General features: G+C 37.6%; 2 protein-coding genes and 1 pseudogene across 3 annotated transcripts; 1 reads left to right on the top strand and 2 right to left on the bottom strand.

Annotated features, from left to right (window-relative positions):
- Window positions 1-38,056: 38,056 nt before the first annotated feature.
- LOC112314273 (large ribosomal subunit protein uL1-like) lies at window positions 38,057-104,817 on the bottom strand (annotated as a pseudogene).
- Window positions 104,818-231,727: 126,910 nt separating this feature from the next.
- PDGFD (platelet derived growth factor D) lies at window positions 231,728-477,255 on the top strand. 2 transcript variants are annotated; one of them, XM_024570915.4, is made up of 7 exons: window positions 231,728-232,175; window positions 396,083-396,269; window positions 402,993-403,173; window positions 446,396-446,458; window positions 450,136-450,334; window positions 462,324-462,538; window positions 475,597-477,255. In XM_024570915.4, the coding sequence occupies exons 1-7, from the start codon at window positions 232,052-232,054 to the stop codon at window positions 475,720-475,722; spliced, it is 1,095 nt and encodes a 364-aa protein (XP_024426683.2). In that variant the 5' UTR covers window positions 231,728-232,051; the 3' UTR covers window positions 475,723-477,255. The 2 variants fall into 2 exon arrangements, with proteins under 2 accessions (XP_024426683.2, XP_024426682.2); XM_024570914.4 differs by having other exon boundaries at window positions 396,065-396,269.
- On the bottom strand, window positions 353,700-354,876 carry DDI1 (DNA damage inducible 1 homolog 1). The gene has a single exon (XM_024570913.3). It carries the CDS (start codon window positions 354,874-354,876, stop codon window positions 353,725-353,727), a length of 1,152 nt encoding a protein of 383 aa, XP_024426681.1. The 3' UTR covers window positions 353,700-353,724.
- Window positions 477,256-576,716: the final 99,461 nt, after the last annotated feature.

Raw genomic sequence — 576,716 nt, 5'->3', positions numbered from 1 at the left:
ATGCACAAATGAGGCCCTAGCACCCCTCAGTCTCAGGTCTTACTTCCCAGGCTAAACTTCGAACATCTCTCTGGTATTTGATTCTTACCTATGCATATTTATCTGTACTATTCCCTTCTAGGAACTGATAAACCATAAAAGCCTTTTTTCTTATATGTAAACATCATGCCTTGTTATCTCCCCAAGAGATGTTTGGAATCTGATTGGTTAAGATAAAGCAAAAATCTTCCTTTCTCCAATAGGTCTCCAAAAAATGTTTCCTTAAATATCCAGGTTGGATTTCCTTCTGTACTGGAGGCTGCCTAAAGTTAAAATCTCAACAAACAATTATTAAGAAGCCCCAATACTGGGCCTAGGATTGTTATAGGCACTAAGAGTTAGAAATATAACTAAGATCAGACTCTGACCTGGTAAAGGAGAATAACACGTGGAAAGCAGTTACATGACAATTGCAAAAATAGCTGTGAGAAGCAACTATTGGGTAAGAAGAGAACGTAGCTTATCTTTATCATCATGGAGGACTCCTGAAGAAGATGACAAAATGAATTGAATCTGAAAAAATGATAGAACAAAGGACATTCCCAGGAAGAGAAAAGCATGATCATCAATACTAAAGCAAGAAATAGCACTCTGGCTGCTGTGGCTCAGTTGATTGAGTGTCGGCCTTCAAACAAAAGGGTCACTGGTTCAATTCCCAGTCAGGGCACATGCCTGGATTGTGGTTCAGGTCCCCAGTAGGCGGCGTGCAAGAAGCAGCCACACATTGATGTTTCTTTCCCTCTCTTTCTCCCACCCTTCTCTTCTGTCTAAAAATAAATTTTAAACATCTTTAAAAGAAAAGAAATAGCTTAAAACTTTATGAAAACCTGTATACAGTGTTACTGGGAACGTAAAGTGTGAGACACTTGTAGGTGGTGATACTAGAAAGGACTATATCATGAGAAGTTACAATACTATTCTAGAGCTTCAACTGGGCTTCAGTTATAGCAATAGCAACAGAAAAAAAAAATTACAGAGATCCTGCCTGGTAGGGTATCTTAGGTCAATAGTTAGTTTTTCTGTGGCTTCAGATCTCCCCTCTGATAATTTACTTTTGTTGAGACAAAACTTGAGAATTATAATTTATATCCTGTATTTCTGTAATTACCTTTCTGTTCATTAAATTTGAAGTATGATGAATGGTCTTCTATGGTAGTTATAGTGGGTTATAACGTCCCCAATGGTGTGAAGCGAGGCTGTATTAAGTGAACATTTCACACGATCTGTTACACACAGGAATGCATGACAAACCACAAGAATCCTGAAAGCCGGTCTTACAATATGCTTCTAGTCTTCCAGGAAATTCATCCAGCTCACTGGGTTGTGAGCATATTCCTGAGTCCATTTAGGGGCTGCTGATTGCTTATGACTATGCTCTGGAAATGCAAGCATAAGCAAATATCAGGCCAAACATATGTAAAAGCTTACAAAATACTTGAAATAATGACATGCAATAGAAGAAAGACCCCTGTGCTAAGTCAGCACAGTGCTGTGAACTACAGTGAACCAGAAGCTAACCAAGGTCACACAGGAGCTGAATAAAAAGAGTTTCACCTAAAGACCTAGCCTCTGATGTATTATTCATGATGTTAATGCATTGCTAAAGAACCTATCTTGGATCTATTCTTTCTCACAAAATATCAGCTCTTCAGCTTAGAGTTGAGAGTTGCATCAACCATCTCTGTACACTTGTCATCATTCATTATATGCCAACTGGATTGTCCCCCCCAGGTTAATGGAAGTTATTAACTTACCAAAACTCACCTACAGTATCCCTGAACGTCTAAATGTACACACCCACACATATTACTAATTCCCACCACTTTAATACATTGCATGTTCCATAGTTTTCAAATATTCAGTTGTATAATTAACTCATATAAGTATAAATGCTTTAACTGAGCTTGCCTTTTTATACAGATATGAAGTTGTTTTATGCTAAAAAGAGAACATAAGAAATTCTAAATTCTATCACCATTTTGATTTTTGAACGTGCTCTACTTTGTGTTCTTAGTGACGTTATCTTAAACTATATAGTCCATTTGTTCCCTTTCTATAAAAGAGGAATAATAACATAATTATGTAATGGGAAGATTATGATAAGGAATGAATGAGGAGTGAGAAATTGCTTATTACTAGTGAGCCTGGAATATGGCAAATGTTTAATAAATATGAGCTGAACAGGAAGGTAGTATCTTATGGAAAAATTGCACTCATTCAGTTGATAAACATTTACTGAACATCTTGTTCTCTGCCAGGTACTCTGCTGGATACTAGGGTTGATGAAAAGAATGGTATGATCCTCGTCCTCAAAATGATTCACTTCTCTTGGCCCAGTCAGTTATAAAGAAAGCATGCATAAATATTTACATGTATATTCAGATAAAAGAGAGGTTTGTAATATTATTTATTTTTTTAAATTGCATTATTCTCAACTCTGACCCATTGATACTAAAAGCTAAGATAAATTGAATATAATTAAGGAGAAAAAAATCCAAAGCTAATACTGTGTGCTTTTGATTAAAATTGTTCCACTAAGGAATTGCCTATTATTGTTTGCCACAAACTGCCAGCTTTAGAAATTATGAGTCAACATAAATCTCTTCTATTGCTCTTTTCACCCTGCTTTACCCTATTCTGATGGCTACTAGGAATAACATCAAAGAATCTTCTTCCTAGTGGACCATGAAATTAAAGCTCAGCAAACTGAAACAGCCAGTGGGTTTCTTTGATGAGTATGGTCCAATCTGTGAAGGCAGTAAAGAATGCAATGGGAAAATCTAATGTCTTTAGGAAAATGTTTTAGTCTTGATATCAGGAGAGCCTCATGCTCAGTAGCGCAGTCAAATGTACTCAGAGGAAAGCCTTAGGACTTTGAGTAGGTTACTCAGAGAGTAGATGAAGAATGTAAATTTACCGTCTGTCATAAACATAATTTACATAAACAGTGTCATCTTACCATTGTAAACCTCTGGAGTCAAGATATATAAAGTCTAGTTACATTGTTTCCTTTAACTAGGCCAGACCCCAAGCTATATTGTTACAGTGGTAAATTAAGAATAAAATTGGGAAATAACTTAATTAAAGAGAAATAAAATGAGATTAAAGATGGCAAAATAAATTATATTACAGAATTTCCTTTCACTAAAATATAAGTAGATAGAATTGATTTTTTAATATGTGCAACAATTAAAAAGGGAAGAAATCTTACAACAAATGGTTTATAACTGTGGCCATAGGAAGCACAGTGAAACTGAGCCATGCCATATCTCAGCACTCTCATCCCCACTTTCAGAAGCAATGCTAAACAAAAAGGTTTGATTGACAAAATTCTGAGCATTTTAAAGAATACCCTCCAGTTTGTAGAAATATAGGCCAATGAGTAAAATAGAAAATTCTAAATAAATAAGGCAAACTCCTTATATTAGAAGCCCCTACATGTTACCAAAGCATCTTAATATTAAAAGGAATGATAACTAAGGCTTGCCAGATCCCAGGGACCGGTGTGTAGTGGTGTGTCCTCATGAAGCTTGGGGTAACACCCAACAGGAGCTCAGAAAAGAGAGCAGATGCCAGGTATTCAGTCAGCCTAGCTTTATTTCTGCTCACTCACATGCCCTGACACTACAGAACAGGATCTACCTCGCAACTCCGAGCCCTCCTTCCTAAGGCTTAAAAGAAAGACTGTAGCCCTGACTGGTGTGGCTCAGTGCTTGAGTGCCCGCCTGCAAATCAAAAGATCTCTGGTTCATATTCCCAGTTAAGGCCCATGCCTGGGTTGCTGGCCAGGTACCCAGTAGGGGGTGTGCGAGAGGCAACCACACATTGATGTTTCCCTTCCTCTCCTTCTCCCTCCCTTCTCTGCTCTAAAAAATAAATAAATAAAATATATTTTTAAAGAAAGATTGTAAATTGATCACAACTCAAATTTTATCAGAGCACCTAGATAGTCTAGAGTCAGAAGTCAGATTAAGCAAAAGCAAATGCAAATAAATGTCATTCCAATTATACATATGTGGCTCCAAAAATAAAAAATAAAAATAAAATGGCACATGAAGGAAAAGTGAAGAATGCATCTGGAAAAAAATAAGGGAGAAAAGTAGATTTTCTTTTGCAATTGCCTTATTAGATAATTGCTCAAAAATGTAAATGTAAAAATAAGATTTCAAGAAAGAAAAAGATTAAAAAATGTGAATGACTAAGGTAAATTGTGGACTAAGGGAAAATACTGAGAACACAGCATTATTTCTTACCTAATAAGTAAGTTAGAAAGAAGAAGAAACAATAGACATTTCTAAAAATTAAATTAATAATATGGTGAATAGGTAAGGGTAATCTCAGTGATTGCAAAGATGAAAAATAAATAAAATGATAATTATTTGAAAAATGACTATTGCTAGGGCAGACAAACTAAGGATGAATCAAAATGGAGATAATTATTATACTTTAAATTAAAGATCACTAAGATACCTAACAGGAAAAGTGATCAGAGATGCCAATTGAAGCAAGGGAAGATTAAACCTGCAAAATATAAGATGACAAAATTATATATGTTGATTTCAAGATAAATTCTGGTAAGAGATTGAAATGCAAGGATAAAGTACTGGTGAAGGAAAGAAGTATAAAATAAGTGTGAAAATGTTAATCATTTCACCTCTCAGAAAAAATTCAAGGCATGTGATTAAAAAATAGAGATCATCACTGATTAATGATTTTATAACCTTCTTTTTAAACTATATTTCATTGATTATGCTATTACAATTGTCCCAATTTTTTCTCCCCTTTATCCCCCTCAGCCCTGTACTTGCCACCTTCTAGCACTTCACCCTTTAGTTCATGTCCATGGGTTGTACATATAAGATCTTTGGCTTCTCCATTTCCTGTATTATTCTCAACCTCCCCCTGCCTATTTTGTGCCTACCAATTATGCTTCTTATTCCCAGTACTTTTTCCCCCATTCTCTCCCTCCCTCTCCCCACTGATAACCCTCCAGGTGATCTCCATTTCTGTGACTCTGTTCCTGTTCCAGTTGTTTGTTTAATTTTTGTTTTTGTTTTTTAGGTTCAGTTATTGATAGTTGTGAGTTTGTTGTCATTTTACTGTTCATAGTTTTTGATCTTCTCCATTTCTTAGATGAGTCTCTAACATTTCATATAATAAAGGCTTGGTGGTGATGAATTCCTTTAACTTGACCTTATCTGGGAAGCACTTTATCTGCCCTTCCATTCTAAATGATAGCTTTGCTGAATAGAGTAATCTTGGATGTAGGTCCTTGCCTTTCATGACTACAAGTACTTCTTTCCAGCCCCTTCTTGCCTATAAAGTTTCTTTTGAGAAATCAGCTGATCATCTTATGGGAATTCCTTTGTAGGTAACTCGCTCCTTTCCTCTTGCTGCTTCTAAGATTGTCTCCTTATCTTTAATCTTGGGTAACTTAATTATGATGTGTCTTGGTGTGTTCCTCCTTGGGTCTAGCTTCTTTGGGACTCTCTGAGCTTCCTGGACTTCTTGGAAGTCTATTTCCTTTGCCAGATTAGGGAAGTTCTCCTTCATTATGCTTCCAAATAAGTTCTCAATTTCTTGTTCTTCCTCTTCTCCTTCTGGCACCCCTATGATTCAGATGTTGGAACATTTAAAGTTGTCCCAGAGGTTCCTCAGCCTGTTCTCCCTGTTTCGATATTCTTGTTTCTTCATTCTGTTCCTGTTGGATATTTATTTCTTCCTTTTGTTCCAAATCATTGATTTGAGTCCTGGTTTCCTTCCCTTCACCGTTGGTTCCCTGTATATTTTCCATTATATCACTTTGTAATGACTTCGTTTCTTCCTTCATTTTAGGACTTAACTCAATCATCTCTGTGAGCATCCTGATTATCAGTGTTTTGAACTCTGCATATAGTAGATTGTCTATCTCCTCATCACTTAGTTCTTTTTCTGGAATTTTGGTCTATTCTTTCATTTGGGCCATATTTCTTTGTCTCAACACACCTGTTACATTGTAAGGAACAGAGCCTTAAGTATTCGCCAGGGTGAGGCAACCCTCTTCACTGCTTTGTGGTGCTGTCTTTGTGGGAGGGGTCAGAGAGGGAACAATGCCACTTGCTTGGCTCTCACCCCACTTTCTATCACTTCCCTTGCTTTCCACTAGCTGATTGTACCCTTTCAGATGCTATTTCTCAGGTGGGTGGGTTTGTGTACTTTCTAGGACCCCACGGGCCTGTCCAACTGACTCTCCTGTGAGACTGGGAGTTTCTCCCACTGCCACAACCCCCACAGATTTTTACCACCAGAGGTTTTGAATCTTTATTAGTTTCTCCACAATGAAACCCTGGGTTTCGCTTGTCTGTCCCCCACAGTTGTTCCTCCAGGCTTATCCGCAGGCAAATATGGGACTGCAAGGTCAACTACCCCACCCCCTCTCCCATGAGGTCTGCTACCTTGCCACATGTCCTTTCAGCCCTGGCTTCCCATCCCTGCCCCTCCTACTGGTCTGGATAAATGTTTAACTCCTTGGTTGTTGGACTTCTATGCAGTTTGATTTTCTGGCTATTCAAGTTTTTATTTTATTATTTTATTTTATTTTTAAATTGGTTTTTATCCTTTTGGTTGCGTGAGGAAGTGAAATGTTTCTACCTATGCCTCCATCTTGGCTGGAACACTATAATCTCTTTTCTTTAAAATTGTCCTTTTTAACATATTAACATGGGTTGAATAAACATTTATATGAAGTTAACCAATTCCATCAATGATGCTTTAGCTTCCTTTCATCCATTAAATTAAAATAAAATAAAATCTAATGTTTTTGAAAAACAAATAAAATAATATTTATTGTAAGATTATTTTCCTTTTCAGGTATTAATCCATTTTTCTTTTAATACATATTCAAAGAGCAAATCCTGAAATTATACTCACAAAATCTTAACACAAGTTATTTCTTGGTGATGAGAATTTGTTTTGTTTGTTTTGGTTTGTGTGACTTGCTGCTTCCCTTTTTCACACTTTTTGGTATTGTAATTTTCTTTTTACTGATAATATATTCATTTAGTTATCTCATTTCAAAGAAAATATTTATATAGTATTTACTATGTTCCAAGATTATTTTAAATGCTTTACAAATGCTAACTCAATTTTCATATCTACACTATAAAGTAAATGTTGTTATATCCATTTTACAAGTAAGAAACTGGCCACCGAGAAATTAAGTACCTTGCTCAAGGTCACTCACGTTGAACATGGAAGATACTGGATTCATATCTAGGCTGCTGGCTCCGAAGATGACCCTACTCTTACCTACTATACTGTGCTGAATCTAATAAGTCATTTTAATAAACTCCATAGTTTTAAGAAGTGAATTAAATGGCTCCAATGTGGAAAGTCAGCATTTGAAAATTCTGATGAAAATAATTTTTGTACTAATCAGTCATCTTCAATACCTTGTAACAATTTTTGTTTCCCTCTACATAGACTTTATATGGCTCACTGCAACCTATAAGTTCTCAAAATCTGCAAAATTTAAATGCCTGTCAAATAGTAATTTCTTGATATAGAATTAAGATACAGTTTGGGAAGTAATCAAGTGATCTAATAACCAGATCTATGGAAATGTATTACTATATTCTGGAAATATCTATGTATGCAAATCAGCTTGACTCCATTCTGATGAAATAAATTGACTGATTTTTACCTTTGTTTTAATTTTTTTGCAGGGGTATAATGTAACAACTGAACAGTTGCATTTTTTACCAGATGTTTTAGGGTAGATACAACCTGACACAGGAAGAAAAAAGAGCTACTCTGACACTTCATCAATCAATTACTATTTATTAAGTTTTCACCAAATTCAGAGTAGTCTACTGCACTAATTTCACCCATGACTTCAGATCCTCAAACAAGAATTTGCTCCTCAGAATAGCAATGAAAGCAATTACTTTATTGAAGATTATTTTATGAATGATAGAAAACCTTTATCACTTGAAATATTTTACATTGTTTTAAAGAGTTCTTTATGTTTTTGTGAAAAATTCAAGCATATTGTCATAATTTACATTTCTTGACTTTTTTGTATTTATGTTATCTCAAAATTTTCTTGATTAGTTAATAATACCTCTTAGCCTTTAGTCCTAGCCGGGTAGCTCAGTTGGTTAGAGCATTGTCATGGTACACTAAGTCAGTCCCCAGTCAGGGCACACACAAGAATCAGCCAATAAGTGCATAAATAAAGTGGAACAACAAATTGATGTTTCTCTCTCTCTCTGTCTCTCTCCCTTCATCTCTCTTTCTAAAATCAATAATAAAAATAAAGATAATAATATTTCTTAGCCTTTAATAGGCAAATAATGTATATTTCATTCTGTGGAGTATTAAAAATGTTAGAAAACTATTTTATTTAACAATATAAGGCGTAATCACTGAATAAAGTTCTTTAGATGTCAGATTTAACACTGAAATTACATCTAATATTATTTCAAAGCCTTTTACCTCTAAAAGCTCACACGTTAATTATGAGATTCTTTTGAAATTTCAAATAGCAATGCACAGAAAAACAAGAACACTCATCTAAATCGACATCTGTCTTATAGGTAAAATTGGAAATGTAATTCCACACTTTGTTGGAATGGCCCAGTATGCTACTGGTATCCATGAGATGAAAACACAGGAGCAACACTAAACATTTGTGTATGGTTCCCGTATAGGTCAGTGTCAATTGCCTTTGCAGGCTTAGTCCAAAAAAAATTAAAAAGCAAGAAAAAAGAAACTTATAACTAATAAGTCACCTAGTTTAAACACAGAATGGTTAAAAACACCCCCAAGATACCCTGGCTGAATCCAGGAGATCCAGGAGAGTGCATCCAAAGCAAAAACTGAAAACAACAAAAGGGTTAAGTGGGAACAAATGTCATACATTTTAAAAATGACAAAGAGTAGAACGAAGAACCAAAAATACTCAATAGAAGTAAAAATAAAATGTGCACAGCGTAGGCTTAATCGAAGGAGGCCAAATAAATAATGTACCTACATTTGAACATAAGTTATCCAAGGTTTGGTTTAAGGACTATCCATTGTGTGATGCATGAGTTTTTCAGGATCCTTACAGATACAGGGTTGACGTAAGTATCCCCAAACCTATCTTCCACTGCTTCTTTGTCCTTATCCCCACTCAAATGACGCAAACATACAAACTGTTTACAAGAACTGTATGAAATTTGTTTCATTTGTCTAAAGTGACTAGTTGTTTCAAGTTTTGGATGTGTTTTGTCCTCCTAGTTTAAAATTCTCTCCCGCAGCTGTCTGGCAAACTGTTGGTCATTCTTCAGCTGTGTGAGTGCAGCTGTGCAAAATCTCTAACACTCCCTTAGTCCTGAATTTGAGATGATCCTTTCCTGCGTTATGGCCCCCACTGTAACCTGCACATACCTTTTTATTGTATCCATTATACCATGTTTTTAATTATTTATACTCTGTGTTCTCCACTCTGTTCTGCACTGTTAGATGCTCTCTATTTATATAATCTTCACACATTCCAAATGCCTGTGACATTACTTGATATGTAAGAGTCACTCAATACACGATAGAATTAATTCGTAAATTTAATAAAAATCCACGGTCAATCTCTATTGCCTATTAAATAAAAAGGAAAGGACATGTTAAAAATCAACACAAAATTCTAATATTTTAATAGTATTTTAATAGTATAGATACAAAAAGTAGAGTGGGGCTAATAGAAGAGGTCACCAAAAGAACAGCGGTCACAGATTGATGAAAGCTGCAGGGCCCAAGCAATGAGAGGCTTCTTACCCCTTCCCCTGCCCTTGGAATGTACCCTCTGCTCACCATTCCCACACTAGGAGCTGTTTCAAGCAGACAGCCTGGAGAGAATAAGGTGTTGTTGAGATCATCTGGACTAAGTATGTGTAAACCCAGTTAAGACCTCTACATAAACTTTTAAGATTCTGGTGGGTACATGTGAAGATGGACTCCTTCAGTGCCCAAGACAAGCCTCATGCCTATCAAACCTGCCCCCCACCCATTTGGAGGTGCTTTCTGGTCTGCCTCTCCTTGCCCTTCATATACAGGAGCCAGTTTCAGTTTTCGTCCAGGAAACTCCTGAGTTTTTGAACCGACAAAGGTTTAAAAAATTATTTACCACATAATGCAACTTCTGCATAAATAATAAACTGAAGTCACCAAAAAAATTTTCAATGAATATGTGATGAGCCCTATGGAGCATGGCTGGAACAAAGAGAGTTAATTACTCTGCTCTTAAAAGCAAATAATCCAGGGACAGGTAGAGATATTCTTCTGGGACGAACTTTTGCTGGGGAAGAACACTGCATCCACCACGGCGAAGCCAAGGTGCCTCAGGATCAGCTCTCAACTGTGCACTCAAAGGAATGAGTTTGGTTTGCTTTGGCTCAGCTCCTTTGACTGTGCTGTGTCTGGGCCAGGGTTGCATGCCAGAGGCCCACGTCGCTCCCCTAGGCCACTTTGGCAGCTGAAGCATGTGCATTTTCCTTCCCGGGTCTGGCTTCTAGGGATGTTTCCTGTGAGCAGCATTTGGGCCAGAAAAGTCCCACCTACCTGGTGCCACCACAGAGTGACTCTGATTGGAGCGGGTGAGGTGAGCGGATTGTGAGAGAGGTGAGCAGGTTATGAGCTGAACTACTAAGGACATGTCTGTGAGGGGGCCTTTGCCACTGGGGCACTCTGGACTCCCCTGATGGCCTCCTACGATTTCCTGAGTTCCTTCGAGATTCAGCTTCCTCGGGAAGTGGGTTGTTGGTGCCTCAGGCCAGATTTCTCCTGATTACTCCCTTCACTGATCTTCTCCCACTCAGTGTATCCCAGCCCTTCTGCTCCCTGTGACTCCAGGAGGACCCTCGCCTACTCCCTCCTCCCCGCACCTTGTACCTGAGACACACAGAACGACCTTCATGGTCTGACTGCAATTGTTTTTCCTTTGGGAAAACCCACACACCACTCACTACCACCAGGGCCTCCTAGCCTTACTTGGTGAGCATCCCCCTGGTCTTCAAAGGAGAGAATTATTTCTGGATGGAGTGAATCAAGTGCAGGAATGACCCCATCCATCTCATCTCAGGGTGCTGATATGTGAGCTGTGTCAGACACAGAGAGTAATGTCCCGAGGCTGCTCTTCATGCTCCAGGGACAGGCAGAGAAGTCTCCTTGGATGAATTTTAGAGACCTCCTAACTGCTGGGAGGAAAGGCTGGCTCGAGAATATTGGTGAATGCCTGTTTTTGTTTGTTTAGTTTGTTTTTGTTTTTCAGGTTGTGTGAATGAAGGGAAAAGCGATATAACACATCCTTGAATGGCTTCCTTAAGAAAGGATGTATGGAGGCTAAATGTTTGGAGGCTTTGCTTCTATGAAAATTGCCTTTAGTTTCATCTCCACTCACACTTAATAGTTTTTATATTTTTATTGAGTAAAATACCATTTTGGAAGTGATTTTTCTTCAGAAATTTGAAGATATTTCTTATGTTCTACCTTCCAGTGTATAGTTGAATCTGAGTCCATTCTGATTCTTAAGCCTTGCATGCAGCCTTATTTTTTAAATCCCCTTTCTGGTAAGTTTTAAGAATATTTTTCCCCCCAGTGATGTGAAATTTTGCATACTGTGCCTTGGTGATATTTTTATGCATTGTGATGAGCCCTCAATTGGCCCTTTAAACCTGCAAACTCTGGAAATGTCTTTTGAATTAATTTGATGAGTTCCTTCTTTGTATTTTGTTTTCTCTTCTTAGAATGCCTGTCACTCAGCTGTTTGACCTCCTAGAATCAGTTTCTAACTTTCTTATATTTCCTTTACCTTTTACATCTTTTTAGATATTTTTTCAATTTTTTTGGAAAAATTCCTCAACCTTACTCATAAACTTTTTTTAACTGAGTTCTTTGTTTTTCTTATAATGTGTATATATATAGTTTTTATTTCAAACATTTATTTTTGCTCTCAGTTATCTTTTTCTCTTATTGTCTTTAATAATACCTTGATCTTACTCTATAGTTAAATAGCTCCTCTTATTTCTCTGTTTTTTAATGATGGTTCTTCTGTCTTTCTTATCACAGGGTTCCTGCTTCCTTACTTTACACTCTCTCAGGATACTGAAATCCTTTGTACAAGTTTGGGGCTTTTGAACTATGGCATTCACTGAAAGTTAACAGTGCTGGGCCATTTATTTAGGGATTCAAGTATCTTTAGATCTTTCTTCTTCAGTAGGTTGTATTGATGAGAGAAGGGCATTAAAACTTCTTGCCTAGAGGTCGTATGCACATATTTCAGTATTTTAGATGAGCGATAGGGTTTTAACAATGACTATGCAAGCTACTGGAGAAGTCTCTTTTTTTTCACTGTGTCTTTGCCCTCCGTTGACTATGACTCAACTTTTCCTGTTATGCAGGTTCGACTCTATTAAATGCATAGAAGGAATAAGTAAATAAAAACAAACGAAACTCCTGATCATCTACTTGGTACAGGAATGAAAGTTATCCAGTTATGGTAAATGAGGGAGGTTTTCTGGATGTTCCACTCTTTTGAACAGTGTATATTAACAGTCACACAATAAACTTGTTTCTAGAAGTATCTGGTTTCACCAATTCATGATTCTTTGGGAATTTCTGCAATGCAAGTTAGGTTATGCTTCTACTTTCCTCATTGGGACTCAGCTTGCTCTGGTGTCCTACACCAGTGACCATTCTTTCTTTAGCTTTTCCTTCCAAAGAGCACTGTGTGGACACAGAAGAAAGAATAACTTTACAGGGTAGAAACCTGACAAACAGTATTTAGCCAAGTGATTAAGTTTAACATCAATAACATAAGTCGGGTTGATAGTAGGTACCCTAGATATGATATGATGAAACTGACTCTTTACGTCTTCAGTTTTTCTTTCAATTACCCAAAACCCAAACTCCAATCTTGTCATTAAAAGAAATAAGACATTTTTAATTGGGTTGTTTGTTTGCTTTTGGTGTTGAGTTTTGTAAGTGCTTTATACATTTTGGATATTAATCCCTTTTCAGCTGTACTAGCAAATACATTCTCCCATTCTGTTGGTTGTCTTTTTTATTTTGTTGATGTTTTCCTTTTTGCTATGCAAAACTTTTTTAGTTTTATGTAGTTCCTTCTGTGTATTTTTCCTTCTGTTTCCCTTGCCCAGGGAGATATATCCAATAAAATATTGCTATGAGCAATGTCCGAGATTTTGCTGCCTATATTTTCTTCTATGATTTTTATGGTTTCAGGTCTAATATTTAAGTCTCTAATCCATTTTGAATTTATTCTTGTGTGTGATGTAAGAAGGTGGTATAAGTTTCATTTTTCTGCACATATCTGCCCAATTTTCCTAATACCATTTTTTGAATAAACTATCTTTAGCCCATTGTATGTGCTTGCTTCCTCTGTCAAATATTGATTGACTATAAATGTATGGGTTTATTTCTTGGCACTCTATTTTGTTCTATTGATCTATGTGCCTTATGACAGTACCATGACAGTTTTTATGACAGTACCATGCTGTTTTGATTACTATGGCCTTAGGAGGATGTAGAAAAAAGGGAACCCTTTTGTTCTGTTGGTGGAAATGTAGACTGATGCTACCACAGTGGTGAGCAGTATGGAGATACCCCCCAAAATTAAAAATGGAACTGCCTTTTGACCCAGTGATCCCACTTATGGGAGCATATCCGAAGTATCCCAAAACACTAATTCAAAAGAACATAAGAACCCTTATGTTCATCATAACATTATTTACAATCACCAAGATATGGAAGCTGCCCAAGTGTCCATTAATAGATGAGTGGACAAAACAACTACGGGACATTTACACAATGGTATACTACTCAGCCATAAAAAAGAAAAAAAATTGCCCTTTGTGACAGTATGGATGGATCTGGAGAACCCATTATGCTAAGTGAAATAAGCCAGTCAGAGAAAAACAAATACCGTAAGATTTCACTCATAAGTGGAATCTAATAAACAAACTGAACTAACATGTAAAATAGAGACAGATCCATAGATAGAGAGCAGGATGACAGCTAAGACATGAGGGAAATTAGTGGGTGGAGGTATTGAGCAAAAAGAAAAAAGGACTTACTCACATGGACAACAGTGTGGTGATTGCAGGGGGGAGTGGACATACCAAAAAAAATTAAATTAAAAAAAGAAAACAGAGAACCAAGATGGTGGCATAGGTAGACACACTGCGCCTCCTCCCACAACCAGAACTGACAGAAAATCGTACAGCAAGGAAGTCCGACACCAAGGAGATAAAAAAATAAACATTCATCCAGACTGGTAGGAGGGTCGGAGACGGGCAGCCAGGGCGGAGAGGACTCCCCGTGGTGGGACCGAGACTGGCGGAGTGTGGGACGAACCAGGCAGGCAGTCTGAACACTAGCAGACCCTGAGGCCCTACATCGCACACAGATAAACCGAGAGGGCCGGACTCAGAGTGGCAGAGAACGGGGCAGGCAGAGTGGTGGGCAGCACCTTGCGGCCCCACATTCGAGCATAGATAAGCCGGACAAATGGCAGGGAGCGAAGCAGACCACGTAACCCAGGGCTCCAGCACGACGAAATAAAGCCTCAAACCTCTGAGTGAAAATGCCCGTGGGGGTTGGGGCAGCAGCAGAAGAGACTCCCAGCCTCACAGGAGAGGTCGTTGGAGAGACCCACAGGGGCCTGGAGTGTGCACAAGCCCACCCACTCAGGAACCAGCACCAGAGGGGCCCAATTTGATTGTGGGTAGCGGAGGGAGTGACTGAAATCCGGCAGAGTGGAGTGGGCGCCATTGCTCCCTATCCGCCCCTCCCCCACGTACAGCGTCACAGCACTGTGACCACCGTTGCCCCGCCCCGGGTAACACCTAAAGCTCCGCCCCTTTAACAGAAGCACCAAGACCAAAAAAAATGGCCCAAATGACAGAACACTTCAAAGCCCCAGAAATAATTCAACTAAGCAGCGAACAGATAGCCAACCTATCAGATGCACAGTTCAAAACAATGGTAATCAAAAAGCTCTCAGAACTGGGTGAATTTGGTTGAAAACTAGATGAAAAAATGAAGGCTATGCTAAGAGAGGCAAAGGAAAATGTACAGGGAACCAATAGTGATGCGAAGGAAACTGGGACTCAAATCAACAGTGTGGAGCAGAAGGAAGAAAGAAACATCCAACCAGAAAAGAATGAAGAAACAAGAATTCGGAAAAATGAGGAGAGACTTAGGAACTTCCAGGACATCTTGAAACGTTCCAACATCTGAATTATAGGGATGCCAGAAGGAGAAGAGGAAGAAGAAAAAATTGAAAACTTATTTGAACGAATAATGAAAGAGAACTTCCCCAGTCTGGCAAAGGAAATAGACTTCCAGGAAGTCCAGGAAGCTCAGAGAGTCCCAAAGAAGCTGGACCCAAGGAGGAACACACCAAGGCACATTATAATTACATTACCCAGGATTAAACAGAAGGAGAGAATCTTACAAGTAGCAAGAGAAAAGGACACAGTTACCTACAAAGGAGTTCCCATCAGACTGTCAGCTGATTTCTCAAAAGAAACCTTACAGGCAAGAAGGGACTGGCAAGAAGTATTCCAAGTCATGAAAGGCAAGGACTTACATCCAAGATTGCTCTATCCAGCAAAGCTATCATTTAGAAAGGATGGGCAGATAAAGTGCTTCTCAGATAAGGTCAAGTTAAAGGAGTTCATCATCACCAAGCCTTTATTATATGAAATGTTAAAGGGACTTATCTAAGAAAAAGAAGATCAAAAATATGAACAGAAAGAATGACAGCAAACTCACAGTTATTAACAACCACACCTAAAACAAAAACAAAAGCAAACTAAGCAAACAACTAGAACAGGAACAGAACCACAGAAATGGAGCTCACATGGAGGGTTATCAACAGGGGACTGGGAGGGGGAGAGGGGAGGAAAGGTACAGTGAATAAGTAGCATAAATGATAGGTGGAAAATAGACAAGAGGAGGGTAAGAATAGTGTAAGAAATGTAGAAGCCAAAGAACTTATAAGTATGACCCATAGACATGAACTATAGGGGGGAATGTGGGAGGGAGGGGGTGGGCAGGACGGAGTGGAGTGAAGGGGGTGGAAATGGGACAACTGTAATAGCATAATCAATAAATATATTTTAAAAAACATAAGCTAAAAAAAAAGTAAGACAAATACCAATTGCATTCACAAAATGCCTGACTGTTACTCCTCAAAACTGTCAAATTCATTTAAAAGAAAGAAAGTCTGCCAAGCCAGTGTGACTCAGCTGGCTGGGGATCATCTGGCAATCCAAAAGATCACCAGTTCAATTGCCGGTCAGGGTGTATGCCTGGGTTGTGGGTTTGGTCTCCAGTCTGGGTACATAGGGAAGGCAGCCAATTGATGTTTCTCTCTCTCTTGTTCTCCCTCCCTTCCCCTCTCTCTAAAATCAAAAATAAAAATTAAATTAAAAGAAAAAAGAAAGAAAGTCTGAGAAATTGTCACAGTCAAGAGAAGCCTAAAAGGGATGTGACTACTAAAGATAATGGGTTATCTTGGATGAGACCCTGTACCAGAAAAGAGACATTTAGGTGAAAACTAAGGAGATCTGAATAAAGTATGCACTTTAGACAATGATAATTAATCAATATTAGTTCATTAAGTGTACCAATGTTCCAGAGTAATGTAAGATGTTAAGCAATAGGGAAAACTGTTTGGGGCATATGGTAACCTTAGCAACGTCTTGTGATTTTTTTGTAAATATAATACTATTCTAATAAAGTTCAAGATATTGATATTTCTTCTCTGTTCTCTCTTGTGGATTTTTTAAAAATGTCATTATTTTCATTTAGTGTTTTGAAAGGTATAAACACAAGTGTTCAGTCCATTGCCCTTTCCTAGAAGAGTCAAATATTTAATTTTAACTCATCTTTCTGTGGATTTGTGGTGACCTCATAACCATCACTGGATCTCCTTAAATCCAAGCACAGCCCCCTTCTGTGAAGGATTATTATTTAATAATAATAATTGGAGGAGGGAGTGAATCAAAGTGGTGAAAAGAGTCTTAGTACCTAGACGGGCCGCACCAGCGCACGATAAACCTAGAGTAGCTCATTGTAAAATAAGTAATGGGAATTCTACAGAAGCTGGAAATCTAAGCTAGAAGTTACTGGGTGAACCAAAAATACCCAGAAATTTAAAAATGAATCTTAAGGAATAGTATTAAATCTTAGATGGGCATTTAATATAATTTCACTAGAATTTCTGGGCCAGAGTGACCTTGCTTAGTTGAGTGTGCTGAAGTCTTTCATTAACTGTTGTAACACTCAGTTACTGCAATAAACTTATTTGGGTAAAAAGTCTGTATTATATTTCTTTTATGTAATCTCTCCTGTACTTGGTACTGACTTTACAACAAAGTAGATATATTAAAAATCTTTCTCACTGAATGAAAAATGAAGAATGATGCTAAAATTAGGAATGCACTGTGTGCTTGTTCTGCCCTAGGCTACAGGTAAGCACCCTGAACCCCCAGTTACGCTAGAAGCACTTCCATCCAGTAAAAGAACACTGCACCAATGGCTTTTGACAGAATCCCTTCAGTGGCCACTGAACAGTGATGGTCTCACTGAAATGCAACAAAAAAGTATTCATATATACACATATATATATATGAATGATATATAGTATTCAACATTATCATTATATTTTTGAATAATAAAATTATTATTAATTTAATAATCATTAAAATCATTAAGAACAATTGATTAAATAATGATCAAAATTATTGTTAATTAATATTGATATTGAGTAATAAAAGTATTGTTGTTTTAATAATAATAATTGGTTGAAATGGTTATTAATTAATAATAATTAAATGAATGATTGCTTATAACTAAAATTATTAATTGTTATTAATTTTGAACAATCAATTATTATCAAATATATTATATATGGAACATATAATATATATAATACCCTTAGAGTAACTTAATAGATTAACCTTAGATTAACTTGATACAGATATAGTACATATATATAATGCTCTTGGAGTAACTTGATAGATTAACTGCAAATAGCCAGCAGGACTATATTCCAATAGTAGTTTCAAGTATCTCTCATCTTAAACCAAAAAAATCCAATGCTCTTTTGTGACCCTGACTAGAATCCCACATGGCATTCCACTGTAAAATTCATAAGGATTCCTAGAGATACATTCTGTACGTAACTTTTCATTATCCGAGCCTTCTGTTCAACGTTGCAGTGTCCTGACATATTTGACCACATCGCCCTCTTTGATTATTGGATTACTGCCGTGATTCCTATCTCGTCTTTCCCCTTACTCTGGAAGTTAGTTCTCTCCTTAGTCCACAAATGTACACACACATCAGACATCAGGACCCTTCGTTTCCCGTCGATCAGTCCATCGTTCACATCCACCAACCATTATCTTTCCTTACATTCAAGTTTAAACTACTACTTTCACCATTTGGAGAAACTATCTAAATTACTTTACATCACTTTTATTGAATTAAAAATAAATCCTACAATTTTTATAGAATCTAACATTACAAACTATGGGAAGCTCTGTAAGTATGTGAGGTTTCACAAGTTCCAACAGATATATATACACAAATACACACACAAATACATATATACATATATATACAAATATATACACACATACACATATACATATGTATATAAAAAATTGGTAGCAATTATTTAGAATATGAGTATGTAGAGTTAAAACATCGCCACTGGGAAACAAGAGTGTGAGGGAGTTCCAGAAGGGGTGAGTCAAGTCTCAGGTGAGCTCAGTGTGGACTATACAACATGGACTTTCCATATACAATGCCATTTAACACTCAGGTCAGTGCAATAAGCACCACTGTAGCCATTTTGCAGCTGTGGAAACAGTTTCAGAGAGGCTAAATAACCAGAACTTGCCAAGTCAGTATAGTTGATTCTCATTACTCATTGTAGTTATGTTCTATGGCGTTACTGTGACCGTTGTTAAATTAGCAAATGTGGAACTCTTACTCCTGGGGGAAATGCTGGGTTGGATTCCTGCAAGCATCTGGTCACAACATTTATTTTTGAATGATCAAAGCAGAATCTTGTTTGATAGTGTTTCTGTTTAAAGATAACATTTAATATACATTGTTGATTCATTAATATTGAGTTGTTGATCCATTAACATTGAATTCATGACCAGCAGTACTTATGCTCCAATGTAGCTTATCTCACACATTTACCTCCTATGATGTAAAGACCTTTCATCGGCATAACTTTATGCCCAAAGAAAATGGGAGTTGCATATATATTTAGTTTCTCAGTGGTAGTAGGGAGAGGAAAAATGTGATTCCAGGTTGTCATATTGAGAAACACTCTTTAATAGTAAGAATGCAGAATAATGTTATTAACTTGCCAGAATTCAGGAACCATTTTTGCTTGGTTCTCTTCCTGAGAAATCTATTTGTGGATGAGCTTGATACAACCAAACTACCAGAGAATGAGTGACACAGAAGTACCAGTAAATGTTAAAAATATAGTCACTTTCAGATTAAGAAAAATGAAGGTTGACAGGGAAAGTTTGAAAGTACTGTGGATGTGCAGAGATAATGCAGCTCATGAGAGCCACATGTGTGTTTGTCTTGCAATGCTATTTTCAATTATTGTTACCTTGGTAGCTTGAAATTGGCCATTTATGGCAAGGAGATTGGCATAAGTGAATCACTTTGGTTTGTTTTCAGAAAGGTGATTTTTCTGCACAGGGTAGAAATACCACAGTTTGGGTAACTTAAAAGAAATGTGTTTTTCTCACGGTTTTGGAAACTGGAACTCCAAGAGCAAGAAGCACCAAAAAAGCTGGTGTCTGGTGGGGTGTCTTCCTCTAAGTTACAGTCACCTTCTCTTTGTGTTCTCTCATTATCTTTCCTCCATGTAGGAGAGAGAAAACAAAGGGGAGGGAGGAGGAAATGAATGAATTTTATGGTATGTCTTCTTATGAACACTCCAAAGGCTTTGGAAAACTGCACAGATATAACATCCTGTGGGTAAAAAGCCAGACAGAGACTTAAAGGGCACATTGGAATTGAACTTTTGAAATGGCAAAGGTAAAGTATGGTATCTAGGAATGCATTCCGGGGTTAAACACATACACACACACACACACACACACACAACTGATTATTATAAAAGTCTGGATACTGGTTGTGTACAGTGAGGAGGATGGTTAAGACTAAGATAGGTCACAGGAAAGGAACTTTCAGAGTGACTGGCAAAGTTATATGTCCTGACTTATTGGTTTCACCATACATTTGATTTTTGTGGTTTTCTATATTTTTATTTTATTTTACAACAAGTGGGTTTTTAAAAGGATCTGACCCAAGTGTATGACTGATCTCCCAAAAGAGCTAGACAAGAATATGAAGAAATATGAATATCAAACTAACAACCAATATTTGTTGCAATTATGTACTTTAAATATAAAATGCAATGATTGAATTAAATTATTTAAATGGATATTACAAGATGCCAAAACATTAAGTAAAGTGTGAAAACTTCCACCAAGGACATCCGTTTTAATCTAATCTTGTAAAATATTAATCTAATTGAATTTCACTAAATTGACTTCCTTTTTGCTGAACTGACTGATTTAAATATTGTTTGGCATATTTGCCAAACTGGAGGACTTGAATAAATTGCCTTGGGTAACATTGTACACACTCTGGTTCTTTGAAATGAGTAACACAGAGATACGACAGAATTACCGTGATAGCACATATACAACTTGATAAATGCAAAAGCTCCTATCAGAAGAGTTCTTCTTACAAAGGTCATCCATTAAATGTCTTAATCTGTACTTCTTCAACCGGGTTTACCCAAGCCTGCAGAATAGACCAGCCTGAAATGGTTGTCATCCATGAAGTTTGAGAAGAACATTTCCATTTGCATAATGATTTATTAACTGGAATGATATTGTGGGTCAAGCCAAAGGGGAATTAATACATTTGCTTCCCTTTCACCCTCCACCTGTCTCCATTCCCATTGCCATCTGCAGTGGTCCTAATGCCAGGCAGTCATGGAAATTGAAAGCTAAAGTTGTGTCCTGTGGGTAGGATTTTGGAAGGAATGGTGAGTGGGTGTGGGGGGAGGGGGAGCGAGCATATAAAGTAATCAGAGCAGCCAGGTCAGTGTGAGAGCGCAGGAGATGAAAGGCATCTTGGTGTGAGGCTGTTAACCTCAGGCAGAGCCTGACTACAACCCCAGGTGAACAGCTGTGGCCCCTCATTGGGGATCTACCGAAGCCCTGGTTGAGGTAAAGAAGAATTAGCAAGAAAAGTCCCACTTGAGGGCAAATGTGTAGAATCTTACAAGTTCCCCAGTGGTCTCACCCTGCAAAACTCTGAGGCAATCTATACAGCTCTGGCCCTACAGAATTTAGGACTTTATATAATTTTGGAAATCTGATCCTAGGTAGCCTATATTTCTCTTCCAAATTGTCATCCACTATGTCTTTCTATGATGCCCACTCTTGAATACCATACATTCATTGTTTCCTTACAGCTTTGACTTTTAAATAGCTTGCTACCACTTTGTTATTGCTTATTCATGCCGTGTTTACTAAGCTCTGCTTCTCCTAGATCGCTCTCATTGCCTTAATCACAGTGGTTGTGCTTCTGCCAACCACCTTCCTGCCAATGTCACCACTGGGAGGAAAATGCAGAATCTCAGGGATAATTAACACTTTGCATTTATATGATTATTACTTTGCATTTACGTAGGCTCCTTCTGTACCTGATACTTTATTCACATAAGCCTTTTCTGGTGATTTTTGCTAAGTATATTAAAGAGATGCAAGAAGAAATTTCATGGATCATTTCACTTCATTTCTTTATTTTCCGATGTGGAAACTGAGTCCAAGAAAGGTTGACTAAATTGCCCAGAGGCATTTGTCTGTAGCAGAGTCAAAATGAAAGAATAATTTTCTGACTTTGCCACTACAAATTAATTTTTGAAATAAGGCAAAATATAAATGCATTAATAAACAAGTCAATTAATAAGCTAATAAATTATGACATAATCCAGAGTAAACGCTATGCAATGTAGATACTGCTTACTCAGTAAAACTTTTAAAAGTGATGTTCCCTAAGGACAGTTGTGACGTGAATTCGTTCACTTAGCACTTTGGGTTGAGAGGCTTAACAGCTGAGGTCTCCCAGCAATTTTTTGTAGCTAACAAAAGTTATCAAGCTATTTTGTAAGCTATTTTCTTTCCTTCTCTGTATAATTTTCTGCAACTTTTCTTAGTGGGCATACTTTTATTTAAAAACAAAAGTTATTGATAGGGTAAATTTTTCACTGGGGCTCAAGTTGCAAACAATGTCTCAATGGGCAGAGGTATGATGGCATGGTCCTTTTAGTACAAAACCTTTAAACTCTTACTTGGTTGCAACAGCTAAAGGAGAATGTCTGGTTAATTACATCATTTCTTTATGTAGCAAGCATAAGAAGAATATCGTAAATATTGCTTTTTAAATTTAGAAGTGAAAAAATATACTTGATCTACTTAAGAGTAAAATAATAAAAGTTCATGAGTTGCATTATTTTGGGAAACAAATACCTGATTTGTCTGATATACTATATTGGGGGACTGCGAGCTAAAATGTTATTAAGTAAGCATTTATAATTGGTCTTTATTAGATATCTGGTATGCAATTAACTCTTTGGTAAGCTCTGTGGATCTGCAAAAGATATATAGGATATAATTTATGACCTATAGGTATTCAGAATCTAACTGGGGAAACAAAACTAACACACCTGAAACAATTAAAGATAAACTAAATACTACAAGGATAAATTCAACCAAACTGCATGCATTGGAATGGGAGAGGTTTTTGGAGTAGGTGAGATTTGAATTGTATCCCTGACTGTGAATATATGTAGATATTCATGTAGGATGAAGTAAGTAGACATGACAGATAAGGAAGATTCTCCAGGGGGAAAAATTCCAGGAAGGGGAAACAACCAAGTCGTATATTAGAAATAGTGAGATTCCCCAACTGATTGAAGCTGCATTCCATAGAATAGTGGGGAATTATTAATGCCCTTGAAAGTGTGCTGATAACTTAGATAATTCCAGGCACTTTTGTATCCTTTGCACCTACCTGCTCAATAAATACTCATTGAGTGAAAGTGATGTAAGAGATCAGAGAGGTCGCTATGTTTGAACAAGATCTCATTTGTAGCAAATTTCACACGTTCAACACTACTTCTCAACTCCAGTGCCATTTCCAGAACCAGAAAGTTCCACATGGTGGAAATCATTTTTAAATTTATTCACCGAAAATCCAATAGAAGCTTCTTGTAAAGTTTCTGTTGCACAAGATATATAGGCAGAAAAAGAGTTAAATATCTTTAGAAGCCTTTGTTTAAAAAGAAGGGAACCTCTTCAAATGAGAAGATGTGACTTGGAAGTAGTTTTTCATGTGATCTACAGCACAAAGAGGGTGAGAAGCTTACAGGACTGAAGGATCAAGTTCATTTAGCAACTTTTCTCTGAAGGAAAAGAAGTTAAGCACCTTAGCTCAACCATTGTATGCTAAGTAATGGGATGACAGGGTCAAAGGTGTCCTTACTAACCGACTACTTTCTGCCCTTAGGACGATATTGTTTATGCCCATCAGAGTTTGGAGGGGAAGCCACTCAATGTAAATCTTCATTAATATGTTTTCTCAAAGAAATTCGAGAATATTGTTGCAAAGTGGAACAGGCCCTTCCATCACCAGCATATTGCTTCACAGCCTTCCAGACATCTAGCTTTTTCAAACATAGCAGAATGTGCCAAAGACAGTATTATCTAGATTCCTTGATATTTTCACATTTTCGCTAGGAATGTCAGGCTCATGAACTGAATTTCTCACTTTAGAGCCTCACGTTTTCTTTTTTTATACAATATACAAACAGCTTTTATAGTATTTGTTTTTCTCAGGGTAAATCTCATGTTACTTTTTTTTTTATTTAATAGCTTCTTTAAGTTAACTTCTCTCTTTGTTGCATTACTATTGTTTGTTTGCGGCTTTCCCTATTTTAGCCTGGCAAGGACTACCAAACTAGTGAACTCATACCAGAACTATTGAACATGTAACACACTAAAACTCAACAATATCCAGATGTCGTCTCCTGCTGGAGTCCTTTCTATGTTTAGTTTTGACCCTGCTATTTTGATTTTGTTGTATCTACAGTGCCTAGTATCAGCATTCAAAAATATGTGTTGAATGAATTATTGAGAGCTATTTTCTTACAAGTTAAGCTCAAGGAGTACCTGATAGAGGATAGATGCTATAAATTCAAAGAAAAAAATAACAACAATGTATCTTTCTTGCAATTGGCCATAAGAGAACAGATTTGCTGTGTATACTCAACTATTTCTTATAGACTTTCCAAGAACCCTATCATCCAGGGAAAGCATGCATTTCATAGGCCCCCAAAAACCCTGTTGACTTACCTAAGGTTACATATACAATAAAGAAAGTATTCATACTCCTAAGTTCATTATCCTTCCCACTATTGTATGGTACATTCTGAATTGTTTTGGTCTTCACAGACTGTGACAATGTGTCCAACACTTGAAGACATTTCATCAGAATTAATTATATGAAAGCCAGTAGCTTGTGTATTGTGAGCATTTAACTAGTGATCTACTTGAGGACAGAGTCATTGGAAGTTGAATGCATTTTTTTAATTACAAAGTGCAAAGTTTAACAAGAAATGTCATGTGTAAAAAAGAAATACTGAAATATGTCCATAGCTATTACTTTTTATTTACTCCCCCCACCAAGAAATGCCAGTCCTTGTTTATTTAACGATATGCAACATTCCAGTTTGTCGTCACTTGTAGTCAGACCACTGGATGCAGGCATGCGATGTTAGCTAAAACATGTCTGCAGAGCAGACCTGCCTTCCATGATTGATGTTGTTTTACACAGATATGTCATAGGCAATACACTAGCTGGGGACTCACCTAGCAGTATGAATAAGATATCCATGGAAGGGTTTGAAAACCTTAAAATAATCCACCTGCATTTTTATTTTTTAAAGCTTATAATCAGGCATCATGTTTATCTTGCTATTACAGAGAAGTATGTCCTCTATCAAAGCCATTTGCATAGAGACAGATGCTCTGCAGTGAGCAAATACCAAAGAAATAATGAATTGGAAGTGACAAGTGCCTTCAGCCAGAAGTCCAAAGGGAATCATCTTCTTGAAAGTATACGTAGCAGAAGGAGCCAAGGAAATAATGAAATGGCAGAAGTGCCAGTGTTAATCCAAAAATTAAGCTCGGAGGTTGTGTTAGGCCAAGCTAATTGAACCACTGATGGGCTTTCTTTCATTTTGAATTAACGTGTGTTCAAAATGAGAGAGCATGCAGGAGTGTCCTTAACTGGATTAGGGGAAACAAGACAGCTGAATCAGCAGCAAAATTAAGAAATATTTGTTAGAGTGATGTGAATTTATTGAGCAAGATAAATAGATGTGGCTCCATTCCTTTAAGAGTTTACAAGGTAGGACTGACAATACTGATCTGGTGGAAAGAAACCATCAAACACAAAATATTGATTGAGTGATATTAGGCTAGGAGAAATACAAACAGTTCTGTATATAAATGCAGTTCCTTCCGGCCTTTCTGAAACTTAGAATCTGAGAAATATAATAGCAATGTTAGAAGTAACAATAATCGCTCTCTTCACTGATACCATTTCTTGAGCTCTTTTGGCTAGTGCTAAATAATGTGCCATGTGCTTTACATGCATTGTCTTTCAGTTCTCACAACAGCTCTAAAAATTTACAGTTGCTCCATTTTGGCATTAAAGAACCTGAGACTTTAGAGATACTGCACCAGTCTCGAAGCTTGTAAATAGGTGGGTAGATTCAGAAAATCTTACTCCAAACCCAGTGGGTGACTTCTCTATGTTATTGCCTCATAAATTAGGACATACATGTATACTGGGTTGAAAGAACAATATTAATAATCTTAACTAGAACTGGATGGTAAAAGCCAAGATAGTGATTACACCACAAAACACAAAAGCACAATACCCATATTTATTAACAAAAGCACTATTTATGATTATATAGGGAAGTAATACTTAACATATTCGTTTAACTCCAATTGTAAGTGTTATTGTGTAAAAGAATTGAATGTGCCTACTTTGCAGCTTCAAGAAATGTAAAATAAAAAATTTGACTCTGCTCTTTCATAATGCCAGGCATCAGTGACTGCAATGAGCTAAATAGATCTTAATACAGTCAACCAGTGTTTAATAATTGGAATGCTAAGATAACCTTAATGAATTTCTTATTAATGTCTCTTCATTTATAAAACTCTATAGTCTCCAGGCAATGATAGAAACACTGAATCTAAATTAAGGGCAGGCGTAATTTGTTCAGACATTCTTTAATGATAATGCATGTGTAGTACACCCTCAATTAAGAAGAATGGAGAACCATTTGAATAAATACAAAGAGAGTCAGAATACTCAAAGAGTCACACATGAAAAAAAGGAATAACAGCTCATTAGAAAAACCACCTAAATAAGCCCCATTTATTTATAGAACAGCATATGTGAGAGCCAGATTCTTTATTCAGGAGAAAATGAGGCTAGGCAATCGTAACACACGTTCATTGTTCAGTACAGGTAACATATATCCATTGTAATTTTTCCATTAAAACTATTAGAGGATTGGGCATTTAGTCCATTTGGGGATGAAGAACGTGCATCTTAGAAATGCTAAGTGATTTTAGAAAGATCAGAGAGCCACTGATGGTAGGCATGGCACTTTACTTAGTTAATGTTTCCGTTAGTTAGATCTGGTTCCCTTAAAAGTGAAAGAAGAGAAGGAAGTCAAAGAAAATAGCTGTGAGAGCTCTATTTTTAGTTTAATGGGACTGTTCATCAGTTAAAATTCTGAACATCTAAAAGGGGGGTGGGACAGTTTTACTGAATAACTTCTATTTTGGACCAATTATGTCTAAAGAATCATATAAAAACACCATTACTTGCCTCCACTGTTGGTGTTAAAATAACATTTTGTACAAAAAGCACTTAACATTGCCCCAGATTCCTGTGTTTGTCTGATCTCCCAGTGCTGAAGGTTGTTCTGGTACATGGAAAAATTTATTACTATTTTTTCTTCACAGAACTATTGGCCATCAGCCAGAAATCTAAAGAAAATTGTCATGTAGAAATTACAGACAGCAATATGAATGAACAAACATGTTTTATGCAAAAGGGGGATATAACATGTAGTCATTAAAAATATCCTCATATCCAAAAACCAATATTGTTTTATTCTAATCTATACCATAATTTAAATGCAAAACTATCTTAACTGTGAAGGCTGAGTCCTATTCTCACTTATTATACAGAGAAATGCAAGAGAACACTACTCATGATGTAACAGTGAGATTAGGACAAATATATAATTACAAAATCATAATTATCAGGAGCACATCAGATAGCTAGAGTCTCAAGGTGACCTGGCAAACTGAAATCCAAGAGAAAACAGTTCCCTTGAGGAGAATGGCACGCACACACTGATACACCTTTCGCAGAGCATGGGCGGAAGTGGACACTATAGAAAAAGGGAAGAAGGAAAAAAAGCTGAAATTTTAATCATTTTTTAAAGCTTGAATATAGACTATCATGACTCTTTAGGATCACCAAACACAAGGAGAATCAGTACCCAGTCGCCTTTACCTGCTAAGGGTCCATGAGAGCAACTGGGGGCAGGGTAAGGAAGCTTAAACACACCCCTTCTGTGGACCATTTTTACAGTCTCAGTCTAGTTTTGAAGAGATCCGTAGAATTTACAGGAATCTATCTGTACTCTGGACCCCACTTGAATACAAGATAGTGGTTAACTTTCACTGAAGAAGAAGCAGAAAGCATGTCCTCACCCTATATGTTCCTCTATTGTGAGACAAATTTAGTGCTACTGGGGAAGGCACATAACTCTCCCCGACCCAAGACTACTGATTTCAGGAAGAGATGGACTGCTACGAGAGGAGGAGCAAGATATCTTCCTTCCCTGTACTCTGTACTGACATAGCCATCTACTGGTATGGGCGTGCTAAGAAATGCACCCACTCATTTCTATCATTCTGCACTGATACAAGGAATATTTCTGCTGCCATGGGGATTGTGGGGTGAGGGAAGTCAGGAGAACAAGAATCCCATCTAACCTATTCCTGCACTGATAAAAAATATAGATTGGTTCCACTGTGGAAGAGCAGGAAATTTCCTTGCTTTCCGGACTCTGGTCTCAGTAGGAGGTAGAGTTTACTTGTATTGGGGGAAGGGCAGGAGAGCCGAAAAAGATCTATCTCTGAAGTTTACATGCAAACAGCACACCTAAGACTATAGCAAGAGCAGAATAACCATGAAACATGTCTGCTCCAAAACAATAACAAGATATCATGGAGCGAGGTACAGGAGCATTGCACAAACGTGAAGAATCAGATGAAATCTAAAAAGGTAGAACAGGATCCCTGAGAGAAACCCTGTAGCATCCTAGACCTCACATGTAGCACAAGGTAGCAACAGTTCACCCCTGGAGATGTTAGAAGCCTGTTATGTGCTTAATGCAGCTAAAGCAACCAGAAGACGAATCCAGCTCAAATACAGAAAATACTGAGTCAATCCTTCGAAGTAACAGTAGAAGCAGAAGAGACATGTGCATTTCTAGAAAAGATGGTACTGACCTCAATCTTTACTATTTTTACATGGAATGCCCAGAATTAAATCAAAAATTAGAAGACACACAAAACAACCAACCAACCATTTGATACATTATTAAAAGACAAAGTTGGCATCAGAATCAGACCGGAATCTCTGATTCAGACTTTGGACCAAGATGTAGTCAGACAGATTCCTTAAATAACTAATGTTTATATATTAAAAGATTTATCACAAAAAAATGTGAACAACATGTGTGAGTAGAACTTCATAAATGAGACGTTCTTATGGAACCAAATGGAAATGCTAGAAACTAAAAACAACATAGTAAATGACAATGTCTATGGTGGAATTACCAGTACACTGAATAAGTCAGAACACCAAAATGGGTCAATAAAAACAATGCAAGCTTCACAAAAACAAATATACAAAAAGAAAAAAAACAGGATGGAGGAGTAGGGATTGAGCAATATTAGTCTAACATATATGTACTTAGTGTTCTAACAAAATAAATGACAAGGAATGGGAAAAAATTAATATTTGAAGAAATAACATCTAATCTTTTCCTAATTTCATTTGAACCAAAGATCTAAGAAGCTTAGATAAACCCAAATAGGTAAATACAAGAAAATCCTGGGTGCATTACACTTAAATGTTAAAACTAACATAAAGAGAAACTCCTGAAGACATCTGAGTAAAAAGGAAATATATACTAGGAGCCACTGGTAAGAATCTCAACTGACTTCTTTTCAGGGCAAATGAAATTTAAAAAAATATGCAATGACATCTTTGATGTTTTGAAATTTTAAAAAAGTAGTCAGAATTTTACTAGTGAAAATAACCTTGAAAAGTCACAGTGAAATATAAAGATGTTCAGAAATACAAATTCAAAATACATTCAACTCCTACTTAGCCGCAGAACAAGAAATATTAAAATAAGTTCTGTAGGTTGAAGCAAAATGTTATCAGAAGGAAATCTTTTTATTTCAGCTTGTTTATATCTTTATGACTAAAATGTTACTGTTACTAAAAAAATAAACTTATAGTTTCATGATGCCTTTTTAATCCATTCTCACAGTCTTTGCTTTTGTATTAGAGTATTGATTTCATTTATATTTCATATGAAATAACCAATTTTTTTCATGTATTTGAAACTAAGCTTTAACTTTGGATTTACGTTATTACATCTTCCCTTTAGTCATTTGTTTCCAATTGTCTGCCTTTATGTGGGATAGGTTACAAAGATATTACAGAGATGTGTTGTGTGTGCTTTACCAGTTTTCCCCAGTGGTTATATCTTATTTTACTGTAGTACATTATCAAAACTCAGAAATTCGCATTGGGATAATATGTGTATATTTTTATGTCATTTATGGTCGTGTAACAACCACCAAAATTGAGATACAAAACATTTCTATCACCACAAAAATATCCTGTGTAACTACTGCCTTAAAGCCACACTCATGCCAATTTCTCCTACTATTCCTAATCCCTAGCAACTACAAATCTTTTTTTTATATATGTTATTTTTTGAGAAGGTAATACAAATAGTATGTGACCTTGCCCTTGAATTTTTCAGTCAACATAATACTCTTAAAATACATCCAAGTTGTTAATGTGTATCAATAGTTCATTCTTGGAGTTCCCACCAAATGGAGGTGTAGGTAGAAGTGCTTTGCTTCTTTACATAACTGAAATAAGGATAACAACCAATTTAAAAACAAAAAACAACCAGAACTGCCAGAAAATCAAACTGCATGGAAGTGCAACAACCAAGGAGTTAAAGAAGAAACATTCGTCCAGATGGTTGGAGGGGCAGAGACAGGCAGGCAGAAGTAGGTAGGTGGGGCAGAGAGGACCAGGTGGACTGAGGTGGGTGAGGCTGCAGCTGGCAGCTGTAATTTCCCACATTTGAGTGCAGATAAGCCTGGAGGAACAACTGGGAGCTAGATAAACTGTGCAAGCTGGGGTTCCAGGAGGGAAGTGATGGAAAGTGGGGAGAGAGCCGAGCAAGGTAGCACGTGGCATTCTTCCCTCTCTGACCCCTTGCCCACATATAGTGCCACAACACAGCAAAGGGGGTTGCCTTTAACTGATAAGTGATTCCCAGACAAGGTCAAGTTAAAGTTCATCATCACCAAGCCCTTATTATATGAAATGTTAAAGGGACTCATCTAAGAAAAAGAAGATCAAAAACTATGAACAGCAAAATGACAACAAACTCACAATTATCAACAACAGAACCTAAAAAGACAAAAACTAAGCAAACAACTAGAACAGGAACAGAATCACAGAAATGGAGATAACATGGAGGGTTATTAGTTGGGAGGGGGAGGTGTGAGAATGGGTGAAAAGGTACAGGGAATAAGAAACATAATAGGTAGTTACAAAATAGACAGGGGGAGGGTAAGAATAGTATAGGAAATGGAGAAGCCAAAGAACTTATACGACCCATGGGCATGAATTAAGCAGAGGAAATGCTGGAGGGAGGGGGAGCAGGGAGGAGGGGGATAAAGGAGAGAAAAAATTGAGATGACTGTAATAGCATAATCAATAAGATATACTTTTTTAAAAAATGTGATCCAGGGAAAATTATTTAAACCTTTTAAAATTCAGAAAAATTGTAATACTGGTGACTACCAAAAAGATGTATTTGAGGATTAAATGTGTAATTACAAGCACACAGTAAGTTCCAGGTAAACAATACTTATTGTTGTGATTTTATTTCATTTAACTGTAAATAATTTAACAGCCATTTTTTTTTTACTTTAATCCTAATCTCTTTGAAGAGAAAAGAAAATACTGATTTCCATCTCTCTGCCACAGGGTCAGGAACCCACTGTGTGTTTCTGCTTATTTTATTTTTTCATGTTTCTTTCTTTTATTCACTTATAAAATACTTGAGCACCTGTTAAATAGTTAGCAATGTTCTTGTTGCCATCTGCCATACCATGAAACGGACATATTCTTCTCCAGTAGATTGCCTCAACACCAGCAAAATGAAACAAGTTCCTGAAAAGACAAACTCATTTTCCATTTTACTTATGAAAACATATACTACTATGGACAAAGTTTACCTTAGAGTGAGTGTAGAATATAATCTACTGACTCTACACACAATCTTAGTGTGTTTGCTCTAGGAAACAATTATAGTCTCTTACCCCAGAAAAGTCAGAAGCGATTGCTACATGTACAGGATTTGGCGCAGTGCGGCGACAGACGACAGCACAAATGTCACTGACTATGAAGTTTTCAGTGGGTCCCAAGGTAAGCTCAACTATTGTCAGTGCCAAAAAATGTAATTAACAGTTTATTTTATTTGTATTACAATCAGATGGTTTGAATAATAAACATACCACAAGTTAAATATAAAACACTGATTATAAATGAACATTTAAATAACAGTTATTGCACCCTGTGGTCAATAGGCATTAAAACTAACTACTTCTCAGTCAAATTAAAACTTTATTACAATTTTAAAATTCATAATATAAACTCAGAGAATAAAATTAACAAAGGTATAACATGAAATTTCATACTAATTAAAACTAAATCCATAAGGAGAATTCACAATCAATGCAATTCTCTGTATTTGTTTAATACATAATAAAAAATATAATTTGCTCTCATAATTTTTTTATTTTACTATTAATATCATTACACAAATATTAGTAAATATTTTAAAATTCAGCTCCACACTTGTGTCTATACATGTCATCTATTCATTCTCTACTTGATAGCAAATCATTCAAGTGAAAATACACCACTAAGATACTGAGGAATTTGAATGCAAATTAAATCAATATAATAACTTAGAAGAATTTGCCTTGGAAAAAGTGCAAGTTCAGGTAGCTGCCCCAGATCTTTTGTTTAGTCAGTCAGTCTCCAGTAGTATAACTATGCTTAAGGCATCTATTGCAATCTCTATTTTTAAGTGTGAAAAACTCAGAGCAAGAAGACTTTAACTAAAACATGAATGTACTCAGAATACTAAGCCATAAGTAAGGGATTTCCTTCTAAAATTAATCAAAATAAAACATCTGTCATATAAAGATCATGAAATTCAGTTTGGGGACTAGAAAGGAAATGCTGTTATCTGTGCCAATCACTTGTTCATATAACTAACACTGACTATGATTATAGTTCAAAAAGTATATTGTAGTCATAAAGGTTTTGTTCTAGAATATTTTATTGAGTAATTCCAACAAATAATTATTCCAGGAGCTTCTTGCAATCTCTAGCTTTTTCTACAATGAAAATGAGTGGCAACAAACAATCAGAACTGCAAAACCAAATTCCAAACAAGAAGTAGAAACTAAAATGTTTTTTGAAAACATTTTCAGTGACTTCCACATTTTAATATATATCATCTCTGAAGAGTAACAGTAGTACTAAGTAAGTTAAATATTCACCTTAGAAACTTTGAAAAACATGTTATACAGGTTCAGAACACTGTTGCTAATTCACTCAAATGTGTTTGAGCATCTGTTATTCAGAGGGTCATTGGGCTGGGAAGTCTCTAGGGATACAGAGATCCAGCACTCACCACCTAGTGTGGGGCGAGTGTGGACACATATGTAAACAAAGAATAACCATACAGTGTGGCTGAAGACACATACAGACATGGGCAATGAGTCCTGGAAGCAAAGAGAGGGAAGTCCCTAATTGTGCCTATAAAAGGTCAAGGTTATTACAAAAGAGAAGATACTTGATATGACAAAGGAAAGAGCAAAGAGTCTCACTCTTTCTTCAAAATTGTGAAGATTTTGGAGATATTCTAGAGGCTCCTAAAGCCCAAGGACCACGAGTGGTTGAGGAGTACTTTAGGGAGGTCAGAGTCTTTCAGCAAACTAAAAGAGGGTAAACAGTGGCACTGCCTGCCTTACAGGAGTCGAGGCAAAGCTGAGAGATTTACTGGTAGGTCTAATGTACCACTTGAAAATATTTGGTGACTGACTCCTGTGGAAATCACCTAAGCCTGGCCAATGCACACATGTGCTATGGACTAGCACGTGGGAGAGTTCCAACTATGAAGAGCCAATATGCATTTGGGGTGAGTCTCCACCTGGCGATAACCAAATTGTCACAGTGTATTCTAGATTCCTATCTTTCTCTCAGCCAATGCTCTTGCTCCATCTACATATCAGTAGTGTTCCTGAGCCATGCACTTTCCATGACTTCTGAGTAAAATCTCTCTCTTTATTTCTCATGGCCTCAGCAACTTTGTAAAACTTCAGGAGATACAAGAGAATAAAAGAATCTTTGCTACAGATATTAGACAAAAAGGAGCCAAGGCAGGATCCCACGTCATATGGATTAGAGTAGTCAGAGCCAAAAATAAATGTACTGATAGAAAAGAATTTAATCAGAGTATGTAAGATTATGTCTGCAGACTAAATCTTGACCTTTTAAAAGCAGTGAATCTTACCAACATCCTTCTTAACACACAGAGATAAAATACTGAATGTAAGAAGTATGGAATCATTTTATTCTCTGCTACATAATCTGATATACTGTTGTGTTAATGATGGATATTTGTCCTAGATATAAGTATATGTTCAAACCCTTACTGTCTATATAATGTTTATTGCAGTAATTTCAGGCACAAAGGCAAGCAAATAGTAAAGTAATTTTCAGGTTAAATAATACTTTTCCCAGCCTTAAATTCATCTCTACATTATCATAGGTCAGAAAGTGGTCGTTATCTCAGGGTGTTGGATTCCCCAGTAGCAATTCAACCCATGTAGGTTGGGAGGGGAGGGGTATGAGTATAGAATTATGTAGTCATCATTATTCAATGTTGATTTAAAACACACTAAATAAATTGCCTTACTAAGAGAAGAGCAAGAACTCTACGTAAACCACATGATAACTGTTTTCTTTCCTCATTTTGTTTTCTTTTTTCACCTAAGGTTTGCTTCATTCCCCCAAATGACATTCAATTGACAGTGGGCAGCAGGAGAAATTATCCTACTTACATAAATAACAAACTAATTTAGTCAGCACTATGCCACCTATATAAATTCCAAGCTCCAGATATACGAAATATAAATGTGGTCTCTTCAGTGTTCCATTTGATTTGTGTATTCAGAAAAGCTAAGGTGTTCCTCTGTAACAGCACATTTCAAGACTATTGAGAAATAATCTCAAAACTGTGTATCGGGCTAAATAAATCATGATTACAACCATTCATTTTGTGGACGTGTTCTTGAGAAATGCGTGCATAACCTACACAGCACACAAGATGTCTTGTGTGATAGCTGCAGAATACTCAACTCTTATTTTTTATTTTTATTTTTTATTCTCACTAGAAGACATGCTTACTGATTTTAGAGAGAGGGAACGGGAGGGAGGAGAGAAATACTGATGTGAGAGAGAAACATCAATCAGTTGCCTCTCATATGCACCACCAAACCCACAAACCAGGCATGTGTCCTGACCAGGAATCAAACTTGTGACCTTTTGGTTTACAGGACATTGCTCTAACCAACTCAACCACACCAACCAGGGCAGAATACTCAACTCTTGACATATTTTCTATTTTGGCCTTTATAACTGGCTCATCGAAAGGTGTTTCAGATTGTACAATGGCACACACTCACTAAAGTACTAGTTTGGTTCAGAAATGGTACACATTTCATGTGCTAGGGGGCGTTGGTCTGTTCTAAATGTGAAGAAAAAGGAAAGCCCTGTACAAGTTATGTTACATTCCCTTCCTATGTTGCACCATAACTACAGGCAAAACCATAACATTTTTGCACAGAAAAAGACTAAAGTGATCATTTTAGATTAGAATACCTGTTGTGTTCATGGAAGATGAAAAATTATCACCATCAATTTTTTTTTCTTTTTTAAAGGAGATTGAACTTTTAGGCTCAGCAGTTGCCTTCCCAAATCACTGCCTCTCTTCTGGATCCCACAGTAAAAAGAAAGCCTTTGCACTGGTCTGAACATGGAACCAACCAGACAGGCCCTGCTTCTGATCCACCTCCAATAATTTATAAGGAAAATAGGCTCTGTTTCCATTCATATTTGATGATGGATCATTTTACTCACCTAAAACAAATTACTGCTTCTAGTCTAGTCAAGTTATTGACTTCACCAGGTAATCAGCACAGTGAAGGTCGGTATTAGGTGAGGTACAGACAAAAGAATTTTTAATGAGCATTTAGGGCTGGCTTCCTGGTGTCAGTGATTTAGGAAGCATATTTGAGAAGCTATAATTTCATAACAAGGCCTCTGAGTGAAATACAATCAGATTTCCTCCTACTATGCCTGGTGTAATGGGAAAAATAGACATTCACAGTAAAACACTACAACAGTTGATTCCATTAATAATTTTTAAAATAAATTAATTTTTTTATATTTCAATTAGTTTACTTTCAATATTGTTTTGTATTGGTTTCAGGTTTTCAGCATTGTGGTTTGACAATCATATAAAAGGAGTTTCATTTTTCAACACTCAGGTGAATGATGAGACTAGAATTTCAGCTGATTAATGTCCCCAATTTCCACAGGGTAATTTATTAAACTTGTTTGGCAGATGGACATTTTGCGAACGGGCAGGACTTCACCTGAGTAATGTGAGACACACTGAGGCTGCTGGCCCAAGGACAAATTTACGAAGGCACAGAAACCATAGGTAAGAAGGGAAGAGTTATTGGAGAAAGCTTCTACTTCCAAAGGTTTTGGAAAACTTACACTTCCAAAACAGAGATTTTTGGATGACACCTGGGTTAAACAGGGAGAACATGATTCATGACTAGCAGGAAAACAAAATTAGACTTTGTGTTACAGAGTTAGGATTTTACTCCTGAGTACATAGATGTGAAATTGCATCACATATAATCAGTTCATCCAGTAATTACCATTCAGTTTAATGAGACCCAGGATCTCCTGCTAATTCATCTTCCTTTCTCTAACATAATTCCTTACATCTCTAACTTTCTTTTGTCTATATTGCATCATATTATCTCCACTATAATTACTTTGAGAAGAGAGAAAATAAAACCTCAATAGAATGTTTAAAATAATAGCTGCATTTTAATATATGTTTAGGGAGCTACCACACCAGAGTTTAACGTCTACCACGACTAGGCTGTGGTACAGAGATGTATGTTTTGTGGAGCTAAAAACATACTTAGTTGAGATGGAGCACCAAGAAATATAAGCAAAATAAATGAAAATTATGACATAAAACAAATGTACATTTATAAAAAAAAGATAACAGTAAATTGCCCATTTTAAAAGTTGACAAATATTCCATCATATAATTCAGGAAATAATGTAATATTCTATTAATGAATTCTCTAATATCCTCTATAGTACTCCTTCTCTCCTACAGTTCTCTAACTAAATACTTTTGATCCTCCCTTTATTATGATGATGATATCATAATAAAGTTGTTATGGAGAAAACAAAATGATAATTCAGCTATTCCTCAATATGGTTGTCATTTGTTTTTAATTATTAATAATTTAGAAAATGAATCTGAAATTAAGGTATACACAAGAGTAATTCTAAAGCACTTTAAATTGCTGCTGTGTTCTATTGAACTACATAATATGTAATCAAATTACTCTTGTGCCACACACATTGATTTATTGATGAGTATGTATAGAAACTTCTTCAGATAATTCAATTCCACTGATGGTGATTTTCATGCTTGTGTTTTTTAGAAGTACCAGTCTTCAACAGGAAAAAAAAACATGCCAGATACACCAAGATCCAATTTGATATATGGGGATGCACAAAATTAGCAGCTTCACACTTGATACAATTGCTGTACATTTGTGCCCTACAAACACAATTATAATTTTTTGACAACAGTATAGTAATTACCAGAGGGAAAGGGGGGGTGGGAGGATAAAAGGGGGATGAATGGTGATAGAAGGAGACTTGGGTTGGTGAAAACATGATACAATATATAGATAATGTATGGTAGAATTGTATCCCTGAAACCTGTATAAATTTGTTAACCAGTGTCACTCCAATAAATTCAATAAAAATAAAAAATAATATATTTTTCAAAATATCTCTATATAAAAAGTATGTTACTTTTATAATTTAAAAAATTGTTACATCAAGTATATAACTAAAAGTAGAAAATTTATTTTGAAGTGGTTGTCAGTAAAAATTGAACACATATTTTGCACATATGATTACTGAAATTTTCATAGGCCAGTTTTTTTTTTCTTTTTCTTTTCTTTTTTTTTTTTAATGGTATCAGTATGGCTTATTAAGTTGTGCCTTACTACCAACACTGACTGGGGCCTGCCTAATGGTGCTCTCCATATACAAAATTGACAGTTAAGAGGCTGTTGTATACCATTTCATCATCTGTCATCTTCGCATGGCCAACAGACCCTGCCAGACACAGCACCATCTTCATTTGGAACTTGATCGTGGATTTCACCTCATCAGCGTCGGCTACCATGTTCTCATTGTGTGTCAACAAGGAAGGAAACTTGACAGCTTTATTCAGGGCTGAACCCAGGATTCATGGGACCTGCTTAATCAGAAAATCTGAAGCCAGAAAGGCATCATACTTCTTGGTGAGCTTCTTGACCAGTTTCTTATTCTTAAGCTTCTTCAGCACTTTGATATCTATAGGAGGGCTGTCCATAGGCGTGGCCTCCTCAGTGCTGCTGGCCCCCCAGAACACAAACAGAGAACTTGGGGCATGGGGTGGACTTAAGCCTTACTGTTCCTGAGAAGTGTTTGTCCTTCCGAAGGTCATGGTTCTTCACGCAGGTCTGCAGATCCACCCTCTCCAAAGACCTCTGGCCCTTGCACTGGTTCCAGTGCAGAACTTTTGGCACTGCCTAGTAGAGGGAGTTCTGGTAGACTTCACTGCTTATTATTTCTCCCGCCACAAAAACTGAAAAAGGCTAGCTTTTGACACATGCATTTTTTTTTACACAGTTGATTTTTTTAATTTTTATTGAATACATTGGGGTGACATTGGTTAATAAAATTATATAGGTTTTAAGTGTTATATATCATCTGTATAATGTATTTCATGTTCACCACCCAAAGTCAAGTCTCCTTCCATCACCATTTATCCCCCATACCATCTCCTCCCTCCTCCAACCCCCCTTTCCTTCTGGTAATCACCACACTTGTCTGCATCCAAAGTCATTTTTTGTCTATTTGGTTGGTTGGTTGGTTGGTTGGGTTTTCTTGCTTAATTTCTTCACCTTTTTTAATAAAAAAAAATTTCAACTGTGTATGGACATACAGGGTATTATGCTCAGTGAAATAAGCCACTCATAGAAAGGCAAATGTATGATTTCACTTAAATGTGGAATCTAATGAACAAAATAAACAAACAAAATAGAAAAAGACTCATAGATAAAGAGAACAAGACTGATAGCTTTTAGAAGGGAGGGAATTGGTGGACACATGCATTTTTTAAATTTGTTTCCCTTTCACTAATAATAAACTTCTAGTATTAAGGGCCATGGACATATTTATATCAAAATATAGCATCTGACCTTATGTCATTTGTCATTTATCTGATGTGATATCAGAGTGGAATTATTTCCTACAATGGAAAACCAATTATAACTTGCTGACATATTTACCACTTCTAGTGCTCATGATATCATCTCACTGATATTTCCTCCTGCTGGAAAGACCTCCCTTAACATATCTTCTAGTGTAGGTCAGTTAGTGATGAAGTATTTGACCTTTGGACATCAGAAAAAGTCTTTACTTTACCTTTATTTTTAAAATATGACAAGTGGGGGTAAGGTTGTGGAGAAAAGGGAACCCTAGTACATTGTTGGTGGGAATGCAAACTGGTGTAGCCACTGTGGAAAACAGAATGGAATTTCCTCAAAAAACTAAAAATGGAACTGTGTTTTCACTCAGCTGTTCCACTGCTGGGATTATACCCTAAAAATCCTGAAACACCAATTCAAAAGAACCCATGTACCCCACTGTTCATAGCATCATAATTTACAATAGCCAAGTATTAGAAGCAACCTAAGTTCCCATTAGTAAATGAGTGGATCAGAAAACTATGGTTCATTTACACAATGGAATACTACAGAGCAGAAAGAAAGAGGGAGTTCCTACCATTTGCGACAGCATGGATGGAACTGGAGAGTATTATGCTAAGTGAAAGAAGCCAGGCAGTGGGGGACAAATACCATATGATCTCACCTATAAGTGGAACCTAATCAACAAAATAAATAAGCAAGCAAAATATAACCAGAGAAATTGAAAAAAAGGAACAAACTAACAGTAACCAGAGGGGAAGGGGAAGGGGGAGAGGGATAACAAGGTAAAGAGGAAGGGTCATTAAGGAACAGGTATAAAGGATCCATGGACAAAGTCAAAGGGGGGAAAGAGTGAGGGTGGGAGGTGGGAGTGGGTGGGGTGGGGGAAAGTGGTGAGATATCAAATTTATGATTTTCTAATATTGTGTTCTAATGCTAACATTGAAATTAAAGTTATAACTGCAAAATGTAACTACTTTACTTAATGAAAGAGTGACTTTCAAATTTCCTTTCACTATTACAGGAGCTGGCAGAAGTAACACCTACTTGAGTGTGGTTGGTAGGGTAATAATATGGGTGTAATAATTTACAGTTTTAATTTGAAATTTCACCTAAAATGTCATATGGTGTGCTTGAGTGTGATATTGTTATGCTACAGAATTACATGCTTATAATTTTGTAATAAAATGTTTTGTAATAAAAAGGGGGCATGCTCTGTCTGGTGTGGCTCAGTGGATTGAGTGTCAACCTGCCAATCAAATGATCACTGACTCAATTCCCAGTCAGGGCCCATGCCTGGATTTCAGGCCAGGTCCCCAGTTGGGGGCACATGAGAGGCAACCACACACTGATGTTTCCCTCCATCCCTTCCACTCTGTCTAAAAATAAATAAATAAAATCTTAAAAAGGGGGGGGGAGGGTGATATTTTTTCCACACCCCATATATATATATATATATATTAGGGCATTGCCTATATGACTTGATTGACACAGCTTTTCCAAAGCCTTCACTGGTATATTGGGGTAAGTCTGCCTGCTGTCAGAGCTGGTAAAGGCACGCAGAAGTCCCAGAATGTAAGAGTCTTACTGATTACACTGAACATGCAGCCCATAGGGATACAGTGACACTGCCCACCCAGGAGGCGCTGTCTTCTTTGTCTCATCACCAGCTGGCACATGACGTTCAAACAACTGACAATAGGGAGAAGCTGCAGGTGCTGCACAGAAAGAAATCTATCTTTGCCATTTTCAGAGAGTAACTATTAAGGAAGAGTAGCCTTTCTTGGATGATGAAATAGGTATAAAACAGTGCAAATTAAGAAACAACTTGTCAAAAAATCACCTTTGCTATCATAATTGTCTTTACACACACCCCTCTGCCTTTTGTTAGGTCCCACTTACACCATCATGCATTTACTATCAGATTGTTCTTAAAGGAACACTGCTTTGAGAACTTTATGGAGATGGTGTACCTGGCTTTACAGCCCAGGTCCTGGCTACTTGTTTACACTCATTCCTCAGTTTCATGAACCCTACTCAAAATTACCACCTTTAAACTCTCCTATTTTTCTCCTTGGGGTACTGCTACACCAGCAAGTTTTTACCCCCCCACCACCTTTTCACAAGGATCTAAATCCACTGATGCTACTATTATTTTACTAACTCCTTTCCCATCCTTGTTTCTGTCCTTATACAGCTCAGATTTCATCTCTTGTTCCTGTGTTGTTATATTAACGTGGCAAAAGTCCAATCCCTGGTTAAATCCAATTTTCTATCTAATCTATGTTTGTTCCAGGGCAGCAAAAACATGGCAGAAAAACACATAATTATGCTGATTGGTCTCACTTCAAATGTGAACCCTGCATGAGACTGGATGAACACCAAGTGGGCCTTTGGTGCTATTTACTATTCATGCTAGTAGTCCAGACACCCTTCCTCTCTCTGAGATGGCAAATATCTTCTTATGCCTGCAAACACTTCCTATATCTCCTGGATTCCCAGTGTCTCTCTCAGATAACAACCATGTTTCACTGAGAATATACTGGCAATCAAAAGAGAAATCCCACGAGCTCCCCACAAGCACCTATTCACCCACAAGGATTTATATATTCTGTGCAGTCACTCCTTTGCTTTTATATAAACACTCCATTTTCTAATTGAATGCCAAACTCAGGATCTGTGCAATGGATTTAAGGCATCCCTCTTTATATAAACAAGGCTATCGCTCCAAGTTCTACTCTCCTTTCCTGCATATTGAATTTCTCCCTCTCTCTCCTGGATTATTTGTAACAGTATGCAAACATAGTTATTTCTTCTATCTTAAAAGTTAAAATTATGCACCCACAAACACACTTTTTACCTCATTTCTCCTGCAGCTACCAGTTAACTTCTTTATACACTTTCACAGCAAAACAACTTGAAAAAGTAGTCTGTACTGACATTACTTATCTTCTCATTCTCTGCTGAATCTACTGTATTTTGCTGTGTAAAATGCACTCCCGTGTATAATCCACAAACATGTTTTTGTGCACATTACACATGGGATTATACCCATGGTATGTAATCATTATACCCATGTACAATGTGATCCTTATTTTTCCCCTAAAAAATTTAGGCAAAGAAGTATGCATTATACATGGCAAAATGCAGTACTCAAATTAGGCTCTCATTCCCACTCTACAAACTAGCTTTTACCAAGTCACCAAGGACCTTAAGTTGTTCACTAGTCAAATGATTATAGTAAGCATATTTAATCTTTCAGCAGCATTGGCATGGTTGATTAGTCTATGCTTCTTGACATAACTTCTTTACTTCGCTCTCTTGATACTTTCTGCTTGCCTTGCTGGCTTCCTCTTTCATGCCTTCCTTGCTAGTTCTCCATTAACTTGCTGACATCCAAGGGTCAGGCTTCCTAGGGTCCAATTTATAGACCTCTTTTCTTCTTTTCTACCATTAATGCCTGAGTTCTTCCAGTCTCCTGTTGCCATAGTCTTTCATAATTCCAGTGGTCCTAATTCTCATGGTGTTTAATGTAAATAATATTCTAAGGGACCATATATAAATGAAACTTCTTCAAATGATGCAGGGTGCATGAACTTACTTCATAATATGATCTGTTCCTTGACAGTTCCCAAATGTATCACTTCAGCCTGGATTCCCCGACCTCCACACTTATATATCCCAAAGCTTATTTTCCATTTTTACATAGATGTCTGAGCAGTAACTCAAACTCTATAGGTAAAAAAAAAAAACAAAAACAAACCCAAACTCCTGATGGATGACCTCCCACTCTGCCCCCCGGCCCACCCCCCACCATCAGAGTAAATGGAAATTCCATTTTCTGATGTCCAGGCCACAGCAGTGTAGCCATTCTTAGCTCCCCTTTTTTTCTCCCACCTCATATAACAAGTGTATGAAATATGTGTATTTACTTCTCACTGTACCATCTGCCACCACCCTAGTCTGACCACCCATTATTATTTTTCACCAAGATCATTATAACAGCCTTTTAACTAACCCCTTTGCTTTCTACCTTGCCTTTTTAGGAAATTTTATAAAACATTCAGAGAAATATATATATATATATATATATATATATATATACACATACATATATATATACACACACACATATATAGTTACAAAGCATTTGTTATATATATGTATATATATATATATATATTTATTTATTTAATATAACTCAAGTAATACCACACCTTTGTTCAAAACCCTTCAAAAGCTTCCCAGTTTACTTAGTATTAAATCCAATGGCTTTACCATATCCTCTAAAGTCCTATATATTCTGTCTCCCCACTACTTCTCTGATTTTTTTTTTGGCTGAGCAAGGTATTTTACTCATTTTTTAAAGGTTACCAATGACAAATCTGCATAACAGCATCGCATTTCAAATGGTTGAAACTAATTGAGAAAGTACATATTTTCTAACAAGTACTGGGTTGTTCATTTGAGAGCAACAGTATATATACATACACACACACACACACACACACATATACATACACACACACATCTATCTATCCCAAAGCACATTTAAAGTTAAAAGAAAAAGCAGGAAAGTAATCTATGTAAAGAAACACTAAGTCCTCATTTCTGCATTAATTTTAATAAAAGATATGCTGCTCTAAAGCAAAATGCATATTTTAGTCTAAATAATAGAGTTGGATAACACATGTTCTTCATATCTTCATAGCATTAACACACTTTACTCTCATAAATATACTCAGAAGTTGACTATTTTAAAACCTAAAAAAGCCAAATAGCCCCCAAAGTAGAAGTTACAAAGCACAATCACCACATTAACACAGGACCACTCTGTTCTTCCCCCAGTATTCCCCTGTAGCTGCATCGTCTTCCTGATCTTTCTCAAATAAACTCCACACAGCCTTGTCTCACGGCACTAGGACCTGAGGCCTTCTTTACCTAGTACATCCTCTCCCTACAATTCACATAGCTTAACCTCATCCTTCCTTCAGGCTTTGGCTCAAATATTATGTACCCTAGTGGCCTACCCTGATCACCCAGTACAAAGTTGCCATACTACCTCTTCCAACCTGTTACCTGGAACTCTTAGTTTCCAGTCTCCCTCACCCGCATCCCATCTAAGCTTATTCTAAGTCATTGTGTGTATGTTTAGAAATGAGAAAAAGATTCTTTTTCTCCCCTATATTAGTTATCTATGTCTGTATAACAAATTATACCAAATTTTTTCAGCATAAAATAACAAATATTTATTACCTCACAGGTTCCGTGGGGTGGGAATCAAGACACTGTTTTAGGTGTCTCTGGCTCAGGGATCTTCACGAGGCTATAATCATTTTTCAGTCAGGACTATAGTCATCTCAAGGCTTTACTGAAGGAGGAGCCACTGACCAGTTTCTTGCCACATGGGCCTTTCCATAAGTCAGGTCACCATGTGCCAACTGGCTGCCCTCACTGTGAGCAAGGAATGGAGTAAGAAAGAGCAAGCAAGATGGAAATCACAGTCTTTGGGCAATCTAATCCCTAAAGTGACATCCAATTGTGTTTACCATAATCCGTCATTAGAAACAAATCACTGGGTCCAGCCCACATTCAAAGGTGAAGGGATTACATAAATTTATAACTTCCAGGAGTAAAGCTCACCAGGGACCACTTTACAGGCTGCCTACCATGTTCCCTGCTAGAACCCAGGCTTCATGTAGTACTTACTGCCATATCCCAGATCATAGAACAGTGCCTGGCCATATAGTAGTCACTCGGTATTTCACTTTTAATTATATGAACTAAATTATTATCTTCCCCTTGCTATCTTGCCTAGGTCTTGCATTCCCACTGACATGGGAAGGTTTTTTCTGTGGTGTCCTAGATTTAGAATTGTATGTATACCTGTACCCTCACTGAGAGATTTTTCCTTCTAATCCCAACATGCCAAACATGTTCCCACTCTGCCTTGCCTCAGGGCTTAGGTCAGATGGCACTACCACCACCAGCACTCCTCAGCCCCAGTGCTCCTACTCTCTGCAGCGTCTGTGAGTCATGTGGTGCCTGGACCACAAGCCTCGTGGTTACTCATGCACATCCTATTTTCTTCAGCACCACCTGCTCACCCAGTGTAAGTCCAGCCAAGGCCAGAGCAGTCTTTGTCTACATAGCTGTCATGGAGCACCTGTCAGAGTCCTTGCATACTGTAAGCATTCCACACCTACTGCTGGCAGGTAAGTTTGGGCTTCACTCTTTTTGTTATTCACAGATCTTATTAAATGCTCTGTAAATATGTGTTGAGTAATTGAAGTCATGCTTTGGAATAATTTATAACTAATGAATAGCATGAGCCTCCATTTTCCTTTCGACTCTGAGATTTGCCAACCCACTGGGTAAGTGTCTTGACTCTAATCTTAGAACTAAAGTGGAGTTTTCTATCAATCTGTGTATCTCTTTTCAAGGGGAATAGTGGTCAGAGAGAAAATCAGAAATGTAAGAAGAAAGAATGAGGCAGACTATAAAAACTGAATTGGGCTATATAGAATGGAAGGATAAGACATGAATAAATTTCCTTTATAAATCCTTAAGGCTTCAAAGGTGGTTCATTTGGAGTATCTTCAAAGCATATGAAATTGCCTAGATTCACATTTTTAAAAGAAGTTTCATCTTCAAATCCTTTGGCAGAGCAGCAAGGAGGGCCCAAACTAGACTAATACACGTTTCTCATTAACTACAACATCTACAGAGCCTGACTGCTCAATGCCCCTGGTTCCACCTACTACTGATGTATGTTGAGAGATGTCGGGGGGCTTTAATGCAGCCCCCCGGTCCGCCACGGATCAAGAAAAAGACTACCAAGACATGATCTGCTTGGGGAGGAAAGATGGCCGCTTCTCTCAAAGGAGAAGGGCCCAGAGCCTTTCTCTCCATGGGCTTTTATTAGGTTCATTCACATAGGAATACAAATAAAGCTCATCAATCATTGTCAGCCAGTAAGGGTTAAACAATACAAGATTTACAGAGAACTCTGAGGGCTTATTCTGAGTTACAGCCAATTAGTTAGAGGGCCATAAAACTTTAGGCCCCAGACTCATCTCAGGTCTGGACCCTTATCTTTTAAACTGAGGGTACAAATTAAGTAGGTTTCACAGGAATGTATGTATTTTTCTTAGGCCTGATTCCCCAGGGAATCTGCCCCTCCCAGCTCAGGACTACACTGCCCTCTGTTATTGCTTCAGGCTTAAATTAGGCAAGGGAAGTAAGGCAGCCAAGAGATTAGGAGACTTCTTGCAGACAGAATGAGGACTCAGGCTATTTCAAAGCTGAGGGGCGAAGGTCCATCACTCCCTTTTTCCACAGCCCCCCGAGTCCTTCCCTGCAGGCCTCTTCCATGACCAGAGCCCGTCTTAGGTTGATCCTCCCTTGAGGATTCTTACCTGTCATTGGCTAACTGGCCAAGCTCAGGGCCAAGCAGGGTGAAGTGGGCAGAGATGGTGCCCCTGCCAGGGAGATAAGCTTTGTCTCCTTAGTGGCTTATGGTCCCAACTCTGACTCAGCCTTAACTATGGGGGGTTACAGCCTTTGAAACCAGGCAGGGCGGTTCCCAACAGAGAAAGTAATCCAAGCTCTGGAGTCCTCATAGTCATAGGGATTTGATGTCCACAAGGATACTCAATACGGAATTCAAGATTGTTCATGTAAGCCAGTACAATAAAAATTATTTTCCTAACTTCACAAGCTTGGCTAGAAGACAGCAGTAGTAAATAAATGCTTTTGATAGCATAGAAAGAATTTGCATAAAGACAAGCCAAGGATTTTAGGAATATATAATATACAGTTCTATCACAGCTGCCATACTGTCATTCTGACCTAAACATAGCTGATAATTGTCAAAAATCTTATTCCCTTGGCCCATCTACACTATCCAGTAAAGTGGCTGCTTACCACCTCTAAGATGCCACCTCTAATTAGTCTTCTCTTCCTAACTCTCAGAGAGCCAAAACATCACAGCTGTACTGTGGCCATCTCAGAGTTTGATATGAATCAAAAGTTGTAATTCATCTTGCTTAATACATGTGTTTCAGAAGAATGGCAGAAAGAATAGAATTGGAGCCATATTTTACTGCCTCTATGCGAATAAGCAGAATACCCTGTGGGAGAGGGTTTCAGACTATTTATGAAATTCAGGTGGTAGTAAACATGTAAAACTGGGCTCAGAATCAAACCAGAAGTTCAAACAGACCTTGAGGATGATAATGGTTCTCATTAGAAGTCAAGCAGATGAGTCTTATCCCTAAAATAAGCACATAGCATTTTAGTAGCTTGATGTTTCAAATGTCAAAAGACATCACCATATGTGCCATGATGTATGTGCATGTGTGTGCACATGTACACAGGCCTGCATGCCTTAAAGCAACAAACCACATTTGTATCCTCTTATCCATCTGTTCTGACAGCAGTGAACAGTCTACAGAGTCTTACAGCATATGGGTTGCAGGGTTAATTTAACTTATGGGCAAAGCATTTGCCCAGAGCTGTGCATGCTTTGATCGAAACATTTCAGAGCTCCTCTCATTGTTCAACAGCATTTAGTGCAGGTGGCAGAGGCCTATCTGGATCATTCCTGCTGGCAAGTCACAAAGGGCAGTACTTACTTAAATCTTTATAGGCTCCAATCGCCTGTCTACCTCACGTGCGGTACACTTTTCCTGGCTTTTCTGCTTGTTTTCTCAGCCACCGAGAATAGGGAAAATATACACCAAGATTTTGGTTTTGGTTTTCATTTTTGTTTTTCTGGAGATTTAACTACACTTTAGTGGGAGCATTGGTTATTATAGACACAGGGAATGATCAAAACTTGATCTAAGTTGGAATCCCTGTTCAGTAACAAGGAAACGCATATGCGTTGCTCAGTCCAAGTGTGTGGACTGCACAGGTTGAGTGAGTGCATGATGGCCACCATTTGGGCAACTGAAAACTGTTGTCATTTAAAAACAAAAATAAAAACAAACTCAACAAACAACTAGAAGAGGAACAGAATCACAAAAATGGAGATCACACGGAGGGATATCAGCCGGGAAGGGGGAAAGTGGGGGAAAAGGTACAGGGAGTAAGAGACATAAATTTGTAGGTACAAAATAAATGGGGGGAGGTTAAGAATAGTATAGGAAATGGTGAAGCCAAGAACTTATATGCATGACCCATGGACATGAACTAAGGGCAGGGGATGTAGGTGGGAGGGAGGGGATAGGGTGGAGGGGAAAAGAGGGGAGAAAAAAATTGGACAACTGTAATAGCATAATCAATAAAATATATTTAAAAATAAAAAATAAAGAAGGTAATGTTTCTTTCTCTTGTCTTGACTTTATTTTGCTATTTTGTCTTTCTTTGAATGTACTTTTCAGCTCCATCCTCTAACAAGTATTTCTTTATAATGCTTGACTGTACTTATCAGAATAAAGTCATGTATTACATCAATAAGAATTAGCTCTTCATTGCACTAGTTACCTTTTAGAGAAACTTCAAAGGAGAGACAATTAAATAAATTAATCTCTAATTGTGTATTTTAAAACCTGTAAGATCTGCTTGAGGAAATCAGGAAGACAACGCAGTGTTAGCATTCTCTAGCTTATGCCACATCTCCCCAGAGAAGAAAGTACTGTGTTTAAGGTACATTTTCCTCTCCTATAATGAAACATATTTAAACAATCTCTTGGGAAATGTTTAGACTTGAAAAGTTACATCTAATAGGAAAACAATCCCCAGAAATATTGGTAAAAAAATGGACTATGTCTAAATTATTTTATTAATTATTCATTTTAAAGAGGGAATATAGTACATCAACATCTCCCTCCTTTCTTATTTTTCCTGGTATTAGTAAAAAGAAAACTACCAGAGCTGAATAAACAGTTTGAGAGCTGAGTTATCACTTGATGGGATCTAACTGGATCTCGCCATGAGTTTGCAACTCTGGTTTTTGGTGTCAGAAATATTAGAATAGGAAGTGGGGAATGAAACTAGATTCCGAGTTTCATCATTTAATAAGTAAAAATCAAAATCACTTTGATTCTCTGTTAAGCATACCTAAAGCCAACTTGACCTTGTTTGGTTAGAAGCTTTCCCAACTAAACTATGCAAATTGTACCTAGATCACACAAGAACAGTAGATGAACCACAGTGTATAAAGCCTATCCATCCCTGTCTTAAATTAACAATGACAAAAGTATACACATAGCTGAATCTAGATCCAGATGTAAATACATTCATTTCAATACATCACCAGAGTGACTGGTGTGACAGAATCCAGAACTGATACCTATAGCTAAGCAATCATTCTACAGATTGAAGAGATGATGAAAGATTGGGAAGAATGACATCAATATGCTATAAGCAGCATAGAGAGAGATATGAATTACAGCCCTTGTTGTACCACAAATGTCACTTACTTGTTTTTGGATGAAGCTCTGGGAAAGGGATGGGGTACCCAAGGGAAAGCTTTCTTGCCCAAAGTTAAGATTTATAATGTAATGAATGCTCCATGAGGGCAGAGATTTTGTCTGTTTCTGATTTTCCTTGTCACTGCTAGATATGTAATGATAAATGTGTGGATATGATTCATGGTAAAGTTTCCAAGGCATGTTGGTTTTGGAGTAGGTATAATACATCCTCCCACCTGCCTATTGACATAGTCTCCCAACTGGTCACTTCACTCTTATTCTCACTCCATACCCCTGTCTAGTCTCCAAACAACACAGTGAATTTTTTAAAGGATTTTATTTTTAGAGAAAGGGGAACTGAAGGAGAAAGAGAGGAAGAGAAACATCAGTGTGTGGTTGCCTCTTGCATGCCTCCAACTGGGGACCAAGGGAGACCTGGCCCGCAACTCAGGCATGTGCCCTGACTGGGAATCGAACCAGCAACCGTTTGGTTCACAGGCCCATGTTCAGTCCACTGAGCTAGACCAGCCAGGGCCACAGTGAAATTTTTTTCAAAGCAAATCTCTTCCATTGCTTAGTAGCCCTTTTTGACCCAGCCCTTACCATGTGACTTCCTCTCTGACCCCTTCTCCATCTTCTACCACACTCCAGCCACACCAGAGTTCAATTCAATCCTCAACACTGCCAAGTACATTTTTATCTTTCAGCCCTTGAACACGGTTTGCTGCTTTGCTTGGAAGGTCATGCTGGATTCATTTGCCTGGCCTTTCTCTTCATTCAAATCTCAAATAAATGTTTTTAAGTAAAAACAGGAACAACAATAGTAACCAACACTTTTACAGCACTTATCATGTGCCTAGCACCATTCTAAATGCTTTACATACATTAACTTATTAATACTAATAACAAACCTACAAGTAGAGTCTTTAGTTATCCATCTCATTTTCAGATGAAGAAACAAGGCATAGAGAGGCTAAGAAAACTGCCTAAGATCAGGTGCTAGTAAATAATGAAAATAAATTTGATCTTATATCTGAAGTTCATTGTTTTAACTGCTTCACTATTCTCTCTCAGAAAATTGCAACCCAGTTACCACCTATCATATCACCCTATTTTAATTTTCTTAATAGGACCTATCACTACCTGCATACATCTATTTATTTGTTTATCTATGTATCTATTTGTTTACTACTACAAATGATCACATTATTGTCTATTTTCTTTTTCTAAAATGTAGTTTCTCCGGGGCCAAAGTTCACTTCTGCTTTGTTCACAGCAGGGTAGCTGATATCTAAAGCAGCTCCTGGCATGTGGCAATCTCCCATCAAATGCTTCCTGAAGAATGAATTAGAAATCAAATGATTGTGTGCCTTCCTGGTTGCCAGCTTAGACATCTAAGGTTGTGAATTGAATATGACCATTCCTCTTAAGGGTTTCAGAGTCCTTAACCATTAGTTTAAACCTGATGGTTCCCCCTGACCCACCTAGGAGGGAGTACAGCATAGGAAGCAGGAGGACATGCTGTGAAGTAACATAGCCTAGGTTTAATTTCCAAACTCTATATTTACCATATTAACCTTGCTCATCTCAGTTGCTTCATAATTATTATGTCTACTTCTTAAGTGTTGTCATGAAGATTAAATGTAATATTATTACAGCATAGTGCCTGGCACATATTAAACACATATAGATATTAGATATAATAATTATTATTATTAACCAATGACTAATTTATAAATCAAAATGGCAATTAACTTAGTGTGAAGAATATTTCAGTCAGATAGAAAGCACATTCACCCGCTGTTAGAGAAGGCTATATGGGAAAGCAAATTATAATCAGATGGTTGTTCAGTAAATATAAAATCAAAGTAAAGGGGGTTGGGAGAATTTGAAAGATATTTTAATAAAGCAACAGCAGCTCAATGAATCATGCTTCCCAACTACCAGACAATTCTCATCAATAGGCCGGAAACCCAGTTAACAGGGACACCTCCTTTCACAAGGACTAGAAATTCTCACCCTCTAACTCTTTGGAAATCTTTATTCTCCAGCTGATCTCAAGACTCTTTTGTATTTGTTTTTCTAGTTCTTTCTGTTTAGGAAAGAAACCTACTTGAACACCCATTTCCGGGACGCACTCACCTCCACTCTGTATGGGTCCTCACACTAGAGCCTTTTCTGGTGACCCCTTAATGTAATTCAGTTCCCAACTGACTCATTTCAGAGTCCCAAGAGATAATCTATTTGGCTCAGACAAGTTGTTAGTCATGTTGGGGTCAATATTTTAAAAACAACTCTATGGTTTATGTGGAGGGTCAATGATAGAATTGTACAAGAAAGTCAGCTGAGGCTTTGAGGAATGAGGCAGTTTCTAACGTAGAAGGATACGTGTGGAGAAGCAATGATTGTCATATTGAGTGTGCATCTAGAGATGCCCCCTCAACCCTTAGAGAGTCCACTTCCAAATAAAAAACTGCCTTTACATTTTTGTTTATATTTATAACCCCCTTTATATTAGAAGTGCATAATAGTAAATAAAAGGATGTGCTATTAAATAAGACAGCCTAGGCTTGATTTACAAACCCCGCATTTACTGTATCAGTGTTACTCATCTCAGCTTTTTCATTATTATTGTATCTACCTCATAAGTGTTGTCATGAGGATTAAATGTAACAATATTCATTAAGTCCTTAGCACAGTGCCAGTGCCTGGAACATATTAAACACATAAATATTAGAAATAATAATAATTGTTATTATTTAACCAATGACAGAGGCTTTACTTATGACAGTAATAGTACAAAGCTTCCAAATACAATGAACAGTATAAAATCCTTCCTATTTTGAAAGAAAAATAAGTTCTCAAGAGGACGTTACAGAAGAGGGCCAGTGTGAAGTCTTCTAGTAATTCTGCCTCCTAAGCAATAAGAGACTTTGTCCACACTGCTGGCCAAATACATTGCTAGAATGCCAAGTGACTTAATTATTACTTTCCAAGGTTAATGCAGAGCCCCACAGGAAATAAATAAAAATAACATTTCAGAGTCAAATAGGACTAGGAAATACTTTCCAACCCTTTGGAAAGTTACAATGCACATTAGCATTTAACAATAATAAATATTTTATTATAAAATGAGATCAAATTTTCTTTATTTACCAGTCTTATTTGACAACCATCAACCCTTCTATGCACACCTTTTTAAAAAAAAAAAATCATGTTTATTATCTCACAAAAATAATATTCTGGCAGAGCATTTTATGAACACTTCCTTAGGCAGAGATTCCAGGACAACTGGTCTCTTCCTCCTTTCCACTTTGAAATATATACAAAAACTGAAAAATACCCCCAACAGATCACCTGACAGATGCAATGATTTTTTGACTCTTAAATCTTTCCCTCAACTGCAAGGTCATCTTTATTGTAGCAAGCACAAAAATGACACCTCTGTCCTAGAAATATTTCCATGCCATGGTCCTTAGAACCTGTGGATATGTTACCTTAAATGACCAATGGAACTTTGCAGATGTGATTAAGGGTAAGGACTCTGAGATGGAAAGATTACCCTGGATTGTTAGGGTAGGCCCAATGTAATCCTACAGATCCTTAAAAGTAAAGATCCTTTCCTGGCTGAGATATACAGCCATGAAAGAAGGATCACAGAAATGTACATGACAAGGAATTGATCTGCCTTTATTAACTTTGAAGATGCAGGAAGAGGATCATGAGCCAAGAAATGCAGCAGCTTCTAGAACTGGAAATGGCACTTTGCTTCAAGCCTAAAGAACTCAGAGACCTAACCCTCCAACCACAAGGAAACGAATTCTGCCAATAACACAAAAGAATAAAGAAAGAAACCCTCCTCTACAGCCTACAGAGGGGAAAACTCTCTGATGACACCTTGATTTTAGCCTACGGAGACCTATCTCAAATTTCTAGCATGCAGCTAGATGAAAAATAATATTAGAAGGTATTGAAGTAAAATAATAAGATAATAAAATTGTTTAAAGCATCTCACTTTATGATAATTTCTTACAGGAGAAACAGATAATGAGTACAATCATTATCTTTACAAATAACATTTTTGATTATTTAATGTGTGCCAGGCTCATCTATATTCATTTAATATGTACATATATTAATACAACTATCCATTAATTAATCCATTAATCCTCACAACTATCTGAAGAGATAGGTGTTATCATATTCCTTATTTGTGTGGTGGAAACTGAGGCACGGAGTGTAGGAAACTTCCCAGGGTTCAAATAGTAAGTGGCAGAGCTGAAATTCAAAATCAGATCATGTATCTAGACTCCAGACTCCGATCTGTGAGGAACACCAGCTCAGTGAGGATCATTCTCCAGGAAATAATAGTCTACATAATATTGACTCTTCTAGTAAAATTAAATTATAAATCTCTATCTTCATATTTATTTTAGACTCCAAAATTTCTATTGATTTTCAGATGATGCAAATATCAGGACCAAGATGAACATGAACTGTCCTAATTTTATTAACTTAACTTCAATTTTATACAAAGACGCAAATTTATGTTTTCAATTAGTTGTAAACCTTGATTTTCCAAGAAATATTCTCCATATTCTTTCAAAACTCTCATCCATCATTGGCCAAATATTGAACATCTGAGTGTTCTGTTTATATAATACTTCTGTACTATAAATTCAGGCAACTTATTAATTAATTAAATGTGAGCCTATTAATTAGGTAACAGAAGTGTAAAATGAAGTATATAAAGTGTAACCTTGGGCCTCATAATCTGTAAGAGTTTAAGAAAATAAAACATTCACATCAAAATGAATTTTTCTTAAATTCTCAACTTGCAGGAATTTCCTCCCTCCCCCACCAAGAACAAGACTATTTGAATATCCCATAGTTTAGTATTGAATAAGCTAGAAGCCAATTCATTTATTACTATCTGTTTTAGATCTGTTTTCTCAACTTTTGAAGTAAAATTTACATAATCTAGGATTGAACATCTGAGTTACATGGTTGGAAACACACACACACACACACATACCCACACACATAGCACATAATACAAATACACACATATATGTTCCCTTCATAGGGGAAGAAACCTTTTCTTTCTGTACTACCAGATTCCTTTGCTGGTCTAATAATTAAATGGACATAAAACAGATTAATAGGAGGAAAACTAAATTCATATGTTCAGGAGATTATAAAAATATGGCACTTAAAGAAGTGACCAAAACAGGGAGCTTTTTTACCTTTTATGCACGGAAACAATAAATTTGTGAAAATTGACAGGAAAAAAGGGTTTCAGTTTGTAGTAGTAAATTAATGAAGAAGTAACAAGGTTTGTCTGTACAACTTTCTCAGCCCTAAATTCCCCATCTCTGGCATTCCTACCCTCCTGGTACAGGTTAAACACCTTTCACATGAGAGACTTATTTCCTGCTTTCCGTGGTACAGGGGACAGTCAGAGTGTCCATCTTCTACTGGCTCTTTTTTAAGTAACTTTAATTCAAAATAATCAACATAAAAGAAGCATATTTTGGGGTGGTATATTCTATCTCCCTCTCCCTCCAACCTAACTTCATATAATCTAGCCCTCCTACCCCTAAAGTGGCCCCCAAATGCATTCAGGAGCCTGACTCATATACTTCACATGTATACACAAATATGCAAAGCATGATTCTTTCCAAATACCTATGATGGCAAGTCCCAAATTCCCTTTAAGGACTGGCCTTCTATAACCAGGGAAATAACCCTGAATAAATCTCTGAATAAACATTGTAACATCTGTGAAAACATAAAGGACAAATGTGTCACAATTCCACTAAGTTCTCTCTCTTTGAAAGGACCATATCCAGTAGCTATTAAGCCAGCAGAATTCTTCAATTTCTATCTTTTTCAGATTATCTTTCTTGAGTAGCATGGGTCTGTTTACATGCTCCAGGATTTAACCATCTACGTTATCTCACCTGCAATTCCAATTTACAACTCAACCAATTAGTCATAGTCCCTCTCCATAGAGAGCTCAAGAAGAAATGAGTCACCCTGTTTACCAAAGACAGAGCAGTATATGAAAAAATATGTTTTCTGGAAATCTAAAATGACAAAGGAATAAGTGGAAGCTACACTAACCTCCTACCAGGAATTACAATCTGGAATTACAACTAAATTGTAGAGAAATCATCTTGAATAGCCAACTAAACATTAGCTGGAGAGAAGCCTTATAACCAAGGACAGAGAGAAGAAACTACTTCACCACAACATGACTGGTAAGGAGTGCAGAAGCAGCCTGAGAGGGCTGGCTGGACTCCCATGGATGTCAGCTAAACTTCCAGAGGGATATTTCAGCAGCCAGGGGGCTCCCCCTAAGCATTGTGGGGTCTAAACCCCAAGCTGGGCTCCACAGTCAACAGCACCAAAGCCAGAAAGGAACCCAGATAATATTCAGCTGTGAAAAGCAGCAGGGTTTCTGTCTGACAGGGAGAAAGGGCTGGTAATGCAGAGGGACAAGTAAAGGGCCAACAAACAAAATTCCATTTGCAGCCACCTACCCTGGATTCTGGCAGGGTGAACTAGAGAAGCTTGAGGAGAGTCTGGGGTTGGTGGCTCTGGGGAGAGAACTGAAGGAACACCTTCCAGGAGCTCTGTGCTGAGATATTTTCTGTCCTGTAGAAGCCATCTTTCTCAGGCAGAGCACCCCTTTCCCAGTGGCATCAGGTTGAGGGGAAACAATAGTCCTGCCCTCAGGAATTAATCTGCCTCACCCCCTGTTGCTTCAGCTGAGCTGTTGATTACAGCTTAAAGCTATATCATTGATTGGTTTAAAAACTAAGGGTGGAAAATACAAGGAAGCAGGCAAAATGGGAAGACAAAAAAACAGGTCCCAAATGAAAGAACAAAAGAGTTTTCCAGAAGGCAATGAAATGGAGGCAAATAATTTATCAGATAGAGAGTTTAAAGTAATGATTATAAAGATACTCAACAGGAGAGTATCTATGAAAAAAGACGCGGAAACCATAAAAAGGGACCAGTCAGAAATAACGAATGCAATATCTGAAATAAACAATACGATGGAGGATTAAACAGTAGGTTAGTGAAGCAGAGGATCAAATCAGTGATTTGGGTGACAAGGTAGGAAAAAACACCCAGACAGAGCATCAAAAAGAACACTTTTACACTGTTGGTAGGAACGCAGACTGGTTCAGCCATTGTGGAAAGCAGCATGGAGATACTTCAAAAGATTAAAATTAGATCTGCTTTTTGACCCAGAGATCCCACTTCTGGGAATATATCTTAAGAACCCAAAACATTAATTTGAAATAACCTAAGCACCCTATGTTCATTGCAGCATTATTTACAGTCACCAAGATATGGAAGCAGCCCAAGTATCCACCAGCAGAGGAGTGGATAAAACAAAATTGGGAATTTACACAATGGACTATTACTCGTCTGTAAAAAAGAAAATCTTACCCTTTGTGACAGTATGGATGGACGTGGAGAACATTGTGCTAAGTAAAATAAGAGAAAGACAAATATGTGATTTCACTCATATGTGGAATCTGATGAAAAAACTAAACTAATAAGGGAAATGGGGACAGACTCATAGATGGAGAACAGGAAGACAGGTAGTGGGGGGGATGGAAAGTAGGAGATGGAGGGATTGAGCAAAAAGTGAAAAGGACTCATGGACTTGGAAAATAGTGTGATGATTGCTGGGGGAGGGCAGTATAAGAGGACTAAATGGTAATGGAAAAATACAATAAATACCAAATTAAAATAAAATAGAAATATGAAAAAAAGAAAAATGTGTTTTCTGAAGGGGATTTGCAATAAAGAAAAAAAAAGAAAATTAAGGCTTTAATGTTAACTTCTTTTAAACTTCACAAAAGAAAGTTGAAGACATTGGACCCTCATATTAAGGGATTCCCCTACGGATACTTGTTTGTTTCTGATATAGCTCCTCTTACTTCACATTCACATGCCTTCCACATTCATCTTATTCTGAAGCTTTTCTGCAACCATGAGAAAAATGTCAATTCTCCTAGATTAAAACCCCATTTCCTTAGATTTTTTTTTTCCTTTTTCTTTTCACCAATCCCTCAAGGCTACGTCTGGCAGCTTTGTGTTGTGTACCAAGCGCCCAGCAAAGTAGAACCTGGTCTCTTGTCACCCAAGCCCTACAGCAAGAAGGAAAGATGAGCCCTGGTTCTTTTGATGGTGGTGAAAGTAGATGTTCCAATCCAAGTTTTTGCTGATAGTCTAACAAGTGTAGAAAGTCCCCATTCCTTTATATACTAAATCTTTCTGCCCCTTCTCCCACTAATCAAACAGCTTAAATTCTAGGTAGTCAGATTAAGAACGGGATAGGTTCTTTCTCAGGTTCTCCAACAGCAACTGGGCTTCCAACAATTCAGTTAAATTCTGACATCAATTCTTGAAGTTAATACATACTCCATAGGTCAAGGAATCTGTTTCAAAAGGCTGCTTCCCCTTCAAGCACCTCTCATAAGTCCTGGGAAGGAGGACCACTATACTTCTCAACAAATGGTTATGAAGCAGGGTGCAGCCAAGAGGAGGGCCCCTAAGAAGGGATTTGTAATGGGGTCCAGGACTCGGGGTGTCCAGGAAACATTAGAAAAATGTATATAGGATGTCCTCACCCCTACAGGCCTGAGCCAGGGGGGATGGGACACATGGAACAGGGCCATTCAGAGCTGTTTTGGGTAGCAACAGCTTTGTAGCTAACCCCTGGCAGTCATTTAACATATCTATAACCTTTAACTGGTTTCATGGATATGTTAAATAGCTGTGGCCCTGCTTTGAGCCAGGGAGATGGGAGTGGCTTCCACCCAAGATGGGACTGGGAAGCAACTCCCCCTGGTTACAGGGCCTGCGTGAGAGCTTGGAGATGATTGGCTCCAAGCCATGGGGCCACACCTGCCCAGACTTACTATGGCAGCCCAGTAAAGCTGGAAGAATACAGGGATGCTGGCAGGTGTAGCTGACTGTAGGAGGAGTCGGAAATGGGCTGCAAAGGAAGATGGGAACTGGGATTTAAAACCTAGGCCCGGCAGCCATAGGTAAAAAGAGGAGAGACCATGTGGCTCTGAAGGGAAGAGGAGAGACCATGTGGCTCTGAAGGGAGGAGAGACCATGTGGCTCTGAAGAGAGGAGAGACCATGTGGCTCTGAAGGGAAGAAGAGAGACCATGTGGCTCTGAAGGGAAGAAGAGACCATGCGGCTCTGAAGGGAAGGAGAGAGACCACGCGGCTTCAAAGAGTAGGGAGGACCACAAGGTTATGGGGGAGAAAGAAGAGACCATGCAGCTCTGAAGGAAGGAGTGAACCACGAGGCTCTGAAGCAAGTAGATAGATAGAGGTCCATGTGGTTCTGAAGTGGGGAAAAGGACCACGCGGTTCTGAAGGAGAGTAAAGAGGACCACGAGGTTTTGGAGTGCTTCTTCTTGCCACGCGGCTTAGGCAGCAGGAGAGACTTTGCAGCCATAGAGAAAGGGGAGAAAGGACTCTTGCTGCTGGGCCATGAGAAGGTGCCACATGGCTTTGGATTAACTGGAGATCGCAGCAGCCACACAGCTGATGGTGCTGGGAGCCTGAATCACGGACTTCTACTTCTTTTCCTGAGACACGGTACCCCGGACTGGGCACAGGGAGAGGGAAGGACTGTGCATCTGTGGGTATTCTAGAGGACTTTAGTATCTTACTGAAGACATTAGGTCATTATTCTAAGTTTGTGTAACTTTTGAATAAACAATTCCTTTCCTTTTCACCAGTCTCTGGCATTGAGAGACGTCTTTCCTCTGGTGGCGGGCATTTCGAACCTAGCAGGTGGGCGTGGGGGGAAGGAACCTCCAGAGACAGAAAGGCGGAATCCTTTCTGTAATAATTTATCGTGAACCACCCCCACCCCCAATGCTCTGTAACAGTTATACATTTGGATTCCTATAACCCCCTCATCACATTCCATAATTTTCCAGAATAATTCACATAACTCAGGAAACCCTTTACTTATGTTTAATAATTTATTAAAAAGGATAAAAATCAGAAACTGCCAAATGGAAGAGAAACATAGGTCAAGGTACTGGGTTGGGGGGGTGCCTAGTTTCCATTCCCCCCTCAGGGCATGCCACCCTCCCAGCACATTAATGTGTTCACCAAGAAAGATGCTACTCAAACACTGTTGATTATGGGTTTTTATGGAGATTTCATTACGTAGGTATAATGGATTAAATCACTGGACATTGGTGATTGAATTCAATCTGTAGCTCTGTTTGCCTCTCCCCCTCTCCAGAGGCCGAGGAATGCAGAGTAAGGAGCTGAAAAGTTCAAACCTCTAATCATGGCTTTGTCTTTCTTGTCACTGTCCTCACCTACAACCTATATAGGCCCTAGTCACCCGTCATCTCTTAAGCATACAAAAGACTCAGGAGATTTCAAAGATTTTAGGAGATCCATGCCAGGAACTAGGTAAAAAGATGCAGTATAAGTATTGTCTAGTGTATCACAGTTCTCCATTAGCAAGGCATTTGGCATTTTGGGGGAACCTCCCTGCCTGGTTTCAGAAGCTGTAATCCCCAGTGGATAAGGCAGAATAAAAAGACCTTCAGACCATAAGCCATTTAGGAGACAAACCTTATCTTCTTGGTAGGGGTGCTGCCTTTGCCCCCTTTCACTTCACCCTGCTTGGCCCCCGGGGGAATGACCTGTCGGCAAATGATGGGTAAGATTTCTCAAATGAGGGAAGACCTAAGACAGGCATGGTCGTGAAGGGACCCTCATGGAAGGATTTGGGGGGTTATAGAAAAAGAGGGTGATGGACCCTCGCCCCTCAGCTTTGACATAGCCCGAGTCCTCATTCTGTCTGCAAGAAGTCTCCTGATCTCTTGCCTTACTTCCCCTCCCTGACTTAAGCCTGAAACAATGCTGGAGGTGGGTGCAGCCCTGTGCTGAAAAGGGCAGGTTCCCCAGGCAATCAGCCCTGAGAAAGAATGCATAAAATCCTGTGAAACCTGCTTTGCTAATACCCTCAATTTAAATGATAAGGGTCCAAGCACTAAATGAGTTTGTTCCCCAAGTTTTATGGCCCTTTAGTCATCTGACCCTGACTCTAAATAAGCCCTCATAGTTCTTTGTATGTTATATATTTTTTGATCATTACTGCCTGACAATGATTGATGAGCTGTATATGCCCTGTATTCCTATGCAAATTAAACCCAAAAAAAGCCTGTCAAGGGAATGGTGTCCGAGGCTCTCTCCCCTTGAGAGAGTGGCCGTGCCATCCCTTTTCCTCCACAGGACTCAGTAGTCCGCGTGAATTTGTCTCATCTCAGTTGCTATGCCACGGACACTGTGGGCCGGTGTCCGCTTCAGGCACTCACCTTGGAAAAGCAAGAGATGATTATTGCGTTATTAAGAGAAATAACCTTGGTTTCATTCCTGTTTCACCCAGATATTTTCAATACATAAATAGCTGCATTTATTCCTAAAAAAAGCTCAGTTTCTCACCTAGGGAAATATCCTAAATGGATGATATCTGTTCAAATAAGGTCTCTTTCTACTAAGGGTAAATGTTACAGATATTGTTTGCTACAAAAGATGAATTCTTCCTTTGGCCATCTTTTCTTTCAATCCTTTCTACTATGCTTTTATTTTCCCAAGCTCCTTCATTGTAACTTTGAATGTCAGCCTTCTAGTTACACAAAAACTATACAATAAAACCATGCAAAGGCATTTGGGAGTCTTGGAAATTAGGATCTAAATTTTCATGATCTAAGGATCATTTTCAGAGTACCCTTCTTTGGATGCACTTTCTTGGCCTAGGAATAGAAATAATGACATGAAACTGCTGGGTCAAGTGACAGTAGCACCCATGTACAAGTAGGAATCCATGTTTATTATTCAACACAGTATTTCTCCTTTAACATGTTTCTTTATAGTTTCATAAATTATTGACATAGTAAGATACATTTATGATTAACAAACCTATAAAAGTAAATCAAATATTTGACACATAAAGAAAAATAAGGTCAAATTCCAAGATCTGTGATCTCATAGAAAATTCTAGAACCCACAACTTGATATGTTCCCTCTCAAGGGGGCTTGTTACTTATTCTACCTAGATCTGTAAAGTTTTTTCCAGAGATACTTTGTTTTTGAGACCTCCTTATAATTCTTTTCAAGATCTCCTATTTGTTTATTTATAAAATCAACCATAATCTAATTATTAAAGGCAGCTAGCTGATTTATAAAATAAAGCCTTATGAAATCTGGGACAAATTTTTGGTGAATGGCCATTAGTTGTATTCAGCACTGAAGGATAAAGATGTCTCTCACATTTTCACTTAGTTTTTCTTTTTATTCCTAAGACACTTTTTTATGGATCACCTTATTATGTGGTTGATTGCACACTTGTATTGTTTTCTAACTCTCTACATCATAATCCCTTAGGCTGTTTATTTTAAAGAGACTCCTATAAAAGGATATATTGATTTAAAGATTATAAATATTTTCCATCTTTTAAAGTTAAAAAACAGTAGTTTTAGACTTCAGAAGAGTTACAGAAGTAGTGTAGAGTGTTTGAATGGTGATGAAGCCTTTCCTAAATAACACCTTACAAGACCATAGCACAGTTGTCAAAACTAAAAAATCATTATTGATATATTACTCTGACCTAAACCACAGACTCTATTTGGATTTTGCCAGCTTTTCCATTAATGCTCTTTCTCTGCACCAGGATCTAGTCCATGATCCTCAGTGCAATTAGTTATCACATTTCCTTAGTCTCTTCCAAACTGTGACAGTTTCTCAGTTTTTCATTGTCTTTATAATTTTGAGACTTCCCAAGAATTCTGGCCAATTATATTATAAAAGCTCTCTTAATTTGGGTTTGTCTTATGATTTCTCATAATTGGATTGAGAGTATGCATTAGTGGCGAGTGTACCACAGAGGGGAAGTGCCTCTCTCAGTGCATCTTTCCTGGAGGTGCCTGATGTTGGCCTCTCATATTCTGTGGACATTAAATGTAGTCAGGTGGTTAAAGTAGTGTCTGCCACACTCTGGCAATGTAAAATTACTGTTTTTCCTTGTACTTAATAAATGTTTTGTCAGAAATATATACTTTAGCCTTAAAAGTTTTGACCATTAACTAGCATCTACTGGTGGATCTTGCCATGGTGTTCTAATGGAGATTTCCATTTCATTCATTTCCTCTACATTTATTAATTAAATATGTTCTATATGTGGGAAAAAGAGCCATTCTCCCCCATTAATTTATTCTTGTAGTTATTTTTATATCAGTTTGGACCCAGGTGTTTGTATTATTCTTTAGATTATAATCCAGTAGGATTATTTATTTTGTTGCACATATTATTCCAACATTGTCCATTCAGTACTGCTTTTCTGTTCTTTTATTATGTCTACACCCTTCTTACATTGTTGTGCAAGCCCTTCCTCATTATCTGTCACTGGAAGAGTCTCCAGAGTTTTTTAAATTGTTGAGATAACAGTTCATTTTTAGATGAATTATGCCACAGATTATTTATCTATTAATCAGTTGAATGGCAATCTAAGTTACCTTTTATTTGGTGTTATGAATAAAACTTCTGTAAGCATTCACACCCAGGTTTTGTGAAAACATGTTTTCATTACTTTGTATAGGAGTAAGGTTTCTGGGTCATCTGGTAGTTGCATGTTTAACTTTATAAGAAATTCTCAAGTTGTCTTCCAAAGTGGTTAGATAATTTTGCATTTCCATCAACAAAGTATAAGACTTTAAGAAACTTCATATATCTGCTAGCACTTGGAATTGTCAAGTTTTTTTCCTTCGTTTTTGTTTATCATTAGTCATTCTGAAAGGTGTGTAGTGGAACCTCACTGGTTTTAATTTTTATTTCCCTAATGACTAATAATGCTGAGAATCTTTTTATATAATAACTTGCCATCCATAAACTTTGTTTAGTGAAATGTCTGTCTTTGTCCATTTACAAAATTACTTTTTTATTATGGATAATAGTCTATATATTTTGCCTAAAACTTATTTGACAAAAATATGATTTGTAAATATGTGTGACATGTCTTTTGTATTGTCTAAATGACTTTTACAAAACAAAAGTTTTAAATTTCTGTGAGGTCCAATTTATTAATGTTTTATTTTATGTATTATGCTTTCAGTTTTATATCTAAAAATATTTTCTCTATCCCAAGGACATGGACATTTTCTACTGTTTTTTTTTCTATAAACTTTATTGTTTAATGTTTTACATTTAATTCTAGGTTCCATCATGAATTTATTTATGCATATAACATGAAGTATAGGCTAAGGTTCATATTTTCATAAACAGAAGTCCAATGACCCCAGTGCTATTGTTTAACAGGCAATCTCTTCTCTATTTAGTAGACTTGACAACTTTACAAAAAATCAATTGACCTTGTTTTTGGGGGTGGGTACATTTCTGGACTCTAAATTCTCTTTTCTTCATTTATTTGTCTGTGTTTTCACCAGAACCATACAGTCATTTTTTGTTTTTAATCACTTTTTATCTTTCAATTACAGTTGACAGACAATATTGTATCAGTTTTAAGTGTACACCCCAGTGATTAGACATTGTGTAACTTACTAAGTGATCATCCCAATAAATATCATACCCATCTGACACCATACATAGTTATTGGAATATTATCAACTATTTTCCCAATGCTATACTTTACATCCCAAAACTATTAAAAAACTACTAATCTGTACTTCTCAATCCTTTCATTTTTTTCACCCATCCTCCTAACTCCCTTCCCATCTGGCAACTATCAAAATATTCTCTGTATCTATGAATCTGTTTCTGTTCTGCTTCATTTATTTTATTTTTCAGATTTAATTATTGATAGATATGTACTTGTTGACATTTTATTGTTCATATTTTTTATCTTTTTATTCCTTCTTAAAGAAGACCCTTTAACATTTATGTAATACTGGTTTGGTAGTGATCTACTCCTTTAGCTTTTTCTTGTCTCAGAAACTTATATGTCCTTTGATTCTAAATGATAGTTTTGCTAGGTAGTCTAATTTTGGCTGTAGGTTCTTGCTTTCATCACTTTGAATATTTCATGCCAATCCTTTCTGGACTGCAAAGTTTCTGTTGTGAAATCAGCTGACAGTCTTGTGTGAGCTCCCTTGCAGGTAACTACCTGGCTTTCTCTTGCTGCTGTTAAGATTCTCTCTTTGTCTTTAACCTTTGGCATTTTAATTATGATGTGTGTTGATGTGGGCCTTTTTGAGTTCATATTGTTTGGGATTCTCTTTGCTTCCTATACTTGTATGTCTATTTCACCTACAAAGTTAGGGAAATTTCTGTCATTATTTTTACAAGGAAGTTTTGAATTTCTTGCTCTATCTTCTCTTTCTGCCTGCATCCCCAGCCCCTCACCATGACCTGAATGTTACTATGCTTGAAGTTGTCCCAGAGTCTCCTTACACTATCCCCATTTCTTTGGATTCTTTTATGTTCTGATTAGGTGTTTTTTGCTCCCTAAATTATTGTTTTTATTCTAGAATTCATCTTCTTTGCAGTTGATCCCTTGAAATCTTTCTTCATTTCAGGTAATGTACCCTTCATTTCTGAGTTGTTATCTTTATGGTTTCCATATCTTTTTTACACTGTTGAAGTTCTCTCTAAGTTCATCTAGTCTTCACCTAAGTGCATTGAGCATCCTTATAACCAATGTTTTGAACTCTGCATCTAGTAAATTGCTTGTCTTGATTTTGTTTAGATATTTTTCTGGAATTTTGTTCTGTTCTTTCATTTGGGATACATTTCTTTGTCTACTCATTTGGCAGCCTCCCTGTGTTTGTTTTTACATATTAGAGAGAGCTTCTATGTCTCCTTGGCTTGGTAGAGTGACCTAATATAGTAGGTATCTTGTAGGGTCCAGTGACACAGCCTTCCCATTTACCTGAGCTGGGCACGCAGGGTGCCCCCGTAACCCCTGTGTAGGCTGTGTACACCCTCCTGTTGTAGTTCAGCCTTGAGTTTTGCTGTCATGCCAATAGGAGGAATTTACCACCAAGCCTTTCAGATGCAAGGTTTATCTTGGACCATCATGGAAGATCAATTGTGTAGGGGTCTCCCCACAGAGCAGAGCTTACTTCAGTTGGCCTCCAGGGCCTGCTGAGTGTGTCACTTTCGGAGGTGGTTGGGCAGTGCTTCAACATGGTATAAAGCTGTCTACACAGTGAGCTGCCTCTGGGGTCTCCCAGCAAGTAAAGGAAAAGGTCTGCCACCACCTGTGCCCTTCCTGGGGCCAGCCAGCATGTTCTACAAAAATATCTGAAGATGGCTGCTACTGTGTTGGGCCCAGAGGTGCCCAGGAGAGGCCAAGCTCTGAAACAAGGCTGGCTGCCACTAGTGCTGGGCTTGGGCAACTTAGCAAGAGGTATGGGGCACATAGAAGCCAGATGCTGGTGGATTGAGAGATTTTAGGAATGTCTGAAGCATGAGCTAAGACAGGCCGTTTGTATGTAAAAGCCACTAGAAACAGCTTGGGTGGGTTCGCAAATTTGTGGAGTGGGGTCTCAGGGAGACTCCTCAGTGGGACTGGGAATACAGTGTTAGTCAGATTGGTGGAGACCTAGATTGGCACCTATTTGTTGGCTCTCTGTGGGAAGGGCTTATCAAAGAAACAATGGCCTCTGTCAGCACATCAGATCTTGCCCTGATGCCAGATAGTTTAGTTCCTCTCTAATACATCTCTGGTGCCTTCCAAGCTGCTGCCCCATTGCAGGAACTCAGAGGGAGTAAGTTTGAGCAAGTTCGTGAATGGGCCCTTTAAGAGGAACACCTGGGATTCTACCTTCAGCCACAATCTCTATATTTTTACAGCTACAAATTATAGAACCTTCTCTTTCCAGCACTGGAACCCTGGGTTTGGGGGGCTGGTTTGGGGGTGGGACCCCCTGCTCCTCATGGGGGGACCTCTGCAGTGGAGATATCTCCTGATTTTTATCCGCCACACCCATCAGACTGTTTCACGTCTCTACCCCTTTTTACCTGTGTCAATGTGGCTTCTTCTTCATACCCTTAGTTGTAGGACTTCCGTTCAGCTAGATTTCAGATGTTTCTGTATGATGGTTATTCTGTAGTTTAGCTGTATTTTTGATGTGTTTGTGAGAGGATGCAAGTACTGCATTTACCTATGCTGCCATCTTGACCAGAAGGTTGGAGCTCACACTGTTTTAATTAATGAGCTTTTTAGTAAGTCAGTCTTTTTTTTTTTTTAAGTTCACAATAAATCAGTCTTAAAATTAGTTTTCAAAAGTTTCTAGTATAATTTATTTCTTCAAACACACTGTATTTTAATGGGGCACACAAGGTTTTTTCCTTGGCATCAATTATAACTTATTTATTTAACAGTTTAGTATTATGCTCACTGAGATGTTTACTGATCTCTCCATTCCTTTGGGATAATTCTGCCAATAGTGGACAGGTGCATTCTATTCCTATTTGTGTTGCTGTGTATGCCTGTAGAGCAACACAGAATGTGGCTTAACTAGTTAATAAAGCATTATCACAGTTGTCATGGAATATATTTTCATATATATTTTGACAAATATATACATATGTACATATGACAAATATATTTTCATGTCTATGTATGTGTGTAATTTCTGAGTTTTCATTTCCTGTCTGTAAGAGTGATAAGACATTTTGTAAAAGGTAAGATACAAAACAGAACACTGAACAATATTAGATAGGTTAAAATAATTTAAGCCTGGTTCATGTAAGTAAAAAAGAAACATTTTTGTTGTTTTATTTACATGTGTATAGTTAAGCCAAATTACTTGGTTTAAATATGCAAATATAGCATATTTTCATTGCAAACAAAATGTTTATTTTTTAAAGATTTTATTTATTTATTTTTAGAGAGAGGGGAAGGAAGGGAGAAAGAGAAGGAGAGAAATGTGGATGTGTGCTTGCTTCCCACACGACCCCAACTGGAGACCAGGTCCACAACCCAGGCATGTGCCCTGACTGGGAATTGAACCAGTGACCCTTTGGATCACAGGCCAGCACTCAATCCAATGAGCCACACCAGACAGGGCAGAATGTTTATGTTTATATGAAGAAAGTTTGAAAACAAATATTGATGGGAAATGAAATACTCCATGGTTTTTTTATGAGTTTCTACACTGAACTGGACAAGGATACTCCCTTAGGTAGTAAACATGACTCCAGATACTATGTTTTGTCTTCCTTTTTTACAATAATTTGATTTATCACCAACCACATAAAAAGCCATTATGAAGACCTTGTAACTTGATTAAATCTGATTCTGTACTCATCTATCCTTATATTTGTTCCACGGCAATTCCAAATGCATTAGACAGGAAGTTAATCACAGCGACTCATGGCAACTTTAGGAAAAGAAAAATCATACAATTACTGTGCTTTAGATGTATTCTATGAGTTGATTCCATCATTAAAGAAGTATAAGACTTGAAGAATTCATATGAGGGCATTAAGAACAGTTGTTTCTTCAGTATCAGTGTGATTCAGCAATAGAGGAAAGTAAACTAAAGGAACCACAGATGCTAAATACATGTTCATAATAAAAATATGAGAGTTGGAGAGAAAAAAGAAGAAAGAAAGAAAAGAAAAAGCCAGAAGAGAACACTTAGTGCTTTATGTCAGAGACCGAGGTTTGCAAATTTGTGAGTGAAGGAGGGAGATTAGGAGGTTTGTGGAAAATTGAGAAAAAGGTAGGCAATGAAAGATTGTTAGAACTTCTGTTAAGGTTTACTAATTGGATCCCCTGTGACATTCTACAAGGACTTTTAATAAAGCTCTGACATGCTTTTAATTATTCTTATCTGCCACACTGGTATTTATTGTACTGCAGTTTCAAGAAGAGATTGAACCATCAAGATATAATTTCCTAGCCACATCTGTGTCATAAACTGTTTGAAAAAATGGGTTGTAATATTCACATTCTCTGGTATAAAAATAAGCAAAATAATTTTTTTTGTATATTATAATAAATTGACCCAGCCCTTGATTCCCAACTCTAGAATATCAGGTGGCCTCTGACCTCATTTTAGGATCTAATCTTCTGGCAGCTTCTGTTCAATTTTGTGCACTGAAAATATAACTGTAATTCTTTAAGTAAATTATCTATTTATTATTTGAAATAATAACCCCATGCAAATATGCTTTTGCCCCACACAGTTGCGTTTGGTTTATACTACAGCCCTGTGATACAAACTGAAGAATGCCAGGTATTATTTCCATTTTACATTTCAAAAAATGAGGCTCAGATAGAAAAGTCACATGTTACTGATCACCTGGAAGGCTTGGATTAATGCTTAAGTGTTTGCAGCCAAGCTTATGGTATTTTTAATACACCATACTGCTTATATTTTAATAATAAATCATAATTACTTTAGCTTTTTGAAATTAAAAATCCAGTGTAATTTATTATTATTAATACAAAATTTTTATTATTTATAAATATTGAAAATCAACTTTAGATCATTTGGAACAATAGAGTAATAGAATATATTACATATCAAAATTATATCTATGTATGTTCCTTGAAATTAAAAATCAAGTGCAATTTACTATTGTTAATACATTATTTTAATACATTTTATGATTACATATATTAAAATCAATTTCATATTAATTAGGACAATAGAGTAACAAAATATATTGCATATTAAAATTGTATCCATGTATCCTTTCTGAAATTAAAAATCGAATGCAATTTATTATTAATGCATTATTATTAATGCAAAATTTTTATTAGTATATATATTGAAAATCAATTTTAGATTGAAACAAAGGAGTAATAAAATAAATTACTTATTAAAATTGTATCCATGTTTTTACCTTCATATATACAAAATTATTGTATCTAATAATTAGTTACCCAATTTCAAATCTATCCCCTCTTAGCAAGAAATAAACATATGAACACATGTCTATCAACAATGAGATTAACAAGAATTAATACAATAAAATGACAAATTTATGAGCAATATCAGATTCTACCCAATTATATTCACAAATTAATTGATGTACAGGTTAAATGTTAGAGTTAACTACAACACCATTTTTCCTTAGTTCGAGATGAGTGTTCCCTATGAAAAGAGTACAGCAGCAAGAACTAAGACACGTCAGAAGGCAACAGGCAGGAAGTTCTTCAGTCATAGAGGGCAACTCAGAGTTTACCATCAATAAAGGATGCAGCTTATTCTTCAGCAAGGACACTCTCAAAGTGACATGTGCATGTGCGGGGCTCTCACCTACCCCAAATACGAAGAAATACTTTGTTCCTTTATCAGTAGAGATCCATTGTCATTTTCTCTCCCTCTGTATCCTTTTTTTTTTTTTTTAACATAGCCTCAAGATTTGATTGTCACATAATAAAACAAAAAATGAAACTTAGAACTGGATCACTTGGCCTTTCTCTTCTTATCTCCTCTCAGTTCAAATTGCTTGCATCTCTTAATACCCAGCGTTCTCTTAGATCTGCAGTTGGGCTCAACACATTCAATCCTCAGCACGATCTTTGTAGTTTTAGCCATTTTTTTTTTTGGAAAATCGGTTTATTCTGCCCACCATAGCCACTGCTTCCTGTCATATCACTGCTTTCCCTGCACATGCAGAGAATCCCTGCCCTTCTTGTCCTGTGTTACTTTGTGAGGCTGACGCTTGCCTGCCACACTTCTTACTGATCATCCCGGGGCTTTTAGGAAAGTTCACCAGGTTTGCGAGAGCGGTACCGGCACGGAAAGCTCCCTCTGTATCCTTAACGCAACTGCAAGAGTGTTACCACAAAATAGGCTTCCTTCACCATCCCATCACTTTTTTAACTAAAAGTTTAAATTAAAAAAAAAAAAACAACTTTTTTTAACCTCCCAGAAGAGTCCATCACAGTCAGATTTGGTCAAATATCACCAAAGCTCTCACTGTGTAATTGATGCCAGCAGCAGACTTTGCATGAAATAGATGAGGGTACGGTCATTGGAATGATTTCTAAGATTCCATGTTTATATTTTATTAGTTGAATGTTGGGCTTGAGTTTTATATAAGTAAAGGAGAAGTGGAAAGAACAAGAGAAAGAAACAGGAGAATTGGGAGAAAATATTCCTTAGAAAATGCTTTAACAGGGAAAAAGAAAAAAAGATATTTTTGACTTTCCAACTGGAATTCAATCTTACAGGTCCTCATAGGACTAGAGTCTCTCACTTAGAAGAAAGGAGTTACAAAAATACACTTATGAAATTTATTCTTCTAATTGCTTAATTGGAGCCCTTCGATGGAATTTGAATTCAACACGCAGCTGGCTTTATTTTCTGCTATATGTTCTTAATATGGACTATCAGATTCATTGCTTCCTGTCTCTACCTCAGGCTAATAGTATAGATCTGTCTTAAGATCCGGGAGAGAATCTGGCAGAATGAGAAAGCAGTTATACTCTACTCAATTTCATATTTCCCAACAAGTAGGTCTCCTAATGAGCCTTCACATCAGAAAACATTTAAATGAAGGATTCTCCAAATAGCATAAAACTCCTAACGGCAAACCACAACTTGAGATTGCACTGGAGAGAGGGCACTTGCTGCTATTGGGAAGTAATACCTTTTTTTTTTTTTTTTTTGCCATTCAAAGCCATTCTGAATAATCTGTAGAAAAGGGAGAGTCATTGGAGACTTCTGAGTAAGAGAGGGATCCAACTTGTGCGTGGAATCACATTGAAGGGTGAGGCAGGGATGGTGGTAGACCAGCATGTATTGTGGGCCTGCTGTTTATAACAGGCACTGTTCTTTGTACCTGACAAGGTAGAGTTGTGGGCCCTGCATAACATTGAAAACAAATGGATCCTTCATGCACTTCAAATACTTATTTTTTAATTGTTTTATTGTTATTCAGTTACAGTTGTCCCAATTTTTTCCCCATTGCTCTCCCCTGCCCTGTCCACACTTCCTCTCCCACATTCAATCCTCCCCTCCTTGGTCCTTGTGTATAGGTCATTTATACATTTTCTTTGACTTGATCTTTCCCATTCTTTACCCTTTATCTCTCTCTCCCTCCCTTCTGGTCACCGTCAATTTGTTCTTTATTTCCAAGTGTCTGGTTATATTTTGCTTGCTTGTTTGTTTTGTTGATTAGGTTCCACTTATAGGTGAGATCATATGGTATTTGTCTTTCACCACCTGGCTTATTCATTTAACATAATACTTTCCAGTTCCATCCATGCTGTCATGAAGGGTAGGAGTTCTTTCTTTCTGCTGTGTAGTATTCCATTGTGTAAATGTACCTCATATTTTTTTTATCCACTCATTTACTGGTGAGCACTTAGGCTATTTCTAGCACTTGGCTATTGTAAATTGTGCTGCTATGAACATTGGGGTGCATGGGTTCTTTTGTCTTGATGTTTTAGGGCTCTTAGGGTATAATCCCAGCAGTGGAATCTCCAGGTTAAAAGGCAGTTCCATTTTAGTTTTTTGAGGAAATTCTATACTGTTTTTCACCATGGCTGCACCAGTCTGCATTCCCACCAACAGTGTTACTAGGGTCCCTTTTCTCCACAACCTCTCAAGCACTTGTTGTTTGTTAATTTGTTAACGATGGCCATTCTGACCAGTGTGAGGTGGTATCTCATTGTGGTTTTAATTTGCATCTCTCTGATGGCTAGTGATATTGTGCATCATTTCATATGTCTCTGGGCCCTCAGTATGTCCTCCTTGGAGAAGTGTCTGTTCAGGTCCTTTGCCCATTTTCTAATTGGATTGTTTGTTTTCCTGGGTGGAGTCATGTGAGTTCTTTATATATTTTGGAGATCAAATCCGTGTCCAAGGTGTCATTGGCAAATATATATTCCCATTGGTTTGGTGCTCTTTTCATTTTGCTAATGTTTTCTTTAGCTGTGCAGGAGCTTTCAAATCTCATGCAGTCCCATTTGTTAGACTCCACCAGAAACCACTTGACCTAATCAGTAGATTTGGCAAAACAGTGGGATATAAAGTCAATATTCAGAAATTGAAGGCATTTGTGTACACCAACTATGAAATATTGGAAAGAGTAATTAGAAAAAAATCCCATTTACTATAACAAGAAAAATAAAGTATCTAGGAATAAAAGTAACAAAGGAGGTAAGAGACCTGTACTCAGAAAACTACACAACACTGAAGAAATAAATTAAGGAGGGCACAAACAAATGGAAACATATATTTTGTTCATGAATGGGAAGAATTAACATCATTAAAATGTCCATATTACCAGAAGCAATTTATAGATTCAATGCAATCCCTATTAAAATACCAATGACATATTTCACAGAAATAGAACAAGTATTGGAACCATAATGACTCTGACTAGCCTCAGCAATTTTATGAAAGAAGAACAAAGTGGGAATGAATACTTTTTACTACTTCTAAATTCTGAGTATCAGGAGTACTCTGCATAAGCACTGTTGTGTTGCTTCATGGGAGTTTAATTTGACTGGGATTCCTGGTGGCCACTCTGAGACTCTGTCAGGTACAGGATGCGTCAGAGTAAGAGGTGAAGAGAAACTTTGAAAATGGAAGAATTTCTGTTATCTTAGTTTCTGCTTTATATTCAACCTCTTTGGTGGTTATTTTCAACTCACAAGCAGTTCATTCATTCATCCATCATAATTCTGAAGTATTATCTAGTTCATTCTTTAAGCACTAGTATAGGGAATATTAAGTGTCTGACACTGTTCTAGAAGCAGGGGATCTAAAGATGAGAAAACCTGGTGGTTTTGTTTGTTTGTTTTTCTTTTTGTTTTTTTGAGTTAGCTTGATGTTAAGGAAGGAAAACATCCAGATACAATATAGTTTCATATATACTGTGACAGCGTTTAACACTAGGTGATGTAGGTTCTCTTAGAGAGCCATCTCTCAGCCATTGGGAGAGAGAGAAGAAAGACTTCCTGATAGGAGATCACACTTGAGCCAAGTCTTGAAGGATAAGTAATAATTCAGTAGATCAGGCAAATGAAGGACACAGGGATGTACCATGCATGAAGGCAACAAAAGTAATTATGTGAGGTGATAGATGTGTTAATTAACCTTATTGTGGCAATGATTTTACAATATATACATATATCAATCATTACATTGTACAATTTATTTATATTTTGTTAATTATTTCTCAGTAAAACAGAAAAAAATACAAAAGAGTAAATCCACAAATATGCAAGAGATGTGTAATTTCTTAACAGATCATATTTTTTCTCTTTTACAAATTTTTAAGGAAAATATAAAAGCACTTTTTCTGTGAAGGGAGCTTATCAGAGTTGAAATCAGCCTAACTTTAACAGTGAGTGTTCTGAGAAGGGAGAACGGCTCACAACAGAGGAAGCACAAGAGAGGTAGCAAATCTTGCAGATATTAATACCAGTAAAGATACAAATAATAAGTTGCATGAAGTGAGTTAGTACTTACTTCACTATTTTAGTGCTTTAGAAATATTAAAGTAAGCAGCCTCAGTAAGCTCCAGTATCACCGAAGCATAGAAACCAATTGTGTGAAGTGGTACCGGAAGAGACTGAGAGTGAGGCATCATACTATGCAAGCACTGCATCCCGAGCCCAATAAGCTATGTGAGGGCATCTGGGTAAGGATGGCAACGACACAACAAACAGTGTTCACTGAGTGTTTAGTATGTGTTGGGTGATAAGAAAAGTAACTACAATAATTAACTTAGCGTTACCCACATGAATAGGCACTGTTCTAAGCCATATATATAATTTCATTTAAACTTTTTAACATCATTAAGAAGTACACTATAATTATCCAATTTTACAGATGAGGAAGCAGACATAGGTGGCTTCAGAAAATTGTCAAGATCAGGTCAGTTACCCAATGAGTGGAACCTGAATTTAAATCGAGATATTCTGACTTCTGAGCACACATTCTCTTCCCCCCTCACCCTTCTCCTTACTTTATCTTTCTCTCATTTCTGTTACTATCCCTCAGTCCCCCTCTCTTTCCCTCTATCTGGCCCCTTTTGCTATTCCTCTCTATTTCCACCTCTACCCCTCACTTTCTTTCCTCTTTCTCTGACAACATGTTCTTAAATTTTGTTACTTTTATTTTTTTGATAGCTGAGACTTGATTTGTCAAAATGATAAAACACTAGGAAATCATGGGAATATGACAAGCATACAGAAGGAACAAAAAATAATCATTAAGACAATGTTGTCTAGAAGTGAGGAAACATTCACAAGTAAAGAGCCAAAAAAGCTGATGTGCTTGAGTTCACTGTGGAAAGTTTGCATCTGGTGACTTCTGTTTTCTTTTTTTCCCTAGAGTTATTAATTTATTGTAAAATTATAGTTGACATGTTATATTATATACATTTCATGTATGCAACATAGTTATTACACATTTATATTCCTTAGGAAGTGATTACCATAATTTCTAGTACCCATCTGTCACTGTACATTGTTATTAGTATATTATAGTCCCTATGCTGTACATTACATACCTGTGATTAATTTTATAACTGGTAAGTTTTTTGCCCATCTCTAACTCCTTCCATATGTCAACAATCAATTTGTTCTCTTTATCTCTTTGTTTCTAGTTCTTGTTTGTTTGTTGTTTTTCTAGAAGTGATGTCATACAATATTTGTCTATCACAGTTTGACTTATTATTTTACTTAGCATGATATTCTCTATGTCCACCTATGTTGTTATACATGGAAAGATTTCATTCTTTTTTTATGGCTAATATATATAAACCCAGCCATTGTTAATATAATGAGAATGGTTTTATGCAACATCAGTGTAACTGGCAGCCAAGGAGAGTGGACTGGAATGCACATGTGTGAACAATGATAACTTCACTGTACTAGACAGTGGGGGTGGTAGACATTGTTGAGTGAGCATATGTACTATGTGGCCATTGCATTCAAAATGACTGAATTAGTAGACCAACAAATCTGCATCAGATTTTTTAGTTAAGTTTGAACATTCCTCTGTGGAAATTTCAGATGATTCAGAAGACTTTCAGGGATGATGCAATGAGTGCAGTGCAAATCAAGGTGTGGCACAAATGCTTCATAGATGGTCGAGAATCTGTAGAAAGGAATCCACATTCTAGAAGGCCTGCAGCAAGAAGATCACCTGAGAATGCTGAATGTGTATGGGCTTCAATCAGCAAAGATCAGAGACTGACAGTGTGAGGACTAGAAGCTGATCTGGGGATTCCCAAAACTACTGTGTCCAAGATTTTGACACTGGATCTTTGCATGAAACATGTCATGGCAAAATTTGTTCTGCAGCTTCTGCTACCAGAGCAGAAGGAACATTGTGCTGCAGTTGCTAATGACTTGATTCAAACCACTACCAATGAACCAGATTTCCTCAAGAAGGTTATATCAAGAGATGAGTGGTGGGTCTACAGCTATGATCCAGAAAGGAAGGCCTAGGCCTCTCAATGAAAGTCACCTGATTCCCCATACCCAAAGAAGGTGGGGTGAAGTCACAGCAAGATCAAGACCATTTTAACTGTGTTTTTAAATTGGGAAGGTGTTATCTATCACCAGTTAGCCTCTCCAGGTCAAAAAATTAATAAGGAGTACTACCCCGTGTTCTTTGTCAGTTGAGAGATGCAATATAATGAAAATTACCACAGCAGTGGGCAACTGGTGATTGGCACCTTCATCATGACAATGCACCCTCTCATGCATCACGTCTTGTGCAGAATTTTTGCTGAAACATCAAATCACCCAGGTGACTTAGCCCCTTTACAAGCCCAGATTTGGTGCTCTATGACTGCTGGCTTTTCCTAAAACTAAAATCACCCTTGTAAGGGAAGAGATTTCAGAACTTCAGTGAGATTCAAGGACATACAATGGGGCAGCTGATGGCAATTCCAGCAAAGGATTTTGCAGAGTGTTTTGAATAGTGGAAGAGACACTGTGAGAACTGTAGTAGGACCCAAAGTGCCTACTTTGAAGGGTACTGAGGCGTCATTGGCCTATGTACAATGTCTCTTGTGTCATGTATCATATATCACATATGTATATAACACCTATCTATGGACACTCAGGTTGCTTCCATATGTTGGAATAAAGCTACAATGGGTGTAGGGATGCATAGGTCTCTTCCAATTAGTATACTGGATTTCTTCAAATAAATGCCAAAAGTGGGATTGCTGGATCATAATGGTAGCTCTTTTAATTTTTTGAGGAACCTCCATACTGTTTTCCTCAGCAGCTGCAACTGTTTACAAACCCACCAACAGTGAATAAGTGTTCCCTTTTCTCAAATCCTTATCAACGTTTATTCTTTATAATAGCTATTCAGATCATTAGTGATGTTGAACATATTTTCTATTGGCTATCATATGTTCTCCTTGGAGAAATCTCTGTTTATCTCCTCTGACAATTTTTAAATTGGATTATTTTTTATGTTAAATTGTGTGAGTTTATTATGCACTTTGGATATTAACCTATTATCAAATATATCATTTATGAACATCTTCTACCATTCAGTAGGTTCTCTTTTTGTTTTGTTCATGGTTCCCTTCATGGCACAAATTATTTTCAGTTTTACGTAGTGCCAGTTGGTTACTTTTTGCTTTTGTTGTCTTTGCCCTAGGAGGAATACCCAAATAAAATACTGCTAAGACCAATGGCAAGATGACAAGACTTTACTAAGCAACAAAGGTTTGTTTTCTTCTAGGAGTTTTAGGATTTCAGGTCTCATATGTAAGTCTTTAATCCATTTTGAGGTTATTTTTGTGTATGATGCAAGAAAGTGGTCTAGTTTCATTTTTTTGCATATGTTGTTCCAGTTATCCCAACATTTATTGAAGAGATTGCATTTTACCCTATTGTATATATTTTGCCTCCTATGTCATAGATTAATTGACCATATAAGCATGGGTTTATTTTAGGGCTCTCTATTCTGTTCCATTAATCTGTGTGTTTATTTTTGTACCAGTACAATGATATGTTATGGTATAGTTTGAAATCAGGTATTGAAATGCTTCCAATTTTGTTCTTCTTTCTCAAGATTACTTTGGTTATGTAGACTCTTTTGTGGTTCCAAATATATTTTAGGATTTTTTCTTCTAGTTTTATGAAAATGCCATAGTAATTTTCACAGTGATTCTATTGAATCAGTAGATTGCTTTGGGTAATATGGATATTTAACAATATTGATTACTCCAATACATGTGTGTAGTATATCCATTTTTCTGTATCTTCTTCAATTTCTTTCATCAGTGTCTTGTAGTTTATAGAGTACAGGTCTTTTACCTCCTTGGTTAAACTTATTCCTAGGTATATTATTCTTTGTCATATAATTGTAAATAGATTGTTTTCTTAATTTCTCTTTCTGATATTTTGTTGTTAGTTCAGAGAAATGCAACAGATTTCTGAATATTGACTTTGTATCCTGCAGCTTTACTATTAGTTCTAACAGTTTCATGGGGAATTTTTTGTTTTTTTGTATATAGTATCATGTCATGCATAGAGAGTGACAGTTTTATTTATTTATTTCTAATTCGGATGCCTTTTATTTCTTTTTCTTATCTCATATGACTAGGACTTCCAGGACAATGTTGAATAAATGTGGTGATAGTGGGCATCCCTGTCTGCTCCTGATCTTAAAAGAAAAAGCTTTCAGGTTTTTACCATTGAATATGATATTAGTTGTATCTTTGTTATATATGGCTTTCATTATGCTGAGGTACATTCCCTCTATAACTATTTTGCTTAGAGTTTTTATAGAAATGGATAGTAAACTGTGTCAACTGCCATTTCTGCATCTATTAAAGTGACCATTTGATTTTTATCATTCATTTTGTTTATGTGGTATTTCATGATGATTGACTTGCAGATATTGAACCAAGCTTGCATCCCTGCAGTAAATCCCATTTGATCATGGTGTATGATATTTTTAATGTGTTCCTGAATTCAACTTGCTGATAGTTTATCAGGTATAGTCACCTGTAATTTTCTTTTATTTTTCTTTTTATTTATTTATTGATTGATGGATTGATTATTTTTGATCTTGATATGAGGGTATTCTAGCCTTACAGAATGAGTTTGGAATCTTTCTCTTATCTTCAATTTTTTGGAATATTTTAAGTATAAGTACTAATTCTTCTTTAAATGTTTGGTAGAGTTGCACTATGAAGCCATCTGGTTCAGGATTTTTGTTTGTTGGGATTTATTGTTTTGATTACTTATTCCATTTCGTTACTTGTAATACATTTGATCAGATTTTCTGTTTATTCCTGATTCAATATTTGAAGATTATATATTTCTAGGAATATATCAATTTCTTCTAAGTTATTCAATTTGTTATGTATACTTGTTCATAGTATTCTTTTATAATCATTTGTAGTTCCATGGTGTTGCTTGTCACTTTTCCTCTTTCATTTCTGATTTATTTTTTTTATTTCAGCTTCCTTTCTCTTTTTTTTTTTTTTTGATGAATCTAACAGCTTATCAATTTTATTTATCTTTTCAAAGAACCAGCTGTTCTTTGACATTCAGGAGTCAACTAATGAATGCATAAATGTTTGGAACAACAGGCTGATATTTCTCTTATTTTTTCTCTTCCTCTCTGTAAAATAAAAAAAAAAATTAAAAGGACGATATAATCTTGTTGGATTGATTTTTTTAAACATTATTTAATGCTCTTATTTGTCTCATATTACACTCTTTGTTTTAACATCTATTTTTTCTGATATAAGTACAGTTACCCCATCAGTTTTTTTATATTTTCATAAAATATGTTTTTCTACCCCTTCACTTTCAAACAGTGTTTTTTGATGTTAAGTGAGTCTCTTGTAGGCTGCATACACATGGATCTTGTTTTTTTTAATCCATTCTGTCACCTATGTTTTTTTTTAATTGGAGTGTTAAGTCTATTTACACTTAAATTATTTATAGGTATGTAATTATTGCCATTTTATTGTTTTATGAATATATTTGTAATTCTTCTCTGTTCCTTTTTTCTCTTGCTCTCTCCTCTTGTACGTCAATGACTTTCTGAAGTGGTTTGTTTGGATTCCTTCTCTGTTTCTGTTTATCCATTATAACTTGTTGGATTGTAGTTACCATGGGATTCATATACAACAAGCTATGTTTATAGAAGTCTATCTTAAGTTGATGGTCGCTTAAATTCCAAAACATTCTAAAAACACTGTATTTTTTACTTACCTCCCCACTTCGTTTTTGATACCATATTTTACATCTTTTATGTAAATGTATCCCTTAATTTATAACCATATTTACACATGATCTTAAGAGTTTTGTGTTTTGTCTTTATACTTGTTTTATAATTTTGTTCTACTACATTTACTAAATGTTTGCCTTTTGAGATTGATTTTTTCTTTCAAATATTTTATTTTTATATTTAGCCTTTTCTGCTTAAAGAAGTTTCTTTAAAACTCCTTGTAGTCCTAATTTAGTGATAAACTTCTTCAACTTTTGTGTCTCTGGAAAACACTATATCTCTCCTTAATTCTGAATCACCACCTTTCTGATATAGTATTCTTTGTTGTACATTTTCCCTATCATCACTTTGAATATATTGTGCCATTACCTTTTGGCCTGCAAAGCCTCTGTTGAAAAATCAGCTTATATTGTTATGGAAGTGCCCTCCCACATAACTAGCTGCATTTAAGTTTTCTCTTTTCATCTTTAACTTTTGGCATTTTAACTATGATGTGTCTTGGTGTTGGCCTCTTCTGGATCATCTTGTTTGAGACTCTCTGTGTTTCCTGTGCCATTTCCTTCACCAGCTTAGGAAAATTTCAGCTATGATTTTTTCAAATAGATTTCCTATTCTTCTTTTGCTGTCTTCTTCTTCTGGGAGCTCTGTGATACAAATTTTGATACCCTTGATGAGGTCCCTTAAGTTATCTATTCTTTTCTTTTTGCTGTTCCATTTGAGTAATTTCTACTACGCAGTGATTCATTCTTTTGAATCACATAATCTGATACTGACTTTCTCTAGTGTATTTTTCATTTCATTGATTGTATTCTTTAGTTCTGATTGGTTTTAATTTATATTTTCTATCTCTTTGTTGAAGTGCTCACTGAGTTCAATTGTTCTTCTTCTGAATTCTTTGCACATCCCTATAACTATTGTTTTGAAGTCTTTATCTACAAATTGATGTTTTTCACATCAATGTTTCTCTCTCTCTATCTCTCAAATCAATAACATATCCTCAAGTGTATGAAAGAACATATTTTCCAACAATACTTCAGACAAGGGTTTAATTTCCAAAATATATAAAGAACTTACACTACTCAATAACAGGAACATGAACAATCTAATTTAAAAAATGGGCAAAGGAGCTGAATAGACACGTCTCTATAGGGGACATACAGATGGCCCATAGACATATGAAAAAATGCTCAATATCTGTAGCCATCAGAGAGATGCAAATTAAAACCACAATGTAATACCACCTCATATCTGTCAGAATGGCCATAATTAATAAATCAACAAACAGCAAGTGCTAGCAAGGATGTGGAGAAAAGGTATTCCTAGCACACTGTTGGTGGGAATGCAGAATGGTATGGCCACTGTGGAAAGTAGTATGGAATTTCCTCAAAAAATTAAAAATGGAATTGCCTTTTTACCCAGCAATTCCACTGCTATAAATATATACTAGGAATATCAAAACATTAACTCAAAAGAATTTATGCACCCCTATGTTCATAGCAGTGCTATTTACAATAGTCAAGATTTGGAAACAGCCTGAATGCCCATCAGTACATGAGTAGATGAAAAACACTGGTACATTTACATACTGGAATACTATGTAGCAGTGAAAAAGAAGGAATTCTGACCTTTTTACAACAGCATGGATGAAACTAGAGACTATTATTCTAAGCGAATCAAGTCAGTCAGTGAAAGACAAACACAGTATGATCTCACTTGTAAGTGGAATCTAATGAACAAAATAAACTAATGAGCAAAACATAACCAGAGGCATAGCAAAATGGAATAAACTGACAGCTGTAAGAGGGGAGGGAGGAAGTAGGCACTGATTGAAAAAAGATGAAGGGATTAGTCAAAGAGCATATTTGAATGACCCATGGTCATAGACAAAGTATGGGGATTGACTATGGGAAGGGGGTGGGATGGGATTGGTGGAAAAGGCAAAGGGGGAAAATTGGGACAACTGTAATGGCATAAACAATAAAATTTTTCAAAAACAATAAAGTTTTACAGGGAAAAAATAATAAAAAACATACCCTCAAATGAGGATTAGAGATAAGAGTCTATTTGAAGTTAATAATGATGAATTTACAGCACAAGTAATATACATAAATTAGCTTAATGTTTGTAAAGGATAACTAACTGCACATACAGACCATGGGTGAAGCCCTAAGGAGAAATGTCGTGATTTGAGGAATGCGCATATCCCAGGATGTGAATTAGAAAAATTTCAGAAAAGGGAAACATCTCTCCTTTTATAGAAGCATCTTCTCTCTAATCCTCAGAATTTCATTAGAAGAGACTGACACAGCCGTTGTCTTTAGCAAGACTGAAGAAGCAAGGGAAGAACAAAATGTAGCTCTGTCAGGAGGTATGTGAGCTTTGTTATTACCAGAAATGAAGGCATGATATGGAAAAGTGCAGTTTATAAATTAAAGTTTGAAAAACACACATCTAGTCCTGGCTGGTGTGGCTCAGTGGGTTGAGCTCCTGCCTGGAGACTAAAAGTTCACTGTTTGGATTCCTGGTCAGGGCACATGCCTGGGTTGCAAGCTGGGTCCTCAGTTGGGGACATGCAAGAGGCAACTGATCGATGTTTCTGTCACACATTGATGTTTCTCTTCCTCTCTTTCTCCCTCCCTTCCTTCTCTCTAAAAATAAACAAAATCCAAAAACTATACACATCCTATAAAATATAAATTCCAATAGGAAACCTGTTCTCAACATACCTTGAAAATCAGCCTATCGCATGTCCTCTTCTAATTTGAAACAGTGCTACTCAGAATTGAAAAGATACTTCATCTGAGATGAACTAAGTTAAAGGACAAGGAAAAACTAAAAATATAAAGTATTACACAATTGTAAAGTGATATCACTTTTATTTTCTATTTTCTTATTACAACACAATATTCTAATATTTCTAATATTTCTTATTACAACACAAATAAGGAAAAATTATTCATTTTCTTTAATCTTTGACAATCGTGAAGGAGCCTTGAAGAGTGTAGTGCATTTTGGTCAAGACTAAAAACAAAACTGTATTATTTACTCATTAGAGTGATTAATTTTACATCAGGAATATATGGTAAAGAATGAAAAATTTACTTGTACAATATATTTTGAAACAATAAATTTAATTAGCCAAGCTCAATAACACAGAACTCATCATATTTAAATGACTCTACCAAACCTTTCAGTATTTATACTGTATTTCACTAAAATAATATGAAAAGATTTTTCAAAAACTATGACCCAATAGGGCAGAGACTTGCCTTTTGTCTTTAGAGAGGTATAATCTTGAGTCTTTTTTTTACTAGTAGAAAAAATATATATAATTAACCATTTTTACAATTGACATTCTTATCTGGTGACAAATACAAATTCTCTACACAAATTAAGAGACTTTGAAGAAAATTTTGGAATAAAAATATCAACTACTATTGTAGACTAAGTAATGCTCCCCCACCAAAAAAAAAGGTCCACATTCTAAACACCAGAACATGAGAACATGTTATCCCTTACAGAAAAAGGAAATGTATAGTTATGAGAATCTTGAGATGGGAAGATTAGCCAGGATTTTGCAGGTGGTCCTAATGGTGTAATCGCATGGGGTCCTTTTAAGATGTAGGCAAGAGGGTCAAAAGCAGAGATGAAATGACAAGGAAAGCATTGGAAAAGAGAGAATTGAAGATTCTATATTGCTGGCATTGAAGATGCAGGAAGGCGCCAAGGGCCAAGGTATAGAGGTGGTTTCTAGATAGGGGAAAAGACAGAGCAACAGGCTCTCCCCAAAGCCTCCAAGAGGAACCAGCTCCAGTAACACCATGTCTTAAGACCAAAGAGACTGATTCTGGACTTCTGATCTGTATTGTTTTAGTCCACTGAGTTTGTAGTAATTTGTTACAGCAATAATAAAATACTAATACAACACTTTCAGATTTTCTACACCACCCCATACCCAGGTCTGTGAAAACAATACTTATGATCTACTTTGAGAAAAATATAACCCCCACTCAGGAGGGCTACAGATGAACTAGTGTACAATGTTGAAACCAATTCACCTGTGAAAGCCTCATGGAGGTGTGATATACAAAAAGAACTAGAACATGTGGGGAGAAAATGCAGACAACTGTAATTGAATAACAATAAAAATTAAAAAAAACAAAGAACTAGAACATGGAACCCATGTTTATAGATGCACATAGTTGTATACAAGAGAAAATAGCCTTTTTAAAGCCCCTGGCCATGTCACCTTAAAAAGTCATCTGAGCACATATTTTCAACCTCTCTAATTTCTATTTTCCATAACTTAGGGTTTTCCTCAATCAAGTTCCCTTAAAGTAAGGCATATGCTTTGGCTTCTTCAAATTGCACAAAGTCTCTGCTTCCAAAATCTGACAGGCTTCCTGCCCCTTAACTTGGCCATAAATGCCTCAGTGAGTATAGATCTGTTGACCAGTGGAACCCGTTTTTAAGTCCTGACTTTGCTGCTACACTTGGCCATTCTTTAAACCCTCTGGACTTCAGTTTCAATCATCTCTAGAACAAAATTGATAATGCCTACTTCAGAAAGATACGTAAATTAAATGAGATAATAGGTGACTGAATAACATGTAATATTATACTTAAAAACATCATAAATAATGCTGTTTAAATAATGTTACACATTTATTTAGCTTTACGTTTCATGCAATTATATTAATTATATGCCATTCATTATCATAGCACCTCTGAGATGTCAGTAAGTGGGCTTGACTGCTTTCCCCACTTAGCAGTTAAAACAACTGAGTTTCAAAAGAATGTTTTGTCTAAAAGCTAATAAATGGTGAAGCAAGGATTTGAATCAAGGTCTTCTGCCTCCAAATCCCATGATCTCTCCCACTCAGGGCTGAGATAGAAACTTCTCCAAAGAGAAAGAAGAAAATCTTCCTAAAGTATATTAATGTTCTGTGATGATAAAACAATGTTTACGAATTGGGACTAGAATACTAAATCTCTGAACAGCACTGTACGGAACAAGGGTCGTGTGTGTGTGTGTGTGTGTGTGTGTGTGTGTGAGAGTGTGTGTGTGGAGGACGTGAGGGAATCACATGTAACAGAAGAACTGTGATTAGAAATGCCTAGCATTAAATCTAGCACAATAGCCTTCATGAAAAAAATAAGCTTATTGAATGAAATACATAAAGATGTGCCAGAAAATTCATCTGCCACCTAGAAACCCTTGCTCCGGAAAGCAGTTCACTTTCTATTTTCACAATACTATTTTTGCTTCTGCAATAGTTTTGGTATTTCTCAGTTTTAATTTGAAATGGATTTTTAATTTAGTTTAATGAGGAGGTACTGAACACCTAATTAATACTTAAAGCACTTCAGTTTGGATCAGAATGAAGATGCTTACTAATAATATTTAATGATTATTTACAGCAATATTTCAAAAATGAGCTTTCTAATGGGTTTACATAAATATTTGAAACAGATTCATTATCTTTACAAATTTGAGTGGAGGCTGATGAAGTAATATTATTTCTCAGCAGGCATTTGTATCTACTAATGTGGGTGGTACTAGAACCCCTTTGTAAAAACAGGGTTTCATGCTCTTTCTAATGCAAGTCCTCTCTGTGTATATATATATATATATTTATTTTTTTGCTAATTATTCAGATATTTGACACTTAAACAGAAAACAATTTTTTTCCACTGGGTCCTTCTCTTTGATGTTCTCTTCTTTTTCTATACAGAAGGTATTTGGTTGACATGTACATTTTCAAAAACATTTATTAATATCAAAACTGGCTGCTTCAGAACCTGTTTAACTCCTAACAATGCCATCATGGTTATTACTAATAGCAGCCATAACTATTTTTAATTGTCCATTATTCCAAAGTCCTTATTCCAAGTTCTGGAAATAAGATAAAAATGAGGGTACTAGGTGTTAATTTATGCTCTCCCAACAGGTATATAGACTTCATGAGAGTAAGAACCATGGTTTTCTAGTTTACTTTTCTATTTTCAGAGCCCCCTCAGGCACAGATTATGCACTCTAGATTTTTTATTTTAAGGAACAGCTCTACAGAATTAAAATGATGATTGCAATGACCCCCCTGGCTGATGTTCTACCAGAGCCCATCAATATGGTTGTAACAATGTTTGTGGCCAGCATCCATTCAGCTTGATCAGTGCCATGACTTTAACCTGTTAAATATCCTGAACATCACATATTTACATAGAAATGTGCTGTAAAAGATTCAATAGTGTAATACATGTAAAACACAAAAGTTTGAATAAATGTTAATAATTATGGTGTTAATGATGGGGATGATAAGCTGAGAATCATGAACATAAATGGAATGATTAGTAATCAAGTAGCATATTAATAACCAGGTAAATAAAACAATAAGTTTTTAGAAGTTTAGAAAAGAACAAAATTAGTGGATCTAAATAGAAATATTTATAAGATATATATAACACTTGAAGATGGCTCTCAAGGACTAGTATGACATGGTCAAATGAAGAGAAAATCATTGACTTTTAAAGATCCAGTTACACAAACATATACATTTTATATTAAATGTTGGAACACTTAAGTAAAATGTTTTAGCTTTCTGAAAGACAATACAGATTGGGAGTGTTAAGGAATGTAATAATACATGAATTATTTCAAAGGTAAATAAAATTGCTGTGTTACGATTGGTTTATTCGACCCCAAGGATTTCATATATTTTTTGCTATGTTGATATCCTATAGAAATGAAAAAAATAAAGATTAAAAATGAGTATAAATGTTACCAACATTTATCAAATATGTTTATTAAATATAAAAAATAAAAAACTAACCTTTACTATTTTAAGCATTCAAAATGAAAATCTAATTTGAAAAAATGTATAACTATTGTTTCTGTAAAACAAAGACTATACAACAAAAAAAGACAAATATTGACATAACATTAAATGCATAAAACAACACTCTATGGATGGAATTATAACATACAGATGTAATATATATGACAATAATATCACAAAAGAAGGAGGTGAATTGGAACTAATTTGAAACTAAGTTTCTATATTTTACCCAACTCAGGTTGGGAGAGTGCTAAATTAAAATGCATGCTGTAATCCCTACAGCAACAATCAAGAAAATCATAAAAATACAGTAAAAGTTTAATTAAATGAGACATTAAAATATATCTATTCAACATAAACAAGGTACTAAGGGAGATCAAATGTCAAAATACATGAGATTTATGGAAAATAAATAGAGAAATAGTAAGTACAAATCTAAACACTGTAAAAATTAAAATAAATATAAATGCATGAAATCCAACCTAAAGAAAGATTATCAGGCAAGATATTTTTAATAAATCCAACATGTTATCTCCACAAGACACAGTTTAAGATCAACTACACAAAAGTGGTTGAAAGTTAAGAATGATAGAAAATATATAACATGCAAATGATAATCATAAATGAATAGAAGTGGCTATATTTTTAACACAAAAAGATAGACTTTAAGACAACAGCAGAGTCAAAAAAGATTGCTTAGTGATAAATAGTCAATTTTTCAGTAATAGAGTAATTATAACCATATATGCACCTAACAATAGAGCCCCAAAATACATGAGGCAAAAATCAAAATTGAAAAGAGAAATACACAATTCCACAATAATAACTGGAGATGTCAATGCCTTACTCTCAATAACTGACAGGAAAACGAAACATAAAATTCTCAAGGATTTAAAAGACTGAACAACATTCTGAAGTAAGTTTCACTAAATATAACAGAGTTAACATCATACAAAGTATGTTTTCTGAACATAATGGAATTATATTAGAAATTAATAACAGGAAAGAATCTTATATATCTCTGGCAATATGTAAATTAACATACTAATACATAATTAATCAAACAAGAAACTAGAGTATACTTAGAAAATATATTGAACTGAATTAAACAAAACCAAAAGGTATTATGATTTCTGTGTGATAGCTAATGCATTCGACTGAGAGACATTTATAGATTTAAATATCTATGTTAGAAAATAAGGAATATCTTAGATCAATAATCTGTGCTTCTGAAGAAACTATAAAAAAGAAGTAAGCCATACCAAAAACAAGAAGAAGGAAAGAAATAGAAAAATCTGGACTAAAATCAATGCAAAAGAAAATAGAAAAATAATACAAAGAATTTATGAACCTTAAAGATAGTGCGTTAGCAGATCAACAACACTGACAAGCTTTAGCCAAGTGGAGAATAAGAAGGCACACTAAAATCAGGGATAAAAGGGTGTATAACTACCAAACCTACCCAAAATTAAAGGATTATAAATAAACACTATGAACAAATATATCCCAACAAAATTAGAAAATTTGGATAAAACACACACATTCTTAAAAATATGCAAATGATCAACACTGACTTGAAAAGAGGGACTGTAGAATATTACATGAACAATCCTAAAGCAAGTAAAGAAATAGAAAGCATTTTTTAAAATAATATATTCCCATAAAGAAAACCCAGGGACCGTATAACTTCACTGATCTTTTCTATCAAATATTAAAAACAAAACTAAAAAACATGCCAATTCTCCATAAACTCTACAAAAATTGAGAAGGAATTATTTCCAATTCAATATTTGAAGCCAGTATTACTTGATGCTGAAGTCAAATATAGATATTCCAAGGGAAAAAAATAAAAGAGATCAATATGCTTCATAACCACATACACAAATATCCTTACTAAAATATAAGCATTTAAATTCATTAACATGTAAAGAAGATTATACATCATAGCCTAGCTCAGTTTATCCAAGAAATGCAAGATCAGTGTGACATTTTTTAAAAAATCAATTAATAGTATACAACATATTAATAGAAAAAAAAGACAGAATTCAAATAACCAAAATAGTCAGAAAGCATTTGACAAAATGCAGGACTCATTTATGAAAAATAAAAACATTGAAACACTAGAAATAGAAGGATATTTCCTTAATCTTGCTATTTTTATTTTTTAATAAACACAACTATATAGGAACTCACATTTAATACACATAATACATTAAGTAGCAATTTCAATAGGCATGCCTCAAGAAATTTTAAGTCATGACATACCTGGCTATTCAGTCATAGGCACTGACCTCTTTTCCCTTAGTTTGTCAAGTAAAAGAAAAGACAACAGCCAATAGACCAATAGTCATCCAATGTGAATGAATTGAAATTATACTTATTTTTTGTTACATTGGCAAAAACTGTATTTTTTTGGTGTGCTGCAGAATTTTAGTAATTAGTTTATATGTTCCATGAGATGAAAAAGGCTGAAAATTGCTGCACTAAAGTAACCAAATAAATTAAGAAATTATTTGAAGAACAACTAAGAAATTGGGGACTTCTGGTCAAGATGGAGGTATAGGAAGACATGCTTCACCTCCTCGTGCCACACAGACAGAATTACAACTAAACCTCTAAACAAACACCACCCAGTGCAGTCAGATAGTTGAACTGTATGGAAGTCTGAAAACCAACAATTTAGAGAAGCCACACTCATCCAGCTGGGTAGGAGGAGCAGAGACATGGAGACAGCAACAGGAGGAGAGGCTTGGAGACATGGTGTGGTGCAGAGAGGTGGCAGCAGCAGAACAGGCTGTCCCGCATTTGCATGTGGTAGATAAAAATTGGGAGGAATACCTTGGGAGGGAGCGACCCCAGCCCCAGGCCAGACCATACATCCCAGTGTTCCAGCACTGGGAAGATAAATCTCCATAAGTTCTGGACGTAAAAATCAGTGGGGGTTGGGGTGGCAGAAGAAACTGCTGGATTTTCAGGAGACTCTGCTTAAAGAGCCCACACAGTCTTAGAACATATGCAAACCAACCTGTTCTAGGATTCAGCACCAGGAAAACCACTGGAAGGCCACCAGTCACATACAAGGAGTGGGTGAAGTGACTGGAAATGGAGCAAGTGCCAGGCAAAGCTCCAGAAGCCAGGCAATAGCACTGTCACCTCTCTGAACCCTCCCCCCTACTCAGAGCCACAAAGTAGTGAAGCTCGTTGCCCTTCCCTGGTGATTACTTAAGGCTACGCCCCACACAATCGATTTCCTAAGACAGGGAGTCAACACATCTTTACCTAATACACAGAAGCAAACAAAAGGAAGCTACAAAATTGAGGAGAAAAAGAAATATAACCCAAATGAAAGAACAGAACAAAGCCCCAGAAAAAGAACTAAACAAAACAGAGATAACCAACCTATCAGATGCAGAGTTCAAAACATTGATGATCAGGATGCTCAAAGAACTCATTGAGTGCAACAAAAAACATAAAGGAAGAAATGAAGGTTACACTAAGTGAAATAAAGAAAAATCCACAGGGAACCAGCAGTGGAGGGGAGGAAGCTGGGATTTAGTTAAACAGTTTGGAACATAAGGAAGAAATAAGCATTCAACCAGAACAGCAAGGAGAAACAATAATTCAAAAAAAAAAAATGAGGATAGTATAAGAAGACTCTGGAACATCTTCAAATGTACCATCTGAATACTAGGGATGTTAGAAGGGAAAGAGGAAGAGCAAGAAATTGAAAACTTATTTGAAATGATAATGAAAGAAAACTTCCCTAATTTGGTGAAGGAAATAGACATAAGAGTACAGGAAGCACAGAGAGTCTCAAAAAAATTGGACCCAAAGACAACCGCACCAAGACAAATCATAATTAAATATCAAAGGTTAAAGATAAAGAGAGAATCTTAAAAGCAACAAAAGAAAAGCAGAGAGTTACCTACAAAGGAGTTTCAATAAGACTATCTGCTGATTTCTCAAAAGAAACTTTGCAAGCAGGAAGGGACTGGCAAGAAGTATTCAAAGTGATGAAAAGCAAGGACCTACAGACTAAATTACTTTATCCAGCAAAGCTATTAGTTAGAATAGAAGGACAGATGAATTGCTTCCCAGGCAAGGTAAAACTAAATGAGTTCATCATCACTAAGCCATTGTTATGTGAAATGTTAAAGGGGCTTATTTAAGAAAAAGAAGAAGACTAAAACTATAGAACATTAAAATGTCAACAAATTAACAACTATCAACAACTGAATCTAAAAAAGCAAACTAAATGAACAACCAGAAAGGAACAGAATCATAGATATGGAGATCATTTGGAGGATTATCAGCTGGGAGGAGGAAGAGAGAGAATGAGGGGATAGTTATAGGGATTAAGAAGCATAACTGGTAGGTACAGAACAGAGGGATGTCAAAAATAGGATAGGAAATGGAGAAGCCAAAGAACTTATATGTATGACCCATGGACATGATCTAAAGGGGGAACGGCTGGAAGGAAGTGGGGTACTGGGCAGACAGGGGCAAAGGAGAAAAAATTGGGACAACTGTAGTATCATAAGAAATAAAATACATTTTAAAAAACTAAGAAATTGCATTTGTCGAATATATGTGTATTTATATATGTAAAATACAGGCATACCTCCTTTCATTGCACTTTACTTTTTTTGTGCTTACAGATGTTGTGGTTTTTACAAATTGAAGTCATGACTCTCCACAAGAAAAGGGATTACAACTCGCTTTATTGTGGATCGTCTTTATTTCAGTGTTCTGAAACTAAACCCACAGTATCTCTAAGTTATGCCTTTCTAAATATAAGCATATATAATATATATAAAGCTAAAAAGTTATAAACCATCTTGATAATTGTTAACAGCAATTTCTCCAACATTGAAAGTACTAGAAAAAGAAAGAAAAAATTGATTTAAACTTAGTCATCTATCTATAAACCAGAGCTAACTTTTAAAATAATTTATTTTTAAATGGTTACAATTTCATCTTTAAAATAAACATCTATGGTACAGAAATAATAACATTGTTTTTCATGTTCTAGATAACATTTGTAACTTGAAAAATTACAATAAAGTACTAAAATAAGTAAAAATAAACATGTATCATTGAAATTTACTAAACATAGTAAATTGCTAAACATAGTAAAGATATTTGAAGACATACAAGTTTTAAAAGTATTTATTATCATTTCTGTTCTATATTACCACATGCTCATGCAATAACTCATGAATGATGTTTTTGCATATTTGAAAACTTATGGAATAAATTTATTTTTCTCAACATTATTTGCCAAAGAAGGCTATAACATTTCAAAATTAAAATTTATTTAAAAACTTTTAATCAAAATATAACAAAGAATATTAAACCTAGTGGTCTTTTTTAAAGAAAACATTACTAAAGAAAATGTCATTTAGAATGTCATAAAGATTGTTTTAATGAAATTAAGATATGTAATTGTTTTATACAAACTATTTAATCCAAATGACTTAAAGTGCTCATTTACTGTGATGAAAATTTGAATATTCTATTATTTAATATAAAAAATTAAAGGTAAAAATTTTTACACCATTATTAGTATTATAAAGTCATCTAATTTAAATTTTTGGTTATCATGAGATAGGGCACATATTTTTGCACAAAGGCAACATATGAACTAGCTGCATTCGTGTTCCCAGTAATATGCTACAAAGTCTTTAACGTTTTGTTCCAAATGTTAATAACCACATTCACAGATGAAAGGAGCTGGTAGAGGTGAGTAGATATGTTTAGTTCAGAAAGACTTTGACAGTTTGGAACTAAATCCAACAAGATTTAAACTGGGATTCATGTAAAGTGCTACTGTTTTTGAGTCCAAAAGTCCAACTATCAAGCATAAGATGGATGTGAGATGACATAACTGCCGCACCTGTCAAAGGGCGGCTGTCAGTTGAGAATTTAACAGAAGAGTGGGAACTCTTTAAATATGTGATTTTCCATAATTTAGAAGAGAGATTAAATTCCTCTTTCTAGCTACCAAGAGAACCAGGGCCAGAGGACTAAAGTAAAAAGGAAAGCAAATTTCAATTCAATATGCTTTAAATGATTAGCATGCCCTGAAACAATGGATGACATAAAATATGACCTGAAATATTTCTAAAACAAGTAAAGAAATTGAAATAAAATTCCTGATAAGACAGGTCATAATAATTCTGTTTCAGGAGGAGAGATTGAGGGCTACTTTCACAGCAAACTGGGAGTGGCAGGAGGGGAAGGTGATGTCATAATGTGCAGTGAGACAAATTACTAATTGGGTGTCTTATTATTTTACCTTCCCTAAACATCAGTTGTATCATCAAGCATGTAGTAACAACTCAAATTAATATTAGATTTTATTTACAAAGAATGTACTACAAAATGAAATAGTTAAAATAAAATTACTTACACTTTGTAAAATTCCCTAGAATATTAAATATTATCAGAATGCTTTAGCATATAATTGAAGAAGAGCCTTACTTTTAACCTGCATGTAGGACCATAGGAAAGAAGAGTTGTGGTTAAATAATGACATCTGCCAGAAGCATATCTGTTGGGAGTTGTATGCTGATTTAAAACTCGCTGGGAGATTGTTTACAGACTAATGTAGATAGAGAGTTTATATTTCTAGGATTTAGCCTTGATCACATGTGGAGAGAATTGTAAGTCATTTAGCCCAAAAAGTACTACACATAAATTTTAGTCAAGAAGTTTGTAGCTGTTACATAGGGTTGGCTTCAAGCTTAAACTATGTTAACAACATGGGATTAAAAAGAAGCCAGAACCAATCTGGGAAACCAGCAAAATCCCATTAAGGCAAACTTGGCAATAATACAGACACAAGCAGGATTTACGAATTAGTGAGCATAAGAATTAAGAAAGTAGGAGTTTGTGTTTATGAGGTGAAACCCCCAGCCAGTTGGTTGAGATATGGAATAAATTCTCTTTATTTTCTCTGCCACATACTCTTATTTATTTTATTTTTTTCTTGTTCAAGCACAGTTGTCTCCATTTCCCCCCCACCACTCCTCCCACAATAGCCATCCCCATCTCATGTTCTTTACACATGTTCCTTGACACCCCTTCCCCCTTTTCCCCCTATTATCCCCTCCCATCTCCCCTCTGGTTATTCTCAGTTTGTTCTTCATTTCAATGTCTCTGGTTATATTTTCCTTGCTTGTTTGTTTTGTTGATAGGGTTCCACTTACAGGTGAGTCATATGGTGTTTGTCTTTCACTGCCTAGCTGATTGCACTTAGCATAATGCTCTCCGGATCCGTCCATGCTTTTGCGAAGGGTAGGAGCTTCTTCTTTCTTTCTGCTGCGTGGTATTCCATTGTGTAAATGTACCACAGTTTTTTGATCCACTCATTTACTGATGGGCACTTAGGTTGTTTCCAGCACTTAGCTACTGTAAATTGTGGCTCTATGAACATTAAGTTCATAGGTGCTTTTCAATTGGTGTTTCAGGATTGTTAGGGTATAGTCCCAGCAAGGGAATTGCCAGGTCAAAAAGCAGTTCCATTTTTAGTTTTCTGAGGAAATTCCATACTGTTTTCACAGTGGCCTCACCAGTCTGCATTCCCATCAACAGTGCACTAGAGTTCCCTTTTCTCCACAACCTCACCAGCACTTATTGTTTGTTGATTAAAAAAGTAGGAATGGTAAGAGTGAAATAAGAACCACAGCCCCAGGCTCTGTCCTAAGCTTCTCAGAATAAGTCTAGCAGGGTGACTGAGAAAAGGTTAAGGGTGAAAATTTTACTAAAACTTTACCTTCAAGGCCCCTCACTTGCATGATTTTCTCTTGAGCTCCTGGGAGAGCCCTAGCAAGGTGTTCACATTGTCATGTCATTTTTTAAATTTGCTAAAGTAAGATATTTTTGAATATAGGAACACTATTTGCAATGCCTCTTCCCCTCCATCACACCTATCCTTATATCCAGTGTTTTTAGTGTGGCTGTTAGGTACATATTTAATTAGAATTTAGTGATATGATACGTGGTTTTCAGTCACTTCCACGTTGTTGTTGGTAGCCAGCCATAGGCACAGCTTCCCGGAACTTTCTCACCACCTGCAGGGCGATTCACATGGAGGTCCGATGAAAAAGCTAAAGTTCCAGGGACCATCTCTGAATACAGGTTTTCCAAACTTGACAATAATCCTAAATATTTACCTAATGCTACCAATAATGAGCTGTGAAAAGGAACAAAACATTCCCAAACTATTAGGAATAAAAAACATATTTCAATTAACCCTAGCAGAAACACTGAATTATCTATTATTTATAGAAAATGATATTACAATATCATTACAAAGTCATTAAAAGAAAGTAAAGCCAAACAATGTACCAAAATATTATAAAATTATTTTTAGTAAGTTAATTAGTACAAACATTATTTTATTTGGGTTGTGATGTTTGTGATATTTATCACTTTTGCATTTGTAATTTTTATTTCCTTTTTTATGCTAAATATTTATTTAGTTCCATACCTCACAAGACCAGGGTAGGCATGGTGCACTCTGCCTGTACATCTGGCCAGAAACAAGTTTGACTGAGACGTCGGTGAAACTTGCAATGAACCCAGTTTTAACTTGCAATGGATCCAGCCTGGAATCATGGGAGCAGAGAGAGAAAGATAATAAGACAGTGGCTGGTCAGCAAGCCAGAGGAAATGGGCCCTAGGGAATTCCTATTTGAGGCAGCATGAGAAGGCAGTATGTCATCCTTCAATGTATTTTATGAGTCTATTTAGAAAGAACATGTTATTGCTTATAATCTTGTCTTCCTTATAAATGTGAATCTTAGAACAACAGAAGGCATATCTTTTAAAGATTAAATACTTCAAGATCTTTTTTTTTTAATGAGTAAATTGAGGACTAACGTGTTAGAATATAGTTGCAAGTTTGCTTAGTGGCAGGAAACACTATTTCTTTGGATATATACCTTCTAAGAACTGATGTTTTATAACAATGTCTGGGAAACTAATATATACCAGTGAAAGCAATAGATATTAACCAAGGGGTTTAAGATATAACAACTTATTATCAAATGGATGTAAAGAGCTTCCTAAGTCCCTTTCAGAATCGTATCAAAAGAGAGAATGATCTAATTAATATTCTGTGAATTTAATATTTATCATGAAGAATTATGGATCTTAAAAAAAGATGAGCTGAACCCCAAAGAAGCCCTTAAAAACACATCTACATTAATTTTAAGAACTAAAAATAGTTATATAACCAAATATATCAGGTGTTTTACTCAGTTTGCATTAACTTTAGTGAAGCAAAATGCTCACCTAATTTTTGAAAAGTCATTCACTATTTCGCTTGGGTAGCAGCTACACAAACACATGAAATCTAATATTCAATGTAAAATCTGGGAAATGTCTTTGTGTAGCTTTAGGTAAAGGTATACATTTCATGAGATAACTCATAATTGACTAGAAACCATTTTTACGATGGCCCCAAATGTTCTGTGCTTTTTTTCTCTGGTCACTATACTAATCAAAGAGAGCCAGAGCTGCAGTTTTATTTAACTTCTACGTACCAGATACAGTCTCGCATTTTATATTCACAACCTCATACAACTTCTGCCAGGTGTTATTTTCCCACTTTCACAGATGAGAACACAGGCTCATCAAGATTACATAACTAGGCCAAGGTCACATAGCTAATATTTAACAGGGCCAGGATTTCAGAAAACGCTTGCTCTTCACCAAAACCTATTTCTCATAGCAACAACAATATGATGGCCTCCTCCATCACCTCAAAGGGTGGTTGAAACAGTAGAAGAACTGGCCTGAGTCTGGGTTTGGCCTCTCACTAGATATCAAAATAGCCTTTTATAGAATCATATGACATTGCTTGGAAAGAAGGAACTTAAACTAAATGAATCAGACAACATCCTCAGAACAGACAAAAACTGACTATAAATTGCATCGAATTAATGCAGATAACCAGGTTCAAAGACTCTTGCATAAATGAAACCCCAGACAAGAGAGCTCACTTTCGCATGGCAATTCAATGACACTGTGAATCTGTACTTCGCAAAGATAAGCCTATAATCCCAGTGTCTCTTGAATTTTAGATCTTTTTTTAAAAAACCTTCTTTCTAGATGCTTTCATCTGAATATTCCAAAGTGACAGTTTTTAACAGAATTTATTAATCATTTTTGCTCCATAAACTTTGTTTGAGGTCCAGGACGTACGAACCTGAGTAGGCATCACTAAACTGGAGGAGCCATACATTTAAACAAACTACCATAAATATGACGATAATTAAAATAGGAAGTACCATACAAAGTGGCCTTTACCATGTTTTCCATTTCAGTTAAACAGTTAGTTAAATATATGTTCATTAATTGATAATACATTTCACATTTTGCTATCAAATCTGACTCTTCCCTCTTGTAGCATATATTACATTATGTAAAAATGACTGTGATGTCGTCTTCCATCCCTATGTTCTTTAATAATCTTGTCATGTCCTTAGAGATGGAGTATAGTTCCATTCCCTTCACATCTGGAAAGGTTTGGGACTCACCTGTAATCAATAGAAAGCAGCAAAAGTGGCCATCAATAGCACCATAGCCTAGGTTAGAAAGGTGACACAAATTCTGCTTCACGCACTGAACCCCTCTTGTTCAAACCCTGAGCCACCATGTGAGCAGCAAACTGTCTGAAAGCTGCCAATCCATGAGGAAGCTCAGAAAAAACTGTATCAGCTAAGGCTACAGGGAGGAGAGACAGTGTGGGAGCGTGGAAGAGAGAGACACAGAAAGAGAGAGAGAGAGAGAGAAACTGTTAGAGCGAGTCCCAGCTATTGCTGCTCTTGGCAGTTCATCTCCTGCCACCTAATACTATCTGATAAGAGACTCCAAGGCAGAAACACCCAGCCACACTGTTCCCAAACTCTGATCCACGTAATCTATGCTGTTCAGTCACAAGGTTTTGGGGTGATTTATTATGCAACAGTAGTAACCAGAACACCTGGTTACTAATTAGTAGTGACTCCTACTACTTAGGCATCATGCCTCTGGACTCTCCCACCTCTGATCCATACTATCTACCACATATAATTGTGCTGTCTCTTTCCAGAGATTTTCAGTGACTCAGTTTCTTATTCAAAGAAATTATTATTACTATTATTATTATTATTACTACAAAATTATTAGCTACATTTCAGGCAGATCCTTATCTGGATTTACCTTCATTTTACTTCTTCTACTCAGACCCACTGAGACTGAAGTCAAAATCAAAATCTTGCCTTACATTCTCCAAACTTTCTCATCAATATGCATTTATTTGTGCATGTACCTTGTTCTAGAACAGTTACGTTTTTCCTATATTTTCTGCATCTATCTACATCCTACCCATCACTTGAAGTCTAATTTAATTCCAACTCTCACGTAAAGCCTTATCTTCCATAAGAAATGAACTCCTCCAGTACTTTTCATATACCTCTGTTTTTGTACTGCCTTATGCTTAGGTGACTGTGCATAAATATCTTATCTTTCAATGAATTAAGCTCCTTGACACCAAAGTTTGCATATTTTTCCTTCTGATCTTTCTGAAACTGCAGATTTGGGTCTTTCTAAAGCTGAAATCCAGTATATTCTTTATATAAGAACACATTACTACAATATATTTATAAATATATAAAACTGTCCTGTTCCAAAAATAAAATTGATGCACTTAAAAATTGTATACACCATAGCAAGATAAATATATTGCAGGTAAGAAAATGAGTCAAAGTTAACTTAAGTGTATGAAGGTAAAATGGACGTATGACAGAAAGAATTCCAGGATGGCCTCGGGATTCTTGGCCTCTCTTACAGACACTTACCCCATGTGCAGGAAAGAGACACCTAAGTACTTCTGTGAAGGGATTTTTCAGATGTAATCGAGGTTTCTACTCAGTTGACTTTAATTTGGGGAGATTCTCCTGGGAAGGCCTGGCCTAATCAGGTGAGCCCTTAAAAGAGATCAGAATAATTGGAAGCAGCAGAGATTCTCCTACTGGCTTGAAATATCAAACAACCATGTGAACTGCTTACCTAAAGAATCACGTGGCCAAGGAGCTGCAGGTGGTCTGTAGAAACTGAGAACCTCAGTCCTACTACCACAAGGAACTGAATTTTGCTAACAACCTGAAGTGAGCTTGCAAGGGGTTCTTCCCCAAGACAAACTCCAGATGAGAATGCAGCCCAGCTGGCAGCTTAACTGCAGTAGACTTTGTGACATTCTGAGCAGAGCAGCTGGCTAAGCCATGCTCAGACTCCTGACCCACAGAAATTGTGAGATAAAAAATGTGTATGGTTTGAAGCCACTAAGGTTATGGTCATTTGTTACATGGTGAAATAAACTAATACAAAAATTAAAAATGAGATAAATGCAGAAATTTTATGCTATTAAGTTCTGCAAAGTAGATCAGAAATTTGGATCTAAGCAATATTAACAAGAGTTACAAAGATCAGATATGAGACCTAGAAGATCTGTGAAGTTAAAAAAAAACCATGGAAAACACTTTTGGCCTGACTGGCAGTTACAGGAGCGGGTACCTGTTAGAGGCTCAGCCTCTGTTAGGATCTGACTTCAGACAACCCCTCAAGGTTTTGCCTTGGTGTTTCACTCTCAGCCTTTTGCCCCATCCTCTGTCTCAGATTCTTTGCTTTGGATTTGACCTCAGCTCCATAATATCCCCCCACCCCACTCTAAAACCACCTCTAAGTTCTCCCTGACACCTTGGACTCAGGCTTCATTTTTCACTGGGTGCATTCCAGATGCATCTTCGTCAACACTTAGCTCTCACTGTCGGAGCCCCTACCTAAATTCTGCCTGCTGGGACAGAGACCCGCATAGCGAAGGTCTCTGTTTGGGTCCTTCTTCCTCCTTAATATAACTATCATTTAAAAATATGCATATATTTATTTATTTATTTATAGAGAGAGTGGAAAGGAGGGAGAAAGAGAGGGAGAGAAACATCAATGTGTGGTTGCCTCTTGAGCGCCCCCAACTGGGGACCTGGCCTGCAACCCAGGCATGTGCCCTGACTGGGAACTGAACTGACTACCCTTTGGTTCACAGGCCGGCACTCAATCCACTGAGCTATACCAGCCAAGGCATAACTATCATTTTCTAAGAGGACATATTATGTTAACATGAAGGACTATAAACAATAGCACTAATTCAATTAAGCACCAGGTATTCAGACATTTCCTTGGAACAGAGTCTTATAGTCAGGATAGAAAGGGGCCCTCCAGGCCTTGTCTAGGCCTTCTTGTAAACTGATTTAGCTTCCTGTTAAGTTGGACAGTGACTTATAATGGAATCAAATGGCTTCTTTAAAAACTGAACAGGTGTATAGTATATTACAAGCCAATGAAATCCATTCCCATGAATTGTGGTAATAGATAAGCTGCGGTGTCATCCTCATACCTGTAATATGATATGGCTTTTCAGAGAGATCAGGCTGTGCTTGTCATCCAACACAAGATGAAGTGGGGATAGATAAAAGAAATCAGTCCAGCCCTGGCTGGTGTGGCTCAATGGGTTGAGCACCATCCTGGGAATGGAAATGTTACTAGGTTTGATTCCTGATCAGGGCACATTCCTGGCCAGGTCCCTGGTTGGGGGTGTGCAAAAGGCAACACATCAATGTTTCTCTTGCACATCGATGTTTCTCTCCCTCTCTTTCTCCCTTGCCCTCTCTCTAAAAAACAAATATAATCTTAAAAAGAAAAAACACTAATCCATACCTTTCCTACTCCCACAAGACTAGAGATCACTTCTATGCCTGGATTTGATTGGACATTTTGATGGTGGAACTCAAGAGTTGGAAAATTTTGGTTTTAAGTAATAGTTAATAAGCTTAGAAGTTAATATGTATAAAAAAGCTATTGTTTCAGGAACTGAAGATATGTTCCATTTTGACTCCAGGAGACCACAAGAAATTCCACCTTTGTGCCCCAGGAGGCCTGCAAGCAGCAATCAAGATGGTATCTGAGCCACTGTGTTCCAGGGAAAGACAACCACCACCCAGGACACAGATACCAAAAACCACCCAGAACACATGACGCAGATAAAGAATCACTGGTCAGCGGCTGACAGGATGTTAGGGAAATTGCCAGAATGCAGCTTTCATCTGATTAACATCTTTCCTGAATTCCAAATCCCTTACCTACACTTTTTTCCTTCTTATAAAAAAAGCTGGCTTGATAGGAATGTAAGACAGTCTTCTAGGGTGCATAAGCTGCCATCTTCACAGCTGAATAATGCACCCATAAAGATTCAATTCCTGTCTCTACTTGTTGGGTCTGCTGGTGACAGCACGATCACTGGCTTTCCAGTTTCATATTTGGGTCAAAATGCCATAGAGAAATGTACATTTATTGAAACATATACAATTTTGAAAATTAGAACATGTTGCCATGGACGACAATGTTCATATTTTGGCACAGTTCATTTTTTATAACTTCCAACATAAGAGTTTATATTCAATATTTTGTCAGTTTTGGTTATACTGCATAGTGGTTAGAGAGTATGATTTTAAATTCTGCTTCTACCTTCATAAGGTGTTTCTTATGCAGACTTTTCATGAATCTTCCCTGAATTACTCCCAGCCATTTTTATTGGCAGAGAAGCTTCAATTGGCAAAATAATCAATTTGCACATTTTAATTTATTTAAATAATAGCAGTAAACTAAGATTCATGTGGCTATGCTAAGTCCTCAAAACGCAAAGATGAGTTAAACATCCTGATCCACAATGAGTTTACACCCGAAGGGAAAGCACAGCTAAGAATGCCAGTGTGGCAAATGCCCTTAGGTGCTGGTTCCCATACCCGAATACAGGTTAGAACCACCTGAAGCACTTTGAAGCACTAATCTTGCTCTGTCCCAACTCCTAAAGAGTTGGTCTGGAGTGAGGCAGGTATTAGTGCTTAATGAAATTTCCCCAGATGACTTTACTGTGTCTCTAGGGTTGAAATCCACTACCTTAAAAATTCATTTGTCAGATGCTATAATAATAATTCACTAACACTGCCTATGAGAAACAAGTCATCAAAATGCAGGTAGCACTTGACTTTAAGCTTAAAAATGCAAAGAACTTCTCCAGGTAAGAAAAGGGGTACAGGTGATTGGGAGGGGTTTTGAAGTATAGGAGACTGTTCTGCATGGCTAGGGCCCAGCTCCCACTTGGAAAGTGAGGTCCGACACAGAGGACCCACGCCCACAGATAGGTTCTCCCATGGGGAATCAGGCCTGCATTGTACCTAGGCTGCTTTGAGGTTTGCTTTTGCTAAAACTCTTTCACCCTGAATTGAGGCAGCATTCACTGCATATCTTTAAAGTAACTTCCTAAAATCTATGCTAAACCTTCCAAGGATGAGTGTAACCAGTTCAAACACTTTTCCCTTTACATTTGTAAACATTCTTCCTTTTTTTTATATAATTAGCAACATCCTCTCCTTTGTTTTCTGTAAAAGATAATCACCTAAAGTGAACCTGTGCATAGTAAATGAGGACCATCCTCAATGCAATGTGCCCAGAAAAGCAATAAAAGCCTGTTAAGGCAAGGGTTGGCTCACTCTCCCCTTGAGAGAGTGGCTGTGCTATCCCTTTTCCTCCACAGGACTCAGTAGTCCGTGTGAATTTGTCTGCTCTCAGCCACAACACCACGGACACTGCTTGCAGATGACCACCTCAGCTGGCGCCTGGAACAGGGACCCAGAGCTATGAGCTGCAGTTGTGGTCAACACGCCAACTTGGTTGGAGTGCGCACATTAGGTCGTAGGGTGTGTTGGATTTCAGAGGAAAAGGGTTTTCTTCCTAGGTCGCCCTCTCTTGCAACCACTTTGCAACTGTACCTCCTTTGGTAAGCAGGAGCCTTGCTCCCTCTCCCAAGTATTTGCTGCAATCTTGCAGGGATGGGTCGAGCAGTTAAGAGCCACAAGGGTGCTCACCGCAATAAAGACTCCCATGAGAGGATTAGATAGACATGGACCGGGACAGAATACTAGGTTTCCCACCAGCCACAAGCAAAAGTGCACACAATGAGAGGCACACTGTAAAAACACTCACAAGTCCAACCCCACGGCACAACCCCCAACTAGGTCTAGGCTTGGGAGAAAGAGCAAAGACTTTCCCTTTAATCAGCTTTTAAAACATCAACTACTTACAGGACAATTTACAAGCATCTCAGCAAATTCTTCCTTTAAGCCGCCTCTTGCGATCCCTTCAATTTTGCCTTTTCCCTCCATCTGCCTGCATAAGGATTTAAAGGTGCATGTGGAGAAAAGGCAAAATTGAGACTGGTTTTGTAATTGCCATGCTTGTAGCAAGAGGAATTTCAGAAAAAGGTTCTTTTATTTGTTAAATAATTTCTTTAAAGGTTTCTGTGAATCCTCCATCATGGGGAACGGGCTCTCTAAGGAACAAGAGCAATGTTTTAAGCTAATTCAGTAGCTTTTTAAGGCTGCTGAATATCTCCCTAATAAGGGATCTTTAGACTTAGTTATTTAGGAAAAAGTTGGGCAAAAGTTGAAATAACACCAGGTGGTGTGAGATAAGATTCTAAGGCTAGTGTCTCACTCCCTCCTTTAGAGGATTTAATTTGAAAATACCGGTTTGCTTAAATTTTGTTTTTTGTTTCTGAATGGCTCAGTCTCAAAATATTTTGCTAAACCTCTGGTAAAAAGAATGAGATCTCTAATGTTGTTACATCATAAGGATTCTACTCAGAAAGAATTTAAATTGAATGTTTAAAAAAAAAAGGAAATGTATTTGCCAGTGGAGAAAAACTCTTTCTGAAAGTTTGAATGTGTTCATAAATTTGTCAATCTAAAACATGCTATAAGTGGGATGGGGGGTGTGATGTGTTAAAGAAATATTAATAATCCTCCTTGTTTATGCCTGAGCTGTGACCTTTTATTGTAAAAATGAAATATAGGTGTACTGTCTCCCAGGGAGAACTAGCCCTTCTCCATGGAAGACTAAGCACCATTTTTTAACTCAGTACCCGTAAACACTGATCATTTCCTTGGGGAAGAACTGGCTATTCTCCCAGAGGGAACGGTTAGTCAGTCAAGTCACAAAAGGCCCTTGGCATGTAACCACTTTTGTCTAAAACATATATAAACAAAGCACCCCACGTCCCCATCTTTCCCACTTGCCTTGCAAACTCTGAACCTAGAAACTACCAGATCCTGAGAACAATAGAGTAATTAACTTGCTGCTAGAACTCATTGCAGGTGCAGAAGCAGCAGGGGGCCTGTCTTTCCAAGCAGACACTTACTCAGGTGTTCCACAGGCCCCTCCCCTCACTGTGGAATCAGCAAAGAATGTTAAAACTGGCAGCCTTCAGCCTCTTAGGCTGTCCACCAGAAATCAAGACTAATAATGGCCTGGGACATTATACAAACCATTCAGACTTTCATAGAAAAATGGGGAATTTGGCATAAAATGGGTATCCCCTATAATCCCATAGGTCAAGCAATTGTTAAAAGACCTCACCAGACCTTTAGAATATTATTAAACAAACAAAAAAGGGGGAGTCAAGAAACATCCTGCAGGAATTTAACCACACTAGCAATATATTCACACAATTTTTTAAATTGTGATGATAATTTAAAGTCACCCATAGAAAACACCTTGTGCAAAACAGGGCCTTCAGTCCCACACCCCTTGGCCTTGTACAAAGACCCATTAGGGGAAGGAAGATGAGAGGGCCTAGTTGAACTACTAACTTGGGGAGGAGTATATGCTTGTGTTTACTCTCTAGAATGACCTTTGGAGCTGCCAGCGAACAGGGTGAAGCCAAATCACAGAAAAGGCTTCCCATGGGGTGACAAACCACCTCCACCCCTTTGGACTCTCCCAATCCAGACCTCTCTAAGCTGTGTGTCACCCCCCTGGAATGGAATTCCAGTCAACGTTCCTGGGCAGATATCCGTCACCTCCGGCAAGGCATGTTCTCTACCAATCTCAGAGGACAAATCAATCAGCTCCAGCTGAAGCTCCACCAGCAGTTCAGTGACATCAAACGCCATACTGAACAGAAGGTGTTCCAGACCCTCCACGATAATCTACAATGGCTGAACCCTAAGAACTGGTTCAATGGACTGAATTTACAAGTTTGGGTCATGGCAGCCCTTGGATGCCTCCTTGTCTTAATCCTTATTTGTGCTTTACGATGTATATGGAGGTTGTTTGCTCAAGATTGCATTCGGGAACAGCAAATAGTAGGTTTCACAGGCTTAACAATTACAATTGTGTTCACAAACAGAAAAGGGGATTTGTTGGGAACTGCCCTGCCTGGTTTCAGAAGCTGTAACCCCCCCATGGCTAAGGCTGAGTGAGAGACCTTGGGACCCTAAGCCACTGAGGAGACAAAGATTGTCTCCCTGGCAGGAGCACTGTCTCTGCCCACTTTACTTCACCCTGCCTGACCCCTAGTACATGATCAGTTAGCCAATGATGGGTAAGATTCCTCAAGGGAGGGATGATCTAAGACAGGCACAATCACAAGGGGGCCCTCAGGGAAGGACTTGGGGGGCTATAGATAAAGGAGGTGATGGACCCTCGCCCCTCAGCTTTGACATAGCCTGAGTCCTCATTCTGTCTGCAAGAAGTCTCCTAATCTCTTGGCTGCCTTACTTCCCTTGCCTGATTTAAGCCTGAAACAATGCTGGAGGTGGGTGTGGCCCGGTGCTGGAAAGGGTGGGTTCCCCAGGGCAATCAGGCCTAAGAAAGAATGCATAAAGTCCTATGAAACCTGCTTTGCTAATACCATCAATTTAAATGATAAGGGTCCAAGCGTGAAATGAGCTTGTTTCCCCAAAGTTTTGTGGCCCTTTAGTCATCTGACCCTGACTCTAAATAAGCTCTCAGAGATCTTTGAATGTTATCTATTGTTTGATCATTACTGCCTGACAATGATTGATGGGCTTAATCTGAAAATGTGGGTCTTTGGAGCTGCTGGTTGTTTACTGATTATAATAATGCTCTGTGTACTTTGACACCTTTGCAAATTATTTTCCCAGGGTTGTGTGAGAGACCAGCAAGTAGCAAGCTTTGTGGGATCTATAGCAGTCCTAACTAAAAACAAGGGGGGAAATATAGGAGACTGTTCTGTGTGGCATGGGCCCAGCTCCCATTTGGAAAGGCCAGTGGAAAGCGAGGTCCCACACACAGGACCCATGTCCAAAGATAGGTTCTCCCATGGGGAATCAGGCCTGCATTATACCTAGGCTGCTTTGAGGCTTGCTTTTTGCTAAAACTCACCTTGTATTGAGGCAGCAAACATATACTGCATATCTTTAAAGTAACTTCCTAAAATCTGTGCTAAACCTCCCAAGTATGGAGTGTAACCAGTTCAACCACTTTTCCCTTTACATTTGCAAATATCCTTCTTCTCTGATGTAATTAGCAACATCCTCTCTTTTGTTTTCTGTAAAAGATAACCACCTAAAGTGAACCTGTGCATAGTAAATGAGAACCATCCTCAATGTGATGTGCCCAGAAAAGCAATAAAAGCCTGTTAAGACAAGGGTTGGGACACTCTCCCCTTGAGAGAGTGGCTGTGCTATCCCTTTTCCTCCACAGGACTCAGTAGTCCGTGTGAATTTGTCTAGTCTCAGCCATAATGCCACAGACACTGTGCCGGTGTCCACGTCATTGAAGCATAATTAACCTGCTGGGCAAAATACTGTTGATGCTAATTTTTAACTACCACCCGAATTTTTCTAAGTCTATTGATCACTACTGCCACCATTGTAATGAAAACCGCCAGCATGTCTTCCTTGCATGAGTCTACCAGTTTTCTATTTTTTTTTGTACATAAACACTTTTTCCTCCTCAAACATATTCATCTCACTGAAGTGAAAGAGATTGTCTTACAACATGTGGAGTCTAAAAAAATATTAATCCTTTTCCTCCCACCTTCTAAATTCTTCCAGGCTGGGCAAATAACCAAATTAAAAAATATTAACAGGAGAAAATTAAAGTTTAATACCTGCACATGGGGGATTCTTATAGTCAGGGATAATTCCATGAAAATTCCGAAGACAGTGAGGCAACATTGGATATATAATATATTTTGGGACAAAGGGGACAAGGGGATCTTAGATTTCAAAAATGAGAATGGGTGGTTTCCAGGTATTTGAGGAAGAATGGAACACAAAGAGCAGGAGAATCCTTGCTAAACAACTCAGAAACAATGGGACAGAGGGAGTATCTTGCTAACAGGTCCCTGCCTGAGGCCCTCCTATTTACCATACTTAATTCAAATTAGGCTAAATCAGCATTCTGAAATCTCCCTCCTAAAGCAAGTTTCTCTATTTGAATAGCCTTGGGCTGGAAAGGAGGGTGGATGGTAGATTAAAAGTTCTTTCTGTGTCTTGTTTGTTAATAAACAGCTTAAAATAAATATCCCAAAACAGCATCTTCAGAGTGGTAGAATTTTGCACCCTACAAACACATCAGTTGCATTGCTCTGATTCAAATCTTTCAGTGACTTAAAATTGCTCATAAAATCCAAAATACTTAACGTGAAGTCCAGGCCCTATATTATTTAGTGCTGAACTTCCTTCATTCCCACCTTAGGTGTCCTGGTCCACCCTCTCTTTTGTGGACAAAGACTTCTATTCATCAGCTCTGTTTTAGTCCCTGTGCAAACCTTGCTTTCACCTTTTCCAAGAGCTTTGCAGAGATGATTAATCTTTCTAGAATGTTTTCCCCATACTGCTTCTCAGTCCACTCTGTCACCAAAAAACTCTTCTAATGCTAGGTCTCTGCTGAAATATGTCTTCCACACAGATTTACCAAATGTCCTCTCCCAACTTAGGAGTCCCTATTATATGTCCCCGTGTCCACAGTCTCTCTTCTCCATCACAAGATTCTTCATGACTTAATGTGCATCTCTCCTGAGAGACTATAACATTGATGAGGTCAACAACTATTTCTTTCCAATTACTTCCTGTATTATAGGCATTTTGCACAGTGTCTGGTGCTTGCTAAATTATTGCCAAATGATGGTTGAATAAATCACATGAATGACTATCACACAAAGAAGATTAACTAACACATTTTATCTCTCAGTTTAAAATTTGGGGCATGAGATGTGGCTAAAATTTGAGGTGAAACTTTACCTTTCTATGTGACCCTGTATCTTTCCCTCTCTGCTTTCTCTTTACCCCTTTCTCTCTTTTCTATTTTACCTCAAAAGTTAAGCTTTTTGGGTGGGGATCTGCATTTACATAGAGTAATAAATAAATAAACATTATCAGCCAAGTACAGTATTTCCTTAATATACTTATATATTGATTGCAATCATGAAACAGGAAGAGGAAGCTGAGTAATGTTTAGAAGCAGCTAAAGTATGCTTAGCATATGCAATAATCATTTATCTTTCATGTATAGTAATTTTCCCATTTTTCATATGAAAAAGCTGAAACTAAAGAAATCATTACTTCCCAAAGGTATCACAACTAATAATGGAACTACCAGGCTATTGACCACTGTGTATAAAATTTCCTATCCCTTACTGTCTTCACTACTCCTATAGATATGTAATGAAGAGATAAATGATTTGCAATGATTCAGACTGAAACAGGGTACAAAGCAGGGGTCCCCAGAATATAGGAGAAATTCCCCACAGCCCATGGTTGGGGGGATGGGGAGAGCAGATAATACAGTGGTAGTTAAGACCCTTTTCATAACAATGGCAAGTTGATAGCTAGTTAATACTTGTACTGCTGCCCAGGGGCAAAAGTACTGACTCTGAGACCTATAGTGACTCCTGACATGAGGGGTGGTGGGGAGGGAGCTTATACACTGCCTGCATGAGGAGTCCAGGGGAAAATGCTCACCCCAGAGGTCCTGAGTCATGGGCAACTCTTGCCCTGACTAAAGATGGCAGCCAAAAGAAGGTAAAAGATATGAGGAACTGGCAAAAGCAACATATTGTAGGAGGGGCCAGATATGCGGTCATGGAGGAAGTCTTGGCAGATCATTTAAAATAAGGGTGGGCTGAGAGAGAGGAGGGGCAGCCATCAGAAAGGAGCCACGAAGTAGGGGCATTCTGTCATGTGGCCTGGAGTAGTAAAGTAGCAGCCGTGTGGTTTGAAAGGATTCATCCATGAGGGCTCATGTGTCAGGTTGAAGCCATGCCAGTCAAGAGTCAGGATTCTGCCATGCAGCTGGGCGTGGTAAGGAGGAGGCAGCCAGGAGGAAACATAGCCATGTGGGCTATGTGTAGAAGGAGCAACCATGAGGGCTGAGGAATGGGTATAAGTAGAGAGCTAACGATCCTGTGTGGGGACCTGGCAAAGCTGGTGGAGCTATATGGAAACCTGCCTAGCCATCTGGATGTGTTGGAGATGCCTGAGCTCAACTGTGACAGGGAATGCTGAGACTGTAGACCTTGGCTTCTCTGAAGGACATACAGAAAAGCCACTCTCTTGGGATGTGTGCTTCTCTGGACTCCACCATGAGTCAGGGTAACATGGCACCTGTTTCCCTGAACTACTACGTGGAGACTGAGGACAATACACCCAGATCCTGAGGGAGAGAGCTGCTGTGAGAGGATGGCTACTCTGTAACCCACAAGAGAAATTCCAGAGGGAATGGAGGACTGTTTGTGCAGCCAGCTTAAGAACAGATAAGGATATGGGGCACTTAGGGGCCTGTTTTTGGCTTATAGCCTGGTGGGGAGCCAGGCAAGTGCTGGGTCTCGTGGGAGAGCGGCACTCTGAGCAGGAGTGCTCCCAGTACCCTCACCCCAGGTTGGAATCCTGTAAAAAACAAACCTGTTTCCTTCAGCACTAATGGTTGGGTCATGCGTCAAAGTGACATGTGGATGGGCCCCAGTTTGCTTGGTTAAAAGACCTCCTACATGAGAAAGTTATCTTTAAGGTATATTAATATTATATAGATTTTTATATTACAGATTTCAGGTTTCTATATTATATTTTATTTAACTTGTCTATCAGAATAAAAGATTATGCACATTACCAATTCCTGTTTGTCTTGCAGTCTTTTTAAAATTGCATGTATTCATCCATTCAATAAACATCTGTTACTGAGAATATAATTCTGAATTGCTTTCAGAAAATTAATAGTATTAATCACAAAGACATTTTTTTGAGATTCTGAATTTGTTTATACTTCGTTTCTTTCCCAGCTTTGGAATTAAATTCCATTATGCAATACCTAGAACACAGGTAATTCTTACATGTGAATGAAATAAAAGAGGCTCTGCTGGCTTCTGGGCTTTAGGGAATGGAGAGGTGGATTTACAAAGTGCACCCTGACTCTTAAAACACATAAACTGTGCCAGGCCACAAAGAGATGGGTGTTGCAGGCTACATGCAAACTAATTTAATACCAGGTAAATTAAATCCATATGGCCCAAGATAATATTGTGGGCAAACTGATCTAACATTAACTCCATGCAGATCCATAAACTTAAAAATAAGACCATTAAATGTTCCAGAAAGTTGTAGTTTATAATTTCCTACCAATCACTGCCAAGCCATCCTATGACTACCTCCAGCCCACCTCTTCCCTCTTTTCTACCCCTCCCTGCAAACCCTATAAATGTGTTTTATTATTAATTAGTTCTTAAGATATTTGGACTGCTTATTATCTCTTACTGTGACAAGCTCTTACCTAGAAAGAAAGGCCTGAAAATACAAGTATCTTTCACAGGCTCTACCTAACTAGACAATTCTAACATTATTGCTGTCTAGGCCCAAACCACAAATTGCTAAAGTAACAAAATGTTTATTTAGTGTAGCTATTGGGAACAAATCTGAAGAGTGAATCTTGATTAAAGAGAAATGGAGAAAAAAATCAAATCCATATGTGTACTATCTTAAGGTTGAAAGAAGCTGAGAGAAGATGGTAAAAAAAGAAAAAAGAAAAGAAATAGAAGTAACTAAAAGTGCAAGATGAGTCCTGACTCAATATAGAAACTGTAACAATTTGATTGTTTTAAAAGCTGCTTTTGGACTTCTTTTAGCCATGATGAAGTAACTGTCTCCTCAAACAGAAACGACTATAAAACGGGACCAACTGAGTGAAGTAAAGGTTTTCAGATGTTTTGCAGCATGGTGTACGCAATGACAAACCTAGAAAGAAGGGAGAAAAAATTCAGTTTCATGACAGCTTCTGATTTTTGCCTGGAGCCACTTTCTAGACTGAAGTGAAGGAAGTTCATCTACAACACAATGTACTGGTCTCATGGTGTTCGACAGACAGAAACCAGAGTTGTGGGCTTTCAGGGAGACTGGAATTTATGGGGCTGAGTACCAGAGAAAGGAGAACTATGCAGAAAATGAGTCCCAGAGTCATCATAGGATGTTACCTTGAGTCTCTGGCCAATCTAAAATTTATGAAGAACTTATAAAACTGAACACCAAACAAATAAACCAATTTAAAAAAATGGACAAAGGACCTGAATAGATACTTCTCCAAAGAGGACATGCATATGGCCAACAGGCATATGGAAAATGCTCAATGTCACTAATCATCAAACAAATGCAAATTAAAACCACAATGAGATATCACCCTATACCTGTCAGAATGGCCATCATCAATAAATAAATCAACAAACAACAAGCGTTGGTGAGGATGTGGAGAAAAGGGAACCCATATGCACAGTTGGTGGGAATGCAGACTGGTGCAGTCACTGCGGAAAGCAGTATGGAGTTTCTTCAAAAAATTAAAAATGGAACTGCTTTTGACCCAGTGATCCCACTTCTGGGGATATATCTGAAGAAACCTGAAACACTAACTTGAAGGGATATATGCACCCTTATGTTCACAGCAACATTATTTACCATGTCCAAGACCTGGAAACAGCCCAAGTATCGATTAGTAGGTGAGTGGATAAAAAAGCTATGGTACATTTTCACAATGGGATACTATTCAGCCACAGAAAAAGAGAAAAAATCTTACCTTTTGAAACAGGATGTATGGACTTAGAGGATAATATGCTAAGTGAAATAAACCAGTCAGAGAAAGACAAGTACTATCTGATTTTACACATGTATAATCTAATGAACAAAATAAACTAACAGAATAGGAACAGACTTATAGATACAGAGAACAGACTGACAGTTGTCAGAGGGGAGGATCATTGGGAGGCTGGATGAAAAAGGTGAAAGGATTAAGAAAAAAAAAAATCACAGACACAAGACAATAGTAATGTGACTACCAGAGGGAAAAGGGGTGGGGGAGGTAGAAGTGAGTAAAGGGGGAATATATTGTGATGGAAGGAGACTTGACTTGGGGTGGTGAACATACATATACAGTTCAATTCATACGTATACAATTCTATGATGCATTATAGAATTATACACCTACAAAGTATATTTAAAAAAAAAAGCTCATTGAGACAAGAGACAATCTAGTCTTACAGCACATGCTACTAAAGACCCATCCAATCAAAGTTTAAATACGGCCTCAAAAAAATAAGCTTATTGCCATACTCAATGAGTTCTGTGAGCATCCTAATCTATAACCTAGATTATCTACTAAAACTATCATTTAGAATGGAAGGGCAATAAAGTGCTTCCCAAAGTAAAGCTAAAAGAGTTCATCATCATCAAGCCATTATTACATGAAATATTAAAGGGACTTATTTAAGAAAAAGAAGAAGAGCAAAACTAAGAACATTAAAATGGCAACAAATTCACAACTATCAACAACTGAATCTAAAAAAAAAACAAACAAACTAAACAAACAACCAGAATAGGAACAGAGTCATAGGTATGGAGATCATTTGGAGGGTTATCAGCTGCGAAGGGGAAGGGAGTGCATAGGGGAAAAGGTGCAGGGATTAAGAAGCATAATTGGTAGGTACAAAATAGACAGGGGGTGTTAAGAATAGTACAGGAAATGGAAAAACCAAAGAACTTATATTCATGACCCACGGACATGAACTAAGAGGTGATTGCTGGAGGGAAGGGGGGCACGAGGCAGATGGGAGCAAAGGGGGAAAAATTGGGACAACTGTAGTAGCATAATTAATAAAATATACTTAAAATAATCTTATTGGCTAATAAATGACCTGCTTACATGAACCAAAGCCAACATGTTGTTAATTTTAAAAAAGCTAAAAATAGAAATAAGGCAGCTTTAAAAAAGATGCATTAAAATATAGCAAGATGATATTTAAAGTAAGCAAAAAAAATTAAATACCCTTGTGTTAAAAGATGAACAATTCATACCTCACACCATACAGTAAAAGCAATGCAGGGCTGATGATGTAAATGTAAAATTGAAATAAAATTTACATTTGTTGTTATGTAAAATTATTAAAATTCTATTAAAATGAAATAGAGAAAAAACTTTGTTTAACCTATGGTCACAAAGATTTCTCCTAAATTCTCCTTTTTTCTCCTAAATCTTTGTGACCTAAGATTAAATGAAGGTTTCTTAGCTATAACAATAAAATCATGATCCACAATAGAAAAAATGATAAATTGTAATTCATTAAAATTGGGAATTTCTGTTCTTCAAAGACACTAGTAAATACATTAATAAACAAGTCATAGACTGAGAAAAATCATTTGCAAGTACATATCTAATAAATTATTTGTATCCAGAATACATAAACATCTCTTGAATCTTAATAATTAAAAAACAAGCCACCCACTAAAAATGGTTAAGAGATATGAAAGTCACTTGACCAAAGAATATATAGATTGCATATAAGCAGGAGAAAACACTCTCACCAAGATTAGTTGTTTGGTAAATGCAAATGAATGTCCCAAAATGAGGTACAACCACACAACTATCATTCCGATGGCCTAGACACAAAGGCTTATCATACCAACCTTGGCAAGATGTGAAGCAACTCGAATCCTCGTACACCACTGGTTGGAATATCAGCCGTACAAACATTATGGAAAACAGTTTGGCAGTTTTTGTAAACTTAAGCATACACTTAGAATACTGTAGTGATGTACCATATGTTCTTGTCATTCTACTTCAAGGAATCTGTATGAGATAAATAAAGGTGTGTGCCCATATAAAAATCTGTGCAAAAATTTTCATAGCAGCTTTATTTGTAATAATCAAAAACTAGAAACACACTAAATATATATTCACAGGTGAGTGGATTAACTAGTCAATAATAATATACAGTCAGCTACTGTTCATGCTGTAATTATGAATCTAAAAACTATTAAGGTGAGAGAAAGAAACCAGACGAGAGAAAAAAATAGTGCATTCTGTATCATAGAGTTTATATAAAATTTTAGGAAATGCTAACTAATCTGTAGTTATAGAAAATAGATCACTCTTTTCCTGGTGATTGGAGAAGAAGGCATCACAAAGGGACACCTCTGGGGATTGATGGATATGTTCTTCATCTTCATGTTTAGGTAAGATTTACAGGTGTTTACATATTTAAAACTTAGGCTGTACACTTTCAGCATCTGCATGACATCATATGCTAATGAGCCCTGAATAACACCATTAAAAGCAGATCACAGATGGTATGTTCTCTGGTACCAATAGAAATAAAGTAGAAACCAATAAAAATAATAAAACTAAGAAAACTAAAATAATTTTGAAATTAAGCATCAAACATTTTAAAATCCATGAGTTAATGAAGAAATAACAATAGAAATTAGAAAATACTTCATACTGAATGTAAGTGACAATCTAAGATGTCCAAATCTTTTAGGTGAATTACAGCAGTGAACAGAAGGAATTAATGCTTGTTATGGATTGAACTGTGCTCCCCCCAAATCCATATCCTGAAGTTCTAAGCTACAGTCCCCCAAATACGACCTTATTAGAGACAGAGACTCTGCATACGTAACTAGTTAAGATAAGATCACAGTGGAGCAGGGTGTGCCCATAACTGTGTCCTTATAAAAATTGGAATTTGGGGCATAAGCACATACACAGGAAGAATGCCATATGAAGACAAAAGCAGAGATTGGTATGATGTGTGTACAAGACAAGGAATGACAAAGGTTGCCAGCAAGCCATCAGAAACTAAGAAACCTGGAAGAAATTCTACCTTATAGCTCTCAGAAAGAACCAGTTCTCCCAACACTTTGATGTCAGACTTAAAGGCACCAGAACTAAATGTGAAATAAAAAATGTATGTTATTTACACTACCCAGCTTGTGGTACTTTTTAATGGCAGCCCTGGAAAACTGATACTATACTTTACTAGAAGAAGAATCATGGTTTAATAGCAATGATCTAAGCTTCTAGAAAAAGAAGAGCAAATTAAAAAAAAATAAGCAGAATGAAGGAAAGAAAAGAGATAACAGTGCAAATTAATCAAATAAAAATTGATACACAATTGAGAAAACCCAATGAAATCTAGATTGATAAACTTATAAGTAGACTAATTAATAAATAAAGAAATCCCAAAATGCCAATAGAGAAACACTGTCTCAGTGGATTGCAATACTCAAGTATTGTTTCAAGATAAATTCTCTCTAGTAGATGTATACAAAGTAATTTTCCATGTGGAAAAAGCAAAGGGCCTAGAGTAGCCAAAATGATCTTGAAAAGAAACGGAAAAGGAGGTCATACACTATGTCATTTGAAGGCTTACCATAATGCTACATTAATCAAGCCAATGTAGTATCGACAAAAATGTCAATTTAAAAGAATAAAATGTTTTAAAAGAGACTAACACATGCAATTCATTTATTTTCAACAAGGTGTCAAAATAGTAAAATAGGGAAAGAAAATTATTTTGAATATATTTTGCTGTACCAACCAGCTGTGCATATAAGAAAAGAAAAATCTTAAGCCATACTTCACACGATACACAAAATAATAATTTCAGATCAAAAATATAAATGCAAAACCCTACATTTTAAAGATTATTTTTAATGTAGATATAGGGTAAGTGGAGGCAGTCTGGCTTCCTCACCCAGGTGTCTGGGTAGCTAAGGGGAGCAGTGTTCCTATAGCCTTGGAGGGGCCTGATAACTAGTGTTCTCATAGCCTTGAGACTGGGTCCAATAAACTGTTGCCATAACATGAAGTGGGTTCGCATGCACAGAATTATGTTATGTTATGTAATGTTCTGGCAGTTTGCTGGTTTTGTTCCCCTCTAGTACTTAACCAGGTAGGGACTCCCCGCTTGGGGAGATGATGTCCCCCTTCCCTGACACGCAAGGGGACAGGTGCCACGATGGGTGCCTCACTGTGGAGCAAGGGCCATGACATGAGACATGCAGATAGACACACAGCTTGCAGCATGGGTGGCTCACTCACCTGTGAATAAAGGCATGCCAGACATCCCAACGGCTCCATGAATATTTTTCCATCTGCACGAATACCATGAACCTGTCTGGCCTTGAATGGTGGCAACACAGTAGATTACCTTCATACCTTGGATGATATTGGTTTGGACAAAATGATTCATAAACAGGACCCAGAAACCACTAACTAATAATAATAATAATACTGTTATCAAAGTTTTTAAAAATTTGCTCACAATGTTGAAAATATGAATATAGAAACTGTAAACTAGGCATTATTTGTGATATATATAACTTACAAAGAACTTCAAGTATATATAAACAACTTCTACAACTGAATAGTAAAAAAACAGCCCAAATTTTAAAAAATGGGCATTTCATTAGGGTTTATATACCAATAACTAACAAGCTGATGAATGGGTGTTCAACATCATTAGTCATCAGAAGAAATGTACATTAAAGCAACAATGTGATACTGTTACGTGTAACACCAAGTGATGGCAAACAAAGCGGAGTGGCTGAAACTCTCACAAATTGCTGGTGGGAATGTAAAACAGAATAAACCAGTCTGGAAATCAACCTAGCAGTTTCTCATAAATGTAGTCTTCCTTTGTCCATGATACATGACCACAAATAAACATAAAAGATCTGGAATGTGCTGCTTCAAAGCAACCTTATTTGAAATAGTCAAAAACTAAAAATAGCCCAAATGTTGATTAACAGGACAATGAATAAATACATTGCGGTATTTCTAAATAATGCAATATTACTCAGCAATAAAGAGGAATGAACTACTCAACAAGAGGGATGAATCTCAAAAACACGCGGTGTGAATGAATCCTTACACAAAATACATTCTGTATTATTCCGTGTATATGAAATTCATATACAAAGACAGAAAAAGGAAAGTAAAAACTCATCTTTGGTAAAGACCAGAACAGTGGATGTTTCTGTTCAAGGGTGGAATTGACTGGGCTGGGGCACAAGTCATCTCTCTTGGGTGATGGAAATCACCTGTATCTTAGTGAGTGTGTAAGATTTATGCAATTGTCAAAATTCATCAAACTATGAACTTAATGTTTGTGTATTTACTTCAATGGAAATTATACTTCAAATTTTTAAGAAGTTGAAAAATAAGTTCTCTTACATATAGTAACCCTGTGACACAGAACTGTGTTCTCAGAAAATTAGTCTAAATATATAATCAATACATGAAATATTCTACATTCTGAATCCAAAGACCTTATTTCTCACTCTGGCTCACCATATACTTACTCACCATAATTCATAGCTTGTCTTGATAAGAAAGGCTGCTTCCAGAAGAATTTTGGATTTTCCAAAAACTCATCCAATTTTCTTGGTTTGGTCTACTATATTGGTCTTCCAGACAGCAAGTATATTCTATGCCACACATTTTTTCCTAACTTCAAGCTCACATCTGTAGCAGCAGTGAGCCCAGGATGCTGTGGCTCAGTGGGGTGAGTGCTGACCTGCAAACTGAAAAGTCACCCGTGTGATTCCCAGTCATGGGTCAGGGTACATGCCTGGTTTGTGGGCTTAAATGAAATCTTAAATATATATCTTATAGTAGCAGTGAAAATTCAGTCCAAATTAAACTAATTCCTCTCAAATTTGTTAATATGTTCTATTCTCTCTCCCTCTCTCTCTCTCTCTGCCTGTTAAACACTTTTCTTCTGGGAAACAGATTGTCACATTAAGCAGTAGAGGAATAAATTCTACAAAACTGCAAAGGGAAGCATAATAATTTTAGTGAGCTACAATTCACATACCATATAATTTACCATTTAAAGTATACAACCCAATGTTTTTAAATATATTCATAGAGTTGTACAACATCACCACAATCAATTTTAGAACATTTGTATTGCCTTCATTTTTATCACCTTATTATACTTTCTATTTCCTTAAGTTGTACTTGCTTTTGTTTTACATTTTGCCTGGTTAATTATTATGCCTCTAGTTGTTTTGTACATATTCTCAATTTTCTCCTTTATTTAAGACATTAAACATATGATTATAAAGTATGCAAATAATACCAATACCTCAGTATTTGTGGGTCTCATTCTAGTTTTTTTTTTTCTTTCTCTGATTCTTTCAGGTTTCAGGTCTGCATAAGATTATCTTGTGATTAGCCATTCTTAGGAAATAGCTTTTATTGTATCACTGGGTGCTAAGGCCAAGATTTACATGTTAACTATCTCCCTTTGCAGTGTCTCCCTTTATTTTCCTTTCTCCAGTTCACCATTTTTCATAATGTTGGACATAAAACTTTTTGGAAGCCCATGTTTATGCAGCCTTTGACCCGATAACCCACGGTGAACGGGCCCAGAGTGCCTCTTGTCACTCTGTTAGGCTGTTAAACCAAAACTCAGGTTCTCTAGACATCAGTGTGTGACCTTAGGCAGCTGTCCTGCTTGATGTTAGCGTAACTCTCTGGGCTAGTAATTTCACTTTGTGTTTCTTGAACTCAGAACTTCTACCACTACTTATCCAGTTCTGCTTAGCATTTTTTAAAATTTCAAAAATATTCTACATAATTTTATAGATTAAAATCCATAATTTAATTCTATCTATATTGTTTTGAATTATTTTTAATATATTTTATTGATTATGCTATTACAGTTATCCCATTTCCCCCCTTCAATTCACTCCATCTTGCTCACCCCCTCCCTCCCACGTTCCCCCACTATAGTTCATGTCCATGGATCATACTTATAAGTTCTTTGGCTTCTACATTTCCTACACTATTCTTAACCTCCCCCTGTCTATTTTCTACCTACCATTTATGCTACTTATTCTCTGTTCCTTTCCCCCCATCTCCCCCTCCCACTCCCCTGTTGATAACCCTTCATGTGAGCTCCATTTCTGTGGTTCTGTTCCTGTTCTAGTTGTTGGCTTAGTTTGCTTTTGTTTTTGTTTTAAGTGCAGTTGTTACTAACTGAGTTTGCTGTCATTTTTACTGTTCATATTTTTGATCTTCTTTTTCTTAGATAAATCCCTCTAACACTTCATATAATAAGGGCTTGGTGATGATGAACTCCTTTAACTTGACCTTATCTGAGAAGCGCTTTATCTTCCCTCCCATTCTAAATGATAGCTTTGCTGGATACAGTAATCTTGGATGTAGGTCCTTGCCTTTCATGACTTGGAATATTTCTTTCCAGCCCCTTCTTGCCTGTAAGGTCTCTTCTAAGAAATCAGCTGACAGTCTTATGGAAGTCCTTTGTAGGTAACTGTGTCCTTTTCTCTTGCTGCTTCTAAGATTCTCTCCTTCTGTGTAATCTTGGGTAACATAATTATGATGTGCCTTGGTGTGTTCCTCCTTGGGTCCAGCTTCTTTGGGACTCTCTGAGCTTCCTGGACCTCCTGGAAGTCTATTTCCTTTGCCAGATGAGGGAAGTTCTCCTTCATTATTTGTTCAAATAAGTTTTCAACTTTTTGCTCTTCCTCTTCTCCTTCTGGCACCCCTATAATTCGGATGTTGGAATGTTTAAAGATGTCCTGGAGATTCCTAAGCCTCTCCTCACTTTTTTGAATTCTTATTTCTTCATTCGTTTCTGGTTGGATATTTCTTTCTTCCTTCTGGTCCACACTGTTGATTTGAGTTCCAGTTTTCTTCCCATCACTATTGGTTCCCTGTATATTTTCCTTTGTTTTTCTTAGCATAACCTTCATTTTTTCAACTAATTTGCGACCAAATTCAACCAGTTCTGTGAGCTTCCTGATTACCAGTGTTTTGAACTGTTCATCTGACAGATTGGTTATCTCTTTGTTGCTTAGTTGTATTTTTTCTGGAGCTTTGATCTGTTCTTTCATTTGGGCCATTTTTTTTTTTTTTTGTCTTGGCGCACTGTTATGTAAAGGGGCGGAGACTTAGGTATTCACCAGAGGGAGGGGGAACCCACCTCGCTGCACTGTGACACTGTATGTGGGGGAGGAGTCTGATAGGGATCAATGGCACTTGCTTCACTCTTTGCTGGTTTTCAGTTACTCCCTCCACTATCCACAAGCAAATTGGGTCCTTCTGGTGTTGATTCCAGGGTATCCATCACCTCCAAAAGTTCCATTGTATCCTGCTTTTTGTTGTGATAAGAACACTTAAAATGAGAAACATCCTCTTAAAATTTTAAGATCACAATACTGTATTGTTAACTATAGGCACTGTATTATTGTACAGAAGATTTTTAGAACTTACTGGCCTTGAATAACTGAATCTTTATACCTATCAAATAATCACTCCCCATCCCCCAGTCTTTCATACAAAGGAATTATACAGTGTTTGTCCTGAGACTGGCTTATTTTCTTGAATGTAATGCCCTCAAGGTTCAACCATTTTCTCACAAACTATAATTTCCTTCTTCCTTTTTTTAGGAATGAAATAGAAATATAACATCCCGTTATATTTATATACCAAATTTTCTCTATCCATTCATCTGTCTGTGGGCATTTGGGTCATTGTCACATCTTGACTATTGTGAATAATGGTAGTTTGTTTTGTGTGACCCAGTGGATTACAGAGTAGCCCTGAGAAAGTGCAGGGTAACTGATTAGGGGGATGGAAAAGGAAAAAAGGGAGGGAACAGTGAAGTTAATCCATTGTTACCTGGCATCTGCTCAAATGCTAGTACTGTGCTGGGCATTGTGAAAAATTTCTAGGAAGAAGACCCTATTTTTTTTATCATTGTTCAATTACACTTGTCCCAATTTTTTCCCCTGTTGCTCTCCCCTGCCCTGCCCATTCCTTGGTCCCATAGTCAATCCTCACCCTGTTTTCCATGTCCATGAGTCCTTTATACATGTTCCTTGACCTGACTCTTCTCCTTCTTTCTCCCATTGTCCCCCTCCAACCTCCCCTCTGGTCATTGTCAGTTTGTTCTTTGTTTCTATGTCTCTGCTTCTGTTTTGCTCATTTGTTTGTTTTATTTATTAGTTTCCACTTATAGATGAGATCATATGGTATTTGTCTTTCACTGCCTGGTTTATTACACTTAGCATAATACTTTCCAGTTCCATTCATTCTGTCATGAAGGGTAGTAGCTGATTCTTTCTTTCTGGTGTTGTATTCCATTTGGTAAATGTATCATAGATTTTGATCCACTCATTTACTGATGGACATTTAGGCTGTTTCCAGTTCATGGCTATCGTAGATAACGCTGCTATGAGCATAGGTTCTTTTGAATTGGTGTTTCAGAATACTTGGGATATAATCACAGCAGTGGGATAACTGGATTGAAAAGCAGTTCCATTTTCAGTTTTTTGAGGAAATTCCATATTGTTTTCCACAGTGGCTGCACCAGTCTGCATGGCCACCAACAGTGCACTGGGTAGGGTTCCCTTTTCTCCACAACTTTGCCAGCACTTGTGGTTTATTGATTTGTTAATGATGGTCTTTCTGACTGGTGTGACTTGATATGTCATTGTGGTTTTAATTTGTGTCTCTCTGATGGCTAGTGATGTTGAGCATCCTTTCATATGTATATGGGCCCTCTGTATGTCCTCCTTGGAGAAGTGTCGGTTCAGGTCCTTTGCCCATTTTTTTTATTGGATTGTTTATCTTCCTGGTGTAGAGTTGTATAAATTCTTTATATATTTTGGAGATCAAATCCGTGTCTGAAGTATCAGCTAAAATCCTAAACAAAATATGGGCAAACCAAACCCAGCAATACATTAATAAGATCATACACATGATCAAGTGGGATTCATTCCAGTGGTGCAAGGATGGTATAATATTCACAATCAATAAACATGATATATCATATAAACAAAATGAAAGACAAAAATCACATGATCATATTAATAGATACAGAAAAAGCATTTGATAAGGAACAGCACCGATTTATGATAAAAAACATTCAGCAAAGTTGGAATAGAGGGAGCATTCCTCAACATAATAAAGGCAATATATGAGAAACCTACAGACAACATCATACTCCACAGGAAAAAACTAAAAGCTTTCCCCTTAAGATCAGGAAAAAGACGAGGGTATCTGCTTTCACCACTTCTATTCAACATAGTGTTGGAAGTTCTAGCCACAGCAATCAGACAAGGGGGAAAAAAAGGCATCCAGACTGGAAAGGAGAAAGTAAAATTGTCATCGTTTGCAGATGACATGATAGTATACATAAAAAATCCTATAGACTCCACCAAAAAACTACTCAACCTACTAAGTGAATTTGGCAAAACAGTGGGATACAAAGTAAATATTCAGAAATCAAAAGCATATTGTATACCAACAATGAAATATCAGAAACTAGGAGGAAAACTCTCATTTACTACAGCAACAAGAAAAATAAAGTATCTAGGAATAAACCTAACCAAGGAGATAAAAGACCTATACTCAGGAAACAACAGAACACTGAAGAAAGAAATTAAGAAAGACACAAATATATGGAAGTGTATATCATGTTCATGGATTAGAAGAATTAACATCACTAAAATGTCCATACTACCCAAAGCAACCTATAGATTCAGCACAATATCAATTCAAATACCAATGGTATATTTAACAAATATAGAACAAATAGTTCAAGAATGTGTATGGAACCATAAGTGACCCTGAATAGCCTCAGCAATTTTGAGAAAGAAGAACAAAGTAGGAGGGATCACAATACCTGATATCAAATTATATTACAAGGCCAGTGAACAAATTAAAACAGCCTGGTACTGGCAAAAGAACAGACACATAGATCAATGGAACAGAATAGAGAGCCCAGAAATAAACCCAAGTCTCTATGGTAAATTAATACTTGACAAAGTGGGAAGGAGCATGAAATGGAGTCAAAATATCCTCTTCAATAAAATGTATTCAGAGATCTAGATAGGTACATGCAAAAAAGTGAAACTAGACCACCAACCTACACCATACACAAAAATAAATTTAAGATGGGTAAAAGACTTAAATATAAGTTGTGACACCATAACAGTCCTAGAGGCAAACATAGGCAGAAGCATTTCAGATACCCTATGTAGTAATATTTTTGCCAATATAGCTCCTAAGGCAGGGGATATAAAAGAAAGAATAAATAAATGCCTGTACATTTTTAAAAAAACAATATTTTTTGAAAAGTCAGATTCTTTTCTAACCCATTCTGTTCTATCTTATCTAATATTAATCCCAAATACAGGAAAACACAAGTGAAAAAAATTAACATTGAAGTAGAAAAGTTCTTACTGGAGAATGTATACACTTAGCAGAAAATAATTAATAGATGATAGTTACTATTGAAACTAAAAGTAGTATAGTACAAAAAAAAATACTAGTAAAGAGGAAAATTTATACATGATTCTCCGAATAAGAAATATTACACATGTTAGAATCCTATTAATGTAAACCTGAAAATCAATGTAAAGTTCTTAATATTAGAGAGCCTCAAAGAGTTTTCACAGACCTTTGAGCCCAGCATCCGTCTATTCATGATCCATCCAATTTTACTGATCATTTTCTATGTTCTTATGTTCTACATCCACTTTAACCCCCCTGTCCCCTCAGCATACCTATAAGCAAGCTTCCTCCACTAAGGAATGAAATGGCAAAATAATCAACTAGCATTTCTTCCATAGCGTTCCCAATACTTTCCTGAATACAGATTATTTTTGGTACATCTGAAGTAAGGCCAGTGAAAAGCCTATATTTTAAATAGGCTTTTCAGTTGATATTTACAATCTAGAAAGTTTAGGAACACTGCTAGAAGCAACAAGCAACGTCTAGGCAGTTCCTATGGGACTGGAAAACACAGAAGTACACAAATACTCCATGAGTCAGACGGCTGCCCATCCTGAAGTTATAGGCATGAGATCAAGTTCACAGTCACTTCCTTCTTGCTTTACTTTTGGCACTTCTCCACCTTCTTGATGTCCTAATAAAGATAGATCATCACATTTCCACTTGAAAAATCAAATGATCAAACACATACAAAGCTCTTAGGCACTATTATTTCAAACTGAGAACATGTAAACATGTAAAACTATATTGTACAGCATGTAGTTCATGAAAATAAATGCAGTCATACTTAATATTGTTAACTTAAGTAAGGGAATAAACAGAAAATCCCTTTGTCTCTATGGACATCTCTTTTTTTGAATGATGACAAGAGAAACACCTCTCTCTTTGGGTGGCCTGGAGAGGAAGGTAGATCCTCGCACCAAAGCAATTGTCATTGCTTAAGGCTGAGCCCCTGGCAAAGGCTGGGTAAAGCAACACTCCCCCTAGATTTTTTATTGTGAAACCAAGGAAAGTAGCTCTCTGTGTCTGCTGAGAGGCAAAACTAGGATCTATGAGTCTGGATCTCAAAGTTGTCACACCTAGACGCTAGTTGACAGAGGGAGAAAATGAGTGTTTCAAGAAAGAGTGCAGGACGACAAATTAGTGTATTTTGACATTTTCTCCCTTCCTCTTCCCAATCACCTTTCAGGCACAGCCACAGCCATGATTTTCCTGTAGCTTTTTTAAATGACCAGAAATCAAAACAAAAAGCATGGCCCTTTTCCTCTAGGTGTGAGTCTGTCACACGCCACTGGAAGACCACTGATTGGAACAATAGATTGTCAGACTTCAGAAGGAAAACAAGGAGTCCCTAAATAACCATGCACAATATCAGGAATTTTTATAATACAAACAAAGATTTTAGAGGCAAATAGAATTTTTTCACTATTGATATCTCAGGATGACAATTTTATGAAAATAAAATGTTTCTTTGCATTTGAAAAGATTTAAAGGTGAATTGACCTAAAGAGAACTTACTACACTAAGCAGAATTATTCAACATTGCCCTTGCAGATGGGTGATATAGAAAACCCAAGTAAGTATATGAAAAATTATTTGGCAGAGGGTATAACATGAAAAAATGCTAGATCACTCATTTGTTTGTAATTTCAGGTATGCCTTTACATTTCAAAATAACTGCAAAAATATTTTTTCATCTATAATCACTCAGCTAGCATTTTTCAAGAGATGCACTTTGTACAAAATTTGAAATAAAATTTAGTGTTGTTTTGTGCAATTAACTTGGGAATCCATGTAGGATCCATACTGGAATATATCTTTCTTATTTTGGTAAAAGTTCATTGTTTAAAAGCCTTTCAGAAGTATTCTGATAATCACTCTGAATGAACATATTTGTTGACTTGGAAGAAATTTATTCGCCATGAATCTATTATGTAAAATTTATCCTCTTAATTATATTTTCAAATGAGAACCTATAAGCAAAATAAGTGTTTCCTTTGCACTGGTCTTCACAGTATCTACTAGAATAAGTATAAGAAAAACTGGTTTACATCCTTATTTCCTGTTTTTTATGATTCATTATGCTATATTTTGGGACATATCCTGATATATTTTCTGTCACAGCTATTTCTGATTCTCATATTTGTGATTGTTAGCATATAAAAGTACAACACTTTTTCTCATTATAGGGAGACAGCCATGTTGATTCTCAGCTCAAATTGGAAATATTCATTGTCTACATATTAGAGGAAAAAATGGTAACAATACACAGGTTACTTCATTTTTTCTTCCTGATAAAATACTAAGTCAGAAAGTAGGCATATAAAAGTTCTATCATAAAGGTACATCTTTAAACTTAAGCGTATACTGTCCAAGAACTGGTGCTAGAAGTTATACAGACATCTGGAGTCAAGGCATTACTACGAGCCAAGGGAACAGATTTAGCTGGAACAAATGAAAAACTTATTTGTAATACCTCCAGTTCCCAAGGGAAATTAAATGAATGCAGAACATATACCATTAGCATCTGGAAATTCTTGGTGGTGCATAGTTAGACTTTACAAATGAATGAGTAAAACCTGCATATTTACTCTTCTCCAGGCTATCTCAAAAAATGAAACTAAAGTGAACTTCCTTGCTCACTACTTTGGACACATCCATTGATTTTACTCTAAATTAGGCTGGATTATTGTAAAGTTGCATCAAATAATAATATCTAATATTTATCATATACTTACAACATGGCAGGCAATAATCTCAGGATGTAATTTGTATTAATTCATTTAATCCTTAAAACAGTTACATGGAGAAAATGAGGCACAGAGATTTAAGTAGATTGACAATATCACATACCTAGTTAGTGATACTAGCCAAGAAACAACACAAACAATCTGGATTCAGAAGTTATATTCTTATTAATTTCCTATACCTACCTATTAAAAAAAAGAGATGTCCACTTATATACATATACCATATAAAGGTAATATGAATTAAAGTAGATGAGACTTCTGCTTCCAGTAACAATGGGCTAGGTAATTGGGATTAAATTTCTGACTAAGAGCAACTGTTATAACTGGAAAAGAAGTTTTTGAAACATCTGTAGAAAGACATCAGAGAATCAGGAAAGCAGTGCCTGATTATTCAGATGGTGTCTGAGGAAGAAAAGACCCAAAGAGAATGGCTGGGAGTCAGAGACACTGACAGCCTTGAAGACCTGGGAGCAAGAATTAGAGACCAGGGCCTATCAGTGCAGGGGTAATTGGTAAATTCTATTTGTTAGGACCCAGGCAAGTTCACAGAGTAAGTGAATAGCTTGCACAAAGAACTGAAGTTTAGCTTTGAATTATTTTAATTCCAAAATTGAATTAGAATAATCTTGAATGTTGATGCCACAACACTATTCAGAAACAATAAATAAATAAACAAACAGGTAACAAACACACATACATATGAGTAGATAGGTAGGTATATTGATCAATATATCCTGTACTTCAAGTTAGTTTTACAAATAATTTTCTGAACACTTTTGGTACAATAAAAGTAAATACAGGTAAAAAGTCAGGAGACCATACAACATAAACAAAATCATAGTCATGGTTCAGTCAGAGAAGCACAGCCCTAATAGACTTTATGCAATTGTGGGAGCTGTATAAACAGTCTCTGTAAGACTGTTGCTTTTTCACCTGACATTGAACTTGAAATTCATAGGTCTGGCAGTTAGGAAGGGAAGGCAGACATAAAGTGGAAGAAAACAAAACAGTTCTGGAACCAAAAGTACAAAGGAAATCGATGGATTATATGAGAAACACTATCAACCAACTTGATCACACTGACATTTATAAACCACTCCACATATTAATAGAAGAATATACACTATTGAGTTGGCCAAAAAGTTTGTTTTTTTTCATAAGATGGCTCTAGTAGTGCTTAGTTTTAGCTTTAGTCTTTAGTCTAAACTTTATTCGAAAGAGTTTTGTTAGAATGTATTGTGACAGCTGTCATATCAGCATGCATTTAAAAAAAACATCACAATTGGTGGAATTTTGTGTAGCCATTTTAATATTGAAGATGGAAGAAAATAAGCAAGACTTCTGGCATATAATGCTTTATTATTCAAGAAAGGTAAAAACACAACTCATACACAAAAAAAGATTTGTGCAGTGTATGAAGAAGATGCTGTGACTGATCGAACATGCCAAAAGTGGTTCATGAAGTTTTGTGCTGGAGATTTCTTGCTGGACAATGCTCCATGTTCAGGTAGACCAGTTGAAGTTGATAACGATTAAATCGAGGCATTAATTGAGGTCAATGTTATACCACGTGGAAGATAGACAACATACTCAAAATATCCAAATCAATAAAGTTATTGGTGAAATTTTTTTTTAAATGTGTCTTATTTTACAGAAAAAACTAAATGGACTTTTTGGCTAACCCAATATTTTCAAGTACATATAAATAAACATTGAGCCAAATAGACCATATGCTAGGCCACAATCAATTTAAAATAAATTTTAGAAGATTGAATTCATACAGGGTAAATTTTCTGCCCACAATCAAATTAAAATTAAAAATAATACAAAAAAATCTAGAAAAAATCAAATAATTGGAAAGTGAATATAAACTTAGAAATAATTTCTAATTCAAAGAAGAAAATATAAAAGAGCATTTTGAACTGAATAAAATGGGAACACAATATATCAAAATTTGTGGTATGCAACTACAGCAATATTGGAAATAAATTTATAACTAAAGACTTTGTAGTAAAATATTAAAATAGTCCAAAAGCAACAATCTAAGTATCCATCTTAAGAGTCTGTGAAAAGAAAAATGAACCCACAGTAAGCAGAAACAAGGAAGTGAACAAAGTAGAAAATTATTAAATAAAAACAGTGATACAATATATGGAAAATCAAGCCAAAAGTTGTTTTTTAATCAGTAAAACTTGTAAAAATTAATTAGAGGAATGAATAAAAATAAAACAAATTATCAATGTCAGGAATAAAAGAATAATCATTAAAGATCAGACAATAATGGCATAATGATAAAATGTTATGAACACTTATTCCAACAAGTTTAACAACTGAAATAAAATGGACAAATGTTTTTCATGATAAAACCTACCAAAGACTACTCAAGAAGAAATAAGTATTCTAGAACACTTAAATATTCACATGCAAAGGAATGAATTTAGACTCCTACTTTACACATATAAAAATTACAAAATTTACAAAAATTAATTCAAAGTGGATCACAGTCTTCAAAATAAAAGCTGACACTATGAAATTCTTAGAAGAAAATATGGGAGTAAATCTTTGTGACCCCGAAGTAGACAATACTTAGATACAACATCATAATCAATAAAAAAGAAGATTGCTATTCTGGGCTTTATCAAGATTAAAAACTTTGATGCCTCTAAGTAAACTATCAAGAAAGTATGAAGACAACTCCACAGATTAAAATAATATAATTTCAATACACCATAAAATATTTTTACAATTCAATAATGTTTTTTAAACAACCCACTTTAAATATTTTAATAATTTCTTCTACCAAGAAGATATCTGAAGGCTAATACATAAAGGTTGCTCAACATTATTACGTATTTAAGAAATGCAGACCCAAGTCACAATAAATTACTACTTCACACACATTAGGATAAAAAAGACAGTCATCCAAGATTACTCTATCCAGCAAAGCCCTCATTTAGAATAGAAGGACAGATAAGTGCTTCACAGATAAGATCAAGTTAAAGGAGTTCATCATCACCAAGCCCTTATTATATGAAATGTTAAAGGGACTTATCTAATTAATAGAAGATCAAAAACTATGGACAGTAGAATGACAACAAACTCACAACTATTAACAACTAAACCTAAAAAACAAAAACTAAGCAAACAACTAGAACAGGAACAGAACCACAGAAATGGAGATCACATGGAGGGTTATCAGTGGGAAGGGGGAAGGGGATGAATGGGGGAAAAGGTACAGGGAATAAGAAGCATAATTGGTAGGCATAAAATAGACAGGGGGAGGTTAAAAACAGTATAGGAAATAGAGAAACCAAAGAACTTATTTGTACAACCCAGGGACATGAACTAAGAGGGGTAGAGAATGCTGGAGGGTGGGGAGGTGCAGGGCAGAGGTGGGGTACCAGGGAAGAAAAAAACTGGGAAAACTGTAATAGCATCATCAAATATACTTAAAAAAAGACAGTCAATAACATGAGTTGGTGAGCATATGGAGAAATTGGAATCCGTATATATTGTTCTTTGGGATGTAAAATGATGCCACTACTTTGGAAAACACTCTGGCAGTTATTCAAAAGGTTAAAAAATGAATAAATAAGTGACCCAGAAATTTCACACCTACATATCCACTTAAGAGAAATGAAAACATATGTCCATGCAAAAAGGTGTACATGGATGTTATAGCAGCATTATTCATAATAACCAACAGATTGAAGCAACCCACTGTCCAACAGATGGGTGGATAAACATAATGTAAATGACGGAATAGCATTTTGCATTCTGATGCATGCTACAACATGAATGAACTTTAAAAACATATGCTAAGTGAAAACAGTCACAAAGACCATATAATGTCATATTTTATTAAATGTCCAAAATAGACAAATCATATATAGAGGAAATAGTTTAGTGGTTAACTAGGACTGGAAGTAGAGAAATGGGGAGTGAATTGCTAAAGCATACAAGGTTTCTTTGAGACACAATGAAAATTCTAAAATTACATTATGGTAATTGTTGAATACTATGTAAATTTGATAAAAACTCTTAAATTGTACACATTAAACAAGAAATTGACAAAATTTAAAACATTTTACAGTAAAAATTCATATCATATTGGAAATGGAAAGGACCTCCTCAATCTGTAAATAACATCCACAAAAATCCTTCAGCTAACATCATAATGGCAAAAGCCTAAATATGGGAATGGGCCAATGTAGGTTTACAGTTATAATACAAGTAACAAAATAATTAACAAACAATAATACAAGAATAAACTTTGTGTTTTGCCTACTCGTAACTGTAAACTTACTTTTGCCAACTCCCGTGTTTCCTCCCCAAGGGTGGGAACAAGTAAAGACATCTTTGGCCCCCACCACTTTCATTCAGTGGTGGATGGCCTCATCAGAGTAATGGTCAAGAAATAACAGTCACACAGGCTGCACAGAGGAAATAAAATTGTCTTTCTTTGCTCAACACATGTTCTCTTCATAGAAATTCTAATGAATTTACAAAAAAATAATAAAGCACTATTAAAATAAGTACATTAATCAAGACCACAGAATATATAATGTACGAATATCAATGAGGGGGTAAATATGATAAAAGAGGTATAAGACATGCACAATAAAATAATAAAACATGACAGAGAAATAATTGAAGATAAGTAAATCAAGAGGTATATCATATTCATTGGTCAGAAGAATGTATATTTTTACCATGCCAATTCTCTACACATTCATATACAGATTGACTTCAATCTCAGTCAAAATACTAGTTATCTTTTTATAAAAGTTAACAAGCAGATTCCACAATTTATATAAACATACAAAGAACCTAGAATAGCCAAACAATTTTGACTAAGTAACCAAAGTTACAGAAGATACACTAACAAATTTCAAGATTTACTAATCAGAATAGGTATAGTGTATGGATCAATGTAACACAATGGAGAAGCCCAAAGTACAACCATATGTCTAGGGTCAATTGATTTTCAAAGACGATGCCCATGTAATTCAATGGAGAAGGAATAGGTTTTTTGTTTTTTTTTTAACACATGGTGTTACTGAATAGTCATAAGGAGAAAAATGCATTTCAACCCTTGCCTTATGTCTTGTACAAAAACTAAACTGAAATGCATCCCAGGTCTAATGTAGAAGCTACACCTGTGAAACGTTTAGAAAAAAAGAAAGAAAAGATAGCATCTTTTGAACTTGGGATAGGCAAATATTTCTTAGATAAAGCATCAAAGGTAGGAATGATGAGTTTTTTAAAAAAATAGGTGGAAAGGACTTTGCCTACACTTTTTCTCTTTGAAAAACACCTTTAACAAAATGAAAAGGCAAGTATAGTGGGAGAAAATATTTTTAATGCATATCAATAAGTAGAAGACAATTAAAATATTGATAAAAGTTTTAAACAGGCATGTCACAAAAATAAGATAAAATATGCCCAAAACACATGCAAAGATATTCAACATCATTAGTCATCAGAGTAAATCAAAGTCACAATGAAACATCACTATATGCTAAATGGTTCATATAAATGACTGAAAATACTAAGGGGTAATGAGAGTGCAGGGCAACTGGAGACCTCACACATTGCTGCTGGGAACAAAAATTGCACAACCATTTTGGAAAAATATTTGGCATTTTATTATAAAGGCAAAAATACACTGACCACATAACCCAGCCATTTTACTCTTTAGTAGTTACATAAAAAGAAAGAGAACTTACAAGTCACAGTTTGTACTTGTCTGTTTGTAGAAACTTATTCATGGCAGCAAAAATTGGAAAGGACCCAAATCCATCAACAGTGAGTGCATAAACAAATCCATATGATGGATTCTACACAGCAAACAAACAAACAAAAAAGGGAATGAATTACCGATGCACACAACACAATGGATAAATATACAAAATATTTCAGCAAAAGAGGTCAGGCACAAAGATCCCCATATTATATGGTATTCTTTATATGAAACTATCAGCAATAGTTTCATATAAAATAGAAAAGCAATTCTATTTTATACCTATAGAAAGCATATATCCGTGATTGTCTGGGTGCAGAAAGGGACAATGGGAATAGGTTATAAGGGACACAGGGAATCTTAAGTGGTCATAGAAATGTTCTATATTTTAGTTTGACATTCGTAACAGAGGTTTATACATTTATTAACACTTATTGAACTATAAATATGTCATTTTATTGTGTGTAAATTAAACTTCAATGAAACTTTTTTTAATTTAAAGCAAATAGCTCAATTGTTATAATAATAAGTTATAACATCATATAATTATATATATGCTATATATACAACTATGTGTTATATATATAAATTATATATATATATATTTAGCTTAGTTATAACAATCATTTTTCCTTATAAATATGACCAATTGAATAAGCCAAGTTCCAAAGTACTTTTAACCAGGATAATACCAGATATTAAAAACCACTCATCCATCCACACTTACCATTGGATATGCAAAAGAGTATTAATATCATATTATCAATATGGTAATTTTTAATTAAGCAAATAATTAGCATATGATCAGAAATAAAATAGAATTTTTATCAGTAACAGCAGAGTAAATCACTTCTTTATTTTTTTTTGGACATTTATTTTGCTTACTTCCTTTACTCTATTCAAGATCCTTCTCTGAATCTGTTTCCCTTCCTTCCCTGTTCCAATGCCATGTCACCTCTGACTCCAACCCAAACCGACACGACCAAGTATCTTCATGTTTTGCAATAATAATGGAACAATCCTTCAGCAATAAATCAAGTAATTAATAGCCTTAGCTAGCGTATTTGTTACCTGGATTCTACAGCATTAGGTCAGGCCATCCTGAAGACAGATGCAAATTTTTTCATTGCCTCATAATTTAAAATTCTGATGTAATCAAATCAAATCCCATGGAGACATCATTGTAATTATTCACCTTCATTTTCTTGCCACAAAATGGCTCTGTAAATACCTAAAGCAGCCTTTCAGTTCTCATATTTCACTATATTCTAGGTAAAAGTACTGTTTTTGAAAATGTGCAGATTTCACAAATTGCAAAGAAAAAAAGTGAAAATGTAAAATGGTTTTCAATGAGTCAATTTAAACCCAACTACTTAAGGACAACTCGAACCATGCCGTTACTTCAAGCACTGACAGAGCCACAGCTGGAGCTGTCTCCAGGCCGATTCACTGTAGTTAACAGGTGAGTTAGTATTTGCTAGAATCACTTTTCCGACGCGAATCCTTCCTGCACCTTTTTTTAGCTTCTCTACTAAATGGGTGAGACTATTTTTCTATACAGGTGATGAGTATTTCTTTTAGTACTGCAACCTGTTCAGCTGCAGTGCACACATGTTCTCAGTATCAACTACTCTCTAAACCCTGTGCTGATTTTAAAAAACCTTTGAATGTCAGGCTGTTCTTTTGATTCAGAATGAGAGACTAAAATTGTGTGTGATAGTCCTGACCAAGCAGGGGCACAGGCTTTGTGAAATCTACCACTATAACTTTAAAATGTTTTATTTTTCTTCTCTTTATGTCAATAAGAACCAGATCTTAAATTACGTCTAAATTTGACTGAGTTGCCTTTGAAGATAAAAGCAGTTTTATTTTTAATTCACTAATTATTGGAGAGGGGAGTAAAAATGTAAAACATACTTAAACCTACTCTTTTTCTGGCGGGCAAGATAAGGTGAAGACGTGTTCAGAAGTAATAGACGACTACTAAGGGGAACTCTAGTTATAAAAAAGCTAAAAACTATAAACTTTAGCTCTAGAATCTGGGATTGTGAAAACCTGAGAAATTATTTTCTTTTTATCCTGGCTTAAAAGGACTATAAAGAAAAATTGTGTATTTTCCTACAGATAGGTTGGTATTGGATTACATACAAGATGTCACAATTAATCTTATAGTTGTGATCTCTTAAAATAAGCATTGACTTAACTTCTGACTATAATTCCTCACGCAATGTATCGATGTTAAACATGACATTTTCTTACAGATGTTTCACTGAGAGAAAAGGATGGTGTAATGTCTTAGAACAAGAGAGAGAAAAGGCCGCCACCTCACCAAAGGCAGGTAATCAATTTTTCACTAAATCAGTTCTTCATTTTATGATGAGAGAATAAATTGTTTAAACAAACTAAAGGTCACAGGAACTACTATAAAGAACACACGGACAAATCAAGGGGGAGGGTGGAGGAGGGGGAGGGAGGTGGGTTCAGCTGGGGTGGGGTGAAGGGATGGGGAGAAAAGGCACACAACTGTAATTGAATAACAATAAAAATAAAAAAAAACAAACTAAAGGTCTATAGTGTAAGGAAATAAATACGTCATGCAGAAAGTTTAAATTAATAATTCAACACAATAGTATATAAAGGGCAATCAATGGAAAATTAATATTAATATTTTGGACAGTTTCAAAGTGATTTTGATTAGTTCTTTGTACCATATAGAGAACATAGTCTATAACCCATGAATTTATTCAGCAAAATCATAAAGTGTTTCTGATCTAGAAGATACCACTCCGGTTGCTGTGGAGGGTAAACTGTGACCCACTGAACAGTTCAGGCCTGCTACATTCATGCTATTTTTTTTTTTTTTGACATTTCCATTGGTTTATACTCTCATGGTTATTTTGACTTCAAGGATTTGATTTCCCATGGAAAAGGTAGAATAGCTCAGAGGTCAGAACCAAGAAGAGGGTAGAGTGAAGGATTGAGGAGAACTATAATTAGGGAACTAGTCCCAGGAGCAGAGTGGGTCCTAATAAAGGGACGTTTACTACCCCGTAGATCAGTTGACCTTTATGCCATGTCCTGCTGGATTTGATAGTTGCTATGAAAGAAGGACTGATACCTACCTTTTATTCTCTACTTTTTACGTGGGCATAGTTTTTGTAGTTACTCTGTTCCTGTGACACCATGTCCATCTTGGGTGTATGGAAGACACGATACTTCCCTTTAGTTCATATAAACCATAGAAACCTCACCCATAGCTGGGTTTATTTAGATGACGGCATCCCTTTGAGTCTGAATCTACAATGAGGTAAAAATCTTGGGAAGGTTAAATCTATTTAGCATGTGGGAGTAATGTAAATAATTGTCACTGGAGTGTGTACTGTGGAAAATAAAAAGTAGTTCCAAATTGTTTGCCTCACCTTCCATCAAGAGACAGAGTCTAAGTTTCTGCCTACATTGAATTGATAATTGTATGTTTTCTCATTGAATTTCTAGTCCAGTTTTACTTGTTGTTATAATCAGGTAGTTGATTTCAATATTCTGTAAAACAGTACTATGCAAAGTGTGGTATGCAGACTGCTCCCTGATGTCAACTGGCTGGTAGTAAGCTAAGCACAGTAATTGAGTGTCTAGAGTTCCTCGTAGCAATCTGATTTTGCCACAACAACCAAACATATAAACAGAGTCAGCAAATATGGCTTGGTATTTATGTTTTGTGAGAAAATACATTCTACTGTCTTAGAAATGGTGACTGGAACCCATTTGAAACAGTTAACAAGATTGAGAAGTTTATGCCAGAAATAAATCCATGTATTGCTTTCTTCATCAAGAAAGTCTTGCAATTAAAAAACCATGAGCTAAACCAGTGTGGTTATTGGTAAGGTAAAAACTGAATTATATGAAGGTTAACATGTTAAACTTAAACATTTTTTTTCAAATGTGAAAACACTTTCATTGTTTTCTGTGATATAATGGTTACTGAGGAGACAATTTCTGCTGGAAATGTTTGAACTACAAAATAAATTCTTAGTGTTTTATATTTTTTTTAAAAAATTAGTTTGAATCCAGCTGTGGTAAAGGCATGGTTATCTGATATTTTTGTTATTTTCAATAATAATCTGTCAGGGGCTTTAATGCAGCCCCCTGGCCTGCCACGGATGAAGAATAAGACTACCAAGACATGATCTGCTTGGGGAGGAAAGGTGGCCGCTTCTCTCAAAGGAGAAGGGCCCAGAGCCTTTCTCTCCATGGGCTTTTATTAGGTTCATTCATATAGGAATACAGATAAAGCTCATCAATCATTGTCAGACAGTAAGGGTTAAACAATACATGATTGACAGAGAACTTTGAGGGCTTATTCTGAGTTACAGCCAATTAGTTAGAGGGCCATAAAACTTTAGGCGCCAGACTCATCTCAGGTCTGGACCCTTATCTTTTAAGCTGAGGGTACAGATTGAGTAGGTTTCACAGGAATATAAGTATTTTCCTTAGGCCTGATTCCCCAGGGAATCCGCCCCTCCCATCACAGGACTGCACTGCCCTCTGTTACTGCTTCAGGCTTAAGTCAGGCAAGGGAAGTAAGGCAGCCAAGAGATTAGGAGACTTCCTGCAGACAGAATGAGGACTCAGGCTATTTCAAAGCCAAGGGGTGAGGGTCCATAACCCCCTTTTGCCACAGCCCCCCAAGTCCTTCTCGAGAGTTTATTCCTGGTGACCAGAGCCTGTCTTAGGTTGATCTTCCCTTGAGGATTCTTACCCGTCATTGGCTAACTGGCCAAGCTCAGGGCCAAGCAGGGTGAAGTGGGCAGAGGTGGTGCCCCTGCCAGGGAAATAAGCTTTGTCTCCTTCATGGCTTATGATCCCAACTCTGACTCAGCCTTAACCATGGGGGGTTACAGCCTCTGAAACCAGGCAGGGTGGTTCCCAACAATAATCATAATACTTCTATGAAAATAAGAAATGTAACACACCTTTTGATGAAAGATAGGATCAAAGACTCAATCATATTGTAAAGTTCTCATAAAGAAAAAGCGTTGAAAACTCCAAAATAGACAAATAAATAAAGCATGGACTAATAATGATATCCACGGCAAAATGGGGCAGGGAGACAAACTCTCAATTGGAAGAGACATCTGTATGGCCAGTAATGCTCATACATCAGAGGAGCTGGCCTCGTTTCCCACACGCTGTCCCCGCAAGTCCTCCTACTTCTGACCACGTAAGATCTGATGAGGAACCTTTCTTCTTGGCTTTTATCCAATGTCTTTATCCAGAAAACGTCAGCCAAATACTCCCAAGTGGACAGAAAAGCTCAAGTTGATATTGGCACATCAGTTTGCCTGTCTGATGAGTGATCTCCTAAAAAAGCAGGCATGAAATAAACACTGGGACTCTCTGTGGAATACACCACCACCTTCCTCTGACTGGAGGGGCCAATCTCCTACTGCCTCCACAAAGGAGGCCCACTTACAAGAATGGGAAATGTGTACCAAAAGAAACTTACGTCACTTTTTAATAGAGTACATCTCTCTCTCTCTCTCTCTCTCTCTCTCTCTCTCTCTCTCTCTCTCTCTCTCTCTCTCACACACACACACACACACACACACACACACACACACACACACAGCCCTTATGGTCTAGGGCAAGCCCAGAAGAGAACAGAGAACTCCCTCTAATTAACCCATTACTCTAGTTAACCCACAGACTTCACTAAGTAAGAGAGAAACCTCCAGAAAACCTGCAGATTTCTAGCAATGCAACAGTTTCCCCAGTCACTGATTACCAAGCATTAGTGTCACTCTAGGGACCTGAAGGAAACTGCAAAGAACTGACTGTAATTTTAAGTCTCCCATTGTAACCAGGTGTGCCTGACCAGTGTAAATGTGTGCTGCCAGTCTAAGTTCAGAGCCACACCAAGCACTCCACAAAACATTTGAAGTTTGGTTGATGAAAAGAAAACTGTGTTGAGTAAAACACTGATTCATCTCTGCATCCACTGAGACTATATTTTTGAGTACTTTCAACATACATTTAACAATGAGTTTGCCCTCGAGGCATTTAAAAATAACAAGGATTGCTGCCAAGTCCCCTCCAGGTAGGTTAGCCATGCCATTAACTGGCCCCAGTGTTCTAGAGAATGCTCTCTGCTGCGAAGTTGTGGAGAATGAGAACCTGGCTCCTAAAGTGTTTCCAAGTGTCAGCCAGCTGAATGGCCTAGTCTCTGCTGGTTTAGAGGGTACCGCTGGATATGCTGGATTACTGGATATTTTACAATCCCAAACTTTCTTCCCTCTTCTGTCTTCTCTCTCTCTCTCTTCTTAATTTTAAAAAGTTGAGAAAACATAAGACAAGGAAACACAGAATATTCTATAAATGATATAACCATAATAAATTTGCCAAGGTGGATGCAACTACTCTGCCCAGAAAAAAAGGCTTTGGAGACAGAGCTTACTTCTTTTGCCACAGAAAGCTGTATTCTGAATGCCCTCCAGTCTCCCTCACTGAAGCTCTTGTATAAGTTTTTTCTTGCATCAAAATATTTATTACCAAGTATTTCTATTTTCAGATCACTCCTATCTTAAAAGCACCTTCCCTTGACATATCAAACTATGCAAGCTTTTGCCCTCGTTCTCCCTACATTTCATTCTCAGAATTCTTGAAAATCTAGGCTCTTCTCTCAGTCTTTGATTCCTCACCAACCAATAAAAACTTAATCCTCCGCAATCTGGTTTCCACCTCCACTGTTGCTAAAGCTGCATTTTCAAATGTCACCAGATATAACAGCTGGTCCCAGCCTTGACATAAATCCCTCTCCTCCCTCAGCTTCATTATCACCACACCGTCTGTCCTTCCATTCCAAATCTACTGACCTCACTGTCCTCTCTAGCTCCACTGCCCCCTCTAAGTCCCTAAACATGTATATTCCCAAGGTTTAATTGTCACCCATCTCCTCTTTTTACAGTTTTCCTTTGTTCATTTCAAAGGTTGTGGTGACTTCAGTCAATTCCCTTGTACAGAAAACTTCTACATATTTTTATCTGGTCTTAACGCTCTCCAAACCCCAGACAGACATTAGCCTCCTGTAAAACCTCTACAATGACATTTCAAATTCAGGGTGTCACAAACACATGTCAGCCTCCCTCTCCGTCTCCTCCCTCCTCTCAGTCCCTCAAAGAGATGTTCTTTTAACTTCTCTGATAATTGTATTCTTAATTATGTGGCTCGGAATCCTGCAGGGATCACTGACCCTGCCCTAAGATTCATGGATTTGGCTTCTGATACCCTCATAGCAGGATTTTTCCAGTCCCACTGGCACTAACACGCACACGCACATGCACACACAAGCCTCGTTTTTTTTTCCTTGAATTTTGTTCTGGAACTTTGATTTCAAAGAATTATAAAATCCGCTCTTGTGATTCTAATTTACCCATATGTCTGTACCTTCTTTTCCTAATACACACTGTAAGTTTCAAATAAACTGTACTTTTTCTTGTTCCCTAAATATGGTCTAGACATTCCTTCTTCAGTATATATTTTTAAAAATTCTGTTTATTCTGCCTTTAATTCTATCTAAACTCCATCTTTTCAAGCTTATTCATCCTTTAATGTCTATGTCAAAGGCCATCAGCTCTTTTCAGTTTTTCTTGATTTTTCCTATCTAAAGGAACCCCTTTTTCTCTGAGCTATTGCTGCCTCTTAGCTTCCTCTGTCTTGGACTTACTGGCATGCTAAAATTTGTCATCCGTGTGCGTATAGCTTCCTCAGTCGACATAGAACTTCCCACAGATTACCTCGTGTTCATTTAGCAAAAAGAATATGAGCGTGGAGTCAGATAGAGCTACATATGGATATCTTCTCCACCACGGAGTAGTAGCATGAACAAGTAGAGAAAATCACCCAGGCTGGTGTGGCTCAGTGGATTGAGTGCCAACCTGAGAACCAAAGGGTCACCAGTTCTATTCCTAGTCAGGGCACATGCCTGGGTTGTGGGCCCAGTCGCCAGTAGGGGGTGAACAAGAGGCAACCAAACATTGATGTTACTCTCCCTTTCTTCTCCCTCCCTTACCTATTCTGTCTAAAAATAAAATAAATTAAAATTAAAAAAAAAAAAGAAGAGAAAATCTTCAGTAAAGGGGAGCATCCAGACCAAACTCAGGTCACATAAATCGTGATGCAGTTCTGTTGGCACTGCAATCCGACGGCTCCATCTCACTCCCTTCCCCCACTGCAGAGTCTGTCATAGAAGCATTTATACAGCAGAAACCCACAAAGAGTGGAAATTTCAAATAATAACAACACCTGATTTTAACGTTGGGAATGACTACCTTAAACAAAGCTCTGTGAACATCTCTTTGCAGTCCTACAAGCTTGGGAACTTGGAACCTTTCAGTAAACGGTGATCACATGACCCTTACAATAGTTTTTAAATACATTTGAATTTGAGTATCATCAGACCAAAACTACACTTTCGACACATAGTCATATTCCTTTCCCATCTTCCTCTCACTCTTTGATTTATAACCAGCCTCCTTTAGCCAGTTAAATTATCTAAACTGCCTCGATAGTAACTTGGTTTTTAATCTTTGATTTATGACTACATTTAACATAAAATATCTGGGAGAGTGCCGGTATAATAATTAAATAAAATATTTTATGAATAAAAAAAGAACAAAACAGAACAGGAATGGAATAAGTTTCCCATTCCTTAGAATATTTGACAGCTCCAAGTACTAAGGCTGCAGCTTCAACACCCCCTTCCTCATAAAGACTTTCCCTCTTCCTCATTTGTACTCTTAGAATACTTTGTGCATCCCTCTAATGAGAAAAATTACTTAATCTCTGAGCTTCAGTTTACTTACCTAGAAAATGTTTCAATGATGAAGCAGGACAATGAAGGGTGAACGTTTTGCTAAGAGGCATGGTTTGTTATTGACACATTAAGCAACTGAAATTCAGAATTTACTTGTCTGGGATTAAAGACTGAATTAATAACAGAGCATGAACCAAATTTCACTTCTCCTTGTCCCAATCTTTTTGTATGGTATCATTTTTGGTAAAGTGACACAATCATGGAGTTGAGCCTGTAGACAAAAAGTGCTAGCAAACATTCCTGAATGTCTCATTTATGCCACGCTCTTATGACCTCAATACAAAGTTAATAATAAGTGTGATCTTTTTGAATGTACTTTTGTTGTAGAAACAATGAAACTGAAGCTCATAGAAGTGAAGTCACTTAATAATGGCCACACAGGAAGTAGCTGACAGGATTTGATCTCTGATCTGACCCCAAAGTTCATAATCTTTTGATTATTTTATGTTATAGAAGAAAGTTCACATGACTGAGGTTTAAAAAAACTTGAATTTACATTTTGTCTTGTGACAGCATGCCAGTCATCCATTTCAAATGAGTATGTTAAGGTTTCAGTTCTGTAAATGAGAGAAACAACTTTGCTGCCTACCAATGCATAGCAAACGAGTATTATAAACACTGAAGCACTTCAAATATAAATCTACTGAGTTATATGAAGAAATAGGTTTTTCAGTAAATGAAGTATTTGATCGTCAACCAGATTTTCTAATTTGCTCTGTGCCTTTTCACAATTTATTTCTCAGCAAACAATCAATTGATTTCAGAGAGCAGTTTGGTTCAACTGCAGGCCACTCCAACTTGTTATGAATATATAAAATTTATAAATTTTAAAATACTTTTAAACAAAGCATTTATTTCAGAGCTTAGACCTGGACTGACTAGTGCATCAAAATGTGTCATTTGTATATTGCTGGTCATTGGCGAAACCAGGGTGGATAAAGCTCCAGCACTGGAATAAGATCATGGAGGCTATAAATCACGTGAAAAGTTGAGAAAAGAAAGTTCCAGGTAGAAGGAGCAGTGCAAAGGCCAAGGGGTATAAGTGCTAGTATGAAGAAGCTTTTTAAATCTTACTAATACATAATTTGGAAAATCAATGGAATCTTGGTGAATATAGATAAATTACATAATCTTATCAAAAATATCATCAACATTTTTACTTTTTCTCATATAATTTCAGACTGAAGTGCCAGAACACACAAATTTTCAGTGAAGGCAATTTTTAAGCTCAAATATTATCATCTCATGTTTAATTTCTGCTAGTTGTTTATAGTTTTTGATAAATATATTCTGAAAATCCTTAATTTCAAAGATACTGTTGTATACCACTAATTTTCATTTGGATTTCATAGGAGAAAAAAGCATATTTATTTTAAGTTAGATGAATGAATCACCCTAAACATGTCACTTTAATAGAGGGGGAATAGTCAGCAAACATTTATTGAGGTCATAATATAAACAAAGAATGATTTCAAATAAATGATACAAACAAAAAGTAACAAATTATTCTACTAACCATTTCTTATTTTATAATGAACTCCTTGTTTGCTATAACTTAAAATAAAGTTTTTAAAGGTTTGTAAGTAAATTAAACTGTGCTTATCATTATTTAACCTGATTTTTTTTTAAGCCTCATTGACTCTCTTAAAAAAAATCAGTTTTCCACTCTGTTCAAGTTAAATTAACTGTGCTTGACTGGTTATATTTTCAGAAAAGCAAAACAAATTTGAAAATTGTTGCTGCAGTGATGAGAAAACCTTCTAATTTGTTTTGTCAGAGCCTTCAACATTGTGCTAAATGTACAGAGGATAGTAATTAGACTTCATTTCTCTAACAATTATTGTCAATTTCCTGTACAATTCTGTTTTACTGTCTGGTACTATAATAATGTCAATTTAGTGAATTAAATTTTAGAAATGGAAAATGAATTGTCAAATACAGAGTTGAGGCCAAAATGAAAGGCCTACATTATAAAATAAACATAATATATTTTTTGTACAAACTGCCTTAAGGGATAGCTATGGTCTTCTAAATTTATATTACTAGTATTAAATATAACAACATATTTCATAATAATTTACATAGAGCTTCAACATTTATTTTTTACATCTTTGAAGATTTTATTTATTTATTTTTACAAAGAGAGGAAGGGAGGGAGAAAGAGGGGGAGAGAAACATCCATTGGCTGTGTCTCGTATGCACCATGATGAGGGAACAAACCAGCAACTGAGGCCCTGATGGGGAATCAGACTGGCGACCTTTCATTTTGCGGAACAATGCCCAACAAACTGAGCCACACTGGTAGGACTAGAGCTTCAATTTTTTTTTTTTAAATATATTTATTGACTATGCTATGACAGTTGTCCCATTCCCCCCCCACTCCACTCCATCCTGCCCACCCCCTCCCTCCCACATTCCCCCCCTATAGTTCATGTCCATGGGTCATACTTATAAGTTCTTTGGCTTCTACATTTCCTACACTATTCTTACCCTCCCCCTGTCTATTTTCCACCTATCATCTATGCTACTTATTCTCTGTACCTTTTCCCCCCTCTCCCCCTCCTACTCCCCTATTGACAACCCTCCATGTGATCTCCATCTCTATGGTTCTGTTCCTGTTCTAGTTGTTTGCTTAGTTTGCTCTTGTTTTTGTTTTAGGTGTGGTCGTTAATAACTATGAGTTTGCTGTCATTTTTACTGTTCCTATTTTTTATCTTCTTTTTCTTAGGTAAGTCCCTTTAACATTTCATATAATAAGGGCTTGGTGATGATGAGCTTCTTTAACTTGACTTTATCTGTCAAGCACTTTATCTTCCCTTCCATTCTAAATGATAGCTTTGCTGGATACAGTAATCTTGGATGTAGGTCCTTGCATTTAATCTTGGGTAATGTAATTATGATGTGCCTTGGTGTGTTCCTCCTTGGGTCCAGCTTCTTTGGGACTCTCTGAGCTTCCTGGACTTCCTGGAAGTCTATTTCCTTTGCCAGATTAGGGAAGTTCTCCTTCATTATTTGTTGAAATAAGTTTTCAATTTTTTGTTCTTCCTCTTCTCCTTCTGGCACCCCTATAATTCGGATGTTGGAACATTTCAAGACGTCCTGGAGGTTCCTAAGCCTCTCCTCATTTTTCCAAGTTCTTGTTTCTTCATTCTTTTCTGGTTGGATGTTTCTTTCTTCCTTTTGGTCCACACCGTTGATTTGAGTCCCAGTTTCCTTTGCATCGCTGTTGGTTCCCTGTACATTTTCCTTTGTTTCTCTTAGCATAGGCTTCATTTTTTTCATCTGGTTTTTGAACAGATTCAACCAGTTCTGTGAGCATCTTGATAACTAGTGTTTTGAACTGTGCATCTGATAGGTTGGCTATGTCTCCCTCGCTTAGTTATATTTTTTCTGGAGCTTTGAAGTGTTCTATCATTTGGGACATTTTTTTTTTTTTTTTGTCTTGGCTCGTCTATTACTTTAAGGGGCGGAGCCTTAGGTGTTCCCCGGGGTGGGGTAACGCTGGTCGCTGCTCTGTGATGCTGTACCTGGGGGAGGGGCCGAGAGGGAGCAATGGTGCCTGCTTCACTCTCCTCCGGATTTCAATCTTTCACTCCAATACCCACAATCAAACTGGGCCCCTCTGGTGCTGGTTCTGGAGTGGGTGGGCCTGTGCACACTCTAGACCCCTGTGGGTCTCTCCAACGACCTGTCCTGTGAGGCTGGGAGTCTCTCCTGCTGCTGCCCCACCCCCCACGGGCGTTTTCAATCAGAGGTTTGAGACTTTATTTCCCTGAGCTGAAGTCCTGGGTTGCACGGTCTTCTTTGCTCCCCGCCATTTGTCCGGTTTATCTATATACGAATGTGGGGCTGTGGGGTGCTACCCACTGCTCTGCCTGCCCCATTCTCCACCACTCTGAGTCCGGCCCTCTCGGTTTATCTGTGTGCGAATGTGGGGCCACGGGGTCTGCTAGTGCTTGGACTGCCTGTGCCATTTGTCCCACACTCTGCCAGTCTCGGTCCCGCCACAGTCACACGAGTCCTCTCCACACTGGTCCCCGTCTCTGCCCCTCCCACTGGTCTGGATGAATGTTTATTTTTTATTTCCTTGGTGTCGGACCCCCTTGCCGTTCGATTCTCTGTCAGTTCTGGTTGTGCGAGGAGGCGCAGTGTGTCTACCTACGCCGCCATCTTGGTTCTCCGAGCTTCAATTTTTAACACTTTATTTCATACACACAAGAATCCTGAAAGGTTCTATTTCACAGAAGGTAATATGAGTCAACATATTATGAGTCAATACCCAGGTTCTTTAATCCATATTCTTCCACGATATTTTCAGCATTCTTTAGCAGGGTTTTTAACAAGATCTTTCAAACGTTTAAATCTGATAGAATAATTTATTTTGAAAATCAAGATTTTCTCATGCCTTCGTGTAACTGATAAAAGAACCAAATGTAAAATTTATACTATTTGTAGATTTTCATTTTTTTAACTATACTTATTGAGATTGGTACTGTGACACAGAATTAAAAGATAAAATTTTTCCCTCAATAATATAGTCGGCAGTAAAAAACTACATAAGTAATGACAGTATTGAGGTAAGTGCCGTGATAGACGCTTGCCAAGTCAGTATGGGACCTTGAATAAAGGCTGTCCAACTCAGGAGTCTGAGACCGACTTGGTAGGTTCTTCCTTGATGGTTTGATATTGAGGCATAATTGTGAATGCCTACTAGTACTTATCCAGATAAAGACAAGGGAAAGGAATTCCTGAGATAGCATGCTAGCGTAGCAAAAGCAAAAAAGGCACGCAATTGTAGGATTTGTTCTGGTACTTAGAAGTATTTTGGATGTGGGGGAGGTCAGATTCAAATGGAGATTTGGCAGGAAAAGGGTAAGAGGGACCACTGAGACCAAGTCATCAGGCCCAATGCACCAGGCTCCATAGTTCAAAGTTTAATCTTCTAGCCTTTGCTAATGTATTTATATGCAATATAATGTGATTAAATACAATATAACGTAGATATCTGAGAGTGGCATTTTACCTGTAATTGGTTATCTAATATTTTATTACAAAAGGTATACTTCTAGATGGTAAGATTCAAACAATTTAAAACAATAAAATTGAAATACCTTCTCCCATTTCCATTTTCCAGAGCTAACCATTAACAGTTGCAATTTCTTCTTAATTTTTTTTCTAAACTTAAGTGTGTGAGAGTTTGTATATTTATCTATCATCTGTCTAGCTAACTAGCTATTATTAGAATAAATGGGGTCATAATAATTTTTGGTTCTACAACTTTTTTTAACCTAATTTATTGTGGCCATTTTCTCAGTATTGTACCTTATTTTCTTTAAAGGGTGTCAACTTTACATGTCTATATTACAATAATTTACCTAAACTCTAATGATTAAACTCTCTGATTGTTTCCACCTTTGCTATTATAAAGCAATTGTTATAAATAGACATGTATATGCATACATCGGTATACTTTTAAACATGTAAGTTTTATATAGGGTTCTGTAAGGTAAGTGGAGGCAGTCTGGCTTCCTCACCCAGGTGTCTGGGTAGCTAAGGGGAGCAGTGTTCCCATAGCCTTGGAGGGGCCTGATAACTACTGTTCTCATAGCCTTGAGACTGGGTCTGATAAACTGTTCCCATAACATAAAGTGAGCTCATATGCGCAGAATTATGTTATGTTACATAATGTTCTGGCAGTTTACTGGCTTTATTCCCCTCTAGTACTTAAACAGGTAGGGACTCCCTGCCGGCAGTGATGATGACGAGAGACACACAAGGGGACAGGTGCCACGATGGGTGCCACGCTGGGGAGCAGGGGCCATGACATGGGACATGCAGATAGACGTGCAGCTTGCAGCATGGGTGGCTCGCCTGCCCGTGAATAAAGGCATGCCAGACATCCCAATGGCTCCATGAATATTTTTCCATCTGCACAAATACCATGAACCTGTCTGGCCTTGAAGGGTGGCAACACAGGTACATTCCTAGTTTTGACAGTCCTGAGTTAAATGTTCTACCCATTAGGAATTTTGATTGAAATATTATCTAATTGTTCTCCAATTCTTTGTGTGAATATTTTACTCTTTTTTGATACTTTAGATTATAAATAAATCTCTCCCTATCCAGTTCTGCTCCAGCAGATGAAATATTCCACACAAATATAAAAAAATAGAGTTCATGTTTACAGCACTTCTGTGCTTGCAGATTTTTTACACATTATTAATGATATATATTTAGATGCAAAAAAAAGAATCCAACAGAATGAAGCAAAAGTTCATTCTGTGTTTTTCTTTCTTTTATTTTTTTAATAGAGAAGGAAACCAAGTCTTCTCAACTGAAACAGAGCTCTGGGTATTAACTAGAGCACCATTTCCATTTCACAACCTCAAGTACAAATACAAATAGACATAATATGGAATTCTTGGATTTTGTTTGTTTGCTTTCTTTTTCTACCACTAAAAACTGCTGTGAATAACTGTGCATCAAAGCTACTCTGTTCATATGGACTTGAAATATTGTTATAGTATTATAAAATAAAAATAAAAGAATAAAGCTGGTTTCAAAGACTAACTTAAGGGAGGTAAAAAAAATGATCTGATTTTGAAGCAGTGGTTTACAAAACCGCATGCACAGCTGTATTTTTTTAAATAAAAGGTATATATTTCTGTTATTAACTATTACTATCCAAGGGGATAGGAGAATAAACAGGCTTTCTAATGAATACATTTAACTACAGCAATTTGGCTTTTAATTAGCTACAAAGTATCCCCCCACCCCCACCCCAGCCCAAATGTAAGGTTCCTGTTACCACATCCTCTTAAGCTCAGGGATAAGAATGGAGATGAGGTTAAGAGTCACTCATGAACCTAAGGTTTGCTTAAATTTCATGAATAAAGCCACAGAGTTGTCAGTGAAATTGGAGTTAAAGACAAAGTAAGCAATTAAAGGTATAAAAGTCACGATAAGTAAATGTACCTGGCAGTGGTGTCCTTCAGTCAGGTGCGAATTGAAGTCCCATTGCACAAATGAGGGAGAGAGACAGATTAAACTGGAAAGCAGAACTTGCCTTTATTTTTCTAAGAGAAAATATGACAAAACTTGGAAGGCCTCTGTCCTTGGGAAATGAAGATTGAAACAATTCAGGAACCAATGAACGGGGAGTGAGGATTAAAGGAAGGACAAACTGTGTGCCTAGGCAGACTGTGTTTTTATGCTGTCAGATTGCGCCTCTGTGTTGATAGATTATCTCACATTCTGTTTACCTTTTTGTATTTTCTAAATTTTTCACAAAGAACAATAAATATGAATAACTTTTCCAGTAAAAATATGTATATATATGTTTTTGAAATAAACATTATGGAAGTATATATGCATTACATTTTATATGAACATGAAATACATTTTGATGAATCTATTATACACTCTTCTGACTACCTCCACAGTCCCAACCTAGGACATTTCCATCACCACAGAAGGTTTCCTTGTGCCTCCTTCCAGACAATAGCCCTTTACCTTCAACCACAGGCAACCATCAGTTTGCTTTCTGTCCCTGGAGATTAGATGGTTCTTTTCTTGAGTTTCAGATGACTGGGATCATGCAATCATACTGTGTGTACCTTTCATTTCTGGTTGGCTGTTCTTCGTATTGTTGTAAATATAAGTACTTCATTCTATTTCTTAATACCCCACTCTGAGAATAAACTATAATGTGTTCATCCATTTCCTGTCGATGAGCATTAGGAATGCTCCCAGAGTGACACAGTTAAGGGTGAAGTTATTAAAGAATTAATGTGCAAGTCTTTGTGTGAAGAGATGTTTTAATTTTTCTTGTGAAAATACCAAGAAGTTGAATTTCTGTGTGATATTATATCTGTATGTTTAATTTACAAGAAACTGAAAATCTGTGATCTCACTTTACATATCCAGTGTGTGTGTGTTCTAGTTGCTACATACACGTTCTTGACGAAACTTAGCATTGTCAATGTGACTGAATATAACCGTTGCGATGGGTGTGTAGTGGTATCTCTTTTTTATAATTTTATTTCACTAATGACTATTGGCATTGGACATCTTTTCATGTGCTCTTGGTTCTTTGTATATATTCTTTTGTAATATCTGTTAAAATTAGGTATACATTTTAAAATTGGGGTTGTTTGCTCTATAATTAAATTGTAAGAGTTTTTGTTAAATATTAAGGCTATAAACCCTTTGTCAGATATATGTATTTCAAATATTTTCTTCCAGCCAATAGTTAATGTTTTTACTTTCTTAACAGTGCCTTTTGAGAGCACAAGGGTTTTGTTTTGTTTTGTTTTGCTTTTAAGGTTTATTTATTTATTTTTGAGAGCAGGGAAGGAGGGAGAAAGAGAGGGAGAAGAGAATCATCAATGTGTGGTTTCCTCTCACTCACCCCCTACTGGCGACCTGGTCCACAACCCAGGCATGTGCCCTGACAGGGAATCAAACCAGCAACCGCAGCCCACACTCAGTACACTGAGCTACGCCAGCTTGGGCTGAAGAGCAGAAGTTTTTAATTTTGAGGATTTCCAATTAATACATGTTTTTAATTTATAGTCAGTGCTTTCAGAATTTTATTCAAGAAATTTCTGCCAACTGTGCTGAAGAACAACAACAACAAAAAAGACAAAGTATAGTGTTTTTTCTAAGTACATTCCTTATTGCAACCAACGGTGGGACTTAACAATCATTGGAGTCTTTGGACAGAGCAGCTATGTTCTAATTAGTTCAATGTAGTCCTGGTTTATTATACAATTATAATTTTTAATACTTTCTCTTTTACTCTTAAAGGTGTCCTGGTTTAGATGCTAAAATATAGGTCACCCTAGTATCTTCCCTGGCTTTTCTGTCCCACATATGTCTTGTGATAGTGATATCAAATAGCCCCTTGGAAAAATGTGTTGAGTCTAAAAATATGAATATGGGTTTTTGGAGAGTACATATTCCTAATTTTTGGAACAGAACAGAACATGCCCAGGACATCTTATATATGATTTTAAGTGTTTTCTTAAAAGGGATGTGTTGGAATATTCTGGGACACTTTTCAGAGATAAGCCTTTCTTTGTGCTACTCTAAAGTCAACCCAGCTAAGTTTGTATTTGCAAGAATAAGAAAGAGAGGATTTTAAAAAACTGTGCATGTACGCAGCATACTGAATAACCAGCTCCCAAATAGTGGTGACCCAATCCTTGGATATCCTTAATGCTGTTTATATGGTAAAAAAGAAGTTTACTGGATGTGATTAAGTTAAGGATCTTGAGCTGTAGACATTATTAAGGCTTATTTGTATTGAGAACAAGGCCCTTCATATGCTGCCCCAAAAGACCCACTCCAGACTGAGAGACACACACAGACAGAAAGTAAAGGAATGGAAAAAATATGCCATGCTGTGCGGGGGCTCTGCCTGCAGGGCCCCCCACCCCCAGCTGCCACAGATGAGAATAAGTCTACCAGTCATGATCTGCTTGGGGAGGAGAGGTGGCTGATCTCTCAAAGGAGAAGGGCCAAGAGCCTTTTTCTCAATGGGCTTTTATTGGGTTCATTTTGCACAGGAATACAGGTAAAGCTATCAATCATTGTCAGGCAGTAAGGATCAAAGAACAGATAACATACAAAGATAGATAACATACTATGAGGGCTTATTCTGAGTCAGGGTCAGTTAGTTAAGGGGCTATATGATTTTGGGAAACAAACTAATTTCAGGCTTGGACCCTTATCATTTAACTTGAGGGTATTAGCAAAGCAGGTTTCACAGGATTTTATGCATTCTTTCTTAGGCCTGATTGCCCCGGGGAACCCGCCCTTTCCAGCACTGGGCCACACCCACCTCCAGCATTGTTTCAGGCTTAAGTCAGGCAGGGGAAGTAAGGCAGCCAAGAGATTAGGAAACATCTTGCAGACAGAATGAGGACTCAGGCTACGTCAAAGCTGAGGGGTGAGGGTCCATCACCCCCTTTTTCTATAGCCCCCCGAGTCCTTCCCTGTGGGCCTTTTTCGTGACCATGCCTGTCTTAGGTCGTTCCTCCCTTGAGGAATCTTACCCATCATTGGCTAACTGGTCAAGCTCAGGGCCAAGCAGGGTAAAGTGAGCAGAGGTGGCACCCCTGCCAGGGAGATAAGCTTAGTCTCATTAGTGGCTTATGGTCCCAAGGTCTCTGACTCAGCCTTAGCCTTGGGGGTTTATAGCTTCTGAAACCAGGCAGGGCTGTTCCCAAAAAAATGCCAATGGAAATAAAAGAAAAACTGGGAGAACAATATTTATATCAGACAAAATAGACTTCAAAACAAAGGCCATAACAAGAGACAAAGAAGGACGTAGTGATTCCACTTCAGGGTATTTATATGAAGAAATCCAAAATGCCAATATGAAAAGACATGTACATCCTATGTTTATTGCAGCATTATTTAAAATAACCAAGATATGGAGGCAACCTAAGTGCTTATCAAAAGATGAATGGATAAAGATGAGATGATATATATGTACGATGTAATATTACTAAGCCATAAGAAGGAATGAAATCTTGCCATTTGTGACAACATGGGTGGACTGAAGGGTATTTTTTTAAGTGAAATAAGAGAAAAACAAATACCATATGGTTTTACTTATATGTGAAATCTAAAAAACAAAATAAGTTAACAAACAAAACAGAAATAAACTCAGATACAGCAAACATTTGCAGGGTTGCCAGATGGGAGGTGGTTTGGGGTAATGGTGAAAAACATGAAGGTATTAAGGTGTATAAATTGCCAGTTATAAAAGCAGTCACAGAATTGTAAAGTACAGCATAATAATATAATCAATAACATTGTAATATCTATATATGGTATCTGATGGATGCTAGACTAAACAGGCTGATCACTTTGTGAGTTATATAAATGCCTAATCACCAGGTTACACAAGAAGGTAATATTATGTGTTGACTGTAATTTAAAAATAAAAAGAATAATTTAGAAAGTGAAAGAAAACCACATAAGTTACCACTTTATGCCCACTAAGATAGCTATAAAAAAATAATAGGTGTTTTCAAGTATAGAGATATAGTGGAATCCATGTGCACTATAAGTGAAAATATAAAATAGTGCAGCCACTATGGGAAACAGTATGCACATTCTGCAAAAAAATAAAAACTGAATTACCATATGATCTAACATACGGATATATGGATATTACCATACGACTTCAACTTCTAGGCCTTACCCTAAAGCACTGACAGCAGGGATCAAACCAATATTTGTTCACACATGTTCATAGCATCGTTATTTACACTAGCCTAAAGGTAAAAGCAAATTGTGGCCATTAACAAATGAGTGAATAATCAAGATACAATATAAATGTACAATGTAATGTTTTTCAGCCTTAAAAATAATAAAATTCTGATACATACTAGAACATGAACGAACTTTGAAGACATTATCCTAATGAAATAAGCCAGTAAGAACAACAGCAACAACAAAACTAATGTATAATTCCACTTGCATAGGATAGCTGGAGAAGTCACACTCATAGACACGGAAAGAAGAATGGTGGCTGCCAGGGACTCGTGGAAGGGAGGAAAGGGGAGCTATTGTCTGATGGTTTAGAGATTCAGTTTTGCAAGATGAACGTGTTCTGGAGATAGATTGTGATGATAGTGGCACACATGTGAATGGAATTAATGCCGCTGAAATGCACACTTAAAATTGTTAAACTGGTTCCCTGGCTGGGTAACTCAGTTGGTTAGAGTATCATCCCAATATGCCAATGTGGTGGGTTCAATCCTTGGTCAGGGCAAAACCAATGAATGAATAAATTAGTGGATCAAAAATTGATGATCTGTCTTCCCTCTCTTTCTCTCTAAAATCATAAATTAAAAAAGGTTAAACTCATGAACTTTATGTTCTGTATATTTTACCACAATTTTAAAACTACATAAAGCAATAAAATTATTCTGTTTTTAGGCAGATTTTGCTATTTGAACCAAATCTCACTTTGAATGAGTAAAAAGTGTTAAATATAACAAATTATGTGAAAAGCATTATGAATTTGCATTACTAACTTTAACTGACAGACTCTCTCTGTGAGATGGTTATATACAGTTCTACTCTCTTGATGGGAGACAAATCCCTGGGACTTGATTTAGCCAATGAAAGATGAGCAGTAGTTGTGTTTACAAGTTCAGAGCAGAAAGTTTAAGACCCATTGAATGCTTCTTCTATCCCTTCTATCCATTGTCTACAAGAATGCCATTTCTTATTAGAACCTGGTTCTTAAATCTATATTCCAGAATGAAGAATAAACTTGAGGCAGGAGTATGTCTTACTTATAGCAGGCATGTAGTAACAATGAGAAAAAGAATTATTATTATTAGAAGATGTAGACCTTTATGTTTATCTACTACTTCAGGATAAACTAGTAAAAGTTAATTTGATGGCCTCACAAGACACTGGGAATGTAATCCCAGAATCAGAGTCTGTTTCCAGTGTGGGAATTTTAACAGGATAACCTCTTAGACTGAATCTTGGACTCCAAAAAGTGCACCTTCCCTGTAAGGATAAACCACATGCAAACTACCCAATCCCCGCCTCCATTTATTGTAAGGAAAGTTGCCTTACCACTGAACAAAGCAAGACACCAAAATTAAGAAAAAATGAGTAAAATCACTCATATGTGGGATATAAAAATTAAAGTAACAAATGAGTGATTTCACTCATATGTGAGATATAAAACTGACAGTAACAAATGAACAAACAATTAAAACAAACAAAAACTCATAGACACAGGCAAATATGTTGGTTAACAAAGGAAAGAGGAGTAGGGGTAGTACAGGGTAAAGGAGGCCATATATATGGTGACAGAAAGTGATTTGACTTCAGAGGTGGTCACACAGTGCAATATACAGATGATGGATCATAGAAATGTACACTTGAAACCCATATAATCTCATTAATCAGTGTCACCCCAATAAATATAATAAATATAAAAATAAAATAAATAATGAAGATCAGCATCAAATGGATTGAAAAATAAATAAATATTTATATAAGCAGTGTGAATTCAAAATCCTCTTTAGCTTCTAAAGCTTCTGAACTGATTGTGCCCACTCTATGCCTAGCAGAAGCAAATGCATAGTATCTCTGGAACAAGCCACTTTGATTCTTAACCTCAGAGAAATTGAGCATTAATTTGAAAAGGAAAATGATTAACTCATAGGCAAAGTTAACACAGCATACAAAGAGAAATGATGTCACGCTAAAGACCTGGCTGAAAGAAGTCAGTGCAGAGACAGATCTGAGAAGGCTCCAATACAGGAATGCATCAGACACTAAAATGTGAAAAGGATTCCTATGTAAAACTAAAATATTTAAAAGACAAGCCTAAGAATATCCACAGAGAACAGGAAATTGTGTCTTAAAAACTAATGTGTGTCTTCACTTCTAATCAAGATGGGAAAACAGGGCTTAGATTTACATCTCTGCATCAAGTAACTTAAATATAAATATACATAAATATGTAAAACAAAATCTATAAGATGGTGACACTCGAGATATCAGGTGAGGATGGGCCATGTTTCCAAGGACAGGAAACAAATGAGGTGACTGTGTGATTGCAAGAGAGCGTCCTCATGTGCTCTCTTTCAATTGAGTACTAGTTGGTGTGTGTGTGCGTGTGTGCAGAAAGTATCTGTGGTCAGGGAAAAAAGTATTCAAAATAAATATAAATGGAATAATTCCTGAAACTTACACAGGCAGGGCTGAGTATAGTGCTTGTTTCCAACAGCCAGAATAGAAAACTTAATAATTCCAAAAACACAATTACAGTTTTTAGAAGGGTATCACCTCAGTAGTAGGGAAAAATGAACCCTAGACTAAACACAAATCTGGTTCTACCTAACAAAGCTTAAAATGAGACTCAAAAACCAAAACAATTCTTACAATTAACTTGATCAAGAACATTTATAGCAATATAATAATTCCAGCATATAACAGGGTAAAATTAATAATACCTGACATTCAATAAAAACTTACAAAGAAGGCCAACAAGTGGGGGAAATCCAGCCCATGAGGAGAAAATAATAGAATTACTACACAGGACATTTTTGTTCAAGAAACATGTTAATTAAAGACATAAAGGAATAAAAAGCCCCAAATTAAACTTCTAGAGATGAAAGCTATAATGTGTAAAATGAAAAAATGTACTGGATGGTATTAAAGACAAACTGGACATTGTGAAAGAAAAAATCAATGTATTTGAAAAAATAGCCATAAAAACTACACAAAATAAAAACAAGAATTTAAGAGGATAAAAAAAATGAACATGCCCTCATAATCTTTGGACAACTTCCAGTAGATATCTATGTTTGTAATTGGAATCCCTGAGGATTGACAGTGTAGGGTATGGAAGGGAGACAAAAAATAATTTGAAGAAATAAGAACATTTTTCTTTTCTAAATTTGATGAAAATTGTAAGTCCAAAGATCCAAGAAACTTAACAGGCCCTAGAACATGAAATAATTTTAAAAAGTAGCAAGACACCAAAGCACATAATAATTACATTGCTTAACTAGGGTTAATGAGAAAATCTGAAAAGCAGCCATGGAACAAGTCTCCATTACACAGAGAGGAACAAAGAAAAATTGAAAACACACCTTTTAATCCAAAACAATGCAATCTTATAAATATTAGAGCAATATTTTACAGTATTAACAAGAAAAATACATGTCAATAAATAACTCTTTACTGTTTGAAATATCTTTCAAAAGAAAAGTAAAATAAATTTTTAGACTACAAAAGCTGAGAATATTCATCACTAACAGATATTTATGTCTGTTAAAGGACATTCTCAGGCTGAACAAAACTAATACAGTAATATAAAATGGAAATTTGAATTTACACAAAGTGTTGGGAACTGTGCTGCCTAGCTTCAGGAGCTGTAACCTTATCAACAGGTGAAAAGGCCCCATGGCTAGGGGGCCTTGGGACCATAAGCTGCTAAAGAGACAAAAACTTATCCCTTGTCTAATATCCCCCTGCTTGGCCCAAGCAGATGACTGGTTAACCAATGATGGATAAGATTCTTCAAGGGAGGAACAACCTAGGACAGGCACAGTTGTGAAGGGACTACAGAAAAGGGGTGATGGATCTTCACCCCTTGGCTTTGTCACAGCCTGAGTCCTCATTCTATCTGTAAGAAGTCTCCTATCTCTTGGTCGCCTTACTTCCCCCCATCTAACAAGCCTAAAACAACTCCCTGGACTGGAACAGGCTGTTCCAAGGGGGTGATCAGGCCTAAGAAGAATGCATAAAATCCTGTGAAATCTGCTTTGCTAAGAATGCCCTCAAATTAAATGTTAAGGGCCCAAGCATAAAATGAGTTTGTTTCCCAAAGTTTTATGGCCCTTTGGCATCACTCTATTTATCTGACCCTGACTCAGAATAAGCCCTTATAGTTCTTTGAATGTTATCTATTCCTTGATCATCACTGCCTGACAATGATTGGTGAGCTTTACATATATACGCCCTGTACTCCTATGCAAACGAAACCCAAGAAAAGTCCAGGGAAAGAGGTGCTCGAGGCCTTTCTCCTCTGAGAGACTGGTCAGCCTTTTCTCCCCAAGCAGATGATGTCTTGGTAGACTTATTCTCATCCACAGTGGCTGGGAGAGCTCTGCGGGTGGAGTCCCCCACAACAAAGGAATGAAACACACCAGAAATGGTAACTACATGAATAAATATGACATACCTTTATTATTTAAATATTTTAAAGTATAATTGATTTTAAAGCATAAATAACATCAAAGTGTTGTGGAATTTATAAAACATGTAGTATTAAAATATATGGCATTGATAGCAGAAAGGCATGAGAGGAAAAATGGAAATTCAGTGTTATAAAGATCACATACTATATGTAAAATAGGATATCACATGAAAGCTGACTGTGGGGAGTTAAAGATATATGCTATAAACCCTAAAACAACCACTAAATTATACAACAAATAGTTGGACTTAAGTAATATAAAAAGAAGAGGAAAAATAAAATAAGAGGTAAGGGCAAATAGGACAAATAAAAAACAAATATCAATATGGTTCATTTAAACACAACTGTATCAATTTTACACATAAATGTAAATAATACAAACACCCTAATTAAAGTACAGATTAGTAGATTAAAGATAAAAAGCAAGAATTTACTCTATACTGGCTGCAAGAAATCCAATTTAAATGTAAAGACACAAATTTGGTAAAACAAAGTGGATTTATAAGGCTTACAATAACTTTTTTAAAAAGCTTGAATGGTTACATTAATATCAAATACAATAGATCAGAGTGTAAAAATATTTCTACAGATTAATATTTTTATTTTGTAGTGATGAAGGGATCCATTCATTAAGAGGACATAACAATTCTAAATATTTATGAACCTAATAACAGCTATAGAAAAAATAAACTGATAGAATTGCAAGGATGCACAGACATATCATAATTATAATTTGAATTTTTACACCCTTTCTGAATAGCTGATAGAACAATTGCATGTAAAATCAGTAAAGATATAGATTTAAACAATTCTATTAATCAACTGAACTTCACTGATATTACAGAACACTTCACCTAGCAACTACAAAATGTGTTCACTGAACATGTTGTGGACCATAACACAAGTCTCAATAAATCTATAAGAACTGAGGTCAAAGTGTTTTCTCTGACCATAATAGAATAATGGAGAAACTTTATTACAGAAGTATGTTTTAAAAATTCTCAAACAATCATATGGTAAATAACACCCTTCTGAATGTAGAAGAAATCAAAAGAAGAGTTAGAAAATCTTTTTAGTTAGTGAACATAAAACCACAACTTATAAAAATATGTGAGATATAGTTAAAATGGTTTTGAGAAAGTTTATAACAATAAATACCTATATTATTAAAAAATAAAATTTTCTCCCTGACCTGCATGGCTCAGTTGGTTGAGCACGGTCCCACAAAGTGAAAGATTGGTTTGATTCTGGGTCAGAGCACATGTCTTGCAGACCTGGTCCTGGTTGGGGCACATGGGAGAAGCAACCTATCCATGTTTCTCTCCTTCTCTTTCTCCATCCCTTTCCCTCTCTCTAAAACGTGAACATTAATATTTTGTGGGTGGATGAAGAGACAGAAGAAATTGATAACTTCAAGGAAACAGTCTATGAAAAGAGCAGTCCTGAGAAAAAGTGAGTCCACATAGGGAAATTTTATTATTCTTTTAACTTCCACTCCCACATTATTAGTATGTATCTATTTTTAAAAAATTATGTCCAAAATTCCCATATGCATCATTTGTCTATAAAGTAATTCTGTATTTTATATTTTTAGTCAATAAGCCTATTTGTATAACCTAAACAACAACATACTGCTTTATGGACTAGATGGTCAGTAATGATGGTAGCAATAGTGGTGATCAAGGTCATTATTCTGCAATAGTTCTCTCTCTCTCTCTCTCTCTCCCTCTAACATATAATATGTATATTTTTAATGTATTGATTTGGGGTGTACAGCTTAGTGGTTAGACAACCATATAGCATATGTTTTGACCAGCAATGCTAATTTGTTGCTCTCTGCCTTACCTTATATTCAGCTAGAATCTGGATTTTCAATAGTGAGTTGTTAATCAGGTTTGCATTTTATAGTTACCAGCAAAAGCATTTAAAGCTGTAGCTCAGATTGTTGAAAGTCAGTTTGCACAAATGAACCACACAGTTTTCTACAGAAGCAAATAAAGCTCCTCCTGCTAATGCTAACTTTATTAGTCAAGTTGCATTTCGAGGAGGTCATTACTAATAACATCTAAAAGCTCTCCATGATGTACACAGGGCATCACACGCATGACTACTCAAAATGACTTGATTTGGGTGGGATGGGAGGAGGAGGGCAAAGGGGGAGAAATTGGGACAACTATAATAGAATAACAATAAAATGATAAAAATGATTTGATTCAGAATATGAGAACACTGAGGAATAACAAATGTTGGCATTGATTTGTCTATATTGAAGGTCATCTTGAGAGCTCACTGTGCCTAATTGCTTTATTTATTTATTTATTGTTGTTGCTCAGCTAAATAAAAAGTCAACAGCTTCTTCTGTACTTCATAGTAGATTTTCTATGGCTGTATGGTTGCAACTTTAAACTTGTTCTGCCTTACATGAAAGACATTCATTAGTTAACCATTATAAATACTCAGCGCTACACAGGTTCCTTATAATAGTGAAGTCACATCTATGTGCTGGCAGATTTTGTAGCTTCACTTCTCTTTCTTCTATCTTGTCTATTTTAAGGCATGAAAATCTAATTTGAAAAATAATCCAGGCAAAATTTTATAATTTAATCACAATAAAAATATTTCTATGTCAACTTCCTTATCAAGACTTCTGCATGAACTACTCACACAATTTTATCTGTAAAAACGTGAATTTTAAATGTGGGAAATTCCCAACATACAAATGGATTGCTTTTCCCAAGTTTATTTACATGAGAGTTATTTTGAACTTGGCAGGCTTTCATTCACGGAAACAATGTTACATATCATAATAACCCCATGCAGTTGTCTAACATGTCAAATTTTTAAAATTATCCTCACAACTATTTTTTTACCCACCTTGGAAGGAACCCTTTAGAAATATATGTGGGTATTTCTATTTCCTCTATATAAATGATCAAAAACGGGCTGAAAGATTAAAAGGAAACTCCTCTAATCCTCCACACATAGAACTCTTTTTACACCAAAAGTGTGTTTTCCCGGCACTGACCAATTCTTCAGCTCTCCCAACACTAGCTAGGTGCCCAACAGTTTAGTTATGGAACTAGCTATCTGAAATTAGCACAGATTCCACAGGTTAAGAGCGCATTCACACAAGACTGCACACCTACCCCCACCACACACACATACACACACACACACACACACACACACACACACACTTCAGACACCAGTAGGGAGTCTCAGGTTGTCACCTGCATTTCCATCCAACTGGCTATAAATCAATGCTTCTCATAACCCCTTCTATAGTTTTCAATAATTTGCTATAATGGCTCACAGAATCCAGGGGGGACACTTACTTATGTATACTGGTTTATTATAAAGAATATAAATGAATGGCCTGATAAAGACTGGCCTCCCCAGGGTGAGGTCCTGAAGGATCCTGAACACAAGTGCTTCTGTCACCAAATTGGGGTGCACCACCATTCTGACACATGGGTGGGTTCACCAGCCAGAAGCTCTCCAAACTGCATGGTTTAAGGGTTTTTATAAAGGTTTCATCACATAAGCATGCTCAATTATGAACTCAATCTCCAGCCCCACTCTGCTCCCCAGAGGATAAAGAGTGGACCTGGAAGTTCCAAACTTTCATCCTAACTGGGTTTTTCTGGCGATCGGTCCCTATCCTGAGGCAATCTAGGGGCTCTCAGACTCCAGCCATCTCATCAACAAACAAAAAGAAACTCATTACTCCAAAGAGTTCAAGGGTCTTAGAAGCACTTGCGTTAGGAACCAGGGTTAAAAACCGAATATTAGAACAAGAGATGTTTTTAGTGCCCCTATCACTCAGAAAATTGCAAGGATTTTAGGAGCTCTGTGTCACAAAATGTTGTGATTTCCCCAAGGAAATGTGAGTAGTGGGTGAACCAGTAAATTTATGTTAAAACTCAAGATTTTGAGTCCACTCTTACTACTACTGCTAGAGTAGTACTTAGTCCACTATAATAAATTATCTCACATATGTTGGTTGTTATTTCGGATGTCCAAACCTCTCTCAGCAAGTATTGTACATTTTCTTTGAAATATGTTAGGAAATACTGGAATGGTGGTGAGTAAGTTAAACAAATAAAACAGATCAAATAAGATATTTTATGTTTATTACTAAAAGAATACTTTGAGAAGAGCATGTTTAATCAAATAAAAATGAGCAAGCTCGTCAATATTTACAGAGTCTGAAAGATTCTTCTGTGAATTTTCAAGGACATCAGTTGAAATGGGAATTTCAGGTTATAACAATTTCTTTTATGTGAAAAAATATGAAACTATTATTTTCTTAATATTGGCACATATAAAATAGGACAGGGGTCTTACTGAGGAATGGGATCTTTTATAAACCAAGAAGAGAAAACAAAAGAGAAGAGGAAAAAGACTGGAGAGAGAATTTCTTAAAAAAAAATTGATTGATATTTACAGAGAGAGATGAAGGGAAAGACATTGGTATGGGCCCTGACTGGGGATTGAACCCACAGTTTGGTGTATCAAGGCAACACTCTGGCCAACTGAGCTACCTGGCCAGGCCAAGAGAGAATTTCTTAAGGTTAGCTTGAGAGTTGAAAGAGAAAAGCAGAGAAGGAATATATTCGGAAGGAGCCTGCTGATGTGAATTGAAATGAAATGTGAAAGAAAGAATTAGCAAAACTGAGGATCATGAAGTATGTGAGGTATCAGAGAGATGGAGAAGGAAGGTATGAGCTCCATTCCCCTTTTTCTTTCTTTGGAAGGGCCTTGGGAAAACTCCTAAGGTACATGGGCAATGGGCCTTAAAGTGGCTCCAAGGACATTTACCATCTGATTATAGCCTTTGTGTAATCTCCTCCCTTGAATGTAGGCTGGATTTAGTGACTCGTATTTAGGGAATAAAATGGGACAGAAGAAAAGGGATGTCACTTCAGAGATTAGGTTACAAAAGTCTTTTGTTTCCATCATCAGTGTCTGCCATTGATCTTCCTTGGTTTTCTCTTCTTTCTCCTTCCCTTCCTCCCTCTCCCTCTGTCATATCACTTGCTCTGGGCAAGTGAAGCTGCCAGGTTGTGAGCAACCCTATGGTACAGGCCAACATAGCTGAATCTGAACCCTTTAGTGCAACAGTCTACAAGAGACTGAAACCTGTCAATAATCACACGAGTGGATCCTTCGGCTCCAATTGGGTCTTGAAATTACTACAGTTCTGGCTTGCTTTACTACCCTGAAATGAAATTAATAGGTAACCCATCTACTGCAAAACTGCAAAACATCAATAAAATGCCTTAACTATAATATAAAGGAGAAATAAAAGGGCAAAATTTAATGTCATATAATATCATTTAAATACATATATTGAATTTTGAAAATTTCACTTGTAGATAGGTTATTGTCTATTAATTTCATTTCAGAATTGTAAAGCAGGCATAAAGTTAATTATAATAAAAAGAGGACATTAAGTCTAATAGGACTTAGCCCTGGTGTAAACACTTAAATTCAGTGAAAGTGTTGGATCAACTTAGTACGAAATAAAAAAAAAACAGCTCAGCAATTCAATGCTAAAACTGTGGAATTTTCAGCAGTATAACAAGAAATTCCTGGTCTGCAATTTATGATTCCTCTTAATATAAACTTTGTAACTCTGCACCTTGTAACATATTGATTCCTTGTATTTTTTGACACTGCAGCCTCAATTATTAAAAAACATATTAAATATTTTCTTTATTATTTTTAAAAAATTTTTTCCATTGTTGTTCAAGTACAGTTGCCTCCATTTTCCCCCCACTACACCCCCCCCGTCACACCCATCCCACCTCCTACCCTCGATCCTACCCCCTTTGGCTTTGTCTATGTGTCCTTTATACATGTTCCTTGATGGCCCTTCCCCTATTTCCCCCATCATCTCTCTCCCCCAGGTTACTGTCAGTTTGTTCTTTTTTTAAAAGCAATCTCTTTAAAAGACTTTATTTACTTTATTTTTAGACAGAGGGGAAGAGAGGGAGAAAGAGGAGAGAAACATCAATGTGTCATTGCCTCTTGCACGCTCCCTACTGGGGACCTGGCCTGCAGCCCAGGCATGTGCCCTGACTGGGAATCAAACTGGTGACCCTTTGGTTCACAGGCCAGTGCTCAATCCACTGAGCCATACCAGCCAGGACCTTGTTCTTTATTTCAATGGCTCTGGTTATATTTTGCTTGCTTGTTTGTTTTGCTGATTTTGTTCCACTATAGGTGAGATCATATGGCATTTATCTTTCACCACCTGGCTTATTTCACTTAGCATTTTGCTCTCCAGATCCATCCATGCTGTTGCAAAGGGCAGGAGGAGCTCCTTCTTTATTTCTGCTGCATAGAATTCCATTGTGTAAATGTACCATTGTTTTTTGATCCACTCATTTGCTGATGGGCACTTAGGTTTCTTTAAGCACTTGGCTATTGTAAATTGTGCTGATATGACCATTGGGGTACATAAGTTTTTTTGAATTGGTGTTTCAGGAATCTTAGTAAAATGAAAAGGGAAGCAACCATATGGGAAAATATGTTTGCAAATGGTACCTTGGACAAGGGTTTGATCTCCAAAATACATAAAGAACTCACACAACTCCACTACAGGAAGACAAACAATCCAATAAAATGGGCAAAGGACCTGAACAGACACTTCTCCAAGGAGGACATACAGAGGGCCCAGAGACATATGAAAGGATGCTCAGCATCACTAGCCGTCAGAGAGATGCAAATTAAAACCATAATGAGATACCACTGCACACTAGTCAGAATGGCATCATTAACAAATCAACATACAACAAGTGCTGGCAAGGATGTGGAGAAAGGGAACCCTAGTGCACTGTTGGTGGGAGTGCAGACTGGTGCACCACTGTGGAAAACAGTATGGAATTTCCTCAGAAAACTAAATATGGAACTGCCTTTGACCCGGCAATACCACTGCTGGGATTTTACTCTTAGAATCTTTATTATTTTTTTAAAATTAGTCAAGCTGAACTTCATTTTACAATAAACGTTCTTTCTACATTCTCTCTCTCCATGTCAACCATATGCTTAATTAGTTATCCATACCCAAACTAGAAAAAAGCTGCATGACGTTAGCCCTTGAGAAATTCCAGATGCTTTCCTCCAATGTTGGCTAAATAGAGGTGGAGCATGCACTTGGCCAGCCTTAGAGGAAAACATAGCAGTTTACTGGGATTAGAGTCATAATGGGATTGGTATTGATACAGTTGTATGAACTTCTGTACTTTAATGTATAAATTGCTCTTCACAAAATTTTTACATTATGATTTTTGCTGGTTTATCAATATCACTATCATAGATACTATACATTATCAAGAAGTGAAGTTATATAAATGTCTTCTATAGTTTTGTAGCTATTAATATATAAAGAAATTGTAATCTTCACAATAGTGATCACCGCATAACTAAATGTATGAAAAATAGCAGCAGCAGCAAGAAGACAAGAAGGAGAGATGAAGAAAAACTGGAAAAGAAAGAAGATACGGTATTTAATGCAAGGGAAGTCGCTCTGAAAGGTTGATGGCGGGCGGGGGTTTTCAGCTGGTCAATAGTACTGAGTAGTGAAAACCCCAGGGTCATTCACAGGAAGTTTCTTAGTTTTCAGAACAATATTGCATTGATGTAAGACTTCATTATCTCAAACCTGTAAAAACCTACACCCTGAATTCAAAAGCAGAAAAATCAAAGCCATCTCTTATTACACACTGACTTTCCAGTATAATAACATGTTGCATTCTTTTTTTGCTTTTAGGCTATTTCTCCTTGCCTGCAGCTCTTTTGAAAGATGAAATTATCGAACTTGCCTTTACACCTTGTTTTTCTCCACATGCTCTCAGATCATTAAGATTTTTTAGAATTAACTTTGTTGCCAATGAAACCTTTTGTGAGCTGTTTGCATCTACTTGTAGGTATGAAACCAGGGCCAGAATAAGTCTCAGCATTTCATGTACCTATCCCTTGCTTAGTCCCTATTTCAGACCTCTATCTGTACAATTTTAAGTCTATGCATTCTTACATCTACTCGCTACTATGTCCTTGTAGGGTAAGTGGAGGCAGTCTGGCTTCTTCTCCCACGTGTCTGGGTAACTAAGAGGAGCAGTGTTCCTATAGCCTTGCAGGGGCTTGATAACTACTGTTCTCATAGCCTTGAGACCTGGGTCCGATAATCTCTTCCCATAACATGAAGTGAGCTCGTATGTGCAGAATTATGTTATGTTATGTTATGTAATGTTCTGGCAGTTTTCCAGCTTTGTTCCCCTCTAGTACTTAAACAGGTAGGGACTCCCTGCTGGGGGTGGTAATGATGACAGACACACAAAGGGACAGGTGCTACGATGGGTGCCATGCTGGGGAGCAAGGGCCATGACATGAGACGTGCAGAAAGGCATGCAGCTTGTGGCATGCATGGTCACCCACCTGCCAATAAAGAAATGTCAAGCATTCCTACAGCTCCGTGCATTTTCTTCTGTCTACCAGAGGCAAGAGTGGATCTGCCCGGCTGTGATCGGTTGCAAGGCAGGCCTATGAAAGTGTCCCTTGAATTGTTCCCACTCTTGTTTATTCAATTTATCCTTCCCCAGTTTTTCTTCCCAGTCTACAAAATTCTCACCCTCCCCAAATTCCATCTTCCCAACTCTTCAATTTATGGTCCTATCTTTATAATTTCCAACATTATCCACTTCTTAAGAGAATAATATGTCATGTCTTCACTTAGTCTGATTAATTTACTCATTTTTTTTGTTCCTGACAACTGAAATAAAATTACTCTCATAAAGTTTCCCCTGCTCATTTGCTTAATGCTGTTTTATTCACTAACACATTCTCAATGCCTCGTACTTAGTAGGTGCTCAATAAAACTTTGCTGAAACAATTAAGGATCAAATTGTCTTGAACTTCCTACCAAACCATTCAAAGTCCTCAGCAATCACTCCCAAATATTTTTCTAGTTTCATCTCTTACTATTTCAAATAACGTGTCATTTGTTTCTATCAAGTTGAGCACACTCTGAGTTCTGTGTCTGTGTTTTCATTGATGTGCTCCTGGAAAAAAATTTATCTTCCCTCTGACTATTAAATATTTTCCAGAGGCATTAGAAAATAGTGGTTAAGAACTAGGCATAAGATGTCAGATCACCTGAATTCAAATTTTACTGTATTACATACTATCGGTGTTAACTATTCTTCTTACCTACTTATTCTTCAAGGATCACTTAATCGCTAGGGAGAAAAGAGAACTTCACTCCTCACCCCACCCAGCATCCCAGAAGCTTTTGTCCCCTTATATCCTTATTAAACTGAAAGTTCCTGTAGAACTGGGAGTATGTCCCACTGATCTTGGTCTTCTCCCATTGCCTCAAAGACAATGTTTTCTACTTGGCAGTCATCATAGTCTTTTTTAAAGGGGGGAAGGTTCGGCTCAGCTGGATACTAGCCCAGTGAATAGAAGCTAGTGGAAAGATCATGAGCTAAGGTTGATATGATTCCTTCCGTTTCTAGAGAAAAACTGAAAACAGTTGGAAGCCCTTATCTGGACCAAATATCATCATCCTTTAGAAAATCAAAATTGTTCTTCAATTGCCTACTGTAATGGGTTTATTAGATGAAGCAAACTATATACCCACTTCAAGTTGAAGAGAAAGGGATTACTGTTCCTTTTACCTGATGATACAGTCCATGTGTGAAGAAAATTTGAAGAATTCAAGTCACCTGATCTAAGAGGCTAAGTGAGAATCAGAATAGGATCCAGTACAAGGGGAGCAGGGAGTCCAACATCTGGTGGCCAAATCCAGTGGCTTACATTGAGAAATAAGAGGCAAAAATGAGTGCAGAGCCAATGTGTTGCTGAGAGAGAAGCGTTGATGTAAGCATCAAAGAGGCTTGTGAACTGAACAATTAGAACAATTCATGGTGCTTGATTATACTCATTATTATCCTGGTAGTTTGGGTCAGGATAGTGATTCAAATCTAAGAGAGGAAATATATTTGAGAAGATGTGAGTCAAAAATACAAGCATTCAGTCCAAACATGTTATAAATATGAAGGCCATGGGGACCTATGAAAAGGTCCAAAAGAAAAAATCATATAAGAAGAAAGAGCAAAATATCAAGGTTGCATTTTAGAAGTGGAACCCAGAGTATTACCTTAAGGTGGCTAAAATGTAGACTTGGTTTGGAGTGTGACTCTGTGACTCTTGCCCAGGGTGAGCCCAGGAATTGACCTTTATATCTACAAATGAACTCCATCCAGTAAAATTTCCTCCAGATTTTGTAAGAATTTATACTGTAAATAAAAATGGATCCTAGTGCCTGAATCTTATCATAGCATTCATTTGTTTTCTGGAGAAGAAAACATTTGACATCCTAGGTCATGCCCTTTCACGAGTCTAATACCTAATCTTGGGAAATGTGATCCTCAAAATAGAGAACTGTGGAATAAAATGATAAAATTACAGATTTAGATGAGGGGATGATCATAAATAGAGTGAAAACTGATAAAGAGATTTGTTGCTTTAATTCGAATAGTGTCAGGGAGAAAAATTTCTAGAAAGAATAGCAACACAGCTACAGAAATGGTTTGAGTTGGAGCCCCAGCATTAACTGACAGAAACTGGGACTTGTCAGGAATAAAGGGAGCCATTAATTGAGGTGAGATTCCACCTGACAGTGCCGGAGGCAAGTCATGAGCCAAGTGTGCCTGCAGTCACATGCTTTTTGGATCAGGTCCAGCGTTTTCTTTAGGTTTTCTCTAGGATTGCATGCTGCATCTTACCTGAGAGGCCATTCAAATTGTTCAAACAAGTGGAGTTGAGTGTTTAAGAGCTCTGGCTCCTTGAGTCACACTGGACTTTGAATCCTGGCTCTCCCACCTTTGTGTGATATAAAAGAAGTCAGGAGGGATGATTTTGGAGAAATGGTGGGAGTGGGGATGATGGATTGAGTGACTGTGTAGTATTTTGGAGCCAAGACACCCTGATGATGGACCTCTCTTAACCAAGCCCACTTGGGAGGCAGAGTTCCTTCTTCTCATTTCTAAATTGACTGCCATCTTCTAATTTCTCCAGAAATACTATCTTATCTGGACAGTTTGTCAGAATAGCTGAGGCCAAAGATAGCTGTGCAGTTTAAAGGGACTGAAATCCACAGCAAGTAGTAGCTTTGACTGACTGATGTATAATTGATTGAAAGACACCACTTGAAGAGCCCAGAAATAACTAGCAGGACAATAAGGAGTTAGCTAAAGTCTATAAAATGTTTTTTTTTACTTCACTTTTAACCAAGCGAGGGAATATATAAGTAACATAGATGTAATCAATTTAATCATTATAATGGCTAGATGGACACAGTATAATCTCAATTTTATAGAAAGCTAAGGATCAAGTAGTGGAAGAAATATGCCCATGATCACAAAACTGGTACAATCAAAGCATGGTTTTAGGCTGAATTTTGTCTTTTTCTATTCTCACATTCTTTCTCTCGCCTATTCATGGGTTAGCAGTGCTAGTATATGAACTTGAAGATCATACAACTGCATATATTTTAAAGTGTCCTTCAGTCTGGCTGTCTCCTGAGCCAGCCCAGCCCCTCACCCAGCGTGGTGCACTGAGAAGTCTGGCTGTGTGCAGCAACCTGCATGGTCTGCCTTTGGAGGAACAGTGTCTGGAGATTATACCCAGATGACATCTCTGGTGCTTTACAGGAACAGTGTCTCTTCTTTAACTTGCCTGTCTTCTTCAAATAGTTTTAATTCCCTGAATTATAATCCAATGACACAAAAACGATTCTCCGAGGACATATGATGTGCCCTCAGCCCCCACCAGCACCTGCTATGACCAAGCAAGCAAGCACTCTAATTACTCATCCCAAGATCTCATATTCCCCATGGTACCCGTGTGAGACACGTCACGTAAGCATCTTACTTGAGTAGTTAATTTAGACAGAAGCTCTTATCAGGTGCTTTTGGGCACGTGGTATCATGCATTAGAAAATTCACATACTTTAGAATTTGACTTGATTTTGAATTCTTATGTTCACAATTCATGGCTGCATGAACTTGGGCAATGCCTCTCTCTAAAATCCAATATTTTTAATCCATGTAGTACTGATATTTGATACTCATACATATCTCATAGGGTGGTTATGAGGACTATGTGAGATACAATGCCCATCCAATAGCAAGCATTTCAAATGTTCTTCTTCCCTATTCCTGAAGAGTAGTCAATCACCATAAAAAACTTCCTGATTTAAAAAATAGCCCCTTCTTGAATTTCTAAAGTCAGAAAAGTCTGTAGGGAAGGTAATGTATTAAACCATACAAATTATTGGCTCCTTAGTTAAATGAATTCCTTCACACTTTTGAATATGACAAATAAACTAAAAGTACCTCCTTACAAAATAAAACTTGTTGCATATGCTTTAATGTGGGGATGGACGTTTGGAGTGGGCTTGAGCAACAGAGAGGCAATGCAAGTCTCAGGAGGGGTGTGGGGAGCATTTACCAAAGAAAAAATCACCCTACAAAGTGAGGAGAAATATAAGAGACTCAGAGAGTATTTTACCTGCCAGCCTAGGGCACAAGAAAGGGTCTTAAAAATAATAACAGGTTGAATATTTATGGGTATAAGTTTATTCATTATGTATTTATCCTGGTAGGGCGCATGAGTTTTATATATTTTTTATTTCTATGTTTCTAATATCTACCATACATCTGCACATAGTACACATTTCATAAGTATTTACTGACTGACTAAATAAATAAACAACACACTTCTAGTTATTAGGCACTAATACGTGCCTACTCTGTGTTAACCTCTATGTACAAAGACTCATTTAACCTTATAACTTCCTTTTAATTCAGGCAATGTCTTTGTTTATAAATGAAGACACTTAGGCTACAAAAATTTAAGAACTTTAATTAAGGTTACATAAATGATAAGCAAATGTATCAAGGTTCAAATCCAGGCCTATCTAGCTCTAATCCATCTTGTTTGCATTCTACCTTATTGGACAAATATATTTAAACTATGTGGTTCTCTAGTAAGTGCTGTGATATCACTGCTTATACCCCCTCAAAAATCCTTTAAATGATGAAATTTTCTTACCGCAACTACTTAAGCATTATTTTTATTTTTCTAGTTGAGGGAGCATGCTTGGCCTACATGCAGAGCAACATGAAGGTGCCAGAAAGTTAATGTTCCAACTAATCAGTGACAGATTGAGGAGCTCAAAAAAAAATTCCAACCCACTTACCCTTTGGTAAAGTAACTCATACATATTCTATGATGTCTTCTATGAGCCTCCAGTAGGATTGATCCCAGTTGTTCACAGGAGTAACTTACAAAATAATTCACACTTTACTGATCTTTTTCCCTTTACCTACTTAATAGCCCACTCTACTCCTGGGACTTCCAAGAATCACATCCCAAATAAACTTCTTGTTTCCAAGTTGTTTCCTCAGGGTCAGCTTCTGGAGAACCTGACTTAAGAAATCTCTCTCAATGATTCCCTAGGACTCCTCATGGTCTTATCTCAGTAAAAGGCTTTTTTCTTTTCTTTTCTGCAATTTTTAAAATGTATTTTTATTTTTATTGTTCAAGTATAGTTGTCTCCATTTTACCCCCGCCACTCCCCCTACCCCTATCTCCACCTCCCACCCTTGATTCTACCCTCCTTCGTCCATATGTCCTTTATACATGTTCCTTGATGACCCTTCCCCTTTTTCCTGTTATCCCCTCCCCTCACCCCTCTGGTTACTATCAGTTTGTTCTTTATTTCCATGTCTCTGGTTCTATTTTGCTTGCTTGTTTGTTTTGTTGATTAGGTTCCACTTATAGGTGAGATCATATGGTATTTGTCCCTCACCGCCTGGCTTATTTCACTAAGCATAATGCTCTCCAGATCCATCCACCCTGTCCTGAGGGGTAAGAGCTCCTTCTTTCTTTCTGCTGCATAGTATCCCATTGTTTAAATGTATCACAGTTTCTTGATTCATTCATTTACTTATGGGCACTTAGGTTGCTTCCAACACTTGGCTACTGTAAATTGTGCTGCTATGAACATTGGGGTGCATAGGTTCTTTTGAATTGGTGTTTCAGGATTGTGAGGATATAATCACAACAGTGGAATTGCCAGGTCAAAAGACAATTCCATTTTTAGTTTTTTGAGGAAATTCCACACTGTTTTCCACAGTGGCTGCATCAGTCTGCATTCCTACCAACAGTGTATCAGGGTTCCTTTTTCTCTTGTTGTTTGTTGATTTGTTTATGATGGCCATTCTGACTGGTGTGCAGTGGTATCTCATTGTGGTTTTAATTTGCATCTCTGATGGCTAGTGATGCTGAGCATCCTTTCATATGTCTCTGGGCCCTCTGTATGTCCTCCTTGGAGAAGTGTCTGTTCAGGTCCTTTGCCCATTTTTTATTGCGTTGTTTGTCCTGTAGTGGAGTTGTGTGAGTTCTTTATGTATTTTGGAGATCAAACCCTTGTCTGAGATATCATTTGCAAATATATTTTCCCATATGGTTGGTTTCATTTTGCTGATGTTTTCTTTAGCCATGCAGAAGCTTTTTAATTTGATAAGATCCCACTTGTTTATTCTTTTCCTTATGTCACTTGCTTTGGGGACATAACAGTAAAAATATTGTTGCCTGGAATATCTGAGATTTTCCTGCCTATGTTCTCCTCTAGGACTTTTGTGGTGTTGTGACTTATATTTAAGTTGTATCCACCTTGAGTTTATCTTTGTGTGTGGTGTAATTTGGTGGTCGAGTTTCTTTTCTTTTCTTTATTTTTTTTTCTTGCATGTCACTGCCCAGCTCTCCCAACACCATTCATTGAATAACCAAAGGCTTTTTTTTTAATTTTTATTTTTATTGTAATATTGGGAAAATATATGTGCCAATGATACCTCAGACAAGGGCCTGATGTCCAAAATATATAAAGAACTCACATGACTCCACTCCAGGAAAACAAAAGGCTTTTGAGAAAAGCTAAAATTAGGCCATTCACAGTCAAAGAAGTAAGTTAAAATTAATTGATGCATACCGCTTTACCATAAACCAACTGGACATGCTGGTTTCTTTAGCAGTCTCATTCTGAATGTCCCTATTTATATCTGGAGGGCTCTTTGACCCCTTGGATATTTCCAGGACCTATCCATGTCAGAATTCCATAATTCAACAGAAGAGAAAAGTATGGTTAGTCTTGATGGTTGTATGTATATATTCTATTTTGTAACACTAATAAGATATGCTGGAAGAATATTTTTTAAAATTAGTGTTACCCATATTTAACAGCTCTGATCACATACCCATTTTAGCTGATATAAAATAGGAAAAAGGAAAGATCAAGAATAGGAACCTGGTATTTTGGGGTGAATAAATGTATGTATATATGTATGTATATATAAAAAAGTGAATGAAAAAGAAGTTGATGCATATATTAAAATAAGTTTATAGGGAACATTGAGTATAAAAATAAAATTAATGTCTGATTACCTCAATTTTCTCCATCAGGTAAAATACATATTCTATTTAGAGAGGAGAGAATGGCTTGACAGGTCTGATAAAAGGTTAGTTGAAAAGAAATCAAGGTATGAAAGAGTGAGCTATGTAAATGTATTTCTAAGTGACTGACTTTGAATACTATCTGACAACACCTGGGAGCTGATAATGATCACCTAAAATGTACTCTGTATCAGTTCCTTTTGCTGATACATTTCATCACAAAATATGACATTTTCATTCACACTTATAGCATTATTGAGGTTTCTGGAGTGTTTTATTTTCAGCCATTTCATTAGCATCCTTCCTTCCTGAAATTTATTATTGATCCATAAGTAAGTTATTCCACCTTTCAGCAGAGCTTGTAGAGTGGTCTGAGAAATAAACTCAGGAGTACAATTCAGGGTACATTCAACTTAATTTTCCATTGAGATTTAGGAAATTCAAACATACTAGTTTTGTTCATGAGTCACCTGTGTATTTTCACATGGAAACTTTTTTGAAGCTACTTGGTTGACAGAAGAGGTATGTTAAAAAAAAAAAAATATATATATATATATATAGTTCAGATTTATTTAGAAGGGAATTATAACATGATAGGGAAAAAACAGTCATAAAATATGGGCCTGTGAATAATGCAAAAAAAAGAACATTTAACCAGGATTCAGCAGCTCTCTTTAACTCCATGAGAGCCACAGGTCTGCCTCGCCCAGTCTCAGGGCCCATCAGTGCCTAGCACGGAGGAGGCACTGAAAGATTTGTTAGACTAATTAATGAAGGATGGAAAGTTTATGTTTTATTTAAAAGCTTCAGCTTATTCTTTGTTATTTAATCTTCATTGGATTTTTTTCCATTACCACTTAGCCCCCTTGTATCCCCCTCCCCCTAGCAGTCACCACATGGCTTATTCTTAAAGTGACCATGTTAAACTAGAGGCTCAGGGAAGAAACTCATATATTAATGTCAGACTATCTGTTTTATTTCTATAAAAGTTTCAAGGAGTAATATATCCCTCTCTTTTGTGAAAAGCCAGTGTTGCCATTAATTTCAGAAAAATAAATAGGGAAAAGTAGCAATACATTAGTGGTGCAATTGTCAACTCAACAACTGCCCTAAAATAAGGTCCAGTCACTGAACACTACAAGGAAGATCTCCAATAAAATTAAGCTCGGGCCCCATATCAATTGATATGGACTATTTTCTTTGTTCTTTCTTTTTGTTCCCTACTCAATTTCCATCTGGTTTTTACCCTTCTTGAATCTCTACTAATCTATGGAATGGAGTCACCTAAGATTTTTAATACCCACAAACAACAAAATGCATCCCAAACCAAAAGGAGACAACTCCAGTAAACAGACTGTATTAACTAATGAATAAAAGAAAATGGTGTATGCCAGGGCATTGTTGTTTCAGTGGTAGACTCCTGAGTCCCCTAAATTCTGGTGTTTCCATGGTGAAAAATACTTAGGTAGGTTTACCCACTCTGCAGTAGTTTCACAGTATTAAAACACTATATTACTAAGAAAAGATTCAATTTGTTTTATTACTATTATTATTACTATCTTTTTTCTTTTATTTCATATAGTTTTCCACAATTATTTTAAGTTTCTCCATGACTTTCAAAAGTAAATTCATCTTCCCAATATCTCTTCTGCTTTTGTAAGGCTGTGAAGAAATAGGATATTTTTTAAACCAAAACATTTAAGTAAAGGACAGAGCGACATGTTGATGTGAGCTCAACGCTGCACACATATATTTAATATGTATTATAATTTGAATTAAATTGAATTAATTTATTTGAAGTTCCATCCTCCAGTTTTGCTTTTGTTTTTTTGTAATTTCTTTGACTTAAAAGATAATAATTTCTAACAACTCACAGATTTTTATCCAGTCAGTCATTTATGTGTTTTTATTCCTCCTGGAAAAAGTTCATTTTAAGAGTCTGATACTTTGCAAAAAGGAAAAAGGACTCATGGACATGGACAGCAGTGTGGTGATTGCTTGGGGGGAGGGGGTGTAAGGGGACTAAATGGTAATGGAAAAAATACAGTAAAGATTAAAATTTTAAAAACTCTCATGCTTTAGATGACCCCAGTTTGTATATATGCCTTTTGATTACATTTTAAGGAACACCACTTAGGAATAAAATTTCTCTTGTTTAGCCATAAGACAAAGATTATTAGAGCTCATGATTCAAATATAAACAATGGTAGAGTCATCTGCATGTTTTACACCAGTTTTCCATCATTACTGAGTTATGCAGCACTGCAAATAATTAGGGTACAACAGCAAATCACTTTTGCATGCATTATTGGTATCTGGCGTTTCTCATTATTATAAGTAACTTGACTGAAAGAAAAATGGTGCTTTTATGGTATTTATTTTTACTTTTGCATTTTCTGTTTCAGCTTTCCTCTTTCTAAGACCAAGAAATAATTCTTAAGCAGTGTAGAATATATTTCTCTGACATATGGATGGATGATCACATCTGATAAAAATCAAATGTGATATATAATTCCCATCTGTTACAATTTCAAATAGATAAATACTGCTCCATGGACAATGTGAATACAAAAAATATAGAGCAATTTACTGTAAAAAAACCCCAAACAAACAGAGGTTCGCCAATGTTTATGCTGTTAACTCCTGAGCATTTCCATGACCTTGATATGCCCCATATTATTACTTCAAAAATTCAAACTACATAATAGAAGAAAACAGAAGGAAGATAAGAAGCAGGAAGCAGTAGGTTAGCATTTTTCATTCACCTGTAGCTTAACACTGCTACTAGTCTAGAGCTCCTCAGGGCAGAATCTGAAGATCTATGGTCACACAATGCTGGTCAGAAAAATAAACCCATCATTAACTAAAGGATAAATAGATTTTTCTCTATTCAGTACGCAGATACCCAAAATGATACCACATTTTTCTACCCAAATCACTTTAATTTTAGCACATTGACCCTAAGACATCCCTAACACCCATGCCCACCCAGCCACACAGAGCTGGATGACTCAGTTAGGGGAGATGTCTAACACACAGGTTGCCTCTTCTGTTTTCCTGTCCTTATCCCGCGCTACATGGTAAGCTCTGAGAACAAAAGCTGTCCTGTGTACTGTTGCACTACTCAGTCTCTGAGAGTGCCGAAGTTCTAAATTTCTCTCATTGTAGAATGAAGTAAATGCGTTTAAGACACCTTGTGTGTTCTTACAAAGAAAACAATGACAGAATTTCTCCCAAACACCTAATGACCTGTAAAATCATACTCAAAGCTATTAAGATGTTATCAAAGAATAATTATTTTACATTAAACATAATATTGTGACAAATGTGGTCACAGGAAAATATCAGAATGCTTCAAGAGTAGTGCAAGTCATTGCCTAACAAGTTTTTCCACTTAAGTAAACTTCGTTGTTCTCCATGCATTCCATTAGAAAGTAACAGCATTTTGGGGTAGCCCATTTATATTTTTAAATACACAAAAATACTTATTTTATTTAGGCAGTGCATATAAATATGTTTTATTATATAAACACATAAAACACTTCCATAATCTAGTTATTGTACATGAATATATTAGTATTGTATCTTAATTAATATTTCATTAAAACAATTTTGGGATATAGAATATTATTTTCTAGGAATTTAGAAACATTTTTACCGGGTTTTATTTTCATCGGCCATGGATATCACATGAGTTTAGAGTTGACCTCACTGCACTTGTAAACAGTTATTAGCTCAGTTAAATAAAATTGCAGTGCAGAAATGGTCCAGTATTTCCCTCATTAAATCTGATTTCCTCTTGGACATGAAAATGCTGATGTCTTGATGGTTATACTGCTGTCAGACTGACCTCAGACTCTAAAATATTTTCCTAATGACAATTTTACTTTTTTAAAAACCAAATCTTCCCTTAACCATGTTATTTCTAAAGCCCTTTAAGTCTCTTGCAAAATTGATTAGAAATGGTAGACTGCTGATGAACAAAACTGAAGCAGAGGCATGGAAGCATGGAACACATTGACAGTTGTCAGAGGGGAGGGGTGGGGGGGACTGGGTGAAAGAAAGTGAAGAACAGACCTGCTTAACCCATGGACACAGAATAGTGTGGTGATGGTCAGACAGAAGTGGGGGAGGGGTTGGATGGAGACGGGCAAACGGCAGGGGGGGGTGGAGGATAAGGGACATCTTTAATAGTGTTGACAATAAAAATAAGTTAAACAAGGTAGACTGGACTGTTTTAAATTGTTTTGCCATATAGAGCAACCATACTGCATGACATCTAGGTGATTAGCTGCTGAAGAAATGGCACAGCATTTGATCACCAAATGGCCATCCTTTGCACACTGGTCCAGGATGCCATGGCTCCGGAAGACTGGAAATCCAGACGGAGAGGCTGCCCTCTGCAGTGTCCATGATTCTACTCTCCTGGACAGTGGTCTATCCCAAGTCTTAACTCTCCTTCTATTTGACCATAGCTTAGTGTCTTGTCTTCTAATGTCTCCTCATTAGTGTTGCCTTAGTAATCAGTTCTGTCTGCTATTTGGAAAACCATGGTTGCATGCCCAGGGAAACAGAGTGCTAGAATTATAAAACCTCTTCCTGCAAGGACCTGCAGACTCCTGCCAGCTGCTGTTTGTCCAGAGTTCTATTGCTATAACATTCCCACATGTGAACATTGTGGCCCTCTGCTCAGATCTCAGATTCCGCTTTGCTGAGACTCCTCTCTTCCAGGGTTCTATACAACTGCTGCTGTAAAATTCTGCTACAATGTGGCCTTTCACACCCATCCAGGCCATCAGTTTGTTGATTCATTGATGGCTTCTTCTGTTTGATAAGATTTTTCTTCTACCCAATGCTTCCTTGACCTAAAGAACTGCCTTTTTAGGCCCAGCTCTCATGGGATACTGAATAAAAAAAGGTACGGAATCCAGATTGAGTGACTATGGAAGTCTTGTGCCCACAGAGAAGCTGGTCACTGTTAGTACAGAAACCTGAAACCCTGAAGTTGGACTAAGGCAAATGAATGGAGTTTTGAAGTGTTTTAACTCATATGAAAAATAACATGTTATTGTAGATATGGTTTGAGCAACAGTTTTATCATGTCCTAATTGTGTAACCTTGGTACAGACACCTGAGTTGCCTTGGTGTCAAAATTTTTCTTTGTAAAATGAGACCTATAACAGTATTTACCTAACCTGGCTGAGGTGAGGCTTAAATATGCTCATGGATATCAAGTTCTCTGGAGATTGGTTGCAGGTAGAAAATACTACAAAAAGGTAGGTATTATGATCAGCTAGAGGTGCCATTGTTCCAAACATCGGCTTCACACTGAGAGCATCATTCATTCAACACCTACACAGCCTTCCAGTTCACTGATGCCAGTTGGACTGACTATACAGTTCAAAAACCAACAGATGTCTACCTTGCCTTAAGGAATAAATGCAATATTGAAGTATATTCAGAAAACAAATAAAGGCAAGTATCAAAAAAATTGAAAAAAAATAATTCTTACTGCACAAGAATTATTAAGTTATGGTCAACAACCATGACCTAATAATGAAATGAAGCAAACCCAGACTTGTCAATTGATACTTTAGGAACAAAGGAGTTGGCTTGATCATGCTTGGGGAGATGGCTGTTTCTATGTAAGTCCCTTTTTTAAAAAATTTTTATTGTTATTCAATTACAGTTGTATTCCTTTTCTCCCCATCCCTCCACCCCACCCCAGCTGAACCCACCTCCCTCCCCCACCTCCACCCTCCCCCTTGATTTTGTCCATGTGTCCTTTATAATAGTTCCTGTAATCCCCTCTTCCCACTGTCCCCACCCCACTCCCCCCTGGCTATTGTTAGCAACAACATGGATGGAACTGGAGAGCATTATGCTAAGTGAAATAAGCCAGGCGGTGAGGGACAAATACCATATGATCTCACCTTTAACTGGAACATAAGCAATAGAAGAAAAAAGCAAACAAAATATAACCAGAGACATTGAAGTTAAGAACAGTCCCTTTCCTTAAAGTACCAAATATTCCAAAAACACTGTCACTCATCCTTTACTTATTTCTCAAGTAAAGGTAACATGACTTCAAGGAAATAAGACTACATTCTGAGTCACACATTTTTATTAGTATTATATACAGTTTCACTTTAATTCTCTGCTTTTCTGCCTGCCTGCTTGTTCATGTGAGTGCTTTAAAAGGAAAGTAACTCCATTTATTTCTGGGAACACAATCTGTCTCATCCTTCAGGGTCCACATTCAATGCCTTCAACTTTATGAAGTCCTCCCTGATTCTTCCAGGCCTTCAGTTTGATGTGATCTCTCCTTCCTCTGTATTTCATAGCACTTGATATGTTCATGTCTTATGCTAAATAACAACTTTGAGTTTATGAACCACTGATTCACATGCTTGCTTTAATGCCCTTGTCATATGTTATTTGAGAACTGGTTGGTTTTGTGTATTTGTGTGTGTGTACTAGAATCTATTTTAAGTTTCCAAACTCTTACAAATATTCCTTGAATATTAAAGAGGCTCAGTAAGTGTTTGTTAAATACATAGATTTCCAAGACTTTAGATTCTCTAGATTCTGTTTCCCATTAGGGTAAAAATTTGCTAATTGTGTCAAAGACAGTGCCGTGTAAGTAAACAATTAAAGTAAGAGCTCGACATATATATCTCGGTGAGTCAATGGAACGTTCACATGCCCCATGGAGATGTTTCAGTTAGAGGTAGCCTCGTTTACATTGGTAGAGGACAGGAAGCAGCTTCATGACAGATCTTGACAGGCTTTTAATAACTGGGAAGACCAGCGGCAAGCTTCAATGTACATAAGTCACACAACAGCATGAAAACATAATAAAAGGTGCAATAAATGCTTCTATCTTAATTCAGCAACTTTTATTTTTCCCTTCTGCCCATTAGGCATTTACCTTCTTGATAAACTCTAATCTGTGTGTGCATAAATATGGAAATTTTAAATGAAAGTGATTATTTAAAATCATATTAAAATGCGTATGCCTTAAAACATGCCATAAAAGTTTATAAGGCAGTGGGTCTCTGAGATTACACATGGGAGATGTTTTCTAGTCAGAAATAATTACATAAAGCTTTTATGCTTAGCATGCATGAGGTCTTCAATAAGTGAAACAGAATATATGGCATGACAAATGTGACATATGTGCACAGTAAAACTGCAGTTTACTAGAGTGCTCTAAAACCGTTCTTCTCGCTAACTGAACTATATCGATAACAGAGAATTAAGCAGGGACATTTTTTCTCTAACATCGTTGCATGCTTCAATTATAACTTACTATTTCAAGAGCCTCCGACTGGGACCACTTATCTCCCACTCTTGCCCCTCCGCCGTCTACATGCTTCACAACAGCCCTTGATACTTTAAAAACTTAAGGTAGATTATGTTACTTCTCATTACTTTAAAATTAAAACACAATTTTGTTTATTTGGAGTTTTTTGATTACTGCTTCAAATTTCACTAGGTGTAATCTGCGTGTTCAGATTCTCTTATTCTTGATTTAGTTTCACGAGATCGTATGTTTCTAGGAATTTATCCATTTTGTCCTGGTTGTCCAGTTTGTTGGCATATAGTTGTTCATAATATTTTCTTAAAATCTTCTGTATTTTTTTGGTATAAATTGTTATTTCTCCTCTTTCATTTCTGATTTTATTTATTTGGATCTGCTTTTGTTATTTCTTGATGAGTCTGGTTAATGCTTTGTCAATCTTGTATCTTCTTAAAGAACCAGCTCGTGGAATCATTGATTTTTTGTATCTCTTTTTAGATTCTCTTTTGTTTATTTATGATCTGATCTATATTATTTCCTTCCTTCTACTCACTTGAGGCTTTGTTGTTCTTTTTCAAGTTTCCTTAAAGGTAAAAGATTGCTTATTTGAGTTTTTTTAATTTGGTTTTTGGAGATAGGCCTGTAATGCTATGAATTTCCCTCTCAGGATTGCTCCCACAGATTACGGATTGTTTTGGTCTCATTTTCATTTGTTCCCAGGTCATCTTTTGATTTCTTCTTTGATCTTGTTGTTGACCCATTCATTGTTTAATAACATGTTACTTAGCTTCCATGACTTTGTATATTTTTCAGTATTCTTCTTGGGCTTGACTTGTAATTTCACAGTGTTGTGGTCAGAGAAAATGCTTCATATAATTTCAGTCTTCTTTAACTTCATGAGACTTGTTTTGTTTCCTAAAAATTGGTCTATCTTGGAAAACATTCTGTGTATACTTGAAAAGTACATATATTCTGCTGTTTGGGGCTGAAATGTTCTGAGGATATCAATTAAATCTATTTGAACTAGTGTGTTGGTTAAGGCCTGTTTCCTTGTTGATTTTCTGTCTGGAAAATCTATCCTTTGAAGTCAAAGGAGGTTAAAATCCCCAACTATGACTATATTTCTGTTGATCTCTCCCTGGATGTCCATCAAGATTTGTCCATCTACATATTTAGGTGCTCCTGTGTTGGGTGCACAAATGTTTACTAGGGTTATAGTAAACCCTAGTAAACTTTTGGATTGTCCCCTTTATCATTATGTAGTGTCCTTCTCTATCTCTTACTACGGTATTTGTTTTCAAGTCTATTTTGTTGGATATAAGTATTACTACCCTAGCTCTTTTTCCTTTCCATTTGCATGAAATATCTTTTTCCATTCCTATATTTTAGTCCAGGTATATTTTTTTATCTAAGGTGGGTCTCTTGGAGGCAGTATATCTATGGGTCTTGCTTGCTTATCCATGCAGCTACCTTATGTCTTTTGGTTGTAGGGTTTAAGCTGTTTACATTTAAGCTGATTACTGATAGATATGTATTTATTGTCATTTTATTTTTAAGCTGGTTTCTTCCTTTTCTTTTTCTTTTTTTCTTCTTTTTTTTTAAGGCAAGATCTTTAATTTTTGTTGAAGTACTCGCTTGGTATAACAGATTCTTTTAACTTTTTCTTGTCTGAGAAGCTCTTTATTTCTCCTGCAATTTTGAATAATAGCCTTGCTGGGTAAAGTACCCTTGTTTTTAAGTCATTGCTTTTCATCACCTTGCATATTTCATGCCAATCCCTTCTGGCCTGAAATGTTTTTGTTGAGAAATCAGATGACAGTCTAATTGGTGCTCCCTTGTAAGTTACTACCTGCTTTTTTCTTGTGGTTTTTAGGATTCTCTCCCATCTTTAACCTTTTCATTTTAATTATTATGTGTCTCAGCGTAAGACTCTTTGGATCCATCTTGTATGGGACTCTCTACGATCCTGGACTTGGGAGTCTTTTTCTCTCACCAGACTAGGGAAGTTTTGGTCATTATTTCTTCAAGTAGGTTCTCAATCCCTTCCCTTGCTCACTCTCATCTCCTTCTCATATTCCCATGATGCAGATGTTGTTATGCTTCCTGTTATCTCTAAGGTTTCTTAAGCTTTCTTCATTTTTTTTTTTCTATTCACAGCTCTGCTTGGCTGTTTTTTCTACCTTGTCTTCCAAATAATAGATCCGATCTGCTGCTTCATATAACCCACTGTTTATTTGTTTCAGTGTTTTATTTATTTCAGATATTGCATTATTTATTTCTGACTGGTCCTATTTTATGTTTTCTATGTTTTTTTTCATGCTGTAGAGTATCCTTATAACCATTACTCTAAACTCTGTATCTGAAAAATTGGTTGCCTCTTTTTCATTTATTTCTTTTTCTGGAGAATTCTCTTGTTCTTTCATTTGGGTCCTGTTTCTTTGTCTTCCAATTTTGCCTGCTTCTTTGTGGTTCTTTCTATGTATTAGGTAGATCTGCAAAGATTCTGGTTCAGTGCTTATGTCTGATTGTGCCTGTGACTCGTCCCAGGCAACCTGTTTGGAGCTATTGGCAATCTATAGCTTGTGTCTCCCTGTGCTGTGCCCATTTGTGTGCAGAAACAACCAGGCTGTTCATATAGCCGGCTTGTACCAACACCAAGCCAGTGGGGTGGGTTAGCTAAAGCCTCAGAGTTCCCAGATGTCTGCTTGGATGTTAAACTTAATCATTTACATAGTTTCAATCTGTACTCAACAGCCGGCTTAAAAAAAAAAATGTTTACCACAGGAAATAACTAAGAGTGAGAAACATACCTATAGGTCATGCTAAGTGGTTCTTAACTTTGGCTGCTCATTGGAATCACCTAGGACAGAGTTGTCAAACTCATTTTCCCCAGGGGCCATATCAGCCTCGCGGTTGCCTTCAAAGGGCCAAATGTAATTTTACGACTGTATAAATGTAACTACTCCTTAACAGTTAAGCGAGAGCTTGGCGCTGCCACTGTCTAGAAACAAGATGCCAGGCCAGATAAAACAAGGTGAAGGGCCAGATTCAGCTGTGGGCCTTGTGTTTGCCACCTGCGATCAAGGGAGAGTAAAACATTCTGACACTGGGGTTCCCCTCCCAGAGATATTTCTTTAATTACTCTGGGTTAGAGCATAAGTATGGGCATATTTTAATAGATTCCCAGGTGATGTTCAGCCTGTGCTGAGATTTTGTGTGTTAAAGAGTTTGGCCCTCATTCGGGGAGAATGAGTTACCATTGATGGGTTTTAAACTGTGAAGTAAAAGGATCAGACTTAACTTAGAGAATAATAAAACTTTCAAAATTTACCCCTTACATGTAATTTTTTTGCATACAGAAAGAATGGCATGCACCACCTCTTTTGTTAATATTTGAGTCCTTCTCATAAAGAATAGCAACTCATCTAGAATTTATAAGATTAATAAGTCACTTAATAAGCATTTATAAATGACCAGAGCACATATGCATGTCACTAAGATGCCACAGTACATTTCTAAATATAAATCATTCCTTTATTCAGAAATATGTTCCGTGTTTTTACTATGTGCCATGAACTATCCTACAGTAAGAAACAGGAAAATGAACAATCACAGTTCTACTTGTCAGTATGTGCACTCTTTTTCAGGAGGACAGAAAAATGCATGACTAATTCAGCCAACGATTATGGAACTCCATTGGAGTATAAATAAGGGAAAAAATCTACTTTTGAAGCCCAAAGAAGGGTCAGATATAGAAACCTTAGCGAAGAGATGCAATTTGCTCCAGGACTTGAAAGACTTGAAGATGAGTAAGGAGAGAGGGGAGGCCAAGTCTTCTAATTTGGGGCAATGGCAGTAGCTATGGGCTGGGGGCACCATGAGAGGGTGTGCTCTGTGGAAGACTTAATAAGCAATCAAGGACATAGAGCCGCAATTTGCAGCTGGTGCACCACAAGAATTTTCAAAACATGCAATACCTGACTATTTAGTCAGAGGCACTGACTTCTTTTCCCTTAGATTGTCAAAAAAAAAAATTGTCAAATAAAAAAATGACAACAGCCAACACAACAATAGCTGTATGGTATTCACCCTGTCCTGAACCATAAATATATAGGTCATAAATAGCATTGCATCTTATTGGTCATGTTTCATAATAAGGTTATGAAAATAACCTATGATTGGGGAAAGTCTTGGTCCCAAAAATTCTTATATACAATTATAGGCACCTGATTTTTAAAAAGGCTATTTGGAGCAAAAGTGTAATAAAAGTGTAATAAAAAGTAATAAATTATTATTTTTTATAAATCAATCAAAATTTTACCTATTTTTCTAACCTCTGCAAAAAAACAATATATATTTTGGTGTGCCACCAAATATCAGTAAATAGCTTATGTGTGCCACAAGATGAAAAAGTTGAAAATTGCTATTATAAAGTATAGGGTACGCTGGGGGCAAGAGATGGTGCAGATAATAACAGAAAATTAATTCACACTATTTCAATCTCTTAGGAACTTTAATTTCTTCCAACAATTTAGGTATTTAGAGACAAAGACTTAACAGGTTTAGTTTTGTAATGTTTCAAATCTAGAAATTAAGTTTAAAATTTGAGTTAAGCTCTTTGGGTATAAAATGGAATGTCTCAGGGTAACAACTATAATGCTTGTTTCTGTTTCCCTCTAGGTTTTCAGTAAGTCCATGTGGCAGCGCATGTACATAAAAGTCATTCCCAATGTATGTAAGCAGTGCCCATACTATCAGCTTGCTCTAATACATTCTGCATTGGCCCCAAATTTCCACCTAATCTAGGGATTGTAAAGTACTTCTTGTGAGCCAGATTTACCCCATTGCCAGTTTTTGAAAATAGTTTCACTGCAACACAACTATTCCCATTTATTTACATATTAGCTATGGATGCTTTTACACTATAATGGTAGAGTCGAGTACTTGCAACAGAGACCATGTGGGCTGCATACCTAAAATATTTACTACCTGGGGCTTTACAGAAAAATATTGCCAACCTGTTATCTCACCTGTAAGTAAAGACCCAATTAAAGTGAAAATCAGTTAGCTGAGAGGTGTAATGCCTTAAGGCCCAGTCACTGTTTATCATGTTAGTTAGCACACAATTTTGTGTGGCAAATAAGGGCACAAGTTCTGGAGCCATCCATGCTACATTCAAACCCCAGCTCTGCCACTTCCAGCTGTGCAAGAAACTTGAGGAGGTTCATAAACTTTCCTAAGTCCTAGACAGGGTCATAGGGTTCAGTTGTGAAGACCATTTGTTCCATAACTCCAGGGGCAACATTTACTTGATAGTCTACATGATTAATTACCATGGAATTACATAGTATACAATCTATATGACTCTATGTGTTTTACTCATCTTTGAAGTAAGTCCAATAATTACATCTTTATCATAGAAGGGAACAAATTAGGTAATACAATCAAGTAATTAGCACAGGACACAGAACAGAATATATACTCAATAAATAAAGTTTACTGTGCAGATGGCTAGTTGTCTTGCCAAATCTCTTTCCCACTTTCTCTCTTTCTATTATAGTTCTAGTCAGACACAAACCATCTGGTTCAGGTCCATATTTCCTAGTTTCCCTTGCAGTTAAGTGTGGTAATATAATTAAATTTGGAAAAAGGAATAGAGTAGAGGAATAAGTACTTCCACATTATCTCTGATTTAATATTACTCCCTCTCCCTGGAGTGTACTTCTTTCTCCCTCTCATGGAGTGTGTCAGAAGGTACTGCAGAAAACCAATACTCACTGTGCACATGAAGGCAACACCCTAGGGAGATAAAGAAACAAAAAGATGGTAGGAATCTAGGTCCCTGAATTATCCCAGAAGTAGAACTTCCCTGACAGACTACACAGAACAAACATATGAAACAGAAATAAACATTCACGTATTTAGGCTACAGGTAATGTGATGAAATTTTGCATCACCCAACTATGTTCAGCCTGGAACATGAATCATCCCTTTGTCCAGTGTAGCTGTGTGTATATATCACCCACATATTGGTCATTAGAGTAGCCATCTGAGTTATCAGATGTGTTATCAAATCTTTCTCAGAGAGAAAGAAAGAGACCACAGTCACATAACTTGTATGACAATATATTGTTATAATTGTTCTATTTTATTATTTTTATTGCTGTTAATCTCTCACTGTGAAAAAATATAAATTAAACTTTATCATTGGTATGCATGTATATGAAAAACATAGCATATATAGTAAGCCCTCACTTAACATCATTGATAGGTTCTTGAAACTGTGTGAAAGGACATATAACAAAATCAGTTTACCATAGGCTAATTGATATAAATAAGAGCTAAGTTCCTATAGCATCTCATCAACATTAAAACAACATTGAACAAAATGACATTATTCAAACACCTGCTCTGTAGAGTTTGGTACAGTCCACAGTTTCAGGCATCTGCTAGGGGTCTTCTAGTGTATCCCCATGGATAAGGGGGGATTATGGTATTTTATAGCCTTTTTGTAGGAGTCATTTAGTATTTACCTCAATTAATGCAGATATTATTAGTTACTTATTGTTAGTTATCATACGTTCTATGTTAGTTTTGATCAAAATTTTTGACAAATGGTCCAGCTGATGGATACGTCCTAATGTGGTGAGGGAGGAGGGTGATGGAAATACGTGAAGCATAGAAAACTATCATAGAACAAAGCAGTGTTTTATGGTAAGTGATTTCAACTGTCAGGGACAACTATTGCTTGATTGTAAACTCATTGTGACTTATGTATCGTTAATCTCTGAAGCCCTAGCACCTGCAACAGTACCCTACTTTCTGTACTCAATGCATGCAGAATTGGCAAATGGATGATGATATGGTAGCACAAAAAGAGAGAACATAAAGGTCAATAGTTTAAATAGTTTAAAGTTATTTTATAAGTATTAACTGAGCTTGGCATCATTGTCCATGCATTAGGAGACTAAGATAAACAGCTTCAAAGCAAGCAAAGAAATAAAAAATATTTTAGATATATTTTCTGTGGGGAAAATACCTTTGATTCTCTTCTAAAATATTTGGTGAAGGAAAACAAAAGTAAGAAAATACTTGATGTTATGAAAACTCTCAGGAGAGGAACAATTTATTTGAAATTTAAGAGACATCTCTGATTACAACTTTTTAACTCCTGACCTCCAGCTTAAGAGAAAATAACAAAACCGAAATAATGAAGAATAAACAGAATGAGTCATGTGCCAGAAAAAAGATGAGGGGAAGAAAATGGATTGGTAGAAACTAAAAAATTCTCACCAGCCTGATTGGCAGGGTACCTGTGTCCCTGTACTTTTTTAAAAATATCATTTACAGATTCACTCTTCATTCACTCATTCACTCAACCAACCAGGGACTAGATGCAGTTACTATACTAGGAGTTGGTGATAAATGATAACTGGTACACTGTCAATGAGGATCTTACTAGGAGAAGACAGTCATGTGAACACAAATAGGAGTTATAAGTAGAAGAACCACACAGCATAATTTTCTGAGGACAGTCCCAATTTAAACCTATTGGATACTGTAATTTTTGGTAGTATCCTTTCACTTTGTAAAGTGTCCTAGATTGAATGGCAAATGCAGTGCTATGATAGAATTCTTGACATTGTCTCAAATGCTTGAGTGGTTAAATATACCTTAGGAGATCAGAAAATATTTCATACCAAGGAAATATTTAAAGTGACTATGAAATGTAAATAGCCATAAGCCAGGAAAGGAGGACAGTTGGGTACTTCAGGCACAGGGAGTCAAGTGTCAGGGTTATAAGCGAACATAACACTTTCAGGAAAGAAGAAGGTGGCAGAGAGGAGAAGGTCTAAAGGGAATGGAAATGTTTTTGCCCTAAATATTTATGGAAAATGAAGCACAGTAGATTAAGGGTGAGTAGAAGGATTTCTGAGAATGTAGGTGGCCTGGTGACCAGAGTTTATTAGTGAATTCCATCCTCCTAACAGGCAGCTCCGCAAAGATCCATGAGATCATATGTATGAGCAAGTCAAGGCTGTTGATATTGATTTACATTTTATGAGAGGATGAAACAAAAAGACAAAATGTTGAATACATGTATAGGCAAGAGAGCTTTCAATACAATAAAATATTTCCTCAAATCCGGGTAAATTTGGAAGTGGAGTCAAACTAGATAGGAAGGATAAATAAAGGAAAAAATATATAGTAAGAAACTATAAGACTAGATTAATGGACCTCAAATTATAGTATATAAAAGAATCATCTAAAATGTTTATTAAAATTACATCTAGGTGTTTCACTCCTCGCATTCTAATATTGAAAATATGGCATGAGTTTCAAGACTCATTTTAAAGGGATGAATATGGTCAAAATGAAGTGAAGTGAAGGTTGGATATTCAGAGAGTCATTGAACTGAAAGAATATAAATTTTCTGTCTTTCTTTCAAATTTACTTTAATCAATTGTTATCCTTAAAGTAAGTGCTTTATTTAGTCCATTCCTTCCTTCCTATTATTTCTTATTCATTTTCTCGTTCGAATACAAAGATTTTATTTAACTAAGATGTGAAAGGACTGTACACTAAAAACTACAAAACACTGATTAAAGAAATTGAAGAAAACACAAATAATAGAGAGATATTCCATGGTGATGTTTTGCAAGAAATAATATTATTAAAATCCCTATACTTCTTCAAAGTAATCTAAAGATTTAAGGCAATCCCTATCAAAATTCCAATGGCATTTTTTTTTTACAAAAATAAAACCAAAAATCACAAAATTTGTATGAAACTGCAAAAACTCTGAGAGAGAAGAAAAAATGTGGGAGGTACCAGGCTTATTGATGTCAAGCTGTACTACAAAGCCATGATAATCAAAACAGAATGTTGGCATTGGAATAAAAACAGACACATAACTGAATGGAACAGAATAGAGAACCAAGAAAAAACCTACACTATATGGTCAATTAATTTATGACAAAGAAGCCAAGAATAGACTTTGGAGGAAGGATAGTCTCTTGAATTAATGTTGTTGGAAAAACTGGACAGGCGCAGGCAAAATCAAGAGAAAAAAGAAAACAGCATTAAAATGAAATAAGAACCATCCATATGGGAAAACATATTTGCCAATGATACCTCAGACAAGGGTTTGATCTCCAAACTATATAAAGAACTCACATTACTCCACTCTACGAATACAAAAAAAAAAATTAAAAAATGGATAGAGGACCTCAACAGACAGTTCTCCAAGGAGGACATACAGAGGGCCCAGAGACATATGAAAAGATACTCAGCATCACTAGCCAACAGAGAGATGAAAATTAAAACCACAATGAGATACCACTTCACACTGGTGAGGATGGCCATCATAAACAAATCAACAAACAAGTGTTGGAGAGGATGTGATGAAAAAGGAACCCTTGTGCACTGTAGGTGGGAATACAGACTGGTGAAGCCATTGTGGAAAACAGTATGGAATTTCCTCAGAAAACTAAAAATTGAACTGCCTTTTGACCTTGCAATTCCCTGCTGGGATAATATCCTGAGATCCCTGAAACACCAATCCAAAATTACCTGTGCACCCCAAAGTTAATAGCAGCACAATTTACAATAGCCTAGTGCTGGAAACAACTTAAGTGCCCATCAGTAAATGAGTGGATCAAAAAACTATGGTACATTTACACAATGGAATACTATGCAGCAGTAAGAAAGAAGGAGCTCTTACCCTTTGTGACAGCATGGATGGAACTGGAGAGCATTATGCTAAGTGAAATAAGCCAGGTGATAAAAAACAAATACCATACGATCTCACCTGTAAGTGGAATCTAATCAACAAAACAAAAGAGCAAGCAAAATATAACCAGAGACATTGAAATTAAGAACAATCTGACAATAACCAGAGGGGAGGTGGGAGGGGATAATGGGGTGAAAAGTGTGAAGGGTTTTCAGGAACAACTATAAAGGACACATGGACAAAAACAAGGGGGAGGTGGCAACAGGGGAGGGGAGGTGGGTATGGCTGGCATAGGGGGGAGAGGTGGGAGGAAAAGGCAGACAACTCTACTTGAACCACAATAAGATTTTAAAAATGGAAAAAAAAAAAAAAAGGAAATACATACAGGGCATCCTAGGTAGAAACTGGAATAGACATTTGAAAATATTGGTTTCATTCATTGGTTTTGTATTGTGATCTTACTATATATCAATCTTTAGAAAATTTCATGAGAGTATCCTTCACTTAATCAAGTGAAGTTCTGTCTATCTGCCTAGGAAAGACTCTAGATGACCAAGAGCCATTTAGATTATCTGTGGGTGTTTTAATATATGGGTGTTTTAAGTCTTTGTAGAGAATTCTTAAATTGTAAGGGAAGCAAAATGTAAACTGATGGCCTACATGATTGGTATAGAATTATAAAGTATTTCCATTGGAATGAGATTAAAGATCATCTAGTCTGAATATATGATTTATTGATTAGGAAATTTAAGTGAAAGAAGGTTGTCTTTTACCCCAGGTCACAGAGCTAAGTGATAGAAATTAGCCTAGTACCCAGGGGTTTTGATTGTCAAGCCAGAGTTCTTCAGATTTCTTTCTTAAGTGTGACTTGTATATTCATTCATTCATTTGTTCATTCATTTTACAAATTTTATTGAGTAGCTAAAATGTTCCAGACCTTGTTTAAAATATTGGTTACTCACATAGTAAATAATCTGATAACAGTTAAAATTTGTTATGATCTTATTATAGGTTAAATAATATTTTAAGTGACTTGCATATATTAACCCATTAATATTCACACATTTGCAGAGATAGTATTTTATGTTTCATTATTTTGAAAGAATTTGTCAAAAATTTCACATAGTTTAAATATTATGAAATTAATATCCAAATAATATACCTGTTTGATTTCTTAATAAGTTAGGAGGAGGTAGGTGGAGTGAGTATTGTAATGTGCAAATAAGTTGTGAACTTTACATTCATTTTTTAAGTCTTTAATATAAAACTGTTCATCTTAACACATTGTTACTTTAATGTATGTATAAAGAAGTACTACTACCTATAAAATGCTTTTTGCTTAAAAAGGAAAAAAGAAACCTATCATTTTAAGTATTTTCTGTATGTTGTACCCATAGGTTAGAACATTAGCTTATCCACTTAAAAACTTAATTGTTTTTTTAATTTTAATGTTTTATGTTAAATAATTTATTCACAGATAACTTTGTCCTCCCTTGTCCCTTCAAACCTTTATATATATCACAGAATTAACCAAACTGTTTGCCTGAAATGTGAACTCTAATTAATGATAAAAATGTATACTTTATTGGCACATTATACTTTAAAATTATTGGTATTATTATTTAATTTCTAAATATGCCACATAAACATATTTTAATATCTTAATTGTAACTCTCTAATAAAAACTAGCAAAAAATAGTATGCACTATAAAAAACTGGGAGGGTTGTTTATTATCTTCACTATGCAGATGAAGAATCTGAGGCTAGAGAAATTAAATAACTTTTCTAACATCATATAGCAAATAATAAAATAATTCAAATACTGACACTGTTATAATTAAACTAAAGTTAAAAAATAATCATGAAGAGAAAGGGTGGACTAGATGTTATCCAGGGAACTTTGTACTGCAATAATGTTAAGATGAAAAAGATTGGAAGCCTGTTAATAAAGAGAGGAGGAATGACGTTCACACAGAGCGAATACAAGTGAGAAGGCCCAGGTATATAAGAGCCTGGCATGTTCATGCAAAGAAAAGAAGGCCAGTGTAACCAGAGTATTGAGGGGAAAGATAAGAAGAAGAAGAGATATTGCTGGAGAGGCGGGCAGGGTCCAGGGTACAGTACCTTGGCCACAGTAAGAAATTTCAATTTCATTATAAGTGCAAAGATGTATTGATCCTTTGAATGTTTCTTTTAGCCTCTGTTGTTTAATTCTGCTTTTGATCTTGGTTATTCTCTTCCTTCTACTTGCTCTGGGCTTTATTTGTGCTGTTCTGCAGTTCTTGTAGATGTAGGGTTACGTTGTTTATTTGAATGTTTCTATCCTTTTCAGGTAGGCCTGTATCACTATGAACTTCCCTCTCAGGACTGCCTTTGCTGTGCCCCATACATTTCAGACTTTTGTGTGTTCATTTCCATTTGTTTCCAGAAACTTTTTGATTTTTCTTTGATCTCATTATTAACCCATTCATTGTTTAACAGCATGCTATTCAATCTCCACGAGTTTGAGTTCAGAGCAGTTCAATTTACAATAGCCAAGTGTTGGAAGCAACCTAAGTGCCCATCAGTAAGTGAATGAATCAAAAACCTATGGTACATTTACAGAATGGAATACTACACAGCAGAAAGAAAGAAGGAGCTCCCACCCTTTGCAACAGCATGGATGGATCTGGAGAGCATTATGCTAAATAAAATAAACCAAGCAGCAAAAGACAAATACATATGATCTCATCTAGAAGTGGAACCTAATCAACAAAACAAGCAAGCAAGCAAAATATAACCAGAGACATTGAAATAAAGAACAAACTGGTGGTAACCATAGGGGACTGGAGAGAGGGATAATGGGGGGAAATAGAGGAAGGGCAGTCAAGGCACATGTATAAAGGACACATGCACAAAGCCAAAGGGGGTAGGATCAAGGGTGGGAGGCAGTGATGCAAACACCGGCCCACAGTGTCCACAGTGTTATGGGTGAGACTAGACAAATTCACATGGACTACAGAAATCCTGTGGAGGAAAAGGGATGACACAGCCACTCTCTCAGTGAAAGAGAGGGCTGGCCCTGTCCCTTGCCTGGACAGGCTTTTATTGCTTTTCTGGGCACATTGCATTGAGGATGGTCCTCATTTACTGTGCACAGGTTCACTTTAGGTGGTTACCTTTTACAGAAAACAAAGGAGAGGATGTTGCTAATTAACATCAAAAAAGAAGGATATTTGTAAATATAAAGGGAAAAGTGGTTGAACTGGTTACACTCCATACTTGGGAGGTTTAGCATAGATTTTAGGAAGTTACTTTAAAGATATGCAGTAAATGTTTGCTGCCTCAATTCAGGGTGAGGGAGTTTTAGCAAAAAGCAAACCTCAAAGCAGCCTAGGTACAATGCAGGCCTGATTCCCCATGGGAGAACCTATCCATAGGTGTGGTTCCTGTGTGCTAGACCTCGCTCCCCACTGGCCTTTCCAAGTGGGAGCTGGACTACATTTCCCATAACACGCAGAATGGTTTTCTATAAGGCAGGGATGGGAGGGGTGGGGGAGTGATGGGGGAAAATGGACAAAAGTGTACTTGAACAACAATAAAAAAAAATAAGTGCAAAGATAAGTCACTGAAGGATTTAAACTGAGACCATGTTTTCTGTTCTTTTTACATTTTCTCTTCACTCTTTTTCAAACTAGCATACTATACATGATGGATTGTGAATAAAGACCAGAATTAAATTTACTGTCTTTAAAAGAGGAATAAATAATATATATAAATAAATAAAATATAGGAAAAGAAATAGCATCAGGGCAGGGATGCTGTATTCTCCACTAATAGGTAGAAATAATTTTAGCTGAAATGTATTCTCATAATCATCTTATAAATCATTTTTTACATATATATATAAATTTCATATATGAAACCACATATTTGAATTATCTAAGTTACTGTGGAGATAAGATTAAATCTGTACTAAGACCACTGTATTTAGCAGTTACCTGACCCCACTAACGCAGCAAGGAACACTTTTCTTTTTGAGAGCAGAAAGTGCTAGACTTTTTTTGTTGTTACTTTTGGACATTCTTTTTCTCATAAAACATCATGGGAACAGTTGCATAAACTTGGGAAATTTAACCCAAGATACATATTTTAAATCTCTTTTGTTCATTAACACGATTACATGCTACAATCAGTAAGTTCACAAGAAGTCATATGTGTAATTATAGTATTTGATCTTTCTATGACTTTAAGACCTCAGGTTATCCATTTACAGATGATATCTGAGTAAGAGCATTCGAATTAGATTAGAGACAAAAAGCCTAACTGCTGTCCCTCTATCTACATCCTGAAAGGAAGGGAAAGTATCCAATATGGGAGTAATGCTCTATATTTACAAAATGCTTGCACATACACCAAGTTATGTGATGTGACATTTTATAAACATAGAAAGTAGTGCCAAGAACAATTAACTGACTTTTTCAACATCATCCTGCTAACTAGTTAAGAAACAAAACTCAAGCCTAGGGATTCTTTCCACTGTCCTAAGTGTGAGCCCCCAACTACACGCATAAAATACATAGGAATGAGCTGTGTCCTATGAGGGGAGCCTGAGTGCAGCCTGCTGGTATTTTAACTAGTCTAGTCCCCTAACATTATTTTCTGAAAGTAATGTTAATACCTATTATCAAATAAACATTTAATATCATACTGCACGGACTGCACTCACACGATGTATCTATCCATCAATGCATGTAAAATATATCATCATTTCTTTCCAAACTAGCAAGCATAGGAAGAAGTTTTATCATATTATTTCTCAGGCTGACACCAGTTGATCTATGTATTGTATTATTTGTTAACATTAGCAAATATAATAGCATGATCATGTTCCAGCCTGGCATCATTCTCAGTGAAAACTTAAGGAAAATAGTAGTTTATCATTTCCCCTAAATATTTATTTATAGATGTGGATTAGCCTTATACTATCTATGAGTACCAGGGGTGTCCAACCTTTTGGCACCTCTGGGCCACACTGGAAGAAGAAGAGTTGCCTTGGGACACATATTAAATACACAAACACTAATGAAAACTGATGAGCAAAAAAAAGATTGTAAGTAAATTTACAATTTTGTATCGGGCCACATTCATAGCCATTCTGGGCCGCATGCATCCCACAGGTAGTGGGTTGGACACCCCTGGACTAAATAGAACATGAATTTAAATGTTTCCTACTATAAAACAAAATAAAAACAAATAGCATAGTTGCCATAAGATGCATTTTTGAGTGCATAAATTTAAAAAGTTTAAGTTAGCAAAGTCATTCATTGCTTGCTCTGACCTTATCTTTCTGAAATAATCCTAGCCTACTGTCCCAGATGAGTGAAGAGTAAGCCTAATATCCTCGCCACTCCTCCCTCCATCTTTCACCCTACTCATCAGCACTTCTACCCTGAGTATTTCTGCTACAGCTAATCATACAAATATAGAGACTTGACTAAGAGATTTGCCTCCAAAAGATGAGATGTACCAATCAGATTGTCCTTCTACAATGTAAACCACTTGATAACAAAGGAACATCTAATCAGTGATAAACATTTGCTTTGAAAGGTTTATACGATGGAGTTAGAAGCATCCAAGCCTTTGAAAGTTATACAAGAAGATAATTTCAGAGGGTACTGGTTGGGAGATAGATAAGAAAAGGTCTGAAATCTAGGCATGGGATGCTGGAGACCTCTGGCCTCAAGAGACAAGCAGCCTCTGTCCCTCACTTGTTAGGAATCCCTGCCCACATTTAACTCTAAACCTTGGGTAGGTGTGGAACTCTTTAGATGCTTTACAATAAATTTCCTTTGCATGAGAAATTTAAATATTTTTGTTACAATTGATAAAAATATTCTAACTAGAACATGAATAACTCAGCTTTGAGAATCTGGGTGTGTGGGGTACCCTCAAGTTATCTTTTACACCCATGAACAAAAACATAAAACAAGTAAAGTGTTTTAATTTTTTAAAGTAAAAGTGCTTCCTAGTTTTAACAGAGTAAGGAGAGATATTGGGAAAAAAATAAGTGGGAGAATCTCTTTACCACCTATTAAGGTATTATGATTAGTGACTTATTTGCTACTAAAAGATCATGACTATGCCATCTATATGGTTAAATGTGTAAAACATGATGTCCTAAAATGTTTACAGAGATCATGGAAGCAAATCCAGCCACACATTCCATTTATAGTTGGAATGAAGAGTCAGCACTTTGCATACTATTTTCCTATGGTAGGTGTTGTCCACTGTTAATATTCATGCTGAGTTTAAGAATGAGTAAAAAGAAGCACCTAATCTGAAAGAATGTATTATTGGTGACAAAAGAATAATAACAACATGAGCAAGGAAACTGGGACTGCAGGTTTTGCATTTCAAGAAAAACCTCATTTTTTTTTTTATAAAGCTATTTGTGGAAGAATGGTTGTCTGGGAGTTGCTCAAAGGCAGGAATTTACATTTATGCAATTATTGCATAAATTGTGTGCCTTTCCTTAAATGAGGCACTTTTAGTGTTATCAGTTCCACTCTTCAATTTATGAATGAATCATTTTGCCCAACACTGGCCATACTGAAGTTTTCTTATTTATATTTGTGCAGAATGTGATAAGAATATTTCTGAAAACATATTTCCTTGTTAAGAAACTGATTCTGTTAAGAAATGTGCTGACCATCAACCAATAGTTGTAATTTTTGTTTAATGGGACCTTAATGTTAAGATTATTTTATATACTTCCCAGGGAATCCAAGATGCTTTCATGGGAAATTTTTTATTCTTCAACCCAGGATATATTTATCTCAATTTCTCCATGATTTTAAAGGAATTTAAACAATAGAATAAAATCACAGGAAAGTGGCACTGTTGGTGGGAATGCAGATTGGTGCACCCACTGTGGAAAGCAGTATGGAGATACCTAAAAAAATTAAAAATGGATCTGCTTTTTGACCCAGTGACCCCACTTTGGGGAAGATATCCAAAGTAACCCAATATACTGACTCAAAAGAACATAAACACCCCTATGTTCATTGCAATGTTATGTGCAATCGTCAAGATGTGGAAGCAGCCCAAGTGTCAATCAGTAGATAAGTGGATAAAACAACTATGGGACATTTACACAATGGAATACTATTCAGTCATAAAAAAGAAGAAGAAAATTTTACCCTTTGTGACTGTGTGGAAGGGCCTGGAGAACATTATGCTAAGTGAAATACTCCAGTTAGAGAAAGACAAATACCATATGATTTCGCTCATATATTGAATCTAATGAACAAACTGAATGAACAGGGAAAATGGGGACAGACTCATAGACAGAGAGCAAGGTGACAGCTGGGGCAGGGGGAGGGGAGGGGGTGGAGGAATTGAGCAAAGAGGAAAAGGTACTCATGGACATAGACAACAGAGTGGTGATTGCTATGGGGAGGGGGTATAAAGGGACTACATGGTAATGGAAAAAATACAATAAAGAGGAAAAATAAAGAAACCTTCAAAAAAAGATATTTCCATAGTGTACTTTTTGATAATCAATATGGATATTTCATGGACTTAAACTATCAGTAACATAATGGATTTTGAACATATCAAAGATATAATACTTAATAATGTCATTGCCCCCAAAGAAGCATTTGTTTTTACAATATGACATAGAAGAATAAACTTCTATGAAATAAATAGCAGCTGCCAACCTTCATGCTCAGTAACTTAATAGTAAATTCTGGAAGGCCACAGAATTGCCTCAAGATAGTGCGTTCATACTGCTTATCTAAAATGGAGACATGCACATCTGTTACAAAGCATTATGAGGCACATAGCTTTGAAGCAGATACATATTTTTTGCCACTAAGAAACTACAATTTTAAAGATAAACTTGTAGTTTGAAGAACCTAACCGAGTTAGGCATACATAATTTATATGCATCTATGTTAAGTGCCTAACTCTCTGGCATGTGAAGTGATCCAATTATCTGGGCCAGAAAAGTGCTTCATTTTCATTTTCTGGGGTCATACTTTTAATGGTTGAATATCTGTAGATATTTCTGCATGATTGCCTACAATGGAGTTGCTAATTCCCCATTTAAACTTGCTAAAAGAAGTTAGGTTAATGCTCTGCTATATTAAAATTTATATTAATCCTGAACAGTCATATTGTATTACGTTAGTGTCTTTTATGATTGCTTTATTTTTGTAGACTGTGGGGAGCAGACTTTGAGTAATAAGAAAATTCTATTTTGTATAATTAAGCATCTTTTGTTCCCTTGTCCCTCTCATATTCAACTATATTTATCTGACCACCAGAACATTTCTTTTGAGAGAGAGAAATCTTAGCATAATGAAGTGTTTTGAAGAAAACAGCATGCACATAGATGCACAGAAAAAGGCAACAATTCTACTTTCCAAGATAAAGTTTTGTGGGACCTCAATGTTGTTTTCTACTTATTATTTCTCATTTAGAGCTACTTTTCTCCTTTCATCAAATATGAAAAAGTAAGGACATTTTGCAGATGGGAAAAATCATGAAGCTGGACAGTTATTTTTTTCCCCTTAGTTTATTCTAATTATTTTTTTTTCCTTCATTGGCATGCCATTATCAGAGAGGGGGTGGCAAAATTATTATATTTCTCTTGCTAGAACACCATTGATTTTTAGGTTTGGGACACTGTTAGTTAGACTGTATAGTGGAGGCATAATTATTAAGACTTTGAGAGCAAATCCAAGAGCTACCTAATTTTTACCTTCCTTATTTTTAACTTCAGGTACAAGGGGTTGACAAACACCCTGAAGCTCATAGCACGACATCTTTATCCTCGTATGCCCCTTATTTTACTGTGTTTTCGAAACCCTTATATATGCTCTATATTTACTCAACAATGTCCCCAGTTCCCCACAGGAAGTAACAGGAGAAGAAAAATAAAACCTTTGACATCATAAGCTTCCAAGTGTTCTTGATAGGTGAAGGGGAAAATGAAGGAAGAAAGAAAAAGGGAGATTATTCAGAAAAAGAAAATTAATTATCTGATTAATCTGGTTTCCATTTATGAAAAACAGTTTTGATACGTGATTGATTATAACATGATAACATTTAAAATTTACTACCGCATGCAGTCTACCGCCATTTTACATTTCGTTCATTTCCAAAATCTACTAGTCATCCTTCATTTATCTTTCCTTCAGCTCTCACATACAATCTAATAGTAATACCTCAAAAACATGTCTCTATTTCTGTTTTACTCTTTCCAGTCTCTGTTCCTGGTCTCCAGATCTAAAACACCATCTCTTTTCCTCTCACCTGGACTATAGCAGGAATCTTCCTTCGTTTCTCGATGCTTCCACTCTTACAAGTATAGTTCTGCCACGTTGGCCTTTTCCTTCCAACCTCAGGTCCTTTGCATTGATTCTTTCCTCTGCCTGGAAAACCCTTCTGAATTTCACTTGTTTTATACCTTAACGTCTCTTCATTTTCAGCTCAAATATTACCTTCCTAAAGATGATTTCAATGATCATCCTAAAAATGTAGCCCTACCCTAACCCAAGTCATTCTCCAATTTATGACTGGGCTTAATTTTTAAATCACTAATTGTTATTGAAAAGTTTCTTATTTATTTGTTTACTTGTTTATTTTATATATCCCTCCTTTTCTCAATTCCAAATAAAAGGTAAACTCCATGAAAATATATGGACATTGCCCTTTTCAGTGCTACCTCCCCCAAACTTGGAACAGTAGTCACCTCACAAGCAATCGATGAATATTTATTAAACAGGTAAAAGCACCGGATACATTATTAGGGAATACACATCCATTTTAAGAGCAAGTATACCATATATTATTATTCCTGTTTTGTGGGTGAGGAAACTGAAGCTTAGAGAGATTGCCTGAATAATAAGTTGCATATCCAAAATTAAAACCCTCATTTTTTCTGACTCCAAAGCTGTTGGCCTTTTTATTGAGTCTTTGTAAATTTGACTTCCTTGGATTTGTACAACAGCCCTATGATGTAGGGATTACCATATTCTTATAAATGAGAAAGCTTAGACTTAAGATAATCAGTCTGTTTGCCCCAAATTACACAGGTGAAATATAATGAAGTCAGAATTTGGATTACATTTTCTCCGACCTAACCTCATGCTCTTTCCATCCATCATACCTTCTCACCTCCCAAGTCACAGTACTGAAGTTAAGGTAGTAGAATACAAGGTTTTAGCAACAAAAGATGTTAAAGGTAAGCACATCATACTTTTCTACAATAGGTGTTAAATTTTTGCCTTCAGTATACAGGGTAAATGTCAGTGCTTGACCCTTTGAGGAACATGAGTCTTTAACCTTATTAGCATCTTTTTATAAGGCAAGTGGTGCTATAATAAACCCTTTCGAGACAGTAGATATGTACAGGGCTACAAGTCCAATCATCTGGTTGTAGACACACAGATTTAGGCTTTGCAATAAAATCAGTTTTGATTATAATTTTGTAGCACACACTATTGCCACTGCCTCCCAAATCCATGCTCTCTTTTTCTTCCTGGATACATGGGTACATTTTTCTGGGTACATAATCACATTTCTCGTGATGTATCTCATTATGTGTAGCCATAAGACTAAATTTCAGACAATGGAATAAGAGATGTAATCAGCACTTCCTATACAAAGAGTGGCCCAGGAAAATATTTTTTAATATTTTTATTTATTGATTTTAGAGAAAAAGAGAGAGAGTGAAAGAGAGAGGGGGAGAAGAATGATTTGTTGTTCCATTTATGTATGCATTCATTGGTTAATTCTTTTTTTTTAATTGATGTTCAAATACAGTTGTCTCCATTTTCTAACCAACACTTTCCTCTGCCCTACCCACCAATACCTCCCACCCCCAATCTTACCCCCCTTTGGTTTTGTCCATGGATCCTTTATACATGTTTGTTTACAAAGCTTTCCTATCTTTTCCGTGTTATTTGCCTACCCCCTTCCCTCTGGTTACTGTCAGTTTTTTTCTTAATTTCAATGTCTCTGGTTATATTTTGCTTGCTTGTTTTGTTAATTAGGTTCCACTTATAGGTGACATCATATGGTATTTGCCTTTCCCCTCTTGTCTTACTTCACTTAGCATAAAGCTCTCCAGTTCTATCCATGTTGTTGTGAAAATTAGGAGCTCCTTTTTTATTTCTTTTTTTTAAATGTGTTTTTTAAATTATTTTATTGCTGTTCAAGTAATAAAATACCTAGCTCCCCTGCTTCCACCTCCCCTTGCTTTAGTCCATGTTTCCTTTATAGTTGTTCCTGAAAACCCTTTCCCCCTTCCCCTCCATTATCCCCTCGCACCTCCCTTCTGGTTACTGTAAGATTGTTCTTAATTTCAATGTGTCTGGTTATATTTTGCTTGCTCGTTTGTTTTGTTGACTAGGTTCCACTTATAGGTGAGATCATATGGTATTTGTCCCTCACCGCCTGGCTTATTTCACTTAGCATAATGCTCTCCAGTTCCATCCATGCTGTTTCAAAGAGTAGGAGCTCTTTCCTTCTTTCAGTTGTATAGTATTCGATTGTGTAAATATACCACCGTTATTTGATCCATTCATTTACTGATGGGCACTTAGGTTGCTTCCAGCACTTGGCTATTATAAATTGTGCTGCTATGACCATTGGCATGGATAGGTTCTTTTGGATTGGTGTTTCAGGATTCCTAGGATATACTCCCAGCAGTCAAATTGCCAGGTCAGAAGGTAGTTCCATTTTTAGTTTTCTGAGGAAATTTGATACTGTTTTCTGCAGTGGCTGCACCAGTCTGCATTCCCACCAACAGTGCATTAGCATTCCCTTTTATCCACATCCTCTTCAACACTTGCTGTTTGTTGATTTGTTTATGGTGGCCATTATCACTGGTGTGAAGTGGTATCTCACTGTGATTTTAATTTGCATCTCTCTGATGGCTAGTGATGATGAAAATCTTTTCATATGTCTCTGAGCCCTATGTATGTTCTCCTTGGAGAATTGTCTGTTCAGGTGTTTTGCCCATTTTTTTATTGGGTTGTTTGTCTTCCTGGAGTGGAGTCATGTGAGTTTTTTATATACTTTGGAGATCAAACCCTTGTCCGAGGTGTCATTGGCAAAATGGGTATCACTTCCCATATAGTTAGTTCTCTTTTCATTTTAATGTTGTTTTCTTTAGCCATGCAGAAGCTTTTTCATTTGATAAGATCCCACTTGTTTATTCTTTCCCTTATGTCCCTTGCTCTAGGGGACATATCAGTGAGAATATTGTTGCATGGAATATCTGAGATTTTCCTGCCTGTGTTTTCCTTTAGGACTTTTATGGTGTCATGACTTATATTTAAGTCTTTTATCCACCTTGAATTTATTTATGTGTATGGTGTAAGTTGGTGATCAAGTTTCATTTTTTTCCTTGTAGCTGTCCAGATTCCCCAACACCATTTGTTGAAGAGATTGTTTTTATTCCATTTTATGATTTTTCCCCCTTTGTCAAATATTAATTGACCATAGAGACTTGAGTTTATTTCTGTTCCATTGTTCTATGTGTCTGTTCGTATGCCAGTACCAGGCTGTTTTGATTACAGTGGTCTTGTAATACAGTTTAATATCAGATATTGTGATCCTTCCAACTTCATTTTTCTTTCTCAAAATTGCTGCAGCTATTCAGGATCTATTATGCTTCCATATAAATTTTTGAAATGTTTGTTCTATATCTGTGAAATATGTTGTTGGTACTTTAATAGCTATTGCATTGAATCTATAAATTGCTTTGGGTAGTATGGACATTTTGATGATGTTAATTCTTACAATCCATGAGCATGGTACATGCTTCCATTTGTTTGTGTCTTCCTTAAATTCTTTCTTCACTGTTGTGTAGTTTTCTGAGTACAGGTCTTTTACCTCCTTGGTCAAGTGTATTCCTAGGTACTTTATTTTTCTTGTTGCCCTATCTAATGGCATTTTTTTCCTAATTTCTTTTCCTGATATTTCATTGTTGGTGTAGAAAAATGTGTTCAATTTCTGAACATTGACTATGTATCCCACTGTTTTGCCAAATTCATTTCTTAGGATAACTAGTTTTTTGGTGTAGTCTATGATAGTTTCCTATGTAAACTATCATGTCATCTGCAAATAATTATAGTTTTGCTCCCTCCTTTCCAACTTGGATGCCTTTTATTTCTTTTGCTAGTCTGATTGCTGTGGCTAGGACTTCAATATTATGTTGAATAGAAGTGGTGAGAGTGGACAACCTTGTCTTATTCCTGATCTTAGTGGGAAAGCTTTTAGTTTTTGCCCATTGAATATGACGTTGACTGTAGGTCTCTCATATATGGCCTTTATTATGTGGAGGAATGCTCCCTCTATTCCCACCTTGCTGAGTGTTTTTATCATAAGTGGGTGCTGCACCTTATCAAATGCTTTTTCTGCATCTATTGATATGATCATTCGATTTTTGTCTTTCCTTTATGTGGTGTATTATGTGTATTGATTTGCAAATATTGTACCATCCTTGTATCACTGGGATGAATCCCACTTGATCATGGTGTATGATCCTTTTAATGTATTTCTGGATGCCATTGGCCAATATTTTGTTGAGGATTTTAGTGTCTATGTTCATCAGTGATATTGGCCTGATGTTTTCTTTCTTTGTTATGTCTTTATCTAGTTTTGGAATTAGGATGATGCTGGCTTCATATAAAGACTTTGGGAGTCTTCCGTCTTCTTGGATTTTTTGGAGTAGTCTGTAAAGGATAGGGGTTAGCTCTTTCTTAACTGCTTTGTAGAATTCTTCTGTGAAACTGTCCGGTCCAGGGCTTTTGTGTGTTAGGAATTTTTTTATTAATGCTTCAATTTCATCAGCTGTTATTGGTCTGTTCAGGCTTTCTGCTTCTTCTTCATTCAGTTTTGGAAGATTGTATTTTTCTATGAATTTGTCCATTTCACCTAGTGCCTCGGCCTGCGAGGCAGTCAACGGGGTCCGCCGATATACCTGCAACGGATGAAAAGGGATGGGACAGGAGGCGCGAAAGAACGGCAGCAAGACAAAGGATTCTGATCAAGCTGCAAATTTATTTCAAAACGGAGGGAGTTATATAGAGGAGGGCAGTAGAGGAAGTGCAGTGGATAGGTGGCTTCAAAGCGTGCTCTAGCCTGCGATTGGCCAGGGGGTGCATGGCGGGCGCGTGATCAAGGCACTGATTGGTGTGCCAGCTGCATGTCCAGGGGGGGTTTCTATGGCTCCTGACTGCAGCATCCTGTTATTCCGGTGCAACCTTCAGGTCTGATTGTATCAGCCTGTTTCAGGCTTATCCCAGCCCCCAACATCTCCTCCCTTATTTTCATTTTTTAAGGTGAGGAGTGGACATTAACCGGCTAGGGGAGGCAGTGGTCTGGCTCCTCCTGAGCTCGTCCCGAGCTCTGAAGCACCCTTTTCAGAGGAGAGGGTTGGGGCGCTGACCTCTATGCAAGCCGACTTGCCTCTCAGGAGACATGGCAGGGCCACCTTCGGGGTAGCTTCTCCTTGCGATGCTTTGCTCTGCACCTAGCGGTATCCATTACAATTTATATGTAAAGTATAATGCCAAGAGTTATACTGTCCTCGTAGGAGGTGGGGGTGCAAAAAGGAGCTTATGCGCGAGGACATTCTCGGAGAAGACGCTGCGAGTCAGTGCCAGGTTCATTCATTTCTAGCTGGTGATAATGTATCTGGATAGGTTTGCCAAGAAGGGAGTTAAGTTGGTCTCGGATGAGGTTTGTGGTGCGCCTGAGAACCCAGGGAGCAAAGGTCAGGAAGAGAATGATAGCTATTAAAGGCCCGAGGAGAGGGAGAAGAAAGGGGAGTAGTCCGTTGAAGGCTGTAAGGAAAGGGCTCTCAGTCAGAGCTTTCCGTCGTCTTTCCAGATCTTCTTGAAGGATCCTGATCTTGTCCCGGACGATGCCTGACTTGTTGGCATAAAGGCAGCATCGTTCCTGTAAAGCTAAACAAATGCCTCCCTGCTCTGCTGTGAGTAAGTCTAGACCTCGTCTATTCTGTAGGACTACTTCTGCTAGGGAATCTAACTGGTCTTGAATGTCAGTAATAGTACTTGATAAGGCTTGGACATCATCGACAAGTTGTTTGGAAAGTTTTGTATAGGAGTGAACTGCAACTCCTAATCCTGCAGTTCCGGTACCTACTGCTCCAGAGACTCCTAGACCAACAAGCAGGGGAATAATAGCTAAGGCTCTCTTGTGTCGTCCTGCGAAGTGGTCAAAAGCAGGAATGGGGACAGGCTCATCTCCTGGGATGATGTCTATGTCAGGTAATAAGGCAGCTAGGATGCATAGCCCTGTCCAGTTGGCAGGTAAGGCAGTGAAAGCTAAATTATTACCACAAATGAATGCTCATCCTGGACCAGGGCAGAGGGATGTGCTATAATTAAGCGTGTGGCTACAATTGGTAAAACTAGCGAAACCAACAGAAATATCAAAAGAATTATTTTGTAATTTCTTATAGATGCAGGGGGAGGAGTAAAAAAGCATAGGCTGAACTCTAAAGGGTATGCTGAGGGTGCAATTTTGTTCGGTGATATTCAGGGCTGATATGTTGGTGGGGACAGCTAGAGGCATGGGGGTGCCTTGGCTTAAGCATAACCAGCAATCTTGAGCTAGTGTAGGGTTGGAAATATTTAGCGCCCGATGGGTGGCTGTCAAAATGTCTGTCGTTTGGGTATCTAGAATAATTGGCAGGAATGGCAACAGGTGAAGGGAGACCAGGCTGTAGGGCTCCCATGGGGACCATAATTTTATTGACGGCTCTGAGATCTTGCAGAAGACGCCATTTTCCAGATTTCTTTTTGATGATGAAAATAGGGGTATTCCAAGGGGAATTAGAAGGCTCAATGTGCCCTGCCGCAAGCTGTTCCTGCACTAACGTAATAGCAGCGAGGGTTTTTTCCTGAGTAAGGGGCCATTGATCAACCCATACTGGTTCAGCGGATTTCCATAATATTTTATCTGCATGGGGTGCAGGACTGTCAATGGCCGCTAGGGTAAATTTTGGGTATATCCTAGACCTGTCTTATTAAACTTTGGATTAATAGAAATGGGTTGAGTGATGCCTTGATGGTTTTTCCCTAGCCCTTGGCCGGGTAAGAATCCTTGGTTTAGCATTTGAGTTATAGCAACGTTACTGGGGCTATACAAGACTACTTTCATTTGGGCGAGAATGTCTCTCCCCCATAGATTAACGGGCAAGTTAGGTAGTACATACGGGGTCACGAAGCCCTGGTTTCCTTCATTGTCTTCCCATTTAAGGGTTTTAGAGCTTTGTTGTGGATTGGTAGACTGTCCTATGCCACGCAAATGTGTGGCAGCTATGGTTAGGGGCCAATTTCGAGGCCATTGAGACTCAGAAATAACAGTGGCATCGGCTCCTGTGTCAATAATACCTGAAAAAGCTTTACCATTAATTCTGAGTTCGAGTAAGGGACGGCCCTCGGTGACCTGTTGTACCCAATATGTATCTGAAGAGCCAGGGGGGCTTGACCCTCGAAAAGGTTTTTGAAAATTGGAGTTAAGATGTTGAAGGGGGAGGATGATTATTTGGGCTAACCTAGTTTCTTTGGGGATGGTAATTAAATCTAAAGTGGTGGAAAGGATAATTTGGATTTGTCCTTCGAAATCATTATCTAGAATGCCAGGGAGGACTTGTATCCCTTGTAGGGTGGAACTGACTCGGCCGAAGATAAGCCCGAAAGTGTTAGGCGGTAGGGGCCCGAAAACGCCGGTGGGGACTATTAGGGGACTGTTGTCTGAAGTTAGTACTGTGTCGGTGGCGGCACAGAGGTCCAGTCCTGCGCTGCCTGCTGTGGCCCTCCACAGGTCTGTGATGTGGCGGCGTGATTGATTACTGGGAGGGCAGGGATCCGTGGGTGGAGTGATTGGGGGGTGAACTGTGTAGCCCCGGAGTTCACACCCGGAATGGGGCCCTGGGGCTGGGCCCTGTTGGAGTTTCCCTGCTTTGGGGGAATGGGCTGTCCATAGATGTCTGTCCTAGATCTGCATTCTGAGGACCAGTGAAAACCCTTCTTACAGCGAGGGCATTTTGTGGCAGGGGCTCCTGGACTATTAGTACTAGGTCCTGTTGGGTTTTGGATCCGAATTTGAGTCTGATTTTGGCTCTTCTGGGGGCAGGCTCGGGAAAAATGTCCAGGTTGGTTACAGTTGTAGCAAAGGCGATTAGGAGGGCGCGCCGGCTGTGGGGGCATAAAATTTTGTAAGGCGGCACCAATGGCAAGTCCGAAAGCATGGGCAGAGCCGATGCCGGAGCAGAGGCGAACATAGTCACAGAGCTCTCCTTGGCGATAGGGGCGGATGGCATTTTGGCAAGCGGGGTTGGCATTTTCATAAGCTAGGTGTTTAACGAAAGCGTTTTCACTTTCGCCCGCGCCAAAGAGCCTCTCAGCTAATTCTTGTAAACGACTTATGAAATCACTGTATGGCTCATCTGGGCCCTGTCTTATTTTTGCAAGAGAAGTGGTTGCGGTGCCCTTTTGTGGAAGGCGCCTCCATGCTTTAAGACCCGCGGACTGGATCTGGGTTAGAAGTCTGGGGGGAAATTGAGCTTGTTTCTCATTGCTTTGGTAGGGGGCGGAACCAAGAAATTTAAGTATGGTCCAATTTTTAGAGGAGGATTTTCTCATATTACGCTGAACAAACTGTTTAGCGGTGTCTTCATATTCGCTTTTCCAAAGAATAAAGTCACCTCCACTTAGCGCTGCCTTCGCTAGAAAGAACCAATCATTGGGCGTGAGCCAGCGCTCACTAAGATTTTCAATTAGGGCGAGGGAAAAGGGGGCTGTGGGCCCGTAGTGTGTTACAGCAGATTTGACCTTTTCTAATGTTTTAAGACTAAGTTTCTTATATGTGTGGAAATAAGTTTGGGGGGCCGCAGTGTCTCTTGTACTGGGCTCTGCTTCGTCTATATCAGAAGGGGAGCTGTCAGAGTCCTCGGGGTTGTCACTGTCAGGAAGGGGGGTAGCTGCAGCCGCAGCTGAACTATCTATGTTCTCGGTCCTATCTGGGCGAGTCTGGGATCTAGTAACTGGGAATGCTAAAGTCTCGTGGGGAGGGGGACTGATCGTAAAAGCGGAGAATTCTTTGGCAATGGTTTTAATATCTCGGATGAAAGTGAGGGTCTCTTGAAGGAAAGGCTTTGGAAGCGGAGTGAATGCGGCGGTGGCCGCCAGGGGCAAGGTAATGGGTGCCTTGCCCGCCGCGGGTGAAATGGCGGACGCGCCATGCGCTGAAGGCAACATGGCGGCGGCGGGTGCGTGAGAGGTACTATAAGGAGGCGGTTTGAATGGCGGAAGGACTGCCGCCACGAGTGGTGGCCAGCCAGGATTATTGTAGCGAGCGGCCTCGTCCTCTAATTCTGCCTGTTCAGAGGGATCTAACTGGTCGCCGGAGTCCTGAGAAACGGGGGGTGGAGCAGAGGAATAGAACTCCTGAAGGGGAGGGTGCAGAGAAGGGGCCGGAGGGTCTGTATCTATTTGGATGGAGACAGAAGGGCAATTTGAAGGCGCTCGTGAGGGGGGTCGCGAAAGCGAGTCAGCATGAGCGTCGGGGAGGCCGTGAACTGAGGGGGCTTTTGAAGGGGCTGGGGAGTGACTACGGAGAATTTCTTGCCCTTCTTTGCAAAGGCGCTGTATGTCAGGGGAATTATTGTGGTTTTTAAGGATGTCTGCTATGAGGTTATAATAGTTAAAGGCAGTTATAGGGACAGTCTCGGGGCCAAAAACCTTATAATAGTCATTTAGGCAGTCGCCTACACGGTGCCAGAGGCGGGAGTCAATGCTACCCTCCTGAGGAAACCATGGGCAGATTTTAAAAACGAAAGTGAAAAAGGAATTCAAATCTTTTTTACGAACCCTTATCTTGCGCACCTTGAGAGATTCTTTTAATTGAGCAACGAACAAATCATGTTGTGAGCATGCCTGTCCCATGGTTGGGTCTTACCTTTGAAATGCCGCTGTCGGGGAACGGGGGTCGTCAGGGAATGCCGGCGCGCGGTCGGGTAGTCGCGGTGAGCCGGGCGAAACGCTGGCGGGGAGCCGGGCGAAAAGCTGCGATCGAAGGGGACAGCGGTCCGCACAGGCGATCAGTCGAGCCCCACGTTGGGCGCCAGTTGCCTCGGCCTGCGAGGCAGTCAACGGGGTCTGCCGATATACCTGCAACGGATGAAAAGGGATGGGACAGGAGGCAGCAAGACAAAGGATTCTGATCAAGCTGCAAATTTATTTCAAAACGGAGGGAGTTATATAGAGGAGGGCAGTAGAGGAAGTGCAGTGGATAGGTGGCTTCAAAGCGTGCTCTAGCCTGCGATTGGCCAGGGGGTGCATGGCGGGCGCGTGATCAAGGCACTGATTGGTGTGCCAGCTGCATGTCCAGGGGGGGGTTTCTATGGCTCCTGACCGCAGCATCCTGTTATTCCGGTGCAACCTTCAGGTCTGATTGTATCAGCCTGTTTCAGGCTTATCCCAGCCCCCAACAACCTAGGTTTTCAAATTTCTTGGCAGACAGTTCTTCATAGTAATTTCTTACAATCCTTTGTATTCTGTGGTATCAGTTTTAATCTCTCTTCTTTTATTTCTGATTGTGTTTATTTGGGTCTTCTCTATTTTTTTCTTGATGAGTCTGTTTCAAGCCTCACTGATTTTATTTATGTTTTCAAAGAACCATGTCCTTTATACCTTCTATGCTGCTTTTCTGGATGTAATTGGTTTTGATTGTTATCGGGTCATTCTTTCATGGGTTCTTCCCTGCTGCTGGTTAACTGAGGGTCACTCTGCCCACCATGTCTTCTGTGCTATTGTGTAGGTGCTTATCTGAACAAAACCACAGAGCCCAAGAAAGAAACCCACACATGCAAATATAACTTCCCCCCTAAATCCCACTATCAGTAGCAAATGAACCAGTATTAATAATGGTATAACAAGACTAAGACTATTATAAGAAAGAAGAGTGGCTATGAGATCACCTACTGAAAGACAAATGATTTTGAGAGGGCAGAAGGAAGAGCACTAATAAGAGTTGGGAGTTGTAGCAATGGAAAGAGATAAGGTAAAGCTTACCTCATCAATAAAATAGGGAATGAAGAGTGAGTCATGTAGTATGAGAAGGGAAGTGTATAATGTTAGGTTTAAACAGAAATTAAAATTAAAATAAAATAAAGTGAGAGAGAGAATGAAAAAGGAAGGAAAAATATTAAATAATTAATAAAAATATAAGAGCCAAATTGGACAGAAAGATCCCCCAGACTACTATTAACAACAAACAGGATAAAATTAATATAGGTAGTATGGGAATAAGAGGGAAAAAAGAAACAAAGAAAAGTCTAAGAGGTGTTTAGAGGAATGGAAAGTAATTTTGAAATGATAGAAGGAGAGGGAATATAAAGTGAGAAACAAAAACCAGACTAAGTGAGGGAAAAATTAAAATTTAGAATGTAAAGGAAAAGAAAGAAAAAAAGGAGAATAAAGAAAAATAAAAGGGCAAGATGAAAGATAAATAGAAGAAAGGCAAAAAAGAAAAAAAACAGGCTAAGATGGTAAAATTAAAATTTGAGATGAAAAAAAGAGTAGGGGTTGGGTTCAGTAAAATACAGAATTAGTGAAGCTCTAGAGATAACCTTGAAAAAACAATGCAACAACAGCTACCCTACCCACAATCAACTAGTAAAGTTTGTTAAAGGTGTAGAGAGAACACAGGTATTTTAAGAGCTGGGCAAAAGGATGTGAAATGACCCTTGACAAGAAAATTCATTTTGAGTGTCTGGACGGGGGAGAAATAGCAAGAGTGTGGAATGGAAACAAGTTGTAGCTAGAGAGAAAACCAAATTTGAAATGAAAATATTGGAAGGAAAGAGGAAGGGAAAATAGGCTAAGAAAAAGGAGGGGCAAAATATGTGAATTTAAATACACTATAGTATAGAATCTAGTGACTTACCATATATAAACTCACTGGACAGAAATGAATGTTATAAAGCTATGCAGGAAAGAAAATATCGCAATTCAGGAAGAAGACCACAGTGGCTTTTGTCTCGGTAGTCTTGTATTTACCACTGTTTTTTTCTTTCCGGATCTGCCTCTAGTGATGTCCTGTGTTGACCCCGTCTGACCTTAGGCAGCCTGTGCGATACTTCTATCTGCTGCCACAGGTGATCTCCTTCAGTTGTTAATCAGGTCACTCTGCACTCAGCAGTCAGGTTTAAGCACTGTAGGGTGAAGCCAAATCCCTCCTGGGGCGGGGGCTATTGTTTCCCCTCAGGCTGCTGCTGCTCTGAGGGGAGTGGTCTGCCTGAGCAGGATGGTTGCTGTGTATGGGGGTTGGCACACCACTGGGGGCCCAGCGCCTATTCTCTCAGTTCTCTCCCCCAAGCTTCCGACCCCAGTCTCTTCTCAAGCATCTCTAGTCTACTCTGCCCCACCTTTGCCAGGGATCTATGTCTGTGGCTGTCTCCTTTAGTTATTAATCTAGTCTGTGTGCACTCAGCAGCCAGGCTTAAGCACCAAAGGACCAGGACAGAGACCCTCCTAGGGGCGGGGCTATTGTTTCCCTCAGGCTACCGCTACTGGGAGGGGAGTAGTCTTCCTGAGCACAAAGGCTGCTGCCCTCTGGGGGAATGACTGAGCACTGGGATCCAAGTGGCTACTTTCTCAGTTCTCTCCCCAAGGTTTCCATTCCTGCCTTTCCACAGGCATCTCCAGCCCACTCCGCCCCCACCTTCACTAGAGCCCAAGGTAAGTGGCTGCAAATGAAAATTTTTGTGTTGGCTGGTCCTTTAAAAGGCCCTTGTGTCTCCAGCCATGTCTCTGGCAGAATGCAACCCTGCCTCTTTTCACTGCTGGTTGTTATCTGTGTACTTTTTGGGATCTGGTGTTCTGGTCTGGAAATCCTAGCTTAGGGTTTACACCCCAATCTTCTCTGGGGGATGGAACTAGACACTTAATTACCCCTCCAGTGCTGCCACCTGTGGGCTTCCAGCCAGCCTTCTCGAGTCTCTACCACACAGGTGGCAAACACAAGGCCCGTGGGCTGAATCTGGCCCTCCACCTTGTTTTATCTGGGGTAGTACCTTGTTTCCACCCCGCAGCAGCGCCAAGTTCCTTGCCCCTAGTTAAGGAGTAGTTACATTTGTACAGTCCTAAAATTACATTTGGCCCTTTGAAGGCAACTGCGAGGCTGAGGTAGTCCCCGGTGAAAATGAGTTTGATACCCCTACTCTACCACACTCCTTACCAGACAGGTTGTGATGAAGCTGGAACTTCTGTCTGTCTGAAGTTCTACGCTTTTCTCTGCTTATTGCTCAGTTGTTTGTTCCAGATGGTTTCTCCACAATTGAGTTGTAATTCCAGGTTGGTAGTGGGATGATGTCAGTATGACTTCCTTTCACTCCTCCGCCATCTTCCCCCTATTCATTGGTTGATTCTTGTATGTGCCTTGACTGGGGATTAAACCCACAACATTGGTGTGTTCAGGATGATGCTCTAACCAACTGAGATACCTAGCCACAGTCCTGGTAAAATGTTTTATGAAGTTTTCTCAGAGTTTGTTCTCCTCCTGGTTGGTTGGTTGGTCAAAATGGAGATCACCACAAGGCCACCTTGGAAGTATCCCTAAGTCTGTGTTCCTGAAAAAAAAAATGAGTGGAGTAGGACAACCTACTAACCTGTTCACAATATAGTATTGTTAGTTGAGGGAAAGATGGTTGACTGAGGTCTGTTCTGCTACACTTTCTACAATGAATTAGCTCATATAAAATTGCTAAACAGGGAAATTATTTAGAGTCATGCATAGGTGATGTGACTTTATATGTAATGTTCACTAGCATGTTAATGGTTTTTACTTTGAAGTAACAGCTGCAGATCACCAACTCTACTAGTAGGGCTGAACACAGTGAACCACCGAACAATTCAGAATTGTAACTTCCCATTCACTCCATGATTGTTCTGAGTTTGTATGGTCTTCTCTGGTCTTTGTCTCCATAACTGAAGCTCAATTATTCCTCGTACTCTTCCACCATCCTTGTTATCCTACTTTTTAAAAGGTAGCTTCTAAGTATTTTCTAACTTATTAGGAATTTAACATGTCTTTTTTTAAAGACACTTAATTTTTTGAAACAGTTTTAGATTCATAGCAAAAGGGAGTGGAAAGCACAGAGATTTCCCATATACCACTCACAACCACCTTAGACAGCCTCCCGGGTGATAGCAATGTGTAATATATTATTACACATTAATAAATTATTGATTTGTTATTACACATTACTAATTAATGACTCATTACCATTAACGAATCTGCAATGACAAATCATTCATTCAAAGTCCATAGTTTACACAAAAGCTCACTCTTTGTTTTATTCTATGGTTATTGATAAATATATAATGACATGTATCCACCATTATAGTATCATACAAAAGGAGTTTCACTGCCCAAAAAATCCTTGTGTTATACCTGTTCATCTCTACTTCCTTCCTAATCTCTGGCAATGACTATTATTTCTACTGTCTTCACAGTTTTGACTTTTCATGATGTCATATACAGTCTCTGAATTACATGGTTTGACTTCTGATATTTCAACTTTAGGATAGTGCAAAAGTGACACACATTTAGTAGAAACCATAGGTTTCAAAGCATCTTCTCCAACTCTTTTTTTCCCAGAAGTCCTGTTATTTGAAATGTTCAACTTTATAGGATTTTTTAAAAAGTAATGGATACATAGAGTTTTTGTAGAAGTACCCTAATTGAGTCTGAGCCATACAAATTTTGGAATCTCAACATTACAAGAGTTAATCTACTCTAGTTTTTGCAGATCTTTAACTAAAATTACTTTTACCCATAGAGTAGGGCATTTTGAAGCTGTACTATTAGAAGCAGTATAGAAAAGTAGTTGTGTGACCTTGAGGAAGTCTCTAAATCTAATTGTCTTACATATGAAAGAGATGCAATAGGGATCTGAGAACATTCAACAACAAGCTGCGTGAAGGACGTGGTTCAATACTGGCTTATAGAAGTCACTCAGACATTTCAATTGCAATTTTTATCATTGGCTTTGATATCAAACATACCATAGTTCTGCCACTTACTATCTGGACAAACTTAGGAATGCTATTTGAATTTTTACAGCATCAGTGAAAAGGAATTAATACCTTAACTCATTGTTCCTGGGAGAAATAAATGAGGCAATGTATGCAAAACTAGTAACACATGCTGGATCACATTTAAGTAGAAAGAATGATATTCAAACACTTTCCCAGGAACAGCAACCACATTAAAAAAAAAGAAAGAAAATGGTTTTCAGTGCTTTTCAAGTAATATCTTGAAGGTAGTTACTGTTCTTGCATACATATAAGAATGGTTCCAGGGTATAATCTGTAGCAGACGTGCTAAGCTTAAGAAAAAAGTAAATTTTCCAGCTGCAGCACCTTACTGTAATTTACCCAGGGACATGTTCATAGCAAGAAACTCTATGTTGGTAGCCAGTTTATTAAAATTATTCCTGGATTTTATTGTATTCAATTTAAATAAGGGAAATAAGACAAATAACATGCATCAAAATAAATTTTAGAATTTGAAAAGTAAGCAATACAAAATAAAGCAATTTAAAGAAATAATATATGAATATTAATTAGTTACTGGTCTGCAGAAAGACTTTTTGATCATAATATTATAGAAGGGAACCATAAAAAGAAAGTTTAACAAATATGACTTCCTAAAACAAATTTTGTCAAAATATTTAATTCCTGTAAGCATCCACCCAAAAGACAAACAACTAATTAAGAAAAATGGAGTAGCATATATATCAAAGGATTAATAATATTAATGCTTTTATTCTATTACAATCTTCTCTATAAGAAAAAAGGAAACATTTAAATTGAAAGCTGGTTGATGGACTGTGTATTTGTACCCCCCACAATATCTGATCTCATTTGTTGACATCACAAGACTCACAAGATGGTATTAGGAGGTGGGGCCTTTGGGAGGTGGTTAGAAGGACCTCATGGATGGCATTCAGGCCCTTATTAAAGAAACCCCAGGTTGCTTTCTCACCCCTTCTGCCACATGCAGAAACATTGAGGAAATAGCTCATTGTGATAGATTGTCCTCAGATAATCTATCATTGTCTTGATCTTAGACTCCCAGCCTCCAGAACTGTGAGAAATAAATTTCTGTTGTTTATTAGCCCCCCAGTCTATGGTATTTCTTATTATAGAAACCAGACTAATTAAGACAGAGGGGTAAATGTCAAATTCAGATAATTCATTGCACAAATATTTATTAAGCAACTAGTATGTGCTAGACAGTGTTTAAAGTGGTGGGAATTAATACCAGAATGCTTAAGATAGTAACAGTCCCTCATCTCAGAAAGTTTCTATTCTATTGAGATAACAGTAAAAAAAAATAAACAGAAGATGATTACATAAATAAACAACATAATTTCACATGGTAAACAAATGCTATAGGAAAGTAGAGGAAGTAGCTATAATGGGGAACAGGATATTTTTGGATCAGGGACATATGGAAAGCTTTTCTGAGAAGATAACATTTGGACAGGACAGAATGAAATGAGAGAGTGAGGCTTGCAAAGATTTGGAGACAGGGATAAATTGTAGGTTCAGAAAAACAACAGCATAGTCAAGATATCTGAGATGGAAATAAACAGAGTAATCAAAGAACAGCAAGATCTATATGACTGGAGCAGAGTAATAGGAAAGGTGGTTAGAAAGGAAGATCCAGATAGATCATGTGAGACAACTGAAGCAATAACCATAATTTCAATATAACCTCACTAATAATAACATACATGTAGAGTAAAAATATGAGAAAAGATTTTACCTATTGAACTGGCAAGGATTTAGCGATCGTGTATATTGTTGGAGAGACAGTGAGTGCTAGATATTCTCAAATCTGTAGGAATGAAAAGATGTACTGCTTCACCAGAGAGCAATTTGACAGCTGTATCAAGAGGCTTAATATGCATCTATGATATTTGACCAGTTAATATATTTGATAGAATTCTAGGAATTTATACTGATGAAATTATTGAACACATATATGCACAGATTCCCATATGTTGTTTAAAATAATGCAGTATTCGAAATAAACTAATGTACAGCTATAAAAGATCATTGTATGGTACAAAGATAGTATGGAATATTATCTAGAAATAAAATAATATTTAAAAAACTACTTAATAAGATATGAAATACTTAGAATAAAATGTGGAATGGAAAAAGGCAATTTTTAAAAAAGAAATGGACCCAATGTAATTTTTTAAAAAACCCAAAGAAGTGAGCAAGAACATTGCAATTCAAGCAGTAATTGGAGATTGTGTGATTTTTATCTTTCTTTTACATGATCTGTGTTTTCCCAAGTTTGTGCAATTGTAATGTGTTACTTCTATAGTCAGAAAAAGTCAAAGGTTATTATGAAAATAAAGTTTGCTTTCAAGAACTTCTTATTTTTTATAAAAGTGGTCTATGATGAGTTGTCCTGGTAGTGAATTGTATGTACAGCTTGTTGGCTGTAGACAGAACAAAGGCAAGAAAAATGCAAGCTGCTCTAGGTGTATTTTTGAAAAGAGTCATCACAGGATAATGGGATCTTAGATGCCAAGGTACTGTGGAGGTCACTTAGTCAAAACACTTTGTTTTAAAGATGAAGAAAAAGAGACTCAAGAAAAATAAATGATCTGCCAAGGATTCGACAACAAGCTAATGGCAGAAATTAGACTAAAAACCTCTATCTGTTGCTTCTAAGTCTTTTTTCCTGTATCTTAGAATACATCCTCAAACCTCACAGCAATATTACCACAGTTTCAGAAGAAGAAGAAACCTATGGCTAGGGGTTACCTCTACTGTGCGGGAAGAAATCTATCTCTAGGGAGGTAGAGGTGAAGATGACAAAAAGACCTTCAATTGACAATGTGACCATTTGTGGACAGAAGAACTAAGTGCAAAGAAGGAAGAAAATCATTGAGAGTCATGATACAGTTAAGAGGCTAATAACACTATAGAGCAGTGATTTTTAAGCTTTTTTTATGTCATGATACGCATAAACTAATTATAATTACTAAAATTCTGCAGCACACCAAAAATCGCATTTGTTGCCAATCTGACAAAATATGTAGGAATAATTTTGATTCATTCGCACCAGGTGGTTATTACTGTGTTAGCTGTCATTTTTTTTTACTTTATTTTTATTGTTTACACTATTACTGATGTCCTTAGTCTGTCCTCCTTTGCCCACCTACCCCTGTTCTCGCTGCCCCCTTCCCTCTGGCCATCATCACACTGTTGTCTGTGTATATGGGTTATGTGTACAGTTCCTTCACCCTCTTTCATCCAGCTCCCCTTTCTCCCCACCCTTTATAGCTGCCAGTCTATTCCATGTATCTATGCCTCTGCTTCTATTTTGTCTGTCAGTTTATTCTGTTTGTTAGATTCCACATATGTGAGATCATATGGTATTTGTCTTTCTCTGATGCTTATTTCACTTAGCATAATTTATTTGACAAGCTAAGGGTAAAGAGGTCAGTGACCCTGACTAAATAATCAGATATTGTAAAATTCATGCCAGCACATGAGCTGAAAGTCACTGCTTTAGGGTATCCATTTTTATTAGAATAAGTTCAGGCAGGGAGAAGGTAACTGGAGCAACGAAACTAGAAATTATCCTATTCATTCTTTAAAAAAAGAAGACCAAGTGATCTAGAACCAAGAAGTAGGGGTCAGATAAAATGCCTAGAGATGGTAAGTTTGGGAAAGGATATCCTTAAGTTCACTGTGTCTCTCTTTTCCTTATAGTTTTATATACTGAAATTCCTTATATAATGAAATGTTATTCTTCTATCTCAAGTATCTACATTGATAGTTAACCATAGTTATTTCTGCATCATATGCTTCAAAAATATTATTCTCATGCTTGAAATGCTAGCATCTGAATGGTGTAACATCAGTAATTGTAATGCAAGACTGGTAGTACAATTTAGCAATTCCAGAAGTAATGCTGAATTTCAAAATAGCTTGGGTGGCACAGTGAAGAAAGAGAAGTTACCATATGACAGATCTATATATAATTCTAATTCATCACTTATTAACATTGGGTAAATGAGCTCCTGACACTTTATCAATTCTACCTAATAGAACTGAAAGGATAAAATGAGGCAATGTATGTAAAACACAGGGAATAGCATTTGGAATATAAGGGGCAGAAGATAATTGTTAGAGGCTCTTTCCATCTTCCTTATGTTTGAATGTGTACATTACTATCTTCCCTTCATCCTTGCTATTCTTTCTAAATGTGATTAGAGTTTTCTGAGCTGGGAGCCCACTTTATGATCTTCAGTGATGCTCCTGCAGAGCTGTACATCTCATGGACACTCAGTGCTTCTTGGCCAACTCTTTAATAATGGAGATCTCCCACAACACTAGAGATGAAGGTAAAAGCTTGCTCTAACATGTGAACAACTGAAATGGCCCATTGAACACTGAGATGGATATCCACATGCCTAACATATGGTTTTGTAGCTGCTGCATGTATATCAGAATGTGTGTGTCTGTTTTGCTTATGTGGAGGAAGGAGGGTACTTTCTGACATGCAAAATCACTGAATCAATGAAATAATGAGCAACGTAATGATGGATTCTACTGCACTTGTTGTCTGTGTTCCTTAGACGCACAGCCAAACCCACAGGAGGACTTGCAAATTTCAATTTTCAATTCCTTCCCCACTGAGCATGAAGTGAAATGGAAAATTAATTGTCGTTGATTCGAGCTTTCTACTATATTTGGTGTAAAGGATATTAAGTTTGAAAGTAAAGCAATTCATTTATTCTCCACATGGCTATAATCTAATCCTGTTCTGGATAAAAATGTAGATCATGAGTGTAGGAGCCACGAAATAGTGAGTCTATCTCCATATTCACAACCTACATCTGCACACTTACATATAACTCTTCTGACTATCCCTGGGAATCAGTTTCCCAATTTTAACATTTTTTAACCTTAGTATATATGTATAAGAATCACCTGTGGAGATTTCTGAACAATACAAATTCCAGGTCTACCATGAATTCTAATTCAAGAGTCTGCATGTTTTCATGAACATCTCAGGCGTTTCTGGTGCAGACGGTCATCCCTCATACACTTTGAGAAGCTGCTGCCCTGTTCTTTCTTGTTACTTCCTTCTAGTGGGCCATTCTGCCAGTTCATCATCCTTCCCTCTGTTGTTCTCCACTGAGAAATAACTTTTTCTTTAATTTTTATCAGTCTTTACTGTTGTTTTGCTTTTATAATGTATATAGTTAATGTGAAACATCTTCACTTGGCTTCTGGAACATGCATTTGCCTGCTTTTTCTCACATTTTTGGCCAATTTTTCTCCGTAGCCTTACTTATCTTGCTAATCTCTCAATGATGATATTCTCAAGGCTAAGTCCTTGGATTTTTCTGTTTGTTTGTTTTCTAAATCACTCTGTAAGCAATCTTATTCATCTCATGGCTTGCATATCCAATTGTCTATTTAACATCTCCACTTGTATGTTTAAAAATGATTTCAAGCTTGTCATGCCCAGAACTGTGGTCCTGATATCCCCTCAAACCTGATTCTCCTTTAGCCTCCTCCAGTTTTCCAGTTGCCAAAATTTTTCTCTTATACCCTGCATCTAATCCACTAACAAATGCCTTGAGTGCTACTTAAAAATGTATTTATAATTTGAACACTTCTTACTATTCCCAACTCTCCCGCTCTAGTCTAATTACCACCATTTCTCTCCTGCATGAGTCAAAGCTTTCTCACTGATCTACCTCCCTTTCTGAGCTGTTCTTACTACAACAGCTGGAATGGACTTGTTAAAATACAAGTCAGAGCATGTTACTCCTCAAAACCCAAAGACTACTCATCTCATTCAGAGTTAAAGCCAAAGTCTGTACTATGCCCTCAAGGCCCACAATAATCTGGCCACAAGGCCACTACTTTCTTCCAACTGCCCCCTTATTCCCTTATGTGAGCCACGATGGCCTCACAGTTCCTGGAACACGTTGTCGTGTTCCCACCACAGGGTATTTGCAACTACTGTTGCCTCTCTGGCATGTGCTTCGCTGAGATGTGTGCATGGCTTGCTCTCTTACTTCCTTCAGGGTTTTTTTTTTTTTTTTTTTTTGCTTAAAAGGTCATTTTCTCAGAGAAACCTTTCCTGAAGTTTTAGCATTTCCCTCCCTCTCAACTACTGGCAGTCTATAAGCACACTCCCTGCTTCTACCCTTAAGTCTTATTCTATCCTGACAGAATTTTTACCTGTATCACCCATATTTAAATGCTGGTTCTTTGAGTGTGTTGTATATTACTGTATTCCTGCCACCTAGAACAGTGCCAGACAGTAGCACACGCTCGATAAATACTGCATGAGTGACTTAATGAGCAAATGTTTAATTCCTGAGGCCCTGTAATCCATTCAATTTACTTCTAATATTTTCTCCACTTCTGTTCTTCATGTTTATTTTCCAATCTCTTTTCCCACAAATAAACATATACCAATACCTTTATCTGACCCAAAATGTACAGTTTTCTACCTAATATTGTTTGACTGTTAACTTCTTTTGCTATTAAAATGATAGTTTCACTTTTGTATCACCTTCCACATGATGAACACTAATGTAATCAACTTCTAATATAATGCTATTTCCTTACTTTATAGATCAGGGAAGTATTTTTTAAGTGAGTAGCCAAAATTTTTCTCTTATACCCTGCATCCAATCCACTAACAAATGCCTTGAGTGCTACTTGAAAATATATTTATACTTTGATCACTTCTTACTAGTCCCAACTCTTCCACTCTAGTCTAGTTACCACCATTTCTCACAGTAGTTTTTGTCACATTTAGTGATCATTCTTTTATCTTCTCCATCTATCCCCTTAATGGGCTTTATTTTCCCATTAAGCATGCTCTACCCACTCATACCAATGCCTCATCATATTGCCCCTCCTGCAGTTGTCCCATGTTTAACACACTCCCAAATCCCAACTATGATACATTATCCTCCCAAGATTTATGGCATATACAACCAACTTGGCTCTTTCTTTTAAAATTTGTATCTTAAAACTTGTCCTATATTTGCACTTCTCCTAAAGTTTTCCTGATTGAGGGAAGATTTTCTCTATCTTTGTAGCTTTTTATGTCATTTTGCCTCAAAAATCTCTCCTGTTTTCTCTCTTTCTCTATATTCCCTTTCCTTGGGTCTCTCAACAGTTAAACAAACCTCAAATTCCAACCCAGTTAAAAAATGTGGCATACAAGCCAGAGGTAATAGTTGTAGCCAATGTCAGCAAAACAACTGGATAACTCTTTGTTTCAGAATGGAACTATTGGCTCATTAATCTGGCAAAATTCTCTGCAGAGTGTAAAGGCACTAACATACGTGCCAAGTACCTCCCTTTAAATTTTTGCTGGGTGAATGTATCCGTGGCAATGATACAATAGTGACAAGGCACATTTTAGAGGACACTGACACCTGCGCTTATAGAACCCCCCTGTGCAGCTTTTAATAATAAATACTAAAGATAGGCTACCTGACATTAGCAGGAAAAAGGGAAAAAATCATGATAATTTATTATTTTACAAATTAATCATGTTCTTCTTGCTGAAATTGACCTTAAGTCAGACATTGCTTATGAGGAGACAGTGGCACCTTGTGAGAACAAGATTCTAATCTTTAGTAAATATTTTAATACTTATCACTTTCAAAATAAATGCTTTTTTTCTTCACAATTTACCAACAATCTTGTGAGATAATATTCTGTAAAGTCCTACCTCCTTTAGAGCAGACTTGAGCTTCATAATGTTCCCTCTGCATTTTTATTAGAAAAGGGAGGAGGTTGAAACACTGGATTATGAAGGTACTTGTATTAATTCATTAACTTTCCTAGAGATGAAGGTGAGTTTTATAGTCACATAGTACACTGATGCCTACCCCCTTAATGTATGGTTGGGTTTTATTTTCAATAACTCCCTATGTAAAGGAAAAATAAGTTAAAGTTACTGATTTATAAAAGGAAAATATATGTAATAAACTTAAAAGGATGTGTATATTTTTGGTAACATAGTTTTTCTACTGTTGAATATCAAATCCATTGAACTATAACAACCAACCGTGATGAGGAAGAAGAACAAATGAAAAATTTGGAAGCATCTTTAGTCATTTAGTGTTTAAGTGTGGACAAAACTCTCACCACAGATTTTAGGATGAAAACTCATACATCAGATTTTTAGCTAAGAGCTTATCAGATAATTGCAGATTCATATAGCAATAATTCTTTAAGCATCCATTAACATACTAAAAGTAATCCATTGAATTGCAAATAGTTTATTCAAAGTATCAAACTGAAAACCATCAATTTTAACACACATGTCTATCTGGTAGAAAATACAAACTATTTTGTAAAAGAATGCTTGAATATTTGAGAAGTTTGATCCAATATGGATGTATTCAAGTTCTAGCATCTCTTGGAAAATTAACATAGTTGAACATAGCTAATATAAGTCTTAAGATATGTCATTATTTTCTATACTCTTGATAAAGGGGAAAAACTGTCCAACTACTAAACTAATCAATATTTTGTTGTCTTTAGAAATGTTATGCTTATTCAAATAACTCTTTCAAATGGATTCATACATAGTTTTTAAAATTACTCCTGTGCATAAATAAAATAAAAAATATCAGTAGAATACTTTGGTTTAAATCCCTTAGTATATGGTAGTATTTCCAATTTTAATAACTCCCTGTGAAAAGAAAAAAAGTTAAAGTTGCTGACTTATAAGAGGACACATGTATAATAAAAAATGAAGAATGTTTATATTTCTGCAATAATAGCTTTTCTGAAACAACTGCTAATTCAGAATACAACTCTTCTTAATAATTTTTTGGTTGAGAATTATTTAACTCTGTGTTTTTCCACATGATGTTATTTTCTGGGCCATTGAGTGATTATGGTGCAGCATTTATTAAAGCAGTCTCCACTATTGTCTCTGAAGTTTTCTCCCCATCCAACAACACCATTCTGTAAGGTCTGAGGCTCTGGCTTTCTCAGTCCTACCAGACACATCGAGTGATGTCAACCATGTCATGACTGCCACTTGACTGACAGTGTTTGAGAGAAGCAAAGATTTATCCTGACTTTAGACTTGTTTCAAATGAGAAAAAGAAATGCATCTTAGAATTGATGACATATGGTATACTACTTGCAAAATATGTCAAGTAGTTTTTGTTTTCCTATCCAGGACAATAATTTTATATACAAAAAGCTTATTTCTACAAGTAGAGTAGTTTCTGACTTATCTGTGGGGATATGTTCCAAGGCCCCTAGTTGATGCCCGAAACCATGAATAGTACCAAATCCCATATAGAATATATATGGCTATGATAAAGTTTAATCTATAAATTATGCACAGTAAGAGACTGACAACATTAAGAAATAAGTCAGTCAGAAAAAACAAGTATCATATGATCTCACTTATATGTGAAATCTAATGAACGGAATAAACGGACAAACAAAAATAGAAGTAGAGGCATGGACACGGGCAATAGACAGACAGCAGTCAGAGGGGAGGAAGCTTGGGGAACTGGATGAAGGAAAGTGAAGGGATTGAGAAAAAAATCATGTATTTAAGACACAAAGTCACAGACAACAGAGTGGTGATAGCCAGAGGGAAAGCAGGGACGGGGCTAGGTGGAGGTGGACCAAGGTGGGGAAGATAGGGATGGAAAGAGACTGGGGTGCTGGGTGCACGATGCAGTGTGCAGACAATGTTTTATTGAGTTGTACACTTAAAACCTGTATGGTTCTGTGAAACAATGTGACCCCAATAAATTCAATTTTAAAAAGTAGCACAATTAGAACAATATACTGGAGTACAGGTTTTGTGAATGTGGCATAATTAAGCAGTACGGGGATTACTGGAACACCAGGATTGTGATACCACGATGGTGGATCTGATAACTGAGGTGACTAGGGTTGAGCAGCAGGCAGGTAGTATATACAGCATGGATACGCTGGACAAAGTGATGCTTCACATCCTAGGTGGGATGGAGTGGGACGACGTGAGGTTTTATCATGCTACTCAGAATGGCGTACCATTTAAAACTTATGAATTGTTTGTTTCTGGAATTTTCCATTTAAAACTTTCAGACCATGGTTGACCACTGGTGAGTAAAAGTCACACTGTCGATAAGGGGGGACTACTGTATTAGACAATGCCTCCTGTTTTAATGTTTCAGTGTTTCCACTTGCCTCATCTTTCCAGTAGTCTCCTTCAATATCTAGTTTAGTTTGTCAGTGTCTCTCTCCATATATTGGCTGTAGAATTCAATTTAAGCAAGTTACACAGGAGTCTGTAATACAGCTGTTTCAGAACTTGTAACATACTGTGATCATCTAAGTGTGGCAAACCATGGAGCATATTTAGAAGTTATTTGATCACAGAACTTTTTAATAGTATATGTTACAGTATTTGTGCTTTGGAAAAAGATGTTTACAGTTAGCTAAGATTCTCTATAGGGTTCTTTTGTGGTATCTTGTCTTTGCTATGTGGCACTATAAATTTCTGGAAATCTAGGGTTGAATGTGATTTTAATACAGATAACTCCATATTTATCCAGTATTATCAAGGAAGATGGTCATCATGTACATGTTAAAGTAACGGAATCTCATTTATGCACAGAATTATTTGCCTTCTGTCATACATTGTGATTACACAATTCTATAACATATGTTTGTGTTGTAAACTGACCTAAGTCAACAAGGTCATGGGACAAATTCTAAGATTCTATGTAAATATTGGTCATATTTGACAGTTAAGGGAGATGAAAGCTAAGTGTTCTCTCCAAAACTTTTCTATTAGTTGTTATATTACAATATAAGCACATATATGCCAAGCATATAAGTATTATTAGCAAACAAGTAATAAAACAAGTAGCCAGTTTTAGAGCTACCCCGGCACCTGGAGACGGTCCAATCCTGCTCAGACACCTGAACCAGCACCTTGCATGATAGACTCACTCTGAGCTGAACACAGCAGCATCCTGGCAGGAGGACTAGCTGACCTTGTGACTGAGTCAGGGTACAAGGCACTCTGTGAAGTGGGAGGATGCAAGTCGAAATGGAGGATGCTCGTCAAGACTGAGCTCTGCACCAAAAACATCCAACTGCTGACCTTGCTGAATTCTCGTATCACATTCATTCAAGAAGAGGGGGTCTCATCAATACTTCTCACCAGCCACACGTATAGGACACTATTCATTTCACTAATGAAAAATTAGTTCCAGCATTGCTTATATAAATCAACAAAAACCCTAACGTGTACATTTAGATAAAGGGCTCAACCTCTGCAGAGTTAGCTTCTGATAAAGATTTTTTTTTTTTACAAATGCTAACCAGTTATTGCTTGAGTTTAAATTGGAGTTACCTTGTATACCCATACATATATGTGTCACTAGTAATATTCAATTGTTTTTAAAGTAAATTCCTATGTTAACAGTGTAAAACTTTACCATACTAGATAGAATATAACCAATGGATTTTTTATTTTATGATAATTTAACACCATTATTATACATTTTAATTAAGGAAGCATTTTATAGATATCCATGAGCCCCCGGAAGAGATATCAGAGTATTTGGAAGCATAGTAAATAATCACAGACTGTTATGTTGAATTTTAGGTTCTTTTTACACATTTTCTCTTGAAATATCCTCCCATACTCTCAATTCTTTTTTATTATTCAGTTTGCTACTTAATAGAGAAACCAGATATTGGAGCTGTTTAAAATGACTCACAAAGTAAGGCCAACCTGGCTCTGAATTAGAACCTAAAAGTTTCCCTTAGAGTAAGGCACACAGACAGTTCAGAATAGTGTTTTGAGCACCTAGTTTGGCTATTTGGAGATTGCTCCTTCAAGTTCCTTCAAGTTGATCAGTAAATTATTTTTGAAACTAAATAACTTACGAAAAAATTATACCAAATTGTATCAGCCTTAATATTTTCATATTTTCTCCAGTAATGTTTGGTCTCAAAAGTGAATTCAACAACTTTCCAGAGCTTGTTAGAATTAATATTGTGCTAGAAAAGCAATTACATCAAGTTTAATGGGAAAATATATGTGACACCATAACACTATTCAGGATGTCAAGCATATTAAGAAGATAATTAATTTGCATATTTTTTGGTCTCAATATAAGATCACCTTTGTCTATGCCTTAGAACCATGTTAAGACTGCTGCTGTGCTTTAACGAGGGTTTACACAGCACTTTTAACCAAACACATTTGAAAAAGACGGGAAATAGAACTATTAAAACTCCCCAGCTTTGCTCTATGTGATAAGATTATTGTTCAGTGATCTCTTATTGTATTATATCTCCTCCAAGATTATTTAGTGAACAACTATAAAATCCTAGAGTTGGAAAATAAAAACAGTTGTAAGGATTTTCAAAACTTCTTAATGAAGTAGCTTCATTTTTAATGCTCAGCATTTATGTAGTCCCCATAATGATGCTTTTAGTAATTAAAAGGAAAAAAACCCTGCTGCCTTTATCTACAATTCATTCTGCTCTTAAACAGGTCAAATTAGTTATTTTAAAAACAATGTATTAATTAGAATGTGCCTCTAATAAGAGCATATATATGCATTACTGAAGAAGAACAGTTTATTTACTCTTCCATTTAATAGACCTTCAAGTACACAAAGGCAATTTTGGTGTCTCTCTGCACCGTTCACCTCTAGTCCAGCTCTATCTCCACTTCACATCTCGAGCCTTTATCTTCATAATTTTTAAGACATGATTTCCACACAGATACTTTTCTGTTCCTGGGACTTCATCAGTATGCATATTAGTTTTTCTACACTTATGTATGTTGTCCAGATGGATTGTAAAGCTAACTCATTTAGTGAATTACAAGTTGGACAGACTTTTTTTGCTTTCATTACCTTGAAATGACCCACTTCTTTCCTATGGTTTCCAACATCCTTTCTTTGTCGCATTTTTATTGTTTCTTACTTTGTCCAGTCCATTCTTGAGACTGCGTCTCATTGATTGTTCTACATAATGTCAGTCAGCTTGCTATTCTTTCAAAGCTTCCTGAGAGGTTTAGAGTTGCACTCCAGCCAACTCTAAATCAGAAATGTCCAACAACAGTTTGAACCAGAGGTGGTTTTTTATAGCTTTGACAGTGGTTTATCCTCGAATATAAAGAATATAATTGTGAAATCTATGCCATGACTTTTCAAAGATGCCACATTATGTTACACCTTAGAGTCACTTGTGGATTCTTTAATTAGTCACAGTGCATAATATTGAAAACTACTCACTTGTCAGATTATGTGGTGACACAACTGCATATTGTCCACCCTTAGCAAAAGTCTCCCTTTCGAAATTTCAAATTTCAAATGGGGCACTTTTCCAGTCTTCACTCAGGAAACAAATTTCTTGTGGCCTCAAAAGGAAAAAAAAGAACATCCAATAGAAGGATCAGGGTCAGTGTCTAATCAGGGTTAGTGTGTAATGCTGAGCAATTTTTTTCCACTGTAAGTTAGCTTATTCAAAGTAAACTATATTATTCATTTTGCACAGCATTTTCAATACATATTTCTCTTTCACTGTGCAATTTTTCTTCAGTAGATTGAATGTAAGGAGGAAAGTCTGAAAAATAACAAAGATTTTAGAATGCAAATGATGACCTCAATGTCAAACATTCAAAAGCAACAACTTGATGGAAAAGAACACACATTAGATGGGTTACATCGGTTAGGGAGAAAAATAAAATTGCTCATTAATAGGGGCGATATACTCACTCCATTTCTAATATTGTGTTACTAAAAACTTCAATATTGGCTTGACTAAAAAGGAGCATAAATATGCAATGCGGAAATGCAAGGGATATAAATATTAAAAAAGATTTTCTTGAATGAAATAAAACTCTCACTCAAGGGAAGGAGCATTTCAAGATCTGAACACTAACTTCTTGCTTCAGAAATGGCAAGGTAAGAGGAGAACTCACAGTATGACAATTCACTGGACATAAGCCATTTGTATAAAGATAAAAGTGCAGAATTCTAAAGAAGATTGGCGGACATCCCAGATCAATTAAGGAAGAAATCCTGCAGTACAGGCAACATATTCATCTTTTAAACCTTAAATTTAGATAATGCAGCTGAAGGATGGCTATATGAAAGTAAAAATATAAATAAGTTGAGGAAAAGTTATGGATATAGGGATTCTTTTACATGGTAGACTTAGAACTTAAATGACTCGTTCTGTTGAGCTGAATCACTGGTTAATTCAATGAAATGAGGAAACTAATGCTTAACAGAACAGAATATCTGGTCGACTGATTGAGGTTATTGGTTACCAATGACTCAAACTGATAGTCTCACCTACCACCATTTTTTAAAAGTTCAACTCGGAAAATTACTGTTCACAACGTGTTAGCATTATAACTGGATAAATTGTATTTGACATGCTGTGTAGGACTCTAGGGGAAATGTGGTAATTGTGTATATACATTATAGTATACAAACCTGGGTTTATGATTGTACCACCAAGTACTATGATATTCTTCAAATTGGGACCTGGAAAATAAAAATTAGGTGTGCATTTGGTGTGCCAAATTGAAAGAAACATCATTACAATTGTCTTGTATTTTTATGGTGTACATTCAGCATGTGCCACAGAAATGGCAGTTTGGAAGATAAATACTTAACAAGAAGGAACTCAGTGTCATGGTCTGTGAGGAAAGGCAATGCTCAGGGTGTGTGCTCTCTCAGTAACTGGAAAGAAAAGCAAATTAATGCTGCTTTGAAATGAATTAAGTAAATCAGTGCTTTAGTTCTCTAATGAGTCCTAACTTCAAAGTAGTTTCCTCCTTCCTCAAACACAGAGAATGTAATACTTTAATGAGAAGATGCTTAAAAAGTCTTTCTATGACTTATTTTACTATTAATAAAAATGTGAATTAAAGAATAAATGTAATACATATTTTTTGGCAAATAAGTCAGTTAAAGTACAAAAGATAACTTCAATTATTAAAACACAGTCATTAGATGGGTTAAAAAATGGTGTGCTTATAATGAGGCATCATAATTTAATAATGCATTTAACACATACTTGATACAAAATATTCTGTAACCATGTTGGTAATCTAGTTCTTTCAAATCATTTGGAACAATTTAGAAAAATTGCCAATCTGTAATTCTATGAATAATTAATTTCATTCTTTGGCACCAAATATTCAAAATATTATAACCTTTTATAATATTTTGAAAAATAAACTGAGTTTAATTTTTCTGAGTCAAGTCATAGTTAATAATCTTTTTGCTAAATGAATTGAAGCACAGTAGTCAATTTCTCTTCCAAATTTGTCATACTTTCAATCAACTGTATTTCATCTATATAGTAATTTCTAACACTAAAACATGTTCTCCTTATCTGTAATTCTATACACTTCATCCACTGATTTCTTTAAAAGAAAATATAATTTTGAAAATAAAAGTAACTATTAATTAAATAACTAATCTTTGAGCTATAATTTTATTATATATTAATAGAATTTTTAAATTTGCAGAAAAATTTTATTCATGTATATAATCAGACTTTCTAACAGCTATTTAATATGCATTTGAGGTTGATAAATGTATATATATAGTACATGGTAAAAAAAAAAAGAGAGAGAAAAGACCCAACTGGTGTGGCTTCATGGGGTGGGTACTGTCTTGCAAACTGAAAGGTCAGCAGTTTGATTCCCACTCAGGGCATATGCCTGGGTTGAGGGTCATCTCTGGTTGGGGGCATAAAAGAGACAACTGATCAATGTTTCTCTCACACACAGATGTTTCTCTCCATTTCTTTCTTCCTCCCTTCCCTGCTCTCTAAAAATAAATGAATAAAATCTTTTAAAAATCATGAGTACAGGTGAAATTTTTAAAATAAAACAAAATATTCAAATTTTTGAAAGAGTCTTGAAGGTAATCCATTATGATGCTTCCATTTCACAGGAAGGGATCTAAGTCCCATAAAAATTCAATGTTGACCAAACTCGTTAGTCTCGTGACAAAGCAGAATCCAGGATGTCAAATCACAGAGTTTTGCTTTTTCTGAAATCTAATGAAGGGAGGATAATAACAGAGTGATGTCCTCTTTGAATGGAGTAGGCTTCACAACATCCCTCCTACAGTCAAGGAGAAGGTCCTGCAATGAGTTGTAAGTTAGATGTTTACTTAATAAAAAAAGGCTCTGGTAGGAGCCACTTGCAGAATGAGAAGGCTTCAAAGAGTCTCCTTTTCCACCCTAACTTCATGAGTCAGAGAGAGAAGCCAAGCATATTTGACAATGTAATGGAAAATGTCCTTCTTTTGTCTTAATAGGGTAAGGAAAGAATATATGATAAAGATAGTGTCACATCCTAACCTACCTTTTCTATCAAATTATTACTGCTAGAATATTTGTTTGAGATAAATGCCATTTTAAATCAATCTGTTATAAATTGCTGTTATATTTTTTGAAAATTTCTAAACAGTACAGTTATCTTTTATAGTTATATGAATGTCATTGAACAAGGGCTAAATGTTTGATTTTTATTATTCTGAGTAGTAATAAATATTTATAAATCTGATTTCATTTTGTTGGTTAATGTTCTTCTAACTGATCTATAGGCATATAAAATATATTGGAAAATTCAATGTTGTGATAAGTTAGTTTGAGATACGTGTGAAAAATAAGTTGAAATAGTTTATATTTTATCTTTATATCAGACCCTTCCCACTCTCTCAGTCTATTTTATTAAGAAAAAATTCTATATACGATAATACCTTAGTTGATATAATCAATTTAATTTGTAAAAATTATTAGGTAACATTTAAAACTAGGTTCAGAACAGCTGGTTAGGCCTGGCTGCCTAATTTTTTGGTTTTATCATTGATTTTGGATATTTACTGCCATTTAAAAAAATCAAGGATATGCTGATTATATGTGATGTCTTTTACTTTTTTAGCTAAATTATTTGACACTATTAATTCACAATGCCCTGTGAGTACACAGTATTTATTAGTATCTTGGAAATACTACTTTGTATACTATATACATGCAATATTTAATATATTTAAATGAATAATCTCTTTAGCATTTTGATACTTGTTATTTTTCATATATTCTCATGTCAGGAGCTGGGTATGAAACTTTAATGAGCTTTTCCAAACACTTTTTCAAAATGGCATCACAAATTTTAAATAATCCCATAATCCAATCTCATCAATCTTTGACCCTCATATTAATATAGGTATGTTTTACTTGTGTATAGTCCTTCTCCAATAGAATGTAAACTCCAATGAATTAACGATGTTTCTCACACTTTCACTAGTTTATTCCCCAGGGTTCATAGACTAGGTTACGGCAAAGGAAAAACGTAAAGCTTAATTAATACTTGTTGAATGAATAAATGATTCAATGCAGGCTTTATGCCTCTCCTAGGTGCCTCTTCCAGGGATTGTTTATATTTTGAGATAGAGTGATCAGAACTTTTTTCAGTGGTTTTCAAACTTTCTTGTTCAGGCCCCACAGAAATAACTTTTGTATCCCTGTGTGTGTTTGTGTGTGTGTGCTTGAAATAATACTTAACATTATCTTCAGTAAACCCTGGTAATTAAATTTCCATTATTTAAAGAATAATACTTGAGTATTTTTAGAGCAGTGAAAACACTCTGTATAACACCATGATTATGAATATGGATGGTTATATATTTGTCCAAGCCCATGCAATGAGCAAAACCAAGAGTGAACAAACTATAATGTAACCTTTATGTATACCATAAGTAACCAAGAGTGCCATCAGGTAAATTTGGGGCTTTCAGGATGTTGTTATGTAGGTTCATCAACTGTAACAAATGTACCTCACGGATGGTGATGGTGACTACAGGAGAGGCTATATATGTGTGGACGCAGAGGGTATATGGAAATCTATATGTTCCACCCAATTTTGCAGTGAACATAAAACTGCTCTAAAATATAAAGTATTAATAAAAAACAATAATAATATTGGTCTTGAAATTGATTTCATAACCCACAAAACAACAGTTTGTGCAACACCGTTTTAGACAAAAATGACAAGAAATGAACTATATTAATCTTTGAGTGTGTGGAAAGAACACACATAAAACTAGCCTTGAGAATTTACTGTGCATGCACTTCACCCATGGGCCCATGACTACTAGAGCCCTGTGAGCTAGGAAGAACGGACTGCTGTTCTCCCTGAGAAATTAACCTTGACTCAGCTAAGGTCATACATACCCACTGAAGTTCAAAGGAAAGCACAGAATTGAGCTCCTTTGCAAGTGCATTTTTCCACTTTTTCACAGAGTGAAATCTTGGGTAAGTAGAACTAGTCAGGATTTATTGCAAACACCACTTCCAACGCCAGCCCCCTCCCCAAACCCCACTATCACCATGCCATGAACCTTAGCTTGTGGGTAAATGAGTCAGCCGCCCCTGCAGAAGCACTGGGATTCTACCTTCTCCCGTTTCCTCCTGGCCACCTTGTTCTGTGCTCCCTTTCTGATCTAACGTCTACAGTTAGGCCCAGGGTGGTGGGAAGAGTCCTGGCCCACTGTCAAACTGGGCATATTCACTTGCAGAGCGGGTTTCAGCCTGGCCGGGGGAGCTGGGCTGCTACTGCAGCTGAGAATCAGTGCGCGCAGCGCTGGGGCGGAGGACGCGGCTGCTCCACTATCCAGCCGTGGAACACAGAGCCGCCTGCCCCCTGCAGCCTGTGCTGCAGCCGCTGGCCACCGGAGGGGGCGAACAAACGTCAACCTGTTGTTTGTCCCGTCACCATTTATCAACTCTCAGCACTACAAGGAAGTGCGGCACCCACACGTGCTCAGAAAGTTCAGCATGCAGGAAGTTTGGGAGAGCTAGGCGATTAGCACAGCAGCCGGGCCAGCGCTGGGCGAGCGCAGGCGGCAGGAGCTTGGCGCAGCGCTGCGTCAGTCCCCGGAGCTTCTCCCGGATTTTTCTTAGAGCCACCGTGTCCCTCGGTAGCTGATCCCAATGCACCGGCTCATCCTCGTCTGCACTCTAGTCTGCGCAAACTTTTTCAGCTATCGGGACACTTCTGCAGCTCCACAGAGCGCCTCCATCAAAGCCTTGCGCAACGCCAACCTCAGACGAGATGGTAAGAGGCTCAGATTTTATTTTTTTTAATTAAAAAAAATCACTTTTTGTTGTCATTGACTCTCCACCTCCTCGTCCCCCCCCCCCCCCCATCTTTATTCTCTCTCTCCAAATCTTTCATGTGGTGAATGTATTGTGCTGGAGAGATTTCTGCTTGTCTGCAGACCTGAGACAGCCGCTCTTCCCGAAATGGGACTGAGTGGTGTAGGATGCGTGCTGCAGGGGATCCAGTGGGTCAGGTGGCTCATCTCCATCCACTCTAGAGAAGTCATCTTGATGTCCAGGAGTCACTGATACCAGAACAACGGAGTTGCAGAAAGTTTCAGGCTGCGCCGCCCATCGGTCAAGCTCTTAACCTTTTGAACTTGAAAGTCGGATAGATAGGGCATTTATAATAAATAGGTGGAGGGACTCGAGAATGACTTTCTCCGGGTGATTTAATTTTTATTTTTTAGTGGGGGGAGAAGGAATGATGCATTTCAATCTCTCAGTCACTTCTGGGACAGAGTGACAACTGTATATTATTTATTTTGAGGAGATGGCTGTGTGCAGCATGTTGCCCATTCTGTCCCCAGGGTGACTTTCCCACTGCGGTTCCAAGTGGCTCAGAAACTCGGAGTCTGGGAGAATAGGGGTATAGGGTACCATGTGTACCACAAGGGTGCTGGGTTGCTGCCTCAGTTTTCTTACACAGAAGGCTTTCCAACTGTTTGCAAAAAGCAAAGCTCTTTAACCATCTATTCTAAGCAAGGTCCCAGGCAGACTTGTTTGTTTTCCTTCACTCTGGAGAACACCTGGGTCATCAGGTCCCAGAGATTTTAATTGAGTTTATTTATTTTCTGGACCTCCACCAAGATCTGAAGTTGATTTACTTCTCAATTCTCAACTTCCGCTGATGTTGCCAGTATTTTGCAGCTGTTTCTGTCACCTACCTGAACTGACCTATAGACTTGTATTTTTCCTTCATCAGTAACATCTTTTTCTTCCTCTGCTCGCTTAAACTTCTAACACATCCCCAGAGGAGATCACCAAGCTAACCTTAATGGGGTCACTGTTTGAGTTGGCGATATTTGACTGTTCTCTGGTAAACTCATATTAGCCACCTTATTCCCTTAGCAGTTTCTTTCTTGGTATGTCCTTAACTTGGACTTCACTGAAAGCCTTTTTAACTTTGAAACAAATGAACAGAAAAAACTTTATTATGTTTTCCAATGACAACTGGACTGTGGATTTCAGTATGTTCAAGTCATCTGAAGTGGTATTTGTGTGTAGAGGCTGTAGGAGGCCATAGAGTCGACTCCTGACCAGAAGATCCCCCTATTTTATAGAATTACTTTATTACGGCGTCTTTCTTATAACTTTCCAACTTAGTTAAAACACAAAATATTCTTATTAAACTTTCAAAAAAGGTTTAGGCTCAAGAACAATGTTTTATAGTTTTGTTCCTTTTGGAAACTCAGTACTGTTTCCAAAATGAACAGTCTTCTAGCTGAGTTTTAGTTTTGTTAATGTTTGCACTTTATATGCCCTTTCAGCTGCACAGAGTAAAATGCCATTTATAATTTGCATGACTTCATAGCCATAATTTTGTAATCTTTGGCCTCTCAGTATCAGTTACAAGAAGTCAAGGACAGAATATGAAAAGTATGTAACCATTGCCCATTAACCCAAAATTCCAACTAAAACCAAGTCATGCAGCTCATAATATTTTTTGGGGAAAAGAATAATCTCACTTTACTTTTCTATGTAAAAACTCTGTCTAGTCTATATGACAAATGATTTGTTTTATCAAAATTCTTAAAACTATCCTGGATTTATTTCTTCATATTTTAGCTAAGACCCTTTTACAACTACTCTAACAGTAGGCACACACATGCATACACACATTTATTAGATTGTTTGATACTTTTCTTAATGTCAGTCTCTTCTTATAAATAAGACAGAGAAAGGGGAAAAGCTAGTTTAATTAAAAGAAAATTGTTATATACAGAGTGAAAAATTTTAACTCTCATAATGTGTGGTTAGCTTGGGGAATCTTCAAATGGCAGATTATTCTTAAGTGTTATAGAGCATTCATCTCAAAGAGAGGTGATATTGCCCCACAGGGTCAAAATTGGATCTTAGGATGTGAAAGAAATCTTTGATGCTACAATGGTGTGTGGTCCTCCAAAGGGCCAGTACATACAAGCAAATTAGCAGTCTATCTGTACTGCTACTATTTCATAGGGAGGGGATGTGATTAGGGAAAAAAATCTAAAAAGGCTTCTTAAATGGATATTGACAGTAATGTAAAAAAATTGAGAAACATTGCCATAGAGTTTGGGGAAGAGAGTAAGAATAGAGGGTCTTTGAAAAAGTCTAGACATTGTCTGGAAAAATCTTAATAACGTCAGTGAGCTGACAAGAGAAAGTAACTTATTAAATTAAACCTTTGTTCTGATTCCAGATATTTTCAACTTGTCCCAAAGTTTCTTAATGCCTCACTAAGAAGACCATTTTCTCAATCTTTTGACTATTGGATTAAGATAGGGTATAAACTTGGGAAGGGCATGGACATGGAATATAATGAGGTGAAATATATTAGGGTCTTTAGATGACCTGACCCTCAGATTTCAAATGGTAAAAAACAAAACCAACACAACAACAAAAAATTAGACATGACCCTTGAATAGGGGTTTTAGAAACCATTACCTAATGCTGGAACTATCATTCCACTTGAGTGCCATTGATTTCTCCCTGTTGACCCTGTTAGCTGCTAGCTAGTGTCAGGGTTAAGAAAGGAACAAAGAAGGCAGGCATATTGTCCTGGGCCTGAGGTGGGATGGGTCCTGTCCATCCTGATGACAAAAAACAACTTCTTTTTGATCTACCTGTACTTAATAGCACCAGATAACTGTACTAGCTAAGAAATGATACAGGAATAAAGTATAAGGTTGATAAATAATATAATTTCCTTCTATCCAGTGTAGCAGACGGGTCTGCTGATACCTCTTGGCCTTCCTGAATTCTTTGTTGTATTATATAGTGGACCCTTGAACAACTTGGATATTAGGGTTGTCAACCCTGCCTCAGTCAAAAATCTGAATATAACTTATGACTCCCAAAACCTTAACTACTAATAGCGACCTGTTGGACGGAAGCCTTACTGATAACATAAACAACCAATTAACACACGTTTTGCATTATATGTATTATATACTGTATTTTTACAATAAAGTAAGCTAGACAAAATTATTAAAAATTATTAGGAGGAGAAAATAGATTTACAGTATTTATTTTTTAAAAGATTTTATTTATTCATTTTTAGAAAGAGGGGAAGAGAAGGAGAAAGAGAGAGAGAGAAATATCAATGTGTGGTTGCCTCTCACATGCCCTGTACTGGGGACCTGGCCTACAACCCAGGCATGTGCCCTGACTAGTAATCGAACTGATGACCCTTTGGTTCACAGCCCGTGCTCAATCCACTGAGTTACACCAGCCAGGGCAGATTTACAGTATTTATTGACAAACCTCCGTGTGTAAGTGGACTTGTGCAGCTCAAACCCATGTCGTTCAAGGGTCAACTGTTCCTTGTTCTAAAAGGAACACCTGTAGAGCCCTTCTCAGCACCTGCACAGTAGCTGAAGCTGACTCAGTGGAGGGCGGTGGTTCAATGTGGTCTCTGCATCCAAGAGGAAACTAGGTTCTACAGCTAAGGGGATTAACATTAGTTTGCAGTAATTAATTGAATATTTATACTTCCTTATATCATATTTATAATTTTTTTCTCAAACTGATTTACTTTTGGTGTCTTTTTCTTGATTCACCTCTTGGCACAGAGAATAATCTTCATTTGGCAAAGCAACCACATATGACCGCGTATTCTTATTTTAGTGCCTATGCACTTGGTTTTTGTAATAAAAACTGGCCAGAACTAGTATTGCTCAGAGTGCGGATCATGAAGTATAAAGGTAGTAATTAACTGACAGCATTACTTACTTATTTTAAAATCAAACTAGATAGAACTTCCTGCTGAGGGGTTTAAAAATACAAAATTACTCTTCACTTTCTTGACCTATTGTTGCTTTCAGAAACTACAAGCGTCAGGTTGTTTAATATTCTAGTGTTTGAATCATCTATTACATTATCATTATCTAGTGACAGGCCTGCAATTTCAGTGATTGAGTCTTAGATTTTTAAGTATTCAAGCTTGTTTCTTAAATAACGTGGGTTTCTGTGACCCTTATTGAGGACAGCACATAGACTTTGAGGCAACGATCAAAGCTTAAAGGGAAAGCGATAAAGCAGAGGACAATAAAACAAATTAAAGCATCTGAAAGCTAAGAATCAGATTAGTGTCTAAATAATACGTTCTTTTGTGTCTGTATTTCTGTTCAAGTCTAAGGGTGTTAAAGCCTTGTGATCTTATGGAGCATAGTGGTGATGACATATTTTAAATGCAACATAGCTTTGACTTTCCATCATAGGTTACACTGTTTAATCGAGGTTCTTCTGAAGAGGCTGGTTCAGCCAGGTGTCCATATACTGTGTAATAGAAGGTGCCAGTAGGTTGTGAGTTATAGTAATGACTATAATGTATTCATTGGATAACAGTGATTTTTGTGAATGAAAGCAAAAGTTCGTTGTTTCGTAACAGGAGGATCAAACAATGGAGCAATGTCCCCAGAGTTACTGATACCTAATGGCCACCATAAGCATGCTGTCACAAAGGACTCTTGAGCATTATTCTAAGAGTCTGGGAGGATATGCATATTTATGTCACTGTCCTGGAGAGTTGAGTCATAATGCAAATCATTTTCCTTCTGGAACTGACTCTTGAGCTTTCTTTGCTGAATGATCTGGTTAGCATAAAAAGTCACTTTCTGAACACCTTAATAAAACTCTTCTTTGTGTTTAAATAAGAACATCTTTTAAGCAAACAGGTGTAGGCCATTTCTAACTCGTGTGTGCCACATCATTTCTGTAGTGCACTAGTCTTTACAAAAGATCAAGTTGGCCTTTAAGAAGAGATGCGTTACCCTTTGCACTTCCCGATACCTTTTAACGTCATCTCTACTCAGGTCATTCTTTACTTGATCTGGGCTGTCTAAAGATGACAGGACAAATAGTTCTTTAACCTGAAGTCTGCCACTGACTCTACTGTAACTATTATTCATTTAATTAACAATTACTTATTGCATCTCTAATGTCTTCAGCTTTCTGGGTCAGATGTTCAGTTATAAAGTACATTATGAATGAAACAAACATGGTTTCTGACTTCTTGAAGTCTGTGGTCTAGTGGGCAATATTGAAAAATAAGAACTTTGTTTTAGAGTATTGTAATTGTGTCTCAGATGCACTCTGGAGAGTCCCAAGATTCTCAAGAAGTTCCTTAAAGGTCAGCACACGCATGCTGGGAAGCTGAACATATATAACTTCAGGTTCTCCCCGCTTCTTCAACAGAACAGTTCCATGTATCTCCCCATTTCTGTTTCACATATTTGAATTCATTCTAAGAATTTTATTCCAAAAAAATGTATTTCACAGATTGAAAACCATGAAACCAGTGAATATAGTGTGATTGACGCTTTAATAGAGAAAATGCATAAAGAGGTTGAAATTCACAAGATGAACCTAAATAACATACATTTTAGGGATTGTAGAAGGCTTCTTGGAGGAAGTGATGTCTAAACTGGGGAATGAAAAATGAGAAGGATTCAAAAAGTTGATGGCAGTGAGGAAGGAGGGTGGAGTTTCCTAGTGCAGGGAATAGCACTTGCCAAGATTTGGAGATGAGAATATAGGTAAGCAAGTGTCCACTGGTGAAAGGCCTGGGAGGTAATGTTAAGGAGTTTGGCAGTCATCCTGAGGGCAAGGGGAAGCCACTGAAAGACTTAATTTAGGGAAAGATATGGCCCGTTCTGTGTTTGAATGCTGAGTGCTGTAGTGTTTCTGAGAAGTCAGCCAGGCCGGTGCTGTGATCAAGACCAGGCTGTCGACACCTCCGCTGCCTGAGGGGCATTGACACGGAATTTATTTTCATTGCGATAGTGGAGGACATGCCTGACTTTCCTTGTCTGAAATCTCCGAATATTAGGTGCTCAGTGCCTCAGAACATCACTGAAGTTTCCTCACCCTGGACACCCCTCTGCAGCTAAGCACACCACGTATTAGAAATTGTTACGTGTATCTGAGGTCTCATGAGATAATGTAAATCCTGAAAGTAACCTGTCTAGTTTTGACAATATTTTAAATTATTTCAAACTTATAAATTTCAGAATTAGTACAATTTAAAAGGGAGCATTTTTGCATTAACTCTTTTAAAAATTATTTATTCGAGAGAGAAAGAGAGAGAGAGAGAGAAATGTTGATTTGTTGTTCCCCTTATTTATGCATTCATCGGTTGCTTCCTGTATGAGCCCTCAATGGGCATCGAATCTGCAACCTTGCATTGGGGATGACACCCTAACCACTGAGCTATCTGGCCAGATCGCATTTATTCTTGTGGGGACAATTTACCAAAAAGCTACAGGCGGGTAACCTATAATAGCAAAAAGGAAAGAATCCAAGACAAACACAGCAGCAGAAATGCCCTCCCCACACAATATTTCAGAGTCAGATGTAAGTCGTAAATAAAGGAACAGGACAATGAGACACTAAGAATGCACAAGTACGCAGACAGGAGGCAATATTTTCTTCTGAGGATTTTTTTCCAGAACTGTAATGAAGCAAACCTTGTTTCTTACAAGTGTTGATGATACATATAAAAATATATCTTTGCTCTTCATCTTGATATGCAAACATCTATATATTAAATTTAATATTAATCAATTAATACTGTGTTTTGTACTACGTGAAAATTAGAGGTTTTGTATAATTGGGAGATGCAGAGGTCTGTGCAAGGCATGTGACCTGTCTTTCATCACAACGAGGGATTTTTCTCAGATTTTAGATTTTTTACTTGAGCACTTTTTTGTAGAGTGTTTATGAACACATAGTTTGGGGTACAGTGCTTGGCCTATAAAAGTGAGCCAAACATGATTTGAGAGCTTGTGTATTAAGATTCTTGATTTTTGACATTTGAAATCTAACATGCCTTCTTTGGACTGAGGGAGCTTAATGACAATTGCTGGGTGTAAGCTATGAGCAGGGGTTGAATATGCTATGTCAGTTTTGAACCAGTCATTTCAGACCCAATTGTGAGAAGCTGCTGACAAGTTTTGCATTTCACTAAAACATTTAATAAGCAATCTAGCATCAGCCTACTTCTATAGAATTTAGCTATTCAGCAAACTCAGCTATGTAAAACACAACCAAATGAACTAATAAATATGCAACAAATTCACTTAAAAGCCAAAATTAGTGTCACAAACTATATAAATGAGTTCATAAAGTTCATGTGGTAAACATTAAAAGACCATTTGCCTTTACTTCCCATGTAATTTCATCCCACTTGCTTATGTGATTTCCATATTCACAGCAGAATAGGAGCTTGCAATTAGATTAGCAGCTAGCGGGACAGCTTCAAGTTCTCACACTATCAGCACTGAGAAGTGACAGCTAGTAGTTTTCTTGCCTCCTCTTACATTTTCAATTTTTGAAAAGCATTCTTAAGACCTAAGCAAGCACAGCTGGCATAGACTTCTTATTAAATGCAGTGAACAATGTAGTAACCAGCTATGAACTGAATGTTTCTGTTGCCCCTTAAATTCATACCTTGGAATCAATAAGCCCCAGTGTGATGATAATAGAAAGAGGAACCTCTGGGAATTGATTATATTATGAGGGCAGAGTCCTCAGGAATGGGATTAGTGCCCTTATGAAAGAGACACCAAAGAGATCCCTCCTTCGCCCATATGAGGATATAACAACAACAACAACAAAAAAAACATTGAATCTACTGGCACCACAATCTTGGACTCTAGAACTATAAGAAATACATTTCTGTTCTTGGTAAGTCACTCAGTCTATAGTATTTCTTATAACAGCCCAAATGGACTAAGAGTCAACCTATTTCCCTATGTCTCCACAGAATCATTACTTTATAGCCCAGTAAAATTGTTGATATTTTTAATGATGTCTTTGAATCATAAAGTTTAGATTACATTTCTGTTAGGTTTATCAAGATCATAAATTGGAAGTGGTATTATCTTAAGCATGCATGTAAACTATGAAAATTACAGGCTCACTTTGACAGCCTTGTGAAAAATAACCATAGTAGCCTGATGATAATGCACTGTTGTTATCATTCTTTTAGTGGTAACTGATAGATTTGTATTAGTCAAGAGGGAGATAAGGAGGGATTTCTACCAGTATTTCAGATTAGATTCTATTGGGATTAGAATTTTTATAACTTGAATGAAGACATGAAAACACATCTCCCAAACTTGCATATTTTAGCTGGAAAGTATAGTTCATGGGTTAGATTAGATGCCGAGGTTGGCTGACTTTTTCTGTACAGGGACAAATAGCAAATATTTTCTGCTTTGGGGGACATAAGTTCTCTGTTGCAAATACTCACCTGTGCCATTGTAGCATGAAATCAGCTATAGAAATTACATAAATGAATATAGAAATTACATAAATGGTGTAGCTCTGTTTCAATAAAACAGTATTTACAAAAATAGGCAGTGAGCCTACAGACTACAGTTTGCTGATTACTGGATTAGAGAATCCACGTACTCTTAGGTTGAAATGATGGACTTATCCTCTTAAAATGAAATTCAACAGGGATAAGTGCAAAATCTAGCTCATTGGCTACAAAATAAAAACATCTACATAATTATAAAATGAAATAACTTGAATTAACACCAGCTTATGCAATAATAGATTAGATAGATAGGGAGATAATAGATACAGAGTACCTTTATTTACTAACTGGTTTAGTTGGGTAAAGCTATGCTTCAACAAATGAAGTAGTTGCTAACCAATAATAACATCAACAGTGTAAACCTCGTAGTTTGCACTAATAACTTATTTCAGGGTCAGAGTCAGCAGTGCTCTTAAAAGTTAGTTGCATATGTGGGTGATTTCTCTCCTGTGCACGATTGTGCCTCTTTCTGACTCCCTCAACCCTGCGACCTAACCCACAGAGTTTACTTCTACTGTTTTTAAACTTCCCTTCTTATTGGCTCCATCTTCTCACCAACACATATGTTCAAGTTTCCTTGCATCCTCCCATAGCATATATAAGGAGTTCTACTGTTTCTCTTCAAGTCATCACCATATTTACTTCTTCAGTCTCACTACAGCTCACTGTCTTTACTTACTCTCTTCTTTCCCCTTTGCAACTTAGTCATCTCCGCTGCTCCACTCAACCTCTCTGGGTGAGGTCACTATAATTTGTAACCTCCTCTGTGATCAGGAGGTCTTCTCTTGAAATGTTCTCTTCCCTTGGCTTGACACTGCCCTTTCTTTGTCTCAAGTACCCCTAAATTATGCTTTATTTATTTAATTTTTATGTATTGATTTTTGAGAGAGAGAGAGATGGACAGAGAGAAACAGAAAGAGAGACATAAGGTGTTCCACTTACTAATGTGTTCATTGGCTGATTCTTGTATGTGCCCTGTACAGAGATCGAACTGCAACCTGGCGCACTGGGACAATGCTCTAACCAACTGAGCTACCCAGCCAGGGCCCCTGAATGACATGTTTTGATGGTGATAGAAATAAAGCCAGAACTACTGAATACTTACTTATTTTAGGTTCTTTGGAGTAGCAAAATTAAAGAAGGCTTTAAAAAGTATATTTTATGTTTTGTTCTATCCCTGTAACCATTATGAACAGTGAAAGATCTTAGATGAATGAGGGTCTTGTGACTATAAAAAGAAAGAGCATCTGAAATAACAAATAATGTCATATTATATGAGCTATCAAGTTCTATAACTGCAACATTTTTTAGTATATAGGCATAAAGAGATATATAATCTTATAATATTTAAAATAATAGGATATTTATAACAATAGAAAATGACATTGAACACACATAGATCTTTTTTATATCATTTACTTTTTATTTATTTAGTTAGTTAGTTAGTTTTTCTCTCCTTGGCGGGGTCTTCATCATCCTGTGCGCCCTAAAAATACTGGTATATTTTTTAAGCTTGTGACCTTAGCCTTATCTCTTCACTTTCCCTCTGATAGTCTCCATTGTCCAAATGATCAGCTGCTACTTATGTGCCAATGTGCTGTGATTCAACATTTACTGCCTCCTTACTGAGTTCTCCATCTGCCTTCTTACTTCACTACTTGAGGTCTACAGTGGGTGATCTTACTGGTATTTAAAGTAAACTCTTCATTCAGTAGTCTTCAGAGTAAAGTAGTTTTTTATTGTCCATTTTTAAAATATTTTAAAATAATAATTATTTTCTCAATATTAGGATATTCATCCAGTGAGGCATTCCTAAACAGTACTAACCTTTTTGTTGTCATTGTCCTTCCCAGCACATTATAGTTGTTTTTGAGTGAACTGTTGAGTGCGTGTACTGACCAGGTATCACGTTTTATACAGAGGAATTTCACCATTCTATGTACCTTTTCTGACTCCTAAACCTCCCCATTTATAACTGACTACTCCTCTATTTTTCCACATTTCCATCATAGGTCTTACAATGATAGTATTTGCCTATCTTGCATCTGCTGATGTAAGCATAATTTCTGTACTTAACAGAGTCAGTCATCCTTGTTTTCCACTTCATTGCCTGGCACATCGGAGCAGCTCAATAAGGTTTGAAGAATCAGTGAATCATCAGCCAATTAGTGTCTTCTTTTTATGACTGATCTTTCGGCCACAGGAGCTCTCTCGCTATCAGATTGTAAATGAACGGGAGAAGGGATGTTTAAACTCTCAGTGCAGGGTGACTGTTAGGTTTCTGTTAACTGGTGGTTAATTATATCACTGAATAGGAAAGGGAATAGGAGAGGAAGAGCAGATAAGAAAAGGTCATGGAAATAGAAAAGTAATTTGTGGACACTAAGCTTTAGAAACTTGTGTTGTATTCATGTGGATAAACTCTAGAGGAAAGAGAGAAGTATTAATTTGCATAAAATACATGCCCAATAAACAGAGTAATCAACTCTCATGTTTTCAAAGTAAGTGATTTTTCTGATTGTGGGTATACGTGCTAATACCTGGTATTTCTTGAGTACTAGTAATTTATAATGGCTTTCTTAGCCATTACGAACAGTGGCTTGGTGGAAAGATTGGTTATGTTTCCAAAAGACTTCCTTGAGAATGCCGAGATCACACATACTTCAAGGCTGCTGCCTAGGCATAAGCGTGACATTTTGGGGTCAATTTTAGACTTATATTAATGAAATGTAGAGAATTTTCTACTGTCTTTTCTTACCCCACACCCCCAAAATAAGCCCCACACGTGCTTTGATTAGAATGAATCCTTTTTGGTACACATTTCCTTTCCAATATTAGTATTTGAGAACTATGTAAAGTTTCTACCACTTAATAAAAGTTTAAAAGAAAGAAATAAATGAAGGGTCAATAAACAATTCTTAAAGTGGAATCTTGATGATTAACTATAAAAGTGTAAGGGGAGATTACCTCCATTCTGTTTGAAAATGTATAAAGAAGATATCTTTACACTGTATGTTATTATACTGAGGAATAAAGGAGAGTTGCTATTGAACAAAAAAAGTATACATTTCATGTAAAAACAAGAAGTTTTTACTTCTCTTTCATTTCTGATTTTTGGGTCCTCTTTTTTTCTACATGCATCTGGTTAAAGGTTTATTAATCTTGTTTATTTTTTCAAAGAACCAGCTCTTGGTTTCATTGATCTTTTGTATTGCTTTTTGAGATTCTATTTCTTTTATTTCTGCTCTGATTTTTATTCTTTTCTTCCTTCTACTCAGTTTGGGCTTTGTTTGTTTTTCTTTTTCTAGTTCCTTTAAGTGAACATAGGTGTGTATATATTCTTACAAATTATTGTTTCAGGTTTTTTTTTCAGATATATTCCCAGAAGTATAATCACTGGGTCAAAAGGCAGATCCATTTTAATTTTTGAGGTAACTCCATACTGCTTTCCACAGAGGCTGCACCAATCTGCATTCCCACAGTGCACTAGGGCTCCCTTTTCTCCACATTCTCGCTAGCCCTTCTTGTTTGTTGATAATTAATGATAGTCATTCTGACCTGTGAGAAGTGATATCTCACTGTGATATTTGCATCTCTCTGATGATTAGTGACAGTAAGCATATTTTCATATGTCTATTAGCCATCTTCTGTTCTCTTTGGAGAAGTGTCTATTCAGTCTGTTGCCCATTTTTAAATGGATTATTATTATTTATTTTTTGGTGTTTAGTTGTGTACATTCTTATTTTTAATTATTTTTATTGTTGTTCAATTACACTTGTCCCAATTTTTCCCTCATTACTCTACTCTGCTCTACAGACCCCACTCCCACATTCAATCCTACCTCTGCTTGTCTTTGTCCATGGATCCCTTATACATGTTCCATGACTTGACTCTTTCCCTTCTTTCTCCCATTATCCCTCTCCCCCAACTCCTCTGGTCACTGTCAGTTTGTTCTTCATTTCCATGTCTCTGGTTCTATTTGCTAGCTTGTTCATTTTGTTGTTTAGGTTCCACTTATAGGTAACATCATATGGTATCTGTCTTTCGCCACCAGCCTTATTTCCCTTATCTCATTTATTTTGATCCACTCATTTACTGATGGGCACTTAGGGTGTTTCTAGCACTTGGCTACTGTAAATAATGCCACTATGAGCATAGGGTGCATAGGTTCTTTTGGATTGGTGTTTCAGGGTTCTTAGGGTATAATCCCAGCAGTGGAATCACTGGATAAAAAGGCAGTTCCATTTTTAGTTTTTTGAGGGTATTTCCACAGTGGCTGCATCAATCTGCATTCCCACCAACAGTGCACTAGGGTTCCCTTTCCTCCACAACCTCACCAGCACTTATTGTTAGTTGATTTGTTTCTCATGGCCATTCTGACCGATGTGAAGTGGTATCTCATTGTCGTTTTAATTTGCATCTCTCTGATGACTAATGATGTTGAACATCCCTTCATATGTCTCTGGGCCCTCTGTATGTCCTCCTTGGAGAAGTATCTCTGTTCAAGGCCTTTGCCCTTTTTTAAATTGGATTGTTTATCTTCCTGAGTGGAGTCATCTGAGTTCTTTATATATTTTGGAGATCAAAGTTCTTTATAAATTCTGATTATTAACCTTTTATAAGATGTATCATTCACGAATATTTCCCCCATAGAGTAGGTTGTCTTTTCATTTGGTTGATGGTTTCCTTTGCTATGAAAAAAAACATTAGTTTATTTTTGTTTCCTTTGCCTGAAGGGATGTATCAGAAAACATATCACTACAAGAAATGTCTGAGATTTTACTGTATATGTTTTCTTCTAGGATTTTTATGGTTTTATGACTTACATTTAAGTCTTTGATCCACTTTCAGTTTAATCTTCTGTGAAAGTAGTCGTTTCATTTTTTGTCATGTATCTGTTCAATTTTCTCAACACCATTTATTGAATAAACCGTATTTACCCCATTGTATGCTTTTCCCTTTTTTGTCAAACATTAACTAGCCATAAAGGCATGTATCTGGGCTTTCTCTTGTACCCCATTGATCTATCTGTCTGTTTTTATCCAGAACCATGCTGTTTTGATTACTGTGGCCTTGTAGTATAGTTTTATATCAGACAACATGATTTCTCCAGCTTTATTATTCTTTCCCAAGATTACTGAGGCTAGTTAGGGTCTTTTGTGGTTCCATATAAATTTTTGGAATATCTGTTCTAGTTCTGTAAAATATGCCATTGGTATCTTGATAGGAATTGCATTGAATCTACAGGTCACTTTGGGTGGTATGGCATTTTTAAAAATGTTAATTTTTCTTCTTCATGAACACATTATATGCTTTCACTTATTTGTATTTCTTCAATTTCTTTCTTCCATGTCTATAGTTTTCTGATTACAAGTCTTATATCCTTGGTTAAATTTATTTCTAAGTATTTTTGGTGCAATTTTAAATGGATTGTTTTCTTAGTTTCCCTTTCAAATAGTTCATTATTGGTTTAGAAAAATGCAACAGATTTCTGGATAATTATTTTGTATCTTGCTACTTTACTGAATTAATTTATCAATTCTAGTAGTGTTTTTGTGAAATCTTTAGGGTTCTCTATATACAGTATCATGTTATCTGAAATAATGAATTTTACTTCTTTCTTTCCAACATGGATGTCCTTTAGATCTTCTTGTCTAATTGCTTTTGGCTGAGACTTCCAGAACTGTGTTGAATAAGAGTGGAAAAATCAGATATCCTTGTCTTGTTCCTGACATTAAAGAAAACACTTTTAGTTTTTCTGTTAAGTATGATGTTGGGTATAGGTTTGTTATATATGGCCGTTAATATGTTGAAGTATATCCCCTCTCTTACCATTTTACTTTAGGTTTTATCAAAAATGAGTGCTGGATTTTTATCAAATGCTTTTTAGATATGATCAGGTGGTTTTTGTTCTTCATTTTGTTTATGTGGTATATCACATTTATTGATATACAGATATTGTACCAATCTTGCATCCCTGGAATATAGTCCACTTGATCACGGTGTATAATCTTTTCAATGTATTGCAGCATATAATTTGCAAATATTTTGTTGAGGATTTTAGCGTCTGTATTCATCAGAGATATTGGCCTATAATTTTCCTTCTTTCTTTCTTTTCTTTTTGTATATTCTTTATCTGATTATGGAACTAGGATAATGCTGGCCTCATAAAGTGTGATTAGAAATCTTCCTTCCTATTGAATTTTTTTTGTAATTTTGAGAAAAATAAGTCTCAGTTTTTTAATGTTTGGTGAATTTCTACTGTAAAGCCATTTAGTCCAGGACACTTGTTTGTTGGAGTTTTTTGATTACTGCTTCAATTTCATCAGTTGTAATTCAATTTTGTCAGTTGTATTCAGATTTTCCTGATTCAGTTTTTGAAGATTATATGTTTCTGGGAACTTACCCATTTTATCTCGATTGTCCAATGTAGGCATATAGTTATTAATAATAATTTCTTATAACCTTTTATTATTTTTTTCTTACAATCTTTTATATTTCTTTGGCGTCAGTTGCTATTTCTCCTCTTTCATTTCTGAATTTATTTATTTGGATCCTCTCTTGTTCTAGACAAGTCTGTTTAGAGGTTTAGTAATCTTGTTTGTCTTTTCAAAGAACCAGTTCTTGGTTTTATTGATCTTTTGTATGTTTTTCAGATTCTATTTCATTTACTTCTGCACTGATTTTCATTATTTTCTTCCTTCTACTCACTGTGGGATTTGTTTGTTGTACTTTTTCTTTTATAGTTCCTTTAAGTGTAAAGTCAGATTGTTTTTTTGAGATGTTTCTTGTTTCTTGAGGTCGGCTAGTAATGCTGTAAATTTCTCTTTGAGGACTGCTAGTGCTGTGCCTCATAGCTTTTGGGTTGTTTTGTTCTCATTTTCATCTGTTTTAAGGTTTCTTTTGATTTCTTCTTTGATCTCATTGTTAACCCATTCATTGTTTAGTAACATGTTATTAGCCTCCATGTTTGTGTGTGTGTGTGTTTAGTTTTTTGCATGTGATTGATTTTTGGTTTCATAAAATTATAGCCAGATTGGATGTTGGATTGTCCAGGGGAGCTCTGCCCACAGAGCCCCCGAGGCTGCCACGCATGAGAATAAGTCTACCAAGACATGATCTGCTTGGGGAGGAAAGGTAGCCTATCTCTCAGAGGAGAAGGGCCTTGAGCCTGTTCCTCAATAGACTTTTATTGGGTTCAATTTGCATAGGATTACAGGACATATACATAAAGCTCACCAATCATTATCAGGCAGTAATGGTCAAACAATAAATAACATTCTAAGAACTATGAGGGCTTATTCTGAGTCAGATAGCCAAAGGACCATATAACTTTGGGAAACAAACTCATTTTATGCTTGGACCCTTATCATTTAAATTGAGGGCAATCTTAGCAAAGCAGGTTTCACAGGATTTTATGCATTCTTTCCTATTCCTGATTGCCCTGGGGAACTACTTGTTCCTGCCCAAGGCTGTATTGCCTTCTGCCATTGTTTTAGGCTTTAGTCAGGTTGAGGATGCAAGTAGCCAAGAGATTAAGAGACTTTTTACAGATAGAATGAGGACTCAGGCTATGACAAAACTGAGGGACGAGAGTCCATCAACCCTTTTCTATAGCCCCCTAAGTCCTTCCCTGATGGCCTCTTCGTGACTGTGCCTGTCTTAGGTCATCCATCCCTTGAGGAATCTTACCCGTCATTGGCTAACCAGTCATCCACCCAGGGCCAAGCAGGGTGAAGTAAAGGGGGCAGAGACTGCACAACTGCGGGGAGGATAAGCTTTGTCTCCTAAGTGGCTTATGGTCCCAAGGTCTTTTTACTCAGCCTTAGCCATGGGGGGTTACAGCTTCTTGAACCAGGCAGGGTAGTTCCCAACACTGGATGTAATTTTAATCTTCTTAAATGTATTGACACTTGTCTTGGGGCCTTAAATGTGGTCTATCCAAGAAAATGTTTTCTGTGCACTTGAAAGGAATGTATATTCTGCTATTTTTGAGGTGAAATGCTCTGAAGATGTCAGTTAGATCCATTTAATGTACTGTGTTAAGGCTCCCATTTCCTTGTTGATTTTCTATCTTAAAGATTTAATCATTAATTTCAATGTGGTATTAAAATATCCTAGTATGACTGCATTACTGTAAATTTCTCCCTTTATGTCCATCAAGATTTGCTTTACATATTTAGGTGCTCTTATGTTGGGTGCATACATGTTGATATGTGTTATGTCTTCTTGTTTGGATTTCTCTCTTTATCATTATAGTGTCCTTCTTTGTCTTTTACCATAGACTGTTTTAAAGTCTATTTTGTAAGCTGTAAGTATTGCTACCCCAGCTTATTGTTTTCAGTTTGCTTGAAATATCTTTTTTTCATGCCTTTAATTTTAGTCTGTGTGTATCTTTTGTTTTGAAGTGTGTCTCTTGTAGACAGCATATATGTGGATCTGGTTTTTTATCTATTCAGCTACCCTATGTCTTTTGATTAGAACAGTTGAGCCATTTACATTCAACATAATTATTGATACATATGTATTTATTGCCATTTTATTCTTTTAACTATGTTCCTCTGTTCTTCTTTTTCTTCTTCTTCTACTTCTTCTCCAAGAAGGCACTTTAACATTTCTTGTAATACTGGTTTGGTGGTAAAAAACTTCTTTAGCTTTTTCTTCTATGGGCAGTTCTATTTCTCCTTCAATTTTAAATGATAGCCTGGCTGTGTAAAGTAGTCTTGGTTGTAGGTCCTTGCTTTTCATCACTTTGAATATTTCATGCCAATCCCTTCTGGCCTGAAATTTTTCTGTTGAGAAATCAGCCGACAGTCTTATAGGAACTCCCTTGTGGGTAACTGTGTGTCTCTTGCTGTTTTTAAGATTCTCTCTTAATCTTTAACCTTAGCCATTTTAACTATAATGTGTTTTAGTGTGACCCTTTTTGGGTTCATCATGTTTAGGAAGCTTCCTACTTCCAGGATTTGTGTGTCTTTTTTCCTTCACTAGGTTAGGGAAGTTTTCAGTCATAATTTTTTTTTTTTCCAATAGGTTCTTGATCCCGTGCTCTCTCATTTTCTTTCTCTTACCCCTGCAATGCAGATATTGTTACTCTTCATGTTGTCCCAAGAATTCCTTAAACTATCGTTCTTTTTTTAAATTATTTTTTCTTTTTGCTGCTGTGATTGGGCAGAAACCTTGTCTGCAAATCCCTGGTTTGAATATCTGCATTATCCAACTCACTGTTTATTCCTTTTTGTGTATTCCTTATTTCAGAAGTCGTATTCTTCCTTTCTGATTGGTTCTTTTTATGGTTCCTATGCTCTTTTTCATACTTTTGAGCATCCTTATAACCATTACTTTAACACTGTATTTGATAAATTGTTTGCCTCCATTTAGCTCTCCTGAAGATTTCTCCTGTTTTTTCATTTGAGGCATGTTTCTTTATTTCCCCATTTTGGCTGCCTCTTTGTGTTTGTTTGTATATATTAGATAGATATTCCATGACTCCTAATATCCTAGGGGTGGTCTAATATAGTAGGTGTCTTTTGGGGTCCAGTGGTACAGTCCTCTCAATCATCTGAGTTGGGTGCATCAGAAATGTTCCTTGTGTGGGTTATGTGGGCCCTCCTGTTGTAATTGAATTTTAGACTCAGTCAGTGAAAGAGCCCCTGGCAGTACTCTAGTTGCATGAGGTAGGTTATCAGTGAGTCACCAGATAGGGGTGAGTGATGTTCACCAGATTGATACAGGTTCAAATTCAATGCCAGTGCTGGATCTGAGGCTACTCAGTTAATTTCCCTGGGTATAACAAGTCTAGCTGCCACACACTGGTTGCTCACATACCTTTGTGTTGGGGTAAGGTCTCAGGGATTCACCAGGTGAAGCCATTAGGGTTAATCAGGCCCAAACAGGCCAATATTTGGCCATGTGAAGGGAGGGCTCTCCTCCAGTAGGTCACGCAAAGGAAAAATGGTCCCTATTCTAGAGCACACAACTTCTGCCAGGGGAAGACAAAGCTCACCATAGTGGGACCACCAGAACTTGGGAGGACAGGGCTAGGGGATTTCCTGTGAGGGGGAGGGGAAGGTACCAGTCAAGCTTCAAGGGAGGTAGGGGGTATGCCAACCTCCCCAAAGCTGCACAACTTAAGTCTCTAGTTTTGGGAGTTTTGTTTTACTCTGTCCTGTAGGTGAAATTATAAACCATAAATCATCTATTCTGTTATTTAGTTCAAAAATAATATTGGTAAAAGTTACTATAGAAGCAAAATAAATGATTTAAAAAATTATATCCATGTTTTTGGTAAAAAAAAATGTACCAGTGCTGACAGCTAACAGGGTGGCTGATACATAGTGGATGCTTGATGCATATGAATGAATGAACAAATAAATATCTGAGCCCTCATCATTTCTACCCTGAGTTTTTATAATTACTTCCTAACTGCTCTCCTTGCATTCTACCTAATTGCTATCCACCTACCCATATAACTGGAATCCACCTTTAAATCTACACTACTTCTGCTCCTCTCCAAGTTCCTTGCCAAAAAATGATATTGGTTAAGCTGTTGTGGAGCACAACATTATTTCAAGATGGAAAAACAAATCTATTAATTATTATTATTATTGTTGTTGTTATTATATTAAAGCTTGAGCAGAAAAGAAACTTTTAATTTTGGAACTGTGAGTCTTACTTTCTAAAGTTTATCTTTTGTGTGTTCGGATATAAGGCTAAATCTTCCTGAACCATAAAAGTAAATACGTGGTCTCACTTACCAACACAATGTGACTTAACTTTCACGTGATATGCAATATGATTATTTGATCACTGGTTGGCAGTAGAGAAAAGACAGCTTCGTGTGTCATATTATTTTCTTCCCTTTCTTGGTTGGGAATGTAAATTAAACTAGGGAAATTTCATATTCCCCAAATGTATTAAAAATTCAGAATAATGGTCAACTCTCATTAATATACAACTATTCTAGTCTATATGATCTCAATACATTTTAGATATAATTAAAATGTATTGAAAATTTTACATGATCATTTTGTTGTTTTGTACCCTTTACATGTCCAGTTTGTGTGCATGCGTAACATTTATGAAAATCCAGTTTAGAAACATTGATGAGAAAAAACTCATTTCCTGAACAACAGGTTCATGTGCATAGTCATTGGCTGAAAATTTCCTCTAAGTACAGGACCAACGAGTTGACCACTCTAGACTTGCACAAAGTTCCAAGAAACTGCTTATTACTTGCCAGGTGAATGGGTTAATCAAAAATCAGTTACTTTTTGGGACAAAAGCATTATTATGATATCAGAAGTGAGAAATCATCCTTTCAGAGTGTTGTGGTTTCTGAGATTTTTAGGAGACATGGGGCAGAATGGTGAGCATATTAAACTATAGGAAATGAAACCTACAGCTCACTACCAAGATGTGAAACAGTGATCAATTACAGGTGTGCATTGGCCACGTAATGACAACATTAAAAAATTGTGGCTGTGCTTATCCAAAGTGATATGCAAACATGGCATTTTTAAGTGAATGTTTTAGTGCAGACCGGAAATCTATGTATTGGGGTATGTCCTTGGCTGAGTAATGGCCTTCAAAGATTTTATGCCCTAATTCCAGTTCCTCTAAAGGCCACTTACATGGTAAAGACTTTGTGGGTATGATTTGGCCAAGGATCTTGATATGAGGAGATTTTCATGGTTTGTCTGGGTGTCCTGATAGGAGGGAGACCAAAGGAGATTTGACACAGGTAGAGGGAGAAAGGACAATGTGACCACAGAAACAGAGATTTAAGTGATGTGGCCACAAGCCAAGGAATGCCAGCAACCACCACAAACTGGAAGAAGCAGGGGACAGATTTCCGCCTGGGGCATCCAGAGGGAACATGATCCTGCCAGCATTTTGGTTTTGGTTCTTTGAACTGATTTTAGACTTCTGGCTTCCTATAACTGTTAAAGTATACATGTGTGTTGTTTTAAGCCAATATGTTTTTGGCGATGTGTTACATTACAACACTGACAGAGAACTAATACAGGGTCTTTGATGTGAAAGATGGAACTGCATAATTTGTTAAGCCCAACTTTCTAACCATGTATGCAACTTCATTGACAAGTAAATCTGTATTGATAGCTTAGTGGTGGATTAGGTCTCTGCCCTTGAGAATTTTATAGTAAGACAAGCCTTACTATGGTCCTCATTCTATGTCAGAGTACTTAGAAAATTCTGGCTTCAAATTTTATCTTTTTTTTCAGATAAGATTAAGTACTGATATGATAAAAAGGGCAATAATACTATTTCATTATATTTTCATTTACTTTTGAAAATTTCCCTTAACCCAAATATTTCATTTATGCATATGTTGGTTCATACTTTTATTTATGTGTTTATTCCACAAACTTTTGCTGAGAGTTCACTATGTGTCATTTTCCATATTAGATTCTGGGGCAAAATGTTAAAAGTGATGGATCATAACTTGTCAATTGAGCATGGAATCATTGTGTGACAATAGCTACCGTCCACGAAGTACTTACTAGTGTGGATAGTATGCTGATATTATGTGTGTGTCAGTGCAATGATGGTATTTTATATTAGCTAACAGAACAGAGAAGAGATGTACGAGAGGAGATATTTTCAAATAGTAGGATTATTGGAAATCTGGAGTTTAGGAAAGGACCGGTGAATTCCAGTTGAGTTTCTGAGCCCAGTTTCCGTAGCTGACATTGAACCTCTCTTGCCACTCCAAGCCATCGTTGTCCAGTAGAAATATAATGCAAGCCAATGTTATTTTAAGAAATTTCAAAGCCACATAAAAAAGTGAAATGAATGGCATGAAATTAATTTCAATAGTATATTTTACTTAAGCCTATATCCAAATATTATCATTGCAATGTTTAAGAAATACTTTTTAAAAAGTGACTTCTTTTTATATTCTTTTTATCAATTAAGTCTTTGAAATATTATATTCATTTTATACTTACAACATATCCTATTTTAGACTAGCCAAATTTCAAATACTCCATAGCCCCACATGTGGCTAGTCATTACCAATTTGGATAGCACAGTATTTTTAAATTATTTATTTAGGCCAACACAAATTTTCGTTGTTTTATCCAACATAAAAAAATTATTTAATTTATAAAAGCTATTTCTCTAGCTCCTCTTGCAATTTGTTGAAATTGACTGAGTCACTTTTTAGGGCTATTGTAACCTAGCAGGGGCAAGTTTTATGTAGTTTATATTTTGTTTTCTTGTTATATCAACATTGATACAATTGATGCATCTGTTTACTTTCATGTATTCTCTTGATTTTAAAAAAAATTACAGTCATCTAATAGACTCACAGCCAGTCAGCCAGGCTACTCAGTTTCTACTCCAGGTGCAAAATTTGACATTTGAGGAGCTGCCTATGAAAACAGCAGCTGGTACTTCACTTCTTTTCCATGCATGGGAAAAAGCTGTGTTTAACCAGCATTGGTTTTTCCTTTTATTTACAAATTAATTTGACTTCAGTAATAATAACATTCTCTGTTATCATTTGACCATTTTTTTAAATCTGGCTGATTAGTAAAAATTTGTGAAAAACAAAATGCTGCCACGTGTTTGGGTGGTTTAACCTGTTATGTATTTGATGCAGATTTCTATTAAATAACTCACATCTCCTTCAGTTTTGAGGGGTTGGACAGCATAATTCTGGAGGATGCATTTTCAGAAAAATTAAATCTTATGAAAACGGTTGTCCTACATTTTAATATTTCAGATCCACCACTTACTCTGTGCCTAGAATTGATGATTAATAAAAATTATTACAGCAATATAAATCATTCCTACTTTTGTTAAGTGATGTATCTCTACCATGCTTTTGATTTGATATTTATTGGCATGGCTTATATATCTTCCTGTTGTAAATTTTAATGTAATTTATTAAGTATTGTGTGACACAACACTTTTAATTGGCTTATAACTTGGGGACTCTGAAGCATTCTGTTAAGCAATGCTTGTAAGAGTGTCCTGTTTCTCCTTAACTGACTTTAGAAACATTTCATTGCATTATGTTCCTGGGAGAGGTTCATATGTAATGATGCCCTGTAAAACTTTCATTGCTATAAAATTTAATTATTTAAGTGGGGAGCTCAACCTGAATTGCCCATTTGATGTCTCATCCCAGGGAGGACCTCAGCACAGCGTGCCTCATTTTTAAAACAAATCCTCGAAATCAGAAAGGCTGCTGTAAGGAAGGAACTGCTCCATGAGCTCAGCATCTCTTCAACATCTGCGTGTGTCAGGACACAGCATGACTCCCTTGCTGTTGAAAACCTTTTATTCATAACTTTTTTAAAATTATATATTTTTTATTGATTATGCTACCACAGATTTCCCAACTCTTCCCCCTTTATCCCCCATCCACCCTGTCCCCCAACGCTCCAACATTCCCCCTCCCCTTAGTTCATGTCCATGGGTTGTACATATAAGTTCTTTGAGTCCTCTGTTTCCCATATCATTTTTTATCTCTCCCCATCTATTTTATGCCTACTAATTATGCTTCTTCTTCCCTGTACCCTTTCCCCCTATTCCTCCCTTCCTCCTCCCCACTGAAATCCCTCCATGTGATCTCCATTTCTCTGATTCTGTTCCTGTTCTAGTTGTTTGCTTAGTTTTTGTTTTCCTTGTTTTTCTCTTCTTTTAGGTTCATTTGTTGATAGTTATGCATTTGTTGTCATCTTACTGTTCATAGTTTTGATCTTCTTTTTCTTAGATAAGTCCCTTTAACCTTTCATATAATAATGGCTTGGTGATGATGAACTCCTTTAACTTGACCTTATCTAGGAAGCACTTTATCTGCCCTTCCATTCTAAATGAAAGCTCTGCTGGATAGAGTAATCTTGGATGTAGGTCCTTGCTTTTCATGACTTCAGATAACTTCTTTCCAGCCCCTTCTTGTCATTAGTCACTTTTCATTTGCAGTGAAGAAGTGGTTTTACAATTACTGTTTGAATATGCCCTGTGTACAATTCTCACTTCTCTCCACCTGAAATTACATCATTCCATTTTATTTGTATAGATTCTGTCTTCTCCCAGGAATCTAAGCTCTGTTAGGGTAGAGACTTTATCTCTTTTATTCCCTCCTGTATCCCTGGCTCCTGGAATAGTATCTGGTATTGTAGGAAGTACTCTCTAAATATTAGCCGAATGATTGAAGGTACATCAGCTGAGTGTTACTGAGGTGAAACTCAAACTTGTAGGAAGAAGAAAGAGTCAGTGGGTAGCAATGGTAGACTGACTTTGAAGCAATGAAGAATAAGCCTCTGGTCCTCTCCATTCCAAGACCCTGTTATCTAATTTTATGTGTATAATTTGGTATTCTTTTTCTTACAGAGAATGTCCCAAATTGTATCAGCATCAGACCCCACAAAATCTGTATCATTCCTTGGTATTAAGGTAGATTTCTAGTCATGTGAGATTTTCCCCAAAGATAATGTGAAAATATCCTCTACCCGATCAACAAATTAACGTGGCAGGGGATCTGTTACCCCAAGAGGTGGATTAATCCGTAGACTCGTCTTAATTTAACACTCTGGCTGACTGACCCCACAGTGTTGGCGGTGCTCTTATGTCACTTCCCCGTGTGCATTCATCACTACTTCTACCAGCGAGATGTGTGTATAGCTACATGCTATAGCTACGTCATTGTGTGTGTATATATGTATATATTCTAAAGATCTGCTGTATTTTGTTCCCGAATGTGTCTTCCTATTGTAAATTTTATTGTAATTCAATAATTTAATTAAGTAGTTTGTGACAAGGAAACATGAGTGTAAAAAAAGAGAGTTTTGTTTCAAATACTATTTAATTGAACATTTTATCCAAACTTCAATAGTGAGTTATTAAAAAATATATTGAATTAGGTATAAGTGAGACAACTTCACTATACCGCAAAGAGTGAAAATCAAATTAATCTAAAAAACATAAAGGGCTCCATGTATAAATGGCTTCACATGTGTCTTTAAATTTTTCTCTACTTTCAAAACAGGGAAATTGGAAATTATGGGTAAGTTAATGACATGGCTTATGCAAGAAAGATTACAAACAATTTTATTAGTTTGAGACACACTCAAAGAAAAAAATTTTTGTACTTCATTAGTACTTGGTCACAGGAATGCACATTTATATATTTTAAGGTAAAATAAAATATAAAACTCCCTATTTTAAGTGGCATTTTAAATCGATCAATCCAGTACTGTTTCAACTGTGTCAGGCAGCAGGGTTTCCAATGTGTGTATAGAGAAAAAGATTCTTAAAGAGACCCATGTGTTGTATAATAGAGCATCTAATTTATACCAACAGAGGTTAATGATTCATTAACACAAGAAGAAAATCAAGACTGATAAGCAGCTGTATGGAATAATGATTAAAGGTAACAAGACCTCAGCTGAAATCTTGATCCTACCCTTGCTAGCTATGTATTCTTGGGAAATTACTCAACCCCTCTGAGGCTTCAGAAATTAAAAGCAAATAAACACAAAAGAAAAACACCTATGATATAAAGTCATTGTGAAGATTAAATAGTTACTGTATGTGTAGCTCTTCACCCCTAATAAACTAAAAAGCATTTAGATGCCTGCATTAAGTTATCAGGTTTTTTTCATGCTTTAATATTTTTTCAGAATGTGATAAACATCGCGTCTCACTATAAGCAGTAGTAGTAGTAGCAGTAGTAGTAGTAGTAGGAGTAGTAGTAGTCAGACACGGTGATGGCTGTGTCTACAGTACGTCTGTATGATGATTTCGTACACTCGTTAAGTTTTAGCACCGGAAGGCTTCTTTGCAGCGGTCTAGGCCATCCTCCTGCTGTATGGTTGCTGACTCATGGCATAGAAAAGAGCACTTACTTGCCTGAAATCACACAGTGGATCACGACAGGGTCAAGATTCAAGTGCAAGTTTTTTGGCTCCTTATCTGTTGCTTTTTCCATAGTACCACAGATGCCTACTGTCTACTGTTAGCAACAGCAATCACCAAACTCAGGAGAGATGGTGATGAGAGTGGAAGTGGCTTCACCAACACTTTATTAGGCTGTATCATCAATATGTCTACCTTTTCCTCCCAAAGTTCTGTTGATTTGGGGCTTTTTTAATGGTAAATATAATGGTTCCATATTTATATATATATTTTTAGCATTTTGAACTAAAAGTAGTAATAAGAATTGACAATTTATGGCTCTTCCATTTTGTGTTGTGATTTTATTTATCATCTTAATCTTCAATGTTCAGCTTACTTGGGTATATTCAAGCCAAAGTTGTAGATCAAGCCAATTTGCAGCCTGTTCAGGAGAGGCTTGACTTTCTAGCAATCTTTTCTCTGTATATAAAAATATGAATCTAAATAAAGTTGGAAGACAGGATGAAATCTATTTCTGACTTGCCAGTCAAATCTTTCTTTAAATTCTGAAAGCAATATGTATGCAAATACAAATCAGTCTTCAGAAAAAAGGACAGGAACTTAAGCTGCCTTAAATAATCCTAGTAGAATTTGAAAAGTAGACAGATAAATTATCCTGTTACCAAAGAAGAAAATGCAAATTCTTTCCTGCATTTAAGGCTGCACTTTGGGAGTGAGTTTTGCTTGATTCATCAGTCCTGCACTGAATAAGTGCAAGAGAGACACGATTCTCCATTGCAGTAGCCCATTTGGTGGGGCGACGCTGCAGGCCTGTAGGTTGTATGCAGCGGAGTACAGGCTGTCAGCCGAACACGCTGGGCGGGCACACTGAGGAGGGATCTCCATCCTAGGAACCACCACAGGGATGGTTCAATACCTCTTCCCCAAAGAACTTTGAGTAGCCATAAAATGTAAATAACGTCTCCAAGGATAGAAACGGATGGGTTAAATTAAACATTGAAAGCCCAGTTAGCTGCCAGATTTTATATTTTCGTGGAGCCTAAAATCGAACAATTCTAAGATGGACAATTTCCACTTTATTCTATAAGCATTGGCTCAAGAACCCTTTCTATTGAGGTTTGCTCCCTCCAGCTTGTTCAGAAATGTGTAGGCTAAACATAGATACTGGTTTTAATATGAAACTTATTCTCTAATGAATGATGGTCTGAAATACCCCCAGTAAACAATTCCTCATCAGGAGTGTTCCTTATACCACAGAGAGAGTTGCCACTCCCTATAATAAAAAACACGTATAAAAATACAGCAGACCTTTTAAAACACCATGTTTAGTGGAGAAAGCAATTTATTTTCCTTACAAAATATTAGTAAAAATGAAATTCTATTCTTAAGGAGAACCTCCTTGGCTCCCTAAAAATGAAGCCATTATTTTTCAGGGGGCAGTGGGAGCACACCGTGATCTCAGCCCCAGGGGGGAAGCCCGAGGCATGTTGGTTGCCGGAGGGCAGCTCTCTTCCCTGGGACGTTCCCTGTAGTAACAGGAATGATTTCCTGACTTCACTCAGGACACCGTGAGAGCACGTTCTGAAACTGGGGTGGAGGTGCAGTGCCAAGGCTTACGTTGTTGCTCCTCGATGCGTCACAGTGTTGAATCTCACAGGAGACACTGGCCGTGCGAGGGTGACTTATGCACAGTCCACATTTTCTACAGGAATTTAGAAGAATTGTCATCACTTGCTGGAATGCTGTCCCTTATTCTTGTAACAAATAAGTTCTTAGGGCCTTAGATGTTTGTGAAGTATGAGCAGTCACATCTCAGATTTTCATTTAACTACATTAAGAACCTAAGGACTTTCTAATAGGAGAACTCACAGAAGACTTGAATATTTATTGATTGATTTGACAAATATTTACTGAGCATCTTTTGTTAGTATGGTGCTGTGCTAGATACGATGGAGATTTAAAAAAACAATTAGATCATTTAGGAGTAGAAATATGTGTATATTAACACATATACGCATATATCCAGATATGTGATAATATTTTACACATATATGTATAGGTACACTCACACTTATTTATATGTTAAGATGTATCATGTTACACATGTTACATATATACTCATGCAAATATAAATATATGTGGTGCCATTAATATGGTAGTATTAATTAATATAGTACATGTTAAAACATGATGATGGAACAGTTTTAACTAGGGAGAGTTGCCAAACCAAGAAGTCAGAAACCCTTTTATGGAACTGAAGATGGCATTTGAACTAGACTATAAGGACACTATATTCGTATCCTCGGGCTGCTATATCAAATTACCACTACCTTGGTGACTTAAAAACAACAGAAATGTATTCTGTCATAGTTCTGGAGGACAGAAGTCCAAAACTGAGGTGCCATCAAGGCCATACAACCTACAGAGGCTAGGGGAGAATCGGCTGTTGGCTGTATCACTCCAATCTCTGTCTCCGTCACTTCAGTCTCTGTCTTCATAGTCTCATTGCCATCCCCATTCTGTGCTTCCACTATCCTTTAGGTTTCTTATATGAGGACACTTGAGACTATATGTAGGATACACGTGAATAATCCAGGATAAGCTTCTTTACTCAAGATCCTCAACTTAAACACACTTTTGGCTATAGAAAGTAATAGGCAAAAATTTTACTGTAGACATATCTTTGGGATGCCATCATAGCCCACTACAAATGAGAATACATTTTTAAAAAAATGTATTTTATTATTTTTAATTTATTTATTTTTACCCTCAACTGAGGACATTCATTTTTTTACCAGTTTTAGAGAAAAGAGAAAGGGAGAGAGAGAAATATAGATGCGAGAGAGAAGCATCGACTGGCTGCCTCCCATATACAACAGAACCAGTGATCAAACCCACAACCTAGGCATGTGCCCTGACTGGAATCAAACTCAGAACCCTTCAGCTACAGAATGATGATGATCCAACAAACTGAGCCACACCAGCCAGGGCAAATGAGGACCTTCTTAAAAGCTGAATTTGAGGAGAGCATTACAGGCTGAGAAATTAGACTAAGCAGACATATAGGAGCATCTCTTCTCTAAGGAAAATGAAAGCATATGGGTAACAAGGAAGAATATCAGGGAGCAGTTGCATGCAGAGAAGAGGAGAGAAAAGCAAGCAAGCATCAGATGGGGCCCGGGGGCCAGGCTGTGGAGGCCCTTTGATACTGGGCAGCATTTTAAAATGAATTGGGATCCAGATAGAAAACTACTAATACAGCCCAAGTGACACATCATCAAAGCCTATATACAAATACTAGTCAGGAGACTGGAAAGGGAGAGATTTAAGCAGTAAAATCAAACAAAGATTGGAGTCGATTTGGTTTAGATTCCACTGGAGATTTTCCAACTACCTGGATAACTGGATAACTGGGAAAGGGTTAGGACATTAACAACAATAGCTAAACTAGAAGGTGGAAATTATGATCGGATTTGAATATTCAGCTGCTAATGTGATGTGCAGAGGGAGGTGCAGTTAGGAGTGTACCGTTGGTATCCAGAGAGAGTTTGGCATTAGAATTATCTGCACTGAAGGGTCAGGCTCTGAAAGGAAGGAAGGGAAGAGGAAGAAGAGAATGTCACCAAGGTTATAATCTTAGAAGACTCCTTCCTTTAAAGGTTAGGAGAAAGAAAAAGAGAACTAAACTTCCTTTGTATGTTTCTTTTTTCCCTGAAATGTAATTATTAAATTTATTCTCAAACATACAGCTTAAGTGAGCAGAAAATGAGAACACCCAATTTCTCAGTTTGAACTGCACTGAGGCTTTCCTATTTGTCATTATACTTTTTTTAATTTACTTTTTATTTTTTTATTGTTGTTCAATTTAGGTTGCCCCAATTTTTCCCCTGTTGCTCTCCCTTGCCCCATCTCCCCTCCTCCCCACCTCTATCCCATGTCCTCAGTCAACCCCCACCCTGTTGTCCATTACCATGGGTCCTTTAAAAATGTTCCTTAATGAGACCCTTCCCCTTCTTTCCCCCTGTCCTCCCCCTCCCCCTCCCCTGTGGTCTCTGTAATTTGTTCCTTATTTACATTTCTCTGGTTCTATTTTGCTCATTTGTTTGTTTTGTTCATTAAGTTCCACTTATAGTGAGATCATACGGTTTTTGTCTTTCATTGCCTGGCATATTTCACTTAGCACAATGCTCTCCAGTTCCATCCATGTTGTTACAAAGGGTAGGAGTTCCTTCTTTCTTTCTGCTGTGTAGCATTTAGTTGTGTAAATGCCTAAGTGCCCATCAGTGAATGAATGGATCAAAACACTGTCGTACATTTACACCACATGTTTCTTTATGTTCATGCACTAACTGTAAGTGACCTCAAACTCATATCATTTCTGTTGGAATAATGGTATGTAAATCTTACTCTTTGCATTTTGTGCTAAAGTAATTTGCTCTAATTATGACCTTATTAAAGTAACATGGTTGTATTTGTACTTTATTCTATGGTAATGACTGATAAACAAAATGCTAACTGGATTACAATTTTGTGCTATATTTGTTCTGATATTTAAAAATGGCTTTATTGGGATTTAATTTGCACAGTAGCCTCAGTAATTATGTGATATTTCTTTTTTTCTTTTTTGTTTTTGTTCAGATAGTTATTTATTTAGACATGGTAAAAGCCCAAAGCTTTGTCACTGTATGCAGTGTTAACAGTGGTTTTCAGGGAAGAGAGTTTTCTTTATTAACCAAGGAAATAGGCAGTTGATTATAAATCTGTCATTTTACAAGGTGTTTGTTGTTTCAGGGGAAAATTCACTAGATCACACTTTGTCCAATTGAAAGAATAACTTCTGCATGTAACTTTTGTGTTAGCCTTTAGAGTTTGTGATTATATTGTTGTCCCAGAGCTCATTTCTAGTTCAGTTCAGACCCATATAAACCTGCTCTTTCACAATTTATCAGATAGTAGCTTTTGTGGGGGCACCGGGTGCTCGCCCTTTCCCATTTATTGTCTGTTACTTCACTTGTTTTACTTTTCAGCTATTTCCATTCAAAGTTATTATGTGCCCTCTCCCCTGCCATAGACTATGCCCAGAGGATGTGAAGCGGCACATCAGATCCTTGCATTAGGAATTGGCTGTCCGATTCTTGATCACCCATTCTCTCACTACCTATACAATCCCCTCGGATCGCATATCAATTATAAAGAATATGATTCTATAGTATCATTAGAGCAGAGAGTGAAAGAATCGAAGAAGATCATGTGTATTTAAAAGTACTCTGAGAAATTCAAAGTACCATACAATGCACAGTATACCTGTATTGTATGTTTAATACTAAATATTTAGTTTCTTTATTCTGAAGTGACACATTTAGAGCACAAAGAAGGAAAAGTTCATGGACTAAAGTTATGCATCTCAAAATTTATAGAGATCGTGTTGAAATGGAGATTCTGCAGATTCAGGAGGTCTGAGGGGGCCTGACATTCCGCACCTAACAAGTTTCTTCCTGGTGTCCATGCTGCTTGTCAACCATGTTTAGTAGTAAGGAACTAAAGAACGTACACTTTATTCATTCGGGTTTCTCCCTAATCAAATAATAGAAGTTAAATATAAATAAGTAAATATATATGTGTATATATGAACCCAGATATATTCTTGATAATATACATAGGGCGGGGAGGAAACATATAAACTTATTTAACCCAACTGGAGAGTCCAAGTATTTTAAAAAAGGGGACATAAAAATTAATCTAACCAGAGATTTTGCTGTTTAAAAGAGTTATATAGTGACACCTTTTGTAAGGTAAATTTCTGCCTAAAATAACTGCTTTGTAAATGTGGATTTTTTCATTGGGTTTTCCTTAAAGTGTTGTATTTTTAATGAACAGTTTTGTATAAGTCAGAATCTATTATCTATTTTTTCTTTAATAAATATGGTGCTTGGGAAAGTAATAAACATCATTTCATTTTTTTCTTTAACACATAGAATTATTACAGTACATTAACTCTTACAACTTATGGATTTATACCATTTTTCTTAATAAAATGTTCAAAAATACTTAATCTGATAACATCAGTTGTGGGAGGCCTCCAGTCTAACAAGTGTTTGCTAAATGTGGAGGATAAAGATGAGTGGGCATGGTTTCTGCTTTCAGGAGCTCATGCTCTTCTGGAGAGACAGACTCGAGCATAGTCAGTGCAAAGCCCAGCGATTACTCTGTGGAGGGGAAGCTTTGCACTCTGAAAGGGGGTGGTGTTGGGGTGGCAGATGGAGGTCAACAAAGGTGGCAGAAGGCAGCTCAAACTGGGTGTTAAGGGGGCCTGTTGGGAAAGACAGGAGTGACAGAATTCCAGACAGAGAATTTCAGACATTAAATAAGTATGAAGTGACAAAAAGGTGATGTACATCACTAGCAGAATAACTTTAGGTACAATGAAAGACCACAATCAATCATCACAGAATTTGTTATGTGGAAGTCAGGCAGCACCATCAATCAGTGATCCAGCCAATGTGCCAAGATGGTCCAGGGCAACAAAGTGAGATTTATCAAATCGACTATAGGTTATAAAGGTATGGAGCACTAAAGGGGCTCCATACGTTTTGGAGTCCTATAATTTTTCCTTGTATCAATGGTAAAATTCATCTAATATGCTTTACTTCTTTTATTCTGGAAACAACACTGTAAATTTTCTGTCTATGGCCATGTTTGCAAAATGTTCCCATTCCCATTAAGTATGTTTAGTGCCAGTCATCACACTTCGTTACATTTTTATTTAATCCACCCCTTTCCTCCCGTATGTTGATAGGCTATAGAAGGGCGAGGATTGAACCTCTCTCCCTCACCGCTGCATCATAAGGAGCATTTTATTTATTTAGGATGCAATTCTGTGTTGGTCCAATGTTGAAAGATCCCATTTTGTTACCAAAATTGTAAGCAACAGACAAGCTAAAAATGTACTTAATATTTAAAATAGTGTTAATACTTTGTGTACGATATTTGGTATAATGAGCCTGGTGTTCAGTAGACCCGAGAGCTTGAGAAATGCCTGCGTATGGAACGAAGAAGAGGAAGAAACTCTGCAGTGTCGTCAGAGCACAACCAGCGCCAAGCTGTCTGACCTCTGCCGGGTTCTCGAGTGTGGTGCTCAGTCTTCCCATCGCAAAACGACAACACAGGTCTACACAGACTCTAAATCCCTTCTAGTTCTAGAATTTTATGATGTATTTAAGTAAAATATGACTAAAATCTTTTAAGATGTTGACTCAAATGTTTGAGTATTTCTTAAAAGTACTCAGTCTGACATGCAGGATAATTCTTTATATTTTATCTGCAAGAACATTGATGACAGACTGGTATTGGTGCAGGGTGAGCACACCTTACAGATTAAATGTTGATATAGGCTCTGTGTGGCATAATTGTGCTTTAATGTTATTTATTATTGGAAAAAAGGATGCGTAAAAAGTTACATGCAAGCTGAATTTCATTCTCATGTTATTGGTATTCTAATTGTAAAGTGGGTTTTTTTTTTTACCAAATTAATGCATGCGTATAGATAAAAAAAAAATCAGTCAGAAGCCTCTCAGGGTTTGCCCTAACGACCCATGGTTCTAACAATCCCTTTCCATGTGCACAGTCCCAATTCCCAGATCACTTTGGTTTTTTTTTTTCTTTAATTGTCAGTTGTTTTATTATTTCTTCTCATATGCTGCTGTTTCTAGAGTTGTCATTCTTGGATATCACTTATGGGCTTTTTACTGGAAAGTGATGATTTGTGGTTTTTGTGAGGAAGAGAAAGTAAACACACATGCTTGTTCAATCTGTCATGCTTACCTGGAGGCCTGCAAATATCATGTTTTATTTTTGTGCCTCCAAAGCCATTAAAAGACAGTAACTAGAACCTTAAGTCATATAGAGCCTTGGCTCTCTTGGCTGTCCAGTCTCCAAGGCCTGAATCACGGAGAAAATTGTGGGTCTTAGGTACAAGAGAACTGAGTGGTACCCTGTTATCCTCCTTTATCAGATTCCAAAGCTCGTAGAGTTGTCTCCACATTTTCACTTCCCCTCTGTTAAAAATACCTGATCCCTGCCTCCCCATCCCATTGTACCTTCTGCCTGGAGTTCCCTTTGTCTTTTTCCCACTGAAACCCAATGTTGCTCTATGAGCATCTTTCCCTCGTCTTCCCAAGCGTTTATGGCTTCACTTGTATACTTCTGCAGTCTATCGGTGCATGTATTTTATATACAGTGTGAAGCAAAAGAAGGTTTAGAGAAGTTTGTATGGAAAACAAGAGTATTATGCTAAGTGTAACAAGCCAGGCGGCAAAAGACAAATACCATATGACTCACCTGTAAGTGGAACCTAATGAACAAAACAAACAAATGAGCAAAATAGAACCAGAGACATGGAAATAAGGAACAAACCGACAGAAACCAGGGGGGAGGAAAGTGGCAGGGGAAAGAAGGGGAAGGGTCTAGTCGAGGAACATGTATAAAGGACCCATGGTAATGGACAACAGTGTGGGGACTGATTGAGGAAGCTGGGGTTGGGGGAGTGGGTAGGGCAGGGGAGAGCAACGGGAGAAAAATTGGGACAACTTTAATTGAGCCACAATAAAAATATAAATAAATAAAAGCATGTGCTTTAAAAGAAAAAAAAAGATACAAAAATAAACAAATAATAATACAAGGATAAACTCTTGTGTTTCCCATACTTACAACTATAAATCTACTTTGGCCCCACCCTGTATTTTCTCATTAGCCCTCCCCCCATTTCCTAAGCCTGTCTGTTGCGTACAGACCCTTACCTTCAATTCCCCTGTAGGCACCTCGAAGCGGTCTTTCAGGTACCTCAAATTCATCAGGCACAAAACTACTCATCCCAGCCTTTCAAAAGTGGCTTGCCCTTCGGTAACCTCTATTTTGGTGAATGATGCTCTTATTAACTGAGATTCCCCACATCCCTTTCTGTTGTCATCTAATCCACAGTCCTCTACACTGCAAGGAAAAGGTGAAAATCAGATCAGGTTCTTCTCTTATTAAAGTTTTTCAATGTCACTGAGTTCTAACTTCTGAGTAAGACCTATGTTCTGACTTTTTTATGCCCCTCAAGCCTCATCTACTTACCCAGCCTTTGCTCAAACATACACGCTGGGGTTCTGGCACACTACACCTCCACATTGTATTTCTGGAAAATGACATGTTCACCTTACCTCTGGGATTTCACATATGCTGCACAATTTTGGAATATTCCCTTACCTCCCCCTCTCACACAAACTCCCATCATTACCTGGGAAATTCTTTATCTTTCAGCAGCTCATCTTGCAAGCCTTTCTGAATTATCTCAAAACTGAGACCAGTGCCCCTGCACTGGGCTGCCCCAGATCTTCAGGCTTACTTTTCCCATAACACCTAAGACTGTGTGATATAATAGACTCTGAAGAATATAGCCACCCTTTATTTAGAACTTATTTTGTTCCATGGATTGTACTGTTCATGGATATTGTACCAATTAAATATGGTATCCTAATAACTAATGTAACAGACACAGTGCTCAGTTTACTTGTTTGCCCACGACCCTTCTCTGAGAGAGACTAACTGAAGTCCCTGCTGAGAGTGGATCTCCTGGCTTACCTCACTGGCCTCGGGACATTGCACAAGGAAAAACACTTGACTCAGCCTGGGGCCACCAGATTCCCTCTAACAGAAAGCTTGAATTTGGACTCAGAAACACTAACGAGATGAGGAGGCCACTGAAAGCTAAGCCGAGATGAATAACTGCTTTCCATTCTGTGCATACAAAAGTAAAGAAAGTGAGTCAGAAAAGAGAAAGGAGATCAGAGACATACAGTTCTTTGGGCATACAGTTCGGTTGCGGGGCAGAGAGTAGACCTCTGTTTCTGACTTCGAGTGAGTGAGTCCTTTCAGCCTCTCAGGAAGCCTGAGTAAACGTTCTGCCTTGGGCTCCAGGAGACCGCTCTGTGTCTGCCCCTAGGTTTCTCTTTTTACCCAAGCTTAGCAATGGGTTCTTCTTACTGCTTTTGACTGAATTATCCTTAATTGAGATACCGATCTTAACAAAATACTGACTCTGAGCTTCTGAGGACGTGGAGTATGGTTCTCAGAGCTTAGCATATGGCCTTGCATATGGCAGGGCTTACTAAATAAACATATGTCTGAATGACTCGACCAGTCCTTTAGACTGGGTGACTTCAGACGGTCAAAGCCACAGTGTGACTCCTCATATTTAGTGTTCTTGAGGTTGTGCCACTTGAATGAATTGGGCTTGTTATGAGGCTTGTTATCCCAGTTTACAAGTCTATGTGTATATGTAATACATTTTCTAATCCAACACATCATTTATTTTAACAGTATACTTAGGATGTTCTGTGATTAATAGGATATATTTCCTTAGAGACACTTAGCATCTGAAAAAAATTAAGGGTAGTGTTTATTGTGCGTAATCCATTATTTTTTAAAAGAATTTATTTATTTATTTTTAGAGAGAGGGAAAGGGAAGGAGAAAAAGAGGGAGAGAAACATCAGTGTGTGGTTGCCTCACACATGTCCCCTACTGGGGACCTGGCCTGCATCTCAGGCATGTGTCCTGACTGGGAATCAAACTGTCAGCCTGTGGGTTCACAGACCCACACTTAGTCCACTGAGCTACACCAACCAGGCTGATAACCCATTATTATTTTGCAGCAGTTACCCAGTATGTAGTACTCCAAAGGTGGTATTGCATGTGTGTGTATATATATGGGTGTGTAAATGTGTATAACCCCTAACCACCCATTCATATACACACAGCTGGGTTTATACTTGCAAAGGGTGCTGAACACAGAACTCTTAAAAATGTGCTTGCCACTTTCATGCTTCCTGTATATTTCGTTACTAGGTGATAGGAATGATTAATGTTACAGAAATGTATGTGGTTGTCAGAGATTCATTAGGTGAAACAAGGAGTGAGCATGGGTGTGATCCGCCCAGCTGTCTGTCCCAGCATGGGGTTGTCTTAGAAGTGAAGAGTTTCATTCTGATTGCTGCTAGGTATTTTCAGTTTTACCAGATCATGTCACAGATTATGGAATGAGGATACATCAGGGCTCAGGGTTCTGCCACATAATAGGTTATACAGCCTCTTTGAGCCTCTGTTTTGTTGTTGTTGTTGTTGTAATTTTGTTTTTTGTAAATCTATATAATGGAATTATAACACTGATCTTGCATTCATGCATTGTATAACTGGTCTCTATACTTAGTGCATTATATGACATAGTAGCATGTCAATCAATACTGGTTATTGTTATTGCAGTTTAATTCAAAGAAAGAAAACTCATTGCTACAAATTAGATATTGGATGCCCATAGTAAAACATGGTAGTAAGGTTCTGAATGAGGATGGTATTTCAGAGAAATAGAACTTTTGTCTCAGATAACACTATCACACTTGCGTGTGCTGGAGCATCTCTGTTACTTATACTAAACAAGTTTGTGAATATATTTGGGAATCTTTGCTGTATTCTCTTCAGCATACAGGCTGGAACTATAATGATAACTTCAAAACTTGGCTTATCATTATGACTTAAAAACATACACACACAAACAGTGTAGCTGTAGAAGTGCCTTCAGCTCTCAAAAACATTCATAGTTTACAGTCCTGCTGAGATCTTGATGAATTATTTACACTTACTTTTTCATTATTTTGAATTATAAAGATTCAATATACTAATCAAAGTTAAGGTCCAATTTGATTGGAAGCTGGCAACCATTTAATTTTTCATTTATTTAATAAATAATTGTCTGCTTATCATAGTACCAGGCCCTTTTCTAGGTCCTAGGTATACAATAATGGCCAAGAAAGGCAAAGTCGCTACTCTTATGGAACTAGCTTTCTAAGGGGGAAGAGGCAAAGGAGACTCATAAGTAAATAAGATTGTCTCCAAAAGTTAGAAGTACCTTAGAAAGAATAAAACAGGGAGTTGTGATAATAAGTTGGCTAAATAGGTAACAATATTAGGTGGGTTATAAAGGAATAAACTCTTAGGAAGTGACATTTGAAATAAGACCCAAATTATATCAAGGAATAGGTTTTGTGAAGATTGGGAGGAGTGTCCCAGGCAGTGGGAACAATAAATGCAAACACCTAAAGGCAGGAGAACAGAGAGAAATCCAGTGCACTGAACACGGTCCACCAAAAGATGTCAGGCCCTGATTCCTACAACCTGTGAATGTTCATTTAAATGGCAAACATTTTGCAGGTGTAATTGTTAAAGATCTTAAGAGGAGATCTTAAGAGGAGATGTTGCATTTTCTGAGTGGTTCCTGGATGTCATCACAAATATTCTAAGGGAGAGGCAGATGGAGATTGGACACAGACAGAAGAGCAGACCTACAGAGGATGAGAAGAGAATGTGAGTTAGAGGCAGAGAGATTGGGTGATGCAGTCAAGAGCAGTAGCATGCTGGCCACCACCAGAAGCTGGAACAGGCAAAGGATGAATTTTTCCCTAAGAGTTCTGAAAGGAGCTCGGCCCATTCAACACCTTGGTTTTGGCCTTCCGGTCTCCAGAACTGTGAGAGAAAAATTCCTGCTGTTTCAAGCCAAACAGTTTGAAGTCATGTGTTACAGCAGCCTGAAGAAACTTATGCACATGGAGAGTGAAACCTAGAGTGGTAATAGAAAAGCAGATCTTTTAGGTTTTATTTTTTTTTGTAGGCCAAATCAGATTTTTTTTTTTTTTTAGCAAAAGAAGTTCAAAGGTCTTGTGTTGCATAATTTTGCTCAAATCAGTTTGGCTGTTGGGGGAAATAGATTGTTATGGTGGGGAGGCAATATGAGTGGGTTAAGAGTAGAAACAAACTGGTTAGGGGTCAGATGCAGTAATTCAAGCCAGAAATAAGGACATAATGGGGGCTCAGTTTAGGATGGAAGCCAGAGAGGTGGAGACAAGTAGAAGAATTCAGATGGTATTTTTGTTTTGGTTTCATTTGGTTTGGGTTTAGTTTGGGTTTTTTTTTTCTTTAATTTATTTTTCAATACAGATGACATACAACCTTTTATTAGTTTCAGGTATACAACCTAGTGATTAGGCATTTATATGGGATTGTATTTAGGAGAGAGAGCTAACAAAACTCACTAGTGGACTGGGTACTGGACAGTAAATGATAAAATTAAGAGCAATAAAACTGTTTTTGTGTTAATCCTGTTAACAAGAAATACAATCTGAAAAATTCTAACATTTCTGATTTTTATTTTTAAACAAACTAAAATAAATTATCTAATGAAATGGATTACTGCCAAGGTATTTTTCTAAGATATTTAGATATCTTCAGCTAAACTGTAATTGGACAGAGGAGACTGTGTGTGAGTGACGGGCCAAGAAAACACTTCTTCTGGGGCGCTGATCGGCGTGCTGCTCACCGAACTGGCGCTGTGACCACTCTTCTCACGGCTCTCAGAAACTCTGTAGCCATGCGTGGCCCGAAGTGCGTGCACAGCAGATTTTACCAGGATGTGGAATAAAATTTTATTGTCACATTTTAGCATTATTTGATGGTAACACCCACATTGTGAAGAAACTAAAGGACTGATAAAGAAAAATTGATTAATATTTATAAGTACTTACACAATATTTTTCCTGTTAGTTGAAGTTCACTAACAGAGGTTCAAATTGAAGGGATTATATGTTTATTATTTAAGTAAGATGTGTCATTGATCTCAAGAAAGTTTTGATTCACATCATTCAATTTTCTATTATTTATGGGAATACTATTAAAAATGACCAGGATTCAAAGTCAATTAAAAAACTGAATTGTTAAGTATATTGATAATACTGAGATAATAATCATAATGAAATGGTAACATTTAGATATTATATTGATATATTAATAAATAGAAGTAATATTTAAATGTAATATTAATTAACTAAAAATCTTTGAATGTCACTATAGACTAGGCATTATTTTATGAATTATTGTTTGTTTATAAATTTAATCTTCATAACTAATTGTAGCCAGTGGACAGTAGTTGAAGTGACATTTGTCAATTCTGAGCTCAGGCAGTTAAGAATCAATTGTCGCTTCCATATGGACCTTCTCCTACTTAGCAACCTTGAAGTTCCAAATGGCCGAGCTACAAGAGCGTCGCCCAGACTGCTTAGATTTCATGTCAATGAGAAACAAACTGTGAGCTAAGATACTGACATGTCAAAGTTATTTTGTTACTGTGCCGTAATCCACCCCATTCTGACTAATACAATGACCGCATAATGTGTTGTACAATCACATCGATCATTTGCTATGTTCTCAAAACACCGTGGAAAGGTAAGTTTAGTATTAAGGATATATATATTTTATTTTGACAAGTCAGCTAATTGTACTCTTATCATCTCCCTGTAAGACTAATCTTTGGTTACATGGGGAGAAGGTAGTTGTCTCCACAGAGCATAAAACTTCAGTATAAAGGCTTTTTTAAAATAATGCTGTATAAAATTATATTACCTGTACTAACTAGCTTAGTAGGCTTTCCTTATAGAACCGCTTTATAAACCTTCTTTCTCTGTGTTATGGAGAATAAAGAGGAGAATTTAAAATATAATACAAATAGGAAACACCAGGAAAAACAAATCACTGTGAAAGAGGAGTCCCCCTGTAGAGAGATTTGCAAAAGAGGCTACAGGGAACCCAAACTGAGGCCACTGAGCATTTTCTGTCTGTCTGTAGAGAGTAGGTTAGTATATTGTTATATCCCTGGGTAAAGCAGGGGAATAAAGAAAACAAGTTCTTGTAGTAATATCTTAAATTCATCTGGGTGTATACATGTCACGATTATGTTACTTGTGCAGATTTTTTTTTAAAGGATGCATGGTTTTTATTGAATTTTATCTGGACTCTTATCTATCTATTCTATAGGGAAGTACAAATGGAACATCAAACAAAACAATGAGAAATTGATCTAAGAATCAGTATTGTGAATTAAGTCATCCAATTGGATGACAAGATAAGCATTTTGTCTAATACCACCTTCATTTCTGATACTTTCCTCTCTGGCGGCATGCTCGCCATGTCAAGGGGGCTTTTAATTCTCTAGATTTCTTTCTTTTTTCTCCTTAGGTATAGAAAATTTATTTTATTCTGTTTTTTGAGTTCTTTCCTTTTTTATTATTTGCTCAATCCCTCCACCCCTCCTTCACAGCCCCCTACCTCCTGACAGCTGTCAGCCTGCTCTCCAAATCTCTAGCTTGCTTGAACCTGAACAGGGTGCCTATGTTTCTAGGGGTGCCTCTGTGGTAGGTACCTCCAAAAATTCACCCTAGTGCCACTTGTCAGTTTTATCTCTGCTTTAACAGGTTCCTGCAAATGAGAATTTCAGCCTAGAGGTTATCTCACCAGAGTGTAGATCACCAAGTGGCTCATTTTTTTTTTACAGTTCATTGCTGTCTAGGATACATAAAGGAAAATATCTGCACATTGTCTCTGTCTAAGGAGATTAGGTGGCATTTCTTCTCATTGGTGGCAGCAACCTTTAAGGCACAATTACTAGACCAGAAATGCCAGCCATTGTAAGATGACAAAGAACTTGCATTTATGACTCTTCCCCCATTCTACCTCTCTCTGAGTGGTAAAGCACCAACTTTAAGAGAAAACACATCTCATTCTTTGAATAAATATATTTTAATACCTACTGTATTCTAGGCTATCAGGATATACTATAGGCAAGGATCCTGCTGTCACAGATGTTATATTTTAAACATGGGAAGACTGTGAGAGAGATGGTAAATAATTAGTGAGCTTATTGTGCTGATTCTAAGATACAAAATTTGTTTCACGTTTCAGCAAATTCAAGGCAGATGCAGCTTACAGTTGAAGATGTATTTCCTACCATTGTTCAGGTGGCGGTCCGACATAGCTGTCGTTTCCTGCTGATGACCACAGACATGGGCATCACTAAATTTTTTTCTAATTGAGTTGTGTAATTTGTACACACAATGAGTTTAGTGGCCATTTGAAATGTCTTTGAGAAAATTACATGTAATTTGACTTTAGAACAAAAACATTATTGCTGCAGAAAGGCCAAGAACTTAAACTTGATATATTTTTTTAATTTTTATTGTTATTCAATTACAGTTGTATTTAAACTTGATATTAATGAAGCTAATAATCATTTTGGAAACATTACATCCTAGTATTTTACTGTGAGACAATAAATGATATATTGCATTTATAGCTTCTATTTAGGTATTTAAAAGAGTGATATATGGTAAAAATCAATGGCTAAATAAGACTAACAGAGACTCTTCATTTAGTATACAATCAGAACTCAAAACAGTAAAAAAAAAATATTATCTTACTTTAATTGACAGCCTTTTGCTTTCTTAGGAATATACAAAATAATAATGCATCTTGTAATCGATCACCTCTTGTATTCAATGAAATACAACAAATAAACTAAAAAGTATCAGGCGGTTTTATGGTCTATGAAAATAGTAAAACAGGGTGAGGTTATAGAAAATGGCTGTGTTGAGGCGAGGGGAGATTCTTTAGAGAGGTGTCTTGAGAAGGTCTCACTGATCTCGTCTGAGCCCATGCTTGGATGGACAAAAATTAGCCAGGCTCGAAGGGGAGCATTTCAGAGAAATGGACAGCAGAGTCAAAGGCCCAGAAGGTGGATACACGTGGCCTATTCAGCCAACAAAGGAGGGCGGTATGATTGAGTATAGGGAAGGCTGATGTGAGGATATTTTTGTCTTCTTTTGTACATTTCAGCAGCCAGAGACATTAACGTATTCAACTCAGATGTTGCCCTTCTTCTAGTAGCTGAGATCATCTCTCTGGGTTTTTGGAGAAAAGTGGGCAAATCTCAACCCACCTGCAGTCACTTCTGCTGCTTCTTGGTGCTATTCCCAGAACTGTTGTGAGCATTATCCGTCATTCCGTGGCAAGTCACCGCCAAGAGAGCCAAACAGCTGCCCCTCATCAACAACTACAAGGTTCCTGTTCCTACTGCTTCTTACTTCACAGGCTTGGCTCACAGGGATGTGTGGTTGCTGAGACTTCTTTAGACATTTTGGTAGATAAAAGGAAAATTGAAAAAGAACATAGAATATGGAGTATCCTCTTTCAGTCTCATCGTAGACCCTCCATCCACCTGAATTTCTGCAGCCTGCAGCCTCCTATTACACTTTTCAGCCCTCATCTGTCTCTCTCTTCTCTCATTCTCTGTCTTCCTCAGTGGTACCCCTCCAACAAAGGCTCCTTTAGTTTCCTATGCTCAATGGTTTAACTCTTTCTTCTTTTATTATCTCCTTTAAACTCTTCCCTTCACATTTGACTTCCATTCTGAAAAATTGATCAAGGTATTTTTATTAAAGTTTCTTCTTTAGGAGAATCTCTGGTGCCAGCTATTAGGGTGGTAAATTCTGCACCCTGCTTCTTCAGGAAGCATCTGATGCTGCTGCATAATGCTTCCTGCAGTCCTGATAGCAAGGTTTTATTCTACTCTTTCCTTCTTCTTCTCTATGTTGAAAGTAAAAAAAGAGGAAGAACGTGTTCCCAGAGACATGTCAGGGAAGGCATGCACTTATTTTCACATGTCTGCTCATGATTCCAGATGATCACAGGAGGGAACATTGCAGGTTAGGGGGATGATTGACAAGGAACAGTGTAAATTCTCCAAGATGTGTTGTTTTTCTGAATATGGAAGGTCCTTGTGTCAGGGCTTCCTTATCATTAAAACACTCTCCATGGTGCCTGAACAGCTGCCACCCAACGCTACCTAGAAAAATTGAAAAAAAAAATCTTTTGAAGTTGTCAAAAGGAGAAAGGAAAAGAAAAAAAAAAAAAACAAAGAAAAAAGATGGCAATGACAGAGTGAGGCCTGAGTTGTTAGAAAAATACAGAACAGAGCTCAGCCTGGAGACAGCTTCTCTGCATGTGCCTTGCCAGGGTCCTTGGACTTTTCTGCATCTCTTACATTTTTCAGATTTACACAAGTTTCCAATTTATTCTAAACTTTTGAAGATACACCTGCAGAATATTTTCAATGCATATGATAAAACTGGTGGTCACAGCATCTATTTGGAAACTCTGCTGAGTCACTGAATGTTTAAAATTTGCATTTCTAGGTCTTCATAGAATAATGTAATTTCTGAATGCAGCATTGTAATTAAGAATTATAAGCAACAATAACAACAGAAAAATCAATAATAATAACTGACACCATTCATTGAAGATTTTTTAATGTGGTACGAGAATGCCAGAACTTTCTGTGTATTATCTATGTGCATTCTCTCACTTAATACTCACTGAAAATCTTCCAGGAATGTATGATTTTTGCCATCTTTTAGAGTTCAATAAACTAAATTTCTCAAGAGAAGCCAGAATTCCAAAATAGATTTTTCTCATTTCCAAACAATTCTATACTGCTTCTGAATCACTATTTATTATTTATGGCAGGCCTGTAAAAGAAAGCATAAATACATTCTTAATCATGCATGTAGTCATCTGTCTGTGCCAGGCTTTTGATGTACCAAAGGGTCTTAGCTGAGGGTGACACTACTATGTTAGAGATTTTTGAAGACACAGGGGTGCTTTGGTTGTTCTGATGAAGGGGGGTACCACTGGCTTTTAGTGGCCATGGGCCAAGGATAAGGAAATCTGATCTCTGAGTGGAGCTCTTTTTGGGCAGAAATTTTAAATTAAACTATGAAGCACTTTTTGATAGATTAGTTCCTTTCTATGTAGACCACCTTTACTCTCTCTCCTTTTCCCTTTAAGTAGGATGCTATAGCCTGTACTGAGATGTGATCAACCTATACCGCGTTTTATCACTGAGACAGGAAACATCCCCATGTCCTTTATGCTATGCTTCTCAGTGAGACGCTGGAAATATCTCGCTCACGGAGCCCTCAATACATGGAAAGAAACATCAGGAGTGGTGGACAAGCATTCCCTCCTGGAACCCCTACCTCCACAATCACTGCTCTTGGTCATTCTTTGGCTGACTGTAATCTCAGCCTTTGACTCTTGGTCCTCATTGTATGATATGCATGGGATTATGAAAGCCTGACTTCTGTGATGGGGCCAGTGTTGTTGGAGGTTCTGAAATGAACACACTGCACCTTAAATATGTAGTGACAATGTCCCTGTTGGTCATGGTATGAACAATTTATCCTCTGTCTAATGTCAGCATCAGGAGTACTCATACTGTACATTTTCTGACAAAATTATAGGGAGTTTAATATTTTTGCATATAAAATTATGAGAATTTTAGTGCTGTTATGAGAAATCATTGGCAAATACATAGGAATGTAACAATATGTAACTTGATTCTCTTTTTTAATTTTTTATTGTTGTTCAATTATAGTTGTATCCATTTTCCCCCATTACTCTACCCACTCCCTTACCCATACTCCCTACCCACCCCCCTACCTCCCACATTCAATCCTCCCCCCTCCATTGTCTTTGTCCATGGGTCCTTTATACATGTTTCTTGACTTGACCCTTCCCCTTCTTTCCCCTATTATCCCCTCCTGCATCCCCTCTGGTCACTGTCAGTTTGTTCTTTATTTCCATGTCTCTGCTTCTGTTTTACTTGCTTGTTTGTTTTGTTGATTAGGTTCCACTTATAGGTGAGATCATATGGTATTTGTCTTTCACTGCCTGGCTTATTTCACTTCGCATGATACTCTCCAGTGCCATCCAAGCTGTTGCGAAGGGTAGGAGCTCCTTCTCTCTTTCTGCTGTGTAGTATTCCATTGGGTAAATGTACCAGTTTTTTGATCCACTCCTTTACTGATGGGCACTTAGGCTGTTTTTAGCACTTGGCTATTGTAAATAACACTACTATGAACATTGGGGTGCATAGGTTCTTTTGGATTGGTGTTTCAGGATTCTTAGGGTATAATCCCAGCAGTGTAATCGCCTGGTCAAAAGGCAGTTCCAGTTTTAGTTTTTTGAGGAAATTCCATACTGTTTCCCACAGTGGCTGCACCAGTCTGCATTCCTACCAACAGTGTATCAGGGTTCCTTTTTCTCTTGTTGTTTGTTGATTTGTTTATGGTGGCCATTCTGACTGGTATGAAGTGGTATCTCATTGTGGTTTTAATTTTCATCTCTTGACGGCTAGTGATGCTGAGCATCCTTTCATATGTCTCTGGGCCTTCTGTATGTCCTCCTTGGAGAAGTGTCTGTTCAGGCCCTTTGCCCATTTTTTAATTGGGTTGTTTGTCTTCCTGGTGTAGAGTCATGTGAGTTCTTTATATATTTTGGAGATCAACATTTGTCCAAGGTATCAATGGCAAATATATTTTCCCATACAATTGATCCCCTTTTCATTTTGCTAATGTTTTCTTTAGTCATGCAGAAGCTTTTTAATTGATGTAGTCCCATTTTTATTCTTTCCTTTATATCCCTTGCTCTAGAGGACATATTGGTGAAAATATTGCTGCATGGAATATCTGAAATTTTCTTGCCTATGTTCTCCTCTAGGATGTTTATGGTGTAGCAACTTATATTTGAGTCTTTTATCCATCTTGAGTTTATTTTTGTGTATGTTTTTAGTTGGTGGTCAAGTGATTCTTAAAATATTCCTAATAGAGGAGAGTCTATAAACAATAAGAATTTTTGGATAATATCATGTTGGTCTGAATACATTTAATATATATTCACTATTTCAGAGTAAATATGTCCATAATAATTTTCAGATGACCAACTTTAAAAATCTGAAACTGAAATATCTTACAAATACTTCAGATAGAAATCCTCTAAGTATACAATAAGAATAAAAATAGAAATGTGCATAAATATTTTCTTGTTATATGCAGCCCTTCATATATATTATTTTATTTGATCCAGAAAACAACTCCATGTGGTATATATTTAGTTCTATTATAAGATAATTAAATTTAGAAAGGTTAATTTGTCCAAGGTCAAATAGCTGGTAGGCAGGAAATTCAGATGCTGAAGCACATGCTTCTTGACTTCTGAGCCGTTCTGTCAGGAAGGCATGTTTTCGACCGTCCTCAAGGCTCATTAATAACCTATTAACTTCATACCTACTCCTCTCTCCCATGACTACTTTAAAAGTTCTGGCTATTGTTATAACTTAGCAGGACTGCCTTCAGATGAAATTGGAATTATTTAGTCAATCCTAAGAGCTTGGAAATGAAAATGGGCATTATCAGAGTGCTTCTTTGTTGCAGAAATTTTAATAGTAAAAGGCAATTATAAACCTGAAAATTAATGTTTCTGAGTCCTCTGATTTACAATACTAGCTCCATGATTGTTTGCATTGTTTTCTACTTGAAGATGCATAAAAAGTTATTTTACTTACTTATCTGGACTCTTCAAGATCTTTTATTTTAAATTCATGAATAGTCTGTGTAAATAGGAAGACTGCATGTAGATTGCAGATTTTCTGGAGAGGGAAATCCTCATTTTCATAGAGCGTTTAGGAAAGGGTATGGTGTAGTCTAGAGCCAATACTGAGAAAGATTTATTAGGTCATCAAAACAATGACACTTGCCTATCAAAACTTTGCTTCACTGTAAACTAGTAGAAAGCATCTCAACTTTTTCTAGCCACTTTGATAAACAAAATAAATTTTATTTTATTTCTTCTTCTGAATAATCTTCTCTGAATAAATGAGAAACAGATGGACAAGAACACAGATGATTTAATGAACATAAACATTTATAACAATCATATGTAGTGAAGATGAGGGCTTTAAAGACTATCTGCTAGTCTTCCACTCATGGACATCTGTGACCACTCTAATGGCTGCTGATACAGGATTTCTAGTGAAGGGGACTCAGAGCTGTCGCATATGGCCCTTTCACAGCTGTTCACTTAATAGCCAGAAAGCCTTTTCATGCTGTAAAGTGGAATGTACCTCCTAGAATTGCCTACAAATTGCTCTGACTTAACAGCTGAATGTGCAAAATGACCCTTTCCTCCCTCCTGAAAACTCTTAAAATATATTTGGTATTTATTGTGCTCTTGGCCCTTTATACTTGCTCTATTTGTGCTGGAGTAGACTGGCACAGAGGTCCTCTGTAGCCAAGATGAGAAGGGAGGGGAAGTTAAGGCCTTTAATTGGCTTGAGCTGCAAAAAAAAAAAAAAAAAAAAAAAAAAACCCTGGGAAAACACAGTATTTGGAGCCTGGTACAGTCCACTTGAAAGCACTATTAACATAGGAAAAGGTTTGATAAATTTAAATTTACTCTTTTCCAAGATTCTGTCTAAGCCTTTTTCTCTTTCCACCTTGCACTTTGTTAAAGGGTAGTCTTATTAATGCTCATCCCTGCAATTACCATCTGTTTATTATTGATTTCCAGGTGTTCCTGTTCAGCCCAGCTTTTATATCTTACTGCCTACTGGACACCTCTACTTGCACATTTCACCATTATCATGTGAATTTTAGCATGTCATGTATATTCAACATGACACAAAAAACAATTATATTTTTCCTGCCAAATATGTTCTTCTATTTTTGTATCTTATACCATTCAGCCAACCACTTGCTCTTGATATTTGACAGGCCTGTGTGATTCTTCCCTTTCTGTATCTTATCTATCAACTCCATTTTATAATTAAATAGTTTCCAAAGCTTTCTCTCTCCATTCCCACTACAACCAGGGTAGTCTAAGCTCCTATGACCTCCAGCCTGCACCATTGTGGGACCCACATAATCCAGCTCCATGCGCTGTTCTCTTTTACCTCCATACAGCCTTCAGATAAAGGTTTTCAGCTCTTTGAATATTCCCTCATCATTACCAATGTAGATCTCTCACACACACATACTTCTGCAGAATCCCTCTACCTTGTCTCCTCTTGGCTGTCCTTAAGGACCCTTGAACGCTCTTCCACAGTTGCAGTGGTAGTGCACTGTCTCCTCTCTTAGGTATGAATTGTCAATTCTGTGAATGAAGTACAACCTTTTCACCACTGTTTCCCCAGCATCAGTGACTCTTGGCAAATAAATCAAGGATCAGTCTTTGAACCGAGCCTTGGTAGATTGGTTTGGCTTTCTCCAAGCAAAGAGGAAAAACCACAAAATCAAATACAGTAAATAGGGACAGAAGGACTATGCTAGTGGGCCTGGACATTAGCAGCAAATGTTTTATTATGTTTCTTGAATTTCTGGAATGAGCATCCAATGTCTACAATAGATACTTAAACAAAAAAAAAAAAAAAAAGAAAGGAAAAAGTAGTGTTAGAGAAATAACAAATCTCAGGAGGAATATAATAAAGGAATACAGGTGTGTACAAAACAAAGGATGTTTGAAAAACCTTTCAGCCCTGACTGGTATGGACTAGTGGGTTGAGCATCATTCCACAAGATGAAAGGTCACTGGTTTGATTCCCAGTCAGGGTACATGCCTGGGTTGCAGGCCAGGTCCCCCGGTTGGAAGTGTACAAGAGGCAGCTTGTCGATGTTTCCCTCCCTCTCTCCCTTCTTTCTCCTCTTTCTAAAAACAAATAAATAAAATCTTTAAAAAAACACTTTCAAAGTTTCTGCATTCAAATTATAAGCTTTGCTAACAAATTATTTATTTTTCTTTGAATTCATGATTTCAAATTAAAGACAAATTTCTCTTTAAACATATTTAATTAGTTGAATTCATGACTTCAGGAGATTATTGACTCCTAGTTTACTAGCTTTAAAAATTGATGGAACACTTATTAATAATAGATGCTTATACTCACTATTTAGCATTCACTACGCAACCATAGTTCATGTCTCCACAGACACATAAAGCAGTGGTTTCAGGCAATTAACTAGACATTTCAGGAACTTTTTCCTTGAATTGTCTAGATAATATCCCTGGTGCTCTATTTGCTTTTTATACACAGACAGAGAGAATGTAAGATTCTTTTTCTTTTTTAAAGGCTATTTCATAGGGAAAAAAAATACCTCATTATTGAAAAACAGCACCTGGGCTAATAATTAGAACCAGAATATTAGTTTCCAGGTATCAAGTAATCACTGTTATGGTCAAAAGTTTTCAAATGTTATGCTGCTAATCTTTGACTTATTTTATGTTTGTATTAGTTTATGACTCTTTATAGACAAAAGTGAATTATTTCCCTAATAGTATACCATCTTTAATAAATATTCACTTTCATGAAAGTTCCCAGAAAAAAAACATTCTAAAAGAGAGAGAGAGAAATTACAAAACTCCCCAAACTCCCCAATGGTTTAATTTGTTGAGATTAACATTAAAAGGGAAAAAATATATAAACACAACTATGTTGAGTGTGTCGGAGATCCAGGGTCAACCACTGTTCTCAGTATGTGCCCCAACTTGGACTAATAGTAATTTTTCCTTCTGTATTACTTTTCTCTCCATCTAGTATTTTATTCCATGCTTCTCTTTTTTTTAGAATGTTACTTATTTTATTTTATTTATTTTATTTTTTTAAATTTTTTTATTGTTATTCAGTTACAATTGTCTGCCATGCTTCTCTTATATACAAAATCATCAGGAGCAAGGTACAATTTCAAGTTGTACAAAATCTAAGATTGATAGTATAAAAACTGAAATTAAGGGCAAATTTTTTTTTCATAAGCCTTTGGTTAGCTGGAAAAAAGAACAAATTTGACTTGTTGAAAGTTGTCTTTTAAGGACTGCATAGGAGCAGAATAAAGATACTTGGATATCCCAGGGTTTGCTGCTATTATCGGATGTGTTGCATTTATCGACATCAGTTTCTTCTTTTGTAAAATGAAGCTGTTGTTTACCTAAAAAAGATCTTTTTGAGGACTAAATAAAATATGTGAAGAATCTAGATCAATGCTCAGTATGTAATCAGTGCTCAAGAGAGAGAGAGGGAGAAATTATTATGGTTCTCACTTTGCTCTTCTGTAAAACAAGGGGACTGTGTCAGTGCCACTCCAGGTCGGCTTTGCAGACCACTAATGGCTGATGAACTAACTCACCTATGATGAAATAAGTACAGAAATTGAGAGTATGAGTTACAAATTTTACATAGTTTTCCAGAATTTTGTCTGTTAAATCTAATAATTAAAATTAGAGCTTATGTTCTTGTATATTTAACTTTTTATATTATTTCATTTAATAGTGATTTATTTTCATTGAGTTTTACAAAATTGTTGGTCAATAGCAGATTGAAAATTAAAATGGAAAAATCTAGTCCTTTACCACAGATAATTTGGGTAGCCAGGGCTCAGATGATCTCTCAGATATATTTTTCTAGCTATATATACATTTCTGTAATTTTGCATATCTATAAACTTTTCTTCAGAGAAATGTACTCACATTAGATACAGATGTTTCTAAAAGTTTGATTTAGTGAAAATGACTCCTCTAAATTAAAATTCCAAACAGGTATTTATTCACATAACATCTGCATTAAAAAGGATGTTAAGGTGCCTAAGGAAAAAAGGAATGTTTCTGCATTGTTGACAATCAAATTAAACTTTCAATTTTTTCTTTAAAATCTAATCTCTTACCCTTTGTGACAGCATAGATGGACCTGGAAAATAAGCCAGTCAGAGAAAGACAAATACCAGGTGATCTCACTCATACGTAAAACCTTATGAACAAAATAAACTGACAAACAAAATAAAACCAAAGGCATGAACACATGAACAGACTGATAGCTCTCAGAAGAGAGAGGGCAGGGGGACTGGAAGAAATTAGACAAAGTATATGTATGCAAAGCCCATGGACACAGAAAACAGTGTGGTGAAGGCAGGAGGGTGCTTACTGTAAGAGCAGGGAATGGGAGACATCTGTTATGGTATCAATAATAAAAATAATTAAAAAAATTTAAATCTAATCTATTGAATGGAAAGATTTTTTTATTAATGAAAAGCAGCACTTTGGCTAAGATGGAAGCATAGGTACAAAATGCTTTGCTGCCTTGCACAACCGAAAGAAGGACAACAACCAATTTAAAAACAAAAAAGAACCAGAACTGCCAGAAAATCAAACTGTATGGAAGTCCGACAACCAAGGAGTTAAAGAAGAAATATTCATCCAGACTGGTAGATGGGGTAGAGACAGGCAGCCAAGGTGGAGAGGAAGTCATGAAAAGCAAGGACCTACATCCAAGATTTCTCTATCCAGTAAAGCTATCACTTAGAATGGAGGGGCAGATAAAGTGCTGTGGGGGAGCCTTGTCCCCCCAGAGTGCCCCATCCACTGTGGATGAGAATAAGTCTACAAAGACTTGATGTGCTCGGGGAGGAAAAGTGGACAATCTCTCAAAGGAGAAGGACTTTGAGCCTGTTCCTCAATGGGCTTTTATTGGGTTCAATTTGCACAGGAATATAGGCAAAGCTAATCAATCATTTTCAGTCAGTAACATTCAAACAATAGATAACATTCAAAGAACTACAAGAACTTATTCTGAGTCAGGGTCAGATAGCTAGAGGGCCATAAAACTTTGGAAAACAAACTCATTTTATGTTTGGACCCTTATTAGAAAATTGAGGGCATTCTTAGCAAAGCAGGTTTCACAGAATTTTATTCATTCTTTCTTAGGCCTGATCACTCTCTGGGAACTGCCCATTCCAGCACAGGGCATTGTTTCAGGCTTAAGTCTGGTGGGGGAAGTAAGGCAGCCAAGAGATTAGGAGACTTCTTACAAACAGAATGAGGACTCAGGCTATGTAAAAGCTGAGGGGTGAGGGTCCATCACCCCCTTTTTCTATGGTCCCCCAATTCTTCCCTTGATGGCGCCATCATGACTGTGCCTGTCTTAGGTCATCCCTCCCTTGAGGAATCTTACCTGTCATTGGCTAACCAGCCATCCTCCAGGGACCAAGCAAGGTAAAGTAAAGAGGGCAGAGGCGATTCCCCTGCCAGGAAGATAAGCTTTGTCTCCTTAATGGCTTATGGTCCCAGGGTCTTTTTACTCAGCCTTAGCCATGGGGGGTGACAGCTTTTGAAACCAGGTAGGGCGGTTCCCAACAAAGTGCTTCTGCAATAAGGTCAAGTTAAAGGAGTTCATCATCACCTAGTCCTTATTATATGAAATGTTAAAGGGATTTATCTAAGGAAAAGATCAAAACTATGAACAGGGAAATGACAACTAACTCATAACTATCAACTAAACCTAAAAAACAAAAAGAAAAACAAACTAAGCCAACAACTACAACAGAAACAGATTCACAGAAATGGAGATTACATGGAGGTTATTAATGAGGAGGGGGAGGGGTGAGAATGGGGGAAAAGGTACAGGGAATAAGAAGCATAAATGGTAGGTACAAAATAGACAGGGGAAGGTTAAGAATAGTATGGGAAATGGAGAAGCCAAAGAACTTATATGTATGACCCATGGACATGAACTAAGAGTAAGGAGAAATGCGGGACGGAGGAGGGGTGCCAGGTGGAAGGCGATAAAGGAGAGAAAAAAATGGGACAACTGTAATAGCATAATCAATGAAATACACTTTTAAAAAGCAGCAGGAGATTTCAAAACAATGATGATGTGTGTTCTCACTTTGTGTCATCAATTGCTTTTGTTAGATTAGAAGGAAATCATTCACTTCTCAAAAACACCACTCTTATAGTTTAAATATCCGTGAGTGGGTATATTAGTTTCGAATTAAGTTGTTCTTCGGCTATCTTTGAGATAGCTTTGACGTATCTGAGCAGCACAATGTAATCATAAGGATCCTTGTAAGTGGAAGAAGGAGTCAGAAGATTGAGAGGCAGAGAGATGGCAGCATGAGAAGAACTTGGCCTGACGTTGCTGGCTTTGGAGTGAGATAAAGAGGGCCAGGGGCCAAAAAAGGTAGAAGGCCCCTACGAGCTGGAAGAGGCTCTCCTGGAGTCTCCAGGAGAATGCAGCTCTGCTGACACCTTGGCTTTAGCCCAATGAGGCCACTTTTGGACTTGGAACCTCCAGAACTGTAAGGATAAATTTACATTGTTTTAAACCATAAAGTTCATGATAGGGTGTTGTAGCAGCCATGGAAAGTGAACACAGACCTGCACTTACCAGACACAGTGCTGTTGTTTCCTCCTTCCTGTCCCATAGCACGGCCTCACCAGCCCAGCCCGGGCCAGCCCAGCCCAGCCCAGCCCAGCCCAGCCCAGCCAGGTGAACCTGTACCCCATCTCAGGCTCAGGAATAATATTCTTTCCTGAAAGTGTTTGTTAATTGATTTGTCACTGAGCAGAGGGTGGCAAAAATGTATGAATCTCTGTTTCTCCAACTCCTGTACCATCTAAATAGGCATAACAATTATTTTTAAAATTACCCATCAGATTTTCTTATGTGAAATCACCCTGAGAAATGTGAACCATAAATTGATCTGAGGTCAAGGAGTAACCCAGGTTGTGTATGGGTGCAAGCTTATACAATTTGGAGGGTTCTGTTTAAAAGTAAAATCAGCCCTGGCTGGGTGGCTCTGTTGGTTGGGGCGTCTCCCTGTCCACCAGGGAGTTGAGGGTTCGATGTCCTGTTTGGGCACATACCTGGATTGTGGATTTGATCCCCTGTTGGGGGGCATATAGGAGACAACTGATCAATGTTTCCCTCTCACATCAGTGTCTTCTCTTTTCTCTCTCTCCCCTTCCTCTCCTTCCCTCCCTCTCTCCCTTCTCTCTAAAAGCAATGAAGAAATGTCCTCAGATGAGGATTAAAAGAAGAAAGAAAAAAAACAAATGTAGGTATGAAAGTGCATACGTATTTAGAATGAGAGAATTAAGAACAACAAATTACAACCAAAACCACAAATAAGTACCACTGATATCTTAAAAACTAGCAAATAATATATAATTTGTTATTAATTAAATGGCTGACATAGCTTTATGATGCTTTTTTATATTTTAGACTATGTACCCCTGTATTGTCTCTTCATATGGCCATGCTTGTGTCTGTCATTTTCTGTGAAAAAAGAGAAAAGTCATGCAGTCTTTCTTCTGGTATAACTAACGAATTTTTATCTTTTCATTTATTGGTAGTTTGGAAAAATTTCTCTTAGCTTCACAACTTTTTGTTAGCCATGTCATGCCAATTTTTGAGATTGTTGCACACCTCCTCAAGTGTCTTTCATATATGAGCTGAAAAATTAAAGATTAATTTCATAGTCCAGCTGCTGACTTCATACATTTGAAACCTTGCTTCTCCTCCACTGCTTCTGTTTCCCTGGTAACTGGTACCAGAGGACTTTTTCATATCTCTGCAGAACCTCAGCTTTGCAACTCCATGTCCTGACAGAGGCATGGGGAGTAAGCATGGTAGAGGGGGTGGTAAAATATTTCTGGAAACCATTCCTACACCAGGACACTGGCGATGACTTGACTACACAAGGACATGACTGTGAACCACATAAATGCAGCCCATTAAACCCAAACTAAATGTTTTTTCAACCCAACTTTCCTTGGCAGGAGTCACGATGCCTCTACACACTCCATTATCATCTGACTCAAGGGAGAAAGGCTGATGGAACATAAGAAAGAATAGAAAGAAACCAATTGTATTCAAAATATCTTGCTTTTAAAATAGTACCAAAACATATGACTTGGTAAATACATGGCTAGGGCGTCTCCCAGGGCCTTGGAAAAAGCCATTGCGAGGGAGGGAGGGACCCTAGAGCTTTGTCGATTTTTCATCTGTAATAAGACATGATTCCACACTGGCAGGATCCTGTAATTTTTTGTTTTTGAAGTTTTTCAACCTGTAATTCTAAAATTTAATATGTTTCCATATAACAGAGAAACCTGGGTCATATCCCATGGTCAAAACATTTGTTCCCTTGGGCTGCTCTCCTCAACCTTGAAAGCCCCATTTGATGTGAGGACGAAGTTTTCAGACATATTCCTGTTTGAAGCTTTCTTTTGTGTTTTTTCTGGATTCCACTAAGACAGACATGCTTAATGCAGGCGTCTCTCTTTGCTTTTCAGGATGTTTTCAATCATTTTATTGTAGCCATAGCTTGGTTTAAAATAGGTAATTTTGCACATGACTACCCCCTTGTCATTTAGCTGAATTTAAGCATCAGATTTTCTCAAATATAAAGAAGGAGTAGAGAACAATGTTACCTGGAATGGAAAAAAAAAAATGCAGCAAAATTTCTAGTGAAAACAGAAATAGATCAGAGCCTTCATTTAGCCATGGATGATAGAAGGTGTCACAGAACTGAGGACTGTCTCAGCTGAGTGGTACCTTACAGAACATCAGGAGTAGTTCTTATACTTCACTGCTGAGGTAGATGAGGCCCAGAGAAAGAAAATGTTCCATTATTTCTCAATAGAGAAAGAAATGAGGCCCAGAGAAAGAAAATGTTCCATTATTTCTCAATGTTCCATTATTTCTCAAAACTCTATCTGGATTGATAGAGTTTTATTCAGTATTTGTAAATGTTCCTGTATTTATTTGTTGATAGCATGTATAAGCAATTGGCTAATTTACTTGGATTTTTAATCCTCACAGATAGAATTTCCCAAATTCGGTGAGAAACTTGGGAAAGTTTTTCGTCAGTGGAAACGTGATGTGGGGCAGGAACATTCAGCAATCTCAGAGTACAAAATTTTGGAAACCTCTAAAGAGGAAGATGTGGACTTATCACTTAGAAATACATTGTCTAGACTGGTGTTGTAATTTAATGCAAAACAGATTGTTTTCTTTTTTCATGTCAAGTATGAGCTGTCCTTCTTTAGTTTGGAAATGCACTTTGTGAGAAACTTGTTTTAAATATGTATTTGATGCACTTTGAATTGAGGACTTATTCTGTCTTAGTAAACTTCTGAGGGACCATGGAGCAGCTCTGGTTTGGAATTCTCTTCCATCTGAATCTCGCATACACAGGAGGCATGGAAGGACCTCCTCAGCACATTCCCCTCCCCTAGCATAGAATATTCCTGTCAGTCACAGCTGACTACTTCTCCTGAAAAGACCTTGCTCTTTCTTTTCTCTGTGCTTTTAAACACCTGCTGTTTTGTGTGTGTGTAATTTCTGTTTAAAAATATTGGTCAGGGAGAGTCTTTGACCTATGCTTTGTCATCCCCAAACCCTTTTCAATTCCACAGTCTATGTAATGTTACCTCCTCCTTTTATATATCCATCCTATCCTTCTATTTTATTTTTATTGTTGTTCAAGTACAGTTGTCTCCTTCTTAAAGTCACTCTTGATTTTCCTTCCTGGAATGAATGAATCAATCAATAGATGTCCTTTTTTCCCTCCCTTTTTCTCTCTCAGTATACTTACCAAGTGTCTTCCTTTTTATATTCTGCCATGTTCTACAAATTGTATTCAAAGACTGGCTGGCAAGTCACACAATGGAACGGTTGGTTTCCTGTGGGAGCTTTGGCTTGGACATGGCTGCATCCCTAGTGCCAACTATAGTGTCAGGCAAAAAAAGGTGCTCAATCATTTTTGTTGTTGTTGTTGTTTTAATGAAAGAGAAATGAATTAATAGCACCTGCTTGATTTTTGGGAAACTCATATAACCTTTGGTATAGAAAATTTCCCACATAAAATTAAATTTTAAGTTGCTCCTTCTAAACAATGATGTCAGTGCCAGTCAAAAATCCAACTGAATAGAGGCCTTTATCAATTGTAAGTTCTATTATTTATTTCCGAAATCACAACATGGGGTCTCATTTTACAAATTCTGTTTTGCATTGTTTCATTAATTGAATTAGCTAGGAAATATAATATCATTGCATTTATAATTTTATAAAATGACAGACATGCAGCTGACAAAATTCAGACAAAAATTGACTGAAAGGCACATTGGTATTGCATTCTTTTTGAGACTGATGTGTAATTGATATGACCAGTAAAATCCTTAGTATGAAGACCAGAAATTTCTGTAAGTATATTTTTGTAGTAAGTTATACAGGTTATCAACTATTTCTTAAAGATGCAATAATAATACATGTTTAAATGCCTGAATTGTGTTGCCAAGTCTTATGACCATGATTCATTTTATAATTCCTACTCAATTATGGATCTTATATTTTAAGATCCCTATTGGAGAGATATAGTTCAAAAAGCCACCTATTTTTTACTCTGTCTACCTACAACTCCTAGGTAGGATAATTTAACTAAACTGTAGAATGAGTTTATGTTTAAAATTTCCCCTGTCTTCATCAGCTGCAGCATTTTTAATTTTTCCTTCAGGTTGAGTTTCTTTCAGTAAAATATTGTTTAATTTATCCAGAACCTACAGTGGTGGAGAATGAAATTTCACCATTCATGGAAAAATAATAAATAACCAGATATCAGTAGGATGGATTTGTTATTAATGCTGTTCATGTGTAGAATTTTATTTTCTCCTACATGGGAATTTTAAGAATAGGAGAAAATAAACATAGAGTCTATTAGGCATCATGCTGTTTGTATGGTTATGTATTGTGTAGTCATTGTTATATTGTGGAGTATTGTGTTATATAAATATATATCACATTATATTGTGTAGTATATATTGTGTAGTCATTGTTATATTATTAGATAGCTAGCATTCTTGTACTTTCAAATAATAACCACCATGGGAAAAGTTTCCTTTCATGGATTTTACTTAATAAAAGGAAACAATATGTTTGTTGAGTTGAAACTATTTCCACTAGGATAAAAAAGCATTTTTAGTAATGCATGTAATGAATGGTTAAGGATTAAAAAAAATTTTATTCCTTCTTTCTTTTTGGTTGCTATAAAAATATTTTATCCCAAGATCCTAGTTACTCTTGGAATCTTTCCTAAAACCCTCATAGTCTTCTTGCCATTGAGAAGGTGAACAAAAATGCAAATAGACCAAACAATTAAACTTATAGATACTGCCATCACCAAGGTATGGTCAGAATTCTGTAACACCACTGCAGTAAATGTATTTTGTTTTATTTGTTCCACTTTATTCAGCTTAATTGACATATAATTGACATATAACACTGTATACAGGTCAAATGTACAATGTGTTGATTTGATAAACTTATATGTTGCAAAATGATTGCCACCATAACAGTTAAAACCTCCATGATATCACACAATTACTATCTTTTGTGGTGAAAACATTTAAAATTTACTATTTTAGCATCTTTCAAATATAGAATACAGTGTTGTTAACAATAATCACCATGCTTTACATTGTCCCTAGAATTTATTTATTTTACACTATTTTTACTATTTCACCAACATCTCCCTATGTCTCTCACCTGTCAACCTATAGTAACTACCATTCTAGTCTGTTTCTCTGAGTTCATATTTGTCTTTCTCTGACTTATTTCAGTTAGCATAATACCCTCAAGGACCATGTTTTTGCAAATGGCATGTGTTCCTTCTTCCTTATTGCTGAATAATTTTCCATTATCTATCTATCTATGCATCTTTTTTATCCATTCATCTGTTGATGGACACTTAGATTGTTTCCATATCTTTGCGACTGTAAATTACACTGCAATGGATATGGGAGTGCAGATCTCTTCAATATTCTGTTTTCATGTCCTTTGGATATATACCCAGAGGTGGGATTGTTGGAATATGTGGTAGTTCTACTCTTCAGTTTTTAAGGAACCACCATACTGTTTTCCATAGGACTTAACCAATTTATATTCCTACTGTTAACAAAGATTTCTTCATCTCCACATGCTTGACAACACATGTTACCTCTTGTATTTTTTACAAAGAGAGATCTGCTGATAGCCTTATGGGGACTCCCTTGTACATAACAAGTTGTTTTTCTCATGCTGCTTTTAAGATTCTCTCCTTATCTTTAATTTTTTTACAATTTAATTATACTGTGTCTTGAAATAGTTCTCTTTGGATTCACCTTATTTGAACTCTGAATTTCTTGGATCTGAATATCTGGGGTTTTTTTTTTATCTAGATTAGGGAAGTTTCCAGCCATGTTTCTTTGAATAAGTTCTCACCCTTTCTCTCTTCTTCTGTGACCTCATAATGAGTATATTGGTCCACTTTACTGTGTTATCAGTTCCTTAAGCTATGTTTTCTCCTTTTTCTTTTCGTTCTTCATTGGATGAATTCCACTGTCTTGTCTTTCATTTCATGATCCTTTCTTATGCTTGCTTAGGTTGTTGTCGAACCCTTTTATTGGATTTTTTTTAGTTCAATAATTGTACTCTTTGCCTCTTTAAATTGTTTTATAGTTTTAAACTATTTCTGTCCTGAGCAAAGACAAAAAAGTAAAAAGGACTCCTGGACATGGACAACAGGGTGGTGATTATTGGGAGAAGGGGGATATAAGGGGTCTAAATGGTAGTGGAAAAATATAATTTAAAAAATTAAATTAAATATTTCTGTCTCTGTTGAAATTCTCATTTTTTCATGCATAGTTCTGACTTTGGTAAGCATCTTTATGAGGTATTTAGAAATCTCTATCAGATAAATCACTGATCTCTGTTTTTGAAGATCTATGTTTGGAGTTTTATTTTGTTCTCTTGTTTGGAACATATTTCTTTGTTTCTTCATCTTCTTTGACTCTCTGTATTAGTTTCCGTGCATTGGATAAACAGCCATCTCTAAAGAGTCATCTCTAAAATAGAGTTATCTTGTGTAGATGGACCTCCGATCAGGCCTACCTGTGCTCCTCTCTGTCTGTCAAACCTCTGTGATTGTCCTAACTGCCTTCTTTGTTCTTAATGGTTTCAGTAGCTGAGGGTGAGCCAAGGCCCATCAGTGTCCCAAAGAGAAAGACTTCAGTCAGCACATAGATGCAGCCTGGTTGAAAGCTGGACCCTGAAGCAGCAGCTGGGAAAATATATAGTTAGGCCGTCCAGGCAGATGGGCATTTTTGTCTGCTCATCAGTGCCGGAACCATGGAGACCGCTTTGCAGGGGTGTTCTTGAGCCTGTTAAGACCTTTTGTTTGTTTGTTACACTCGTGTGTGACTCCTGAATGCAAACACTGTTGGCAGAGCCAGGCAATTGGGGATCTATCCCTCAGGTGGCAGATGCAAAAGCTGGGGCACCAGATGTGTGTAGAAGCTCCTTCCTGGGAGATACTGGTGACTTGGAATATCCCTAGGGTAGGGATAGCATAGGGAGAGGCCAACTGTCTTCCCTGGTCTCTGGGGAGGATCACAGTCACCACCTTGATGCATGCTAAATCAGAAGTTTATAAAGTGACTGCAATGAGTTTGAGAGAGCAGCCGGTAAGGGCTTGGTGAAAAGACATAGTGTGGGGGATTTGGTTCATGGTTTCTTATGCCCATTGTAACCATGACCAAACTGTTGTTTGATCCTTACAAATCTTTCAAAGCTTTGCTTAGGCTTTCTATCTCAACCCAGTCGCTAGTTCCACTATGACATGTAAGTTTTATCTCAAGTGCCGAGAGCTCTCACTTAATAGTACCTGCCTTGGCATTGGAATGAACAGGATTCTGAAGGGCTAAATGATTTTATTTTAATGTATGAATGATTAAACAGTATTGCTTACTGCCAAAATCACAGTCTTCTAATTGCCATGAATCCATTAAAAAATTGTGTTCTGTTCATTCATGTATTCATTCATATTTTTCAGCACGGACTACCTATAAGGTATATAGTGGACAATACAGACATACTTTACTTTCTGTAATTACACTAATTTTGGTAGTGCTAATAATAATTATAATGATAACAACAATAGTATTTTATGGAGACCTTACTGTGTGACAGAAGCTGGTCTGAGCATTAGAAATATGTTCTCTCACTCAACCCCAACAAATTCTGTCTATTATCTCCACTTGTAGGTAAAGAAATTGAGGAAAAAAATAAGTTATTTGCCAACATTCACACAGCTATCAAATGACTTTTGAGTGCTTTACTCTAATAGCAGTGAATTTTTTGATCACAGTAAAGGTGTCTTAATTTCTCTGAAATTCACAAGATTTCATTTTTTCTAGGGCATTTTAAATTTACTCTGACATGTATTCATTTATTATTTTTGCAAAATAATTTCCAATTTAGCAGCTTAAAACAACATGTATATATGGTCTCACAGCATTGGTGGCTCAGGAGTCTGGTCCTGGTTTAGCTGGATCCTCTGTTCAAATGCAGATTAAGGTATCAGCCAGGGCTGCAGTGTCATCTCAGGCTCTGTGTCCTCCTCTGGGCTCACTGGTCGTTGGCAGAATTCGTTTCTCTGTGGTTGTAGTATAAAAGTCTTCAGCAGCCAGAGGCCACTCACCATTTTCTGCCACATGATCCTTTCCATAAAATGGCATTTGCTTCTTCAAGACCAACAAGAAAGTGTCCCTGAAGCTTATCTCTTAACTCTAGACCTTTTTATAAAAGGCTCTCCTGATTCAGTCCTTTTGGGTATAATCTAAAGTCAACTGATAAGTGGCCTTAATTATATTTGCAAAATATTTTACCTTTGTCATATCTTGTAACCTAATTGTAGGAGTGATATCCCCTCATCTTCATTGACCCTGCCCACAGTCAGGGGAGGGGCTGTATGAAGGCACAGGTCATGGCGTAGATGTGTGGCTACCACAGCTTATATTAAGGAGGACTGGCTTCATCTCCACTGCTATACCTTAAGCTTGTGAAAGGCCTAGAACTAAGAGTCTTCGCTTTGCCCACTACATACAACAAAATGCCTTGGAAAGAATAGGCAGTCAATATTAGCTGAGTAATGAAAAACGTGTGGAGTTTTTATCTTGTTTGTTAATTCCAATATCTCACCCACTGGAGTGAGATCAATATTAACATAGAGTTTGCCTGTTTCTAGAACCAGAAACAGGTTCTCTGCTATGACTATTTGGAAGTTATACCCATGCAAATGTAGTGATTTGGACCCGGAAAAACAAAAACAGCATATGTTACAATACAGTCTGGCTCTGTTTTCCAGTAGTATGCTAACACTCTTCAGAGCTGAAAACTGTAAGCATATGCTATCAATTAATGGGTACACGAGGAACTTTGCAAACAAATAGTGCCAAAATGTTGAAAATTGAAATTATCTCATCTTGTTTACAACTGGACTGCATAGAAGTTTGAGATCACACAGCTTACTTAACACATTGTCTGAATGCCGTTCAGGCATCTACCAAGGACTTTTTTCTGTGCCTCAGTACAAAAATGTGTGCTTCTAATATAGGTGTGATTTAAAAATTCCTGTGGTGCTAGTTTAATTTTTAAATGAAGATTTAATAACACTTCTAAAGTTACTTTCTTAAATAAACATTAACTTCCCCTTTTTTTCTTTTATAATCATTGCGTTAGGAATTTTTCACAAAAATATATACTTTTTCATATATATACATATACACATATATATATATATATATATAATTCTGGACTTCTTTGTAGTATTGTCTAAATTCAAATTCACTTATCTAATTTCATTATATACCAGCATCTTCTTATATTTAACAAAATGAGGAGTTTACATTTTTCTTTGAAGAATTATGAATTCTGCATCAAAACACAAGAAGAACCTTCAGGAATTTTTAGTGTAGTAATTTTGTACTTTCATGCACTTTTTACTATCCTTCTCCTTTATCTTCTTGTGGCATTATTTTCCTACTGTCATTTTGGAATTTGTGGGCTTGCACCACTGAGTTATAGGAGCTGGCACTTCTATGCAGAATATCACTAGATATTTCTCTCCATATCAAGAAAATAGCATGTAAATATGGAAAAAAATTAGAAAATACTAAAACATTTACAACAAGCCAATTTTAATAATTGGAGATACAAACATCATTTTTTACAACATGAATTTATGTGGATAAGGTAGATAACTGACCGAATATTTCAATCACTCACATAGACACAGTTTACTTTGTTAATCCCCACAGTTTGTTCTCAGTTCCAGTCTCAGTCTGAGTGAGGTGACTTCACCCAGTAGGCATTTTTTTAGGGCCTGTGACTTTGACTTGTTAGTGAGCTCATGTAATTTGAGAAAGCTACTTGGTAACAAAACATAATATAATGAACAGTGGATCATAATGAGAACTAACATTTATAGGCATGTCTTTATCTCTCCCTCCTTCTTGCATAGAGGAAGCATAGGCTTCAAATTAGAGACCTAGGTTCAAATGCCAGCCCAGCTCTAAAATCTCTGTTGATCTCAGAAAAGTTACCATATGGTTGATCTTAATATCCTGTTTCCTCAGCCTATAAAATAAGCACAGAGCCCCCTCATGAGGTTGCTTCATGGTTTATATCATTAAGCCATGTAAAGTCCTTAACATAGTGAGAGGCACATGAGTTGTTTCATTTCAATTTTAACTGTTTTTTTTTTATGGTACTGACATACATGATATATATGACGAGCAGCAGGAAGGAAGTCCTTATTAGTGAAAAATACAAGTTTTCCTGTGTAATGTTCCTGCAAATCGATGTAAATTTTCACATGAAATCAGTGTTTGAGGTAACAAGCAGCTGCTTTACAAGGTACTTTTGATTATGACCCCCATTTCCAGAGATGCGTAGCACTTAGGGTCTTAGAGCACTTCTTTGGAGAAGTGTCCATGGAAATGTGTGGTAAGTCATTAATGGAATAGTTTCACAACCTTAGGTAGATTTTTCATACACACACATACACACAATTTTCTATTTTTATTTGGAATTTTGCTTATTGAGAAAGGACAAAAACTCCTTTTTTCTTTTTAGGTGAAAGATTTAGATAGAAATAGATACTTACAAATAGGAATTTTACAACCTACATAATAAACTGAAAAAAAAACCAGACTTGTTATATTTATAAAGAAAAAGGTTAATATTTATGTAGTAATTACAATATGACAGCATTCATCAAAGCATTTCACATGTATAAGTTCATTTAATCCTCGTAAAACAAGGCACCGGAAAGATAAGTGACTCATTGTGGTCATCTGACCGATATATGGCGGACAGGGATTTGAAGCCTTATACTGTGGCTCCAGAAACTTTGCTTTTAGTTAATATTCTAGTTACAATAAAATTTCTGAATAATACCACCCTTAGACGCAACTGTTAGTGGGCCCAGCTAATCATACACACGGAAAATGTGAAACTTCACAGGAGTATCCAGTCTGTGCTGGTGCAGCGTGACCCGCAGCCCACTCAGGCTCTGGGAACCACTTAGGGCATCTCCAGCCCTGAGTCTTCAGCAGGGCGTCTGCACCTGTGTACCCTCCAGAGGTGTGGGGGTTGCCAATGGCAGAGGGACACTGCTTCTGAAGATGCAAATGGTGGAAATGCTTCAGTAAGGGAGGAGATTAACTAACCCATCAGAACTCTCTTCTCAGGTGACCTGCTTGTAGTAGATTATTGCATTGAAATAAAGCATATTGTCTATTAATTGTGAGCATCCATTTTCTTCTTTCTCTTCATGTTCCAATGTGATATTTGAGAGGTATTAACAATCTAGTGTGATATTTTACATTTTGCAAAATAAAACAATCCATGTTATTTTTAGACATAACATTCAAGAGGCATGACACCTACATTGGCAACTAGATAGACATAAGGTACTAATTTGCAAATAATTATTTATTTATTTTTAGTTTTTTAATTAAAAAATTGTTCAATTACACTTTATATTCAACAATATTTTGTGTTACTTTCATATGTACAGCATAGTGGTTAGATAATCATATACATTACAAATTGTTGCTCCCAATATTTCAAAAATTCACCTGGCATCATACATAGTTATTATAATATATAACTATGTTATATAATATAGTAACTACATTATAATATATAACATACATTATATATTTATATATTATATGTTATATAAATATATAATGTATGTGTGATGTACATTATATTTCCTATGCTGTACTTTACATCCCTGGGACTATTATGTAACTACAATTAGTATTTCTTAATCCCTTCACTTTTTCACCCAACTCCCAAGCCCCCTTCCTTCTGGAATCATCAGTCTGTTCCCTGTATTTATGAGCTTGTTTCTATTTTATTTGTTTATTTTGTTCTTTAGATTCCACATATAAGTGAAATCATATATATTTTTATTTCTCTGTATAACTTATTTCACTTAGCATAATAGCCTCTAGGTCTATTCATGCTGTCACAAATGGTAAGATTTCACTATTTTTCATGGCTGAGTAGTATTCCATTGTATATATGTACCACACCTTCTTTATCCACTAGTCTTAGGGATGGACTTAGGTTGCTTCCACATCTTGGTTATTGTAAATAATGCTGCAGTGAACACAGGGGTGCATATAGACTTTCAAATTAGTGTAATGTGTTTCTTCAGATATAAACCCAAAAGTGGAATTGCTGGGTCATACGGCAGTTTCATTTTTAATTTTTTGAGGAAGCTTTATATTGTTTTCTTTACTGGCTAGACGAATTTGCACTCCTATAAATGGTTTTATTTTAGTAATAATTATGAATATTTAATACATTTTAATTAAGATTTCAAAATATTAATAAAGCAATTTAAGCTATATTTTCAAGGTAGAAGATGAAATATGTTTCATTGAACAATTTATAATTTTAAATATTTAAACATGCTGTGTGTTGACCTCCATTTATATTCTGGCTGTGGGGCAAAACATGGGGCCTGATTGAAATATCTAAACATCTGACAGTTTGAAGTTGAGCAACTACATGATTTTCTTATCTTCACTTTTCCTTTAGGTAATCTGTTTCTTTATGATAGAACCTGGAAGGGACAGAGCACTCAAAAGGAAAATTTGGGATCCTGTAAAATCCGTATTTCACTTTCTCTACTCCAGATGGAACTTTTAATTTTTTGTTTGATTAATTACTTATTAGTGTTTTTTTCAAGATCGTGTAAATTAAGAAGCAAGATCTCTTTCAGAAATTCTGTTAAAAATGCAGGTGCTTCCTACTGTCGAGACAACCTGGGACCAAATTTTGGCTCTGCAGATAATTAGCTTGTATCGCTGTCAGATCAGTTGAGCTCTATGTCTCCATTCCTTCTGTGAGACAGACATGCCAATGCATGTACCTCCCAGTGTTATTGTGGGAACCAGCTGAGAAAAACCTCCATGGAAGTTAGGCATTTTTATTTTATTTTATTTTCAGTGTTTTCGGCTGCTTTCATTAAGAAGAACATTAAACAATTACTTGATAATACATGAGGAATTTTACTTACTTTCTCAAAACTCAAACAAAAATCAACATATTTTATAATGTTTGTGTTGCTTGTTCATTTCTGTGCATTTTCCTTCCTTTTTGTATTTGGCAAATAAAATTAAGTAAAATAGATTAAAATATTTCTCCTCCATATACATGATTCACAACCCTATAAACTTCTTTGAATTATTAAAAACTTCTTATCAGAGCAGGAACTGCCCCCCTACCATGAACATACCGGGCATCTCTATCCTCCTCCGTCCTCTTCATTCCTCTATTCTGGAAGGTCCAGGTTTCTTGGTATCTCAGAGAGCCTCAAGGCCAGAAAAAGTGTGAGAATGGAAAAGGAATAGACACCATGTCTAATCTTTGCTTTTTTTTCCTCACCAAACAATAGCCTAGCCCAGAGCCAGGTGTGTATTAGGCACCAGGCTGACACTTTTATATTTGTTACAAATTCAAACAAATTATGTGGTTGAATTAGCCTGTTTTCAGTAGAAATTGGTGACTCATCTCAACAATGATAACATTTTTTTCATGCAAAGTACTATTTGTGGTGGCATTTAAGAGGGAGATTCTTTTTTATTTTTTCCTAGTGGTTGAGAGTAATTATGCACAAATAAGTTACTTGAAGCTTTTGGAGAGCAAGGTTAAAGTTTTCTTTCTAGTGATAGAGCCACTATTTTGAGTGTCTGAAATTTGCTCTAGAATTACAATAGGCCCCACTCAGGAATGGGTTGTGTTTGGAGGAGACAAGTATGGTTATGTTTAAATTAAGAACAGACCTAGTACAGGTCAAAGCCCCATTGTTTACCAGCTGGACAGATTAGGTAGTAACCCTAAGCCTCAGTTTCTTCATTTGTAAGATAAGGATAATGACATTACCTTTTGGTGTAAGCAATCTTAGAAAAATTTGTTAAAGCATTTTGCACAATTGAAGAACACAATTACTACTCTACAAATGTGCTATCATTATTACTGTTATTGTTAAAAAGTAGTTTCTCTATAACATTAGCATCTGTGAACTGTTTAGGAGTTGGATCCTACCATTTACTGACCACCTTTCTAATGCCAGACATTGTTCTAGGGGCTTCATGTTCTTCCCCAGCAACACTAACTGGTAGGTGTTGGTATCCCTCTGTCACAGATGAGCCTTAAGATCAAAGGAGAGCAAAGTCTCAGTGTCTGATTAGCATTAACGTTTGTGTCTGGCTGCTGCCTTTTGAAGGTTGGGAAATGCCAATACATGTATATGTGCCAAATCACGTCTTAAGAGAATCCAATCAAATTTTCTTTTAACTGCTATTATATAAAGACTGTTGGTGTACTGACACCTCATAAAAGCCTCAATACACATACATGTCTGGCCTGGTGCGCTCACGACTTGACTTTGAACCCATCTGAGTTATCATGTAAGTGCTGCACCAAACATCAACAGCTCCATTGAGTGGGCTGCTGTTGCTGAGGGCTGGGGCAAACCTCTTGACCTCATTTACCGTCTCTTTCAAGAGTAGAAGAGTGATGGTTTCCAGAAGTACTTTTAAGGCTTGACTTGTTGAAGATCAAACAATTTAGTATGAACAGTTAAAATAAAAAGAAGTAAATAGTGATCTCACTGAAGTCAACATGCATTTAAGTCCTAACCTTGTGGTTTATCTCCTTCTGGCAGTCTGATCACATCACTACTCCTTAGCACAACTCGAGTTTTACACCCTTCAGAGAAGGAGTTTTAAGTTGCACCATGGATATCTTCTCCCATAATCACGTATTACACCAGTCCCATATATAAATGCATGCCTAGTTACAAATGACAGCTTGAATTGTTGTCCAAGTTATTAAACACTGATCAGTTTTGAATAAGGCAACTTAATCAGTGATCCCAGAAACCTTTACAGAAAAAGACACTTGGAAGAGATGCTTTTGTAAGGACAACGTGCATCACGCATGTTGAATGAAAGGACACGTGTGTCTCCTATGCGTCACCTCTCACTCCACACTGAGTGCTTTGTGTTTTGTAGAGTCTAAAAATATTTGCTGAATGAAGAAATAGAATTTTGGAAGGTACTGGTAACTGTAATTTTTTCATTACTTCTTTTTCCTCATTCTAGGATAAAATTAAGAGTTGAATAAATACACCATTCGTGTTTCTTATTTGTTATTAATTTGGCTTTAAGTTAAACAGTAAACATAAACTCTTCATGTTTCTTTCATCATTATTGATATTTTGAGCAGTACTTTTAGTATGGTAGCTACAGATAACAGAGCTCCATTTGGTCATTCGTTTGTTTGTTTTGAGCAATCCTATAGCCTATTTTTGAAAGAAAAATAATACAGGTACTGGACAGTTGCATTTGGAACAAGTCCTTAGAGAAAACTCAAATTGTGGCTCATTTCATAAACTACAATTAGTCATTTTAGATAAAACTATTTTTTTTCAAGGGAAGCATTGAAGAAAATTTAATTATAATAATAACAGGAGATTTAGACTTAGTACCAGATTCTCCAGGTGCCTAACTAATTCTCTTGGGAATGTATTTTGGCACATCTTCAGATTGTATTAATTCTCTCATGCCACTGGAGTAGAATTGAATGACTTACTGTTTCAAAGTACAAGCTGTGAAATAATCTGCTCCAGAACTGATAGAGCTAACTTGCATTTTATTTCCTCATATATCAGGAAGAGGGATTTTATTTCTAGTATGAAATATATATATATAAATATATAAAGAGATAAATATGATACTAGAGTTTGTAGGGTGCTTTCTTCTAAAGATTGGAGCTGTATATCAGGTCTTTCCAAACACTAACAGTAATGGAGATGGTGTGTGCAGTATTTATTACAGAGATGATAGGCTTTTCAATGGAATGTATTTTATAGACTAAATCTTAAAAGAGAAAGACTAAGAATATTTCTTACAATTCAAATGTGCTTCTATTGCAGAAATTGAATCTTTTTCCTTTTTTTTGTCCCTCTTCCCTCTCCTTTGCTTCTCACTTTCTTTCTGACTTTCTAGTCTCTAAGGTGACCAGTGCCACCGTGATGAGAAATGGATGTTATAATGGGAGTTTTAGGCATAGATGACAATCTTACCATGAACGAAGGTACCAGTTTGTAAATCTCTCTCCAACTTCCTACTTATAGGGCCCATAGTAGAGTTGAATGGGCTGACTACTTCAATGGAAAGATTAGTTTTCAATGGCCAAAGTCTTTTTTGTTTATTAATTTACACATAATTCTTGAGTACCTCCTTTGTACACTGTGCTAGGTGCTAGATATACAGTATTGAGGAAATCTAGATCTAATTCTTACCATCATAGGGATTATAATTTAGTTAGGTAACATAAAACAAACAATTAAATACATTGTAGTATGAGAATACTGGGTTAATTTAGGTTAGGTGGGTGGTTAATAAGGCATCTGAGGATATACTGTTCAACTGAGAGCTGAAAATAAGGAGAGGTGAGTGAGGTCAAGAGTAGAGGGAAGACATTTCCAGGTTGAGGCATCTACAAGAAAAACAAATATTAGTCAAGAAAGGTCTTGAAGTGCTTGGGTAACTGACAGGAAACCAGTCTGGCTGGTGTGCTGTGATCTGGGAGGAAGATTGGAAACCTAGGCAGCGGTCAGATCATGTAAAATGTTGTGGGCATGTTTAGTTCTAATTTTGTTTTCAATTTAGTAGAAAGCCATTAAAGGGCTTTAAAAAGAAGTTTGTCATGACCCTATGTATACTTTAAGAATATCCCTTGGCAGTGCGGATTGGAGGAGGGAAAAAGTGCATGGGAAATGCCAGATAGGACACTCTTGCATTTGCGATGCAGCGGATCATGTCATGGCTAAAGTTTTGGCAGTAGTGTTGGAGAAAAAACTGAAAAGTTATATGTGGGTATAGTAATAGATAATAGATTGCACAGGACACACGACAGTTGGAGGAGAGAGTAATATCTCAAGGCTGATCCTTAGGTTTCTGTCTTGAGCAACTGGGGAGATGCTATTCATGGAACAGGGAGACAGGCTTTGAGGAGTAAGGAACTTTAATTTAAAAAAATTTAAGTCTTGAATGCTTGTATCCTCACATAGGCTTTTGGATATATTTTTCTGGTCCTCAGATACAAATTTTGGCATTCCTGGCATAGAAACTATATTGTATGGATGAGACAAACTAAGGAGATTGCATGTAGAAAGAAAAGAATAGAGGGCCAAGACTGATTACCAAGGAATTCTAAGATTTCAAGATAGGTTGGAGGAGGAAGAGTGGCAGATGCTACTGAGAGATGGCAGGGAGAAGCCAGGAAAGGCTAGAGGAAAATAAAGAAGTTATGCTGATTTAATCATTAAGAAATAGATGATATTAAGATTGAGGGGGTGGGTAATGTGCGTAATGCTGATAAGAAAGCTGAATGAATCCGGGGAGTGGAAAAGTGTTGACAGCAGCTGTTTACAACTCTTTACAGACTCTTTCTCTGAAAAGGAGTAGAGAAGTGGAAATGGGACAATAGCTGGAGGAGATTGTGAGATTAAGAGGAAGTTGCTTTAAAATAGGGGAGATGCCTGAATGGAAAGAGAGGGCATAACCCCCAGAGCAAAGACCTTGCAAAGATAATTAAACATGGGAAACAGAGGCATGTGAAGACTTGGCCTTAGATAAGAAAGGAGAAGGTGGGTGGAGAACCATCTGTAACAGTTTGTAATTTGGTGCTGTAATTAGATGAGGGCAGTGAATCCTCATGGATTCTACTTTCTCAGTGAAGAGAGAAGCAAAGTCTAAAGGCTGAAAAAGTGAGGGATGAAAGAGTTTGGGAGGCTTGAGAGAGAAAAGAGCAAGTTTAATAAGAGAATATTATGAGATGTGTACCTATTTGAGAACTATTCCACAGAATATTGGTATGTAAAACTGATAAGAGATGTTTTGTTTCAAGATGAGAGAGGAGGCAGAGAGTTTTGTCCATTCAGTTTTTTTTCCCACACTGCTGAGGTAGCCCCAGAGAAACTCCCAGGCTCCAAAGCACTCCATCTGAAAACACCTGCTCCAAGGTCAATGTCCCAGCTTCTCGACAGAGACTAAGCAGTCAATTGCTGTGACCCAGAGTGTATACAATCACACCGGCCCGTTCCAGGGCTAAGATGATTGCAATCTCCCACCACCCCGCATCTCTTTTTCCTAAAATTTGATCACTAAATATTTTCTTTTCATCTTGAAGGTATATAGAATTCCCAGTTGCGGGGGGTGGGGGGGCAGGAATCTAGAAGAGCTACTTACTTGTGAAACTTAGAAGCATTTAGGTTTTTGCTAACTGAAAGCAGGATACATTAATATGTGAGACCTGGGAGATTTCAAAGCGCAGAAGAGATTCATTCAGAAAAAGTGGGAAAAGAAACATCTACTTTATAATTTTGTAGTAGATTGAACTTGCTTTTTCTAAGTAGCATTTAAAGTCACAGAAAAATATTGGCCCCGGCATGTTCTCAGGCCTAACTGTGGAGTGACTCATTCTCTTCTCGGGTCAGCCTAAGGAACATGCGGGTGCAGGATAAACGTTGAAACTCCCAAGATGATTGTGTTCTGTTTTTCTCTATAATCACTTCTGATTTTCTGCTGTCTGTGTAATTCAGCACATTTACTTGAATTAGGAGGAGCCAACAACATGGTGTGCTTTTTAAAAAGGGATAATGTTCTTCAAGATTTTGATAGTAATTACTTATGCACATGCCTGTGACAGGACTCTACATGGGATGCAATGGTTTCTTTCAAGAAGATCAGAATTAATGTATTTTTTGGAGACATGTTATAATTATAAAAACAAGTCCTTTCGCAGTGACGTTTTCTACTCTGAGAAAAACTATTATTTTTCAGAATAGCATTCTAAGTCTCTTTAAAATGGTCAAAGGAATGGGTCTGATTTGCAGTGTGTTTAGCTATCTTCGTACATGGTGGGTCAGAATAGCATAAGAGGTTAAGCCGTCGGGCTCTGGGGAGTGCAGTGTGGGTGATCACGGTCATCACACTCTTCTGTAAAACATGCATAATGAAGTTACCTCTCTCACAGTGTTGTTGTGAGGGTTTAATGAGTTCACATCCCCCCAAACACGTTGGCCATTGCCTGGTAAGCAATAGTCATAAGCTAGTTAAAGCATCTGAAGAAGCCACAGAACCTATCAGGAGGCCACATAATAGAGTTGAAGACTGTTTTTGAGTCAGACTTCCAGAGATGCAAATATTGGTGCTGACACTTTTCCCCTGTAATCTTAGGAATGTCACCTTTTTCTCTCAGCCTTGGCTGACTTAATCTTACTGGCTTAGGGGCTCTACTTTTTCTCTAAACTTTAGCTTCTATATCTTCACACTAGAGATAGTCATCCTTCCTTCACAGGACTGCTGTGACAGTGACACGGGATGTGTGGAAACTGTATGGGACGGCATCGTGTAAGTCTTGTTTAGGAGTTGCTGGCGGGTGCTTATATAATGTCAGCCTCTCCTGTATTGCCAGCCAGGTTTGTTTCCACCCTGACGGAGATGACCGTAGTTATTTCTGACAGCTTCCTCAATCCTCATGCTCTGTTGCACGTACAAGTCCCTGAATATTAGATCATTTTTGCAAGGAGGTATAGATCTAAAGTCAAAAACAAGATTATGAAGTCATTATTTAGGCAATGGCAATTATTATTATAACAGTGAAGGTCTGTTCTAAGTACATAAAATTTAACTCCTAGGGATTAAGTCTTAGCTTATTCCTTATTGAAGGGCATAGTCAGGGAACCTTTTCAGCAAGTTGTGAAAACTGACTCACTAAAGACAGCCTGTCAGCCTTTCTCTTGCAAGTACACAGTGCCATATAACACTGTTGCTGAGGTGAATAAAATATGATCAGTCTTATAATATACACAGAGGCCGTTCGCTCATCCACACTGGGTAGAGCGTTTCCTGAGACTAGCTCTGTCTGGGTCATGCAGACACAGCGAAGGGCTGAAATATGGAAATGTATTGAATGGAGGAAACTTCTCTTCCTTAGATACCAATTAAGGACCTAATGGTATCTATCCTTTAAAATAAAAGAAAGTGTTTCATAGTTGATTCTGCTGTAAGCATTCCTTTTTTAAGGAAAAAAATAAATTAACATAATTTAATTCTTAAATATGTTCAACTGAAAAACCATTTATAAAACTCCAGTATGCTCATACGCATATACACTATCATAGTTTTGGCCAAAGACTGTCAGATTTTAGTATAATTTACAGTGCTTCTTTTTTTTCACTTGTAAGGTAGCTGTGTGTCTGTATAAATCCTGTTATTTTTTCCAGTCAGGGGCCCTAGGGAATGCTTTAGGGTTCCAGCCTTAGACCTGGTAGTTTGCCCAAGGGGCTTCTGAGAGACTAGTCCAAGTTAGTACGTCTGTTTCAAGTCACATAAACTGCACCACAGGCACAGTGACGGCTGCAGCTTCCAAGTGGACTGCTCCTGGGACCGACCCTGGAGATCTGTAATTCGGCACATTCCACCGGCTGGAGGGAAAGTACTATCTTAGCTTCTGGGTCTGCCTGGGACATGGGACACAAACAGAAAAATAGAGTCATTTTTTATCCATTTCCCTATCTCCACTACAGGCAGATGCTTCTTGAAAAGTGCTATTTTTAAAAATAGCATTGTGGGTTTTTTTTAATTAATGCAATTTTTCCACAGTGCCTCATCTGCAGTACCTTGGTTTTCAGCATTGACCGAGCACTGATGACATTGATCTCATAAATTTGGAATTTTAGTTGGAAATTTTATACAGACTTGGAAGCCACAAACCCGAATGTTAAAAATGGAAAAGGAATTTCTGTATGACTTACAGCTTTTTATTGTTGTTTGTGTCATAATATGGTGCCAAGGGAAGTGTCCTGAAGGGCAAAAAGGGGATATATAATTAAGATTTCTTCTTTTCTTTCTATTTTCCACTGCTGTCTTTTGAGGAAGAGATAGCACTCCAATCAGTCTTCTAGAAATTATGGATTTGAGTGATGGGGGCATTAACAGTTTTTAATTGTTGATCTTAATTAATTTGAGGACAAGGAGTAGTATGTTCTACTCTCTACTGTGGGCATCTAAGAAAGGTGAACTGACTTTTAAGGCTCTTTATCTAATATGAGTTCCAATAGACTATATAATTTGTGCTTTCTGTGCTGTATTCTGATAGGTTCATGTTACTGATAAGTTGTATTAATTTTCTTATAACAAATAGTTTATGTTTCACATTTAAAGCTTTTATTTAAATAATTCTTTGGTAAATTCTTAAAATTAAAAGGATGCAACTTATAACAGAAAACAAATATAACTTGAAGTCTAGGTGCTCTCATTGGCTGGCAAACTGTAGAGAAGCTTCTTAACAGTGAGTGCCAGGACCCGTTTCCCCATCTGTAAGTGGAGATGAAAATTTCCCATTAGGTTTGGTGAAGATCAACTGATGTATTTTTGCAATGGCACTTGGTAAACTCTGGATTTTGAGGTTTATGATTAAAGTTCTGATTTAGCTCTTACAATTGAATTATTATTTTATATAAACAGAATTTATAACATTAAACCTTTATCAACATTAAAGGTCTTCTTTTTCTTAATTCCTAAAACAATACCACTCTTCTAACAGATTTTTTGTTTTGAAAAATATAGTTGTTTCTCATAATATTGGTTATTTCTATGAGCAGATATGGGTTTGTTATTCCCATTTTAAGTGAATTAATAAATAACTTTTTAAATGCCTCTGATTATTTTCAATTGGTACATGTATATCGCATATACACCAAAGCTATTTGGAGTCTTCAGTAATTCTTAGGAGTGTAAAGGCAACACAAATGTCCTTGGAGGAGTAAGTGGGTAAATAAACAGCGGCACATCTGTGCATGATCGTCCTGGGCAGTTAAAAGGGATAAACTATTGACACAGGCTGCAGCTTGGATGGATCTCAGCAAAGGACGTTATGCTGAGAGAAACCAAAGAGCCAATTTGCACAAGACATTAACATTCTCAAGGTGAGAGAATGGTAGAAGACATATCAGTGGTACCAGAGGTTAAGTTGGAGGAAGTGTGACTATGAAGGGGTAAAGGAGGAATTTTGTTTGTGGTGATGGAAGATTTGTGTAGTGATGGGGGTTGTGGTGACACCAATCTACACATTGTCAAATATAACAGAAATGTGTACAAAAAAAGTACAAACTGGTGAAATCTGAATAAGATCTATATCTGAGTTAATAGTATTCTACCAGCATCAATTTCCTTGTGTTGAAATGTATTGTGGTTATATAAGGTATTATCATTGCTGGAAGCTGGGTTGGGGGGAAGGGTACTGTAGTTATTGATATATAATAGTATATATAATATTATTACATTATATAAATTTTATATTATTAATATTTGTGAAGTGTTGTCATAAATAAATCTGCCAGCTGCCTGCCTTTCTGACCTTTCTTTCCTTTACTTATTACATTTCAACCGTACTCCTCTTCCTTCTTTTTCTTCACTGTGCCTAGCTGAGGGCCTTTGTACGGTCTCCTATTTTCCCCAGAAAATCAGGTCCCCAGACCTCTTCCAAGCTGATTCTGTCCCATCATTCAATCTCTGCTTAAATGTCCTTTTCTGAAAGAAAGCTTCGCTGACCACCAACATGAAGTAGTTTTCCGGCCGTGCTCTACATTCTCTGCTCCTTGATCTCCATACTAACAGTTCCCACCACCCAACAAGTCTTGTTTCCACATTTGTTTGTCACCTGTGAGCTGGACTGTGAGCTCTCTGAGTGCAGACATCTTCTCTGAGCATCCACTGACATTCCCTAGTACAGAGAATAGTACTTGAACTATCACTGGAATTAAATACATATTTGTGGAGTGAATGCACTACTCTATACCCGTGCTTCTTCACCATCACATCCAAGTTTGAGGCCCAGCTTTCTTCACAGGCAACACCTAAGTCTAAAGGGTTCAGTTCATCAGTCCTCAGTCATTTGGTTGTTTTTTATAACTTGAGTGTGGGATCGTGACCTCTTTGACACGTTCAGAATTGACAGTGTACTTTTGAAACACATTAAAGTATTGTGAAGCTTTAACTGAATTTCCTGTCTTATAAAACTAGGAGCTATAAACCCAAACTCCCATAGGATCCAGGCAGCCTGTGTAAATTCAGGAGACTTCCCGCGGTGGAGTACAGCAGAGCAGGACCAAAGTCGCCGTGTGAAAATGAACCTCATGGCCAGATTTCTCGTGAGGGCCAACAGTCTAGAATTCTGGCGACATCTATCAATTTTAGAATATTTTCAATTATTTTAATTGTTTAGAAAAGACTGTTTGAAGGAATTATGATCTCTAGATTAAGATTTGTGGGTTTGTTGTCTGTGTTGTAACTATAATCATATCTGCCTGGCAGAAAACAAAATTGTTTTCAAAATAATCTGGAAATTTTTTATTTAAAAATATATTTGCTTGAATAATACATCTTTTCTTTGATGTATAAATTATTTAAACCTATATCTTCTAGTTTCCAGATTCCATTGACTAATTCTGAAAGATTTGGCACTTTTTATTGTTTTCAATGAATTCGTCCTTTATTCCTGTGCTAGGTTAATGAGTGATTTTTCTGTAATTAAAATATTAATTTAAGCTATGTGACACTCCTAACAAAAAATATTTTAACAGTTTCTATGCAACAATAAATTCATGCAGCTGAATTCCTCCTGCCTAGTCAGTGTCGGCTAAGTCACAGCTCACACACCTGGTGCCGGGCAAGTTTCTCTGGATGTTAACTGTAATGAATGCCCCAACAGGGGGAACATTAGACTTTGAGACAAAGTGCATTTTAAGATTTATTCAGTATAGTCATTTTTAGTTGAGCTGCAGTTGATAAGAAGACACTGAACTGCTGTTTTACAGTATTCCTTGGCAAGTGCTTTCTCTTTATTTAAAATTTCCATCCAACAAAAGGTCAGGAAAGGGACCTTCCCCCTATACCAATCCGTCCAGAGGTAACACTTAGATTTGAGTGCAAGAGGACCTACCATTTTCAACTCTTATGGACACATTTTCTTTAACATGCTATAACTAGAGCTCAAGTATACTTGTGCATGTTGTCTCCTGAAATAAAGTCCCTACAGAAAAAAATATGTTGCCCAGTAGAAAGATGGATATATTCTTGGTTTCTGAGAAAGCCAGAAAGAAAAGTGGTTTCAATTTTGTCATTAATAGAAATATCAGTGTTATTAGTAGTATTTTGAATCTTAACACTATTGAAGAGAATGCAAACTGAGAGGTAGAGTTGTGAGACTTAGCAAATAAAAATATAGGACACCCAGACTGTATTAGTCAGGGTTCTCCAGAGAAAGAGAACCAATAAATTATACATGCATATGTAAAGAGACTCATTATAAGGAATTGCCTCACGTAATTGTGAAAGCTGAGAAGTCCCGAGATCTGCATTCAGCAAGCTGGAGACCTAGGAATGCCTCTAGTGTAGTCCCAGTCTGGGTCCGAAGGTCTGTGATGCAAGAAGAGCCTATTTTTTAGGTTCAAGTCTGAAGGTGGAAAAATAACAACATGCTTTCAGCTGGAAGACAAATGAAGATCAAATGCCTTCAGCTTGAAGGAAGTCAGGCAAGAGGACTTCCCTCTTACTAGCTAGAATGTCAGTTTTTTGTTCTCTTCAGGCCTTCAGCTGACTGGATGAGGGCCACCCACCTTAGGGAGGACAGTCTGCTTCACTTAATCTGTAGATTCAGTTGTAATCGCATCTAAAAACAGCCTCACAGATACATCCAGAATAATACTTGGTGAAATAACTGCGTACTCCAAGACCTAGTCAACACATAAAATTAACCATCACAAAGACTAATTTCAGTTTCAGATACACAGTGAGTGATTTTTAGTATAAATACGTCCCATGTAATATTTGGGCCATACTTGAACTAAATAATGACTTATTGTTTATCTGAAATTCAAATTTAACTGACCTGTATTTTATCTAGCAATATTACCTAGCATATCAGATTGACTTATGCTCATTTTTCTCAAAATGAGGTGGACCAACATGCCTGAGTCAGCACATACATGAAGCTCAGAACAACATGATGCAACCTCCTACACAATGGGTGTTTTATTAGAAGTTCTAGGATGTGTTTTAAGATTTTTCAGTCTTCCAAGATTTTGTCATATGCATGCTAATTGAATCAACATGATCCAGTTTTTCTATACTGGGACAATGCCATATTTTATTTTGTTTTATTTTTTTGGTTGTTTGAAAGCCTAGAGAACAGACGCATTTTCCGTGCAATTAGTAATTGGAAGAGTTGATACTTTTGTGTTATCAGGAAATGTGGTTGTGTTAACATGGGCTGTAGAGTTAAAGTGGTCAGGTCACAGGAAAGTAACAGAGGATGGGACTTCTGCCTATTGTGGAATGTATCTTCATTTCTTAGGATGTCCTCAGAACCCTTCACAGACAATTTTTGAATAATACTTTTTTTTAATAAATCCAGTATTTTGAACTTCCTATTAAAAACATTGCTCCCACACATTATTTCAGCTTTTCCTCACTTTTAGTCAGGTCAAATATTTGTCTACAAACCACTGTCTAATGTTGTTCCACTTCTCCCAGCAGTTTGTTAAAAAAAAAAAGACCAAGATGCTGAGATATATTTGAAAACTTTGTATCATTCATCATCTAACTTTAAAAATATTTATGGATTTTATTTTTTACTAGCAATATAAATATGAAAGTATTATAAAACCAATGCCTTATATGGACAAGTTATAGCAACCTGAAATACACAAGATCTTGACTAACAAAAAGAGGACCTTGAAAATGTTTACAGTCAGCTACAACTAGTATATTTGTATTAAAAGACATCGGTAAGATGTTCTTAAAACACTTTCATATGTTTTAATTAACTGTGATGATTCAAATCAATGTTTTTTAAGCCTTAGTGTTTTGAACTGGCCTTTAAAATGGATGAACCAAAAATTCAACCATGCAAATTCTGAATAAAATTCACTGGTACTTCTAGTAACTAAAAAGAAAAAATCATAATTATAATTTAGATGGTAAAAATACAATCAAGCCCATAAAATAATACTTTTCACAGAATTTTCTTCAAGGTCCATTTCAGAAAGACCTTTAAAAGTAAGATTCACATAATGGGAAACAATTGAAATCTTGGATAAGGTTGAAACTCTTCTGGGTGAAAATGAGGTAGCCACTCAGAAAGGCATCCTTATCAAACATCATCAGAGAATGTACCTAAACTACTCATTGAGAGCTAGAGTTCTTGCCTGTGTATCTATGTGATTTTAGAGCCATAAAGTTAACCCCTTAATGGACTGTGTGTGTGTGTGCGTGTGTATACACACATATATAAAATAGTATCAGCAAAGATACAATAAATTTCATATTGCCCTGTCAACAAGCACATGAGAAAAAGCTTGGCAATAATTCACAGCTCAATAAAAAACAAACTTTTGGGACCTCAATAGACTGCATGAAGACCATTGCTGAATTTATTAAGAGTTAAGTGCCTTAAAGACTTTGGCCCATGCTTTTCTCACTGTTTTCAAAGGGATGGTTAAAAAAAAAAGTATAAAATCAAGTATTTCAGATGCCTTTTATTTGAGACAAATTAGTGATGAATTGTAAAATGAATTCAGAAACTTATTCTGTGAATATACAGGGTGGAACAAAGTAGGTTTATAGTTGTTCAAGTGGAAAATAACAATAATTAATGAACAGTAACACAAGAATAAACTCTGTGGTTTACTCACAGCTGTAAACCTACTTTTGCCCCACACTGGATACTCCTATGTTGAAGTGGGAAAGATGGTTAAAATGCTCAAACTGGGGTTTGAATTGTAGCTTTGCTATGGAAGGGAAAATATGGGATATAGTGACAAAAGGCAAAAAAAACTAGATAAATGGTGGATCTTATTGGTCTCATACATTTGGTTTATTTTATATATTTTATAAGAATATTCTTAACAGCAGCTATACTTGCAAAACCAAATTGTTCTTTTACTGTTTCTATTGACATTACCGTGGTGAAAATAAAAGTCTGTAGTTGGCTGAAGAGAGTTGATCACATGGACTATGTTTCCTTTGTGGCCCTTAGGTCATTTGGATCTGACAGGAATTAAAGTTTCTTGGTGAAAGGAAAACAGCTTTTGAAGACTTTTTTTTGTAGATGTTAAAAAACAAACTGAATAAGCAATTCACAGAATGCTTCAACCTTTCACAAAAAACAAGCAACTTTACCTCTTACTAAGAAGTTTAACTTAATGAATTTTCTGTCAATAATAGCTTGAAAATTTAACTGTACCTGCATATTATTAGGACTATATATACCTCTTTTGAGGTATTTCCTTGACCTAGTTCATGAAGAAGTAAAATATTATTTCCATCTGTACCCACTTGTGTGTTATTTATATATTGTACATATCAAACTGTTTCAAAACTTAGTGGCTTTAAAAAACAAGAAATATATATTATCTCTTAGAGGGGTTTTTTTGTGGTTTGGAATGGCTTAGCTGGGCATTTCTGACTCATTATTCTCTGCAATTGCCGTACATATATCATCCAGGGTTACAGTTGTCTGCACATTTACCTGTGGCTGAGGATCTGTTCCCACATTGACTCAGTCACATAACTGGCAAATTGGTGAAGGTCATTGACCAGAGGCCTCGTTTTTTTCCCGTGTGGGCTTCTGCACGGGTGTGCTTGCGTGATCGCATGGCATGGCAGGTGGTTCCCCTAGAGTGAGCAACCCAAGAGGCCAGCATGGAAGCTGGAATGTCATTCATGGCATCTTCTTAGAAGTGACACACCATCACTTCCTCAATATCTGCTTGTCATACAGATCACCTTTATTTGATGTGTGAGAGTACTACTCAGAGGAGTAAGTGAGGATCAAGGTAAAGGGACATGTTGGAGGCTGGCTACTCCAACATATGTCAGAGGGTCTTCATGCAATATTATGGAGACAAGATATGTCCCAGGTGCTGGAACCGATATGCAGTATTCACTTCAGATCTCTTCAGTTGAGCTCAATTTCTGGACATTGCAGACTTGGTGCAAGTGTATCTTCTCATATATTAGCCAAAATGATGACATAATTTCTGTTTGTTTTCCAGAAGGTATTTAAGCCATCATTTTAATATTAAGACATAACTGATATATTATGGAGTCAAATTCAAATTTTAAATGAGATTTCTGGAAGATTTTAAGAAGAGGCCAGGTTTAGGTCACACTTCCTCTCCTAGAACTTTAACTGTTCTTTGGTATGGAAGTTTGAGAAGCACATTCTTTTAGGAAACTCTTTCTTTTAGACAATTCGGCTGCATAACTAATTCTAAATATCTGAGTTTAAAAGGTGCAATGTCAGACTATGTTTTATTAGTTCTTAAGTCTTGAACATGTTTCTTATAGATCTTTAGTCATTTTTTCCTGCAATTCTATATAGCCTAAGGTTTTCTTACTTACCTTCCATCAATATATATCTAAATTTTTCCATATTTCAAAACCAAGATTATTTGTTTACAACAAAGTCTTTCCATAATGCCTTCATAAATTTTGTTGTCTATCAATTTTTTGTCCACCTGGGTAGGGTAGGGTAGGCACCATGGAGAAGACGGGGTTGAAAAGAGAGACAGGTTGGTGCTCAGTTAGAAGTAACAAGTCTTGTCTGAAATTTCTCCATAGCTTCCACTCTGCTACTTTCGTGTCAGTTACTAATATCCATCAAATGTCATAGTCACACACGAGAGACTCAGTAATGATTTGTTGAATGAATGTCCATGAAATAGATCTGCACTCAGTAAGTCACTTACTGCCGGTCGTTGTCTTCCTGTGGTAGGCGGTCACGATATGAAAATCAGGCATTTCATGTTCATGCTCTTCTATATTCTCTGTGAGGAAGAGAAAACTCACAAATTAAAAGTTCAGTTCTGTAATTTGCCATTCATTGATCTTAGTTTAGAGAACAATTGGTTTTAATACACTGATTTGCTTCTTTGTTTTTTTATTCTCATAAAATCCTCAACATTACTGCTTTTATTGACAGAAATATTAGTCATTCTGTTGCACTTATGAAGAAAGAACACCAGTGATCACTCGCTGAATTGATTTTCTTATAGAATTTGCTGCTTGTACCACCAATTTCAAAGTTGCATTCAATACTTCCTTGAATAATTATTTGTTTCATAATTAAACAGCGAGATATTATAAGACAAGGTTATTCTTTTGACTCTGCAGCACCAAATATAGTATATTTTTATTGATTAATTTGACTGCGCAAGTTCTGAACAACCAAAATAGTTTATTTTGGAAACTCACAGACTCACTGGTGTGTAAGCTTCTTTTGGGGTGAACATTACATTCCTGGCATCTAATACAGTACCTAGATAGGACAAATGTTTATAAATACTTGCTCGATGAATAAATGAATTAGATAGATCATACGTAATAAGTGAAGTACCGAATGCCATGTATGCATTTAAAGTATCTGAATTTATGGCATGTAGTTCAAATCTGGTGATGGCTGATATTACTTGAGAGGACTTTTTTTGGCTTAAGCACCCTTTATTTATTGCTGATAAGCATATATGTCATAACGTAGTCTTTTGTTGGAAGCGTCAAAGGCTGTAGTGGCAAAAGGCCAAAAAGGTAATGAATTGTAGTCTTTGGAAATTCTGCCTTCAGGTCAGAGCAGTGCTAAAAATAGATATTAATGATTTAGATATAACAAGTCCCTTCTTTTCTCTTAGTAGAGGACGCACTGCACCAATTCTCTTTTCTCTTTATGTAATCCTAATTACTGTATAAAGGGTAACTCACTGGGCTTTTTAGCCACTGTGCATGCATAAGCATTAAAGGGACTCTCAGCAGCAATGTCTTTTAATTCAGAGTATGACATATACTTCAGAGCATGTACAAAATGTATACATTTATAGAGATATTGCTTGACAGAAATGAAAGTTTATAAAATACACATATGCCATAAATCATGCGTTCAGTCTTCTCCTTTACACCCTTGCCCTTAGTAACTCATTAATGAACGTGGTAATATGTAGGTATTTATGCAAAGATTAGTTTTTCAGATTACAACTACTCTGTTGCTATTCATGTGTTGGGAAAACTGGAAAGTGCATTCAGAAAGGGACTTGTCGATAGGGATTGAAAGTGTGCCTTAGCCTGGAATGAGTGTATCAGCTCGAGTTCAGGGTAATTTTGAGGGGAGACTAAGATGACAACCAGGCTCACTGCAATTCCAGAGATGTTCCTTGAGTAAATGCTGTCACCTACACTTCGCACTGTGGCTGTTACAGATAGGGAGACACCGGAGGCAGACTACTTATTTCACCTGTTGGGTAATGGAGCCTGATTTATTCAGCTGGACATTGGTTTGACTTCACTGAATGAAGTTTTGTTTTGTTTTCAGGTTTTCATATCTGTGCTTGGTATTGTCAGTAGTGAAAACAATTAAATTACACTATACTATCTAAATTATCCTGCCAATTTATCCAATTAATTTTAATCAATATTCATAGTAGACTCTGAAAGGCATCAAATGGGTAAATATTTCTTAACTTGCCAAATTGCTAAGTGAAAGCTTTCTTAATGTATAAGTAAACCTAGACAATGTTAAAATTTACATTTACTTAACAAAAATATATAAAATTTATGAAGTATATAAAGTTAATAAATAACATGAATTTTTATAATATTTCTGCCTTCATTGGTAAACAACTGATTGCCTAAACATTAAACGTTTTATACCATGGGAATAATAATCTATATTAAAGGCCATTTTTAGTCAAAACAATCAACATTATACTGAAATCATATTTGTTTTGACTGCTTCCAAAATAAACATGAATTACATATTGATCAGTCCACAATCACATACTCAAAAGCAGTTTGGATGAGGTTTTACTGATATTTCAGGTTGAGGAGCTAAACTATATGCAATACATAATATATTACCCAGAAAAAAAAGAAATAACAAATGCGAATTAAAACCATAGTAAGATGTCACCTCACACTTGTCATAATGGCTGTCATCAATAAACCAACAAACAACAAGTGTTGACGAGATTGTGGAGAAAAGGGAACCCTCATGCACTATTGGTGGGATTGCATATTGGTACTACCACTGTGGAAAACAGTATGGAATTTCCTCAAGAAATTAAAAATAGAACTACCTTGTGACCCAGTAAAACAACTTCTGGGTATTTATCCAAAGAAATCCAAAACACTAATTCTAAAAGATATACACACCCCCATGTCCATTGCAGCATTATTTACAATAGCCAAGATATGGAAGCAACCTAAGTGCCCATCAATAGACGATTGGATAAAGAAGACATGGTACAGATATACAATGGAATATTACTCAGCCACAAAAAAGCATGGAATCTTACCATTTGTTACAACATGGATGGACCTAGAGGGCATTATGCTAAATTAAATAAGTCAGGCAGAGAAACACAAATACTATATGATTTCACTTATATGTGGAATTTTAAAGAACAAAATAAACAAACAAAACAGAAACACTCACAGATGTAGAAAACAAACTAATGATTGCCAGTGGGGTTTGGGGCACTAGGTAAAAAAAGGTAAGGGATTAAGAAGTACAAATTGGTAGTTACAACATAGTCATGAGCATGTAAGTACAGGAGAGGAAATATACTCAGTAATACTATAATAACGATGTGTAATGCCAGGTGGATACTAGAATTATTGGGATGGTCACTTTGTAAATTATATAAATGTCCCACCAGTATGCTATATACCTAAAACTAATATAATATTGAATGTTAACTGTAATTTAAAATAAATCAGCAAACAAAAATGCAATGCACATTTTCAAAATAGAGAGTAACATTCCCAAGAGACAGCAGATTTTCACTAAGATGCTAAGGCCATGAAGGCACAGTGCATCTTCACTGTGTGAGCAGCAAAGGGGCCTGTGAGAGATGGTGGCAAGTGCTGTAACAAAGTCCTTTCCGAGTTGCGATGCTTTGTTCTGTGTGTGGTTAAATGGTGGAGCTAGAGCAACACAGCTAGTCATACCCTCCCTCCATGGCCCACCAAGTGCAGCATGAGGCTGTGGAACTAAATTTACCTTTAAAATCTACCTTACTCACTTTCATTTCTGAAACTTCTTTTCTGTATAAGTGGGAGCTCCCTAATCACATTGAGTCTCACTTTCTTCATCAGTAAAATGAGGATTAAAATACCTTTAAAAGTATTGTGAGTATGGTAAGGATATTTTAAACTTTAATATACCTCCCAGGCTATCTCTCTTAATGGGTAAGTTTGTTTTTCCTCCTATATCCCATATACCATATGACCCCAGGGAGAGAGGAGGGGAAATACCACCTTGGGAAGAAGGCAAATGTGGGGGACTCCTATAAGACATAAGGGAGAAGTAAAAGAAAGTCTGACTCAGGGAGAATGGAGGACAGTGATGAGGTGAGGTAGTGAGTAAGAAAGAGGAGGTGGGGAAACCATCAGATTAGGTACAGCCTACATAGTACCAAGAACACTTGGCACTGGTTTCCTGGGCATAGTGTTAATAACCTTTTAGAGAGGCACTGTCTAACAGGTCTCGAAGCAATAATGAAGCCTTAATGGAATATGATGTCCATTAATTTAATTAGCCTGAGTCAATGCTTCTGATTAGATAGTACACATGTGTTATGCAATTGATGCTGAAGTTCCCCATTACACAGCCACCAACTCATTCCCCTGGCCATGGATACAGGACCTGTTTAGTGTACCAGCCAACTAGTGCAGACCAGTGGTCAGAAGAGGAGTTCACCCAAACTTAGAGACTAAAAGACAATGTTAAGGTCCAAAGTCCAAAGAAGCAAATGCAAACCTATGGGAAATAGGCTGCAGAGGACCAAGGGTACCACCAGCATATTCTCTGGGACCAGGGGTCTTGTCTACAGAGACCATGGGGCAGCACAGATTGGCCCCCAGCCTGGCTCCCAAAGCTGTAATTTTTTCTTTCAACCAGATGCCATTTTGAAGGAGAGAGGAAGGGGGTAGGGAGATCACAAAGAATATTGTTAGGGAACCTGAACTTTGAATTAATTGAATATTTACCTATAATAGTTTGATTAGAACAAAATGATGCTCTTGCTACACAACTAAAATATATTTAACCAGTGGAATTTTTTCCCTGCTATCTTTAGATGGGATATCGTAAGAAAGCCTAGAACAGTTACAAAGAGGGAAAGAAACTAAAATTGTTTATACAATCATGTACACTACAAGTAAAGTTTTATTTCTCTATACAATTTTTTAAATCTTCACCTGAGGATATATTCATTGATTTGACAGAGAGAGAGAGAGATATCAATTGCTTGCCTCCTGTACACACCCCACCCTGAATGGGGATTGAACCCACAACCTTTTTTAGTTTACAAGACAATGCTCCAAACAACTGAGCCACTTGGCCATGGTTATACATTTTTAATGCTAATCTCTCTGGAATTCTGTACTTGGCTGTCCCACAGGCTGATCAAAAAACCTGTATTTAGCAGTGAACTCATTATTTCTCAATTACCTCTCTCTAAATACCCACTTATTCTGCTGTGTTCTTTTTGGGGGAGATGATACTACCAGTTACCAAAACACAGTTTTTCTAACTGTCTTTTTTTAACTCCTTCACATCTCTCTCTTAATTTACTCTCTGTCCCCACTCACAGTGCCTTAAATCCAGCTCACTTCATCTCTTACTTGGTTGTCCTCAGGACCTGCTTCTTGGCCCCTTGGCCTCTAGGCAGTCCATCCTCCACAGAGCTGTTGCAAATGGTTTTTCAAATGTAGATCTACTTTTGTCTTGCTTCTTCTTCGAAAATCTCTCTACAAAAAACATTATCTGTGGAGTATAGTCCAGATTCCTGGTTGTGATGCGTGAGTCCTTTTAGAACAAATACATCAGAACATCTGGGTGTGAACCTCCTTGAAGATTTCAGTATGATGCAAGGTTAAAAAAATGATCTAGATAATTCAAACTAAATTTATATTTTTTCAAAGATGAATCTGAAATAAAAACACAAAATTTAAAAATTCTTACATAGAACAGCAGTCCCCTGAGATGTGTTTGTACAAGAAGCTGGAGAAACACTATTCTATCCTCTGATGGGGAATATATCTGAAGGTTTTGAGCTGGAGATTGATGTGATCATCCATCATCATCATCATCATCATCATCATCATCATCATTTAAAATAGTAAGTCTGGGAACAGTTTTATTGGTGGATGCAGAGAGCACGGACCATCAGGAGGAAGTTCCAACACACAGAGAGCGCAGAGCCATCAGGAAGACTTTTGCAATAATCCAGGTATTAATGCTACTGCTACAGATAGGTGAGGCATGCAGAAATCGTCATGGAGCTAGTCTAGGAAGAGAAAGACATCACAGGGCCTGTCAGTAAGTGTGGCAGGGACACACACAGGTGTAGTGGCAGCACAACAGAATGGGTACAGGTCCTAGACAACTTGGCTTTGGGACGTATACCAAGGGATTTTTGTTGTTGTTGTTGTTGTTTTAAAGTATTGAACTTATTGTACCACGTAAGCACAGTCTCATATTAGGGCATGACTGGGAAGACAGGGAAGGAGTATTTCCCAGATATAGTATGAATTTTTTCAAAAAACTGAAAATTCTAATGCTGAATCCAATAGACAGTACATTTTGCCAAATGCTTCTGATTATAAAGCCCAGTACAGCTAATGGTTTGGTAGAGCAAGGTTTGCAAATTCATCAGTAGTGCACTTCACTTAATTATCTCTCTGTGAGAAAGAAATGGCCAAGGTGTATGGATTATTTAAGAGAGCAAATTAAAGGACACTCCTGTGGCCAGTGACTTTTTATCCCAGCCGTATTTTCAAACTGCATTTGCAGGTTATCACACTAAGAAATGATCACCCAGGGTCATTAAAAGAAAGTTAGATGGCATCTAATTCGTATGGTGCGTTTTGTAGTTTATTTATGGACTGCCACTGCTTTTACTTAGTTTACTTTAAATCAGTGTATTCAGTTTTTAAATAATAAGAATTTATGAACCCCCCTGCCCAAGAGCTAGAAGTTTTGCAATGACCTACACTTCATTATGTAATTTCTTCAATCAGCTATTTACTCCAACCCAAGACAATCAGCATCTCCAGTCTCCTGGTCATCATTGCCTTGCTTTCCTTTTTTGTATAATCTTGTTGCCAAGTTCCTTATTACATAATACAGGTACTACACTGTGCATAATCTTTTTCACTTTGAGTTATTTTATCCATATTTCATGTTCAACCATATTGTTGCCGATTGCTTTAGCAACTTATTCTATTCTTCCTTGGTTTGGTGTGTGTACCTGAGCCTGTACCATACTTTTACATAATCAGCCTTAATATCTGCTTTTCTTCACAGGTATAGCTGTGGTTCCTTACTAATATGTAAATGTATAATCACATTATCAAGTTCCATTTAAAAAGTTCTGTTGCCAGTAGCACAGCATTTTCAAGATCTTGACACCAAGAAACATGTAACATGCCCTTAGAGGAAATTGTAGGCACTTTGTATCAGTTGCCCATTGCTACGATAAACAAATTACCTTAAAAATTAAAGGCTTAAAACAACAATCCTTTATTGTTCTCACAAGGTCACAGACCAGCTGGGTGCTCCTGCTGATCTGAGGTGGACTGACTGTCCTCAGCCGGACTCAGGCAGGTATCTGTGGCCAAATGTTGGGTTGCCCAAGACTGGTTGGTCTAGGACCAAGTCAGCCGAGACTACTGAACTCATCCCTTCGTTATCTAGCTCAGGCTTTTGTCATGGTGGTAACAGGATCCAAAAGAGGAAATTGAAATGTGCAAGCATTTTTCATGCCTTTGCTATGTCGAGTTTGCTATTGGCCCATTGGCCAAAGCAAGAGCCACTGGGTGTGGGTGCACTAACTAAATACATGGATAGGGTTTTAATGCAATTAATCTGCCACACATTTTTTTAAATCAAGCATTAGTTCTCATATATCTTATGTAACTACTTTCTACTCATGCTATGATCGAGCAAAGAAGTAAATATTGTGGCTAATGGGAGCCAACTTTCTCACTGTTATAAACAAGGGAGTCACAAACACAAAAAGAAGAAAGAACAAAACAAAGACAGTGGTTTTGTATTTGTATTTGAGGTATTAGTGCGAGCTAAGGGCTTATAATATAGACAGCTAGGTACATCTGTTCCCTTGCTCTGTTTTCTGAAAAGGCCTAGAATCCACGACATACATTTAGTATCCAATTCTTTGTTTCCATGTACCATTCTGTGGGAAAAGGACCAGGGCTTCTTGGAAAAATGGCTGACTCCAGGGCTGGAGCAGGGAAAGTGTGAAATTAGCCTGGAAAATCTTGTATGGTAAAAGTAAGGGAGTGTTAAAAGAATGATGGGGACATGTCACGGGGGAAAGACACGGGGACTAACATGAAGGGTTCCCCCTGGCCAAATCTGGGATAATATGAATGTCAAAAATATGACATTAGATAATATGAATAGTAAATAAAATTAGAATCTGTGAGCCTATCTGTAGAAGCTGTTGTTTCAGTAGAAAGCCACCTGATAAGTGTAGAAGGAGCAATGAAATTAGAAAACCACCATTTGTCAGCCCTTATAATAATTGACTCAGGCAAAAAAACATCTATGGATGCTAAAAAAAAAAATGGATTAAAGTTTAAGAGAATACTTACATAGTCTCAAAATATCTCTTAAAAAGCTATATATTAATTATAAAAGGTAAAGTCATAACTTTAAAGTGCAAAAATATAGCAGACATCACCTAAACCAGATAATAAAAAATAGCTTTGTCAGTTGTGACTAATTGGCAGCTTGGTAATGATGCTTTGGAAAGGACACACGAGTGCTTTGAGGTTCCTGCCAAAATGCACACACCGAATCTAATCACGAAGAAACATCTGACAAAACCAAACTGAGGCTTGTTCTATAACATAATTGGCCCGCGCTCTTCAAAGATGTCAGTGTCATGAAAGAGAAAGACCCAGTAACGACCCCAAATGAAAAGAGGCTAAAGAGACGTGGCAGCTGCGTGCAATGCTCGCATTCTCGTGTGCTCTTAGGGACATACTGCAGCCACTCAGAAACTGAGTAAAGTTTGTAGCATCTGTAAGTTGGATAACTCTATGACTTCAATGTCAATTTGCTGATTTTAACAATTGTACTATGATTAATAAGAGAACTTCCTGCTTTTAGAAAATATATAGTGAAATACAGTAGAAATAAAGGTATATTACATCTGCAATGTATTCTGAACAAGTTTAGGGAAAAATACGTAAATACACAGAAAGAAAAAAGGGAAAAGAGAGAAAAGGATAAAGCAAATGTCATAAAATGTCAAAATATTTGTGAAGCATAGTCCTAAATTTTTGTACTATTTCTGTAATTTTCAAATTACATCCAAATATTTGAAAAAGCAATAGATTAAAAAATATGTAAATATATATTTTCCCATTGTTCATCAATATAATTAATGAATTAATCATCATTGGTCAATCCCAATTTAATACCCTATGAAGTGAGAAAACTATATAATAGCTTTGATAGATATTTAATAATTGCCACCCATTTTAAACTAAAGAGTGGAATTTTGGTTAGGCCCACTTTAGGTAGCTCCCTAGATTTTGGCTTTTTTCTACTTTTGGAGTGAAGGGACTTTGTGTAAGTGAGTAGGGTTGGTCTTTCCTAAGAAAACCTGGATGCTAAAGCCCCACAGTGTCTGCCAGAGGCATGCACTGAGCATAAGCTGCTGTCTGTCTCTAGTCATTGCTGGAATATATAGAGAAGCACAAACTTTTAAAGACCCAACATTTTAGTAAATTATAATCTGTGTATAGTTAATGCCTTCTCTATTAATACCCCCCGGATTTTTATGTTATCGATGTACTGGGAACTTGAGAGGGTTATTGAAGTTGTACTCAGATTCATACCCATGCTAGAAACAAATCATGGGTGTACACAATGAAATCCCGAGAATTTAAATCCCAAATTACAAAAGCTACATGAGGAGAGATAGTCACAGCAAAAGAAGAAAAAAAACAGCATGCGATTATACTTTAATGAAAAGGTATTCCCTTATTTGGGGTTAAGCGTGCGTCCATGCCAGCAGAAAGTAGTCAGAAACAGAGCGGTTCAGTGGTTCATTACAAAAAATCTGGGTTCCAATATTGACTCTGCACATAATCTCTGAATGCAAATTTTGATCTCTACCACACAGGGTGTGGCTCTGATCCACCAGATAACCTAGAGGAGCACAATGTTACCATTATTGTTGGGGCCTCAGTTTTCTAAATAGAGAAGAGATACAATCAAACCAGCTGCTTTCCGATCTCATATTTTAAAAATAATTACATGCAAAAGAAACGGACTCTTTAATATATAAAGGTTTAAGTATGATAACACATGATTCTCTTTCATTTAACTGGTTCATGGCAGTCTCACACAAGTAATTCTCTCTTCCCTACAATCTTACTAACATTATTCCCATGAAACAACCAAAGAACTAAAGTAAAAGCATTTTAATTAACTCAGGTTTAATACATTTTCCTTATCTTCCATTGCTGAAGATACCAGATGATTAGAACTGCTCTATGTACTCAAAATATTTTAGTTGATCAAAGAAAGGAGACCACAGGAAATTCAATGCTAAAAATTCATTTAGTTCTAGTTAATCACATGCATGAGCAGAGGCCATTATTTATCTTTCAAATTTGTTATAATTTCTGTTTTCCTACTTAAATCTAATATTGCCTTAAAGGAGACAGTGCAGCTGGCAGACCTCCATGGTTCTTCCAGCCTTAAATCTGACTAATGGGTAATCAGGAGATTTCTCATGGTGCATTTGGTAATAATTTTAATAGAATTTCAAGGTATGTGCATGCGTGTCTGTGTTTAACTTGATTGAATCCCAATAAAATTGTTTTTAATTTTGAGGTACACTTGCTTACTTAATATATATGAAAAAAAAGGAGTATTGCTTAGTATACTTTTCAACTGGCTTTTAGTATTGTCAGAACATTATTCAATCCATTAAGAAACATTTAGCAGGTACTTACTATTGGAAAAGAAATGGTTTTCAAAGTGTATTGGAAATAACACAAGATCTTTTTTGATGCTGCCTCAAGAAAATCTGTTTAACTGCCCATAATACCCACGTATAGAAATATCTCCTTATTTTAAGGTATTTTTGGTTTCTACAGAAGTGTTGAATATGTGTATATAATCATGGCAGCTGGCACGGCACTGATACACACATCTTATTTCACATACAGCACTTGTATAAATTCAGTATATGCTCCAGAGAGAAGACTGAGTAAATGACAGAGTCCTTGACTTCAGTCTTGAGATGAGACACACCATCTCTGTATTGCACGCGCCCTCGCCGGCCAGCACCTTGCCCAGTGGCTGGTCCTTATTTTGTCCTCAGTGACTGTGAGATGGATTAGAATATACAATTTAGGGTGGGAGAATAACTATTTGGAGATGTACAAAACAAGTTCTCCTGGAATTTGATAGTATCAGTACTTCAAGACTTGAAAAAAAGGGAATATTGGGACTAATGTTGCAGAACAGAGTTCGTTCACCCAGCACTGGCAGAGCCAAACACCGAACACCAGGACCTGCAGTGGAGAAAGACTGGCCATTTTACTATGAGAGGAACCACCCAGGAAGCTAATGCTCAAAATCCTGAACTCCCAGATCCAGGGTTTGGGGTGGGTTTCTTAAGGGTGTAGGTGGGAACAAGCATGTGAAAGTGTTAGTAGGACAAGTCTTAATGGGAGGACCTTGGAGCTTGGCCATCTATGGTAAAGGGGCATCAACAATGGATCTTCCTGGACAACAGGACTCTTAGCTTCTGAAAGGGTTTCAGTGTTCAGGTTCTGATCTAGTCTTTTTCTTCCGTGTTTGTGTTTGTGTGTGCGGTAAGGTGGGGGGCAGGGGGTGTGACTGTGGTCCCAGGTGCAGCTGGAAGTCAAAGTCGCCTCCTCTATGTGTGCTTCAGCTGAATGACTTGTGGTTTTGGTCTGTTGTCTCTGAAAAGCAACTCAGAATCTCATTAAACAGGATAGGGCTCTTTTGAGCTTGTTCTGTGGTCACTCTAATACACAAAGGGTAAGTGGAATTTGATAATACGATTTGCTCATTTGAATTTTGTCAATACCATCTGGGGTCAGTTAGCAGTGCAGATGGAGCCCAGCATCTATATAGCGACACCAGATTTGATGTCACTTCCTTCTGAGATATGCCTAAAAATGTGCTCCAGATACCCTTGGCATTTCATGACAAACTCTGAGGAATATAGCAGGTATTATTTTATCCAAACACTTTTTTTTTTTTACTGTGATGTCTCTGGGTATCTCTGGGTCCTCACATTCAAGTAGTTTATTGCCTACTGTGTAAAGGGATATTTCTTTTTACTCGTCTGAAACTTACTGGACAGTGTTTGGATCATCTCATTTAGTGTTTTTACTAAGTGCTTGCTTTTCAGATTTTACATGAATAAGACCAGACCCCAGATAGATTCCTGAAAGATATACATTGTTAGTACTCTTTATCTATTGACTCATCAGATTATTTTTAACTATATATGACAAAACATAACATCCAATTCAACCAGTATTTTTTCAGTATTTTAAAATTTTATTTATGGTTTTGTTATAGAGCCTTGAAAAAGGATTTTAGCTGATTTTTACCAAATGGTGGTTCTATTTCTGTCAGGGAATATCAAAAGCTCTAGAAGGTGAGGAAGGCGATTGCTCTTACACAGAAGTCGTTTCCCTCCATTTGTAGTGGCCCTGCTGCTGCTCCTTATGTTTCAACCGTGAGCCCGTTTTCAACTTCATGTCTTGTCAGGTTGTGAGGATTTTATGTGTAATGTCATATTTTCCAGATAAAAATTAAACACTTTTAGTTAACCAGCTAAATATTTATCTAGAATGTTTAGAAAAGTTCACGTATTTCACCATTTCTGTACTTTATTTGATCATCAAAGTGATTTGTTATTTTCCAAAGTGATTTGTTTAAACTCTCTTCAGAGTTTATTAACAATATATTGTATATTATTCAGGACAGAATAAAATGTTTCTAGCACTTTAACAAAATTCTGTTCTAGCAAATATACAAGGTACACAATATATAGAGGATTTTATGCTTTATAATGATTTGATCATAGTTCTTCATAACATTTTGATAAAGAAGGTAGAACAAAGAATTCCATAAACATTAGGTTTTTAAGTAGTCCCTACCATATTGAATTTGATTATTTAGTGAATCTCAATGAACAAGTTTCAATTGCCAGTTAATTGTTTAAATATATTTTATTAATTATGCTATTACACTTGTCCCATTTTTCCCTCCCCTTTATTCCCCTCCTCCCTGCATACCCCTCCCACCAGAATTCCCCCGCCTTAGTTCATGTCCTTTGGTCGTACATTTAAGTTCTTTGGCTTCTCCATTTCCTATATTATTCTTAACCTCCTCCTGTCTATTTTGTACCTACAATTTATGCTTCTTATTCCCTGTGCCTTTTTGCCCATCTCCCCACTCCCCCTCCCTGCTGATAACCCTCCATGTGATCTCTATTTCTGTGAATCTTTTCCCATTCTAGTTGTTTGCTTAGTTCGTTTTAGTTTTTATTTTTTTAGGTTTGGTTGTTGATAGTTGTGAGTTTGTGGCCATTTTACTGTTCATATTTTTGATCTTCTTCTTTTCCTTAGATAAGTCCCTTTAACATTTCATATAATAAGGGCTTGGTGGTGATGAATTCCTTTAACTTGATCTTATCTGGAAGGCACTGTATCTGCCCTTCCATTCTAAATGATAGCTTTGCTGGAGAGAGTAATCTTGGATGTAAGTCCTTGCCTTTCATGACTTTGATTTTTGACACATATTTTAAAATCCAATTCCATTTAAAAAGTTTTACATTCTATTCTTATTTTATTTATATTTCTCTCCCAGTAGTTCTTAGATTAGTTTTTTATAAGAAATGTTTATAACTAGTTTAAAATTCCATGCCCCATAATGGAAATTCTTTTAATGCTAAAAGAATTCTAAAAATTGTAAACCTTTAGTAAGGAATGAGGTAGAACAATAGTTGTTGAACCTGTTGAATAAGTTAAAGAAATGAACATTCGAGGTCAAAACTTAGTTCCCTGGGAATTGTACTTTACATTAACTTTAGTTCTATTGCAGTGTGAGCAGTTCAGTGCCTCAGTTTGAAGTCAAAATTAAAATATACACTGTGCGGAGAGGCCATGTTTGCAGGGTTGAATGTGAAAATACAGGGTGACAGGAATGTGACAGTGGGTCCAGAGTGGCGTCTCACGTAGAATGATGTACACTCCTTTGTTATTCATTCCTTTCCCTTCCTCCATTTCATTTTTCTTTTGCCTCCTTTTGGTTTTTCGGTTTTGTGTTTTTTGCTCTTTTTTTTTTTTGCCTTGTTCATGTGGTGAATACAATATTTTAAACTCATCAACATCCAAACTATGTTTTTGGACATAAAGCCCAAGTTATAGAAAGTGCTTTTGTCTGTCTCTTTTATGTACTCTGTTGACATTTTGGAAATCTTAAGTGATTTTGTGTCTTTTGCCTATGGAGGTATTATTTCTGCTTTGCAGAAAGGACAGTTACCTAACTGCCCCCACATGCGTCTGTAGTGCATTAGGCATCTGTCTAAAGATGGCTGGGAGTATAAATCATACAGTATGTTCCTCAGCACTTCCACTGGATTGCCTTGTAATATCAGCCAAAGTATTTATCACACGGTAATTTAATGAATAAAGTCAACATGTCAACATGGTCAGTTGTAGGTGGTATCTGTAAAGTGTTTGAACTCAGTGGGAAAGGACTACACTATGCTATTTTCTGCCTTAGAAACACATATTAAAATTGACCAAGGATGCATTTTGGATATTATTAAGGTATGAAGACATGGCCTGCAGAGGGCAGATTCAGAATGAATGCTTTGAAGCCCAGCTGCCCGGACACCAATCCAGTTTCTACCATTTACCATAGTAAAGCCCTGAGAAATTTACCTGCATTTTCTGAATGTCCTTCTTTCTGTGTTCCTCTCCCTCCCTCCACCGGTATTCCACTTTCCTCCTCTTCCATCCTATCATGCAACATAGCCTTTTTAATGGGGCCAGGTTTAGCAGTTTGAAAAAAAATCCACTTAAATTTTAAGGGTGAGGAGTCTGTGATTCATTAATGTTCCCAGAATCCTCTAATTATTGCAGATCCATCTCTCTCTCTCTCTCTCTCTCTCTCTGTCTCTCTTTCTCTGTCTCTCTGTCACTCTCTCTTCCCCCTCTCTCAAACACACACAAACATCTAAAACAGCATGGAAGGAAAGACAAATCATTAAAGGACTTGCTGAGATGTGTCCTGTCTTACATGATGTTGGTGATAATGCTGGAGTCTATTTCCTGAGTATGTGTATTTAACGACCTTAAGATCTTTTGCTTTGGGAGAACAATACCTTTCTTACCCCAGCACTCTGCTACCTCTCTCCACCCTGATTCTGTAATATTTAGCAGCATTAGTGAGGGGATGTCTGTTAGTCAATTTCAAAGCTTGGAGCCTGGGGCAACTGCCCTAGTTTCCTGGATCTCAGGGGGAACTTCTCATAAAGCAGTTATTGAACCTAAATACATGGAAGTTTGAAATTATAGGGGTTTTGTTTTGTATTATGTTCGAGGATGATAGATGTTTACAGAGTTTTCTAAGAATACATGGGAGATAAAATTAATAGCACTGCCAGATCTCTGTACCTGTACCTCTAGAGAAGCCTGCATATCTGATCAGCAGATTCATTAATATATCTTTTATGGATAATAGTGATTAATCTGATTGAAAACATTTTTGTTTTCTCCCTTTAATACACATTTTCAAACATGTCCCTTGTCCTCAGAAAACAGGTTTGAATTTACTTTTTTTAAAATCACAACCATTTAAAGGATGTTTGTTGTAACATAATCTATTCTTTTTGTATGCCAATTCTCATTGGGCTAGTGCTATAGTAAATTGAGGATTTCAGAGGGTGGATAAGCATATTTAATTGATGTAAGTACTTATTTCTAAGATATCCGGAGGTATTGAGCTGTCACCTGGACATTTTTGCAATCTAACAAAAAATAATTCAGTTAAAAACTTAAATGGACCATTTCAGATCAAGTTTATAACATTGATTGCACAGTTTCTCACATTTTATTTGAATTCAGAAGAAGCTATTTTATTCGGTGGAGTCAAGGAGGAAAGATGCTCAGAACCAGATCAGATGGCAGACAAGGGAAGAACAGATGGAGGAGTTTACCTTTTCTGTGGCCAAGAACAAGAAGAATGAGAAACACCCCAGGGAGAATTGGCCCGAGGTCCTAATTGGAATGCTGGTTTCCGTGTGACAGAGCAACCCTGGGAGCCGCCTGGGAACTGGATGACTGTCACTGTTGCAGACGGAGACCGCAGTTGCTAGCCCTTATTTCCCAGGCCCAAACAAAATGTTTTTGAAAAATTTCCCTTGTCCCTCCTCCTCTGCCTTAGAAAAGCTCAGCTTTGATTAAAGGGGATGGAGTCTCAGTTAGGACTCATCCTATAAAACATGATAAATGTGAACAGAAAATGGAGGCATAAAGAAGCTTGAGTCATACTGGGATAGGAAAGCTCAGTACCTACCCGAGATTCAGCTTATTGATATTCAAGTTATAATTACTTGAAACAGCAAAATACCAGAAATTCTCAGTTTAAAACATGTCAAAAAATGCATACCTGGCCCTGGCTGGTGTGGCCCAGTGGATTGAACATGGACCTGTGAACCAAAATGTCACTGGTTCAATTCCCAGTCAGGGCACATGCCTGGGTTTGCGGGCCAGGTCCCCAGTTGGAAGCATGCGAGAGGCAACTGATAGATGTTTCTCTCACAAATTGGTGTTTCTCTCCCTCTCTTTCTCCCTGCCTTTCCCTCTCTAAAAATAAATAAATAAATAAAAATTTTAAATGCATACCTGGATCCATCATAAAAAAGTGATTCCTGAAACAAGTCTGGCACATAGTAGGTTTGTTCATTCATGTAATAAGTAAGTGTTAACCATATATTACCCTGCTAATAAGCTGGACATGCGGAAGTGTGTATAGGAATGTATACTAGTAAGCCAGTCAGAATCCTCCTTTGTTACTGATCTTCACAAAATTTAACCATTGATGATGAAATTAGGTCTGAATTAGCAAACTTGAGGCAATCTTTCAGCCCTTTCCATCCCTGCATTGGGAAAGAGTTAATGATACTTCTTCTATGCTCATCTCACCTGGATGGGTACTTGTGCCCAGTATACACAGGAGTGTGTTCCTCCAGGCTTCTGGTCCAGTCATCTGACCCAGAAAACCATGATCACTGGGGCTACAGGAGATGACAAAACCTGGCCTTGGAGGAGGAAGCCACGTGGGTCAGAGTACAGTCATCCTACACGTGTAAGATCTGGAAGGTGCAATTGCACCCAGGGCACCTGGACACATGGAGCCTCTCTGGCTTGCTGATTTGGGTAGAACCCTGGTCTGGAAGTGAAGGTGCCACCAGGACAGTCAAAATGTGATTCATAACAGTGGACCTGTGCGGTCCTTTGCAGCTCTAACACTGTGTTTCTGATGCTGCCCTCCGTGAGCAGGTCTTTGGGGATGACACAGTGCCTTTATGAAAAAGAAACAAATGGCAGGTGAGGAAAATCAAATCAAGATTTAGTCTCTTGTCCTTCAAACACCATTTCATGCGGAAGTCTTTCCTTGGGCTATCTCCTGTTTACGCCAATCTGTTGCAGGGGCTAAACCTCCCATACGTATAATGACAACTGATGTTCAGATGACTTGTCAAAACGTACTTGTATTTAGCACCTTCTAGGTGTTAGACACTTTGCTAAGAGTTGGACAAATGAAGATATATAAACTAGAATCTCTGTTCTCATTTTAATAGAAGAGACAAATGCTAGAGGGGTGCTCTCCTAGAAATGGACTAGATGCCCTGCAGCTCAGGGGAGAAACTGGTGAATGTATATGACACAGCAGCAGAGTGTTCAGGGGGAGGCTGCTTGAAAGTCTTGAAGAGTTGTTTGTACTTTCTCGGGCTGACAAGGTCACAGAAGAGAAAAACAATGTAGAGCATGTAGGAAACTGCTATCAAGTGGAAATTTTTATAACACAAATTGGAAAAACAATTAGAGAACTACATTTTAATTAACTGATTTTAAAAATATAGTCAGCCTGCTGTACCTGTGGATTTCTGCATTTGATTATTCAAGCAACTGTGGATCAAAATTATTCGGGGGAAAAAAAAACATAGGAAGTTCCAGAAAGCAAAACTTAAATCTTCCATGTGCAGAGCACCACACTGAATCCGCAGGAATGAAGTGAGGGTAGGCATGGAATGTAGCCTATAGCCTATAAGCACATATAGGGTATATGCAAATATTAAGTCATTTTACATAAGGGGCTTGAACATCTGTGGGATTGGGTGTTTGTAGTGGGAATGGAACCAATCCCCCTTGATACCCAGGGATGACTCTATAACCACATTGTAACAATGTGAAGCTAAAACTTAATGGGCTCTTTTCACCTGGGAGAGTGAGAGAGGTGTTTCACTGTAAAAGAGGTACTTTGTGCTTAATTGATCAAAACAATGGATAATAAAGTATGTTTAAGAATTACATGGGAATGATAATGCTGATAGTTATTTTTTAATTTTTTAAGTAAAAGATATATACATAGATTGTAGTTGTTTAGAAATGTGTAGGATTAGTATTCGCTCAGGAATGTCATATATTTTCAAGAACCACACCTGGGTCAATAAAACTTCAGAAAAACAAATACTACTTTATAGCTACTCTGAAACTCCCTAGCTCCAAATGCTGTTTGTCTTTGAAATAATTTTAGGCATATTTGTTGATGTATAACTTATACACAGTGAAATGTACCATTCTTTGGTGTACAGGCTAAGTTTTGACAAAGACAAGCATTTGTGTAGCCATCACCACAATCAAGATACAAAAAGATTTTATCACCTGCAAAAATTGGGGGAAGATTCTCTGTAATCAATCCCCTCCCAATCCCATGTACTGAAACTTATTGGTATGTTTTCTGTCTTTACAGTTTTGCCTTTTCATGAATGTCCTATAAGTGGAAGATGCAGTATATAGCCTTGTGTGTCTGGATTCTTTCACATAGTATGTGCTTTGCTGATGCGTCCATGTGGTTGCACATGCCTATGGTTCATCAATTTTACTGCTGAGTGGCTTTCTGTTGTATGGAGATTCTATGATTTGTTTATCCATGCAAATGCCCATGAGCCTTTGGGTATTTCCAGCTTTTGGCCACTATGGTTAAAACTTCTATGAACTATGATGTCATTTTTGGCATAAATACCTACTAGTGTGGTATGAATATGTTTAACTTTATATGAAAACTCCCAAACTATTTTCCAAAGTGTCTGCTCCTTTCTGTCTTCCTAGCAACAATGTACGAGAGTTCTCGATGTTCCACAGCTTTGTCAGCACTCAGCGTTGTCAGTTCTTGCTGTTGTATGCTTTTAGCCGTTCTAGTAGATGTGTCTTGATATATCAGTTGTGGTTGTATTTGCATTTCCCCAGTGACTGGTAATGTTGGACGTCTTTTCATGTGTGTGTGTAAGAACCATTCATATCTCTTCTTTGGTAAACTGTCTCTTCTAATCTTTTGACCTTCTAGTAATGGATTAGGTTTTTTTCCTATCATTAAATTGTAAAAAAAATTAATGCATATATTTGGATATCTATCAGATACATTTTATAAATAATTTCTCTCAGTCTAAGATTTTCTAGTTTCTTAAATTGTTTTTTGGAGATTTTCTAGTTGGATGAGGTTCAACTTTCTATCATTTTTTTCTTTTATGGTTCATACTTTTTAGTATCATATGAAGAAATCTTGCCTGATCTCTGTCAGTAAGTCCTTTGATTGTCTTTTTCTGTAAGTTTTATAGGCTTTATACTTAGGCCGATGATCACTTTTGAGGTTTGCGTTTGTGTGTATGCTGCACGTGGATGCCTTATCGTTCCAGTATTATTGTTGAAGAGACAAGTTTTCCTTCATTGGGCTACTGCGATGCCTTTGTTTAAAATCTACTGACCGTATATGCGTGGGATTCTTGCTGGGCTCTGTTGTGTTTCATGGATGAACACCACAGTGCTAACACCAAATAATGCTGATTATCACAGCTTTGTAATAAGTCTTGAAATTAGGTATTGTGAAATTTCAAATGTTGTCTTTCCCTTTTCAAACCATTTAGTTATTTTAAGACCTTTGTTTTAGGCAGAATCAGATTGTCAATTTTTACAAAACAAATTTCTCCTGGATTTTTATTAAGATTGCTTTGATTCTATATATCAAATTATGAACAATTGACAGCTTAATGGTACTGGGTTTTCCAGTCCATCTTCCTTCATTTCTTATCAGGGTTGTACAGTTTTCTGCATATTTTGCACATATTTTATTAGATTCATCCATGAGAACTTCATGTTTTCTGATGATGCTGAAAATTTTAAAATTCAGTTTCCAAATGACCATTACTAGTACATTAAAAATATAGTCAATTTTTGTATGACATATTTTTAAACATTTAATTAAAATTGAAATATGGAAGTAAATGGTTGTTTTAAAAAGAAACTTTAGATCTGTATAGTCAGTGAAGGTCACTCTCCTTCACCTCCCTTTTCCTTGTTGAAATGTTATATTAATTTCCTAGTTCTACTGTAACAAATTACCACAACCTTGTTGATTTAAAACAACAGAAATCTATTCACTCCGAGCTCTGGAGACCAGGGGTCCAAAATCAAAGTGCCGAATGGTTGTTCCTGTCCGAGGCTCAGGAAAGTTCTGTCCCATGCCTTTTTCCCAGAATCTGGGGGCTCCCAACAATCCTTGGCACTCCTTAGCTTGTAGCTACATCTCTCCATCATCTGCTTCTGTCTTCCCATGGCCTTCCTCCCTGGGTCTCTGCGTCCCAGAAGTCCCTCTCCTTTCTCTTGCAAGGATACCCTCTGTCTTTAATTATATCTGCAAAGGCCTTGTGTCCAAATAAGGCCACATTCGTAGCTACCCGGGGTTAGGACTTGAACATGCCTCCTGTACACTAATCCACCCAAAACAAATGTCCTTCAAAGATGTGTGCAAATAGAGATGTGTGCAAATGTCATGTATAACACAAGTAAAGAATATGGAAAGGACACAACTTGGATATATAATGGATTTACATTTGTACATCACCTTGTATGTATACGGATTATTCTGTCCCTCTTTGCAGTCTACATTTATAAAATCTTTTTTGTTTAACAGATTTTATCTAGCAAAACTAACAATCAATTTTAGAGTTTTAGGGTTTTTATTAATTTTATATCCATAGTATATATTTATATTTTAACTCTGAGGTGGGGTGAATATTCTGGCTCTGCTTGTTGATTCTTGTTTTTTATTAGGTATGTTTATTTTAAAAGCCAAAAAAAAAGAAATTTAAATGAGAAGTAAAAATTAGTTTTAGTGTTTTTATGTGTGTATTTGGTATTCTTTACTCTCATATGAAGGGAGCACGTCCAAATGAAGAGAGCAGAGTGGAGAAATACTATTTCCATGGCAACAGTTCTATTATGCTTGTGCTTCAGTAGTCATTGCTATAACACATTGGAGCACTGTAGTTGGTACCTCCAAAGGACTCAAATTAAGGAAACAACACATCGATATCTATTATGTCACTTTATCTAAAATTCTGGAAAGGCTTTCCAAGTAAAAAGTCAAACTGATCACATTAATAATGTATTTCAAGTGTATTTGAGATTTTAAGAATAATAAAGTTCCAGTGTATTTTACCGGTGTCTTAATTTTTCACATAATTGTTTTTTTACTATTACTACTAAGAATTAGTAGTATTACTACTAAAAATTAGTAATAATATTACTACTAAAATTAGTAATAATATTACTACTATTTCTTACTAAGAATTACTGTTATTACTTACTACTAAGTAATTGATATTACTTAGTACCTTACTACTAAGATATTATTACTAAGATATTATTATTACTTACCACATGGCTTCTAGCTAAGTGCCAGACACTGTGTAACTATTTTAATATATTGTTTCTATTTCTCATACTACACTTGAGTTAGACACATTATTATATGTCTATAATTATAAGTTTCATTTACAGATAAGGAAGCTAAAGCTCAAGAAATCAAGAGACTTTGTTCATTTATTCCTACAACAAGTATTTATTATCCCATTCTCTGCTAAATGCCAAACATACAATAATGAATACAAATGAGCTAAAAACTGACAGGTAGGATTCAAACCCACATCTGTGTGACTTTAAGATCTATGTTCTTTCTGATAAATACCGCTTAATCAGATTCTCTGCTTGCCAGTTTCTTTCTGTGTGTGTGTAGTGTATATAAATATTTATGTATTAAATATTATGTTACATACATTAATTTTGTCAGGTTCTTATAATAATCCTTTTAAATGAATTGCTATGTTATGCTACAGTGGAGTAGCACTTCCTTTTTCCTGTCAAAAAATTTGCTTTTCAACATATATGGCAATTTCATAAAAGTTATTGGTAGTAACAGGTACTTTGTATTAAAATTTTTAAATTAAAATAACTTTGATATGCCACATGCCATTTGTATAATGTTTCCTAAGTGATAGCTATTATTGTTCTTAGTTTAAAGGTGAGAAGTTGGGCTCAGCAATGTTAAGGTACTTGCTGCACCTGCGGCCTGGCCCTCCTCTTGCCTAAGACATTTCTCTGCCTGTGCCTTCTATGTCATCTCCTCTCCAGGACTGGTACCTGGTACCACTCCTTTCTTCCCTGTCTCTAACCTTTACTGGCGACTTCTTTTTCGGCATTTCAACCTACTCAAGAATCTCCCATCTAATAACAAGTAAACACTCTCCCTTTGTTCTCCTATTCCCTCCAGCTAGCACTTGTTTCCCTTGCTCTGAAACTAAACATTTTGAAAACATTCTCTGCATTAGCTGTCATTACTTTCTCCTCTGCTGTTTATTCCTCACCATCTTAGTTTTGTCTGCTCCCTTTTTACTCAGAGTCCCTTCCCCTGAAAGACTGTGCCAATCTGATGTTACTAATGAGACCTCATTGCCCATGTGTTTAATTCTAATAGGATTGAATAATGTTTCTTACCCTTTTCTCATAAGTGTGTTTGTGTTGCCTGCTCAAGACTTTTGCCTCTTTTCTTGTTATGGTTATGCCCTTTTAAAAAAAAACTATCACATGTTTAATGGGCAAAATAGATTACTTCATCACTCTTGGACCAACATTAGGTAAAATTAAGTAGTTAAAACACCATCACTGGTAAAGATCAACAGTGTGTGTGAATGAGAAGAACATTGAACAGCCAAACTGTGAAAGTTCCTGTGCAAATAGGTAGCTGTCATTTTATCATAACTTTACTTCCCAGAAGCACACACCTTTCTTCCTCCTTTCCAGTAATCCTTCCCCAACAGCCAAACCCAGGTATGAGGAAAACACACAGTCCGTGGAGGGTAGTGTTTGCTGCTGCAGTGTTCGAAGCATTTGGTGGTGTTGGGATGATGGGCGTGGTGGGCTTCCAGCCGTTTGAGCTTGTGAAAAGCCTCCTGCCTCCTCTTTTGGTGTGGCCTCTTTTGCTTCTTCCATAATTCACAAATCTCCTACCGTCATAAATGTCTCTGTTCTTCCTCTTGCTGCTCTGTAAATCTCCTTTATCTCTGGAGTGTAGCCAAGTATCATCGTAACCAGGACTGCCCAGAACCCTCGGGAGATCGGGGCATTCTTCCCTCCAGTTTTATAGATTCATCAAATTTTACACCGAACGTGTGTTGTTTTGTGTCTCAGCATCATATTTGGGTAGATTTTTCTGAATTACAGAAGTGTTTATAAAATCCTATTCTGTTGAATATATGTGCTTCTTGTCCTGTGCCTTTTACTACAGAGTATGCTCTAAATAACTGATTTGTCCCCCAAAAGTTTATTTTTATGTAGATGCAAATTGGTTTCCATAAATGACTGCAATTACATTAAAAATATAAATAAATTATCTTCAATGTATAACCAGTTAAGCTATTTAGCACATTTCATAGGGACAGTATACAGGTCTGGATCATTTTTGTGATAAGCTAATTATGTTATAGACCCTCTTTGGGCCACTATCAATTTCTGCAGGAATGAATTGCCATCTCACTTCAGTGAGCAAATGAAATGATCACAGTATTTAAAATACACATTCATAAAAGACGGGCACAAGCAAAGAGTTAAATTTCAGTTATTTTGCATAATGTTTTTGTCCAAATATAAGACAGAACAAAATAATGTCTCCTCAGAGAAAAATTTATATGTCGTAAATGGTCTCTCGGCTCCTTAGTATTCTTTCTGAAAACTCCTGCCATATTAAAAGGGCCTATTTTTTTCCTCTAGGGTATCATTACAAAATCAAGTTAGATTGCTATTCTAATTCAGTTCAATTGACTGAGGTTCTTAAAAAGAGTTCACCATTTCAGTTTCATAATAAGAATGTATTTATTCAATTAAATCATAAGAATATAAATCAAATCATAGGAAAAGTATGACTTAAGATCGCTGCATGGAAAGTCACCAATATTCTGTTTCATAAATTATTTTACTGGCTCTGAGAATTAAATAAAAACAGAAATTCTGTTCTAGATATAGTAAGAAGATCCCAGAAGATGGATATGTAGATTAAAAAAGGAAGGAGGAAGAGCATCTCTGACTTTTTCTACAGCCTTTTCAAGATATTTCTTTTTCTTTTTCTTTTTCTTTAAATTTTTCCTTTTTGTTGACTGTATTGGAGTGACACTGGTTAAGAAAGCAGGCAGGTTTCAGGAGCACAATTCTGCATCACATCATCTGTACATGGTATTGTGTGCTCATGGCCCCGAGGCAAGTCCCTTCTATCACCGCTTACCCTCCCTTTATCCTCTTCTACCTCCATCCCTTCCCTCCCCCTGGCAGTCACCACAGTGTTGTCAGTGTCCATGAGTTTTTTCATCTCTTTTTTTATTCTTTTTTTGCTCAATCCCTCCACCTAGGAACTTTTGTCTTTGTTTTATTTGAGTTTATGTTCAGCTTATTTCCTTACATTACAAAAGATTATTTGTTCAATACTTATTTTCTTAAATGCCCATCAAAAGCAGAGAGATAAATGAAGCCATAATAATTTCACATTTTATTACATTAAATAAATAACAAATATTCATGTGGATCACACAGTCTCTCAAAGGCCTAATTTTCCTTCCTGAAGCGAAAACCACAGTGGAAGGAAGCAACAAAGCAAACAGACATCACACAAGAAAGCAAAACCACCGTCGAGGCTGGGTGACAAGCCCCTGCTGTGCACGGTAGCTGTCCAGATGAAACTGGAGAGTCCCCCGTAGATGACTTCATCATTGTCAGGCAGTATAAATGGACACCCTGTCTGAACCTCCACATGGTATTGCTTAACAGGAATTGTCTTTCTGCAGCCTACTCAGGATGTTTCCTACCAGTGCAACCTCTGGTGGAAGTCTCTCTGATTCCTACTGCAATTCACCTGCAGGCATTTTCTAGCGTTTTCTGAGCACCTTGTACATCTGAGCTGGGGATTCCAAGTTTCCAGCTCATCAGTGATTACTGCGTGTTTACTATATCTCATTAGTAAAGATATAAATGTCACTTAAGAAGTAAAGAAGGACTTTCTAAAGGTAACATTTTCCGTTTCATGAATGATTCCTGGTAGTAAAATTAATAAAATAAACTCTTTTTTATTCTTCTTAAGAGTTGTATTAATCAGGATAGTTTTGCTGAATTTCTGTTTGGTTCTCCTTACTGTTGTCACTCAGAAACAGGAGGGAGGTGTATGCCATGCTTCGACATTGACATTGATATTCAAAAGCACGTAAGCTTCACCCTTGAGCTTTTTATTCAGAAATAAGAAGGAAGGAGGTACTGATACGTACTTCAAGGTGGATGAGCCTGAGTAAATGAAACCAGACACCAAAGGTCACTTACTGTGTGAGTCTGTTTAAATGCAATATCCAGAACACATAAACCTTAGAGACAAAACACTGATTGGTCGTTGCCAGAGGCTGGGAGGGGTGGAAAGGTGAAGCCACTGCTTCGTGTGCACAGGGCTTCCTTTTGGAGTGATGAAAATGTTTGAAACTAGATAGATTGATGGTTGCACCACATTGTGACTGTATTAATTGCCACCAAATTGCTAAAAGTTGTTAATTTTACGTTGTATGTGTTTTACCTCAAAAAATGTACCAAAATGTTTAATTTTTTGAAAAGTCAGAAAAAGGCACATTGGTTATTTGTGTGTTTTTACTATATTTGATTACATTCTACAGATGAAACAGTAGTGTATATATAATATCTGACAGGCATTTTTATTCAATAAATAACAAAACTATTTGAGAACTGTGTAGTTACTGATTTTTTTAGAAATTAGTATTCTACTGATTAAGATTTTTCACCTAGAATTTTCCCTCTCTGTCTGAGTTATCTCATTACGTAATTAATTGCCTGCCTTGAATTTTACATCTTCCCAGGAAGCTCTGTATTTTTTTTTCTAAAGTTATTACTGTGATGTTGGAAATTTGCACTTGGGCTAACTGCCACAGTAGAATCATTTGAAAAGCCATTCACACGCTGGTTTTCTCTTGCACACCATTCATGAAGGTGTCAACCAGAAAGGTCACTACCCGCAATGCCTGCAGCATCCCGCTGATCATTCAAGTAGAATTTGGTATATCGCCCTTAATAATTGTCCTGTCCTTCTCCACTAATTCTCAGTTCATGTTGGGGGCCTTACGGTCCATACAATTAAGATTAAATTTTGTCATTTCATGGTAGTGAGATGTTATCTAATGCTACACTGGCAATACATGAGCACCACACTTGCTTTGCTACTCTCCGGTGCTATTGCTGGCAGCACTTCTATTTAATTATTATGATAGTTAATGACAATGGTTTCCATAATAATGAGGGCTGATTTTTCATTCCTGGATCACCTTGTTCTAGCTCTTTCTTTTCCTGGCTGTAATCTGTGGACTGTTTCGCTGCTCATTAGTACCTCTAAAGCGTAAAGAAATAACAAGGGCAAACTCAACTTCTGTTCATTTTATGCAGTTAGCCACCTATTTTCAGTCTAGGGACAAGTGTACGAATTGATAACTGAATTAAATGGATGCACTGCTTATCTCTCTGTGTGAGGTAGCTTCCCCTGACATCAACACCTAAAGTTGCTAGTAGAGTCTTAGACTTAGGAGGGTGTTTGGTGTGATCCTCTGTCCAGTGTTTCTCTCCAGAGGTGGGGACTGCGGGAGCTTGGGAGGAACTGTCATTTGTCTTACAGGATCATTCCATATACTGAGGAACATGGAGCACCCCCAGTCCTGGAGTTCTAAATGCCAGTGGGCTCCAGGACAACCCAAAGTACCCCACGCACTTCTGGGTGCCACCAATGGTGCAGAGCAAAACCTTCTCACATTACTTGTGGAAACTGAGGCCCAGACAGGTGTGCTTAAAGGCAGCTGCTCAGTAAGTGGCAAAATTGGTGCTGGAACCAAAATATCCACTTTCTTTGTCCACTTTCTAGCATAGCTAGTTTCATTTAAAATACTTAAGCTTGATTCTTAAGTGGACCCCCAGTACTGGTCTGAAATTCAATTACCTTTCCTACTTGATTTACTTTCTTATGCTGTAATGTGTCTTTTTTATACTTTTTCTTTACTCCTCAGTTCTTCAACATTCCCTGTCTTCATCTCACTCAAAGCTGGTGCTTTTGCTTCTTATTTCACTATGAAACTAGAAGGCGGAGGAAAACTGGCTCATCTTCACACCGTCAGATCTGCCAGTCTACCTGCATTTACACCCTGGTGCTCTGTGGGCCTTGCTGTTACAAGCAATGGACCCTTCCTAAGGCCCAATTCTTCCCTCATTCCCACGACTGTGCCTCTTCAGTTACCCTTGTTCTCTCTTGTTTCTTCAGTCCCTCCCTCCCACTGGCTCATTCTCATCAGCGTATGAACATACTGAACTCTCTGCTTTCATAGTAAGAGAAATGCCTCCATCTGCTATGGTGTTTCTCCACTTCCCTGACAGCATTCTTTCCTGGGAGAGGTGTCAGTACTTGCTTTCTCCACTTCTTTCACTCCAATCAATTCCTCAGCTCCTCAGACTAAGTTCTTGTTCCCCAGCCACAAAGTCACTCTTGTCAAAGTTACCAACAACCTCCACCCTTGTTTCTATTTCCCTCATATCTCATTGGTTACTTTTTCTGAGGCTCCTTTGCTGGTTCCTTCTCCTCCGATCAGCCTGTACATACAGCACCTTTTAAGGGTCTCATCCTCAGCCCTTCTATTTTTAACAAAGCAATCAGAGAAAGCTTTAAAAAATAAATCAAATGTCTCTCCCTTCCTCGAAACCCTTAAATGACTTCTCATAACACTCACAATGAAATCCAAGCCATTTACTTATAACTACAAAGCCTTGCATAATCTTCCTCCTTCGAGATTGCTCCTTCACTCTACCCTAAGCACTGACCGTCTTACTCTTCCTTGACGCTCTTAATTTGTTGCATTTCAGGGTCTTTTGCACAGGTTGTTCCTTCTGAAATGGTCTCTGCCCAGATCTTCTCGGGAGTTCCTCTCTCTCACCATCCAAGTTTCTTCTCAAATATCATCTCCTCTGAGAGACCTTTCTTGAGTATCTAAAGTAGTATCTCTCTTCCTCCATCATTTTCTATTTCCTTATAGTGTTCCACTCATCCATAAAATATGTCTCTACTTGACATTATATGGATATTTATTTACTGTTAGTGAGAGGTGATATAATAGAATGATTAAGCACATAAAATGTGGATCCCAAATTGCTGGATGCAGCTGCTTACTAGCCCCATGACCTTGGACTACTTACTGACTGTCTCTGTTCCTCAGTGTCCTAACCTTTGAAATGGGGACACTGTTTAATTCTGATAGAGTGCTATAAAGATGAAATGAGTTAAAATGTATAGCATGCTTATAATAAATGATTCACCTAGTAAGTGCTATGTAAATGATTAGGTAGTATCCTTATTATTTTTTATCACTATTTGAACCTTCCACTGGAAAATAAACTTCAAGTGGACAACTACTTTGACATTCTTGTGTACCATTCTTTTTCTAACTCCTGAGACAATAATAGTGCCTGGTGTGTTGTTGGCTCTGAAACTGTAGTTATTGAATGAACGAATGAGTAATTTGTCACTGGACTTATGTCTCAGCATACTTTCAAATTATATTTGTGTGGCTTCCAAACAATAACTTTGAGAGTGGCCTTTATCAGTGAAAAGGTTTGACTTAGAATGCTTGTAAAAGAAGACATTGTGCTTATTATCAAGAGGATTTTGGAAGCCTTCAGTATAGGTTGGCTGTGCTGAGACCCTTCCACTCACATGGGCACCATGGAGAGAACAAGAAGGTATGAAATGTTTAGGGTGAACTGGGAGGGAGAACAGTGGTAAGTTAAAAGATCTAGCTCTGTTTATTCAAGGGAAAATATAGCAGAAAAATGAAAGAATGGCAATTAGAATTTGGGTTCTACTGTTTAGCTTTAACTATTTGTTCCTCTAACTTTTTCCATGTTATTGAGAAATGTTTCCCTTAACATTTTCTACTTAGAGTTGTGCTAATTGGCCAGATTCCTCTGGGTCAGTACATTACCCGCAAGATGAAGACACGTTATCCTAGGAATATTGCTTTTGAATGCCTATATTTTTTTTAGAGTGTCAAGTTATTAAAATATGTCCAAATATAGCATAGAAAGTGTTTCTATAAAAATATAGATTTTTATTGATGAGATACTGCACATAGCGTCCCGGCATCTCTGTAGTTTTCAAAAAATGTTTATTTATTTGTATCTTGGTAGACTAAAATAAGTCAGCTACTTTGTATCGAATATATGGCAAATTTATATTAGCAATATGTTAGAATCATTTTGACCAACTCTAAATGAACATAATGCATTTAATCTGACCAATCAACTTCACCAATTCTTCATAGCAGCTCAAGTGAAGAATCCTGAATCATTAACCCATTCTCTGAATTTTCTGTAAGACTTAAACACCCATTTAGTTGGCTGTCCAGCTCGCAGACCTTCAGAAAACTATGGAAAGGTATGATACAAATGAAAATTTGAAACTTCCACATGTGCCTTTATAACATTTAGCTACAACTTGAAATGTGTTTGGAATGCTTTTAAAAGGAGAAAAAAATTAAAATATATTACCATTGTTATTCAAATTTTTGCTAAATCACTTAAATTAAAAATTAAAAATTAAAAAACAATTTAACCAGAATCACTGAGAGCAGTTGGATAGCACAGAAAGGATTTTGCATTTTTCATAAATTTTAAACCTCATTCTTAATTATTGAACACAGATAAAAAGAACAAGCCCAGTTTTAGTTTCTTGTGTTAATGAAGACACTTTCAGACCAGACTTGAAAGTCATTGTAAATGAGACTCTGAGTGGAGGCCTTGCCATCTGGGGACATAAGCTCCTATGGCTGATGGCACATCAGTGAGATTGTTTTCTGTGGATTCCTGCTTTGGAGAACAAGTGATGAGAGCTGGCAGCATTTGAACAGAGAATACCTTTGTTTCTGTTTTACTCTAACTGTCCATCTGTTGCTTTAACCTTATGTAATTATTTCTGATAGGATGAAGCTCATAGCACTGGCTCCAGTATAGTTATGTAAAAGTTTCTTATATCATTTAATTATAAATTCTTAATGAGGTAGTCTACAAGTAAAGTTATTAAACAGTGAATTGACAACCTGGCTCAACTGATAACCCAAGCTGCCTTGCATATGTTTCTGATATTCCACTGATGCCATCAACTTGTCTGTGCTGCCATTCCCTGATTCAATGAAAGCTAACCCCTGTCACAGGGTTCCCTGTCCTTCCAGCGGCAAAGGGAAAGCTCTCATGTTGCCATTTTGCTCTCTGCCAAAATATTTAGTGCACTGGACATAGTGGCTGGCTTATTTTTTCTTAGGACCTTCTCAGGCCTCTGCTTCCGTCATAAGCTGGTTATATATTCTTCTCCTTCCCTCCCAGCCCCTGATTCTGTACAGCTTTCCACTGAAGAATCGTGGTATTTCCGTGTTTCTTTGACTCCTCAACCATCTATTCAGCAAAGCTGCTTCTTCTAGGCATCCTCTGCAGTCTCTCAACTCAACTATCAAAAGCCTCTCCCCGCATGCAGTCCTACCTTACATTCTTTTCATTGCCCCTTGACCTTCAGATAGCTCCATGACAACAGAAAATAAATGTGAAGGCAGCATCGTTACTTATTTGTGTTTCTTTCTGAAGTTGCTGGTCCTTTGTTAAACATTCTCTTAAAAACTCAAAACCCAGGATTTACTTTGAGACTTAAATTTAGTCCATAACTATGGTTATAACAAATATATAAGTGGTATAACTTTGTTTTATCAATTTTCAGAATAATCTAAGTGCACAAATAATTGAAATATTTATTTTTAGTACTCTGTGAGCCCATTCTCTAATGTCAATTTCTACTCCATTTTTAAACATACATATATATATTCATTCCACTTTCAAGGATTCTTGAAAATTAAAGCAGTTTTTGTTAAAATCAGTTCTATGGTGGATTTTCTTGAAAAAAACTATAGGATTCTCTCATCATTTTAGCATTTCTTTTATGTGGGTGCTCACAACACACCTATGTGTTTTAAATTAAAAATCCACTTATAGATTAGCTTTCTTACAGTATTTTAATGATTAACTTTCCATCCCAGAAATACTTGATGAATGAGTTTAAATGAAACTTGCTCTCCTATACAAAATAGGACATTCTACTACCAACAGTGCGACATACATTGATAACATGAATCATTGATCATTCAGGCCTATTTACAGCTTTTTGGAGGTGCCCACAGCATATCCCCATGTTTCAAATTAAAAATCACTTCTCCAGGGTGAGAGGCTCATTGCCCAGAGCACAGATGAAAGAATGCTGCAGCTTTTTATCTGATTAACTTTTCCCCTGAATTCTAATCTCCTTACTTACACTTTTCTTCTCCTTATAAAAAGGGTTGGTTTAAAATGGAATTTAAGACAGTCTGTTAGGGTACAAACCCACCGTCTTCTCAGACTGCTGACCATCTGAAAAAAGCACCCATAAAGACTCAAAACAAATTCACTTGTAACACTTATAGGGTTGACCAAATGTTCTGTTTGCCTGGAACTGATGGAGTTGCCAGGACACTGGGCTATCAGTTTTGAAACCAGGACAGTCCGAGGCAACTAGGATTATTTGACCACTGCATATACTATTTAAATCATGCTAGAAATGGGACAGTTGACAGATTTACCAGATTAAAGGAAGGCTAAGAATTTATTTCTTGGGTCACTTAGATTTAGATCTACACATGTAAGTACCAGTCGCATTGTTAACTCACAACATATTTGTTCTAATTATACAAAGATCATCTTCCTGTCTAGATATGATTTACTTTTACCTCACATATTTTACATAAAAATTAAGTTAAATAAAAAGTCACCCTTTCATTATGTCAATTTATTAAGGTAGATCTTTGTCCATTTATTCATTCACATAACTCATTTATTGAACAGATATTATTGGCCTCAAATAAAATAGTAAAGACTAATGATATTATAAATAAGATTATGATCACTGCAGAAAATCTCAGCACTTATTAGATTTTTGTTAGTAATTGTGAGCCCCATTCTAGATCTTCCAAATGCCCAAACATTTATGTAATTCCCATCTGGTTGGTATTTTATTGTTCATGAGAACTCATGTTCTTTTTTATTTTCCTGGAGTTCAAGTATATAACAAATATTCCATCAAATAGACTCATCTCCAGTAGTGAATTTCTTCTGCCTGTATTGCTGGTTGTTCATCTATAGTGTAGGCCCCAAGCCCTTTCCATTCACTTCGTGAGGGAAGTATTTGTTCACAGCTGCCGACTCATGCATCAAGATTAAGCCCACAATAGGGAACAACTTGAGCCCTGTGTCACTGGGTCAAGGCAGAAACAGACCACAAACTTTACCTTGAAGTTTGGCTTGAGAATATGCCATATGCTAACTGTCTGATTTGGTTAGTTGAGTCATCCCAAGGTGACCTTGAATGACTCATCTTTGAGAAGGTGACAGATTCTCCACCATGCCCAGCTGCAGCTCAAAGTACCAGTTGAACTCCAGAAAACCATTGCTGCATTGAGGAAATCCAGCACCTAAAACAGTGCCCGCCATACTGTAGGTGCTCAATGAAGTTCTGTCCAGTGGATTATATGGTGTAGGGTTGTAGTTAGCATCTCAGATGGGAAGCAGCAGTTCATTTGAACCCTGAACTCATATTTTGTAGTATTTCATGATTCAGCATCAAAGTCAATATTTCTGAATTATTTACTTTGTATTTTTTCAAGTTCCTCTAACTTGACTTTTATGGTAAGTTGTTTAAGGCAGACTATAACTTACATTTCCTTGTCTCTCTGAATGACATAATGCAATTATAAGACTCTTGAAAAAAGTATATTGAATTATTATTGACATGGATGAATGCAAAACACTGATGTTTTCTGACTGATAGACTTACTGAATTCCTAGATATGACATGAGTTTGGAAGGAGGACTATGTGAATTAATGTAATTTTAAATTAATTTTCCTCTGCATCTCAAGGGGTCTTCTGTAGTAAAGTGCTGGTAGAGTAAGAGTTTTACTTTTTAAAATTTGTAGTGTTTTTTAAAAATATACTTTATTAATTATCCTATTACAGTTGTCCCATGTTTTTCTCCTCTTTACTCCCCTCTGCCCTGTACCCCCCCACCAGCATTTCCCCCCCCTTAGTTCATGTCCATGAGTCATACATGTAAGTTCTTCAGTTTCTCCATTTCCCATACTATTCTTAACCTCCCCCTGTCTATTTTGTACCTATCATTTATGCTTCTCATTCCTTGTATCTTTCCCACTGATAACCCTCCATGTCATCTCTTTTTCTGTGAATCTGTTTCTGTTCTAGTTGATTGCTTAGTTTGTTTTCATTTTTATTTTTTTAGGTTCAATTGTTGATAGTTGTGAGTTTGTCATCATTTTACTGTTCATAGTTTTGATCTTCTTCCTTTTCTTAAATAAGTCCCCTTAACATTTCATATAATTAGGTCTTGGTGATGATGAATTCCTTTAACTTGACCTTATCTGGGAAGCACTTTATCTGCCCTTCCACTCTAAATGATAGCTTTGCTGGATAGAGTAATCTTGAATGTAGGTCCTTGCCTTTCATGACTTGGAATACTTCTTTCCAGCCCCTGCTTGCCTGCAAAGTTTCTTTTGGGAAATCAGCTAATAGTCTTATGGGAACTCCTTTGTAGGTACCTGTCTCCTTTTCTCTTGCTGCTTTTAAGATTCTCTCCTTATCTTTAGTCTTGGGTAATGTAATTATTATGTGCCTTGGTGTGTGCTTCCTTGAGTGCAAATTTTTTGGGACTCTCTGTGCCTCTTGGACTTCCTGGAAGTCTATTTCTTTTGCCAAATTAGGGAAGTTTTCCTTCATTATGTTTTCAAATAAGTTTTCCATTTCTTATTCTTCCTCTTTTCCATCTGGTACCCCTATGATTCAGACATTGGAACGTTTAAAGTTGCCCTGGGGGTTCCTAAGCCTCTCCTTGTTTTTTTGAATTTTTGTTTTTTCATTATGTTCTGGTTAAATGTTTATTTCTTCCTTCTGCTCCAAACTCTTGATTTGAGTCCTGGTTTCCCTCCCTTCACTGTTGGTTCCCTGTACCTTTTCCTTTATTTCACTTAATATAGCCTTCACTTTTTCCTCTATTTTGCAACCATACTCAACCATTTCTGTGAGCATCCTGATTACCAGTGTTTTGAATTCTGCATCTAATAGGCTGGTTATGTCTTCATCGCTTAGTTCTATTTTTGAGTTTTGATCTGTTCTTTCATTTGGGCCATATTTCTTTGTCTAGGCACACCTGTTATATAGTAAGGGGCAGAGCCTTAGGTGTTCACCAGGATGGAACAACCCACATTCATGCATTGTGGCACTGTATGTGTGGGAGGGGTCTGAGAGGGAACAATCCTGCTTACTCGGCTCTCCACTGGCTTTTAGTCACTTCCTCCTCTACCCAAACAAATTGGGCCCTTCTGGTGCTGATTCCCAGTGCTGGGAGGGTGGGCAATTTTGTGTATGTTCTGGGACCCTGTGGGTCTCTCCAAAGAACTCTCCTGTAAGGCTGGGAGTTTCTCCTGCTGCCTCAACCCTCACAGGTTTTTTCAGTCAGAGGTTTTGAGGCTTTATTTCCCTGCCCTGGAACCCTGGGTTGTGTGGTCTGTCTCACTCCCCAATTGTTCCTCCTGGTTTATCTGCACACAAAGGTGGGATCTCCCACTCTGCCAGCCACCACCTTGCTCACCTGGGTCCTCCAGCTGCCACCTTTCCACAAGTCCTCTCCATCCCAGCTGCCTGTCTTTGCCCCTCCTACTGATCTGGATGAATGTTTCTTCTTTAACTCCTTGGTTGTCAGACTTCCATACAGTGCGATGTTCTGGCAGTTCTGGTTATCTTTTAACTTTGTTGTTGTCGTCCCTCTTTTGGTTTTGCAAGGAATCAAAGTATATCTACCTATGCCTCCCTCTTGGCCGGAAGTCCAGAGTAAGAATTTTAGAATGATAATTGATACTATAGGGTAAAAATTTGATAAATGTGATTATTTTACCTGGAATCTGCTTATTTGGCTCATTGTTTACTTTATTTGTAAACAACATCAATATATCAATTAGCAGAAGGAAAATATACACTTCACCTTCATCTGGAGCAGGCCCATATTGCCTCCTATGAACTTTAACATAGGAGGAAGTTGTCTTATGACCTTTCAAATATGTTCTTAAAATAAGCCTTAATGCTTAGAAATATAGGAAGTCTGAATTCAAAAAAATTATTCTCAAAAAGAGAGAGTGAAAACACACTCTCTCTTTTTGAGAAAGTAATAGTCAGAACACATTTACTGTAGTAATAAGAAACAAAGCCACTCACCCCCAGGTGTTCCCATCTCAACAGCCTGTTCAATGGACCCTGTGAAAAAGACACAGAAGTCCCAGCAAGGCTGCAAATCCCAATTTTCTGAAAAAGGACCCTTAGAAATTTTGAGATTCTAATAGGGGGACCCAGACATGCAAACAAATTGGAGTTCAAAAACAAGTTTGACTCAGGGTCTCATGTGAATTTTTTTTTTAATTTATTTTTGAATAACTTGCCTGTGATGCATAAAGCATTGTGGAATGGTAGTCAGTCCTTAATCTCAGCCCAGGCCCCACCCACTTTATAAAACAACACTTAAACCAAGACAGTTAGCTAAAAGCAACCCATATTTCTAGGTTTCTTTTTTCTCCGATTTTCCTCTACTTCTTTTTACCATTTTTCCTCTTTAGTTTTCCAAGCTACTGTTAACATCAAAGAATGGTAGCATTGATTAATATCTTCACCAACAGTGTCCTGGTTTAAATCCCAGATTACTCCCCAATTATTTACTCAAGTGTTTCTCTGTGGAATGTTGGATGTCAGCAAATGGCAGTGTTCTCTTTAAAAGGCAACATTTTGTACTTGCAGTGAAGATGAATTCATCTATGCAGACATTCATTTGCCTTTTTCTTTTCAGAGGAGTGGATTATCCCCTAGAAAAAGATCAATTTTATGACCCCATATTTTAAGAAGGAAGATTAGATGCTCTCCTAATCTCACACAACATCAGTCTTCTTGCGGAATTGAAACAGAATACATTAACATAGTTTTGAAATGCATGTTTATCAACAATAGTGACTTTCTTTTAGGTAAGTTGGGTATTTAAATGGGCATTAAGTGAAACCAAGGGTTTGATGGATTTTTAAAATGGCTCGTTATTTTAAATAGGTTAGGTCTATTTCATCATGTGGTTTACTTTATCATGATTTCTAATGGGAAAAAAAGAAATTAATATTTGTTCATCATATTCCAGTTGGCTAATTTCTGATAGCAGATACTTATAAATTGTGTATTAGCAACCTAAACTCTAAGAGGAGAGAATGTCTCTTTGTTTTTTCCAGCATCAATAATGGTTATTTTAGACATATTAGAAGTACATTTTACTGGCTTATTATTTTAGAAATAACCTCCAAATTAAAATTCATTCCTTCATTTGCATGTATTACTAATGTCATGTCCACACTGTTTTTTTCTTAGTTGATTACAAGATTTTCTCTTACCTCTACCAGGTTGAAATCACCTTGAGGTCTAGAACTGGAACTGACACACTTCATTTCTGCTTGTAAAGACCTGGCTCAGTGCTTACTTCATGCGTGTTCAATAAGTAATTGTTGAGTGGATTCTGATTACTGTTATCCACTGTCATTTTTACTGATAGTATATTGGCAGTTTCCATAAAATAAAATTCTGTAACAATTTTTCACCAGTCACAAGAATTAAAATGTGTCTGGTAAAAAAAGACAACAAAGTGAAAAGAACTTGGCATTTGAAATCAGAAAGACTTGAATTGGTCAACCTGGTAGGTCAGTCAGTGTTTTCAAACTGTGGATCAGGACACGTTGGTGGGATACAAGTGGGATACCTGATTGGCAGAGTTTTATTTAAAAAGCATAATTTTTCAAAGAACCATACTAGGGAAGGATAGAACATGTTATGTTATTTTTGTTTGTTTGTTTCAGAGATACACCCGTGTGTGTGTGCGCACACATGTGTGTGTGTGATGTGAAACTGAGTCACAATCTACAGTGTAGACTGTTGTCAAAAGAAAAGTTAAAAAAAACACTAATCTAGTGGGTATTTCAATGTTTTATAACAACTCTGAGCCTTAATTTCCCATCTATAAAATGTAGCTAATGATAACTATTTTGAAGATCTATTCTGAGGATTAATGGTACTAATATATGAAGTACATTTATAGCATACTTATTCCAGTAGAAGATGCTAAGGATTTTGCATATTTTTATCTGTGAAGGAATCCATGCATTTACCAAATCAGTTCCCATTAATTCATAAACATTTACAATTGCTTATTCCTTACTTTTCTCTGAACTTTTTCTTCCTTTTGTTAATTGCATTTGTCCTGAGTGCTTGCTTAATTAGAAGCAAAAGTAGAAAGGGTGTTTCCATTGGTCATTTTTAGCAATTCTTCTTGCTGTAAGCCTGGAGGCAAATGCAGACAAGGTTGGGGAATGTGAAAATAGGAAAACCTGCAAGGAAGAAGAAAACTGGGAGGTGAGCTGATGCACGGGGAAAAAGTGACTTTTCAGGAAGATTATTAATCTCACCAAGAAGCAGATCAAGAAAGGGATATGGTGATTCTAGGGGAAGTTTGTTTTGTTTTCTGTAGACTTTGAGAATGTTTTGAGTGGCTTTAGATCTTTTTGACAAAATGGAAAACTTTAGAGATACTGTAGCTCATAATATAATCTTTGCACCTGAAAATGGCTCTCCTCTGTAAAACAATTTAGACAAGAAATCTGAGTTAGATAATATGACCTGATTTGCCTAAATGATAGAGAGCTGAAATCAGAACATGCATTTCTTGACTTTGAGTCCATGACTCTTCTCATACCAGTGTTGATGGATTATTGTCCCGAAAGATTTTCTCTGCGTCTGACAGCCTCGGGCAGCTGAACCTTTTCTTGCACATGTTTTAGCCATGCATTGCAGCTAAGCTAGGATCTGTCCTTTCCCACTAGCATTGCAGAGTAGCTTTGCCAGGTGGATCATAGGGCTGAAAGAAGCCTTAGAGATCTTCTCATTCAGAAGTTTTCAAATGTTATTTTAAGAGTGAAAACATTTCTTCAAACAAAATTTATGTGGCAGCTTAATTTATATAGAAGTTTTTTTAACAATCTATTTAAAATGAGTATTAAGGGAACTGGAGCAGTGTCTACCCTACCTCCTCCTCCCACCACAACAAAACCACTCGGCTCCTAAGAAGCACCATAATTTTTAAAAATCTACTGGATTCCCTTTGTTTCATAACCAAGGTTTCTTTGAATTCAAGAGAAAGAAAAAAATATTTTAGGCTATCCTAGAAGAAAAATCTACTCTCTCAAAAATGGCAAAAATAGTCTTTGGAGCGGATTGCAGTGAGCAAGACTCCAGAGGAGTCCAGGGGAAGGTGTAAACCATGAGGGGATGGGCCCTGCTGCTGCCCAAAACGGACATTTATTAAGTATTAATCAACTTGAGAGTGTAATTGACCCACTATTTCTAATAACTTTCCCAAAGAACACACACTCTGTGAAAATAGACATATTTCTCTGATATAAATAACTGCTAGAGCTGATTTGAAATACTTTTGTGTAGATGCCTTGTGGGGTCTGCAACGGTGGTTTCTTTCAGCAAATTCTGCAAAATAGCAATTGGTCTGGACAAGCTGCCCTAGAATCTGATGGAACGGTGTCTCTAAAGTATAGATGTCGAACTCATTTTCACTGGGGGCCACATCAGCCTCGTGATTGCCTTCAAAGGACAGAAATAATTTTAGGGCTATATAAATGTAACTAGTCCTTAACAGTTAAGGAGTTGGAATTACATTCAGCCCTTTGAAGGCAACCTTGAGGCTGATGTGGCCCCCCGTGAAAATGAGTTTGACACCCCTGCAAAGGAAGAGGGTGCTTTTTCTTTTATTGATTATTTGCAAATCAGTTGGAGCCTCCACTGCCTCCTTAGAATGAGGTTCAAAGATCTATGATGAGGGAAAAGAAAGCAGGGCCCAAATCAGGCAATCACGATTTATGTAGGTACAGATTGCAAACTTGATCCCAAAGCCAGGTTTAGTTGTTACTGATGTTTTTAATGGTTACATTGCCAGTGAGCTCATGGCTTATAATTTTCCAGAACCTAGATTCCCTCAAGTTGGTGGCTTATTCATGACCTGTTTCAATGCTTTTTTCATCCTGAATCAGTGACCGAATTTTTAATAGTGTCTGCTGTCCTTGCCTGAAGACTCTTCTTGCCCAGTACCACCTACCAGCTTAGCACACGGGGGCAACTCTCCCTCCGGAAGAAAGTGAGTCTGTGTGCCAGTGGTGCCGATCACCAGCACATTTTTCTTTAAGTCGATGCAACACTGGTGTCTCTTGAGCACATCTAGCCCTAGAAGCATATCCATGGGCTGCTCCTCGAGGATAGAGAAAGAGCATTGTAAGAAATCACCCTCGATTTGAATCTGAGCTAGATGAACTCGGCCCATGATTCTCTGTGTGCCCACTCCTTTAGCAACCCCAGCCCATCTTCGGTCCACCAGACGGATTATATTACATCTCTCAGCACAGGCTCGACTCATAATAGTCATCTGAGCACCTGAGTCAACAAAAGCCTTCAGAGGATGTCCATTCACTTTGCAGTTGATATAGAGCATGGCCACTTGTCCAAAACTCTCTGGAGCCACTTCTATCGCTATATTCATGTTTTCCTCTATGTTCTGCTGCCGGATTTCTTCTTCTATTTTGGCCTGAGCTTCCAAATCGCATGGGTCAGCACGGTAGAGGTGAAGCCTCTCTTGCTCTCTCAGGGCTCTTTCCCTTTGCTGATCCATCAGGACCTGAGAAAATGTCTCAAGGTTTCCACTGAGCAGGGCTCCTGCCAAGGGAGGATTGCGTACCTGCAGCAGAGACAGATCATGGGGATTGGAGAGCAGCATGCTTCGAATCAAGGCAGGGCTTCCCAGACCTTGAGCAGATGTCATCTCTCCAGAGTCTAGGCCATGGGACTGCCGGGATGACTGTGTCCGCTGCTGCTGCTGCCAGGAGCTGGACGTCCCAGGCATGGCGATCCCATTGAAATCTACCAGAGGCAGGCTTGATGAGCGATCCGAAGGCCGAGGTTCCACATTCTCCTTCTGGAGTAAAACAACCACATCGCCGTCTTTGAGGCCATAGGAGCCCAGAGAAGAGTGGTCATCAGCGAGGAGCCTCTCCATGTAGAAAATCTGGATCTCCTCAGCAGGGATGCCAGACTCAAGCTCACAGAGGACTCGGAAATCGCGGAGCTCAAAGTCAGGGCGGACCCGGAGGGAGAAAGTTAGCTCGGAGAGGTCCCTCTGAACACAGTACACAGTGACCAGCATGGCACGGGCCCAGGGGGGCCATGCGAGCAGAGGGCATCGATTGTTCACTGGCTGGCCGGAGCTGGTCTCTGCTGGTGACTCAGCAGCTCCTCAGACTGGGTGCCTTGGCTTAGATTCATCTACCTCTCAAAGAGGCTCAGCCACTCACCAGCCTGGAGACTGCCTGCCAGCCTCAGTGCCCACTGCCTGGCGCCATGGAACCTTGAGGTAACATGCTGTGTTCCAAAGTGCATTTGTATGTGTGCTGTTTGGAACTGAGAATGTCCATTTCCATAGAAACAAAGTTACTTAAGTCCATTAGTTTCCAGGGCCAGCAGTTTAAAGCCTATTAAACCCCACAATATGAAAAAGACTTCAACTCTTCCTAAACGTCATCAGTCCATACTCTGTACTTATGAGTCTGCTTCTGTTTTGTTTGTTTCTTTATTGTGTTCTTTAACACCACATATGAATGAAATCTTACGGTACTTGTCTTTCTCTGACTGACTTCACTGAGCTTAATACCCTCTAGGTCCATTCATGCTGTTGCAAATAGTAAAATTCTATTCTTTTTAATGGCTAGGTAATATTTCATTGTATATATGTTCCACAGTTCTTTCATCCCTTGTCTATTGATGGGAAATTGTAAATAACACTGCAGTGATCATAGGGTCACATCTATTTCAAATTGGTATTTGGGTTTCTTCAGATACAAACCAAGAAGTGGAATCACTATGTCATAAGACAGGTCCATTTTTAAATTTGGGGGGAACCTCAGTGCCATTTTTCACAGTGGCTGCACCAGTCTGCAGTCTCACCAACAGTACAGGAGGGTTCGCTTTGGGATGAAAGCATTTTTATAGAATAGAGGTTTTTTTGGCAAAGCAAGAATTCCTGGTTCATGTCCAAAGAAGGTGTTTTTATTTATGTAACCATTGCCTTTCCTGAAACTGAACATAATGCAATGTGTTTTATTATCTTGCTGTAGTTCTTTACTTCCGGTAGCATTCTGTACTTATGTGCTTTTTACTCATTTACTCTACTGAGAACACATAAAGGAAATCAAAGACCCTCGGGTCTGTAGATCACACAGTGCCAGGATTGCCAAAGATCCTTTGGAGTCTCTAGTTCAGCCACCCATCCAGGCCTTAAACCTCTGTTGTAAATCCGCCTGGAAACTGAACAGATAAACACAGCCTCCTGGGGACGTTTAGTACTTCTGTTTATATATTGTTTGAGTCTTTCATTTTACTCAGCACTATGGGGGAGGGAGAGCAAAGTAGGTTTACAGTTTTGGGTATGAAAATGCAATAATTAATAATATAAGAACAAACTGTTTTATGCGCTCATAACTGTAAACTTACTTTAGATCCACCACATATATAATTCTCTTACTTCAAAATTTTAATTAAAAACCTCTTCTGGTTATGTGATAAACTGGAGGGTCATTGGGAGTATATCTAGATTCTGCTAAAAATAAAAATTCTTATGCCGTAAGTCCATATTTCACAGACCACTGAGAAATGGGTGCTCTGAATTACCTAGATGTGCTAATCTAGGTGACTGAAGGTTATGGCAACTTTTCTTGAGGAGCCTTTTGTAAAGGGACTTATTCCCTCACTTTCTTCCTTGGTAAGTACAATATAGGGACATAATTGAATCTTTCTTTGATAAGTGAGACCGATGCAAGTTCTCAGGGCTTTCACTCAGAAAATCAATTCTCATTGTGTAGCTAAATACTCAGAAAGCAGGAAAGATGACACTGATTTCATATTGGCCAAGAAAGTAACCCGAAGTTAGTTTTTGGAATAAGTCCACCACAATACCTTTTCTAATGTGTCTCTTCATAAAAACTTATTGCAGCAAAAAATCCAGGTAACTGGTGACTCCACTTCAACATCAGTTGATACTTAAAGTACTGTCTCTTGCTTACAGAGCAAAATAAATGTCTTTTCTTAAAAAAATAGTAGCTGCATAAATGTCTTTATGTAGCATATACAATAATTAAAAAATGTTAAGCAAGTCTATTAGCTGGCTGCATTTAGATTTCTTTCTTTATGTGACTGGTATTACTTTTAAAGTAAAGTGCAGTCAAGACTTATTAAGACAGTTAAATCATCACTTGAGATTTTCAGTGCAACTTAGGAAAGATGAAGAATTTTTAAAGCAGTGTCCTTATGTTAAAAAATTAATTTTCCTGCCCTGTCCAGTTGGCTCGGTTGGAGCATCATTCTGTATACCAGAAAGTTTGTGGGTTCAACTCCTGGTCAGGGCACATACCTAGATTGCAGGTTCAATCCCCTGTCAGGACACGTGCAGGAGGCAATCCATGTTTCTCTCTCACATTGATGTTTCTCTTCCTTTCTCTCTCTCACTCTCTCTCACTCTCTCCCTCTCCCGCTCCCTTGTGGCCTCCCTCCCCACTTCTTCTCTCTGTAAAATGAATAAAAACATATCCTTGGATGAGATTTTAAAAAATTAATTTTTTACTGTTCTTTTTGCTTTACAATAATGCAATAAATTATGCTAGAAGTGTCATAAATGAATAACATTTATTTTTTCAGGTAGTTCATTATTTAATAGAAGCATTAAAAATGCTCAACTGAGCCCTGACAGGCTTGGCTCAGTTGGTTGTATGAGATCCTGCAAAGCAAAAGGTCACCTCTGACTCCCAGTCAGGGCGCCTGCCTGGGTTGCGGGCCAGTCCTGCCTGGGCACATGCAAGGGGCAACTGATCAATGTTTCTCTCCCCCGCTCTTCCTCCCTTCTTTCCCTCATTCTCAAAATAAATAAATAAAATCTTTTTTTTGTAATGGTCTAGTGAAAGTTCAATCTTTTATTAGCGTATTTGGAGATTTCCCATATGAAAAGCTTAGAATCCCTCATCTCTGAAGTTTAACACCTTCATGTCCTCTTAGATGTTCAATTGAAGAAACTCGGGCTACCTAAGAGTTTAATCTGAATGGACCTGCTGGGAACTGAGCTAGTAGTTTTTCTTCACTGTAAGGAGAGAAGACACATGCATGTACCCAAGCATACACATGGAGAGGGGAACAAGAAGAGAATGAACAAGAATGCAGTCAGGACATGTTTTCAATTACTTTGAAAGTGCAACTGAAAGATGATGTCATTTTCCATCAGGGAATATTTTTATGGTGCATTTTATTTATTGCTTTAGTTTATTAGTTTCAATATTGTACCATGAAAAGAAATGGCTTTTAAGTTATATATTGCATGTAGAAAATAATACAACATAGGATAATCTCTTGATAATTTTGCTTTTTAAAAATATACAGGGTAGGGCAAATGTAGGCTTACTGTTGTGAGTTTATTCTTGTATTATTATTTATTATTGTATCATTTTTCATACAAACAACTGTAAACCTACTTTTGCCACACCCTGTATATTTTCCAAATCTAAATGTATGTGTGTGTATTTACTTATTTTTAAGAAAGTTTGCTGCCTCAATTTTTTGCCTTATGATCCCTTCTAATGTCTTACTCATATAAAAATTGCTCTGATCTGTGAGACACATGTCTTGTTATTGAAAGTTTAAAGATTACTTACAATTTCTAAGAGAAATACTTATAAACTAAATAAATTCAGTGTAACAAATTAAAAACAGGATAAAAATGACTTACAACTTCAGATTGACATATACTTTAGAAAAGAAACCCTATGTACTTTAGAAAAGAAATATTTTCATGTTCTTATTCCTGTGTGTGAAGAATAACCATGTAACACTAAATAGTGAGAGACTAATAATAGGGCCTTGTGGTTTGAATTCAGCCGTTGTTGAGAAATACCATTCAGACCAACTTTTTTATTGTGTACTATTTTATAGTAACTTGTAATCAACTCATTTAAAAAGCACTGTCACTAGCCCTGGCCAGTGTGGCTCAGTTGAATGGAGCATTGTCCCACAACCAAAAGGTCACAGAATCAATTCCCAGTCAAAGCACATACCCAGATTATGGTTCAGCCCCAGTCAGGCAAGGCCAAGTGTGGATGAGAAGGCAATCGATGGTTGTTTCCCTTTCACATCAGTGTTTCTCTCTCTCCCTTCCTCTCTCTTTCTAAAAGCAATGAAAGAAAAAAAGGTCCTTGGGTAAGAATAAAAAATTAATAATAAAAATTGAAAATCACTGTCACTGTAAGTCAGAAATATCAAAGTAACCTGTTCATAAATTCAAATACACTTTAATTACTTCAACATAAATTCTCATTGTAGCTGGTTCATATGGTGTTAATAATTAATCAACAAAGTATTAACCTCTGAGCATCTTCTAGGTGCCTATCACCTCTTAGGGTAATTGATGGAAAAGACATATATTTCTGAGCATATTCCTTGATCTCCAAGAGCAATAGTATGTATTAGACTAAAATATCAAACTATAGGTTTGAAAGTCAGCACCTTTATTAAATCCTTTTTATACTTTTATTTTAGAAACTATGTCTTCATTTCATTAAAACTATTTCCATGAGATGTTTTCTCCATTAATTATTTTTACTGTCAGACACCTTATCTTATTCAACCTGCAAACTCCAAAGTTCTGACCAAGGTCTTGATCACGATGTATAACCAGAAAAGTTTGAATGATTGGCAAAATTACCATAGAGACCTGCAAATTGGACAAGAGTCCACATAAAAGAGGGGCAGTAAAATCCCAGATCTTCATGTGTGAGGAGAAGGGAGTTCTCTCTCCTCAGGAGCTCTCTCCTGAGGAGTTCTCCCTCAGTTCTCTCTCAATGCTGCCAGGAGGGTGCTGCTAAGGTTTGAAACCAGTTTGTGATTGTTTTCTACTCAGGTCTAATTTTGTGTACATGCGTCTGTGTGCTTTCTATGCTTTTATGCTGCCTGGCCTTCCAGCATAGTCATTCCTAGTGGGGATCAGTGGAGGGCAACATCATTCTCTGGAAGTGTCTTGGCTTGGCTTCATTAATTGCCTGGAAGTATATATATTTGGAAAGTTAAAAACTTGTTTAATATTTACGTACTTAGTTTTCACCTATTTGGAGGTGAGCTCAGAAACACATTAATAATTTATCATAATAAATATTTAATGACCACTTCCTATGAGCAAGTGAATGGACTAGGTGTTTTGAGGACAGAAGGATGAATAGGAGTCACTTTCCTCCTTTAAAGAATGAGATATCTATGAGGGGAGATAAGACTTATGCCCTCTGAATTATTTTACATAATCGAAATTAATATGAGTCATGATAGATATGTAAATAAAACACTGTGCTTTTTAAGAAGAGATAATGGTTGCTTGTTTGGGTGGGGGGAGTGCAGGGTGTGGAGAGCACTGTGCAGAATGCTCATTGAGTTGAACCTAGAAGAATGATTTGATCACAGCCATAGTTAAATTTTACTTACCTGGGTTTGGAGGAATAGTCCTTTCCTTGAGGAGTTAATATCATGCCACTCACTCGACTCCCTTCTCCTCACACAAACACATTCTACAGTTCATTTTTGTATTGTAGGTGCTTGAACCAAATGGATGCTGTAGGAGAGTGGGACTGGTACAGGGGAGGAATAGTACTGTAGCTTTCTTAAAAAGTAGAATTTCCATCCCCAACACTCACACAGGCACCCACACACTCAAACAGAGTGAATGTCCATACTTATTTCTGGTGTAGAGCCTACTAGTTGAGTTAAGAGGCAATATTTATTTCATGAGAAAAAGTCTATGCAGTTCCTGAGATGAAATCTGTATAGATCTCTTTCTCAATTCACCTGCATCTTCTTTAGAGTTGGTGAAGATTCCTTCAAGACTTTATATACATTGCCCATCAGTCTTAGCTTTATGGTACTCTCTAGCCTGTGGAGATATTAGAAAATGAGTAGAAGCTTTCATCAGGAACTTTCAAAAGTCCTTATGGGGGCTCTTAATATGAATGTATAAAATTAGTGTGTATCATATTTTAATTTTTAAAAAAGATGCTGACTGAACTATAGCTATTATGCAATGCAGAACTTTCTGAAAGTAGCCAGTTTTCACATTATCCACACATATTCATCTCTGGCACATGAGACCTCTAACTGTGGGGTACAGAGTAATAGCATGCAGTCTACCCAAACAGGGAGGATCTGATGCCTCCGGCCACTGGCCCTGCCACCCCAAAAGCTAGTTACATGGGAAGTCACTTTATTTATGGTGACACTTTGGGTTAACTGTCTTTGCAGCATGCATGTATGTTACTTTCTTGACAAAACAAAGATATAGTAAAGAGATCATAAATAAATAAAAAAGTGTGTCATACCACAAGAACATGATCGGTTAGATATTTCCTGAATTATATGCATGGTAGGTGATGTTTCTACAGCTATATTAGAAAAGAGAAAATTTCCAGATTGTTATTTATATAGCTTTCTCTATTCTCAACAGCAGCTGAGTTAATTGATTGCCATGGTAATTAGCATGGCTAAAACCTGTCTATCTATAAGATTTAATTGTATTACGACCATGAAAATGAGAAACAAAGCCTGATAAGCAAAAGCTTTTAAAAAATAGCAAAAAAAAGAAAGAAAGAAATCAACTCTTCTATTTTTTTCAGGAAAAATTGAATTTGGCAGCCTAAATGTGAAGAGAATTCTTTTTATGACCACGGAATGACATAACATCCAGAGCATTTCATGTCTCTATTCCGGGAGACATGAAACTCTGGTGCCCATCACTGATCACTGTTCCATTGTTATTTCCATTTCACTTATTGTTGTGAGCAGATTTCATGATATGTTCTTTCCTGTATGTCAGCCCTCGATCCCTGCTCAGGTCATCTGATCTGGGATTATGCACCTAAAGCACTGGGCCACCTATATGGCCACGAGCCCTGCAGGTGACGCAGGCACTAAGGAATAACAGTGAGACAACACAGGTGACTATGCTATTCACTCGGCTTTTATTAATGCAGAATCAATCCAAATCCATACTTACCTAATAACAATAATAATCAATCAGAAACAATCAGCAATAACATCACACAAGAGAATTGGGGAATAATGAACCCAAGTCACCAGAGTCCAATCAGGTCCAGGTCCAGGAGGCAACCAGGGGTGGTCAGCATCTTGCAAAGCAGAGTCATGGGACAGAAGCACAGGGGAGCTCTTTCTTCCGAGGCTGAACGTGCAGGACGTCTCATGGTGAATTGTTCTCCGGATGCATATCCATACTCTGAAGTCTTCTGGTTTTATGCTTTCTTTTGGAAGCAAAGTCATGTTGTTTATGCAGTTTCTCCTAAGCATGTTTATTGCAATTTCGATAAACACACATTGTGTTACATCAGCTCTGATACACATGTTGTTTTACGTCACTCTCTGAGAGGGTTGTGTTACCCTTCATATCAGCACATGTTGTCTGACATGCTCTACCGTGCATGCTGAGGGGCTGCATCATTCCCCTGAGTCATTGTTCTACTGAGCATGCTCTAAAGATGGCTTCAGGTCCTGCTCTCCACACTTATGAATATGCTACGTCACTGAACTCAAAAATACACTTAACTGCTTGTATACTCCTGTTTACTCATGTGCTGGTAAAATATTTCAGTGTGCTTCTTCACAGAACATGTGTAGTCTGTCTTTGGAGGCCTCCAGAAGACAAAAGCTAATCAGAATAATCACATACTTTGGCTTTCAAAATTAGAGACCCATTTTCTGATGTATCATTGATTTTTTTCTTTACAAACTGTAAGTGAAATGGAACAGAATTGTCTGGGCAATCCTAATAAAACTTTGAGTCTTTTATTTTTCTGTATTTCCTTATTTTTCTTTAAAACAGTGTTAATTTTGAACAAAGACTTGGTTTTATGTTGTTACTGTAGTGTTTTTCATCTAGAATATAGAGTTGTGGTGGAGTCCTTTTGCCTGTGGCCAAGAGACATTGAACCAAATGTTCTAAGCATAACTAGTAAATTACTGCTTATGCAACATGAAATCTGCTGGCATTAGATTGACATCAAAAAGTGGAACCTCACTATAGTCATGGTTTCTGATATTAAAATTGAGCTGTCAGTCTATTTCTTTATAGAAAAGTTTAAAGCAAACAGGACCATCAGCTACAGAATTTGCAGCAAGCCAACCTTGGGGAAAAAAAGAACAAACAATGACAATTTCAAGTAGGAAATGTAATTTCTCTTTGCTGGGAACAGTATATAGCAAATTTACCTAGCAGTTAGCCTCAGGTGCCCACCTTCTCTTTGAAAGCCCTAACATCAATCCTTTATGGTATTGAATTTTTCATCAGAAATAATTACGATCATCCTAAATAGAAAAAATATCTCAATTAAAGAAAAAAATCATGCTGTACTTTGGATAAAATAGACTACAAGTGAATCACTTATTACAAAGAAGACTGTGTGTTCTGTCTTTTGAAAATAATCACTCAATCTGCTTCTGTGACCAAAAAAGAATGCCAACAAAATATAGAGATCTTCATGAACTAGGTATCAGAAATTTAATAAAGATATGTTATTCTATCCTTTTATAAAACAACATTGTTTCATATATATCTTTATATAAATAATATTCTACTTATGTATCTGCAATTCCAGAAAAGTAGTCACACATGCAGCCGGCCAAAATGGAGCTGGTCACAATATAACACAACCAAAAGGAGAACAACAACAAATTTAAAAACAAAAAACAACCAGAACTGACAGAAAATCGAACTGTATGGAAGTCCAACAACCAAGGAGTTAAAGAAGAAACATTCATCCAGACCGGTAGGAGGGTTGGAGATGGGCAGGTGGGTGGAGAGGACTGCAACATGGCAGCGGCTGGCAGGCTGGATGGTTTCACATCCACGTGCAGATAAACTGGGAAGAACAATTAGGGAGTGAGACAGACCTCACAACCCAGAGTTCCAGCAAGGGGAAATGAAGCCTCAAACCTCTGACTGAAAACACCTGTGGGGGTTGAGGTGGCAGCAGGAGAAACTCCCAGCCTCACAGAAGAGTTCTTTGGAGAGACCCACAGGGTCCCAGAACATACACAAAATCACCCACCTTTCTGGTGCTGGGAATCAGTGCCAGAAAGGCCCAATTGTCTTGTGGGTAGCAGGGGAAGTGACTGAAAACCAGCAGAGAGTGGAGCAAGTGGCATCATTTCCTTTCAGACCCCTCCCCCAAATACAGCATCACAGCACAGGGACGTGGGTTGCCCCACCCTGGTGAACACCTAAGGCTCCACTCCTTGCTACTTAACAGGCGCTGCGAGACTAAATAAATAAATAAATAAATAAATAAATAAATAAATAAAAAGAAAAAAGCCCAAATGAAAGAACAGATCAAAGCTCCAGAAAAAATACAACTAACTGATGAAGACATAGCCAACCTATCAGATGCACAGTTCAAAACACTGGTAATCATGATGTTCACAGAATTGGTTGAGTATGGTCACAAAATAGAGGAAAAAATGAAAGCTATGCTGAGTGAAATAAAGGAAAATGTACAGGGAACCAACAGTAATGGGAAGGAAACTGGGGCTCAAATCAACAGTGCACACCAGAAGGAAGAAAGAAACATTTAACCAGGACAAAATGTAGAAACAAGAATTCAAGAAAATGAGGAGAGGCTTAGGAACCTCCAGGACATCTTTAAATGTTCTAACATCCAAATCATAGGGGTGCCAGAAGGAGAAGAGAAAGAGTAAAAAATGGAAAACTTATTTGAAAACATAATGAAGGAAAACTTCCCTAATTTGGCAAAGGAAATAGACTTCCAGGAAGTCCAAGAGGCACAGAGAGTCCCAAAAAATTTGGACCCAAGGAGGAACACACCAAGACACATCTTGGGTAATTACATTACCCAAGATTAAAGATAAGGAGAGAATCTTAGAAGCAGAAAGAGAAAAGGAGACAGTTACCTACAAAGAAGTTCCCATAAGACTATCAGCTGATTTCCCAAAAGAAACTTTGCAGGCAAGCAGGGGGTGGAAAGAAGTATTCCAAGTCATGAAAGGCAAGGACCTACATCCAAGATTACTGTATCCAGCAAAGTTATCATTTAGAATGGAAGGGCAGATAAAGTGCTTCCCAGATAAGGTCAAGTTAAAGGAATTCATCATCACCAAGACCTAATTATATGAAATGTTAAGGGGACTTATTTAAGAAAAAGAAGAAGATCAAAACTATGAACAGTAAAGTGACAACAAACTCACAACTATCAACAACTGAACCTAAAAAAACAAAAATGAAAACAATCTAAGCAATGAACTAGAACAGAAACAGATTCACAGAAAAAGAGATGACATGGAGGGTTATCAGTGGGAAAGATACAAGGAATAAGAAGCATAATTGGTAGGTACAAAAGAGATGGGGAGGTTAAGAATAGTATGGGAAATGGAGAAGCCAAAGAACTTATATGTATGACCTATGGACATGAACTAAAGGGAGCGAATGTGGGTGTGAGGGATTGTGCAGGGTGGAGGGAATAAAGGGGGAAAAATGGGACAACTGTAATAGCATAATCAATAAAATATATTTTAAAAAAGAAAGAAATAGTCACACATACATACACATACACAACAACTGGATACTGTATACAGATCAATCAGATAGAAAGCCTGTTGTAGATTTGAAGTCATAAAAGTGTTACCTAGGATACTGGAGTTAAGGGCTTCCCCTCCTCAGTCCTTCAGCAAGAGACAACACATATAGTGGAAATGAGATAGTAAGTTTATTGAGCACGAAGCTGCAAGTGGGCACTTAGCTAGTCTGAGTGCCCCACATATAGAGGAAATAAGGTAGTAAGTTTGCTCTATACACTTGAGCATAAAGCTGAAAGTGGGCACCCAGCTAATTGAGTGCACCGACTATTTGGGTTTGAGGGTTTTTATACCTGTAGCCAGCTTCTGTGTTCCTCTTTCTCCTACCCCTTCCAGACCTTGGGATTAAAACTCAATTTCAAAGACTTTCTTTTCCATCTAGTGGAAAGGATGCATACAGAATTTCAAGGGCTCCTCTCCTCCTGCACTATCATGGTTTTTCTTGTGATTTTCAAGACACCTGGCAATCTTTTCAGACCAAGCTCATGACTGCTGAGTTAATGAGTAACACATGTACCCCCCCCATTGCCTTGGTTTACCATCAATCTTATCTAACAAAAGTAAGGTTTTAGTTCCCTGATTTTGTCATTTATTATTCAAACATGCTGGGACAAAGCATTAATTTTGTTATGTAAAATGGGGGTAATGAAAATCTCTTTTCCATAGGATTTTGGTGTGGACTTAATGGAAAATTTGAATTTGTCTTGTAAATGGAAAAGCTCTCTATTGAAGTAAGTTATTTTTTCCTATAAGTATGAACAATAGTTAACAACTTGGAAAAGTAAGAAGAGAAGAAGAAATTATAAATCCTGAAGAAAATATGTAGATTAATTTTAAGCCCTTATTAAGTGTACTTGAGTAGTGTTGTACTTTGAGGCTGTTCCTGCTCAGCCTTGTACTCTGGGCTTCCCAGAATAGTAGCCAGACTTGATCATCAAATCTGTTTAAAAACCAGGAAGTATCTTTCAAAACTTGAATAAGTAAATCCCTTAATAGTGCATTATGTCAATAATTTATTCATGTCATTTTTAACAGTAGCAACCTGCAAGGTGTTTTTGTACTTAAAGAAAGTAGACAACAAGGTCCCTGCTTATTAGGTGCTTATAGAATTATTGAACAGACAGAACATAGCAAAAAAGAAAATCTATTCACCATAATTAAGACTGAGAAAGTGTTGCATACTAAATCAAGATAGGATTGATTATATTGCATGCAAACTGTTGAGGTTTCCACCAAGGATATAAGCATAGTCTTTTTCAAAATCACTGTGGGGGACAGTTATGTCTCAGATGAAACACTGAGAGTGCCTCACCCTACAAAACACTCTTCAAAGGCCTTTTTGCTTCTTTATTAAACAAACCCTGAGAACAAATTACCGAGCTGAGGAAATCAAACACGCAGACTGGGTGCCCAGAGTCATCTGGACTGAACAGTGGAGCCATGAGGCCGTGAGGTTTGGAAGCACAGCAGACTTCTCAGCACAATCAATACCAGCCATCTAAAAGTTTCTTTGAAGAACTGCTATTTTTGACAGAGGTCATTGATCCTGTGGCCAGGGGACAATGAACACAATCTCTCAGAGAAGGACCTTCAAATATTTTGATGATGCACCTTATTTTAAAAAAATCAACTTTGATCATACTCTCAATATGTGTATATTTATAAAGTATATGTAGTACTGTATAACATTATAAAATATGAAAAGGTTAGATGTTTTGAATTCATCATTTAAAATAAATACAAATAGAATTTCTACTATTTTTATTCCTGTCCTCACCAATGGATCTTCAGGTACCAAGAACATCACTGTTGAGACTATTAGAAAACAGTTAAGTTTCTGATGCTTTGACTGTATGGCCAAGAGGCAGCTCCCTTTCAGGATGGCATAGACTGGGGTTAAAACAGGGCAAGAATCCAAACAAAGCATAGCCTTCAGAGACATTGCAGAGAACCACATACCTAATGGCATACTCGTGGGCCAACACCAGCCTCTCCTCACACAGTATCCAGCTGGGTGAAGGTCAGGAGAAGACAGTGTAGTAATCACAGTCACAGAGTCTGAATCAAAACAATAAAGGCAGGAGCAGCAGCAACAGAACACCACCTCCCCTAGCCTCCCACCTGCTGCATTGTCATACAGAGCAAAAATGCACAGGGCATCTGAGGGCCTCTGTAGCGAGTGCGTGTGGGATCTGACCATCAGATGAGGAGGGTGGCTCCAAGAAAAAGGGGGATATAAGAAAAGCAGGTTCAGAAACACTTTATCTTTGCTTTCCAGTGGCTAGGAAAATCGATCAGTTCTTTAGGAAATGTGCACTGCTGAGCAAAGCAAGCTGAGATTTTGTGATGCTTGTACTTTTGAAGCAGACACTTTTGCTCCCCTGGCTCATCTCCCTGAGCCCATGTTTGTGTTCTGGAAATGCTGACAGCTTCCCATTTCTCTCTGTGTTTCGGTTTCTCTCCTCCAGGGAGCTTGCTCAGACCTCCTCAGCCTGGAAGAGCTAGGGTTTTAACGACCCCAGAAACAGCTCTCCAGCAGTGAAAGATGGAATTCAGGGGATGAATACCACCAGCTTATCCATCTTCTGGGAGTATGTTCCAAATGGTTCCTCAGAGGGGTTGAACTGAAGTTGCCATAGCAGTAATGTGTTCATTAGGTGTTCTCCCTTTCTTGTCTCACTTTATCCACTTTTTCACTTGTGCTTCCTGGGATAACCTCCCAAATAAAGACCACCTTTTACCCACACTTTATTCAGTGTTAGTGTCTGAGGAGAAATCATAAACTGTAGGGGTTAAATATTCATCTATTATAGTGTGTGTGTTTCCACATTATTTCTTCTAAAGTCCCAAAAATTTGTGTAGATTTTACAAAAACAAAAACACAATGGGTTTACACCTCACGCCATCCGGTCAAATTCTTGGTGCCTGGATCGGGAATCAATGTGGCTTTTATTAATTCTACATGTCCTCTAACAGTGTTCTGAACTGTTGCTCTGAATTAGCTGATTCACATTCAAAAGTGTCCTGCCAGTAAATCTCACAGTTTTCTGTGTTTGGTATTTACGATATATAATAAGATGTATCAGGAAGACACTTTGGCATAGATCTTAAGAGCGTGGACTTTGGGTATATTGAGGTTCAGGTACCTACTTTGACACCTTTAGTTCTGTGCATAAATTTCTTTGCACTTTAAAGAAAGCTCTCACATTGATATCCTGTGGACTCCAGAGAAATCACCTGGCAGTAATTTGGGGCTTATTTTCAAGCATCGGTCATGTTACGATACTTGGTTTGGGCTGTGTTCTAATTCTGTCCACAACTTCTTGAGATCACATCTTCAGCAGAGCTTATGCAGGCTTGACACTTACATGTGCAATCAGGTAATTTGTATGCACGCTTTTGACAGCAGTCTTATGTATACGTCTCATTGTTTTGACAATGTTAGTAAACATTAGAGAGACAGTGACTTAAGTCTCAGTTATTGGTGTGCAATTCAGTCATGTTATTGTGATTCTTCAAAGAAAATTCATGGTCTGACCAATTTGTTTTACATGTGAAATGAAGATACACTAGCAGCGTGATAAGTAATGAATAAGTGTTGTTTTATTTCTTTTTTCATCTTATCATCATGTTCAAATATATGCTTAAGCTTATACTTGGAGATATTAGTCCTTTTGTCTTACCTTGTTTATCACCAAAATCTATAGTCCAAGATGAAAACTCCTTGACACTAAATGCCCAATTCTGTATTTTTGAGAAAATTTTTGTTCACAAGGGCCCCAACGAAAAGCACCTCTTACTCATGATTTTTTCCCTCAGTGTCTTAGTTTATGTTACACTATGACACAAATGTTTAAGTTTATAAAGACTGATTGTCAAAAGCAGAAGTGTTGAGAAAATGTTTGAGATCATATTAACACTGGTCAAAGTGTCCCAAGTTTGTCCATCTTCTTCCCTTAAGTTAGCAAGGTTTAGATATCAAAATGTGGCTGATGTTAGACACACAGGTTGTGGTTATTTCACCCTGAATTTAACTTGTACATGTAAAAGAAAACTTGTTTCTAAGAAAATTTGTGCAATAAACGTGTAAGTTGTAATAGGCATTTTGCCGATCTATACACTTTCACTTTGAGAGTCCGTTGGGGCTACAATACTAGTTCGTGGAGGGGAGAGAAATGCTAAGCATCTGTGGTTACGTGATGTTTACTGAGCTCACATTTACTCAATCTTTATTCTATAGCTCTATGTGAAATTTCTTAACAGTGGATTGTCTTTACGTGATATTAAGACTAGATATTAGGAGAAATTATGACATTTACTAAGAATGGATCAAAAGTGTGTCTTCTATGAAAAAGCCAGAACTATTGATAAAAGAATAGTCAGTGTCATCTTTTTTCCTTTGTACTCAAAATCAACACTTCCTAAATGCTGCCCAATAGGTAGGTGCATTTCCAGAATGATTATGTAAGTATGTTTTCTGTGAATTGGGTGAGATGAAAGTAACTTTGCCTTATTAATTGCAAAGGAATGATTGCATCTTTTGAGATCAAGAGCTCCCTGAAAACGCAGGATGGCTGACATTCCGTTTGACATGCATTGGAGCACGGTTTATAGTTTAGAAAGATGCAAATAAAACACTGCTCAGAAAACATTTTTGTTGCTTGTCTTGCAGCTGTTATTTACCAGAGATTCTCATCATTTAATTATACCTTATTCCAGAATATATTCAAGGTCATAATTATGGCAGATTTCTAATTATATACAAAGCTTTACAAAGTGAAACATTTCACCCTGGGCAGCCCCCCTGGATGGCTGTAGCCTCTTTATTAAACGAGCTGCTGCAGAGTTTGGCTACCGGTACTACATCAAAGGTCCATGTATATGTTTTGTTTCTTTGGGCAATAGTTCTTCCATAGTTTGCGTTTTTGACTAACTGGAAGTACAAACCAATAAACCTTTAAACAAATGTAGTTTTTGCATTTTATATAGTTATTACTCAAATGGTATCCACAAAAATTTAACAACTATAAAAGTGGCTTGTAAATTTATTGTGAATGTACATACCTAAATTTAACTAAATATTTGTTAAAGTTCAGATATATACACTAAATTTTGGTTTAACATTGTAACACTAGAAACCAACATAAAATATTCTTTCACTTTTATTTCCGTAAATTTTAATGTCAGATTTTTTTCTTCCTCATAGTGTGTTTGGCACCAACTGCTTTGGAAACTGACCTAGGAAATTGGAGGAGTAAAAGCTGTTCTTTATTAGTGCTACATAAAATATGTATTGTGTTATCACACCCTAAATGATAATTATGAAAACATTATTCTGTAGGCAGTCCTATTTGTCCAATCTACTAATGAAAGCTGCATAAATTAGTGCAGCTATCTCTCTAAGCTCTTGAGTCTAAATATCAATCTTGAACATTATCCTGATGGGGTCCATTAAGTTAGAACTTTAAAGGAAAATACAAACAACAGTAGGAAATCAGTTGAGTCCACACTGTAGAATAAGAGCTCTATTATTAATTTAACATAATTATTTTAAGAAAGCAAACTGAAGAGTGCAACTTCATATATGTCAGCATACCTGCATTCTATCATTAGCTTAAAATTCTTCCTCTTTAGTAAATGGTTAAAGTATGTTATAACCTAATTTAAAACATTATTCCTTCATTAACAAATTTCTGGTATTTGTTCATCACATTCTGTTCTTTGCTTCACTAACTGGGAAAGAAAATAAGGAAGGATGGTCCTTTCCTTGTGTCAGACCCCTAATGGGGATTCTCAGCACTTGTGAAATCAGGAGTTTTTAACACCTGCCTGAATGTGCTAATTATAAATCTAATTATTCGTACCTCATTCACCATTCCCATAGCCAGGATGTGAGTATACCCTCTCCAACACTATCCATCTCAGCAGCTGTCCATCACTTTGATTCTTGGAAGTTTCCCTTCACACATGCATTAGTTAGCTGCTATCAGAGTAAGCTATGTAACAACAATCCCATAATCCGGTGGTTTGAAACAAAAGTTATTTATTCTCACTCATGTGTCTGAAGTGAAATGGAATTTCATAAATGTGCACAAGGCTTGTATGCTGTTGACTCCTACATTCAGTTCGGGTCTACATCTGCTCCATGTGTCTCCCACCTTCTCTCATCATTGGCTTAACAGGGTATCCAATACATGTGCTTCTTGTGTCAATAACAGAAGTGCAACAGAGTTGAATAAAAACACAGGACAACTCCTAGGGCATAGGCTCAGAATTGGTGTGCCATGATGATTACCTGTATTCTGTTGTGTTAATAAAGTCATATTTCCAAGCCCAGTATCAATGGGGCAGGAAAATAAAGCAGTGAGAAAGTATAGAAGGATGAAGAACTGCAACAGTAATGAGATCTATCATAGCATGCACTTCACAGTTGCCCCAGTGTCCTTTTCTCTTTCATGACAATGCTCTGCAAGGAAGCTCTATAATAGCTCTCCAACTAATAATACTAGTGATGCAGTAGATCACACTGAAGTGAATCAATCAATTTCTAGTTTTCCGTCAACTAGTGGAGCTCAAATGTGATCCATGGACCTACTGCCATTCCTGTGAACCTTTGTTACTACTGGTCCACGGTAAGATAAGGAACTTGCACCAAGTGTAGAGTAACTATGACTCTAGAACATTGTTTAGTTTGCTAAAAGTGTTTTTTGCAGCAACAAATTTTATTTGTAATTTTTTTACTGTTATTCTTTTATAGTTGTCCCAATTTTTCCCCCTTTGCCCTCCTCTTCCCAGTCCACTGCCAACTCCTACAGTCAATCCCCACACCGTTGTCCATGTCCATGGGTCATTCATTCATCTTCTTTGACTTATCCCTACCCCTTTTTTCCACCATTATCCACCTCCTCCCCCTGACCACTGTCAGCCTGTTCCATGTTTCCATGTCTCTATTTTGCTCGTTAATTTATTTTTGTTTATTAGGTTCTTCTTATAGGTGAGATCATATGGCATTTGTCTTTCACCAGCTGGCTTATTTCACTTAGCATAATATTCTCCAGTTTCATCCATACTGTTGCAAAAGGTAGGAGCTCCTTCTTTCTTTCTGCTGCATAGAATTCCTTTGTGTAAATGTACCAGCTTTTTGATCCACTCATTTACTGATGGGCACTTAGGCTGTTTTTAGCACATGGCTACTATAAATAGTACTGCTATGAGCATAGGGTGCATAGGTTCTTTTAAATTGGTGGTTCAGTGTTCTTAGGGTATAATCCCAGAAGTGGAATCTCTGGGTCAAAAGGCAGTTCCATTTTTAGTTTTTTGAGGAAATTCCATACTGTTTTCCACAGTGGCTGCACCAGTCTGCATTCCCACCAACAGTGCACTAAGATTCCCTTTCCTCCACAACCTCGCCAGCACTTGTTATTTGTCGATTTATTAATGATGGCCATTCTGACAGGTGTGAGGTGATATCTCATGTGGTTTTATTTGTAGGAAGAAATTTTAAATGAGGGAAGCAGTATGTTGATTTTCAACACAGTTCAACCTCCTCATCGCATAGTAGACAGGCACACTGAGTGGCATTACCCTAGAACTTGTCTAGGAAAATAAATTTCTTAGGCCAAGGTTTTGAGTTTTTTTACTAATTATAAATAACACACAAATCCCCAGATATTAAGTTAGAACATAATGGTCCTGTCTGTGTAAAATGATTCCATTAGTAGTAGAGATTCATGCAGGGAGTAGTATAATATTAGAACAGATATGGAACTTGGCAGTTATGTTCAGGTGTAAGAAAAGTGGCGAACAAAATATGATCATATCCTGAGCCCAGCACTCTTAAAATATAGTCATTTCCCTAGATTGAAATAGAAAAATATGTTTCCCATTGCCTTTTCAACATATTCTAGAAACTTTTATTGTTTTCCATAATGTATACAAGGTACCTATCAAAATAGCTGAGACACAATAAAATAATTATTGTTTTTATTAATACTTATCATCCTTGTCTAACACATTTTCTTATTCTTGTTACATTGGAACATCTTTCCCATTTTTATTTTCATTTAGTAGTTATCAATAAATTATTTGTAATGTCTTTAGGAGATTAAATGAAAAGTCAGGTCACACTTTATGGGGTTTATATTTTCAGTGTATTATATCAACAGTCACAGTCACCACAAACTTACTAGAAAAAAAATAATGAAATAGCTCCAAGGCATAACATTTCTAGAAATGGTGTCAAGGAAGCCAAAGTTTAAATATTAAGTATATGTCTCCATCTCTACAATTTTATTACACATGTTACTTCTACTCTCTGAAGCAATACATTGTTATAAGAAACTGCCTCACACCCTCTGAACTCAGAAAACATTTGCTGCCTAGAATTCATTGTTTGTTTATTCCTTTGTGTTACTTTTCTGCATGTCTGCTGAACTAAATGACATTTCTCTCATTTCTGCTTCAGATTTTATACAAAGAATTTTCACTTTTTTTTTTTTTGTCCTTATAACAGTTCCACAAAGAAGTTAATGGAGATGGTCTCCATCCCAATTTTGGGATTGGAGAGCTAGATTGGGTGTTTTCCCCCCACAGACACACAGCTAGAAAGTCGTACAGAACACTTCACATAAACATATTTTGTTTATTTTTATTTTTTTATTATTAATGTTCAAATACAGTTGTCTCCATTTTCCCACCACCATGTTTCCCCACTCATCCCACTCCCATCTCCCACCCTCAATCCTACCCACCTTTGGCTTTGTCTGTGGGTCCTTTATACCTGTTCATTTACGACCCTTTCCCTTCATATTTAAAAAAAAATCTCAAATATATAACATGTATGCATGACCAGTTATCTACCTCCCATTTTCATAGTAGATATTAATAATTATGCATGATACTCTTTCTTTCAGATCATATCTGCCATCTTAGAAATCTTCTCAATGCACTGTTCTGGGAAAGTGTCATAAATGTTTGGAGTGGGCATTTAGGGTTAAATGTGTGTCTAAATGGGTTAAACTTTCACTATCTAACTTTTGCTGTGCAATGATTATGTGTTTTGTACTTGTGCCCTGTGACATTGACTATGGTGCCTTGCACAAAATAATAAATGCTAAATAAATATACTAATAGTGTATGGATAAATAGGTACAAGCCATAATGTGGTAAAACTTGACTATACAAATTTTTTAAAATTTCGTCCTCATTGAATAATTTCTTTCTCAGATATTGGGCCTCATCTTGTGCCAGGCGCCATCTTGTGCATTTGAGACTCGAGGATGAATTCCCTCATTGGGGTATGAAAGGGGGACAGGAAAGGCACACCATAGCAGACAAAATGTGCGAGGGCCCTGGCTCCAGTGTTCAGCAGGAAATATCAGGGGCAGTAGCTCATCTCCGAGGAACGGAGGCCACCTGGGACCCCCTTGGATTACTATTCCCAGAGAGGGGGTATCGCATGAGTTGGGCAGAACCCCTAAAAGACATCTTAGTACACAAAAGCAGTCTAGCAGGAGCATACAGCATCGATTTGACTACAGGGTTTCTGAATTTTACCTTCAAAACTGCAAATGAGCCTACTTATTCAACAAATGGGCTGATTGGCTAATTTCTCCTATACTGCTTCTTCGTATACAAATGCACCTAAGTGTCTTGTTTCAAGAAATTCTGAATTTCATTCATTCAAAAAGTATTTGTTGAGTGCCTCTTATCATCTCCCATGAGGCCCTGAAACAACAGTGAATGACAGTCTTATTTTCTAGAAGCTTCCAGTCTGGGAAGTGGAAGACAGTAAAAGAATGAGTGTTTCAGGCAAAGCCAGTAACATACATATGTTTTCTATCACAATGCCTGATCCAAGAAATGCCATTTCTCTTCCCTACAGCCCACTTACCATATCGTAATAATATTCTCTGTTAATTTTTTAATCTAAAAATCCCTCTGTCGCATAATCACCAGTGAGAACACCAACTCACTCTACTAGTTTTCAGATCTTTCTAGAGGTATAAATCACAACAACACATATTTACAAAAGTTAGTGTATTGTTGTAAGTAATACGATGGAGAGTGAGGCAATGCCAGCTGAATAAGTCTTTGTGATACAGGCATCAGGCACCCACAAAGAACCTCACAGGTGAGGGGAAGGATCAATACTTCCACATTGCAGCTCCTATTTATGGAACACTTCTGTGGTTAAGCACTTGGGGTTTATGAAGATTACTAAGTAGATGGGCTATCAGAGGAGGGTGAGGGGTTGACAGGACAGTGATGAGGGCTATGCTGAGTGCCCGGCTGCAAACGTGGACTGGAGAAAACAGCAGATGAGGACTGATGTTTGACTAAAGGGGACTGAGGGTCAGCTCCAACAGCTGGAGGTTATACCTTCCTATCTAATATCTTTACTACATGTTTCTATTTAATGGTTAATAAAATAGGAAAAAAACTCACCGAATATTAACAGATAGTACTAAGGAAAGAGAGATTACTGAAGGCTGAAAATGTCTGAAGAGATTTCTTTACAAAATTCACTTTACTGTGACCAATATTTCTTAAGTGGTGCTCCAAGCCAAATGTGGAAGGAAAGATTTTTCTGCCAACCTCCCTTCACACCAAACATATTATAAACACCCTTTTTAGAGGAAGAGCTATGTCATATTAATATTTTTCATTCCAAGAGTACTTCTGGTGCCCTGTCCCTGTTGAAATAGCATGCATTCAGAAAATATTGGTTGGCTATGTATTTCTGGTGGCCTTGTAAAAATTGATACAAACTCAAGCAAATACAAAAGTTGTTAAATAAGTTGTTAAATAAATGACATCAGTGGCCACTCTAACTGCTTTCCTCCTCCTTTTCTCACACACAGAGCCCTGATGGGTAGGCATGGGCTTCGGGGGAGGCTCAGCCGCCCTTCATCAGGGAAGTGCATTGTGTGAGTGTGAGCCAGTTGTGGTGATTCTGTTGCCCTCTTGGGACTGGTGTGACCTGGGAGTGTTTCCAGTAAGAAGGAGGGAAAACCTGCTTGGATAGGATGTGGGGGCTCCAGAAAGGTTTCTGCTTTCTTAAAAAGAAAGGCATATGCGGAAAGCCCTTTCTTGGCCTCTGAAGCCAACCCTATGAGGGCAAGACAGCCGGAGCTGCAGGGGTCGTCCGTCACATCCTGAGGAGAAATGCCGACACACCCAGGGTAGCGGAGCAGAAGGTCAGAAGCTGTGGCTATATGGCAAAACTTGTGTTAATCAACCCTGAGTAAGTCCTACCTCCAGACTTCCTATGTGGTAACACATGTTCTTTAAGTCATTTTTGGTGTGGCCATCTGTTACTTGCAGCCTAAATGAGCCTGTGAGATCAGTGGGTGACTGAATGCGCAGTGCTGTTCAAATAAAGTAAAAGGCCCCTCCTTATCTGCACAGTTTCGAGCAGGTTTGCTGAGTTTCAAAAGGATTCATTAAGCAAGTATTTCTTGAGAACTTACTATGCTTCTGAAATTGATTAGTCAAGAGAGAATGCATTCTTATTGAAGTTTTGGACTCTGTAGCACAGACATGAAAGGGATAGTGAAAAACAGCTGGGGTTCAATGTAGTTTCCACGCAAGTTCTTTATATGCATGAAAGGATTGGGTCTTTAACCAAAAGTGAAAAATGGAAATGGAAAATGTGTAAATAGCTAAATTGGACAACCATGCAAAACTCTCACACAGTTTCATAATTTGGTGAAATATGCCATTCTGAATAGTTTAATGCATACTAGTACTCTGGTACTTTTTAATTCATTCTTTTCACACTTCTCAAAACTCAATTTTATTCTGTATATATCTCTAGTCTAATATGGATACATATTCTAGTTAGAAAATTGTGCTTTTCGCCCTTACTAGTGTGGCTTAGTTGGTAGAGAGTCGTCCCACAAAGCAAAAGATCGCTTGTTCAATTCCTGGTCAGGGCCCATGCTGGGTTGTGGGTTGGGTCCCAAGAAGGAACCAATCAATGTTTGTCTCTCACATCGATGTTTCTCTCTCTCTCTTTCTCCCTCCCTTCCCTTCTCCCTAAAGGTAAATAATAAATAAAATCTTTAAAAAATAAAGTTGTGCTTTTAAATGTATTATTTTATTTAAGGAAAATGTTAAATATATATCTTCTCTGTGCTCAGGTGCTTTAAAATGGTTTTTTATATTCCATATGCTGAGTACAAAAAGCTTGGGATGACTTGTAGTTCTTTGTGCTTCTGAAATTGGAATTTTCCTAAGATTAACTTAAAATATAGCTGTGTTCACACCTGAGACTCCTTGAGAATAAACAAAGTCTGCATTTCTTTTTCAAGCAGTAGACTGTTAATCTAAGACGAAAACAGAACCATGTTTCAACTGGATTCTCATAGCATAGCACCTGTAACAATCTCACAGATTAGTAGTAACTCTAGCTCAATCTAAAAGTTAGAAATTTATTGAAGGTGTTTCAGAAAAAGAAATCCAGTAAGACTTATAAACAATTACTCATAGTTTATGAAATAAAAATATTGTAAAGTAACAGTTCAGAGCAACAGAGCAGTATCCTAGAAGCCATAAAATTATGGAAATAGGAAGAGGTGTGTGTGTGTGTGTGTGTGCATGTGTATAAAGGAATATGTGTGTGTGTGTGTGTGTGTATATATATATATATATATATATATACACATATATATATATATAATCTTTTTTTTTCCTTTTCAAGAAGAAAAATATCAGAGGAGCCCAAAATTTGCCCATCCTGCCTAGTGGCATCACACCGAGAATGAAAACCTGACCCTTTTCTACAATTCAGTCCCAATTCCCATCAGGCACCCTTCAACATCTCAGTAAATGCTTATACAGTGATGGACTATTTGGGGGCTGCTACCAGAAAATAGCTTCAGATTTATTTTCTGCTAATCATGTCAGAGATTATCTATTTATTATTATTACAGGGATGGGCAAAAGTAGGTTTACAGTTTAAGTACACAAAATAGTTTATTTTTTATTATTATTTATTAATTATTGTATTATAACTGGAAGTGTATTTTTGCCCACCCCTATATATGGGTTCCCAGGGAAGCCAGACGGATGTTGGTATATCATCATTATTTTTCATATAACCATCCTGTTTGCTAGCATAAACCATAGCGGGCCTCTGAATTTGCCTATTTGGGTACAAATATATTCCTTTTAACCATTTATATTCACACAATTATGTCATTCTCAATACTTATTAAATGATGGTATGAATTGTTCTTTATTAAAGGCCAGATCCTTCTTCTATTGAATCTGAAAAAAAATGATGCTAGATCACCACAATGATTTAACAAGATATGAAGCCTGCTTTGTATTTCAAAAGCCAAGGGTATATTGCAAACTTCTTTAATAATCTCTAAAGGATATTATGTATTAGAACATTTACAAGTTTCTCATTTGACAGTCACATTCTATCATATATATATATATATATATATATATATATTCCACGTCTTAGTTATATAACTCAGTTTTTCCTATCGAAGATAATGTTATTTGCTCTTAAATTTTCCTTTGAAATTATGGTTATAGAGGGTAAGCAGGCTAACCTTGAGACAGAAAACAATCTCTCCTGCAGTTTCATGTATTAACTCATACAGTTCCTTTATTTGTTCATTGATTTACTCCTGCTGCAAACAAACTACCATCTGCTAGGTGCTAGGGAATGTACGTGATACAGGACCACAGACAAGCATGCCTGTGTGGTGATCGGCACCAAAATAACTGGACATGTGAAGTATTGAGATGAGGAGAATAATAAAATCCAGTGACTGACTATTAACCTCATTTGTTCAGTTCTTCCCTCTTGATGTGCTTAACTGGTTACAGATATCTGACTGTCTGCTACTTAAAGTTAAAGTAGGTGATGCAATTAAATGAAGTCAGTAAATGAACAATAGAATAAAAGTTGTCTCTGTTACATATAGGCAAGTTTCTGCTTCTGAATAAATGGTCTAATGAGGGCTAATGCATAAGTTTCTTTTGAGCTTCAAATACACCAATAAATATTAAGCACTTATCATAATACCTGGACATATTTAGTAAATATTAGCTGTTGTGAAAATTATTATTTTAACCTAACATTCACATATGGTCTGAAAATTATGTGAATTGTGTGCTATGTAAATTTAATTTGCCAGGAGATCTTTTTCCTTCTAGGCAAGTAAACCACTCATTTTTTTCTATGATGCTTCTAAGCAAATATTTATTTTGCAAGTATTTAGTAGGTACCCACTGAAATAATAGTGCCATCTAGAAATGTACAGTCTTGTTGTACAGCCAAGTGGAAAGCCAAGTGTAGAGCAAAAGGAGACATAGAATATGTTCAGGGTTAAAAATAGTGATACCAGCATGATTCTGCCTCTGCATTTCTAGGCCTATGCCAGACATTGTTAATCATTTCCATTTTTCCACAGTTAATAGACACACAGGCTCCGAATCCTTTTCATGATAGTACTACAGGAAGCTGTCACCATTCGAGTCTATCTACGGAGTGTCTGCCATCCCTAGCAAGACACGTTCTTAAAAATGATCAAAATCACTTCCTCAACTATATTTTTCTGCATCTTAGCACTATTTTTCTTCCTCCGTAATCATCGTCTTCATCTATGAATCCTCCGCTGATACCCATTTCTCTCCTGACTATCTCTCCTACTAACATTGCAGTGATATATAGTAAAATAACGAGACATTACTCAGTGTATGGATAGATCACGCTACCAATTAGAAAACAAAAAGACAAGTCAAGCTTTCACCTGAGTGTGTGAGAAACACGTAAAGAATTGCAACAGTCACTTGAACTGTTCATCAGCTTCCAGTTCTCCTTTCCTTCCAGGCATCCATCTTGTTGGAAGTTAGGTCTGGCCATGTGATTACCTTTGGCTGGTGAAATGTAAACCTAAGTACTTAAAACGTTAATGGGCAAATCATTCATCTCCAGGTTTCCCTCTGCCTTGACTGTTCATATTATGACATTACAACTCCTTAGCTTACGACCCAGAGTGAAAAAATAGGAAGCAGAGCCTCACCAATCCAATGTGGACATGCAGCATGAGCAAGAAGTAAAACTTCGTTGTTAAAACCACTGAGATTTGGGCTGGCATAGTCTAATCTCTCCTGCCTAATACCACTCTGACTATACAATACTTAGTAGAAGAGAAGAATGCACAGAGGAGGCTCACCAGATATGGTAACCATATTGAAGAAACGTGTTAGTATGAGATTTGGTAAGGAAACAAAAATTTTCTTCACTCTAAAACACCATTCATTGTAAAACCCAACATTGAATTAGTAATGGCTTTTGTGGGGGGAAAAAGGTCCACATTGAAAGGACATAAAATGCTTTTTTAATAAAATGGTAATAGTATAAATTTATCCATAAAAATATAACCTCCCTTATTTAAGTATCCCAGTGAAAGTCCAAGTTCAACCTTTTTTTAATTGACTCTCAAAAGTCTTCAAAATCACTTCTTCCTTCAGCATTGATGCACAGCTTGAAGGTTAACATGACCTTTTTCGTGTGTGTGTGATAGTGATTTGCTTAGAACTTTTAAAGGATCAAAATTTTATGAATACTGAAGAATACTTGGAGTTCATCCGTATTTTCCATAATTACCATATCATTTTTAGCTTATATGAGTTACATGTCACCAGAGTTAAACAAGTCTCTTGAAAGCTATCAACTTTTGACAGATTGGTGTTTATCACCATCACAATCCATGCATTATTTGCATTCATAAGTTATAGTTTTGACAATTTTTTACCTCGTCTGAGATTTTTAGTAATTCCTATTGCCTTTAATTTTACTGTCTGAGGTGGGAAAGGAATTTGTGTTTTGAACCTCAAAGATGATCAAAATTCAGCTTTATTTATGTGTATACATCATCTCAGCATTGGTCCTATAAAGCACTTGGTTATTTCTTTACAAGATAATATAGATGAGATAGCTTTTATCTTTTTATTATACTTACATTATTAATCCTTTTTTCATACTCATTTACACACCCAAAAACTTTATTGTAGTTCTACCTTTATAAAGGCATTTTAAGGGACACTTAATATCCAAATATAAGTCATAATTCATCCATATCTGATGCCACCAATGCAAACATCTGAGGCTGAAATCAGATGAAGTTACCTCCTAAGCCTGATTCAGTTTACGCACGCAAAAGTCATAGCAGCTATGCCCCAGTGTGCTCCACTTCCTGACAACCGAGAGTTACCTTTAACAATAATCACTTTCCCTATATTAAAATAATATAAAAGTGTTCTGCAATTAGGTGGAATGTGATATTAAAAATGAATGAATCTATAAATAGCACTAAAGATTATTATAAATAGCACTATATAGCTTAATAAATATAAAGTACAATAGATACACATAAAGTATTCATATATATTATATGAGCTATAGCTTACGTGCATATTATATATGGTTGTAGGTATATACAAACCACAAATAACAAGCCATGTGATTCTTATATTAACTCTTTGTCTTCTCCCAGGAATTGATGAGCCCTTTAGTCAGACGTGACTCAGAAAATGCTTTTGTCGTGCCACATGAATCATTGTTTTTAGTCATTGGGATATTTCACAATCATCTTCTGTCTTCCACACAGTTCAAGCTCATATCAGCTTTTTTGGATTTGTTACTTCCTCCTGAAACTTACCTATAAAATAATTTCAGAAAACCCTCACTCTCTGAGAATACTCAAAGTTCACCCTTTTAATAGTCTTCGAAGACAATGTTTATAAGAACATTGGTTTTTCTATAATGTTTTTTAGAAAAAAAATGCTAAATCAAGTTCTTCCTAGCTATTACTTTTCTTTCTATTTGGCCTGTTATCACTATATATCTCTGAGGTAAATTGGCAGTGGTTAAAGCAGACTTTTTTTTCGTTAAGGTCATCTTATTTTCTGGGTGTTTAGTTAGTATGATTGAAAAGGTCTCTGCCTTCAGCAGCCTTTGATTCTATGATACTTTGCCATGCCATTCAACATTGCCCTTCTACATCTGCCATATTTCTGAGTGTTATTGTTTTATTTTTGACATCATTTACATATAAGCATCACAGCACAAAAACTACAATAGAAGAAAAGAGATTATCAGAGAATTAATTAATATGAATTATCCTAATGTGTTAAAATGTCATATGGCTACTTTAGGACAATCTTCATTATTACTCACTTTAATTTTCAAAAATAAGACCAAAATCACTTCCATTATAATATAATTTTATGTCACTTCTGCAATCTATAAAGTGCAAGCCATTTTGAAGGAAAGAGTGTGAGTGTTTGCTGTTGTGCAACAATGGAGCAAACACTTGCACACTGAAAGATACAGTGAAGCGAGGAGTAATAAGTGTCAGGGGAGTACACTGGGCAATTACTAGGCTCCTGATGACTCTCTCCGGCAAATTGTCAGAAGGACTGTATGGTACTTTTTTCTTTACTTTTTTGGTGGACTCAGATTCTTAAAGAAGAATAATTTTGAGCTCCGGGAATTATCAAGTGATTACTTTCCAAAACATTGTCGCCAAATTGTTATTAAGAGGAAGGTTGTTTATGAAACATTAACATATTGTTTGTGAGAAAAGGAACATGACTTTTAAAAAAAGAACTGTCAACCAATTCCCTTGTCCTCAAATTTTCATAAACAGAAAGGTTTTGTATTACTGCTAAGTTCGTACACAGTCTCTCCTGGAGAATTCTAATTAAAAGTCAGCTTTGCTTAAAAGCTTAGCTGCTCAAGAGCGGAGTGGTCACAGGCGACGTTTGTTTCTGGAGAGCGGGAATGGGCTTCTGGGAGGCTGGCTCTGCTGAGAACACATGCCAGGTGTTAACCTTCAGCTCCGTGACAAAGGTTGTCCCACTGACAGTTCAGGAAGGCTGAGTTCAGTGATCACAAGCTTCAGTGCCTCAGGAAATACTGTCGAGAAAGGTGTAGAAAATACAGGCTGATTTTTAAACTAACATCGTTAACAGAGTCTAATTTTGACTTTTAGCAGGTTACACAGTGAGACTCTAAACCTGTGCTTCTCAAGTTAGGGGATAATTTGTAGAAAATTATCTAATTAAATATAATCTAATCTCGATTGTGTATTTTAGGGTCTGTTCTTCAAAATGACCTCTTCATTTTAAGATTAGGGGCTCCCTGCCCTACTCTCTTTTATATTCTCCACGTCTGCCTAGTTGCTTTTTCTCTCTGTCAGTGCACCGCACTGTGTCCCCCCAATGAAGATACTATTTTGTGACCTAGGACATCTTTCTATACCATGTTGTTTTCACTGAGGGAAGCTGCAGAGTTTATTTGAGGCAGTTTAGTAGTGGCAATAATAATAATACATTAGGCAACACACAGACCTGACCCTTCATTATCCTTGCTTAATCTGCTTATTTAAATTAGGTGGTTGCGTAGGCTGAGAAGTTGTGGGATCTATTCATTCACCTGATCTCATATATTACTCAACAGAAGTGAGAGAAGTCCACATACGTATGTATGTATGTATAGAAAAAAAACATCATGTATGTAGGGTTCGGTACGGTCTGTGGTTTTCTGGCATCCACTGTGGGTCTTGGAACTAGAAGGCATCCCCCCGGGATAAGAGGGACGACTGTAAATTTCGAGTGTCTCTATATGCCTACACTGGCAAGGCACTGGGACCAGGTTAGGGAGCAAAACAGGTCTTTCCCTCAAGGAATTTAACATTGAGCACATGATTTTTCAATCTACTTCTTACTTTCCTGTGAAACTTTCAAGTAAATTGTAAAGCACTTTGAATATCTGCAGCTTTTATCTCTTGTACCTAACTAGCCTCAGAAAGAAACCTCTACTTAGATTTCGAAAGAGCAAAAATAGAATGCATTGTTCCTGTTAAGGGATTTACTTAAATCCCTCCCTAATGTGTTCAAATCGACGTGCGAAGTGGCTATTACGTGCCTAGGACAATTTTCTGGTTAACAAGGAGTAATATTTTACTGAGTAATATGTGTTTGAACAACATGTTGAGATCGCCCATTTGTGCTCTTATTTTAGGCGACAGCATACAGCTGTCTATAATGTCGGCGTTAGATATCCCGTCAGAGGTTTCGCATTCCGGGTGCCCGTGTCCCATCACTGGCTCACTTGTGTGTGTTAGTTACCGTCCGACCACTGCCAGTTCTGTCCACTTGAAAGAAAATTGTTGATGTGTCGTGTCATTTGGACCTGGAAGGAACCTTAAATGCACATTATCCAACTCATTACAGTATTAGTTTGAGAAACAGAAGCCAGAAAGGTGGCATGGTGTGTTCAGTGCAGCTGTTTGCTTTCATGGGGGAAAGTCACCAGGACTAGAACATGACAGAGCTGAATTCGGGCTCTGCTCTTACATATACCAGCCTTTCTTCTTCTGACTTGAAACAAATCACTTTAACTTCTCTGTGTGGGTTGTGTTACCTGTTAAAGTAACAAAACAAAATTTAATTTAAAAGAAAAAACAAAGACAAGAATGAAAACAATGATATTTACTGCCTACATTTTTGTCAACTTTTATTTATGATAAATTTACAAAGTTGGATGCTTCTGAAATGTGTTACACCCTCCAAACATTAAGTGGTCACACTGTGGTTGCTGTGTTGCAGCAGAAGTGAGACTGGTATTTATATTATGTCATTTACCTAAATTCTGGGTCAACACTTCTATTGTCAGTGTCAGAAAGGCCCAAATCTCTAAGACGATATTTTTATTTTGTTTTTTTCTTTAATCGAATTTATTGTGGTGACATTAGTTCACAAAACTATACAGGTTTTAAGTGCGCCAGTCAATAAAACATCTGCACAAGGCGTCCTGGACTGATCACCCCAAGCAAAGTTTCTTTCTGTCCCCACTTTCCTCCCTTTGCCCGCCTTCATCTCCTCCCCACCCCTTTCCCTCTGGTGGTCACCCCTCTGTTGTCCGTGTCTTTGCGTGTAAATGTATGACAGCTGTCAGTCTGTTCCCTATGTCCATGCCCCTGTTTCTGATGTTTAGTTTGTTCACTAGATTCCACATATAAGTGAGATCGTATGGTATTTCTCTGACTGGCTTATTTCACTGAGCATAATGTTCTCTAGGTCCATCCATGCTGTTGTAAAAGGTGAAATTTCCCATTTGTTTGTTTGTTTGTTTTTACGGCCCGGTAGTATTCTATTGGGTAAATGTACCACAGCTCTTTTATCTACTCAGCTACTGATGGGCACTTGGGCTGTTTCCAGATCTTGGCTCTTAACTCTATAATAAACATGGGGGGTGATATATTCTTTTGAATTAATGTTTAGGGATTCTTGGGATATATTTCCAGAAGTGGGATTGCTGGGTCGAAAGGCATTTCCATGTTTAAGTTTTCCCGTTTTCCACAGTGTCTGCACTATTCTGCTTCCCTGCCAACAGTGCCTATGGGTTCTCTTTTTTCCACATCTTGACCAGCGCTTGTTGTTTGTTGATTAATTGATGGTAGCCATTTTGGCAGGTATAAGGTGATACCTCTATGGTTTTAATTTTTTCATATGTCTGTTGGCCATCGGTAGGTCCTTTTTGGGGAAGTGTCTATTCAAGTCCTTTGCCTATTTTTTTTATTGGGTTGTTTGTCTTCCTGGTGTTGAGTTGTATAAGTTCCTTATATTTTTTTGAAATTCACCCCTTTTCAGATGTATCATGAGCAAATATGTTCTCCCACGTCTTTATGGTCAATTAATATTTTGACAAAGGAGGCAAGAGCATACAATGGAGTAAATACAGTCTCTTCAATAAATTGTGTTGGGACCTGGCTGGTGTAGCTGAATGGATTGAGCACTGGCCTGTGACCCAAAGGGTTGCTGGTTCGATTCCCAGTCAGGGCACATGCCTGAGCTGCAGACCAGGTCTCTAGTGGGGACCACATGAGATGCAACCACACATTGATGTTTCTCTCTCTCTCTCTCTTTCCCTTTACCTCTCTCTAAAAATAAATAAAATATATACAAAATGAATTAAATAGTGTTGGGAAATTGGACACATATATGGGAAAACAAATGAAACTAGACCACCAACTTATACCATAACAAGAATAAACTCCAAGTGGGTAAAAGTCTTAAATATAAGTTGCAAAACCATCAAAATCATAGAAGAAAGCATGGGCAGTAAAGTTTCAGACATCTCTCCTAGCAAACTGCTAGACACTTTTTATAAGAGTTTATCTGAGCCAAACAGATGACAAATGCTGGGGAGTGAGATTTCAAATGCTCTACAGAATGACGTTTTTTTCAGAATCTTTTATACTTTTGAAATTAAGGAGGGGATGTAAGGAAGATTGTAGAGAGCAAGGCAAGAATTGGATTATAAAATAGTTAACAAGATTATGTGCTCTTTTGAGGGTTAACAACAGGTATTACTTCTGGTATCTCAAAGGTGTACTAACCTAGATGCAGAAGAACAATGGACAGGGCTGGCTTAAAAGCTTTCACTAAAGAAGTTGTAGGCCTGGGGCGTGTCTACCCACAATGATCCGCCCAGTTTGGAATTTGTGATCAGATCACCCTGTGATCTTTTCCATCCATACTGTGATGTATTGCATAATCACGGAACAGCCATTTTACAAATGACATTTTGTAGTAAATCCTTTTGCAGATTGGGGATTTCCTAAGTCAATGACCATTCTTTTCTTTGGGCTTGTAGCTGCAGAATGCAGGGGTTGTGACAATCAGTCAAGCTGCTGATTCCTGGGAGTCTTATGGAGTCAGTGTGTTACCGAAAAGCAAGTGAGGTCTCGCTGTCCACCACTACGCTCCAGGCAAAATTCCAGGAGCAAAGGTTTGGTGATAAAGGAAAGGAGTCTTCATTCAAAAGCTATATGATTTTGGAATAACAGCTTTCCACTTGCATTAGTCACTTAAACCTATCAATTATGGCTAAACTCTTTAACTCCTTAGTTATAACTTTAATCATTTAAACATGTCAATTAAGGCTAAACTCTTTAACATCTGAGTTCTCTTATCATTTCCCCTGTTAGTTTTTAATTATCTTATTTATATAGGGTTAGTTACAAACTAAAACAACATAAGATACAAAAGCTACACAATTTTGGAGTAAAGTCAGGCTTCTGCCTCAGAGCTCATCCCCTGTAGAACACCCAAAGGAGAATAACCCTGCCACTCCCTGCCAGGTGAGCCCCATCCTAGGCTGTGCCTGCAGTTTCTTCTTCATCCAAAATCCATCCAAAATACCATCCGTTGGGAAATGCAGGCATCTGTGGCATGATCATCCACGCATCCTCGAGGAAGACGAATCTGAGAGCCAGTCTCTGCTCTCTTTTCTATTTTAAATCTCTGGCCTATCATTCCAAGTGCTCTGGAGGCATTCAGCTTCTCAGCCAATCCTGTTTACTGTTACCTTAGTCAACCTCCTGTGATGACCCTTCCTGCCCTTCCCCAGTGATCTGATCAGATCTCTCTGTATCAAGTGGGGCAAATGCCTGTGTCTTTACCGTTCACTGAATGAGTGGGAGATGGCACAGTATACAACTATATCATTGCTTGTTCCTGTTGAATCATGGGTGAAATATTTCAATCTTTACTTCAACCATGTAGTATTTGCCCTTTGCATCTTAGGTTGTTTTAGATAATATAAACTGAGAAGAAATAAAAATATTACCTTTATTTGTAATTTTATCCCTCCTTAAACATCATAATAAGTGACAATGGGTTACCGAACACATTCTCTTGGGCCCGGGGATTACTATTCCATGAAGTGGGAAAAGCTGACTAAGGGGTGAGACCAGGTGCTCAGGGTCAAAGGCACCAAGGTTGGTAACCTCTGACCCTAGGTCATTGTTTACCTGAATTGATGCCCTGGGAGGGGTTCCAAGATCAAAGACAGGAGAGTGAGCCCAAGACAAGCCATCAGTTGGGAGGTGAAATTAAAAATCAGACACAAGGTACAAGAGTCAAAGCAGCGAGGGGGAAGAACTTGGGAAGTCTAGAATAAGAAGCAAAATAACAGAAATTATGAGATGGTCAGTGAATCTCCAGCTTCAGGGAGCATCAGAATCACTTGGAGGGCTATTAAAAGAAACAGCACTGGGCTCCACCTGTAGGGTCTTGGAGGAGCCTGAAAATGTGCATTTCCATCAAGCTCCAAGATGATGCTAATGATGCTGGTCTGCAGGCCCCACTTTGAGAATGGTGGTTCTAGTGTCGGCAGGGACTTCATGAGCTCCTGGAATAGTCTGTTGGGAGAGCTTAGAAAGGGTTGGGGGCAGGCAGACAAATATAACAATTGGCTTGTCTTTTCCATGTTAAATGCCTTTTAAAAAAGTTAAATGGCCTAGTCAATTTTTGAGGATATAAACCTCCTTCTGTATTAAAATGCAAAATAAGAACTTACATTTTTGCCATATCAACATACATAGAGATTTTATGAAAAATGAAATGTATCATGTTTTTGTAATAGCCATGCAGCCAGTTCAGTGCTCTAGTTAAAAAGTATGTGCTCTGAAAATAAACTGCGAGGGTCAAACCTTGACTCCACTCCCATTTTTCTGCCCTGAGGTCACTAGTTTCTTACACTCTTTGAGCTTCCTTTGTAAAATGTGGATATTATTAATTGCATGGGGTTGTTACAAGATTAAATTAAGTGGGGTATTTAAACTATTGGTGTGCCTGGCACATAATAACTGCTCCATAAATGTCTGCTATTATTGGAACACCAAAGTAAATACCTTCATTCAGGAATGTGACTTTGTATACAATACTTGGTAGTTAGGTTTAACTTGTTGCTTACTCTGTATATCTATAATTCATTGTAACTCTTCAGCTAACAATAACACTGAGTTGGCAAGAAGTTATCAATTACATGTAAACAATGTGATACAAAAGCCAAAGTGGATTACAAATAGCAAAGAATCTAAGATTCCCTCTAGCAAATTTCAGACTAAGAAAGAAGAATACCTTCTATAGACCAGTAGTTAAGAGCATCAGCTCTGGGACCAGATTCCTTGGATTTGCATTCTGACTCCACCCTTTATAACTCTGTGACCTTGAATAAGTTACTTGACGTGTCTGTGCCTCAGAATCTTCACCTATCAAATGGTCACGCTCATACGTACACACTATCATATTTAATAGAGTTTAGATTCTGTAAATGAAACATGCGAAGTGTTTAGAACAAATGACTTGCACAAAATAAGCACTCTAAAAGTGTTTGCTATTATTGATATCTAGATTGTACATATGTAGATTTTTGCAGTATTTTGATTTTAAGCAAAAATAAGTCAGAGAACAATATTTTTATTTCTTTATTTTTTGGCCTCCAGTTTGATATACTGGAACATGGGTCTGTGCTAACTTTATAAAACTGGAAACAAGTTTTTTTTTTACTAATAAACCTATACCTGAGAAGAAAAGCCCCTCCCACCAACCCCCACAGCAGCTTTCTTAAAAATATAATTGGTGTTTCATTTAACGTGGAGTTAGTACTTTGAAGACAATCTAGCTTTTAATAATGTTCTAGAAAAAAAAAGAGGTCCTTTCTCTTTTTGCAGAAATCTCTTCAAGTGCACATGTAAAGGAGGATGTCAGTGACTTTGTCGTTGACAAGTGCTCTGGTCTTCTGTGTGTTGACACCACTGACTTCTCAGTCCTTGAAATCGCCTCTTTCTGGACAACTTGACATAGACATGGCACTGCTGTGGGCCCCGCTTCCCTCCCAGACGTCACTGCTCTGATTTCCCAGGCAAACCTTTTGTCATTGGCCCTCCTGGACAGGTCCTTCAGCACCCACACCCTAGCCTCCCTTCTGAAGACACGTCCTCAAAGGACTCCATAATTCCTGAGACTTCCTCTTTCCTCCCTAAGCCTTGGCCTCATTTCTTCTATTTTCCCACATCAGGTTTAGTGCTCTATTCCCCAAAGCCTGTCAAGCTTCCATTTGAATTTCTCATTGCCACATCGAAACCAAACTTACATCTCTTCAAAACCGGTTACTCTCCCCATGCTGCACTGTGTCAGTGTTCCATCACCGCGCCAAGACCTTCGGATAAGCTTGTTGCTCCCACATTTGACTCATCCCTCTGGGTTTCTTTCTAAACTCTTAAGTTCTTTTTGATTTCTTTTCCCTGGTCTGGACTTACTGCTACCTGCCCTTGTAGGTTAGAATCTTGTTCTCTAGCAACTACATCATTTCCCCTTATCTGAGATTGTGCTTTCTACAACTTCAGTTACCCAAGGGAAACTTTGGTCCCAATATTGTAAAAGGAAAATTCCAGAAGTAAACAATTAAAGCATACATTTTACGTTGCATGCCATTCTGAGTATCATGATGAAATCTCTGGCATCCCACTCTGTCCCACCCAGGATGCGACTCATCCTTTTGGCTACTGTCCCCAAGCTGCATCTGCTCCCTGCCCGTCGGTCAGGTAGTAGCCCTGGGGGCTATCAGATCAACTCGAGGTCTCACAGTGCTGTTGGTCAGGTCACCCTCACTTTACTTCATAATGGCCCCACAGTGCAAGAGTAGAGGTGCTGGCAATTTGGATATGACGAAGAGCAGCCATAAAGTGCTTTCTTTAAGTGGAAGGTTAATGTTCTCAACTTAGAAAGGACAGAAAAGAAGTCGTGTACCGAGATTGCTAGGACCTACAGTAAGAACAAATCTTACATCTATGAAATTGTAAGAAGGAGAAAGAAATTTGTGCTGGTTTTGTACCTCAAACTGCAAAAGTTACAACCATGGTATGTGGTAAGCACTTAGTTAGAATTTTTAAAAAGCATTAAATTCACGGGTAGAAGACATGAACAGAAAAGTGTTTCAATTGATGGCAACATGTTGCACTAGAAAGTGTTGAGTCTACACAGAGACTTCAGCAAGGGATCCCCTAAAACCAGTGACTGTGTTTGTATAACTTTTATCATGGTATATTATTGCAATTATTCTATTTGATTATTAGTTGTTGTTGTTAACCTCTTACTGTGCCTAATTTATAATTACACTTTACCATAGGCATGTGTGTGTAGGGGAAACACAGAGTGCATGTAGGTCCTGTACTACCCCCTTTCAGGCATCCCCTGGGGGTCTTGGAAAGCATCCCCCGCAGATCAGGAGGGACTACTCCCCTCGGACACAGTCCCACTGCAGGTGCTGTCCTTCCAGTTCACCTTTCACAGCATTGACAGGCTAATAATATTCCTTTCAACAAGCCTTTTAGCCTTTCCAAAGCTTTCTTGTTTCCACTTATATCAAGTACAGATACATTTGCCTGACTTTCAGCTATTTCCGTAGTTTGCCTTTAACGCACACCACTCCCCCCTTCCCACATGGCCCACCTGGACTGTGCTCAGCTTAGTCCTCTGACTAGGATCCCATGCACACACCTTGTATCCACCATGCTAGCCCTGAAGCCCTCCCTGCTTGGGATCAACACTGCGTACACTCAGCACTTGTATTACTTTGTGCCTTGTTCACACTGTGTGGTATGCATCAACTTTGTTTTTTATGTATTTAAAGACAAGCACTCTGCAGACATTCCTAAATTACATTTGAATCTAATAACATCTGGACCAGTAAATACATAAAATTAAATAAAAAATAAAATAAAATAAGACCAATGAATATTACCCATGAAAGAGACCGAAGAGAAAGTGTGCTTCTCAATCTTGTAATTTTACAAATGAGAAATCTGAACACATGAGATGAGATACTTTAAAATTTAATAGTTATATTTTTAGATTTATGGTTATCTTCTACTCATGGCACAAGGCACTCAGTTGCTATTTACATAATTGATGAAGTTTTATTTTAGAATAGATTTGCTTTTGGTTAGAGAAATTACAAGCAAATAATACTGGAGGTAAGAAAATATGGCAAAAATCTGAAAGTAATAATCAAGATATAGAAAGGTTGAAAATACTGCAATGCATTGCTTAGAGTCTGTGCTTAATTGTTTGACTGACTGGTTGTTGACTGACTGGTTGATAGCGCACATCTCTCTCCCCAAAACAGCCTTCACTCATTTACTAAATGAGTAGACAAGGAAGTTTGATGGCTACATTTTCAGCATAAGGTCAAGGGAAGAGAAGAGCAAAGGGTCAACTGGGGAAACTGTTCCTGGCACCTATGAGGCTGTCTTTAGCTGAGCTCACTGGAGATGGTGGCGTGACTGCAGAGCCACCGCCCTGGTCTGTGGCAGGGAGGGTGGACTTCCTTTAGCCACCTTCACTCTTCCTGGGTCTCTCTCTCCCACACAAAGTTTAACTGGGCAAGTGCAACACTTTAAACACAGAATGAGTCAAAAATACGTAAATAAATAAATAAATAAATAAATAAATAAATAAATAAATAAATGTGAAATTCCCATTATGCACCAGAACATTTGTAAAAGAGAGAGAAGACTCTCTCCACAGGCTGATTCATTGTTCATTCCTCTTCTCTTATTTTGGAAACTTTAAGAGCCACCCTGAGCAGCCCAACTTTCAGTGGTTTCCAGCAGCAATTTAGGTCTTCCTGACCAGGCTCACTGAATTATAGGCCCCAAAGTAAATTCTCTGCAGGGGAACAGAAATAGTCTGTGGCTAGAGATCTGTTTGTGGGGGTGGGGAGACTAAAAAGCCAAAATCTCAAGTGCAAAGAACTCTGAATATTAGGAGAAAGGAAAAATGGATCTGCTGTGCAGTGTAATTCTGATATCAGTTAGATAGAATTCACAGATATAAGTCTGATATACGTTAGATAGAATTAGGTCGGATTTCACAAGTTAAGGGCACAGCCCCTGCAAGACTGCTCTGCAGACATACCAGCTGCAAGGTTGGGGGTTCCCAGACCACCCATAATTCTGACCAGCTGGCTACAAACTCAGGGTTTCCCACAGGCCCCCTTGAGAATTTGTTAGTGTTGTTGTAGGAAATGTCCAAACCTGTAGAGAATTTTTATAGAAGTTTATTTGAGCCCAACTGAAGACATGCCGGGAGTAAGCTCTCAATGCTCTAGGAATAACGGTTCTGCAGCTTCTTTTCTGCATTCAGAATTAAAGAAGAAACTTGAGAATAATTAATGGATGTGGGATAAAGCAAGGTGGGGGGATTGTATTATAGGGTATTGGATGGGAATATGTGCTTTTTGAGGGTGGTTTTGGCTTATGTCAAAAGTGCATTAACCTAGGTGCACAGATGATGCGGATCCCGGCCTGCGGGATCCGTGTGTTGTGGCAGCAATGGACAAATTCACACGAACTACCTAGTCCTGTGGAGGAAAAGGGACAGCTTGGTCACTCTCTCAAGAGGAGAGCTCCCCGACCCCTGCCTGGACAGGCTTTTATTGCTTTTCTGGGCACATTGCATTGAGGATGGTCCTCATTTACTATGCACAGGTTCACTTTAGGTGATTATCTTTTACAGAAAACAAAGGAGAGGATGTTGCTAATTATATATAAAAAAGGAAGAATGTTTACAAATGTAAAGGGAAAAATGTTTGAACTGGTTACACTCATCCTTGGAAGGTTTAGCATAGATTTTAGGAAGTTACTTTAAAGATATTCAGTAAACGTTTGCTGCCTCAATTCAGGGTGAGGGAGTTTTAGCAAAAAGCAAGTCTCAAAGTGGCCTACGTACAATGCAGGCCTGATTCCCCACAGGAGAACCTATCCATGGTCATGGGGCCTGTTTGCCGGACCTCGCTCCCCACTGGCCTTTCCGAGTGGGATCTGGGTCCACACCACGCAGAACGGTGTCCTGTACACAGAAACAATGAACAGGCCTTGCTTAAGGCAAAGATAAACTTTTTACTAACAAGTTATATGTCTGGGGTCTGGCTACCCACCCTGACCTGCCCACATAGGGATTTATGATCATGTCACTCTGTGAGGTCACTGTCTGTAGAATTCCCATTTTTTTCATTCACACTAAAACAACTCACAGAACTTAAGAAAGCACTATAGTTAAAATTATAGTTTGACTAAACAGGGTACAAATCAGAACCAGCCAAATAAACACAGATGACAATCAAGTCTGGGAGGGTCCCAAGCATGAAGCTTTTGCTTCCTCAGGACAGATCACCTTCCCAGCACATCAGTGAGCATCACCAACCAAGAAGCTTACCCGAGCCCCAGTGACCAGAGTTTTTAGTGGGTTTCATTCTGTAGGCAGGGTTCACTGAGTTATAAGCAATATGATTGGACTCAATCTCCAGTGCTCTTTACCTCCAGGGATGTTGAGAGATCAGGTCGATATCACGGCTTAAAGCCTAAACCTCTAATCACATGTTGGTCTTTCGGTTATGGCTGGCACCCGTACTACAACTACTTAGGGATCCCTAGTAGATCACCTCGTTAGCATAAACTCAGATGTGGTTCTAGGGGTCTATCATGAAAAAGAACATTTCTTTTTTTTAATTTTTAAAGATTTTATTTATTTTTAGAGAGGGGAAGAGAGGGGGAAAGAGAGGGAGAGAAACATCAATGTGTGGTTGCCTCTTACATGTCCCCTACTGTGGACCTGGCCTGCAACCCAGGCATTTGCCCTGACTGGGAATCGAACCCGTAACCCTTTGGTTTGCAGGCCATCACTCAATCCATTGAGCCACACCAGCCGGGTAGAACACTTCTATTACTTGCAAAATTCTAAGTGTTTAGCAGTTCCGTCTCAGGAACCCAGGAAAAGAACAGACAAATTCTTTATTATACGACACAGAAAGGAGAATATGAAATAGACTCATTTTAAGTCATGAAAAACTAAGGCAAAGAATTATGATTTTTTATGATGAAGAAACCACTGAAAAACGTCAATTTAATATAAAATATATGGTCACTAAACACTATTAAACTTTTTTTTGAGAGAAAAAATTTTTATTAAAGCTGGGGACAGTGAAACAAAAAAGGCCTTTGAACAGAAGAAACAACAGGAGAGAGCCCAGATGGGGTGCTTTGGCTCCCTAGAAATGGTATAGGAAAGAAGTGAGTCAAAGCGGGGCTGCTTTTAGCTCACTGGAAAGTCAGGAAAGTCAGCCTTGGAGACAGCATCAGGGGGTTAGCCCAGGATAAGCTGCTGCTGCCCACTGCTCCCCTTGTACAAGTCTCATGGGGTCCCTTAGAGTTTAGGAGATTCACCCCTGTGGAGGAAGGAGAGGCAGAAGGGAAAGGACAGATGTGCTCCCAGAAGGGAGAGCCAGTACCTGCTACTATATTTTTTAAAATTTGTTTTCCATTCACTTGTTCATTCATTCAGCAATATTTATGGAATATCTACCTCCTATGCTAATCAATGAAGATATACTATTACACTGTCACTGTAAAAATATTCTTTGTCTATATTACATTAAAAAGAGGAAGGATAAACTATTTGAAAATATTTTCTAATTTCAGTTGAAATGAACCTGACTTCTGAGATAACTGTTAATTTTTGTTTATCAAGCATGATGTTAAGAGAGCCCCACAAATCGAAAATATTTGACATCCAGTCTAGATTTATAAGGAAATTGGGGATGTGGAGGACAATAGAAGAAATGTATATGTTGTTTGTTTAACCAGAAGGCTACCATTTGGTCTTGTTTTTAAAGAAAATCAAGAAGTGCTTTGAAGTGTGATATGTTTTAAATTGTTCTCTTTTTGCTTTCCTGTAATTGGAGCGACATACTAATTTCTACAAGTTGTGACTACTAACAGAGAGCAATCACCTCACAGACTTGTACCGAAGAGACGAAACCATCCTGGTGACAGGAAATGGCCACGTGCAGAGCCCCCGCTTCCCAAACAGCTACCCCAGGAACCTGCTTCTGACGTGGCGACTCCATTCCCAGGAGAAAACAAGGATACAGCTAGCCTTTGACAATCAGTTTGGATTAGAGGAAGCAGAAAATGATATCTGTAGGTAAGTGGAGGAAAAAATCCATTTCAGAGAACTCTTCCAAGGTGAGAAAAAGGTGAATTTAAAAACATCATATTAAACTTTCCTTTGGGCCCTTTGGGCCTACTCAAAATGCACCACTTCTTTTCTCAAAGGTCCTTATGTCAGTCCTAGCAGACAAAACAAACTGGAGCATAAACAGCTGCTGACTAACAGAAACTCACTGTCACACCTGTCTAAGCCAGGCTGCATGACCCCCGGAGAGGGAGGGAATTGGAAGGCCTCTGTCTTGGGCAGGCCTAGAGCAAGCAGCCTTTGTGAGTAGGTGGATGCATCCAATATCCTAGATCACCTGCAGTCAAGTCTCTCCTAGCTCTAGTTTAAATCTGCCTTGGGCTTAAAGAGTGTACACCCTACTTGGCTCCAGGAACTAATCCAGACTATTGTAACCTATGCGTAGCAGTGATGGTTTCCCCAGACCCCACTAGGACAGGATGACAATGAGGACCTGTGGCGTTAGGGCCTTATCCTGAAATCATAGTTTTGAGGCCTCAGGTATGTGTAAGGGGGAAGAGAAGGCAACCCCAGGGCCTGTGGCTCCTCAGATTGTTGGTTTCCTGTGGTTTCTGAGTGACATTGGGAGATGAAAACCATGTCTGATTATTTCCCTTTTAGCATACTTATCAGAGATGACTCTGGCTGTTGTTTTCTGAATCGTCTGTTCACAGCATCTTATTCCCTTTATTAGCATGTATAAGACTTGGGAGGATTTTTTTTTCTTTTCTGTACTTAACTGCACACACTTGTTTTGCATTGTCAATGAACCACTGAACTGCTAAATCCTTTCAGCAGGTTTATTTTCCTTTGAATAATAAAAAGAGAGTGCCTCAAATTTGGCTGTCCTTTGTTGCATGATTATTATGCTGACAACTTTGATTACCTTGCTATATTTTTTGAGAATAATAGTAGTGACTATTACTTTCTAGAACCGCAGAGGGTAATGTATGCCAGAAAACAGATACAAATATATGCAGGAAGAGCAAATCAGTATTTACAAAGAGAATAAACTAGAGCAGATCTTGTGCCTTTTCAACCTTGAAAGAGAGAAGACATTGTTCTTTTCTGGAAAAAAAAGACATTGTGGAAAAAAACCTCCACAACACTATTAAAAATAGTTACCGTATATTTGGACTATAAGACGCACCCCCCAATTTGGGAGGAAAATGGGGGTGCATCTTATAGTCTGAATGAAGCTTACCTAGCTTGCTGAGGGGGAACGGACAGCGGTGGAGTGGGGGCACAGGAGGCAGGAGCAGGACCACATTTTTTGCTTCAATTTTTTTTTCCTATTTTCCTTCTCTAAAATGTAGGTGCATCTTATGGTCCGATGCATCATATAGTCCAAAAAACATGGTAAAGGTAATGGCATGGAATAGGGGAAGCCAGGTCTTCACTACCGAGCAGGGTGTTTGATTCTGGTAGTGAGTAAGGTCTTTTGGCATGCTGGCCTTAAAATAGAAGAGGAGGTTAGGATGTTTTTGACCCTGCATCAAATCTACCTGCTTTTCAAAATTTATGAAGAAAAGTAGAGGAGTAAGAGGTGGAAAGAGGAGAGGAAGAAGGGAAAGACACAGGTCAGAGACTTGTCTCTGAACTATCCCCAAGAAACAAAATGGTAAGCTTTTGACATCAGACCCAGAGTCAGAGTTACACTGATGATGTGTTTTTTAAAAAGCAAAAATGACTGATTGAGTTATTACCAAAGTTTCAAATATACCTCGGCTTTGTGCAGTAAATATGATTTACATGTATTGGATATAAAATGAAATGCAATTGATTTTCTACCATCTGTTCCAAAGCCTCCTTGATGTTTACACTGTAATATTTTATTGCTTGAGTAATGATTCTTTGTGAGTGTCTTTCACCTTCCAAGCATCATATAAATGTTAAGCAATTACTTTATCCAGGACCAAAAAGATAACCACCTGGTAAAATTGTATAAACCTTCTTACTCTGCTCATAAGGAAACAGAGGCAAAGGACATAAAGGTCTCATAAATCAGTGTCAATAAAATTTAATACCCATATTATGTTTACCTCCTTAGATTAACCTGCCCAACCCAACAAGAGCTCTGAGGTACATGGGTAGGACCAGTAAAGCCATACTCGATTTTTTTTTCATATTTAGATGTGATGTTTCTCATAGTGATTCCTTTTGGCAATTGTGACAGGAAAATATAGAATGTTTGTGAAACTGCTGCTGTCACCAGAAAGAGACCAAGTCTGCTCTGCTCTGGCACAGTCTGTAGTGTGGGGGCTCTTAACTTCATCCAGGAAAGATTTCATGACACGAGTCCAGGTGATTTTGAGAGTCCATCTATTAAAGCTGGGGCCAGTGAAACAAAAGAAGGACTTAAGATAGAAAAGGTAAAATCATAGCAACAGGAGTGAGCCTAGGTGGAGGTGCCTTGGCCCTTTACAAAGAAAGTCACAGATGAAGAAGAAGTGAGCCAGCTGGACTGTGTGGACTCAGGAAAAAGTTACAGAGGCAAAAGGAGGGTCCTTGGAGACAGGTTCAGAGGCTTAGCCAGGATGAGCTGCCGCTGCTGCTGATCCCCTGGTTGCAAGCTCCTGGGAATGTTTGGAGCTTAGGAGAAAGAAAACAAAGATACACACCTGTAGAAAGAAGGAGAGGGAAGGTGCAGACATGTCCAAGAGAGAGCGCACAATGTGTCCTTTGTCTTAAGGGTTTTTGTTTTCTAAGTGTAGAAATTCTAGGGGAAGTCTCACAGGAGGATCTCAATAAAATAGTCATAAACTTTTCAAGTGCATCCTTTGATATGTTGATGCAACAAAATGAGCTTATAGAGGGATCAGCTCATGGTCAGTTTATAGAGGGTCATGCTCTGGTCACTTTCAGCTTCAAAGAATGTCACTGGAGAAGGACCAGGCCAGGATCAAGGCAGGTCATCCCTGGCATGGTCTGGAATGTATAAATCATTTACTCCTAATGTCCTTGGTTAGAGAAGATAAGACCTTGCAATGTATTAATATTATCTGGTTGTAAATTGTTCTGCTGTTTAATTACCTGTCTCAGTTTCCCCATTCCACTTGCTAAGGAATTTTTCCAGCATTTTACTAACCTACCTCACTGCCACTGTTCACTGTGAATGCTCATCATTTGCATTGAGAAGTCGTCTGGGAGAGGTAGAGTGGAGGAGTGAGATACTGATGCTCAGAACCAAAAGGCAGATAGTTCAGTTCATCAAGTACAATGTTCCATAATCTTGGATGTTCTGAAAATAGAATTAATGATTCTTAGAAGATATCAGCTCTGTCACTGAAGATATCCTACAATGTGATGGAAAAGTGGGATGGTATGTAGGCATCTCAAGGACCAAATGGTTATGGAATATCTAAAGAGGTCTTTCCAGTCCTCCTCAATCCTGGCGTTCTGTTTCCCTGACCAATGCCAAAGAGGAACCTTTAGTCTTACGTCATTCACACCCTGGTTTAACCAGCCACTATATTTACAGCAGTGGTTAGCGAACATCTCTACTTAATTCATATGCTTCCCATTATGATATGTCATATTTTATGATATTATGCTTTCAAAAGACAGTTTCCAAAAGAAGAATTAGGGATTTATTCCATGTGATGGAGTGCTGATTCCATATGCTGTACAGATACCGATGTCCCTTTTTAAAGAAAGTACACAGTGTGGTAAATTAACTCAAAATGGGAATTTACTTGAAAAACTTTATATAGTAAATATTTGGACATATAATTAGAGCTACATCTCCTCAAATACGATGATAGATTATAGCTATTAGTTTTTGCAGGAAAGCCTTATAAACCAGATGCTCAGAAAGTGGCCTGTTTTGATTATTAATAATTTGGGAACAGTCATGGCAAATGTGTGTAAAGGTTCTTTCAGAACAGATTGTGGAGGTTTGGATTTGGAAAACCTAATCCAAACACTAGCTTCACTTTTAAAATGTCTACAGCTTATCCAGCCCCCAGGACCCAAGGAGACTGTTGTGGCTGATGCCAGTTTTCCACTGGGTGTTGCTGAGCACAGAGCCATGGGGCCCCTGAGTAGTCAAGATGGAGGCAACTGTAAACACGGCTCACCTCCTCTCACAACCACATCGGCATTACAACTAAACTACAGAACGACTGTCACTAAAAAAAAGTCAGAAAGCGAGTTGAGTGGTAGTCCAACAACTACAGAACTAAAGAAACTTCATCCATCCAGACTGGTAGATGTGGAGATGCTGAGATGCAGAATTGGCTGATCCCAAACCCACACATGGTACATAAAAATTCAGGACAGATATCTGTGGAGCGAAGGGTCCCAGGTCCACACCAGGCCCCCCCAGTCCAGGGTTTCAGTGCCAGGAAGATAAGCCCCCATAACTTCTGGCTGTAAAAAGCAGCTGAGTTTGAGTCAGTGAAAGGAACTATTAGAGTCCCAAGTAGTTCCCCTTAAAGGGCCCAAACATGGACTCACACAGACTCACTCCCTCTTGAGCTCCAGCACCAGGGCAGCAACTTACAGGGCACTAGCGATATGGGGAGGAACTGAAGTGTCTAGCATCAGGGAGAGAGCTGGGGGATAGCTTTCTCCCAGACAAAAAGGTGGGTGGACACCATTGTCCCTTTTCTGAGCTCTACCCGTACAGAGCCACAGAGCTGGCAGGCTGGAGCCATATCTGAGACTCCATCAACCTGGCTCACACAGTTTATTACACCCTGGGGAATCCCTGAGGTTCTGGCCCACCCAACATACAGCCAACCCAAGCTGTTAACAGTGGCACTTTGAAATGAATGGCTGGTCTCAGCACAAGCTTCATATCTTCTCAAATACCTTCAAACAAGCAACGACCAGCCTCAGAGAGGCCCTGGCCACCATACCTCTGGCTAAGTGGCCCCAGGCTCCACCTAACAGCAGCCAGCTTTGGATCACAGTTTGGTTCACCTGGGAACCTCCAATCCCGGCACAAGTAGCAGTCATATGCAGATTGCTTTGTAGCTCACACTGAGTGGACCTAGGTGGAACACAGGTAGTAGCTGACCCTGACCTGCATCACATGGGAAATCCCAGAGACTGCGCACCCAGTGGACAGATGCAGACTACACTGGAACACAACCATTCTGCTGCTGCACAGATGATCCTCCACAGAGGGTGGGCATTGGTGGTAGGTAGTTACAGCTAGTCCTTGCAGTTGACTGGCCTGGCTAAATCCTTCCCACTGACCTGCCAACAGCAATCAAGGCTCAACTACAAGAGGAGGGAGTACTCAGCCCACGGGGAGGAAACATCTGGAGTACGCTGCTTTGTGATAGGAGAGGCATCAAATGTAAGGAGACAAAGAAACATGGCCCAAATATAGAACAGATCAAAACTCCAGAAAAAAAATTTAAAATATGGAGATGAGCAATATGTAAGATGCAAAATTCAAAACACTGGTTATAAGGATGCTCAAGGAACTTGTGAGTATCTCAACAGCATAAAAAGACACAGGCAGAAATAAAGGATATACTAATCAAAATAAAGAACAATTTACAGGGAATTAACAGCAGAATGGATGAAGCCAGGAATCAAAGCAAGGATATGGAACATTAAGAAACAAAAAACAACCAAAGAATTAAAAAAAAAAGAGAATAGTGTAAGGAGACTCTGGGACGACTTCAAGCATTCCAACGTTTGCATCATAGGGGTGCCAGGAGAAGAGAAAGAGCAAGAAATAAGAAATCTATTTGAAAAATAATGAAAGAAAACTTCCCTAATTGGTGAAGGAAATAGACAGACAAGTCCAGAAGACAGAGAGTCCCAAACAAGATGGATGCAAACAGGCCCACACCAAGACACATCATAATTAAAATGCCAAAGGTTAAAGATAAAGAGAGAATCTTAAAAGCAACAAGAGAAAAACAGTGAGTTACCTACAGGAAAGTTCCCATAAACCTGTCAGCTGATTTCTCAAAAGAAACCTTGTAGGTTAGAAGGGATTGACAAGAAATATTCAAAGTCATGAGACACAGGGACCAACAGCCAAGATTGCTTTACCCAGCAAAGCTATCATTTACAATCAAAAAGAAGATAAAGAGCTTAAGAGAAAAGAAAAAAACTGAAGGAGTTCATCATCACCAAACCATTATTATATGAAATGTTAAAAGGACTTATTTAAGAAAAAGTCCTTATGAACATTAAAATGGTAATAAATACATGTCTATCAACAATTGAATCTAAAAAACAAACTAAGCAAACAAGAAGAACGGAGACAGAATCATGGATATGGAGAGCATTTTGATGGTTTCCAGATGGGAGGGGGTTTGGAGGGAATGGGTGAAAAGGTGAGGGAATTAAGAAGTAGAAATGGGTAGTCACAGAATAGCCATAGAGATCTAAAGAACAGGACGGGAAATGGAGTAGCCAAGGAACTTATACACATGACCCATGGACATGAACAAAGGGGTCAGGATTGCCTGAGGGAGTAGGGGGTGCTGGGTTGGGGGGTAAAGGGGAGATATTGGGACAACTGTAACAGAACAATCAATAAAATATAATTTAAAAAATAAAATAAAATGTCTGTAGCTTGTAATTTTTATTTCATCTGGTAGGTCATATACCAGATGTATGTAATAAAAAATCACATATGGTAGTTTTACATTCTTGATCAAAGTATGAATTTCAAAGTCTACTTTAATCAACATTTGTTTATTTTTGTTAAATTAATACTAGGTATGATTTTGTGGAAGTTGAAGATATATCCGAAACCAGTACCATTATTAGAGGACGATGGTGTGGACACAAGGAAGTTCCTCCAAGGATAACATCAAGAACAAACCAAATTAAAATAACATTTAAGTCTGATGACTACTTTGTGGCTAAACCTGGATTCAAGATTTATTATTCCTTTGTGGTAAGTAGCTTACCCACATTGTGATTAAAAGAAGACCCTGGTTCCATAAAGTATAGTGATTATTTTCTATGATTAAATATAGTGGTGTGAGGGTGAAAGAACTTTATTAATGCCCATTAGTACACTTTGTTCCTGCCCACGGTCAAAATACTAAAGTCTTTTTTTTTTAGTAAAGAATAGTTTTTCAGATCTATTAAGTCAACTCTTAGGCCCAGACATTTTGAAGGAAAACATGGTTAATAGAAAAAGTAAAATGGTTTATGGTAAAGCAGGTACTGTATTATCTCTGATTCAACTGAAGCAAGATAAATGTATAGCCCAGTAGAAGGTAAGTGAAAGTTGAACATCTTTGATTTGAAAAGTCGCCTGTGTATTTCCTATCACAGGAAAGAGTCCTGATAATTTTAGTTTAAATTATCACCCAAATTTGGAAGGGTCTATGTTGTAATTATAAGGCCTCAGAGTTAGCAAGCATGTTAAAGATCATAATGGTTCTATTAGAAAATATTTAACTTCTTATTGAGTCAAAATAGACATTGAGGTTAATTCTCCTTGTTGGGTCACACACAATCACAGTCACTTCTTTAGTTAATCAGTCATTCACAAAACAGTGTAAAGTTTCTGACACTCTTACAGTTGCAGCAGATAGAAAGATAAGTAGGACAGACAAGGTTCTTGACCTTCTCCTGGAGCTAATAGTTTGATAGAGGTAACAATTAGAAAGGGAAGCAACTGAGAATGACGAATATTAAGACAGAAGTACTGGGTGCCATACGTCAAGCTCAGACAGACATCAGAATAATTTCGCCTATATAGTATCTACTTAAATATTCCTGAATCCTTTAACTGGGCATAGCGTATTGTCTTTTGTTTTCTCAACATTTTTTTTTTCACTCTTACTCAGTCTGTTTTTATCCCTTTTCAAAATGTGGATGCCAAAATAGAACACAGCACTATAAATGGAATAAATTTGTGGGTTTTTTCTCTTCTGAGTTACATTTAGAATAAATAAATCTTGCTTTTTAAACTAATGGCTTTTTTGTTGTGTGTTATTGGGAGTCATGAAATATTAAATGACTTCTACATCAGAACATTGTAAATGAAGAAAATGCACATGGGGACACTGGTTCCAGTTTTAATTTGGAAATAATCCATCAAGCATGATTTACATTATTGCCAATTCATACAATGCCACTCAGCATTAAAACTGAAGTGTGAACCTTTGGCATCTACATTTCTTTGCCTTTTAATGTGCTCAGTGATGCATCCATTCTCAATTGTTCAAGGTCAAAACTGGCTTGGCAGGTTGGAATAGTGATGGATAGTTTTAATGAAGGAACTTTACCCCCCTTTTTTTCAAGTGCTATTTGTATGAGTGTATGTGAATACAAAGCTATTTGTGAAGCTTTGGTTGTGACTAAATTGAATGACCCATAAGTCAGTTTGAAACACCCCAACTCTAATACAAAGTCTTTAAGGCAAAATAATTTCTTTTTATAGAAAAGGCAGTACACAGTACATGTATACATTTGGGGAAGGAAGCAGGAGCTGGAGGTGTTTTGCATTATGGGGGAGGCTTATCACTCATTTTCTAGGCAATGTTAAGGGGAATGGTGTGCAGTCCCTGTGGTTTGAATATAAACTACTTGGCATCACCCCACTCAGTCACTCATTCACCTCCACCAGTACATTCAGTTGTGATTTTTAGAAGTGATGGTAGTCATAACTTTTTTTTTTATTTCCCTGTTGGCCACTTGGTCTACATTCATTGAGAATAGCTCCAGGCTCTCTTTCCACTCCTGATAGGCTTCTGGCACTATATGATCAATTAGGTTCACAGTGCTTTGGTTGCTGAATTCCAAGAGTTAGAATGAGCTTAACCTTCAGATGTGTGTAAACTCCAGGTCTGCGTGACTTTTTGATAAACCTCTTCCATTTGAGTCTTGCTCCACAAGGATGGAAGGTTAATTATGGCTTGACCCATGCATTGGGACGATCGTGAATGGCATAAGTATGAACTTCAGCTCTGCTGTCTACGGGCTAAGGGCTCAGTGTTTTCATCTGTAAAATGGTGATACTATCGCCTGAAATTAAGTACATGTGAGGATTAAATTAGATAACTTTTGTAAGGCCCTGTGCCTGTACAAGTTATTAATTACTCATATATCTTTGGCATCTATTGTTGTCATTATCATTGCTATTATCATTGCTATTGTTATTGCTATTGTTATTGACATGCCAGGCAGCAAGTGAACCTGCTGGCTGTGCACAGAAAGCCCAGTTGTCAGTGTGTGCTTGTGTGCATGTACACACACCTCTGACGCCATTCACTTCTTCATCCAAGAGAGAGACGTTTAATTGTACATTGTAACAAACGCAAAAAAAAAATGTGTGTTTAACAGAAGGTGCATTTTCAAAATTCAAAAATAAAAATTAATACATTTCAAAGCTATTGAAGACTTTCTTGCTTTATTAAATAGTTAGTTTATTTTATAGGTTGAAATTAGCTAATAACCATTATAAAAATCTTTCTATGTGTCCTTTAAAGTAGTTGGGGAGGGAGGGGGGTTTGGCTGGGGTGGGGTGGGGGGATGGGGAGAAAAGGCACACAACTGTAATTGAATAACAATAAAAAAATTTTTTAAAAAAAGAAATAACATGGAAAGATAAAAAAAAGTATTAGTGGTATTAGTGATAATTTCAATTTTTTATTATTCTCTTTATTTTCCAAATTAATAAGTAAACATGTATTACTTTATAATAATTTTTTTTAATATTGTCACCCTTAAAAAAAATCTTTCTAAAATTAAAAAAAATACAATGTTGCCTGGCCAGTTACTTTAACTGTATATTTCTGCAGTTTGAATGGTACAGTTAGATTTCCATTGACATTAAAACTCTGTATGAATCATGGTTTTGCATTATAAATAATTATGTAAAATAAAAGAAAATAGAAAAGAAAAAGAAGAAAAAAAAGACTACAACTGAAGGGTTGAATAAGATCATATCTCAATTATGACAAATTTTGCAGATTCTAATTGTGTTTCCCTAAAAGTTAGCAGTTGGGGAAACAAAGTCATCAATGACAAAATCATGGGGGGCAAGACATCCTCACTCACTGACACTGAATCCTGAAAGACAGCTAGAGAGCGAAGGAGGCCCCATTCACTATTTCTGTAGAATGTGTGAGAATTCCACCTTTAATTGCATAGTCAGGTTAAAACAGGTGAATATTTGGAGCATCCACTGGTGTCGCCGCACTTCAGCCAGGACTGTAGTAGAGCCAAGGCCAGTCAATGTGAGGGTGGGGATCCTCACAGCAGAATCTGTTTACCTCCGTTTCTTTCTTTCAAAATGTCCTACTGGAGGTTGGGAGCTATAGGATCTGCAATATGTAACTTAAGTGCCTGCTCTGAGGCAGACCAGCCACAATCCTGGAGAAACGGTGCAGAGTTTCTGCCCTCAGGGTCTCTCGTGCATGGTAGTGGGAGGAAGCAGACAATAAACATGTAAGTAAATAGGGAAGTACGTACTTCTATGTAAACAAATTATTTGAACTTCAGTAAAAGCTAGAACGAAGATAAAAGAGAGTAGTGTGATGGAGAATGCCTGGGAAGGGGCTCACTCCAGCTAGACAGTCAAGGGAGATCTGTGAGTGCAACACTGAGTTGAGACCTGAAGAACTGGAAGGCGGCATGCATGAGAAGCTATGAGAGAAGGGTGCTTTAAGCAAAAGAACAGCAAATACTAAGACCTTAAAATAGAAAGAAGATCTCTTTCCTTTGAAAGTAATGATCTTTTTGATGGCCCTGGACTTAGGCTGCTGGAAGAAAGCAGACATTGGAAGGAAGTAGAACAGTACCTACTACTCCCTCACTCCAGAGTGAGAAAGGAGATTTCTTGTCCTCATTTCAGCCCATTCCTATTTGGGGGTATCTCTCAAGTCTTTCAGTACTGAGACTGGGTAAACTTTTTTAGATATCTAAATCCAGAGGGTCAGCTGAGGCCAGATACTAAGAAAACATCAGTAAGACATCAAATGAAGTGTGGGGCAGAATGAAAACCAGGAACATGGTCAGTGTCAGACAAGAGGAGAGCAGAGCGAGCAGAGCAAGAGAGGCAAATGCATGCTGAAGAATTCCTAAGTAAGCATTGTTGTGCTGGGCCGCCAAGTTAGTTAGCTAGCCTAAGAGCTCCAAATGGTGTTGGTTGAAGCACTCATTCTTAAGAACAGAGTCTTATTGTTGCAGCATTTTATAGGCAAGGACAGATAAGTGTTCTTATTTAAAATTTTACAAATGTCCTAAAATTTCACCACTTATAGAGACCATTTTGATGGACTATGGGATCTCGTGGGGTAGGTTTAGTGAGTCAGTTATTGTAATCACATTACATTCTAAAACCTGAAAACATAATGAAAACTTCAATAGAGTTCATGAGATAGGTAAGTGGAAATTTTAATATAGACCTGGAGCAAAAGATAATTTGACAAAGAGTATATAGCTAGTTTACAAGCAAATGGTAGTGGGTAAGCAGAATAAAGAGGAAGTGGGCTCTTGGGAGAGTTGGGGGTAGGGAGAAGAAGGAGAGGAAGGGGATAAAAAAGAGAATTAAGGAAGAACGAGGAGACAAGAAAGTGAGGGGAATGAAATCCCATGATGATATTATTTGGCCCTGTCTGATCAGAGCATTATGCTAGTCATGCATTTGTTTCAATGCATTAGTCAACAGACTTTGTATAGAGCATCTGTTGTGTTCCAGGCGCTGTGATAAGTATTGGATATGGAGTATTGAACAAAACAGCCAAGGTTCCTGCCATTGTAGAACTTACAATTTTGTAAGCACAATCCTAATGATGGCGATGGTGAGGACAATAATAAAGTATACAAGGGGGAACCCCTAAAATATATAATTATCTTCTGGGGGGCACACCCCTTGTAGTACAGGCTTCCCCTGCTGGGCAGTGTTCTAGGAACCCATCTATATCAGTGTACCAGCTGGCATTTTTGTGAGAAGCTGCATTTGCCTTCAGTGGATTTTTTTAAAGACTCTTTCAATGCATTTACCCATTTCACGATAGGTGATTTACCTGCCCACACCTACCGTGCTGAGTGTTCAGCAGTTGTAGACCAACTGCTGACCCCCGTGCCCCACCCTCCCTATTCACCTGGTCTTGTCCCAAGTGACTCTTTTTTGTTTCCGCAGATGAAAAACATCCTCAAAGGGAACTGTTTTGCCAATATGGAATAGGTGAAACAGTAAGCGACAGTAGCACTAAAAGAAGTCAAAATTGACAAGTTCAAAACCGGTTTTGAGCAGTAGAAAGAAATGGCTCGATAGGTGTATTGCATTAAATGGAGAGTACTCTGAAGGTGACTGAAGTTTAAACATGTAAGAATAAATACATGATTTTTTATAAATAAATTCTGGGTTTTGGGGAGGCCCCCTTATGTAGCATCTACATCTTTAGGTTTTGTGCAGTTTAAATGTACGGGACAATGTATGTGAGTGCAGTGCCTGTGGCTGCCGAGTTATGCACTGTATACAGACTGGCTTCAAATATATATAAAGAATTTGGGGAGAACCAAGATGGCGGCGTAGGTAGACACACTGCGCCTCCTCGCACAACCAGAATTGACAGAGAATCGAACAGCAAGGGGGACCAACACCAAGAAAATAGAAAATAACCATCCATCCAGACTGGTAGGAGGGGCGGAGACGGGCACCGGGGTGGAGAGGACTCGCGTGGCTGTGGCGGGACTGAGACTGGCGGAGTGTGGGACAAATGGCGCAGGCAGTCCGAGCACTAGCAGACCCTGCGGCCCCACATTTGCACAGATAAACCCAGAGGGCCGGACTCAGAGTGGCGGAGAGTGGGGCAGGCAGAGCAGTGGGTAGCACCCTGCGGCACCACATTCGCCCACAGATAAACCGGACAAATGGCAGGGAGCGAAGCAGACTGTGTAACCCAGTGCTCCAGCTCAGGGAAATAAAGCCTCAAACCTGATTGAAAACGCCCGTGGGGGTTGGGGCGGCAGCAGGAGAGACTCCCAGCCTCACAGGAGAGGTGGTTGGAGAGACCCACAGGGGCCTAGAGTGTGCACAGGCCCACTTACTCGGGAACCAGCACCAGAGTGGCCCAGTTTGATTGTGGGTAGCGGAGTGAAAGAGTGAAAGCCGGAGGAGAGTGTGGCGGGCGCCATTGCTCCCACTCGGCCCCTCCCCCTCGTACAGCGTCACAGCGCTGCGACCAGCATTACCCCGCCCTGGTGAACACCTAAGGCTCCGCCCCTTAAAGTAACAGAAGCGCTAAGACAAACAAACAAAAAAAAATGGCCCAAATGACAGAACACTTCAAAGCTCCAGAAAAAATACAACTAAGCGACGAAGAGATAGCCAACCTATCGGATGCACAGTTCAAAGCACTGGTTATCAATATGCTCACAGACTTGGTTGAATCTATTCGAAAAACAGATGAAAAAATGAAGCCTATGCTAAGAGAAACAAAGGAAAATGTACAGGGAACCAATAGTGATGAGAAGGAAACTGGGACTCAAATCAATGGTGTGGACCAGAAGAAAGAAACAAGCATCCAACCAGAAAAGAATGAAGAAACAAGAACTTGGAAAAATGAGGAGAGGCTTAGGAACCTCCCAGACACCTTGAAACGTTCCAACATCCGAATTACAGGGGTGCCAGAAGGAGAAGAGGAAGAACAAAAAATGGAAAACTTATTTGAACAAATAATGAAGGAGAACTTCCCTAATCTGGCAAAGGAAATAGACTTCCGGGAAGTCCAGGAAGCTCAGAGAGTCCCAAAGAAGCTGGACCCAAGGAGGAACACGCCAAGGCACATCATAATTACATTACCCAAGATTAAATGCAAGGACCTACATCCAAGATTACTGTATCCAGCAAAGCTATCACTTAGAATGGAAGGGAAGATAAAGTGCTTCTCAGATAAGGTCAAGTTAAAGAAGCTCATCATCACCAAGCCCTTATTATATGAAATGTTAAAGGGAGTTACCTAAGAAAAAGAAGATCAAAAATTGGAACAGTAAAAATGACAGCAAACTCACAGTTATTAACGGCCACACATAAAACAAAAATGAGAGCAAACTAGGCAAACAACTAGAACATGAGGGTTGTCATTAAGGGAGTGGGAGGGGGAGAGAGGGGGAAAGGTACAGAGAATAAGTAGCATAGATGATAGGTGGAAAATAGACAGGGGGAAGGTAAAAATAGTGTAGGAAATGTAGAAGCCAAAGAACTTATAAGTATGACCTATGGACATGAACTATAGGGGGGGAATGTGGGAGGGAGGAGGGTGGGCAGGATGGAGTGGAGTGGGGGGGGAAATGGGACAACTGTAATAGCATAATCAATAAATATATTAAAAAATTAAAAAAAAAAGCCAGCAAAAAAAAAAAAAAAATGAGAAGTGTAAAAAAAAAAAAAAAAAAAAAAAAAACACCAAATAGGTTTCCCAAAAAAAAAAAAAAAAAGAATTTAGAGCTTCAGCGTCTTAGAGATCTAATGTCTAGGCCAACTCTCTTATTTTATAAGTGAAGCAATAAACACAGGTTAGTGACTGTATAAATAACACAGTGAACCGGGATTAGTTATGAGTTTTCCTGTGGTCAAAGAGCTCACATATACATGTTATCCATGAGATACAAAAGCTGTGTATCAGCTCCAAAAAATATAGCATATCTAAGATTTTGTGTAAAATTTCAGGGACCGCCCTGAATCTCATTTATGATGTCCTACGTGTCCCTTAGATGCAGTTAAGAACCCCATACATATTGTCTCTGCGTGTCGTCTGACTTTTGGAATGTTTTCTGCAATGTTGACTAGTCCTTTCCAACACAAACATGTGTTAGGAATAATACTTTACTACTGCAATTAATTTCCCTCATAAACCTCATGTGCTAATCATGTGAGCAGATGACTCCCCACATGCTAAGTTAACAGACTTCCATCTTTGAGAGGGACGCTGTTTAATGGCACTCGGGCGGTCCAGTATCCTGTTTATTTAGTATTTAATTATAGGGACATGCTACAAGTAAACTTTTATCCTTGAAAACCAGGAAGATGGAATAATTTTAAATGATCGTGCCTGTTTATATACAAAAAACTTTCTATAATTGTGGTCTTTGATGTACTAATATTTTGGTAGATCAAGAAAATGAAAAAAATGAAGAAGGAAGAAGGCTATTTGACTTTATTAAAAATGGATGGCATAAAGGTATGCCTAAAACAGCCGTTTTTCTTTCTTAAAAAGTTATGAAGTGAACTTCAGTAAAAAACATGTCTACCTAATGTTCACTTACGAATTCAACAGATATTTCTGTGAACTTACTGTGTATAATAAGAAGAAAATCGTAGTCCTGTGAGGGAGAAACAATTTTAAAATTCTGTGAATTACAGTGACAAATTGTGAATGGAATATTCTAGGCACACAAGGAAGAGAGACACTTAACCTCACAAAGATGGGAATTGCTGGTGTAAGGGAAGAAAAAAATATATTGTTTCCTCTACCCTCTTAATTTCTCTCTGTCTGGGACCCTGCAAATTGGACTGATAAAAGGCAGGTTAACAAGAGAAACCAAACATAAGTTTCTAAAGATGCATCGTTAAACACACGGGAGCACTCAGTGATGAGTGACTCAAAGCAGCGCTTAGAACTTGGGCTTATGTAACATCTTAACAAAAGAATAATAATTTTTAGAGAAGTGACAAGACAAAGAAAAAAGACGTTGAGTTTCTAGGACAGCGTATTGTGGAAAAGTAAATAAATATATGGGGAACAAACAGAAGCCAAGGGTTAGTGAAGTTTGTTATGTGAATTTCTCTGGTGCTTCTGGAGGCAGAGAAAGGTCTAGAGCTGTCTAGTGATTAACTTCTGTGCTTCTGGGTAGACAGGGGAGGGGGCACCTTAACCAGTGTGTGTACTTCTAAGCGGTTGTGGGGAGGACAGAGAGCTTTTTCTATGTCTGCTTCTTAACTGCCTTCAGCTTAAAATAACCCTATTCTAGAGTGTTGTATTTTGGGGTAGCATTATTCATTACTCTTCATTGGACTGAGTCAAGGAGGAAAGATCAGCCTGGAGAGAGTGCTGCCCAAATAAAGGCACAAAGTCAAAAAAGGAAGGCAATTCAGAATATCCTGATGAATTAAGTATTTCAGGTTAAGGGTACTAACAGCCAGTTGTTATCCTTTATTTTTGCCAGTGGAAAGGAGATATAAAAAGTCAAAAGATCATGAAAATAGCAGCTTTACTAATGGTGCTTCAAAAAATGTCAAATCTCAGGACTTTTGTAAAATAGAGTAGATAACTTTGCTGGGGCCCAAAGCCAAGTGGGGGTATACTACTACAGTGATACAATTTCAGACCCAAGGATTACTTGGAGGGATCTGAAGTCTATAAAGCGGACTAAAGATACACTTACCACACCCTTCTCACTCTGTAGAAGATCACAGGTCTGGTCACAAACAACCATAGGGAGTCAGGAGAACCAGTGAGGGCAGCCAACTCCAAACCTATGCTTAACACATGGACCCAGAAAATAGAGGACAGTCAACACTCTCCCCAATGGTTGGAGTCAAAAGCAGGCAGGGCAGGAGAGAAATGCAGAAATGGGGTAGGTATAGAGGAAGGGAAGGAGGATGAAAGAAATGATGAAGGGAAGAAATGCATGATGAAAAAGACCCAAAATGTTTGCTGATGTCTCCATATCTTTGGGCTGAGGCAGGAATATGATAGAAGGGTTTTCTTCTATAAACAAGAAGAAAAAAGTGTTCACTCATAGCATCTAAGCCCATATTGATTTTTATGCCTTTATTTTTCAATCAGTCATCTTTGGCAAAGGTCCTACTCACCTGTGGTTCTAAGGAGAGCTGGTTGACCTGCTCCATCTCTCCAAGAATCAACTGCTATGAGTGGGAAGTGGAAGATCCCTGGAACTTTGGGGAAACACCAGTCTTTACTCTCAGGCGAAAGAAGGAATTAGAAATCATTCATAAAGACAAGACTCATCTAGCCTTGAAAATAACTTAATGTTCCCTTTATCAGTAGGAATGTGACAGATTAAAGCTGACCTCTGTACAATAGTGCTTCTTTCACCTGTGAGAAAATTGAGCTACAAAGTGACTCTTCCCTTATTGCAATTGAAAATCAAAACCAGACGGGCAAAATATGTATGAAAGATTGAAAAGCCTTGGAGCCACCTCTGAAAAAATAGAGATACATGAATAAATAATAAAGTAATCATTGCTTTTTGGCTAAGCCCTGCTAATTGCTTCGATTAGTCTCCCTACCTTCTGTCTTCCCTACCTTCAATCTGTCCTGCACATAGGTGCCAGCTAAAGTAGAACTGTGATAAATCATTTTCCAGCTGAACACTTGTAAATGACTTTCAATTTCCTGTGAAGTAATGTCCAAACACCTCACTCTGATACTGAGAGTCTTCCATGTTCTAATCCCAAACTAACATTCTAGTTTCAATTTTGCCTTCTCCCTATATATATTCTTCAGTCCAGACAAAAAGCATTATTGCTTGATAGCCCACCTACCTCAGGATTTTCCACTTCTAATCCCTGGCAATGAATTTACTTGGACAGAATCAAGAACCCAAGCCCTTCTCTCTCTGTCAAAGACATATTCATGTCAAAGAACCTACTTCTCTTTAGTGCCTCAACCAGATATATTTTTTCCATTCATCAGACACTCAAATTTTTGTTCTAGATCAACATTATGGATTTTCAAATAAAAATATTGTATGTGTATACAGATATTTTAAAAATATTTATAAGGGTTAAAAAAGGGGGGGGAACCCATAGTTTCCATCACTCAAAGTACAACTTCTATGAACACTTTGGAATCTTTCTTTCCAGTTGTTTTTATTCTATAGAAACCTATGTACAAGTTTCACTGTCTCCATCAGAGGGAATGCTCCTGAGGGCTTTATTTCTGCAGGGGCTATCACAGGGCGTTGTACCAGGTAGGTGTCTATGTTTAAGCTGTCCCAACAAATATTCATTGAGTACCTATAATTCATCTGATTGTTTGGAGTAAAAGCAATACAAGCAATACTCAATGATGTGTAGCTCTGGCTGGATAACTTAGTTGAATAGAGTTTTGTCCTGATACATCAAGGTTGCTGGTTAGATACCGGATCAGGTCACATACAAGAATAAAGCAATGCATCTGTAAATAAGTGGAACAATAAATCAATGTTTCTCTCTCTAAATTCAATGCATAAAAAAAAAGACTGATGACTTTTTAAAAAGTACTCAGTGAGATGGAAAAAGAAGTATACTGACAGACCACTGAGTATGTTTTTTCAGACTTGGGACTTGAAGGACTTGTTCCCTCTCCCTTTAATATTGCAGCCACACCAACATACCAATGGATCTAAGTTGCTTTGATTCATGACTCACTGGGCATTGGAGGAGAGGGTGTGGTTGGCTTAGGGATGAGAGTGGAGATGTGAGAGCCATTGTAGGGGTCACATGTCAGTGGATTATGGAATGGAATCAGGCATTTTAATTCTAAAATCTGCCCGTACCATGTTTTGATCTCAAGGAGCATATGATTGCATCAAAAACAGCTTAACCTCAGCAGTTCTTATGTCAGAATGTAATTGTGACATCGTAGAAGAGGTGGTATAGGTCCTCTGTTGATGCAGCTGCCTAGCTGCTCTTCCTCATGCGAAACTCTGACAGCCTTCTTGATAACTGTAAAACATATCTTTGGGATTCTGGTAGTCTGTCACTCATTGCTGAGGCCTCAAGAACTTTCTAGGTTTTTAAGATTCTCCAAAGTCATTTGTTAGACTTTTTGAGGTTTTATCTACTGAATAGAGCATGTGAGTCAGAAACACTCACATTCAAATTTATGCATCATCTGTGAGACCTAGGGCACATCATTTAAATTGTATGAGCTAGTGTTTCTTCACTTGTAAAATGAGGAGGACCCACCAGTATCATAAGGCTGTTTAACATACAATATACAGATGATGAATTATAGAACTGTATGCCTGAAACTATAATTTTATTAATTCATGTCACCCCAATAAATTCAATAATAATTTTAAATAAATAAATAAATAACATATATGGGTTTGGTAGACACTGTGTACAACAGATGGAACTTACTATTACTATTCTCATTAAAATGTCTTTGGAGGGTTAGATTGAAATTAGGTATGTCTGAAGTCCTTTAAGAGGTCTTGTGTCTTAGTCCATCTGGGCTGCTGTAACAGAATATCATAGCCTTCGTGACTTATAAACAACAGAAATTTATTTCTCATAGTTTTGAAGGCTGGAAAATCCATCTTCAAGGCATTGGCAGATTCGGTGTCTGATGAGAGCCAGCTTCCTGGTTCATAGATGGCCATGTTTTCGCTTTAACCTCACATTGCAAAATGGGAGAGGGAACTCTGGAGCTTTTTCCACACGGGCACTAACCTCATTCATAAGAACTCCACCCTCGTGAGCTAATCATCCCCCTAAGGCCCCACCTCCTAAATTATCACATTGGGGATTAGGTTGCAATATTTATTTAGAGGGAACACAAACACTCAATCTACAGGCTCTTGGAATCAGATTAACACTGAGGAGACCCTTGGACTAAGAATAATGTCAGGTTGAGGAGCACTTAAGTAGTTCAACTACAATTCCCAGATGGAAACCCACACCCTGAAGCAGTTTTCAGAGGATGGAAGCCAAGCATTCGCATTCTATTCAGCTGTGCCAAGTTAAATGTACCTACCCTTCCTTAACTCCTTTTTGTTAACTGTTCATGAAAATATCTTAAAATGTAACTTTAGTACGAAGATTTTGATTTTAGTAATATGTTGGGATTTGAAAAGTTTCTTGATGTCCTTGCTATAGAAAGGCATTCATTCCTCATTTAATTCTACAAAACACTGTGCCAGCAGCCCTTAAAATATTCCTTTGGCTCAAAAACAAGCCAGGTCTCTGGAACAGTATAGTTGTTCAAGGCTACAAGTACGCAATGTGATGTACTGGCATTTTTCTTCCCTGAAATGCTAAAACCAGCTATTTTTTCAAGCAGGAAAAGACACTGAAGCACCATAGTATTTTAATCTCTACAATAAATATCTCTATAACAGATAAAAAAAGGAGTATGAACAAGTAATAGAAACTTATTTCATTTAGTCATGGAGGATAACCTAGATAGGGAAGGGTTTTTATTGTTAAAATATATATAAATATGATTTCTTAACCAATAAGTCATTTCTTAAGGAAAATCACAGTTATAAAGAGCTCTAAATTATAATTTTAAAACACTACCTAATTTTTATTTAATGGTGCATTTAGTTAGAATAAACAACAATAAATGATTCTATTTCCTCCTGCACTTTTGTAAGAGTTTCTCTTGAGTAACAAAAATATATAATATGTATCAATATGAAAATAAAACGGTTATTTCTAAAGTCAGTTGTAGGCAGAATGGCAAAGCAGATCCAAATTTGAGTGCCCTCTCTTGGAATCATCTGCAACCCGGACCCACCCAACTCCCCCTACCTATGCTCAAATGTTCTGTCCGCATGAATCAAAAACGACTAGCATATCTTTCATGCAGACCAAGCAGTAAATTAACTGTCTAATTAACTTGGTCCCTTATTCATTTTACATAGATTTTTGTGGATTTCCATCTCTATGTCAAATTCCAACCTAGGTCCTGGAGATGCAAATAAGACAGGAAACCTGCCCTTAAGACAGTAAAGTCAGGCAGACATCATGTGATAAGCAGCAACTGAAACAGAGGCTGAGCGGCTGTGGGAGGGGAGAAGAGGGAAAGTAATTGTGTCTGAGGGAAAGAGAGGTTAGTCAGGAAATGATTCACAGAGGAAGCCGTATCTGACCCAAAGAGGAGAATCGTTCAATCCAAGCAGGAACAAAATGAGTTACTGACTGATAACAGTTTAAAACCTTACCCATCCCAAGTTATTTGAATTTGAAAATAATAAAATCCTACAGCTGAAAAAAAGAAAAAAATCAGCCAGAGGCATTTCAGGAGTATAATTTATATAGCGTGAATCATCTCAGTTCCAAGAAAATGATTCTTAATGAAGTAGTTGCATTAAAACCATCGAAGGACATATATATATATGTCCTTCGATGGTTTTATACACACACACAAACACACACACACATGGATATCTGTGTGTATTCACATGTATGTGCATATATGTATATGTACACATATACATATGTGTGTATACATATATGTACGTGTGTGTGTGTTACTAAGGTCCTAGGAATTTATTCCAGACTTACTGAGTTAGAATCTCAGGGAAAGGGCCTGCAAAACTCTTAAAAGCTTGTCGGCAGATTTCTGATGTGCTGGCCTCTTCAGAACAGTTTCCTTTGAGAAGAATCCTTAATTTACAGCAGGGCCACAGACTTTATGCTATTTTCTGACCATAACCATCTCCTACTATTCATTTCACTGCTTCAATAGCACTGAGTTCACCTTAGCTGCTTATGGTGTGTGTTGACGTTTCTTGCCCTTTCAAACACAATGACAAGCCTTAATTAAATTGTATCTCTTGCCAGACCCCATCACTCAGTACAGTGGCATGTGATAGTTAATGTTCCTGAATGAATTAATCTTTTTGCTCAGTAAGCTTCTGGAACACCTACTTTGACCATTTCTAAAATACTCACTATGTACCAAGCACGTAGTAAGATTAAATAAGATAAGATATGAGAAAATACGTTGTAAAACATAAGTGCCCCGACACAGTTTTGAGATAACAAACTACTGAGTGTGCTTCTTAATTCCATTAAAATGCTCTGTGGGCTAAAGTCTTTCAATCACTGAATTCACATTTTTACACGTAGATAAATATATTTAAGCCCTATAAAAAACCTATTAATTAATAAATTCTCTTAATTTCACAATTCTCTTAATTCTCTTAATTTTCCCTTCAACGCAAACAGCATTCTAGTTCACATCGCCCATTAGTCCGTTTTCTGACTGCAGGCACTAGGAGAGGGCGTATGCACACAGAGTGGCCACTTTGAACAACAGTATTCGTGTTCCGATATGTTCAGGAAACCAGAAAACAAAGCAACTCCCTTACCTTATGAACACTGTCCCCATACATCGCTCACTATTTCCTCTCAGTAATCAGGTTTCATTTTGGAGACACATTGCTTCAACCTTCCATTAAGATATAATTCTTTCTATTTTGCTATTTAAAAAGAAAAAAACCTTTGCTTAGAGAAAATACACTTAGTAGTGTCATTTTGTTCAGCTGTTAGCAATGAGAATGACACTTTTCATGATGAGGGTGCCAGATGGAACCTGTCCCATCCTCTCCTCTGCTGTGTGGTGATGTTTATTCTGGGCATACTTACTGTACTTCATCCGCCTTCGTTCTCCTGTTCTAACAATCTTGTAAACTCTGCTTCAGTTTCCGTAAGTTCTGCTTTTCAGCATATTTCAGTTTGAGTGATTACTGTGTCATCTTATTATTTGGACTGGTGGGGTCAGCAACCATATTTTTAAAGAAAAATACAGTCTCTCTATAAAATATATTCCATTGCCTTCAAACACATAAGAGGTTCCTTCCACTCTTAATAGGTGAAGAAGGCTTGCCATTAAGGCTTATTTGTAGGCACACTTGGTATATTTGAGTCAAAATAAAACAAAGTAATGCATACATTGTTTAATTCATCTGTGTGTACGCATCCTATAACTACCAAGAGAGATTTGGAGTGGCTGACTCAACAAGTAACTATGGAAAAAGTGCTGTATGCATGGTTCTGTGGAGGATTCAAGAGACCTAGCCTAGCTTTTGAAGAAAAACTAAAATGATACTTACCAATCCAGTAAATCCTCTCCCAATGTAGTAGATGGAGTCTGTGAATTTAAATGAGACAGAGTATAACAAAACCAATTTTACCGTAGGCTCACTGATATAAATAAGAGTTATAGTCCTCCAGTCTCTCATCAACATTGTAACAAAACAATGTTGAACAAAATGTTATTCAAGGACCTGCTGTACCATCAGTTAGCATGGGGCAAGGATTATGAAAGAAGAGCAGCAAGTGCCATATGGTCACTCTTAGGGGTGGACAGAACTGGCTTCGTTGTTGGAGGCGGCGGTACTTCAGGAGAGCGGCGCACCACTTCACCGTGCTCTGGTGCCCACCGTTTTTAGTCCCCAGTGGAAGAAAACATTGAGAATGAGAGTACAGGCATTGTCTTTTCTTTTTTCATATGGATAATTGCTGTGATGTTTCTTTATTACTGAGCAGCTCCCCTTTTACCTCCCTAACTCCTTAATATCTTTCTCTGTTAGTCCCCTTTCTCTCTGTTTTTCTGTTGGTCCAGGTGTGACTACCACGACCTCTTCCTTGGGCAATAGCCAAGAATCTCTCCTCGCCCTTGTTTCACCAAGGGTAGCATTGCCGTTGAACCTCACTTCCCATAGCAGCCTAACAGACCTTTCTAAGGCTCAAATTCAAACAAATATGCTATTCTTTTTCCTAAAACCCTTCAGTGGTTCCCCATTATTTGTGATAAAATCCTAACTAGCATGGCGACAAAGCATTTAATGTTTTGTCTCTGCCTGCCTCTTATCTTTATCCTTTGCCCTAGTCCATTTCACCCTCTTTCCAGCTACCCTGAGCACAATATCTTTCCACAAATAGGTGTGGCTTATTCACAGGCACTATCAGTTAGTTTCTGTTTCCTTGGCTTAGAGGAGGCTCTGTAAAGGCTCTGGAATTCGAATCCAGACTCTGCTACTTACTCAGTGTGAGACCTTCAGTGAGGTCCTTCAGCTCTCCAAGTCCGAGTTTTCCCATAAAGTGCACATAGTGAGTTGCTGATTCCTTACCAAGACCAGCGAGAATAGGTCCTGGTACAGAGGCTGGCACATTATAGGTGTCACGTCTAGGATTGTCACCTGCTTCTGATCTTTCAGACTCTTTTCTGAGTATCAACTCTTAAGTTGGGGCCTCTTCTCATCCCTCACTTAGAAGTGACCACTTCCTCTTGAGTACATCACATTAGCATTCTGCTACTATGCATCTGTAACAACGTATGATACTTATTTGTTTACAGGTTAGTCTTAAAATTTTAAGAATGCAAGCTTACTGAAATCTGTATGCCTAAAGACAGGCAAAGTTCCTTGCACATAGCTGACACTCACACACACGCACACATATGAATGAATGGTGATTATTAAACTTCTATAAAGCTTCTTTTGATATTGACCAGTTCACTGAAGCTTGGCAGACAGAAACTACAAGCAACCTTTAGAATTCTCCATACGGCACACTTAAGTTGCCACTGAGAACACTGCAGTACATAAGAGCGTACCTATATTGATGCTGTAGATAATGACATCCAGGTAAATGTTTTTCTCACTGTAAGTGTATGTGTATTAACATGTACTAAATATTTGCACCATCTCACTGCACATCTCATCACTGGCTTGTGAAATTAGATATGAACCCACCACTAGCACATTCTCCATGAGGGTGTATGGTGCCTCCTCTCAGAGAGGTGTCCTATTAGCCGATCCATACCTCCTGTCAAGTTGTTACAAAACTGACATTCAAAATCTCATCCCCTGATTCCATGTGGCCGGGATATTTACTGCTAATGTTTTAGGTAACCAAGCCCAGCCCAGTTTTCCTGCAACTGTGTTTTCCAGAGAACCTTGGAGAAGTAAAAGAAGAAGAATAAAAACGTGAGTGAGCCAAGTGGCTCCTCCTGCCCTTTGCCACCTTGCTCTCGCTGTAGTGAATTTGCCTCTTGTTCTTCCCATCCTGTGATATTGGACAGTATCTGGAAGCAGTTTTGGTTTTCATACTGGGTGGGGGTTACTAATGGTACCCAGTGGGTAGAGACCAGCAATACCGGTCAACATTATAGTGCATAGGCCACCCTCCTTCCAGGCCCCAGGAAGAACGATGCAGCCCCGAGTGTCAAGAGTGCTGAGTTTGAGGAACTTGCTCTAAGCTAGTTGTACACATGTTACTGCCCAAAATGCCCTTGTGATTTCCTGCAGGGTTTCAGAGAAGGAGGTTGGAGGAAAACTGGAGAACAGCAGAGGACCTATTAGGACTTGAATAAGAAAGGGAGGGGGGAGAGATTATGTAATGTAAGAGAACGTTCAGGGTAATTTGCACAAACCACAGTCCCCCTTCACCATTTCTTCACTCACTCCTATGACCTTCTCTCGAGCTTCACTGTAAGCATGCTTTCTTTATGCTATATATTTGTGCCATGAGAATTCCCAAAGTGGAAAATCCGAAACTGATATAGTGAACAAAATACCTGGAGGTCTGGAAAAATGACAGCTAAAGTGTTCTTTTGCTGTTATAATAATTGTGAAGTAAGAAACAGCTGTGTAGTGGAAGAATTCCTTAATAGGTTTAAATAGATCTTACACATGAGATTGAATATTAATACATACACAAAGATAATGGTTTAGGTTTTTGTTTCTTTGACAATTGCTAAAAATTTACCATAAATTCTTCAACTTCCCCAAGTATTTTGTTTTATGAGATATAAGTATATGTGCATACTGCGTAACTGAGATTGGCATAATTTTTAAGCAGCTATTTTCACTCTGCCAAAAGCATCAAATATTTCTTTTCTTTATATCCATTGCCTTTAATCCATTCCTCATAAATTTTCATGTAAGAGAAATTGGTATTAATAAATAAATGCCCATAAGCAAAAGAGTTGAGGTTCAGCAAAATATGGAAAAAGTTACATATTTATAAATGCTTAAAAGAGAATATTTCTAACATGAAATTTACAACGATAAAATACATAATTGTTTTTTCTACTCATTAGCTTTCAAAGGCAATGAGTTTAGGAATGGGTGCATACATTTCCAGATGTATTGTACAATGAATGAACATTCTAAGTGCTTTTATTGCTTTTTCCTCAGAGCAGTTTTCTTATAGAAAGCTCAGGATATTAACTACAAATGGGATTTTCATAAAATGCAGTCCAAGCAAACCAAAGGATTTAAAAACTAGAGGACTTTTAGAAAAATAAAATAAAAAATAAATTGAAATAATAAACATAAAACTAAAGCTATGATATGAATATATTCACAGTCGAAGACAGTTGCGCGGTGAAACCACAACACCCCTACCCGCAGCGACGGAAAGCCGCAGAGAGCCGTTCATTACGCTGCGCACCGCAGCAGCGGGGTTGATTTCTCTGCAAAGGTGTATCTGTGAATACTTTGTTCACTCTGGTGTGAAATGACTTACAGGATGGCTTTTTCACTACTTCCATTGCGAGGCCATTCCACACTTTAACAGATAGCACTCTTGGGAAAACTTAGTAGATACAGAGCCTGCATTTTCTATTATTTGATTTCATGCCCTTATTTGTAGTTATGACTCTCCCTCGCCCCCTGGGAGAGTCATAAACAATTCTTTCCCTTCATGGTGATGCATTTTGAAATCTTGGAACTTTTCATCGTATCCCCTAAGTCACTCCCTTAACAATTTTACATGCATTGTACATCAAGTACTTAATTCCTTTGTCGATGAACAATATATTAAGTTTTTATAATCTTGTCTTATAAGTCATTTTCCTCATCCTGTTAATCAGTCCCTCAAGTTTGTCTACATCTTCTGTTAAAGTCCTGCCGTGATTGTCAGTCTGATCCCCGTCCTTCCCTAGCACCGCGCAGCCGGGCGCTGGTCCCCAGTTTCCGACTGCAGAGCTTCGGTGCTCTGGCACCTTGGAGCTGGGAACCTATCAGTTCCTGCTCTAGCTTGTTACCACTTGCTCTGTTTCACAGTGGGACTTTCTACTTTAAAATTTCAAGTAAAGTAGTTACATTTCCAGATTCAATGATGTCAAAGAACTTAGAACAACTTTTTGTTAAAAACCCTTTACTCTCTAATCATAGAATATATTGTAAAAGCCACTTTGCACTGATCCTGTTATGTAGAAAAATAATTTCACTAATTCCTGTGTTCTTTCAGCTCTGAGATGGTTTGTATTTAATGTAATATGAACATTTATAGATTAAGAATTATTAAAATACCCTCTAAATCTGCCCCCCAAAGGCCCTATACAGGTAGGTATTGAAGCTACCTTTGTCAGATAAATAACTTAACCCCTCTGAAATATGTAGTGTGTATTCCCATCACAGCCATCATTTTCTGATTCTTTCAAACTGATCAGGTATGATTACATATGTCAGAGCAAGCCTTTCTTTTTATTTCTAAGACTAATTTTTTAATATAAATGTTTCTTGTTTTATAAGATAATGATGCCTTTGCACAACATTCAAATTTTAGAGTTTTTCAGCTCTAGTATTAGGAAAACCACTGTTGTTGTTTTTTTTTTGTCTGAATACTTTATTGCTACCAGAGTCTGTATTTTTCATCTTAAAATGAAACAGATACAAGCCATGAGTAAATTTTGAAGGACTTCAACCCTGTTATGGGAGTTAAATCTGTGAGAATCATTGCAATATTTTGAATTGCAATACTTAAAGCCACTGAAAGAGTAGCTCTGATATCAAAGGACAGAAACAGAGAGAAAGTACTCTTCTCACATGGCCTTAGAATAATTGAATCAGTCACCTGTTTCCCCACCTTCATAGCATTCATGTTAAGGGTGATACCTCAATAGTTTACCGAGAAGGAAAAATACCTTTGGAAATAAAACTAAATGTCAATTGATGTCTTTCTGCCAAGAGAGTGGTTTCTAGAAACTTTAGGTGTCACATATTTGTAAATGTTTAAAAATAGAAATAATCATTAACCCATAAGGCAATCTTTAACTTTAGGTCACACTTATGAATAAAGATAGCTTAAAGATTAGTTGGCCTCCTGAAAATATGGTCTTTCAACTTCCCAATTAAATGACCAGCTGACAGATAATGAATCATCATTAAGAGTCTGATAAAGACAAATTGTGCCTAGGAACTCAGTCAATCTTCAAGTCTTTCGTGAGAGTCTACTATATCCAGGCACTACACTGACTGCTGTGGAAGCGTGAAAGTTAATGAAAAAGAATCCTAAAAAAGTCTCTGTATACTCTGGGAGCACAGAGGCAGGAGCATCTGCATTAGAACTAAGGATGCTTTTCAAAGAAAGTGATCTCATTTGTGTTCTAAATGATGAGGTAGAGGTAGCTAAATGGAAAAGTATCGGGAGAACTCTCCAAGCAAAGGAAACAGCTTCTGAAAATTTAAGAGGGCTGATAAACCCTGCACTAACTCTGAAAGCCTGAGGAAATATGAGTGGAGATGGCTGGAGATGATATTGGAAAGGAAGGTAGGAGACAGATCAAGAAGATTTTGATGTACTCATCACAGGACTGCAATCTACTCAGGAACTCTGAAGGATCTGAGTTCTGGAAGTTTTGTGGATGGTACAGCACTGGTTACTTTGGTTTTACTTTGAGGACCAGCATGGAAGGCCAATAGAGGACAGATTGCAGTTGGGCATGAATCGAGAAAGACTAGTTAGGCTGTCATACTAACCGAAAAGACATGCCATAAACTCCTAAATGAAAGCATAGGTTAGGAGACGTGGTTTTGAAGGATTACAAAACAATGGTCTGAAGGATTTAGTGACTAATCGAGGAATACCTCAACACGACTCCTAGATGTACACGATTAAGTGGAAGTGGTGGTTATATTTTTCTAGGGAAGGAAACAGGAAGATGAGCAGGTTTATTGGGGAAATTGAAGGTACCATTTCAGACATGTTAAGTTTAAGGAGGTTATGGAACGTCCAATGGGATGTAGCCAGAGGGAATTTGGCAAAATGAACTGGATTCTCAGCAAAGACTTCTTGGCCAGGATATGGAGTCAGGCATCATTCATGCGTAAATTATTGCTGAAGCCAAGAAATGTGATGAGTTTACTTAGGTGCAAGTGTCAAGTATCAGAGTTCTGGGAAACACGGACATTTAAGAAGTCATTTAATGAAGAGAATCCAGAGAAGAAATAGATAAAGAGGTAAAATGAGAACACTAGGGCGTAATGTCACAAAAGTCAAGGGAAGGGAGACTTACGCAGACAGTCCTCACCAATGTAAAATGAGAGAAAGAAGTCACATAAAATGAAGCAGAAGGGTGCATTGGCTTTGGTAATTCAGAGAATATTAAAAATATTAATGAGTCTTTTTATAATAATGGTGGAGTAAGAACTAGGCTGCATGGGACAAGACACAAATAAAATTGCAGTAATTAACAAGTATAAACTACTCTTCAATAAGTTTGAGTGTAAAGGGACACAGATTTAAAGAAATGATACCCAGAGAGGTTAGAATCAAGGAAGTAATTTTTTCAGACAACTGACAGAATCAAGCCTTTTTTTTTTTTAACAGGTTGCATAGGACAGACAAGTAGGGGGAAAGGGTAAAGAAAGACACAGAAGAAACAAAGGCAACACAGTGTGCTGGTTTTCTCATTGTTCTCCAGCAGAAAGACAGATGAAAGAGTCCAGATGTTTGAGAATGATTGGAATGCTCCAGAGCTGGGCTTTTGCAGTGTGCGTGCCACTGGACAGCTGGGTAACGAGGTAGTATTGGCAAAGAAGGCTTGAAATGATGGATTGTGTGATCTTGAAGATCAATAGAACGCTGATAACTCAGAGAAACATGGAGGTGTTAAGTGTGGAGGCTTCAGAGACCTTGAAAAGAGAGGGATAGCAATAAGGAATCCAAGGGCATGCAAGGATACGAGGGGATGGCCACAGAGTGCTCTGTGCATTTAAGATTTCAGATTAAGGGGGAAGTGAGGTACCTAAGAAATGTTGTTACAGTTGAGTCAAAAGGCTGTAAAAAGGATATTCTTTGTATTTTATGCACGTGCACTGCCATCATCCAGGATGACGATAACAAGAATTAGTGACAAACACGGGAACACAGATGCTGTGGTCCTCAGTGAATGTGGAGAAGTGACCGGGATGTCAGCAGAAGCAGCAATGCAGACAGCAGGGAATAATAGCTTAGTGGCCTGAGTTTCAGGGGTCACTAATTATACTGGGTTGGGGAAAAATAGGTTTATAATTGTTTGTATGGAAAATATATACCGTAGTTAATAAATAATAAAACAAGAACACACTCTGTTTCATGTATTCACCACTATAAACCTATTTTGTCCCACCTGTATTTGTTTGTATGTACCCACAATATCTTTAAAATAATATACAAGAAGTTGATAATGTTTGCCACTGAGTGGCATCCCTTCTGTAACTTTTAGATTTTGGACCATCTGAATGCATTATGTTAAAAGTATCAGTGTTTGGGAAGTGCCAGACTGGAGCCAGATAAGCCCAACAGGTTTTCAGCCTGGCAGCTCTCATTAGCATGCCTGCAGGGAAGGGCTGTCTGCAGAGGAGAATAAAGGAGAGTGGTCAGTGAAGGCTTCCAGGGGGCTTGTCCACAACGACACGCAGGTCTAAAAGGCACCACAAAACAACAGCCTCTCAGAAGCGATATTGTTCTCATGGTGTCCCAATATAAAATTAATCGTTTTTAGACTGAAAACACTCAACCAGTTTCAGAAATCCAATTTAAAGTTTCCTTTTATTTTTTAAGAGAATATGGAGTCCAGTTTAAAACAGCTCCCCAAAGCAATATTCTTTACTGTGTACAGTAAATCATCTGCTTTCTATCCCTTCAGTAAGCTAAGAAGTTGGCAGAAGATAACACAGTGTTCTCTTGAGAGCAAAGATTCTTGTTAACTTATATTCTTATCTTCTCTAAAAGTTTATGGGTTTTTTGTTGTTATTGATGCTCTTAGAAGGATAGTATCTCCCACTTAAACAGGAGAGTTGAAGATGTTTTTCTGTTATTTATTCTGATGAAAACTAATATATGAATGGCTGTAAAGGCTGACAAGCACCACAGAGGATGAGCAAATATAAAGGGAGCCATAGAAAGCAGTAAGGCAGATATCTAGCTTTCTTAGCCCAACACTATTTGACACCGGTTAAATACGATGTTATTTTGCTTTGAACAATCTTTCTCCTCCATCTCCCACCCTCATTCTATTCTCCATAATTCAATAGGAAGCTGAGAATAAAACAATTCTAATTTGATGGACTTTGCCTGATCCAAACAGTTTTTGGCTTTTAGATATGAAAAGTTATTATACAGTTCTCTCTCCACATCAGGAGGAAAAGGAGAAAGGCCCCCTCCTTTCTCTTGTTCTCTATGCAGATAGCTAAGTGCTAAAGGCAGAGCACCCAGTACTGCCAACTTGCTGAATCAGGTTCAGGGAGAGAGAACCTGAGAACAGCCAAGAGTGCTGCCCCTGGTTCCTGTCCCATCTGCCGAGGGCAGCGTGGGGGAGGCTTTTCATTCTCCCAACCTGGACATCAAGAAGCTGCTGAAGTGTCAAGGTTTTCCATTTTACTCCAAGCACGTCTTCCTATTCCTGAGGAGACCTCCTCTAAACCTGTCAGTCAGGATGAATTCACCAAGACCTCTCAAGGGCAATGAATTTCACATTAAGGTTGAGATTACTACGGTCAGCGTTTGAGCACTGTAGATGGTGTGGGCCAGATCATTAACTTGACCCAACCACAGGCACCAGGTTCTCTTCTGCAATTAGACAAGAGCTTTGAATTTTAGTTGTATCATTTCTACCCATAATTATCCATTAGCATAATAGTATACATGATGGCGTACAAAACTTTGGGCAATATTACAACTGCTGGATTTATGTTAAAATAGAGCTTCCATAGCTGGAAATAAAGACCACTGGCTGACCACTCTCAACAGTAATAAACAATTGTTGCACTTTGTAGATGAAGTAGATGACCCTGAATGCCCTCCCAAAGTTAATCTTTATGTAAAAGGGAAGAAAATACAGTTTTATATTGTGTGCTTACTGTATCTTTAAACAGCTACTTTAAAAATTGGTTGTTTTTGTTTTTGTTCCTGCCCACCCCCCTCCCTCCCACATTCCCCCCCCATAGTTCATGTCCATGGGTCATACTTATAAGTTCTTTGGCTTCTACATTTCCTACACTATTTTTACCCTCCCCCTGTCTATTTTCCACCTATCATCTATGCTACTTATTCTCTGTACCTTTACCCCCCTCTCCCCCTCCCACTCCCTTATTGACAACCCTCATGTTCTAGTTGTTTGCCTAGTTTGCTCTCGTTTTTAATAGCATAATCAATAAATATATTAAAAAAAAAAATTGGTTGTTAAAGAGTATCCTAAATGATTCAGTTTCCCCAGCTTCTCACACGTCAAATGCAGAGAACACAGAATGAATGTAGTTCAGTGTCTGTGTGTCAAGGCTTGTGTATCATTTCATAGAAAATAGTTTTCCTTTACGGGTTTTTTTTTTTTTTCTTAATGCCAGTGGTTTTCCCTTGAAGGAACCTATATTCGTGTTGTTGACCTAATATTGGAAGTAGAAGTAGTGTTTTCAAATATGTCTAGTATGGAATACCCCTCTCCATTCTACAACCATTTGTGCTCTTTCCACATTTAAAAAGTATAAATATAAATATTGCCTGAGGTGCTATCAGCTGGAATATGATGAGAAGTGTACGCTGTACTGCAGCTACCCTTTGGAGGACAACACAGCCTCTGGCTATCTTCCGTGAGGTCCTCACCTGCTCCCTGTGCCCCTTACAGAGGACATCCGCTGACCCTTTCGATGTTGTCAGTTGACTCTGAAACCAACATGTTTTTCTTTCTCTTTCTTCAACATTGATAGGTTTGGGGCAGAGTTGAGTAGAGATTGGGAGGGTAGGGCAGTGTTTATGACACGGCTTGCCACCTGTGGATTTGGGGAGGAAGAAAGTGTGTGACTAGAAATCACCTAGAGGTCTGAAGAACAATTTTAAAAAAGACTCTCTTTTCTTAAAGCACGGGCTAGAGTAGAAAAGATCTGGACTAGGAGTCAAAAGACTTGTAAGCTAGTTCTAGCTTTCTCATGAATTAAATGTGTCCCCATTGGAAAGTAATAGTGATGGACAAGGATTCTTGAAATAAGCATTGGTTTCTTAGTTACGTTGCAGTGACCAACGACCCTGAAATTTCAGTGGTTTACATAAACAAAGGTCAGCTTCTCACTTATATTACACATCAGCTGTTAATCACCTGGAGCTGTGCTCCATGTGTTTTCTTCATGTGGAAATCCAGCCTAAAGGATTATCCCCATGTAGCAGAGGGGGGAAAAAACATGGTAGAATCAAACAAAGTGTTTATTTTTATTTTTTATTTAATTTATTGGGGTGATGTTTGTTAACAAAATTCTATAGGTTTCAGGTGTACAGCTCTAAAATACATCATCTGTATATTATATTGTGTGTTCACCAACCCAAGTTATATCTCCTTCCATCACTGTTTATCACACCTTTACCGTCCTCTACTTCCCCATACCCCCTTTCCCTCTGATAATCACCATAATGGTGTCTGTGTTTATGAGGGTTTGGGGTTTTTTTTTTGCTTAATCCTTTCAACTTTTTCACCCAGCCCTCCAACCACCCTCCCTTTTGACAGCTATCGGTCTGTTCTATGTATCTATGAGTCTGTTTCTATGTTGTTTGTTAGTTATTTTATTCATTAGATTCCACATATAAGTGAAATCATGTGGTACTTATTTCACTCAGGATAGTACTCTTCAGGTCCATTATGCTATTGCAAAATGTAAGATTTCCTTCCTTTCTACACCCAAGTAATATTCCATTGTGTGAACATAACACAGCATTCTTATCCAGTCATCAGCTGATGGGTATTTGGGCTGTTTCCAGATCTTTGTTACTGAAATAAAGTTGCAATGAACATAAGGATGTATATACTATTTTGAATTGGTGTTTTGAGTTTCTTCAGATATATTCCGAGAAGTGGAATCACTGCATCATAAGGCAGTTCCATTTTTAATGTTCTTAGGAAACTCCACACTGCTTTGCACAGTGGCTGCATCAATCTGTATTCTTACCAGCAGTGCATGAGGTTTCTTTTTCTCCACATCCTCGCTGACATTTGCTGTTTGTTGGTTTATTGATGATAGCACTCTGACAGGAGGGAGGTGATACCTTGCTGTGGCTTTAATGTGCATCTCTCTGTTGATTAGTGATGTTGAGCATTGTTTCACATGTTTATTGACAGTCTATCTGCATGTCCTCTTTGGAGAAGTGTCTATTTGGGGCCTTTGCCCATTTTTTAGTTTAATCATTGGTGTTGAGTTGTATCAGTTCTTTATAAATTTTGGATAACAACGCCCCCTATCATCTGTATCATTGGTGAATATATTCTCCCATTCAGTGGGCTGTCTTTTCATTTTGTTGATGGTTTTCTTTGCTGTGCAAAAGCTTTTTAGTTTTATGTAGTCCCACTTGTGTATTTTTCCTTTTATTCCCCTTGCCTGAGAAGATATATCAGAAAACATATTGCTGTGAACAATGTCTGAGATTTTACTGCCTCTGTTTTCTTCTAGGATTTTTTTTTTGGTTTTGCAACTTATATTTAACTTTTTAATTCATTTTGAGTTTATTCTTGTGTATGGTGTAATAACGTGGTCTAGTTTCACTTTTTTGCATGTATCTGCCCAATTTTCCTACCATCATTTTTTGAATGAACCATCTTTACCACATTGTATGTTCTTGCCTTCTTTGTCAAATATTAATTGACCATAGAGTCATGGGCTTATTTCTGGGCTCTCTATTCTTTTCCTTTGATCCATATGTCTTTTTTTTTTTTTGTCAATGCCATGCTGTTTTGATTACGATAGCTTTGTGGTATAGTTTAATATCAGGTATCATGATTCCTCCAACTTTATTCTTCTTTCTCAAGATTTCTGTGACTATTCTGGGTCTTTTGTGGTTCCATATAAATTTTTGGAGTATTTGTTCTAATTCTATGAAATATGCCATTGGTATCTTAATAGAAATTATGTTGAATCTCTGGGTTGTTTGGGTAGTATGGACATTTTAATGATGTTAATTCTTTTATCCATGAACGTAGTATATGCTTCCACTTACATGTATCAACAATTTTTTCTTCAATGTCTTCAAATTCTTTGAGTACAGGTCTTTTACCTCCTTGGTTAATTTTATTCCTAGGTATTTTATTTTTTTGATGTAAGTGTAAATGGGATTGTTTTCTTAGTTTACCTTTCTGATAGTTAATTATTGGTGTATAAAATGCAAATGATTTCTGGATATTAATTTTGTACCGTGCTACTTTACCGAACTCATTTATCAGTTCTCATAGACTTTTGGTGGAGTCTTTAGAGTTCACTATAGACAGTATCACATCATCTACATAGTGTTGTAAAGTTTCTCACATTCCATTGGTCAAAGGAATTCACATGACCAAGCCTGACATCATGGAGCCAGAAGTACACTCCTCCCATGAGTCGGGCATCAAGAAGAAACCCTGAAAAGGGAGACTTGGTAGAGAGAGACGGCACAGTGCCTGCATATAAGATGCTTTTGTCAGTGACTTGTAAACTCGCTTAGCTCCTATATCACAAATTTTAATTCATGAGTTAGAAAGAACAATGATTAGTTTGGATGTAGACATGTTTTGCCAAGATATAGGAGGCTAGTTAAAAGATGATCCAGTCCAAGAATTGGCTGAACTCTCACATGAATCAGTGGTTTGCATATGCATATATCATTTTTATCTTTTAATTTCCTCCACTATTTCTAAAGTTTGTTCCTACCTTTTAAACATTTTTCGTATGTTTTTTTCAGGATATAAATAGATAATGGTTCTTTACATATGCATGGTGATTTCCAGGTGGCAAAGTGCTTTTATGTACATCTGTTTCTCAAAATACTTTAACATACATCTGTTCCTGTCTCAGCTGATCCTCATGTGATCAAATTGACTGTGTCTGGTTTGTTTACTATGTATTCCCAATGCCTAGAACAATGCCTACCAAGCAGTAAGCACTCACTCATTTGCTCTGCAGTAACACAGAACTACTTTTGTAAGGTAGGTATTGGAGATAATTATGGTGAAGGAACACATTCCATCCCCAGCAAAAAAGCCCAGGAAAGCCCAGGAAGAGATTATACATCCCTTTACCTAATGGTTGCAGAAATGACCAGTCAAGAAATCAGATCTCTTTGAGAAGACCCAAACAATTATTTTATCTAATGTATCTCTGCCAGTACCCAGCTTACGTGGTGGTATGGTGAGTGAAATGAGATCACAGATGTTAAACTTTCTGAAAATTTCAAAATCTCATTGTTCACTTTAGGTCATAGCATGTTAGGCCATTGTAGGTTGGATGGATCCATAAATATTTATTCTCAAAGGAAGAAATGTGTTAAATCTAAGACTTTCTCTGTGTCAACACTTTTCTACCAGCTCTGTAAGTACCCAGCCATGTACTATGAAAAACAGAGACATTTATTGAAGAAGATACAAGATACAAGAAACATGGTACACAGGACAGTGACACCTCAGTCCCCTTCAAAGTAGGCACCTTGGGACCCCACACAGTTCTCCCAATTGCTATTAGTTGTCCCAACATATTTTCCTGAATCTCATCAATAGTCTGAAATTTCTTCCCTTTCAAAGGTGATTTTAGTTTTGGGAAAAGCCAGAATTCACAGGGCACCAAATCTGGGCTGTAGCGTGGGCTAAATCACCTGGGTGATTTGATGTTTCATCAAAAACCTGTATACAAGACATGATGCATGAGCAGGTAAGTGCTTGTGGTGATGAAGCTGCCAATCACGAGCTGCCCATAGCTGTGGCCTTCTGAATCATCTGAATAGTTTTCACAGAGGAATGTTCAAGCTTAACGCAAAATTTGATGCAGATTCATTGCTCTACTTAGTCAATTTGAATGTGAAGGCCACACAGTACAGATGATCACTCCATGGCACCTACCATCCCCACTAACTAGTACAGTGAAGTCATCATTGTTCATTTATGTGCATTCCAGTCCACTCTCCTTGGCTGCCAGGTTACATCAATGTGCTACAAACTGTTCTTGTTGTATTAACAATAGTTGTACTTTTACTGGACAGACCTCGAATGTAGTAATCTGTTTAATCCCCCAAAACATCCCTTTGAGATATGAATAACTATTATCTCCATTTTCAGATAAGACTATTGAGGCACAGAGAAATTAAATAATGGGTACAAGGACTCTGGGATTGAATCCAGAGAGTCTGACCTCAAAACTGTAACAGGTTGTTCCACCTTTGCAGAGGTATTAATATAACCATCTTTCCAGTAGAAGGATGATAATTGGGATGAGGTTACCAGTTTGGAAAGAATGCAGTGAATGTCTGCTTGGGCCAGTTAGTTTCACATGAGTTATCTAATTTAATCCTCAACTGACCAGGGGCAGGGGCTTGGAGGGGAGCTGTTTTCCATTTTACAAATCAGGAATTTCCACCATAGAGAGTTGATCTTGCCCAGGGCTACACAGTGTTCAAGGGTTCAGTGTGGAAGTAGATACTGAATGCTCTGCCACCAAAACCACATGTTAAAAATGCTTTAACACACTGATTTTCAAACCTTTCTTTCATCCAACGGTACTGTAGTCCTTAATTCAGCAAGGTGAATAGCAAAGGAGTGTCTTAACTCCTCTGTTCTTCATTTGAAGGCATGGAGTTTGCTTTTATTTGTTTGTACTTAGAGATTCTCTGATGCTAGCCATCCAGACCCATTTGTATTCTAGCATCTTTTTGATCCCTGCTGGGTTTAGAGATAGCTTTTAGTAATCCCACCAAATCGTCCCTGCTGACCAACCTTAGGGGTCATCATAAAGTACTTAAGGGATTTTTATCTACTGAATCCTCTCATCAGGCAAACATTCTAACTCTTCTTTGTAGAAGAAAGGTAATTTTGTACCCTGCTGAGGGATAAAATAAAACTAAATTGTATTTGAGTGAAGAATGCTATTATCATTTTAGGGGTTTGATTACCCAAATAAGAAATCACTTTTAATTCTGAAGTTGCCTTAGAAGATTATGGGCATTCTGAAAAGTTTTACCAAAACAACAGCACTGAATTTCTTGTCTTCAATTTTTCCCACATTCTCGACTCTTAGAATAGCTATTTGTTGTTCACTATTTGTTTTCTAGGAACTCCATTTTGTTGCTTAAGTTCACTACAGTCAAGGTGACAAATCAGCTTTCTTTTTTTTTATATATATACAGAAAGGGAGGCATGTAAACCGGGGTGAGTGATATGTAGCTGTACTAAAACCCAGCTCTCTACAAGTTAGTGCAATGCAGTGCAGTAGATCTAGAGACCTGGGCTGCGGGCACCAGATCTGCCAGTGATGCTGACACTTGACCTTCTGGGGGCTTGGTTTTCTTGTATGTAGGCAAAGGATGGCCAGGATAAAAGTTCACTGAGAGCAGTGACTTTGATGTTCTTTTCATTTCTGTATCTTCAGTTCCTTTAAGCGTGTAATCAGCAATAATAGGAAGTCTTAAGTACCTGTTGAATGATGATTAAATCCCCTACTTAAATAAAAAAATAAAATAAAATAAAAAAGCCAAGCCTAGCATTGAAAACCCTCTACTTTGTCCTGTTTTGTCCGCTTCAGCTTAATTTTCTGCCTAGTACTTTGGGCATATGGCCTACTGGTAGGTCCAAGATTATGCTACTATCTGCCTTTGTGCCTGTTTTCTCTCCACCTGTCCCCCGCTCCACCAAAAGTTCTAATTATCATTTGAACATCAACTCCAAGGACACTACTTCTTAGACCTTTCCCCAGACCTCCTAGATGGACTTAAATCATTCCTTCCTCTGTAGACAAACAGGACTTTGATTATAGCCCTAATAGAACATTTATTTCTATAAGTTTTCTATTACTAATTTATTCATTCCACAGATATTTATCAACACACAACTATGTACTAGCCAAAGCTAGGGCTTTCCATGAATCATCTCTTTTGCTCCTCACAGTAATCCAGTGACTATTTATTTTTTCATTTAGCTAGTACTTATTGAAGGCATAATAGTAACAGATCTTATTGTAGGAGCTGGGAGTTGAGCAGTGAAAAAGTTAGAAAACGTAACACCCACCAGGGGCTGACATTCTAATCAAGAGGCTCTGAAATAACTACAAACATAAATGAACAAGATAATTCCACATAATGGTAACCCATTAAAAAAATATATGTTGCTGAAATGAAAGGGAATACCAAGAGTGGGAAATTAGAATGAATCTGGTGATAAATTTTTCAAGGGCAGTTGTACAACTTACACATTTATGCATTAGCCAGTGCCTAGCACAGTGAGTTATTAATTTTGTTATTTAAAAATCTTAGTCAAACAGTGAATAGAACTCTGAACGTAGTGATCTGTAATCCCCCTTCCATCCCCAAAACTGTGCTTCTGAGAACAAAGAAATGGACAGAAGGTATAAATATAAGACATGATGTTGTCGAAAACAACCCACATGCAGCGAATATATCAGCTAACCCTCGGGCCTCCGCAAAAACATAGCTGTGACTTTTCTCAGTTCAGTAGGGGGAAAGTAATACACAATCTCTAGAGTATTTTCTCTTTGGTGTTGGAATATATTGCCCTTTTCATTTATTATTTAATTTTTGTCAGCATTCATGTCCTTTGTAATTACATTTGACTTAGATGAATATAGCAATGAATTTGCGTCCACTAAGTACACAGCCTGTGATAATCCAAAACTGTATAGCAGGAAGCAAAGGAGAGCCAATCTAGTATTTAACGTTTCCTGTGCAAAGCCTAGTGTTTCCATTCACTGAAACTGCTGATGAATATTGCTAATGTAATAATAAGCAAAAGTAAAAAATGCTGCTGTTAACTGATGATAACAAAAGTAAAAAGAGTTGTAAAAGCCCAGACAGGAACAATGGGATTCAGATCGCACAATTGCTCATTTAAACACCAGTTATTTTATTTAGAAGTAATTTTTCCGACCAGTAGGAGAAGACTGAGTAGTTTACTCGGGAATGATGGTAAAGTCATATGGACTGAGTTGCACATCTCTTCCCAAGAGGTCGCCTTCACTGACTTCAACCAGAGTCTGGCCACAGTACTGAGTTTTCCTCTATGCAAAGCTTTACTGACTCTGATCATAATGAAACCTGTGACCTGTGTGCTTGACACTTAGCTCCAACAGGCCTAGCTGATGGACCCAGACAGCAAGCCTGCTTTTGAGATTTGAATCCCGAAAACTACTTTGATTAGTCACTAGCTGAGTGGGAAGTGGAAAGAGGAACTGCAAGGTCAATCTCACCTTCTGTTAGGAGTGATTTGCAGGGGTATGAGTACTACACTCTTGTTTCAAAATTTACATTACACAACTCTGTGGTTTAACCACACAGATGTGTCTGGAAATCACCTTACAGTCAGATCAAGAATAAAGTTGTCCTTTGAATTAACTGCTACTTCATTTACATAGTTCTACAATACTAACGTGGCTATTACATATTTTACCTTTGGTGTAGCCTGTAGTGCCAAATACAATTACGACGGGTGGCAGCTCTGCTGAATGCAAAGCAGTCGAGTGGAAGGATAAGAATGAGTGTGTGCAAGGAAAATGCATCACCAACAACACAAGCTCGTATCCTTAGGCGATACTTACATTTTTTAAAAGAATGAACAGCTTTTGGATTGCTTTATAGCTGACATGCCCCTGCTTCTCTTATGTTTCCCTTTAATTTATAAAAGTATCACTTGCTGAATAATGTTTTTTTCTTGGTAATATGACAAGCTGTGTTGACTATGGCTTTGTGTTGTCTGTTGGACTTCAAATGGTATTTTCTCCCTAACATTAGATCTTAGGAGTTTTAATTAGCGATGGAATCGTTTCAGTTCATAGAGGAAATTATTTTAGCTTAGTGATTTTGGTGAGATGGCCTTAATTTTCAGTGTCTATAACTTTCATTTTCTCTAATATTTGTTTTAACAATATGACTAGCTTTGGAACAATATTAGGATAGTCCCTTTATATAATGCCATCCAGGTACAGAAAAGTTTAGACATTTTTAGGAGTGTGAATTTCAGCACAGAGTCATCCAATGAAAATGAAATGGTTTGTCAAACTTGAGTAAGAAACAGTGTTTCCTTCATCAACGGCATAAACAGAATTAAAATAAAAACCAGAAAGAATGTCATTATGTACCAAGCATTGATCTAAATGAAAGGAAATGAAAATATGAATAATTTAATTCAGTACTTCTTATTTTTATTTTAAACTTGCAATTTTCCTAAGGTAGTAAAATAATTTCCATAGCCATCCATTTTAGCTTGGGAATGTAAATAGTTTTAAGATTAGTTTAGCAATAGCAAAAATACAATCTTTAATAATTTTCAGGCTACTGGTGAATCAAACCAAATGTTCTTTTGAAATGCATTGAAGGAATGAATAAAAACCTGTACTTAAAAATAAAAGGAGAAATAGTTCAGCAGAGAAAAAGGAACACAGAGAGTCAGCCTCGAGTTCAGATATGTGTGGAGCCTCTTTATAACCAGAGTTGCTACTGTGGGCAAGTTACTTAAGCATCCTGTATCCCTGTTTCCTCATCTCTTAAAGCTGCAGAAATGATGAATGAGATAATGTACGTAAAGGGTGTCACATGGTATATGGCACATTATCTCTGCTCCATAAAAGGCAGCTATCACTATAAAATAATCATGGCATTTTCTTGATACTAAACTTTATTGTGTTTACACAAGCTATTCACAGAATTTAAATCTGCACCTAGCTTTTTAACAACACATTGTAAGAGAGACCTCTGGCAATATTTTTGTATGTGTAAACTGAACATTCATCTATCATTCAGTCTGTATCCAACACCATGAAAGCTGTGGAAGGTATATTTTGCAATGTGCAGGTTTCTGTGCAGCTCCTTGCTAAGGCTCCCATAAACACAGGCTTTGGTCAACCTTCTTGACCCTCCACCTCTCCTCTCCAGGGTCGTCATGTTTTCCTCCAGTCTCAGTACACAAGCAGTAATTGCAGGTTGCTCGTCCTTCTCCGACTTGAATGCACCCCCTTTCTCTATCCGCAAACACATCTTGATTCCTCTCTAGCTCTGAAGTATGGCTCATGTGACATCCTCCTAGCTGATAACCTCTTCTCTGCTCACAGGAGGAAATGTCTTCTTCACCCATTGGACTGCTATTAGCTGTAATCTTTTCTTGTCCTATTGGGAATGACTTCTCAGACAAAGTTCTATCTATCTATCTGAAGAAATATGAGACTCAAAAGTTTAAAAGTGCCTTGTCTCACAACATAAGAAATAAAATGAACTTTTGAAAAATACTTTGAAATTAGCATCAAGATTACATGGACTATTAGTTAATGAATCCTAGAAGTTCTCATTTAAAAATTTAACTTTATTGTCCATAACAATAAATGAAAAGATCGTAAACTTAACTCTTCAACCAGGGGAAATGTGCAGGTATGTCTTATCCATGAGGCTGTTTGTTATTAAGATACTTTTTATTAAAATTATATTTCCTATTATAGATAACTTAACATTCAGGGCTTCTTATAGCTCTAAGAATATATATTATTAAATTTAACAGGCAAATTCTCTAACTTTGAAACATGCTCTTTGATTCTTCTTGTTAATTATTGATTCTTGAACTCTTGCTATCCTTGTATTGAATGTTATTGCCAGTAAAAGCTGATCTCCAGCCAAAGTCTATCCCATATTACTTGAAAAAGAGCTGGTTTTATGATGAGCATGGAATGGAATATCCTTGTGAAGATGTGTTTGGATCACAGAGTTTGATCGATCCTTGGGGTCTCTAATTTTTGTTTTATTCTGTTCCTATAGATATCAGGATATCAGTGCATTATTATTTTACATACATCCCTTGGACTGCATTCCAGAAATTCATGTACTGAAGTGTCAAAATTCTTTACTCTAAAGGATCTTCCCTGTAGAGGGGACCCAGGGCACAGGCCCCTGAGTTTAGCAGTATTTAAGTTTCCCTCAGTGAGCCATGAACACGACAGAGTTTCAGCAACATGTGAAGAATTCACCGAGGGAATACATGTTGATAGCATATTTTTTGTTATTGTTTTACGAGTTTGACAAATTCCTCTATGTTTCTATGCATTTCAAAAGGGACACCTCTAAGCCTAACTCAATCAAGAAGCACAGATATAATTAGGAGAGAATTTCTTAATTTTTTTCTCTCAGAAATGAATGTAAACCAGCAAACAGAAGACATTTTTTTTTCAAAGTCAGGAAACATACTCTGACAAATGTCTTTTAAAACTTTCCCCAAATAAGTCACCTTAGTAAGTTAGATTGTTTGGGTTGAAAGCTTTTTAAAAACTTCAAGAACTGCATATGTTTTAAGAGATGGTAGAATACATCTCTATGAGCCATGAACAGTTTATGGCTCATCTACTCACATACAGCATAATCACCTAAAATAAAAATGAACAGCCATTCTCCATGAGATCCAGGAACAGGTGGCACAACTAATCGTCCCTAATGTTTGGAAGATTGGCCTGACAACAGCTGTTTCCAAAGAATCAAAAGACAAGTGTCCCCAGCTCCACTCTCAAAGGACAAGAGAGGCAATTTTCTGGATATCCATTGCAGGCACTCAATGACTAAATGTACGTGAGCTACCCTTAGTGGGAATGAGTGGGGTCACTCACTTGGTAACTTATAATATGCCTCCTGTGCTCTGGGCTGGGCTCAAGGAGACTGATGGCACGAAGCATCTGGAGATATTCTTTCTGAAAATAGAAATCACATTCCTATTTTATCTTTAATAAACAATATTATTATTCAAAATAGTCATTATCTGTAGTGTTATTTTATCCTTTGCTGTATTTGCTTCCAGTCTGTGAGTAAACTGTCCTCAGACTAACTCAGACAAATACCTGTCAGAGCCTCAGCTGGTGGCTGGCCACTTGTCATCTGGCAGTGTTTGAAGACATGGAAAGTTACGTTGCATTATCTGTGTTTCAGGTGGAGCCACATGTTGTCCACATTCTAGGACCCTTTTCATCACATCTTTACTAATTGGTGAAAAGTATGTCCACAAAAAGCCTTTTATTTTCTACCAGAGAACACATGGGGAACACCATTCAATGTGATGATATAACACAGAAGACTTGAGGGGAAAATGTTCACACACACTTCATCCATTTTTACTTTTCCACTGTTGTTTTAGAAGTTTACCATTTCTTATAATGAAAACTAGATGTTTATTATGATTTTAGAATATATATACAGTGTTGAATTAAAAATAAAACTTATTTTATCAGCAAAAAAAATGGGTTTATTCAGGAAGAGCAGAAATGTGTAATTCAGGATATACCAGTTATGGCAAAAACCACAGGCAAAAAGTTGCAGAAAACTTTTATAGCAGAAAGCGAAAGTTGAGAGGAGCTGTTATAAATAGAGTCCATTGGAGGTACCTGGGAGTTTGAATTGTAGTGGCTTTTTATTAGGTGGGCTGTGACAGTCTCTCATTGGCTGTGCTGTTGCCATGGCAGGAGAAAATCTGCATTCCTCCTGCTGGGGTAGTACTGTACAGTAGAAAACATCTTCCTCTGGGAGACGCACAGTGCTTCACTTCCAGTGTGGGACAGCCAGGGATGAATAGTAGGGCATTGAGAGCTACCCCTTCAGGCCCTTCTTGGTTGAGGTCTCCTTTATTAATGTGCACGATAGAAAAAAATAAGAAAATGAAAATCATCTATCATCCATTGACAACAATATCAATATTTGTGTGAATATGTTTTTAGTTCTGTTTCAGTCAGACATCTCTACATTTTTCTAGCAAAATTGTATGGCATGGGACATGCTCATTAACAAACTTTTGATTTGTGAGTTCATTTTATTTTAAGAATGCTAACTGTTATATCTATTGCAAGTGTGTTTGCTAGTTTGTTATTATGCTTTCAATCTTGTTTCTGTATTTTTGGATTTGTATATTTTGTGTATGTGAGGCATATCAATTTTTATGTTTTTTCCTTTTGCATTCTTGCTTAGAAATCTCTTCCACACTTTGAGTACATAACTGTTTATCTGTATTTTCAAGTACCTTTAAGATTTTATTTTTACATACCTCCCCAATCCCTAATCTATAACACGCTTCTCATACAAGCCAAACGATGCATATGCAGCTATTTAAAAAGTGAAGTTCTTAGAATTATATCTATGTTTTCATAACTACTCTGAATAGTAAAATGCAGAGAATGAGGAACTTTCATTTCAAAACTCCAAATAATGAGTTTCACTGCCAAAATGTAATTATAAACTATTTTAATGTGAGAACATACAGAGAGAATGTTATTGTTTTTATTTATTTTTTTTTTTGTAGGTCACAATGGTAGTGTTTTTCTTTTTTAAAATTTTTATTGTTATTTTTAATGATGTAAATTAATTCTTATTAATGCAATGCAGCTTAAGGTGCCTATAATGATAGTATGAAATACATCATTATTTGGTGGGTTGGAAAGAGCATGTGACTAAGAGATGCACAATAGTTTATTGGGTTGTAGTCCTGACTCTAGCAATAATTAGTCTGGGGATTCTGGGAATTCCATGTGGCATCTGAGCTTCAGTTTGCTCGCCTCTCAAGGGAGAGCCAGACCCCTAGACAGCATCAGTACGTTACCCACAGCACCAAAGTGCAGAGCTTTCCTGCATGGAAATATATCAGCTCCTTTCTTTTAGGGTGGAACATACTACAATTACAGTTCATGAGCAGGAGGTAAGGGAATCCAGAGCTGAATTTGTACCAATTTCTTGGAACAAGTTATTTCTTGGAAATAGTTCTCTCTCCTCATTAAAATGCAACCTGGCTTTTAAAGCATTTGTCTGAATTTGCTGTAACAAAGAACAGAAGTGTATCTTTCTAAGCTGCACTGTTTTTCATACATTTTAAATGATTATTCACTGTCCATTCTATTTTAGCAACTCTTAAGTAATGCTAAGGGCATTGTTCTGCTAAGAGCATCCACAAAAGAAAAAAAAGTTTGTCTTTCATTCATGTGGAGCTCGAAAGAGCAAGTGGTCAACCCAGGATGATGTTACAAATATGTGACAAAAGTGTGACATAGACACTGACCTATCAGAAAGGACTCCAGCTATAACTGCTGCTGTGCCTGTACTGAGGGCCAGCGGCTGAACAGCACCCCTGAATGTACATGAGAATCCAGAGTAACTGGAGCATAGCAGTTCCTCAAAGAATTAGAAACAGAACTCCCGTGTGATCAGCGATCCCACTACTGGGTATGTACCCAAAAGAAAGAAATCATCATTTCTAAGAGAAATGTGCACCCCCATGTTTATGTCAATGTATAAAGAAACTGTGACATGTATTACATATAATATACACAATGGGGTATCATTCAGCCATGTGAGAGAAGGAAATCCTGCCATTTGAACCACGTGGGTGGACCTTGAGGGAATTATGCTCAGTGAAATAAACCAGACACAGCAGGACAAGAATTGTATGACTCACTGATATGTGGCATCTTAAAAAATAAAAAATAAAACAAAAAAGCCAAACTCATGGTTGCCAGGAGCTGGGGAGTGGCGGAAATTGGGAGGTGTTGGTTAAAGGGTACACTTCCAGTTGTAAGATGGATATACTCTGGGAACTGATGTGCAGCGTAGTGAATTAGGCTGCGTTACACCTGCAAGCTGCTAAGAGAGTAGATCTTAAATGTTCTCATCACACACACACACACGCACACACACACTTGTAGTTGTGTGAAACTTACTGTGGTAATTAATCATATATATTATTACATAATTACATATATAATATTTATATACATAGATAAAAGTATGCATAAATCACAGTATAGTCCTGGCTGGGTGGTTGGAGTGTCGTCCCATACACCAAAAGTCTGTAGGTTCAATTCCCAGTCAGGGCCCACACCTAGGTTGGAGATTCCATCTCCAGGGCACATACAGGAGGCAACTGATCAATGTTTCTCTCACATCAATGTTTCTCTCTTTCTCTCTCTCTCTCTCTCTCTCTCTCTCTCTCTCTCTCTCTTTCCCTTTCTTTCTCCTTCCCTCCCTCTCCAAATCAACAAACATATCTTCGGGTGAGGATTAAGAAATTATCATGGTGTACACTTTAAATTTATACAATGATACATGTCAGTTATTTCTCAGTAAAGCAAGGAGGGGAAGACGATCTGGCTATCATGTAGAATGTGCACTCTAGGGCAAGAGTAGAAAAACAGAGTAGGTCAACAGGCAATTGGGAGAATTTCCGGTATCTTGGACTTGGGAGGTTGTTTTGGAAGAGATGAGAAATGATCGTATTAAGGATATGTTCCTTCCCATGACAAGATTCTGTTTTCAGGCCTAAAATTTGGAGGTTCTGTGTTTTATTCTTAAAAGGAATATTTTTCTCTTTTTAAGTTCATTTTAAATGTCATTATAAATAATGGCAAATTTTGAAATAACATAAAAAGTGTGATTTCTTTTAAATGTCTAATATTCCTGTTGCTAAGAAAAGATAAATTGATATTTTCTCTGGATCTTAATGAAATTCTTTATTATTTATTCCTATTAAAGTTTCTGACTGGAATCTTATAGCTGAGATACAAAGAAGCTAAAATTTCTTTGTGTGACATTTATCTAGATGCACGTGCATGAAAAATCTTCTATATTTAAAGTACTTAATAATATTTTATCATGTGTCTATGCAAGAAAATGGAATAAACTGAAGTCACAGAATTCAGTAAGTATAGACACAAAATCTAAACAACTAAGAATACTTTGAAAGATATCATCACAGAACCTTCCTCCAGTACTCTGCTTTATGTCTTTCCCGTTTTCTGTTAACCCTCTTTCAGACCCAGTTTCATCCAAGCTACAATGAGGTGAAACATGACCACACAGTTTGTACTCAGACATGAGCTCTGATGGTCCTAGCTTCACAGAGGTGGCTGCTTGATACAGAGCACAGCATTTATCTCTCTGAGAGTTGATTTTCTAAACATTAAAATGAAGAAACTGGACTAGAGAATTCTAAAATTCTTTACAGTTTCAAGATTTTAAGACTGTTCACCTCTGATTTTTACACATGGTCATCATAATCCATTACTTGCTTTAATTGATGTTTTTGTGATGATGATTCATAAATCTGTATCTCAAGTGCAAGTCTGTCATGAGGTCCATTCTCATGTAGCAAATGGCCTCCAAGACATCTCTATCTGGATTTGCATAGACACCTCAAACATACCGTGTCCAACATGACTCATTAACTTTTCCCAGTAACTAGCTTTATTTTCTGTGTATTTTCCCAAATGTTGTCTAGATACCACTCTCTTTTTGACTGAGGCTTTGTCCCTTGCTTTTCTTACAAGTAGTCATCTGCTTACTTATCTATTTATCTGAGTCTACAAGGCTCAGCTCATGAGTCACCTTCTAACGTGAAATTTTTCCAAGTCTACTTCCTCCCCAGGTAGAATTCCCTATCTTTCACGGCATGCTGATTAGTCTGGCATGAGAGCACCCTCATGAGTTTATTGCACCTTTTTGTTTACATGTTTACATTTTCAACTCCTTAAGGGTAAGGATGGTTTCTTATTTCCTTGTGATTTTATCCTCAGTTTAGAACGTATCACATAGCAGGTGATTAACAAATATCGAATCAATGAGTGAAAATGGAAATTCTATGATCTGAGGATTGCTCATGTCTGTCTTATCCAGCACATGTCCTCTTACCAACAGTCTCTCCAAGACATAGAGCAGTCATCGTCTCTCTTACCCAGGTCCACCTGCTCACCTACTTAAGAGGACTAATAACAATTCTGACCTTCATTTGCACACATCCATCTGCTGTGGGAATGCATTGTCCTTTTCATATGCGATCTACCTTGCAAAGTGCAGAGACCGCATTCTCCCTTTCTTTCCCATCTTCCAAAGTTGAGATTAGAGTAACAATATCTAGCAAGTTTGCAATAGATGTTCATTCCTTCAACCCCATATCTGACTCAGTTCTCTCTTGGCAAACAACTAAAATTTTCTTCATCATGAGCAGTTATATATAAACCAGTATCATAATGAGCGATTATCAAATGTACTTCAGCTCCTCAAAATATGAATGAAACTTAATACTTAGCTCTCATTCGGTATGTATACTTGGGCAAATATGTTGACATATTTGAGTAGCTGGATTTTTCTCAGCAATATCTTAAAATACGTCTTACTCCCTAGTTTGGCTGGAGGAAATTACCCAAGGTAATTTATGTTAGCAAGATCCAGAAACCATGTATGACATATAAAAATGGTAGAATCAGTTTGCCTTCCCATTATGTTTTTTAGCCTTATTTTTATTGTTTACATTATTACAGATGTCCTCATTTTTTCTCCCTTTGACCACCTCTGCCCAGCCCTTCCACCCTCCCCCACCCCGGCCATCCCCACACTGTTGTCTGTGTCTGTGAGTTACGCATATATGTGTATGTTCTTTCACTAATCCCTTCACCTTCTTAACTTACTGGTGCTAGAGCAATCAACATGAAAGTTACACGAAGTTGAGAGAGATTTGTCTTTTAAGAGAAGTTTCTTTCTCTAAGGTACATTAGTATCAATACCCTTTATGGTGTCTCTGAGATAAATAATTTTCTCAGGCCTGCCCTTTTCCTTCTCTCCTCTAGTGGGTGGTGCTTAGTCACTCCCACAGTTATTTTCTTCCCTTTCCATTCTTCCTGACATTTCTGGGTAGAGTCAGGAATAACCCTTTGACTGACCTTTGTCAGTTAATTTATATTTGAAAAGATCACTGATATTGTAGACTAGCTCAGCAGGCAGGACTGAACATGATGCAGAACCTAGTTCAAACCAAATACACATTAATACCAGTAATAATTAGTATTACTCTTTAATTTCTTTATCCAGTGCTAGTTATAATTAATGATTAATTGTCAAAACCAGCCTATAATGTAAGCACCAAATACCAGCCTGTTACAGATGAGGAAGAGAAGGATTGGAGGAGAGGTTAAGGAGATTACCTGAGTTCACACAGCCTGTAGATGGCTGAGTTAAAACCTGAACTCTTCTGCACATTTTCCATTTCACCAGTGCAGATGAGTAAACGTGATTGCAGCTGTCCATGTCTTGAATGGGAAAAGTTCTTGAGGAGAGATAAGACAAATGGTGACCTGTTCAGCAGGAATGTAGCCCTTGTTCCTGTTGTTACTAAGATGGAAAGAGATTTAAATGGCTGAGGTGCATGTAATGATTTGAACGGAGGTATGGTTGACTCACATGGATGGTTTTTGCCTTCCAGGAAGACTTCCAACCCGTACCCGCCTCAGAGACAAACTGGGAGTCAGTCACAAGCTCTATCTCAGTAAGTAATTTATTTTTCTATTGCCAGTGAAACAACTGATGAAGTAGCTAAGGTCACCCCGGAACAACATTGACCGCATCGAGATCTGTGGCTTGAGCAAAAGCCAGATCTCAAGCATGATGTGCTCTTCTCTTTCATTTGGATCACAGTGGGCCATCATATGCCCCTTATCCATCTTTCAGAAAGTTTGTAGGAAATGCCAGTACTCATTATGGGAACACGAAATAGATGATAGCTTAAGTATTTACCAGTTTCAAAGCAAAACATTTCAACTAAAGGACTATGCAGACACATCAAATGTATCAACTGGTCCATGGCCCAAGCTCAAGTGGGGAATTTTGCAATAGTTTTTTGACTACTCCAGGGGAAGCTGTTAATCTTTGCATTTTCAAGGATCTTTTCAGACGTGAAAAATTCCAATGTTTACAGTAAGATAACTTAAGTGCAAACCAGGCATGTGTTCTATTTGACTTGGAAGTAAAACATAACTCAGTGCTGAAACTGTAAAATGGCTCATGCCCCTATTTTTCTCACCAAACTTAGTAACTTCTCAGTATTCTATCTACTTATCTACTTTGCACAGAAGGAACAGAATTGTTTTCACCAATTCTGTGGGTAGCACTTACGTAGCCGTAAAACACAAGATAATAAATACAGTTGTTCACTGAAAGGTCAAGGGCACGGAGAAAGCTTGTCCATGGTTTTAAGGTGTGGGTCAGTGTGGCTGAGTCAGTGGAGTTGATTTTTGTTTTCCAAAAGTGATATTCTATCTTTTAGTCTCTGTGGGAATTTTTTTAATTCCCTCAGATGGCAGGATTTCCTCAGCTATGGATTCTGTGAGGATTTAACTCACCTGGTGTGGCTGTTGGACTAGAACAATGTGATCTGAGCCAAAGAGCAGTAAGACAGCTGGTAGTGATATTAAGAGGGTTTTATTTATTTATTTACTTGGTTTTGACAGTCCAGAACGCATGCTCAAAACCCAGCGAAGTATAAGCAATGTTGTCAAGCAGGTGAAGATGAAAATAAGGCAGGCAAGACTGTGGAGATGGGAGGCTAGGCAGGAGCTTGGACAGTTAGCAGCCTGAGACTTGCGATTCAAGGCAGATGCCAGGGGCAGCTTTTGCAACCAGGGCCTAGTATGCTGTTCTGTCAAGAGATCGCCCAGCTTCTCAAGCTTCTTAGACATGATAGCTTAGGGTTGTCTATCCGTCCTGCCCTAAGTGCAGAAATTATAAACTTAAAGGACCCCTTAGCTAATCCAGGATAATCCAGGTCCTCGAAAAAAGAGGGATTGTTCTATCCCCTTGAAACATGTGTGGAAGCTCAGTCCTGGGTCCATATCCCCTGAGAATTCTTCTGGGTTGAGTTCCAAATCCAGGTTCTGACTAGTCCTCTTAGAAGACCAAAGAAACATAGCCTTTTTTCATCAGCATTCTGTTTTTCAAGAACCTTCTAGAGTAGGAGCAAGAGCCTTTGGACCTATTATTAACTTCTGGACATACCATACTTTGTTTCTGTTGAAAGTGGTTTAGTCCTCAGAGCAATTTTTTTACAATCATCATTTTAAGGTAATTCAGTTAGCTTTAGAATTTGTGTTTATAAACGTGTGACAAAAGGTGAATGCGATTAAATTTATAGTGCCATTGACAGAGGCACACCCAAATAATTTGTTCTCTAAAAATTAGTTTTTAAATAACTACCTCAGAAACAAAAATGTTCTCATGGGTTTACTAGGTTGTCTAGTCACTCATAAGTATTTCCTTTACCATCATCAGTGTTTCTGTCAACTGTCCTGAGTTAAACTTGACAATAGCAGTAAAGTTCATACATAGGGACAATTTTACATTTTACTGTGGTTTGGGTTTTCTCTTCAGACCAGCGTTAAAAATGATTAAATTTCACTCTCCCCTCAGAGACAAATAACCCCTCCTCAGCTTTCTCTCGAAGAGTTACCTGGGTGCTACTGCATTCTAGGCACAGTTAGGAGCAACCCCAGGAAACGCCTTGCCAGGAATTCCCCAGAGCTGTTGTAAGAAGCATTTGCTTGTGTGGAGATGGCTTGATTGACACTCCTGCTTTTTAAAACTAAGGGAAGCATTTTAGTCTCAAAGCTTAGAGGCTGCCCATTCCCTCAACTTTTGCCAGTTTATTTTGATTTTTTTGATTTTAGATCCACATTGTTGTCGATACAAGACTAATTGTAAATCATCCTGTGAGTAAGAGCCAGGCAGACAGTAGATTCTCCAGACAATACAATTTTAATGGGAATTTGGAATTTTGGTACTGAATTTAAGTATTATCCACCTCTAGCATTTGATACCACCAGGAGTGTCAAAGACACAAATGAAGTACTTCAGTCACAATTCAGCTTTTATCACACACACACACACACCCCTCATGTGATGAGCTGGCCTGACATCTTTCCCCATCCTTCTTATGTCTCACACCCTGCTCCCCAAACCCCATTTCCCCCCACTCAATTTCTCCTACAGGACATATTTTTAAAAATGCTCCTCAAAGACAGCAGTGTTAGGTTAATGCTTTTACACATTTAGTTTTGCTAAAGAGGGACTATTCTGCCAATGCCTGTGGTCATCAAATTGCTTACAGACCTTTGGACCTTGATTGGTTAAAAAAGAAAGCGTTCCCTTAGAGGCAAATATAAATGTGGATTTTGCTGTCTGTGACTCTGTGGCGCATATTATTCTCAATAGGATACTGCAGTTCAGTTTCAGGAACACAAGTTTTCATTGATTTCCATTTTCCTGTAGTGATGAGAGACATTTGCCTTTGGGGGATCTTATTTGTTTGGCCGTTTCTTTAAAGATATTTAGAAATCATTTGAGACCGTGTGCTCTCTATTTCCTTGTGAATGGGTCATGAATTTTTACAGAGATGCTTGAATCATGGCTCATTTATCTCCAGATTGTACAAGGGTTAGTGAAGTAAGCGCTTGGAAACTTATGTGGGGCTATATTCCATGGTAAAATACATAATCCCTTCCAGACTTTCAATGATGTTGTGTTCCCCATTTAAAAAGTATTCTTGGCAATGTTTTAATGGCAACTAGGATCACTAGCAAGCTACAACACTCCAGAACATACATATGCTTCCCATGTGAATCTCCCACTCGGAAGTCAACAGAGCCAGTTTTGTAAATAATTATCCTTGTTGACAGTAAATAAGTGGGTTAAGTGCCAAATTTCATCAAGATGTCTCCAGACTAGACTCAAACCCTGCTCACACAACTTGCAATCCTAGGTGACCTGTAAAGAGGCTAAACATGGTAGAATGGAACAGATTATACAAATCTTGCATGCAGAGAGTTCAGAATTTAGTTACTCATCATCAGTTGTTGATATGGATATCAACATTGAACCAAGAAATTGGATGACTTAATTTTAATATTTCCATCTAGCCTATGTCTTTTTTAATGATTATAATACAGATGAAGTGAAAATTAATATCTACTGGTTTGGATTTGAAAAAAAGTGAATGACTATCATTTACCAACTAATTGTTCTTATTTAGAAATAGTACTATAGCAAGATACTTATGCACATGATGTCTTATAATCACAATTTTGCTTATTTTTCTTCCATATAGTTGTATGACTATTGTATTTCATAGCAATGGGCTTTTTCTGAGTACACTGAGTTGTATGTCACTCTTAGGGGGTATCCTATAACTCTCCATCAGTAACGGACCCTACGCTCACTGTGGATGCTCTGGACAGAACCATTGCACAGTTTGATACTGTGGAAGAGCTGCTCAAGCACTTCAGTCCTGAATCGTGGCAAGAAGATCTTGAGAATCTGTATTTGGACACCCCTCACTATCGAGGCAGGTCATACCATGACAGGAAGTCAAAAGGTAAGAAACAGCATGGGAGGTTCTTCATCAGCATATAGGAGTATTAACAGTAATAATAATTAAGGTTTAGCAATGCAACGTACTTAATTCACTTAAATCAGATGATTATTGTCAGCCCATTATCACGTATCTTTTTCACAGCACCTTGACATGAAGTTCTGTATTTTTCCCAAACTGTGTTGTCTATCTGGGACAAAGAGAGGTTTGATTCAGTCGAAGATCTGCCATAGTTTGGAGCTAGAAAAGAACTTACAGAATTATTCGGATGAGCTTTGTGCTTCTAGGCAAGTAAGGCCTTATTAACCCCACTGTAAACAGTGGAGATAACTGAAGTCATGGAAAGTAAATAATTTGCCAAGGTCTGTGTGGCTAGTTAGCAATGGAGAGGAAATGAGAATTGTGGTCTCTCGCATCCAATGGCAGAGCCTGTGTAATAGTTTACAACTGTGCCTAATGAATATCAATTTAGCCCACAACTCAGTGTGGGTAGAGAGGCTCCTGGTAAAGCGAGGGTCAAAAAACTCTTTGTAGACTTCAACTCTACTCATTCAATTTCCATTCTATAATTTTTTAATGAGGACCTACCATATGATTGGTGTCCTGGGTGGTTCATGTAATATAAACACCACAAAGAAGTCCGGGACAGTTTGGAGGTATGTGAGGAAACATGTTCAATTGGAAGGTTCAAGAAAGTATAATAAAGGAAGAAGAGAGGAACACTCAGGCAGAGAAAAGATGAGTTGAAACAATAATACCTGAACTGAAAAAAAAATCTCAGTCTTCTGAGTGGTATGATCTTTGGATGAGAATTTCATTTGAACATTTAACTCACATTAATAGAGAAATAGCTTGTAATTTTCTCTTACTGAATAAAACTATAATTTATAGTCAGTTATAACCTTGCTTTATTTAATAAGATTTGTTATCATTAAAATTTTCTCTAAAAGTCTGATAAGGCTGCCTTGCATCATAGATGTGAAGGCATTTAGCTAAAATATAGCTTGTCTCCTACGCTTTGTAATATCAGGGGTACATTTAAGAATTGTGAACCTGGGCTGCATTAGAATATAATGTTTCTGTTGGTAAGCACAACCTAATAGAATATTTGGACTGAAATGACTAATTAGTTAACTCCTGCCTAAGTCTGCTGCTTATGGTTTAGGTGATGATCTTACACACATAAAATGCATACCTTAGGAGGTACAAGACGGTCACTGACGGACCCTAAAGTTATGGAGACATTTCATAGGTACAGACTTGCCTCTCAGACTGAATCTTCCCAGGCCTCAGATTGGCTTCAATTCAAGGAAGATATTGCTCTCCCGTAAGGCGTTGCTGTCTTTGGGTTGCTATTAGGTCAACTTAAAGGAAAGTAAAATATTCAAAATGTTTTGAAAACCCCCAAAAAAACTATTTAAAATGGTATTGGACAAAGAAATGATAAAATATGACTCTTTTGTTAAGTATCTTAATCACTACAGCTATTCAAGGGGCAGCCCTTCTTGGCACCCGTTCTTGGAGAAATATGAACATTTGAAAATCACCTAAATCCATTACATTTTCCCCAGAAATTATATTAAGTTTGAGGCAGGTATCTGGGTTTAAATCCTAACCCTGCCACTTGCAAGTTTTGTGATTTTTCAGCAAGTCATTGAAACTTCCTGAGCCTCGGTTTTCTCATGGGCAACGTGTGTTTGAGAACACTTGTTTTGAGGAGTCGTGAGTGGTGCCACCCAGAGAACCCGGCACACAGTGGTCATTTAAGAAACGTCAGCTAGCTACAGCGGCTTAGAATTCTGAAATATGTTTGTGTCACTGCCTTGTTGAAGCCTTTCTTGTCCCCGGTCCTCTCCTTGTGAATCCAGACACCTCAAAGTTCTGAGTGCTTGGGAAACCACAGCATTTATATGTCCTACTGCTGCGTTATTATTGTGCCTTAAAGGGGATATGAGATCCTACGGCTTAAGGATATCAACTCTGGCTCAATATTAAATGACCTGAGGAACTTACAAAAACCGCAAATGCCTAGTCCCATCCCAGACACGCTGACTCAGAGTTCCCGAGGAAGGGGCTGGGTGCAGTGTTGATCATCAGAGACAGCCCGGGTGGAGGGCCACTGTTTCAGAGACTGTTCATCATGTGGCTCCAGCACTTGACAGAGTCTCTGACACATTTTAGATGCTCAATTAGTATTCGTGGAGCTGGTGATATTAATAGTCCAGCATTAGTATATTTCTAGTTTACAGAAACTCACCCCATAGACTAAGGAGTATGACTTTATTAAGAATACCTTTGGAACAAGGACTCATGGGCGTGGACAACAGTGTGGTGACTGCTAGCGGGAGGGGAGTATAAGGGGACTAAATGGTAATGGAAAAAATATAAAATAAAGGTTAAATTAAAAAACAAATTTAAAAATACGAATACATTTGGTTGCTGAAATAACCTTGTAAGAGCATTCAAGGTGACATTCTACCTTTTTCTGAAAGAGTAAACATTTCTTTCTCCTGTTGGCTGAGATTCCATTTCTTAATCTCTTATTTAAAACAGTCCTGAGGCCGATCTGTACCGTTTCGTCGAACACGGGCAAGTCACCACGCTCTCTGCACTTGTATAAATACGCTGACTCAACTGTTTATCATTCCACTGATGCTGAACCACCTGCATGCATCACAAAAGCAAAGGAAGTCAGGTTTAATATTTCAGCTGCTCTTTTCAGCTTTTAGAAATTAAAAATACGAAGTCATGGTTTTCATCCTGATATGTAAGAAAGGAGACAGTGAATAAAGAATGAATGTAGAAAAATAGTTCTAGATAATGGAGACCCATTATCCATTCAGTGTCAAATAAAATGTGAACTTTATGGGATCCATAAAAGGTTTCCTATAATCAGAATAACAACTTTAATGATATTTTACAGAGCAAATATCATTTATGAATAGCTATTGAACATTCCTCTGATTTGTCCACACTGATCAAAAGTGACATTTTTCTTGATACCAAAGAGCAATTCTAAGATGATCCTTCATTATCAAAGGCTCAGACACAGAGTTTTATAAACTCTAAAATAAAATACAAACACTGGGTGAAGAACCTATGAATGAAGTAGAAATAGTTAATATTTAAAATTATATTTTACGCTTTGCTTCTGTTGTGTATTTGAAAGAACACAGGTAACAGTGAGTATTTAGTTCTCTTTAAGAAACAGTTGAAAATGGAAAAAGAGGACAGTAAGAATTCATAGAGAAGAAACGAAAAGAGACAGATAACATTATCAACTATTGAAATCAGAAATTCAGCACAGGTCTAATCTTTTAAAAGTCACAAGTAATAGATAAACTGTATCTTGTCTGTAAGAATCTGGACTGATGATAATATATCAAATTAACATATTCAACTTTCAGTTTTCTAGGAGGGAATGGAAAAAGGGTAGTATGGATAATTGACATCTATTGATAACTGCAGTTCCAAAACACATTTTTTACCCATAATTTCAACCTCATATTTTCAACCCCTAGCTCCTCAAAAGTGTTTTTTTTTCTTTTTAAGTGTATCAAGTCCAGGTTTCTTTTACTTATTCTGACAATGATACCACATGCTAATATTACCACAGATTTTCACATGATTAGGTAAAAAATCATAGGGATGTTCTACAAGCTATATAATTACCCTCTGAATCATTTTGTGACCCCTGAAGTTTAACTGAAACTATTCTAAGATTGCTTTAAAACACATACCTTTAAACTTAAGGACAGTCTTTATATATTCAAGTTCATAGCATGAAATTTGACATTTCTAAGTTAAATCATTGGCATTAAGCTCTACTAGACTGGGCATTGCTTGAGAGCAATTTATAGAGATTAACAATGTCAGATATGTTCTTTTTTATCCTTTTATCCAAAATGATAGTGTGTTTAGCATAGAAAAATCTAACATGCAATAATAGCAAGGGGAAGACTGTTTTCACAGTTTAAGTGTTGTGATGCAATTTTGGACATAATTGTTGAGGCAGTCCATATGAACAATTTTGAACTATAATTATGCTTAAAAAGTGAGTTGCCATTTTTGATGCACATGCCAAAATTTACATACACTCCCCTCTTTAAAAAATCAGTATCAATATATTGAGTGGAGCAAATATATTGACTCCAAATTATGGAGTTTGAAATATATTATTTTTATAGATTCACTCCAAATTATGGAGTTTGAAATATATAATTTTTATAGATTCTAAATGTTTAGATACTATAACTTTGAAACACTTATGTCCTAGAATCTAATACCAATTATGTAATTTCTCTCTAAGATATAAAACACTTGACTTTTTAATTTGCAAACTATTTACAGGTAAATAACTGGCATAAAAAACTGAGGATTAAATAAAATTAATATGTTGCGTAACAAAATGTTTGAAATGGTTCTGAGTTCTCTTAGGACAGAATACCTTTTATTGTTAAATTAGTCATTTATGGAAGTTTCTTCACTATGAGCCTGCATGCTAACCTTAAAGATACAAGCTTTCTATAGTGATTTAGAATGTGGTAACTTCAGAGTATATGCACATGTTTTAGAAACAAGTTGAAGTCACCAAAGTCGAATGCTTGCAACTTTATCTGCCTATTTGAGATCTGGGTAAGAATTTGCAAAAAGCCCTTGACTGGCACTAGTGATGGATCAGATAAGTCAGTCTTGAGATATCATTCTTCTGTAACTATCTTTCTGTAAATTAAACACATAGAAGTACCAGGCACATTAAATCAAAATGGATTTATTTTTCTAATTTTTCATGTTGAATGAGTTAACTTCGTTGAGTTTCCTGAACCATGTGGTATGCACCAAGTAAAAGCTTTCTTTATCAACATTAAAATTGTTTACCATAAATTTGATAGAAATAGAGTTAGGGAAGGAGTGCTGTAGTGGGTAGAGCATGGGCTTTGTAGTTGTGGAAACTTGAGATAAAATTCTAACTCAAATGCTACGACTAGTGGCCTTGAAGAAGTCACTTACAGATGCTGAGCTTCTGTTTTCTGCAAAGTTAAGTCTCTCTAGGTATAACTACTTTGCAAAGTTGCATTAGAATTAATAACAGCAGAGTATATAACACCTAGTGGACCCTCATTACATGATAACTACTATTATTACTTGAATATGAAAATCTGCACAGAAGCAAAATACTTCTGTGAACTCCTCTGCTCTCTTCTCTGGAAGGCTCTAAAATAATCAGGAATCTGGAAAACCTCCTAGAGAGTGCACAAATATTGTCAGATTTAAGTATCTTTATAATCAGTACACTCAATAAAAGTTTACGAAATGAGTGCCAAGTACTAAACTTTTCTATGATACTATTTACACAGGAACATTCTGGCACCATTTTGCTGCTGGATATTTCCTTTACAAATCTTTTTAGAGCGCAGGCACTGTTTGTGACTAATATGATGTGCAACTACCTAGATTCCCCACTCACTCAGTCCTAAAGGCCATACCGTTTATTTTGTCTCATGTGTCTACCAGGGCACATGCACGAAATGGTTGAAGAAAAGCTCAGCACAGGGACAAGGATCCCCTCCGCCTACCAGTGCAGCCCCTGCCCTTCCCCTAGTCGAGGTTGTCCATCATTGTGGGTATCCTAACCTCACTGTCCTCATTCACGTGATTCCTCCCATCTAGGCACATGATCCCAATGCAAATTGATTAGAAAAACCCATTCGGTGGTGGAAAGCCACGGGAAAATGTTAACGTCTGTGTGGGCAAAGGTGCCTTTCCCATGAAAATTACTCTTGTTAGAGATGAATGGGTTTGGCTTGTGGATCCTGTGCCCCTTCTTCTGCGAAGTATCAGGGAACCCCTCCAGCATCCTTCTTCTCACAACCCCAACAGACTTAAGGGGAAAGCCCACCCTTCCTAGAACACAACCCCCTGCTGAAACTGCTGGTGCTGGGAGATCTGGCCCATTAAGTGTCTTTACTTGCAAAGGAGTGTGCTAAGTCCTATGATATTACACTGAACACACATGATTGTTGCCTTCTGACATTTGGATCTGACATTTGGATCAAGGTGGGCATGACCCTTCTTTTCTTAGTGATCCCCAATTGCAGAATGTTGGCTGTTTGTGTGGTTCTATTCTTATCCTTATCTCACTGATCTGTTTTACTCATTTCAACAGAAAGGTGGGGCACATCTACTGAGAGCTAGGATTTGGACCTATGCTTCACACACTCGGCTCAGTCAATCTTAATAAATTCCCTGGCAGGAGAGTACTCTTATTCCCATTTTAAATGGTAAAAGACACAAAATCAGAAAATTTCCCTAGCATCTACAAACTGTAGAGAGCCATGACATTTTTCTGGGTTTGTTGGCTGCTAAGCCCTTGCTGTGAGAAACTCACAGTGTTTAAGGTTCAGAAATTCGTAGTCTAGTAGATAAGAGAACGTGGGGCATTTGAGATCTCCTGGATTCTTTTCCTCCCCTGACTTGTGTTCTCACTTTTCATTTCAGAGATAAATGTACTTCATACATCTCCCCAGGTCACGAGTTCCTAGAGTTCTTAGAATGGTCTTATGATGGTGTGAGCTGCTTTTGTGCCTAATTGAATGCCTTGCAGATATTCTTGCACTCATCCATTCATTTTTCAGCACATATTTGTCAAATGCCAACTATCTGTCCAGTGACTTGAAACAAGTCACTTAACTCCTGCATCGCAGTTACAACTATCAAATGGGGAATGGTAGTCTCCAAGGTGAGTTATGAGGGTTCAATAATACTGGAGTTTGTGAAAGAGGCTCACACAGCACCAGGCACATAGTAGGCACACAATACATTTTCATTCACTCATTACTTAACAGTGTTTTTAAACCCTGAAAATTAGGAATTGTCTGATTGGAAACTTTTTAATATAATTTAGGTTGATTTCTACAAATACAAATGGTAAATGTTCCCAGTTGTTAGAAATAAAACCAGCAAATGCAGTCATGGAACTCAAGATTTTAAGTTTAAACCCTTGACATTCCTTCATTAAAAGTTATAAGGTAATTATTCTTTCCATATTTACTTGCACTTCTAAATTGGGGTTGAAAGGTGAAAACAGCTTTCACAATTATGTGCTGATTTATGGAAAAAGGAATTGGAACATTATAGTGAGGTTGTCATGTCCATAAAGATGAAGACTCCTCCTGAGGAATTTATGAACCTTGAGAGAGGTGAATATCCCCTGTTGCTTGATATAAAAATACTACTATTATATATATTTATATAAAAATATATATACTTATATATATATATATATTCCCCTCACCTCTCACCCCTATCTAAAGCATTATAAATCTGGTGTTGTAACATCAAAGTCAAAATTTTAGCACTTTACATGACAGATTATGACATTATTTTCCATTTGGCAAAGGCTATATTCCTGAGCAGCTTTTGATGTGTGTTAGGGACCAGCCTTCTCGACGCCATCCTCTATCCTGTGTGGCACTTCTAGGTTCCATGGGTTTTGGTGCAGTTATCTTCATGCATCATAGTTCTAGAGCCCTGGTTTCTCAATTTGAATCTAACACCAGCAATAGCTTGATTTATTCAGATAACAGTTATTCAGCACCTATTCCTTGCAAAGAAAATAGGGATTGCCTACTAGGGCTATAAATGGCTGTGACTTTCTCTAATTTGGGTTTTAAGTTTCTGGGTGTTCATTCAGACTCACAAAAGATAGATACTTAAAGAAAATCAGAAATACTTGTCCAAGGGTTCATAGTGACTTCAGTCTTTTTTTAATTGGATTTAACTGGTTATTTCAAATATTCCAAAATAGCCCATGGCCTTAGACTACAAAGATGTGTTTCTTTCAGCAGTATCCTGCTTTGAATTGTTGAAACCAAATGGTTTTAGAAGAGGTGGACTTAAATGACTTGTATTTGGTCCTTCCTCTAGGGACAGACCACTAGGAAAGGAGGAATAAAAAGATAATGAACTCTGTTTCTTAGAACCTTACGTCTTAGTGGAGAAGCATCTAAACAAAGAAAATAATAAAACAAAATGAAAATCATGAATAGACAAAAGACCCCTCAGTTTAGTTTTAAAGATGAAACACATTATATTGCTCCATATCAAATTAAAAAATAGGCTCACTTACATTCTCCTGGTTTATTAGCCAGCACATGGTGCACTGTTACGGCAGAATCTGACAGATGGCAATGTGTGCACAGGAGCACATGCTTGGGTATATGTAATTGACAACATCTTGAAAATGACAGGTCAGTGCCTGTCAGCACACGTAGGAAGCCAGGTCGTTTGGACAGCAAGTGTCCTCTAGGGGGAAGGCTCCAACATGGCTCGTGGAATCTGCTCTTTGTGCCCTCCTTCAAATCCTCACACCGGGGCTCGTAAGTGCAAGAGGCTTGAAAAAGCCTGGATTTAAACTCTGGCTCCACCACTGATGGAGTGTATGACATTGGGACCACATTTGTTCTTAACCTTCTGAAATCTCATTTCTCTCAAGTGTAAAAATAAGGGCAGTAATGGTATGTAATTCATAGATTTGTGGGAATTTCATGCAATCATCTGTGTGCAGAACTCTTCATGTTCCTGGTACTTAGGAATATAAATGGCCAGGATCAAAACCACCAGGTGGACTCTCCTTTCTCCCACACCTAAGCCTTAATAGACTAGAAACTGAACAAGGATGTGCTTTCTCCAGGACACCATTGCTTCACACAGTCCCACCCCAATGCTCAGAGCCCAGAACTCTAATAACAGCCCAAGGAACTTCTGTGACTGGGCTATGCTTTAAGGCCAGTGCTGCTGATAGGAGGGGGCTACTGTGGCACTGTGCAGGGTTGATGTGCCCAGGGGAAGCCCTTGAGGACAGTGAAGCCTTTGCAGCCTTTTCAACAGATTGTCAGTGCACAGCCCTGAAAACTTAACTGACATCAAAGAGCCATGGAGAGGCAAGAAGACTCAAATTAAAAAAAAACAGCTAAAGAGGAATTATAACATTATGTATACCTGGGTGAACTAGGGAAATTACATGAAATTAATGGGCCTTTGAATTAAGTTTGGAACATTCTTGCTGCCTTATAATGTTCCTCCATGGAGACTGAAGCAGGGAAGGAAAGGGCAGCCCTTCTCCCTGAACTCATACCTCTTGGCCTTCCTCCCTCCCACCAGTCTCACGCCAGAGCCCAACTTCCACCCCCAAGTACCAGTGGAAGTCTTAATTTCTGCTCAGCCCCTTGCCTGGCTCCTTGCTCTGCTGCACTGCTAATCAGTCTTCCTTGACTGGAAACTCAATATCCCCTGCAATCTTACTTTGAAGTTATTTGCATCCAGTCAGAAGAACCTTTTAGTTCTAGTTCTAAATTGAGCATCCCCGTGGTTTCAATCCCCTGATATGCAGGGCAGCTGGATTCTATAGCAGTCACACTGGGCCACAGTTCTTAGTCACATTAGGGAATTGATGCATAAAACTGACAGCATGGTAAATCTTATGGTGGGGAGGAGCCAGAAGTAACCCGGGCTAGTCAGTAAACTGGTGATACCATGAGCAGAACTGGGTTTTAAGACAAGTAAGACATGAAGACCTTATTCTGGTGTGTTGAGGGCACTTGGGTGTTTAGCTACATTCCCATGGGGGAAGCATACTGTAACTTGACTTGGATATATTCTGGAGATAAGGATATAACCATTCACCACCCCAGTCCTGGTACAACAGTCTACAGAAAAGCTTGATAGAGCACAAGGGCTGGGGTGTCCTTCCTTCAGCTATTGGAAACCTGTCATTTCCCCATTCCACTGCTGTGACAGAGACTATAGAGCAAAAGGGTTTCAATTCCAGTTTTTCCACTTGCTCTTCACTTTGGGTAGGTAATAGCCACCTCAAAAGGATGGGGAACCAGGAAATGCAGTCTTAGGTGTAAGGCTCCTAGCAGAGGACTGAACTAAAGAGAAACTCTGAACCATTACTTCCTACCTATCCCTCACTGCCTTCCCACACCTCACAACCTCTTCTTGATAATTGCACCTCTTTACTCCGCAGTGCTGGACAAAAATATATTGCCATTACTACAAGCGGCAGATTTGGCCCTTTGCATCAGCCCTGCCCAGAGGCCAGCATCAGTATTTATCTCAGGGTGACACTGGTAATGGATGGTTGCTGCACTTCTTAATCCATTTATGTAATCCTTCTTGCTTTGCTTGCAGTTATCTGTAGGGCTTTAGCAGCAATAAAATGTTTCCTTTCCCAAGACAGAGTTCACTCGATTTAAATCTGGATTGATTAGAGCTAAAATGTATGACATCTTTACAAAGGAAGAAAAAAACAGCAATAAATTTTGCACAGTAACTATTTAGCATTTATTCAGCCCCCACAGTGTCCTGGGCTCAGCGTATAATTATTTGGGAGAAACGCTTGCCCTTGAGAATCAAGGCATAGTCGCTCATGTGGAAAGGGACTCAGGGCAGGGCACTGATCCAACTGCCAACTTTTTCCTTATTCAAGGCTTCCTGCAGCCATCTGGCCAGTCTTTCAGCTGACTTCACGGGGTTAAGTGGACTCTTCACTCACTAGTGACTTCTTTTCTTTCTGTTTCCCTCATTTCAGTAGGTACATTCTACTGACAGCATCCTTAACCTTTGACCTCTGCCCCAAAGAGCACTCTTTCCCTCTCCTCAAGCAGTTTTCGTTTGTGACTAAGACACTTGTTGGAGCTAAAGTCTGGGGCCAGCAGGATGCTGTCTGCCCCGACATTTGTGGGATTCCTCCTGCGGTGGCCTGTGGTGACAAGGGAAGTGCACTAGGAAATGGTGTGGAGCCCGTGCAGACCAGGGGCTTTCTCCAACTGCGTTCTTCTGAGAACGTAGTCATGCGTGTGCTCCTCAGTCAGAGGGTTTGGGTGACAAGTGCATGGATGATTAGATTTTGAAACCACTAATTAAAATGTACTTTACATAACATAATAATATAAATGGAATTCCTATACATATTATGACTAAAATTTGAAAATTTAAAGTGATAGTCTCCATTCGTAGAAGTCCCAGTAAACATACTCCCGAACAATCATTTACATAGATGAATGGTCCAAAGAAAGCAATAAAGAGGTACGGCCTGCATTTTTTTCTTTTAATTTTGACCATTTGACTTTAAAAGGAAAATATGCAGAAACAATGAAAATAATCAAAATGAATAATAATAAATAGCATTAATTGAGTGTCGTGCATACTAGATTTGGTCCTTCAAATATTGCTGTGAAGTAGGCAGTTGTACTACTTACATTTTATAGGTGAAGCAGAGGTTCAGAGTAGTTAGGTAACTTTCTAACTAAAAGGAGGTGCAGCCGTGATGTGAAAGCAGCTGTATCTTTACTGCAGAGCCAGGAATTTAACCACTAAGCTATACTGCCATCTAGGACCCAAAGCACAAATATGTATCATATTCACAACCCGAAAAATGCCATTTCCTTTAATGTTTTGGTTAACCTTTGAGTTAAAATGAGCTAAAACCTTTTTCTTTCTCACATTTTCTTGTAAAATTTCATTGCCATTTAAATATATTAGTACAATTGTCCCTAATGTGTCGTCCCTCATGAGAGTCAAATTAGATTTAAGTAATATCAAGAAGAAATTTTTTAAGAAGGCAATTATTTTACGTTGCTGGTCATTTCTATTTTTAACCTCAGAACATTTTTTTTGCATTAAAAAAAGTTACAAGGAAATTTGAGGTATATATAGATTTAGTCATGTTTTTGAGGGTTTTTTGGTCTTTAGTTGTTGCTGATGGTTATTTTATTTATTTATTTTTTTGAAGAGCAGACAAGGATCAAAAGAAAAATTAGACTTTCCACCTCTGGTGTTTGGAATAGTAATTGAGATCCCAAGGACATATTCAATCCTCAGGTTAAGATTGTTGTCAAAGAATCTTCCCGCCCATTTCCCAAAACACATGCTGAGTGTTTTGCTTACAGGTGTGCACTTGCTTACACAGTGTGTGTGCTTCTTACAGTTGACCTGGACAGGCTCAATGATGATGTCAAGCGTTACAGCTGCACTCCCAGGAATTACTCAGTAAACATAAGAGAGGAGCTGAAGCTGACCAACGCAGTCTTCTTTCCACGCTGTCTCCTTGTGCAGCGCTGTGGAGGAAACTGTGGCTGTGGGACTGTAAGCTGGAAGTCCTGCAAGTGTAATTCGGGAAAAACTGTGAAAAAGTATCATGAGGTATGTTGTTCTCAAAGGTCTTTGTTGTAGTGCTGAATCTAGCAGTTTCCGCTGCAGAAGTCATGTAATCCATGGGGTGCTGGAAGATAGCACCGTTGCATGCAGTTGTTAGGCTGTTCACTGCACAGGAGCATCTGGCCAGGGGGATAATGGGGAGCTGAAATTATACTTGCACTAAATTTGTCAAGTTGAATGCACTGGGGAGGATCTAAGTCCATCATAAAGGTGGGACTCCTTTTCCTAATCCATGTAGGTTGACACAGCCTTGTTAGAATACATATATAATCAAATGTACGATGAAGTAATTTCAGAACTTACTTGGCTCCTTGTAGAAAGAGCATGGCATTTATTTATAGGATATGCCTGAAAAATGTAAGTTTCTTTAAGAAAATGCTAAGAGCCAAACTTTAATGCAATCACATCATTAAAAAACTATGCAGAGTAAAGATAGCAAATGATTTCTCAGAAAATATACATTGTTGGAGACTTTTTCATTCTGTAAATATGAACATATTTTCCTTTTACAAATACTAATTTTTCTAAATACTACTGAGTGCTACCTGGGAAATCAGCTCTGAAATTATGCAAAAAATAATAAAAAATAAGTAAAAGAAATAAAAAAACCCAAAAATTTAAAGAGAGCAGTAACCTTTAATACTAATTATAATAACAAATACTCATGAGCACTTAGTATGTATCAGATACTATTGTAAGTCATCACTAACTCACTTAGCAGTTTCTCAATACTGCTATAAAGGGGAGGGTGATGCTATTTTTCTTCTCTTTTTATAGGTGAGTAAGCTGAGGCCTAAGAGGACCAGTAAGTTGGCCAGTATGGCATGGTTGATAAATCACAGAGCAAGGACCTACTCTCTGGGCAACCTGGTTGCAGAGTCTATGTTCTCATTACTAGTCACACTGTGCTCTCTCTTTTAAAATACGTAGCATTTTGTTGAGCATTAAAGAGTAGACGTAGGGGAGCTAGAGCTGCCCCTGACAGTGACAGCAGCTTTATTGCTTCCTGACTGTGGGAGCACATGTGAGTCACTGAATTCTAGAGATTCGGTTTTCACACATGTGCAATGGGACTAAGAAAATATATCAGATAGTCCCTTGTAGGGTGGTTCTGGGGATCGAGTAATACATTGCATGTGAAATGTGTTTTTCAAGATATGAAACATCAAGCAGAAAATGCTTTAAAATATAACTGAAATGTGAAGTAAACATTATTTTTAGGAATTGTTGCTAAGTTGCTTTCTATCAGTATCCACCCAAACAATAAAAAAGGGATAGTGTTCCCTAAATAAAATCTCCAGCTTTGTAAAATGGTTTTGTTATCCTGAAAACAATAACACAATGGTAAGTTGGGAGGTAACTGAGCCTAATGAAAATGGATACGTCATAACTGGTATTTTCCACTTGGGAATGCAGGAAGCCAGGGGCACTGACCATGCTTACCTTACACAGGGGAAACACATTATTTTAGACTTACATAGAACATACTCTCTTAGTCACAAGAGTTTCTTACTCCACCCACACAGTTTTCAAAGGGGTGGGGGGGAAGCCTTCTATCCAGAGAATGCTATCATCTGTGTTCATTGTATTTTATATTTGTACTACCCGATGAACTCTACGTTGGATATTGTCCTTACCTTCAAGAACCTGAATATTGTAATGTTTAGTTACAACCTGAAGGTGAGTGAAGAAAGCAGTAATCAGGTTAGAGTTAAAATAATATAGGAGGTGACAAGATCTCTACCTAGCCCTAACTGTGAGAGAAAACATTCAAGTTCAGCCTTTGATGTATTTGGAGAGTATTATATTTTCCTCATGACTCTCTTGTCAGATACAAGTTACAGCTTGATTTTCAAAATTTCTTATTGTGGAAACGGCAGAGTTAAATGTACACTCAAAAGGACCCTCACCTCCCAGACAGGGTCCTTTTCTTAGTTCCTTTCTTGTCTCTGTACACAATAGCTGTTACCTATAAATTCCTGTAAACAATTAGTCTCTGGAAGGGGAAGCCCTTGATCTCTTTGTTCAGTCACACGAACGCGTCTAAAATTTGGCTTCTTTTGAAACTGCTGTCTAAAGCCTCTCTTGGAAACGTGTCATATTTTTACTTCTAGAGAAGTCTGCAGAGCTCTATACAAAATCTCTCTGCCAAGTGCTGAACAAAGGAACAAGAGAGCACCAAACACTCACGCAGTAACTGCATACCTGGAAAAACAAGCCTGGCACATTTCCCCTACACTCCTAAAATGCCCTTGAAGTATGTCACAGTGACCACTCTGCTGAGTGCCCCAAGGAAAAGAGCGGAAGGCTTGGTTCACTTCCGGAAACAGGGGCGGCTTGAGCTAGGCTAATTAGGGAGAAATCCTCGCCCTTTACTCTATAGTTCTGTGTCTGTATTCTTAACTCAGAGAAAATGCAGGCTCCTCAGCTCCTGATTATAACTGATGAGATGTGAAATGGGTTTCTATGAGAGATGAGCACCCTTAAGGGTGACTAGAACTCATCACATAAGCAGGCCTGTGTGACTCTCCACAAATACTTTAATGCTCAGCATGTAAGGAATAAAACCAAGAAATTATAAAGCTCCTAATGAAGCTAATATCATTGCTTTTTACACAGGTTGTGCTATTTTTCTCATTGGGGTTTTAGCATTCTTCACTATGCAATAAATAGAATGGTAGCATCTTTATTATTTTCTGTTCTCAAAGGTTTGTAGGAATTCTATTAAAGTTTTTTTTTTCTTTTTCCTAACAACCATCCTATGCCTCTTGGAGTATATAGGATATACAAGATAGGTTAGGTAGTGATTTTTTAAATAGGGAAGTTTCCAGGGAGCGTATTATATAGACAGAGGATGTTATATAACAGTTCTCATCTTCCCTTGCTAATGCTTGAAGAAGGAGTATGCTATTCCCTAGAAATATGGTGACCTCTTTCATCAATATTTACTGGTTTTCATCATTTGGTCTCCTATGTCCATTCAGTCAACAGCTATAAACTTGGAAAGCAGCAGAGAGAGAAAGATAGAAATTAATTTTCTTTTTTCTTTCTCATATTTTTGTCACAAAGCTGATACAACCCCCTACAGTAGTAGAACTTTGTGCAGTTCTGCAGTGGTGGGTCTGTTTCACGTCTGCATTGTCCAATGTGGCAATCACTTGCGGCAGGTGGTTGGTTACGTGGCAGTTGAAATGTATGTAGTGCACATAAGAAACTGAATTTTTAATTTTATTTACTGTTAACTAACTTTAATGTAAATAACTACATATGGCTAGTAGCAACCATATTGAACACACAAGCCTGTTTCTGATACATTTACAACATCTAGAATCATTCTTTTCTCCACATAGAACTTAAAAATGACTTTAGAGGATTATTTTTATCTTAAAGAAGAATTTTATATTAAAAACTGTTTCCTATTAATTTGAGTTAGAAATATTGACAGATATTTATAAATGAAACAAAAGACTAATTAGAGGTAATAAAATGTTGAGTTTCAGACTTGAGATAAAATAATAGTACTCTTAGTTTTTATATGCTTTAACAGTTATTAGTTTTGTTATTTAGGTAAATTTGTAAATTGAGACCAAGAAGACAGAAAAACTTTGTTTTTCAGTTTCCACTCTATGGTAAAAACAATGAAATTTTGGGTTATGATATAACTAATAACAAAAGTCTAGAAAATCTCATTTCTATTATTTTTCCTGGAACATCATTTTCAGAGCTTATATAGAATCCTCTGATTCCTTCTTTCCTTTTCTCCTTCTTTCCCTTTCTCCCTCTTCGAGTGAAACCAGGAGATAGCTCTTTTTCAGACTGTTTTTGTGTTTTCAGGGCAATTGAGCAAGAAGTTGTATGACTAAAAGAGAAAAGATTAGATTCTGGTTCTAGCTATGCTGGGTGGGAGGCAACCTAGGGCCAACTGAGTAAAACCTCCCAGGGCCTTAGGTTTCCTCACTTTGAACCTTCAATTTTGAGTCTCAGACAGCCCTGAAATTGCATGATATCCACTAACTGTTGCACTCTTGCCTAGCCCCCAAATTTTTTCTTACTGAAATTATGTAAGGGATATAAACAAATTGGTGGTTGAGGTGCTAGGTAAATGCAAAAGAATTAAGATATGGTCTGGAACAGTTAATGTTTATAGAAAAGGTGATTTACTCATTATTAATAACACCTGTGCTTCTTACCTCCCGGGGATACTGTGTGAATAAAAGCTTCTGTAGATTCTAAAGCACAAAACAGATGTGAGGGGGATTTTCTGAGAGCATTATCTGGCTTTCTCAGTTCTGACTTCCTCTCTTCCCAAGTGAATGCGCTCCACTGAAGTACTGCAAAATGTGCACATTCTTTCCCTTCCAGATTTAGCTTCATATCAGGGCTTCCTGCTAAAGATTAGCAAACCTGTCCTGGGATATCATATATCTCAGGTAAATGATATCCACCTGTGTCATGAATGGTTCTCAGGGATAAGGCCATGCTCTGAAATTTTGTGCCCAGTTGAGTTTCCATCATATGTCCTGCAATGGGAAGGCTGGACATGTAGTCACTAATTCTCTAAGACTAAGACACTGTCAAAATCATTTGACTATTTAGTTGTGTAAAGGTAAGGGCTGCACCCAAATATACCCTATAATAATGCCAGGGTGCTCACAGAAAGATGTATTAGAAGTAAATATCCACAGATGATGTCAAGATTGCATTTTCAAAATTCATGAGCATGTTATAGACCCTCACTGTAAGCCCAGTCATTGATCACCTTCAAACTTAATTTGTCAGCAAAACTTTACTGAACTTTTTGTCATTTGTGTATTTTTTTAAGTTGAATTCTGTGTCTTATGACTTGGTATCAGTTCTTTCATTACAGGGCTCAGACTTTGCTGCAACTACTGCATGCAAGCTGAGCAGTTAGTTAGATAGAAAATAATGTTATCCCTTCACAAAGTATTTTTGCTTGTAGTCACTTGGATTTCAGAAAAATTGACTACCAGCTCTTAAAAATCTTAACTCTGTGCACATTTTTCATATAGTCTAAAGCATGAAGAAGTCAAAATGGAAGCAAAAATATGAAGTGATTTTTTATTTTCTTAAGAAACTGTATGTGTATTGAACAGTTCCCACTTTAGAAGTTGGGTGGAATCTTAAATAAATTTTCCATGATTCAGGTTTGTTATACATTGCATTTGTTCTGAAATATATCTTTGTGTTCCTATGTGAACCTTACTGAGAATTGTTACATGGCCTTAACGACCTTTTTTTTTTTTTTTTTTTTACATTCCCAATAAAAAAGAACCCAACTCAGCAGATAGCTTGTCTGCCTGGTGACGTTTATTAGTGTATAGCTTTATGGCAATGATTCATTCAGTGTTTATTGGCACTATAGTAAATATCTTTTGTGATACAGTAATTTGCAAAATGAGCACTTTTGACTTTGTGTAGTGGTATGAAAGCTACCAACTAGTTCCATCATTCTCCATTTAGTAAAAGTCAACTTTCCCTGGTTTTTCGTGGTTTGCCAGGTGGTGAAGAGGAGTCGAGATTTCTATTTTCACCCATAGGTGATAATAAATGGCTGGCTGTTCTTTAGTGAATTTTTATTTTGGTGTGTGCTTGAAACTGTGAATCATAACTCAGAAAAATAGGAAATCGTTTTGTGACGGTTTCTATTAGCAAGTGTCCAACAGCAGCTGTAATGAATTCAACGGTTCCTTTCCTTAAAAATTGACCAAATAACTAGTCAGTTTGCTTCCTCAGATAAAGGCTCTTCATTTTTCTTTTAACTTTCCACCATCCTGCAGATCAGCTTTGCTCTCTTCCTCCTTTCAGTGCTGTGTGCCTGAACTTAAGACTATTATATGGTCTGAAAGCTTTGGACATCAGTGCTGTGATCAGCCAATAAAGCAGTCCAATTTTCACTTTGTTCAAACAGTGCTTTCCTGTCTTGTCTGGGAAAGTGTCAGCAAATTCATTCTTCTCTTATTATCAGCAAAACACATATATGCTGTGCTCATGTTGCTCAATATAAAACACAGGGAAAATCCCTGAAAAGTCAGCAGGTGAGTTAACTGCCCAGGCTCTGCTGTCATTCCCAAGCATGCTCTTTTCTTTGCCATCAAATGGGAAAACAAATAGAGCACTGATTTTATAGTTGCCGCTCATTGCAACTTGTTAGGCTTTCATGACAGCCTTCTTTAAACAGAATATTAATCATATGATCATCTTCTTAGAAATCACTTTTCTCCCCTGCATCTGCCAGCCCCCAAATCAGGTTTACACACAGACAGTCTTGGACAATAGCAGCTAATTCACATTGGGGAAATTCTTGGCAAAACTGTAGGACTCCAACCTCTAACTCCTTCTTAGGCACTCTGACCAAATATGGCATATTTGCTCATAGTAGGGCTTTTTTATCTTCCGTGGTCAGGGCTGTTGAATACCCTACAAAGTAATTAATACATTCTTCAACCTTTGCTCTTATTACTTATTTTTCACAGAGAAGCAACATCTATTATTTTCTAAAGTTACCCAACAGGAGAGAACATGGGAGCAGTGAAAGGCCAATGTCAATATAATTCTGCTCTCATTACTTTAAAGTTTATTTCAGAAATATGAAAAGATTAAAAGTGGTCCAAAACATGGTACACTCTTTAGGCCTCAGCTTCAATTCCTGGTTTGTTTGTTTTGTCCCCTGTGTTTGTTGGAGATAGAACAGAGGAAATGCAGAGAGGAGGTAAAGAGGAAGAATCATACACATACACTTCCTTCTGCACTGAGGGCATCTCCCACCACCTTCACCCAAGAGGTTTCTTTAGCAGCTACTATGTTGTCAGCATGCTGCCTAGCTGTACAGTTTCAATTTCATATGGAAGGATGAGCTAGTTTACATGGGAGTCAAATTCTGTTTCTAACAATTACTAACTCTGTGACTTTGGGCAAGTAACAATCTCTCTCTCTCTCTCTCTCTCTCTCTCTCTCTCTCTCTCTCTTCTTATCTGTGAACAAAATGAGGAAAGTACTTAATAGTACCTAGTAGTGTTGCAATGAACTCCAAATAATTTAATATCTGCAAAGTTGCTTATAACAATGTATGGCAATAATGTTATTATTTTTGCTATTCTTGCCCTTAAAGCTCTTAAAATACAATTAATAGAGAGAATGCATAATAAATCATGAGAAATTGAATGATACATATGGTAAGTGCATAATTGCAGGCGAAAGAGATAACAATGTAATTAGCTATTAAAACTGGTATTTGTCTACCCAGGAAGGCTGCCATTTAAAATGGAAGGTGAAATAAGGAATTTTCCTGACAAAAGGCTAAAAGAATACACCTCCACCAAACCAGCATTGCAAGACATGCTAAAGGGACTGCTTTAAGAAGATGAAGGAAAAGAGTGAGAGAGAGAGGAACACAACTACAAAGTAAAAAAATAGTAATGAATAAGTACCTGTCAATAATAACCTTAAATTTAAATGGATTAAATGCCCCAATCAAAAGGCATAGGGTAGCTGAATGGATAAGAAAACATGATCTGCATGTGTGATGTCTACAAGAGACCCACCTCAGAACAAAAGACTTACAAAGACTTAAAGTGAGGGATTGGAAAAAACTTCCAAGCAAATGGACAGGAAACAGAAACCAGGGTAGCAATACTTATATAAGACAAAATAGATTTCAAAACAAAGGCCATAAAAAGAGATAGAGAAAGTCACTTCATAATACTTAATGGTAGAATCCATCAAGAAGATATAAACATTGTAAACATATATGCCCCTCAGTACAAGAGCACCTAAATAAATAAGGAAAATCATGGAGGACTTAAAGAAAGATATAGACAGCAACACACTTATAGTAGGGGCTTTTAACACGCCACTATCAACAATGGACAGGTCTTCTAAACAAAGAATCAACAAAGATATTGTGTCACCGAACAACACTCTAGATCAAATGGACTTAACTGATGTATACAGAACATTTCACACCTCACTAGCAAAATATACGTTCCTTTCAAATGCACATGATAGGACACAAAACAACCCTCAACAAATTCAAGAAAATTGAAATCATAGCAAGAATTTTCTTGGATCGCAATGGCTTGTAACTAGAAACCGACTTCAAGGAAAAAACTCAAAAACAATCAAAGCCACAAAGACTAAATAACATGTTATTAAACCATGAATGGGTGAACAATTAAAGCAAGAAGATATCAAAAAGCTTCAGGAAACACATGAAAATTAACCACAACATCCCAGAACCCATGGGATACAGCAAAAGCAGTCCTGAGAGGGAAGTTCATAGCAATACAGGCCTACCTAAAAAAGACAGAAAAATTTCAAAAAAACAACCTAATCCTACATCTATGAGAACTAGATGAACAACAATAAATGAAGCCCAGAGTGAGTAGAAGGAAGGAAATAATCCAGATCAGAGCATAATTAAATGACATAGAGACTAAAAGAATGATCCAAAGGAGCTGGTTCCTTGAAAAGGTAAACAAAATCAACTAGCCTTTAAATAGACTCATCAAGAAAAAAAGAGAGAGGACCCAAATAAATAAAATCAGAAACTAAAGAAGAGAAATTACAACCAATACCCAGAAATACAAAAGATAAGAAATTACTATGAACAACTATGTGCCAAGAAATTTGAAAACCTGGGCGAAATGGACAAATTTCCCAAAACATATAATCCTCCAAAACTTAACCAAGAAGAAGCAGAAAGCCTGAATAGACCAATAGCAATTATTGAAACTGAGCAGTACTCAAAAAACTCCTGGCACACAAAAGCCCTGGACCAGACAGCTACAGAGGAGAAGTTTACCAAACATTTAGGAAAGAGATAACCCCAATCCTTCTTAAATTATACCAAAAAATCCAAGAAGAGGAAGACTCCCAAACTCTTTTTACAGGGCCAGTATTATCCTAATTCCAAAACCAGATAAAGATACAACAAAGAAAGAAAAATGCAGGCCAATATCCTTGATGAACATAGATGCTAAAATCCTCAAGAAAATATTGGCAAAGCAGATCCAAAAATACATTAAAAAGATCATACACCATGATCAAGCAGGATTCATCCCGGGGATGCAAGGGTAGTACAATATATGTGCACCAATAAACGTAAAAAGTCACATAAACAAAAGGAAAGACAAAAAACACGTGATCATATCAGTATATGCAGAAAAAGCATTTGATAAGGTATAGCACCAATTTATAATAAAAACAATCAGCAAAGTGGGAGGAGAATAAACATACTTCAACAAAATAAAGGCCATATACAAGAAATCTACAGCCAACATCATACTCAATGGGCAAAAACTAAAAGTTGTCCCACTAAGATCAGGAACAATACCAGAGCATCCACTTTCACCACTTCTATTCAATAACCACTTCCAATAGTATTGGAAGACCTAGCCACAGCAATCAGACAAGAAAAGGAACTAAAAGGCATCCAAATTGGAAAAGAGGAAGTAAAACTGTCATTGTTTGCAGATGGCATGATAGTATACATAGAAAACCCTATAGGCTTCACCATAAAACTACTTGACCTAATAAGCAAATTTGGCAAAACAGCAGGATACAAAGTCAATATTCAGAAATCAAAAGTATTTTTGTAGACAAATATCTAAATATAAAAAACAGAATTTAGAAAAAAAATCCCATTTACTATAGCCACAAGAAAAATAAAATACCTAGGAATAAACTTAACCAGGGAAGTAAAAAAAAATCCTGTGCTCAGAAAATTACAGAACACTGAAGAAAGAAATTAAGGAAGACACAAACAAATGAAAGCATATACCATATGCTTTCCATATATCATGGATTGGAAGAATCGTCATCAAAATGTCCATACTACCCAAAGCAATCTACAGATTTAATACAATCCCTGTCAAAATACCAATGACATCTTTCACAGAAATTTAACAAATATTTCAAAAATTTATATGGGACCATAAATGAACGGAATAGCCTCATCAATTTTGAGAAAGAACAAAGTACAAGGTATCACAATACCTAATATCAAAGTATATTACAAGGCCACTCTAGTAAGAACAGACACATAGACCAATGGAACAGAATAGAGAGACCAGAAATAAACTCATGTCACTATGGTCAATTAATATTTGTAAAAGGGGGCAGTAACATAAAATGGAGTAAAAATAGCCTCTTAAATAAATGGTGTTGGGAGATCTGGACAAGTACATGAGAAAAAATGAAACTAGACCACTAACTTACACCATACACGAAAATAAACTCAATATGGATAAAAGACTTAAATATAATATAAATGTCCATAAACGTTTTGTGACACCATAAACGTCCCAGAGGAGAACATAAGCAGGGGAATTTCAGATATCCCACATAGCAGTATGTTTGCCAATATACACCCTAGGGCAAGGGATAAAAAGGAAAGAATAAACAAATGGGACTACATCAAACTTAAAGTGAAAAGGGAACCAACTGTATTGGAAAACATATTTGCCAATGATACCTCAGACAAGGGTTTGATCCTCAAAATATATAAAGAACTCACCAGGAAGACAAACAATACAATTAAGAAATGGGCAAAGGGTCTGAACCAACACTTCTCCAAGGAGAACACACAGAAGACCCATAGACATATGAAAGGATGCTTAACATCACTAGCCATCAAAGAGATGCAAATTAAAACTATAACAAGATACCATTTCACACCAGTCAGAATGGCAATCATTAACAAATCAACAAACTACAAGTGCTGGCGAGGTTGCGGAGAAAAGGGAACCCTAGTATACTGTTGGTGGGAATGAAGACTGGTGTAGCCACTATGGAAACAGTATGGAATTTCCTCAAAAAAAATAAAAGTGGATCTGCCTTTTGATCCAGTGATACCATTGCTGGGATTATACCCAAAGAATCCTGAAACACCAATTCAAAAGAACCTATGCACTCCTATGTTCATAGCAGCTTTATTTACAATAGCCAAATGCTGGAAATAGCCTAAGTGCCCATCAGTAAATGAGTGGACCAAAAAACTGTTACATTTACAGAATGGAATACTATGCAGCAGAAAGAAAGAAGGAGCTCCTAGCCTTCGCAACAACATGGATGGAACTGGAAAGCATTATGCTAAGTGAAATAAGTCACATAGTGAAAGCCGCATATCATATGATCTCACCCAGAAGTAGAACCTAATCAATAAAATAAAATGAGCAAAATAGAAGCAGAGACATGGAAATAAAGAACTGACAGTGACCAGAGAGGAGGGGGTAGGAGGATATCAGGGGAAAGAAGGAGAAGGGACAGATGAAGGAACATGAATAGAGAACTCATGGACATGGACAAGGAGTTGGGGACTGACTGTGGGAGTGGGGGGTGGGGCAGGGGACAACAAAGGGGAAAAGGTGGACAACTTCAATTGAACATCAATAAAAAACTGGCATTTGGACTAGCAATATCAGTATCAAATACTTTTGAGTCTTTTTGCCTCCCTCATATACTCTCTTAGGGGGTTCCTTTCTCTCCAGGTTTTGTCCTCATAAATAACCCTTTGAGGCTCTGCTACAAACAGGTCTCCCCGTTCCACCCTCTGTTAGCAGGGTCTAGGCTCCCTAGCTTGACTGAACTTTGAACGAAGCCAGTGATTTATTCTGCCCACTGAAACTACCATGGAACAGCATGGCTAAATGCTAAAGGAAAGGGAATATACTGTGATGCAGGAGTTCTGAGGACTCTGGCCCAATTTTTCCTAGTAGATGGTTTTGGTTTCTTTGTGACTTGCAACAGCTAATGTGTGGATAAAACTGCTTGGAATATAATCCATTGCAAACAATTGTGAAGATGCCATGAAAAATCATGCAGATGTGAAAGCAAGTTTTACTGCATCTAACCTTCAGACAGGACCAAAGTATATCAGCAAGTATATCTGGTCTCTTCTCTAGCCCGCACTTGTGGCCACACTTACCTTTGAATCACAAAAGGAAATCATAGGTATTGTAGAGGCACTGGGTCAGTGTTCTAGGAGCCTAGATAAAAAAAAAAACCCGTTCCCAGGTCCAAGTCCCCAGAAGACTCTTAGCCCCCTTTAAAGTCTCAGTTCTCTAATCTATAAGATGGTGAGGGTTTTTTTGAGGGCAAAAGAAGTAGTGAATCTGTGCAAATTCATTGAAAACTGCAAAATGACACATAATTGTATGGTGTGCTATGACAGAGTTTAGCGTCTAAGAGGAAAATAGAACAAAATCAAAAGTGAAGGCTAAGAACAAAGAAGAGAAGCAGTTTAACTAACCATATAGTATATGTAAGAGTAAGTATATAATTTTCCAAGCATGTGATGACTAATGCTTGACTTCAGTGAAGGCCATAGCAGGAAAGATGAGATAGCTTCTACTTAAATTTACTAAGTTAAAAAAACATTACGTTTAAACTTACTAACTAAAGAATTGAGGATTCATTTTATTCATTTAGACATTAATTAATTAATTTATTTATTAATACTGTGTTGATACACAAATGTTAATGTACAAAGGTTTTAGTGGAGCCAGATCTGTTTTGAATTATAAAAGGTATTATATATTAATGTATATGTACATTTTCATTTGTGACTAGATGCTAATGACTTTCATTAGGGCAAAATGTTTTATAGCAGTTAAATAATTTAGCCATACCAGCATATTATGTTCATGACTTTATTCATTGCACTGTCTACAGAAATAATATGCTCAGTATTGTTGTTTATCCATAACATATGCTTTAGCAGAAGAATTGTTATGACAGTATTTGGGATAGCACCTGGGACAAAGCAGGCTCTTAGGAAGCTATCAATAAATACCTGCTAGGATACCTTAGGTCATCTTGGTACTGCAGGTAGGTCACGCGAGAGGTATTACTCTGTGATTAGTTGACCCCACTTCAAGGAGTTGACGACTGTAAAAATATTTATATGCATGAATTCTAAACAAGATTCTCAAAGGGTTAAGAACCAGTTGTCAAAAAGAGAATAAGTGGTATCTATTGATTGTACTCTAATGGCTTTGTAACTGGAAATATGTTTATTCTCCTAGGTCTTAAAGTTTGAGCCTGGCCATTTCAGGAGGAGGGGCAGACTGAATTACATGGCTCTCGTTGACATCCAATTGGATCACCATGAGCGGTGCGATTGTATCTGCAGCTCCAGACCACCTCGATAAATGAATGTGCACATACATTAAGCATGAAAGATCTTTTAGTTTAAGGAGGGTGTGGTAAGAGATCCTTTTCCCGCCAGCAACCAAACTTACTATTAGACTGCAAAGCAATAAATACAAGTGGTCGCTGAGTTTCAACCTAGCTTTGTTAGTGCTCTGGCAAGTAGAAAGGTATATCATCAACCTCTATAACCCAGAATATAAGATTGCATTTAATAATAGTTATTAAACTATTCCATGGGTGTATCCATGGAATATGAGGGTATATCCATGTCTATCTGTAAATAGATTGAATGGTTTATCAGTATATATAACCAGTACACCAGAGCTTACAATAAGTTTGAGTAGTTTAGATCCTTAAAATCTTTTCAAAAAACAAGAGACATATTAAATACATGAAACACATCTTTGAGATATGTGGAAGATTAATTTATTTTTAAATTTTGAATCACAAAACAATTTTGGATCTTGCTCTTTTAATGAAATCACTTTATATATTAAAAAACTAATAGATGAACTTTATGTATACATCTTAATTCCGAAAAAAGGAAAAATATGGTTTCTGGGGAGAAAGCACAAACCAAACCATTTTTTCCATGAGGTACACTACATGTTTACCCATATGGATAATAATTACCAGTCTTTAGAAGCATGCCATAAAAATATAGGTGCTTTAGAAATTAAGTCATTAAATCTTTTTCTGCATCTTGCCGAGGCATTCAAATTCATATAACACCAGTCTCAAAATTTTTTATCTCAGAAGATTTATTATTATAATCCTACAGAAGATAATTTATAAACTGTAGCAGAAATTTTAATTGTCCCCAAAAACCCATCCATGGAAGTAACTTCTTCGGAGAATGGCATGGAGATTCTGCATGAATCTTTCAGAATATTGTTCACTGAAAGATTGGGCAGTTAAAAGTCAAAAAGTTAAGCATTGAGGTATTAACCTAACAGAAAATTGGATGGAAAATTTGTTAGGATCCATAGTTAATAATGGATTCGAACTCTCCAAGCCTTGCTAATTAACTTTATTTATTTCCTTTTGTGTTCCCATCTCTTTGATATGCAGACATGTATTTACAATGGCATTTTATATTTGACGTATCATCACAGATTATTTATAGCCTGAAAGCTTTTGTGTATTAAAACAACCCAAATTTATTGATGTAAATCCCTAAACATGAAGTCACTCACCATTTCTGATTCCCTGTTTCTGAACTAAGTGAAATCAAATCTGGAGTCTCTAGTTCTTCTCCAGATCTATGGAGCTTGTTCTAAGAAGACACATTGCAAATCGTGAGTGCACGAGTTTGGCCTTGCTCTACCACTGCAAAACTGTTTTTGCATTGATGGCTATCATTGGTATTTTGAGTAATTTTTCCTCTCTGGCTCCTTACTGTCTGTCTGCTTTAAAGGAGACCGACTCCAGGAGTAGGAAGTGATTCATCATTCTCCAAAGCAAGACTCTTAAGAGAGCAACACTGAAATCAGGATAGCTCCAGAGCTGCTCAGACAGAACTGCATTTTTCTTCCTGCCTTGAAAAAAGGAAAGCCAATTTCTTCCATGAGTCCAGGGCCCTATTGACTAAAACCAATTTGAATGAGGGGCATGTGGCAGGAGCTTTTTCAGTCCCGGTGTCAGATGAGTGGCCACTTGGATTTTTAAGCATGGTGCTTTCAGGACCAAATTCTGAACAACATTTAGCTCATTTCTTCTCAGTTTTTTGAGATGAAATGCCAATGCTTATTGAAGATATGCCTTCAAAATATCCCTAAAAGTGTCCAGGGTTTTTACCTCAGTGGGGTGAGTTATAAAATTAAATAGAGATTGTTCAGTTGTCCAAAATCCCCATGTACCATCAGAAATAGCTGAGACAGACATTGTAATAACCAGGAACCACTCTTCCCCTTCACAACCATTTACAAGCTTCCTATGAAAATATTGGATTCCTATACCAAAATCAAAATGTGTTACATCATGCTAACTTGTTCAGCTTACGTTGTGTCTGTAAGTATGAAAAATTATTCTACCCAATTTTCAATAAACTTTCCAGGTTGCAATAACCAGGATGGTTTTCAGTTAAAGCCCTATCTGTACTTTTTATCTATTAGCTGAATGAAATGTAAGCAGGCATATTCACTCACTTTTTTTCTTTCCTTGGTGTTTTATTAAGACTTCTCCCTTGGTTATCTGTTATCCATCGCACTTCCAACATGTATTCAATGAATCTCTTTCATTGCCATCAAAAGAATAAAAAACTCACTGTACAAATTATGTTTCAGTACAAACCCTAATAAATCCACCTGAAATAATGCCTTCCATTCAATATGTTCTTAGAGGGCAAAGCACTTTCAAAAGTAGAGTTTTTGTTTTTGTCATATTGGTAACATGCAGCTTTTACCCCTCACAGCAACTGTAATATGCCTCTTATCTTCATGAAAAATAAATATTGCTTTTGAACAAAAGTACTGAATTATTTAGTATTCCACTGCCGCTTGAAAAGGTGCATGTTACAAACTTACTTTTACAAATGCATGCATCTGTTTGGAGTGACAATGTCCAATTTCTGAAGGTGTGGCTTTAGAATGTTGAAAGGGCGCAAAACTTGTATATTGACAATAGGATTCTACTCTGTCCCTGTCCTAAAACCAGGCAACGGGGTGGGTCTTGGGTTTTGTTATTCTCTTACTGCTGTTGTCGCTTCTTTGTATGACTGTTTGTTTCCACTCAGGCCTTTAAATGAAATATATTCTCCTCTGACATTGCTCATTTAAGAGAGTTCATAGCCCATCTCTTTTTTATTAATTTTTTTATTGTTATTCAGTTACAATTGTCTGCATTTTCTCTCCATCCCTCCACCCCACCCCAGCCAATCCCACCTCTACCCTCCCCCTTGATTTTCTCCTTGTGTCCTTTATAGCATCTCTTCCTCTGGGATCTGAGATCAATAACATCACAGATGCATCTCCCTTTTGTCTGTCCTCACACCTTTTCCTATGTAGATGGACATACCCCAGCTTGTGGGTCAGTGGGGTCAGCCCGGGGAGACCAATTTAGGAGCTACACTCCCATAAAATTTGGTTTATAATTTGGTTTGGAAGGGGAATACAAGGAGAGTTCTTTTCACCACAAAAGCTGCTTTTGCTTGTAGCTTAGTCTTTATCATCATGCTACCAGAGACAGGATCACAGCTGCAGTGTTGAGTGAAACTCTTCCACTTTATTTAGTTTAGTGGTTTTAGGTCATTTGGGGTAAAAGGAGTAGAAACATATGTATTATGTAGCAACAATCAATTGTACCATGGAAATACCAGTTAATGTGTGAGGGAGGAACAGGAAAAGGATCAAATAATGCTGTGCATAGTAGTTAATTCAGATAACTTGGATTTTTATGTAAAAAAAATTCATACTAGCTGTATATGTAAGCAATATTTTAATGTGAATACATTAAGAATTTTATTTCATTTCCTGAAATGTGCAGGTGTCTAGTTTTCCTCTAAGAGTATCTCAGCTGATGTCTAAATTGTTCGTGTTATCCTGGGGTCTTCTGGTAGAGCATTACATTAAAATACATAGATTAGTATTCATGCCTGAAATCCTAGGAAGTACGATTTTGTTTATTGACAGCTCTGGTCAAATATGCTGGAAGAGAGGATATTTATAATTCACTGGTTTTATTGACATTCACTTGAATTCTGTTGTTTTTAAAGATCAAGTTAAAGACTACATAGGCCTTTAAAACTTAACATAACACCCTGGGATAACTCCCACATATAATATTAGTTATCAACAATGGATAAACAATTAACCGCTTAATTTAAGTCTTTATGTTTGCTGTTTATCTTGTAGTTCTGAATTTGCAAGTCAATTTGTACCTTTTTAAAGATAAATTTTATTTCTATCAAGATCTCTAAAAATTCTTTCACAGATCACATTCAAAAGGAGTGGAGCTGAGTCCATAATAAAGGTTAATGTGTTCAGTGAGCAAGTTACGGGCGAAGAAATCTTCATTTTCTAAAAAAAAACATTTGACTTTCTAATTATTTTAAACTGTTAGATATTGTTTGCCAGCTTTAGGGGCCATGATCCAATGACAAAACCACTATTGGATTCAATCTGTATTTTAAAAATGCTTATAATACAAATTCTCTTTTGAGAACTAACATCTGGGTCATATTCTCTAATCTGTATCTTTGGTTGAGGCCATATCACAAATTAATTCTTTTCTAGTATCTTCTAACCTTTCTTATTCTCCCTATTACTTCCACATTTCTTCTCTTTCTCACTAATCTCTATCTGCTAATCTTTAAGTCACAGAGGATCAGGATCGATGATTACTTTGGGAAGGTACATCAGGTCATTTGAGGAGATCAGGAGATCAAATGCAAGGTTTTTCAAGGAGCAAACAATAGGGCTGAAATTGCCAACTGTTAAGAAATCACTGCTTTTTGAGAGTTGAGCACATGAAGTGAAATATTTTCCAATATTTCCCAATTTGGTACAAAGTTCATAATAAAGTGGTGGATATTTATTGTCTTCTATCAAAGGAAATTTCGCCATATTCAATACAGGGAAAAGTAGTTAAGTTAAATGCTTTAATTAGACATCCAACAACAAAATGTATTCTTGTACACATCAGGCATGCTTTGGGGTTCAAAACACAAGATCCATAACAGAGGATAAAACTAGAGAAAGATGGTGTAGGTGATATAAACAAAAAGAACAAAGATCCCCATATATGTATATATGAGTTTAAAGAACAGGGAGGAGTTAGGTAAGATCCTGATTACACAAAGGTTTATGTGGATGGCTAGCAAAAACTTTGTCTTTTACATGCAGGAGAGGAAGCCATGGGGCTTTCTGAGCATAGTATGGCCTGCAAGTATAAGAAAGAAGGCCTTGGGTTTAGTAACAAGTCTGCCACTTTCTGTACCTATGTTTCTTCATTTACAAAATCAGAAGGATAAGATGTCCTGTAGGTCACTTCAACAGAAGAATTCTGCAATTTTGGAAAATTCTGCAGGAAGGATGGGAGTAGATTTATGAATTAGGAAGCTCCTCAAAATTCTGGGGAATGAGACAGGGACAGAAGTGAGACCTCAGAGACAGGAAGGATATAGAACCCTGTGGTTGGGCAGACTGTGCATTGCAAATCTCTGTGAAATGCCATTTGCATGAACTAAGATGGCAGGAAAGATGAACAAGAGGATTCAAAGGTCCTAAAAACTGGATGGGAGGTCAGTGCAGGCTTGGGGGGCTGTTCTAGAGTAAGAAGTCATGTGAGTGGAATTTTGAGAGAATGTATTTTCCTTGGAAAACTAAGGAAGGAGAGGCTTATTTTGAGAGAAGAGATCACATTCTCTTAGAAGAGCCAAGGCTTGTAATGTTGACTGGGAGTCATCTTGAGAGTGCAGAAGCTGAAACCATGAGTAGACAAAAAACAGAACCTGAAGGACATCCATAATCATAGAGAAAAAGAAAAAGAGAAGAATTTACAAAGCTCACAAATATATCTTCCAAAGCTTGGTAAATACTTAGTGAGGGCCAATGAGCCCATTTAGCCCAGCACTGTGCCAGACAAACAGATTTAAAGAAGAATAAAACAGCCATGCTTCCTGCTCTTATCAAACTAATGCTAAATAAATGATTAAATAAATAATCCAGTCGATGGAACCCAGATGGAGGCGGAGGTAGATACACTGCGCCCCCTTGCACAACCAAAAGAAGGACAACAATTTAAAAACAAAAAACAACCAGCACTGACAGAAAATCGAACTGTATGGAAGTCCGACAACCAAGGAGATAAAGAAGAAACATTCATTCAGACCGGTAGGAGGGGCGGACACAGGCAGCTGGAGCAGACAGGATTCATGGCAACATGGCCGGACCCAGAGACTGGCAGATTCTGGAACGAAGGGGGCAGGCAGTGCAACTGCTAGCAGACCCCGCGGCCCCACATTGCACATAGATAAACTAGGAGGAACAGCGGGGGAGCTAAGCAGACCAAGGGCTCCAGCGCTGGGAAATAAAGCCTTCAACCTCTGATTGAAAACACCTGTGGGGGTTGAGGAGTCAGCAGGAGAAACTCAGCCTCACGGGAGAGTTCGTTGGAGCGACCCACAGGGGCCTAGAGCATGCACAAGTTCACCCACTCGGGAATCAGTATTAGAGGGGCCCAATTTGATTGTGGATAGTGGAGAGAGTGACTGCAATCCGGCAGAGAGTGGAGTAAGCGCCATTGCTCCCTCTCAGCCCCTCCCCCACATACAGCATCACAGCACAGTGACCAGCATTACCCCGCCCTGGTGAACACCTAAGTCTCCACCCCTTTACCTAATAGGTGCACTGAGACCAAAAAAAAAAAAAAAAAAAGCCCAAATGAAAGAACAGGTCAAAGCCCCAGAAATAATTCAACTAAGCAGCGAACAGATAGCCAGCCTATCAGATGCACAGTTCAAAACACTGGTAATTAGAATGCTCACAGAATTGGTTGAATTTGGTTGCAACCTAGATGAAAAAATGAAGGCTATGCTAAGAGAAACAAAGGAAAATGTACAGGAAACCAATACTGATGCGAAGGAAACTGGGACTCAACTCAACAGTATGGACCAGAAGGAAGAAAGAAATATCCAACCAGAAAAGAATGAAGAAACAAGGATTCAAAAAAATGAGAGGCTTAGGAACATCCAGGACATCTTGAAACGTTCCAACATCCGAATTATAGGGGCGCCAGAAGGAGAAGAGGAAGAACAAAAAATTGAAAACTTATTTGAACAAATAATGAAGGAGAACTTCCCTAATCTGGCAAAGGAAATAGACTTCCAGGAAGTCCAGGAAGCTCAGAGAGTCCCAAAGAAGCTGGACCCAAGGAGGAACACACCAAGGCACATCATAATTACATTACCTAAGATGAAACAGAAGGAGAGAATCTTAAAAGCAGAAAGGGATAAGGACACAGTTACCTACAAAGGAGTTCCCATAAGACTGTCAGCTGATTTCTCCAAAGAGAACTTACAGGCAAGAAGGGGCTGGAAAGAAGTATTTGAAGTCATGAAAGGCAAGGACCTACATCTAAGATTACTCTATCCAGCAAAGCTATCATTTGGAATGGAAGGGAAGATAAAGTGCTTCTCAGATAAGGTCAAGTTAAAGGAGTTCATCATCACCAAGCCCTTATTATATGAAATGTTAAAGGGAGTTACCTAAGAAAAAGAAGATAAAAAATATGAACAGTAAAAATGACAGCAAACTCACAGTTATTAACAAACACACCTAAAACCAAAACAAAAACAAACTAAGCCAACACCTAGAACAGGAACAGAACCACAGAAATGGAGATCACATGGAGGGTTATCAACAGGGGAGTGGGAGCGGGGAGAGGAGGGAAAGGTACAGAAAATAAGTAGCATAAATGGTAGGTAGAAAATAGACAGGAGAAGGGTAAGAATAATATAGAAAATGTAGAAGCCAAAGAACTTATATGTATGACCCATGGACATGAACTATAGGGGGGAATGGAGGAGGGAGGGGGTGGGAAGGATGGAGTGGAGTGAGGGGGGGGAAATGGGACAACTGTAATAGCATAATCAATAAATACATTAAAAATAATCCATTATATTTGTTAAAAGCAAAAGCATAATGTGGAATAACATTAAAAGACAGAATTTAGATCGGGGGCAGAGAGGGATTCCTTAAGAAGATGGCATTGGAGCAGAAACAGATGTTGAATAAATATTAGCCATGGGGAAAGTGGAAGGAAAATGAGGCATTAAGATTGCAACATTAAGTTGGCAGCATTAGAATTTTTTTTAATGTGGCTGGATTAGAGAAATATTTTGAATGTTTTATGGACCAGAGGGGTTTTGAGAGGGAGGTGAAGGTAGTTGTCAAGGATTTTCCCCAGGCTTCTGATATAACTGGAGAGGTAGAGATGCCATTTATTGAGATGAGGGACATGGGATTAGAAGGAGATTTGAGATAGAGGAAGAATTCAATGTGAAATACGCCAAATGGTCTTTGACATATCCAGTTGGGGATATTAAATAGACAGGTCTGTGTGTCTGGAGCTTAGAAGAAGTGACTGGGAATGAGATGTAAATTTGGGCATCATTAAGTGTAGCTATTAAAAGCCACAGGGATGGTTGAGTCACTTAGGGAAGAGGGAATATTGAGGGGGAAAGAATCACAGGGAAATTGCAAGAGTATAAAAATACCCTGAGTACCAGAGGAAGAAATTTCTCCAAGGGGCCAGTTTTATCAAGTATTGCAGAGAAGATGTAAGAGACACCTACTGATTTAACTGCCCCCAAACACTCCTCCCTATCCCTACCTCCACTCCTCTTCTGGGAGAAGCCACTCTATAGTGGCACTGTGCAATACAAATTTGCGATGATGAGAGTGTCATATATCTGCACTGTCCCATTACCATAGCCACTAAGTTTGTGTGCTAATGAGTACTTGAAATGTGACTGATATAGTGGAAGACTTGAATTTTACTTATTTTACATTTAATGTGAATAATCACATTGTGTGTAGTGACTACTGTATCAGCCAATGCATCTCCAAACTGTAGACATCACCCACAGAGTTGTGGCCACCATAACCACTTATAGGATCACACACACACACATTAACCAAGTGTCCAGGGTAGTGGCCCATGACCCAACCTGGGACCTGAGTCTTCCTTAAGATGTATAGAACCAAGAAGAGATGAAGACAGTTTCTCTTTGGTTATTTGGATGATAGGAAGTAAAAATCAATGTCTACTGACAGCCATTCTTCTTCCACATAGAACAAAAGTCCAGAGAAAGTCAAACTGCAAAGGGAGAGGGAAGAATGACCCCATGCAGAAAGTAGCTGAGCTTCCCGAGGGAGTTCCTTGCCCCGTGGGTCCTGATGTCTGACCAAATCCCTCTCTTGTAGTCTGAGAATGCCAATGGTAAAGGTGTGAGTCAGGTGATAAAATAATGTGGGAGGAAGTGTGATGACATGGGATTTTGAGTTAAAACTATTTTCTGGAGAAGTTGGTTAGTGACTGGAAGGAGAAAGACACACACGATTCTCATTATTCACAGTAATTACTATATGTTCTATAACATTACTACAAACACTGAGTTAGTGAATACTGAATCATAGCTTCTAAGAAAACCACAGGGTTACTGGGAGCCTCTGGTCACAACATATATCTCAATTAATCAATACATAATATTATTTTATGTATGCTTCTGTTTAAAAACACCTTATTTTATGTATATATTGTTGATTCAGTAACATTGAACTCCCAGCCAGAAGCACTATAACTTATGCCTAAAGTTTATCTAGCCCTGGCTGGTGTGGCTCAGTGGATTGAGCACCAGCCTGGGAACCAAGGGGTCACTGGTTCAATTCCTAGTCCGGGTACATGCCTGGGTTGCAGGCCAATCCCCATTTGCGGGTGCATAAGAAGCAACCACACAATGATGTTTCTTCCCTCTCTTTCTCTCTCCCTTCCCCCTTGCTAAACATAAATAAATAAAATCTTTACAAAAATAAATAAAAAAACAAAAAAATAAAGTTTATCTAATTCATGGATTTTCATTCTAAGTCACACCACAATCTTCTTGTGCTTAGGAACCCCAGACAGCACTTCAGTACTACACTTGAAGGCCATTTTAAATGGTAAAATCACCACCAAAATGCACAAAAATGTGAGAAATGTGATATGAAATAGCTCATGAGAGGACACTTGTTTATGAGAGCTGGAACAAGGGGTAGAATGTCACCTAGAATGATCTTAACTGGGAGCATGTGAGTCAGACAACTCAAACACCATACTGATCTGTGCATGTTCATAAATGGCCACAATAAAAACCTACCACATGTATTGACTTTGGAGTTACATATAAATTTTCAGAACAAGGTAAATTTGCAAATATAAAGTTACAAATGATGGATTTTGATGATAATAATAGTGCCTTTTTATTGACTATCTGCAATGCACTAGAAATTTTCTGAAGCTTTCATGTATTTACTTAATTCTCATAACTCAATGACAGATGGGTTCTGTGAAATTAGAAAATTAATATTTCAATTGATTTAATAATAAATGTTTATTTAAAATTTATGCTTAATAAAAATATAAAGCAATGTTATTTTGTTTATTATGTTTCAGAAATATGAAAAAGTGAAGCACACAGAGTTCAAGTACATTACCCAAGGTCAAAAAGTAGTAAACTCCAGGCAGTTCCTCTACAACCCACATCCTTAATCACATTGTAACCCCATCTGTCCAAGTCACTAGACAGGAGGCAGAACTAAAGAATTCCTTTATATAAGTTTTCTCACCTACACTCTTAAGCATGGTCATCAGTCAAGCTTTATTCCTTTAATTAATAAGTATCTAATATGAGATAAGCACAATTCTAGGCATCAGGGACAATAAACAAAATAATGAACAACACACGTTCTAGCTTTCTGGAATATATACCAAGGTAGAAACAGGAAATAAACACATATAATTTCATATAACAATAAGTGCCATATGAACAAATAGTAAGTCAGCGAAGCTAAGGAATTTCTCTCTTCTAAGGAGGTAACATTATTGCCCAGATCTAAAGGAAGATAAGAAGTAATGGGTGGAAATATATTGGGGAAGAGCATTCTCTGCAAATACAAAGGCCTTGAAGCAAAACCAATCTAGGGCCGGTGCAAGGAACAGCATGAGGGGTAGGGTGGAGTGGCAAGGAACTCAATGGTGAGAAAACAGGTGAAAGAAGTAGGCAGGGCCAACTTATATGGGGCTCATAGGTCACAGTAAGGAGTTTAAATTTTGAGTGTGCTGGGAAATGCTTAGTTTTGAGCAGGGAATTGAAATAATATGACAAGTTGGTAAAAAAATTTCTCACTGTGTAGAGATTTGACTGAAGGAAAACAGGAGTAGACGAAGTATAAGGAAGCAAACTCAGGAAGGAAAGGAAGCTTCACCCAGGGATGCTGAAGTAGAGGAATTGAGAAGCAGGCAGTTTCAGGAGTATTTGAAAAGCAATGATGTGAATTTAGAGCACGAGGCAAAGAGAGGAGTCAAGAATGCTTCCAAGGATCCAGGCCCAGACTCCCCAGGCTTGCAGGTTAACGTTAGAACTTTTACTTCAATGGGGAAGACAATGAGTGATTGAAGGAAGATTGGCAGATGAAAGATTCAGTAGTTTCTTCAAACTTTCACAGCCTTTTACTAAATTCTAAATCCTGGATTTTTTTATGTTGATTTCTGGGTCTCCTGAAAAAGTGTGCACTCAATATGTAGGAGTAATCACCTTACTTATTCACCGAAACCCTCATTTTATTTAAAAAAAAAAAGAAAAAAACCTTTTTTTCCCTAGTTAAACATTATATGAACACCAATTAAAATTATGTTTATTACTTGAATAAAAATTAAAGATTTGTGTGATGAATTACTTGCCCCTGTACACACAAATATACCTAAATGAAGTCACTTGTGTAATATAGAGCTCTGAAAAGAGATGGTAAACAGATTAACAAATTGGCTTTTCTGAGAAAAACAGCCTGCACTCATCTGAAGCCTGCACATGGAGGAAGGAAAAACAAAAACAGACCAAATCAGAAAGCGTATTAATTTTTTTAAAAAGAACTATTTTGGTCAACTATTTACCCAAAAATTGTTTCAAAAACAAACTAAAAATAGTTCTCTGAATTCCAATACCTCAGGCTTACCCCATTAGGTCTTACAGGAACTGAAATCATTTCCTGTTTTATCCATAGGAGGAAACATATTTCTCTAGCAGACATTTTAATGAAAGATATGAGCATTTGCACAAGACTGGGACTAATATGACTTTCGTTTTTCTTCTCATAGAAATTAAAAATAGAGTAAAAGCCACAGAACTGTGATAGTATAGGGCTAAATTGATCTTAAAATAGAATAAAGGAAGCAAGACAGCACTTCATCATCATCACGGTATTGTGTCTAGAATACATCTAGGGTTTTATGACATCTTTTTCAGTGATTTGTTCACCAGTTATTTTTTGAGACACTACTATGTCTCAGGCACTGTACAAGGTGCTAGAAGTGGGCCAATAATACCATCTTAATTCTTGCCCTTGTTGTACTTGCAGTCTAACACCGATAGGTAGTATAACATTGATTATCTGATCAACTTCCAGAACCATTGAGATCAATCCCTCTCCACTCCCCTTAGACAGTGTCTCAAGCTCAGATCTATTCACACTTGGGGCCAGGTAATTATTTGTTGTGGGGGGATGCCTTGTGCATTGCAGGCTGTTTAGTAGCATTCTTGGCCTCTGCTTACTAGACACCTTCAGCACCCTGACCCCATCAGAACAGTTTTAAAAAGATGTTTCTAGATATTACCAAATGCCCCCAGGAAAAGAAATTTATCTCCACATAAGATCTTTAAAGGATGATATTAGCAACAAAATTCTAGCTTTCTTTTGGGTTTCCCATTTATTCTGCAAAGTTGCCTTTGCCAAATGACATTGCCTGCTGAGGAGATTGAGGATTAGTTTAATGTGGATGGGCCAGTCAGTCAAACCAGGCTGAACTGGTTTTAGAAGGCAATAGAATCCTCTAGTCAACTCCTGAAATATAACAGTAATACATGGTTCTAATGACCAAAAATATCAGCTTCTGGAGTATTCCTTTATTCAACCAAAAAAGTTATTAGATGCCTTCTCCCCTATAGACCATGCACAATTATAGGTGCTTGGGGTAGTTAGTGAACACAACAAACCAAAATCTCTGTCCCTGTGGCGCTCATAATGAGACCAGGTAGATGGATAAGTAAAATGTATCTACTATGTGAGAAGGAAATAAGTATTCTGGTTATTAATAAATAAAAGCAAGGAAAGGAGTTCAATAGTCAAGGAGAATTCAGTTTTAACTAAAGCATTCATCTAAAGTAAAGTTTCAAAGAACGTAAGGGAGAAAACCATGCAAATATCTAATAAAAGGATATTCCTGGAAAAATAAATAGTAAGTGCAAAGGCCCTAAGGGAGGAGCTTGATTAGTATGGAGCTGTAATAGTGTGAGCTGGGTTGAGTAGCAGGAGGTAAAGTTAGGAAGCTAGCAGAAGCCAGATTTTATTGAATCTTTGAGATCATTGTAAGGACGTGGGTTTATACCACTAAAGATCTTCAGTAGTGTTCAACAAATATTTCCAACTGTTCTTCCAGGCACACAGGAAAATTATATTTTCCTGCTCTCTTAAAGTCAAGTGTGGCTATATGTGATAGATTTGATTATTTGCCCCAGTTCTTCACCTCTTCTTTGCATCCACACCAATGACCTGGCTTTGCAGACAGTATACTTCTCTATCCTTTGGCTATAGTTTTGGTCACATGACTTGCTTTGGACAACAGGATGGACAACAGGATGTAAGAAGCCATAATGCAAGCAAGGTATTGAGATGCACTCGCCAAGTGGGGTTTGCCCTCTCAGACATCTGCCATCACAGTGAAAAGAAAGAAAAAAATACACGCCCTGGCTAGTCCACTGACTCTCTCGGAGGAAGATGAGAACCTGTTATATAGTTATCCCACATGACTTGAAGCTTACAGCAGACCACCCAGCTTAACCTTGTCTGAATCAGATGACTCCCAGCCTATGTGCATGTAGATGCAGGACAAGTAAGTGCTTACTGTTCCACGGCACTACGATTTTGCAGCAGTTTGTTGCACAGCAGTACACCTTGCTTTAGTCAGTGAAATGATATTGGAAGTGGAATGTGCCAGTTCTAGGGTGGGAGTGGAATCTTTAAAAGCCTATGTAGTGTCCCAGCCCCCTCCCACTTCTGCAGTGATAATGAAAGTATAAAAGGTCTATACAGAAAAGTCCAACCAGTGTTAATATAACAAGTTTTCATGACATCGATGTAACCTGGCAGCCAAGGAGAGTGGACTGGAATGTGCATGTGTCAACAATGAAGACTTCACTGTACTAGTCAGTGGGGGCGGTAGACCCCATTGAGTGACCATATGTACTGTGTGGCCATTGCTTTCAGCATGACTCAGAGAGTATAGCAACGAATCTTCATCAAATTTTGTATTAAGCTTGAACATTTCTCCATGGAAACTATTTGGATGATTCAGAAGGCCACAGCTATGGGCAACTGGTGATTGGCAGCTTCATCATGACAGCCTGCCCACTCATGCATCACTTCTTATGTAGAGATTTTTGGTGAAACACCAAATCACCCAGGGGACTCAGCCCCTCTACAGCCCAGGTTTGGAGCCCTGTGAATTCTGGCTTTTCCCAAAACTAAAATCACCTTTGAAAGGGAAGATATTTCAGATCATCAGTGAGATTCAGGAAAATATGATAGGAAGCTGATAGAGACTGGGAGAACTGTGTGAGGTCCCAAGGTGACTACTTTAAAGGGGACTGTGGCATTGTTGTTCTATGTACGATGTTTTTTGTATCTTCTTCAATAAATGCCTCTATTTTCCATATTACATGGCTGAACACTTTCTGCACAGACCTTGTAAGTGAAGGCAGAGCCACTATCAACCTGGTTCCCTGAGGACTATGTTGAACAGAGTCCCTGATGACCCACACTAGATACACAGCCTCAGAAAGAGAATCTGTAATAATAACACATGAATAAGTATTTTTTAAATATATACATGGCCAATAGTGTCAAATGCTGCTGAAGGGACAATGAAGGTGAGGATTTAGAAATGACCATTGAGATCATGAAAGAATGTTGGGGGGAAAAAGCCAGTTAGGGTGCTTTTGAAACAGAATGGTATGAGGTGTGTATATAATCTGGAAATTAGCCTAGTCCCCATAAAGATCCTCAGTAACATTGAGGGCAATATTGGTTCCATTTGCTAACCATGGAACCAGCATAAGATACCTGTGAGGCATTCTACACCCTCACTTCTTCAAACATCAAGTCAATTAACAAATCCTGTGAATCATTCAGTAGCAGTGGTTCCCAAACTTGGGTATCCATCAGAGTCATCTGGAGGGTTTGTTAAACCAGACTCACAGACACCCAGAGTTCTGATTCTATAGGTCTGGGATAAAACCTGGCTAATTGCATTTTTAACAAGTCTCCAGGTGATACTAATGTTACTGGTTATGGAACCAAACTTTGGAAATCACTGGTGGGCCTTGCAAGTCGTAAGAAGAATATAAGTTGGAAAAGTTAAGCTTGGGGAATCCAGTGACTTTTGTGCTGGAGTTTTATTACCTGGATTTCTTTGAGTACGTGTGTGTGTTATATTTCTGACTTCACAGGTCACGGTGAAGTTCATCATGTAACTGGGAAAGCTATTAAGGTGAGTATTGAAAGTCACCTTTTGAAAGTGGAAGAACAACACTGAATGCTAGAGTTGTTTATTTGACAAAATGCAGTTTCAAAACTCTCTTGAGAACTACTAAGCTTAAGGAGTTTTGAAAATTATTTTTGAGTCCTTTAATCATTTTTTTATGAGTTTTGTGATTCAACATAATTTCAAAGATGCTACTTCTTCAAAACTTATCTTGTGTAAAGAGTTGCATTTTTTCCTGTGAGTTAGTACACATCATTTCATGGAAAGTATACTGGTAAACTTTCTACAAAGCACAAAGCAAAGTTATGTCTCCAGACAGGTGTATTTGTAGGATTACAGTGTGTTTCTGTGTTGCTGATGAAATGCAGTTGTGTTAAACTGTCAGTATCTCCATAGGTGACTGATCTTTCTTATCTAAGTAAGCATGGCTTAAAATCCTCTGAAAGAATAAATATTCAATCTTCACAAAATTATATATTAATTTAAAATCATCCCTACAATGACCAAGACCAAGAATGCAATCTGTAGAGAGGCTAGTGGTTGTGTTAAAATTTATCTGAAGAGAGCCAATGGCTAGGGACCAAATGTGTGGGCGAGTTGGTGAGCTATTAAGGATCATTGGGTTATCGGGTCTTCAAGTGTCCTATCCAGAGAAGGAAGTTATTGTTGGTAAAAAGTGAATTAAGAAAAAATATTTGCACTCCTTTTATTATAGATACGTTTATGAAAAACTTAAAAATTGAGAAGAAGTAGCTTCATCTAATGTAAGTTATGAGACAAAAAATTGTCAGTATAATTTTTATAGAATGTGTTTTTTGGTCAGGTGGAAATTAGGGTGGGCACATTGGATGGTGATGTCTAGGAGAGTATGGGAGGAAGAAAAGAAGGAGCTCTGAGGAAAGGGAATGAAGTGGGGAGCCGAGTGAGGAGCTCTGGGATCAGGCAGTGAAGAGGCCATTTCAGGAAGACTGACCAAAATTAGGCTTTGGAAGGCAGTGATGATGACAGTTTTGTTCTAAAGTCAAGGGGGAATTCGGGACTCTGGCAGACTGATAGAAAGCATCTTACTTTTTATGGACAAAGACAGTAGGTGGTAGGGATAAGAATACCACAACCAAACCAAACATAAACTTATTTTGGAGAGGTTGAGAAGGACAGGAGTGGGTGGGAGAGCCTCAGCATCAGCATACGCTGAGCAGGACTGACAGGAACCACAGGAGACCTGTCATTTACCAAATTGTCCTCTGGTGGGTCTCTGAGCTGCCCACAAATCTTAGTCAGATATTTTCACATTGTAAATAGTCATTGGAAACAACACTGAGCTAAAATAGAAATGGGAAAGGGGAAAAACATTCCTACCTCCTCCAGCCCCATCTCCAGGTGGTAACAGCACACAGTTTCAAGCAACATTTTCTGCACAGAGTCCATTGACTGACCCACGATCTCTAAAACAGTGCCTGTTCCTTCAATGCCCTGGGAGAAAAGACTATGTACATACATGTGGTGAACAGGAGCCAGAAGCATTTAATACCAGTAATTCTCACCATGGCTCAAGCAATAATTGCTAACACACATCGAGTATATGCCAGGAACTCTTCTAAGTATTTATCACCACTCATTCACTTAACTCTTACAAAAATCTTATTCTTCTACCATGCCTATTTTAAAGATGAGAAAACTAAAAGGAATATTGTAGGACACAAAACTTCAAAGGTTCAAAGCCAGAACTAAACCCAGGAGGTCTAGTTTCAGGGGCCTGTGCTCTTACCCACCATGCTATCTGACCACACAGACTTTTGAGAAGAACCTGTTCCTCTGGGCTCTGTAACTTGGTCAGGGAATATTACAGTTGGATTTAGAACAGTAGAACGCAGACCAAAATTGAGAATGCAAACAAATCCCATGCATCTGCAATTTGTTCATGCTTTTTCTTCCTGTTTGAAACCCAACCCATGCACACTGCCCTTCTCTGTTTGGTGAGCCATTACACATCATTCAAAGTCCACCTGAACACCACTACTTAAAGTGTCTTCTTTGTCCCCCAGGACTCTTTCACTTACGTTCCCATAGCATTCTCTACAAACCTTTACTTCCTGTAGACTTCATGATATTTCATCCTGTACCCATTCATTCATGTAACTCTTGATATGCCCTGCACTCTCTAGAGATCTTATCTTAGTTTTCCTTGAATTTCTAATGCCTAAGACAGTGTGTGACAAATAAAAAGTGTCCATTAAACTGAACTAATTAAACAATCAATTGAATGTACTAAAAATCATTGTCTTTCTTGGCACTTGAGTCACTAGGGTTATATTTCACTAACTAGACACTTTATCTAGGTGTCTGTAAGAATAATAAATGCAGGGCAATCTTCTCTTCCTGACTTGGGAATTAAAGGATTAAAAAAATGACTTATTTCAATACTAATAACACTCTTCACGTTGACTATAATTACTTGTAACTTACATCTGTATTTCCTGCTGGAGGGTAAGCCCTCTGAAGGCACAGCTCTTTTTCTCTCTTGCTTGGTTACTGCTGGGTACTGAGGTCTGGGGCAGTGACTGGCACAAAGTGAGTGCTCCTGGTCACTTTCTAGAGTCAGAGACCCATGTCTGTGGTGCCAACTTTCTGTAAAAACTTGGGGAAACCTTACCCACTCTGACCTCAGTTTTCTTCCCTTTATAATAACAATAAAGATGAAGAAAAGTATATGTTTTGTTTCTGTGGGTGTAGAGACATGAGATTTGTTTGTCATGGACAGGCATGAGATTCCATGTCTCTAAAGCTGTCTATGCACAAGACAGCTGATGCTAGAATGGTCAAAAGTACTTACTGGTCACTGAGCCGGACAACATCACTGAGACATGGCCCCAGCTGACCACATTCTCACTCCAGTTGTCATTGGAGGCAAATGTCAACAAGGGTCCTTTATGGAGAGCAGAGCTGGCGGCACTAACCAATTGAGTGATCACACAGATGACAATAATCTATTTAACTGGGGATGCCCTAGATTAGAAGACATGCAAAGTTCTCAACCTCTCGGAAACTATGATACAAGCAGCTGAAAGGAGAGATAAGAAACCGATTGGAAGTAACTAGAATCCAAACTCTCAAACATTGTTTTAAAACAGTGATGAAAGAACATAATACCATTTCTATTTATTCCAAAGTCTCACTTTTTCACTGGAAGTCACAGTAAGCTTAGGGCAAAGAGAAACTGTTCTACTTCACTTGTTTGCATATCAGAGGTAAACACAATTTACACAAAACTGAAAAAGCACGGGGGCACCTCAACCTTTTCTTTATTCTTCCTAAAACAGCAAACTCAAAAGAGCTGAGGCTGGCAAGCATTCCGAGACTGATATGGAAATGAGAACACCAGGCTTCACACTTGGCAGCTTCTGATTCCTGTGAAGGGAGAAATTTTTTGCTTTGAAATCAATGTTGAAAGATTGTAAGCGATATAAGTGTGATGTCAACGATTTGTATTCCACTAGCGTTTTCTCAAAAGGCTCAGGACTTGAAGACCCATAACATGTTGAATAACCATAGTCAAAATTGTCAGCAGCTTCCTTTCCAGCTGCTCGGCACCACAGCTGATAAGCAACCTCTGTGTACAGCAGCAGTCGTTGCGTTACCTCTGCAAGCTCTGGAGATTCAACAGCTACAGTTCTTTCCCACATCTCACACTCCTGGGAGGGAGAAAAGCCAACGAGAAGTGACAAACCAGCCACAAGCTATTGAACACTAACACAGCTGCAAATTCTGCAGCCTAAGCAGCATCTGGTGCCATCTTCATAGGGAGGCGGCTGTTTTTATAAATCAAATACAGCTCCCCAGGGATCAGTGACAGAAATTTAGATAAGAAATTTAGTGACCACATTTTATTTAAAGCATGCATATTAAGTCCCCACACTTGGTAACTACAGTATGAAGTTTAAAATGCACAACAGCCCCACAAGAGGCTGGCATGTCAATGGAGAAATATACTTGTAACCAGGAGCATTATTGAATATTAATTTGCCTGTTGCTGTGAGGAACCTTGAGATACCTATTGGTATGTCAGGCAACTGACATACACATGTTTCTAGTGACCTGTGAGGAGTAGGCGAAGAGAAATGATGTGACGCACTGTATCAGACTGCAGGGGCTACGGGGGTGAAGGACTTTCTGCTGCCACACAAAGGCTCAGCATCCTCATACTGAGGGGACAGCCCAGAGTGTGAGACCACGTGGCACAACACAGGCTGTATTCCTTAGTGAAATGATAGAGGCTTACGTGAGTTTCATTATTTTAAAGCTGTACATCACTGCAACTGCCCCCAAGAACTCCTCAGAGATACAACTTTTGACAGTAAGACTGCAGTCTGATCACAAAAGGGTCTAGTTGCTGAGGACACACCTTTTAGGACCAGATGGTAAACGTGGATGTTGGGAACCATTTAGGGACTGTAAGTGAGCTTGGAGCCTGTGATGGAACAGCCGGTAGGACAGGGTAGCAAGGGTGGGAAACATTAAGGGGTACCCATGGAGAAAAGGTGTACTTCAGCAACACCTAGACCTCATATGCTTATGGAGTTTTCAGGGAAGGCCCGGACTTGGAGGACCCCAATCTTAAGGGGAAAATGCATTTTGGTTCTTCTTGATTGTGATCACCCTGGGAGAGGGTAGCAGTTGTGCCACTGTGAAAAGGAAGGTGGTGACCAGGAAGGCTGGGGACCCAAGAACCTGGGGGAGTTGTAAAACATGGGAACTGCAGCAGCCCCATAAATTCCCATGTGGGGGGGGTGATGAAGTTTTAAAGTGTCAGAATGATTTGGAAGTAAGCTGATGAGTTATTTTAATGTTATTGAAGGTGATATTTCAAAACACAAGATTAGAAGGTAGTTGAATATTGTTAATGAAGCTTACATTTAATAACTTCTAATAATGCACACACGAAGCACATTTGAGAAAGACATCAACAGTATATGAAAATGCCTCACAGAATGCCTGGACATATAGTAAGTGCTCCCCACCCAGTATAAACTGCTCTCCAGAGTCAGTCCTGTGAATAAAGTCCAAACCAAGGTTTTATACCAGCCTGCACTAGGAAAACTCTACTCATGACCAGAAGTATGCATCAGTCAGCTAGTTTAGGTATCATGCTCTCTACTTGCCAAATGCAGAATTTTAAAACATCTAATAAACAGGACTGCTCTGAAAGCATTTATAATTTCATCAGTATAGATCAGTGACTCTCAGCCCTGGTTTTACATGTGTATTACCTAAACAGCTTTGAAAAATACAGGATTTGTCCCAGAAATTCTGATTGAATGGTCCAGTGAGGGGCACATATGTTTGTATCTTTTAAGATCCTTGGGAAGCTCTAGTGCACAGCTAGGGGTGCAAACCATTGATATCACTCATGCCTTAAGTACTCTCCCATGCTACAATTTTCCCCTGTACTCGGCCGTCACAGGACTTTTTCTCTTCAAATCAAGTATAAATTTCTCATTAGAATCTTTAATAGTGTTCTATGGTGTCGTAAAGTGAATTTAAATTTAACCTGCCATTCAAGGGCCTTAGATATCTACTTTCAATCTATCTTTCCAGTTCTATATTTTGCCATATTCTATAAAGTTATTCAGTTCAACTTAATAAATCTATTTTCCCAAAAAGCATATGCATTTGCATGCCTCAACAATGGCCCTACACTCTTTCCATGTAAAAAGTGTCCTCCTCTACTTCGATCATCTAGCAAAGTCTACTCATCTTTCAAGACTCCACTTTAATGTCAATTTCCACAACTTCTCAGCAGATTTAAATGATTGCATGCTCTCTGCCCCCTTAGCCATACGCACACACTCCAACCAATACCAGAATTATTAGAGGCTCATATGACAGAGACAATGCTAAGTGGTCAGCACATTCGAGCTCATTTTTCTTTTCCTTGACAGACAGGAAGAATATATTTCTCAGCCTTCTTTATTGCTGTACTGGAGTCATGCACTGGCTCCTAGGCAACAGAGTGCAAATGGAAGCAATGAAAGCAATTCCCAGACATGACCCTTGAGAATATCACACTGAACCTCCTATTTTCTACCGTACTATAGCACCCTGAGAGCAACTGCAAATGTCTTAAGTTCAAGGACTGTGCCTTAGTCATCTCTGCAGTCCCAAGTACTAGTAAAGTGTCTAACACATGTAGTACGTGCTCAATAAACAGTTACAGATTAATGCCAGTATATAGGAAAAGAAAAATAAGTGGAGTTAGACATTTAGGAACAAATCTAAAAGCTGGTTACTGCTGACAGTGCAGAACAGGGGCCAATAAACAAGGAAGGCAGTAGACCAAGAAATGGAAAACTGCTTTGAAAAGGTCAGTGTATCCTTTGGGAAAGTAACTGGCATATGCGGAGGTCAGCATGGCGTTTGTCTTCAGAGTAGCTAAAAAGCTGTGGAATAAGTTTGTAATGATGGTGATAATCAACATTATAATTTATTGCATTTGCTTAACGTGCCATATGTTTTCCAAAAGGTATTATTACCTATTATTTAATTTCATCCAGGAAACAATACACAGATAGTTGAAGCAGGTATTGTTATTTCTACTTGAGATAATGAAATTGAGGTCCAGTGAGATTAAGTACATGCTCAAGGTCACTCCTTAAGTAGCAGTAGGATTAGAGTCCATCTTCCCATGGGCAGTAGGCTGGCTGTCACTCTGCACCACCTCGTGACTTAGATCTGACACCTATGTGTCACAGAAGATTATTGGTTATCAACTGCAAAAGTTTAAAATTGTACAGGGGCAGGTTCAGCAGTGTCTACTTCAGCTACACTGATTAGCCAATTCTTAAGGCTCTTACTGTTGTTCTTACAATTGCTTGGTCTCTAAGGTTCATAGAAGTGGCCAGATTGATTGAGAACTAAGAAAGTCAGGCTTAGAATTCTGAACAGCTCAGAATTCTAACAGAATAGAATTCTGAATACTCTCAGAATAGTTCAACACAGGAAACAGTTGTAGCTTCTAGGATTCCCTAACATAGGACAATCAGAATCCAAGGGTTTCATTTATGTGAGAGTTTTGGTAAACCTGTAAGTCAAAGAGGCTAAGCTGAAAACTCCACGAGGCCAGATTTCTCATGTAGAAGGTGGGCCTGGGCAGAACTCCAGCAGGTCAGTGGAGGGGGTGACATCATGTTGAGAATGAATGAGACAAGGTTATGTGTTTAGTACTTTTATCTCGCAAATGATTTCAAAAATAGGCTACTTCATGAAGCCCCTTAATTGAGGAACAACTCAGAGCCTGTATTCTGACCAGGGAAGTCTCTTTCATTTAAAACTGTGGGCTAATGGAAAAAATATAATAAAGATTATATATTAAAAATAAATAAAGTTGGGGATTCATCACTAGCAAGATCAGCAGAGTTGTCCTCAGGGAAGAAGATGCATTATGCATACTTTGCATTCCAAGTGTCTTCCTGTTCTTTCCTCTCCAAGGCTGACTGTACAATGGTTTAGTACCTAATGCATGAAACTTAAGGAAATACTACAATAGTGATACTGCCTGCCTGTGAAAACTGCCTAAGTTTAAAATTCTTACATAATTTAGTATGTAAAGCATCATCATAGTAATAATACTAGGTGTTATGTATTAAAAGATTACTATGTGGCAACTAAACTTTATTTATTACAAACCTATTTATCTACATCATGTGTTTAAAAGGCCGTCGTGGGCTGGCCTGGAACCTGAACTATCATTGTTCCTGTGGGGAAATAGTCCACATGCTAAAGAAGTGACTTAAAGTAAATTCTGGGGACTCTTCCATTCATAAATTTAGGACAGCCTATGTAGATACTACGAGAGTATACATTTCTTTCTAGCTTAATGGAAATTGCTGTATGAATACTGCTCATAGTTAGGAAATTTAAAGATTCCATGGGCTTTTATCACTCACACGAGGGCGATGTGCTTTTTCTAAGACCTATAAAATTGTGGTATTCTTAAAGAGCTTTACCACAGGCAGTGCTTCCATAAACTACTCTCTCCTTAGCAAGCACATTCCTATGGAGTCTAACTGGGTGAGACTTCAGTCTGTTTCTGGCTTTGAAGGAAGAAAATTAGTGCAAATGTCTCCATCACCCGAGGCCACACAGAAAATATGCCTGCCCACTTGCTCCTAAGTGTTCTGCAATGCTGTGAGGGCCATGACAATGGGGGATCTTCTGCAGTCAGGTGCCTGATGGTATAAAGGGGGAAGATGGTGGAAAGAAGGAGAGATCAGGGAGAGATCTGATTTCTCAAATGCACTAATGAATCACAAGCACTTATCAAATACCTGCTATGTCATCTACCTGGTGCTTTGGAAAAAGGGGCAGCCAAGTCTCTCTGCAGTGTAATAAGTGGGCAGAGCTCACCATTCCTGACAATTAAATTATGCTTTAAAATGAATGTAAATCTGCTTTTCTTAAGGCCAAAATCATTTCTCATATGCTTTTCATAATGTGAGCATTTTACTGAGCTGAATGATGTGTTATTTAAAATTACACTTTTTTCTACAACATGTGTCCTAAACTCAAGCCAAACACTTCACCTAGTTTCCCATTAAAAAATAACAGAAAGAAATGGCCATGTCCAACTTTCTGAGGCATTGTGTGTCAGTCCAACATTTTCTAAGAAATTTTCTGCATAGTTTCCACCTTACGTGCTGTCTGTAAAACTTAACCCCTGTGTAAAATGTGACTATTCTGCTTGGTTGGAGGACTGGATTCGTGACCCAAGTATCAGTTGGAACATTTCCTAATTGAGTTATTAGGAAACATACATAAAATAAAAATTCTGTCCCTTTCTGCTCTTGTGTGCTTATGTTGCATTGTCTTGTGTCACTATGGTTTGCAATCATTTTTGTCTTTGCATTGCAAAAATAAGCACAAAACTGCTATGGAATATGCTGCCTGGAACATCAGTGTCTTAATCCACTTGGCCCGCTTTAACAAAAATGGCATACAGAGTGGCTTATAAACAACAAAAACTTATTTCTCACAGTTCTGGAAGCTTGGAAGTCCAAGATCATGCAGTAGCAGGTTTTGGTGTCTGGTGAGGACCTCTTCCTCATAAATGACCATCTTGCTATGTCCTCATGTGGTTGAAAGGGGTGAGGAATCTCACTAGGAAAATAAGGAATCTTTAAGGGCACTAATCCCATTCATGAAAGCTCATGACTTAATCACCTCCCAAGAGCCCCACCTCCTAATTCTATCACATTGGAAATTAGGTGTCAACATGTGAATTTTGGGGGGATACAAATATTCATTCCATAGCATTCAATTACCCAGGTGAGAGGAAAATGCAGGACCTCTTAGGTAAGATATAGGGCTAGGGTAATTAAGAGTACACACAGTCACTTAAGTGAAGCAGTGGGGTTATGGTTGGACCACATCTGGAAGGGGTTTGCTAAAGCATGACTGAGAAACATCAAAATGGAATTGATTTTAGATTTTAACCAGGAGCCAGAGCAAGTGGAAATGTGATATTGAAATGGGTAATGGGTATACTATAAGACCTAAGAAGAGGAATGAAATGATGAGAATGGTGCTCACCCAAGCAACAAGTTTCAATGAAGCATGAACCATTTGCTGCAAAGTAGCAAAAGGTCACATGTAATTTATAATCCAGTCTTATGGGATGAGACTTGCACACATGTTCAAACTGGTGAACCAGGTGACCTGAGATAGAAAGCTGAACCATACCCTACAGGCTGTACATAGAAGAAAACATTATGGACGGAAACTCCTCTGGCTGGTATATATAGAATAAATTAAATTAAAATAGGGAGAGATTAGATGTCAGATGCTGTGTCTAGGTGAAGTCAAAAGGACTTAAATTAAGATGAAAACTTTGGAAAAGGGCAGAAGAATCAAGTAGACTAACACATTTTAAAAAGTCGTGATTTAAGGGTGAATTGGAAGTGCAACAAAAGAGAAGGAGAATTCCAAGAGTTCCATGAGATTGCATGTGAGTGAGCCTCATGGCAATCAGTGAAACGAAAGGAGCAAATTGTAGAAATGCAGAAAGTAGCATTTAGGAAATAATTAGTTCACCTTATGTCAAATAACAGCAAGCTATCCGGAGAGGGATGCCTTATGGGCAGTGAGGGTTTGCTGGCAAGATGCAACCGAAGAGACCTCCAGTGAGACCAAATCTGTAGAAACTGAATCCAGCCACATGTACAAATAGTGGTTCCAGAGTTCTGAGTAAGGGAAAGTCATTAGGAATCAGGAAGATCATAAACTTTCTAGGAAGATATGGGATGAAGCTTGGCCTTCAAGGATGAATATGAATTGTATAAGTAGAAGGAGTTGGAAAAACATTTTAAATTACGGAGAAATTATAAGAACAATGATCCAGAAGTGGCAAAATATATATATGAACTGTCCAAAGTGGTGATTTGTAGACCAGCTTTTCAGGTGAAAATTTTCTAAGCAAAGGCAAGGAATGCAAAATTTCTGGGATAGTTTGGCACCACATTATATTAATGGTAGACAGGAATTTAGCAATGGGTACAGCACTGGAGATTTTTGAGAGGCTTGTGAAACAACAAGCACTTTGTTGGAGAAGGTCAATAAGGAAGTCAGTCAAAAGGGAGATAGTTGTGGTTGAAAAGAAACAGCAGACCTTGGCATCCTCAGATCCAGGTTCAAATTCTGACCTGCAAAGTATTAGGTGTGTGACTTTGGGTGTTCAATGCATTAATTTTTCTGACCCTTAATATCTCCCAGTTAAATGGTCATATAATACATACTTCTTGATGTGTGGGGGGAAACACCTGGCACTAAGCAGGCCTGTGATGATGAGTCAAATGAATGGCTTGGAGGGGAGGGTCTTGAAGCAGAGAGCCTTTATACAGGTTATTTCAATAATCTAAGTGTAATTCTAGATTGTAATTTCACCAGAAGAGAAAAAAGAGATGATTGGGAAAGATGTTCTGAAGCAGGAAAAAAGTAACAGAAATTGGTAATCTATTGGATTGAGTACAGAAAGTAAAAATATAAAGTCCCAGTTCATTATCTATGCCCTGATGGAATGATATTGTCTCTTGTCAGAAATCAGTGTTCAAGAAAGCTGAAATCTATTGAATTTGGCTTTAGGCTGAATCCATGGCAGATATGTGGAAACTTGAAAGAGCATAATTTATCATGTTTCCAAGTTCAGTTTAACCTCTGTTATAGTTTTTAAAAAATGAAAGCCCTCTTGTTTGACTTTTCTACCATCAGTGATTTAGACTCCATCATTCCTTTTCCAAAATTGACCAGGAGAGGAGCTGAAAGCAGAGCAGAAAAATAATTTTTTCCAAGGCTGGTAGAAGTCTTTTTATACACGCTGCTACAGAAAAGCAACTGCAATTGCTTTGTGACCTTTGGTAACAGTTGCTCTGCCTTCTGGGGATCAAGATAGATTTTCTGCATCAGCATAAATGGAAGCCAATTGCCCAAGATCTGAGATTGATGGTCTATCAAAACTCAGCAGCTTTTTCAGAGATGGAGTCTGCGGCAGAGCGTCACAGATGCTAATAAAATGGCTGCTTATTCCCTGTCCCTAAGGTGATAGTGCAAAGGTGTTCCCTTTGTGAACACTGGAAAATAATAATAAAACAGTATTTATATGGTAGCCTCCTGCCAAAGACTTCATAGCATTTATTAACAATGTCTCCTTGATGACCTTCTTGCTCCCAAAGACTGAGTTAAGGAGCACAGCCAAAACCTTGCAGAGAGACAATGTCAAGGACAGATTGACCATTCTTGTTGCATTTATGTTGAGTCTGAACCAATTGTGACATCACAGTTTGAAGAGTGCTCTGAAGCTCAAATTACATTCATGTACCTAATCTTAGAATTCACAGAGGGGTTCTGGTACCCAAATCCTACCACTGACCCCACCTCTCTCTGGGCTCCTACCCAAACAGCTGAATGCACAGAGAACAATTGCCAAAGAAATTGGCAAAGAAAGGAAATTACCACTTTATTAACAACCTCTGTGCTGGAGCACAGGATCCAGACAAGAAAATCTGGAAATTCCTATTCCTGCTCCCCTGCAGAGAACTTCTACACTGATGTGCCTGTCCAGTATCAAACAGGAATAGAGGTAGCCCTGATTGTGACTTTCCAGAAAAGCAATCTACAAGTTTGGATTTTCTTTAAAGTATTTCATTAAATTTTTTGTGGATTTGAACAGTTAATATACTTAAAATATAATTTTAAACTTTAATATCTTTAGCACAGCATTCTGATCACACTTAGGCTTAGAAGTGAAACCCACTAATTCCTTCTCTATGATCTTGTAAGGGATGGAGCGGGGAAAAGGCAGAGCTCTTTCTGAGGACTAATGTGACTATGAAGTGGGTTTATCAAGAATGCATATTACCATATCCTAGACAACAAGTAACCAAATGGCGTAACCTAAGCCAACATCACCATTCAGAAGCTCTAGTCTGGTCTGGCCGCAGGTGGGTAAGACACACAACTGCCTGCAAGTCATAGCACGGAAGCTCTTACAAACCCCTTGTCTGGGAGTTGAGTCCAGCCTGTGGAGGAGGGAGCTGGAAAGGGCTAGGCTGTGAGTCCAGGCCCGAGTTAAGTGGACTTAATTCAAGGCAGAGCCCAAGTCCTGAGAAAGAAATTGGAGAGCCACTCAGCAAACCAAGGCTTAAACAACAGTTGGTTGACCATGGTAGAGATGAGAGAGAAGGCTAAGACTTGGTCAGTAAAATTTTACTGAGGGCTCATCCAAGGGATGAGCAAGCAATCTGGCAGCAAGCAGCAAGATTAACTTTAATGGTGGGTCTGAGCTTTCAGATTCATACATAGACCAGATTAACTCTCTTTTTAAAAAAATAAATAAATAAATAAAGGAAAAGACAGGAGGAGAAACCCATTAATCACATACTGGGCAGAATTACTGGTATTTATGTGGTCTGGGAATAGCCACCAAAGCTGAAACCTCATTCCCCACCGGAATTCAGAACATCTGGTCATTTTAGATAAACTAATGGAAAAGGACCATCAGGAACTTATTTGTATCAGGAGCCCAGGAATCTAAGAGCAAACTCATCCTATACAAACCTTTGACAGAGTCAGAAGAGGGATAGGGACTCCACTTTCAACATATTTTCTGACACTTGGATTTGCCTTCTTCCATCCTTATCCTTTCGCGGACTTATGTATGTCTTAGGGTAAATTCAAAGTAGAAAGTCTGAGGATGAGTTTACTGACCATTCTGTAATAATTGAAGCAAAGAAAACACCACTTTATACCCTTATAGGTAATAAAACAATATCCAAGTAAGGAGAAGGACTGTCTGTGAGCCTTATATGCCTTCTGTCTCCAGAGTGTGACACAAGTTCCTTGAACCCCAGAAGACTGAGGCATATGAGCAAAGGTTGCCCCAGGAGGAAGGTCCATTGGCTGATCACAGCCTGCTGTCATGTTTTCTAATGTTCATTTCACATTCTGCTGCTAGAGTTATCTTTCTAGAACAGTGCTTCTCAAAGTGCGGTTTCCATAATACCTGCAGAGGAATAATTTATTGCTTGATAAAAATCTGTTAAATGCCTAGACCTCAGACAGGGCCTACAGCCTAGAAAAATATAGGTGACATCCTAAGAATTGCCATTTTTGCCAACTGATATTCTTGTATAAACTATGCTTGAGAGCCATTATTACAGAACTTAGATGTTAACATGGCACTTTCATGCATAAAAATTTTAAATGGCTTTCAATTATGTGTAAAACAAATTCTAACTGGTTAAAATGGCCTTCTGAGTAGCTCAGAATTGAACATGCCTCTCAGCCTCTCTGGCGTACTTTCCTCTGCCTTGCAGGCTGCACTGCTCAGCCACACTGAGAAATCACCTCTTCCTGGACATCCTCTCCTTGTCGTGCCTGTGTGGGTCTGTGGCTCCTTCTGATAGATTTTTTGCTGTTTTTGTTCTCTTAGATAACTTCTCCTACTACTTCTTAAAAACTAAATCTCATATTATCACCCTTTATATGAGTTTTCTTAAGCACCCCAAGCAAAACTAGTCCCTATTCGTCTCCACTACAATGGCTCATTTTCTGTGTCCACTTGGCTAAGTTATGGTGCCCAGCTCTTTGGTCAAACTAGACTAGATATTTCTGTGAAGATTTTTGTGGATGTGATTAACATTTACTACAATTAATTGACTTTTATTAAAGAGAGAGAGGGAGAGATTAGATAGATAGATGATAGATGATAGATAGATAGATAGATAGATAGATAGATAGATAGATAGATGATAGATATCCTGTTGTATTATCTCTGGAGAACTCTTATACACTAACTGTTATACCACCACTTTTATTTTCTTTACAGTTAAGGTGATGGACAACTTACAGGAGAGAATGGGCTCTAAGCTAGTCACAGCATCTGCCTTGTTCCTGGAGTGAAAACCAGGAAGCTTCTGCTCAATGTGACTAACCTGTGGCCCAGGACAGAGAGGAAGGAATATCTAGGTGTGCAAGGGGTATGTCTTCGTTTCCCTAACACCATCCCCAAACACCTCTAGGTGAAAAAAGAAAGATAGCTTTCTCTGCAAATACAAGCTCGATTTCTCCCAGCACTGTGTGGCCTGCTTGGTGGTCCTGCACAATTATTGCTTAGCTCTCTTAACTACCCTTTAATCCATAAACTTCTGGTGAACAGTATCTGATGTATGCTTAAATTGTCCCCCCACACACAACTCCAGAGCCCAGTCAGGGACCTGGTGTATAGTAGTACTTCATTACTGTTGAAATACAGTCTGAAAAACTATTTTCCTTTCAAGATCTTCCTCCCAGGCCCAGCATCGCGTCCCCCCCCCAAGACCCCTGCAATGTCTCAGTGATTTTGCCCCCCTTCTGACCTGGAGGGAGTGTTCAGCTGGGCCAGAGACCTCACATAACTGGTTGTCATTGTTCCACAGAAAAGTGTCTCTCGAACAAGGTGAACTTCATTTCAGAGTGTTATCATTGCTTCCTCCCTCCCTCCTAAATACGGGCTGACAGATTGATCTTACCTTTGATTGCAAAGTCAGAGTGGCGACTTGCTTTTTAACCTTTTGTTTGGAATGTGGATCATTTCAGAATGAAAGGTCTATACTTCCCAAGTGGCATTTTAATCCGAAGTGATTGTGAAATGAATGTGAATTGTATTCTTTTGTTGAGAATCCTCTAACTAGCTGCTGTGTACAGTAATATCTTCTACCTCCTAGTATTTTATATTGTATGAAAGCCCTTTCTTATACAGTAATATGGGATCAATCAATGTTAGCTACTCTTCTTTAATCCTGACAACAAACCTAGAAGGTGGTTATTAATATTAAGTTGTAAAGGCAGCTCAGAGAGAGAAGCAGATTGTTCCAAGTTTACAAAGCTAGTTTCAAGGATATAGGCATAAATATACCTATGTAATAATAGCTACTATTTATCATGGAGTGTTTGTTACATGTTAAGCAATTACTAAGAGCCTTGCGTGCATTGTATCTTTTAATTCTTGCAATAGCCCCATGAAATAGGTACTATAATCTTTCCCATTTTATATCTGCAGAAATTAATGGATAAAGAAGGTGAGAAACTTGCCCAAGTTGCACGGATTTCAGCTCCAGGTCCATCAGGATCCAGAGCCCACATGCTAAACTGCTGCCCTGCACTGCTTTTGTACCTACGTAAGCTTGCATGTGTGTGCATGTGAATGTTTGTGTGCACGAGGAGTTGTGGGGGGGGGCAGGTAAAGCACGTTATGCTTTACCACATTTTAGAAGGTAATAAAGCAACTCATGCAGTTAGTAGAGACAGAGCCAGAAGCTGAATTCAGCCCGGTACTCTTCCCCAAACCATAGCTGCCTTCCTGAGTGCTTGTGGCTCTGCACCAACACCGGTTTTCAATTAGCTCTGATGACTGGGACCAGGGAGACAGAGGTCACTGAAATCCAAAAATAATGTGTAAAACATATTTTTATGCAGTGTCCTGTGTTAAAATATCCTGCTGGCACTGTTCAAAGGAGTCCTGGAGATGTGTCTAAGTTTACTTCATGTCCTTTCCAGCTCTTCCTGGAACAGAGGTTCAAACCAACTCCCAAATGAGCAAGGCTGAAAAACAGGGGAAGACTGAGAGGAGAGTGCTGGGAGAGATAGGAGACTTAATGATATCCACAAGAGACTGAATTACTGAGGCATTTTTGGCTTCATTATATAAATTGTTAAAAATCTAAGAGAAAAATGAGAGGAAAGGAGGCAGAAGGGCCAGTGTACTTGTCAATGAGTGCCAGTGAAGTTTAATTGATCAAGCACAGAATTTGGCATTTTATCCATGTTGGATGCATGTTTATTGAAGAGATGACAGACTGAATGAATAAACAATTAGAAATTGTTTTATTTCTGACCTTTTGCATATATACCACACCTTGACTTCAATGAGCAATTCCTGAAACCTGTATCTCCCTGTCACCTGGAAGTGGGCATAATGAACAGGAACTGTTTTAAGGAATTTTGTTATTCTTTGACTGTCTAGCATGCAATCCTCCATTCCTATGAGCTCTGAAATCGCTTAGGATTCCCACACTCTGGTGGGTTGGAGTGAACAAGTGCCCTTTACTCCAAAGGAAGCCAGAGAGTCCCTTTGCTCTCTCTACTGCTCAAGTCAGTGGCAGGCATGTGTCTTAAATCCAGTCAATCAGACTCACTCTCCCGGAACTGTGAGTCTGAAGTGAATGGCATGGGGTCTCACAGGAGACCGAAGGCCGTCTTCTCAGTAGCAGCAGATCAACTGTGTCTCCTGCCAACCTCAGGAGCACTGTAGTGTCCACTCGTGTTCTCACTAAGGGCTTCCAGTCTCCTCTCAGCTCTGTGAGTCCCAGTTCCCCTTCCAACATATTCCCTTTTTAGGTGAAGATTGTGAGACATTTTCTATGGATTGTAATCAAGAACTTCAACTGATACAAAATTGTGCGAATGACTTGAAATGAAAGAGCAGTAAAAAAAAAATGGCTATGCATTTAACCCTCACTAGAACCACCGCCATAAAAAACACAACACATGCAATAATTGGTTCAGGTTTCCTCTAATTTAGTCTGGTCTTACCTTCACTGTTGTCTATAACTGAAGTTGTTGGTGCTGTTTAAATCATTACAGTTATCAGATACCAAGAATGAAAATAAAAACAGAATTAGAAAGTTAAAAAAAAACAACGCAGAACCTAGAGTTCAGTAGTATCTCTTTTTACCTGCTGCAGCCACTCTGTCAGACACCAGCTACTGCTGTAAGCACAGAACTGCAATTTGCTATATAATTTGCTCACATAGAAATAATAGAGGTTCAGCTTGGGACTCTGAGAAAATGATTTCCATTGCTAGAAATCCATATTGCTTATTGACTTGGAAGTTGGAAAATGTTTATTTACAGTTGAAATGACCACAGTTTAACAGCAAAGACTTGTCACAGAAGTCTTCTGCAAGCTCTTCTCAATGATGACCTTTCACAAACAATTCCTGTATGGTTTAATGAGTGATTTGCATTGAGGCAGGCTCAAGTGCAGATTTTGTGTGGGTAAACACTCCCTCCAGTGTTCTGAGACCTACATAAATAAGCTGCCTATGTTAGAAGAATCCCTCTTGTTAAAATGATAACACTTCCATAGGTCATCTGGGGACCAGGTAATTGCAACAATATTTCTGGGCTAAATTCCAGTCATTGCTGCTGCAAATCAGAAGGAATGGAAAAGTCATCTTCAGTTTTTTAGAAAGATATTATCTGTGGTACAACACAAGAATAGAGGAAAGAAATAATTAAGATCAGAACTAAATGTTTATAACTGATTTAATCTCAGTATCAGGTAATTAAATTATATATTTAAAAAAATAAGCTAATGTATTGGGCCTCCCTCCCTCTACTTTCTCTCTAACCTCCTCTTCCGGTGACAGTTATTGGACTTAGAAAACTAGAGCAGTGATTGCGTGTAGCTGTTTGTGTGCCTGGACCAAGGTCACAGTGGCATGGGGAAAGGGAGGAGGAAGGCGAGGGAGAGTGTGAAAGATCAAGCTCAAAGCAAGAAAGGAAATTCAAAGACAGGAAATGGCCAGTTATCAATTTATTGACTCTAAGCTCTAACACTGCCATTTATCACCTGCTTCTGTGGTATTGGAACTTGACCTTTCTTCAGCATTTCCCTTTTTCAGAGAGCGTGAATTAGACATTGCTGGTAGAGGGCAATAGGGATGGGAGGGTGTGTAGGAGGAAGGGCTTTTGTTTCTGCTTCTGGAGGCTGTTGTTTTCTTTCCTGCTTGCTTCTGTCAAAAGCCTGCCAGTGACATATGTGAGGAAAATCCAGTGGCACTCTTCCCCTGCCACTTTCCTGGAGTCCTCAGTGCCCTGGCAAGTTGCCAGCCCTAACCCTGACCCTTCCCAGGTGATTATCTCTCTGTGGAATTCTTATGTGGACAACATGCCCCCTAGGCCTCATGGTGCCAAGATGGTGAGTGGACTCCCTCCCTAGACCCCTTCTGTTTGGATTCTCAGCATCATCCGGCCACACCCCAAAGGGTGTCTGCTGATTGCCTGGTCTTGGAACAACAGAGACAGAACTTCTTTTCCATTTAGTAAATGGAAACCACACCTTAACCTCCAGCAAGGTCTACATCCCAGCATTAGGCAAGGGGCCTCTCTTCTAATTTTGTCCCTTCTTTAAGTATTCTTTTTTTCTCCTAGAAGATTCTTTAAAGTTCTCTTTACCTATATAGTTACTTCCCTATTATAGTAATAATGCTTTATTTTCAACTTTCCCTGTGTGGTTTCTGTCTCCAAATGGGAACCTAATTTGATATATATATTTTTTAATATAGAGGGAATAGTCTCACAAAGATGGAATTTCAGAATTGATTTGGTCATGACCTCAGGTGGGAGTGCATTGCTGACCTCCTTGACAATGGAAATAGGGTCCTAGGTACCCATGGCAAACGGTGTCATTATAATTAATTAAGCTATAATCTGTGTTTGATTTTGTTGAAGTACCAAGTGAAACAAGCAGCTTAGACCCCAAGTGGTTGCTGCACTTGACTTTTATGACTACAAAGATTATGATTTGGGAATAATTGTTTTCAATGAACTTGAGCATTTACAAAAAAAAAAAAAGACATCTTCACTTTCTTTAACATTTAGCTTAAGTTGCTAAAAGCTTCCATGACAGCCTGGAATGGGTCCCCTTTTTCTTATAGTCACAAAGCTAATATTACTTAAAATAAAATACAACATTTAAATATGTGTGATGCTGAATTACAATAGTAGTTAAATTCATAGTCTTATCAAGTTTCTCAAGTGAAATTTTGGGTATTTATTAAGAAAGAATGGAATCACGGAACTTAGAATGGGACAACTCGCTGGGCACATTTAAAGCTGACAGTCTTGAATCCCCCAGTCATTGTGAGTCTTCCTTACCAAGGCAATTAGTTTTCCCTCCTGTGTCTGAGAAGAATAGCCTACCTTTTCTTGAAAATCCTGTGATAATCTCACTTGAGGAAGAAGACTTTAAAATGATTCTTACTCCTTTCAAGAAATACCACAACCATAATCTCCGGCCACCAGAACACACAATAACCCAGAAGAAAATAGAATACCAAAATAATTGCAACACTTTGCTCTCACATATGGCCAGAAACCCCAGGGAGGATATGCGGAAGTGAATTCTAAGGGTGTTAGACCAAGTGCAGCACTTAACTACAAAGCCAAGGGGCAAATATTTACCGTGAAGGGTAACATAGATATACCAGTAATCAAAATCCTTTGACCCACAAGGTTATTAGGTAATGGTCAAATTAACTCCTTAGGAATTAAATAGATTGATAAACTACTAGAGTATGTGTTGACTAATAAAATAGAGGGGGGGGGGGACCCTCTGGATCTGGAGCCAAAAACCTGACTTGAGTTACCACATTGAAGAATCATAGCCTCTCACTGAGTTTCCAGACCTCAGTCAATTCATAGGCCCAGAGCCCTTTGACTAAAAGGGAGGTCAAATTAACCTGCAGAAGTTAATTTGTGTCATTGTTACAAGTACCTATTGTATTAGGGATCCTGTAGGCATATAGTAGCATTAGACTGCATTAAAGAATGATCTCCCAGTCCCTGGAGGATTATTAGACAATAATTTTGAGTTTATGATAGTTCCTAAGGACTCAGAATGCTGTTATAGCCCAACAACCAAAGTGGGGGCTTATAATGATCACATAATGTATGAAGACTTAGTTCAATTCTGACTTACAGTGGCTCTGTTTCTTCTCAGCTCGGCTATCTGACTTAAGGTGAGGGTCATCATGGTAAGAACAAATAAGTGAAAAAGTCTGGAATATCCCCTCCCCACCAGAACAGTAAACTAGAAGCAATACCTCATCCCTAGAAAACTGCAGAAATTAATGTCACCACCAAATATTTGAATATCGGGGTGGTGATACCTGTCACCTTACCATTTGACTAACCAGTTGAAGTCATGTGGCTATCATTAACCACTCAACTCCATGGTTCTCATGGCTATCATTTCCTTCATAGTTTTCCAGAACCAGAAATATTACACCAGCCGTGCATCTTCTTTGACCCAAATCTATCCCAGGTCACCACCAGTGAGCACTTTAACAACTCCCCTGCCACAGGGTCTGTTCATTCTCCACCAGCCACTAGTGATGGGGTCCTCAGTTCCAGCCAGCCAGTGACTCTCCAAAATGCCACTTATAGTCTGCCTCCTAGAACCACATCTGATACTTAGATTGGATTCTCTGGCAATAGGTATTGAAATACCGAGTTGGATGGGGGGAGGGGCTCTTAAGAGACATATCTTTAAGCAAGCAAGGAAGGCAGGATTGGGCAGAAGGAGAAGCTGATTCTGTTGAGATTTTGGCAGGTGAGATGTCTCTCAGAGTGTCCCAAATTAAGCCCCAAGAAGGCTGGGCCTTTGTCTCCCTACTCCTGCTTATTATTGGCTGTAGGATGCCTTCTGAGAGCTGGTGTAATTTTGGGCAAAGTGACCCTGGAGACAGACAGCAAGCCCATTAAGGGATGCAGCTGTGAGCTATCAAGAGCTGATAGTCCCAGAAGTCAGGGACTGAATGAATCAAATCTAAAAAGGGATCTTCGAGGAGCACTATAGTACTTGCTACTCCAGTAACTGCTAAGTCATGTCCTACTGAATGTGTTGCAGCCTGGGTCAGAATTGGGTCTAAAACAAGCCAGTAGATTCAATGTTCTTAGTGCCCGAAGACGAGCTTAGCTGGATAAAGGAGGGACTGGAAGTTTGCATCTATTCCAGAATAAAACCTTAGTGAAAAACAGCCATTTAGTTTATTTTCTCTTGCCCCTGCAGTTTGGAATACAAGGAATGAAAATAAGAAAAATGGAAAGTAAAGTCGTTGGTTCATTGAGCACAAAGGAGTAAGGCCCTATCCTTGGCAACTCTGCACTTTTATAGGTAAAACTAAAGGTGGAGGTGAGTTTCAAACCTACAGAATGAATCATCTCCCTCTTGACAAGAGTGCGGGGACTATAATCAGCTATGACTGCAGAAGAGAATAATTGTGGGTACACAGGACACTCAAATTAAATCAAGGTATTTCATACTCATATCAAACTACACTACAAGGTGTAATCAAAACAGCATGGTACTGGCATAAAAACAGGCACGGAGATCAATGGAACAGAATAAAAAGCCCAGAAATAAGCCCACGCCTTTATGGTCAATTAATATATGACAAAGGAAGTAAAAACATACAATGAGATAAGTCTATACAATAAATAGTGTTAGGATAATTGGACAGACACAAGCAAGAAAAAAAAAATGTTATTAGACCACCTCCTTATACCATACACCAGAATAAACTCAAAATGGATAAAAGACTTAAATGTACTCATGAAACCATAAAAATCCTAGAAAAAAAACCATAAGCAGTAAAACCTCAGACATTAGTCATAGCAATATTTTATCTGATATATCTCTCCAGGCAAGGGAAACAAAAGAAAAAATAAACAAATGAGACATCAAAATAAAAAGTTTTTGCACAGCAAAGGAAACCAAAAATACAATCCACAGAAATACAGAACATATTTGCCAATGCATCTGATAAGGGGTAGATATCCAAAATTTATAAAGAATTTATAAAATTCAACACCAAAAAAAAACCCAATTAAAAAATAAGCAAAAGACCTGAATATTGGCCATCTGTATGTCCTCTAAAGAGGACATACAGATGGTCAATAGACATATGAAAAAAAGATGCTCAACATCACTCATCATCAGAGAAATGCAAATTAAAACCATAATGAGTATCACCTCATGCCTGTCGGAATGGCTATAATCAATAAATCAATAAGCAACAAGTGCTGGTGAGGATGTGGAGAAAGGGGAACTCTTTTGCACTGTTGGTGGGAATGTAGATTAGTGCAACCACTGTGTAAAGCAGTATGGAGATACCTCAAAAAATTAAAAATGGATCTGCCTTTTGACCCAGCTATCCCACTTCTGGGAATATATCTGAAGAAACCTAAAACACTAATTCAAAAGAACATAAGCACCCCTATGTTCATTGCAGCATTACTTATAATCACCAAGATATGGAATCAGCCCAAATGTCTATCAGTAGGTGAGTGGATAAAACAACTGTGGGATATTTACACAATGGAATACTACTTGGTTGCAAAAAACAAGAAAATTTCACCCTTTGTGACAATATGGATGGACCTGGAGAACATTATGCTAAGTGAAATAAGCCAGTCAGAAAAAGACAAACACCATATGATTTCACTCAATGTGGAATCTAATGAACAAACTGAACTCACAAGGAAAATGGTGACAGACTCGTAGATGGAGAGCCGGGGTGATGGCTATGGTGGGGTGGAGGGAGTTTAGGTGGTGGAGTGTTCAAGCAAAAAGGAAAAAGGACTCATGGACATGGACAACAGTGTGGTGATTGTAGGGGGGAGGGGAGTACAAAGGGGCTAAATAGTAATGGGAAAAAATACAATTTAAATAAAAGCTGTTATTCATTTACACAATGTAATACTACTTAGTCAAAAAAGAGAAGGAAATCTTACCTTTTGAGACAGCATGGATAGCCGTGGAGAGTATTATGCTAAGTGAAATAAACCAGAGAAAGGCAAATACCATATGATTCCACTTACATGTGGAATCTAATGAACCAAATACACTAACAAAATAGAAGCAGACTCATATATACAGAGAACAGACTGACAGCTGTCAGTGGGGAGGGGTGTTAGGGGTGAAAAAGATGAAGGGATTAAGCAAAACAAACAAAAAAGACACAGACAACAGTATAGTGGTTGTCAGAGGGAAAGTGGGTGGGGAGGTAGAAGAGGGCAGAGGGGGGATAAATAATGGAGGAAAGAGACTTGCCTGTGGGTGGTGAGCACATGACGCAGTGTGAAGATGATGTGTGACAGAGCTGAACACTTGAGACCTGTATGGTTTTATTAACCAGTGTTACCTCAATAAGTTCAGTTAAGAAATGTAAAAAAAAAAAAATGAGCAAATGACAAGAACAGGTACTTAAGAAGAAGCCACCCAATAGGAAAATAAATATATTTTAAAAAAAACTTTAAAAAAATCACTGCAGCAAACCATTACTCATCCACTAGATTTCCTAAAATAAAGTTTGACAGGAGTAAATGTTGCTGAAAATGTAACCTTTATATTATCTACAACCAAGATGAAAGTGAGGTGTTCTTTTTGAAAGAGTGATGACTCTTGTTGTCAGTTAAAGGAAATAAATATTTGTTGAATTTAAAAAAGCAGGTTTACTCCAATACAAATAAATTAGTCACCTCTGGTGAAGCTGTGCTCGTGGGGAAGGAGGCCTAAGGGATGTTATCACTGCTTTGGAAAGTATTGTTTAAATCCCTGAAATTGAAAACATCTCTCCTGTCCTTGCAATTCTCCAAAAGTTCCAGCCTGACCACACATAGGAGAGGGCTGTCTGAGGTTTGCATGCACAAGATGCTATGCTGAGGGGCAAGTCCTGCAAGCCACTTCCAGCATGGCTGTCCTGCTTCCTTTATAACCCAGACTGCACTGAAAGTCTGCTCTCTCCCCCTGACGGGAATGGTTCCTCAAAGGGCGAGGCCAGGGTATACAAGTGAGGCATTCACCCCAGGTGCGGAATTTAGGGGGTCACTAAAAAACTCAATAGTCAAGACAGATATTTTTAAAATTCAAAACTAAGGGTCAAAATGTATGATGAACAAAATGTTAAATGAAGACAAAATTAATTTGTCAATTTTAACTTTTGCCTTAAGCTCCAGTATATTTCATCATTGCTCTGCTAAGAAGGAGTTGTCTCATTTCAAGGGGTTAAATACACTCAAGGGATGAGATTACATACAGTACCTGACTGAAGTTTAAGGTCTCTAGGGCAGCGTTCTGCAACTTTAGTCGGCATCCAAATCACCCGGAAGGTTTGTTGAAACACAGATTGCTCAACCCCAAACCCAGAATTTCTGATCTAGCCGATCTGATAGGACCAGGAATTTTCATTTCTAACATGATGTCGATAATGGGGCTGATGCTGATGCAGAAGCCACATTTTACGAATCACTATATAGACAGCTGTATAAATAATAGCCAGTAGTGTCCAAAGTAGGAGCTCATTTAAAGAAAAAAAGATTTGGTGATCTGAGTAAGTGAAGGAAATATCGTAATGCCAAGTTCAGCTAGTACTGTAAATCTATTCTGAGGAAGATATTGAAGATGAATTTCTTACCCTCTGTCTTTGTAAGGAGCATTTCATTTTTCACCAGGGGTGGACTCGGTTCCCTACTGTCCCATACAAGATGATGCACTTTAGACAGACACGAGGAACCATGGGGCTCTGATGCCCATTCCCATGCTCTAGGGCAGGGTGTAGTGACAGAGGTTAAATTTCAGTTTGGCTCCAGAGACCTCTATTCCTTAGAGCTCCCTCCACCCATCCCCTGTCTTTCCTGACATCCTTTATTCACATACTACCCAGGCCCTTCCTGCAAGGGTACCATCCAGACCAGGGCTCCTGGTCACCCTCAGAGATGGGGTGGGGTGGAGGTGTTAGAACAGGAATGAGGGAGACAATTCACGTCAGGTAAGGCCAAATAAACACAGTTCCAAACCTAACTATGGGTTTCTTCTTTTAATATCTTTGATAGTTTCTTGGAAACTGTGACTTGAAGTGAAACAACATATAACCAAAGCAATTTTAACACAGACTAATTGATATAAATAAGGGTTAACTTCCCACCACATATTCTGGTCACAAAAACACTTCTAATATTAAACATTGAAATGTGAGCTACCCATACACTTGGGAAAGATGAATAAAAACAAGAGAACTCTTTTCCAAACCACATATCCCTGCCCAGGTTTGCGGGTGGCCATAGCCCATCCCCTTAGCTCAGGCAGGGCCAACCCTGGGGAGGACATAGGAGACCCTTCCATCACAGGCCACTCACACCCTCACCCACACTCACTCAGACTGGGACGATCAGGCATGCCTAACTGGCACATGTGGGAAGTGGGAAGAAACCAGAGTACCTGGAGAAAACCCATGAAGACCTGGGAGAACGCCTGAACTCCACACAGACAGTGAATGCCAAAGGGAATCCATTTTTTTCTCATCAATGTTATAATGAAACAAAGTTGAATAAAATAACATTTTTTGAGGACTGGCTGTACTAAGTTTGCAGGCTCAACTAAGGTGTTGTTCTACCCATTGCAAACCCATTTTTAAAGCTGTTATTGGTAGTAATTTCCAAGTTGCTGGCAAGAGACTCAGTAGTGTCTACTTTAAATAATGTTATTTTAATTTAGTCTAAGAGTCTATGATTTTTAAGACATGCTTTGGCACAACCTAAAAGCTTAAAGGATTTCTTTAAGTAAGTAGACAACTGAAAGCATAAATTTAAAAATGTGAGAAAAATATTAGCATTCATTGCTGTTTTAAAATTCCCATTGTTTTTACTTATAAGACTACCTGAAAACCAGTTGGACTGTAGGTTTATGTTGTTATATTGTCTATTACAATACTGCAGAAAATGGATATAATACTGTGACAGTTGTCCTGGAAAGTGAGAAACAATGTGCCATCAGCAAGAAATAAATTTAAAAGGAACCAGCAAAAATACAGAAAAATACCCAATTTTCTTCCTCCTTATCTCTTCTTCCATTTCACCCCACTTGGTGGAAGGGAAACAATTCCTGAATCCTAAGTCTTTCCTTGGACCCAAAGAGTTTCAAAAGGACAGGCGAGAACAGGGAGTTGTCAGAGATGGCAGAGAAACACAGTGAGTTATCTGTCACTAGAGATGTCTAGGCACAGCCTAACATGACACCACTGTGGAGGTTCAGCTGAGGAGTGAAACCGGTAGTTGAAAAGTGATTAGAAATTCAGGGAATACTCTTTTCTTCATATTGCATCTCTGTTCCCTGTCGCATATCTTCTTTATAGGCAGTTTATAGGCAGAAGGGGAAATTCTTGGTCCTTGGGCTGGGAAGACACCCCCAGATCATCTACTATACTGAATGAGCATTTGGTAAGAATGTTTCTGAGAATCGAGTGTCAGATGTGGTTTTCAACTAAATGACCTTTCAGACATCCTCTGATGCAATCACTGTAAGACTATGATTGACAAGGAAATGTGAAGGAAATGCAAGAGCAGGGACGGCACTTGGATTGTGCCCACCTTGGTGACATATTGAAGAGTGATGTTTTAGTAAGAACTTTGAAGATGAAAGGAGCTGGAAACAGCATTAAGTCTTTACAACCAATTCCTGGGAAAGTAGGTTAAGATGAATTAGTTCCAGGCTGTGATGTTGTAATGACATTCACTGAAGAATTGCCTTTGCTGTCTTTTGCAGGGTACATTCTACTTTAGAGAAGACTTACTAGGAGGCTCAATAAACTGGAGTTCTGAAAGGAGAGGAAACTAGGATTTTAGGATTACCAAACCGTCCTGATATCAGTTCACCATACTCATTCAATACATAAGCAAGCCTTAAAAAATGGTGAGTCAGGGCTGCAGCAATACATGTGAATGGTCTAGCCTCCCTTCCTCATTTTATAGATGAGAGTTTGAAGCCTACAGCTAGGTAATGGCATAACTGGTACTATCATTTGGGTTTCCCAATGCCAATTTTGGTCACAGAAAGTATGAAAAATTCCTCTGCATGATGTAATATGTGATTTGGAAGAATTTGAGAAGTCTTTCTCAGCAACTTGAAAATATTTTCTGTGCTAGTCTATTGCTCACGCAAGGAGCCACACTGGTTCCTAACTTCTGTTAAGCACTATCTTCTGCTTGTTCTCTTTTTAAAATGGCAGTACAGTAGGTCCTCCAATAATGCCATTTTTTTCAATGTTGTTTTGTTATAATGTCAATGAAAGAACATTAATTCCCTGTCTGAGCCACTGCTGTAGGGTTTGCAGATTCTCCCAGGTCTACACAGGTTTACTCTAGGTCCTCTGGTCTCCTCCCACATCCCAAAGAGGTGCCTGTGATTCTAGCAGGTGTGTCTGCATTGTCTCAGTATGAGTGAGCATGCCTGAGCCTGCAGATGGCCCTGCAATGGAAGGATTCTCTCCAGCGTGGGTTTCCACCTTGTGCCTGAGCAACCAGGACATGCTCCAGCCACCCACCACCCTGAAATGGGACAAGGGGTTGGGAAAGAAATGGTCTTATTTTTAGTCATTGCATTTACTTCAATTTTAGTATGAGAAGACTTTCAGGTCTTTACTTAGAAATTTGGTGATACATTTATGACCAGAAGATGCCATAGGAACTTAACTCTTATTTATATTAATTAGCCTATGATCAAATTTGTTTCATTGTATGTCGTTTTGCTTAAAGTCTCAGTTTCCAAGAATGTGTTGGCAACATTAAGTGAGGACTTACTGTATTGTGCAAACAGGTAATAGATTAATTTAGCAGCCCATTATCATGGATTCAGGACTCACATAGATAGAAGACTGAATCTCAGCTTTATCTTTCACTAGCTGTATGACTTTTGGGGGAAAAAATTATTTCTATCTTGAGTATCAGTTTTATCATCTGTAAAATGAAAAAATACAGTACCGATCTCACAGGGTAGGTAAGAATAAATGAAATAATACATGTAAAGCTTGACCTGGTTCCTAATAAGCACCGAATAACTAATGTGTCAATAGTCAGCACTCAATAAATAGTATGTACTGTTTCATCATTACCACTGTTACCATCACAATCACTTCTATGCATGGGTTTAATTGGGACAAATTCTTCCCAATGGAGGATGGGACTGCTGCAAAAGGAGAAAAAAATAAGAAGAAAAGTGGTGCAGAAAAGGGAGATTGAAATACAAAAGGAAAACTTCATACTTTGTAGTTTGGTAAATGATCGGCCTGGCTTATATGAACCAAATCAAAACTTTCATGGGTTCCTGGATTTAAAAAAATTTTTTTTAATCACTTTAAGAAATCCTTACTGTTATGTTTATATCACAGTTTCCACCAATCACTTTTCAGTCATTTGATTCTTAAGAAATCTTTCAAAAGGGAATAATACATAGCCTGCCTATATTTTTATACAATTTGTGGAAACAAAAGTGGTTATACCTTATTTTCATTGTTTTCACTGCAAATAAAGTGTTTTCAGAGCTTGTTTTTCAATTTGAGCATAGAAAGCTTTGAGGACCACTTGGCTTCACTTTTAACCAAGGATCTGAGAAACTACTCAATGGCCCTGTGCCAATGACATCTGACTTGAGGAGCTGCAACTCAAGCGGTCTGGTCCAAGGCCAGTTCTTTACCTTAATACCATGGAACCCAACTGACCAAATTTGGTACTTTTGGGAACCAGGCAAAGAGAATTTGAAGCTAATGTATTTTATTTATTTGATACTTGTGTTCAAATAAGTGATTCTTGTGTTCATCACAAGAATCATAAGTGATTGCTGATTCTTGTGTTCATCAAACTTTTAGGAGCCACAAGTATGAAGGTGCCTTCACTAAGCTATAGAGTATTTTCTTGGCCTCCCACTGAATCACTGAATGTCTGGGATCATAAACACTCCACGAATCAGAACTGCAACATCCTCCTTTGCTGCATTTTCCTTTCTCTAAATCCAACTGCTTCCACATTTTCCAGTGAAACATTTATAGGATATAGGATACATTTATAATATATAGGATGATCAAAAGTGAAAGAACTTATTTTATTTCCAGCTCTATATTGTCCTTTAAAGCCCTCTGGTTTTCCCAATCCTGGTGAAATCTTCTATTTGCGATTGTCTATGGGACTCCTTTTGTCCATTCAGCATAGTCTATAATTAGAGGCCAACTAAAGGACCTCTACCTGGGCTCTTTTCTTCAGGCTTATATCCTGATCTTGGTCCTCTGGATCTTATCGCTCTTCCAGTAAAAAAAAAAAAAAAAAAAAAGAAATGCAAAGGAATGACAAAAGGAAAGCTATTTGTTTATTTTTCTGTGAGACCTAGAAATAGCTGGCCTAAAATATGTTTTCCTTACCTTCTCTACTAGATTCTGTTCAAGTCCTCACAAGCCTTCCAGGCATCAATTCTAGGCAGAAGGCATCTTAGGCATACCTTATCACCTCAGTCAAATGTGAACAACATGTATAAGAGAAGTAAGGTAATTTGCAAGAGTCAAGAAAACATAGCCCTTAGTTGTGATAATAAAATTCTTATTCTTCCTATTAGAAGACTTCTCCCAAAGCATGATGTCAAATAATATTATTGGAAGTCTATTTAATTCTTGACTTATATAAAGGACTTTTTTCCTATGTAGTAGAGCTGAAAATCGATAGGGTATACAGAAAAAGTCTTGATCTTCCACTGAGACAATAGACTGTATTGGTGGACTGTTGGAGAAGGTGAAATAAGGATAAGAGAACAACCTTGAGGATGGGTTGTAATCAGATCATAAAGGGCTTTGTAAATCTTCTTATGGAGATTGGACTCTATTCTGTGTGCAGTGAGAGGACATTGACAGTATATGAAAGGGGATGACATGTTTGACAAGGATAACTTTGGCAAGATAAATTTATTTTTCTAAATTACATTCATAAATATGTTAGGTTTAATTTACTCTATGGAAGCTGAAATGTTCTAATTGGCAGCTACTCCAAGACTAAATAGTTGAGTGGTGGGATCCTCCAGTAGTGGAGACCTTTCTCATCTACCATGCCATCAAGGAACCTCAAGTTTTACATCAGGAGAATCTGCAGCAGAGTGGAAAGCATACTGGATTAGGAGGGGGAATGTGAGCTTAAGTCCCAGCTCTACCATTATTCCCTGAGTGACTGGGATCAAGTTACTTAAAATTCCCAGGTCTCAGGTTTCTTATCTTCAAATTAAAGATAAAATCTTTCCTATAACACTTAGCTGTTCTGTGGATAAATGTGATAATCAAGTGAAAATACTTGATAACCAATAGTGTGTGTGTGTGTGTGTGTGTGTGAGAGAGAGAGAGAGATAGAGAGAGAGAGAGCTCTGGCTTCTGGCTCATTGCCCTATCAGCTAAATCAAATAGCCTCTCACTTAGTTTTCCATGGATTGTCTGGACAACGAAAGATTTGCTGAGTGCTGAATACTGATTGCTTTCTGTGCAAGGTTTATAGAAGTTTCCCAAAGTTGTTCTCAACCAAGATGTTGGTTGCTCACTAATTACTGTAAATTCTCTTGATTTCTATAGAGCTAACATTTTTTCTTCACCATTTTTCTCCTATTCCATCCAACTGTCAACCTTCTAGTAAAGACTGTTGAAGACTAAAACAGGATCTCCACAGGGAGGGAACAGGTGTGTGTATACATGGCAAAAACTGGGTATTTGAATCATTCCCTACAAAATGCCAAATTTGAACCAAGGACCAGGAGTCCCTTCCTTCTGGGTGGCACTGGCTGGTCCTAGGAGTTTTGTGAAAATAATGGTCTAAGTGTAAGACAAGCAGCCAGCATGCAGGAAGAAGCAGATGTGGTTAGAAAAGATAAAGCTCCCACAGAGGCACCTGGTACCACTTCCTCTAAGCCAGACATCCTGCATTTCCTAAGATCTGACCACAAGCCTACTGCCTCCTTTAGTCTTAACCTCATTAGCATTAAGTTTCTGCCATTTGTGAATTAAAAAATTCTTTTACTATGTACCCTATGTTGCAACCAGAGGTTTTGTTATTTATAATAAATTTTAGTGGGCTCTTAATGTCTTTTTTTGAGCAAGTATGGTAATTTTAAGAATGGCTTCCACACAGTTTACCTGTTCTTTCATCAAAAGACAGGTTTATGGTCCCTTCTCTGAAATCTAAGTGAGCTTCTGATTGCTTCAACCAATAGAGTATGATAAACAATGATGCTAGTGATTCCTGAGGCTAGTCAGAAACGGTTAGGTAGCTTCTGCCTGGTCCTGTAGAGCACTTATTTTAGGGGAGGCCAGCCATCATGTAAGAAGCCCAGTTATCCTGAGATCACCATGCTGGAGAGGCTACATGTAGGTGCTCTGGTTAACAGCCCCCTCTGAGGTCCCAGCTGACAGCCTCTGCTCATCATATGAGTAGGCCACTTGGGAAATTCAGCCCAGTGTATCATTCAAAGGACTGAAGCCCCACTGACATTTGGCTGCTACCACCTGAGAGACTAAGTGAGAACTGCCCAGCCAACCTCTTTCCAAACTCCTGGCCAACATATCTTGAGAGAGAGAAACAAAGGTTATTTTAAACTTCTAAGTTTGGGGGAAGTCTTATGCAGCAATATTTATCAGGACAACAAATTACTTAAAGACTTGAGGTTCTGGAAGGTTATCCACAAAACTGAGGTAACATCTCCCCTTACAGGATCCATGTGAGAAATTAATGGTACCTGAGATGGTACATGAAAAGTGCTGCAATGTGTTAGAACGTCACTGGCTCTCAATAATCATTCCTTCCCTCTGCCATCCTTCCAGTAATAAAGATGATCCAAATAAAAAGAGCTTATACAGGCTGTAGATGTTTTACCAATGTCAGCTATTTTTCCTTTTGAACTCACAGTCCAAAAAACTGTATTTCCAGAATACCCAGTAAATCATTAGTCTGAGGTAAGTTCATAATCCTTCTTTTGTTGTTGGATCATTTATCCAGAGGCTTTTCAGTGTTCACAAGTTTTTACTAACTGTCATATTCACATTAATGTTCCATTCTCTTTAACTCTTTAATGAGTTACTTAAAGGCAGACAATATTTGTTAGAATATTCTTTTATCTACATGAGTAGGTCAATAAATCATAAGTGCTCGTTGAAGTTCAAGGCCATATATTTAAATTTTCAATTGTAGGATAAAATTATATACTTCATTAAAATCATAACATAAACACAAATTCTATATGACCTCACTTATATGTGGAATATTAAACAAACAAGCAACAACAAAAAATGTAACTACCTTTTGACCCAGCAATTCCATTGCTGGGACTATGCCCTAAGAGTCCTGAATCACCAATTCAAAAGAACCTATGCACCCCAATGTTCATAGCAGCACAATTTATAATAGCCAAGTGCTGGAAGCAACCTAAGTGCCCATCAGTAAATGAGTGGATCAAAAAACTATGGTATGTGGGGAACTGTTCCAAGCGTGGGAAATGTGGCTTAGCCCTCACTTAGAAAAGCCAGTGGGGAGCAAGGTTGGAGGGCAGGACCCACGTCCATGGATAAGTTCTCCAGTGGGAAATCAGGCCTGCATTGTACCTAGACTGCTATGAGACTTGCTCTTGCTGAAACTCCCTCACCCTGAGGCAGCAAATGTTTACTGAGTATCTTTATCTCCCTAAAATCTGGGCTAGACCTTCCAGGTATGGAACCTAGCCTTTTGGACCACTTCTCCCTTTACATTGCAAATATCCTCCTTTGATATATTCAGCAACACCCTCTCCTGTGTTTGCAAAGATAACCACCCAAAACAAACCTTTGCATAGTAAAGGAAGACCTTCTTTGATGTAAGGGGCCAAAAAAACAATAAAAGCCTGTCAAGGCAAGGGTGGGGACGATTCCCTCTTGAGGGAGTGGTGGAGACGCTCAGAAGCACTTTCCTCTTGAGAGAGTGGCCCCGCCGACTCTTTTCCCCCACAGGACCTCTGTAGTCCATGTATATGTGTATTGGAATACTGCAACCACAACAACAGATCTTGCTGGCCGAGATCTGCGTTAATGGTACATTTACACAATGGAATACTACGCAGCAGAAAGAAAGAAGGAGCTCATACCTTCGCAACAGAATGGATGGAACTGGAGATCATTATGCTAAGTGAAATAAGCCAAAGACAAAGACATATGATCTCACCTATAAGTGGAACAAAACAAGCAAGCAAAATATAACCACAGACATTGAAATAAAGAACAAACTGATAGTAACCAGAGGGGAAGGGTGAGAGGTATAACAGGGGAAAGAAGGGGAAGGGTCATCAAGGAACATGTATGTATAAAGGACCCATGGGAAAAGCAAAGAGGGGTAAGATTGAGGGTGGGAAGTGGGGGTGGGTGGGGCAGGAGAAAGTGGTGGTGGAAAAAAGGAGACAACTGTACTTAAAAAACAATAAAAAAAAAAACCCTCACATACACACACACACTATTTTACATTACCTTATTTATGAAATAACTAGCAATATAAGAAATTCACTTCCAAGATGATTCTCAAAATTTATCCAAGGGTATTTATACATTTTCCAAATGCTGGAAATTCTCGGGAGGAACACATTAGGTTCTTTGTCCTTGTTCACTCCTCACCCACACACACACAAAAAAAATAGTTGTTCAATATAAAAAACATCCAAACCTGTAACAATTTTTATGAGTTTATTTGAGCCAACTGATGGCAATTGCCAGAAAGCAAAATCTCAACAGATTGAGAAAATGCTCCAGAGAATGGTAGTTTTGCAGTTTAATTTACACCTAAAAATCAAAGCAGGTGGCATAAGGAGGGTTACATGAAATTCATTGGTGGTAGTTTAGGGAGGCAGGAGAAAGCAAAACAGAAATCTCTGGGACTGGATAAAAAGTAAAATGAATAGACACATATTTCCTTTACATAGGTGGGTATAGGATAGTTGACAGTTAACAATTAACATGATAATAGTAACAATAAAGAGATCTGTGGTCTCTGCTCTGGTGCAGTGGTTGTACCTTGAAGGGTCCAAAATAGAAAATTACTTTGATATTCCAAAGGTGTATTATCAGTTAAGGTAAAGATTGACCTTTGACAAGGAAGATACTGGCCTAGGACATGATTACTTGCCATGACTCACTTTTAGTTGGGAAGTTTTAATTTCAGACCATCCTCTGTGGTTACTTTAAGTCTCTGCTTTTGTAGGGCCTGCAATGCACCCCTCCCCTAATCTTGTCAGGTTTAGTATGTGGCCTCTTTTTTGTCCGTAGTTGTTTTGTTCCTCACATACAGTGTTTTTCCATTCTACTAGGTTAAGATTTTTTTTAATCTAAGTGATGTCAAAAGAAACTGTCATGATTTTTCTTCGCTATCAAGTTAAAAAGTATTCAAGGCTTCTGGTGAGAAAACCACATTATCCAGAGAAACCAACAGTAATCATAACAATTTCTCTCTCTCAAGTCAAAAACACTCAGATATAAAGGTATCCAAATATAAAAAGAGAAAAAGGATATATGTAATTAAACTAAGATAATGATACATATTCCACCGCTCTCTAACTCTTGGATACTTTAAGAAGTTAGAGATATTTCATGATGGGCCAGAGTATTAAGACTCTATTTGTGGAATTTGTTTTTCATGGTCCAATGATGAAAATAATAAATTCCACAAATAGATTTCAAGTTGGTCAAGCATTTTGGCTTTGCGAAGTTAATCTCCTGAGCACTGAGCTCTGTGCATGCCTGGAAAGGTTCAAGACAACAATGACATGAGAGAGCAAAGTGGCCAAGTACTGCGCAACTCTGATCCTCATATCACCAAATGGGATTTGGGGGTGGGGGAAAGGGAGGCCCAGAGTTATTTTTGTTGTTACTCTATTACAAGTCTTTCTTCTCTCTGTTATTGCTGCCAAAAGCTATGCTGAACAGGCTTTTCTGTATTTACATTATCTGGTGTTAATCAAGGCGTCCTGACTTAAACTTAGCCTTTCTCCCAGACACAGTTCAATGTGATAGGTCCTGGGGAAAGCACTGATTGAAGAGGCTGGTTGCCCCCTTAGGTGCAGAGTCACAGAGCTGGAAGGAATGAATACAACACTGAGTCTCCCCCTTGGCTTTAGGCAGTAACTCTTGGAGATTAGAGTTACCACACCATCTCCCATACAGGTAATTTGCCCTAGTTTAGAAAAATTTTAGACACAGAGACTGAGCAGCCCCTTTGGCAACTAAATTTATTTTACAATCTTTACACCTACTTTTATCCTTCCCTCCAGAGAATCCCATAACTGTGTCCTTTAATTTAATTTTTTTCTCCTTTTCTGCCTACAGTGGATTTGAAGCCAAAAACATGATTTCACATATGGCATAGGGGCCTTACCTATGAGAATCTGTTATATACATGGTTTATTCCTGTGGAATACTTCACCATACAATACAGAACTCTCATTGACTAGAACTATTTCTCCCACCTAGGAAATCTACTCAATTTATGCCTTTGTAACAAAAAACAATAGTAGTCATTTAATGAGCACTGCTGTAGGTAGAATTCTAAGACATCTGCCAAGATTCCCGTCCCCACTCCTACATGTGGGTGGACCAGGGAATATTCTGGGATACCACTCCCATGTTTGGCTTACTAACCAGTTGACTTTGAGGTACCAAAATGGAGATTATGGCTCAATTAACTGAAACAGCAAAGATCATTAAATGCAGCAAATTTCACTCTCACTTTGAAGATATACCTTGTGCTCTGGCAGGGTGGCTCAGCTGGTTGGAGTGTCATCTCATACACCAAAGGTTGTAGGTTCGATCCCCAGTCAGGGCATATACCTAGATTGAGGGTTTGATCCCTGGTCAGGGCGTGTACAGTAGGCAATTGATTGGTGTTTTTCTCTCACATCAATGTTTCTTTTTTTTTAAAGATTTTATTTATTTATTTTTACAGGGGAAGGGAGGAAGAAGGAGAGGGAGAGAAACGTCACTGTGTGGTTGCCTCTAGCAGGCAACACAGACCTGCCCCACAACCCAGGCTTGTGCCCTGACTGGGAATCAAACCAGCGACTCCTTGCTTCACAGGCCAGCACTCAATTCACTGAGCCACACCAGCCGGGGCTCAAATTGATGTTTCTCTCTCTCTCCCTTCCTTTCTCTCTAAAATCAATGAACATATCCTTGGATGAGGATTTATAAATAAATAAATAAATAAATAAATAAATGTATGCATTATTTTACTGCACTTTGCTTTATTGAGCTTTGATTGTTTGAGTTTCACAGGTATTGGATTTTTTACAAATGAAAGGCAAGACCCTCTGTCAGCAAAGAGATTATGACTTGCTTTATTGAGATATTCTATTATGGTGGTCTGGAACTCAGGTGAGCCCTTTCTGAAGTCAGGGAGATTAAAAGTATGAGAAAGATTCTACAGGGGATAGATTCTCTTTTATGGGCATCGAGTATGAAAGGGGCCATGTGACAATATCTTGCAGCTGAGAGAAATCCTCAACTGAATTCTACAAACTAGAATGAGCTTGGAAAGGAATTTCCCTATTCAAGACTCTAGAGGGGAATACAGTTGGCCAACACCTTAATTTCAGCCTCCAGAGACCCTGAGCAGAGAAATCAGCCATGTACTGCCTGGCCTTCAGACTGACAGGTTTGTGAAATAATAAATGTCTGTTATTTTAAGCCACTGGATTTATAATTTGTTATGCTTCAATAGAAAACTAATATAGGCATTCATCAATGTACTATACATCATAGTGAAGACATTCCTTATATTATCTCATTTAATTCCTATAGCAACCCTTGGAGTAATCATTATGTTCATTGTTAGAACAAGAAAAGTGACACCTGGTTCAATGAACTGAAGCAGCAAGGATTAGTTCATTAAATACTCAAATTTCACCTCAATGTCTTTATTTGTTTCTTTGTTTAATTTATTTGGGTGACATTGTATTATAAAACCATGCAGGTTTCAAGTGTACATCTTAACAAAATGTCATATGCACACTCATCGTGCACACATTGCCCAAAGGAAAGTCTTTTTGCATCCCTACTTCTCTCCTCCTTTGCCCGCTTCTACACCCTTTCCATCTGCCCACCACCACACTGTTGTCTGTGTTTATGTGTTTTATAAATATATATATATTTATATTTATATTGCCCACAGCTGCAGCCTTCTGAAACATCCAAATAGTCTCTGTGGAGGAATTTTCACACTTAACACAAAATTTGATGCAGATTCATTGCTCTACTCACTCAGTAATTTTGAATCCGATGGCCACACAGTACACATGCTCACTCAACGACATCTACTGCCCCCACTGACTAGTACAGTGAAGTCTTCATTGTTCACACATGCTCATTCCAGTCCACTCTCCTTGGCTGCCAGGTCACATAGATGTCACTATTATCGTTATATTAACAATATTAACCATGGGTGGATTTTTTCCGGACAGATATCATTTTATATATATATTTTATTTTTTTGCTTATTACTTCCACCTTCTTTCATCCAGACCCTCAAACCCCTTCCCTCTGACAGCTGTCAGTCTTTTCCATGTATCCATGCCTCTGTTTCTATTTCGTTCATCGGTTTAGTTTGTTAATTAGATTCCACAAATAGGTGAGATCATATGGCACTTGTCTTTGTCTGATTGGCTTATTTCATTTAGCACAATAATCTCCTAAAGACATACCTTGTTTCACTGTGCTTTGCTTTATTAAGCTCTGCTTTATTGAGTTTCACATGTTGCATTTTTTTTACAAATGTAAGGCAATACCCTCCGCCAGCAAAATAATTATGACTTGCTTTATTGAGATAGAAGCCTTGTTATGGTGGTCTGGAATCTAACTGGCAAAGTCTCCAAGGTATGCCTGCATTTGAATTTGTAAGGCCTGTCGCCAAGAGATTGTTTTTCCTCTGAATTGCTTTTCCTGTCCTTATAATTTTATTGGTGCCTTGATAAAAGTATTTGCTTCTTACAGGAACAAGCCACTGAGAAAGCTTTTTTTCCATTTAATCATGCTTTTGAAAAGTTGAATGCAGATTTAAGTATTAAAATGATCGAACTTAAAATCTTTCACAAAATATATGCAAATATACCCCTGTCCTTCCTATATAAAATACAAAGAGTATAATGGGTAAGCGTACCGGTTCATTACCCTCTCTAGTTCTGCCAGTCTGCACTTGGGATGCCTTATTGCCACCCACAGGCTTAGTTCCCACCTAAACTCTACTCTCCCTCCCAGGGTAGGAAAATGTAAGACTGGTGGGTCTGTGTTTTAATCAAGTCAGCCTTGCTGCTGGACTCGTTCTGACCCAGAACCCTGGACCAGGTGAATCTTTGCTTTCCTCATGATAACAACTTCACCTTGTACCTAAATTCCCTTTATAGTATTACCATCTGTCCCCATCATGCATTCTTTCAAGGAATTACTTTATTTTCACCACTACCAGAAAGCCAATCCTTCTCCACCAAATCACAGGATTTAAAAAAAAAAAAAAACCCAAAACCCCACACACATTGAAGAAAGCTGCCCTTGCTGCTCAGTGAGAGAGCAAGGAAGGGCTAGTGGGAATATGGAAAGAGTTGCAGACAGAGGGTGGAAGGCAGGGTGCCAAGTGTGGGGGGAAATTGGATGATGAATATGAAGGCAAAGTGGAAAATGTTAAACTGAAATGGAAAGAACAGAAGAGAGAATAGAAAAATAAAACATTTTTCGTAAAGAATAAAGAAAGGAGAACTCAGGGGAAACTCTAAGTCCTAAGACATAGCAGTAAGGCCAGGGAAATTTTATCATATTGGAAGTGTCTGAGCTTTATTGTTCTGTAATGAGTGGGTGGAGTGCCTTAACAATGCTGCATATGAATCAGAAGCATGACCGTCTTGGAGTATTGGCAGTTCAGGAGTCAAATCATTAGAAACTGACAAAATCTTATGAAGGTGATAAAAATTATGACAATAATATAATATTAAACACCTTAACTCTACATGTAAATACTTTTCTAAGTATTTTAACTAATTTAACTTTAACAAAACTCCTCTAGAGTTCTTACTATTTTTATGCCCATTTTATTCATGAGGAAACTGAGGCACTGAGAACTTCAGTAATTTGTCCAAAGGGAGGAAAGGACAAAAACAGTGAAGAGCCCAATGTGGCAGAAATGTAGGAAACTAGTGGGAGATGATGGAAGATGAGTGGGAAGTAATGATTCTGGAAGATTTTATAGGCCATTTGAAGAAATTTGGCTTCAGGCTGACTGAGATGGTAAACCATTGAAGGGTTTTGAGCAGAAAAGTGATGTGATGAGACTTTCATTTAACAGTCTTTCTTCTGGCTGCTAGGTTGAGAAGAAATGATAAGCAGACTGGGGGCTGGGGACTGGTGTGTGTTTCTTAAGAGTGAAGTCAGGCCGGCAGGAAGGAGATGATTGCAATAATCCAGTTGGAGGAGGTTGTAGGGGAGATTTGTACCAGGGTTCAATTTATTCCTGGCACCACTAAACTAATGCCAGGTATAAACTGATTATACTTGATTGAACCCATCTGTATTTCTACTGGCTAGAGACAGGAGATGGTGAGATTTGGTAGATAAAATGACTGTACATTTATTGCAACCATATGTATTTATTAATTAAAATTTCCTACACATGGATAACTCTTAGTGAATTCATGGTCAACCTATGATAATGAATATGGCAGTGTATGTTCTATAAAGCAACATTGTGGAAACAACCCAATAAGATATGCACGTCAATCACATATTACTCCTGTCATGTAACATAAAAGTCTCAGTGAGTTTATAGGTTAACTTGTCCAGAATCATGTGAACTGTGAGTCAGAAACCTTTGCTTTCCCCACCAAACCGAACTGCCTAAGCAAGCTTGTGCCAAGGAACATCCCAAGAGGAAAATGAAAAGAGAGGCCTCTTTATCTCCAGGATAAAGAAAAGTAAGCATACAGCACTACTCGCTGGCGTTCGGGTGGAATGTCTGCCTTCTGTAACCACCACGCTTGGTTCTCAGCATTTAAATTACATGCACTAAAAGTTCAGCTTTGATAAAAGTTGCAAAATATTACATAGAAGATTTATTAAGATGAAAAAAACCAATAAACTAAACTTATAAAGTCAGGTCTCAACAAAGTATTTCATGATTTGAAGTTAAGACACAGAAGAGCCTTTTGAGGAAGAGCTGGAAGTGCTTCATCTGCTCACTGCAGTTTCAAGAACCAACAAATATCCGCACCCTATTAGCTTTGATTTCCAATTCACAAAAACCAACCCGTCCTTTTTTTTTCTCTTTGCTCAATTTGTAGTGGCATAACTCAGTCTTTTCTTTGGAAGTGTACTTCTTTTCTTGGCTGTTAAATAGATTACCTCCTCTCTAATGATTGGGCCAAACTAACGAGAGGAACTATTCTTAGGCACAAAATTTAGTGCAGGGAGCATTAGGAGAAAAAAAAAAAAAACTAGTAATGGAAATAAATAACATTTTAATGTAATATTTTATTTTTTAATTTTTTAAAGATTTAAAAAATTTATTTTTAGAGAGGGGAAGGGAAAGAGAAAGAGAGGGAGAGAAACATCAGTGTGTGGTTGTCTTTCATGTGCCCCCTACTGGGGACCTGGCCCAAAACTCAGGCATGTGCCCTGACTGGGAATCAAACCAGTAACCCTTTGGTTTGCAGTCTGACACTCAATCCACTGAGCCACACTAGCCAGGGACAATGTCATATTTTAAATATCACAATTAGTACCAAAAAATCCATAGTAAAGAAAATATCAAAATTTTAAATAAAGACAGTGTCAGTATTACTGATTTTTCCTTTTGCCTTAGGCTTTAATATGGCTTGGCACAGCGGTGGTAAATGATATTGCCTTCTGATGTCTTATGCTTCAATACTTTTTCTGCATGTTTATTCAGCATGAGCCAGAGGTGGTTTCTCTCATGTGAGGCTGAAGTGTAGAAAGATTAAGAGTAGAGACAGGGCAAGTATTGTGTCTTGTAGAATATATTGGGCACACCATGATTTCCCTTTAATTTGTTACATTTCCCTAAAGTGTCACAAAATGTAACTTGTCATCATCTTAATCTCCATCCCACAGAGTAATACCAAGTAAGCACGACCTCCTTGCACTGGCAGCTGAAATGCTGCAATGCAGCTTGTTAAACAAAGTCACTGGCCTGTATGGCACCGCCTGGCTTATGCTCTGGATGCTGCAGGTAAAGCTGATTATCTGCAGAAGGAAATAACATGATTTTTGAATAAACAAAGCACAAAAAGCAATGGTACAGCTAACACAAAGCTGTGACCGTTAAGCAATTGTTATACTTAGAACAATTTCTTGAGCCATTAATTAGAGCATAGCAGTTCCTCTTGAGATAATGCTGATTAAAATATATATACTCTCTGCTGGAAAATCACTTCAGGGTTGATGTGAAAATAGCAAAGAGAGATTTTAAATAAATACCTTTGAAAGAAAGGGCAGTTTTGTAAAGAGGAGATTGCTTGTCTCCTTGCCCTGCTGGGAGCTGAATTTCTCAGAACCATTTTGTTGGCTGGGCAAGTTTTTCCAAAAGATAAAAGAGAAGAAAAATGAAGAAGTGATACAAAAAATTATCTTTAGAGTTAACTTTCTTCTTGGCCCTGGGTGGGTAGCTCAGTTGTTTAGAGTGTCATCCTAATACATCAAGGCTGTAGGTTCCATCTCAGGTCAGGGTGCATAGAAGAATCAAACAGTGAATGCATAAATAAGTGGAACAACAAAATGATGTTTCTTATTTCTCAGTGTCTGAAATCAATGAAGATTTTTAGTTGTTTTTTAAAAATTAAATCGTATAGAGTTGACTTTATTCTTAATCTTTTGTAATCACAGATATGTAATTCAAGGTGTTTTCATACAATATGCATGAAAACATTTCATACATTGTTCCTGTAAACAAGTGTAAGGGCAGACCTCACCAATTAGCAAAATCCACATACTCACTAGTTTAACTGACCCAGTGTGCATCTAGAGCTCCCTGCAGCGTGAATGATCTGGCCTTTTTTGGGTCTTTAAATACTTATTAAACATTGTGGTTATATAGGTCTCTCTTGTGTGCCAATGTAGGAGTCTTGTTCAGCTGCTCATAGGCAACAGAAAACTCGAGAAGTGAGGAAGTAGCTGATAAGCTAAAGCATAGCTCACCAGCCTTCTAGTTTGGGGCCTTAGTCTTCCAAGTACACTCTGCAGACCAGCAGCATCATTAGCTACCTAGGAGCTCGTTAGAATTGTAGACTCACAGGATCCAGCCTAGACCTACTGAGTCACAAAGTCCACTTAACTGGATTTCCAGGCAATTGTTATACACATTTGTTAAAAACAAACTGTGCCCACAAGCCTGAGCTTTCAAAGCCGTCCTTGTGACTGGGAGAAGATACTGAAAGAGTGGCATATGACCTGCAACTGGGAGCAAATGCAAAGCAGATGTGAGCCATTAAAGTTTAGCAGCCCTTCTCAGCAAGAAGGAGTTTCCAGGGTTGTGTAGCTTGATAGGTAGATATCCTTAGTAAAAGGGACACTTTGTTGTAGATAAAACTATTCTTAGATTTCTGGAAATTTTGAGGGAGAACATCTGTTTCACTGAGGTTCAATGGAGGTGATTGCTAAAAGCCACTTGAGGGCTGAGTAGGCAGAAAAGGAGGAGGAGGAGGAGGAGGAGGAGGAGGAGGAGAAAACACTTTCTGGTTTATTTGTGGCTGCAGACTGACCCATGCAAAACTTGGCATGTGGACTGGTCCCTGTTGCGTCAGATTTTACAGAGTCTGCCCAGTGGTTCTTAGCTGTTGTCTTATTGACAGTTTTCACACTTTTTCTCCATGGATCATTAAGCCCTTGGGTTTATTTTGCCACATGTAAGTCAATATACATTTCATACAAGTAAATATCGATGATGACAACAGTGGCTTCCATTTATGGAGTGTCTGCTTTATACAACTAGTACCTAAAATGACTTGAACTTATCTCTTTAATCTCACATGGCCCTGAAAGGAAGCATTATTCCATTCTATAAATGAAGAAATTAAGACACAGACACCACTACTTTAAATTTTTCCTCAAATCATTTCATTTGTTTTGAATGATTTGTTTGAATAAATAAGCAGTTGCTTTTGCTGGTTCCTTTCTTTAAGTAAGTCAGTCTTTTCCATCAGTTGATCTACAACTAGCATCTCAGCTCATCTTTATCATCTATTTCCCAATGTGGACAGTGCCTGGCCATGTCTTGCCATTCCCTGCCATGTGATAACCCTGGATTCATCCAAATAAACTGTTTTCTTGCCTTCACCATACTGGGGCAGACCACTCATCTCTCCATACAGAATATTTCATGGGATGTCTTGCTTTGCATCAAAAGCCCCAATTTCTCTTTAGGAAATGACTCATTTGCTAAGAAGAGTGGTTATATCTTGACATCAATGAATAGTAATAGTCTTTCTTTTCTTCATTCCCACTTGTGGGGAACCGTTCCAAGCGTGGGAAATGTGTCTGAGCCCCCGCTTGGAAAACCAGTGGGGAGCGAGGTTGGCGGGCAGGACCCACGTCCATGAATAAGTTCTCCAGTGGGAAATCAGGCCTGCACTGTACCTAGACTGCTATGAGACTTGCTCTTGCTAAAAAACTCCCTCACCCTGAATTGAGGAAGCAAATGTTTACTGAGTATCTTTATCTTCCCAGAATCTGGGCTAGACCCTCCAGGTATGGGACATAGCCCTTTCAATCATTTACATTGCAAATGTCCTCCTTTGATGTATTCAGTGACTTCCTCTCCTGTGTCTGCAAAGATAACCACCCAAAACAAACCTTTGTATGGTAAAGAGGACCTTTGATGTTAAGGGCCTCAAAAACCTATAAAGGCTAGTCACCCCAAGGCTCTTGGCCCTCCCCCTTTGAGGGAGTGGCCGAGGTGCTGAGAGGTGCTCTCCTCTTGAGAGAGTGGCCACACCGTCCCTTTTCCCCCACAGGACCTCTGTAGTCCGTGTGTATGTGTATTGGAATACTGAAACCTCAACAGCAGATCTTGCGGGCCGAGATCTGTGTCACCCACTGTTTAGGTAAAAAAAAGCTTCTCTTACTTCCTAATAATTATTCATCAGCCCAGGTGTACAGAACTTTGAAAGTGCTATGGTTCCTAATGTAGAAAAATAAAAAAGTTATTTTCCAGTAACAAGTCAATCCCCAAATAGGACCAACACTCTGTAGTGTCCTGGCTTGTCCATTTAGGTACTAAGACTTCATCATTGAAGAAGATCTAGTGTCTTCTAATTTTGGGATAACTTAGAGAAGTGTGTTTCATACACATAACCACAGAAGATGGTTTAAGGGATCTAGAAGGACAACCCCACAAGTGTTGAATAAAAATTTGAAATTTATTTGATATCAAAAGTTTTATCTCTTTTTTTAATTCTGTATGTTAACACTGCCTGGGAATATGTGCAGATCACTTGGATGGACATGTAATGCATAAATGCCCGATGGTACCTGGCCCAGTGATTGATACATAAAAGATGAATTTCTCACTTTCATTCTGTATTTATTGAGTTGGATTATTGAATATAAGCTTTCAACTCTTTGGTGTTAAAGACTCGCAAGTATGTTTTCCATCTTCTTCTATTACCCTCTATGAGAAGTAAATCCTATTCTCTCTATTCCTATCCTCAAACATGACCAGTATGTCATTCTAAATACACTTACTACTAGTTTCTATTAAGTAGCCATCATGTATGAATACTACAATTAAGAAAGTCATACCTCTATCTAAAATAGAACTGCCATCAATACAACTACTTAATGCATAGCCAGATACATGAAGATCTTTTTTTAATTTACTGGGGTGACATTAGTTAATAAAACCATACAGGTCTCAAGTGTTCAGCTCTGTCACACATCATCTTCACACTGCATCGTGTGCTCACCACCCACAGGCAAGTCTCTTTCCACCATAGCTTATCCCCCCGCCCTCCTCTACCTCTCCCACTTTCCTTTCCATCTGACGATCATCACATTGTTGTCTGCGTCTTTTTTGTTTATTTGTTTGTTTTTGCTTAATCCCTCCACTTTTTTTCACCCAGCCCCTAAACCCACTTTCCCCGACAGCTGTCAATCTGTACTCTGTATCTATGAGTCTGTTTCTATTTTGTTTGTTACTTTATTTTGTTCATTAAATTCCACATATGAGTGAAATCATATGGTACTTGTCTTTCTCTCACTGGCTTACATAAGTATAATACTCTCCAGGTCCATCCAAGCTGTCACAAAAGGTAAGATTTCCTTCTTTTTTATGGCTGAGTAGTATTTCATTGTACAAATGTCCTATAGCTTTTTAATCCATTCATCTATTGATGGGCACTTGGGCTGCTTCCAAATCTTGGCTACTGTAAATAATGCTGCAGTGAATGTAGGAGTGCATATATTCTTTCAAATTATTGTTTCAGGTTTCTTCAGATATACTCCCAGAAGTAAAATTGCTGGGTCATAGGGCAATTCCATTTTTAATTACTTGACAAAAAAGTTCATACTGTTTTCCACAATGTGGCTGCACCGATCTGCATTCCCACCAAAAGTGCATGAGGGTTCCCGTTTATCCATATCCTTGCTATTTGTTGATTTATTGATGATAGCCATTCTGACAGGTGGGAGATGTATCTCATTGTGGTTTTAATTTATACTTGGTAATTATCACTCTACCTGATATCAAACTATACTGTACAAGAACATAGTAATCAAAACAGCATGGTACTGGTATAAAAAAAATTAGGCATAGAGATCAATGGAACAGTATAGAGAGCCAGAAATAAACCCATGCCTTTATGGTCAATTAATATTTGACAAAGGAAGCAAGAGCATACAAGGGGTTAAAGACAGTCTATTCAGTAAATGGTGTTGTGATAATTGAATAGACACACACACACACACACAAATACTAGACCACATCCTTACACCATACAACTCAAAATGGATTAAAAACTTAAATGTATCTTACAAAACTGTAAAGATTTTAGAGGAAATCATAGGCAGTAAAATCTCAAATACTTCTCATAGGAAAATTTTATCTGATATTTCTCCTTGGGCAAGGGAAACAAAAGAAAAAAATTTGCAAATGGAACCATCAACAAAATAAAAAGACAACCCACTGAATGGGAGAATATATTTGCTAATGTTATATCTGATAATGAGTTAATTTCCAAAATTTGTAAAGAATGTATGCAACTCAACACCAAAAAAACAAATAATTCAATTAAAAAATGGGCAAAGGAGCTGAATAGACATTTCTGAAGTTTTATCTCAAATGTTTGAAAAAAACATGCAAATTGTGACTATTCTCCAATATGTCTTTATTTGTTTTATTATAAAAATAATTCAAGTTTTATAACAGATTAAATTACCTAAATTTCTACCTCTCAGTTTTTGGGTGAAATTAAAACCCCTGGATGATGTTCTCTGTGTATTTTCTGGCTTTTAGTGTCCCTGGCACACTACTATGTGTGCCCTGAACAGCCAATAAGAGGATATTACAGTCTTCTGATGATTTTTGTTAATAACTATTATGAAGAACAAGACAGTCATTCAAAGAAAGGCATGTGCCTGAATGGTGCACTTTCAGAAACTTAAGAGTATTAGTTAATGGATCTGTTGCTTGGCACCTGCAAGCTTAGCACCTGTTTCCAATTAGAGAGCCAACGGTAAGTTCGGTCACTGTCACTGAAGCAGGTGGTCTCTGTGAGCTGCAAAGCCTCCAAGTGACCCCTCTTCAGACACAAACTCTTATAATAGTTTCCTTCCTCTGATGTTTTTAGAAACATCATAATGAGATCTCATGAATATCACTTTCAAAAACTTGTTTCCTGCCTCATGCAGCAAGGAGGGGAAGCCACTGAGTCAACTACATGCGTGTATGTGTTCTATGCCATACTCTTAAAATAAACAAATACATATATCCATGTGACATTAAGATTTTACCACATACCTTCATTGCCAAGGGGTAAATCCTGTGTTTGGAGTCGTGCTCAGGGGCCACCATTATCTCTTTGGGAAGTTCACTGTTACTTGGGAAGCCAGGCAATGACATTCAATAGATTTATTAGTTATGTCTTTGAGGCTTGGGCCCCTTGTGATTCTTCTTGTTGATGAAGCTATGTTTAGTTATGAAAGACTTTGCCAAATAATGCCTTAGACCTAAGGCACTTAAATAATGCTAGCTTCAAAATTAGAGGAAAGATTATTGAAAATGTTCTCACAGTAATTTGGAACACAATCTGCTCATGTGTGAATAGTAATTTTTCAACTATATACCTCTGAGGCCATAATTATAAGTGTCAGATAATGAAAGGATTGGTGAATTTGTGAAAGAAAAATTAAAAACAAGACCTTCAAAAGTTAAGTTGGGACATCTTAATGGTACAACGTGAATCAATATAAACAGACAGAAATTTCCCTAATTCACATTGTAGTTCTGCAAATTTGTTCATTATTGTGAAAATCAGCCATATTTAATCTTCTTAATTGTTGTTATAAGAATACCTTTCTTCATTTATTTTGAAATATATTTTATTAAAAAAGAGTATATATAAACACAGACAGTTTAGAGAGTAGCATTAAAACAAACACTTATGTACTCACCAACCAACAAAATAAAAGGAACTTAGCAGTTACCTTAATATCTCTTGTGTCCAGAAGTTTCTATTCTGTCCCCCTGGGTCACAATCATTCTTTGTGTATATCAATCCCTTTTGTTAAAAGATGTTTAACCACACATGTATGTGTGCCTAAACTGTAGACGGTTTAGTTTGCTTGTTTTGACCTTTCTGTTTGTAGTCTTCAGGGACCTGACAGCTATGACTGTTGGCCCATAAATTTCTTTTCTTGTGTCCCTGTCTGGCTTCAGCATCAAGATAATGCTGGCATCAAAAAATGAATTTGGAAGTTTTTCCTTCTCCTCTATTTTTTCAAAAAGTTTGAGGATAGGTATTAATTCTTCATTAATTCACTGGTAGAATTCACCAGCAAAGCCATCTGGTCCCGGGCTTTTTGTTGTTGTTGGGTGGTTTTTGATTATTGGTTTAATATCTTCACAATAATTGGAATGTTCAGATGTTCTATTTCTTCATCATTCAATCTCAGTAGGATTATGTTTCTAAGAATTTATCAGTTTCTTCTAAATTATCTAATTTGATGGCTTATCATTTTTCTTAGTATTTTCTTATGATTCTTACTGTTTGTGCTGCAGTTGTGATGTCTCCCCTTTCATTTCTGATTTTGAGTCTTCTTTCTTTTTTCTTAGTTACTTCAGCTAAAATTTTGTCAATTTCTTTTCAAAAAAATCAGCTCTCAGTTTTATCGATGTTTTCTAATGTCTTCCTAGTTTCTATTTTATTTATTTCCATTCTAATCTGTGTTATTTCTATTCTTCTACTAATTTTGGACTGAAATTATTCTTTTCCTAGTTTTTTGAGGCATAAAGTTAGGTACTTTATTTGAGATTTTTTCTTTTTGACCCAGTGTTGGTTTGTGTGCAATGGATAAAATAGCCACCACCTGTTAGTCTTAATAGGCTGGACTTATTTAGGAGATGAATCTCTTCAATCAGCTCAGCTGGAGCTCCTGGTTACCTCTCAAATCTTTGTGATTGTCTAAGCCACTACTTAGGTCCTTAGTGGTTCCCAGTAAATAACCATTATACTAAAACCTCTCAGTGTCCCAAAGGCACAGGAAGTGCCAAATACCTGTTCAAGTTCCCAAGGAACTAAGATTGCCTGACCCTTTTTACTCTCCAGTGAAGGCTTTTTTATTTACATTTCATTGATTATGCTATTACATTTCATTGATTATGGAATTTTTTCCCCTTTGTGCCACTCAACCCAGCACCCCCCACTCCCTCAGGCAAACCCCACACTATTGCTCATGTCCATTGTTCATACTCATAAGTTCTTTGGCTCCTCCATTTCCTATACTGTACTTTACATCCCAATGGTTATTCTGTAACCACCTATTTGTACTTCTTAATCTCCTCACCTCTTCACCCATTCTCCCAACTCCACCCCTGCCATTTGGCAACCATCAAAATGCTCTCCATATCCATGATTCTGTCACTGTTCTTGTTTGCTTAGTTTGCTCTTTAGCTAAAACTGTTAATAGATATATACTTATTGCCATTTTATTGTTCATAATTTTGATCTTTTCTGAAATAAGTCTCTTTAACATTTCATATAATAATGGTTTGGTGATGATGAACTCCTTTAGTTTTTTCTTGTCTGGGAAGCTTTTTATCTGCCTTTTGATTCTAAATGATAGATTTGCCAGGTAGAGGTATCTTGGCTGTAGGTCCCAGCTTTTCATAACTGAAAATTTCTTGCCAATCCCTTCTAGCCTGTAAAGTTTCTTTTGAGAAATCAGAGGACAGTCTTATGGGAAGTCCCCTATAGGTAACTATCTGCTATTTTCTTGCTGCCTTTAAGATTCTGTCTTTACACCCTGGCTGGTGTGGCTCAGTGGATTGAGCGCCAGCCTGCAAACCAAAGGGTGAGTCAGGGCACATGCCTGGGTTGCCATCCAGGCCAGGTCCCTAGTAGGGGGCATGCAAGAGGCAATCAAACATTGATGTTTCTCTCCCTCTCTTTCTCCCTCCTTTCCTCTCTGTCTAAAATAAATAAATAAAATCTTTTTTTAAAAAAAGATTCTCTCTTCATCTTTAACCTTTAGCGTTTTAATTATGATGTGTCTTGGTGTGAGCCTGTTTGTGTCCATCTTGTAAGGACTCTCTGTGCCTCCTGGATGGACTTGTGTGTCTATTTCCTTCACCAAATTAGGAAAGTTTTCTTTCATTATTTTTTCAAATAGATTTCCAATTTCTTGCTCTTTCTCTTCCCCTTCCCTATAATGTGAATGTTGGAATGCTTGAAGTTGACCCAGAGGCTGCTTACACTATCCCCATTTTGTCGGCGGGGGGGTTCTTTTTTCTTCTTATTTTTTGCTTCCTTATGTTCCAAATCATTCATTTGATTCTTGGCTTCATCCACTCTACTGTTGATTCCAGGTAAATTGCTCTTTATTTCAATTAGCATATCCTTTATTTCTGACTGGGTATTTTTTACGCTGCTGATGTCCTCACTAAGTTCCTTGAGTATCCTTATAACCAGTATTTTGTACTGATAGATTGCTTATTGAGGCAGACACCGTCCTGCAGAATCCCCCAGCATCATGGATGAAATGAAAATGCCCAATGCAAGATCTGCTTGGGGACAGAACGCTGGCCAATCTCGCAGAGGAAAAGGGCCTCAAGCACCTCTTTCCTTGGGATTTTATTGAGTTTAGCTACCATAGGGATACATAGCATGCACGTAAAACTCATCAATCAGTGTCAAACAGTAATGATCAAAGAAAGGAGGTATGGTTTAAAGATAACAATTATGGGATCACGAGAGTCTTTCTGAGTTAGGGTCTGGTAGACAGAGTGATGCTAATCAGCAATAAAACCTGGGGAAACAAACTCATTTTGTGCTTGGACACTAAACATTTAGTATATATTAACTTGAGGGAATTCTTAGCAAAGCAAGTTTCACAGGATTTAATGCATTCTTTCTTAGGCCTGATTGCCCCCAGGAACCTCCCGTTCCAGCACAGGGTCGTACTTGCCTCCAGCATTGTTTCAGGCTTGAGTCAGGTGGGGGAAGCAAGGCAGCCAAGAGATTAGGAGACTTCTTAAAGATAGAGTGAGAACTCAGGCTGTGACAAAGCTGAGGGGTGAGGGTCTTTTGCCCCTTCTCTATAGTCCCCTAAGTCCTTCCCTGAGGGCCCCTGCATGACTGTGCTTGTCTTGGGTTGTTCTTTCCTTGAGGAATTTTACCCATCATTGGCTATGCAGCCATTCTCCGGGACCAAGCAGGGCGATCTGAGGGAGGCAGGGGCACAGCCTCTGCCATGAGTATAGGTTCTGTTTCCTATTAGGCTTATGGTCCCAAGGCCTCTTCACTCAGCCCTAGCCATGAGACCCTTTCACCTGTTAGTAAGGCTACAGTTCCTGAAACCAGGCAGGACTGCTCCCAATAGCTTATCTCCATTTTGTTTAGTTCTTTCCCTGGAGTTTTCATCTGTTCTTTCATTTGGGCCATGTTTGTTTGTCTCCTCATTTTGGCAGCCTCCCTGTGTTTGTTTCTATGTATTACGTAGAGCTGCTAAGACTCCCCATCTTGGTAGCATGGCCTAATGTAGTAGGTGTCCTATAGGGTCCAGTGGCAACCTTCTATCAACAGTCATGAAAGTCGTAAAGTTAGACATGCAGCCTAACCCCTACCAAGGAGAAACTAGTAGCTGGTTATTTTTGCCCCCTCACCCAGTGGAGAACCAGAGGGAATTACTTGTGTTTCCAAATAGAATAGTGTTTTTAGCCCTGGTTGTTGTGCCTCAGTGGATTGAGTGCTGGCTGGTCAACCAAAGGGTCACTGGTTTGATTCCCTGTCAGAGTACATGCCTGGGTTGTGTGCCAGGTCCCCAGTAGGGGGTGCATGAGAGGCAACCACACATCAATGTTTCTCTCCCTCTCTTTCTCCCTCCTTCCCCCTCTCTCTAAAAATAAATAAATAAAATATAAAAAATAAAAGAATAGTGTTTCTAAATTGCTTGTGTTATGTGTGGTCCTGGGGAAGTTGTGAATATCAAGTACCATCAAATCTTAGAGCTAGGTTATTTGGGAGCCAATCCCTTGGGTGGCAGCTGTAATAGTTGGGGTGCTAGATGTATGGATAAGTTCTTTACATGGAGGATCCAGAGGTATGTTTTTACTACTGGAGTGAGCCAGAGAGAGATGGGTATTTTTGTCAACTCCCTCTGTAGAGAGCCTGGGTAGGATAGTCTCTGGGAGTATTTGTTCACCCATTTAACCACTGCTTCTTTGTTTGTTATAGTCTTGTAGGATTCATGAGTAAGTCCCTTTTGCTCACAGAGCTAGGTGATTTGGGGATCCATCCACAGGTGGCAACCTGAAAAGTTAGGGTACTCGATATGTGGTCTAAACCCTTTGCTCCTCAGGAAAAAGCTGGGAGTTCCCTCTCAATGGTAAGGCTGTATGCCAGGAGTGGGGTTTATAACAAGAGTGTTTCTCAGCTTTTCCTATCCATTTGGTATCTTGAATTTATATAAAGGACTTCTTCTTTTGTCCACAAAGCTGTTATTTGCATAATATCCAATGAAAAATTTAGAGGATTCAGTTGTTGCTCCCATAGCATAGTCCCTCAAAAGGAGATTATCTGGGAAAATCCACCAAAGGAGCATTGGGCCCTTCCACAGACTAGACTCATCCCTATATGATTCTTCTGTAATGCCAAGAACTGTTCTTTCTCAAACCTGCCCTTGACCATTGATAGCATTGAATATCAGTTTGCAAAGAGTAATGATTTCTGAGTTGCAACTATACAAGTTTAGATTTGTTGGTCTAAACTTGTCAGACTAGGAAGGCCACCTAAGTAGTATGGTGGAGTCATGGCCCATACTAGCTCTTGGTTAGTGGAAGCTTTATTCATCAAGATACTGTATAAACATCAATGATCAATGAGACATTTTAGTATTCTGGGAGAACAGTCACATCCACTATCCAAATGGCTACAGTATGCTTTGCTAAGGCAAAGAACAGTCCTGCAGCTGACTTTATGATTGGGGAGAATAGGGCAAGGAATGTGGAAAGGGAAGAAACTCCAAGGAGAGAAGGACATAAGATATAGGTGATGTATGGAGGTGCTAACAGAGGTGTTTATGTATGTATTTACTGTGGTCAAGTCAGTAAACTGCTGACCTAAGCATCAAGGCTGATTCTATCAGCAGTTCCAATGACAGCAGAGAGGTGAGAATAGTAGTGTCTTGGTGATACTATGTAGTATACTGAAATAAACCGTGGGCTTTAAAATCACATGTGCCTAGTTTAAGTGCTGCTTCTAGTACTTGTTGGCTTTGCAACTGCTAGTAATTGTTTTAACCTCTTTCAATCTCAGTTTTCCAATTTGTAAAAGGGGACAAAAATAACTACCATGGCAATGTTGTGAGAATTAGCTATCATGAAGTAAAGGCCTTTCAACACCTGCCCTATGACAGCTCCTCGGAAATAGCTAGCAGTAACCAGAGGGGAGGTGGGAGGGGATAATGGGGGGATGGGTGGAACGGTTGTCAAGGAACTTGTATAAGGGACACATGGACAAAGCCAAAGGAGGATAAGATTGAGGGTGGGAGGTGGGTATGGGTGAGGTCAGGGGGAGTTGTGGGAGGGAAATGGAGACAACTGTACTTGAACAACAATAAAAAAAAGTTAAGAAAAAGAAATAGGTAGCAATTATTATTGAGTGACACTGTACTCACCACTGTGTCTCTACCTCTCCATAGTTTTCCAATCTATACAATGGAAACAAATTTTTTATCTCCTCCATTTATGTTACAAAAGGGATATGAATGTATCTTGAGCACTTTGGGTGACATTTTGGACAATTTCATCTAACAAAGTTCTTTAAGAATATTGGCCAAAAAAAAAAAAAAAAAAGGAAATTTAAATTAGATGATAATGGATAAGCTGGTCTTTGTAAAATATACTTTACTCTACCCAAACTTTAAAATACTACCAAACTTTGACTATTTTTTATTAATTTCCCCATATTTTATGAAGATAGTATCCTAATTTCTTCATAGTATTTCCAGTCAAAGCCAGAAACTGGAAAAATAAAACATTTATCAGAAGGATCTTCCTGTGAAATAGTTGGCTTTCTTATATGTTTTGAGACAGTGTATATGTTTGAATGTCTTGGTGAAATATCTGCACCCCATGATTTTTTTCATTGCCTTTCACAGTTGTGATTCTAAATGACACAGCCTGGGGTAGATGGCTCTCTGTACCATTGCTGTTCACTCCCCTCAGTATGCACCCTGCTATCTGAGGTTTTGCATTGCATTTCTTCTCAAGGAGTGTTCCAGTTTCTTCCCTTTAGCCACCATGGTCAAGCTTAGCTTCTGAGATACAATGAAAGGGACATTATACCAAATAAATACTATTCTGAGCAGAGTTGTGTCCAAATCCCTTTCTCCTCTTTATCTTAGTACACAGAGTTGGGAAATATAGCAGCCTTGTAATCCCTGCTCTCCTCCACCCTTTATGCTGAGAACCCAGCCAGTTCTAAGCAGCCAGCTCGCAGCCTCCTGTTTCCCTGGCCTGTCTTCCTTTTCCAGGGAATAGCTACCTCTTTCAGAAGGTGCACTTGGCCCCAAGTCATACTATCCCCAATTTTGCTTCCAAAAGGGAAAAAAAGAAGAAAAGAAAACAGAAACAGAACAAAGTTTTTTTTTTTTTTCCTCCCTTTTTTCTTGTTCATTTTTGGAACCAAGGAATGGTGTCTAAAATACAGCAGATATTTAATAAATATTATAATATGAATAAATAAGCAATGTAAGGTAGGGGATGATGTAGGTTTTCTAAACCCCAACTATAGCATAGTCTGTACAATGGCTTGTTTGGCATTCATTCTCACCTTGTCTTTTGGGTCTCTGTGAAATTTAGAAGCTGGAAAGCTAAAAGCTACATTTCTCAATTTCCTTGCAGCTTGAGTTACACATGTGATTTAGGTTCTACCAACCTGGTGCACTTGTATGAGATTTGGATTGGAAACTGAGTTAAGTGAGGAGAGAGCCATAAGACAATCATTTTGCTGATGTAAATTATGAGAGGCCCTGTGAAACTGGTTGGCAGCTTCCTAGTTTGATGGCTAGCTACAGCTCAGGTGGAGGCTTCCCCATCACCATAGAGGTCCCTGGAAACTCCAGCTACAGCCTGCTTCTACCAGGGGTGTCCAAACTTTTGGCCTCTCTGGGCCATGCTGGGAGAAGAACAGTTGTCTTGGGCCACACATTAAATACACAAACACTAACAAAAACTGATGAGCAAAACAAAGGTTTTAAGTAAATTTACAGTTTACAGTTTTATGTTGAGCCACATTCATAGCTATCCTGGGCCACATGCAGCCCGTGGGCCACAGGTTGGACACCCCTGTTGCACCTTCCCAGCAGTTCTGTAAGTCACTCAATGCATCATAATAAGTCTGGTATTTTTTTTGCAAAAACTGTTGTCTGCAATCTAACTCTACTGTAGAATACTCACTGAAGTTTAAGAGTTCTTCATTTCTTTTCACCAGCCCACACCCAATTGTAACTTTTTCTTGCATAATAGCTGCATTAATGACTGTTCTGAAAATATTCTAGTGGACTTAGAAAAAGAAGCAATTGTATCTTTCCATTTATTTGGTCATTATTTATCATCAATATTTCCCCGGAGCCCAGCAGCTCTGTCTAAAAGCACCTGTGCATAAACATGCATTTCACTGTTTCATTTCTCCAACCTGCTTAATGCAGGACCTTCCACCCACTTCTGCCCCATCCAAACTTCCTCTAGTCTGTATGTACTTTTCAGTTCAGTATATTAACAAATTCCTGAAATTCCCAATGTTCACTTTTATATTTTTAAAACTGAACACAATGAAATACTTTTTTGAATTTTTTTATTCCGGATTATAAAAATATAGGAGGGAAGTACTATGGAGGGTTTAATGCAATAAACAAACATATATGTCAAAAAGCCACAAACAGAAATATTTTAAAGGATTTTTATACTACATTAAAAATGACTAAATAAAAAAGGATCAATCAGCATATGTCTATATAGCTTAGAAGTGCTTCCAAAAGTGTACCTAACAGCCATGCAGGTTAGGTTGGCTGTCCCCTTTTCTCATCTGCTCAGCTTTCAGCTCATTTAAGCATTATCAGAGATGACTAGTGCTCTAGTTCTTAGAACAAACTTGTCACCAAATCCAAGACCCTGCATCTTTATATTTTGAACCCTCAGGCATTTCTTCCACATGGTCATAAGCAATCCTCCTGTTTCTTCCAATAAGCCCTTTCTGTTGACATCTCCTTTCTCCCATGCCACTTAAGAATAGCACCTTTCCTATGACCACTGCTTTCTATAGGAGAGTGCTTATTTTTTCCAAGGCTGGGTTTTCATGTGCTTCCAAAGTAACCAGACACCCAAAATGACTGTGCAATGCTGTATAATCCCTTTAGTCGTCATGCTGTCTGAGCAAGAGTGCTCCAAGAATAAATGGAAGAATGCCTTCCTCTCTTTATCTGGGACATGATTTGTAACCAAAGCAAAATGACTTAAGTCCCGTGTCTCACCACAACCTCCTAAAAACAGCCTCTTTTTCTCTATCAGGCTGAAACTTATATGTGGACGTTGATGAAGGAATATATACCAGCTATTCTCTCGTGCCCTTTCTTCCCCTGGGTTTGTGCCATAACCTTCTTCTGAAGTGAAAAATAAAGCCCCTAAGACAAGATTAAATAATGTCTCAGGACCATCTCTCATTCATACACTTCAGCAAAGAACAAGCACTAAAGCCCCTTCTAAATCACTACTACTCATTTATTGGAACATCTTATTTTGTGCTAGGCATTGATGATCCTAAAATGAATTATACATGGCCCTTACCCTTCAGAAATTCATCATCTAATGGAGAACAATTAGAGTGACCACCTTCAAGATGCTATATTGCGCTAGAATCAGTATGTCCAAGAAGTGCCTGTCAGATCTGAGCCCCCAAAGAATGCCAAAGAAAATTAAGATTTTTAAATGTTTTTATTACTTATAAGTAAGCATGTTTAGTAGAGAAAAAAAATGTTCTTAGGCATCACACCTAAAAAAAAATAGATTTAAACTAAACTTATCTTTTTAAGCAAGGGGTTAGACTTCTGAAATAACACAGAAAATTTGATTATCAATTCAGACTCTTATGAATTGGAAATCTTACACAAATTCAAGCTTTAATAACTTCAAGGATACAAGTAATCACAAGGTGGAGCCAAAGCAGAGAGAGGTCCAGGACTGCCAATGCCGCCTTCGGGCCCCTTCTTACTGCATGAAGATGAACTTTGGCCCAGATCACTTTATGAGGTTTTTTAACTGTGTATTCAGAGATATTGTTTCAATCATTAAATATCTGTTTTATATTCAGATAGATATTTAGCTTAAATGACATTTCTAAGGAATCTACCCCTGTGATAAATACAGGGATTCCAGGTTTGTTTTCCATTAAGTAATTCTAGAGAGATCATATGTCCTGCTTAAAGTCTTCCATTGGGAAAGAGTCTCCCACAAGCAAATACTGTTTTTCAGGAAGTCTGTCAGCTGGGTAACTTTTTTTCTCACGGGTATCTCCCCACCCCCACAGGAAAGAGTAAAAAGGAATTGGAGCCAGTTCCAATTGTCTCTTCCTACCACATGGGGGACTTCCAAATCAGGGGGTCACCTCCTGGATATAGAATACAAAGTTAGGCATTAGCCCTGGCTGGTGTGGCTCAGTGGATTTGAGTGTCCGCCTGCAAACCAAAGGATCGCCTGTTAGATTTCCAGTCTAAGGCACACGCCTGGGTCCCTAGCAGAGGGTGAGCAAGATGCAACCACACATTGATCTTTCTTTCCCTCTTCTTCTCCCCCGCTTCCCCTCTATAAAAATAAATAAATAAAATCTTTAAAAAAAGAAAGAAATTTAGGCATAAATGCAGTCGTGAAAAATAAGCATAGAGTAAGCATGGCATTGGAGCATTGTCCTATTTCTCCACCTCTCCTTCAGAAAAAGAAGTGCTTTCTTTTCCTTACAAGTCAAGAAAATAGGACTTCAAAGAATCACCCAAAAGCTCACATGTGTTCCCTGGAGTTCAGGAATATAAGGATTTGGAGCTCCTGCTCAGAAATGTTATAAATAAGAGGCCACCTAGAGTTCGCAGAGAAGGGAGGGCAGGATATAGAGGGTGGAGCTACATTCCCAATGGCAAAAGGAAAACTAGAAATGGTTTGTCCCAAAGGAGACATTACCCAAGGGGGATTAGATATTCCCAACAAAGGAATTCTATGTGGGGTAGACTGGCTGAAGTGAGGCTGAAGAAGTTGTAAGAAGCCAGCTGAAGAGGAATTGAGGTATCATCCTCAATGAATTTTAGGTACAAAATCCTCAATGGCTATGGCTCTAAAACTCCTCCAAACTCATTCAAGAAAGAGTCCGTATTTTGAACTTTGTCATAAGCAGAGGGCTCCAGAGTCAGGTATGCAGCTGTTCCAGTCAGATGTGATCTCTGCCCCATCCCTCTGCGCAGCCCTATGCAGTCAGAGGCAGCTGGTAGGTGGACATAGGGGGAGTGGAAGAGTATGTCTGTGGAGAGAGAGGTGACCACACCTTTCTTTTTTTTTACTGAGTCAGGTGCAAGCTGGGGGCAGGATAGAGCTTTAAATTGATAAGACTATAGAGAGTGATGTTAGAATGATCTGGATTTTAACATAATTCATTAATATTTAAATATGGCTGGAAGTACTGTGGGAAGTCAAATTTCATCTAGAGGAGGAGAGGAACAGGGGTTTTAAAGCTAAAGCTGTGAAAAATAGTAAAGTTACTGTCTGATTGAAGCTGAGCAAGTTTTGATTATCCAATAAATGATTTATACATGCACACCAAAATGTTCTTGTCTTATTAGTATTTAAACCCAAGGATTTTCAGCTTCCAGCCAAGATGGAGGCATAGGTAGATACACTGTGCCTCCTCGCACAACCAAAAGGAGGACAACAACAATTTAAAAACAAAAAACAACCAGAACTGACAGAAAATCGAACTGTATGGAAGTCCGACAACCAAGGAGGTAAAGAAAAAACATTTATCCAGACCAGTAGGAGGGGCGGAGACTGGCAGCCAGGGCGGGTAGGACTCACCGCAAGGTGGCAGCTGGCGGACCCAGCAAGGTGGCGAATTGTGGAACAGGGCAGGCAGTTCAGCAGCTAGCAGACCCCTACAAGGTGGTGGCTGGCAGACCCTGTGGCCACACATTCGTGCATAGATAAACCAGGAGGAACAGCGGGGGAGCGAAGCAGACCTCATAACCCAGGGCTCCAGCTCAGGGAAATAAAGCCTCAAACCTCTGATTGAAAATACCCATGGGGGTTAAGGCGGCAGCAGGAGAACTTCCCAGCCTCACAGGAGAGTTTGTTGGAGAAATCCACAGGGGCCCACACGTGCACAAGCTCACCCACTCGGGAATCAGCACCAGAAAGGCCAAATTTGATTGTGGATAGTGGAAGGAGTGACTGAAATCCCGCAGAGAGTGGAGCAAGCGCCATTGCTCCCTCTCGGCCCCTCCCCCACATACAGCATCACAGCACAGTGACCAGCATTACCCCGCCCTGGTGAACACCTAAGGCTCTGCCCCTTTACATAACAGGTGTGGCAAGACAAAAAAAAATGGCCCAAATGAAAGAACAGATCAAAGCTCCAGAAAAAAATACAACTAAGCAAGGAAGATATAGCCAACCTATCAGATGCACAGTTCAAAACGCTGGTAATCAGGAAGCTCACAGAATTGGTTGCATTTGGTGACAAATTAGATGAAAAAATGAAGGCTATGCTAAGAGAGACAAAGGAAAATGTACAGGGAACCAATAGTGATGCGAAGGAAACTGGGATTCAAATCAACGGTGTGGACCAGAAGGAAGAAAGAAACATCCAACCAGAAAAGAATGAAGCAACAAGGATTCAAAAAAATGAGGAGAGGCTTAGGAACCTCCAGCACATCTTGAAACATTCCAACATCCGAATTATAGGGGTACCAGAAGGAGAAGAGGAAGGACAAAAACATTGAAAACTTATTTGAACAAATAATGAAGGAGAACTTCCCTAATCTGGAAAAGGAAATATACTTCTGGGAAGTCCAGGAAGCTCAGAGAGTCCCAAAGAAGCTGGACCCAAGGAGGAACACACCAAGGCATATCATAATTACATTACCTAAGATTACACAGAAGGAGGGAATCTTAGAAGCAGCAAGAGAAAAGGACACAGTTACCTACAAAGGAGTTCCCATAAGACTGTCAGCTGATTTCTCAAAAGAGACCTTACAGGCAATAAGGGGCTGGAAAGAACTATTCCAAGTCATGAAAGCCAAGGACCTACATCCAAGATTACTGTATCCAGCAAAGCTATCATTTAGAATGGAAGGGCAGATAAAGTGCTTCTCAGATAAGGTCAAGTTAAAGAAGTTCATCATCACCAAGCCCTTATTATATGAAATGTTAAAGGGATTTATCTAAGAAAAAAAGAAGATAAAAAATATGAACAGTAAAAATGACAGCAAACTCACAGTTATTAACAACCACACCTAAAACAAAAACAAAAGCAAACTAAGCAAACAACTAGAACAGGAACAGAACCACAGTAATGGAGATCACATGGAGGGTTATCAATAGGGGAGTGGGAGGGGAAGAGAGGGGGAAAAGTTACAGAGAATAAGTAGCATAAATGGTAGGTAGAAAATAGACAGGAGGAGGGTAAGAATAGTGTAGGAAATGTAGAAGCCAAAGAACTTATATGTATGACCCATGAACATGAACTATAGTGGGGGAATGTGGGAGGGAGGAGTTGGGCAGGATGGAGTGTAGTGGAAGGAAGGGGGAGAAATGGGACAACTGTAATAACATAATCAATAAATATATTTTAAAAAGAAAGAAAAAAATAAACCCAAGTTTTTTATATGTGTACTTAATGTGTATAACCTATGTGTATGCATAAATTTTCCTTATTTCTACCCCTTGGTGTTAGAATTAATTAGTATACATCATGCTTGAAAAACTATACATTTCCTTAAGCAAGAAAGAGTATGGGAAGGAGAAATATTTATTAATGTTATATGCAATTTATTTTTTACCTAAGAGAAAATGATTTCTTATAAATGAGAAAAAAAGTGATCCTTAGTTGAAAGTAAATGCTGGATAATTTAAGTTTTAATTGAGGAAACTACAGAACTTAATTAGCTTTGAGACCTTTCATGACACATGAGTATTATACTTTTATGCAGACAGGGAAGGGCAGGGATGTTTCATTCTGAACATGACTTGCCCCAAGTCCCTGCAATAGAAATAAAATCTATTTTTTCTTTGACTCTAAAAAATGGACTTCAAATGGACTAAAAAATGGACTTACACTTTAATGTAAGTCTAATAAAATGTTTGTGTTTAGGTTTGATTTTCAGTTGTCAGATTCTTCGGGACTTCTTTGTTTTGTAAAGAACTTTGATTATCTTTCCCCATCATATTTAACTGTCAGCATACTTACCTCTCCCCCTGGAACAGGCTGCTGTCACTTCCATTTTGCATTCACACTTCCTGCTCAGAGATTCCAACACAAAATTATTCTGGATGCAGCCAAGTAGGTGGAAGCTGTGCCCACTTGCTCATACCCCCAGCATGAATTTTCCAGCTGACCTGATAAGTGACCTGAACAATCAACAGAATCTTAGCTGATATGAAATTTTTGAAGCCAAGGAGTACAGAGGATATTTTGTGCCATCGGTAAGAGATTATGAGCACCTGTGCAAGGCACCTGCAGCAGAGGAGAGAACACACAGAAAATGCAGCTTAGGAACTGCTACCCCTTCTGTAGCAGTGTGCCCAGTCCCTGACAGAGAATCCCCCAACCCTAATTGGAAGAGAATTGGGAGGATATATGGAGTCTGGGAGACTCAGGCTTCACACACACTGCAAGCAGCACATCCATAGCTGCAATGCCAACTAGGAGAGTTCAAGAAAGAAATTCTATCTCCTAAAATTGTCACAGGCACTGGCAGGCTGAAGCCAGCCCAGACTGAGAGAAACTTTTGTGTTTGGGGAGGTGGAGTGTGCAGAGAGCCGGGGCAGTGGTTTTGGTACTGTTTGGTGCCACATAGGGACTTTTTAAAGAGGGAAGCGGAAGCATGGCTGGGCAGGGACCCCATGTGCACGTGCAGCTACCCTGCCAGCAAAGAGTCCAGATTCAAAGCTCAGTTCATGCTCACTGAGTCCAACTGGTCAGGAAGAGTAAAAGGCTGCATGGAAAAGGTATTTCGGGGCCCCACCAAGCATGGCTGGTGAGTGGAGGGCTGCATGTAGAACACAGGGCTTGGATATGAGCCTCCTGAGAGAGCAGTGAGCTAGGAACTGGATGGGCAACAGCTGAACACCTGACGTTCTTAGTAGCCAGGATGGTCCACTCACTCTGAGGAGTATGAGCCACTGGAAAGGGAAAGGCTTGCTCAACCCCCACATGTAGGATTGAAAACTCCACAGAACAGTAAAGGCCAGGACCAAGAAACTACTGCTGGGCATATATTTACATGGGAAAGAAAGAGAATCTCAAAAGTGGCCCTTTATGAACTTTCATTATACGCTATGCTGGCTCCTCCTTAGGCCCTCCCTATTCCACTGAAAATAGCAGAGCAGAGAGATTAGAAATTGGCACGACAAGAGGTATTCAGGGCCCAGCCCAGCCTTGACTTTCACACAGAGCTGCCTTTATTGCCAAGCAGGAAAGAACTGACCCTTTTGCACAGATTGGTCCCTCACACGAAACAAACAGACCAAGATTCTACTTCATCAGAATCTACACATTGTTGGAAACAATCTGGGGCAGACCAAGATGTGTGGTGCAGGGACTAGGGAACATACCCACCACCATCCCTGAAGACTGAACAGCCCCTCCCAGGAGAGAACCAGGAGTTACATCCTCCTAATCTCACCAGAAGCCCCCTCTAGGGGCAGGTGGAGGTGGTACATGCAGTGCTCTCAGACAGGGGATGAACAATCCCTGGGCCTTGTGCTGATAAAAAGCCAGCAGGGCAGATCTGTGAGGACCAGCCAAGTGTGAAGGAAACAGCCACGGACAGTAGTTTGCTTGTAGCCATGAACAGGCTGCCTAAAGCTAGACTGGGACACCAGCTGACATTACCAGGGGCAGATCCAGAAGAAGAGGACAGTGGCAAACAAACACTCGACTCTGCTGAGACAAATTCCACCTTGTTCTTTTTCATTATTTGTGTTATTTTTTCTCCTGCATAGTTTTTTTTAACATTGTTTCTTGGTCTACATTTTGTTCTTATTATTTCACTAATTTTTATTTTATTTTTTATCTTTTTTTATTTTTATTATTTTTTAATTTTTATTTTAGCTTTATTTCAACTCTTTTATTTTACTCTGTCCTTCTCTTACTCCATGTTGCCTACATCCTTCTCTTTTTTATTTTTGTTTTAAATTTTATTTTTCTCTTTCTATGTCTTGTTTCTGTTCCTCACTCTTACTATTTCTTCCCCTTTTGTTCCCTCAAAACCATCTTTCTTTCCATTAGTCATCTCACACTTTTGTCCTTTCTTATAATATTCTAATTACCATTCCATCTTTATTAATTTTTGCTCAGTTGTCATTGATATTGGGGTTGTTGTTGCATTTCTTCACATTTATTCCTAGTTACTATTTTTTATTTAAATCTCATATTTTACTGTACACCTATCTTACCCCATTTTGCCTTCCTCCTTCTCTGTCTTATTTCCATTTTAATTTTATTTTCTACCTCTCTTAGCCTGGTTTCTAACCTTTACATTTATTGTTTCTCCTCCCTCCATCCTCTCAAAATCATATTTCTTTTTTTTAATCTCACAATCTTTTTTTTCTTTTCTTTCTTATAATATTATTATTCTCTTCCGACCTTTATTAATCTTTGCTCATTTGTCATGGATATTGCAGTGATTTTTTTTTCAATTTGGTTTCTATTTTTTCACTATTTTTTTCAAATTGTATTTTTCCCTTTTCTTGCTCCATTTTGCCCTATTCCCACCCTATCTTATTTATGTTGTAAATTTAATTTTCTACTTTTCTTTGCCATTTTTCCATTCTCTAGTCAATTTCTTTCTCCTCCCTCTACCCTCACAAAATCATTTTCTTTCCATCGGTCATCTCAATTCTTTTTTCCCTTTGTGTAATATTCTGTTTCCACCTTTATTAATCTTAGCTTATTTGTTGTTGATATTGTGGTAGTGGCTGTGGGGTATATCTGCTGATGTGGGTTTTGTTTGCTAAGTTGTTTTGTTCTAGCAGCTTCTGTACAATAGCATACAGATATGGTGGGGGTTGTCACTCTCAGTCAGCCAGACAGAGGGGAGAACCCACCAATGAACAAGTCAATAACAACCAAAACTCAATTATAAGAAGACAGCCCATACAAACTGCATAAAGGGCATTCCTAGAGCATCCAACTCAAGTTTTCAAGGAGATGTCACCACTGAGTCCCCCAGGTTTCCTACCACAGAAGGCCACTCCAGGAAGACAGGGAGTGAAAAAAGAACAATCTAGTATGCAGAAACAAAAAAAACAGTCATGTAAAATGGGGAGAAAAGAAAACATGACCTGCATATATATTGCCTACAAGAGACTCACCTCAGAACAAAAGATCTACACAGACTGAAAGTGAAGTGATGGAAAAAAAAATATTTTAAGCAAATGGAGATGAAGAAAAAGCTGGGGTAGCAATACTGATATCAGACAAAATAAACTTCAAAACAAAGGTCATAACAGGAGACAAAGTCACTACATAATACATAAGGGAGTCGCCCAACAAGAAGATATAACCCTTATAAAGATATGTGCACCAACATAAGAGCACCTAAATATATAAGGAAAATCTTGGAGGACTTTAAGAAGGAGATCAATAGCAATACATTCATTATAGAAGATTTTAACAGCACACTGTTAATCTATTGTATGTTAATCTATTCATCAACAATGAATAGATTGTCCATACAAAAGTCAACAAGAATATTGTGGCAATGAATGAGACCCCAGATCACATGGACTTAACTGATATTTACAGAGCATTTCACCCCAAAGAAGCAAAATATACATTCTTTTCAAACACATATGGATCATTTTCAAAGACCACATGGTAGGACACAAAAAAAGCCTTAACAAATTCAAGATAATTAAAATCGTATCAATCACCTTCTCAGGTCACAATGGCTTGAAAGTAGAAAGCAACCTTAAGGAAAAATACTCAACAACATTGAAATACATGTAGACTGAATACATGTTATTAACTAAGGAATGGGTTAACCATAAGACCAAGAAAGAAATCAGTAAGTACCTGGGAACAAAAATGAGCAGAGAAATATCCAAAACCTATGGGACACAGCGAAAGTAGTCCTGACTGGGAAGTTCATGGCAATAGAGGCTACCTAAAGAAGATAGAAAAATCTCAAATAAACAATCTAATTCTACACCTGCAAGAACTAGAGGAACAATAACAAAGAAAGCACAGAGTGAGTAGAACGAAGGAAATAATCAAGATCAAAGAGGAATTAAATGTCATAGACCTAAAAAAAAAGAAAAAAAAAAGTAAAGGATCAATCTATCCAGAAGCTGTTTCTTTGAAAAGATAAACAAATGGGCAATCCTTTAACCAGATGGATCAACAAAAAAAGGAGAGAGAGGACCCAAATAAATAAAATCAGAAATGAAAGAGGAGAAATTATAACCGATACCAGAGAAATACAAGGATTGTAAGAAATTACTATGAACAAATATATATGAAGAAATTGGACAACCAATTTCTTCAATATGAAGAAATTGGACAAAATGCATAAATTTCTAGAAACATAAAATTGTCTAAAACAAAATCAAGAATAAGCAGAAAACCTGAATAGACCAGTAACAACCAGCAAAATCGAAGTACTAACCAAACAAACTCCTGGCACACCAAAGCCCTGGACCAGATGGCTTCACTGGTGAACCTTACCAAACACTCAAAGAACTAATTCCTATCCTTCTCAAATTATTCCAAAATATTCAAGAAGAGTAAAAACTCCCAAACTCTTTTTACAACTCCAGTATTATGCTAATTCCAAAGCCAGGTAAAGACACAACAATGAATGAAAATTACAGGCCAATAACTCTGATGAACATAGATGCTTAAATCTTCAACAAGATATTGGCAATCCAGATCCAGCAACATATTAACAAGATCATACACCATGATCAAGTGGAATTTATCCCAGGGATGCAAGGATTGTATAATATTTGTAAATCAATAAACATAATACACCACAGAAACAAAATGAAGGACAAGAAACACATGATCATATCAATTGATGCTTCAGCATTTGATAAAATCCAGCACTTATTTATGATTTTAAAAAAACATTCATCAAAGTGGTAATAGAAGGAACACACCTCAACATAATAAAGGCCATATATAAGAAACCTACTGACAACATCATATTCAGTGGGCAAAAACTAAAAGCTTTCCCTTTAAGATCATGAATAAGACCAGGATGTCTGCTTTCACTACTCTTAATCAACATAGTACTGGAAGTTGTAGCACAGTGATCAGACAAGAAAAAGAAATAAAAGGCATCCAAATTGGAAAGGAGGAAGTAAACTTTCATTTTTTGCAGATGACATCATAGTGTACATAGAAAACCCTATACTCTCCACCAAAAAACTACTCAACCTAATAAGTGACTTTGGCTAAATGGCAGGATACAAAGTCAATATTCAAAAATTTATGACATTTTTGTACATGAACAATGAACTATGAGAAAGAGAAACTCGGGGGAAAAAAATCCCATTTACTATAGCAACAAGAAAAATAAAGCACCTGGGAATAAATTTAACCAAGGAGGTAAAAGACCTGTAGTTGGAAAACTATAGCACACTGCAGAAAGAAATTGAGGAAGACACAGATAAATGGAAGCATATACCATGTTCATGGTTTGGAAGAATTAACATCATTAAAATGTTTGTACTACCCAAAGCGATCTATAGTTTCAATGAAATTCCTATTAAAATACCAAAGGCATATTTCACTGATCTAGAATAAATATTCCAAAACTTTATGTGGAACAAAAAAAAGACCCCAAATAGCCTCAGTAAGCTTGAGAAAGAAGAATAAAGTGGGAGGGATCACAATACCTGATATAAAACTATACTACAAGGCCATTGTAATCAAAACAGCCTGATACTGGCATAAGAACAGACACATAGATCAATGAAACAGAACAGAGAGCCCAGAAACAAACCAATGTCTCTATAACCAATTAATATTTGACAAAGGGGGCACTAGTATAAAATGGAGTAAAAATAGCCTTTTCAATAAAAGGTGTTAGGAGACCAGACTGGTACATGCAAAGAAAAATCAGTAACACCAACTTACACAATGGAGTAAACTCAAATTAGATAAAAGACTTAAATATAAGTCATGATACCATAAAACTCCTAACAGAAAACATAGGCAGTAAAATTTTAGATATCCCCTGCAGCAATATTTTTGCTGATATACCTCCTAGGGCAAAAGAAATAAAGAAAAAAATAAACAAATGAGACTACATCAAATTAAAATCTTTTTCACAGCTCAGATAAAGAAACTATGATCAAAATGAAAAGGGAACTAACTGTATAGGAGAACATATTTGCCCATGATACCTCAGACAACTGTTTAATCTCCAAAATATATAAAGAACTCATATGACTCAACACCAGGAAGACATACAATCCAACTAAAATATGGGCAAAAGACCATTAGAGAGCCCAGAGACCTGTGAAAAAGCGCTCAACATCACCAGCCATGAGGGAGATGAAGATTAAAACCACAATGAGATATCATCTCACACCTGTCAGAATGGTATCATTAATAAATCAACAAACAACAGGTGCTGGTGAGGATGTGGAGAAAAGAGAACCCTAGTGCACTGTTGGTGGGAATGCAGAGTGGTGCAGCCACTGTGAAAACAGTATGGAATTTCCTCAAAAATTTAAAATGGAACTGCTTTTTGACATAATGAATCCACTGCTGAAAATGTACCCTAAGAATCCTGAAACACCAATTCAAAATAACTCATGCATCCCTGTGTTCATAGCAGCACTATTTATAATAGCCAAGTGGTTGATACCACCTAAGTGCCTGTCAGTAGATGAGTGGATCAAAAAACTGTGGTACATTTACACAATGGAATACTACACAGCAGAAAGAAAGAACTCCTACATTTTTCGATAGCATGAATGGAACTGAAGAATATTATGCCAAGTGAAATAAGCCAGGCGGTGAAAGACAAATACCATATAACCTCACTTATAAGGGGAATATAATGAACAAAATAAACTAACGAGCAAAATAGAACCAGAGACGCGGAAACATGGAACAGACAGTTGCCAGAGGGGAGAGGGGAGAGGGATAATGGTGGAAAGAAGGGGTAGGGGCCAGTCAGAGAACATTATGAATGACTCATGGGCATAGACAATGTTGTGGGGATTGCCTGTGGGAGCAGGGGGTAAGCTGGGTAGTGGAGACCAAAGGGGGAAAAATTGGGACAACTCTAATAGAATAACAATTTTAAAAAATGATTTTTCTTTTCTGCTAGAAGAAAACTAGAAAAATCAATTTAGAGAATAACAAGAAAAGTTCTAATTGTTTCTGTAAAAAATTGGCCAAAGAAGCAAGCCCAAGTAATAAAAAGAATTCCACCTTTTTTCTTAGATCCTGACATTTGTGACTGATAAAGGACTGTTGGCTCTTGGTGTAGAAGACTTTCATTTGGACTTATTCGTGAGACCGTATTGATGTCATTATTGACTAGTAAGCAAGGGCAGCGAACCCTATAGATTAATATACTACCGATTTACTTTCTTCAAAATAATATATTATAAAAACAAAAACTTTAAAAGTATACAGATTTAAGAAAGAAAAATAATTTCAAATCTGGTATGTTATAAGAAAAATCAGAAAGAAGAGGACAGAATAATGCATTCTGTTAATAAACAGAATTATTCAGTGGTTCTTATAAATTATTATAATGAACATATTGTATAAGTTAGAAAAAAGAATGATTATGTAATTAGCTGTTAGTTTCTTAGTTTTCTTAGCTTTTCAGATTTTTTTTGTAATTATTAACACCTTTTAATCATAAAATTCATAATGTGAACATTCAACATCAGGAACTTTCTAAAGGGCTTATCAGGCAATAATTATTTAAATATACCTTCTTAGATTCAAACTATGAAAACAATACTGAAAAAGCTATTGAGAAAGGCAGCATTTGGGGGTTTTGATTAACAGTGAACCAAATGTGAGGAAAGCAGATTATATTATGTAATCATATTTTGTCTGAACACATGCTTAAATAGAATGTAACACCTGAGGCTCCCTGCTTATCATTCACCACTCAAATTTCACAACATAAAGTCTCCAAAGAAAAATAGATGTTTGGGAATTGTTTAATCTCTATGTCTATCAGATACATTGGAGCTTTCTTGAAAGTGGAGAATGTTTAAACAACCTGTTAAATAAGAGGTGATGTTTTACTGAAATAGATCATTGACTAGATGAGGACTGCACATCTGGTTTGGGTTCAAAGCCACTTTTGCATCTTCCCAGGTTTGGATCCCTTAATTTGCTGATGGCATTCGTCATTGCCGCTCCCTGCAAAAAGGCATCTCACCCATTTCAAATCCTTCTGTTGACCATAATGGGGAAGCATTCTAGATTTTTTCCCTCACATCCAAAAACTGACTAAATTACTTTAGTCAGTTTTTTCTAAAAATGTTTGCACATATATTGAATTTTTCACACTTGAAAAAGTGGAACAGTGAGATATAGGTAAAAAGAATAGCAAGTGTATAATAGTTTGCCTTCCCTAGCACATTGCATATGAATTGGATTGCAACCAATCACTTTTTGCCATGCATGAGAGAGGACACAGCATGAAGAATAAACATCGATCACATGATCCTACCCCTCCGTTTAGATGAGCCAGGTAGTACATACACTGGGCATGCATGCATGCATTCACTAAATACCCATGCTTATATGGCTAACTGTGCATTTATACATACATGTGTCCCCATATGTGCCTCACAGAACTAATGAACTCATGCTTTATTTAATGGTGCTGAAGAATAGCTTTGTCAAAGTGCTGCAGCAACCAGGCCTTCTCCATTTCTGTAAAAAAATATTTTTAAATAATATTTTATTTTACAATTATGTTGTATGTACAATATTATATTAATTTCAGGCATATAACCTTATGATTAGACATTTATATGACTTATGAAGTGATCACTTTGATAAATCTAGTATCCATCTGACACCATACATAGTTATTACAACACTACTGACTGTATTCCCTATGCTGTATTTTACACCCCCATAATTATTCTTTAATTACTAATTTGTACTTAATCCCTGCATCTTTTTCACCTACCCCTCGAAACCCCCTTCCACTTGGCAACTGTGTAAATATTCTCTGTGTAGAGTCCAGTTTTGTCCTGCTTATTTATTTATTTTGCCTTTTAGATTTCACATATGTGTGAAATCATATGGCATTTGTCCTTCTCTTTCTCTGTCTGACTTATATTATTCAGCATAATACCCTGTAGGTCCATCCATGTTGTTACAGATGGCAACATTTCATTCTATTTTATGGCTGAGTCATATTTCATTGTATATATACATTACTTCCTCTTTATCCATTTATCTATTGATGGACACTTAGATTGCTTCCATACCTTGGCTATTGTAAATAAGGTTGCAATGAACATATGGATGTATATATCTTTTTCATTTAGTGTCTTGTGTTACTTTGGATAAATACCCAGGCGTGGAATTGCTGGCTTATTTATTTATTTATTTTTGTCTCCTGTCATGGCCTTTGATTTAAAGTCTGTTTTGTCTGGTATAAGTATTGCTATCCCAGCTTTTTGTTTGTTTCCATTTTCATGAATTATCTTTTCCATTCTTTTTCTTTTAGTCGGAAATGAGTCTCTCTTGTAGACAGTAGATGTAGGGGTCTTGTTTTGTTATCCAATCAGCCTCCATATGTCTTTAACTGGAACATTTACTCTATTTGCACTTAAAGTAATTGTTGATAGTACATATTTATTGCCATTTATCTTTTATATTTTGTTACTTTTTTCTTCTTCTTAGAGAAGACCCTTTAACATATCTTGAGGTATTGGTTTAGTGGTGATGAACTCCTTCAGCTTTTTCTTGTTTGGGAAGCTATTTGTTCATCCTTCAAGTCTAAATGACAGCTTTTCTGGGTAGAATAATCTTGGTGGAAGGCTCTTGCTTTTCATCACTTTGAATATTTCATGCCAGTCTCCTCTGGCCTTCAAAGTCTCTGTTGAGAAACCAGCTAACAGGCTTGTGGTAGCTCTCTTGTAGAAAAATAACTGTTTTTCTCTTGCTGCTTTTAAGATTCTGCCTTTGTTTTTAGCCTCTGGCATTGTAATTATGCTGTGTCTTGGTGTGGGCTCCTTTTAGATTATCTTATTTGGGACACTACTTGGACTTGCATGTCTATTTCCTTCTCCAGGTTAAAGAAGTTTTTATAGCAAAATAAAATAAATTTTAAAAAAAAGTTGTCAGTTATTATATTTCCAAATAGGTTTTAAATTCCTTGCTCTCTTTTTTTCCTCTGCCCCGCCCCTCCTTGATGTGAATGTTAGTAAACTTAATGTTGTCCCAGAACTATACTCATCTTTTTGGATTCTTTTTTTCTTCTTGTTGTTCTATTGGGTGTTTCCTGCTTCCTTATCTTTCAAATCACTGATTCTATCCTCTGCATCATTTATTCCACTGTTGGTTCCCTGTAATGTATTCTTTTCAGTTATTGGGCTCTTGATTTTTGACTGGTTCCTTTTTATGTTTTCTAGTTCTGTTTTTATGTTTCCTATCTCTTTGTTGAAGCTGTCACTAAGTACCTCTACTCTTCCCATAAGTTCCTTTATAAGCAGTATCCTTATACTGGTTATATATACATAGATATAGATATAGATATAGCTACACAGATAGATATACTGGTTACACTGAGTATCTTTATAACCAGTGTTTAGAACTCTGCATCTGGTAGATTGCTTGTCTCTATTTTGTTTAGTTCTTTTCCTGGAGTTTTGTACTGTTCTTTCATTTGGGATATTTTTCTTTGTCTCCTCATTTTGGCTGCTGCCTTGTTTGTGTTTCTATGTATTAGGTAAAGCAGTTTTGTCTCTCGGACTTGGTAGAGTGGCCTCAAATATTAGGTGTCCCATGGGGCCTAGTGGCACAGATTCCCTAGTCACCAAACTTGGTGCCCAGGTACACCCCCAGAGTCTATGGGCTCTCCTCTTCTAGTTGAGCCTTGATTGCTGTTGGCATGTCAATGGGTGAGACTTACCCTCAGGCCAATCATCTGCAAGGACCTGCAGTGACCATAGTGAAGGATGTGCTGTGCATGGTCCAACCTCACAGAGCAGAAATCACTTCAGCAGGGCTCTGGTTTTCACTGAGTTTGCCCCTTGACTGTGTCAGTTATGGAGATGGTGCTCCAACATGGTCTGAAACTGACCAACAGGTGTGCTGGCTCTGAGGCCTCCTGGGAGCTACTGGCCAAGATCAGTCACTGCCTGTGCCCTGCCTGGGGCCACTCAGCATGAGCTACACTGTGATCTGCTGATGGCTGCCACTTGTGCTGGGCTGGAGGCACCCAGAAGAGGCCAAACTGTTGTGCTACTGCCAGACCTGGGACCACTTAGAAAGAGGTATGGGGCATACTTGGGCCACATGATGCTTGTTAGAGACTTGTGAACCTTTGACAGATTGTAGGAAAATCAACAGCATGAGTCAAGACAGGCCTTTTGTATAGAAAAGCAACTGGATATGACTCTGTTGGGCCCACAAGTTGGGTGGGGGTCTCAGTGGATCACCAGCACAGGACAAACAGTATTAGCCAGGTTGATGGAGACTCAGATATAGTGTCAACCTGCTGGCTCTGTAGGGGAAATGCAAAGAATAATGGCCCCAGAACAATGGCCCCAGCAAAGAACAATGTCCTCTGCCAGCACCTGTGTCTGGGAGAAAGCTACCCTCCATCTCTTGTTTTGAAGTGAGACAATTCAGTTCCTCCCATACGTCCCTGTTGCTTTCAAGCTGTTGCTTCAGTGCTGGAGCTCAGAGTGAGTAAGTCCAACTAAGTCATTGTTTGGGCCCTTTAAGAGAATCATTTGCCTCATTGAGCCACAGTCCCTGCTGGTTTTTAGAGCCAAAAGTTATGGAAACTTCTCTTCCTGGCATTGGAACCCTGGGCTTGGGGTGCTGGTGTGGGGCTGGAACCCTTCACTCCTCAGAGGGGACATAGGCAGGGAAGATACCCCTCCTGATTTTTATCTGCTACATGTGGGTGTGGGACCAGCTCATTCCATGTTTCTGCCCCTCCTACCAGTGTCAATGTGGCTTCTTTTTATATCCTTAGTTACTGGACTTCTGTTTAGTTAGGTTTCAGGTGGTTCTGAATGATGGTTATTCTGTAGTTCAGTTGTCATTTTGACGTGGTCGTAGGAAGTTGCAAGTACCACATTTACCTATGCTGCCATCTTGACTGGAAGCCTCAGGACTTCTCCATTTCTACATATTCACACAACCCTAGGCAGGGGCTGTGATCATGGAAGTCCCGTGTATATATAGTAGAGACTTGACGCTTCTAAGAAAAGAGCATTCATGTACTCTTTCAGTATTTTTCTTGACTCTTCGCTGTGTGCCAGATACTGACGGAAGCCCATTGTGAAGAAAAGGAGATGTGAGTCTGCAGAGAGGGCATCGAAAGCCTGATTGAAATTATGACTAGGCACTGAATCACTAGAAGGAGTCCGGAAGTCTCTGCCAATCCCATAAGAAAACATCACTTCAGAAAAGCAGGACTGAAATATTTTAATTATCCTTGATTAGAGAATGCTAACCAATTTGTGCACCAAATGTGACCAGTGGTCAAATCTAAATTTGTTCTTGTAAATTCATAATAAATTGTAATATTTTATTTAAGCATTTGGTAAATTCAGTTCATATACCAGTGTGATAAAGTTATCTTCAAGTAAATCCCCTTTTCCCTGAGCCTCAAGGAAAGGATATCAAGAGATTTTACTAGCTATAATTAAATCCATACAACTCTAATAATCATTGTCACTAGTCTAATGCTTATGAAGAAACATACCACCCTGACTGGGTCTACATTTGCCCTGACTATTGGTAGAGAGGAAAAAGAAGGTTAACCTACTCGCCTCAGAAAAAAAAAAAGGATTATCATAAACTGAATCAGTGTCTAATAAAGTTCTGGTATGGATGGTGATAATAACAGCTTATAGATGCTGTGGAGCCCATGAGCCATCATCATTAATTTAGCTCCATGCGTATAGGCAAAATAATAGGATTCAGACAGGCCTCTGAAGGGAAGATCTATCATATTGATCAAGAGCAGCAGGCAGAAAGATGGGTTTTCAGGTCTCATGTCTGACAGTGTTATGATGCAGTAAAAGACAATCAATAGAGCCCTTCTGTCTGACTGGACTGCCTACTGTTTGGAACACAGCCTCACATGGTGACCTCCTTTACTCCCAAGTCTACATTTAGCCTAATGCTCAGCATCAAACTACCGGTTATCTGCACCCTGTCCAACCCTGAAGGTGGGCTTCCACTTGCCTCTTGAGCCACATCCCTTCTTTGTGCTTTATGTATAAACCCTCCTCTGTTCTTTGAGCTTGGGTCTCTCAAATTTGACAGCAAATTTAATCCTTATTCCTTGCAAAACTGAGGATCTGTCCTTGTGTGTGTCATTCCTATTTCCTTCCTGGGCTTGAAAAGTGACCTCTGAACCCTAGTCAAGTGCCTGGGCTCCTGTTCAAAGACTGTAATGCATTCCTGTCTGCAAGTACTTCCCAATGTCACCTAATGCTAATTCTCAGTCATTAAGCACTTGCCACTGGTTCAGGACTACCATTACTTCAAGTTGGAATACAGATACTAGTTATTTACCAAGTATCACTGGTGGTTTTCAGCCATTCTTACCAGATGCTGAATTCTATGTAGTGGTCTAGATGGCTTCTCAGCTTCCACATACAGGATTTTTTCCCTTTTGTATGTTTCAGCCTACTTGGTATAGTCACTGCATCAAACCCAGTCCTGTTGTGAAATGTAGTAAGAAGTCTTGGAGATGCAAGTTGTCTTTTACCTGAAAAAGGACCATTAGTAACAGCAACTACAATTTAATACATTCATCAATTCAATGAATAATCTTTATTGGATACTATACATGAGATTCCCCCTCTCACGGAGCTTATATTATTAGGCATGCATTCACACATGTGTGTGTATTGTTATTGTTGTTGTTGTTTGGAAAGAAGAGGCAGACAATAAAAACCAGTATCGGGTAGCTAGGAAGCCTCTCTGTGGAAGTGATATTTGAAGTGGACATTTGAAGTGAAACAAAAGAGCCAGCCATTGGATGAGAACATATTTGCAGAATGAGAACATATTTCCAGAAAGGGGAAAATCTGAGATAAGCCTGAGGATGTGAAACTCAGATCAGAGTGGCTGGCAATAGTACACAGGAATAAAGTGGTTGGAATGAGGATGGAAAATTTAGCAGAGGTTGGATTTTGATAAAAGTTCTAGTTTAATTTAAAATGTTGGGAAGGCATGTGAGGACTTTAAGGAGGGAAGTAAGTTGAACTGAGTTACATTTAAAATGAGCACGTTGTTTCTAGGCAAACAGAGATTTACCTGGAAGGCCTGAGAGGCAGCTGAGAGACATGTCAGGAGGCTATTGGAGTAAACTAGAGGGTTGGTGGTTGGACTAGGCTCTGAGAGAGCAAATGGAGACAAGTGGAGGTTAATCTGCAGGACATGCAGAAGGATTTGATGTTCAATCAATGAGTCTTAGGTGTTTATTGAGGAAAAGGGCTAGTGGTGATGCTATTTTTTTCTTGAGGGTGGGGAAGAAGAAAGGGAAAAAGCAGGTTGAAAGGAGAAAAATCAACCTGCTTTTCTGTGTAAGCTTGAGTTGCCTACTAGATATGATTGATGTAAGTAAGTAGGCAATGGGGTATGCAAATCTGAAGGACTGGGATACAGACAATTGGGACCTATGCAATAATAGGAAAAAAATGTATATTGGTCTTTGGTCCTGATCCCTGACACAGAGCTCCTAAATCTTTTGGAATTTCTTGGGTGACAGGAGTGTTTTTTTTCCTAATTAGGTGACTCATGATGGGCTCCCCTGGATAGCTCCCACATGGGACTTGGTCATCAGAAAAACCCAGCCATTATTAGCTTCTTGGAATTTTCAGCCCCACTCCCCATCCTCTTGGAAGAGGAGGAGGCTGGAGACTGAGTTAATGATCAACCATGCCTTGTGACGAAGCCTTCATAAAAATCCAAAAATTACAAGGTAGGGGGAGCTTCTGGGTTGCACTCCAACCCCATGAAGACAGAAGCACCTGTGCTCAGGACTCTTCCAGATCTCCCCCTATGATTCTCTTCATCTGTCTGTCCATCTGTATCTTTTATCATCTTTATTATGTACCAGGCTCGTAAATGTATGAAAGTGTTTCCCTGACTTCTGAGAGCTGCTCTAGCAAATAATCAAACCCAATTTGTAGCCTGTTAGTCAGAAGCATAGGTGACAACCTAGGATTTGCAATTTGGTATCTGAACTGGGGGATAGAGGCCATTTTGTGAAACTGAGCCTTTCACCTGTGAGATATGATGCTGCCTCCAGGTAGATAGCATCAGAATTAAGTTAAATTATAGGACATCCAGCTGCTGCCAGAGAATTGCTAGATGAGTGAAAAACCCACGTATCTGGTGTCAGAAGCACTGTGTGAGTAGAGGAAAAACACAAGAGGAGTGTGATTTTCTTTTCTTCATAGGAGCCATCAGCACAGACATGGTGTTTACAGACTTGAAAGTGGAGAAGGTCACGGGGGTGGGGTGGGGTGTGTAGATAGAAAAGAGAAGGTGCAGAGGAGACCCCTGAGGCATTCTAAAATCTCAAGGTTTAGGACAGGAAAAGGAGTCTGAGAAGTGGTCATAAATGTAAAGGAAACATTTAATAAATCTTATAAATATGAGGGTACATGCTAATCTTTTATACTAAGTTATCATGTTAATCTTTATTTTAAAATTTTATTGTTGTTCAATTATAGTTGTCCTCATTTTTCACCCATAACTCTCCCCTGCCCTACCCATCCCCCACTCCCACATTCAATCCTCACCCCTGTTGTCTTTGTCCATGGGTCCTTTATACATGTTCCTTGATGTGACCCTTCCCCTTCTTTCCCATGTTATCCCCCTCCCCACTTAATCTTCACTTTAACTTCCAGAGCTAGAAAGAGAAATCTGGCATCAGGTTGTCTCTGTTGAAACTCAAGCTACTCCACTGGCCAACTGTGTGACCTTGGGCTAGTCAATTAACCTTTCTATAACTTAGTTTTCTCACCTGTAATATGGATTTATAAAAATATCTACCCAATGGGTTTGATGGTTATATTATATGGATTTATGTGTATAAAGCCCCTAGAACAGCACCTGTCACATACTAAACACCCACTAAATGTACTGTAGCTGAATGTTAGCTGAACTTAACTAGTTTACTTTCTGTCTTATCTGTGGATTCAGATAAATATATTCTCCACCACCATCCCCAAAAATGTCAGAGTTAGAATGAGGCAAAAATGCCCATATAACTAGCCCATCAAATAATCAGTCCTCAAAAAATATATATAATGTGTTGACCATTATTGTAAAGTTCAAAGAAAAAAATAATTGTTTTAAAAGCAGATTTATTAATTTTTACTGTAGAGATCAAATGGGGGAGTCAACCTCAATAAAATAGTAATTTTATAGGAAACATTAATTTCAATTAAATAAAGAAATTCCAGTTTGCCTAATTAAGTATTCTCAAGCATAGTTGTTGGGAAGCTACATCAATACAGAGAGAAGAATGATTTGTATTCACCACACTGGTTGTTTATCCATAAATTGGTGTTTTTAATTGTTTGAAAGTCATTTGTTCTTTCCTGCAAATTAAATGTTCCTCTATGCATATGTTAGACTATTTTATTGGCAACATTTTTTATAAAACAAAGTTAATTTCAGCTTAATTCCTATTCAAATTAATGATAGTTTCTTTCATTTATGAGCTTCTAAATCTTTTCTACTGGTATTAAAATTAGATTCTATTACTAAATTTGAGAAAGGAGAAGGATTTCTCTGCCCATAATCCCACTATTCAATATCAATAACTTATGTGAAAGGACTGTTGTTACTTTGGAAGAAACTGTGAGGAACGTCTGCCAACCCTGAGAGGTGACAGGTCTGCCTATGATATAACATCCTAGGGTTCAGATCCATTTGAACTTTCGTCTGAGTATACCACAGTGCATTACTCACCACAGACACTCTCTACTGTTGGAACAAGGACGGGAAGGGAAGAAAGAAAACAAGAGAAGGAGGTAGGGAGAAAGGAGGAAAAAAAAATCTCCTTGACGGGAGTACAGTCTAGAAGCACTAGTTTCTGAACATGGTCAATTACCAGCCACTGGCTCAATCCTGAGAAGTTTCCAAAGCTAGGCTAATATACTCTGTTGAAATTCACTGAAGAACTGCACACCTTATTGCTAAGGAGTCACACCAGATGTCCTGTTTAAGGACAAATGACGTTTATTCCTGCAGGCTACATCCATATGTGAGGAAACAGAAAGAGTATTTCAGAGCCAGTTAGCCAACTTTAAGTTATGCTCAGTGCACTGTATCGGGAATACAAAGCATTTTCCAGATGGCATCATAAAGTCAGTTCATTTTTGCAAAGCACCATCTCATTTTTGAGATATAGCCCTTGTTATTCATTCCCTTTGGTCCTTTTTGGAATTGCTTTTTCTTGCCATAAATGCAACACTTAAACTAGAGGGTCAGGTAGGATACTTGCTGTATCTTATAAAAAATATCTGACAGGCTGAGAGTGTTCAGATGTCAGTTGACGACGAGGAGGGCAATAAGACATTGTCTTAACCACTGGCCAGGTCACCAAGGACACAGAATGATAGACGAATATCGGGATGCTATTTTTACTGTTAATGATAAAACTTGTATAATTCACTTAATCATTCTGTCTTTCAATGTCTACATACTTCTTGTACCTTTCCAAATTCACAGCTTTCATCAAACCCTATCTCTAGTGTAGAATGTACTTTCTCTCCTTCTTTGTCTACCCAAGTCCTACTGGTCTTTGGGGCACTGATCCAGCCTCCTCCTCAAGAAGGCATGCATGTATGTCCATGTCACTCTACGAAGGGATTTATGTAATTTCACTTAGCATCAGAGCAATCTTACAAAGTAACTACTCTTATGCCTTTTTAGCAGATGACAATGTGACACTATAATAAAATGCCTATTGTGCAAAGATGTTATCAGAGTCTGGATTTGAACCAAGATTTCTTTGACACCATTGAGTTCCTTTCAGTCTCAGTGTCCTTTGTTGTAATTACTGCTATTATTGCTGTTATACTTTTTTTCTTAATGTAAAGCTTTGTGTCTCCTTTAATAAATAGTAGATGTCTTTGCAAAAGACATCTATTACATCTAATAAATAGTCTATTCCTTTGCAAAAGGAATAGTATCTTTTTTAAAATACTTTTGAATTTTATTGTTGTTCAAGTACAGTTTTCTGCCTTTTCCCCCCATACCTCCCCCGTCTCCACTCCTCCTTGTTTTTGTCCATGTGTCCTTTATAGTTGTTCCTATAAGCCCCTTTTCCCCATTATCCCCTCCCCTCTTCCCTCTGGTTACTGTCAGTTTCTTCTTAATTTCAATGTCTTTGGCTATATTTTGCTTGCTTGTTTGTTTTGTTGATTAGGTTTCAGTTAAAGGTGAGATCATATGGTACTTGTCTTTCACTGCCTGGCTTATTTCACTTAGCATAATGCTCTCCAGTTCCATCCATGCTGTCACAAAAGGTAGGAGCTCCTTCTTTCTTTCTGCTGTGTAGGATTCCATCATGTAAATGTACCACAGTTTTTTGATCCATTCATTTACTGATGGACACTTAGGTTGCTTCCAGCACTTGGCTATTGTAAATTATGCTGCTATGAACATTGGGGTGCATAGGTTCTTTTGGATTGGTGTTTCAGGGTTCTTGGTATATAATCCCAGCAGTGGAATTGCTGTGTCTAAAGGTAGTTCCATTTTTAGTTTTCTGATGAAATTCCATACTGTTTTCCACAGTGGGCTCACCAGTCTGCATTCCCACCAACAGTGCACTAGGGTTCCCTTTTCTCCACAACCTCTCCAACAGTTGTTGTTTGTTGCTTTGTTTATGATGGCCATTCTGACCGGTGTGAAGTGGTATCTCATTGTGGTTTTAATTTGCATCTCTCTGATGGCTAGCAATACTGAGCATTTTTTCATATGTCTCTGGACCCTGTATATGTCCTACTTGGAGAAGTGTCTGTGAACTCCTTTGCCCATTTTTTAAATTGGGTTGCTTGCCTTCCTAGAGTGGAGTTGTGTGAGTTATTTATATATTTTGGAGATCAAACCCTTATCTGAGATATCATTGGCAAATATGTTTTCCCATGCAGTTGGTTCTCTTTTGATTTTAATGCTATTTTCTTTAGCCGTGCATAAGCTTTTTATTTTTATGAGCTCTCATTTGTTTATTCTTTCCTTTATGTTCCTTGCTCTAGGGGACATATCAGTGAAAATATTGCTGTGTCGAATAACTGACATTTTCTTGACTATGTTCTCCTCTAGGACTTTTATGGTGTCACAACTTATATTTCAGTCTTTTATCTACCTAGAATTTATTTTTCTGTATGATGTAATTTAGTGATCGAGTTTCATTTTTTTGCAGGTAGCTATCCAGCTCTCCCAACACCATTTGTGGAAGAGGCTATTTTTGCTCCATTTTATGCTGCTGCCCACTTTGTCTAATATTAATTGACCATGGAAACTTGGGTTTATTTCTGGGCTCTCTATTCTGTTCCATTGGCCCATGTGTCTGTTCTGATGCCAGTACCAGGCTGTTTTGATTACAGTGGCCTTGTAATACAGTTTGATATTAAGTATTGTGATCCCTCCTGCTTTGTTCTTCTTTCTCAAAATTGCTGCAGCTATTCAGGGTTGTTTATGGTTCCATATAAATTTTTGAAATGTTTGTTCTATATCTGTGAAATATGCCATTGGTACTTTAATAGGTATTGCATTGAATCTATAAATTACTTTGGGTAGTATAGACATTTTAATGATGTTAATTCTTCCAATCCATGAATACAATATATATTTCCATTTGTTTGTGTCTTCCTTAATTTCTTTCTTCAGTGTTGTGTAGTTTTCTGAGTATAAGTATTTTACCTCCTTGGTTAGTTTGGTTTATTCCTAGGTATTTTATTTTTCTTGTTGCTATATCAAATGGGATGTTTTTTCCTGATTTCTGTTTCTGATATTTCACTCTTGGTATACAAAAATGCCTTTGATTTCTTAATATTGACTTTGTATCCCACTGTTTTGCCAAATTTATTTATTAGGTTGAGCAGTTTTTTGGTGGAGTCCATAGGATTTTCTATATATAGTATCATGTCATCTGCAAACAATGGTAGTTTTGTACTTCTTTTCTAATTTGGATGCCTTTTATTTCCTTTTCTTGTCTGATTGCTGTGGCTAGGACATCCAATACTATTTTGAATAGAACGGGTGAAAGTTTACAACCTTGTCTTGTTCCTGATCTTAGTAGGAAAGTTCTTAGTTTTTGCCCATTGAATATGATGTTGGCTGTAGGTCTCTCATATATGGCCTTTATTAGGTTGAGGAATGTTCCCTCTATTCCTACCTTGCTGAGTGTTTTAATCATAAATGGGTGTTGTACCTTATCAAATGCTTTTTCCACATCTATTGATATGATCATGTGATTTTTGTCTTTGCTTTTGTTTATATGATGTATTACATTTATTGATTTGCAAATATTGTAACATCCTTGCATCCCTGGGGTGAATTCCACTTGGTCATGGTGCATAATCATTTTACTGTATTGCTATATGCACTTTGCTGATATTTTGTTGAGGATTTTAGCGTCTATGTTCATCAGTAATATTGGTCTGAAGTTTTCTTTCTTTGTTGTATCTTTATCTGTTTGGGGGATTAGGATGATGCTGGCCTCATAAAAAGAGTGGGAGTATTCCATCTCCTTGGATTTTTTGGAATAGTCTATGAAGGATAGGGGTTAGCTCTTCCTTAAATGCTTTGTATAATTCTCCTGTGAAACTGTCCAGTCCAGGGCTTTTTGGTGTCAGGAATTTTTTGATTACTGCTTCAATTTCGTCTGCTGTTATTGGTCTGTTCAGGCTTTCTGCTTCTTCTTCATTCAGTTTTGAAAGATTATATTTTTCTAGAAATTTGTCCATTTCAACTAGGTTTTCACATTTCTTGGCATATAGTTCTTCATAGTAATTTCTTACAACCCTTTGTATTTCTGTGGTACCAGTTGTGAACGCTCCTCTTTCATTTCTGATTGTGTTTATTTGGGTCCTCTCTCTTTTTTTCTCAATGAGCCTGCTTCAAGGCTTGTCGATTTTGTTTATCTTTTCAAAGAACCAGCTTCTGGATTCAATGATCCTTAGAATTGTGCTTTTAGTCTCTATGGTATTTAGTTCTGCTCTGATCTTGGTTATTTCCTTCCTTCTACTTGCCCTAGGCTGTCTTTGTTGTTGTTCTTCCAGTTCTTGTAGGTATAGGGTTAGATTGTTTATTTGAAATGTTTCTATCTTTTATAGGTAGGCCTGTATCACTATGAACTTCCCTCTCAGGACTGCCTTTGCTGTGTCCCATAAGTTTTGGGTTGTTATAAGTTCATTTTCATTTGTTTCCAGAAACTTTTTGATTTCTTCCTTGATCTCATTCTTGACCCATTGTTTAATAACATGCTATTCAATCTCCATGAATTTGAGTGTTTTTGAGTTTTTTTCCTTGAGGTTTGTTTCTAGTTTCAGTCTCTTGTGGTCAGAGAAAATGCTTGATATGATTTTAATTTTTCTTGAATTTTTTCAGGCTTGTTTTGTCATGTGGTCTATCTTTGAAAAATATTGCATGTGCATTTGAAAAGAATGCGTATTTTGCTTCTTTTGGACGAAAGGCTCTATATATATCAGTTAAGTCTATTTGATCTAGGACATTGTTCAATACCTCAATATCTTTGTTGATATTTTGTTTGGAAGATTTATCCATTTTTGACAGTGGGGTGTTGAAATCTCCTAGTATAATTGTGTTGCTGTGGATATCTTTCTTGAAGTCCTCCAAGATTTTCTTTATGTATTTGGGTGCTCCTATGTTGGGTGCATATATATTTACAATGTTTATATCTTCTTGATGGATTCTTCCCTTGAATGTTATGAATTGACTTTCTGGGTCTCTTTTTATGGCCCTTTTTTTGAAGTCTATTTTGTCTGATATGACTAATGCTACACTGGCTTTTTTTTTTCTTCCCTGTCCATTCAGCTATTCTGTATCTTTTGATTGCAGCACTTAATCCATTTATTAAATCCATTATTGGGAGGTGCTTATTCATTGCCATTTTTTGTACCTATTTTCCTCTCTCTCTCACTCTTTTTCTTCCTTTTCTTAAAGCAGGCCCTTTAGCATCTCTTACAGAGCTGGTTTGGTGGAGGTGTATTTTTTTAGACTTCTTTTGTCTGGGAAGTTCCTTATTTGGCCTTCCATTTTAATTGAGAACCTTGCTGGGTAGAGTAGTCTTGGTTGCAGGACTTTGTTTTTCATTACTTGGAATATTTCTTGCCATTCTCTTCTGGTTTGGAGCATTTCTATTGAGAAGTCATCTGCTAGTCTTATCAGGGCTCCCTTGTATGTTACTTACTGTTTCTCCCTTGCTGCCTTTAAGATTCTCTCTTTGTCTTGGAATTTTGCCATTTTATTTATGATGTGTCTTGAAGTTGGCCTCTTTGGGTTCCTCTTGATTGGGACTCTGTATTTCCTGGATTTGTGTGACTTTTTCTGTCATCAAATTAGGGAAGTTTTCCACCACTAGTTTTTGAAACAGGTTTTCTACCCCTTGCTCTTCTTCTCATTCTGTTATTCCTACTATATGGACATTATTACCTTTCATGTTGTCTTGTAGTTCCCTTAACCCCTCTTCATTCTTTCTGAGCCTCTTTTCCTTTTCTTGCTCTTTCTGGGTGTTTTTTTCTACCTTGTCCTCCAGTGTGCTCATTGAATCCTCTGCTTCATCTAGCCTGCTTGTAATTCCTTCTAGTGTGTTTTTTATTTCTGAGATTTTGTTTTCCATTTCTTCCTGGTTCTTGTTTATAATTTCTATTTCCTTTTTCAAGTTGATGTAGTTCTCACTCAATTCCTTATAGTTGTCTGTGTGTTCCTTGAGCATCTTTATAACCATTATTTTGAATTCTATATCTGGTAGTTTGCTTACCTCCATTTTATTTAGCTCTTTTAGTGGGGAGTATTCCATTCCTTTTTATTGCAGGTCCTTTTTTTGGTCTCCCCATTTTAGGTGACTCTTTTGTTTGTTTCTGTGCTTCCTGATGTTTTGCTTTGCTAGCTGTCTTTGTAGAGTGAACTTCTATGGTAGGAATTTTATGGGGTGGTGTGGTCTCTGATCTTGTCTGGACATTCTAGTTTTGCCCTTTCTTCTGTTTTTGTGGACTCTCTTGTTATACTTGGGTTTTTACCTTTTGGTGGTTCCTTTATTGGTGGTTTCTCTCCTCTACCAAGTATACTGACGTTGCAGCTCCCACCTATTCTTGTATGTGACCAGTGGCGGAGGGTAGGCAAAATGGAGTAAAACAGTGGGAGAGTATTTTATGGATTTAAAGTACCAGCAAGTAGAGAAGAGATAGGACATCCTTTGGATGAGTATAGCATTAACTGTGATATTTCACCCAACTAGCCACTTTTTATAAAAGGTGAAAGAGAGATTAAGATTCTTGTTAAAGGGGAGGAGGATTGTCAGCTGAATCCAGAAAACAGAGTGCTTGTGCAGGGTAAGATGATGACATATAGTGAGAGTAAAGTATAGAAAGTAGGCATAGTGTGAGAGAGAATAGAGTTAACCACAACAGTAATATAGCTCAGGAATAAAGTGAGGTGGGCTAAGATCAGGGAGGGTTGCTGTGTAGTATGTACAGTTGTATGGAACAACAATTATTTACAATAGTACTGGAATAATAGTAATATAACAAGAAATATATGATTTGGATAATCAGAATAGGAAGTATACAATCAAGAGTAGTGTGTTGTTGGAACATGGGGGAAGTGAAAGAAGGAAAATTAAAACAGAATAAGGAGAAAATAAGGAAAGCCAGTTGGAGAATGAAAATTAAACAGAGAAATAAAATGAGGAAAACTAAACATAAGACAGAGAATAAAAAAAATACTAATAAAAGTGGTAAAAATAATGAAAAAATAATAACACACATAAACAATAAAATGCTCTATGGAATAGCAAAGTGACATTTGTCTCAGTTTGTCAATTTTGGGGGTTAGCCTTTTGATCCCCCCCTTTGGATCTGTCTCTGGACCTTTCCTAGCTCCATGTCTTCTTGTCTCACTTGAGGGAAGAAAAAAAAGGAAAAGAAAAGAGAGAGAGGAGAGAAAAAAAATAAAAATAAGCCTGCTACTGACTTTAAACCTATTCAGCGAGTTCTAGATGCCACAGGAAGAGATGGGCTGGTCTTCGCTTTTCTCCCTTCCTATGGTTTTGAGAGGATGGAGAACAGGTCTGAGCCAAAATATTCACAGTTGCCCAGCCTC

The sequence above is a fragment of the Desmodus rotundus genome, chromosome 5 (genome assembly GCF_022682495.2).
Source record: "Desmodus rotundus isolate HL8 chromosome 5, HLdesRot8A.1, whole genome shotgun sequence".
Lineage (NCBI taxonomy): Eukaryota > Metazoa > Chordata > Mammalia > Chiroptera > Phyllostomidae > Desmodus > Desmodus rotundus.
Note: the sequence above shows the minus strand (reverse complement) of the source record. Positions and strands in the feature narration are given on the sequence as shown.

Bases quoted from the DNA above. Each gene is read 5' to 3' on its own strand.
- PDGFD (XM_024570914.4), top strand. From the start codon at position 232,052: ATGCACCGGCTCATCCTCGTCTGCACTCTAGTCTGCGCAAACTTTTTC. The intron at 446,459-450,135 runs GTAAGTAATTTA...TGTCACTCTTAG, and splicing joins CAGTCACAAGCTCTATCTCA to GGGGTATCCTATAACTCTCC. The intron at 450,335-462,323 runs GTAAGAAACAGC...TGCTTCTTACAG, and splicing joins CCATGACAGGAAGTCAAAAG to TTGACCTGGACAGGCTCAAT.
- DDI1 (XM_024570913.3), bottom strand. From the start codon at position 354,876: ATGCTGGTCACTGTGTACTGTGTTCAGAGGGACCTCTCCGAGCTAACT.